Source organism: Lontra canadensis, unplaced genomic scaffold (assembly GCF_010015895.1).
Source record: "Lontra canadensis isolate GAN:19392208 unplaced genomic scaffold, GSC_riverotter_1.0 scaffold2, whole genome shotgun sequence".
NCBI classification, from domain to species: Eukaryota; Metazoa; Chordata; class Mammalia; order Carnivora; family Mustelidae; genus Lontra; species Lontra canadensis.
The window spans coordinates 39795472-40372187 of record NW_022630996.1 but is presented as its reverse complement, the minus strand read 5'-3'; the positions used below and the strand labels follow the sequence as shown (position 1 = coordinate 40372187).

At 41.6% G+C, this 576716-nt stretch overlaps 1 protein-coding gene and 1 long non-coding RNA gene across 4 annotated transcripts; both read left to right on the top strand.

Annotated features, from left to right (window-relative positions):
* Nucleotides 1-97253: 97253 nt before the first annotated feature.
* On the top strand, nucleotides 97254-495545 carry CREB5 (cAMP responsive element binding protein 5). Of its 3 annotated transcripts, none has more exons than XM_032872500.1 (11): nucleotides 97254-97311; nucleotides 170289-170360; nucleotides 175185-175278; nucleotides 187532-187653; nucleotides 250260-250432; nucleotides 399080-399206; nucleotides 404222-404332; nucleotides 480428-480751; nucleotides 484831-485061; nucleotides 492821-492929; nucleotides 493794-495545. In XM_032872500.1, the coding sequence occupies exons 2-11, from the start codon at nucleotides 170307-170309 to the stop codon at nucleotides 493955-493957; spliced, it is 1509 nt and encodes a 502-aa protein (XP_032728391.1). In that variant the 5' UTR covers nucleotides 97254-97311; nucleotides 170289-170306; the 3' UTR covers nucleotides 493958-495545. The 3 variants fall into 3 exon arrangements, with proteins under 3 accessions (XP_032728391.1, XP_032728380.1, XP_032728402.1); XM_032872489.1 differs by lacking the exon at nucleotides 97254-97311 and adding an exon at nucleotides 100706-100834 and having other exon boundaries at nucleotides 484834-485061; XM_032872511.1 differs by lacking the exons at nucleotides 97254-97311; nucleotides 170289-170360; nucleotides 175185-175278; nucleotides 187532-187653 and adding an exon at nucleotides 239196-239213.
* A 387-nt stretch (nucleotides 495546-495932) lies between these two features.
* On the top strand, nucleotides 495933-500334 carry LOC116876396. Its single transcript, XR_004384385.1, has 2 exons — nucleotides 495933-497361; nucleotides 497409-500334. It is a non-coding gene; the product is annotated as an uncharacterized LOC116876396 (long non-coding RNA).
* Nucleotides 500335-576716: the final 76382 nt, after the last annotated feature.

Here is a 576716-nt window from a genome sequence, read left to right as displayed (position 1 = left end):
AGCTGTATTTCCACTTGTTCACACAATCCTGAATATTTTACACTGTTTACAAATGTATCTTAATGTATTCTGAATAAAACATATATCCTCAGGGAAGATAGTGAGCTTTTCAAATGATGCTGCCATTCGAGAGTCCAGATGAGAGGGCTTCATGTAATATTAATGCATTTAACAAACATTTGTTCATCACCTATGCATCAGGGACTATCTTAGACCCAGGGAATAAAAATATTATTGAGATAACACTTTTGTTTGGTGGAGACTGGGGAGTAAGTCAGCAATCACTAGACTGTAAGATGGTGCTTTGAAAAAAATTGGCCCAAAGTGTTGAGTGAGAGACACCTAGGGGGGGGTCCCAGGGAAGCCTTCACTGCTGACTTCCCTCATCATTCTTGTTAATTGTAACATATGCCTTTCTATACCTAAACTCAAAATTGGCATGTAGCCTCATATTTGGCAAAATCTCCTTTTTTGGCTGAAGGGTTGTCCCAGCACCCAAAGAACATCATGTGATAGTTTACACCTTCTTTGGAGTCATGAACTACTTACATAATCTGGTGAAAACTTCAGATCAGCTTAGACTACAAGTGGCTTGCCCAAAGCCATACAGATGCTAAGTGACGGAGGCATCTAAGGATTGAATCCAAGTGTCAAGAAACAAAGTTGCTGAGTACCCACTGTGTGAGAGCAGGTACTGGGGGCCTCTGGAGAATCTGAAGCAGAGTCCTTCTGAGGAGGACTCAGAAATCCTCAGGAGGAAACAAGTGCCTTTGCCTTAATTATGTAGGGCAAGTCTGAGTATGTTCTGTGGCTCTTTCTTCTCTGCACTGAAAGTCTTAAGATTTCCTGTGTTCAGCCAGTCTTTATCTTTCTCCTAAAAACTGCCAACTCGAGTGTCAATTCATGCCAACTGGGCCAATGTTAAATGCGTGTTATTTTCTGTTTATGCTTACTTTTGTTTTGCATTTGTTCCAGGAAAAGATTTGCAAGATTCTGTCACTTTAAAATGTCTCCTGGAGGGGCTTGGGTGGCTCAGTGGGTTAAGCCTCTGCCTCAGGGTCCTGACCTCAGGGTCCTGGGATTGAGCTCCCCATCAGGCTCTCTGCTCAGCGGAGAGCCTGCTTTCTCCTCTCTCTCTGCCTGCCTCTCTGCCTACTTGTGATCTCTTGCTCTGTGTCAAATAAATAAATAAAATCTTTTTGAAAATGTCTCCTGGAGTTATATTTTGTGGGATCTTGGGCTCCAGCGTGGTTCTCTGCCAAACTTGGTGCAGACTTGAGCCCTCTTGAGTCATGGAGACTGGTGGCATGCTGTCTGCTTACCTTACAAAGACAATAATGGTGTAGGGTGCCGATTCTTTTCAGTTACTTTAACTTTTTGCTCTTTAGAGATTTGCTTCTTGGAGTCGGCATCTCTAAGGAATTTACCTGTATTTCATATTGCACATTTTTTTTTTTTGTATTCAGAGGAATCCTAAAAAAAACAAAAACAAAAACAAAAAAAACCCCACTATACACACAATTCTTTAACAGTGTATTCTAGGTAAAATGCAATACTAGAATACCATTCAAATTCTTCACCAGATGATTAGCTACAATAGCCAGAGACTAATGTGGCTTTTGGAATACTTAAGTTTAGTGTAATTATAAATGTACATAAGCTGATGATTCATGAACTCTCAAATTATACATCTGCGTTTAATTTTATGTTGAAGTGTTTTTAAACCCTCAGAAAAAGATGTTACCAAATGTTTCTGGCTCACTGAGCTTTCTATTTTTAAAAATTCTTAATTAAAGGCAAAAACCTGTCGAATGCCTTCATATAATATTTGGCGAGTGGGAAATAAATTTCTCATAATGTAAATAGTTTGGGCTGAAGAAATTTAAGAAAATCTTCTTGAATGTTTAACACAATGATTATTGCTATTTTGCAATTCTTCTTAAGAAGGGCTACAAAACAAAGCATTGATTAAGATGGAAATAAACATGACAAAATCATGGGGCAAATGGATAGGGTAGATTACCTACGCCATTGTTGTCCCTCCAACTCATCGACACTGACCAGGTAGGCATTCTTCCCCGCCAGAGCCGGCCAGAGTCAGAAATTCAACCAAACGTATTACCACTGGGTGGCACAATTGGAAGTCTGTAAAAAGATCCGGGCTTTAAAAAAGCCCTTTCCCTCCCTCCTATGGACCGAGATTTATAAACACAAAAGCTGTTGCCCACTGTGATTCCTTCTTCTTGGGGACTGTTTATAAAAGTGAGGAAGTCTGTGGCCTTTCAAAGAGTGTGGATTTCATGTTGAAAGTCTTGGTGTTTTTATTTGCTATGAAATTAACTGGAGTGTTTTTTTTAGGTTTGTCTTCTTTTTGATCTGGTGGATGCAAGGAGTGGAACAAGAGGCAGATTTTGGACAAGGTTTACAGGCTTGTTTGCAGAGAAAAGTGGCTATTTTTTATGCCCCAGCATTATTCTCTATACCTAGATGTCTAGTGTGATAATTCTGATTGTGTGTAGCTTTTAAAATTTAAATTCAAATTAATTAAAATGGAATAAATTAAAAATTCAGCCCCCGAGTCACATTGGCCACATTTCACTCAGTAGTCTCATGGGGCTAGTAATGAACATTTTCTACATTTCTATCACCCTAGAAAGTTCTATTTTCTGCTAATATCCTTCTCTTACTGTCCTTAAAAGAATACAGAAATAATGGATGTTTTCTGTTCATGCTACCCCAAATCCTTGGGAAGTGTAACTCATTAGCATTGACTGTGTGATTTGAACCAATACGTATTTGCTTAATGTTTACTCACTGTTAGATAGATATATTTTGTAATACTGCAACTTAGTTTTACCAAAGTTTAGGAGTTAGGTGAGATTAATATAAGCATTGGATGAAATGTTTGATTGACTCAAAGTTATCATGTTTTTTTTTAAGCACTACCCCCAAGGTAGAGGTGGAACTCATGACCCTGAGATCAAGAGTCACATGCTCTACCAACAGAGCCAACCGGGTGCCCCCCAAAGTTATCTTAAAATTGAATTTGCATAGTGTATATTATAAGAATCAGTTCAGGGATGCCTGAGGGGCTCAGTCAGGTAAGTATCTGTCTTTGGCTCAAGTCATGATCCCAGGGTCCTGGGATTGAGCCTTGTGTCTTCGCACTCTGCTCAGCAGAGAGCCTGCCTCTCCCTCTCCTGCCCGCTCATGCTCTTTCTCACTATCTCTGTCCCTCTCTCAAATAAATGAATAACAATTTTAAAAAGATAAGAAACAGTTCAGAATCTGTATCACTAAAATTTTAATAGTTAAATTATTCAGTGATTCCTACTCTTTCCATATCCATTTTTATGTAATGTGTTGTTTTTTGGTGATGTCTCTCTTATTTCTGTCATGTCTACTGTCCATCTTGGAGCTAATGCTGCTGCTTCTTCTCTTCTTTTTAACCTGAGGTGTTTCATTTCAGTCATGCGGGGAGGGCTGCTCACCTCGCTCAGCCTTTGACTCTCCATTACCTGCAAGGGAGCTGTTTGAACGATGCTCCCACCTTCCCCAGAGGACACTGGTTCTCAAGCTCTGGCTCCCACTGAGGATATCACACGTACATGCTGGCCAAATGGAGAATTTGCTTTTTGAATGTTTGTGGCAATGTTCAGAAGTTTTGATTACTTTTATATGCTGTTGAGGCAGCTTGCTGGAAAATGAAAATCTCAGGCCATTGTATCTTTTTCTTTTTTTTCTCCCCCCCCTTTTTTTTTAAAAGATTTTATTTATTTATTTGACAGAGAGATAGAGAGAGAGGGAACAAAGCAGGGGGATAGGGAGTGGGAGAGGGAGAAGCAGGTTCCCTACTCAGCAGGGAGCCTGATTCAGGGCTTGATCCCAGCACCGTGAGATCATGATCTGATCCAAAGGCAGGTGCTTAACTGACTGAGCCACCCAGATGCCCCAAGAAACAATTTCTTAAAAAAAAGTTAACTAGGGACACCTGGGTGGCTCAGTTGGTTAAGCAACTGCCTTCGGCTCAGGTCATGATCTCAAGGTCCTAGGATTGAGCCCCGCATCAGGCTCCTGCTCAGTGGGGAGCCTGCTTCTCCCTCTCCCTCTGCTGTTCTGCCTGCTTGTGCTCTCTTGCTCTCTCTGTCAAATAAATAAATAAATAGAAAAAAAAAAGTTAACTATGGGAGGTGATAAATGTGCTTGATTTTTTAAAAGATTTTATTTATTTATTTGACAGAGAGAGATATAGCAAGAGCAAGAACACAAGCAGGGGGAGTGGGAGAGGGAGAAGCAGGCTTCGGGAAGAGCAAGGAACCAGGTGTGGGGCTCAATCCCAGGACCCTGGGATCATGACCTAAGCCAAAGGCAGATGCTTAACTGCCATCCAGGCACCCTAATTATCTTGATCTTGATAATCATTCTACAATGTGTTTGTATATCGAATCATCCCTATGACCCAGCAATTGCACTACTAGGTATTTACCCAAAGGATACAAAGATACAGATTTGAAGGGTTCAAGTACCCTGATTTTTATAACAGCACTATCAACAATACCCAAACCATGGAAAGGGCCCAAATGTCTATCCATGAATGGATAAATCCAAACACAATGGAATAGTACTCAATCATTAAAAAGAATGAAATCTTGCCATTTGCAACACATGGATGAGCTATAATGTGGTATGCTGTATGAAATAAGTTAGAGAAAGACAAATACCATGATTTCATTCATATGTGGGCATTAAGAAACAAAACAGATGAACATATGGGGAGGGGAGAAAGACAAAAGAAGAAAAAGAGAGGGAAACAAACCATAAAAGACGTTTATTTTTTCATTTTATTTTTTAAAATTTTCTTTTCTCTTATTATTATTTTTAAAGATTTTATTTATTCATTCATGAGATATAGAGAGAGAGAGAGGCAGAGAGAGAAGCAGGCTCCCCACTAAGCAGGGAGCCTGATGCAGGACTCAATCCCAGGACTCTGTGATCATTAGCTGAGCTGAAAGCAGACACTTAACCATCTGAGCCACCCAGGTGCCCCATAAGAGACAATTAATGATAAAAAACAACCTGAGGATTGATGGAGGGAGGTGGATGGGGATGGGATACATGGGTGATGGGTTTTAAAAAGGGCACTTGTCATGATGAGCACTGGTTGTTGTATATACGTGATGAATCACTGAATTCTACTCCTGAAATATTGCACTGCATGTTAACTAACTAGAATTTAAATAAAAATTTGAACAGAAAAAAAAAAACCCACAAAAGAAATCATCATGTTTACCCTTTAAAGATATAGAATTCTATTTGTTAATCACTCCTCAATAAAGTTAAAAAATATTTTTTGTACCTGCTTATTCTTAAAAAATTTCACCTTGAGACAAAAATCCCTTGGAGGCTTGCTAAATAGGAAAAAATAACTAAATCAAGTTAGATCCTTGATCCAACTTTTTTTGAAATTGTTTCAGAAAATAATGTTTCAGGTTAGGTAGGAAATTTTATTAAATAGATAAATGCAGAGGCTATTTGAATGAATTAAAAAATTTAATTTCTTTTATAGTAAACATGGTGTATAATTTAAGCTAAAATGTGGTATATTAAGATGAAAATTATTTAAGCTAAATGAGGTGAGAAATTTCAGTATTCTTATACACTACATTAAAATATTAATACTCCAGTTTTGAAGCAGCAAATTAAAAAAGTGGCTTATTTCATGTTACATTAAACTTTTCATTAATAATTGGAGGGTTTTTTTGGATTGATTCCTGCTAGCTTCTACTGAGAAGAAATACTAATGTCAAATTATTTTAGAAACAAATATATTATATATGGTTCTCTTTAGTGAATATAACAGGTTAAAAATCTGTCTTACTCTGAGTGATTCATATATATTAAGGCTAAAATGTACAATGGACTTAATGCATTTTTGTTATGTTTACTTAAAAAAATCCAACTATAATTATTGAAACCATGGGATTTTAATATAACAACTTTACAGTATTTAGAGCTGGCAGAGATCTTAGATGTTGAATCCAATCCCCTCATTTTATAGATGAAGAAACTGAGAGCCAGAAAGTTTTCGTACATCTTCCAAAGTCCCAGAGAGCTGGGATTTGAGTAGAGTGGGCTGAGGCCAAGGAGGCAGAAAGGGCCTTGAATGTCCTTCTAAGGTGTCTGTTGGGCCTCTAGGGCATGACCTCTCACTTCCATGGAGAGCCAGCCTTCTCTCCAGCATGGAAATCAGGCTCTAAAACATCACCTTTAAAGACCAATGTGGAAAATCACCTTAAGAGAACAGAAAGCCACATCTGTTTGGCTTTAGACCCACAAGAATTCTAGAAATCACCTTTTCTTTGCCCACCAATTATGGTGATTAAATTACTACAAAAAATCAAACTTGAAAGAGAGGGAATGTTATGCTGTTTCATAGGATGATGGCAGAATATAGAGGTGCTCTCCACCTTTCCTCATTCCAAATGTTTGCATACTATATGTTTATTAAGCAAACCTATATGAACTTTATTTATTTGGGTAAGTGCTGTTGACCCTTGAAAATGTAATGGTTGATCTGTCCAATTCGTAGCCACAATTTTTGAGGTCAGTTGAAAATTTGGGCCCTCACTTACATCTTGGCACAGTTACCTAAAACCCAATAGAAAAACAAAGTAACATATGATTATAGTTTCATTTTACTACATGAAAGAAGCAATAAAACATTCTTTAAAAATACTATAACAATAAATCAGGAGGAGAAATGATTCAGCCTTTATCTAGTTAATGTGCAAGCTTTTTAATGCAGAGGGACTGTTCTCTTTGGTTTCCTAACCTTGCTGTATGTAAAAATATACAAACACCTAATAAATGTATATGTGCCTTCTGATTAGGCTGTTTAACACAAATATTTGCATCGTTGTTGAGGATGAATAGGAATTGTATATTGTGTTGGAACTTCTATGAGTCAGTAAAAGAATAGGATTGATATAAATAACCAGTTTTGCCTCCCTGTGGCCAATTTCTCGCTTTCTAAAACCTTATGGAAACAATCCAAAATATACACATATACATACATATTTAAGTTAATGCTATTGCAAATAAGAATTTGAGAAATGTGGACCTGATTAATGCTAACTGGATTTTATAATATTTTATGCACAAGTGTTCAAAAATACAGTTTGAATAAATGCAAAGAAAAATACCCATTTAATTTACATTGGCAATAAAAGTGAAATAAAATAAATATAGTTTTAATATAAAATCAGGCAATATTGTTAATAAGAGAGTAAATAGCTCAAAAGAACAGCTGCTTTTTTATGAGTCCAATACTGGCATTCAAAATGTTATAATTCAGTTCAAATGTACAAATGAAACATTGTTATTATAGTATCTAATGATAGCAAGAACAAACAGGGCTTCATCCTGTTTTATCTAAAAGTCTTCTATTAAAGATACGATCCCACCGTCAACCTAAATAAAGAGGTAAACTGAGGAAAGTTTGCATTACCTGAAAATGAGTTTATTCTTTTCTCTTTTTTTTTTTCTAAAGATTTTATTCATTTATTTGACAGACAGAGACCACAAGTAGGCAGAGAGGCAGGCAGAGAGAGAGAGGAAGGGAAGCAGGCTCCCCGCTGAGCAGAGAGCCCAATGTGGGGCTGGATCCCAGGACCCTGGGCTCATGACCTGAGCCAAAGGCAGAGGCCTTAACCCACTGAGCCACCCAGATGCCCCAAATGAGTTCATTCTTGAATAGCAGAGGAAATGCAATTCAGAAAATGCAAACTGGAGCAAGATACAGGCGACTGCCAAGGGACTGGGGTAGCTGTATTTATTGAACAAGGAGTTACAAACAGGGAACAGATGTTCAGGCCGACCCAAAGCAGTAAGTTCATTAGCTTGAGGACTGGGAGAAGTTCTTGGTAGACATTCTTTGGTCTGGAGGTAAATTCTGATTTTCTATAATTTAGGCATTTATGAAAAATCAGTCTCTTCAATTTTTAAAAAAATATTTTATATATTCATTTGACAGAGAGAGACACAGTGAGAGAGGGAACACAAACAGGGGAAGTGGGAGAGGGAGAAGCAGGCTTCCCGGTGAGCTGGAAGCCCGATCCGGGCTTGATCCCAGGACGCTGGGATCATGACCTGAGCCACCCAGACGCCCAGTCTCTTCATTTCTTAAATGGTGATTACCCTAGAGTGCGTGCGTGGGATTGTCGATTTCATATCCCCCCTCCCCACGCCCCACTTTAGATTGAAAGTCTTTGTTACCAGTCTTAGGGAAGGAAAAAAAGGGCGAGGGGGTTTAAAAATTTTGTTTTGTGACCAAAGCACGGAAGATTATCACTTAACCATTGCCAACATAAATCGATAGTGAGGCAAGCCTAAATGACCAGAAATTACGTTTATTCTGGAATGGCATAGGAATTGTCACATGGGAAACGCACGCTGTACCAAGAGCGTGGCCACGCTGGAAGCGTAGCGTGGCTTTACTAACCCGCAAGGAACACCAAGACCCGCGAGTCTGGCCAGACTCCAAGCCGGAAGTTCATTGGAGAATGGACCAGGAGAGATTCTTGGCGGAAGTTCATTGGTCAGGAGATAAGGCCGGGTCTTCTGTAAGTCGCGTGATTGGAGGAAAGCAATCTTGGCGTGAAGTTCATTCCCCGGAGGACGCATGCGCGGGATTCTTGGCTTCGTATAGTCCGGTTGCGTTTCACACTGAAGTCTTTTAACGCTAGGCGTCAAACTTTCTGTCCCAGTGATAGACTCGTAGGACTAGAGGATTTGTGTGGAACCATCTAATAACCAGCATGTGCAAAATGCTCAACTTAACAAGTAAGCAAAGAAATTACCGTTTAAACAAGTTGTCTTTTCTCCCTGTTAAATTACTCATCTCCTCCCTCCCATCTCCCCCTCCCATCTCCCCGTCCTTCCTGCAACAAATGCTAATACCCAGTTATGGTGAGTGTGGAAAGATGGAAGGAAAACTGCTTTCCTACCCTGCTGGTGGAAGTGTGTATTTGCTCTTTTCTCAAGTACAGTCTCGCAGTGGTTATGGAAAACTGCGGATTGTTCTTACTTCTTTCACGTAGGAAATCTGTAAGAAAATGAGAGCCATGTGCAGATATTAGTGTTATTTATAAGTAAAAAAAAGAAACAACATAAATATGAAATAATTGAGGGACTAGTAGATAAAGAGTTATTAAAACTCCCATTGTGGAAGCTTCATTTGAATGGAAACATTTTCATGATATATTACTATGTGCAGAAAAAAACAGGTTGTAAGACAGCAAATACTCTATGATTCTGTTTTTTTTTTTAAGGACTTTTTTTTTTTTTAAGATTTTATTTATTTATTTGACAGACAGAGATCAGAAGTAGGCAGAGAGGCAGAGAGAGAGAGAGAGAGAGAGGAGAGGAAGCAGGCTCCCTGCTGAGCAGAGAGCCTGATGCAGGGCTCAATCCCAGGACCCTGGATCGTGACCTGAGCTGAAGGCAGAGGCTTTAACCCACTGAGCCACACAGGTGCCCCAATTCTGTTTTCGATAAAAACATGTAACATTTGTAGAAATAAAAGCCTGGAAGTATATGCATCAAGGTGTGTATAGTGATTATCTCTTAGCAGTATATTTATGCATGATCTTCTTCACTGAGACTTCTCCATATTTCCCAAAATTGTAACACGCTAGTCAGATTACATAATTAGGAAAAAAATGCAGCTTTTTAAAGAGTTTATCTTTGCCAGTCTCCTGTTCTAACTTACAGACCTATGTGTTGCCAATCTTTCCTAAAACATAACCTGGAATATTTAACATTCCTTTTGCAGTAAAGTTCAAGTCGACTTTTTTTTTACAGTTCACTTTAATAGTCTCTTCCGTTCTTCATGTTGGAACACAATTCTGAATCCACACCTTGGCTTTCTCATCTCCACGCTTTTTGGCATCTCTTCTCCAGACTTTTGCTCTTTCTTTCTTCTTCTCTGAGCCTTCTCAGACAACATCCCAGGAAAACCTGCTTTCCACTACTGCACAAGGCCTGGAGGACAGTCACTTCTTTCCTTCAACATCAGGGAGATGTCAGAGTTATCCACTTCTCCCTGGGGACTTTCTTTGTAGCTCAGTCCCACCAGTCGTGAGGAGTGGGTACTTAACCCAAAGCTATTGTCTTCCCTTTGGGCTGACGAGTGTGCCCATGGGAAGGAATTTGCTGACACTTTGAGGACTCTTGAGGTGACTTCATTGAATTGAATGGATGGTGACTCATCTCTTTATATCTCCCTGTAGCAATGCTTTCTTGGCCTCTCTTGGCTTCCTTTGCATTAGACTTTATGGGGAATATCACCTATCTGCTTGACTGAATTTTAAAACTCTGTTATTCTATTTTAACTGACTTCTTCATGTGCTGTTGCTATTTATAATAACACATATTTGGTCTTCATCCTTCTTCTGGCACAGAGCTCCTAAAACTTTTGGAATTTCCTAAATGATGAAAGTTATACACATATCTTGTTATATTAATTAGGTGACTTTGGGAAAGTCCTGAGGTCACCTAAGAATGGGGTCTGGTTGCCCCAAGGTGGGAAATAGAGGTTTAGATTGAGTTCAAGCACCAGTGGCCAGTGATTTAATCAACACCTATCTAAGTAATAAAGCCTCCATACAACCCAAACGGTTGGGGTTCAGGGGGGTTCTGGGTTGATGAGCTCATGGAGATTTGGGGAAGATAGCATGCTGGGTGAGAGATGGAAGATGTGTCTTTTCCCCATACCTTGCTCTGTGCATCTCTTCTGTCTGGCTCTTCCGGCGTTCTATCCTCTTACAATAAACTGGTAATCTAGTAAGCAAAATGTTTAAGTTCTATGGGCCACTTGAGGACATTAATGAAGCTCAAGGAGAGGGATAGTTGGAACCTTCAGTCTGTAGCCAGTGGGTTAGAAGTACCTGTAGCAACCTGGACTTGGAATTGGCATGTGAAAGGGGAAGGGCAGTCTTGCTGGACTGAGTCCTTCACCTGTGGGATCTGTTATCATCCCCAGTAGATAGTGGTGGACTTGAGCTGAATGGTAGGACACCCAGCTGGTGTCAGAGAATTTCTTGGTGATGTGGGAAAACCACCCCACACACTGGAACTGGGGACAGAACCATTGTTCATACATTCATTTATGTACTTCTCGGGTGATTGATTGATGCGATAATACATGCCCTTGTCAATTAATTCAAATGATACGGAAGTATGTGATGCTTCCCCGAGTTACAGTATATGGGGATCCATCTAGGTGTTTGTCTATACATCCAGAATGTTGTGTGTGTGTGCACGTGTGTGTGCAAATGGATGTGGCATGCCCAGATTTTATTTTTCAAAAAGTGGGATCCTTCTTTTCTGCAGGCTTGCTTTTATTTAGCATTCTGGTGCTCATAGCAGTTTCGAGAATTGTAGTCTTCATTATTGCAACCAGCAACTCACAACTCTGCAGTGAGTATCCCAAATGGTATCTTTGTGCCACCTGTGTTAGAAAGCCAGACTCTTTCCTGGCTCTAGCTGCCGCCAATCAAAGTGTCATTAATTGTAATAGTTGCTATTTATATTCACAGCCAGTAGAAACCCAACTGTCAAATTGAATATGAGCTATAATAGTTACCACTGAGTGCTCTCCATGTGCCTGCTGTGTTTTTCTTTCATAGGTCCCCATTTTGCCGAGGATGTTGAGGCTTGGAAGGGATATGGGCCACCCTGCATAGCCATCCTACAGGCCATCATAGGACTCTGACGTTTCTGACAACCCTGCCAGCTTTCTACTCCACGACCTTGGCTTCCTTCTGAGGCTGCAGCTTATTCCTAGGTGTGTTGGTGTCCCCCAGGGCAAACACCCAAACCATAAGTCTTTCTTGTTCACAAACAGCACGTGATTCTAAAAGGGAGGTGGAGAACAATCTGTACATAGCAGGACATACAGGTACAATTTTATAGTCATTAAAAAGGGATTTATGAGTACTACGAGATACGAGAATGATGATTGAAATTGGCATCTGACAGAGGGCAGTATTTTGGTTTCCTTGCTCTTGTAGTGTACAGAGTCCTGCCTGTTCAGATTCGAGCCCCCCTTTACTTTTTCTTTACATTTTATTATTTGCTGTTAAACTTAGAGCAGTGTTGCATGTGGTATTAACTCTGCAGATAAAAAGATGGCTGTCAGATGCTCTTGATCCTCCCCTAGGGCCAATCAGCCATGGAAGAGGGTTCACAGCCACAACATGACATAACTTCAGGGTCCTTCTCAACCAGGCATTTCAGGGCTACCACAAATCAGGTGGACTTGGCCAAAAGCTGAAATCTGTTATCTCCAGATTTATTAAAATCTCTCGGTAGATTTGTTGAACACTCTGTGCCTGGAACTGGGTTCCAAGGCTTCAGCTGTGAATGATACAAACTTGGTCCCTGATCTCCTGGAGGAAGATAGTGATTGAGCATATGGTTCCAGATACTAACTAGTACCAAAGAGAAAAATAGGGGCTACATAAGCACATGGTGGAGGCAGTTAACTTGGTCTTGTGGGTACTTTTCCTTAAACTGAGTCCCAAATGATGGCTAGGGGTTGGCAGGTAAGAAGGAGAGGGCCCAAGGGTGGTTGCTCCAGGCATAGGGAAGAGCCCTGCGGTGGTGCTGAAGGCAATTCAGGAAACATAGAGAAAGCTGGTATGACTGGAGCCTGGGAATCCTGGAGGACAGATGTAGGCGGTGAGTATATGAAACTTACCCAGGCCAAATCAGGCAGACCTTAGTGGCCTCAGAAGAGGTTTGGGTTTGTTTCCTAAGGCAATAGAAAATCTTAGAAGGGTTGTAATTGTGTAACTTAAATAGATTTTCCTTTTTTTTTTTTAAAGATTTTATTTATTTATTTGACAGAGAAAACTAGAGAGCACAAGCAGGGGGAGGGACAGAGGGAGGATCAGACTACTGATGAGCAGGGGGCCTCCTGGGGGGCTTGATCCCAGGACCCTAGGATCATTACCTGAGCCAAAGTCAAATGCTTAACAGACTAAGCCACCCGGACACCGCTAGATTTGTCTTTTTAAAAACATGGGACTAAAGTGTAAGACAGAATCTTTACATGGTTTAGTTCCTTCTTTTTAAAATTGTTACATTAAAAAAAAAATCTATATTTACCCTTTTAGAGAGAGAACGCATGTGCGAGTCGTGGGGGGGCACAGGGAGAGGGAGAGAACGAATCTCTAGCAGACTCCCTGCTTAAGGCATAGCTCAACATGAGGCTCCATCCCATAATCCCGAGATCATGACCAGAGCCAGAGTCAAGAGTCAAATGCTTAACAGACTGATCCACCGAGGTGCTCCTAAGATCTTTTTATTTTATTATTATTTTTTAATTTTTAAGTGAGCTATGCCCAACATGGAGCTTGAACTCGTGACTCTGAGATCAGCAGTCACATGCTTTACTGACAGAGCCAGCCAGGTGCCACTTGTTCCTTCTTAGTTTGTACTATATGAAAAAAAGAATTCCAATTTGAAATCTAAGTTCCCGTTAGGAGGCACCCAATATATAAGCTGAGGTAGTGCATGCGAATATTACTAGTAAGTAGCTCTATAATAATTACGTAGTGCCAGGCTTTTCACCTGTTTTTGTGCTTTACAAATATTTAACTCATTGAATTTAGGTATTATTTGTTTTAGGTAGTCTTGCTTTCCCCATTTTACAGAGGAGAAGGCTGAGGTACAGAGAGGCAAATTTACTTGTCTAAGGCGGTTAGTAGTGGAGCTGGCAGGTGGCACCACTGTTCGTGCCCAACTGGGGAAGGGCTTGGACCCTTCCCTCAAAGAGCTTACAGTCTGTTCCTTGCCAGGTACCAGCACAGCCCCTTCAGGTCCAGTCCTATCAACTTCTGGGCCAGTTCTGTCCTGACTGTGGTGGGACTGTCAGGACTTGCATCATCATCCAGGTGTGAGGCCTCTTGTTAGTCTTCTAGCTCCTGCAGTGTGTTGAGACATTTTCTGTTCATTGCTTGTGATGATTAATTTTATGTGTCAGCTTGGTTGGGCCACCAGACACTTGGTCAAACATTACTCTGGGTGTTTCTCTGAGGGTCTTTTTAGGTGTGGTTAACATTTATTTATTTATTTAAATTAAATTAAAAAAAAAGAATTTATTTATTTGACAGACAAAGATCACAAGTAGGCAGAGAGACAGGCAGAGAGAGAGGGGGAAGAAGGCTCCCCACTGAGCAGAGAGCCCAGTGTGGGGCTCCATCCCAGGACTCTGGGATCATGATCTGAGCTGAAGGCAGAGGCTTTAACCCACTGAGCCACCCAGGTGCCCTGAGGTTAACATTTAAATCAGTGGACTCTAAGTAAAACAGATTGCTCTCCATAGTTGGATGGGTGGGCCTCATCCAATCAGTTGAAGGCCCCTATACAACGACAACAAAAACAACAGCAAAATAGAACTCTGAGCAGGAGTTCCACACAGACTGCCTTTATACTCAGGATGGAATATCACTTCTCCCAGGTCTCCAGCCTGCTGGCCCCACCCTAGAGATTTTGGATTTGTCAGGCTTCATAATTGTGTGTACTAATTCCTGATAACAGATCTTTTTCTCTGTATATGCACATCCTGTAAGTTCTGTTTCTCTGGACAACACTGACTAATATCCCTTGTGTCTCCAAGATTTGGCTCAGAGGATGTGTTCAATAAATATAAGCAACATAAACAAGCCTGGGCACCTGCCCATAGAGCCTTAGCCTCCAGGCAACCTCTTCTCCTGGTCTCACCACACATGTCTAGCTGGTTTGCCTGGTTTTTTGACTTATGCCTCTGGTTCATGCCTGTTTTCCTTTGCTGGGGGACAGACTTGACCTCCACTCAGGGCCTTGGCTGACATCTTGCTTACCCTTCACCAGCTTCCTAGTCTGAGGGCTGTGTTACTGCTACTGAACTGTCTAATTGATTTTGCCAATATCAGGAGAGCCCCCTAACCTTTTCCCTAAGGTTGGCTTCCTTAGATTCCGCTTCTCCCAGCTAGGAAAAGTGTAGGCTTCCTTTATACCCACTGGCAGTCGCAGTAGGATTCTGGTTTAAAGCTTTACCTCCTTTCGTCATCATTTTCAGAGCCAACCACATCTCCAGGCAGCTTCTGTTTTTACGTGGGGACTTTTTGGTCCTGGCTCCCTATTTTCCCTCGTAATTTCTGCCACTGCATCACAGTATGCAGACCACTGAAAGAGCAGAACATATGTGTGCCTCATCATAAAGAAGGAAGGCGACAAAGACTCTAACAGAGGCTGAGACCAAGGGCTGGGATTGTCCGGAGATGGGAGAGCGAGACTTCATGGAGACAGCTGAATTGCTCTGGGCTTTGAAACAAAGCCAGACTTCAGCAGGAGGAGTTAACATTGGAGGATGGACACAGATGTCTCAATGTGCGGCATGAACTCAAAAGCAGCGAAGGATGCAGAAAGTCTGGATGATGAAAGGGGTGGCTGGGGATGGGCAAAGAATGGAAGGGAGAGTGGTGGGGGCCAAGCTGGAGAGAATGGAGGAAGATTATTCAATGCAGAAATATACTCAGAATGAGCAAAGGAGGTGTTCCTTTGTCCTTTGACCACTTTCCCTCCTGCAAAATAATCACAGTGAGGTACCTTGTCTGAGAGTTTATAACACAAGGATTAGGAAGCAATGTGTTTACACTTTTTGATGGCTATTGAGCATAAGAGTTCTGGCCCGAGAGTCTGGAGAAACAGAGTCTTGTCTTGAATGAACCAAGAGTTGGAAGAGCTTTGGTCGGGGGGTCTCAGATGCCTCATCTGAGAAACAGGGATTATGGAATGAACTGGATAAGATCTAACATTATTTTCAGATCTGAAACTTTAAAAGTTTGACATAAATTTTGCTCTCTGGGTTAATTGCAAGAGCAGATATATATACATACATATATACATACCTGCACACACTACGTATATATGTATATATGTATGTTTGGATAAAGATTTTTTTTTAAGATTTTATTTATTTTTTTGACCGAGAGAGAGAGATCATAAGTAGGCAGAGAGGCAGGCAGAGAGAGAGGGAAACAGGCTCCCCGCTGAGCAGAAAGCCCGATATGGGGCTCAATCCCATTACCCTGGGACCACGACCTGAGCCGAAGGCAGAGGCTTCAACCCACTGAGCCACCCAGGCGCTCAAGGATTTTTTAATTATAAAATTTCAAACCTACACAAAAGTATGTTTACCCAATTGTTAAGATCTTACTACATTTTCTTCATCTACTCCTCTCCCTCCCCTCTGTTGTCGTCGTGTTGTTTTACCTCCTCATACTTCAGTGTTCTAAAATATATGAACAGTTAAAAAAAAAGAATTACAATGCTATTAATACATTCAACAAAAAGAGCTTTATGTCATCTAAAATTCAGATCATAGGAGCGCCCTGGGTGGCTCAGTCAATTAAATGTTTGACTCTTGATTTCTGCTCAGGTCATGATCTCAGAGTCCTGAGACAGCTCCACATCGGGCTCTGTGCTCATCTTGGAGTCTGCTTGAGATCATTTCCCTCAGCCCCTCTCCCGGTGTGCACAAGTGTGCATGCTGTCTCTCACTCAAATAAATAAATAAAATAAATCTTTAAAATTCAGACCATAGGGGTGCCTGGGTGGCTCAGTGGGTTAAAACCTCTGCCTTTGGCTCTGGTCATGGTCCTGGAGTCCTGGGATCAAATTCCACTTTGGGCTCTCTGCTCGGTGGGGAGCCTGCTTCCTCCTCTCTCTCTGCCTGCCTCTCTGCCTACTTGTGATCTCTGTCAAATAAATTAAAAAAAAATAAAATTCAGACCATAATACAATTTTCCCAGACATCTCAAAACTATCTGTTCACTGTCATTTTGTTTCAGCCAGGATCTGCATGTTAATTTTGGTTGTTGTCTCTTTAGTCTCTTTTAAAGAATAGATATTAAGTTAATTAATGTATTTATTTTATTTTTATTTCTTTATTTTCTTAAACATTTATTAATTTAAGAGAGAGAGCATGTGCACCCACAGGTGGAGGGACTCCCGATGAGCAGGGAGCACGACCTGGGGCTCGATCCCAGGACCCTAGGAGCATGACCTGAGCCAAAATCAAGTGATGCTTAACTGACTGAGCCACCCAGGTGCCCCTGTATTAATTTTTAAGTTTTATTTATTTAAGTAATCTATACACCTAGCGTAGGGCTCGAACTCATGACCCTAAGATCAAGAGTTGCATGTGCTTCCAGTTGAGCCAGGCAGGCAACCCAAGAACAGATATTTTAAGATTTATTTATGAGAGAGGGAGGGCCCTCATGAATGGGGGAAGGGACTGAGGGAGAGGGAGAAGCAGACTCCCCAGTGAGCAAGGAGCACAACACAGGGCTCAATACCACGACCCTGAGATCAAGACCAGAGCTGAAACCAGGAGTCAGATGCTTAGCTGACTGTGCCACCCAGGCACCCAAGAACAGATATTTTAAATGCAGACAAAAGGTATTCTTTTGAGACCAAAGAGGGTGGGCCTAGGCAGCATTTAAGAAGACAATGCAAATAGCATTTTGACCAGGCCCCCCTCAGTTGGCTTCCCACTGAAGGAAGCCAGGTACTGTTTTTCTCAGGTCCTTTCTCATGGACTCTTGGGCCTTTAGGGTATATTTTCAGAGAAATGTGCAGTTTTAGCTGTGGTCACATCATTAAAACCAAAGGGAGCTGAGCAGTTAAAATTTTGTGCAATGCTTTGAAAACATATCCCCATAGTCCCCTGGTCACCTGTTTTGTGGAATAGTGATCAGAAACAGGCCCTTGGAGCTGTCTTCCTTTCATATTTTAAAAAAACCGTGGTCACATAGAACGTACTTAATATTCTACTCCAGCAAATTAGTGTGGCCACTGATATAATTGGTCTCTTTCTTTAATTTTGCTTCTTACTTACTTACTTCCAGTAAGTTTCTTACTGACTAACTTTGCTTTGGTCTCCTGTTAAGGCCCATTCCTTTAGAAAAAAGGAAGTCAGGAGCCCTGGGAGCTGGTTCTGGTTTTGCCACTGCCTGGCCAGTGTGATCCTGAGCAAGTTATATCACTTCTCTGGACTTCCATTGCTTGTAATTAAAGGCTCTGATTCAGACATCCAGAGCATGGCATGATGGACCAGGACCTCCCCCTCTGCAAAATCCTTGGGTGGTGGGTATGGTCTCTGCTGTCCTCATCTTGCCCATTTCAGTGACAATTTACCCACTCTGCGGCTCCGTCTCTCAGGCCCTTCGTACTTCCCATGGTGCTCTTGGCTGTTACCTCTTTCCTTCCACCTCCTTCACAGTTGTCCTTGGAAAGGTCCTGTGCTCTGTACCCCTTTGTTCCTCTGCCTCACAGAGAGACCCTCTTTAGAGCTGTAAAAGATCTACTTGGTGAATTCAGACTCACAGATATAGTTGGCTGTTACCAACTTAAGGTGCTCCTCCTTCAAGATTATTATCATTTTGTTGAATGAAAATATTTAGCTCATTGGTAGAGAAGTAGAATTTTAGTGGCCAGTTCCCAGCTGGCTTCTGGTTGCCCTCATATCACAACTCAAAGGTAGCTTCTTGGTTTGCTCAGGGAGGGTGGATTTGAGGGCAGAGAGCTGTGAAAGAACTTTGTGAGAGAATAAAACACCCACAGCCAACATTTCGCAGAGGGGAGGGTATAGTCACAAGAGCTGGAGGTCTGCTGTGACCAGACCTGCCATGGGGTGGTGGTGGTGGTGGTGGTAAGAAGGGGAGGAAGATGTTAGCTTGGAGGACTGCTAGTACCCAGGATATCACTGACATGGAAAGAAGAAGGAAAGTGGAGGAAAGAACATGGTCTTGAGACTTGGGCATGAATCCCACTTCAGGCATTTCCTGGCTGTGTGAACTTGGACAAGTCACTCAGCCCCTTTAAGACTCAGTTTCTATCTGTCAAAATGGAGATAGCAGTAATACTTGGCCTCCAAGATTACTGGGGAGATAAGATTATTCTGGAGACCAAATGAGTTAATTGACGTGAAAGTACCTGGCAGAAAGTAGGCCTGGGACCCCATCTCTAGAGATGAGGCCTGGGACCAGGTATTGGTATTTTTTTTCTTTTTAAGCTCCTCAGGAGATTTGAAAATCAGGATTTACAACAGCTGTAGTAATATATTTTAGTTCTTTTACATAATTTGGAGTGTTTCCTGGGGTTCAAGCCTATATGTTGGTAGGCCATTGGTTCCTCATTTCCAGAAAGGAAGTAATGCAGGCCAAAGAACCTTATTAAACTCATAGGAACTGCAAGGTTGAATGGTCATCCAGTCCAATTACTCATCTGTTGGTTGAATCTTCTTTGCATTATTCTTGCCAAGTGGTTTTCACCGGTGTTTCTCCAATTTTAGCAGGCATCAGTATCACCTGGAGGGCTTATTAAAACCCAGAGTGTTGAGCCTTAGCTCTTGGGTTTCTGAATCTGTGGGTCTAGGGTAGGGCCTGAGAATTTTCATATCTAACAAGTTCCCAGGTGATGGTGATGTTGCTGGTCTGAGGACCAACTCTCAGAACCACTGATCTGGACATTCTTGGATACTTCCAGAAACTGAGAACTCCCTACTTCATGATTTTACTCACCCATATTCTCATAGTTTCTAGCACTGACACAGTCTGCTGGAAAGATCTTTCTGATGTTAATCTGAAATCTGTCTTCCTACCCCTTTTACCCATAGGCTCTTTGTCTCCTCTTTGATGGTAGAGTTAAAAATTATTCATCTTAGCCTTAACAGAAAGTATTTTTATTAGCTTTGGCTTGTGATTCACTATTCTAAGGGTAAAAGAGAACCCGACTCTATTGGTACTCTGGACATATGGTAAAAAACTTAAACCATTCTAAGGGGAAACAAATCTGATCTTCTGTTCCTGGGATAACTTCAGTTGAACAAACGTATTTTGAGTGCCCAACATGTTTGAGGGGTAGGACATACCCAGGTGAACAGCCACTTTAGGAATTCCTTTGGAAGGCTGGAATGGCCACTTCCAGTTTAGTGGATATGGATTTTTTAGTAATGGACAACTCAGTGCTCCTCTGTGGTTCTACCACAGCTTTGTGGACTTATGACCATTCTAGCAATGAAATGAATATTTTGGCACACACGTAACTTGCTCAAGAAATAAAAATTTAATAGACATATATCTGAAAGTTTCTAGCACTTCAGGGAGATTTTGAGATTTATTCTAGCATGCCATACAATGAGTTTTATTGGGAACTGCAAAAATATATAATTTTAATAGGAATAGGTAAGCACAAAACCTTGACACCACTGAAAAAATACCGGCTATGCCAAAGCAGCACCCATAAAACTTTGCAGAATGTTTCAGAAAAGAATTATTAGGGGCTGATTTTTAGTGGAACTTCAGCTAGGGCCTCATTTTTAAGGAAACATATCTATGTTTCCAAGGAAAGGGCAGATATTTGCTGCCTTTGAAGAGAGGTTAGCCTGCTGATCTCGTAGCTGTGTAAGGAAATCTCACACATGTTTTGTGCATATTTGGTGAAAAATTCTAATAATTAGAGGTAAAACAGCCTTATTAAGTCAGACATACTGTAGGAAAAACACTTTAAGGTGATACTACAGTGCTTTTTGCGTTCAAAAGATAGAAGTTTAAATCTTAGGCAACTGGGTGTTTTCCCCTTAGAAATGCTGCTGTCATCATTACCGGTCTTCACCACTTTGTCCAAGCGAAGAAGGTAGATTTCTTACTGTTGATTGTAGGGTACGAGTCTTGGTACCTTGTAGGAATGGTAGGTACTTTCTAGGTATGGAGCTTGGAGCTTCCTTTTCTTCTCTTTTCTTTTCTTTCTTTCTTTATTCTTTCCTTTTCCAGTTTTGATTTAAAATTCTGTTCACATACAGTGTAATACTAGTTTCCACTAGAATTTAGTGATTCGTCATTTCCACACAACACTCAGTTGTATGCTCATCACAACAAACGCCCTCCTTAATCCCCATCACCCACTTAACCCATCCCTGGGTATGGACCTTTGAAGCACCACTCCTTTGTGACCTTAACCTCTCTCTCTGATTTTCATTGCCCTTCAAAATGGAAGAGTAATACCTGCCCCATTGATTGTTGTGAGATATAATGGGATGTTATCTCTGACACACTCAGCATGCCCAACCTGGGGACCAACCGATGCCTCTGTAATAGTTCATACACTTGGAAGTATGGGTCCTTGAGTAGTGACACACCCACCTAAGGAAAAGAATACTCGAAGGTCACCTCACGAAGAGGAGTTTTGTCCCAGGTTCCCATCATCTCTTGATTGAGAGTGATGTCAGTTCTTCCCAAACTGTGTGCCCTGAATTGCTGGTGTCCAGCTAGATCTTAAGAAGTCTGTTGTATTAGCTGAGGGTTTGTTGGAGGAATGTGGGTGGGGGATGGGCTAGATGGGTGCTGGGCATTAAGGAGGCACTTGTGATGAGCACTGGGTTTTATATGTATATTTATATGATGAATCACTAAATTCTACTCTCAAAACCAATATTGCACTGCACGTTAACTAACTAGAATTTAAAAATCTTAGGGGGAAAAAAAGTTTGTTGTGTTTGTTCAAAGGGCTTTATGGTCAATACATTTGGCAAATCTCGTTTAGGGCTGTGAAGAGCCCAACAGCAATGAATCGTGTTCAGCTTTGTTTAAGGAAGCATTTTCTAAGCTTATTCCAGTGATAGGAACTTATTTTCATAACAAGACTATTAACACCCTGTGAGACACTGGGGCCCCTCAGGGCAGTTTGAGAGCTGCTGAGCGAAGGCCTTTAAATCAGTGGGAAAGTCTTTGTCCTTGGTGCTTAGTGCATGTAAGTCAGTGTCCTGAAGATTCCTGCCAAAACAGTGACTTCCTGGGGGCATGATTTGTTTGCATTTGTCACCACAAGCGGGGGATCTGGCCCCAATCTTCGACCCATAAGTCTGCATTCCTACTACCAGCTTAAAGAACTCCAGTGAACAGACTTTGGAGCCCCCAAGATTTGGTCAGACCAGTCTTTCTGGAGAAGTCACAGTGAGGGCTGCTTGCCCCACAAAGCTGAGGGGGTTACCTTCTGTAAATCACTCTCCAAGGTCAGACCTGAGCCATGGCCAGGTGCCAGAGAACCCTGAGGAAGATGCTTCCAGCAGGGCTCGGCTGAGGACTTGTTCGCCAAAGACAGGCAGGAGACATGGAATAAAGGGTTCTGTTCACAACAACAGATTTCATCATTGCGAGGTTCCCACGGACCGTGTGTCTATTTTGTTTCTCCCTGCAGTTTCAATTCTCTTTCCCCTCAGAAAGGAATCTTTTGTGTTTGGCCTCATCCCTGGGCTTTGGTAAACTTCCTGCCTGCGCCAGCTCCTGACTCCCCTTCGTGTGCCAACTTGCTGTGTCGAGGGCACCATGCCCCACCACCCCCCCCCCCCCCCCCCCCGGCTGACAGACTCTGCCTGTCCCGCTGTGCACCTTCCAGTGCCTTCCCTTGGGTACAGAAACGAGCTGTTGCCTGTTGCGGGAGATGGGCTCTGTGACACGGAGGACTGGCTAATTGGCCGGCTGCCCTGAGTGATAATCTGGAAGCGATCAGTGGAGGAAAAAGATAACACAGCTGTGATTTTCAAGGAGACAGGTCCCAGTTTTTCTACCTGTCAACCACGTTTCCTCTGTGGAATTTTTCTGCAAGAGCTGTAAAAGACGCCTTTTAATCTCGTTTCAAAAACCTGGAGGCCTGGGTCTTTCCAGATCTTGGGAAGAAAGCAGGTCAGGGAAATCTGCGCTGCTGAGGAGCCCGGGGTTTATAAGGAAATGCAGGCAGGCGGGATGCCATTGCAATTCCGTCTCAGCCTTGCATGTACTTGAGAGGGCCTGGTGCACTTGGCCTCTGAGTGCCTTCACCCACACGTATGATATGATTCGGGAGTGGGGGCGGAGGGTGTTTCAGAGATTGATGAACATAAATCTGTCAGTGGGTGATTTTCAGACATCTGCCTACAGCAATTGCAGACAAACAGAGGAGTAGTTGGAGCCCCAGAGATGCCTGACAAGGCCTGGGAAAAACGGAGCCAAAGATCTCCTGGGAGACTGCTGGGCCAGGGGAAAAGGTTGTGTCAGTAATAAATAGTTTATCATTTAACTTCGAATCTCAAAGGACAGAAAAAAAAGAAGAGAGAGAGAGAGAAAGAGAGAGCGAAGAATGAGCCCAGACTGGGGGCGTTGGTGTTAGGTGTTGTTTTTGTTAGGCGCCAGTGAATGCTATAGAAACGGGCCAGTCCTGGCTCTATGTGCAGTGGTCATCTTGGGTCATGGCTGCCACCAGGCTGGCTTTAGTTGAGTGACACGGCCTGGGAAGTCCCCAGGTTGTGGTTTCAGAGATTTACTCAACTGGGTTATTCCATCTTTCTTAGTATATAACTGGCAGAGCTATTCACTGTTTTATAGTAGACGTTTCTGCTGCTTGGTACAGTACTGGATTCAACAGTTGTTACTGTGGTTACGTTTAAAAATACTTGAGGGGCATCCGGGTTGCTCTGTCGTTAAGCGTCTGCCTTCGGCTCAGGTCACGATCCCGGAGTCCTGGGATCGCGCCCCACATTGGGCTCCCTGCCCGGCGGGAAACTTGCTTCTCCCTCTCCTACTCACCCTGCTTGTGTTCCCTCTCTGTCAAGTAAATAAATAAAATCTTTTAAAAATAATAATAAAAAAATACCTGAAAAACTGTTGATTCGTCGTGTAGAATGCATGTGGTAGAAGGCACCTAGGCACCTGGGGCATCTCCAAGCCTCAATATCCTAATCTTTAAAATGGGGATGATAATACTTGTCTTGGCAAGTTTTTAGAAGAGCTGGCCGCCGGTTGGGCCAGTATTCGATATGAACTTGCCTTTCACAAAATGCCAACTTTTCACTCTGACAATGTCATGATTTACGTGGCTGGCATACTTAAGGAAATGACATCCACGTAGATATTTGGCAGGAACAAAAGGAGACCCCGCATTTTGTAAGATCCATTCCATTTCTTCCCCCAACAGTATTTTTCTGCTGATTTTCTGCTTTCTGTGGCCTGGGTCTCTGCTTCAGTTTCTCCACACACTGCTAACCTGGCATCTCGCAGGAAAATGTTGAGAGAGGCTGAGGACAGGGCTCCCATCACCCCGTGAGAGGGTAACACGGAGAACTCTCCGCCATCGTGAAACCAGAGTCGCCATGGCCACGGGCAGCCTTTGAATCAGAGGGACTTGTGGCTGCTGTTTCCTGTGTGTCAAAGAGCAAACAGCTAGTTTCTTTCTTATTCCACCTGGGGCATCCCATAAACTTCAAATTTCAGAGCACAAAACTCCAAACCACTTTGGTGGGCAAGGGGAAGAGGTGTCTTTCTAAGACCTTTGACTTCCCGCATCTCTGAGTTCCTGGAGCACGGATAGCTGACACTGTGCTGTGTGCACTTGAGGGCAGGAGATGCCACGAAAAGCCACAGCCTTGAACTTACTCAGACAGGCAGGGTTTGAAGGCCTGCTGCACAATCCACAGTCACATGATATGGGCCATACTGGTTTACTTTCCTCCTCCTTCATTGTCTTATTGCAGGGGTTACCCTAGATGATGTATGTCGAGTATTTTGCACAGTGCCCTGCACATCGGTAACTCTTCAGTATATGTTTATTAATAATAATGTACAGTATGTTTTAGATTATCGTTCCATATATGTTATACCAGTCTTTATTTCAGTTTTAAGTACTGTAAGGAGGACTGGGGCTCCTGTTTCCTGAGTCCCATGTGGGGTCACCACAGCACTGACTGGACGCACAGTGTGGATGATCACTGGATGTTTGAAACATTGGTCTCCAATGACAAGGCCAAGCCAACCATTAGCAGAGGACGGTTGGTCCCAGATCTGCTTAAGACTCTGTAAACCATTTTCTAAACGTTTCAAATGAATTTCTGGAATTTGCCAGTTACACCATAACAGTGGCTTTCTCTAATAAATTCTTACTATTTCTAGACAACTGTTTCTGGATAAATGAAGTTATCTGTTTTTAAAACCTGCCAAACATTCCTAGTATTTATCTCTAGGATTTTTTTTTTTTTTTTATTTAAGAGTTTGGAATGGTTCCAAGGTACCACAGTCTATGTTTCTTTTCTATAAATTCTCTGGTATTAAGCTCCTTCCCTCAGTTGAGATTACCACAGAGGGATTCAATATGATACATGAATGTTGTATTACTGGTTAACTCAATCTACAATGTATTGGTTTCAAGAACAGGTGGCAATAATGATGCTTTAGCAAACAAGATGCAGATGTTCTGGAAATACCCATTCCAGTAAAAAGTGTGTTGTGAAAACGAATAGATGCTATTTCTAAGAGTATGTGAAATTCTTTTCGAAGTTTCAAAAGATGTTCACTGCACACCTTGAGGTATTAGTGGGTTAAATTGAAAATGTATTATTTTTTTTCCAAAAAATGTATGATTAAATGGTGCCTGGGTGGCTCAGTTGGTTAAGTGTCTGCCTTCAGCTCAGGTCATGATCCCAGGGTCCCGGGATCAAGTCTAGCGTCAGGCTCTCTGCTCAGTGGGGAGACTGCTTCTCCCTCTTCCTCCCCCTGCCCCCGCTTGTGTGCTTTCTCTCCTTCTGTCAAATAAATAAATAAAATCTTTAAAAAATGTATAATTAACAATACAGATATTTTTAACGTCATTGACTCTCCGTAGGGCCTTACTTCCCCCCACAATGCCTTCTTCTCAGACTTGCCCAGGAGAAAACCTGGACTGCTTGGCTTGACCCATGGGGTAGGTTCAGGCTGGGAGAGGCTGAGAGGTGGGGCCAGTTCCTAGTTCAGGGATTGTGCTAAAAATGTCCCGTTTTTAATAGCACAGAGTTAAATACTGAGCTCTTAGAAGGGGCACATGATACCATTCTAAATTCTAAGCAGCTATATTGGAGAGGGAAAAATTTCACAGTTCATGAAAACCTAATTGCTTTGGCTTTTGCAGATTGATAATATAATACCCTGAAATGATTATGTTGAGAAGAAGAATGAAAGGTGTCATATGAGTCCTCCCAAACATTGTTATTCAATGGATTCTAAATCTGGACTGATATTCATATCTGTGGCATTTTAATCAATTCAACTAAAGGAAGCTAGCTTATCTGTGTATAAAATGTTCTGATTCAGTTGGTGGGTTGGCACATGAGGTCATTCCTATCCTCTTTTCTAGTTTCTTTGAGACTAGGGGCTGGAACTTTAACACCTGGGCTCTAGCTTGGGAAGGCAAGGACTGGAGCCAAGGGTAAAACCTCAGAGGAGGAGAAGGAAGAAAATGGCATTCCCTGTTAGGTCTTCTCTATTTCCTGGTCCATGGAAGGTCTGTGGGTCAAAGGACAACCGGTAAACCCATTGGTGAGGCAGGAAAGGCCTGTGTGCTTACAGATTCATCCCCGCATGCCTTATTTATTCTTCACTTGTGCCACTCATTTACAGAGGACATCTTTACCCATAACTTGAAGTATTTTCACTCCTCAATGCTGGTACGTTGTAGGACAGTGTTGGGTAATAAAGTAGTAAAGGTACATTGTTCTGTGATTCTTACGATTCCTAGTTGAAGGTAAATAGCATTTTCTTTGTTACTCTCTGAACAAAAAATAAGGAGGAAGCTGGACCTTCAGGCCTTCGTGAAAATGCTACTTCTAGTTCTCGGTCTGTGAGGAAGCTCCTGGGTGTACAGTGTTTTTGTTTTGTTTTTTAAGATTTTATTCTAAGTAATCTGCACACCGAATATGGGGTTTGAACTCACAACTCTGAGGTCAAGAGTCACATGCTCTACTGACTGAGCCAGCCAGGTGTCCCCTGGGTGTCCATTTTTGAATAAAGCAGATGGATGTAGTTGAACTCTCCATCTCACCCCACCCTTCACTATTGCCCAACCCACCTTATGAAGGGAGGCTTTATGATTTTCCCATCAACTGCAGGATTCACACTGTAATGGTAGGAATGATCACCTCGGGTGTTTGCTTCTTCATTTACTATTTACATAGTCTATTTCAAGAATTCTCCCATGTGTTTAAAGACAGCATTCACTGATCACCATTGTTGGGTGGCAGGGGTTTGGCAAAGTAGCTGCACTTTTTAATATTATTCTAATGGAGATAGTTCCCCTTTATAAGCCTTTTTACTGCAAATTGGTTTTTTTCCTTAATATAATATCAGTGTAACATCAACCCCATGTATCCAGCATGGATGTTAAAGGGTGTAAATGTCTGATGAGGAAAAGGAGAAAATTCCATACCAGGGAATCCAGGAACTTAAACACCAGAGGAGCCTGTCCAGGGAAGCTGGTGATTGCAGAAATAAAAGCTCAAAGTTTGGAATGAAACTTATGCAAGAACATTGGCCACGTAGGAGTGTAGTTCCATGGACATCCTCGTCAACCTTCCCCTCCCCTCTGCTGAATTATAGCCCCGGGTCCTGCCTGAGTCCGAATGGCCCCTTTTGCATAAATACCTAGTTCCAGAATTCAGGAAATACGGTGAAGACTGTTCTATATTAAGGTGTCAGGCCAAGTGTAGGCCCATACCCTCAGCCGAAATAATTATTGGTGAGTGCCTAAATTATGCTTGCCTGTGCTTGTTGTCTCCTTAGGCAAAGATAACATTTTAAATATCAGAACTCTCACTTGACCCCACCAAATCAAGATTATTCAACACTTCCATTAGGAAGACAATCCTTAAATTAAGCAAGCAATAATTAAAGAAATAAAGTGTTATGAGCAGGAGCGCAAACATAAGGGAACTGAATTCATATTCTGCAAGTTCTTTATAAAAATAACATCTTTCAAAATTAGTAAAGAGGCAGGTACAAGGGTATACATCATTGCCGTATGATGCAGAGAAGTGGAATGGGAATGTCGTGGAGAATTGTAGACTCTGAAGTGAGACAAGCTGGGTATGAATCCTGACACGGCCACCTACCACCTGGACGACCCCAGGCCAGTTACTTTCTCTCTGGGCCTTGTGTTCGCCCCTCAGCTGTAAAATGGAGCCGTCCTAGTACTTACCACAAAGGACTGCTGAGAGGATTAAGTAAGTTAAAATATATAAAATGCTTGGAACACTGCCTGAATTCAGTAAGGGCTATAAAAGTTATTAACTTTTCGATAAAGGTGTTCTTTTTTGTCTTCCTTCTCTTTTTTCTTATTCTTTTCGTCTCCCCGTTCACTGTCATCATTATCCTCCACACTACATGGCCAGGGCTGGCTACTAAACATTTGCAGGCACAGTTCAAAATGAAATTGCAGGGTTTCTTGTCCAAAAATCAGGGGGCAGGGCGGTGGTGGGAGGAGGGAACATGAGCAGAGGCTCCCAACCCTGGCTGTGCTTCATGGTTTCATTGAACGTCACATATACATTCAAAGGTAAAATTACTGAGAATTTTCAAGATGTAGATCACAGAGTGTTAAAGCCCCAAGTGTGGGTCCCTTTCTGAGCACAGGCCCCTGTGTCACAGGTCTGTGAAGCCAGTCCTGAAAATTGCTGAATAGATATGACAGCCAAATCCTTAGTGGTTGATTAAAACCATTTTTTACTGTTGTTATTTTGTTTTTAAAGGTTTATTTTGGAGAGAGACGCACATGCGCGGTACAAGAAGGGGGAGGGGGAGAGGGGAAGCAGACTCCCCACTGAGTGTGGAGCCCCACGTGGGGCTGATCTCCTGACTGGGAGATCATGACCTGAGCTGAAACCAAAAGCTGGACGCTTAACTGACTGAGCCACCCAGGTGCCTCCAAATCCTGTTTTGATTATCAGGTGACTGGTTTCAGATGTAGAAAATGGATTTTGTTTTCAGTTTTGGTGAGGCCAACACAAACTGGGTGAATCGTTTTTAACTATTTGTGAAGCTCAGGGAACAAAAAATAACAGGTCTGTTTTAACCAACTAGACAATCCAAGAGATATAAAATAACTTCTATAAAGGTCTTCGTGCTTTCCTAACCCAAAGCATTAGATCAGCATTTTCCAAAGTGTGTTACTTGAGAAGAGGGTTCTGTAGGGAAATATTGGGTTACTGGGTAAAACAAAATTAATGGATTTTAAAAATTCAGGTCTCCTTACTTAATAGGACTAAATTTTTTTCTGGTGATTTACCATGTGTCTTACTCTTTTCTAATTATTCATTTTAGACTTTGGAAGGATCCAGAAAACATTGAAAAGGAGAGTCCATTCAGCAAACTGAAATATTATCAAATTTCAAAATGAATTTATCTTATAACTAAAGTTGGCCTATAGTTCTTCAACTGTCTCACCCCCATGGTCTTGTCTTTTCCTTCTATAGCTGTCTACTCTCAGGACCACGTTCTTGACCCCCTCCTACAGTCCTTTACCTCACGTATTCTATCACTCAGTAGAAGTTTGTTGACTTTCTTCAGTTCTCCCAACCACTGACCATCACTTTCAGTCACCCTTTCTGGCACCCTCACTTCCCTCCATCTCTAGCTTAACTGCCATGTTTCATCATCACGGGCATTTTAAATTATCTTCTGAATTCTTAATTCTTACACACTCATCCCCACTGAACGTGGCTGGCCGAGGCCCAATCCTGGTTAAAACCACAACTACCTACTCCGTGCTGGCACTTGACTGGAGAAAAACATCTGTGCTGACTGTTCTAACTTTAAACTCTTGGTCTCAGATCTCAAAATGGACATTCAGAAAACAGCAACCGTATTTCTTCACTTTCCTGCTCTTTAGAATTACTGCACTGTGCCTTTTCATCCTCATCCCTTCCCTACTCTTGTCTGCACAAGACATTGTCATTAGGAAAATAGAAGCAGCTGGGTAGTAATTCTCTTACTGCTTTTTCATGAGTTATTCTACCCCTACTCCTTCCCTTTCCTTCTTCTATGATAGTAAAATGTTTTTGCTCTCTGTATATAACCTATCCTATATATTTGTACTCTGTATCTGTCCCCTTATTTTTCAATTCATTAACTCTTGCAACTGTCCCCTCTCCCGCATCACTGCTTCACAAATGTCCCTAGTCTGTCTAGAGGGACACACATCTAGAGCAGAAGATGTGTTCTAATTTCTCCTGCCTGAAAGACAAAATAAAAAGCCTTCCCTGACTCTACTTATCCTTCTAGCTTCCACTCCATTTTTCTGCATACCTGAAAACTTTGCATGCAACTGTAGAATCCATTTCCCTGTCTTACATCCTCTGCTTAACTCGTTCTGGTTGGGTTTTTGTCCCCTCTGCTACTGAGACGGCACTTGTCAGGGGCACCATTTCCTCCATGTTACTAAACCTAGTGGTCTCACGTGATATGACACATCCTCATTTTTGAAATCCTTTAGAAAAAATAAATCTTGACTCTCACGATGCCACATGTATTGCTGCTATCTCACTAGCTATTCCTTCTCTTGTCTTCTTTGCTGGTCCTGCCTGCCTGCTAGATCCCTAAATGCCAGGCATTTCTGGAGAACCTTCCTGAGCTCTCTCCTAATCAAGCAGGATTTTTTCCCTCTGCGTGATCTCATCTAACTTTAAGGTCTAAAGTGTAACCGACACACCATTGACTCCCAAATCTGTGTCTCTAGCTCTGAGCTTTACTTGGAACTTCAGATGTTCTAGAGCCAACTGTTTATCTGCGCCATCATATGAGTGTTTGTAGGAAGGTCAGATTTATCATGGCTGTTGGAGCAGAGATGTTGGTATTTTCCTTACCCTCCACATCTGCTTCTCTTCCTATCATCTGTCCTCAATAGACAGCTCCATCATCCACTTAACTGCTGAAGCCAAAAATCTAGGAATTATTTGGGTTTTCTCCTTACTGTTCTGTATCATCTCTATCATCAAGACTTGTCAGTGCTTCCTTCAGAATACGTCCCTAATCTGTGCACTTCTGCATCCTCTAATACCACACTCTGGTGTATTTCATCACTCTCTCTAGCCTGAACAACTGCAGTAACTTCCCCATAAATGTCTTTGCCTACATTCTTGCACTATTTTAATATTTTCTCTATATAGCAGCCAGAGAAATATTTAAGACATGTGAATCCTAGCATGCTTACAACATTCCAAAGGCTTCCTGTGACACAGAATAGAGTCCAACTTCCTGTGCTGGTTGTAAACTCTACCTGGTCTAGGTGCTGTCAGCTCCACTTTTCTTCTGTGACTCTCTGTGCCTATCATGCATGCTTCAGCCACACTGCCCTTCTCTATTCGTCAGACAGGCCAATAGAATCTTAACCAAGGAATCCTTGCACTAGTTGTCCACACTCCCGGACCTTTCATGATTCTTCTCATTCAGTGGTTTCTGCTTCTTCCTATATAGGCTAAAAGGTCACCCTTGTTATTTATACCACCGTGGAATCATGAATTCCTATTTCATTCATTGTGTTATAACCAAGTACTAGCATAATTCGTTTTGCTACTCAGACTATTCCAGACTTGGCCACTAGGAGTCCCTTTGTGCTGGCTCTTGTGTCCTTTTGAGCTGTCATTCCTTGAGACTTTGCTATGTTCTGGCACCCACAGATATTTTAGGCTCATTTTATACTTTATTTGGAATCAGCCATTTCTTCCAGCAGCTTTGATTTCTTTTAATGGAGAATGGTATTTAGTAACCAAGTTATGGGCTCTGGATGTGCTCATTGTTACTGGAGTGTCATTGATTTTAGGCTTTCTTAGCAGGCAGAATGAGGAGACACCCCCCCCCCCCCCTCTCCCCCTTTCTAAAAAAACATGAGTTCACACTGATTGCCACAATTCCCATCTAACAACTACACACTTTATTCTACCCAGTTCTTTTTCTATATTTGTAGTTCTTTCTTCCAACAGTGAGAGACCTGGTTCCCACTATCCTCAGTTCCTCCATTTGTAGCCAGTCTCCTGGCCACACGGACTCTTTCCTTTGCTATAGCACTACTGATTCACACAAGCCCATGCCAGTTGAGAATCCATGCTCCCAGCCCTAGTGTTGTTCTAAATTAGCCACTTGTAGTTTTCTGGTAGGCATTCATTCGTTCATTCATTCTTTCATTTGTTCACCCAGCAGGTGTTTACTGAGCATGTAGGCTTTGTCAGGCATAATATGGAATGCTGTGGTCACACACATCAGTGGCCATGGCAGCCAGAACACTTGACCTCATGGCTATTACCCTGTACCATGTGTCTCTGTTATGAACACATTTGTCTTATTAAAGTTTAAAATTTGTTAGGCATAAGTATATTTATATATTTTTGTTATGTATAATGCTTATTACAGAATTAGGGCTCAGTCATTTTTTCACATGCTCCTTTGCCACCTACATGCAGTCCTAAGTTGTAGAATGTGCTAGGTAGACAAAGGTGGATAAACATACCAACATCTTACTTGGTAGACTTAATCTGACGTAACCAAGTAAGCAATGCTTATTATGTACGTGTATGTGTTAACCATACCCAAGAGTTATAAATTTTGGTTCCAAGAAATGCTTCAAATCTGTGACTCTGCATTTTGCCATATATCCTAGATACTTTGTCATGTATTTTAGAGTGAATTAATGGCCTGATTCATACATTGTAATAAAACACAACGGGCTCTTCTTATAAAGAGAATGAAATTTAAGTGTATAGCCCTAATACATATCTACAAGTCAGCAGTATTCCTTGTACATAGTAGGTGTCTGATAAAAATTGGTGATTTGAACTAAAATTTATGTATATATAATTTAGATGCTGTTGTAATATGTGTTGATTAAGACGTTTATTAGTAGTATTTCTCCTTTGTCTCTGCCTTCTCCACTTCTTCCACAGTTTGGCATTTCTGTTGCCTTTGTAATCTAACCCTCTGAGAGCTTTTAATTTGTTTTTGTTTTTTTCATTTTTTAATTTACTGTAGCCACATGTCCTGCTGAAGAGTCTTGGCCAAAACATTCTTCAAATTCTTTTCTTTTCTTTAAAGATTTCATTTATGTATTTTCTTTTAGAGCCAGAGAGTGAGCCTGGGGAGGAGCAGATGGAGAGGGACAGATTCTCAAGCAGACTCCCTGATGAGTTCAGAGCCTGGTGCGGGCTTGATCTCATGATCCTGAGATCATGAGCTGAGCTGAAGCCAAGAGTCAGATGCTCAACTCACCGAGCCACCCAGATTCCCCCCTTCCAGTTTTTAATATCTATAAATATAGGTTTTCAGAATTTCTCTGGAATAGATTTTATATTCTCCTCCAGAGAGAAAATGCTAACACAGATATTAGCAATTGTTTATGAGGCTTGATTTGTGGCAGGTAAGATGGCTTCTTGGAGACTTGATTGGGGATAAATGAGTTACTTTATATTCTGTTTCCTTTTTCAAAAAAACAAGTCTGGTTTTGTTCAGACTCCTTATTACATTTAGCTTCTGTTCTCATAATCCATCAAAATTACTAGCTGAAAGATAAAAAAATAAGCATTCCTATTTTGAAGCATACAGTTTAAGTCCCTGCAACAGCCTTCAAGCCTGTGGGCCTATCTCCTATTTGCTTCTAGGGTTTCCTACAAACCAGAGCCAGTTGTCTGCACCCCTCTGTGAACTCTGAAGAGCAGATGAGAACATGGCACTCTTCCTGGATGGCAGCTCTCTGTAACTGCATTGAATCTAAGCCTGGAGTCCTCATTTGGTGTCAGCGTCCTTTTTTAGTAAAGTTTACTTTATAAACTTTATCTTCATTTTATGTCATGCCTATGGTTGGCCACAAGAAAGGAACTAGAAAACGCAGAGCCACTGAGACAGGCAGAAGTTTTGGCTGTCTATATTGTCATTTTGGGTGAGGTACAGACCTCATGTTCAAATAGTTTTGCCTATTTTTGGCAAGAGAATAGCCTTCAGACAAGGGTTTTGAGTGCCAAAGTGCTATGTATTTTTAAGGTGGGGCGGGCTTTTTACCTGGCTTTTCTTCTCTTCCATTCAGATGCCCTAACTGCCAAAGGCTCTTTTTTTTTTTTTTTTAAATTGCTTTTAATTTTTTTGTTTTTTTAAAGTCATCTCTGCACCCAGCATGGGGTTCCAACTCATGACTCCCAAGGTCAGGGGTTGCTTGCTCCACGGACTGAGCCAGTCAGGCGCCCCTGCCACAAGGCTCTTTAAAGGCTCATTCTGAATGATGGCAACAGTAAGAATCCGATTTGCTGAGCACTTACTGTCTGCACAGATTTTTTTCCCAGTCCATCTGAGTATATCACTGTATACTGCTAGTAGGTGCTCTGCTTCTGGGAAGGAATTCTCAAACTTTATCAAAATTAATCACTTAGGGGTGCCTGGGTGGCTCAGTGGGTTAAAGCCTCTGCCTTCGGCTCAGGTCATGGTCCCAGGGTCCTGGGATCGAGCCCCACATGGGGTTCTCTGCTCAGCAGGGAGCCTGCTTCCTCCTCTCTCTCTCTGCCTGCCTCTCTGCCTCTTGTGATCTCTGTCAAATAAATAAATAAAATCTTAAAAAAAAATTAATCACTTGGGAGAGCGTGTTTAAAAATGCAGACCCAGGCCACCTTCAGAGACTTGATTTGCGTGGATGGGGCCCCAGAATTTGAATTGTCCCAAGTTGCTGGTATCCTTCAGCTGTGATGGATCGTACTGAGAAAAACATTGTTTAGAGTATGGAGGGGGACTCTTGGCTGTCATCATATCCATCTTTAAGGGGTGGATAATATTCCTGGAAAGCCGCACACGAATACATTTTTGGTGAAACCAGTCGAATTTTGTTCGGGATTGACACCATCCTTTCTGAGAGGCGTTTCTGATTTGGTATCGGTAAACAGCACTTGAATGTTACCAGGGAAGCTCTCCATTGAACGGACTACCTTAGCGGTTCATTCTGTAAAGCCAAGAGTTCATTCCTTGTGTGAAGAATCTTCTGATAGATTCATGTGGGTTAATATACAGGAAGACTTCCTGAAGAAAGGGAGCAACCATTCTCAAATCACAGAACAATGACAATTGTTTAGTTTACTAGCCGAAACCATTTATGTCCCCTTTTCTTGCATTATTTTTTCTTCTTCATTATGGATGTGGTTATAGTTGTGCTGCTCATGGGTCATAGGCTGGAATGGAGGCTGTGTTTAGGATTGTGTTTCCAGGAGCCTCCGTCTACAGGGAGTTCACCCTTATGCTGGCCTTTCAGCTACAGAATGGGGCGACACTGGGGAGAAGAGTCTTTGAATTGGGGCCATTGCTTCTCAGGCTGGCTCTGGGCCCAAGGCTCCTGCGCTTAGAAAACAAACCCAGATTCAAATTTTAAACATTCATAAAAATCAGAACGGTGATATTTTTGAACTGCTGCCAATTTGTTTAACCTCCTCTCTTTCTTTCCTTCTTTTTTAAAAAATCAAATTGCCAGAATATGGTGTGTGAGATTTCGAAGCCAACATCCCCCCCTCCACCCTGTCCCCCCACCTCCCACCCTTAGCCCCCATTGGAAAGAAGTTCCCCAGAGTGAGAAATTTTGTGTCAGCTTTTAGCCAAGAAAGGGTACAGCTCTTTGTCAATGATAAAACTGCAATTTTCCTCACATAATGAGACGATTTATGCCCTTGGCATCTCACGGGGTTAACAGGGCTGAGGGGCATAAATTCTCTTCATGTTGAGACAGGAGGAGACCTCACAACTTTGGCCGTGCCATCCCATGTGGCTCTGGTCTGAGAAGCAAGACCAAACCAAACACATTCAGTAAGAGCAGATGCTTAAGTACTTTTTAAACCAATGGCTTCGTGGAGCTGTTTTCGCTTATGGGAGGGATAATTTGAAACACCTTTCCCACCAGTTCATCTGCTCGGGCAGCAGCCAAGCAGCTCCGTGGGGCCCCTTCTGCTCGGTGCCTGCAAGGTTAGGTCCAGCGAAGGGCAAGCGTGGCCCAAGCCGCCCTCACTTGGCCACAGGTTTCAGGAGACATCTGCAAATCATTGTGCAAACCCGAAAAGTACAAATTCACCACAGCTCCACTCTCTGGAGTTGAGTCTGATATTTCCTGTTTTGAAGGTTTCCTTGGTATCCCACACATCGGCTGTGAAACACCAGCTGCTCCAAGGGACTCAGTTTTATCGACTCTTTGATCAATTAGCTTACCCGATTTCTGGATAATTGAGAGGAGGGTTAAACCATCCCCCTTATGTAAATAGGAGCCTTCATTCTTCAAAATCCGGTCTTTTAGCAAGTGCTATCGAGGGAGCCTCACCATTGTTTTGCACACTTAATTTGCATTAGTGGTGGGGTCCTTTCTCCTTAATGTCATTGAATCATCTGGTGCTTTGCAGGGAAGCCAAACGGGAAATCCCATCAAGGACAGATTGAAAGTACTGGTGTGCCTTATCTCCCATTCTAATTCCTTGCTAATTCATTCAATTTGTTGTATCCTTAGGGTCTCTGCAAACTAGCATAGCAGAAGTGAATTACCAAAAAACAAAAACAAAAACAAAAACAAAAACAAAAAGAGAGAAAAACAACCACAGAGGATGGGCTGAGTCTCCTGGTTGGAGGGCAGGTTGAAAGCAACAGGACCAATTTTCATTAGGGTGTTTTTCCTTCTTGGTAGAAATTCTAAAGTCATGGTGTTAGGGCTTACGTATGGTCCTAGACATTCAGACTTGCAATAAATGGACTTGGTTTGTCTAAGAGCCAAAGCAGCTGAACAAATACCCACTGGGGTTCATGGTATTGTGACGTTCGTGTGTCATGGACTGATGGAGCTTAACAGATATTTCTGTACTAGCCCTGATTTGTGAAACGGACATCCTCATTTAGTCTCCTCTTGAAAACTTCCAACGACCGTATGTTTACTACCTGTGGGCCACCCCTCTTAGTTGCATTTGTAGAACTCCCGATTAGTGCAGCCAAATTTGTCTCCCAGAAGCTTCATCCATTTATGCACCAATGAATTATCAGTTGCGGAGCACTTGCTTATACCTGGGTGACTATGAGGTGGTCTTTGGTTCTGTGGAGGCTCTGGCCTCGTTCATCGATCTTCAACCTTATTTTCAATGTTATTCCCTTAAGGGGCCCTTTAAGGCATTTTTTCCCCCAAATGCCCCCACTTCATGCAATTTTAATACCACAGATATACCGTTTATCTGTGTATATACCATATGTGTATCTGTGCTTTTACAATAAAAGGTTAGGTTTTTGTTGTTTCTTTTTTCTTTTCCTTTTTCCCTCCCCCCTCCCTCCAGCCCTTCCTTCTTTTCTTTTTTCTTTTCCTTCCTTTCTTTCTCTCTCTTCTCCTTCCATCTTTCTTTCTTTCTCTTTCTTTCTTTCTTTCTTTCTTTCTTTCTTTCTTTCTTTCTTTCTCTCCTTCCTTCTTTCTTTTCTCCCTCCCTCCCTCCCTTCCTCCCTCCCTTCTATCCTTTGTTCCCTCCCTCCCTCCCCCCTTCCTTCCATCCTTCCATCCTTCTTTCTTCTTTTCAAGAACCAATCTCTGCTCCTTGAGGGAATATCACCCCTACAGAAAATTTGGTCTAGTGGGAATGACAGATTCATGAGCAAATAGCTAAATCCTGACAATGCACCACAGTACTCTCTCTTTACTCTTATTCTCTGTCTTCTTTGGCTTCCAGCCATTTGTAGTAGATTGGAGGATAACCCCACACCCCAAGAAATGTCTGCCAGGAATCTAGAAATGTAACCTTGTTTGGAAAAAAGGGTCTGTGCTGATGTAATAAAGAGATCATCCTGGATTATTCAGAGGGGCCCTAAATCCAATGACAGGTGTCCTTCCATGAGAAAGGTTGGGGGTTTGATGCAGACACAGCTGAGAAGGCCACGTGAGATGGAGGTGGGGATTTCTGTAATGCGGCCGGAAGCCAAGGAATAACAGCAGCCACCAGAAGCTGGAGGGGATCCTCCCCGAGAGCCCCTGTAAGGAGTGTTGGCTGGCTGAAACCTCGCTTTCCGACTTCAGGCCTTGAGAACCGTGAGGGAGTAAATTTCTTTTAACTGAATCTCCCCAGTTTGCTGTGGCAGCCACAGGAAACAAACGTCCCATCTCTTCTCCACCTTCCTGCGGTCTCCTGAAGGCACAGTGTCTTGCTCCTCTGTGTATTCCTAGTGTGAAGTGTGGTGAGGGACATACAGCAGGTGCTCAGTTTACGTCAGCCCTGGAGGAGCAGCGCGTGGGAAGCGCCATTGTTTACGGCCTCCTCTGCTAGACGGACTTACCTATGGGGTTTGACCCTCTGTACTTGCCCTTCTCTCCACTCTCCCAACAGTCTTCTCCTGTGCAGGATAAACAGTTCCGTATCTTATATTTTCATGTTTAGAAACACGCACTCTAAAAATGTAAAAACGTTAAACAATAAAGACAAGGGTAACTTTATATAAACTGGTTAATATTACATAGGCTCTTTTGTAACTTGCTTTCTCCCCCTCCCCACATCAAAAAACACGCCATGGGCATCCCTCCTTCTCAATAAAAGTAGCTGCACGTTTTCGTTTTAATAGCTATCTGGTTTCCATTGTGTGGATGATCATTTGACGGATCTCCTATTGATGGATGCTAATGTCCCTTTTAAATGGAACAGCCATTTCAACGTAAGGTCCTGTAAATCTGGCCACACCAATCTAGTGGAGCTCTTGCTGCTTCTGACTTGAACACCCCACATATGTTCACGTGTGGCAGACCACTTCATTAGCTTTGTGAAATCGTTGCTACCATCTTTTGATGGCAGACAGCTCTCTCTTTTTTGACCCTGTGATAACTGAAATTTGTTATTTAAACCTGGATGGCGAGTAAGTAGGGTGCTTCCTCAGAATTATGTCTGAGCAACTGATTACAGACATTTTAAAGTAATTCATGTGGGATTTTTACACAACCATCGTCATAGCTTATGTATGGTCTTGTTTTTGCTTTTAAGTTGAACTCTATATGTTATAAACATTTTTTTCCTACACTATTGATTTTCTTTTGGTTCAATTTTTTTTTTAAAGATTTTTATTTATTTATTTGACACAGAGGGAGAGAGAGACAGCGAGAGAGGGAACACAAGCAGAGGGAGTGGGAGAGGGAGAAGCAGGCTTCCTGCTGAGCAGGGAGCCCAACACAGGGCTTGATCCCAGGACCCTGGGATCATGACCTGAGCCAAAGGCAGAGGCTTAACAGCTGAGCCACCCAGGTGCCCCTGGTTTAATTTTTAAGATTTTTACATTTGCCCCTCTTTAATCCTGGAGAAAATGAATTTTGTCCTCTCTTTTCAATCCACTGAAATAATTTTGGAACTCTGCTTTGTGCTCCATCATACCAGTCATTTACACCAAACAAGCAGGTGTATTATTTTTTCTTCTGTGTTAAGGATTGCAGTGTTGACTAGTACAAGGTGAGAAATGAAACTCTCTCACCTCAAAATGCTTCCCTCCTGGGTGATATTAAACTCCTAATGGACATCTTCCATTATTACTTCCAATACAATGCCTCTATCAGATTGTGCTGGCTTTTGTCTAGGCCCATTCAGGACAGGACTGGCACCTTACTTTGTCTTGTATTCCCCATCACACTTGGTACCGTCCATGATATGCACCCTAAGAGGTCCCTAGTAAACCATTTGTTTTAAACTGAGTTGTCCACAAGAATATAATCACTTGTATATGGAGGATCCTCATCACTCTTAGACACCAGCACTTTTTTGTGCTCTTGCTCATTAATCATCTGCTCAACAATCCATTCTGGAATTCACAAGGGATCAGAGCCAAGTTCACTGGATTATATCCACTTTTACCCGTTTCTTGAAAGTCAGGAGCTAGGAAAGCTGTATGGGGGGCGGGGGGCCTCGCGTCAGTCTAGATGGACAGGTCTGATTTGAGTTGACGGAAGGGAAGGAGAGGCCATTGGGAAATCAGAGTCTCTTCAGAGTAAATGTGGTTGGAAGCCAGAATTGTTCACAGACACAGAGATAGTTTTGTGTTAGTGAAATCTTGGTTAGGTGAGCACCTGGACAACCTTGAAAAAAGAATGCTGCATTGGAAGCAGAGAAATGGCCTATGCCCCAGGAGGGTATAGATGGAGAATGGCAGAGGAAGATAGGCCATTCTCCTTCCTACATACACCACCTTCTTCTATTCAGGTTGTCCTGGTGTTTGCTTCCCTGAGATTTCACAAATTCTACAGTCTTTAAATGTAAAACCTCAAGTATGTAAAAATAGGTCTATTATCACCACTCTGGTCTCCCTTTTTCCGCATAGATGTGGCTGTGGCACCCAGCTACAGTGTGGGGCGGTAGGCGGGTGTGAGTGGGAAGACCACAGTGGTACAGAAACCCCTTTTTGCCATGAGCCAGGAATGGCTAAGAAAGTAACTGTGTAAGCTATGAACCTCATTGATTCAGACTAATTAGTAGTGATGTAAGAAGAAATGCACAGTCTGAATTTCTGAAGACTTAGGAAAAGAAAGGAGATTTGTAGGTGTTCAGGAACTCAAACTAAACAAACACTTGCATCTGCAAGTTCCTTTTCCCCCAGCATTGTGGTTGCTGAGTTCAAATGGCAAGATCACCAAATTTGAAATTTATTGAGTCTGAAACTTCTGTAAAGTTATAAGGGCCCCCAAGAGAGCTTTTTCTTAACTGTTAGTGTCACCTCATCTGGATCTGCATTTCCTCCCTCTGGCCTGTGAGGCCCGGAAAGTCAGAGGTTACAGGAGGAACAAAACAAGATCTGAATTTCAGTTGTCACTTTTGAGATCCCACTGAACTGTTTCACTTACTGCATGAGAGTTTGCTGGGATAGGGGCCAGGGGACAGTGGATGGAGGTAGGTTTGGTCCCAACGTACCCTTAGGGCAGGGTGGGCCCTTTGCACAGGTTGGTGCTGGGGGCCATCCCGTTAGCACACTGTTCACGAGGGTACGAAGTAACAATATCTGGTCTGGGGAGGGTGAAGGGGTGGCCTGCTGGGAAGTGTGGACTCTCAGCTGTCAGCCAGGGTCTTGTGCAGGTGTTGCAAGCAGAACCCAGCCCTCCAACTGCAGGGAGGGGATGGGATGGGTGGGGTCTCTGTTCAAGCCCAGCATCCAGATACAGATACCACATTACCGGAAGGGGGACAGTGTAGCAGTGGGTAACAGGCACAGTTTGCGCTCCCCGGGAAGTAGGTTCTGAGATGCAAATCAGCATGCAGTAGATTGATTTGGGAATGCTTTTGGGATCAGCGTCTGTGAAGGAAGAGATGCAAGTGGGATTGAGCAGAGAGAGAAGTTCGCCGAGGTTCCACCCCAGCAAAGGCCTTAGCTTTCCCCATAGGGAACTTGAAAGAACCCTTCAGAATTGTCCTCTGAGTTGGAGGGGGAGGCTTGTATGTGTGTGGGGGGTCAGGCGTCTATACCCATCACACTAAGTAGTCATTGGATCAGGCTGCATTGAAGGGAGGCGTGGCTTTAGGTCTCTAAGAGGCAATTCTCAAAGATGGCTAACAGCTGAGGGCCATCTTCTGGCTGTGCTCCCAGCAGCTGGGGGAATAAGTCCTTTCTTCCTGAAAGGGGATCTGGGGAACACATCACAATATCCACCACAGGGTTATGGCTTGGGGAACATGAGTGCCCACTGGCCATGAATGATAGGGCTGGGACATTAGAACTTTGATCAAAATAAAAGGCAAGACATGGTATTTTATAAAATCACACTGGATTGACCTTGATGGGAGGGGAAGCCGGAGTGAGGCAGAGAGTAGGAAAGACTGTTTTGCATACTTCTCTCTGAACCCAATTCCCTTGGTGGGAAGGGGTGATGGGGGCCCAATGGTGTCTGAGTCTAATTAGGTTAGGGCATCAGTGAACCTGGCTACAAGAAGCCGAGGAGAACAAAGATAAGGAAATAAAAAGACGTCTGTGGAGATCTGTGGGGCATTTATCCTGTTCATTCTAGCAAATCTTATACATCCTGACCCAGAGGCTTACGATGCCTTAAAAATGCTCAGACAGTCAAATCTACCCATCATGTGCAAACATGCAATATTAATTTTAAGAAATATTTGTCAAGGCATTGATGCGATTTTGTTCCTTAGGCCTAAGCCAGTATTTTATTGTGAGATTTCCAGGGTGTTGTTCCAGCCATGTTGTGTTTTAACACCAGGGCAAAAGATATATGTATTTTTTAATTCATTAATTTTTTTTTTTTTTTTTTTGGAATTGTCTCCTTTCTGCACAGCTCAAAGTCGTCTTTGATTTAATCCCTCTTGGAGGACAGGAAGGAGGGAAAAATTGTCTTGCCTGAGTCCAGGGACAGAAAACTCTTATACCCCAAAAACTTTCCCCTTGTAAAATGAAGTGAGTAAGCCGTGGGGAACTCATCATATTAGAGCGTGTTTCGATGTCAGCATTTAACGTGTCACAACATTTGGCTCATCTTGGCGAATTGTGAGATTTTTCTAATTCCTGAAGCATCATTAAGCAGCTGTTGTTTCTTTTCTAAATAACATGAACCCTGGCCCTATCCCCAACCCGGACCGTCTTCGGTTTCGATAGCTTAACTTTTCGATGGGATGGCATCCCTTTCCTTCAGAATCCTCGCACAGACTGTGGATGTCCACTTCTCATGGGGCGGTGTGTGTGTGTTTGTCTGTGTGTGTGTGTCTCCACAAGAAACTGGTCAGGAGTCTGCTGTTCATGAACAGGCTCTGCTGTAGAGGCATATGGACAACACACTTTTGAAACAGGGTTATTTCATAATTGCACTGACTCTGTCCAAGAAGAGAGAACACATTCCCATTCCCTGTAATTCAAATCATTTGTTCAAGGAACCCTGCATCCTGAGCTGGGGGGAGGACCGGTGTCCTTGACAGATTCTCATGCTCGAGACCTTCCCTGTTCACCTGGTTTCAGCATCTCGTTCTGGCCTTGGTGCTCTGCATGAGGAATGTAGGAAGAAATCCTTTTCAGGTGGTTGGTGGTGGTGGGGGTGGCGATAAGATGTGGCCCTGGGCTGGGCACGGGCTGTGTCCACGTGCTGAGATTCCTGTGGTATTCACCCAGACACCCCTACTGATCATTTTGGAGGTTTGGGGTACCTCAGATTACCGTTCATTTGTTTGGCTCCTTATTGTGCACGGGTGGAAACAGGGCCTGGCGGGAGACAGTGTGATTCAGGGAGGAAAGCGAGAGCCTGAGAGCCCAAGAGAACTAGGTCTGCAGCTCACTTCTGGGACACAGCTAGCCTTAAGCCTTAACGTCTTAACTTAACGTCTTAACTTAACTTAACTTAACGTCTTAACTTAACGTCTCTGAACATCAGCTTCCTTGTTTATAGCGTGATCATGCACGAGCACATGCGAGCACACGCACACACGCACATAAGCCCAGACTCTTGTACTGCGTGGTCGTGGTCAGAATCAGAGCTACTACATCTAAAATGCTCAGCGTGTGACCTGGCCCACAGTAGACACTCAATACATGGATGTTATTATTATTGTTAGCTATTACTTAATAAAGCCTACAGAAAGGGTTTTTCTGTAAAATCCAAATCCCCATATGCTTATCTTATGCCCAACCTGGCTTGCTGACAGCATCCATCTTTCCATTCACAAGTCACAGGAAATATATGGCCTTTTTCCTAATGGGTTCCCAAAGGTCTGCTGGGTTTCCTGGCAACGAGACAGCAATTCAGGCTGGTCCAGGTACAGAGAACAAAGTTGGGCCAGTAGCCACATTCCATGCGCAAAACACTCTCCAACTGGGCCATACCTGCGGCGGCTGTGTGTACCAGCCTCTCGGGCCTGGCTTACCAGAGGGCTGCATAGATTGCTTCGAACATGAGGTTATTTATGGCGTAACCAAGCCTGATTTTGGCCTAGCTCTTGTACTCGTTTCTTAAGTGATAGCATTAGTGCTGGGGAGAGACATGTGATGTAGGAGACCGAATGCCACAGACAAACGTTGCCAGGTGCAAGCTTGCCAGTGCAGTGGCCCTGGACCTTGTCGGTTTGTTGTCAGCTCTGGAATTCCAGGCTCCGGGTGGTGGTAACTGCCCTAAATGAAGACAGTCCACAGAGAACAGCAGTTTGATTTTTCAGTAATTTTCAATTTGTGAAAGCTCTCAGCAGAGTATTCTGACAGTGGTTATAACCTTAGAGGTGAAGGTAAAAGAAAATACATATAAAAGAGTACCTATGAGTTATTTCCAATTTTTGCCCCTTTGCCTTTCATCTGAAGGAGCCTAGAGAGGTGGAACGGGCTTTTATTCTTAGCTTTCCCTAATTTTCAAGTCAGATAACAACATGTTGGAACCACACTTAAAATGTAATGGATTTTGCAGATTTTTTTCTGATCTAAATTCTTCCCATCTCTAGTTGATCCAGTGTCCTTTTGTGGTGGGAAAACGGAAAGAGGGGTGTAAGTTTTGGCATTGACTTTAGGAGAAAGGGCCAGTAAGAGAGGTGTGAACTTTTATAATTCTGTTTTCGCTCCAAGTTCTTATACCCTATGAACCAACTGAGAAAGGAGGCCCACAATGGGCCCAGTGGGGCTTAAATATTTTTGAAAGCCATGTCCGTGTGAATGGTCACCTGCTTAATCACGGACCTTCGTTCCAGTGATGGAGGGATGCCAGGAGATGTGGTAGGGGTTGTGACTCTGTCCCTTTTTATTTTGATGCCCGTGTTTGTATCTTATTCCTTCATACATTCAATCAAAGGAATATTTATTCTTTTCAACTATAAGATCCACACTGTGTTAAATGCTGGAGAATAGCTATGCATTTTGTTTCCTTGGTGGTAGCTTTGGGGACAGGGTACTGTGATGTCGACTAAAAAATCATCAATTCATATTTTATTTGTAGCTGAATTATTTAATGAGATTACTGATGTCTGTTCTAGTCAAGGCTTTTTAAGTAATAGACTGGATGTCATACCAAGGCAGTTAGAAAGGAGACTTAACACATTGGATTTCCCCTGTGGATACAGGCATTAGACCATCATTAGTGGGACATAGGACGGGGTGCTGACTTTCAGAGTCACAAAGGGAAAGGTTAACTTAAGGAGTCTCCTAAGGAAATATATCTATATCCACACCCATTTCCATAGGTATATCTACATCTATTTGAAGATATTTCATTGTTTCTCATCTGACCCCCTCCAGAGTGTTCCATTTCATGGCATGTCTGAGATGGAGGAGAGTGGCCACTTGGAGAGGGTAACCTCTATGAGTAAAGGCAGTGTTATTACTTACTGCTCAACACATGTAACTTCTCTTATTTACAGTCCTTCAAATTTCTTTTGAGACAGCTCCCTTCCTCCATTTTTATCATGTGGTGTGGGTGGGATTTAACTCCCTTAAAATTTCATGGGGGAGTCATAATTGGCTTAAGCTGATACTATTATCTGTTTGGTCTGGCTATGTACTGGTTCAGGGAGAGGCTATTAATCCAATATTATTTACTGAGATAGAAGAAAACATTTGCTAGGGTTTCTGGAAAAGAGAGATTTTTGTTTTGTTTTGTTTTTGTTTTTGTTTTTTGTATTCTCTCTCTTCCATGGAATCTACTTGATTGTATGGGGTGAAGGCCTCAAAGTGGACACAGACATTTATTTTGTGATCCCAGAAAAATTCTCAGCTTCACGGTTGAGACAGGGAGAATAGGGCATTGTGGGGGAGCTTGAGGATAAAGCCAAACTACAGAAGGAAGAGCAGAGATCTGGAGAGAAGCCAGGTTATTGGTGATACAGTTTGGGCTGCTAGATCAAACCTTACCTGAAGTCAGCCATGTATTTGGGATTTCCAGCCGTGAGAACCAGTACATTCTTCTTTTTCGTTTGAATCAATTTGAGTTGGGTTTTGCGTCAGTTATGACATAAAGAATCCCAGTGGGTACCGTGGATTTTGAGCTCTTCCTGCATTTCTGTCAGATAACTTTATGTACTGAGAGAAGTAAATTTCATTCCAAAGGCACTCGTAAATGTAATCCAAAGGTGGATTATATACATCCCTGATCAAATAAATTAAGAGCTAACTGTGATAAGTGGTTGGAGTGGCAGGGAGAAATGGGAATTGAATCTATGCATGAATGCAAAAGGCATTTGAGATTTTTGGGGATAATATATGATTTTCTGGGATAGCTTCTACTCTCCTGAATATTTTCACGAAACACGTCTCCAAGAAGAACACTCCTAGACCATACAGTTAATAATACTAGGTATTCCAATGTGCTCTGTGTCTTGTTTTTTTGTTTTTTCCACTCAGAGGGGCTATTTCCTATTCAGGACACACATCGAATGGTTGCAGGTCCACACTGCTGGGTTGCATGAAAGAGCAAGAAAGATGTTTGTGAAGGAGCCAGGAAGAAGGCAGGTTGCCTGCGCCAAAATAGAGCGTCTTTTATGTTCTTTGATAACTGTGAGATTTCCCTTTCCTATTCCTTTCTCCTCATCTATTAATGAGCACGAACTACATCCTGGCCTTTAATCATTGATATCATTTCATATACACTTTTTCATTATCCTCATCTCTCTTTTGCTCCTCCGAACATCTGCTTTCCAGACCCACTCTTTAGAATGGAGTATATACATGGCAGCTCTCCCCATCTCCGAGCCACGGAGCTAAATTTCCCATGCACCTTCAAGCATTAAATTGAAAATTAAGCTAAATGTACCATATTTTGTTATAATTGCAGTTTAGGAAAAAAAAATCCTTGTTAATTTGGTATCCAAGAAAGTTATGTGGTCCATATGCTACGGAGGAATTTATAGTCCACGGTAATAAAGTTGGGTAATAAAAGGATAGTGATGAGTGAAAAGGACAAATGTAAATTAACATCCCCCAAATAAATCAAAGTTTAAGAAAACTGGGCCATTCATGGCAACCATATGCAACTAGTTATGATTACGTTTTAAAGTGTCTGATTTTAGTTTCTTTAAAATTAAAAAAAAACACCATATAGGCATGATGTGAGGCTTAATATTCTGGTATCATTTGATAGTCCTGGAGCTGCTGAGACGGCCAGATTATAATCAGAGATGATTCAAACTATTCTTCATAGAGTCCTGGGCATGGGTCTGGATGATGATGGAAATTAGTGAGTTTAACCTAGACTAGGGTCCGTTCCTTTGAGGAATTTGCCCTCTGCAGCTATCTCCACTGGCTTGAGCTGCACTGGGAACAGTTGCTCTTCACTGACCAGAAGAGTCTCCTGATGATTGACGTTGTGTTCCAAGGGCTTTCTCCGGGCCAGGTCCAGCACTGAGCTCTCCATGTGTATTACTGTTTTTCATCCTCGCAGTCTTCAGGGGGAATGTATTATCTAAGATTTTTTTCAGTTGTAGGTATGGAGAATACCAACTAGAAGTGACTTAAGCGATAGTGAATTGTCTCTAGGAATAAAAGATCTAAAGGCAGGACAGCTTCAAGATGGGCAAATTTATCACTGGGCACTGTTAGGAACCTGGATTCTCTCTGTCTTTTTGCTTGGCTGTTGGACTTTGTCTTTGAGTTGGCTTCCTTCAGGGTTCCAAGATCACTGCCACAATTTCGGGGGTTTCATTCTCTGTGTCAGCCCCCTGAGGAAGTATAGGAATTTGCTTTTCCTTGTTTCTCATTTTTTTTAGAGCTAGCTTCTTCTGTCTTTTGTAGAAGACTATCGGTAGGTGGGGAATAGATGTTGAGTACGCAGCCAATCACATCCACTAGAGGTTGATGCTATCTTTATTCCCATTTTACCGATTTTACAGATAAGGAAACTGAAACTGAGAAAGATTGAATATCCCACCCTCGCATCTCTCTGCTAGTAAGTGGTAAGGCTAGGGTTTGAACTGAGACGGTTTGTTTTTATAGTACATGTTCTTATCCACTGCACTAAACTGCTTGGCCATTTTGTTAGTTAGGGGCTGACTCTGAACAGGAACTTGGAATCAGTTTAGATGAAAGACATAAAAATTGTTTTTTATTTTTCTCATCTTCATTCTTTCCTTTAGAAGTGGTTGTTTTTTTTTTTCCCCCTCTCCAGCGTCCTGTCTTGGATTCCACACACTGATAGGGAAGTACAGAATTCCAGGAGAGTTCATGGGAGGGGCAGTGAACTTGGCCTGAGAATGAGGGGTAGCTTCCCAGAGGAAGTGAGTTATATTACCTCTACGAGATCTGAAGAACAAGAAAGATGAACTATATAAAATAAATAAGTCATGGGGTTGTAATGCACAGCATGGTGACTATAGTTAATAATACTGTGTTATGTATTTAGAAGTTGCTAAGAAAGTAGATTTTTAAAAGTTCTCATCACAAGACAAAATACTGTGTAAATGTGTTGTGGTGAATGTTTGCTAGGCTAAATTTGGTAATCATTTCACAATCTATACACATATCAAATCATTATGTTGTACACCTGAAACTAATATAATGTTAAATGTCAATTATATCTCAATTGAAAAGGAAAAGAAAGATTAGCGAGGTGGAAAAGTATGTGTGTGTAGGATAGCGTTTCAAGTAGATGAAGCACCATAAAAAATGGGAGAATGGGGTGTAACTGAAAAACCGAAAGTAGTTCGGAATAATCTGGATCAAATATAAAGTGGTATAGTTGAGAGAGGTTTCTAGAAGTAAGAAGAAGTGAATCATTAAAGACAATTAAGCACATTAAGGAGTTTGAACTATATCCTGTGATTGGTGGGGAGTGATTAAGACATTTTGGGAGAAAAGGGGCTTGATGAGAATAAAATGCTATTTTTTATTTATTTGTTTTTAAAGATTTTATTTATTTATTTGAGACAGCCCCATGAGTTGACAGGGAGGGGCAGAGGGAGATAGAGAGGGAGAGGGAGAGGTAGAAGCAGACTCCCTGCTGAGTAGGGAGCCCGACACAGGACTTGATCCCAGAACCCTGAGGTCATGACTTGAGCTGAAGGCAGACTCCTAACAGACTGAGGCACCCAGGTGTCCCCAGAATAAAATTTTAGCAAGATCTTTCTGACTGTAGGGTAGAGAGTAGATACCTATAGTATTTGTTGTGCTTATAAGTTCAAATTAAGTGGAAAAGGAAGGCCACTATCTGGGTGTTCAGGAATTCCCCCTGTGACCTTACCTGGGGCCTCCCTGTGGCTGACTTAGCAGACTCATCAGCCATTTCTGGTTCTTTTTCCTTTGTCCACCTCCTACTTCTGAGACTGAAAAATCCAGATAGTTGCTTTCCCAGCTGTTCATATAGGGGTGGTCATATAACCCAGTTTGGCTCTGGGTTTCTGGGAAAGAATTTAAGTTTTTTAAAAAAGTTTTATTTATTTATTTATTAGCGATTTTATTTATTTATTTGAGAGAGAGCACGGGAGGGGAGAGGGTTAGAGGGAGAAGCAGACTCCCTGCCAAGCAGGGAGCCCGATGTGGAGTCAGTCCCAGGACTCCAGGATCATGACCTGAGTTGAAGGCAGTTGCTTAACCAATGGAGCCACCCAGGCACCCCTAGTTTTATTTATTTAAGTAAACTCTATACCCCATGTGAGTCTCAAACTTATGACCCCATAATCAAGAGTTTCATGTTCTACCGACTGAAGCATCCACCTGCCCTTAACTTCTAGATAATAGGAGAGATGTACTGAGCCGTCTTTGACCCTGAAGTGACATACATACATGAGAATGAATGCCTCCAAGGACGAGAAGGGGCCTGCAACCCTGATGACATCCCAAATTCTCCAAACCAATGGTACCTAGCTACCTTCAGATATTTTGTTCAGCAAGTAGTAAATGTGCCTCTTACGGTTTCAGTTGGATTAAGTTCAGTTGGAACGAGTTTCTGTTACCCACAATAGAAAGCATCCCTAGGAAAGTGGCATGCATTCATCCAATACAAGAAATGTTCAGTTCTCAGTTTCATCTTGACTGAATCCTTCAAGCAAGAGAAGAAGTTCCTATAGTGCGCTCATTACACTGTCAGTTTGGAGGACAGACCTCTGTGGAGCTTCTCCATTTGGGATAAAATGCGCATGTGCAATGCAGCACCTACCCTGTCCAGAACCGAGAAGGCCTGGTGAATTCCTTCAGCTGTGGCTCCTTTTCTCGCTGTCCACTCTTTTTTTTTTTTTTTTTAAGATTTTATTTATTTATTTGACAGGCAGAGATCACGAGTAAGCAGAGAGGCAGGCAGAGAGAGAATGGGGGAAGCAGGTTCCCCGCTGAGCAGAGAGCCCATTAGAGGCTGGATCCCAGGATCCTGAGATCATGTCCTGAGCCGAAGGCAGAGGCTTTAACCCACTGAGCCACCCACTCTTGATATGACATTGGAATAAGTCTGTTTGGCCCGTGACTGGATCGGAGGCACCAAAACCAGTAGTAGGGCGCATCACGACAATGTTTTTAAAAGGAGCCTTGAAGTTGTGATAAGGCTTCACGTTTAAAGAAAAATATTACTTACAACATGCTTTTCCTTCAAGCGATTTATGTTAATAGAAAAGTGTCCTAAAGAAAAATTAAACACAGCAATGGGACATGTTATATTTTTCTCAAACAGACATGGCACTTTTATTGGAATTCTAATGAAATATATACCCATAAAAATGCTCTCCTCGCCTCCTGCCCCCACCACTTCAACATGGCCGCCAGTAGTCACATGTATAGACTACCCAAGCCAACATCCACCAATTAATGTGTCATCTGAGGTCTGCCATCACCTGACAGGATAAAGCTAATCCGAATCGACTACATGCCACGTTTTTATGACATGGAGCTATTGAAAAGTACAGGAATAATTAACTGGGAATGTAATAGAGGAAGCTCTTTCCGAGCTTGGGCTCTCCCACAGTATAACACCTGATATGGCTTCCCCAAGCACCAGGCCAACTGCAATAACACTTTTTATGCTACTTTCTGAAGAAACAAGTGACTCAAGTCGTCCATCAGTGCAATTCATTCTGAAGAGAGCATGACAGCTGTGGCAGGTACAAAACAGAGGTGCCTTGTTCCACTGAGTGACACTAATTATAGGTAAGGGCTTTGTAAACACGCCTCTCTGTTCGAGGGAAGTGAACAACATACAGTAAAGCACCAGCATAACCAAAATGACGTCTATAAATAAATAGAAAATAACGGCACTTTTCTAATTGAATGCAGATAGGTAAATAAATCAGGGGGCACTTAAACCTGTTTCAGATACAATGAGTCATTTTCTACACCTTGACAAAGCGAAAGGCAGTTGGCTGCGGGAGTTTACCCAGATGTGGCATGCTTGAAAGGAGGCTTTCCACCTATGCGGCTGCTGTCACAATGTAAAGTGTGCACAGAGTCCAGCCCATACTTGTGCGGACATACATGGCTTTGCGTGCAAGGCTCGCTGAACTTAGAGGTTTTATTTTACAACATCATTTGATGTAGTAGTTGGGCACTCTGGCATTGAGCTAGAGAAGAAGTTAAACGTGTTGACTATTTCACCTGGCTGGCCCACCAAGTGTGAGCTGAACTAGAGCCCAGGGAGACCCAAGGGCCATCAGTAGGCTCGCAGGGTTAACCTAAGAACCTACTCTCACCTGTTGTACCGCCGTAAGCTTGCATTCAGCAGTAAGTGGGAGGAACCCCCAAATAACAGCTTGGACAACAGTATAAGTAGTTGGTTTGGGGCAGCCCTGATGCTCACAGGGTCAGGGGAGGCAGCCCTCTCTATTGTGCTCTTCACCTTGGACGGGCCATGCTTCAGGCTCACTGGGGTGAGTGTCGTGTTTCAGCCATAGGGTGAGGAAGACAGGACAAGGGCCCTCCTGCACTGCTGCTTTGCTAGGTTCTGCAAGCTGCCACGTGACACTTATCATTGGCCAGAGCTAAGTCACGTGGCCATAGCTCGCCGCCAGGGGGCTGATGATGGGTCTCTATTCCTGGAGGTGAAGAATTTTTTTCCTACAGAGAGAGGGAGCGTGGATGCTGAGAGGACTACTACAAAGCTCTTCATACTTGTTCCTGATGAGGAGAACTATTTTGTAGCATGTAATAAGACAAAAATCCCCTCTGGCCCTGGACCATTCCCATTCCTCATTCTTTTGGCCCTAAATCCCTCACTGAAACCACAGAAAGAGATACTTGATGTAGGCCAAGAAGCAGATCCTAAATGGAAGAGTATTTCTTACTCTCCAGGGAGGGTTCCTTCTTCTTAAATCTCACTGCCCATGTCCAAATTCCACAGCACATCTTTCTTCAGCATGAGACTAGATTCTTGTTCGAAAGCCACTTCTTCTAGAAATCACTTTCAAATGTCTCTCCAGTTTTTTCACTTTAATTTCAATGTGTTTCTGAGTCTTCAGCTTTACCTGAGAGCAAAAGTCTTTACTAGGAGACAGTGAGGTTGACTGGCCCTTTAATTTGTTGGAGATGAAGGAAAGTATAGTAAATTAGGTATTTCAATATTTGTAGGAATTACTTAGGATTTTGCTGTCTGCAGCCATTAGTTATGAATCTATTAGCCTGGATTAAAAAAAAAATGCGGTTCCCCACCTCCTTGGTGTCTTTTTTTCAATCTAGGCAGTTAAAAAAAATCTAAAAAAAAAAAAAACAAAAAAAACTACCCTATATCCTTTTCATTTCCTGCTAAGTCTTTATCTCTCCAGTTTAGAGATGTTATGATTTCATATGCATGAAAGTTTATCGTTAGAAAATGCTCTTAGAGGGCATGGAGTGTATGTACTGGAATTACTCTGTGTAGGAAAAGAAGTAAATACGAGCCTTGTGCCAGGAGCTCATTGTGGAAGCAATTGCTTGGAATAGCATTTAGTGCCACTGTCTCCAAGTCAGAGCTTTCATGGAAGAATTCTTGGAAGTGGCTGTGGCCCATGGAAGGAAGGAAAGATCCCTAAAGGTAAAGGCAAGATCTTTTGGGAGAGTTATGAGCTGAGCAGGGAGGGGGAGCAGAATTTACACTCCCATCACTGCATTCCAAATGTGCAAACTGATAGCAGAGGGTGGAGCCAGTGTAGAGGAAAGAGTCAGGGTGTTTGGGTTCGATAGTGAAGGGGTCGATAGCCTTTATTGAGCACCTATTGTATGTCACACATTCTCCGAGATATGTTATATAAACACCTTCATTTGGTCCTCACAACATCCCTTGGGCAACAAATGTAGTTACCCAGGCTTAGAGATGAAGACACTGAGACCAGAAGAAATTAAAGCCTGAAAATTGGTGCTGGGGCTTGAATACCATCTGTTAACTTCACAGACTGTCCACTCCGCCACACTGGGTGAGGACATGAGGAAGGCAGAATGGAGGAGTCAGTCACCTGGCTTCACGTGGGGCTTCTGCTCTCAAAACCCTCACATCTCCCACTCCCCACTCCCACCCCAATGCGTGTGCTTCAGCAGGGAGGAGAGCAGCTGCTGTGTCTCCAAGTCTTGATGTGGCCCCTGGGGGCCGGTTGGCCAGTGAGGAGGATGGTTAGTGGTTCTTGGATATCACTGCTGGTCACCCTTACCAGCAGTTGGGACAAGGCCTGGGATCCCTAGTGGTTAACCAAGGCATGTTGTTTTCTTTTTAGGCATTGTCTTGGTTTCTAATTAGCCAGGAGTTTTGTTTTGCTTTTAAGTCACGAAGATCCCAGCTGTGAAACTCTTTCTTTCCCAAACATCTGCAGCCATTCTGCCTTGGGCCATGAACTCATCTGATCTCTTACTTCAAGCTGCCTCACATTTGACCTGGTCTTGGCCATGAGACCTTCAATGAAAGGCTAAGTGGTAAAGTGGTATTTGTGAGTCAGTCCTCTCTCTGAGTCAGAAATAAAACAATGCCTCAACATGTTAGGGGGAGGATGGGGCCATTCTGTGGTGAAATGCAAAGGGCTCTTAGTTCTCAATGTAGGGTGACTGGTGACTTGTGAGGTGTATGTGGGGAGGCTGATTTGGTGAGAGCAAGGATAAACCTCTGGGCAGCCAGATTAGTTCATTTTTCTTTTTTCTTCCCTCCCCTGTACTTTCTTTCCTTCCTTTTTTCTTTTTGACTTTTTACTTCTTTCAAAATAGTGTAAAACCTGATCATTCAAAGAGAATTTCTATTTCTCCTTGACTCTTTGATCAGGAAACTTATTCCTGTCATTAATTCTATTGTTTAAGTAGAATTGGCAGAATGGAAGAATGGACCCTTTATTTTTCACTGTCCATCACCTGCATTGTTTATAAAAATACTGGGTTGGAAGCAAAACAAAAACAAAACAAAATAAAACTGAAAAACCCAAACAAACAAAAAGCTGAACCCAAAAGAGGTTTTTGAGTGGTGGCTTGACAAACTGAGAATTGAGAGATCTTAGGTAAGTCACAAACTCTGTGAAGTTCTTTTTCCTCAACGGAAACTGGAAGGCAACCAAACTTGCCTTACCTCCCCCACAATGGTGTTACCAAGACATTAGTGAAATAATCCGTGTGAAAGTGCTTTGTAGACTGGGATGTGGGTCACAAGCATGGCTAGTGGTTTGGGTTCTGGTTTCAGAGAGGTCTGGGAGCAATTCTTAGGGGTGTGACTTTATCTCAATGGTTCTCAACTGGGGGCAATTTTGTCCTGCCCCTGGGATATTTGGCAGTGTCTGGAGACATTTTTGATGGTCCCCACTGGGAGGTGGGGTGCTGTGAGCATGTAGTGAGTGGCCTCCCCATTCCTGGAGAGGCCAAGAATGCTGTTGGACATCCTGCAATACCTAGGTCACCCCCCCCCGCCACCATGAGTAATTATCTGGCTCCAGTGTCAGTAGTGCTGAGGTTAAAAAAATCCCGATTTATGTTCATCAGTCTCAGTTTTTTTCATCTTAAGGTAAGACAGAATTACTAGCAATAGTATTGATTGCATGGAGTTGTCACGTCGGTAAAATCAAGTAATGCAACTAAATCGTAGCCTAGTGTCTGACATATGTTGTGTTCACGGAAGCCTGTTCCATGCTTAGCGCTCCTGTAGATGCTTTCCCCAGAATCCTTACTACGTGTTTGCAGTCCTTAATTATCAACCCTTCTTGCACTCACATGAGCAAATATTCATAGAGTTTTGGCTGCCTACTATTCATTCCCCCTCTTCAAGAGTACACTAGTTTCCTTTTTGAGAATTTCTTTTCCCCAGTTATGTGACCCCTTGGTGGGAACATAGATCCATACATCTCTCTCTCTCTCTCTCTCTTTTTTTTTTTTTTTTAAGATTTTATTTATTTATTTGACAGAGAGAGATCACAAGTAGGCAGAGAGGCAGGCAGAGAGAGAGGGGGAAGCAGTCTCCCCATGGAGCAGAGAGCCCGATGCAGGGTTCGATCCGAGGACCCTGAAATCATGACCTGAGCCGAAGGCAGAGGCTTAACTCACTGAGCCACCCAGGTACACCCACACATCTCTCTTTATGGAGGTAAAAGGGGCTATGTCCTACCTTTCCCAGCCTCTGTATAGCTGGGGAGTGGTCATGGGACCTGACCTTGGCCAATCAAACAGTCTCTTCCAGGATATTGACTCAGGAGTGATGAAAACATGCAACGGCATGTTCATCTTAGGGCTCCTGCTGCTCTGAGTGTATCCACTTTCCTGCTGCACAGAGCCCTTTGGTTCCTGTCTTTTCCATTGTCTGTTCTGCAGCCTTTGGTGGAGCCAGTAGGTTCCCAGAGCCTTCCAGTACATTTCCACAATTGTTTCTATTGATGGGAACCCAGACTCTTGACTGATCCCTTACCCATCTGTGACCCAATGAATAGAACCACAGGACTGTATGTACCATGTCTGCTAGTGAGATGGGGATAGAGGCATGGACTTGTAGCACTGAGGGAAGGAAAACCAGGGAAGAGCTTTCCCAGTAGTACCGCAGCAATGTTCAGTTCCAAGTTCTACAGCTCACATGCTTTTTTTTTTTTTTTTTTTTTTTTTAAGAGCTCACATTCTTTTTCGAAGTAAAAGCTGAATCTGCCTTCTCTGGCCAAGTCTTCATCAATAAACATAAATTAGCAAAGTGTTTTAGCTCTGTCCTGCAGTGAACTCTTTACATTTGGTTAATAGAATTGGGCAACAATATGACTTAAAATATTGATTTAAGCAAATTCTCAGAAGTACATGGTATATTTATTGTAAGATACACATTTGAAGCTATCCTTTTTTCCCCTACTTCATCTTTTGTGTTTGCCAGGCCCTGTTTTAATATCTGTATGGAATAGAAACTTACATTTTGTGTCCATTTGGGCATAGTCCAGCCAGGTAATGACTGGCCAGTGATAAGCAGCGCAAGGTAGAGCAACTGACACATTCACTAACTGTTATCTTTAGTTTTTAGTTTTCAGTCATTTCTCTGGACCAGCAGAGTGACTGTTTGGGAAAAAAAAAAACAAACCTGATAAGCTTCAGTTTCTGTTTTGAAATCTTAGCTTAATAACAAATCACATTCGTTTGATGGTTTAAACTTTGCCAAGCATTTTTAAGTTTACAAAGAACATTGTGCACAATATTTTCTCATTATAAATGTAAGCTATGAAATTCACATGTATGGAAAATATCAGCAACTTTTATTTTCTAAGGGTGCAGAAGGACAATATTTGAAACAAATTCAGGGTGGCAGTTCTTGAATTTTTCAGCTATCCTCCACAGACAGCACTTGTAACAATTATTCCCAGCTTCAGCTGGTTAGCATGAACAATAATTAATACGGATTTGTAAAGTCAAATTATGTATTTATACATGCCCATTGTAGCTATCACCTGCCTGATCATTGAGTAGAGGTATAAAAAAAGAAAACTGAGTAAACAGGTGTTGCAAATGTTTTTTAAAAATAAAATCATTAAGTCTCTGATGTAGCCATGTTAAAATTTCAACACCCCTGAGGCTCAGTTTTCTCATCTCTAGGGTGGGGATAATTAGAGTAATTATTTCAGCTGGTTTTCTAGATGATTAAGTGAGACCACGTGTATACAGAGATTAAAATATTTTTGTATGGTTTTGGTTATACACAAGGATTTTATAATTTCTAACTGCTGGGAGGAGAAAACATTTTGTCAGTTAGACTCTTTGTTAAGGATAAACTTAGCTAAGCACTAGAAACAGCCACGGTGTATCATTGCAGGTCGATTAAAAGAGGAAATGTGTCTGGAGTACGTGACTGACTTAGTTGGTGGGGTGTGCAGCTCTTGAACTCAGGGTTGTAAGTTCGAGTTCCATGTTTGTAGCGGAGATTACTTAAAAAAAAAAATCTCAAAAAAAAAAAAAAAAAAAAGGAAACGTGTCATGAATGACATCTCCGGAATAGTCACATGTTTCAGAGGGGATTCTAGGACTGAAAAAACATGATCTTTTCCATTACTCTGACATTCTGAATACATCTAAATTTAATTCTCTCTCCCCAGTATGGTAACAAAGCAGATGTTTTGGTCTTCATACACACAGAAGGCAAACACATAATTTTCCTTTGATCAGCTTGGATTCAGTCAAAGAAAATCGGCTAGTGATCTGAGTTTGGTATACTGACCTCGAAAGTGTGTGAGGTGTCTGGGGACTGCATCCCATGATTGTGAATGTGTTTTCTTCCTGATGAACTCCAGTTCATTCTTCGAAGCCCATCCCAAGTACTATCTCTTCCAATGTCATTTTTTCTGATCCTCCAACTAGTTTGGTCTCATCTAGAAGAAAATGAGTTTGGACTTCTCTTATTGAATTTATGGTGGGTGTGACCACCCACAACGTTATAAGCACCTCGAGGGTCATATTTATTTTTGTATCCACTCTTATTCTCCATAAGTTGGGTCCCATAAAGTAGCGCTGTGGCATCAAAGAAGGAGGACAGACTTTGGAGGCCTATGGAGTAGGGTTCAATCCTGACTTCCCACTATCTACCTGGCCATGTAACCCCAGGATGCTCTTAATCTCTGAAACTCCCTTTTCTCATCTGTGAAATGGAAGGATTTGAGGTCAGAATTATTGTGGGTCTCAGATATTAGTTTTTTCTTTCTTTTTTTAAAAAATTTTTTAAATCTCTCATTCTTTTTTTTAATTTAAAGATTTTATTTATTTATTTGAGAGAGAGAGAGCACAGAGGGAGAGTGAGATGGAGAAGCAGACTCCCCGATGAGCAGAGAGCCCGACATAGGGCTTGATCCTAGGACTGTGAGATGGTGATCTGAGTTGAAGGCAAACTCTCAACTGACTGAGCCACCCAGGCGCCCGTATTCCCATATTTCTGACTTAATTGAATTAGCATGTACAAAAAGGTTTTGACTCCATATTTAGAGAAACAGGGCTTATAGTAAAGGCGTACTCTAGTTAACACCCTTGAAGCAAATGAGGCTTAAGTTTAAGTTAGTTGAAATAGAAAACTAAAAATCTATCTAATTGCTTATTTCTCTAAACATTGCTCTCAGTGTTGTTATCTATGAATGGTTTAATGTTTGGTATTTTTAGTTGATCTCATAATTTATATGTCCTCAACTGGATGTTAAAACTTTTGTTGGAAAACGGAGAAGCTTGAAGCAGAAGGTCCTGGACTAAAAGAAAACAATGCCAGCCGTAAGATCCCATGACCTCTGCTTCCTGGTGGTAGCATGCCCAAACTGCAGGAACAGCAAGAAACAAACGCAGTCCTTTGAGGATGAGTTCTAGAGAGACAATGACCAATTCTCCCACATCTACCACTTTTCCAATTAGTGAAAAATGAAGAGGCTGAATGTGTACTTGCCCACAAGTCTTCTAGCTAAACCTTCTGGATTTGAGAATGCACTGATGGTGTGTATTGCCCACAGGACTGATATTACCTCATAACTGGTATCAGCAGCAGAAGCAGAAGCAGAAGGCTCCTGGGCTACCCATCATCATCTAGACTCTCTTCCATGTCTTTCCATCTTGCAAACTCCCTCAAAGCCTCAAGCTTTTCTCTGAACTGTTCTTGTTTCTCTTGTTCCCACCTGCACCTCCCTCTCCAATGGTTATCTTACATAGTGGCTGGTTTTTGTCTCATGCTCCATATACCTCAAGGCCCTGACATGGGATACTTGCCTCCTGGCTACCCATTACCCACTAGAAACTATTTATCTTCCTCATCTTTCAGAAAGCCCAGTGCTTTAAAGCTCACAACATCTTACTGTTCCACCTAGCCTTGTCTCATAGCCTTCTTCCCCTAGACCTCCCAGTTATGTCCCTTTATTTACGAGATTGGTACCTAGTTCATTCTACTCTTGTCCATGTTCTCGGTGACTACAACATCCATGAGGGTGATCCATCCAAAACCCTGGGCCCTCAACTCCAGAACTTCATCGCCTCCAATTATTTTTCCTTCATTCTACCTCATCACCAGTTCCCTTGATCAAGCCAATAATTGCATCTCCTCTAATATACTAGTTTGAACATCCTTCTCTCTGATACTTTCTCCTCCTTCTATCCCATTTATTCTGTTATCTTCACTCCAATACTTTTTTGACCTTGTCAAGACCTCCAGTCCCTTGACCCTACATTTTTCACTGTCCATCACCTGCATTGTTTATAAGCATAGTAGTACTGACCTCTCTACCCCTATCTAGGCCTTCTTTCCTGTGACAATGGAAGACGAGTCCATGTTTCACTTGTGCTTTGGATTCCCCCTCCACCTTTGCTCCTGAAATTTCCCCCTTCTATCCTGCATCACTGGTGTCTCCTTCTTGACTCTTCACAACAACATGCAAACATGTTGTAGTATCTTCTTTATTTACCTTCTCATGATCCCACCTGTCCCTCCAGCTACTGCTCCCTTTCTCTGCTCACCTTCACTGCAGAATTTATTAACAGTTGTCTTACTGGGGGCCTCTACGTCTTTACCTTTCATCCTCTCTTCAGCTTATTTCAACTAGGTTTCTAGCCCCTTCACTGTACTGAAACATCTCGAATCAAGGTGGTCATTGACCTGCCCATTACCTGTACAGTTGTATTCCAGTTATACCTCTCAGCTGCGTTTGACTAGCTGACCATTTTTTTGTTTGAAACCTTTTTCCTCTTGGCTTACACATGTTGTTTGCAAACATTTTTGCTCATATAGCCCCTATAAGAATTTTGTAAAATTTTGTAGACCTTTGCACATTTTTAGAGATGAAATCTATATTTTTCATTGTGCATTTAAACAGTTGCAAGGGATATAATTTTCAGGATGTTATAAATAGTGATATTTTAAAATAAAACCATTATATCACTCTATTTTAATGTGCCCAGTGGAATCTAAACACCATAGCAATGTGATACTTAACCATCAACCATTTAGAAAATACACAGACTCCTTTAACAGTTTGAAATTTTACATTGTTTCTTTCCCCCTTGAATTTATATTTTCATTCAACTTTCTGCACAATTTTTTTCCCAGCATGGTATATATATATATATATATGTATATATATATATATATATTTTAAAGATTTTATTTATTTATTTGACAGAGATCACAAGTAGACAGAGAGGCAGATAGAGAGAGAGGGGGAAGCCGACTCCTTGCTGAGCAGAGAGCCCGATGCGGAACTCGATCCCAGCACCCTGAGATCATGACCTGAGCCGAAGGCAGCAGCTTAACCCACTCAGCCACCCAGGCGCCCCCCAGCATGGTATATTTTAGTGCTCTACCATCTTCTCTGCATCTTCCAGATTCGGTTATTACTACAGTTAAATAATTTTTATATGCTTGATAAAAGCATAACATAGATACTGTATATTACAAATTGTGATGAAAAAGTACGAACCTAAAAAGAAAATTTTATTATAAACAACTTCCTCTCAGTTGGTTAAGGCTTATATTTTTTGCCAATTTTCTTCCTATATCCGTGGGTCCTACTACTTATTGTAATAACAAGAGAGAATTTAGCATTAGTTTCCTGCCTGTTGTTTTCTTTTGAAAAGTTGTAAGCTCTGGGGTGCCGGGGTGGCTCCGACAGGTAAGAGTCCAACTCTAGGTTTTGGCTCAGGTGATGATATCAGGGTCATGGGATTGAGCCCTGAGTTGAGTGAGGAACCGTCTTGAGATTCTCTCCTTCTGTCCCTCCCCCTGCTCACGCTTGCTCTCTCTCTCTTTCAAATAGATAAATAAATGTTTAAAAAAATTCAAAAAAATAAAAAGGTATAAGCTCTGAGAAAACCTATTTATACAAATAAGGTGGAAATTTTGTTTTAGAAGTGCTTTTCAGTTCTTTGAACTCCTGTGTTATATGCCAAAAATCACAGAGTGACTTATCATCGAAAAGTGTTAATGATCCCCTAGCTCTCAACTCAGTTAAGCTCTCCTCCAATATTGTGGGAGGCAAAAAATTGGACATCACCTGACTTGAACAAGGCTTTGCCAGGTAGACATTACAGTTCTGAACTCCATCAAACTTACTTTCTAATTGTTTCCTTTTGTGCCCAGGACATTTTCACATTACTGGACACTGCAGTAGAGTTAAGATCTGGGATGGAAGAAGGTGGGAGGACCGGTCTGTGTCTGTGTCTGTGAATGGCAGTTGGGATGGAGAACCTCTTACGTTCACTAGGCTCACTGTCAGATAGTTAAGGTTTCAAACAGAGGGAATATGAAGTTGAGGATCTGGAAATGACTTCCAGAACTATCTGTGCCTGCATTCCCCTTGGAAAATCTTTGCTTACTCTGAAGACCTCTGCTTTTCTCCTAACTGGAGAGTCTTTCCTTCTTAGTGCCTTAGCTAGCTATTCCTTCTCTGCTTACCTCTAGACGTTCAGTGCCCTGGGCAGAATTCATGGGCCCCCTTCATTCCCTTTTTGGGTCATGTCTTCCCCTAAGTGATCTTAGTCCCATTGCTTCAAGTCCTGTCAATAAGCTGAGGCTCCCCAGCTTCTGTCTCCCCCCATGACCTCTCCCCACAAGCTCAGGTTCATACATGCGGCTTCCGACTTGATTTCCCTGTGTGACTGCCTAACTGGCCTGTCACACGGCCGTGTCTCAAGAAGAAATCATGATTCTCTCCACCACTTCTAGCTCACCTGTTCCTGTCCAGCCCCGTGAGAAAACGGCAATTCTTGTTGCTAAATCCAAACCCTTAGGAGATGTTTTGATTTCTCTTGTCCAGCACTCCCTACAGCGAGCTCTGTCAGCGCTACCATAAAACATGTTTATCTCAAATCCATCCACGTCGCTCTGTCATCTTCACTGTTCTCTCCCTAGTCAGAGACAGCTCATCAGGGTGTACCTGGAGGACTGTGATGGGACTTTGCTGGTCTCTCTGCTTTTCCTCTCTCACCCTCCATCCAAATGACCCATGCTCTACAATGCAGTCAAAGTGTCTTTCCGAAATGTCAGCTAGAGCATGTCGCTCCATTGTCTATAACACTAGATGAAAAATAATCCTAATTCCTTATCTGATTCTGCAAGGGCTAAGTGGTCTAGACCCTGCTAACCTTCTTGATTTCAGTTTCATGTCTGTGTTTCTTTTGCTCACTGAACTCCAGCCACATAGACTTTCTTGTTCCTAAACACGACAAGCTTCCTTCCCCCAACCCCCACCTTCAGGGCCTTGGACTTACTATGTTCTTAGCCTAGAATTCTCTTCCCGCAAACTATCTCATTGATATCTAATTTATTTTCCTTCAGATTCCATCCATCTCCTTTTAGAGGCCCTCCCCGACTAATTTCCTCTCTATCTCATTATCCCATGTTTCAAAATAGCACATATCCTATTAGATGGATTATTTCTGTGGTTATGTATGTAAGGTCCCTGAAAGCAGAGATCTTTCCTTTTTCATTTAAGTATTTCCAGTGTCAAAAGGGCACTAAACACATAGTAGGTGCTCAATATATATTTATTGAATATATACAAAAATTTTCACTGTTTGATAGGCATTCTGTTCCAGTTGTTTGCTTATTTTCAACTACGGGAACATGTCTTAGTGGCATTTTCAGGGAAGAATAAGTTAGTAATGCAGGCCTAGATAATGCCTGCCATTTCATCCTCTTGGGGAGCATTGACCAAGAACTGGAGTTGGAATGACAGAATAACGAACAGTCACGGGCTTTGGAGTCAAATAAGGATTTGGACAGACTTAACCCCATGCCTGCCATTGTCCAGCTCTATGCTGCAAACAGTTCACATCACTCTTTTCATGTCAGTTTCTTCATTAATAACTTGCAGAATTGCTCTAAGAGTTGGAAGTATATAGGTTCCGTGACTATCACACAGTAGGCATTCAACTAATGGTAGTTGTGGAATTATTGGTAATATTGTTAAATTATTATTGTTACTGCCCAATCCAGTTCCCTCAGAGTGTCTTCTCTTGGCCTGCCCCATGGCCAGTGACAGACTGGGGTGGGGGTTACAAAATCCTGCTCCCTTTCCTCAGGCCAGGGCAGTCTGAGGAGCCCCGGGACAGTGGGGCAGGACTTCCGTACCTGCAGATCTACCTGCAAGTGGAGGCACCAGATGTCACCTTTTCCTCTTCCCTGTCCTGATTCCTTCCCTCCTTATCCGTTCCCCTTGTGATGAGTCCTCAATAAATGATGGGTGTGTGAATCCCCATCTCCAGCTCTGCTTCTGCAGACCCTGATTCAGGCAGTGCTTAAAGCCTTTTGTTCCACTAGAAAATGTTTATGGGGTGTATAACCCTGGAAGCTATTTTTATCCCCTGGTAATGTCAAGTCCTTAGTTATATTTATTTGCTCATAGGAAGAGCTTTATTTAGAAGTAAGAATTAACATGATGTCTTGACATTAGTTTAATGATGATTGAAGGACCACCTCTTACTAAAGAATGGAAAGGAGGAATTACATTTCTCACTTGAGGAATATGGGAGGAGGCCCTAGAGCGGAAACGCTAAGCCCTTTCTATCTGGTCAAGACGCACAAAGTAGTGGTGGGCGTGCCCCAGTGATCCTGCGTTTAAGAGGCCACTGCCACTCTCAGCTGAGTCGGGAGGCTTGGGAAGAAAATACACAACAACTCTGCCTCATTTTGGTCAAGTGTCAAATAAGAACAAATAATACAGAGCTGTCGAGAGAAGTCGATGAAATCTTGTATGTGAAAGAGCACGGTAATTGTAAAACACATCATAAAGGTGAGCTGTTTGGGGGGGGGGGAGTGAAATTCTGATTAGTTCAGGAATTGCACATGAAGACATTAAGATATTGCCCACAAGTGTGAGCCTCTTTACATAGAGACGGGGCAAATGGTGTTAGAGTCATATGCATTGTGTTTTAAAGAAATTGCTTTTGTGGAAAACATATTTTTCATACTTAAATAAAAGCAGAGGAAGGTAGAAGTACTTCGTAAATAATAAAATGTGCATATATCTATGTATATATTAATATATATATCTTAACTGTAGCTCCAATGACTTCTGAGAACTATCTAGGGAAGTTAAATTAACAGTATTTTATAGGATTTATTAGCCATAAAAATTCCCCCAGAGTTGCCTACATAAGGTTTTAATTATTCAAAGATTGTACTTCGGCACCTCAAACATTGCCAAACCCAGAAATAGGAAAAAAGAACACTTTTCTGGTGGCAAAGAGAGACATTTTGTGCAGGCAGCAGCAATGAAAATGGGAACCCCAAAGTTTGAGGAACCCACAACTCGAAGGTAGCTTAGATGCCTGGGAATGAGTTACTTCCTAGAGGGAAGGAAAGATGTGCTTTGAAGGGAGTAGGACAAAGCCATGAAACAAAACATAAATGACAGGGTACAGAAAAGATAAGACAGAATAAAGCAGGAGCAGAAAGTTTAAGAAAGTGGCAGACTGATAGCTGGGGCAGCCAGAAGAGCCACAGGGCCCTTTGCAGCCACGAACCACTGAAGCAGAACACTGTGGGCCTGGGAGGCCATGCCTGAAGCTGGAGCCACACCCTCCCTGGCGCCCCCTGCAGGCAGGACCCAGCCTGGCAAAGGGTCCCCCGGCATCCACTTTCTCCTGGTGCCACATCTGGACATGACCTTGTTTCTCTGTTTTCACTAGAGAAAATGAGAGATTTATTGTCATTGCTTGTCCTCGGGGGCTTATTGCACCCTCCCAGGGCACCCCATCTCCAGCATTCATGACAAAGGCTGCTATTTCAAGTGCATGCTTTGGTTCTCTAGAGAAAATCCCGAGTCCCTCTTCTCTGTTTCTGCGCTTCTGTCCTTATGCTTGTCCTAAGATGCTACTGACATGTGCTGCTCCTGAGCGCCCTTCATCTCTGCATGCTCGGAGGGCAGTCCCTCTTCGAAGCCTCAGTGCTTACAACTTGGTCTGGCACACACCGTTCTCCCAAAAGGGGTGAGTTAAAACCTGCTTAGGAAGGTACAGAGAATCTACTTCTGAAACTCTACTCAGTACTTCTATGGTTCAGACACCAGATAGTCCAAGGGCACATATTTCCACCTGTTTTGGAGTGCGCCAGACTCTGTTGCGGGCCGTGGCGTGCATTTGAAAGTGATTGATAACCACGGGTAACATAGAGTCACTCTTGTTCTCTGCCAGGAGCTGTGCTAAATGCCTTATATATACTACTAGTTAATAGTATATAAAATAGTATATAATATAGGCTATTAGTCAATTCTTACAGCACACTCTGCCCTCGAGGAAGGCAGATCAATTATTTAATGAGAGAGGCAGATAGATACATTACTAATAAATAACAAGTAATTTGTAACACAACACAGCAGGTTGTGTTAAAAGCATGGGAACTAGGGACGGGAGGGGATGATTGACTTTGCTTCCCTGCATTTGGTGAGGAGCGACTGGGGAGTAATGGAGGTCACTCTTTCACGTCAAAGCTGTTTCTTTCTCAAGGAGACAGATAGTCCAAAGAGACCAGGAAAGTCCTTCCTTGAGTGTTAGACTTGCAAAAATACCAAACAAAGCTCAGCAGTATATTTTATCCCATTGAAAGGCAAAAGCCCCACCTTAGAGTCTGATTATTTGAGAAGGATATATGAGTTGCTTATAGGTGCGAATATTACTTATGATGCTTGTATTTAACTGGGACGATAGTAAGTATTATTACTCTTATTTCTCCTGTTTATTATAGATTGGTATTAAGGAATGACTTTAAAGCTCTCTGAATAAATCATTTTAATTGCCTGGTAATGTGAGTGTTCATGTTAATTAAGTGGATATTTTGCACATGGCAAAGAGAATTCTTTTCGGCTTTTTCTTTGGAAAGACAGCCTTATGAAGTGCCCTTTGTGGAATAAATGACTTCTCTATTATCAAACTACTAGGCAACTATTCAAAAACTTACATTTAAGCATTTAATTTTGATCTTAAACTATAGAGATGCCTAGCAGAAAGTGGGCTCCCAATTAGCTAGCATATGTAGTCTGATTAATGCTGTACAGTGGAGTTTGGTGAGGTAGGAGGAGGTTTATGTGGGATAAGGACACCAGGGTTGAGCCTGCTGAGTGATCATGGGAAAGTCACCTTTGTTCTCTGAGCTTCTGTTTCTTCACTTGTTAAATGCCAGATTTGGACTCTTACTGTCTTTTATCTGCTACAAAGTCCTTAACTAGGACCTTCCAGAAGGGGACATCATGATAGCAGGAATACGTCCCTTCTCCAGTAGTCAGGACCCTCGGAGGAAAGGCATGACTTCAGAAGTCAATATGAAAGTTGCTCTTTGTTGTCTTGGAAATTAGAAGTGTGTTAGAAGTTGATGTTTCAAAAGATGATGCACATTATATTAAAAAAGGTGCAGAAGTAACAGTATATTGGACATATATGCAGGAAAGTGAGCATATGTTCAGGAAAAAATAAAAGCACTTTTAGGGAAAGAAGTGTCGATAATGTTTATATAGTGTCATCAATGAACCACTCTCCACCCAATACTTGTATCTTACTCGTGTATGGCTATTTGGTTTAATAAACACTGAAATAACTGGCAGGGACAGATCAGAATCTCAGGTGAAAAGCATGAATTAGAGATACCACGTCACTTGTCCAAGTCACGTAACTGGCGAGAGCCACAGGTAGGGCTTGAACTCAGGGAGTCTGCCTCTAGCATACATCTTCTTTCCCACCAGGCCTTTTCCAACTTCTCCAGACTGCAGTTGTCTGGATTACAAAAACCTTGGGGCTGGTTTCTCAAACACTGGTTGCTTATGCAATTTGGTTCAGACCCGGTATACGCTCATGCCAGTCATCAGCTGCCGCAGCCCCTGATGGCCGGGACTGTGCTGCTTAAACACAAGCAAGTGGTCTTCCTTATGGAGGCTTTCCTTTTGGAACAGCACTTTGGGATTCCCTCCAGAGAAGCACCTTTATGTTCTTAACATAGCTAAACACTTAATTTTCTGTTAATGAGCTTCATGCAAAACTAGAACCAAGGGTGAGCTGGTTGGATGAGGGCAAGAATTAAATGTATATGTTAGACACATGTTTTGGGTGGGTTACTTCCAGACCGAGTTTAGCTCAGTGATGTGCTAATAGTCCGTCTCCAGCTTTGACTCAGAGCTTGAGCCAAGCACATGGACAGTCTTCATGGATAACTTAGGCTAGGCTCCGCCACAGCGGGGGCACCTGCCGTGTATTTGCCTAACAAGGAGAGGCTGGCTGGCCACTTGTCCCAGAATATCATGAAATTGGTGATTCAAACAACCTTGATTCCCAGACTTGACAGTCATGAAATTATAACCTCAGAATGAGAATGGACTTGAGAATTATCCATCCCAGTCCCACCCTGTGGGGAAATGCTTAAATAATCCTTGACATGTGGTCACCCAGTCTAAATTAGAAACATAACCAATGATGGAGACCTCATCACCCTGTAAGAGGACTCGTTTCATTTTTGTGCAGTTCTGTTAGAAATTTCTCTCTAACAACCTTGATTTGGCATACTTTTCCCTGGGAAGCTATAGAGCTGTGCTGTCCAATATGGTAGCCACTAGCCACATGTGGCTATGGAGGACTTAAAATGCAGCTAGTCCTAATTGGAATGTGTCATAAATGTAAAATTTACATCAGATTTCAAAAACTCAGTATGAAAAAGTTTTACATTGATTACATGTTGAACTGATACTGGTTTTGGTCTGTTGGGTTAAATACAAAATATTATTACATTTAATTTCACCTGTTTCATTTTACCCTTAAATATGGTGGTTAGAAAGTTTTAAGTGACATGTGTGACAAGCATTATATTTCTCCTGGATAGAGCTACTATTGAGTATTATAAGTTTGCATGCTTTTACAAATGGTAACCTTTAGATTATAGAATCCTGCTATTGTGTCCCCCCCTTTTTTTAGAGTAAATGTCTCATATTCCTTCAGATGCTTTTTATTTAACATAACTTCTAGACCCTTCACAATTAAATGTATTTCAGTTTTTCAGTCTTACCTGAATATTGAAAACTAAAGACTGTAATTAAGATGAATCTTGCCCTTTGGGACCGTTATCTCCAGTGTTTTGATGTTATGCTTTTGTTAAAGCACATAGCTTGCTGTAGTATTTTTGGTGACTTAGATGTACTACTCAAGGGTTCTTAACTTGGGATTCATGACCTCTGGTGGTCATAGATGGGCTCCAGTTGAAACTGTAAACACAATTTTATGACTATGGACATTTGTCTAGGAGATAATCATTAGCTTTCACAGATTTTCAAAGAAACCTGAGACCCACTAGATTGTATTGAGACGATACTTACTTAAAACTCCTGAGATTTTTTGTTTCTCATGAAACTATTTTTAATCTCAATCTTCCATACTCCCCTACTTTTGCATTTGATTTTTCAAAATGGATGATTTTACATTTATCCCTATTAAGTTTGTTCTTACTCTTGTCAGCCTGTTCTTTAGTTTATCAAGACTATTTGCCTCTCTTGGTTCATCTGACATTTAATGAATTAGGCTTCTCTCCCGGCTTTGTCACACCTACAGTTTTGATAAGCATGTCTTTTGTGTCCTCATCCATCATTAATTGAAATTTTGGACTGGATGAACCATAGATAGCACTTGGGAGTCTGCCATTGTGACTGCCCTTCGGGTAGGCAGTGATTCATCAAGCCGTTGACATTCCTTGGGTAGAGTTGCTCAAGCAGCTACAACTCTGTTCAACTGCACTGTCATTTATGTCATTCTTGTCCACAGGGTGTCAAATTCTTTGCTGAAATCAAGATATATTTTTGTCTATCATGTCCCCCTGATCTCCCTGACCTGTAGGCCTGTCAAGAAGGGAAATGCGTCTGGTTTGGTGAGAGACTGATCTTGGGAACGAATACTGGCTCTCAGCAATCACTGCTCACTGATTTTTAAATAGTTTGTTTTAGAGTGTTACTAGAGGTTTGACATCGAACCATGGGGCTCTTAACTTTCATTTATTTATTTATTTATTTTAGGAAATAGATTCCTTTTTAAAAAAAAAATTTATTTATCTGAGAGAGAGAGCGAGCGAGCACGAGAGCATGAGAAGGGGGAGAGTCAGAGGGAGAAGCAGACTCCCTGCTGAGCCGGGAGCCCCATGCAGAACTCGATTCTGGGACTCCAGGATCACGACCTGAGCCAAAGGCAGTCACTCAACCAACTGAGCCACCCAGGCACCCCGCTGTTAACTTTCAGAATCTACTTCCCCCTTCTCTAAGATCTTTTTGAAAATTGGCACAAATGTCTTGGCACAGGCTTGGTCAAAAATGAAATTTCCATTGGATGGATAGTGGGAAATAGCAGGCTTTCAAGATAGCTGAGCAACAGTGATAAAAGATGATGACGAATAATGATGCATTAAGCTAAAGGATAAAGTTATGTGGTGCCAGGGCTGTGGATAAAGACACTATCTTCCATTCTAACATGATCTGTCCACCAGTTTAAGCCATTTGCTCCCCCATGGCTATTACATTTGTTTGTCACGGTTTGTTCTCTGTTGATTTTTAATGTTTTTAAGGTTCTAGAAGCTATTATTTTTGAGATATCTATAGTTTATTTTGTTTTGAAGTCAAGAACAGCTAAATGTTTTTCCAATAAGAGTCATAAACACTTTCTCCTCTGTCAGGAAAAGTAGATGTGAGGATGCCCTCTCAGGAGTTATCAAGGGCAAGGCTTGGTTCTCAAAGATCGGGGCCCTTGGTTTCCACACTGAAATCACCAGTTTTAAAATCTTGGTGTCCACATCATATCCAGAGCAGTTTGGATTATTGGCTTGGTTGTGGATGCCAGCACTTTTTTTTCTTTTTCTTTTTTTTTAAACTCTGTGAGGGATTCTACTATATGTCCAAGGTCAAGAATGCTGATCTAGTGATTAGTTTCCAAAGTGGAGTTTCAGAACATCAGCAGCAGCAACATCACCAGGAACTTATTAGAAATGTAGATTTTCAAGCCTCCACCCTGATCTACTAAATCAGAAACTCTAGAGGAGGAGCCTAGGAATCTGTGTGCGGTGGTATGTTTGTTTGTTTGTTTTTTAAATAGGCTCCATGCCCAGTGTGGAGCCCAACGTGGGGCTTGAACTCATGACCTGGAGATCAAGACCTGAGCTGAGATCAAAAGTTGGACACTTAACCAACTGAGCCATCCAGGTGCTCCAAGAATCTGTGTTTTAACAAGCCCTCCAGGTGATTTTGGTACATACTAGGTTTTGAAAGCCACCGCTCCAGGCTTTCTCTCCTGGAAAAAAAAATGTTGCCTTGTTAAATGCTACTGACCCTGAAGATGTCTGGTCTGAGGCCAGTTAAAGTTCTCTAAGACTACAGGAGTTGGCAGGTAAGCTAAGCAGAAAGCTTTGAGCACTCTCTTTCCCTCTCAGCCAGTGAGCTGGCCTGCAGGGTACAATGAATGCTTCCATCTAGTGTTCACACACGATTGCCCCATCCTCAGCTGAGGGTGCCCATCTGAATCTGCTGGTCACTTTGCTGTGTCTTTGATTTCCATTTCCAGTGAATGCTTTGGAGCCCTAATGGCTGATACAAGTCTACTTGTGGCCGTGCTAGGTTGCTGCAAAGAAAAGAGGAAGAAGACCACCTGGATGTTAAAACACACATTTTACAGCTGTTTCAGGCACTTTGAGGAAATAGAATGGAAAGAGGCAATCAGAAATTGGTGGAAGATCTTTGGTACCATGACTAGGGGATAGAAGGTTTGGAATAAGCTTTGCCCAGACTTGCACTGTCTGGGACTACAGGGCCACTTGGCTGAGTCAGGGCTGGCTGTGGAGGGATCTGTAGCCATTTTTGCTGGTTTTCTTTCTGGTAGCATGTCCTAGAGTAGCTCCGTTAATGTCTTTGAACCCTAGTTACCTTATGTGTAGAAACAAGGAATGATGATACCTACCTTGTGGGGTTGTTATGGGGGTTAATTGAGATGAAACTTGCAAAAAAGGACCAGCACAGGCTAGTATGTGGTCATTACTCAAGGAGCCTCCTGTGCACTAGCCATCAAATTATAGTGTTGTCTTTAGCTAGTTTTCCAGAACTAGGGCTCAGTAAAACCACTGAGTAGAATGTTTATCCATAGGGCCTCATCAGATGCTCGTTCCAGAAACTTCCTTTTCTCCTCTTGGTGTCCTTCTTCCTCGTCAAGATAGGACCGTGTTCTCTTTTTATGTATCTGACATTCACTTCCACATACCAGTCAGCTGGAAAAGAGCTAATGTGCTAATCAAGTAGAGTGTACCTGCTTCGGAACTACTGAATGTGTCTGGGTTTGCAGAGTGAGATGAAGAGATATGGTATTTAAACATCTTTTAGCCCTGAGGAGGGAAGTGGCTTCCTCAGAAAGTGCCATTTGCTTTTGTCTTAATGTGTACAGCATCCTTAGGAATGGTGCTACTCTTATCTCCATTTTGAAGGTAAGGACACCCAATGATTGTAGAATTTAAGAAACCCATTCAGACCGTTAAAAATGAAATATTTTTCCCAGAGTCCCTCAAAATATCACATAGATTCCAAACTTTGATTCTGCATAGAGTTGGCCTACATTATAGGCAGAAACAGAAAAAAAGTTTGTTTTCAAATCCATACTTTTTGCCTCATTGCAGGATACTACAAAACTATTGGGACCATTCTTTGACTCTCACAGTTGAACAAAACCAAGTATACTCTGGCAGAATGGGTTAAATTGGTCGCTGATGGGTCAATTCCTAAAAAATATGACATTTTCTTAACCTACTCAAGGTAATAATTACTCCCAATATAAAATAGAACTGTATTGAAGGGGATATTTTTTCCCAGGGAGAAAATTGGTAGTGGCTGAGTTTTGCTTACCTCATTTTACATTCTCTGATGAGCATTAACAGAGTCTACTGTTCATTGCAGAATGTTCTGGGAACAGTCACTGCTCAAAAGGACAACTCATCTTTCTATCATCTCCTCCTCTCCAAAGCCTTTGCGACCCTGTCCTCATCTGAAGAATTGACCCTTCAGTCCTTGTTGGTGCTCTCACTACACTCATGTACAACAGTGCCCAAAAAAAGAGCTCATTACCTTATTTGGCAGTCTTCCCCACCCCATCAAACTACATACTTGTCAAAGAGAGGGCCCAGTGTCTTATTCAGCTTTGTCTCTTTCTCCTGAGTTACCAGGAGACAGAAAAGTAAATTTCATGAACAGAGGAAATTGCCTGGCTGTCTGAAAGAGAGAAGGCGTGTTGAGAGGAGTAGAGAATAAGATGGAGAAGGGTAGGGCTTGAAAACCAAGCAGAGGAAATGATACTTAAGTTTGAAGCATCAGGGAGCCACTGTGGAGTATGGAGATGAAGGCAGAAAGAGGCATAAATTGTATAGACAAACACAAGAGCTAGAGACCAGAGAGCATGCCAGGAGACAGAGATGTGGGACACTCAAGATTGGGTTAGATGCAAGCATAGTAGTGGGGAGAAAGAGGGAACCCAGAGAGAGAGGACAAAGGGAGAACCTTTCAAAGGACTGAATCAGAGGGAGGAAAAAGAATATTATTCCAAAGCTTTCTAGATCAGAAAATTAGAAGAATGGAGAAGTTAGTTGGAAAGAGGTAACTAATTTTAGGAGTACAGAAGCTGGGGAAGGAAGTTAGGATAAATTTCATAAGTTGGATTTCTATGTTTTTTTTTTTGTTGTTGTTGTTTGTTTGTTTTTTTGAAGTGTCAGGTGGACACATAGCTCTCTAAGATTTAACTTTTGCTTTTTCCTAAAAGCATAACAAAAGGGGTAAATTTACCTTATCAATTTTTGTATTTTAAAGGGTCCTTATTTTATATGCTATCAGTGTAGGCTTTAATTCTCTTTGGAAAATGAACACTTTTCTAGATCCCCTGGGGGCTGTTCCTTGTGGCATTTGCACAGACGACCATCTGAGCTGAGTGCTTATTAGGTCGGATGAAATATCGTTTAAGGTTAGCAGTAAGACATCACAGGCCACCCACTGGACACCCTGGGAATGAAAAAGAGGCCAAAGGTCTGGTGTCTTTAACTGGAAAAGTACAGTTGCAAGATTAACAGTGGCAACCCCAGTGTGCATTACTGCTAGTGGAAACAAGCATATGATATCATAACAGAGGAAGAAAAGGCAGCAAATTTGCTCTCAAAGTCTACAGTGTGACAGTTTTACAATTGTCTTCTGATTTTATTTATTTTAGAGATTTGGGGGACAGTGGCGGGAAGGAACAGAGGGAGAGTGACAAGCAGACTCCATGCTGAGCATGGAGCCTGATGGAGGGCTGGATCCCAGGACCCTGAGATCATGACCTGAGCTGAAACCAAGAGTCAATGCTCAACTGATTGAGCCCCCAGGCACCCCTACAATTGTCTTTTGAATGGTATCTATATTGGTTTCCTATTGCTACTGTAACACACTACCACCAGTTTAGTGGCTTCAAATTATTCTGCTATCCCAGGACTACAGTGTTATGCTTCCAAGGAGAGTTCCCATTCTTCCCCCTTAGATAACCGGTCATGAACAAGCATTAGGGTGTTCAAATTTAAAAACAGGTAATTTCACTTTAAAAAGAACCTTAACTGCTTAAGTAGTTACCTCCCTTAACCTAAAAAACAAAAGCTAGATTACTCATTTAATGAAAGTCTTGGGAACATACAAATAACCCTATGTTCTTTTTACTAGCTTCAGTCTGACGAGGAGATGCTTTTGGCACAGCGTAGTAATAATCAGAGCGCCGAGCATACCTGGGGCACGTAGAAAAGTGGGCCATCAAAACAGGGTCACAGAGGCAGGACTCTCCAGTTTTAATTTTTCCTACTGAAGTGAATCAAAAGGAGAGTTAATCTGAGCTCCTGTGAAGCCCTTTGCCATTAAATGTTATAATCAATTTGAACTTGAATTGGTAAATTTACCCTTATTGTTAAAGCTAAAATAATGATATGTGAGTCAAAGTGTTCCTCTCCTTATCTTAATCTAGAGATCTTTATTATTTCAAACTCACTGAAAAATATCAAATCAGGGCTTATCTAATTAAGATTTCTCTCTTTCAGAAACAATGAAATTACAATATGTCAGTGATACTGTAATCGCATTGTGTGGTGACAGGTGGTAGCTGCACTGGTGAGCTTGGCAGAAAGTATAGACTTGTTGAGTCACTGAAGTGAATGTAACATTGTGTGTCAGCTATGCTCAATAAAAGAAGGCAAATTAATAAGCCATTGCCAAGAACTGTTAAAAAAAGAGTATATGGCTTTTTATAATCATTTAAAATAAAAATATGAATGTTATAAAAAAACAAAGTCATAGAGACAGAATGTTACTGTTGTGAATTTCCCTAGATAACTGCAGTCTAGTGAGTTCCCAGCTTATTCCTTCGAGCCCTGTGACTTCATGGTCATAGGTCCTGGATGAAACATTCATGGTCATAGGTCCTGGATGAAACATAGCTGATAGGAATCTCCTGCTGTTGCTTCTACCAGAATAGCTCCATTTTATCCAATTCATATATTTATGAGTCCATTTATATAACCGCATATACACTTACTCTGATTACTCCCCAGCATTGTATATAATACTGTTGTCGCTGTTTTGGGGCCACCTTCTTCTACTGTCTTGATATAAATGTTAATGTTGTTGTTTTGTACTATCAGTGTTTAGATTCACTCACTTATTTACATTTACTTTGTCTTCCTTTCTGGAATCTCATCTTCCTTCTCTGTTACTGTTCTTTCTGAAGTATATTCTTCAAATTTTGAAGGTCTCCTGGCAGTAAATTGGATCATTTATAGTTTGTGTGAAATGTCTTTGTTTAGACATATTTATATAAGCTTATATGAATATGTATTTATATAAAACTTATGCTTTTTTTTTTTTTTTAAGGAGAGAGGGGCAGAGGGAGAGAGAGACTCTTAAGCAAGCTCCACATCAAGAGCAAAGCCCAAGGTGGGGTTCAGTCTCAGAACTCTGAGATCATGACCTGAGCTGAAATCAAGATCTGACGTGTTACCAACTGAGCTACACAGGTGCCCTGCTCACCTTTATACTTTTGCTATATGTGAAATTCTGGGTTGATAATTTCTCTTAGCATTCTGTAGATTTTATTCCACTACGGTCTGGAATTTGTTGCTGCTTTTGAGAGGTCTGCTACTTGTTTAACTATTCTTTTATGGACAATCTATATTTTTCCCTTTAGATGCTTTCAGTATTCTCTTTGTGCCTTTAGTACTTTGCAGCTTCACTGTGATGGGTCTTGGTGTGAGTTTATTATTTATCCTCCTTGAGATTTGGTTTTCTGAATCAAAACATTCTGATTTTTCATCTTTTCGCAAAAATTGTATGCCAGTGTTACTGGTATTTTCACTAAAATCATCTTCTTGAACTCCAGTTAGACATTTACGAAATGTCTTATTCTTTGTCTCTTTAAATACTCTTTCACAGTTACCACTTCTTTGTTTCTCTTTCCTGTGTTTTGGTTAATTTCTTGAGTGTTACCTTCCATTTTACTAATTCTTTCTTTGACTGTGACTGATCTATTAAGCTATCCACTGTGTTTTAAATTACATTTTTAGTTTTTGAAATATTTGTTCCTTTTCAAATCTGCTTGTGTTTTGAAAGTATTTTATTACTTTCTCTGTTTTTTTTGTTCCATATTTGTTTTATTAACATTTTATGTCTTTTTTTAATATTTTATATGATCCATTCCAATATTCAAAATTCTTGGCAGTTTAATTCAGCTGTTATTGTTTCTGCTAGCTCTCACTCATGGGACCTCTTTCCTCATGTACTTCATAATTTTGGACTTTGAGTTACTGTTCAGCTGTATCTGTAAGAATCCTATAAGGCTGAGTTGAGAGTCAGTCCCACAGAGAGAATCTGGATTTGCCTCTGCCAGGCCCTGCAGGTCACTGCCCATCTGGGTCCACACCAGATTAATTTCTTGGCTTGAGGTTTCCTAGATTGCACAGAAGTATCAGTTTAACCACAAGCCTTTACAGGACAGTCCCGTGGTTATAAATTTTCAGGGAAGATGTAATATTCCAACCCAGAACTTCGGCTGAGACTTTCTTGTTATTCCCCCTCACCTCCTCACGTGGTTTATGTGGAAGGCACACCCCTTCATTATTTGGGCTTTATATGAAGTCTCTGTTCCAAGACTTCATCTTGCTTAGTACCCAGTGTGACCGTTAAAATTCAAGCCTGTTGGTTACAAAGATTGGAAAATGCTTGTAGGATAGCCACAGAGTCAGCTATCACCTGCTTTCTAGCTCTTACAAGCTCAATGATTTGTTTATCCTTCCTTTCTTATATAGCTCAACTATTAAAAAAGATGTTGATAAATCAAATCCAGCATTTGCAGTATCGGGTTCTAAATATTTCTCCAAACAGAACTTTTTCATTATTATTATTATTATTATTGATAAAGAAACTAAGACCCAGAACAGTTCATTGACTATCAAAAGGCATAGCAAAGTGGAAAGTAAAACAGCCTCTGAATTACTTGTTCACACTACTGGTGTAGATCACACAAAACAGCTCTTAGAATTGGCATTTATTGTGTCATTTCTAGTAACTCTGGAGATTACCCTGAAACCAGAAGTCAGTTCTCCCCAAATTGTGATAACTTGCTAAAATAAGGTGAGATTAAATCACTGTCACAAGGTCATGTGATATATTCCAGTTGAGATAAGAAGTCTGCTTCTGACTTCCAAAGCTGTAGTGACATGAGGAGAAAATTGAGTCCTAACAATTTCTTTGGGCAGATTCTGCCTTCTGAATCTGAATCTGAAACCACCGATCATAGAGAGGAACTCTTTGTAGTTATCAAACAGCCACATTTTTAAGGATTCATATAGACGTATCTTATCAGCATCAGGACTTTCTCACATGAGGAAGCCTCCAGTTAAAAATCTTTACTGATTATTAGAAAAATAAATATAATTGGAAAGGTGCATATACTAGTTAGTTATTAATGCATTCTCAAAAAAGTGAAGTGTTTGCATCTTAAAGGGAATCTGATGAGTAACACTGTACAATATTGCAACTAGCAAATTCAGAAAAGGGAAAGCTAATATACTTTTGAGATTGGAGTATAAAGGAAAAAAGACACATTGTGGATTTCAATGTCCTTTTCTTCAATGACTGAGTGTTAACAAACCATTACCACCACCACCACCAACAAAAATACCTATATGCACAACACAGAGTAACATAGGGCCACTAGCTGTGGTTTTGTTTTGCTTTGTTCCAGATTCCTAAATGTACACATGAAATGGAGATGTCATCAACATTTCAGATTTTTCTTCAATTTATTAATTTTATTTAGTTTTTCATCTTGTGTCAGATGATGTTCCCCCTACTTAGCTTTTCTTAAAATGCAAGAAAACTGAAGTTGTGGGCTTGAAACTTCCTGTAGAGGGCGCTATTGATATTGTCAAGTATACCAAACATTAAAAAAAAAAAAAAATACATGGTTCATAAACTAGTCGCTGCTGAGAAGTCATTAGGTTGCTATTTGGGAGAGTTGAATGAAACCAAAATCCTAAACAGACTAATAACTCTTAAGCTGTTTAATACTTGTGAAACCAGCGTCCCTCCGCTGCTGGCTTCTTGAACGCTGAAGTCTGAGCGTTCCCTCCCCTCCCCCCCCTTTATTACTTAATGAACAATTCCTCTTCTGGTCTGTATTAACAATGGTGCTTGGAACTCAGCATCGATAACACACTGTATGCCCTGTTGTGCTGCATGTTGAATGATTTGTGTGTCTTTGAGAAAGTCCAGCTTCTCCTCTTAATCTGGTATCCTGGAGGCTCTGTAATTTACTCCCACAGTTCCCTGCCATAACATATTTCATGTCAAGTGGGAGGGTTTAAAAAAAAACCCTCTTAATAGAGATATTTTCAAACAAAGACAGAGGGCAAAGAGGATCTTCTTAGGATATTAAATGAGAACATAACCAAAGCTTATTTTTCTTTTGTATTATTATGAAGCAATTGATGATTGCCTGGGGCTTTGGGGATGAATCAGACTTTTAATAAGTTTCAGTGAGAACAGTGTTCACGGAGATAAGTTAATTAATTGCCGTGCTGTGTGAAAGCTCATGTAGATAGTGTTTTATTCTACTGGGTAGACTGTTCATAAAAAGGCACACCATTTTTTTTTTTTTTTTTTACCACACTAATGCTTATCGACAAACCTTCACAGAACACATTCCTTTGCTCTTTTCGTTAAAAAAAGCAACTGTTAATAACCTTATTAAACAAGAAGTGAAATACATCACTGATCATGCTCCAAAAGCGTCACCAAAAAGAAAATTTTCCTTTTGGAGCCTCTGATGTTTTGTATCTATTGTTTGCAAAACTCTCCTGGATGCTGACAGACACCTCTCTCCTAATTACTTTTAAGCTTGGGGTTTTGGCAAAGTGCTTCTTTTTCCTCTGCATCATTTGGTTGACTTTAAAGTAGAAGAGTTCTCTGTCCCATCGTTTACCCTGTTGGTATGGCAGCATTATAAAGGATGGTAAGAAAATGACTTTGAAAGCATCACTGGTAAGTGCAGTAGGTTTTTCTCCTGATGGCTACAATTTACATGCCACAGGCCCTATAAGCCTCCCAGCTTTTTCTTGATGCTATGAAGAAAAAAAAAAATCAAACAGTTTCTTAGAGTCTGGAATGCTTTCCCTGGCAATTGACAACAGAGTTCAAGTCAAGTTTATGATTTGGACTTCAATTTAGACTTTTAACTCTTTGAAAGATGGGTTGACTATAACATGTATTACATGCCTCTTGCTATATGTGTTTCATTGTTGACTGAATTTTTGAAAGTCTTGTTAATAACTTTTTCATATTTTGTTTTTAAAATAGAGGAAAGAAAGCAACCCATTCAGAGTCTTATCTATTACCTTATGGCATTAGCTGTTAATTTTTTTCAGTTAAAAGTTACTCATAGGATAATTATATTTGTTTGTATCATCACTGGGTTATCTGTTCTATTTCAGATGTAGTACTATATCATAATTTTATCAAAAACATTTTTTCCCCATATGTATTAGTACGGTCTTCAGCCCTTGTGCAGATTTCGGGAATTTATATGTAATTCTTGGGAATTAGGAATTGTCCTCATGTGTAAGAAGTATGTAATCATACCTCCCTTAAAGGGTGATGTGAGAACTAAATGAGCCTATCTGAGTCACCTAGCACTGTGCCTGGCACATAAGAACTCAACACATGTTTTTCATTTTTCTCCCTCTTCTTTCCCTGATCTTAATTGGATTTCATTTGTCATTACTAATAGGCTATTACATGCTGTAGAATGAATCTTTTTGGAAAACAATTATATAAGCAAATAAAGCCTGTGTTTAAAATATTTTCATGCTTTCCAATAAAACTATAACATGAAATTCATGAAATCAGATCAACTGGCCATTGAAGAATTGCTCTGTGAAGACTGTGCTACCATAAGTTTTGCTGAGGTATGAGATCTGCTCCAATCTGCATTGGGCAGTCAGCGGTCTCAGTGCCCCCTTTGGTGACAGGTGCCTCACCCTCTTTCAGCTCACCCTGAGTATCTCCGTGGTCTCCAGGAGAGATTGGCTGTGGTTCTTCTCATTATATATCAGAACAAATGAGGCTTCCATCCCTGTCTCCTTGTTTTCACTTCAGTTTCTCTACCCAGGTGTCCTTTGTTCTTCACCTGCTCTGTTCTAAGAAGAAATTTTATTTTCTATGTTTGGGGTCTGTTTCTCAGTAACTTTAGCATTTTTAAATAAAGATTTTATTTATTTATTTATTTGAGGGAGAGAGTGTAAGAGGGGAGATGGTCAGAGGGAGAAGCAAACTCCCCATGGAGCTGGGAGCCTGATGTGGAACTCAGTCCTGGGACTCTGGGATCATGACCTGAGCCGAAGGCAGTTGCTTAACCAATTGAGCCACCCAGGCGCCCAACTTTGGCATTAAAAAAAAAAAAAAGATTTGTTTCAGAGAGAGAGAGAGTGTGTGCATGAGTGGGGGAGGGGCAGAGAGAGAGAATCTTCAAGCAGACTCCCCACTGAGCATGGAACCTGCTGCCAGACTCCATCCCATGGCCCTGAGATCATGACCTGAGCTGAAACCACAGTCGGACACCCAACCGACTGTGCCACTTGGTGCCCCAGTAACCTTTGCATTTCTAGCCAGAGTCCATCCAGAGGACATCCTTCTTTTCCAAATATGGCTATTTTAGGAATGTCTAAATAGCTCTCTTAGTCGACAAAACCAAAAGACAATTGGTAGAATGGGAGAAGATATCTGCAGATGTCTTATCAGGTAAAGGGCTAGTATCCAAAATCTATAAAGAACTTATCAAACTCAACACCCAAAGAACAAATAATCCAATTAAGAAATGGGCAGAAGACATGAATAGACATTTCTCCAAAGAAGATATAAAAATGGCCAATAGACACATGAAAAAGTGCTCAACATCACTTGGCATCAGGGAAATATAAATCAAAACCACAATCAGATACCACCTCATACCGGTCAGAATGGCTAAAATTAACAAGTCAGGAAATGACAGATGTTGGAGAGGATGCAGGGAAGGGGGAACCCTCCTACACTGTTGGTGGGAATGCAAGCTGGTGCAGCCACTCTGAAAAACAGTATGGAGGTTCCTCAAAAAGTTGAAGAGAGAGCTGCCCTAGAGCTGAGCAATTGCACTACTGGGTATTTACCTCAAAGGTACAAATGTAGTGATTTGAACGGGCACCCACACTCCGTTGTTTATAGCAGCAGTGTCCACAATAGCCAAACTATGGGAAGAGCCCAGATGTCCATCGACAGATGGATGGATAAAGAAGATGTGGTATAATAGAATACTATGCAGCCATCAAAAAACCCCCAAAACTTACCATTTGCAACGACCTGGATAGAACTAGAAGATATTATGTTAAGTGAAATAAGTCAATCAGAGAAAGACAATTACCATATGATCTCACCCAGATGTGGAATTTAAGAAACAATACAAGATCATCAGGGAAGAGAGGAAAAAATAAAGCAAAACCAATTCGGAGAGGAAGACAAACCATAAAAGACTCTTAACTATGGGACCCAAACTGAGGGTTGCTGGAGGGGAGGGGAGTGGGGTATGGGGTAACTGGGTGATGGGCGTTAAGGAGGGCATGGGATGTAATGAGCACGGGTTGTTATATGAGGCTGATGAATCACTGACCTCTACGTCTGAAACCAGTAATACATTATATGTTAATTGAATTTAAATTAAAAAAAAAGAGGAAAAAAAAGTAAAGAGCCCTCTTGTTCTCCTCATTGTCCACCAGATGAAGGCTGCTCTATATTTCAGAAGATCCTGGCCTCTGGGACTCTGTGCTGTGGTTGCCTCTTCTTCAATTCTCCTTAAGTGCAAGTTTTATTCTACATCCCATGGCTTTGCTTCTAGCCGACCAGGATTATGTGAGACTACACTTTTGGGTTTTATAGTATTTCTCTTGTAGGCTTTCATCCTTGGGTCTTTCCAATTCACTCTTCCTCTTAACCAATGATAGATCAGTATTTCTATTGCAAATATACCTGACATAGGGTCTTAGAAGTTCAGAACAGAGTGATCTTGTAGTTGATCTAGTCAAAGACCTGTTTTCAAAGGTGTGGAGAAGGAATCTGGGAGAATGAAGAGATTTTTCCAGGTACAAGTAATATCTCAGTCCCATAACTGAGACCTTGTCTGTCTTGTGACCAAATTTCATCATTAGTGAGTTCAGGCTTAGTGCTGCCTCTTTGTTTACTCATTTGTCCTTTTTAAGTATAGCAATCTTTTTCAGTCCATAAGGTAATGATGCTTTTTAGCAAAGAAACATTAAATATTTCTGTTGGGTCTGGCTCTCCTCTCAAAAACTTTGTTTCCACAGACTGCATTTCATAAAGCAACAAGCTTAAAGCTTTAGATTTTTCATATTTCTTTTTATTCCTTCTCTCTGCTATATTTCCACCCATCTCCCTACTTATTTCAGCTTTTTTGGTTACTTTGATATTCTGATGATTGATTATGGATTCTGGTTTCATTACTGTTTCTGCTAGATCGTAATTAGCCTTTCTCTGATCTCTCCAGGTCTCACTGTGATGTAAATTAAGGTTGACTTCTGGGTTCCAGTCCAATATGTAAAGAGCTTGGAAGTCATCAATTCCACTCTCACAGCTGAAAATCAACAACTATCTGACAGAAAACAGTTTGTTCAAATTACTAATAGCAACAATGTTTTGGGCGATTATATTTTATGAATAAGAGAAAAGAAAGCAAAGTTATAAGGGATGGGAGGAAGGAATTGGAGATTCTCTGTTAAAAGTACCTGGTGGGGGGGGCGCCTGGGTGGCTCAGCGGGTTAAAGCCTCTGCGTTCAGCTCAGGTCATGATCCCAGGGTCCTGGGATAGAGCCCCACATCGGGCTCTCTGCTCAGCAGGGAGTCTGCTTCCCCCCACCCCACCCCTGCCTGCCTCTCTGCCTACTTGTGATCTCTGCCTGTCAAATAAATAAATAAAATCTTTAAAAAAAAAAAAAAGTACCTGGGTTACGTCTGAGGGAGGATAGTGTTGAAGTGGACTTGGATTATGATGTAAATGTATATTGCAAATTCTAAGAGATCACTGAAATATTTTTAAGAAGAAGTATAATTGATAACTTAAGAGAAGAGAAACGAAGTCATATAAAATGTCAATTAAAACCAGGGAAGTCAGAAAAAGAGTAGAAGACAGAAGAAAAAAACCCCAAAAGAATAAGGGCAACAAATATGAAATATTTGCCAATATGATAGATACAATTTCAGTTACATCAATAATCACTCTAAATATAAGTGGTCTAAATACACCAGTTAAAAGAGGGAGACTGTCAGGTGGATAAAAGAAACAAGACCAAACTATACTATATGTTGTATATGAGAAATGTACCTTAAATGCAAAGACACATACAGATTAAGAGTAACAAGATGGGGAACGATAAACCACACTAACATAAAAAAAAAAAAAAAAAAATTTCAGATATATTAGTCCTTAACACAAGTAACATAGTCCTCTGGAGAGCCAAGTGTTTATCAGAGCCTTTGCTTTCTTCTCATATAATTCATATAAAGAGAAATCCCCCATATTTCAATATTTGGCACAAACTTCACCCACATTTGACTCTGCCCACCGTAATTCAGTGATATGCCTTTCCTGTTGAGTGTTGGAGCTGATTTGGTTTTACCTAAGATAGAGCAGTGTTGCTGAAAACTTTGTCATGAAAAGAAGCCTGTTTGCAAATTCATTTTCCAACCTTTGCATTTTTATTTATTTATTTATTTTTTTTAAGGAAGAGTAAAGGAATTACTGTACTTTGCTGTTTTGCTTTAGCACACCTGTAGGTCTTATGCCTTTGAATTAGAGTGACTTTTATGTATTTGGAAATGTTCATCAAAATTATCTTCTATCCTACTTTGAAAGAACACAGCTTATTTCTCTTCCCTGAAGGAGGAAAGGAACTGTAGTTACTTCCCTTAGGGGATTTAGGAGGAAACTCTTTGGAGGTTTTTAGAAGAAATTCAAAATGTACCTGAAAATGTTTTCAAAATTTTTGTTGGAAAAGGGCCTGTGTTAGTCTCTTCTCATGGAAGATGAGAGCTCTTTTTTATATTTTAATTAATTAATTAATTATTTTTATTTTATACGTTATGTTATGATGTTATTTTATTTTATTGTTTTGATTTTGTTTATTTGACACACAGAGAGACAGCCAGAGAGGGAACACAAGCAGGGGAGTGGGAGAGGGAGAAGAAGGCTTGCCGCAGAGCAGGGAGCCCTATGTGGGGCTTGATTCCAGGCCCCTGGGATCATAGGACCTGAGCCGAAGGCAGACACCTAATGACTGAGCCACCGAGGCACCCCTATTTTATTTTATTTTAGAGAGAGGGAGAGAGAGCGCGTGCATGTGTGCCAGTGGGGTGGAGAGGGGCAGAAGGAGAGGGAGAGAGGAAAGTTTAAACAGGCTCCCTGCTGAGTGCAGAGCTGGTTGTGGGTCTGGATCTCAGGACCCTGCGATCATGACCTGAGCTGAAACCAAAGTCAGACACTTAACTGACTGAGCCACCTAGGCGTCCCATGAAAGCTTTGTTAAATGACATCTGCTGATTTTGTCGTAATCTTAGTTTCTAAGATTCAACTGGCTCGAGGTACTCACCTGCTCTTGAGGGGAACAAGCCCATTTCAACGCAGGATATAGCCATTTCCATCAGTGGTCAAGGGCAGTTTCTCTCTATGCTGGTTTTGCAATATGAACTTCCCCTTTACACAGGCTCCGTTCAGATGACATGATTTAGAGTGGATGAGGGTGAACATTTGTTAGGAACAAAGTAAAGGAAGAAAGAAGGGCCCTGCTTTCTCACTGATCTTCCTGATGTTTCTGTTTTCAATTTTCCTTCATGCTATAGCCTTGGTGCGTGTCAGGACAAGGTTGGTGTTAACCCAGCTTCCCCCCACCCTTTTCTTTTTCCAACTGGCTCCCCTGGGTAGCAAATATCTGACTTGCACTCTTCTCCAGGTTGTAACAGGTTGGTCCACATTGTGGATTACATGCAGGGGGGGTGTGCTCCAATTAGAGGACATCCTAAGCATGTCTTCATTTCAATAAAGGCACAAAATGCCTTTTCCCTAATGGGGCTAAGAATCTTAAGCCAAAGGAGGTATTCTATGAAATGGTCTGAAAGGAGAGCAAGGAGTACCCGCCTTTTTTTTTTTTTTTTTTTTTTTAAATTTTTCCTGTAGCAACTCTAGGCAAATTCCTCAGAAATCAGATTGGCAAGGGCAAAGAAGGGGTGGGCTGAAACTCTGGAATTTGGGCTTGCTGAATGCATGCCATTCCCTTGCCACGTTGCACAAATCAGTGCCAACTGTGGAAAATAAAGATCTAAGTCAGAAGTGTAATGCAGGCACAAGGCAATCATCAGCTCAATTAAACTGGTTATTCCACAAATAACCTAGAAACAGCAGGATTGCCAAACAATCTCCAGCCCCTGAAACATTTGCAAATGAGCATGACAACTGAGATTTTTCTTTCTTTGTAGCCATACACTGTCACATTTTAATGATGGATTATAGACATGGGCTTTTGGCAGCAGACTGTAGCAAACATGATTCTACACTTATTTTCTTTTAATCAGAAAATACAAAGGCTTATAGATATATGGCACTGTGCCCAAGAAAGAGTTAGATAAAGCTCTAGAAAGAAGAATGTGGGATAGTGGGAATACATATATGCAGACATATACACACACACTTGGCCCTTCTTTTTGGATGTGAGACAGATATGCTTTTATTGTCATAAGATGCACTTTTTATTTTTATTTTAGGTGGTATTTTTCTACTGTTGAGGATGTTTACAACAAAATGTAAAACTAGCTGATATAGCTTATGTATCTAATTCTGTAACATATACTAATCTGTATCAGTGCCATTTAAAAATTAAACATCTTTTTTCATAGGCCAGTAATCTCTTGATGTCATAAATATGAAAGTAACATGTTATTTCTACAGTCATGATGTCAGGAAGATATTATTTAAGTATTTAATGGGATCAGAGGCTTAGTGCACAGGAAATATATTTTTTTCTATATGTTTCCCGTGTCTGTTTTACTTAGTTTAATCATTTTAATTGCAATTTCTTTTTATTTTAAGACAGGACCATAAGTCTTGGAAGCTATTATTTCTTTTTCTTTTTGGCAAGTTGAGGAATACCAGGTAACTAACTGTAAGAACAAAGCTATGTCTTCTATATTCTTCTGCGTTGTCCCTGTTGTGGTCTGTACCTGTCTCCTTTGGCTCCTTCCCCCTTGTCCTCTTTATATTTTGGATTATTTAGCCTTTATTCATTTCACTGGGCTGTGAGTGTAAAACGAAGAAAAAATCTGGGGCTCCTTCTGTGAAGACAATTACTTTATAATACGTTCTAAACACCCTGAAAATATACAGACATTTTCTTGAGGTGTTTTCTTGTAGTGGCCTGGATTGGAGTGTTAAAGGATATGTGGAAACCAATTTCTCAAGAATTTGTTCAAAAACAGCAGTGTAATAAGTTTAAAATACAGAGAAAAAAAATCCAATATGTGGATTGGAAAAAAAAAAAATCCATAGCTCTGCTTTAGGTCCCATATGTGTGGATGTGTGACATCCATCAGTGGGATAAACAGCACCTGGTGGCTGATTTACAGAGTGGTATTCCTCCAAAAAGGAAGCCATTCAGTCCTTGACAACTGAATGAGTGATGGCAGCTGTATTCCAGAAGGCTCTATTTGGGAAAGCAAAATTTAGGATAGGGTGGGATCAACATGAAAAGATAAGGAGACGTAAGGATCTCATCTATCTGGGTCTCTTGGGTTGGAGCCAGCCCCAGGAGGACACAGAATCTCTCTCTTCTTCCAGACTGTGGGATATTGAGGATTTGCATTGAGGAGATCCCTTCGTGCCACAGCCGCCCCCTTGGTCAGGCTATTTGGATTAGTCAATCACGATAAAAATTGCTCTTCCTTTTATTAAAAAATGGATTCATCAGCTTATCGTAAAACCTTGGCTTTCATGGTTAGCAGTTAGAACTACCACAGACAAATTGAGGAATGGTCAGTCAGCAGTGATAAGGCTTGACTTGTGCCCGGCAATCCTTCCTTTGCCATAAAGTCTCCCATGATTCTGGAAGTATTCTATGGCTGCTATTCCTTTACCGCGCAAGGACCTATTCATGAAAACGGGAAAACCTGCGTTTAATTCACATGGACAATGAAGGAGAAAATGGTGGAACCAATCAAAGCAATAGATCCTGGTATTTAAGTGTTGGGCTTTAACCTCATGTTTCATGAGCTCAAATCTCAGTGCCAGGGGGAGAGGAAATGAGGAGTTACTGTTTAGTGGGTACAGGATTTCTGTTTGGGATGATGAAAGCATTCTGGAAATACAGAGTGGTGATCGTTACACAGCAGTATGAAGGTACTTCGTGCCTCTAAATTGTTACTTAAAACTGGCTAAAGAGTTAAATTTCATGTTATATATATTTACCACAATAAAAAAAAAAATGAAGATAAGAATTCCAGTTCCACCGCTCACTAGCCATGCAGGCAAATTACTGTGTCTCTCTCCCATTATGTTCCTTCAGCTGTAGAATGTAAGAGGATGATAATAATGATACTTCCTTCATAGGGTTATCCTAATTGAATGAGATGTGTGGTGCAGACTTGCAGTAATTCAAAATAATCAAGGTTATCTGTTGTTCCAGTGATTTATGAGTGTGAATTCTGTGGCTAAAATCTCTCACATCTGTTGTGTAGTCCTCCATTTGTAGAGTTCTCTGTAGAAACCACCAGTTTCAGTTTTGCTTCTAAGATAGACTTTCGTCTTTTTTGATAATCTCACGTAAGACTTTAACTCTTAAGACATGCACCCTGTTGGCAAGGGTGTGGGCACCCTTGCTCATTGCAGTTTGGAGAATTGATGGGCTATCAAGCAGTATGTAACAATATTTAAGACAGACATAGCCTGTGACCCCGCAACGCCATTTCTATGAAAAGTAGTCACATATGTATGTACAAGTTCATGGACAGGTGTCCACTATAGTACCGATTATAATAGCAACAAATTGGAAACTACATGAATATCCATTCCAGTGAATTGATTAAACCCAAACAATGGAATCCTATATAACCATAAATAAGGATGATGGCAGATTATAGCATTCCCACAGATGGATGTCCACAATAAATTGTGCAGTGGGAAAAGGCAGATTGGGAACAGAATAGCTTGATCACACGCATGCATTTTATGTTTATATGTATAATATAATTTCTGGAAGAATATTCATCAAATTAATAGTGGTTATCTCTGGATGGGATCATAAGAGGTTTACTTTCTATGTTAAACATTTCTGTTTTACTTGAGGTTTTTACAAGTGTGTATTACTTTTCTAATCTGCAGAAACAATAAAAAGATTTCTATTAAAAAAAAGAAAGAGGGGGTGCCTGCATGCCTCAATGAATTAAGTGTCTAACTCTTGATTTTGGCTTAGGTCATGATCTCAGAGTCATGAGATTGAACCCCATGCCAGGCTCCATGTTCAGTGCACAGAGTCTGCTTGAGATTCTTCCTCTCCCCTGCCCCCACCCACTCTCACACATGCTCTCTCTCTCTCTCTCTCTAAATAAATACATATATAAATAAAATCTTTAAAAAAAATGAAAGAGAGACCATCAGGAGTCTCTCTGGCTGTAGAAAGGAAGAGCAATTTCTTGTACTTCTCAAGGTGTTATCCTAATTTAAACCTTTTATTTTTATGTAGCATCCTCCAGATCTGAATCCATAAAAGGAAAATGGATGAATGACTATTGCAATGAAAGAAATAAATAGGACTCCAGCAACCTTAAGTGTTTTTGCATCTGTCTTCTTCTGGCAAATTCAGTCAATGTTTTGAGTCTTCCTCTAGCCTCCATACCAGCCACCTCTGCCTTGTCTGCTTTCACTGATTTGGCTTGTCAGTGGGGCTAAGCTCAAAACTATGTTCATAATACTCTCATGGTAAGTGCTGTGGGAAGCTGCTGGCTCCCTAGACCACAGTTCCCCAAACACAAGCAGGGTCATGATATACCTAGATTACTAGTCCTACCCAAGATCTTGTTATGCAGGGTCCTCTGCCCATCATCAAATAGGTCTACTGTGCTCCCCGCCCCCCGCCACCAAACACAGGACTCAGTCTATGAAGGGATTCAACTCCCAACAAAATGATCGCTGAGAGGCACAGCAGTTTCCAACCTTTGCTTATATATATATATGTGTGTGTACACACACACATACACACACACATTGATGGGTTGCTCAACAGAATGGTAAAATGTTATGCAGGAGGGTTGAAAGGAGAGATGGAGTGTCTTGAAATAGAGGCTGCTGTAGCAGGATGGGATGGACAGTGGGGATTCTGGGGTCAGACTAGGTTTGAAACCTAGTTGCCTTATTTATTAGCTGTGTGACCTTGGTCAGATTACTTAGCCTCTCTGAGCTTCAGTAGTCCCATCAATAAAATAGGAGTAATAACCTCTTCCACTCAGAGTTGTCAAGATTAAATGAGATAAAATATATAATGGGCTTGAACCAGAGGTGGTACCTACAAATAATGGGGTTCTTTCCTTCTACTCAGACTTTGGCAGCAGTCCTGAAAAATAGATGGTTTTTCTAAACAGCACAATGTCCCAGTGTACGGTTTGTACTGCATTCTCTTCAAGTGTCAAGTAAGGGCACTGTTGTGAAAGCTATAGGCAGAATATTTTAAAATCAGGGTGGGGGAGGAAAGCAGGGGGATAGGGAAGCTTTCTATTTCTGACTTCTTCAGTGGATAATTTTCATGATTTGAATGAGGCCGAGAGTAACTTTCCAGGTTTTAAATATTCTATATCATGTAAGAATGAGTAGGAATTGCTGATCAATTAGGTTTAAAAGCTACTGAAATTCTCAAGGATCATTTAAATAAGGTACTTAGGAATGCCCCTAAAGAGACAAGGGTAACCTTCCACGTCAGCGGTACATGAGTTAAACATGTGGTTCACGATGATATAAAAAGAGGTGGTATGTGAAGTATCAGTTCATGTGAGGTGACGCTCAATACTAATTTATGGGATATCAATACTGTTTTAGTCTAAATGAACCTTCCCTATATATAAAACACTCTTAATTATTGTAAAACTGTTACTTTCCACTTACCATTGATCTTAAGGAAATGACTAAAATTTTTGGAGTGTGCTGACACAGCACTATTATTCTGGGTCATTATTCAGAGCAGGTGCCAATCTCTTTCACTTAATCTCAAGACAGGAAAAAAAAAAGTAGTTTTTCATTTAATCAAGTCTCTCAAAAAAAGGAAAGGAACACATTAAGATAAGTATAACTTTTATAGGGATGTTAACACTAATACACTGTGGGATAGGTGCAGCTTTTGATTTTCAGCCAGGTTCAAAAAAAAACATTAAGTTTTATAAGGTGGTGAATACCATAATTCCCTATAGGGATAGGTCAAGCCATCAGCAACTGATAACCTTCTAGATGAGGTTCCCCAAGCTTGAGTCAAGTGGGTGGGCTTTCTCTTTGTTACACATTTCAGAGTTGCTACGCACTCTCACCTCCAATGCAAAAGCATGGCAATTTCAAGCTATACCTGTTGGGATTTTAAGGAATTATTCTAGAAAATCTAAACCACATAATACTTGATATAATTACACAACTGTGTGTGTAAAATATTTGCATAGGTCAAGACGAGAAGGGAAAGTTGTGATCGCTTCAACTAGAATGTCAGCTTGTATAAAATTGCTCTATTGTCCGCAAGCTCAGGACAGATTTGTGAATGTAACTGTACCTTCTCCTTCGAATATAAGCGACTTATACTAAGACCCTTAATTTGAGGACTAATTGGATGGGTTCCTCCATTCTCATGCACAGAACTTTAGTATTATAGCTTCCATGCAATTTTATGGAACATTGACTGAACACATTCCAAATGCTAAATAGGGCTAAGCAGTCGACATAGATTTTTTTATTAAATTCTTCCCCAAACCTCATAAGTCATAACAGCGTCTGACTTTGTTTTCAGTTATTATTGTGCACCAGACTTTGTTTTAAGCACTTTACATATATTAACTTACTCAGTCCTTGTAATATCCTGGCAGGTGTCTTAGCTCCATTTTACAGATAAAGAATCTGAACTTCAGAGAGGTTAAAAGACTGGCCATGGTCACAACACTAAGTGACAAAGCTGAGGCTATTAGACCTTCTCTTCTGCTCGCCTGTACTTTCGCATAGTGAGCGTGGATCTGGGGGCATGATGGATAGCACCAATTATTTGTCTGTACTTGGAGCTGGCTACACAATTCTTGGGCCCAGTGCTAAAGAAAAACTCAAGGCCCCTTGTTCAAAAGACAGAGGGAAAGTGTCATTAAAGATATAAAATAGACGGGTGCCTGAGTGGCTCAGTCGGTTAAGTGTCTGACTCTTGATTTCAGCTCAGGTCATGATCTCGGGGTCCTGAAATTGAGCTCTGCCTTGGGCTCTGCACTGAGCTTGGAGTCTGCTTGATATTCTCTCTCTCCTTCTCCTACCCTTCTCCCTGCTCATACTCTCTCTCTCTCACTCTCTCTCTCAAAAAGAAAAAAAAGACATTAAATAGAAAAGGTTTTCCTTGCTTTCAGAGCTAATCTCTCAACCTGTCATTGTGTTTTTAATTTGCTATTTAATGTGTCATTCTAAGCAACACAAAATTTAAATATTAAATTATTAGCATTCATTTTATGATTATTCTATTGTGCAATGCAATGCCAGTGATAAATGTAAATATAAATTAACTTATATGTGGAATCACGGAACTCACACAATTTGCATTTCATGGCTCCTCTGTGTGCATGTATTTTGTTCTTACCAGAGCAGTGAAAACACGGCGCAAAATGAACTCTGCTGCCTTTATTGCAGTTCTTGATGTGTGCGCATTCTGCCAAAACTCTGCCTTCTGTTTACTCATGAGTAAGGAAAGACTGAAAGGAAAAGGAAGTGAGGGCTGCCCATGTTTCCCTTTTCTTTTATGTCATCATTTTCAGTATATGTGATTTGTTGGTCAGCACAGTGATGTCACATGAGTAAGACAGGGTTCCGTGTTTCTTCAAATGCCATGGCCTTTTCTTTCTGTGTTCAAGAAAGTTCTGGTTTGAAAGGAAAGCATGGCCTCTTAGGGATGCCTGTGCCCACCTCTTTCTAGGCCACTCAACTGTGGACGAAACAGGTTTACTTCACACTCGCTTTGGATCTCATCCGATGTCCAGGCAGCATGAGTAGTACTGCATGCAAATAAGGTGGGAGGGAACAGTGGGCACACTGTCCAATCTCGGCTTCTGCACATGCTTCATGTCCCATCAGGCTTTGGCAGGTGCTGGTACTGGTACCAGTGTTCTGGATCCCTCTCCCATCTTGGCCACACCTCAGATGTGCTCTCCTGGGCAAGTTACTCGCTGCTCTAAACTATCTTCTCTGTGGTATATATGTGTGTGTATATCCAACGGAATATTAGTCAGCCATCAGAAAATGAAATCTGGCCATTTGCAATGACGTGGATCGAGCTAGAGTATATTATGCTAAATGAAATAAGCCAGTCACAGAAAGACAAATATCATATGATCTCACTCAGATGTGGAATTTAAGAAAGAAAACAGATGAACATATGGGAAGGGGGAAAAAAAAGGGAAAGGGAAACAAACCATAAGAGACTCTTAACGACAGAGAACAAACAGGGTTGATGAAGGGAGATGGGTGGGGGATGGGCTAGATGAGAGATGGGCATTAAGGAGGGCACTCGTTGTGATGAGCACTGGGTGTTGTGTGTAAGTGATGAATCACTGAATTTTACTCCAGAAACCAATATTGCCCTGTATGTTAATGAAAAATTAAATTAGAAAAATAAATAAAACTATCTTGTCCTCATAAAATGAGCATGGTTCCAACCACCTCATAGGGTTATTGCGAGAATAACTAAAAGAATACACATAAAGAGTAAATGCCTGTTAAGTGTTAGCTAGCCATGTTGTGGTTGTTGCTGCCTCTGGATACATTTTGCAGGTCCATTTGTTTGAAAATCTTTACCCCTTCAGATAAGATAATGAAGCCCCCGCTGGGTGGCTCAGTCTGTTAAGCTCTTGATCTCAGCTGAGGTCTTGATCTCAGGGTTGTGAGTTCAAGCCCCACATTGGGCTCCCAAGCTGGGTGTGGAGCCTCCTCTAAAAAAGAAGAAGATAATGAAGAAACCTGGTAAAGATTCGTCTTAGAAGAGAGAGAGAAACTTTCCAGGGGAACACGGCTAGGGATTTCATGACAAACCTGGCATCCTTTCCACTACCACTGCTAACTCAGTTAAAAAACAAAAAAAAAAAACAAAAACCTTGAATAAAAAAATAAATGGGAAAATTCCCTCTGAGTGGGTGTGTGTAGAAGGGACGAGGTGAAGCCTTCTCTAGGAGTACGTGTGTCTTTATGGGAAGCAGCTACAGGATTGATCTCAAGTATGAGCCCGGGGTCATATACCTATTTTTTTAGTATTGCAGGTGGCAGACTCTTCTGTTACCTCCCCAACTTTCTCCTGGGTCACTGCCCATATGAATTCACTAATCCAGAATCCCGCAGAGTGGGGTCCCAAGGTGCTTGCATCAGAATCACAAATGCAGAATCCTGAGCCCAATGCCAGAGCTTTGAACTGAAACTCCTGGGGAAACCTCAGGAGTTTGTTGTCCAAGTATTGCTTATGCTACGAAGTTTGATAACTTCTTCGGGAATCTAGAAACTCGGAAGAAAGAGATCTTTTTCTTCTTTTAATCCCTAGCACTAGAAAGACCTGCCACCCTTTGTTGAATCTGGAGAAATGACTGAATCCAAAGCACAAAGCTAAAGGATTTGTTTTCTCATCTGAGGAATGGCTCTATTCAGGCCTGATATTCAGGAGGTAAGCACTTGGAAGGTTGCAAATTTATTAAAATATTAAAATTTCTACATAGGGGTTCATAGATAACCACAGTTCTGGGCTCTGTAGTATCACACTGGCTGAGCTGTCTAGGCTTCTCCCTTGGACTGTCCTCTGATCCAGCAACTAAAGGATTAACCCTTTGTCTAGCTTAGTGTTCTCATCTATTTTCACTGGCCAATATGGGTGCCAGTCAGCCCCTTATAGGTCCAACCAAAGTGGTGTTTTACCAGTGGGCTTGTGCCTGTGCCCCTACCCTGGAGAGGAAGGTGGGATTGGGAAGGAGGACCTAGGGTAGGCAGTACCTAACCAGTTTCCCTTGACCCTGTTATCAGGATGCTCCTCTCCACATGTCCATGAGGCCATAATTGATGGAGTCCTACTGGGTGAAATGACATTCCTGGAGGTGGTGCCGGCACCCCAGTGGGCAAATGCCCCCAGGTTATGGCCACTACCAGTTGAAGTACTACTCCTAGAGATGCTCTTCCATGGCTGCTTCCGGGAACCGCAGCCTCCGAGGATCTTCAACTCTGAGGAGTCCTGAAGGGACTGGGTGAGCAGAGCCATGTAGGAATTTGAGTCTACATACATGAGGTATGTAGGCATGACTTGACAGATGAGAGCCTGTTTGGTACAGAGGGTACAGACGGTACATGCATGGGTTAGTGTGGGGGGGTGGGAGAAGTATGGGGAAACGGGTTCTCTTTTCATTTATTTGGTCAATTTCGCTAAAATCACTGAATGCCCAACTATCATGGCATTAGCCACGTTGCTTTCATTAATAAAAATGAAGGCAGGTATTCACATAGCATTTGTCCTGTGCAAAGCACAATTCTTAATTCGTTTGAGTTACTATAATTATCACCATATTACATAGATGAAGCAAATGAGACCCAGAGGTTAACGGAGGCTCAAGTAGCAAAGCCAAGATTCGAACTCCGGCAGTCAGACATTAGAATCCAAACTCATAAACACCACTTCTCTTCTTCAGTTTACATTCAGAAGGTTTTTTTGTGTGTGACTTAGTTGGTAACAGAGGTCTGTGTGTGTACACACACATACACACACACCCTGTAATATAATGAATGGAAACATTTTGAATGAAATTGCTGTGAGTTCAACAGATGCTGAGAGAGGGGTGTGCACATGAACAATATTGCTGATATTAAGAGAAATTCTCTACCGAGATTCCATGTAATCTCGTGATTATCAAGATAATGGGAAAGTCCCTGGAAAAGTTCCATGTGTGTTTCTATGTCAGCCATGGCTCAGACAGGCATTGTTTACCTGGTGCAGCATGTCAAACAAAAGTTCAGCAATCATTTTTAAAGATCAACAAATGATTTGGATAGTATTAGAAATTGATGAGCTACTTGCATTAAAACTCATCTATATATGTATGCTTCTGTTTAGAGAATACTGGGAATTAAGTGTTTTAAATTTATATGTTGATTAACTACTTAAATGGTTTTAAATATTTTATCACTTCATCTTTGCTTATTCAATACTTCATTTTATTCCTTTAGTCCACACTCGTCAACTGGGGGGAAAAAAAAAAGATTAGCTCTCTGACTTAGCTCTGAGATGTTAAGCCGTATCTGTTTTCTGTCTCAAGTTTGTTCCCTGTTCCGCTCACACATCTTTGTGAGAGAAGGAGGTAGGCTACGTGCTTTAGGTGGAAAAGGCTATCCTCATTATTGAGTGGGAATGCAGACAAGAAGTCTGTTCCCTAGTCGGCTACTGCTTCCTTCTCTAAACCCAGCTAATTGAGCTGTCATATTTAAAGTTTTATTGGTTAAGATTTCAAGTTAGGGCTGGAGCCCTTCTTTTGCAGTTCCTTCAGGGCTACATGTGAAAAAGAACAAATGGAAAACTCAGTGATGAGCTCTGAATAAGGCTGTAAGAAACAGAGTTACCAGTCCCTGTGGTCTCAAAGAACACTAAAGGGCAGGTAGTTGTTAAAACACTTAAAAACAGAAAGGAAATACAAAGCTCTTCTATTTAGTAGGTCAAAATCAGCTCAGAAGTAGTATGTGACGATCTGGGCAAAGCATTACAATTCCTAGCCAGCCCAGTCATGATTCTCTGGCAAACTGCACAGTCATGGTTATGATGCATGGGGATAAGAGGTGCTATATAAATGTTAGATATTACATAAATGTCAGGAATGATCATTGTTTGTTAATGGGGTCTAAACTGTTCTTAAGCAAAACTCTGACTCCAGCCAACACAGCGGTAGTAGAGATTCTAAGCACCAAATAACGCATCTGAATGGAATGCTCACCCCTTGTTCTAGAAAGGAGACCAGTTGGGATCTGGGGCTTGAAAACAGGGAATGCAGTGGTCCCGGTGCTACCACCTGCCCAAGTGACTTCAGGCCAGCTCCCCAACCTCCTGGAGTATGCCTTAGCTCACCTGTAAAATGGGGATAATAATAACACCTGCCCTACTTCTTCCTGTGCTCCGTGGTTGTGAGAATCAAGGGCATTCATGTGGGTACAAGTGCTTTGTTAAGGGTGAGATGCTGCAAGGATGACCATGGTCATTTTGGATCCTCTGGAATTTGGCCTATGCCTCCCTTTGAGTCCTGCTCACAAGGAGAAATCCGAATGGAAATTAAACTGGGGGCGGGGATGGTGACTGGCCCATGCTGAAAATGCCAGGCTCAGGAAGACACTGCAGACCAGGCGCCGGATCCTGCATTTTGGCTCTGGCTCTGCCACTTGCCAGCCTGTGAGCTTGGGCGAGTTACAGAGGAGGCTCTGGAAGTGATCGCCAAGGGCCCTTCCGGCTCTGACGCTGAGTCTAAATCAGGCTCATCACTTGGCTCTAGCTGTGATTCACCTTTCGCCTCCTGGAGAAACTCCCCTCCAGCTTCTCAGACGCATGAAGCAGGGGTCTTGGAAAAGGTGGGGGCTATGTATTCCATGTGAGGGTGCACAGTAAATAAGTTATTCCTTTGGAGGTGAGGTGGGGTAGGGGACGGTGGAAAGGGGTGCTGAGTATTCTGGGAAGCCAGGATTCAGGGAACACTCTAATGAGGTCACGACTGTCGCAGGCGAACAGGAGCTGGACATCTGCTGCTGGAGGAAGTGGGGGAGCGTCTTGCATTTCGGTTTGCAGAAAGTCTTCATCCCGCACCCTTTAGCACCCCCGTAACCCCCTACCCCTGTCCCCATCCCCACACCTTTCAAAGGCTACCAGGCCTTGCTAGGAGGACAGCCCGTGTCCGTGCCTCCTCCGTGGTCCTGTCTGAAACCGCGAGGATTGTTTCCAAGCTGACTCACACCACTAATGTCAGGGAGCCGTGTCACACGGCGCTGGGCTCTGCAAGCTGTTGCTTGCGCGGTCGCCGCCGCGGCCGCCGCTCCCCGGCGGGTGCATCAGGGTCCGCTCTTGGGGCGGGGGCGGGGGCGGGGGCGGGGCGTGGCCGGGGCGGAGTCCGCCCCTTCGGCGCGGCGGCCCCGCCCCTCCTCTCCCTCCCCCGCGGACCGCAATGATTTAGAAGTTCAGGAATCCCACGTGACGTCACCGGGGGGGTGATGTAATGCACTCTAAATAGAATGTATTGTAATCTTTGCTCAGTCCAACGTGGTCCCTTCACCCGGGCTCCGCTCTTGCCTTCTCCACACTTGTTTGGTAAGTTCCTAAAAATACGGCTCAGCCACTTCTGGGGCTTTTGCATTCAGCTACTTTTGTTGCACTTGCCGCGGGAGCCATCTCGGGAGCGTACTTGGTTTGCAGGGGTTGGTTCTCGGCAGCAGCCGCGAGATTACTTGGTCCAGTGGGCAGGTCACAGGGCAAGGAGTAGGGAAGATGCGGTGCATTTTTTTGGAGGGTGATCTGTGTTTGTAAACACTTTCGCGGACTAGAGGGAAGTCCGGCCCCAAATGCTGGTGGACTGTGGAATTCTGCTGTGTCCTGAGGCCACTCCAGAGACCCCACGCCGTGTCTGTTCCGGAGCGCGTCTCGGTGGCCGCCGCGCCGTGTGACTGGAGGGATGCTAACGTGGAGCGGGCGCCGTGTCCTCCCCGGCGTGATGCGTGTGTGGGAGCGCGCGTGTGTTTCCCTGACACGGGGAACAGTTATGAATCGGGGGTGTGTGTTTGCCTCCAGAGACCTGGCAAGGTGCGGAACCCTCCAGAAGTGCGGTCAAGCGGCGGTGGCAGCGGAGACGGCGAGCCAGGAGCCTCCCCCCGCGTCCCCAACTTCCCGGTGATGCGGCGGAACCCCCGGAGAAAGTTTGCAAACTTCCAGCGGGCGCGGCGAGGACGCCGGGTCACCTAGGGGGCGGGCGGGCGGGCGCGGGGGGCTCGCTCCCTCCCGGTGCCGAGCCTGCCGCTGCCACCTCTCCCGCAGGGCTGCCCGCCGCAGCTGGTGGGCGCGCGCGCTCGGGGAGGGGACGTGGCCCTTGAAGGGCACTTGGCTTTCGCTCCAGGCGCAGAAAGCTCGAGAGTGGCACGGCTCTGTTCGCTTTCAGTCCTGCAGCCGTCTCCTGCCTCCGTCCCGTTCTCGCTGGCATCATTACCTCTTCCCCGCCGCTGCCCCAAATGACAGCTCCCGCTTCTGCCGCGGCAGCGCGGTGGCAGTTCCCAGGACCTGGCGGCGGAGCCTTCCTCTCTGCAGATTCTCCACGCAACCGCTTAAACTTTTCACGAAGTTCTTAGAGGGGCAAGACGCGAGAAGGAACCAAGGACACGTTTTCCTCCGGCAACTGCATCCCACTTCTTCTTTGCCGTAGAATTATTTCGGGGGTCGGGGAGAGGGAGTATCCGGTAGCGTTAAGCCCTCCCCGACTTGGCCTGAACGGGTGCCACCCCGACTTGATGCTTGTTCAAGGCCAGGAACTGGAGTGGGCTGCTTGTATATTGCGTTGTCAGAGTCCTCAGAGTGCGTTTGATTTTTATTTTTCCCTCCCTCTCTGACATGTGTCAAGGAATAAAGGCTGGATACAGGTCCATTACGTCATTCTGCAGGCCAGCAAGTGTTTGATTAACAGCTTCAGAAACTGAAGAGTTTGGGGTTTAGAGATGCTGACCAAGCAACTCTGCTTTCCATCCCACCCGCAACATACTCGTACAGTCGCCGGTTCCGTGGGCATCTTTATTGCCCTTTCCTCCCCGGACCCCTCCTTCTCTACCCCCTCTTCCGCCCACACCGTAATCACTCTGGCCCCGCCTCCCCCTTTTAGTGCTTTCCCTGGGGCGATCACTGTCCCCGGAGTGTGCCTAAGAGCTTCTGGTGTCTGAGGGGAGCACAGTACCTGATCAACACACACACAATCTGCCCTTTTCTATTATTTAAGAAAGGCACCAGCGAGCCCTCTTCTCCCGGGCGAAAATGCTCCGTCCTGACAGAAAAGGCGTCTCAGGAAACAGAGTCCTTATGATAATACCCTGTCCCTTTGGTGACTTAGGAAAGCAACACACCCACTGCGAACAAAGTACTTAATTTGACATAGCGCCTTTCTCCAGCCGAGTAGCGGAAGAGGGAAGAAATGAGGATGCTGATTAAATCAGATGTAGCCGAAAGAATCAAGATTCAACGTTTCATTTACAAAGTGAGGGAATGTGAGTCGTTGAACCCAAAGCACCTTACAATAAATTGATGTATATACTTCTTTCTCTTAATCCGAAGTTTCTATATTTAAAGAGGAAGTTGAATACCTAAGTGGTCGAATTGAGTCAGAATCTGCCTGTCTGGCAGTAGAAGTGGAAACACTCTTGTGTGTGACGTGTGTAAGAGATAAAAGTAAAAAGAACTCTTAGTGGGGGAGGGTGCGTGCGTGCAGCAGAAATTTAAAAAAAAAATCTACTGACAGAGTTTTGGATTGAGTGGGGCAGAGGATTTGGGTGCTCTCTGATTTTAAGTTGGCGGAAGCTAAATTAAGGAACATTTATATTCTGAGTATGTGGGAATTTCGTGAAGAACACATGTTTTGTTATAATCAGATCTACTTTCTTCCAAGTGAAACAGCCTTGCTGTGGAGTAGGCATTTGTGAAACTCCTGTCTGGGGTCTAATTGACATCCTTCCCCAAGTTTGTGGCAGTATTTATTATTCATTCACATCTAGAGATGAAATAGTATAACCCCTGCAGAATGCATGTGCTTCTAAAATGTTAAACTTCTTGTTTGCGATGCATAGACCTGAAGGAAAAAATGGCCTGGGTCACCAGCATGGGAGAGCGTGATTAATGATCAGTGATTTAGTGATCAGTGATTAGTGGTTTTATTCAAACTGTTACCTCTGACCAGAAGCACACATCAGAGGATTAACAGGCTCTTTAGATAAATGCTCATTAGTGGAAGGGGAAAAGCAAAGATAATAGGCATGCACCCAGGGACAACTTTCGAAGAAAATCATTCCCCGTCTTCAGAATAATAAGCTCTATTAACAGAAAGCCCTTTTAATTTAAAACTTGCTTTTATCTTGTAAATCAAAGTTAGATGTAAAAGTTTGTAGTGCCATTATAACCTAAATTTTCCCATATCCACTCGATGTGGATTATCTCAGTAGCGATATTTTTTTTTATTTAAATAAACAATTGGACCTTCAGAGCAGCTGAACCCTGACAAGTTCTTAACTCCCAGGGTTTGAAGGTGTCCCCCCTTCGAGAACGGAGAGCGCAGCTTGCTAGCTAGATGGCGCACTGTTCTTTGGTGTTCTGTGCCGTTGAAATGCAGGCGTCTCAAGGAGCAAGTAGCTGCTTGCGAGGTGTTCTTCCTCACTTCCAACAAAGTTGATTCTGTGTAGGGTTGGAGGCTAGACAGTTCTACAAGTTTTTAGTCACATTTTCCATGTCAGTTAAATCTGGGGAGTTCAAGGCTACTGGAAAAATTAGTCTCATTACTAAAAGAAACTTAGCGAACGAGGGAGGAAAGGAGGTACCAGAGTCCAGGAGGTACCTCTTGGTTGCAGAAGTGATTGTAAAATACCAGACCTGTTCTTCTTCTTCTCCTCCTTCTTCTTTTTTTCTTTGTAACTCAAGAACTAGTTTCACGATCTTGTGGTCTGAAATTGTGAAGCAAATACTCAAAGATTTATTTTCTTCCTAATCTTGCTGGTGAAAAAGAAGTTACTAGAAAGAAAGGAAGAAAAAAAAAACCTGATTTGGTGACTGCAAGAAGCAACACGTTGCTGATTTTATTCTACGAATAATGGTAAGATGATGTTTCTTATGCTTATGAAGCAGAAAGGAACTTTGCAGTTAGTTAAATGAGGCCGAGCTTATGTTTTCATAGATGGAATTCAGAAATGGAATTCTTATTTCACACTGAATTTTAATGTTGCCTTTGTCGGTTTCCTGGGACTTGGTAGCATTTTGTATAGAAGGTGTTTGTGTGTGTGTGTGTGTGTGTGTGTGTGTGTGAATAGGACCATTATTTCCTGGGTAAAATAATGTTCATGGGTGTGTGAACTGCAGGGGGTAGCTATGAAGCATGTTAAATAATGTGTCAGGTAAGAATTCCTTTTTCCACAGGCCTTCATGAATCACTTTAATAAGTACTTAAGTTTTAATAAGAAAGGCATTTTAAAAAAAGAAAACTAAAAATGAAAATAAAACAAACCATTCTCCACATCCAGACCTCGATAGGTATTCCCCTGAAGTAGGGTGCTGTTGATTGAATATCAGTTATTACCTGAGTTTTAAAACTTAAAAAGAAAACAATCATAGAACTCACTGGTGCCTCCCTGTAAATGTCCTCATTTTCCTTTGCATCATTTTATATAGATCTGTTATTTTAAAATCCTGACTGAGGAAGAACGACTTGTATTTTTCAACTTTACTAAGGGTAATCATGTTTGCTCAATTGATAATATCTTCAGGCTGTTTTTGAATGTAAATTGTTGATACCTGTAAACTGCCTGTCAATAAGAAGTCAGTTGTGACCTTATGTAGTTTCTACATGAGTAGGTAGTTTATTAGAACATTCCCACAAAAACATGGGCCTATCTTTGTGACATTGCAGCTTTGATTTGAACAGGAGGTTAATTGAATGGTAGTTTGCCCGAGAGACTTTTCCTCTATAGCTCTTCAATTACTGTAGGCTGAAGATTATCATACAACTAATTGTCAGTTTCCCACACCTTCGGATTCCAAACCAGTTGATCATGGCTGTTGGTACCACTGTCAAGTTCCTGGTCTCCTGATTTCTTACTATAATTTGCCTTTTAGCAAAGATGCATCACTTTCTATAGTATTTCCTTAGCCTTGGAGTTTGTTTCTTATTAAGCTGAAAATTGTTTCGTGGGTTGGTAATGTTTGCTGTATCCTGAAGACGTGAACTTTCTGTTTGTAGTTGGTTTTCTTCTGATCGCGTTGTTAGATTAAAATTGGGGATTTGAGCAGACTTATTATGTTTGTCATCTTTTTTTCCCCCCTCCTTCACTTCAAAGCAGTGCTTTTAGTCACAAAATTAATGTGATCATGGCTGGTGTTTCCCATCTATACACTTCTTTTGCTTCTTACAAATTGGATTTCTACAGCAATTTAAGATCTTTTTTTAGAGGCAGCTTTCTTGGATGAAGATGGAGCAATGATCTCAGTCAATTCATTATCTTGTCCAGTTTGACTACTAGCTGTATTATGGGAATCTACCAATGCTTTTTATAAATTAGTGCTTAAAAATGTATATCCAGTACTATCTCTCTGAATGCTATTTAAGAAAATTATGCAACTGAGATAAGGTAATGAACTGGGGGGGGGCAACGGCCTCAAACATTTAAGTGTAAGAAGCACTTTCCGATATGATAAACAGACTTAAAGAACCTTTTTGTATTGTTATTTGTAAACTAAATAAGCTATCTATTTTGTGGCATTGTTTTAAATAGAAACTCTGACACTTTAAAATGACATCATGTTAAAAGTTCTTTTATTTTGTAATTAGGGAAAAAATGGGCAATTAGTGATTTTGAGGATCTATTAGTATTCCATTGTTGGAAATCGCAAATCATGGACTTAACATAAGAGAAAAAAGAACAAGAAGGCTTTTACAAATTTTCAGGTAGTGATAACAGTATATCAGAAATAAGAGTAGAATTTTTGAAGCTCATATTGAGACTCTGGGACTTTCAAAATAAAACTTACATAGTTTGGATAAATTTCGGAATGTATAAGATGCTTCTTTGGCATTTCTGTATTTCTTTCTGTCAAGCTCACTCTATTATTCATTTATATTTTCTGAGAACTAGATCAGAATCAACTTAACACTTTAAAAACACTTATTTTAGTTGCTTCCTTCTGTTTCTTCAAGGTTTACAGTTCTAATCTCTCTACCCAAAAATTAACAAGGATTGAAAACTACCATGTTGGTGTTTGGCTTGAATTCATCTTGGAGAGGAAGAATTCCTTTTGGACCAGGGATTCTGATGGTGAGCTAGAAAGGCTTGCTATCATGTATACAGAGTTGGAGCTAAGGAGGTCTTCTCATTGATAGACCAACCTTGTCATTTTGCAGAGAAGAACCGAAGGCCTGGTTGTGTCCCCTGGCTCACTGAGGCCCACAGCTAGAGAGTGCCAAACTGAGCCGAAAAGCCAGGTCCCGGCCTCCAGGTCGGGTTCTCTTTCCATGAGCCAGGCTGCCATAAATGGTCATGAATGAGACATAACCCGTGGCTTCGGAGGCTTTGCTCTTTTCAAACCTTTTGATCACTAACCTTTCAAAGACAGTTTTTATCAGATCTTTTGAATGAGTCCCCTGACCATAAAACTGTAGTTTGTATTCTGTATATTCTGATATATTTGTAATGCTAATTTTTTTTTTTTGTGTTGACTTCATTACTGGAAAGCCATTCTTCTTATTCTCCTTCATTACTATTAGACATGCCCTGTAAAACAGCACCCTCCAGATTTCATTTGAGACTAAAAATCAGACAGAGCTTAAAGATGTTCTAAAAGATCTCTCTAGGATAAGGCAGGAACTTTTGTTACTTCCTTTCTTTTCTTAATCACCTTTGAAGAAGGGATCTGAAAAATTATTTAAAGTTAAAATAAATCATCTTTCTTTGTGTCGAATAGAGCAACAAGTGTTACTTTTACTCTGGCAGATGTACTTGTAAAGCCCAGAGTCTGTCTCCAGTGTTTTATCTTTCCAGGTCGGTGTATATGAGAGAGTTTGGAGGGGAATGTTACTGCATCAGAAGTGAGTTGAGTCTAGAAGCACGCTATTTGAGGTTTGCCTGGCAAAGTTGACTAATCATAACTAATAGAAATCATGCATGCAACATAGGGGGCTCCTGAACACCACACATTTGATTTAAGATGACATCTTGGTTATGCTGTATTTAGGATGGGGAACAAGAATATCTCAATAGAAATCTTGAATTCATCTACTGTATGTGTTATTTGGCATGACCCGTAGTGTTCCTTTCCAGCTCTTTGTGTGAACACTTTATATCAGAATTTAGGTCTCTTTCATTCTCCTGTTACACTGAGGAGCCCCTGTGTTGCATGATTCCTCAACTACAACACATTTCAGCCAATTTTATGCAGTTCTCTCTCTGCTGGCTTCCCAAGGGGGAAAACCACATGCAACAAAAAACATCTTTGTTTTTGTTTGAATTAGCTGTTTATAAGAAGAAATACATTTCATCTCCCATTGCCAGATCTGGTAGGACCCTTTTATTTTATCAAAACAAGATCTTCTTCTCTAAGTAAGCGATGATGCTGTTTGGCCTCTGAATGACCAGGTCCTAATCCTTGCACCGGAGGGAAGGCATTGAAGATGAGATCTGTTTCCACCAGGGTGGCTAGGCGTGATGTGGCAGGCCCTCATGAAGAGCCCGATCTGCCTTCCTGCAATGACAGCGTTGTCCAGAAAAACACGGCCTTCTGGGAGGAAGGACAGTATTCTGTTCTCGAACTTCTAAATTCTGAGCAGGGACTGTGTTGAAAATGGCTCTCAGGATGCAGAGGGTTGTCTGAGGTTATTTACTAAACTGCAACATAGTAAAACATAAGCCAGAACTTAAAAGCTTTGAGGGTCTTCTTCATTCATTCTCTGCATTTACCTTATACTGATGTTTTTCTAGATTTATTTTAAGTATCCATTCTGGTTACTCTGCTTTCACGAGTGACTCTACAATAACAAATCATGAGTGTGTGCCTAACGGGGGAGGGGACATTTTTCCATGAAGGAAAACAGATTTTAATATCCAATCGTAGAAGAAATAAGTAGCAAGACAAAAGAGAGAAAGGTTTGAAATCGAATTGATGGCATCCCAGGCTCAGCCGTAGCTCTACAAAACCGTGTTGTTCATGGCCACAGGAAAAGACTAACTAGAAGAGTGAATCCTCAAAGTGCTGCCTTCAACTCCTAATGCTTCTCTGCCTCAATTTCTTTTTTATTTTTAAAATTTTTTTTAATTTTTTTATTTTTTAAAGATTTTATTTATCCATTGGACAGACAGTAGTAGTAGACACAAGTAGGCAGAGAGGCAGGCAGAGAGAGAGGAAAGGGAGGCAGGCTCCCTGCTGAACAGAGAGCCTGATGCGGGGCTCGATCCCAGGACCCCGAGATCATGACCTGAGCCGAAGGCAGAGGCTTTAACCCACTGAGCCACCCAGGCGCCCCTCTGCCTCAATTTCTTCGTGAGTGATAAAAGAATGCACTGTCCAACAGTGGGAGCCATAAATGCAAGCCACCCATGTAATTATAAATGTTCTAGCAGCCACATTAAGGAGGTAAAAAACGGTTAATTTTAATAACGTATTTTATTTAACCCAGTGTATTTGAAATAGTATCATTTCAACATATAATCAATATAAAAATGTTGAAGAGATACTTTGTGGGTTTTTTTTTTTTTTTAATTTTGTTGTTGTTGGTCCCAAGTCTTTGAAATCTGGTATGTAGTTTATAGTTAACATGAGTTACAGGTCTCAGTTCCGGCCAGTCACGTTTTTCAAGTGCTCTTGTGGCCACATGTCGGCCAAGTGACAGTGGTGTCAGGTAATGCAAATCTACACTCTGGTCCAGTGGTTCTTAATCCTGGTAGCCCAGTGGAACCACCTGTGGGGTCTGTAAAAAGTACGGGTACTCCTCCCCATGCCCGATTCCAATCTGATTGGTTTGGGGTGGGGACCTTGCCTTTGTATTTGTAAAAAGCTCCGAAAGTGTCTCTAAAATATAGCCAGGTTTGAGAACTGCAGTTGTAACTGATCTCTACGGTGTCTTCTGCTCTAACATTCTATGACCTATTGACAGAAAGGGATTTCAGGAAAGCGTTCAGAGTTCAAGAGTGGCAAGTGGTTGTCTTAGGGATGCTGCACACTATGAAAAATATTTAAGGAAATATAATCAATAAAAATTAAAGTGCATGCGGGGCACCTGGGTGGCTCAGTGGATTAGAGCCTCTGCCTTCGGCTCAGGTCATGATTCCAGGGTCCTGGGATCAAGCCTCGAATCGAATCGGGCTCTCTGCTCAGCAGGGAGTCTGCTTCCTCCTCTCTCTGTCTCTGCCTGCCTCTCTGCCTACTTGTGATCTCTTTCTGTCAAATAAATAAATAAAAAATCTTTTAAAAAAATTAAAGTGCACGGATTGAATGATTTAGAACACAACTCTTTGTGCCACCGATGAACTCTGCTTTGCATGACTTTCAGATATTTTAAATGGTTTTAAGTGGCTGGCTTCCCCCCAAATCTTAACATTCGATTTGATTTGTATGCAGCCTCTCTAGAAACCCTCCCTGCTGGAAAAGGTCAAGATAGCCCCATTTTGGTTATTTTGCTAGTTTACTTCTTTGCCCCAGGTACTACTTGACTTTAGCTCTTCTTGGAGGGAAAAATCCTACTGCATTTAAGACAGCTGGATCCCCCTGTGTTTCCCTCTAAGCTTTTAACAAGCTTTGTGTCACTGCAGAGAACAGACTTGCCCTTTGCTCACGTCAAGATGTTAGTTATAGCTCCTTGACTTAGTTTATTCTCTCTGTAAAATATTAGAAGAATCAGTATTTCTCAATGCCCACCAGAATGTGCTCCTTTAATACATTTTTAACAATATGCCAGTTTGTGCATTCAGTACAAGGATGCGAAGAACCAAAAATTAAAAACAATGATTTCTAAACTCCTCACCATCTTCTTTCCAAGTCAACAAACAGTCTTGTTTATGGAGGGGCGGAGAGACCTCGAGGATGGTCCCTTGTGACTTTGTGCTGCTGAAAGCCTCTGCATTCCCGAATCTGTGAGTCATTCCACCCCGAACCTCTCTCCTTATCCCCTGCATCGCAGTCTGTTTCCAAGTACATGTCTATGTGGCCATGTGCTTTTTAAACATAACTTACAACCATCATTTTTAAGTATAGAATGGCACATTTCTGTACATTTTGTGAATATGTTTGTGTCTTCTGTCATGTTATTCACTGGAAAAATTTTAACCTCTGTTTAATAGAAGAAACTGAGGGGTTGACAAGGCAAGGCATCGTGTTCATTAATTAGAAGGGTGTGAGACCAGGGCTTCCATTTATTAGTGCCTAAAGATAAGCACTACTCCAGGTGGTTTCCAGGTAGGGATTTTCCAATTGTGTGTACAATTGCGTCTGTCTTTGAATTTACAAATAACATTTTTTTCTGATGCTTTTGCATGTATTATTTGCACTTAAATGATTTCTCTGCTAATAACTCTTGCTTCCCAGCTCCAGGCTACATGTACCTGGATTGATGAACAAGTACATCTGGGTCTATCAGCCTCTTCACGTGGGAGCTATTTTAAAAGTTTCATGGAGACATCTGTTACAAACCTGTGTTTTTAGTGGTATCTAGGGAAACTTTCTCTAAGGCTACTTTGTGATCGACTGTTGAAGACTTGGTGGAAAGACAATGAGATTAAAGATGTAAATTTTTCAACTCTTTTAGGGATTGAGAGTAAAGGGTTTGGGACATTCATTCACGGAGCAAGATAGAGAGCTTCTGAATCATCTTCAGGAAAACATTTTAGGTCTTGCTTTACTGATGTGCTGTCTTCACACTTGGCCTGGAGTCGTCATCTGCTTTTGAGTATTTTGTCTTTGTTTTCTCCTAATCATGACTAGGGTTGAACTTAGCTACGCACAGTTTCTGTCCGCAACTCTGGGTCTTCCACACACAAGCTAGAAGCTGTGATTAATCATGCAGTCTGTGACCTGTGCCAGGGATGGGTTAGTTCGGGGCGGCTTCTAAGCATTATACTAAAGTTAAAGCAATTTTAGTATCCACACATATATGTGGTTATGGTGGTTAAGCTTGTATAGAAATAAAAACCTTGGCCAGGGAGGACCCGGATGTGACTAGCATATGTATTTGCAAATGTGATTATCGTCTTTTTTAGGATGCCCATGGATGAACTGTTCTTCGTTTGAGCAAGCGTCTATTTGTCACATTGATTTAGATGCACACGTTGTTGATTGAAAGATATTGCTAGATTTAAAAAAAAATTGAAACCATATTTGAGACACTCTTCTTTTCTAATATGGCCTGGTTAAGCACACATTGTTTACAATTTCATCTTCCAGCTTTGCAAAGCCAGATGACTAACAACCACCATTCTTAGTGCCGTGCTGGTGAACGTCATCAAAGATGATGGCGCACAGTGTTTTGGCACCGTGAAGCAGCGTGTAATTTGAAATTGTACTTTTTGTTAAGTACCCATGCTAATCTCCAAATCATTCAAAACATTAAAAAAAACAAAACAGTGATGTCTGCTCATTGGATGGAGGCAGCACTGGCAAAGATGAACATTTTTTTTTTTTCTTGTGCCTTGTAGCCCTCGCAAAAATCAGGCATTTAAAAAAGAATTACACGTAATTATTTGACATGCCCTTTGGGAGGGACAGTCTTAAGACAGACAAGTTAACCCTTTAACCTGAGACGTTTTTTACCATTTCCAGGAAATGTGCTTTTTTCCCCCTAAAGCACAAATGATGTTAAATAGTATCTTTGTTTTTTAAATTAAAAAAAAGTTTTATTTTTTTTTTTAAAGATTTTATTTATTTATGTGTCAGAGAGAGAGAGAATGAGCACAAACAGGGGAGCAGCAAGCAGAGGGAAAAGCAGGAGGAGCCCAATGCAGGGTTTAATGCCAGGACCCTGAGATCATGACCTGAGCCAAAGGCAGACACTTAAGCAGCTGAGCCACCTAGGTGTCCCAAACTATAGTATCTTTAAAGGAAGGTTGTAAATGGGATGCTTCTTTAACGTTTAGGAGATATTTTAGGAGGTCTCCTTAGGAAGTCTTATATTCCTTTATTTAGTTGTAATTTTTTAGTGTTTAAATCAATAGGAGATTCTGGAGACTGGAGGCACAACCGTGTACATATACTTCACACCACTTAACCGTACACTTAAAAATGGTTAACAGAGTTCATTTCATGTTATGTGTATTTAAACATAATTTAAGAAAAAAGAGAGGGGCAAGGTTTGCCTGTACCCATTTCCCCAGAAGGCGTGACAGAATGCACAGACAGCTTATTCAGACTGAGGTGTAGCAGTTTTAGTAACTTAATGTCAGGAGCAAACATCTGAAGAGGACTTGTGCATTTCTGGTGGATGCAGAGGGATGACGGGTGTATAATGGGATTCTGATCCGTAGGATAATCAGGGAGGACAACAGTTAGGCACATGGCACTGAATGGCTTCTTTTTCTGGAGACTGGCTTGGATCTGGATGGGCCCTGTGTGTAGAAAGCTGTATCATTTAATTTGAAAAACACACCATGTGGCATTATTTGAACATGTCTATTTGTATTGACTTGATTGCCTTAGTGCAAGGATACTCAACTGGTATGTTCAAACGAGAAAAGATCGACCTGTAGTTTATGTAAGGAAATATATGAGCCCACACTTCCCTGCCTCCTCCCTCCTTCACTTCTTTCTTCTCTCCCTCTCTCTTACACTTTCTCCCTTCCTTTATTGGATATTTGCTGAACACCTATTATGTGCCAGGTACTAGGGACACATGATCAAAGCCAGACATGGTCCCTTGCCTCCTAGAACTTACCTGTAGGGGAGATACCAAATAGTGAGTGCCACGGAATATTGTAGGGGTGCAAGTCTGGAGGCAGCCAGCGCCGGCAGGGGGCTAGTGTGGTTAGTCCAGGCCATACATGATGGTGCCTTGGCTACAATGGTACCAGATTTAAAAAAACAGATTGATGTGACTAGGGGATTGATTCCTGGAAGACGAGAGGAAGAAAGGAAGAGGGCCTTACTCATTCTAAGAGGAGAGGGAGCCAGGCAGGAAGAGTTCGACCCAGTACTGAAGCCTGGATTTTCCTTTTTGGTGGTAGAGGAATGGAGGATGTCCAACCCAGTGCCCATGGACATGTATCCTGAGTCCTAGAACGAGAACAGAAAAGTGTGAGCAGATACTCAGAGGGTAGCTATAACTAAAAACTCAGAGGGCAGCTGTTGGGTTATAGGCAGCGCAGTCTGGCTAATTTCCATGGGAAAGTAGCCTCCAGGGAGAGAGGCCCTAACCTCCCAGAGCAAGCACAGCTGAGGCACTCAGCGGGGTCTAGTGCATGGCTAGGTGTGTTCGTTTCCTGCGGCCGCTGTGAACGGCACACCATGAACTGCGTGGCTGGCAGAAATTTATTTCCTCATGGTTTTGGAGGCTAGAATTCCAAAGTCAAGATAGCAGCAGGGATGGTTCCTTCTGAGGGCTGAGAGGGGAAATCGCTCTGAGTCTGTGTTTGGCTCGTAGGTGGAAGTCTTCTTTTTGCATCTCTTTGCATTATCTTCCTTCTGTGTGTGCCTGTCTCCGTGTGCATATTTCCCCTTTTTGTAAGGACACGAATCATATTGGAATTAGGACCCGCTCCAAGGACCTCGTTTTAACTTGACTACCTGTAAAGATTTTATCTCCGAATAAGGTCACATTTTAGGGTACTAGGGATTTGGGGACAGGGACACAATATAATCCATAACAGTAGGTAAGCCTTTCAAGAAGCACCCAGGACATGTAGTAGTGGGATCCCACAGGAGCTGGCAGATTGGCAATGAAGTGGCTCATAACTAGACATTTTTTAACACACATTAAAAATAAATTTCTGATGGACCCCCAGCAAAACTTGGAACAAGTCTTCAGAGTTGGGGGTACACACATTACCAGGTATGAACAAAGCCAACAAATCAAGGCTGTGCCTTAAAATAGATATATACACATTGATTAATGAATTTGCTAAGACGGACATTGTCCTTGGTTTGGCCTTGAATTTGTCTTCAGAGTATATGAATGAGCAGTGCTAAAAGAGCAGTACCAACTTTTAACCTTGAGAACAAATAATTAAATTCAATTAGTTTGTCACCCTGCCAGGCGTAATCATTGTTTTGACGTAATAATGCTTACTCATAAGGACAATAGCCACCAGTTTCCATATACAACACACACACACACACACACACACACACACACACACACACCCCAGTTGAACATAGATGTTTCAACGCAGGGAAAAAAAATCAGCTTTTCTAAGTGTGAATAATTTATGCTTATGTGCTATCTTTATTTTATACAATGAAAGCATAGAGGACAAAATTCTGTGTTTTAAAAACATATCCTAATAAATAACAAGTAACCCAGTTAAAAATGGGCAAAGAATCTGAATAAGCAGTTCTACAGAGAAGATAATCAGGTGACCAATAAGCACATGAAAAGATGGTCAGTGTCACTAGTTATCAGGGAAATGCAAATCAAAACCATAATGAGTTACCACTTTTGTACCCTGTAGGATGACTATAATAAAAAAGACAGACAATAGCAACTTTTGATGAGGATGTGGAGAAATTGGAACCCGCATACATTGCTGGTGGGATTGCCTAATGGCACAGCCACTTTAGAAAATAGTTCAGTAGGTCTTTAAAAAGTTAAAACATAAACCTTGTGACCCAGCAATTCCTCTCCTAGGTATACACTTAAGAGAAATTAAAATATAAGTCGACACAAACACTTGTGAATGAATGTTCATAGCAGTGTTATTCACAACAGCCAAAATGTGGAAATACCCCAAAGCCCATTAACTGGTGCATGAATAAACAAAGAGTGGTCCACCCATATATTGGAATATTACTTGGTCCTAAAAAGAAAAGAAGTATTGACACATGCTACAACATGCATGAAACTTGAAAACATTATGCTAAGAAAAAGTGTCATATACAAAGGATTGCATATTGTATGATTCCATTTACGTGAAAAGTCTAGAACAGGAAAATCCATGGAGAGAGAAGGTGAATTAGCGGTTGCTAGGACTGAGGGTAGGACTGGGAACATGGGGGTGACCACTAAGCCCTTTGTGATTTCTTCTTGAGATGATGAAAATATTCCAAAATTATTGTGTTGCTATTTGCACAAATCTGTGAATATTCCTAGGCCATTGAATTGTACACTTGAAGTGGATGACTTGTATGGTATGTGAATTATATCTCAAGAAAGCTGTTAAAAAAAGATAATACATCATGGAGAAAAATACAGGATGCTAAATGTAGTTAGGTTATATGCAAATAGGGTATTTTGATCCAATAACTTCTCTACATGTTTGGGATGAATATATCAAGATGAATGTGGAGAAAGGTTGGTAGAAGCATTACAGATCTTGGAAATAGGAACGGTCAACTAATGAAAGTCTCAGAGCATATGCCATGTGTCTCCAACCCGTACATATATCCTGGGCCAGGAGCCCTGATTTCTAGGTTCACTCTGGACATTTCCTCCTAGACCGACTGCTGCTGTTCCCTAATTTTCAAAATGTCCCAACAGGAACAAATCTCTATACCATTTCTCCTGACACACCCATTTGAGTAAGGGCCACCATCATCCTCTGGGTTCACAACTTGAACTTCAGTTGCTGACTTTGTCTTTCCCTTTGGTCATCACGAATGGGTCACCACCAAGTCTTCTAGACCCCATGGAGCAAAGTCCTGTGATTTTTGTCCTTCTGCCCTGTCTCCTCCTCAACCTCTTCCTTCTGTGAACAGAGAATTAAGGGGAATAGACTTATTTATCTAGTGTCTATTAACCTGCTCTCTCAATCTACTATGTCAACCTTCATGACCAACATACCTAGGAATTGGACTTACTCCTTTTTACAGATAAGGAAAGTGAGGCTCAGAGGGTAAGGGAAAAACCAGTTAATGGGACAAAGGAAATGTAACCAGTAAACGGAGGAATTGGGGTTTAGAACTGTTTTGTCTGGTCCCTGAGCTCAGACTCGTTCCATTGTAACTATGAAATAAATCCTTCTCCTCTGTGGCTCTAAATGTCTCATTTCTCTGCTCAAGAGCCTTCATCAGTGTCTGCCTTAAGCCCCCTAGGGCAATCCCAACCAGCATCTCTGTAGGTATAGCCCATATTCAAGTCAGATCCATAATAAACTCTTGTTTGTGTGGGGTGCCTCTCTGCGAGGTTGAGATTCTCCTCTTCCCTGCAGTATTTGTCTTTGTCCAGCACACCCTTTCCTCCCATCCCTTCACCTTGTGCCTGTGCAAACTCATCTCCTGATCTCTCAAAAATGGAATGCAGAATTAATTCCTTAATATTTTCTTAATATTTTTCTTATGATTAAAAAATATCTTCTACTATAGTTATTTTTATATTTGTCATAATTTCCTTCTCTTGGATTATAAGCTCTATAAAAGCAAGAATTGACTCTTGCTTGGTGCTGGTTTCCCTTATAGAAACCTAGCATATAGTTCTTTATATGGAGTAGATAAATAATCTTGAGTGAATTGATGATAGGGGTACTTGGACATTGTTCTTTGTCATGAATTTCCTATTACCAGAGGGAGACATTTGATATTTGGCGAGGGCTCCTGGGAAGACCAGCCTAGGGAGAGTCTTTAGGTATATTGATGGCTGTCCCTACAGCATAAAAAAACTATTGTAATAATATTTCAGAACTTCAAAAAGGGAGTGAGATTAGGAAATCACAGAGAATATCACAACCCCAAGGAATCATTGGTTTTTCATTTTTACATTCTCTTCCATACCTGGTCCAGATAATAAATTTTAAATAGTTTAAATTAGAACATAGACTCCTTTTTAAAGGCTGCTTCCTTCACTTAAAACTATACCACAGGCATTCTTTCACGTTGCTACGTAGTTTTCAAAACTGTGCTTATGCATCATATTCCATGGAATTACTAGACCGTAATTTCTTAACTGTCCACTGTGTTTCACATTTAAGTTTGTTGTGCATTCTTTTTTAGGATTATAAAAAAAACATGACCAATCTTTCGGCAGGGGAAATAGGTACTCTGAAGACCTTAACCTCCTTCTTCTTAGGCTGGCTGAAAATACCTTCCTTGAGGGTTGAGCTTGGGCACAAATGTGACAGAGTTCCAGTTCGTCCTGGGCACTCTCACACTTTTATTCCTTTTATTTCTGCCCCTCTTCCTCTGGGCACATTCTGTTCCACTCCAGTGCCTGTCCAGGAGCTCTCAACCTGAGGGTTGCCCACCTCCCCCTGACACTGCTCTGTCTTCCACAAACCCTGGCCCTCATGCTCCTCCTCCTAGCCAGATACTCTCTTCTTCTCTTGCTTCTCAAATCTTGCTAAGATATTAAATAATCTATTTGCTGGGAGTTTGTATTTTTATTACAATAGGACTTCTGGAGATGGCCACGTGGTAGGCCAACAAGGTGCATCATTAAAGGTGTACCTTTGCTCTCTTCAGATAGAACTCTTCTGGGTTCTACAGATATGTCAGTGAACCAACATACAAAATCTCTATACAAATAGGTAAATACATAATTCATCATATAGCAGTAAGTGCAAAAAGAAAGATGAGACTGGGTAAATAGATACCGTGAGCTCTTTCCTCCTTCAGCTGGAGAGTCAGGGAAGGCCTTTCTGACATGTGAGTAGAGAGGCTGGAGGGAGGGGCCCTTCCTGCAGGGGTTGTGGAGAAAGAACTTGCAGACAAAGGATCTGCTAGCACAAAGGGCCTGGTATGCTCAAGGGGCTGCAAGGATGCGGACATGGTGGTGGTGAGGAAGGAGTGGGAGGTGATGGGTGGACTCACAGGTGATGCTGTGAGACTTGGATGTTAATTTTAGCAACAAAGGAAGCCACTGGGTAGTTTTGAGAAGAGAATCCATCACTTCTAAGGACCTTCTTTGCGGTCAAAGAGTCGGCTTGTGTAGGCTAGCGTGGCAGCAGAGAGATGTGTTAGGAGGCTAGAGACTGGCGGCTTGGACTGGGTGATCATGAGAGAGGTGGTGAGAAGGCATTTGGCTTCATTGGAAGGTAAAGCTGAAAGGACTTGCTGACAGGTTGGCTGTTAGCAAGATCCTAGGGAGAAGGATGCTGATATTATTGACCCGAGACCCTGGAAGGTTGGAGTTCCATTAGCTGAGATGGGGAAGATGGTTTGGTGGGTGAGAAATGGAGCTCAGCTGTGGGTGTGTTACATGTGAGATGTCCAGTAGATGGGGGATGCTGAGTCTGGTATTCAGGGAGGGGGTCTGGGCGGCAGGTAGAGAGTCAGGATCACAGTCTTGGCATCAGCTAGGCCATGCTCGTCTCACAACACACAGTTCTTCATGCGGAGGGCCCCAACCGCACTGGAGTTTTAGGTCCTTGAAAGCACCGAGCCCTTCTCAGCTATAGCGCCTTTGAATATGCTGTCCTTTTGCCTTGACCATGCCTGCTGAGACTATGCCTGCTTTTTCCTGGCTTCCTAACCTAAATATGGTTTCCCTGTTAAAAACGCCTGCTACCCTGAACTTTCGCTTCTTATCATTTGTCAGTTTTTTAGATTTCTATTTCTTGAAGTGATTTTTAATTTTTTAAAATTTGAAATCCGTATGTTCCACTAGAATCTGAATTCTGATCATGCATATTTAGTTCATCACCATTTTCCCAACATCTAGGGCTGACACATAGCAGACAGTTCTTCAGTATTTGCTGAGGGAATGGATGCCTGCTATTAACTTATTACTTTACACACGATATATTGCAGTTCCTCTATTTGTACGCATATGATTTCATGAGTAATCATACCTAATGATTTTCTTATCTTCTTAAAACATAGACTAATTGATTACTTAATGGCTCCATGTGTTTTTTTGTGAAGAAACACTTTATTTGGTGATAGAAGGGAGTGGGCTGTGGTTAGAGTGAATGATCACTGGACTGTGAAACTTTGAAAAGAAGAGGAATTTAAGGCTTATATAAACTTCCTAATCAAAATACCCCACCTCCTGTTTCCTTGTCAGCCTCTTTGTTGCATTTCTATGGACACCTCTATCTAACATTGCCCGAGGTTATTTTATAGTGACCTTTGACAAGACCTATTACTTCCTCCTCACCATGTTTACCGCCATGTTTATCGGGGAAAGAGGCCAGGCTGGCAGGGGAGGGGTGGGCGTGTGGTGGGGGATGAAGGGATCTGAGCTGGATGATGATTTCCTTTGGTGACTCTTAGAAAGGTCTGCTGTCTCCAGCCTCATCGGGGACAGTATAGGAAATGATATCTGAGGGAAGAGATTTAATTTACGGAGAAAGGGTTGTTCGCTCGTAAAAGAGCTCTAGGTCTCTATCTTTGGCAGTGTAGAACTGTGTGAAAAACAGGATTAAATTAGAGAATGATCTTTGTACTGTGTTTAAAGCTAGAGTGAGCTTTCAGAGGTGCCTATATTGTTTGAGAAACACATACACTGGTTTCATGAGTTACATGGGTCTCTATAGAGATTGATGTGTATGTCAGTTGGGGAACTTCAGGGTCACAACTTTATAGATATAAGGTCACCAATTTTATAGATAACATTGTGGTGAGAAGCATCTACTCAGCAAATATGTGTTGAGCATTTATAGTGCTAGACATAGAGTGAGACACTGGGGAAGCATGGGGAATAAGAGAGAGGTCTTTGCCCTCTGGAGCTCATAAAATCTACTGAGTATCAGTCTCCTCATCTATAAGATGGAGATCCCAGTAATAGCTACTTCATAGCATTTGTAAGAGGAGTAAATGGTCACTTATGTGAAAACACCAACTAGACTGAAAAATGGTATATAAATTATGAGTGGCTATTATGGTTGGTATACCAAATATAGTTATTATTTCTTTTGGGAATAAATCCTGATTCATTATTTCTAGTTTTGAATATCCTTCATCCCTATATGACCAAAGATTTTATTCTTATAACTTAGGGAGCTTAAATTTTCTTTCACTAACAAAAAAAAAGAAATGTGAGGTGTGTAGCTTGGGTTATAAACAGTTGTGTTAGTTAGCCATTGCTGTTTAACAAATCAGGCCCCCCGTCCCCAGCATATATCTATTTAAAACATTTATTTATTTATTTATTTTGCTATTTTACTTCCATTTATTTGAAAAAATTTATTTTTACTTCTTATTTTTATTTTTATTTTTTTAGAGAGAGAGAATGTGTATGTGAGTGGGGGTGGGGTGGGAGGGGCATGGAGAAGGAGAGGGAGAATCTTAAGCAGGCTCCATGCCCAACACAGAGCCTGATGTGGGGCTTGATCTCACGACCCTGAGATCATGACCTGAGCAGAACTCAAGATTGGATGCTTAACTGACTGAGCCACCCAGGCACCCTTCTCCAACATGTACTTATTAACTCAGAGTTGCTGTGGGTCAGGAATCTGGTTATGGCTTAGCTGGGTCCCCTTGCTCAGGGTTTCTCTCAAGCCTGTAATCAAAACTTTGGCCGGAGCTGTAGTTTTCTTAAGCCTCATCTAGGGGAGGATCTACTTCTAAACTCATGTGGCCATTGCAGGTCTCAGAAGATGCACACCCAGCTCATTTATGTGGCTGCTGGCAGGCTACGAATAAAGTAAGGATTCCAAGAGGTAGAAAGTAGAATACATGTGTTGTATTCTGTTCATTAGAAGCAAGTCATTAAGCCCAGCTTGTATTCAGGAAAGGAGATTACACACATGTATATTAGAAGACTGGGATCATTGGGGGACATCTCAGAGACTGCCTGCTACACAGTACTTGTAAATGATACTTGGAATTAATGTTGTATCTATAGCATTAATAATGGACACTATTTAAAATGAAAGACATAAGGGAAATAGCACTATTTCCCTAAGACACCATAGTTAGGGAAGACAATGGAAGCTGGTGTTAGAGCCTTCTAGATTTTGAGTTGTAACCAGTAAAGAATCCTGGTTCATTCTTATACTTTTGGCATGGGCTCATGCTTTGATGTTTACAACCTTTCTGTTTTTCAAGAAAGCATTCATAAGGCACTTTCAAACATTAGTGGTAAACCAAGGGCAATCTCTCCTAAGAAGAATATCAGAGTAAAAATGTTAATTTAAGTTTGTCATTTCACATGATTGATTTCTCATCTGTTCACATGATCACTTTTAACCTATACTTGAAAACAAAGCTGGTTCAATCATTTGGCGATTAAGGGGGAGAACATTCCAGGTATAGAGGAGACCTAGTGCTATGGGAATAAGCTTGCCATGGTTGAGAAAAAAGAAAAACCGGTGTAGCCCAAGTGTAGTGGACAAGGGGCAAATGCTATGGGATGACATTGGAGGTGAGGTGTGCTGAGCCATGTTCGGGGTTTCAATTTCAATCTAAATGCAGTGGAGAGCCATTGCAGGGTTTGGGTGACTGCAAACAGCTATGGGTTATTATGATTTTTTAGTGATTCTGATTGCATTAGTTATTGCATCTAGCTGTTTGTTTTTTTTTTAATACTCTGAAATCTATTAACTAAAAGTCATGCTTGGGCAATAATAAAACAAACATGGAAGCTTTGTAATAGGATGTTATAATTATGCATTGTGTTAATAGAGTTGAAGAGTTGTGTATTTCTACCAGCCAATGACAAAAGCAGTGGGGTGGGTGCACTTGGAATGAGGTACTCATAGCATAGGGATTCCTAGTATTACATTAGTTTCATGTGACAGAACTTACAAGAAATTCATTCAGAAAAACATTCAGTGTAGGAGTCTTTTTGGCATATTCTGTGCATATTTTCTCAAATAAGAAGCCATCATTTTTCTGTTGTGTCATTCATGGCTGTTGCCTCTATGTCGTCCTGGGGCTTTTTTCTAAGCCAGCAGACGCCCAGATTTGGCAGTGTCTTCTAGGATTTTGAAGTTAGAACACACCATTTAAAATAGTGGTCTTGGTAACTTCTCCTTCCTCTAAATTCCCCCTGAAGCTGACCTTGTGAGAAAAATACCCCAAAGAGGAACAAAAGGGAATCTATTTTTCCTGAGTCACTAGGCAGAGTATGTTCCAGAGTTTTAACATGGGAAATCAACCAGTCCTAATGCTCAAATCTACTTGTTGTTGTGTTCCTTTCTGAGTAAAGATGTATTTTAGCTGGCTTGCACCAACATGGCAAAAAAAAAAAAAAATGTTAAACTATATCTCAAGTTTAAGGATTCCCTTACTTTAAAAAAAAAATTTTTTTTAAAGATTTTATTTATTTGACAGAGATCACAAGTAGGCAGAGAGGCAGGTAGAGAGAGAGAGGAAGGGAAGCAGGCTCCCTGCTGAGTGGAGAGCCCGATGTGGGGCTCGATCCCAGGACCCTAAGATCATGACCTGAGCCGAAGACAGAGGCTTTAATCCACTGAGCCACCCAGGCGCCCCACTTTTTAAAAATTTTAAAGAGAAATTTACGGTTTCCTGATTTTAAAAACTCATGGAAAATACAGAAACTTATAAAGAAAGAAATTCTAACCAAAGGTAATCACTGTTGGTAATTTTGATGTATAGTCTCATATAATCTATGTCTTTATTCATCCAGATCATCTAGTTATAATTCATAGGGTATTTGCAGATTTGTGTTTGGATATTTTCCTACTTAGCATTCCTTTGTGAACATTTCCTGGAGGTCATGATTTAGTTCTTGAAAATACAGTTTTAATGATGGTATAATCTTCTGTTTGTCATAATGTCCTTAAGCTGTTCTATTATTGGACACATAGTCTATTTTGAATTTTTCTCTGATAATAAATAATATTGTGGTAAACCTTCCTACAGATAACCCTTCATCTGCTGCATCTCTCATTTTTTCCAAAGGAATTATTTGAACAAGTGGATTTTGATACATTCTGTTAAATTGCTTACAAACATCTTATACCAATTGCCTCATCATCGCCGCGCGGCTATGCAGAGTACCTATCAAACTTGACCTTTAGCCAGGATTTGGATAGTCCTTAAGAAGGAAATGCTTGCCAATTTGTTAGTCAAAACTTATTTTAACTTGTTTTTATTTGATGAAAAGGAACATTGAACATTGTTTCCATTTATTTGCTGGCAATTTGTCAGTTGTTTGTTCACGTCTGTCTGTGCCTTTGGTCATTTTTCCTCCAGGGTATTAATATTTCAGATATTGAAATGTACACTTTTTAATATGCACCCTTTATCCTTAAAACTTAGAGGCACAAATACAGCCATATACTTTGAGTATAGAAGGTCAAAAACATTTGTGTGTGTAGTTTATATATGAGCCTGCAAATGTGTAAACACATTGCATTTGGAGTCCCGTTATTCCTGCTTGTTACAGGTTCAGTTAGAGCAATCCTCCCTATGTTTTTCTGTGCATCTCTCCCTTTCACCTACCGTAATAAAAATCTCAAAAGATCCAGACTTCTACTTATGGCATTTTATTCAACTATACTTTTGGGGGGCAGCCTGCCAACCAAGGAAACCACAGTCTGAGAAGCATCTCATGTGAGAACCGAAGGGGTCCATAGCACTAGCGGAGAGGAGTAGTTGACAGAGGGAGAAAGACAGCCTCTGGTGGATGCCACGTGAAGGCTGAGCTTCCCGATGCCAGCAACGAGTGAGCGGGCTTCGGAGTCAGGCTGCGGGGCTCAGGAATTCCAGGTATCTCTGACAGCCCGCTCGCTTTTCCTGCCTCTGGCCCGAGGCAATTCATCTCAGCTCCATCTCTGCTGCCTCATTTTATAATGGAGGTAATCATACCTCAAAGGTATGCTCTAATTAATTACTCCTAGAGACTCTGAAAATATAATTGCTAATTATTATAACTTAGATCATTAATTCTTCACTCCTTTTTATAGAATTGTAATCATCTGTCCAGATTCGCACCTGGTGTCGATCCAGGGATTTGTGGAGACCTCGTTGCCAATTTTTTTTCATAGCTTCTTCATGCTCATTGTAGCCCACTCTAAGTGAATTCCTTAAAATATAGAAATCTGAAAGTTGGTTGGAAGTGTTTAGAAAGTTTGGAGTTCCGAGAAGTGGGAATCCAAAAAAAATGAGAAAAGTTTAGATCCCCATAGATCATTGTAACTCAGTAGCGAAATAGCTAAAAATTGGAGACTGTGGGTTTTAAAACCACATTAAACTTCTTTTTCCTTCAGTGTGAACTGTATCATCTGGTCACTGATAAATGTTTACACCTAAGACTAGGTATTACAGTTTACCTCGGTATTCAGCAGGAGGGTCATGTGGGCACAAATAATCTAGCAAATGATGTGTTCTGAACAGCCTCCCTGGCTTTCATTGTGCAGTCTTTGGTTTGCAACTGTGTGTTAACTTATTAGGAATCTTTTTGTCAGTTTGTAAATTCATAAAATTAATGTGGCTCTGAGCTGAAAATAGTGAAAAGAATATACACTGAGCATTGGTAATTTTTTCTCAATGGCATTGTTTAATTTAACGTGTGAGCATCTTATTTTTCTAATTAGGTCATGAGCACTTTAGGAGTAGAAACCGTGTGTTATGATTCCTCTAAAAACAGAGAGATTCAGTGAGTGCTGGCATTATCGCCTAGACCACCTGGTTCTTGACCCTGACTCAACTTATGACCGACTGTGAGTCTCTGGTTTCTTGGGTAACTGCATGCTGCCTCAGTTTCCCAACCTATAAATGGGAAAAATACTATTTTCTCAAATGTGCAGGGCTGTCGTGAAGCTCAGATGAGGGGTGCTCTGTAGGAGGGAGTGGATGGTTAAAATCTTCGTGTGGGCTGGTAAAAATTCAGTTCATTCTGTAAGGTGCTTTTATTTCTGGATGTAAGATTGTCTGTGGAGATGTGCCTTTTGACCTCTCCCCCTCGATTCCTGCCCGGGAGATTTTGCGTACTGATAAGAGCTGAGAGTTGACTTAAAAGGAGTTAATACCAGCTGTTTCCAGTTCCCGTGGCCTCTGGCTTCTCCTGGGCTGGCCTTACTATGAATGAGGGCCATAGGACCAGCCTCTTCAAGGTAACATCAGCTGCATCACCTTCATCAGGAGAAAAATTTCAAACGTTTATTTTCTTTGCAAAAGGTAAGCTTTCGTGGTGGAGTCAATTTACTTCTGAAACGATCTCATTTACCTGAATGAGGAGCGCTTATTTATTTTCAGGGTAACTGGTGAGGTTGTATAATTCTCAGGTGACAGATGAACCAAACACTCCACTGTAAATTACATTTGTGGAGGAAGATGCTCTGGTATGAAACCACGTTTCTGCCTTGCTTAATTGCTCTTCTGGGGTTGGGGCTGCAGCTGAAGGATTGGTGACTCTTGGATTTACCTAGAAAATGAGAAGCATTCTTTAGGGAAACCAGAAATTGGTGAGTAATAACATCTCTATGTATTTATATAAAAAAGGAGGATTTGGGGATGTGACCTGGGTCCAGCATCTCTCCAGCCTGGAGACTAGATGCATCACGGAACATGTCAGAATGGCTTGTGGCGTTACAGCTTATTTTCAAAGGCCTTTTGATAATACAGTTAAGCATTTCTCTTTGTTTTATCTGCAAGTTGCCCTTACCAGCTTCATTAATGTGTCGCAAAGTGGGATTTTTTGTTGTTGTTGTTTCTGTGAGCTCTCTGTCTCATAAAAATTAAATGTGTGCATTTCTGTAACCTGATCTGTCCTCTCCAGTGAAAATCAATGCTTCTTGCCCTTGCTGTGCGAGCTGCAGAGGTCTCCCTCTGTAGTCTGTGTGCTTTATGTGCATTTGTGCATATGGCCTTTCGTCACCCGTGTTTTGGGATGTTTCTGCTACATATCGGAGACCTCAGCGCTGCTACAAACAATCTCTTGGCTCGTGACTAGTCTCCTCATGTGCTTGATAGAGAACAGGAGAGGGTGTGTTTTTCTCCCCAAAGTGTTCGCCTTGGGGAGTGGGCACAGAACGTGGCCAGATTATTACTTATCTATGTGTTATTCCTTTGGTTGGCGGTAACAAGAACTTCTGAAGATGGGTTTCTGGAGGGGTAGCAAAATGTTAAGCCATTGAGTTCCTTTCAGATTTGAATTATACTCTCTTAACTATGCTAAGTACAGAGTCTGACTCTCGATGGCCAAGTATTTGCCTGAGCTTAGAGGCAATGATTTTTCCTAACCAAGTGGAGTTTCCATCACAGTGATAAGTGGGACCAGCCCAACCACACATTTAAAAATGTGTGACCAAGATGATGGGGTTTGTGGGAGCAGGTTGCCTCTATTCTGCCACATAAAATTCCAAAAGTGGAATTGTGTACTGTGCTCTTGGGGCAACTCAAAGGTTGTGTTAAAGCAAATGATGAACTATTCCTAATTGTCCTTGCCTCAGTTTTAGAAGAGTAAGTATGGGAAGGTCTCCAGATTGGTGAAGTCCAGGCATGATTTTATCTTCCCTTTGGCCTGATGTCACTGAGTCAGTAGGACAGCTTCCCTCGGCGAACTCAGATCTTATTCACAATGTTATGTGATCAGCAGAAAGGATTCTCCCTACCTGAATGACAGACAAGCACCTGTTAAGGGGCGTGGCTAAATACTCCATATTACTGCCTGTTCACGCAGAGGAAATAGATTAATAAATTAATTTGATTAATGCTTCCTATATGTCAGGCATTATGTTAAATACTTTAATTACACTGTTCTATTTAGCAGATGGTGTTGTCTTTAGTCTGATGGGGAAACTGAAGTTTAGAGAGGCTGAAGATTTTACCCAAGATCATGTGGCTAATAAGCGGCGGAGCCTACTTTCTGTCATGGGTGCCTCCCTTCCTTGTGTTCTTAGTTATTGTACTGTACACATAATTTGAAAAACTTTCCAGGAGAAACCACCATGCCATCTTCTTCAATGAAGCTATCTGTATGGCGAAAATACCATGGAATGCTTGGCTCCATAGATCTTATGTCTATCACCTTTTGCTAATATGGGATTTTTTTTTTTTAAGATTTTCTTTATTTATTTGACAGACAGAGATCACGAGTAGGCAGAGAGGCAGCCAGAGAGAGATGGAGAAGCAGGCTCCCTGCTGAGCAGAGAGCCTGATGCGGAACTCGATCCCAGGACCCTGGGATCATGACCTGAGCTGAATGCAGAGGCTTTAACCACTGAGCCACCCAGCCCGAGACTTTTTTTTTCTTTTAGTTTTATCTGTCACCCCAAACCCTAATTTTAGTGGCCATGGATTTCAAAAAGTATAATAAAAACATAGGTCATTTCGCCTAGCAATAGGACACCGAAGGTATAGTTGGTAATATCGTCCAGCTAAATGAAATTGTAACTGTTTTTGTTATTAGTCATCATGTTATGAATAGTTCTATTTAGAGATCCAGGCCTGTCAACTGTAAACCATGTCATTTCACCCTCCTTCTTCAGTGTAGTCACTCAAGGATGAACATGTTCTGTATTTTTCGTATGGTTGTTTTTGGGCGTACAGTCCTAAATCTGTTCTGGAACAGAAAAGAGAATAGACATTTGCAAGATTAGAATCTGATAACTTTCAGGCTCAGGGTGCATTTACAAGCACTGGCATTCGTCCCTGTGTGATATTTTCCAGTTATCCAAAAAGGCTTTTATTCAGGATCCATTTGTGGTTGGGATGCGTTGTGATGCATCATTTATGCAGCACCTTAAGTGTTTACTGGGTAGAGTGTGCAAGAGACAGAGCATAAGAATCCTTCCTAAAGGTCTTGCTGTCTAGAGACACATTGACTGTTATGTAATAGAATTTCACCAAAGAGTAGACAGTGCTTAACTCATCCATTTCTTGAGAGTTGATGTTCAGGCTTTCCTTTGACATTTAGATAACCCCAAATGTGCTGAATTATCTTTTCCCTTCCGATAGACATTCCCAGTAAAGAGGAGGTTTTACACTTTAAAAACAGGCAGGGGGGGGGATGGGAATGAGGATATACTAGCAAGGTCTGAGGACAAACCAGCCAGTTACTGCTAAGGGAGGATTTTGGGACGGACTGGTGAGGATGGACTAGAGACCACTGATTCCCACCTTACACTGTAAAGGACCTCTTCGTTTTCCTTTTTACATTTGACAGATTTTTTCCACTAGATAAATATTACTTGATACATTTTCTTTTTAAATTAAAGCGTTTGTAATTGTCAGTCAGAACTTGTGATAAACATGAAGTGACTGATGTTACCATCCTGAATCAAAAATTCTAGCTGGCGTAAAGAAAGTTGACATTTTACCTGGCATGTGAAAGCATTTTTGTGAATGACTAAATGGTTAAATATATGGTAAGCTTTTAGAAATACTGGAAATAGAACTGATCTCTGTTACTACTTTCACAGACTGCCTAGGAATCCAGAGACCCCCAAGTAGGGACCAACTGGACCTAGCAATTGCCGTAAATTCCCTTCAACTTCTAACATTCTGTGCTTTGTGAACACCATTAAAGCTAATAAAATCGACTGGTTACAAACGTACATCCAACAGTGAGTTTTGAAATCCAGGTCCAGCGTTTTGTGGGGATGGAGGAAGAACCAAACTTAGGTACCTCCAAACCTGGAGAGCAACGTAAGGAAGTAGGAATAGTTGTCCTTCAGTTGTGCACCACAATTTTTCTTGGTAAGCAACTAAAAGTGGCAATGTCTACTTTGTCATCCTTGACCACAGACAGTTCTACTTGCGATAAAAACAAAAACAAAAACCAGACCCTTTATGTGATGCTTTGTCTCCACATCTGGCATGGGACCTTACCCATGCCAGCATAAGCCCTGCATTAGAGGCAGAATGTTCTGGAAAACAGAGCAGACTGTAACAGATTTTTGTTGGCTATCAACTGTACTTCTGCCAAAATCTAACCTCCTTGGCTTGATGTAGATGGTCTTTGACAGTATGAACCTAATCTATACCTGATTCCTTTCCACGTATACATTATGAACCTGCTATACTAACATTTTCACCGTAATTGCAGCTATTGGACTTTTCATGAATCCCACTCTTTACACATGCTGTTCTGCTAACTGGTGTACTCTCTCTGCACGATCTCTGTTGGGTAAGTTCCTATAATATCTGGCTAAGATAGTACCACTTAATATGTATCAGGCACTCATTTAATCTTTACAGTGGAAGTGGTTGCCATTATTGGTTGCATTTCACAGAGGAGGTACCTGACCCAGAGATTAAATAAACTTCTCAGAATCACAGAGCCAGTAAATAGTGGAGTCAGAATTTGAACCTGTGCAGCCTGTTACTTCAGGACTGTCGCTCTTAACCCCCTAGGCTGCCTCTCCCTTACAATGGCTCTGCCACAGACGAAGGCTTTCCTGAATCCTTCAAGTGGTGTTTGCTCTTCCTCTCTTAGGATTCCCAAAGTGCTTCTTAAAGCATCCTTATAATAGCATTTAGCAACTTGCTTTATTATTTCTGTCTTTCTGTGCCTGCGTGAGTAATTGTGAACATCGTTCAGCTTCATACACCCAGGACCTCGCAAAATGCCTGCCACTGGGTAAATATTTAGTAAATACTTTTCTTTCTTTTCTTTTCTTTTCTTTTCTTTTCTTTTCTTTTCTTTTCTTTCTTTCTTTCTTTCTTTCTTTCTCTTCTTCTTCTTCTTTTTCTTCTTCTTTTTCATAAATATTTCTTGAATGAGTGAATGAATGAATGAATGAATGAACAAACTCACAGGAATGCTTGTCTGTACTCAGATGGATTGGGATCATCTTTCCTTCTAGGACATACTTCTGGGATATCTTGAAAAATGTTTCTTTCCAGTAGGTAGACTTTACCTGTCTCAGGAGTGTGGAACGTTTTAACAGGAAAACTTAGAGCTCTCACTTATCACCGTCACATGACAATAAATTGCTTCCAAATCTTGCAGAGATGCCCATGGATTGTGCTGAGTACCCATGTGGTACTCCAGTCCGACAAAGCTGATTTATTTAAGTATAGGTTTGGTGCCCTGTGAGATCTCACCATCTGCCTAAGTTGTGTTTACTTTAAGTACCAGTTAGCGTTTTCCTGACTATAGAAAAATGGTAGTTGAACTTAATTTTTAAGTGAAGTCTGTTTAAGAATAATTTGTTAATTACCAGTTGGTTGATTCTGTTTCCTTAAATGAAGGGCTTCAGTTAATATCACATGCTTATTATTCCCATTTGCAGGAAGCTGCTGCAATAGGGCCCACGCTTTCATGACATATTGTAGTCCTTTTCGATGCCAGCCCCTGCCTGGGCTTCTAAATTCATCTTTAGCTAATTTTACAAGCCTGGAGAGTAATCTGATGGTTTACTAGCTTTAGGATTGCAAGTTGGAAGCTTAATTTAATAGCCACTTATAAAACGATTTAGGCAAGGATTGGTTATTAGGCCTTCGATATGATGGGGTGCACAGACCCATTTGATTGAGGCTGATTCTTTGAAATACTGAGAATTGGAGTTAGGACCATTTGGGCTGAAGGTGGTCCCTCAGCTACACATAAGACAGGATCCAAGCCTGGCTGTGGGGTGGCTTGGAGTCCGGTAACTTTTTTCTGGCATGAAGGATATGTTTGGCAGCCTACTGGAGAGGTCCAAGGAGGCTGGCCATGGCCTTCAGAAAAGAACACATCAAGGTTGGGTGAATCTGGATGTGTAATGGTTTTGTAAATGTTTTGGTTTCAATAAAATCCCAAATGTATTTTATCAATGCATTTTCCCCCCTTAATTTTTAGACCCTTGTGTATTTTAAGGGAAATTCAGTCCATATGGTTTTGATTCATTTATACTTAACTCATCAAAATGTTGTTTTCTAAGAGTCATTTTGTGTCCAAGAAGACTTTAGAGCTTGATTTAAATACCTTCCAATGTTCTTTTTCCCTTCCTTTTTAAAAATAGAAAGCCATCTACTCTTGGCAAAACCTAAATGCAAACACACCAAAAGTTTGCATTTGGTTGAGAGCTTCAAGCCCATAAGGCTGTTAAGATGGGCCAGATGCATTCGCCAGCTCCTGGTAACATGTGAGCTCCGTTACTCAAAAGCACAGAGAGATCTTTACCTTTTGATAATCTCTAGTGGCTGTGCACATAGAAAGAAATTTTAAAAAATAAAATGTCTGCTATTTGCTTAATCTTTGCTCTTGAGAAAGCCATTTAACCTCCCTTAGCTTCAGTTTTCCCATCTTTAAAATTGGGTTCATACCTGTCTTGTCTACCTCCCAGAATTACGGAGAGGGTTAAGAGAGCTAACGTAAAAGTACTTTGGAAAATACAAATAGCTCTGCAAATAGAGTCACATCTCATTTTTTAAAAAAAGATTTTATTTATTTATTTGACAGAGATCACAAGTAGGCAGAGAGGCAGGCAGAGAGAGAGGAGGAAGCAGGCTCCCTATTGAGCAGAGAGCCCAACTTGGAGCTCGATCCCAGGACCCTGGGATCATGACCTGAGCCGAAGGCAGAGGCTTTAACCCACTGAGCCACCCAGGTGCCCCCACATCTCATTTATTGATGTCGTTGTTCTCTGAATAAAATAACAGGTGGATGTTTTTTATGTGCCAAACACTGTGTTAAATATTTCACAAGCTGCTATCTTTTTTTTCTTTAAAGATTTTATTTATTTATTTGACAGAGAGAGATACAGTGAAAGAGGGAACACAAGCAGGGGCAGAGGGAGGGGGAGAAGCAGACTTCCTGCTAAGCAGGGATCCTGACATGGGGCTCAATCCCGGGAACCTGGGATCATGACCTGAGCCGAAGGCAGACGCTTAATGATGGTGTCATCCAGGTGCCCCAACAAGCCACTATCTTGTTTAGTCATCGTAGTACCTGGTAAAGGGTATATACTTTTAATTTCTACATTTGAGAAGATAAAACTCCTCTGCATAGTTTGCCCAAGGTCTTATAGTTTGTGAGTAGAAGAACCAGAATATGAATCTGGCTCTTTATGGATTTTTTAAAGATTTTATTTATTTATTTGACAGAGAGAGATCTTGAAAAACTAAAATACTTTAAAATATATAGCACAAGGAGGCAGAGAGGCAGGCAGAGAGAGAGAGGAAGGGAAGCAGGCTCCCTGCTGAGCAGAGAGGCTGATGTGGGGCTCGATCCCAGGACCCTGGGATCATGACCTGAGCTGAAGGCAAAGGCTTTAATGCACTGAGCCACCCAGGCACCCTCTCTTTATGGATTTTAACCACGAAGTTGCATAGTATGTGGTTGAAACCATATTCATCACTGTACAGTTGGGACCATGTATCAAAGTTTATCTTGAGTCATAACCAAGTCTCCTCATATTGTTATGACCACTTATTCATACTTTTGATTATATTCTCTTACTGAATAATTGGAGTACGTGCATGTATGAGGATATGCTCTTTGAATATATATATATGTATTAAAAGATCATTCATTATATAGGATAGTAATAGAAGCTACTTTTAATTGAATATTTACTTTGGACCAGACACCACAGAGCTTTGTACATGCTTATCTCGTTTAAAGTGCACAACACTATGAGGTTGAGATTGCTATTGTCAAGAACTATGAAGATCTGGGATTTTACTGTGCATGAAAACTAATCAATCAGCCTGCAAGTTTCCTGGAGGCTGGTAGAAGGGATGAGATTTCTGGGATGGAAACAAAGTTCTTTATTACTTAAGGCAGGGAAGCGGTGGTGGCTTCATCTTGCCATCAGTCTCCCTAGCCCCAGGCCCTGCAAAGGTGACATGGAGTGTGGCCCAGGTGGAAGCTGAGTGTGCATGGAGTTTAGAAACGCCGCTTGGAGTTTAGAAATGCCAATCTCTGTTGTGGTAAGCCTCCTTGCCTGACCTCTGCCCCCTTGGGAGAGAATATTTGAATATACTGGACAGTAATCAAACCTGCTTTCTGCCTCAGAGGGACACACTAAGTCTACCTTCTGAGACTGTTCGCCATACAAATGTTTTTGAAAAGATTCTGAAACAAAAGTTTCTGTTTCTCAGATGTATGTAATAGTAAGAGATCCAAGGAGAATTTTTTCCCAACAGTTTTTGTCTCCATTTTATGGACAAGGAATAATGTGGGCTTGGAGAAGTTAAGTCGTTTATTCACTCCAGAAATGTTTATTGAGCACGTGTGTATGTTAAAGTCACATAGCTAAGAGGTCAAGAAGATGCGAGTCAACACAGGCTCCAAGCCGTTAACTTGCATCCTTTGCCTCTTCCAAGCCATGGGCCATCTTGCTTCCCCACCTAATGACCAATGACAGAAAACAGAAATGAACTTAAGATGATAATGACTTTTTGGAAGAAGTGCTTCTCCAGCCATCAGGTTCTCCCTCCTTTGGGGAGCTTTGACCCAGCCCTAGACACCCAAATGCAGTAGGGTTGCATGCAGTGTGGTAGTGGTAGTGGTAGATTCCCAAAAGTCAGAATGGCATTTTGAGATCATATTTAGCAGCACACAGAAGACTGTGGTGCTGGGTCACTGGAAGTTAGATTCAGTGTGAATAATTTTGTTCTGGAAAATTCAGTTTCGTAACTTGGAAATAATTTGGTTTCTGTGCAAAATCCAGAAGGTTCTTTTTCCTGGTTGCCCCCTTCACCAGTCACTTATCCTTCTTTAATGTTTGTATAATGATACCATTAAATGGTTTGTGGAAGGTTTTTGTAACAACTATGCTAGCTTGTGAGATTCCTCTTGATGTGTGTCTGAATCTATGTATCAGGAAATATTCAGTGATTAAGAAGTTGGAATCCAGGGAGAAGAAAAAGTCTTGGCAACAGTATGACTAGAAGTATCTTTTCAAAACAAAGAGGTCTTCTCCACCCTACAGAAATGCCTCCCAGGCTGCAGATTCTCTTCTCTCTCAGTAGGAGCTCCTGAGGAAACTAGTTTGCCAGTTTTCTGAGGAAAATAATAAAGGTGGACATGGAGTGAAGATGGTTGGTAGCTAGTTTTGAACTGTGGTGAGGAAACAGTGAACCTTAGCTGGTTAACCCTGTCTCTTTTAACCAAGTCTCCTCAGGGGAAACATTCTTCTACTGACATCTCTGTCAGAGGAGAAGCTGTACCTTAAAAAAATAAATAAATAAGAAGGAGAAGGAGAAGGAGAAGGAGAAGGAGAAGGAGAAGGAGAAGGAGAAGGAGAAGGAGAAGGAGAAGGAGAAGGAGAAGGAGAAGGAGAAGGAGAAAGAGGAAAGAAGCCTGACTTCAGCTCATTTAGCCCTGCTACCTTGTTCATGGATTAACCTAGAATGGTGAGAAATTCTCTCCTGTTGGCCTGCTCCTCAGCCCCTGAAGCAATTGGCCCTATTTCCTGAGCTTATTTCAACTCCCTTTGATGCCAGAGAAAATCTAATTAGTGAAGAATTTGAGAGAAAGAATTTTTGAGAGAACTCTGCCACCCCAAACCCACAGCAGAGTGGGGACATGACTTTTCCCTGTGAGGCTATCACTGTCAAGGTTTTTTGTTTTTTGTTTTTTTTCCAAACCCTAAATGTTAAACAAGAAGAAAAGGTGATACAGAAACTCTCTGTGATGGAGCCAGACCTCTTTCACAAACAGATGATTCTAGAGCCATCTATCTTGCAAAAGAATTCTCTCTTCGGACAGGCTCTATCTGATTTTAGACCAGGCTGCAGAAAGAGGAAATTCCTTTGTGTACCTCAACAGTGAAGTCCTGTAGAAGAAGAAAATGAGAATCTTTGGGGAAAGTGTTTTATTTAAGAATGAAAGTAGGCTTCAGAAGCCGGTATTCTCTCAGGGTACTTTTATGGTGAGGGAATGGTTGCTGCTTTGCCCCATCTGCCGGAGGCTTCTGCATGGCAGTGGCAAAACCACCTCAACAAACAAAACTGTGCAAAACCCCACTAAAAACACGTGAAGCGTTACTTCCAGAATTCCTCGGTTCTGCCGCTTTCCCCCGACTGGAGCCCTTAGAACCGCCTGGGCGCCTTTCCTTGAGGGAACGATGAAAGATGCCCAGAAACACATGTGGCTCCAAAGGAACCTTCAGCGCCGATCCTCTTCCCCTCCCACTCAGTCCCTTCCAACGCTTCTGCCCACGGTTTCCTTGTTGTTGTTTTTGGTTGATCTGTTTGTTTTGGGTTCCCCTTCCCCCCAGCTCAAGGAAGCCTTATACACACACTGGAGCATTTGGGGCTGACTTGGCAGGATGATGTGGCTGCTGACAGCTTCCAAAATATGACACCAGTGAAAATATGAACCAAATGTTCCTTGTATGCTAGGGTGTGAAGTCTTCATCGCGCCTCTGAGAGCCGAGAGCATGAAAGAACCAGACAGTTTTGGGTCTTGGTTTTTGCTCTGCCTCTTAATAGCTGGGTGACATCTCTGAGCGTAGTTCTTGATAAAATAGCAGTCATCTCCCCTGCTTCCTAAGGGTGCCCGTGGAGATAAACAAAGTCATTTATGGAGTGCCTGCTGCCACGTGCCAGGCATGTGAGCTGCAGTAGCTTCCCTACTAAAGCACGAGCACCTCAGAGGCAAGCCCGTTCCTTATTCCCACATGGGCCAGACAGTAGAGTCTGACTGGCTGGGCTTGGGTCTTGACTCAGTTCCTTGCCAGCTCTGTGACCTTGGGAAAGTGTCTAACCTTTCACTTGGGAAAGTAGAGATCGCCACACTACCTACTTCAAGGAGTTCTTCTGGAAGCAAATAAGGAAACACATGTAACCCAGGGGTTGGAAGGCCCTCCTTGAATGTCAGCAGTGGTTATCTCTGTACGTATAAGCCCGGTGCCTGGCACATATATGGTTTTTTTAATGAAATATCGTACGTAGTAAATGCTCAACAAATGCTAGTTCCATTTTCTGTAACCCTTCTTCCACAAGTCTTCCCATTCATGGCTGACAGGTTATGATGGCATGTTCCCTGGCGACTGATCCTAAGAAAGGAAGATAGTGTTCTTCCAGAGGGAGTTTAACCCTGAATGGTCCTGTTATATGGGTTTATTCTTTTTATTGCTATAAACCTACAAAGGGGGAAATGCAGACCAACCAACTCAGTGCCTTAGGGCATTCATCCCTTAATGTAGCCTTAATGTAGCGTTAGTTGAACCCGTCCTCAGTGATCCTTCATCGTGTTTGTGGTGGAGAGAAAACAGTGCCCGAGAATGTTCAGTTGGCATGTCCCTGGAACACGGACCCCACACATGCCCCTGCTGGGGATGGGGAGTGGGAGGTGTATGTTTGTGTGTGTTTGCAGGAGGGGGGCCTCAGAGCTGGGAGAGCAAGATAAAGAATTTTATGACTCAAGGGTCTTTTATTTTCCCTGGCATTTCCAAAAGGTGGCTTCTTATTACACAACTAGCTCACATTCCCAGCCGACCTCAGGCACACCTCAGGCCTTCTCTTCTTCCCATTGGCTCCTTCCTTTGACTTGGGGAAGATATTTATAAAGATTGGAATCTACTAAAGAAAGAGACAAGAAGCAGCAAGAAGCCACTTCAGTGAGTGAACTTTTTTTGGGGGGCGGTGTATGTGTGGTTTCATTTTTATTGCTTCCAACTGTTTTTCAGATCTGCTTAATTTATTGTTGGACACCTCAGAGCTCGTTTGGCTCTGACAAGCTCCCTGGCCCCCAGGCACTTCATTCCCCAGATTACACTTCCCATCTGGGCCCGGGAAGCTTGGTTGGTGATATGGAGCTGGTAGGTGTAGCTGGAGATTTTGCCACCTCCTTCATGTGTCTTTTGGAGGGCTTTTCAGATATTGAAGTGGGCCCTTCACCTTGTAAATTTTTTGGATTGCTTGACTGGTTGCCAGTTATGACTTCTGACAACATGAGAGCCCTGAATATTTTTGTTGATTGAGCCCCAGCGGGGGGTGTGGGAGGGGGATTGATAAACGGTAGGGTTTATCCCTGGATTTGCTTTCAAATCCTGAAACAAAAACAAAAACCCAACAACCAACATGTGAAGTATTTCTTTCAATATTACTTGGTTCTGTTTTCAGGATTTGAATGGGAACCTAGAAACATGGGCCCTGGGCCCTGGTGGCATTAGAGATGATCTAGGCTAGCCTTTTCATTTTACAAATGTGGAAACTGAGGCCCAAAGGGGTTAAGAAGTAGCATGCTTCTGGTCACACTGCTAGGAACAGAGCCATGGCTGGGACACAGGCCTTATGATCACTTCTTTGGGCTTCTTTCTGCTCTTCTCTACTCACACACCTATTGTTGGCTATGGCAGAAATGAAACTTTGGCTTCTTAACCAATTCTTAACCATTCCCCAACCCCTCTTACTTTCTTTAAAATGGCATTTCCCTGCTCTCCATCTTGGCTGAATTTCTTCTTCTTCCCTCCTCCTCTTCCTTGTAATATGTGTATATGGAGGCAAAGTAGAAGAACTTAAGCTAAAAATGATTATTTCTGGCCACTTGCCAGAGGTAATCTTTTTTAACGGGCCTTGATTCTGTTTTTGTTTTTGGAAGTGACTGTCAGACTCGAAATAACATGATTATATCCATGTTTCTTTCTTTATCATCTTTTTACTACATCTATTGAGTCTCTCACTTCAAAATAGGACTTGAGCTCTATCTTCAGTCTTCTCTCAATGTTCCATTATTACATTTACTCCTTCTGTTGGTTGCCCCCGCCTTTAAATTATAACTTGTGTTGTGATGAGCGCTGGGTGTTGAATGTAAGTGATGAGTCCCTGCCTCCTACACCTGAAACTAATAATACCTTGTATGTTAACTAATTGGAATTTACATAAAAAATTGGAAGAAAAAGCACTGGAACTTGCATGTTCCCTTTGTGTCCCATCAACTTTAAATGAATTCCTTTTTTTTTTTTTTTTTTGTTGTTAAAGATTTTATTTATTGGGGCACCTGGGTGGCTCAGTGGTTTAGGCCTCTGCCTTTGGCTCAGGTCATGATCTCAGGGTTCTGGGATCGAGTCCCGCATCGGGCTCTCTGCTCAGCAGGGAGCCTGCTTCTCTCTCTCTCTCTCTCTCTGCCTGCCTCTCTGCCTACTTATGATCTCTCTCTGTCAAATAAATAAATTCTTTAAAAAAAAGATTTTATTTATTTGAGAGAGAGGGAGTGAATATGGGAGGGGATGGGGGAAGAGGAAGAGCAGAGGGAGAGGGAGAAGCAGACACTGCACTGAGTGTGGAGCCCGACCCGGGGCTCAATCCCACGACCCTGAGATCATGACCTTAGCCAAAATCAAGAGTTGGACTCTTAACTGACTATGTCAACCAGGCACCCCCCCCACAATCAATTTCTTAAGTTGAAGCTCTGAGTCCCCTGAGGACCTCTTCCTTATCCTACTCCCTTCCACATTCCACCTTTTGTCAGTGCCATAGTTACTTTCATGTTGTTTGGGTGATTTACCTTTTCATTCTCTCTTGCAACCACTGCTCTGTTTTCTGTGTTTTTGGTAATGTTAAAAGTTGAAAACCAATGAATAGCGTGTATATATTATGACTGCAGTTTTTGTTTATTGCTTGTTCATATTACATATTTGGTTCCTTCTTGAGGGGACTTAAATGTCATTCATTACTTGCTTGTCTGACAGGAATATTCCTAACATCAAGGTCATGATCGCCTTTTTTAAATGTTTCATCAGTTGCTTAAAATTATTTGACCAAGGTTAGTAATTGTCAGTTTCTCCTAAAAATGTTCCTGTCGGCCTTCCCTCTGTTTTGTTTTTTTTTGTACCCCTATTTCTTTCTCCTCTCTCCTTCTGACACTTCACAGTGAAATAGAGCGAAATACTGCTGAGTTTTCTTAGACTTTGGAACTGTCAGAATTTAAAGACCTGGTCCTTGAAGTAAGTTCAGCCAGGGATGAGACTGCATCTTTGGTCTTCCTTCAGACCAGTGGAATGAAATCGTATGCGCCCCACAGTAATAGAAGAAGCTGCCATTTTGGAGAATCAGTTGGTTTTGCTGATGAGCTTCATTTTGTTTGTCTATTTATTTATTTTTGGTCTTCTCCTCCCAAAGGAGGATGCCAGTATAGTACATGCTGTTTGTTTGATGGATCCCGTTGCGAGTGATAATAATGATTCTGATGCTTTCTCTTGGCCCAAGATAATAAAAAGCCCAAGGGCATTTGTAATGTGCCTAACTGGGTTTTAAATCAATTAGTGGGTATCTGAGGGCTTTGTATAATACGTCACCAGAAACAGCTACTTAAGGAAGAGCCTGGAAAATCTCAAAAATTATCCTGGTTCAAAAGGGTGATGCCTGCTGTTCTAAACTACTGTTCTGCTACTCGAATTGTATGTTATGTGAAATATTAAAAGAGATAATTTGCCAACCTTACAATTTCTCATGCTGAAGAAAATACACCATTAGGAAATGCCTAACATAGATTAGAAAAGGGTATTTGCAACAACTCAAATGGTTGACGTTGAACCATAATTTCCCCCAGATAATGGATTGCCGTGGGAGCTGAATTTGCTCAGCCAGAGCCCCACCTCATCATTGCTTTCCTTCCCCTTCTTCCTGCCTGTCTGTGGACCTTGGATGAGGGACGAGAAATCTGGGGAGCAGGAGATGAAAACTGGCCCTCTCAATTTGTCTCAAGTCTTAGTGAAGTGTTGAAAATGGGTTGTAACATCTATATTCTGCAATCAATCTGTCCCTTTGAAACGGTAATTTTCTGTTTAATATGATGGGGGATTTAGAGTCATGGATGAGGAGGTAGGTTTAGATCCCTAAGATGGTATAACCCTAGGAGCAGGGAGCCCCTGCTATGTGGTGAGTAGACACCATTTGTGACTATAGCGAATGCCAGGTCTGTAAGGGAGAACCCAGCTCTTTCTTTGTGCCTCCAATCAGGATGATTTGGACAAAAAAAGTAATCAATTCTCTTATTATGCTTCACAAGTACTGGTACTAGCTGTGATCTGGAGACCTTTATAGGGGTCCATGGCACGGGTGTGGGGTGCACAAAGGGAAGAGAGGGAAAAAATCCAGTTGGGAGGGCCCTTGTCTGGAAATCTCTGTCCAAATTAAGGGAACTTCCCCTTAATTTGTGCATTTATTAAATAAATATTTATTGGAAAGTAACTAATCTGTATTGTGGCTGACATCTAACATTCCTCAGACTTAAAGTTATAGCAGCTGTGTTAGGCTTTCTGTAAGCCTTTCTGTGGTTTGGGCACAGACAAGTAGGACCCAGGCTGTTCTGGTCTTTTACAGTTGACCTGGATTCCAGCCACTTTTCTGGGGTGCCATTGTGGTACTTTGCCAAAATACGTGTATGTGTGTGTGTGTGTGTGTGTGTGTGTGTGTGTCTGTCTGTCTGTCTGAAAAATTAGTATTAGGTGAAGCTGGTTGTGGGGCTGTAGCTGAAAAATAGTGGGATCTGAATTTACCCAGAGGTTTCACAGTGTGTATGTGCATGCAGATATAATGGCTGTACCTCGAGAGGGCCCAAGGGGGGACGTCAAGGTTATGTGTGCACAGAGTACGGCATTCCTATAGGAGCATCCCTGTTTGGGTACCAGTCTCTAGAGAGTGTTGCTAACCTGGTCTTTCCATCCTGGGTCCTGGGAACTTGAATATAAATAAGGATTGGCTTTAGGTACAATTCAGTTGCCTTACTTTAAAAAGAACTGATGGTTTTGGGAGGATCCCTGAGTTGACGTTCTTGACTCGCCTTCATAGGGTTTCCCAAACAGATCATGTATTTTGACGTCTACACATATGTGAATATACACATCTACAGCAATTCCAAGTTATACGTAAGAGTGGTTGCTGCGTGTTCTGTTGTTAGCTGCCAGTTCCTCTCGACACGGAAATAGGTCTCTGCCCCCACCTTCTGCTTTTCTTGCATCATCTGTTGGTCTACCTCTGAGTCACTCCAGCCCATTTTGGACCCGTGATTTCTTCCTGTCATGGATGTTAGTGTACGTGGTCCCAGCTCTTTGCCTGCTGTTGCTCAGTCATGTTCCCTCATTCCACTTCTTTATCTCTAGCTCCATCAGATCCAAAGGATCCATCTTTAGAAAAATACTTTATAATAAACTGTTACAATCTTTTCTTTTCCAAGATTTTATGTATTTATTTGAGAGAAAGAGAGAGAGAGCACGAGAGGGGAGAAGGTCAGAGGGAGAAGCAGACTCCCCTCAGAGCAAGGACCCCAATGTGGGACTTGATCCTGGGACTCCAGGATCATGACCCGAGCCAAAGGCAGTTGCTTAAACAACTGAACTCCCCAGGTGCCCCTAAACTGTTACAATCTCGAAGTGAATCTTGTAAATTATAAACCTACCTTAGGGGGGCCTGGATGACTCAGTTGTTTAAGCATCTGACTCCTGATTTCGGCTCAGGTCATGACTGCAGGGTTGTGAGATCCATCCCCATGTTAGGCTACACACTGGGTGTGGAACCTGCTTAAGATTCCTTCTCTCCCTCCCTCTGTCCTTCCCTGCCCCTCTATCCCTACTCTCTCTCTCGAGAAAAAAATAAAAATTTTGAAAAAACCCCATCCTAGACACATGATTTAAAAAAAATGCCCTAAATATAAGGTAATAGAGACATGAAATAAATGTAATTTTAATAAAATAATATGTATTTACAGCATTCAGGATCCTAACAGGAAGGAGATGGCATGGTAAAGAGTTTAACTGAAAAGACTTGAAAGTGAGGACAGGGTTATGGGAACCAGCCAAAGATAGTGAGGGACCAGAGACTAGGGACAGGTAGAAGCTGTTTTCACCCATAAGCCTGCAGATATCCTGTGAGCTGGAGCTGGAAGATGGGAGGAAACAATGTCCAGACCTTAGGGTGAGGAGAGAGAGAGTGAGGAATGTATACTCTTTCCTCAAACCCTCTGATCTCTTTCCACTGCCTCTCATTGGCTGAATGCTGGAAACAGAAGGCAAAGGAGCCTGGGAGATGCAGTCTATCGAGTTCAGCCTCCTGATGCAGGAAAACAGAACAGAGAAAGGCAGACAGTGGATCACTGGGGCAAATGGAGAAAGCAGCACAGCATTTTGGTGCTACTACTCTGGAAGACTTAGTTAACGGAGGGTCGAGTCCTTGCACCTTTGTGTAGGATTACCCTGTGCATACGGGAACGTGACAGATGTATGGCCTTCTGTTGGCAACTCTGATGTTCTTAGGTGATGAACAACTTACAGTAAAATTCCAAATGAAAACAATCTTCTCTTTCCAGGTTACATTTCTAAAAATGCCAGCATATATTAAAATCATACAAGGGGCACCTGGGTGGCTCAGTCGGTTAAGGGTCTGCCTTTGGCTCAGGTCCTGATCCCAGGTTCCTGGGATCAAGTCCCATATTGGGCTCCTTGCTCAGCGGGAAGCCTCCTTCTCCCTCTGCCTGCCACTCCCCCTGCTTGTGCTCGCTCTCTATTTCTCTCTGTCACAAATAAAATCTTTAAAAAAAATTTAAAAAATCATGCAAAAATACAATTTAGTTCATACTTATAAAATGGAGTTAGCTTCTCACATAACTTTCAGTGTCTTTTTTTCTACATGAATGGCATTTGAGAGTTGGGTGTGTGGGTGCAGGGCGAGGAGAGTCTTGTCTATTACAGGACAGTTGGCTTACCTACCCAGTAAATGCCCTCAGTTTTCCTCCAGTTATGGCAAAAAATAAAACGAAGCACCCAGCAATTTTCAGAACGCTCGAGGAGTGGGGCCTATCCTGCTATGAGCCATTGCTCTGGATACGTCTGGTGCCATTGACTAGGTCATCACCCTTGAGGTCCTTAGGGGTGCAGGTTTCCTCCAGTGCAATTGGAGTAAAACAAAAGAAAAGCTCTGTAAATGAAAATGCCACCTTCTTCACCTTGCTGGGTGGGGTGAGTGGGGTTTTGTAAACCTTCCTGGGAGAGGATATGGGTCAGGCTAGTGGCTGAGATGCTCCTCCACTTCCTGTTCCTATAGAAACTTCTAGATCACGTCTCTCCTAACACGTTCCCATCCCACACCCTCTCCCCCTGTGGTTGTAGCTAAAGTGGCTCCACCCCTGCTTCTGGGGCATTTGATTAGCCTGAAGGTAGGCTTCTGACACTTGTGATGACAGGTACCAGCACTGGAGACCCCGCTTCTCTGTCATCACTGAGCATTTCTCAGGCTTCTCCCATGACTGCTCTCTGACATTCTCCCTCCTCATCTGTGTTGGCCGTGTTGCCCCCCGCTGCCACCTCACATCTGTGGCTACCACACCTCCACCTGAGCCTGAGCAAAGGGGCCAGTCTGTGTCATGATTGGTCATGGACCATGACCAGTCTCCCTGGGGCTCCTCCCTCCTTATCAGTGACGCTCACTCATCAGTGTTTGTGTCTCAGGGTCTCCAATCCCACTGGAGTGAATCATATTCCTGACAAATGCTGTTAAGCACGTGAAGTTCCTTTCTGGAGGACTGAGATGCCAATATGCCAGTACTGTTCTATAGTTTGAAAGAGCTGGAGTGCCACCTCAATGGTATTTTCATCCCTGGGAGGATCTGGCCCATTATAGTGAAATGTGTTTGGACATAGAGTGGGTCGGCCACAGAGGACCGAACATACTGGCTCCCACTTCCACACTCCTTTCTTCATGGGTGCTGAAGAGATGCCCTTATATATAGTGGCTTTAGCACTCCACCTCGCTGGTCTGCAAATGGGGTTCCCCTGTAGCTGTGCAGTGGCATCTGACCATCCCACTAACATGCATCCAGACATACTTTAGTTCTTTTATTTTTCAAAAAATTTTAAAGATTATTTATTTTAGAGAGAGTGAGAGAGTGTTTGTGTGCATGAGCAGGAGGAGGGCAGAGGGAGAGGGAGGGAATCCTCAAGCAGACTCCCCACGGATTGTGGAGCCTGATGCAGGGCTCAATCCCAGGACCCCAAGACCATGACCTGAGCCCAAACCAAAAGCCAGATGCCCAGCCAACTGAGCCACCCAGGTCCTCCCCTCCCAACTTAGTTCTTTTAATCAGATAATGAACAGCAGCTTTAAGCATAGCATTTGATAGAGGAAGCACGTGGGAGGTAAACCTGCCTCAAGTCATCAGTTATGTGTGTTGGCATTAAAATTGTTCGCTTACTAGTAGGCATCTGTCAATCCTTTGACGTATTTGGAAGTGCCTATTATGTGGGCTAAACTCCATGGAGCCACAGAGATGGACAAGGATGAAAGTGCTTCCTATCTGGTGGGGGAATCAGGTGAGCAGATGGAGTGGGTGTTTTATTATGATTTGGGAGTGGACAATGGGGGGCATGGGGAGTCGAGGTTTTCTTGTGGTGACATTTGAGCCAAGCCTTGAAGGTAGAACAGGATTGTAATCAACATAGAGAGAGAAAGGGAGGGTACCGCTTACAAGCATGAGAAGAATGCCGTTTGTAAATTAATTGCTAAAAATGTGTGGCAAGAGATTCAGGATTGCAGAGATGTCGGACTGATGCAACTATGAGCCTTCAGGGGGTGAAGGTCAAGGCTGGACAGGAGGAGAGTGGATTGACTGCCCTGCTAAAGAGCTCAGACTAGCTTTGAGGTTTTGATGCTTCAGGTGGACATTGAAGAGGGGACAAAGCACTGTCATGCCAGGGTTCTAGGACTATCACGCTGGGGGAGTGTGAAGGAGGGATCCAGGAGGTCAGCAGTCAGGAAGGAGGTGTTTAGTAGGCTATTGTAATAGCTCTGGCCATGAGGATACAGGCTGGTGGATACCAGTGGAGAACTGTGTGCATTTTATTTCTCTGTAATACTGGAGGGATGGCCGATGCCTATGTAAAGGGTATTAATGACCTGGTCAACTTTGAACCTCCGCAGTCTCAGTGAGGCCAGGCCACACAGAGGACCCCATTTCCTGTGTCCTCTCACTGGTGTTGGGGAGGAGGATGGACTATAATCCGTAGAGTAAAACCATCAGTGGAATTCAGGTTGTTCTTAGGCAGTCTGCTGACTTAATGTTCTTTACCAATAGCTAGAGTTTACAGTCTCATCTTGGGGGGGGGGGAGGATAATTTCCCTCCAAGGGGTATACTAAAGAGAAAGGCTGAGAGGATTGATTTTTTTCCAAAGAATCCATAAATATTTACATAAGTGCAAGTTACAAATCTGTGGCTTTGAGATTATTGAATTTCACTGCTTTTACACCCACAGCATATAAATTTCCAGCAGGCATTTGCTGGTGGTGAATGCTCAGTCTTTGGAGAATTGTCTCCTAGTTTGTTTCCTTCACTCTCAGAAAACAAATCTCCCCTGTGCTGTGCTGTTTTAATGCTCTCACTTATGGTTATGGATTGGTCACTGACAGCCGTGTGACGATGGTCCTCGGTGGAGGGAGCGTCACTGTGATGGACTGCCCACTAATGGGGGCACTACTCCCTGAGCCAAGAGGCTGCTTTTAAAGACCCTTTTGGTAACACAATAATTCACCCTACCAGAGAGCCCTAGATGGTGGTATAGTTCCAACGTCTTTGTGCGGTTCTTGGGGAAAGGGGAAAAACTCTAAAGATCATGTCCCTTTAGCAGAAAGGCAGGTTAGCGGGTCTTTTGAATATATGGGTGTTGCGTCTTCTCTCTTCCACATGGTCAAAACTCACCTATTTTATTCTCGGGCCTCTCTTAACAGAACTGTGCCTGGAACACGCTCTCTTCTTATTTGGCTACAGCCAGAGCAATCGCTGCTGAGTAAAGCTCTCTGTTTTACGACTGCTAGATTTTGGACTGCTCTACTGATCTCAGGAATGCAAGTCTGTCTCTGCTGAGTAGCAGACTGCTGAGCGTGCAAGGGACAGGGTCCTCCTCTGTGTCTTGCATGTGGCAGACAGTCCATACACCTTCATGGAATTGGGCACTAGTCGGCCCGAGAGTAGTTTCTCTCTGTCTCGTGCCCCTCAGATTTGTTTTTCAATTTGAGAAGGTGCTACACAAAAAGTAAACAAAATGAATGAAAACTATTCCTGGTAATGGATTATGCTAGGGACTGGATTTTATGTGCATATGCCTGGGTCTGTTAGATACATGCAGAAAAATTTGTTTGTAGAAGACTGGCTTTCAGCCAGAGAAACAAATGGGCCATTTCTTCTTGCCCCGGGACTCTGCTGAGTACAACCTAGTCACCAGCAAAGGTGGGATCGGTGGCAAGTGGGCTTAGAACTGGGGTCGCATCCTGCCAGCCCATTGAGTGAATGGGAAGCCTGGCACTTGGCACAATCTGGTCACTGTCCTCATGAGAGATTTGCAATGGGGACCCAACCTGTGGGGGCAGGGTTTCCCAACAAACAGGCACACTAGGACTGCGGAGCAGATGGTAGCTGTTGCATCAGACTTGGGGCCATTGGAGAGGACTCCAGGCCTGGAAAGGGGGCGTGAAAGGGCACAGCAAGACCCTGACCTTGAGAGGAAGCGGTGTTACTAATTAGGCCACTAGAACAGGGAGACAAGACTTAGAGAAGTCTAGAGTTGCAAGTCTTGCTTTCTGGGCATGTAGAAGCCCTGGTATTACACTAATAAATACCAGGGATGGAAGATTAGGACACGGTAACAGTGAGATGAATGAGACATGCTTAGTTCAGCTCCTTAAAGAACCATTGCATCAGATCAGGCTTAGCTTTGGGTCTTAGGGGAAGGCCTGAGATCGTGTCTTATTTATTTTGTATCCTCTAGCATCCAGCAAGATGCCTGATCGTATAGTATTCACTAAGTGAGTATTAGTATTGCAATGAGGGTGGCTTGGGTGGTGTTCTAAAAATTAAAAAAACAAACAAACAATGAAAAGTTATGTAAAGCTGTATTCAAATTTACAGGAATATTATAAAAAAAGCCTTTCACTCCTGTTGAGATTGTATAATTCCGAACCTAGGCAGACAGGAAAGGGTATTGTCAAGAGAGAGGTCCTGAATTTATTTGGGAGGCTGGGTAGCCCGGTAGAAAAAAACACACGGGCTATGGTCTCAGAGTGACCTGGGTTTGAATCTCAGCTTTGCAAGGACTGTGTAATCATGGACGATGACTTCATCTCTCTGAGCTCAACTCAGTCACCAGTAAAATATGGATGCTGTTGCATTCCTGGAAGGGATGTTGAGGGAATTCAGTGAGTTAACACGAGTTTAATACTTAGGTGGTGCCTGAGACCTAGTGGCCACGGGAATAACAATTCTCATAGAAAGGCCTACAGGAACCGTGAAGGAGGGAGGCAAGAGGCTTTTTAATGCCTTGCTGTGGGATGTGATGACCCTGGTGGGCCTGGTCCTTATGCTCCCTGAGTGATCCGATTCTTGCTGAGGTAATGGGCTGGGTCGATGTCATGCAGATCTGATGACAGGACACCCACACCCTGTCACCCTCTCTGCCAAGATGGGCTGTACTCATTCGAGCCTCCACTCCCTTGCTGACTGCTCTGCGTGAACACCCCAATGGAATCTGGCTTTATTGGCGTCCTGAAAAAATGAGCATGGGTGTCTTGCCATGGTCACGTTTCTAGAGAGGCAGCCCCTCTTTGGACCTGGCATTCAGCCACCTCTGCAGTCCCCACCCGTCTCATCCCTCGTCTAGGCTTCCAGTTTTCCTGTTTCATCAGTCAAAATCTGAGCTTGCCTCTTGATGATACTTTCGTTTGTTTGGAAGAGGGAGAAAGCACTGGAAATAAGAATGAGGAAATGGGGCCTTTGTTTTTCCCTTGCCAGGGCCCTCAAGAAGTGAGATTCATTGTTGGATCAGATCACGTAGCACTGGTGTTTCTCATCAGGTCGCCCGTAAAGGCAAGAATCATGGGCAGTTTTAGGTCCTGAAATCTTATCATCATGGGTTGCATTAAATTCTCTCTTCTATGCTCCTATCCTTCCATTCCGCTCCCCTCCCCCCGCCCCCCACCAGGCAAAGCAGAGGGCAGGCCTGGTACACATTTTTGGATGAGCTGACTGATGTGTTCTACTGAAAACAAGTCCAGGCAATGTTCAGGTGGGAGGGCGGGCTGTCGTGGTGGGAAGTGTACAGTCCAGCTTGGGTTTGTGTTTGGTCTCCCCTTTGACCAGCTCAATGACCTTGTCCTTGTGGGGTCCTGTTGTCATGAAATAATTTTTACTGGGTGTTCAGTAGGTTCCTGGCCCTGAACACAGATACTTTACATATGTTATTTTGTTTAAACCCGTTGCAGTCTTATAAAGTATATGTCATTATCCCCACTTTATCGTAAGGAAAATGACGCTCAGAGAAGCAAAGTAAGTGGCTCAAATAGCACTTTGAAGATGATGATTTTTCTGTAGCTGTAGTCTCTGCCACTGATGCTGTGTCTTCTACTGCTATCGCGCTTATGAAACCTGACTACCTGCTAATTACGATGGTTCCACTACGTTCTTGTGACCTATAAAGACATCTAATCTCTCTGTAAAGTAAGTAATCTGTTCTGCCTATTTCACGGACTGGTTTTGAGGATGAAGAATTTTGAAAAAGATTAAACATTTTAGAAATGTAGGGAAATCACACTAATATCATGAAATTTATATATAGAAAATGAAAGTTTGCAGGAATCATAGAGACAGAAATAAAAAAAGGTTAAGAGGGGGTAATAAGGAAAAGTTTTACTTATTTTTTTTAAAGATTTTATTTATTTATTTGACAGAGAGAGAGATCACAAGTAGGCAGAGAGGCAGGCAGAGAGAGGGGGAAAGCAGGCTCCCTGCTGAGCAGAAAGCTGGATGTGGGGCTTGATCCCAGGACCCTGAGATCATGACCCGAGCCGAAGGCAGAGACTTAACCCACTGAGCCACACAGGCGCCCAGAGTTTTACTTATTAATGTGTATGCTTACCGTGTATAATTGCTTCACATGTAAACCTTATAGCAACTCAGTAAGGTGCATACTTGCGCTGTTATTACCCCGAATTTACAGATGAAGAAACTGAGGCACAAAGAGGTTAAGAATGTTGTACAAGGTCATCTCCCTGGTAAATGGCAGGACTGGAACTGAAGGTGAGCAGTTGGAGCCTGCAGTTTTAACTCTGACGATTCGATGTTCTGCCTTCTAAGGGTTTTCACAGGGGTAAGGATGAGGGGCTAAGGAACCCATGAGAGGATTTCTTTATTCCTTTTTTCAGGTGGAGTGTCTCCTGTGGAGGTGGTGACAGCTATGGGGGTTTCCAAAGCACTCATACGAATTGGTAATAAATAAGATGGGAGGGTTATGGAAGAACATCATCAGGAAGAACATTATTAAAGGGCTCATACTTTACCCTAGAGCGCAGTGAAGGGTCATATGCAGGAGAGTGCTGGTTTCAGCTTTGAGTATTAGAAGCGTCACTGTGGCAGCCATGTTGGCCGTGCAGCAGGGCTGGGGCAGGATGGCGAGATAGGCAGGACTGAAGGCCACGGAGTCTGACAGACTCAGCTGTCAGCTGGGTGGGGAGTGGGGCTTGGCAGCTTAGACTGTGTGAGTCTTGATTTTAAAATGGAGACTAGTGATAACCCTTACCCAGTAGAGTTACCCCGAGGATGAAATGAGAGCTGTTTGGCACAGTAGGCACCTCATAAAGGTCAGCTATTCATACTGTGAGCTGTTCCAAAAAAGCAAGTGAAGCTGATGATGGTTTTGTCTGAAATGGAGGCAGTGGGAGTGGAGAAAAGTGGCTGGATTTGAGAGAAGTGGAATTGAGAGGATTTGACTATGAATCAGATGGGGTTGGGGAGAGGAGAGAAAGAGCTGGAGAGGGAGGAGAGTGTCAGAGAAAGGAGGAGAAGGCATGAAAGAAGTGGGAGGTAGGGGTATCAGGGAGATGCAGGTCCTATAAAAGTACTCAGTGTTAGCTGAGGTGTAATCACAGGAGAAGATGTACAAAGGAAAGACAAAAACAAGAAGGAAGACTTAGCATTTGATGAGGGAAAAAGCCATGTATTCATTCAGCCATTGCTTATGGAGCACATGTTATATCAGACACCAGTCAACAAAACAAGATGTTCTGGTTACTGCGTGTTTTGGATGGGTATTTGCTCTAAGACTTGGTGCTTGTTAAATGTTCATACTCTGAGTTTAGTGTAGAAAATAGTGATATTTATTTTCCTGCATAAACACCATTTGGTAGTCACAGTTTTCCATTAATTCATCATGGCTACAGTCTAGAAATTAGTGTGTTTTTTGAGTAGTGAAATACGTATATTTCATGGGCACTGATGGTTGATCTATATGAGCCCCTACCTCTAGGATTTTCTGTGACAGCTTCAGTTTTGTGTCATTGTAACATATTCCCAACAGATTTATAAAATGGCTCACTGTGCTTGAATATGTAGAGCTTTTCATTTAAATAAATATAAAAGCAAATACCTCTCATGTTAGAATGTGTCCTGATTTTGTTTCAGAAGGCATGGACCTTAGAAAGCTTAACTAGTAAATCCACTGCCATTTTCTGAGCTGAAAAACTGGCATAAAATGTAGTGAACCCACTTGTAGATTTAAAGAATATGTAATAAGCTTTATTGTGATATAATTCACATACATTTAGTATATAGTTTTTGAAGTGTACAATTCAGAATTTTTTCTAGTATATTCGCAGAATTGCACAACCATTACCACTATCTAATTTTTGTACATTTTCATCACCTCCAGAAGAGACCCCGTATCCAATAACAGTCACTACATTCTCCCTTCACCCCAGCCCCTGGCCACCATGATTCTCTACTTTCTATCTCCATGGATTTGCCTATTCTGGATATTTCATGTAAATGGAATCATATAATACATGGGCTTTTGGGTCTTTGTTCTTTTACTTAGTATAATGTTTTTAAGGTTAAACCACACTGCAGCATTTTTTGGTATGTCTTTCTTTTCCATGGCCAGATAATATTTCAACATAAGGATATACCATATGTGGCTTATTTACTCATCAGCTGATAGGCATTTGGATTGTTTCCACTTTTTGGCAACTATGAATAATGCTACTATGAACATTCATGTATCGGTGTACAGGTTTTTGTGTGGACGCATGTTTTCATTTCTCTTGGGTGTAGACCTAGGAATGGAATTGGTAACTCCATGTTTAACATTTTAGGCACAGCCAACCTGTTATTCAGAGGGGCTGCTTCATTTTACATTTCCCACCAGCAGTGTTCGAGAGGCTGTAATTTCTCCACCTTACTAACACCTGTGTGTCTTTTGGTTTTAGCCATTCTAGTAGGTGTGATGTGATATCTCACTGTGCTTTTGATTCAGATATCCCTAGGAACAAATAATACTGAAGATTTTTCATGTGTGTTTTGGCCATCTGGATATCTTCTTTAGAGAAATGTGTATTCAGAACATTTGTCATCTTTCTGATCAGGTTACTTTTTTATTTTCATTATTGAGTTGTAAGAGTTCTTTATTCTGGATACTAGATTTTTGTCAAAGATATGATTTGCAAATGTTTTCTCCCATTGTGTCATTGTCTTCTCACTTTCTTGATGATGTCCCTAGAAGGACAAAAGTTTTAAATTTTGATGAGTCCAATTTATTTCTCTTTTGTTGCTCTACTTTTGGTTTCATATTTAAAAAATCTATTGCCAAATCCAAGGTCGCAAAGACTTATACGTATGTTTTCTTCCAAGAGTTTTATAGTCTTAACATTTTTTTAAAAGTTTTAACTCTTATATTTAGTTCTATGATCCATTTTGAGTTAAATTTAAAAAAAAAAAAAAAGATTTGAGGGCGCCTGGGTGGCTCAGTGGGTTAAAGCCTCTGCCTTCGGCTCGGGTCGTGATCCCAGGGTCCTGGGATCGAGTTCCGCATCGGGCTCTCTGCTCAGCAGGGCTCTCTGCTCAGCTTCCTCCTCTCTCTCTGCCTGCTTCTCTGCCTACTTGTGATCTCTGTCTGTCAAATAAATGGATAGAATCTTAAAAAAAAAAGATTTGATTTATTTATTTGAGAGAGAGAGAATGAGGAGAGAGCATGAGAAGGGGGAGGTCGGAGGGAAAAGCAGACTCCCCACCAAGCAGAGAGCCTGATGCAGGACTCGATCCCTGGACTCCAGGATCATGACCTGAGCTGAAGACAGTCGCTTAACCAACGAAGCCACCCAGGCACCCCTTGAGTTAATTTTTATATATGGTGTGAGGCAGAGGTTCAACTTCATTCTTTTGTATGTGGATGTCCAGCTGTCCAAGCATTATTTGTTGAAAAGACTAATTTTTAAAAAATATTTTATTTATTTATTTGACAGAGAGAGAGAGATCACAAGTAGGCAGAGAGGCAGGCAGAGAAAAGGGGGGAAGCAGGATCCCTGCTGAGCAGAGAACTAGATGCAGGCCTTGATCCCAGGACCCTGAGATCATGACCCAAGCCGAAGGCAGAGGCTTAACCACTGAGCCACCCAGGCTCCCAAAAAGGCTATTTTTTTTTGTACATTGGAAGGTTCTGGAATTTTTCTTGAAGATCAATGGACCATAGATGTAAGGGTTTATTTCTGACTCTTAAGTCTATTACATTGATCTGTGTATCTTATTTACTACTGCTTTGTGGCAAGTTTTGAAAGTGGGGTATATGATTCTTCCAACTCTGTTCTTTTTCTAAAAGATTGTTTTGGCTATTCTGGGAGCCTTGCATTTCCAAATGAATTTTAGGATCAGCTTGTCAGTTTCTGCAAAAAAGGCATCTGGGATTATGGTTGGAATTATATTGAATCTAAAGATCAACTCTGGTAGTGTAGTCTTTTAATAACATTAATCCTTGCAATTCATGAACTTGGAATGTCTTTCTATATATTTAGGTGTTCTTTAATTCTTACATTGGATGGGGGATATCACACAGAAGGTTTTGCAGCTGGATCCAGGGCAGACTGTTCTGCAAGGTACTTGATGCTATTTCTTCAGGCTCCACAGTGAGAGGACAACTTACTCCCCATCTTTGGAAACACCTAAAGCCTAGGGCCTTCTAGAGCAATACTTGTGTATTGTGTCATTGGTGTATTTTTAGGACTCACTGGCACTTAGACTAATTCCCCCAGGTGTAGAAACATCCCAAAGCACTGGCAAATTGGTCGCTCTGCTCTGTTCTAAGAATGTTTTAGTGTTTAGGAGTAGGGGGCCCGAATTCAAGTCCTAGCTCTGCTTTTCACAAGTGGTGTGACCTCAGGCATATTACTTCCCCTCTCTAAATCTCAGATTCGTCATCTGCAGAAATGAGAAAAAAAAAGTACATCCATCTCATAAATCATTCCAAGAACCAAATTAAATTAATGTATGGAAAATGGCTTTGTAAACTGTTAAACTCCACAAAGGTTAACAAACAGCTCTTTTTCTCCCCATTTGGAAAAAGCCACTGAATGAATAATCTCTTGCATGAGTGTCCATTTATGTCAGCCTGCTGAGGTCATATGGTGTGGCTTTGAAGTGGAGAAAGTGTGACTGTCAGGTTTTAAAAAGGAAGCGGAGAGACTGTGTTTCTCTTCCCCCTGCATGAGCAAGCACAGCTGTAAAGGTGATGATTTCACAGAACCTGCAGCACCTCACTGGGGCAGGAACAGTCACAATAAAGACAACTGAGAAACCAGACTCGGGCAAGTTGAAGAGACGAAATAAAAACAGACCTGAAGGGCATCATAGCACCTTCATCTATAATAAGCATTAGTAAAATCAATAGGTTCTTGTGTTTCTTTTGTGGTCTTCCTAATAAATTCCATCTAGTGATTCCCCAATCAGTTTTATCTTAAATAGATGAACTGAAGGGAAAAAAAACCAAAACGAAAACGCAAGAAGTCTTTAGCTTGGTACCTCATGAAAATTGAGAACAATCATGTTTCTCAAGATGAAATCAGATCTATTGTGGACTGTTAGGGAATTTTCACTGATTATTTTGGGAACCTTTCAATCCGAAAGAAAAAAGCGGCCAGGGTGTGGAAGACGGCAGGCTGTGGGGTTGGCAGATGCGTGTTTGGTTCCTTGGCTCCCCTTTTTCTAGCTGGGTCCTTGGGAAGGCTGTTTTCCTCAGATTTTCTTGTCGGTAAACTAGGGGCCATAAAATACCTTTTTGATAGGGCTGTGATGAGGACTAAATAAACAGCAGTAAATCCTTGTTGCCTTACCTGGCTTCTTCTGGGTTTAGCTTTCCCCTATCATAAGGCCAACGTCTCTTAATGAGGAAACATTTGCGAACAAGTTCTTCACCTCATTCTAAGTATGTCCTGAATGGTCTGACATTTCTTGTCCTGGAACATCCAGATTCCGAATGCCATCTGTCTGGCCCATTGACTCCCCTAGAGAATCCTGAAGCCCTAGGTCAGAGCCTTGAAAACCTAGGCATAGGAACATGATGAAAGGTTTTCTCAAACTGAGACCGCTGTGTCAGGCTAGGTCCCTGCAGATGGCGCCCTCCAAGGGATAAGGAAAGAAAATGCAATGAAGGAGCTACTTTTAGAGCTGTGGGTAGGCCAACTAGTGTCTAGCCATAGCAGGGAACAATTCCCAGGGGGCCAAGGGCAAGAACCCACTGGAGAGGTGGTTGCCCGCCCCATGTGGAGACACCACCACCAAACCCCAACAGAGAGGCGGTATAGGCAGTAGACACCTGATTTCTCCCCTCTTCCACCCTCCAGCCAAGGGTATCTGGAGGCAGCCTCCTAACACATGTAGGGGAGAGTCTGGAGGGGCAGAGGAAGACCGTCCAGGAGAATTGTCCTCTCAGTGAGGGAGGGTCATCAGGACAGGCTGTGGCATTATACAGACTAACTCCAGTCCTTAGAACCACAGGACAAGGGCACTACACATAAACACAACTTTTTATTCTACCCTTTCATTTTTTTTTTTCCTGTCCTCTTATACATCTAGAAAGGAAAAAAAGATCTAATGTGTCCCAGACTTGGTTCTGAGAAGTTGTATTTACTGTTTGCTGTGAATTCTTGGGCATAACTCTGGCAGTAGGGATATCAGAAGACGGCACCTGTTCATGAAATCACTGAGGATTTATGAAAATGGAGGAGTTACTGCTCCCGGTGATGCTTGCAGTTCTTTCCTTTCCTTCTGCAGACAGACGACAAGTTGCTCTTGTGGGGGCGATACGAGGTATGCAGAAGTCCCTGGAGCTCCCATCAGCCTGCCTGTCAGAGTTTCCCTCATGGCTTTCTTCTTGGGGGCTACTCTGTTGAAACTGTTGTGCAAATGCAAACGTCCCCTAGGATGGGTGACAGGGAAAAGCCATCATCATCCTGATGCCTGTATCAAGTTGGCATCCTAGGAAAGAGAGCACCCCACGAGAAGCAGCAGAAACGACCTGGAGGTGTTTGGTCTCTTCAACAGGAGTGGGGTGTGGTGAGCAGTTCTGCGCGGCCTGCAGATAGGTGAAGCTCTGTCACTTTGTCCCCATGGCCCTTAGGATGGGAATGAACCCACTGGCTGCAAGTTACAGGGAGATGGGTTTAGTTCCCTGTGAAGGGGAAGTTTGTAAACAATGTACACAAATGACGATGGGCCAGTGGCCTTAGAGGGTCATTCAGTGCTTGTGAGAGGGGCAGTTTATTTCAAAGGTTGGAACTCAAGAAGCTGTGGCAGAGAGTAGCTCCAGATTCAGAGCCTTGTGCCCTGAACAGAAGTCATGAGTTGCAGATTAGGAAAGCTTCCTTTCAGAATTGAAATGAGGCCCCAAACTGCGATGGCAGGCAAATGATGGGCATGAGGTGCTGGGCTCATTTTTGGGATTGGAAGCCCATTTCTGGACTCAGTTCTACTCTAGAGGCCTGGGCCAGTGCCTGTCTGCTAATGCTGCTGGGCATCTCAAAGGGGGTGCCCAGTGGCTCAGAGGGCAAGTTCCCCATTACTGCAGGTCCTCCTGCTGGATCAGGATGATGAGATCTTTGGGGTGTTGTTGAATAGACTCCAGCATCAGAAAAGATAACCATCACCATCTCATTCAAGGAAGTCTGAGTAAGCTGTGATTAGGTCTGGGTCTAGGGACATAGAGTCAGGACCCTGAGACAGTAGCATATCTGCTCAACTGAGGATCATGGGCAGTGGGTTGGACAGACTCCAGAGTGGGGAACAGAAGGTGCTAAGAATACTAGCTTGATTCCATTTTCCTAAACTCTGACTCCTGCAGGTAAATTGAATCACTGCCTTTTCTGTGCTCTCAGAGTCTTCCTTAAAGCTTGATCTCACTTTCACATAGACATGTGGTTACCAGCTCGTGTCTGTCCCCTTTGAGACCATATAGCCATAGTTCACTTTGTTGAGAATTCACCATGGGCTAAGTGATTTATAGGCAGCCTCTCTCATTTAATCTTCACAACAAACATATACGATAGTTATTATTACTTATTGCTTATTTTGCAGGTGAAGGAACTGAAGTTCAGAGGAATTACCAGTGTGTTCAAGGGCACAGAGCTATTAGTGGTAAAGAGTAGAAGGACAGGGGGAGGACCAGACTCAGTGCTGTGTTACTCTGAACTCTGACCACTGCATTATTGTCTGGGGACTGCTTCTTTTTCATCTAGGTCTGTCCAGTGCTTAGCATGGTTCCAGGCGAGACAGGCTTCCAATAAAGATTGCCATACTCTGTGATTACACCCTCTAACCAGTATGCATGCAGACTTACTGAGGGCTGTTCTGCACTGGAGGAACAGTATAAAGACAGAACGATGGCAAAGAAAATGCTCATTGGAGAAATTAGCTCAGGCAATTAAGAGTGTGCTGAGTAGTCCTGAAATTATAGCTTGTGTATGAATAGATAGAAACAAATAAGAAATTAGGACCTTGACTTTTTTGGACACATAAACATAACAAGTTCATACGTGAATAAAAATTAGTGTCTCTGCCAACGAGTGCTACTAAAATACCAAGCTATTCTTGCTTGTTATTTTTGTCACCATAAAATAAACCATATTTACATGATTGTGTAACCATATGCTTTTCAGAAGTTTTAGATTCAGATTTCATAATAGTAATAAGAACTGGCAGTTACCACAGCAGTTACCACGTGCCAGGCGCCGTTCTGAATTGTTTACATATGTTAACTCCTTTAATCCTCATAGACTCTTATACCCTTATGAGCCAAGTGCCATTATTGTGTAGTATGAAGAAACTGAAGCACAGAGAGGTTAAAGGACTTACCTAAGGCCACACAGCTAATCAATGAATGATCCAAGATCTGAACCCAGCTACTCTTAAAGTCTACATCGTGCCAGGAGTTGTGATTTACCGAATCTTCACCATATACCTCATTCTATCTTTACCACAACCTTGAGTAAAAAGGACTGCTTTGTCCATTTCACAAACGAGGAAACTAAAATCCAGAGAGGAGGAAGAAATTTGCCCACGATGGAACAGGTAGCTGCAAAGGGCAAGGCAGGCTTGTGGACTTTTGACAGTATCTCTGCCATCCTCGCAGGCCTTCGGATATATTATCTTACACTGATTTTTGTTTTTGTTTTTGAAGATTTTATTTATTTATTAGAGAGAGAGGGAGAGGGAGCATGAACAGGGGGAGGAGCAGAGGGAGAAGCAGACTTCCTGCTGAGCAGGGAGCCCGACTTGAGGCGAAAGCAGATGCTGCACCACCTGAGCCACCCAGGTGCCCCTTTCACTGAGTTTTTGATTTATTTTGTTCACAACTGATGTTCATGATAGAAAATATATAGAGAAATACAAAACATGGAAGCACCCGGGTGGCTCAGTCAGTTAGGTGGCCGACTCTTGATTTCTGCTCAGATCATGATCTCAGGGTGGTGAGATGGAGCCCTGTGTTGGACTTTGCGCGCAGTGCAAAGTCTGCTTGAGATTCTCTCTCTCTCCTCTCTCTCTGCCCTTTTTCCTCCTCCCCCGTGCTCACACTCTTTCTCAAAAATAAATAATCATTTAAAATAATACAAGAAATGTATAACCTCATTGCCAAATGCAACCACTGTTACTCTGTTAATGTTTTACCATCTATCCCTCAAGGTATCTTTTATGTGTAAATTCACAGCTTGAGATAAAACATGATTTGTCAATTGCCATAGTTTTCTTGACCAACTTTCAATGGATAAACCGAGTATTTACATTTAAAATAATTACTCAGCTCTGTAAAAACCGAACCCATAAAACAAATCTAACCTACTGAGAGATAAAATTTATATTTGATGCACTTTCTCCATGCCAGTGAAAATGTTCTTTTAACCAATAAATTTAAAATATGGTATTTAGTAGTCAAAGTGAAAGAGTAAATAAAGTAGTTGAGATTGTCCTAAATTTGGCTATATGGGACTGAAAAGGCCTCAATGTCTTTTTTGAAAGACAAATCAAATTAAAAAAAAAAAAATTAAAGGGGCACCTGGGTGGCTCAGTCATTAAGCATCTGCCTTTGGCTCAGGTCATGATCCCTGGGTCCTGGGATCCAGTCCTGTGTGGGTCTCCCTGCTCAGTGGGAAGCCTGCTTCTCCCTCTCCCTCTGCCCTTGCTTGTGTACCCTCTCTTGTTGTCTCTTTCTCTGTCAAATAAATAAATAAAATCTTAAAAATATTTTTTTAAAAAGACAAATCAGAATCCTTTCTGATAGGAAAAAAAAAGTAATTATTATTATTATAATTACAGCTAATAATGTTTATTCAGTAGATACCAGAAATTATTCCATATTCCATATAGGATAATGAATGATTATATATTTATGTTGTATCTACATATAATCTTTAAAACAGGCCTATGAAGTAGGTAATATCTCCACATACAGGTGAGGAAACACGCACAGAGAAGTTAAGTTACTTCCTCAAGGTCGTCCTCCAAACCAAACCAGAGCCATGGTTTGAAACCAGGTGGTGTGATCTCAGGCTGCAACTAAAATGGTGACTGAAAGAATTAATCCCAAGGTGGGCTCTTTATTTTTTCGTGTGTTCTCTCTACCTCTCCCTCCTAGGACAATATTCTTACCTGGGGGCGGGGAGTCTAGTCTTCCTTGATGCAGGAGCAAGGCTGTGCTGTTTAGGTTATGAGAAGCTTAGCAGCTACACTGTTTTGGCCTGTGTCTTGTCCTGTAATGCCTTTAACCCCCGCCACAGCCCCAAAGTAAGTTATTAGGGTCCTCATGTTTCACGTGAGGATTGAGGAGCAGAAAAGTTAACTGTGTAGAGTCCCTCTCTCTATAGCCTGGAATTCTTCAGCAGTTTTCTTTAACTCTTAGAATAAATCTTATAAATCCTACCCTTGGCTGATTTGAAGCCCGTCTGCTTGTCAGTGACTCTGGGTCCCTCTGTCCCTCACCAGTCACCCTGCAGCGTCACGAGCCTTCTTCCAGTCCCTCAGACTCGCCAAGCTCTTTGCTTTTGCAGTCCCCTCTACCTGGAACTCCCCTCGGCTTCTCTCCTCAGGCTGTTCTGGGACATTCTTCAGCACCCAGGTGGTCTGCTCTGAGAGACAGACCTGAGCGTACCTCCCGGAAAGCTTTCTCTGTCCACCTTTCTGTATCAGATTGCTCTCTAGGTCTCTTTCAGCAGACTTCCCAAATGTGCAGCTTTTCACTTGCTTGTTCACTTACTTGATCTGTGTGCTTGTGGTTTTTGCTTTCGTTTGCTCTGTGAGCAGAGGGACCTCATCTGGCTCCGTTCCCACTCCTCCCCCACCCACACACCTAACGAGGTCCTCCAGAGGCATTTGCTGGAAGACTGACCAGTCTCCTGCAGGAAGACAGGGGAAATAAGGAAGGAGGGTGGCTCTTGCAGCTGCCTTAAAACCCTAACCCCTGCCCTGGGCTTGGGAGGACGAGGCTTGTGCTCCGTGGTCTGCGTGAAGCAGCCAGACCAGGGACCGGAAACTGGGGTCATCTGATGAGGGAAGACAGAGGCCGCCGTCCATTGTCTGGAAGGGCCCAGCGCTGGTTTAGTAGGCCAGATGTTCTTGGGAGTGTCTCATTGTCACCTTTGGGTCCATGACCCTGGCCCGTGGCAGGGGAGCCTGAAGATTCCTGACGATTGCTTTGGGGTGTGCTTTTTAAGTAGTTTGTGTGTACTGTGGGATTTGGCTCCCAATAGCCTCATGTGTAAAGGGCTATCTGGAGCTGGCTTTTGCCGTTTGTTTTTCTTTCCTTTCCCTGCCTTCGCTCACTGAACCGCTTATTCCAGGGACACGTGGACGTCCAGGTTGACTCACTGCCTCGCGCTGACATTGAGCAAATTCTTTGGTTCTGCCAAGTCCGCACTGGCTGTTGGTGCCTAGGGCTTAAGCCTCTCTGAAGACCTTCCTCGCTTATGCTACTCCTCTCTGAGCTTTCTTTGGTACGTTATTAGCAGGAGAGGCCTTGCAGAGATGGCTTGGCTGGGAGTACCGGTTTGGGTAGGAAAGCTAGAGAATCAATGAGCTTGGACTTCGGGGTGCATGCCGGCAAATCCTGACCTCAGTGTCCGCAGGCGTTGATGGGTAACTCTTGGTTTCCAGTGAGAGAGGAGAGCCTGAATCTCGTGATGTGTAGGATGTGCCCTGTGGGGCTGTGTTTTGCAGGCAGTGAAGTTAAGGCATGCCCAGAAAAATAACATGTTTTCCTTGCCTGGTGCTTGAGCTGTTTGCCTGGTGACTGGCTGATTGGCGGTTTACGGGAAGGAGGGAGACTTTGGTTAACTTGGGTGTCCGGGGGATTGTGTGTGTGTGTGTGTGTGTGTGTGTGTGTGTGTGTGTGTAAGTGGCTGTTTCTGCTTCTTTGGAAACAGTAGAGGACAGATAAAGAAATAATGATGATACTATTACTTACAACTTGTGTTCACGGTCTTTGAGGTATTTTACAAACATTAGCTTGATGTCACTACTTAAATAATGCCTTCACTTAGGAAAGACCAGAATGTAGGCATGCAAAGGTGGATGGGAAAACTGAGGGTTTGGGAAATAACTGGGAATTTTGCCATCCTGACGCCTATTTGAACTACTTTATCCGGCCATGTTTCCTACAGAAGTACTCAGTGGAGAAGATAAAGCAAAGCTTTATCTAATCAAGGCTTTCTTTCAACCTCAATGGAAAATGCTTTTTTGAGATTAAAAATGCCTGCCCCCCCCAAAAAAATAAAAATGCCTGACCCATTGTATGTAGTGGTACACAGGAGAGAGATTTTCATTAAATAAAAATTTGACTGTTCCCAAGCATTAAACAACTCAAAATTTGTTAAGATTTCTACAGTTTCTACACATACAGACCTTTCCACATTGGGAGGTGACCACCTGCTTTCAGGGACAGAGGTCTCAGACTGTTCATATCAGACTCCCCAGCATCCCAAGGATAGGAAATGTTGCTGTTACTGAGGTTTCATGTGTGCACGTTTCCAACTGGATGAAATGACCAGATATTTTTTTCCACAGCTCACTTGCACAGCCTATGCCTTAGTCAAAGTACTTCTATTAAATAATACATGGGGTAATTGGGGAAGGAAAAGGAGAGAAGAGAGAGAAAGTAAGGAAGAGAGGGACTAGGAATAAGCAGTAAGGTGATAAAAAAAAGACGTGATCTGCAAGAGAAAATAATAACAAAAAGAAGATTCAGTTTCTTTTTTTGATAGTCCAAGTGGAGAGGGGACGATACCATCATCTCTCCTGGTCTTATTTCTAAAGACTCCGGCTCAGCCTATAAGCACCTACTGACAAGGAAGTGCTGAGTTTCCTGGCTTACCCCAGGCGCCTTCCAAACTCCACTCTTCCCTGCCTTTAGTGTGAATGGAGTCTGGACTGCAAGAACAGCATTACCAGGCATAGATGAAGGAGTGGACTTGCCCAGCAAAGGCCTTTACCTGCATTTCTGTGGTCAGGAGCAATGTTCCGGGGAGATAAATAAATTCATATGCAGTCTGGCTCTGGCTCCGCCAAGCCCAGGGCAGGGTGTCCGGTGATTTGCTCCGCCAGCAATACCCAAATTTATCCCAGAGTCAAGTGACCCATTGCCCAAGCTCATAGGTCAGCTGGTATGTCGCAGAGCTAGGGTTTGAGCTCAGACCGACTCCAAAGCGTTTCTCAGCATCTCTAACTTTGTTTCCAGTTAGAAGACAAAGAAAATAATTCTACCTAGGAGCCTTCCCGTAAAAGGCTCATAGGTAATATTTTGCTTGATAATTGCTAGATTATCAGAGAATTGTAGAAGGTCAGGCTGCCTTTAATCATCACCTTCAACACCCTTCAGAATCTTTCATCTCTTTACACATGCTGTCAAGTGTCAGTGTAACTTTGCACCGACTGGTAACCCAGCAGCTCCACGAGCTTCCTACGAGGTGACTGTGTGATGAAAACAGTAACAGTTTTTATTATACAGTGCTTTACAGTTTATCAGCTGCTTCCCCAGATATCATCCTTTGGATCCCCCCAGCATCCCTGATCATGCTGATACTATCTATAATCTCTTTTTTTTAGTGAGAAAATAATGTTCAGATATCAGTCCGATATTCAGAATAACGAGAAATAACTTGGCTGTTTCCATAGCTCAGGGGTTGGAGGGCCGGCCTTGTACCATGCACTAAGCTGCCCGAGATCACACAGCTGGTGAGCAACAGAACTGAGATTTCATGATCAACTTTCTGATGTGAAATCTGGTCCCCTAGACACATTATTAGGTTTACCACAAATAATAACAATATTACTCATCAAAACTAAAAGCAAAAGAAAGCCTAAGTTTAAAAAAAAACACAATAAAAAATCTTATTCCTAGTTAAGAGATCACTCCATGGTGTGTGTGTGTGTGTAATACGCATGCATGTTTAATTGGCATTCTATTATGAGAAATATTTAGCTGTGAAAGGAGATGATATGGTGTTTGATGTAATTAATGAGATAGCCTTGCGCGCTCACGGTCTCACGACTCTCATTGAACTTTGCTAAAACGACTTTTTGGCTTTGAATTCTACCTTCCTCTGTAGACGTCCGGGCAGGTCTCACCTCCCTATTGCGTGGTCAGGGCTCAGCGGACAGGTTATTTTGGCGGAGCCCTGATGCTCCTAGCTTGGGGCTTCAAGCGTGGTAGGTTCTCAGCAGCTGTGTGAGGAAAGAATGAATGAATGAGACCAGTGTCCTTGGATTCTGATCCTACCCCCAATGCATGCCAAGGTTGAATCACTTTTGAACAAGCTCTCTGTGACAGGTAATCAATCACTGTCCACAGGCCACTTTCCCTGAAGCAGTCTGTGAACAATGCTTTGTGAAGATCCCTGATCTCTGTCAAATAAATAAATAAAATCTTAAAAAAAAAAAAATCCCTGGATTCCTTCCTGAGCCACTGTAGTTTACCCGTGTGGATTTGGGGACTTGCCCCTCCCCTTTTCCCTTTCCCCAGGCTTTCAGTGCAAATGTCTGATCCGCCTCCCTCCACATCCCCTCTGGGTGCTGCCTGCACCCTTTCCCCCTTTTACTTTTTGTCTTGGAAGAGTCAGGTTCAGGGTATTTCCCAGGGCCTGACCTACACCTCCTGAGCAAAGAGACCACATTCATGCTTCGGGAGGGGCCCTCAGTTTTGGAGAGCGGGGCATTCCCTTTCTGTGCTGATTTGGAGTGTTGACTGAAAAATGGTGCTGTTGTCTGGGGGCCGAGCCCTTGGGGAGAGAAGGAGTTGGCCCCTGCGTTTGTTTGTGAATGGCTCGGACCTTTTGATGAATTGGGAGTCTGGTACAGCGTAACCTCTCGTGGGTGGTGGTTCAAGGAAAAGGCCTTTTCTTTCCGTGTCTTTTTTCCAGGGAGTTTTAGTGGATTTGTAGGCTTTAGTGAGTGACTCTTTTGTTTAATAGGAAGTTGAGAAAGGCATTAAGGACTTTTCTAGCCCATGGAAACGATTTAGTGATCCTTAAAAAATACAGCTTATTTCTGTACTTCTAAAATACAAATTTAATGATCCTTAACTGTGGTGGCCTTTGTGCTGAGAGGCAGTCTCGGATTTTCTTATTCTGCCCCTTGCGAGCTCAGTATTCTCCTCTGGATGACATTAGGGACAAGGCATCGGTTTTGAGGGTTGAAGCAGTTTATGGGGATGAAATCATCTCTGTAATGTGTTTATGAATATATACATATAAACACACACACCCCAACTCCTCAGTAAGAAAATAGGCCAAGAGAAAAAATATATTAAGTGTGTGCGTGTGCGTGTGTGTGTGTGTGTGTGTATTAGGCTTATTAATTCATTTTCTTAATAGGAAGTTGGTTAGGAGGCCAGTGTTCCCTAATAAGTGTGCTGTGAGCTGATGCTGATGGTACCAGCAACGTGAAAACAGAATCTAGAAGCTTGTGGTGTTCTGTCCTTAAATTTTAAAAAGAAAAGAAAAACATGCTCTTTTGGATGGGACTATCCTCAGCAATAATATAAAATCAACAGGCAATTATCAGGAGTGAAAAGACATCTGAGCAAGAGCCCTGTTTCCACCTTGGGCCAATGCTTTATTTTGCTTCTGTTGAGTCAACACTGCTTAAAATGGTGTGGTAGGTTAACTGGAGAGTGGGGACTGGAGGGAGCCAAACCAGGTACTTTATTAAAAAACAAACAAACAAACAAACAAAAAGCAAAAAAAAAAAACCCCTCGGCTTTTTTTTTTTTCTTCTACCAGCTTACTTATCTGACTGCTCTGTGGATTGAACCTGAAAGGGTATGCTTATGCTTCGTTCAAATTTCAGCAACAGTCCCCACCCCTGCTTCTCTCGGAGAGGGAATGAGAATTTCACACACTATTTATGAATATTCATAACGTTTTCGTTGGCATCGAATTTAGCCCCATCCTAAGCGTAACTGTATTTGAGTTCTTAGGAGCTCTTTGGAAAGTATAGAGAGATGGATATGCATTTAGTCTCTTGTGCTCATTTCTTCTAGTGTGTGCTGGGTTTGTTTTTATCGTTTACTCCTCACTATTCTCTTACCTGCTTTTTATCTGTGGATTGGGGGTGCCGTGGGCCAGGGGGCCGTGGTGCTCATAATATTGTTACTCTCGCAGAGCCTGCACCGTCAGTGTAGGGTTGGGAGACTTGAGTGCTGCCCTGTGCTATCAGATCTGCACGTTGCAGAATATCTCCGAGGCCTGCCCTCCACCCGTTAAATGCCAGTGGGGACCCCTAGGAACGGTGGCAACTAACAACTGTCCTCATATATTTCTGCATCTCCTCACCAGATCATGCAAAGAAAAGATGCCTTCTCTGGGAACACGGATGAAAACATGCCTTTTGCTAGTATTCAGAAAGGCACCCCTGTTAGAGTGATGGCAGCACCGTCAGCTGACATTAGGGTTTTGCCTTCACATGGCCTTTAAGTGACCTGCTAGTACTGTCAAATGTTTACAGGCTTGACATTTGAAATACAGTGTATTAGGAATCTGAAGCAAGTCTCTGAGCGTATTTTGACCTTGTATATGACACCGTGAGATGTGGCGGGCTCCGAGCACAACTGCCGACCGGGGGAACGCCCAGCTTTCTGCTGGAGTCAGGGGCAAAAGTATCTCATTCCATATGGTCATTCACAAAAGTCTTTTAATAGTAGGTCAGTAGTCATAATTTTATGATGAAACAGCCTCTTGCCAGGCCCTGCAGAATGTAGAGAGGTCTGGCGTGACCACCACTGTGTTTATATACAGTCTCACATTTTGTAGTTCAGATTCATGCACAAGAGGGAAGCTCAAGGTTTCAGGTATTACTTCAGCTCATACCTCAGGTGGACTAACCCTATAGTATTGCTTGGAGATGCAGGGATACTTAGATAGAACAGAGATACAAAGGAAACTTTCTACATAAAAATCACTTGAATGTGAACAAAGAAAACCAACTAGAAATTTGTGATTTTCTAGGCTATTTAAAAATATTCATTGTTTATAAAAAGTTTAAAAACCAATGTACCCAGAATGTCTTAAAAACTACCCTGAGGCAGAGCAGAATTATTTGGGATGTGCTCTAATTTCAAAAAGGCAGAAAGGAGCAGAAAAATCTATACTGCTTTTTCCTGATTTTCTACAGGCAAGCCACTTTTGATTCATAGAAAAAAGAGATCCGGTTTTGCTTTTAATCTCTTTCTGTTAGAGTTTTTCCTTTCAGGATTTCAGGGGGCAAGTGTTTTTAAATTGTAGTGGCAGACTTTCTGGAAAGGTAAAGATGACAATGTCAACTAAACCCCAGATCACCTCGCATTCCAATTTAACTTTTTTCCTTTTAGTGCATTCATTCATGGGAGCAGGTAAACAGGAGGAGTTTGCTGCCTTCAGCATGTCTTCTGAGGTTGTCCTCAGAAACAAATCAAGTGATTTGGTTACATTTAATATTTCCTGAGAATCTCTATCCTAGTGTTTTGTTAACCACACGCATGCCAAATAACTTTTTTTTGGAGATGGAGTTTGTCCTGCAAAAACAAATAAACAAAAAGCCAAAAAAGGAAAACAACAACAACAACAACAACAAAACATGAGAAAAAACAACACATGTGCAAAAGCTCTGCTTCATAGGAGCAAGAAGAGGAATAGGACCTAAACTCCCACTCTCAGGGACAGACACCCACACTGCAGTGTCTTATTCAGCTCTGCACGTCTAATGCCCAATACCGATGCTTAGCAAATAAATTCTGAACTATTGAACCCATAGATAGGAAAGCTGTAAGAAAGGATTGTGCAAAACATAAGTAGAAATTAGCCAGCAACTATGAAAAGAGGCCTCATATCCAAAGAAACATATGGAAGACTTGAAAAAAAAAAAAGAAAGAAAAAAGAAAGAGGAATCTAACATATGAAAACCCAATCCCACTGGAATGTTTTTTCATACACAGTATAAGCGCCACATAAATAAAACCACAAACCTCTTCAGAAGTACATGAGAGGACGTGAGCCCCGAACACTCTCCTCGTAGGGCCTCCTTTGGGAAGTAAAGCCTCGGTGAGTTTCCAGAGACAAAAGCTGTTTGGAAAACTTCCTCCTGGGAACAGTGGACCTAGTTCAAAGGGGACTTTGGACAACCCCTTAGCGTAGCGTGATGCCATTGTGTGAAATAATCCTAACGAAGTTTCTGATTCAGGTTTTAAGATCTGAACTTTGGGAGGACCAGTGGATGGTGAATGTCTTTTAAGGGCGGTGATTTGCTGGTTAGAATGGAAGGGTAATATGTAACCGGGGCAGTATGTGTCAAGTTTAGGACTTCCAGGGAAGAGTTCTAGCTGTAGACCGCCCAGCAACACATCCGAGTCTCGCCAAGTTCTGTTGAAATTTTCGCGTAGAAGGTATGGTCTCACTGTCACTCTTGTTCCCGGTGTAAATCTGGTTTGAAAATTGCAGCATTCAAGGCGTTTCAAGCTTGAGGGCTGAAATGTCACTTTAAAAGCGGGGGTGGGGGGGTGGTGTGGGTGTGAAAAAGGTCACACAGCTGCAAATAATAATAGCCCAATGAAATTCAGATTCTAGCTGCAGCCCACTTCAAGAATAACACTGAGACAGGAAACAAGCGTACTAGATCTTTTTACCAGTGAGGCTATGTAAGAACACATCTGATAAAATGTCTGTGCGCGCATGTTCATGTGTGTATGAGACAGGCATTCAAAGAGAGACAGCGAAAGATGTACATAACAAGACAAATAGAGACGCAGAGCAATAGGCACAAAAAGAGAGTTTTGGAGAACAAAGATATACACAGAAGAAAAGAGAGATACACACAGGCGCGGAGAGAGATGCAAAGACACACAAAATAATTGATTTTCTTGGACTTAAAGGGTGTTTATTTTTCTATTTGAAGTTACGATATTAAGGTTAGAAAACTAGAAATATATTTGAGATAAAAGGATTTACTTTAGTGTCATTTTGCAGTTAGCTTCCGTAGCTTATTTTTTCCAATGATAGGTCTTTGAATGGTCTGATTTTACAGGGTTTTACTGAAATGGTCCTGTTTTACAGATGAGTGAATAAGGTAGTGAAAGATAACAATGTCCCTCACAAAGAAAGAAAGTTCTTACCCCCAAATTGAATATATAATTCCCTTCCAGGAGCTAGGCAGGCATTGGGAAAACCATCCTGCCTCCTTGCTGTTAAAGTAGAATCAGACATCTCAAAATAAAAAAATTTAGAGCACATTTTTGGTGCATTTATTATTGTCATGTGAGGCTGTTTGCCTTTCTGGCCAATACATTGAGAGAAATATTTGCTTTTTTCACCCTCAGAAACACGAAGTACAAATTTGCTGTGCAGTTAACTAATTTAGTTAATAAGCAACTTATGTTTTCAGAAAAAAAAAAAAAAAGACTGATCTGGACTCCCACACAGTGTGACTAACTCAGGATGCTCCTGTTTGTAAGCTGTCCTTGGCACTTTAGGAAGGACTCATTTTCCCCTCTAGAACCCCTTCTGCAGTCTCGTAACCTCAGCAAGGTAGTGAGGTCTCTTTCACATGAGTTCTGACAAGAAGGCTCTTTCCACACTCATAATAGGCCAATACATGCTGACAGATGTTGTTAACATCATTCTTAAAATTTGAGCCCTGCCCCCTTCAGATCTATCATGCATTGATGGTCAGCTTAAAAACGGCGTAGCTGATGGGGACACATCAGTATTATTATTAGTGCTCATTTATATGCACAACTTCAGTTTGTAGCTTTGAAGTTTCCATAACTTTCTGTGTTGACAAAAGTGCGTAAGGATTTTCAGGTGAAAACAACAGTGTTAGTGTCTTAATATTCCAAATCCTGCATCACTGTATGACTCCATCTGCTGTTTTCAAAAGAAATTTGTGCCATTCTAAGATTGGAGATCAAAGATTGGAGGTGGATGGTAACTAAGGATCAGTAACTGCTTCCAATGATGTAGACAGGGAGGCAGCACTCCTGGCTGATTTCAACAAACCAAGATGATGGGGTTCTTTTCCTTTTGAGCTCTGTTGTTGCCCTTGTTTAAAATACATATTTACGGTATTTGGTGCAGACTCTCCAAGTTTTTAGTAACATTTGTTTTTTGCAATATTTGCCTTTCATGAAATGGTAATTCCAAGTATATCTCTAAAGGCCCAGCAAAGCATTTGAATGGATTGCATCAGCCATTGTGGAAGATTTCCCATTTTAGACCAGGAGGAATTTGTGGGGTCAAACGCTGAACAATGAAAGAGATTCTTGCTCATTTCAAGGCCAAGGAATCCAGTGGCAGTTGAGGGTTTGAATTGTAAATCAAGCCTGTCATCTCCTTGTCAACTAGGAAAAACCTCTACTCACTGTATGCACTATTAGGGTTTGTTATTAGGATTTTGTGTTGTTTTCCAAAAATTTGAAGGGAAATTAGACTCATAGGCATTTGGTCTAAGTGAGCATTGAATTTGAACTTTGGAGAAGAGGAAGAAAAAAAAATAGAACTATTTAGAAACTTCTAAGTGATTAGACAGTGTCTGCCACAATTATGACTGTATCTAACCAAATGTATGGGGTCACTCAGTATTTCTCAATGGGTGCTCTGTAGGGATCACAAGGAGCCAGTCCATGGCTAACAGGCTGGACTTTACTGGCTTCACTGTCCATGGCAATACTAACAGACTGAATTTATAATGAACGAATACATTTGCACGTGACATTTAATGAAAACTAGCCTCGTCTCGTTGTTTTCACCAAAAGCCATTTCAACATTTTTTTTTTTTTTTCCCACAAACTCTGGTAAAACGTCTTCTCTGGTCCTAACCAAGAATGGGGGGAATAAGGGGTCTGCACAACCTCTTGCCTTGCTGAAAACTTGGTTCTGGTCCAAAAAGCTTGAGAACCACTGCCTTAGGAGTGGAGAAAAGGCACGCTGTTTGGGGTGGTTTATGATGATGATTCAGGATTCATTATCCATTCCACAAATATTTATTGAACGCCTACCACGTCAGCTCGATGCAGTGGAGCCTGGGGTATGGCAATTGCCAAACAAAACTCGGTCCATTAAAATGTCCCAGCTGGTAAAACAACAGAATGGGAAATCAGAGGATGAGGCCTGACTTCTGAGGTCTTAATGCAGAACAACGTGGCCAAAATCATGGCTGGGGGATTTGCCCCACTTGATGGATGATGCAAGAGTATTTGCAGGGCTTTCGGAGGAGTCTGTTGAGAGAAGAGTTATTACACTATTTGCTAGGAAAGAACTTTAATAATAGGCCATAAAAATAGGCCAATGGTCCTTCACTAATACATCAGACTAGATCGTACTAGTTGATAAAAGTAATGAAACCTGTGTGGTAGAGTGGTACCATTTAGTAAAACTATCGCAAACACCCACGCGGCAAGGAATGAGCAAGGGCGTGCTGTTTGCAGAGGGCGAAATGTGGGAACCGCAGTGCATCAAAATAAAGCAGTTGAGGTTCACACACTTACATATACACACCCACTCACCTCAGACTTTATTAATCACTTAAGCCCATTTTATTTTAGCAACTGCCGTTTTACCTTAGGACTTTTATTCCAACACTGTGTTGCCAAAGCATTTGGTCCATGGCATCCGTAGCGTGTAATAAATGGATACCAATTCATTCATGTTTAAAAAATACAGTAGTAGATAGGGGCTCCTGGGTGGCTCAGTCGTTAAGTGTTTGCCTTCAGCTCAGGTTATGATCGAGCTTCCTGCTCGGCGGAAGCCTGCTTCTCCCTGCTTGTGTTCCCCTTTCACTGTGTCTCTCTCTGTCAAATAAATACAATCTTTAAAAAAAAAAATACAATAGTAAAATGACAGTGATCGCTCAGCTGAATATATTGATGACAGAAATCTAAACTATTTAAATCTGACTATATTTCTCAGATTAGTCATATTCCTTTAAATGTAATATCCATACTCTGAGGGCTCAGTAAGGCAGAGTAAATCTGCATGCCTGGAGCTTATTCTTTCTTCAAGCATCAACACTGTAGAATAATTTGGTGGTATTCACTGCAGCTCATGTGTACATTACACCGTGGTTACAGCCCATGGTAACCAATAATTAAGATAAAGCAGCTAATGTTGATATCAAGCAGAAATGCTGTACTCCTACCATTATAGGCTTGAATTTATGGGGAAAGTCAGCATTTTGGTGAAGTAGGGTTTGGGGTAGAGTTGTGATTATGGTAGAAAAATGCTTTCTTTCCACCCTTACCTGGCAGGGCTTGGCCGAGCTCTTTCCTCACTTTGGATTTTTGATGAATCTCTTTTAACCTTCAGTAGTGGCACTTCCAATCTTGACCACTTCCATTAATTAGGCACTAATCTAATTATTATCACTAATTACTACTCTTAGCTGCATACCATAAATGTATTTATATGGAACTTTCCCGTTTTACTATCAGGTAATCTTAATATTGGTTAGTAATGTTACTAATGTTGGCATTCTTTGGTTACCTTAGCAACTAAAACTCTTATGTGGTAGCTGAGAAAGACTCACCTTATAGCAAATTCTCTTTTTAATAGGGAAGAGTTAATGTTAGTACTGGTAATGTTAGTACTGGTAATACTTGCTCACAGAACCTCCCCCGCCCCACCTCCAAACACCACACACTTAAATATGAAGACCTTTCTCCTTAATTCGGGCATGTCTTACAGGCCTCCTAACTGACCAGTGTGATTTTATGCTAAGTGAAATAAGTCAATCAGAGAAAGACAACTATCATATGATCTCTCTGTTATGAGGAATTTTGAGAGGTAAGGGGGTCGTGGGGGATAGGGAGGGAAAAAATGAAACAAGATGGGATCGGGAGGGGAACAAACCATAAGAGACTCTTAATTTCAGGAAAAAACCTGAGGGTTGCTGAAGGGGAGGGGGGATGGGAAGGATAGGGTGGCTGGGTGATGGGCATTGGGAAGGGTGTGTGCTGTGAATTGTATAAGACTGATGATTCACAGACCTGTACCCTGAAACAAATAATACATTATATGTTAATTAAAAAAAAAGAAATGAAGGAGCTGAAGATTATGTTCATAGGCTTATTGTAAAGAAGGGGAAATTGAGTTCGAAAGCAGTTAAATGACCAGGCAGTGTAGTTAAGCAGATCATGGTCACAGAGACAGAAATGTTCCAGGAAAGCATTTAAAAATTTACTAGAAAAACAAAGCATATTTAATTAATGGATAACCCAATTACTCTGTTTTTTTTTTTTCTATCTTGGATCAAAATCACTTTCTAACCCTTTATTTTGAGGCTTAGATGTAAGCCAGCCTTCACGGGGGAGAGGAGAGATGCTCTGTGATAAGTGATGGCAAAATCAAATGAATAATGAGATTTGAGAAGTTATTTTAATTACTCATGACTCTCCTCAGACAAGGACAAGTGGGAAGCGTCTAAAGATATTTGTGTTTTTCGCTTATTCTAAATGTAATAAAGTAATTTACACAATGTGTGCCTGATCCAGGAAAGCTGTAAAATTATGCTAAGTTACTGTGTTGGTAGGTGATGGGTGAGTGGGCTGTCATTCCAGACATAGACTGGAAAGGGTCGTACTTAGTAAAAATTGTATAATGAGGAGGCAGCGTGAAGAAGAGTTTGCGTGTGTAAATTTGTTTTGTTCTTTAATATCTGACTAGGAGTGTTATCTAAGGCATGTCTTTTTGCTTTGCCTTTCAGGAAAGTGAAAGCATGCACCTATTCCCCAAAGAAAGTCTGTTAGTGTTTGGCGGAAGGGTATAGTGACCGACAGAAGAGCGTTGGGGCTTTTTGCAAGACAGTAAAGCTTCCTTGGAGGAAGGGTAGCTATTTCTTGAGTAGAAGCAGAGTTCCCTCTTTCGAGGGTGAAGGTGACTTGCGATTCCTTTGGTTTCACCTACAGACATCATTTTAAGGAAGCAAAATCCTTCCTGTGCTTCAGAGATAAAGCAATAGTTTTTAGTCCCTTGATAGAGCCATGTCCCACCAGCAGCCCATGTAGCTTATTTAAACTCAACTGTAAAATTAGCAAAAAGTAAGATTTAGAAAATGATTTAAATTGTGAAACTTAAATTTCCATAGTATTTTGTGATGTTTAAAAATTTTTTTATGTAAAAAAAACACATAAACCTGTGAACATCTCTGGAGTCATTTGAGAATGTTCCTATAATGAACGCCTTTGTTTTGTCAAAAAGCATTGTTTTATGTTACTGTAGGTTAGTGACCATGAAACTGTGTGTATGTACTTATGTCAGTTTTAGGGAAGACTTGTAAAGGTAATTTTGATGACGCTCAATTTTTGCCTAATAAACTTACCTTACATAAGATAAACTTTCCCTACATAAGATAAACTTTCCCTACATAAGAAGGGAGCACACTGGAATGTAACATGGGACAGAGACTATAACATAAGGTTTCTCCCCACATCCCGAAGACTGGCAGGGTGATCGTGGCTGAATTATTGGACCGCTGCTCAGGCTGGTCACCACACTGGTGCTAATCCTGTTATTGTCCCCTCCCTTGCTTTTCTAAGTAGCCAGCTCCAAAGGACAGGTGTGAGCTTTGCTTTGGAATCTTCTTGCTCAGGTGCAGTCTTACAGGTAATAACACAGTCCAGGTGGTTTTCCAGAGGCAGAATTTCTGCTGCAACAGCCCCATGGCATTTTTCTTCAAAGTACAATAAATCTACACTCAGGCAAACAATAGGAGCGCAGACGGCAGAAAGCCTGGCGAACTTCAGCAAGGCGGGACCCAGGCTTGCGTTCATGTTTATCTTGTCTAATTTGGGGATTGGCATAGAAAGGGGCTCCGAGCAATTGTCTTTCTCAAGTTTCTTAGGTAGAAGCAGGGGATATTCATGGATTTCTGTTTTCCTTCCTCCCTCTCCCCCTGTCCCTACAGATTTATGAGGAATCCAAGATGAATTTAGAGCAGGAGAGGCCATTCGTCTGCAGTGCCCCGGGCTGCTCTCAGGTGAGTGTGGGGATCCTTTGGTTTGTTCTTGTTCTGCCAGGGATGTAGCTGCCTTTTGACAGGGAAACAGCTCTCACTTGGCAGTCTCGCCTGCTGTAGGCTTTGTTTCTTCACTAAGATACTGTGAGAACCCCCTGCACCATCACCACCACCACCGCCGCCGCCATCATCTTCCTCACCATCTTCCTCCTCATTATCACTATTTTCTACTTTGGATAGTTTGAACTGCTTCCTCACAGCCCCTGAAATACATCAGCATTAGCCATTTCCATCCTTAACTTTTCCCTTGGAAGTCAGCCAGACACATCCTGCCCACCAGATGTTCAGGACTGTTATTTCAGAAAGGGGAGGGAGGATGCTGCTTTTACAATAGTCACTTGATATGGGGCCTCTGGATTACTGGTGAAACAGCTCATCATCAGAGCTGAATTCTGTTTTTTTGTTTTGTTTTCCTCTTTGAGAACAATAAGCCCCCTGTAACTTTTCTAGAACCCACAGTTTTTCCATTTATCTAAACTTTAAGAGGGGAAGTTGGCCTGCCGTGCTAGAGAGTAAACCTATTTGCCTCCAAAGGTTCCCATCAAGTGGAATCATTGCGAGGATTAGAAGAGATACTGCACGTATTTCGTGTAAGGACCGCACATAATAAATGCTCAATTAGAGTTCACCATTGTTACTATTACTGCTGCTGTAATATGGGCCGCGTGGCAGAAATTCCCAAGCTTGGCACCGGTAACTCTTGGGGCAGAATAATTCCTCGTTGTGAAGGGCTCTCCTTGCATCACAGGATGCTTGACAGCATCCCTGACCTCTACCTTCTAGGTCCCAGGGGCCACTCCCCAGCTGTGAAAACCAAAAATGTCTCCAGGCATTGCTAAATGGCCCCCAGTTGAGAATGACTGCTGCCTGATGATTTTTGCGTTTTGACTTTAGTTTTGCTTTTTTAAAATCCCTTCTCCTTTGGGGGGCCCCCTGATTTTTAGCTGATGCTCTCCCATTCCATTTTATGTGTTGCTGTAAGCTGTCTTTTCTCCTGTTTGGAATCAGGCAGGGTATAAATAAATAATGCCACAGACATGTGGTCACTGGTGTCAGACGCTGCTAGAGCCGGGACAGTGAGAGACTGAGCAGAAGCTGTTGGGTTTGGCAGTTGGGTCCTGGCGGGTGACCTATGAGAGAGGAGTCCGGGTGGGGGCTAGGTTGGAAGGGATTAAGAGTGAGTGGGTGGTGAGGAAGTGGAGGTGGCCAGCATAGAGGACTCTTTCAAGAGCACTAGGGAATGATGGGAAACAGTGATATAATGGTAGTCTGGGAAGGAAGCAGCCTTCATTTTTAAAATGAAAGGCTAGCTGGGCGGGATTTAGTCAAAGGCAAGGAGAAGTGAGCATGCTGGATTGAAGATCCACAACTGAAGCACAAACCCCCAGAAGACAAGGGTGTGCAAGAGCCCATGAGGGAGAAGGGGGTGCTATTCCTCTGAGGCAGGAAGGAATGGAAGCAGCACTATGAAGTTATACGCAAATTCTGAGGTAGAGACGGTAGTGAAGGTTGAGGAGTGCATTTCTAATGACCTTGAACTCAGGGAAAGAACAGGTCATTTCCTTGAGAAGGCTGTGAGTGAACTGGTTGGACAAAATGAGAATTGAGGATTTCCATAGTTTCTTGGTTTTAAGGAAAAACTCCAAGCCTTTTCCCCCAACCCCTTGCGAAGCTGCATCTAAAACTTGATTTTTTTTTTTTAAGGTGAAAGTGTTTCTTTTTCTGACAAGTTGGTTAAAAAATGTGTGCATCTTTCAATTTGAAGATGCATTAGAATTGAGGAAATGTAGCAGTTGACTAGTGATTCCAAGGGTCTCTTGGTGGGGTGTTAGCAAATCACAATTAAGTCCATTGTTGTAATCATGGCATTTACTGTAGTGACCTTCCAGAACCTGGGGACCTGCATGGAGAAGAAATGATGGCTGGGGATTGGGAAGGGGAGTTTATGTGAGTTACCAGTGCCTGTGCTACTTTGGCAGTGATGGAAGGATATTTCCCCCTTTTCCCTCATGGAAAGAAGCTCTGTGCTATTAGGAATGGTCTACAATACCAGGAAGTTTTTTTGTATGCAGCTTTGTTCCAGGAGTAAAGAGAAGCTTCTCTTGCTCTTCCTGAGCGCACAGAGTCCATTGTTAATTTCACCACTCCTTTGCCCTTGGCATGAACATGCTTTGAGTTCAAGGGGTCTCTCTCAGCTGTGTATCTGTCATAGATTGGACATCTTGGTTACATAAAATTTGCTGCTCTTTTCCTGCTAAATTAAAAAAGCCCTGTGATGTCCTGTGTTGTCTCTTTGAGGAGGTATTTATAGTTAATATGACATATTATGGAAATTATTGTTATTTAGTAAGTAATCAGGTTAATATTCTGTTTTAGGATATTATTTTATGGAACCAAAAAGTGGCTTACAAATATGAAATGTAGGATACTACCATGTTGTTTCTAGATTATATATATCCCAATAAAAATTATAATATGGATTTTAACAGAAAGACTAAGAAGTTTAACTTGTCTCTAAACCACACATGGTAGTGTCCTATTTTTGATGTAGTCATTATAAGGTGTGATAAAGGAGCAAGAGAATAGATGAAGCTGCAGCAAAACCCCATGTCATTATAAATCAGACTTCTATGTAGTTAGAACTTGACATAGTTGCCAGGCTTTGCAGGTTCTATATGCTCCAATTTATATGATACAAATGACAAATAACTAGGTGATATTTATTCCCCAAACTACTTTCAGAATATTCCAGAGGATTTAGCCCAGTGAAATACCTCATTCACATGAACACAAATCTGTACTATTTGCAGAGAAGATTTCTACGACAGTATATAATGGTAATTGAAACTTCTAATGACTATCCTGAGGAAATGCGAAGCTCTGGGAGACTTTCTAAATTGTCAAAGATTCAGAAATGTTCAGCAGAGTTTATTGTCTTTTGTTGTGTTTTCATTTGACCTTGGTAAAGCAGATGCTCTGTTAAGTTCAGCTATTAAAACATACCAGCCTGAGTCAGGAGAGGCTAGGATGTGCTGCAATAACAAATCAACCCAAAACTTCAGGGCTTCAAACAGCAAAGTCTTATTTCAATTGCCAGGCATACATTTCTATTGTAACTCAGCAGGACCCTCTTCATAATCATCTAGAATTCAGAAATGCTCTTTATAAATCTTCAAAGCTTTAGGATAATTGAGCAGTCACTATTTCTAATATTGTGAATTGCCATGTTAAAGGGGAGAGGGTCTTGCACCAGGAATTAGGTGCTGACATGTGAGTGACATGTCACTTCCATTCATGACTCCATGGATAGTACTAGTTACATGGCCCCACTCAACCACAAAAAGGCCAGGAAATCCAATCCTACCATGTGACCAGAAGCCAGACAACTGAAAACATTTGAGAGCTGCATTTTATTTTTTTATTATTTTTTTTAAAGATTTTATTTTATTTTGTGTATTTGACAGACAGAGATCACAAGTAGGCAGAGAGGCAGGCAGAGAGAGAGGAGGAAGCAGGCTCCCTGCTGAGCAGAGAGCCCGATGTAGGGCTGGATCCCAGGACCCTGGGATCATGACCTGAGCTGAAGGCAGAGGCCCCAACCCACTGAGCCACCCAGGCGCCCCTGACAGCTGCATTTTAAATAACTGTAATATCACTCTCCGAAAATTAAAAATAAAGTGTTGGTTTACTACATGGTACAGAATATAGAATACTAAAAATTCTTTGTCATATGACTATAAGTCATCTGTATATTTCTAAAAGATCACATAATGAGTGTGGTGTGCAAGGCCTTCATGAACAGAACATACTATACAAATGTTACAGGCATATTTGTAGGTGTTTATGTCAAACAGTTAAGCATGACATGTAATTCTTTCCCAATGTCTGACATGAATCAAAATTCTTTTCCTACTTCATGCATTTTTCCTACTTCTGGTTAATCTATAGATAACATCTAGCATACTTATTATGGCTTAGACTATTTCATACTATTTTGTAGTATACTATTTTATACTGTTACGTAGAACAGTAACTACGAGACAAAAGTTCCAAATAATCTTGCGAAACTCCAGTGCTACTTAGGTCTAAATTCATTTTTCTATTTGGACATATTTTCTTCTCATATATAGGTAAAAATGAGAGAATTTACTTTGTCATGATATCACCGTTAATTTCTTTGTGAATATATATGAGCATTCATCCAAACACTCTTATTCTTCGAAGGTATAACATAGTTCTATTGTATAGAATACTTGAATACTTTCAGCATTGCTCATTACCTTTTTCTCACTTATTCTTTAACTAAACACAAATTTAAAGTCTTCCCCAGATGCAAACCTCTAGTTCCTAAGGAAATACCCAGTTGACTGATGAGTCATCACAGCTGATTATATTCAAAGACTAGGAAGTCGAGGCCTTTGCAAGGAATTCCTGGGGAAGGTGTGAGGAGTCAGAGATGATGGCAGGCAAAGGTCTCCTATTTCTTATTACTATTCAGCCAGATTTTACTGCAACCTATTTAAGCCCCTGGTAAACTGTAAAGGAAATAATGATGCATATATTTGGGTGCAATTCAAAGGAACATCTCAGCACATTTGCTTGCAAAAAATAATTTGGCATTTAACTTAGCAAGCTTTCACACTTTTTCAGAACTGATTTTTTGTTTTGCCTGTCACATGTGCAATGCTGAATACAACTTTTTCTCTGTGATGGCAAATATGCATTATAAAACTGAATGGCTCCTTTCCCCTCCCCCACCCCTTTTTGTTTCTATTTGTCTGACAGCGCTTCCCCACAGAGGACCATCTGATGATTCATAGACACAAGCATGAAATGACTTTGAAGTTCCCCTCAATAAAAACAGACAATATGTTATCAGGTAAGCAGCCATCAGGCAAAAAGGCTCTGGGTGAGCGCATCAGCCGCATGGGACATACTTGTTCTTACGATAACATGATTTCCACTGGCATATTCTGTGCCTTGAAGACGTCTATTTCGAAGGTACAGCAGAGGCTTCAAATAATGGTAAGCAGAAGTGTAATCAGCTAATGTGGTGTTCACTCAAATAACCAAAGAGCTGTGATTTCTCATTTTCAGGAATGTAAAATATTTATTACTGTGGAAGTTGGCTCCATATAAGTATTTCTTAAAAATCACATACCTGTAATCAGTCAAGCAGAACATCTTCATTGAGCATCTATGATGCATACTGTGCTGCTCTGAGTAGCATGGGAGATGCAAAGATTGGTGTGCTTGCTGTTCTTGAGGACACCACAATGTAGTGTACCTGTGGAAATGTAGCTAAACGAGAGGATGGGCTAAGATCTATTTTGCATGAGAATTGTAAGGAAAATGGTATGTGTCGTAGAAGAAGTGGTCTCTCTCTCTCTCTCTCTCTCTCTCGCTCTCGCTCTCTTTCGCAGCAGAGGTGATCAGTGAAACTTTTTTAAAGAAACTATACCTTCCTCCTAAGTGGGAGATTAAATAAGGTGATAATGTAGGGAACCAAAGCAAGGGGTCAGCAGCTGTGAGCAGAAATAAATCAACATCACAATTAATCCATCAAGCAATTGCCATTCCTTCCCATTTTGATTGGTGGTGCAGTGAATTAAAACAGGGGGCAGGGCCAGGAGTGGGGAAACTTGAACTCTAGCGTGGGGTCTTTCCTAAATGACCTTGGGCCGTGCTAGTGAACAATTTGGGGCCTCAGTTCCTTTTTCCATAAAATGGGAATGATTTTGTCTGCCCAGTCTATTCCACAGGCTCATTGTGAAGATCTAGTGCAAGAATGTAAGTGAGAGTGTTTCCTAATCCCTGGCAGAGTAGTTGAAGCATTTCCTGTTACCCTTCCTAGGCTAGGAATATTTCATGAAGCCACTGTTTCCTTGGCATCATGAAAGAGATAATACACCCGTAAATATGCTTTAAATGATATCAGAAGAGAAACGGACTGCCCTGGCAGGCCCGGCTCATATAATTTAGCATTTCTATGGCACTTAAATTTTACAACTATTTTATTATCCCTATTATTAGTAAATCCTGTAAGAGTTTTGTCAGGCAGGTTAATATTACAACTCGTATTTTACTGATAGAGAAGAAGGGGCTTAGGGTGACGGAGCAGCCTTCCCAAGCTGCCCACACAGGGCAAAGATGAGGGTCCTTGATGTGGAGTCCTAGCCCCATGACTTGCTCAGCGGGGGCTGCCTTGTCCAGTTTCAGCAGTTGATACGCACGATCTCATACTTCTGGAGACAGAGCCATCCACATGTCTTCACAGTCCCACCAGTGACTTGTTAATGGTGCAGCTGTGTTGTGGTTTGGCAGAATCTCTAGTTGAAAGGCAGCCTCTTCCCTTGCCTCCCCTGCCACCTACCACCTCTCTCTCAGCCTGTTGTTTGGATTGAACTAGTTGGCTCTTCAGAAATAGTTTTATCTTCCCTTAAGTCTAGAAACAGAGATGCAGAAACTTCAGAAAGTTCTGTAAGAATTATAAAAGCCCAGCAGTGTTAGGAAGGATGGTCCATTCTTTCCGTTTTATCATTGAGTTTGTTCTATCATTTACAATGTGGTATAACTTCATAGTTAAACAATGAGCAGATATATATATGCAAGTAGGAGGGCTGTAGACTGTGCGGCTTCTAGTATTTAAACTTATAAGTTTGCCTTTTATTTTTCCCAATAGAATTCCAAAAATAGGCTCCTTGGTGGTAGGAGAGTGGGAGGTGGGTGTTAGGTTATGTGGAGATATTACTGCTTCGTCTTAAGTACCAGGCAGTATCTTTCAGGTAAACGGCTGGGGTGGCCCTATAAGGAGCCCCATCCAAAGGTCTGAAAAAAAGGAATTAAGGATGTGTGAACACTTCTATGTGCTGTCTATAAACAGGCTTTTGATTAAGCTCTTGCAACTTTTCAGTTGTTCTTAACCAGATCTTTGTTAGCTTGAAGACATTGCTGCCAGTCATTGTAGTGCCAGCTGGGAAATTATTGAGAGGAAATTCTCTCTAATTTTTATTATGTCAAACTTGGAATAAGAAAATGAAGGGAGAAATAAATATGAGGGAAAATAGCATGAATAAAATAATGGCGCATTTTTCTTCTGCTTTCTCATGGTTTGTGTTGAAGCTAGTATGAGGCCATTTCTTACTCCGAGTGAAATTAGGTGCTACATTTTTAAACTTTCTGTCCACTTTCCATGCTGTAGTGTCATAGAATTTTCTTGCTGGAAAACAGAAACAGAGCTGTCCAGTGCAGCTCATTATTTTGCATTTAGGTGACAGAGGTCTGCATTATGTCACAGGCCAGTGTTGTCCACACTACACTGTAATAGGCTGTCTGTTGGGTATTTTTGCTTTGTTACTTTTTTTCCCAAGAAAGACTTTGATGTATATATTTCAAATCTCATGTTAGTTTTAGCATATTAGATTGTGATTACAAATGTGACTGAAGTTTTACTTGTCTTATATCTTGATTTATTTAGATTTGAATTTATCAAAGGCTCCAAAATCTACTGAAATGTCTTTTAGAATTTTATTTCTGAATCTACTTTAAGCTTATTTTGTGGTCTATCTTAAGGATGAAAGATTTCCTACAGCTTGAGAGAAAGTAATAGAAACAATAAAAAATAATATAAATTAAACCTGAAATCAGCAAGCATCGGTAGGGCAAAAATCTACAAGTCCCTTTTAGGCCACCTTTTTTTTTTTCCAAGCAATATTCAATTACACAGAATTTCATTTCAGATGAATTGGAGTTTGGCACATATTATGAAGAGGAAGTATGGTAGGAGTGTTCATTACTAATTTCAGGATATCTGGTTAACTTGTATTTTGGAAAATTACTTTGTCCTACATTAATTGCAAATATTTCAGTCAGCAAAATAATTAAGATGCCACAGACAGACTTTTTGAAGGTAAGTGTCCAAAGAGTTATGAAGATCTGAAATAATTTCCTAGCTTTGCCATAAAGTCCACTTTATTTAGACCAGGTACAATTTACAACTCAAAACGATTGTAAATGATCTTTGACATGCTGTAAGGCAGAGTAGTAAAAGTGACAGTCACAATGTTTCATTAAGATGAGTCTGCTCGTATGGATAGAGAGTAACCATAAAACCTCATTCCAGAGGGACAGCACTAGTTGGGGCATGAATGGGGTGGTGATGGTAGATTCTGAGGACAAAGACTTCTAGCCCCTGCCACCTTGGTCCTTCCATTCTTATTTGGTCCTCATGGTACATTTCCAGAGTCCTGATATGATGATGGGTTTTAGTCTTTCCCTTCAGCTGTTCTTGTTGCGACTTAAAATCATTTCACAGTGTGTAAACCTGGCGATTCACAGACCTGTACCCCTGGGGATAAAAATACATTATATGTTTATAAAAAATAAAAAAAAAATCATTTCAGTGATTTCAGGGAAGTTGTGATATCAGAGGTTTTAGGTGCCAAGTTTGAAATGGGAACCCACTGAGGACAATATACTTTAACACATGGGTTGCAAAATTATCAGCCATTATGTGACAAGAGATCTGTTTGGTTTGAAAATTATGATCAAATTTTTGTACTAGAGCAAAACAGTATGGTATTTGGGTCTATTTTAATGGTATCATCGCTAGGTATTCAGGAATTTCCACATCTTGCTCTGTCAGAAATTCCCACCCCCACTTATTGACAGAGTTCCCAAGTTCTGTACAGGAAAGAACCAGAATGCGAATCAAAGTGCAGTTTTATTTATAGCCAGACAAGCAAATAAGCAAAAAATCTAAATGAGAAGAATATGCATGTGTGCCTCTGTGTGGTGGGGGTGTATGGCGGAAATAGTGATCTAGAAGATGATGAATTTTGCTTCATGAAAAGGAAGTGAAGAGTGTTGCACACCTTTCCTCAAAAGGTTAAACCCAGTCAGCATCTCAGGTGGGAAGCCTGAGAAGGGGATGCATGAAACCATGCCTTCGAATACCTAATAAATCACACCAGACATCACAGCCCAGTTAATGCTGAAGGCAACTGGTGTGTGCTTGGAGGGAAATGAGGGCAGGCAGCAGCCAAGGTGTGGGAAGAGGGGCTGAGATTGCCCATCCATTTACACTTATTTATTCATTCAACAAACACTGAGGGTGTCTGCAAAGATCCATTGTGCTCGGTGCTGGGGTTGCTGCACTGACCAAGACAGATGAGGTCACTCTTCCATGGAACTTACTATACTCTACTAGAGGTGGGGAGGCAGGCAGAGAGATCATTCACAACACCCCTCCCCTGAGATTAGTAAACAAAAATGTATGAGTTAGTGACAAGTGCCCTGATGAAGATGAACATGACAAGGTGAAACAGGTGCCCAGTGAGCTGCTAAAGGAGGTCAGGAGAGGCCTCTCCGCATTAGCACCATTTCAACAGAGACCTGATGCTCAGCATGGTGGGTTCAAGTGACCTTTCTTCCTGTCTTCTGAATGAAGACTGAAAGCGGTGATGCCATCCCACCGGACATGGTGTAGCTCACACACAGAAAAGATGTGAGAGAGACTGGCATCCTCATTCCATCTTCCTACTCCCATCTGATGCCAAGCATCTATCACATATGATAAAATAGTTCTTCCTCTGAACCCAGTTGTGTCCCTGGATTAAGTCTAGAATTAGGGACTGTCTCTAGTTCCAGGCTCTAAACATAATTCTCGCCATGGAGAAAGCAAGATTGTTGTTCAGTGGAGTAGAACACTTGTCTTCCAAGAGACTGATCATGATTAATCACATAATTTCAGAACTCAGAGCCATTGCTCATGGCTGTTTGCTACAAACCTACTTAATAATCTGTGGACATTTTATTTTTTAATTGTTTTATCATTTTTTATTTTTTCAGAGAGAGAGAGGGCAAGGAGGGGCAGAGGGAGAAGGAGAGAGAGCCCCCAACACAGGGCTTGATCTCACAACCTGAGATCATGACCTGAGCTGAAACTGAGTTGGATACTTAACCAACTGAGCCACAAAGATGCCCCTATCCATGGGCATTTTAAAGAGGAAGTCAGAGAAAAGGTGACATATCTCACTCCACATTCATTTTGGAATCCTGACTAAATACATAAATCTCTCTCTCTCTGTCTCTCTCTCTCTCTCTCTCTCTCACACACACACACACACACACACACACAAACACACACAGGGACCATATTTGCCATTGATGGCAAATGTACATCGTGATTTCTCACTATCGAAATTATTCAGATCTTTATGGAACAGAGGGTGGTGGAAATGGCTCACACCAGAGGGCAGCATGATAATAATCATAGCTACCATTTATTGCCTTATCTTATGCCTATAATCGTGCCTCTTGCTTTATATATATTATGTCATTTAATCCTGGTCACTCTTTTCATATGAGGAAACAAGATTGGGAGGATAAATAGTTTGTCCAAAGCTCCTGTCTGTGTATAATTTTCTCATTGTACATCTAGATTTGGTAAGCTCCATGTACTAAGAACATGTTTTAGTGTTAGATGTATGTTTGGATATACATCTATGAACTGTTTTCTCTTCTATTACTGGCATATATATTCAAGAGTCATCAAATGGAAAAAAATAGTCAAAGGTTTTCAGAAGGAGATTATACTGACACATTAGCATATAGAGGAACAAAGAGTGTGTTTTTATATTTATTTATTTATTTTAAAATATTTTATCTATTTGTCAGAGAGAAAGAGCAAGAGAGCGCACAAGCAGGGGGAGTGGCAGGCAGGAGGAGAAGTAGGCCCTCTGCTGAACAGGGAGCCCAATGTGGGACTCAATCCCAGGACCTTGGGAACATGACCTGAGCCAAAGGCAGAAGCAACCGACTGAGCCACCCAGGCGCCCCAAAGAGTGTGTTTTTAAATCAGATTTTTCCCTCCATTGTGACAAGTGGCAATCGGCATTTATAGTTAGCTTCTATAGAAGTTATAGAAGTTAGCTTCTCATTCATGTTTCTAGATGGTCAAGTAAAACTGAATTTTTTTTTAACAATTCACCTGAACACCTCAGAGGCCTTGATCAGAGGCCTTTTCATATAGGAAAACCTGGCTTTCAGTCTATTCCATCTGGAAGGCAATCCTTTTTGACAAAGGCAATTAGGGAGTAAGTGGAAATTTTAGCTTCCACAGTCCAGGGCAGGGCTTGATAAGAGATTCACCTTGGATCCCCACCTAGCTTGCAGAGACATGATCTCAGTGTTCATAACCCTTTCTACTAGCTCAGCTCCTCTAACGTCAATTAAAATTGTGTTTTGATTGTTGTTGGAACACTCTGGCTAGACCATGGCTGACAGTGAGTAGGGGTGGATTATTTATCTGATTAATTTAAATCTCAGTCTGTGTCTTCTGGAGCCATGTGTCATAGGAGATGCCCTTGTCAGAGAATTTTCTAGTTGACTCAAGGCCCTCTTGAGGGCATCTAGTCTGTGAGCTCTCCATCGTGACCATAAGTGGATTGCAGCATTCTATTCCAAAGTTCTGCCAGTGTGTCTCGTGTCTCAGGGACCTGGATCACCCAAGCCATGGGCAACCCTTAAACATTCCACAACTATTGTTTAAAAACCCGGAGTTGCCTTGGTTTGTGCCATGAAAGCACTGCCTCTTGGGATAGATGCAGGGAAATAGTAACCTCAGTGTTATGGAGAGGACCCCATTGCTCCTTTGTGTATTCATACTCAATAAAAGGCACATTTATTGTAAAGGAGCCTGTCTACAATTCCATGGAATTCTGTCAGTAAGTGATTGTGCCCCTTATAAAGGAGGGTGTATTTTAAAATTCACTTAATGTAGACTTTCCTGATTAAGACTTTATTAAAATTCACACAAGGATAGGAACTAAGGAAATTTTAAAGAAGGCATTTGCTGAAAAATTCACAGGATAAATGTAACTCTAGAAAGAATATTAGAACTGCCTGAGAAAAATGCCTTTTCTGAGAAGCCCAACTCTTAACTAAAATAGATATGCTAATCCTAATACTTTTCTCTATTGATTTGAGCAGCATTCTTGAGGAATTCCATTAAGCTGCATTTTGTTGGTTGAATCTGAGTCATGCAAATAATAAAAATGCAATACCTTTAAAAAAATACCCTATAATTAGAATGGTAACCAATTCAAACCGATCTTTCTTATAACTGGTATGAATTAGTAGGGCTTTTATAGTATTCCCAGTCGCTGTCAATTTAACACAAAATGATGTAAAATTACCTAGCATAGCCCTTTAGTGATACCACTGAGAATATTAGATCAATGGGAAAGAAAATTCTGCTTCAGAAGTTTGCATTCTTCTTCTCTGGTGTATTATGAGAACTCTACTTTTACTTTTTTTTTTTTTTTTTTAATTGATGACTTGTTGCCTTGCCTTTTTATCATTGAAGAAAATGAAACATAGACAAACATGTAACTCAAGTGCAGCTCTGAAACGGAATAAGGTAGCAACCTATTATTAAATGTAGAGCAGACTAAACACTTTTTAAAAGAAGAATCAGGTTTCAGGCTTTAGCTTTGTGCTTGTCATTTAGACTTTGGAATAATCAGACTTGCTGGGGCTGAAGCACTTGACGCTAGGCAGACTAGGGACTGATTAGAAAAGTTAGTGAGTTTTTTTTTTTCCCCCTCTAATAGCTGTAGCCACATACGTGTTGTCCTTCCCAGATGTAGCGGGGTGCAGGATTTCCTGTTGAGTAGCAGGTGGGTGAATTTCTAAATCATCACGTCAAGCTTGTGGCACTCTTTCGGGTAGATACACAAGTGGGGTCTCTGCATGGCAGGAATCCTTTACCTAGCTATTTACAGAGGCAGCAGTCTGTAAAAAGGTGCTCCTTTTTTGAGGTATAGACGCACTATTCCAGGAAGGGAGCCAGATATTGAAATATGACATTTGCAAGGGATTTTTAAAAAAATCCCTTTTGCTGCCAGTCTTGTCTGAGCGGTAAAAGAATCCTGAGGACATATAAGACAGGTAAAAGTGGCTAAGCTGCCTTACTTGCACGGGTCCCAGCTGTCTGGGTGTCCTGAGAAGCAGCTGTGCTCTTTGCAAACTCCCCGAGAGAAAGCAGCCCCAGGTTTTTTTGCAGGGCCAATTCGGATTTGCGAAGGTAATAGCAGCAAAGTACTTTCAACTCAAGTAAAGCCCAAACTCAAAAGTTATAAACTTTGAGTTTAGCTTGAGATTTGGGGTTCTTTGTTTCTCGCATTCAGATGGTCCTCACGCAAGTGGAAATACTGAAAGAAAGGTGAGCAGAAGTCCTCCAATGAATATCTGGGCTCTGAGTTCCCACTGCAGCCAGTTCCTGTAAGTCCTTGGATGGGGCCTGTTACTACTGAACACACCTTAGATATTATCCACCAGTGTAGCACCAGCCCCTGTTACTCACCATACAGAAATGGCTGTGGCTGTGGCTGGTCCTTGCCCTTGGTTCTAAAGAAGGTGAGGTTTATCAGAATTTTAATTTATGGCCATGGATATTACTCACCTACTTCAGGTCTAATTTCAGCTGGAATATTTATTTGACAAAGCATCCGTGTGGCTGAGAAACTGACTCTTTTATTTAAGCTGCTGATAGATTTAACTGTCCCCTTTTTGAAGATTGGCTCATTTCCTGGCTTACTTGGAACTGGTACCATGTGGGATCAAAGACAGCTAGAGACCTTATATTAATTCTATAAATGTTAAAATAAAAGTTAAGCTCCATTTTCTGGTTCCTGTTGTAACTGGAAAGAATAGCTCATTCACAAGAAGAAAATGAATTAAAAATTAAGAACAGTGTGCCTTATCTCTTCCAAATGTGGGTATAGATATGTTTTGCTTTCCCCTTGTTATATCATACAGCAAAGAAAGTTGCATTTAGTAACAACGCTGTGGCCTCCATCTGGGTCTTCTGCTCTAGGAATAGGAGGGAACCAACTCTCTTTAGGGCCCATGGCTCCTGTTGCTTCAGGGATAATTTTGCTGAGAGAAGACAGAAGACATTTCTCAACTTCCCTGGGGCTTGACCACCAAATGCCAGTCTGAATTCAATCTGATGGCCCATCTCATGAACTCATCTCAGAGTTCAGGAGTCCTATGGACCCCACTAGGATGACTGTTCTCTCTACCTGGAATCATGGCCCTCAACCTGTAAATCTCCAATAGAGAAATATAGAGGAACAGAAGAAAAATTAAAACCCAGCAAACTAAATCCTTACTGATGACCAATGGTCTAATATGGCAGTTCTGTCCTGGGTTGTTTTCTCAGGTTTTTTACTCACAAAATGACCTGTGAGATAGTAGAAGGTCTGTAGGATTGTAACATGCTTCTATTATAGGGGGGATACAAATGATTCCAAGATATTTTAAAAGAGCCAGGGAGGGTTAGGATTGTCAATTACTGATACAGTTACGTGACTCAGTTTCTGAATGGGGCCTGGGGAGAGTTTTAGTTTCCTTCTAAGTAAAGAGGGTAAAAAGATTTCTTACCAAATGTGGTTGGTATGAAAATTAATGAGATGATGAATCATACACAACTCTTAGCATTGTGCCTGACGTGGAATAAGCACCCAATCGATGGAAGACTATGTACACACACACACACACACACACACACACAAATGCACACATATCCCTTTATTTCCACTCTCAGGTCTTGTCTGTTTACACATGCTGTTCAGGAAACTTTTTTTTATCTCTCCATCTGGCCTTTACCTCTGGCCTAATTTCTAGTGTCTAACCAGCTGTTCCAGATGTTCCCATTAAGCTGTCCTTTATTCGGTCATGTTTCTTTGACCTACCGTGATTTTTAAAAAAATTTAATATTATTTTTTCAGTGTTCCAAGATTCGTTGTTTGTGCACCACACCCAGTGCTCCATGCAATACGTGCCCTCCTTAATACCCACCAGCAGGCTCACCTAGCCGCCCACGCCCCTCCCCTTGACCTACATACAGTGATTTTTGAAGAGAACCCATCACGGTGGTGATTTTAGGATTCATAGAACCATGTAACTTTAGAATTTTATTTGAAAGATGAGGAATATGAGGTCCAGAGAAAGTAGGTAATTTTCCCCAAATCATGCAGTTTTCAGGTCTAGATTTCTGGGTTGTCAGCATGGTCTTTTCCTTCAGACCCAGAGGAGAGTCTGGGCAAAGCACAGGATTTAGATTGAGAAGGGGTTATGTCTGAAGGTGAAAGAGGACTTAACAGTGATAAAATGTTTATGAATTGTGACCTTGTGCAAGGTACTTATCTCTCCATTTCTAAAATAATATGTGCCTACTTACCTCATCAGATTTTGTGAGATCTAGACTCTAGACAGGCTGGGTGAAAATATTTGTAAACTACAAAATGCTTGTAAATACTAATTTTATCTTTTATAAGCACATAACACACTATATATACGCATATGTGTATAAATATATATGTATTATATGTATATTGGGGCATAGCTATATATGTGTGAATCTTAATAAATTAATGTGCTAAAAAACCTTTTTCAATCAAACCCAACTTTTGCATGGCTTTTATCTGTAATGTCTGATTTATGACCATCTGTGGTAGGCTCTCTGTATATTGAGGAAGAGAGCTCAGTATCTTGGAGTTCGGGCTAAGAATGGGAAAGAATGCAGAAGGGGATTTTTGCTGCTTTGAAATTCAAGTCAACCAGCTAGGTGCTTAACAGGTAGAAAAGCCATAGGGAATCAGAAGACCTTACGTTAGAAGGGCTGACTATATGAGCTATCAAACTATTTTGAGCTTCATGAATATTAAGCTATTTCTTTGAATCTCAATGGATAATTTACTGGGATTAACTGCTCTCTGTATGAATTAGGAAAGTAAATACGATTCTAGTTCTTCGTCATACAAGAATGTATAAAGAGCATGCAGAAATGGCACATTCGTTTCAACTAAAGGACACTCTTCAGTTGTCTTGTAGTGGTGTGTTCAAGAATTATGAAGAAAGAGATTTGGGGACTGAGTATGGCTCTAGGTGGACAAGTGCCATCATCGGTCTCACTGTGTGTGCTGTTGCCTTAAGTGGGAATAATACATGTGCATATTGGAAATGGTACCAGGGCTTTGGTTATAATCCTGGTGTCATCACATCTACCTGGGAGACCTTGAATGAGACCCTGAATCACACAGGACTTCCATTTTCCTCATTTGCAAAATGATTGGCATGGCCATCTGCTGTTTCTGAGACAAGGACAGCATACAGTGTTATTCAGGAGAGATAACCGTCCTTAGTGATTACAAAGGTGTAATTCTATCCCATTTACCTGACAGTGTCTTGTGAGATCTAGATTATGGAGAACATGTTTGAAACCATTGTGTAAACTGCAATATTTATGTGGCAAAGGCCACATAAATATTAAGTCACCCCCCCTGGGGTTAATAATACATTATATGTTTATAAAAAAAAACATTAAGCCACCAATAGCAGCTTCAGATCCTCCACTTTCCTAAGTAGTAGGCTGGCTAGACAGTCAAGAATATGAAAGAAATTCTATTCCTTTTAAAGAGTTTTCTCAGAACATTCCTTTGGCTATAGCAAAGGAAAATAAAATTAATAATTACATTTTTAATGGATGAAAGCTGAATGTGTTTGACTTGGAAACATTCATCATCCTCTGTGACTTTCAAAATGAGAGAGAGAATTGCTGTATTTTCCTTTTTCATTAAGAGAAAGGAATTAATGTGCTTGTTTGTTTCTTTTTGTTTTGATATAAACATTTACAAAACCTTTTTTTTTTTAAACTCCCAGCCCCCTGCAATCAAGCTTAACATTGGCCCAGCAGATTTTTTTGGCCTGATTTTCGCTAAATCATGTTTTTTCTCATTTTTGGAAAAAAAAAAGTCATTCCACACATTGCGACATGTGTTCAAGTGATAGGAACCCCAGAAAGTTGATGGTGGGCTCTCTGGCAATTGTCTGTCAGTTTGGAAAACCCTCACATATGCAGCTTGCTACACGTTGTAGTCCTCCTATGAGATTTGTGGTTTTATTTTCTTCCATATTGTCATCTTATTTAAAAGGGTGGAAGATTAAGGATGACGAGTTGGCATCTTAATTAAGGTGAGGGGAGGAGATTTGTCAATTGAGCTCATGCTTGCTCCTGGCTTTTGAGGAAAAGAACCCATGTATGATCACTCGATCTCTGTTTTCAGATCAGACTCCGACTCCAACGAGATTCCTGAAGAACTGCGAGGAAGTGGGGCTCTTCAATGAGCTGGACTGCTCCCTAGAACATGAGTTCAGGAAGGCTCAGGAGGAGGAGAGCAGCAAGCGGGTAGGTTGGCTTGAATGGACACCTTGTAAGGTGCCTCCCCTAATCCCTGTGAGAATCTTCTGTGTGGAAACTTCGAGAGCACTGCAGATTGGTGTGAATGTCGCCCTAAAATAGTATTTTATCCATTTGCATGTATTTGTCTATTTTTTTTTTTTTTAAGATGAATCCCTGATTCTCCATCATGGGAGAAACAGACATCTGAAATAGGAAATTCAAGCAAAAAAAAAAAAAAAATTACCTGATTCTTGAACCTTGAGTTGGATAAACACACAGACTCTTTGTATTCAAAACTAGTTGTTTTACTTTGCTAAATATTTTGTAGGAAGCCTTACATGGGTGTTACACACAGAAGACAAGAGGCAAAGAATAATTGTAGCAGTAAGAGATGAGGTTTTGTCTGATTTTTAGTCCCAGGTTTTCACTGTCCGATTTCCATAATCTTCCCGGTAGACCTTTGCCACTTTCAGTTATGTCCCAGTCATATTATTGAACGTCTGTTATTATTGGGACAAATGGTTTAAATATACGTGTGGATTATTTGTTCTTTCAAATGTAGAAAACCCACTTTATGCATGCCTCCAGAATATATTCAATTTCTCTTAATGTTGTGCTTGCATTTTAAAATCACTTTGCAAGATTAAGGAAAGGAAACAGGGTCACAGGTAAATGTGATAATGAAGCTCTTTAGCATTTTTTCCATTGTTACCGTAGAGCATTACTGAATGCCCACAATGTACCAAAGAGCAAATTAGACACATTCCATGAACAGAGACTTAAAATGCGGAAGTGGGTTGAAAGGAAGGGCTGGTTAGGTTGTAATGGACTCTGAAAGTCCAGCTGTTCCATCCGGAGAAGATATTTTAAAAGGTTCTGATATTTTAAAACCTTCTAATTCTCCTCTACGTGAAATTATAATCCCCTTCCACCAGATTTTTTATGTCGCATTCCCACATTAAAACAGTCAAGGGCTTGCCCTGAGTCTGGGCTGCTTTCGGAAAAATCATGATAATTGGTGGAGGATACAAGAGAGGTATAAAACCTCAATCAGCTCATTTTATTTATGTATAATTAATTTATACAGCCACTTCCCGCACTCCTCAAGTGACATGAAAGGCTTTCCCCTCACCTTTTTAAATGAATACTTTTTTAGCACTTACTTGCCAGGCACTGTTCTGAGCACTTAAAAATTTAACTTAAAAAAAAAAAAAGGAGGGGTACCTGGGTGGCTCAGTGGGTTAAAGCCTCAGCCTTCAGTTCAGGCCATGATCCCAGGGTCCTGGAATCAAGCCCCGCATCAGGCTCTCTACTCAGCAGGGAGCCTGCTTCCCTTCCTCTCTCTCTGCCTGACTCTCTGCCTACTTGTGATCTCTTGTCTGTCAAATAAATAAATAAATAATCTTAAAAAAAAAAAGGCATACATTCTACATTTCACTGCAATAGAAACGTATTTTTTAAAAATGAAAATTACAAAGACTAAGAAGAACCAAAATGTCTAGTAAATTTTCTCTGTTTGAGTTCTACATTTAGTTCTGGTAGATGTGGTGTATGAAGAAAAAATGAGGGATTAAGTACGTTCATTCCCTCAAGATAGTCAAGGTTGGCTTCATAGATTAAACTGAACTGCAGGGAAGGTATATGCTCGTTTCTACTGGTTTTTATTGTCTTCATTTCTGAGAGAATGGTTTTAACTGAAGTGTGTGTCCTTGATATTCCTACATTTACCAAGGACAGCTTTAGGAAGCCCACGGTAGGGGCGTGGTTTTAGATGTTGTCCTTTACGTAGTACTCATGATCTCCTATATGAAGCCCCATGGGAGGAAATTCTTGCAGATCTGAATTCCAGGAAATCGTTTACTTCCCCTAAGGAACTGAAATGTTTTCTCTGTGTGGACATGAGAATCATGTAACTGGTTCTGTTTCTCTTTTCGCTTTGACTGCTCGGTTAACAGAAAGCTGAATTTACTGCTTAACTTTGAGAACTTTTTAGAACATTGTGATGAACATATTTTACTTCCCTTCAGACTAGACTTTCAGTTCTTGTTTATTATTTCCTTTGGTCCTGATTTTTTTAATTTAAAAAACATTTTTATGCTATACATTTTTTTATTTTCTGAATTGCTTTTGAGTCCTTGTGGGTTGAGAAAGAGTATAAATAAACTTTATAAATTAAAATAACCAGGCAAGCAACATAGAGAAAAAAGACAATTACAGTTGTAGAAATACATATTTTAAATACGTATGAAAAATATTCTTTAAAAAGTATCTTTTGAAAGTTGCTTTTATTTTTTAATTTAAATTTTAGTTAACATACAGGGCAACATTGGTTTATGAAGTATAATTCAGTGATTTATAACTTACATACAACACCCAGTGCTCACTACAAGTGCCCTTCTTAATGCCCATCACCCACCTGGCTCATCCCCCATCCACCTCCCTCCATCAACCCTCAGTTTGTTCTCCATCCACCCTCAGTTTGTTCTCCATCCTTAAGAGTCTCTTACAGTTTGTTTTCCTCTCTCCCTTTCTTCTTTTCCCCCTTTCCATGAGTTCTCTCTTTTCTTTCTAAAATTCCACATATGAGAGATCATACGGTATTTGTCTTTCTATGATTTATTTCACTTAGCATAATATACTCTAGCTCCATCCATGTCATTGCAAATGGCAAGATTTCATTCTTTTTGATGGCTGAGTGATACACACACACACACACACACATGCACACACACATGCACACACACATATACCACATCATCTTTATTCATTCATTCGTCGCTAGACATTTGGGGTCTCTCCATAGTTTGGCTGTTGTTGATAATGCTGCTATAAACATGAAGGAGCATCTGCATCCTTTGAATCTGCATTTTTGTATCCTTTGGGTAAATACCTAGTAGCACAATTGCTGGATCATAGGGTAGTTCTATTTTTAAGTTTTAGGAACCTCCATTTTGTTCTCCAGACTGGCTATACCAGTTTGCATTCCCATCAACAGTGCAAGAGGGTTCCCCTTTCTCCGCATCCTCGCCAACACATTGTTTCTTGTGTTGTTAATTTTAGCCTGAATGTTGCTTTTAACCATATGCTGGTTTTGTGACGCGTATTCGGATGGGGAATTCTATAGCCAGCTTCCCTCTTGGTTTTTGGGTTGGGTGTCTCACGAGATCACCTTCTCAAAACCCAGCTTTACTTTTACACACTGAAAACTGGACAGCATTGAGGCTGTTGAGGTATCCTCTTCCCTCACATCTTTTAAACCAGCAGCCAAATCAGCCTTTGGTGGCCGTAACTTCTCGACACCTAATGCACAATGACTTATCCACAATGGGCTCTGTTGGTGGCTTCTGCCTAGCATTTCTTTGGAAGCCACAAATGGGTAAAGGAAAGTTGGGAGATACTCCCCAATCTACCATCATACTTTTATCTAAACTTTTGACCACATTTCTCTAACTACCAACATCCCTGGCACACTGCCACCCCCTGCTCCTGCTTCATTTAGTCATCTTCTACTTGAAAAGTAGGAATAAAAGCTCTCTACTCAATGCATACCTTATTATTACTGAATGCTGTCTCCTTCCTCCCTTCCTTTTGCTCTGCATTCAGATAATTATTTCTTTTTAATTCTCCATCTCCAACTTTCTTCTAATTTCTTTTCCTCTGAGTCTAATTATTTTATTTAAAAAATTGTGGAAAAATTGTGCTAGTCCTTCCCTCCACCTTTAACTTTCTAGCTGCAGCTTGGTCTAGAAAATTCTATTGATCCTCACTTAGCCCTCTTGGCTGTCGATTGGGGAAAATTCTGTGGACGATCTCTAATCCTGATACCCCCAGCTCCTGCTTCATTTATTCATCCCCTGCTTGAAAAGTGGGAATACAAGCTCTTTATTCAGTATATCCCAATGTATGTATAGAATGAGGACAGGCTAGATGCTAGTCATGACAATGGAAAAAGCCTTAATATCTGTATCTATATTACATATAGAAGGCAACACATTCCACAGTTACCTCAATCTTCCACAGAAGTATAATAAGCTCATGGTTTCAAAACTCTTTAATAAGAGATTTTTTTTTCCCTTGGAAATGCACCCATCACTAACAAGCATCACAAATTTCAGTTTGTCTATGACTTAGAAGTCAGGCTAGTCCACATCCTGAAATAGGTGAGAAACTTGTGGTCCTCATTTATTCATTCAGTAAATATTTCTGAGTGCTCATCACATGCCAGGCACTGTCCGAGCCATTGAAGAATACATTGTGGACTAAAGCTCGTTAAAAACAAAACCTTGCCTTCAGGTAGGTTACGTCTCGTGGCAAGACAAACAATAAGCAAGCAAAAACTGTAAGATGAATAACATGTCAGAAGGTGATGCGTGTTCTAGCAGGGAAGGGGCAGAGGCAGTGCTGGGGATGCTCAGGGAGGCCGCTGGCGCTAAGTGGACAGGCAGCCGAGGCCGGAAGCAGGAGAGCCGAGCTCTGCGTCAGAGCAGGTGTGTGTCGGGGAGAAGAGTGTTCTAAGTGCAGAGAGTAATAAATGCCAAGCCCTAAAGCTAGAGGATGCTCTGTGGGTCCGAGGAATCACAATGGGGGGTATGTAATAACGCGGAAGAGTGGGCACGGAAGGGCAGAGTCCGGAAGTGAGATGGGGAACCAGAAACAGTTTCAAGCAAAGGAGTGATAGAATCTGACTTATATATTAGAAAATTCACTTTGGCTGCTGAGTTGAAAGTCAGTTGTTGGGGGACAGTAGCAGAGAGAGAGAGAGAGAGAGAGAGAGAGAGACCAGTTCCAGAGGCTGATGGAGGAATCTAGATTGAAGATGATGGCAGACTGGTCCAAGGTGGACATGGAGGAGGGGGTGGTTGTTGCAGTCTGGGTCTGTTCTGAAGATAGAGCCAGAAGGATTTGCTGATGAATTAGATCTGGGGAGTGATAGAAAGGATGATATCAGGAGTGGCCCAGGTGTTTGGCCTAAACAACCAGAAGGATGGAGCTGCCCGTGGGAGGAGCAGGTTGGAGGGAAAAACCGTGGAGACTGTTTCTTGACTTATATCCATTGAGTGGGCACATGGATATAGTGGTCTGTACATCAGGAAGAAGTGACCCATCTGGAGATATAAATTTGGGAGTCACCGGCTTGTAGGTGGTGTTTCAATATATGAGACTTGATGGAATCACCTGGGCCCGGAATGAATGAAGATGAAATTGAAAAGAGGTCTGAGCCTGGAGCTTGGCAGACCCCTCCAGAACCTCTGACACAAGAGTATTCAATTGTCCTTAGTGATCAGAGATGACACAGAAGGCCCTGAGGTGTGAAGAGTCAAACCAAGTGCGGCGAGGCTAGTAGTAATCCTCAGCGGAACCCAGTAACCAGCGGTCAGCCTGCTGATTTCCCGTTCCACGTCAGAGGAAACAACAGAAACAAAAACAAAAAGATTTTTAAAAAGAAAAAGCAAGAAGAAGGTGAATTGACCTTTTACATTTGATTTTTTTAAAAAATAGAAGAAATAATGCTTGTCCAGGAAGTAGGATAGAGCTTCATCATATGATGGCAGTGGTGTGGGAGTGTGTGTGCGTGCGTGTGTGCATCCGTGTGTGTGTGTGTGTGCGTGTCTGTGTGTCTGTGTAAGAAAGGAAGGGCAGTTGAGAGGACTAGAAATGAACCCCTTTGTCTTGCTGAGAGAAATATAACGTTACAGCCTAACGTGGTTAAGGACCCTGAAGACGAAAAGCACGGTGTGCAAGTGCTGAGTGCTGCCATTCTCCCATAGGACGTAAATTTGACTCATTATGCTGATGGAGCAATAGCAAATGAGGACATTTCCATGCTTTAGAATTCCTACCCAAATGATGAAAAGTGCAATGTATTCCCACAGGGTGCTGACTGTTGAACACAAGGGAACGAGGGACAAGCTATAATCTTAAGATCTTGGATCCCAGCTCAGTAGGAGTCACGGAACAGGGCATGGCCAGGTCAGCCTAAGCTCAGAAACGTAGGCTGCTCAATCTGATTAAATTCTGTACCTGGAAGTCGTGTTACCCGACACCACCAGTGACTCGGGGAGAGAGGGTACGGAGAGGGAGGCCTTCTGCCTTCATACACAGTCTAGCTCAATTAGTCCCTAGCTGGCATGCCTGCCCTCTGGGGAAGGCATGAGCAACGCTGAATGGGAAAGAAAAGATAGAAAAGATAGAGAGTGGAGCAAACTCGCAACAGCTGCTCTGTTAGCCTGTTGCTTCTATGGCATTGGTGTAAAACAGTCCATCCTTCTTGCGGAAATCTGGAGAAGAAGACTCTCCGAAACTTAAAAACTTGGTTTTATTCTGGTTCTGAAAATGTCATCATGTTTGCTAAATCCTGGGAGATGAAACAAACTGGTTTTGATCTTGGCGTGTTTTGTTTTGTTTTTAATCAGCATGACTGAAAGGAAACACCCACTAGCAATGCTAGAAGAGATAACAATCTTATTTCTTCCCCCTGGAAAACCTAACCTTTATCTTACAAGGTTTATTTTTGTCCTCCCATCTCAGGACATGCCAAATGTAAACTTTTTTTTTTTTTCCTTTTCTTTTTCTTCCCAGATTTTTCCTTCTAGGTTTACACTATGCCCTCAGCTTGAGTAGACTTTGATATTGGAAGACAAGTTGGCTTGGTCTTTGCATCCCACTCAGGGGAATGACTAAACCAGTGGAAAAGACCAGAAGCTGTTTCATGTGTTCTAGCTCCTAGAATTTAGGATTAATGTGTACAGTCTTCCCAGAGGTTATTTAGAGTTGGTATCTGTTGCCATGTGTGTTAGCAAATCAAGATGTGATCCGAGGCTCTGCCTCAATTTTAAAATGGAGTGGGAAATAAAAACTTACAGGGTTTTTTGGGGGCAAGGCGCCTGGGTGTCTTTGTTGGTTAAGCAGCTGGTTCTTGGGTTCAGCTCAGGTCATGATCTCAGGGTGCTGGGATTGAGCCCCACAACGGGCTTCGTGCTCAGAGGGGAGTCTTCTTGAGATTCTCTCTTTCCCTCTGCCCCTCCCCCTGCTCACCTTCTCTCTCTCTAATAGTAAATAAATAATTCTTTTTTAAAAGACGGATAGGTGCTTTATTTAAATTGTGTGTGTGTGTGTGTGTGTGTGTGTGTGTGTGTGTGGAAAGTCAGGATATCCTCCAAGTGGCAAATGCATGGTCTATTGCCTTGCAAAGATTGAGTACCTGATATCAAGTGTATTTGCTGTGGATGATGAGGGCGGGCCCACGGTTTGGAGGAATAATGACCTAGAGGGGTACCAGGGGTTTGGTCATCTCTTCCCTTGGAGAATTTATATATTTGGATAATTTAGACTCAAATGGATGAGTCCGCACAACCTAACTTTCACACTGAGGAGAAAAAAATACGTTATCTCTTAAAGCTGAGGATCTAATCTCTAAAGCTGAATTATTTGGCAATTCATGGCTCTGCCTCTAGCCCGTGTTCCAATCAGAATTAAAAGGGGTGACAGCAGTGCACAAATTACAGATAAGTGTCTCAGCCTGTGAGTGGCAGGTTTTATTGTGCTCTGAGTTCAGTATGAAGCGTTTAAGTTTTTGTTTTTTTTTTTCCATAGGTCTTATTGATACTTATTATCCCATGGCATGTGTCCCGGCAAGAGAGAGGTCTTTGCCTGATGTCTTTTGGAGAACCGGTCACAAGGCTTCCAGAGGCTAAAGCTAGAACAAGAGAGGGTTTGCACTCATTCTGTGCTGTGACAGGGGGTCTCCTATGAGGTACTCAGGTTTCCACTCGAAGCTGCAAGGCGGAAGAGATTGGGAGGCTCGGATGCTGAGAGCAGGAAGATAGGTAGAACTTTAAGATGGAATAGGAAGGTCACTGTTTAAGATAGAACAGGAACATTACTGGAGAGAACTGGGCATTGGTTTTGAAAACTGCTACTTGTGTTGGGAATATCGTGGAATAAAATAGTATTTTCTTGCACCAGGATTTCCTGTTCAGTTGTGACAGGCTACAGTCATGATCAAAAAGTACTTATATATTCATGAAGTATATTCAGGCCCATGTATGACATTTTGGGCCTGTTATTCATGATCATCTGATTTCAGTCCCCTTCGTTCACGGGGATTAATTATGGGGGGTTATACCAGTACTATGTTCCCCATCGAAGTGCAGAGGGATGAACTATCAAGAGAGACAGAGTGTGGCCAGGCCCCCACGGTGGAAAGCCGGCCGAAGGGCTTCTCTCCCACCTCCATGTTTTGTCTCTGCCTCCTTGTCTACTGGCTGCATCCACTCCCAGGTGGTTTCTGTTTACACCTTCTTTTCAGAAAACTCATAAATTCTGACCTCGTAACAGCCCCTCCTGACAGTTCCTTCAACTATACATATAGTCTTCAGACTTGAATATTAGCCTCTAATCTCCAGCTGGTACCCACATTCCCATCTAATACACCTCTGCTCCTCTCAACTGCCCCCAAACTGTGCTCAGAGCTTCCCTGAGCCAAGCTGCCACCCAGTCCATCAGAGGCATGTTTCCCCTACCACAGAAGTCAGCTCTGCCTTCCCAGCCTCCTCTGCCCCCTTCACTGGGTTCCAGCACCTTTCTAAGGAAAGGGACCTCCTTTCTTTATTTTTCCTTTCTGTCCCCTCAAGTCTAGACCATCATCCCTTCCTCCTGGGTTATTGCTGTGAATTCCAAGAAACTTTTTGACCACTAACGTAACTCTAGTGAAATACCTAGCATTAAGTCTTGAAACATTGAATGCATTTTTTTAAATACGTAAAAACTGACCAAAATTGTTCTTGCTGCTCTTTTGCTTCTGACCTGTGGTTAAGTCCAAAGTTCCTCCAGATATTGCCATTGTTAAGAGGGAGAGGGGTTGGTGTGGGCCGTCAGAGATATAGAAAGGAGTGCATTAGGAGCCGTTAGACATAGTCCTGATTCTGTGACCTCTTGTGCATGGAATGCATCTAAAAGGACCAAAACAGGGATGGGGAAGCTCTGAAGGGATGATGAAAAGAGGACACCAAAAATAGCCCCAAACACAGGAGAGCCCCAAAGGTCCCCAGGCACAACCATCAGCCCAGACTCGGCCGTGAGGATGACTTGTTCGCCCTGCCTTCCCATCAGGCGGCCTTCCTGTAGCTGAAAATTAGCCCAATTGAATTATTTGGCTGGGAGGCCTCTCCCTAAAATGATTACGAAGCTCAGCTTTAAGGGCCCAGAAAAGGACAGCTTTTCCCAGCAGGAGACTTTCTCAGCAGGGTGAATTTTCTGTTCCAGGTTGGGTTGGGTTCTCAGCGAGTTAAAAGTTAAAAATCACTCGTTACCTGTCAAGCCCAGCAGAATCACAACAGTGACTAGATGCCCTCCTCTGAAGGCATCCGTTTCCAGCTGTGAGTAATTCAGGCCTTGCCACTCGCCATACAGGCCTGGGGGAGGCGGGTGCGTACCTGGGCACGGGGGGCTTTCTGCATCTGCAGAGGAAGCTCACACTGTCCTCTGGGAGGCCTTGCATGAATGCTCCCGAAGGCAGGAAGGAAAACAGAGCTGTTTGCAGGACCGGATTAAAACAAAATGACTTAAAGATGAAGCTTCCGTTCTAGGCAGAAAACAGCACTCACATTTGGAAAATTGGCCCACATGTTAGACTCTGTGTGCATCTGTAGCTATGAATGACCTACCTGGGCCCCTCGCAGAGATGTGAGAAAAAAAAAAAACTGACATTGTAAAAAGAGAATAGGAAAATAACATAATGGTTACAAGCGTCTGTGCCTCCATCGTCTCATAAATCCAGGTGAACATTAAGTATGGTCTGGAGCAGGTATGGGAGTGATTTACTCTGGGAACCCTGCTTCAGCTTTCGTGTGTTGTTAAGTTATTTCCATATTGATAAGGCTGAGGCCAGGAAGTGGCATTCCGAGCATTCCTCCTGTCCATATTTCCAGCATGTTGGCTGTCAACTCAAGCCTGTGGTGCAAGTACTGATTTTAGCCTCAAAACCCCCTAAAAGGACATTTTCTTTGTTCTTTACCCAACTACCACCAAAGCCCAAAGGCCTAGGAAATAGTGGGGTCCCCCCCCCCGAATGACTTGTACCACGTTCTTACATTGTTGGGAACTGGCTGTTCTGGTGACCCAGCGGGGCTTACCAGCTGGCCGGATCGGAGAGGCAGTCCGGCTTCTCTTCCGTAGGCACACAAAACGTCACCTGCTTGCTCCTTGATATTTGGCTGGGTGATCTTCACACCCCAAATATGACAGGATATCAGCCACCGTCTTTTCCAGAATATCGCAGGGCTTCACTTTGTTTTTTGCTTTCTGGGATATTACCGGCTATTTTTAGCCTGTTTGAACCTGTGACTCTTCCGTGTGACAAGGCCAGTTGTCTCATTTGGCTCTAGAGTGAACTGGAATGCCGAGAGGCCTTACCCTCAGCATCTCCTCTGAGCACAATTTTCTAACAAGATGCACGCACACTGGCAAAATCAGACTGTTGTGTATGTCGAAGACATTTTGACCTTTGTCCTGAAGGCGAATGTGAGCTGTTTCATTTGACAATGTTGGAGCTAGAAGAAGGGATAGTCCCACCTGCAAGCTCTCCCTTCTTTGTCTGGCCCTGTGGGGGTGTCCCCAGTTCTCTCCGTGGAGTGGGCGGGTGAGCCCTACATTTTGAATTTAGTGCGGCTGTAGTCACAGCCATCCCTGGGATCTGAGCGATGTGCAGAGCATACCATCTGTTACATGAAAACTTAAGAAGTTGATCCCAGTGTTGTCTGAGCCCCGCCTGAGCTGGCGCCAGGCCCCGCCCTTTTCTGTGGCTTCATGTTTGGGTGGGGGGCTGATCTGGGCTCTGTAAGCAGTCAGGTCCCCCAGAGAAGAAAAGCAGTCGTGTTCCGTGTGGCTCTCGTGTGGCATGACTGCAGATGATACGGCACTGGGCGTTGTGAGTGGCAGCCCCTCTTGGAGAACACTTCCTGGCTTCTCTTGGTGTGATTTGTCATGCACAGAGCTCAGGAACTTTCCCAGAGGATTGACAAATGTGAGGTTTTTGTTGGATCTGTTGGCATGGGGAGGGGGAGGGGCAGGCATTCCTGGGGCGCATGTGAGCCCCACCCTTCTTGCCCCACTTGATTGGTCCCCAAGAGGCAGAAGAGAAGAAGACAGCCCAGAATTCTGGTGAGCCCTTTTTGGTATGATGTGCCAAAGTGTGGTATGTAGGGTGGGAGTCGTGTGCTGCTGGTCCACCTGAAAATGGCCTCCCAGCACTCCCAGTGCTATTCCTAACAGCCCCGGCGTGGGTGGAGGAGAAGTAATGAATTCAGGACGGGGGCAAGAAACCCGACTCCGTTCCATCACTCTCTAAAAGTCATGCATGACTTCATTTTCTCAGTGCTAAACTGGGCCTTCTGACACCTTTGGAATTATATGCACACACATAGTTCGAACACAAAGTCTGGAGAATTAAAAAAAAAGCTCATCCTTAGGTACATGGTGTTAGATGCACAAGTCACTAGAGCATCTCACCTTGAACGTTCTTTCTGATGCTGATTGAAATAAGTGGTCAAAAAAGGGTCCTGGGGCCAGATCTGCCAACTCCACATTCACAGAGACAGCACCACATCAGGGACGCTGCTTCTCTTTCTGGCACAACGGGGTAGGGAGGACAGTTTTCTTTTGTTCTAGATCTCTGCTAGATGTTTTTGTCTTTATCCCTATCATAGTAATGCACACATATGTGCGTACTTGTTTTAGATAAAGTGGGCAACCCAGGCTTTGGGAATAATTCCTCGTCATTCTGATCAGGAGCTAGAAATGCCTACAGGGTCCAACACTGGCTTTTACAGACATTTAATGTCCAAATAGAGCTACCTGCGGCCCTCCGATTTTGAAGAGGGCGCCACGGATTTGCCCACCAAGTGTGAACCTAAGAGCAAATCGACCATTCGTGATGATGGATTTGTACAGATCCACACACACGTACCTTCCCTTGGACCACCCCCCCCGCCCCCGCCGACCCCTGTAAGCAGAGGTGCATATTGCCAGACAGCTGGCCAGGGCCAGGGGTGCAGCCTCGAATTGCAGGGGAGAGGAGCTGCTCTGACCCCATTAGCGCGGTTCTTCTAATGGAGGACTTACAGGCACAGGCTCGGGTTCCTGAGGCTGCGCTTGATATGATGAGCCGGTGCCTCTTAACAGAAGAGCAGTTGGGGAGACTGTCCAAACACCCTTCTCTTTTCTGAGATTTTATATTTTGCCCTGTGACACAATCTCACTACGCTACTGCAGGGCCTGCCTCAATCACATGGCAAAGAGGACTGAGAGCTCCCGTTTTTGCTGCAGTCACCCTGTGCATGGACACGTCGGGCGGTGGCACTTGGGAAGCTCAGAGGGAGAAAGGGGCAGATGTGGCTGTGATCTGTGTGTGCGCGTCCGTGCGAGCCGTGAATGACGCTTTGTGTGCACGTGCGGAAAGGCTTGAAAGTCTTAGCCACTAAAGCCCTTGGCTTGGATGCTTTGTGGGATGGACTCACTGGCTTTTTATCAAAGAGCACATACCACTCCAGCAGAGCCATACCCCGTGAGCGTAAAATGGTTGACTCAGTGCAGTTTTCAAACACCCGTTCCTGACTTACGGCGCTCACATGTTTTGACCCGGTTCCTCCTCCTCCGTTTCGAAGACGCGGCTCTTACTCCCTCATCCCCCCTGCTCAGGGTGTCTGCGGAGACTTTTTCTTTCAAGTCTGCCGCCGAGACCGTTTGACATATTAGCCAGCGGGAGAATGAGGTCGGAACCAAGATGACTAATATTTGCATTTGCCTTTCCTTGCCGCACAAGAGAAGAAAGAGACCAAGTCTGATCTTTAAAGTGGTCCTCATTTTCTACAGTCCCCCTGGCAGAGGGGACCTGCCCCGAGTGCCAGATGCCTTTCCCAACAGCTGTTTGGTGATTCCGTGTCACCAAGCTCACTGCAAAATCAGGCATAGCCTTTTAATTACCTGTTCATGTTTTAGCCGTGCCGAGCTCCATGGCACAGAGAGCGCGGCTAAGCCTTCATTGTAATGGATTTTTAGTAAGACTATCTCTGAGATAAGAGTCCTAAATCTTGGCAGTCTCTTTAGAGCACACACTCTGTGATTGCACACAAATTCTTGGCTCCCCAGAGCCGTGTTGTAAATGGAGTGCGCCGCACAGGGCTGGGTAATAAGATACTGCAGATACGTTTGAGAGCAAGGTGCACTTTTGCTTTATTTATGAAGATAGACATGCTGGTTGAGGGCTTAATCACAGCTGATAAATCATTTTAAGAAAGCCTATTAGAACCATATGCTGATTTTTTGCATTAATATAGTGTGTCTGTTTCCAGTCTAATAAGACAGGGTTTTCTCGCATGCTCTCTGTGTCTCTCCAGTGTGGACTATTTATCTGTTTAAGTGGTATCACTTGTGTGGGAGCATTTATATCTTTAAGAGCTACCATTAATAAAAGAAGGTGAAAGGAAAGGGGGAAGGAAGAATGAGTGAAGGCGCCCTTCACACAATGCCTGTGTGTGTGTGCACGCATTGCGTGTGTGTGTGTGTATGGTATTACAAAGGAAAGAGTCCAAAAGCTGAGAGCAGGAAACATCTCAATTAGAGTTTCGGAAGACCATGGGTTGGTGTTCACTTGGCATAAGGTAGTCATTTCAGCCCAGGTGGTTATAATACCGTAGGAAAAGATTATCTGAATATGGGTGTATGCGCGCATGTGCGTGTGTGTGTGCGTGCGCACACACTGACATTTTGGTTACCTCACTTCTCCCCAAGCTAGAAGAGGTCTGCCCCAGGAATAGGTCCCAAGGCTCTTTAATGAGAGCCATATTGGGGCTCCAGCTCTGAGCCAAGTTCTGTTGATCACTAATTGCAGGGGTGCCTTGCAGATCTTTTCTATTATTTCCTGAGCATACCCCTGCTCTTTTTATTATCTTGCCAAAATTCAAACAGTCATAATTGCATGATTTATTGTTTATTTATAATCTCTTCTACTGCATCAATCGCTGTATTTAATAGATTTTTTAAAAAACAGCAAGAGCTTTTACCAAAAGACTAGATCTCTTTTACCTTCCATGAAGAAATCATGTATCTCTGCATCCCACTTGCCGTTCTTCAAAGCGCATCCACAGTACTCCTCCAGAATCCTGTTTCTGACCATATAAATAAGGGCTGTTTTTTGGTGCACAGAAAAAGCTTATGCGCCAGAAAGATGTTTTAGGGAAGGATGTTAATTTATCCTTTAGGATTGCATCCAGGTTGGGTTATGGGACTCCTAAGTTTCTTTCCAACTCACAGTTTCCAAGTTTCTATGAAAACAGAGTTTAGAGATAGAGAAAGTTGAAAATCCCATTTTATACAGATTTAGAAATATGACACCAGATCATTAGAGGTGGTGATTAGAAACTAGTAATAGTCAAAATCACCACTGTTCATCGGGTTCCTGCTGTTTGTTGGGCACAATGTTAGAATTTTAAAAAAGATTTTATTTATTTGTTTATTTGTTTGTGAAGGAGAGAGAGAGCCTGAAGGGAGAGAGAAACAGAGGGAGCGGGACAAGCAGACTCCATACCGAGCGTGAGCCTCATGCAGGGCTCGGTGGAGATCATGACCTGAGCCGAAATCGAGAGTTGAATGCTCAACCAACTGAGGCCCCCCCGACCCCAGGTGCCCCACAGTGGTAGAAATTTCGTTTATATCATTTCCTGATCATCCCAACAGTCCTGCGAGATAGATGTTTTTACCTTCGTTTTCCATAATAAGAAGTTAAGGCTTAAGAGTGGCAGAAAGCCACAAAGCTAGGAGGTTACAGATCCAGTATTTGTATATAGAAGTGTCTGCTGGAAAGTTTCACGTGCCTCTTGCTACTTCAGATCACCTTTTCCCATCTTTATTTCCTTATGGTACATGTACATTTTAATATACATGCTAATTTGCTGCTTGAAAACTGTTCACTGGAAGCTTTGCAAAACATCAAGCTGTGCTTGACCTTCACAAGCACATGAACAACTCTGGGATGGACCCAGTATATCCTGGTCTTTAAGTATTCTAATTTAGACTTCCAGTCTCAGCTCCAGATTCTGCCGTGTTCTGGGACTACAGACGGTAGGCTGGCCCCGAAACTTCAAGGGCACACAGTCCACCGTGAATGCCCTACTCACCGAAACCCATTATTCCAGTTCTAAACCAGGCATGGGACAGTCCTCTCATCTCTAGCATTTTGTGAGCAACGTCCTCTTGCTGTTGGGACATTTCCTTCCATGCCTGGTCCAAGTGACCACTCTTTTCCCAGAGTAAAATGAACATGTGTCACGTGGAGATGTACTTGGAACGTACATTAGATTTTAGTAAAGTAATATGTACTCGAACTACTGCCTCTGAGAAGAGCACACTTAGAATGCTGTTATGGTCTCCCAGGGCATGCCTTGAGATTCAGGGGGTTGCTTATGCCATTATTTCTGGTGTCATAGGAGTTTTGACAGTAAGATAAAGAGTAATTTCTGGGCTATAGGCTGTGGGCAATATTTCATATTTAAACATTGGATTTTAAAGGACAGCATTGCTATGTACCTTCTCTTCACCCTTAACTTCCACCACTGGAAATGTTTCTATTATGTCCTCCCAATTCAATCCAGCAAACTTTTACTGAGGGCTTAATATGTCCCAGGTGCTGTGCTAGGTGGCTAGGTGCCAAAGCCTCATTCTAGTGGGGGAGCTGCTAGTTTTGGGGTCTGAGGGAATGTTTGGATTTCTTGATGGGTTCAAAGCACCTTGGGGCTGTGTGTATGGCCGAAATAGCAATGGCTGTGGCTCCATTCTTCATGATTTGACTGTGACTTCATGTATTAGTTTTCTCTTTTGTGTCATTTTTTTCTCTTGTGTCTTTTCTGCTCCAGGAAAATGGACTTTGTCTCCCTTCCCTAAACCTATCTGTGGCCTCCCCACCTCGGTGTACTTGCCCATATAGTTGTCTTCACCGGGAAGGCTTTCCCCTTCCCCTCTTCTTTGACCAAATCTAACCCATCCATGAAAGCCTGTGTCAAGTGCAACCACCTCTGTGAAGCACTGTCTGTTTTCCCCTCACCTGATGCAACCTTGGCCTCTCCTGAATCCCCATGCTGCTTTTCAAGTGCTTTTCGTGGCCTTCTAACTGCCTGTCTTGTGCTCTGGTATTTGCTGTGTTTTCCTGTCTCCCCCTGGACTGTAAGCCGTGCTCTTGCAAGGCTCTCCCTATCCCCTTGTATGGCGCCCACACCATGGAACAAGGTTCCAACAAGGAACTCCATGAAGACTTGTTGGAGTGGGTGAATGAAGGAGTGAGTGGATGTCCTTGCACATACGATCACATTGCCTGGTTTCTCTGTAAAGCAAGGAGAATGGAAATACCTTCTACCTCCAAGGAGAGGTGCCTCTTCGAGTTCCATTATCCAATTTCTTTTCAAGAAATGCGTTCATTCATGATAACTGAGGATACAAAATATCTGATAATATGGTTGTCAGTTAATAGCCATTCTGTGCAGAGAATCTTGAATTGAAAGCAAGAAGGCTTTGAATGAGAAATTCTTCTATTCATTCAACAAAGTTTTATATGTGTCAGTCATTAGGATACATTAAGATATCACTGAAAATGCCAGCACTTATAATCAAGGGTAACAAACATCTTTGTGCCATAATGGTGTAATAGGGATAAACTAAGGATTTCCAAACCCCCATTACTCTGTGTGTGTGTGTGTGTGTGTGTGTGTGTGTGTGTGTGTGTTTGGTGGGGAGAATAGTAGGTGTCAGTGGTAGGTCTTGGTTAAGTGACCTAACATTATGAGCCTTGATCGTCCCATCGTTTTTTTTTTTTTTTTAGATTTTTATTTATTTATTTGACAGACAGAGATCACAAGTAGGCAGGGAGGCAGGCAGAGAGAGAGAGGAGGAAGCAGGCTCCCTGCTGAGCAGAGACCCCAATGTGGGGCTCTATCCCAGGACTCTGGGATCATGACCTGAGCCGAAGGCAGAGGCTTTAACCCACTGAGCCACCCAGGCGCCCCTGATTGTCCCGTCTTTAAAAGGGTGATAAAACGCAACTTGTGGGTTGTTGGTGATGATAAAGCAAAGCTCCTATATCAATTGTTGTAATGGATATGCAGCGGGGCTCGATGATTCTTGTCCTCTCCTCCTCGCTCTGCCTGCACCAAAGGATCAGAGGCTGAGACTTTGATGCCAAGCTGGAATAGGAAATTAAGCAAATATTCTACGCCCATAATTTTTCCTGGATTTTGGGTGGCAGTTGTGACTCAGAAGTCCCTTTCACCACGGCAGTGGGCCAAGAGACTGAAGCCTTCCAAAGGTTTTAGTCACAGCTCAGAGGTGGGTTTAGGGTCTATGATCCATACCCAGCGGGAGATAGTCTTTCTGTTGTTACAGGTGATTCTTATATAAATCAGAAGTCTCAGGGCTTCTCCAACATTTCCTTTCACAGCTCAGGTAACGCAGGATACTAGCTATTAATTTTTAGGAAGATTTGGCAGATGTTGGGTAGGCCGACTTCCAGGTTAGAAAAAACGTCCAAGAACGAGTTCTTCAGAGCAATATGATAGAAATTCCTATGGGACAAATCGAAATTAAAGCATAACATCCTCAGAGCGCACTTGCCTCTTCCTCAGTTCCAGCTCCTGCTGGTACCATCTCATTTTGCCTTCTTTGGCATTTGAGTCACTTCTGGGAAAGACGTCCTTCTTCTGCTGTCTGGGGTGTTTAGGACTACCAGAGTTTTGGTGACTACAGAACATTGTTGGGAAAGAAAAAAATAAACCCTCTCTTTGGGTACATCCATCGTCATGGCTGAGTTCAGGGTTTAGGCGGGTTTGGCCTGATGGGAGAAGAGCGTCTCTGCAGCCACGTGGGCTAGCCACACCGGGAGTTTCAAGGCCAGGTATGCACAGGAGAGGTTCTGCCTGCCTGTTAGTCCTGGTCCTTCCGGTGTTAGGGATCCAGGCCAGGATACTGGTCCACGCACAAGTCTACGCTAGCTTGGAACATGGGCCCTGCACCATACAGTTCATTAATTCTTATTTTCTCTTTTGTTGCAAATATTACAGACTCCAGGAGGCCCTCTCTTCTGTACTTAAGATACCTAAATCATCCGTGCTCTATTATACCTGTGATGACAGGTGCTTGACATTTAGATACACACTCTGCATCCCTTACCAAAAATGAGAAAATTATGAAATATTAAATCTACAATAGTGGCAGAATATGGACTTTTCCCGTTTGTATCAGATGACGGCAACTTATCGGGAGATTAGAGCTGAGATATGCCTACACCCTGCCCTTTTGTGAAAATCTGATTAGTTGCAGTGACGCATGCCTACGGGGCTTTCCAGTTTTCAAGAATGAGTTAGGGACCACCACAAGCACAATTGCTAATATCCCTTCCTAAGTAAGGCGGAAAGACCAACTTTCTGCCCCAGTAAAAGCCTGTCCTCTTGTCTTTCCATTTGCGGCTGGAACCAAATATTCAAAGGTCAGTGCCACACAAGTATTTCTATTTCAGTGTTTACCAAAATGACTTCCTTGGAAAATTTCTCCCGAGAAATATACTGCATTGGGATCACCAGCATCACCTTGGACCTAGCTCAAAATACAAATTCTGGGGCCCCACCTTAGACTGGTTCACTAAGTCTGGGTGTAAGTTCCACAGTGTTGCCAATGCTGCTGGGCTGGGGACCACACTGTGAAAACCACTGTTCTAAGAATTCGCATTGTCAGATATGTTCACTGTTTGTTTAGTCCTGTTCTTCTCCTGGGGACTCATAATATACGTGGACATTTTAAAGGTCTGAAAAAATGTTACGAGAAAGAAACTTTGTTCAACCCATTATTTTATTTATTTTTCTTACTTACTATTTGAACACAGAACTCTTTTCTTTGTGTGGAACAGCCGTTAACATCCCATAAAGCCATGACCCACTTTGCTTGACTGTAATGGAAAGAGCTTGAGATTTCTAGACTTACTGGTCATGTGCCCTTGCCAGGTTGCTTTTCTAAGCCTTCGTTTTTATTCACCTTCTGCATTTTTTATTATGTGGGTTTAGGCATAGTTACATGTAAAGGGTCTAGCACTTAACTTGAATATATTTAGGAGTGCCTGGGTGGCTCAGTTAGCTGCGTGTCTGACTCTTGATCGCAGCTCAGGTCTTGATCTCATGGTCATGAGATTGAGCCCCGCATTGGACTCTGCACTCAGTGTGGAGTCTGCTTAAGATTCTCTCTCTCTCCCTCTACTTCTGCCCCTCCTCCCTTCCCCCACCCCTTTAAAAAAGGAATATATTTAATAAGTGGAAAGTATGCTTTGTTTAGTTTAAGTTAGAGTTATGTTGACATTTGTCCCACTCTCTTTGACATTTTGGATATATCCAAAGATTTCTTGAAACTTGAGGCCCATAGTTTCTGTCTTCAAGTGAGCAGATCTTCTTAATACGAGCATAATTGAGTTTGCATTCATTGTTCTGTAATTATCAAGGGGAATGTTTTCATGATGAAGAAAAATGACCAGCAGGAACATTTTTGAGGATGCCGTGACATCAAGAATGTTTAGCATTTTACTTCTAAATTATGTGAAAGTCATTTATAAGCTTCAATGTGCTATAAAAATGAGTGGCTGATTATAATTATTATACCTTAAAAACGTTTTAGATTGAAAAAAGAGGCTTGCCATTGCAGAATAGGGTGTTTCTCACTTTCCATGGAAGAATGTGGTATTTCTCTCCCTTCTTTGATCATCCTCTGACCATTATCTTTCTGAGAATCTCTTTGGGAGGGGCCTCCATAACTTTAGGGCTGTTCTGGGCCTGTTATTTCAAGGTGGGACCCCAGGGAGGCAATGAGAATATAGTACATCAAATGTCTTTGCGGTAAGTCCCCATAATCAAGGAAACAATCCAGTTGTTTGGAGGCAACAAACCTGGAGGCGGGGGAGCGTGAGTTCTGTGGAAAGACAACAGATTCCTGGTGAACAACATGGGCATAGGGGAATGACCTTAAAGCTGTGGTCTGGCACATGCAACTGGTTTCTGTGACTGAGTTGTGTGACCAGCTAGCGTCCTGGAAAGAGATCTCCCCTCAAGAATGCAGGGAAGGCATGAACAGACTGCGAGGCTTACTGAAGCCAGAGGCCCAGGGAGTAGATGCTGAGGGCGGGAAGGGAGACTTCTCCGTGTGGCTCCCTACAGGGATCCCTGTTGGCAGGAAGAAAAGGGTGGATCAGGAAAGTAGGAAAGAAGTGAGGCAAGGGGGAAAAAAAAATCACAGATGTCCCAAGTTTCCACAATTTTATCAAAAAATTTTCCATGACTCATCTTGTGACTTTTCCCCAAATTCAATATGATAAAACCACGACTCTAAGTATAATTAAGCTGTAATTACCCAAGAGTAAGAGGGTGGTGCATTTTAATCAACTTCTTCATTCCCTTAACCACCCAATCCAAGGTGGGGAAAAACACAGAACAAAAATTGTCTCTTTTACTTCTTCCATCCTAACTCTCCCTGCTCCGTGGCCCTCTGGGTGGGGTGGGGGGTGGAGCAAAACAGAAAACATTCCAGAATACTTTCCTCCCTCTCCAAAGTAGTGAAATAAAGTGAGAGCCACACAGAGGGAGCTGGAGGACTAAGGTTTTCTGCTTGTTTGTTTGTTAACTCAACCCATCTCCAAGCTATGTTTGCCTTCGGTACACTTTGCATTACCTTTCCATACGCTGATCTGCCAGGCAGGTCTCCTTGATGGTGAGGATATTTGGAACCCTTGATAACAATTTGATAATAATACTGCTTACTGAGCATCTATTATCAGCCAGGTGCCTTCTGAACATTATCTCTTATGCCAATATGAGGTCCACAAGCTTAATGGATAAGAAATGAAGCTCAGAAATCCAGTTACTTGTTCTTAGTCACCCAGTGGGAGAGCAGGGATTTAAAATCAAGATCATGAGATTCTCAGAGTCCTCTCTGACACTGGAAGGAGCAGTGGTGAAGGGTATCAGGAGCAAAAGCAGTTTGGATACGCTGTTAGCGTTCGTGAATGCCTGCGGACTGTTTGTCATGGGCTCCCAACCCACCCAACCCTGTTTTCCTCACTACACCGGATAAGAAGGGTCAGGCTTGACCTGGAAGGTGTTGAAAGACTGGCCACTGCGTGCAGCTCATCCAAGGGGACAAGGTTCACCATTGCTGTGACCTGGGAAGGTGCTGTGGTCCAGCTGGACCCCTCTCTAGCCGCTCAGGGGTGGCTCGGGCTGCTGTCCAGAGTGCATTAAGCCATAGCCAATGTCAAGGGCTCCTAACGTCCAAGCAGGAAACTGTGACTGAAAAGCTGAAAAAACATATGATCCCATAAAAAGCCGCCTCTGGGGAAACAAGCCATTAGTCAGCCTTATTTATTTATTTTTCCTTCTTGCCTCAAAGTTCAATACAAACGGAGGAGCTGTGATTATCATATAAAAGGCTATGCAAAATTGCCCTCCCCTTACGATGCTGAAGAAAACTTTACCCTGGCCCTTGGCCATGTTAACTTTGTTTATGTTCCTCAGATTCTGAATGCTTTGACCACAGTTGTGTCCAGCACAAGTGTGTCTCAAAATAAACAAGCAGTGTGGGAACTCTCCAGAGCCCCCTCTCATCTCCACCCGCATTTCTGCCTTTTATCCTGTCTGATGACAGAGGCTGGAGGCACAGGGTGGCGGTGGCCTTATTAAGACAAGCTCTTCTGCAGGAAAAATGTGCTTAATGAGCTTAGGAAATACCTTGTGGTCATGAAAGAGTAATAAAATTTCCGCTTTCTTGGGCGAGATCAGGAAACCTTGACTGTCCACTCAGTTTTTGCCAGTTTCACTTGGGAATGTTCTTTTGGAAGGTCAATTTTTTCTTTTTTTTTAAATGCGTGACAGGAAAAAAGAACAATATAATAGTTTGAGGAAAGCCCTATGGTCCATCCACGGATGCAGGATAGCAACACCTCTGGTCTTTTAGAGATCTCTTGGTATTGGAGATGTCTGTTTTTGTTTTTGTTTTTGTTTTTTAATCTCTTACATCTACATTAGTTCACTGTCACTACTGTAATAAAGTACCACAAACTGGGTGGCTTAGAACAACGAAATTTACTGTCTCATAGTTCTGGAGGCTGAAAGTCCAAGATCAAGGTGCTGGCAGGGTTGATCCTTCTGAGAACAGTGAGGAAGAATCTCCTGCATGCCTTTCTCCTAGCTCTGGTGGTTTGCTCCACTCATGGGATATTCCTTGGCCTGTAGAAGTATCACCCCAATTTCTGCTTGCGTTGTCATCTGGGTTCTCCTTATGGGTGTGTCTCTGTCCAAATATCCCCTTTTTATAAGGACACTAATCCTATTGAGTTAGGGGCCCACCCTGTTCTATCTTAACTAAATACATCTGCAGCGACTCTTTCCAAATGAAGTCACCTTCTAAGAGAGGGGGGCTGGGATGTCAACAAATAAATTTGGGGAGGGACACGATTTGACCCATAACACCATCTGACAGACTTATCCAAGTTCTCTTTGACATAAGAATTCTGAAAATAGGCTAATAAAGAGTGGTGTGTACACACTAACTAAAAACCGAGGTTAAAACTCCATTGGTGGAGAGGGGTCTGGCTGGCTCAGTTGGGAGAGTGTGCAACTCTTCATCTCAGGATTGTGAGTTTGAGCCCCACGTTGGGTGTAGAGATTAAGTAAACAAATAAAGCCTACGGAACTTTATTGGGGGAAAATTCATGGTTTAAGTTGAGACTACAGTATTTGCTTGTGAAGCAGGGCATTGTAGGGTTTGGGGGAAGGCAGTGCCATGTTGTGAGGACACTCAGATGGTCCTAAGGAGAGATCCATGTGGTCAGGAACTGGGGCTTTCTGCCAACACACTGTATAAATGACCTGCCTTGGAAACATCTTCCAGTCCCAATCAAACCTTCAGATGAGTGCAGCCCTAGCCAATGTCTTGACTGTAATCTCATGAAAGACAGCGAGCCAGACCACTGACTTACATCACTATTGAATTCCTGACCTAGTGAAATAGTGAAGTTATAAATATCTATTGTTTTAAGAAACTAAGTTTGGGGATAGCTTGTTACGCAACAGTAAAGATCTAATATAGCACTTGGTACCCCAACCCTGGAAAAACAAAACTGTATTTACTTGGTGAACAGTAACCTGAACAGCAAGATTGTGTAATGGTAAGAGCACAGAGTTCTGAGCTCTAAGATATCTGTGTTCAAATCCCAGCTATGTGATCTTGGGGAAGTTGCTCTACCTCTCAACTTTAGTTTTCTCCTCTATAAAATGGAATAATAATAATAGTACCCATCTCATAGGAAATAGTTAACATGAACAATAATTTAGAACTGTGTTTGCATGTAGTAAGATTAATTCCCTATTTTTGAGAACGCAGGGGTGGGAAGATAACACTTAGGACATGAAATGTCTTACAGTTGAATTAGGGTGCGTGTTGAAAGGGATGACCTTTTAGAACTTGCATAATGAAGGTAGGACTGGCTTTCATAACCTACCTTCTTCAACCTTGGCAAATATATGAACATAATAAACATTAGGAGGATAAGTAAGATCCCTTGTTACAGAATAGATACTGAGACTAGATAGCTTGTTCGAGGCCATAACACATAAGAGAACAGTAATTGCAACATTGGTCCCAACCAAGCATCTCTTCTTTTTTCCTTTCATTTATACGTATACTTTATATGGATATGGTGATCCAAATCATCCTGTGGAGAATTCCTGTCACAAAATGCCACAAGGATTTCCTGAAGGACAACATATTTTAACCCACTGAGTCACCTAGGCGCCCCAGGACAACATATTTTAAACTCTACTTGATAAAGAAGTTTCCCGTTCATAATTTCTAAAAGGCTAAAGGATATATTTATAAGATTTTGAGCTCTGCATTTTACATGACATTTTCTAAGAAGCTTTCAATGGGCTTAGTCCTGTGCTGGGCAGAGACCGCCTCCTCCTCTGTTCTGAAGGACCTTGAAATTCCTACTCTTATTTTTACTTCTTGGAAAATAACCAAAGTTGAGTAAAGCCAAAGTTGAGCCAAAGCCCCAAGAGGTTCGTGTTCACCCTCTTGCACCTCCCTCCTCTCCCCCTCTTCCTCCTTCTCTTCTCCTCCTCCCTCTTTTCTCTCTCTCCTCTTCATTCTCCCCCGCCCCTTCCTCCTTCTCCTAAATGATGCTGCTCTATAGGCCGGGTCAATATCTCCTTTAAAAATAAAAAAAACAGAGCACCTGGGTGGCTCAGTCGTTAAGTGTCTGCCTTCAGCTCAGGTCATGATCCCAGAGTCCTAGGATCGAGCCCCGCATCGGGCTCCCTGCTCAGCGGGGAAGCCTGCTTCTGCCGCTCTCACTCCCCCTGCTTGTGTTCCCTCTCTTGCTGTGACTCTCTCTGTCAAATAAATAAATTAAATCTTTAAAAAAAAAACAACAAGTGTAAACATTTAATGAGTCACAAGACAGGTCACATTTGGGACTCTAACATTTGCTTTCAGCACAGCGTGTTTCAGTTATATTCTGGGGACCTGGTGCCTGTCACTCATCCATGGAAAAACAAATCTGTATCTGCTTTGTGAACAGTATCATCCTGAAAACTCTGGTGAAAAGAATCTTAGACCAATGGTTCCTCGGGTCTCAGGGATAGGAATTTCTAGAAGAAAAAGAGAAAAATGAAGAAAAAGTCATTTTGATTCAGTTGCCCTTTCATATTATTGTCTCCCTGTCCAGTTTGCCAGAGAATTACCCACTGGCTCTTGGCTTGTTCTCAGATTGGAGTGCAGTCTTTCAGAGATTACTCTGTATCCTAAAAGACAAGGAACTCTTTATTAAAGAGAATGGGGAGCTCCTGGTTTCTAGGAAGGGCCGATGGATGCTCCGGCCTCCATGTCATAGCCCCGCCCTGCTCCTCCTGCCAGAGCCCTCTCCAGGCTCTTCCCTCTCCCAGTGGAGGGGAAGGACAGTGTGGACACCTTTACTTTAGGGAAGTGAAAACACTATTTTAAGCTACCTAGCAATTAAGGCAACCCCTCCCTTAACTGGGGGGCCTCTCACAGAACTATTACTGCAGCAAGATATTTCCAGTTCCATGTTCCAGTGTAAGGTGTGTGTTTGGGGCTTACTCCTTCTTGATCCACTTTTCTCCAACTTTGAGAATTTTTAAACAAGAGTAGAATTCTCAGATCATACTTTCTTCTCTTCACGTCCACTTCCTCTTTCGCTTCTCTTGCTTTTCTTCACTTAAAGTTTAACTAAAAGGCCTGGATTCTCCAACACCTTCTTCCTTATCCTCACAACAACCATTTACACAGTTCTTCCATGTGAATTCATTTACTCCTCACAACAACCCTATGAGGCAGGTGCTACTGTTTCTCGCAGTTTGGAGATCCGAAAACAGAGCCACAGAGAGATCAAGTCCTTTTCTTAGGGCCACACAGCTCCTAAGGGGCTAAGTCCACCTTTGAATTTCACTGGTCTGATGTTGGCGTCTGAGTTCTCAAGCCCCCGATGTCCCACGTCACTTCCATTATTACTTGCTTCCTTTTAGAAATTCATTCTTCCTTGACAATTTATTTCTCACTGGAGGGCTTCTGTGTTGAAGCTCCCACTTGAGGTTCCTCCTAGTCTTAGGTGAGTGAGTGAGATAATGGTGAAGCCTTTGGCAGTAGCGGGATCCCCCGTCCGTTCCCTCTCCACAGTCACACGGGGACAGCCATGCCAAAAGCATTGGGTCACTTTGATTTGATAACAAACTCACATCTCTCTGCAGGAATACTCATACTCTGACTGGTGTAGACTTTGTCCCCTGCTGCCTGTAAATATCCTCTATAGTTAAGCTGTTTTCTTTAGGAATAGACAGGAAGGGAGGAAAGATAAAGGATGGAAGAAGAGAGACAGGGAGGAAGGGGAAAGAGAAAGGAGGAGAGAAGGAAGAAAGGAGGAAAAGAATATTCACTGACATGGTGACCATGAGTTTCTTTGGAAGGATCTTCTTTCTGCCCTCCTATGCCTGGTCATCTCTGTAGCATGCTTCTTTTTCTCCTGGGTTGGGCCATACTAACTTCCCTCCCACTGAGATTGTACATTTGGAAGCCTGGTCATGTTCTTTGGATTTCCTGTCTAAAAAGAAGGAATGAGGAAAAGTTGAAACACATCAGTTCTACTCAAGGTTCCAAGCCCGGAGCTGTGAATGGGTCCCTCCAACATCCTGAGTCTTTCTTGTGGGAGCCAAAGTGTTTATTGTTGCGATTCACTGCTCACAGAAAGTCTTGATTCCCATCTGTGTTAACAGGCAGCCTGCCGGAGAAACCAGCAGGCCAGTGCTCGGAGAGCACCTGAAGCCTATAGAGCACTCTTTGCAACTTCCTTCTTTCTATTTCAAAGACACAGAGTAGTTTCAAGAGAAGAGTGGGGAACGCGTGCTGTAGACTTTGCAGAGGCTCTCCAACATGGCGTCCGTATTTCTTGATCCCCTCTCAGGGTCGGCTTCACCTTCCTTGGCTTCTCTTCCACTCCATGTTGAGGTGCGTCTCTCTCTGGCTGGTTTGTTGTCTTTGTTGCCGGCCTGCCAAGTCCTGAATTCCCTTCTAGCTCTGAAAGTCCGTAATTCTAGGAGTGGGAACTCCATCTCGGCTGTTTCCAGGCCTGATCCAGCTCAGACCTCAAGTTCTTGCAACAGGGTTTGAACAGCTTCATGAGGCCGCAGTCTGCTGGTCTGACCAGCCTGAGGTTTGTGGAATCACTTAATGAGTGAGGTTCACTTCTGGCATTCCAGTTCAGAGACAGTCATCCATCTTAAATTATTAAGGTTATTAATAGTATTAGTACCATTACGAAGAGTGTCTACCACTGGTTTCTTAACATTCCACAGGTACGGAGCATATACGGATTCCTTGAGAGTGTTACTTGTGGCCCATGTCATAGTATTTCATGCAAAGTATTGTTTAGTTTCACTTAAATCCTCATAGGGTCCTAAAAAGTAGCTACCTCATGCCCATTTTACAGATGAGACTGAAGCACTGGGCAGTTAATTAACTTGCTTAAGGTCAGTCAGTCCACTAGCAAGGAGACAAATGTGAAGTTGAGCTCCTAAGCCTGGCTTGTTTTTCTCTGAAGCCAGTACTACTCTTACCTACCTCATGGACCCTTCCAGACACCAGCTGTGTGTCTCATGACTGTGCTGGAAGCTTAACATGTTACACTTGGATTTAATCCTCAGATCATCCTGCAAGTTGGTAGGATTAGCTCCATTTTTCAGGTGAGGAAGCTGAGATTTAGAGAGGTGGAAGATGACTACTCTGGTGTATTCAGTGGAGTCCAATAAATGTTTAGAATAGCCCTGAATTTCACCACCAAACCGCCAAAGGAGTTTCTATAACATGCATTTAAAGACTTTCTGTTTCTCAGCAGAGCAGAGTGTCTGCATTTATCCGGAGCATGCGGTCGTTAAAAGTTACACCCTGAGACAGCTTTTCCGGATGTGGGGGCCTCAGAAGGGACACGGAGGAGATGCAGCTTGCTGGGGTTACTTGGAGGGGTTTGCAACACGATTTAAAGATGGGCTGGGCCAACGGAGGCAGAACTGGGAATCAGCTTGACGTTCCTGTCAGTGAAAAAGAGGGAGAGAGTAGTGAGAGAATCACGAACTCACAGCAAAGGGTTACGTTTACAGATCTTGAGAATTCACAACTCATCTGCTGCACGCGGGAAATACAGACCATGGTCGGTCTTGAGAAAGGAGAACTGTATCTCAGTTTCAAGGCTCCTATGTCACACCCCATATATTCACTTCCTTCTGTTTCTCATTCATTCTTTGTTTCGGGGGAGCAGTTTGGGGTCCAGTTTGAGTTTCTAACCATGCATCCCTTACCTTGATGTACAGGAAGGTTTAGACCTTTCACTAATAAATCCCTGTAAATGAAATGTGGCCAAGTTCAAGTAAAACATTTTTAAATGTCACTTGAAAACTACTGGGGGGAAAAAAAATCTATATGTCGCCTCCATGGTTCCTTAACTCATTTCAGCTAGGCCCATGGACCCAGCCCCTGCTGCAGTCTCTCACACTGCTGTTTCCTGAAAGTATTTGTAATGGAGCTAACATCATTTGCTCAGCTGTAAATCCTCTATTCTGGGCACTATGTAAGTATTCAGAAGGACAGTGTGGTTCAAATGCCAATGTTTTTTTTAAAGAACAGTGAGCAAAAATAGACTTCGGTTTTTAAAATTGAAAGCCAAGATAAAGTTGGAGGTGATGATGGACTGGAAAAGGAAAGACGCCTGACAGGTATATCTTGTTTTTTATCGAGAGCTCAACTATGTGCCCATTAATGTTCTGAGCGCGTTTGTGTTACTTCTCCTAAAAGGGAAAAAAGCAAGCAATGGGGCGTACCTATAAGACAGATGCTGCTTTCACCCCCATTTTACAGATGAGGAAACAGAGGAAGAGATAGATTGAGCAGCATGCTCAGAGTCACGTAGCTGCTCAGTGGTAGGGCTAGGATTTGAACTCAGGCGAGCCTCACTCTAGACCAGACACTGTCTTTATATAACACTGTGAAGGAAAGAAGACCCTTGTGTCATCTTTCTGGGCCACCCTTCTCTGAAACCCGTAGGAAACAGCAGTGCCCCCGCCTCAGCTGACGCGTGGCGATGCCTGCATCAGTTTTTCTAAAAGACTTCATGCTGACTCTGAATAGGTTACTGACTCATAGAATATTCTAGCCTTTGGGCCCTCTGGCTCTTCGAAAGAGCACTGAATCTGGAACCTGAGGGTTTGTGTTCAAATTCTAACTCCATCCATCACTGCCTACTGGAACCATGAACAAATCCCCTGAATTGTTAAGTATCAGTAATGGGGGCAACAGTAATATTTCTGTCTACTTCACAGAGTCGCCCTGAGATGAAATGAGAACTCTTCTCTTGTAAACAAACTCTAAAAAGTCTCCCATACTCTACAGAGATTGAGGGAAAAGAGGGAAGTCCAACATCATCGTAGTTCTGAGACCTTATAAACTTTAAAGGGATCTAGAGGCCATGTCTTTCCTTGACATTTGGGGAGAAAACTTAAAACTAATTTACACTCATTGGAGCTAAGAAGAAAACTTGGCTTTGGATTTTAATTTCTTTTAAGTAAAATCCAAGTATTCAAAGGTTGATTTTGCCACAGACAGTGGCATGGGAAGTGTTAAAAATGCTTGCATCTATTTCAAATAATGGTCGCATAATCATATTTTAGCAGTGGCCAGATATATTTATACCCCTCCTTGGCAAAACAGTATCTCCAAACACTGCGGGAAGAATGTATCTTCTGTCTCCGTCTGTCAAGATTTTCTATTTTTTTGGTGTCAATTTTCTAAATTGGTATTATCTAGGAACCCATCCCTTTAAATAAAATTTCAAACTTGTTGGCATAAAGTTTTAGAAAATAGCCTCTCATTATCTTTTTGTTGTCTGTGGCATATGGAAGTAATGTCCCACCTTTTATTCTTGATATAATAATTTATGTCCCCTTTTTCCCCCTGGATAGTCTTGCTAGGTGTTGATTAATTTTGTCAGTGTTTTCCAAGAATCAAGCTTTGGCTCTGTCAGTTTTCTTAGCTGTATATTTGTTTATTTTATTGAGTTCTACTTTTATTTTCATTATCTTCTACCTCCTTTGAGTGTAATTTGACCTTTTTTGGTAACTTCTTTTTTTTTTTTTTTTTAAGATTTTACTTATACATTTGAGAGAGGGAGAGTGAGTGAGCCAGGAGTCGGATCCTTAACTGACTGAGCCACCCAGGCATCCCATTTTTGGTAACTTCTTGAGATGGAGACTTAGATCGTTGAGTTTTTAGCCATTCTTCTTTTCTAATTATATAGCTAAGACTATGTATTCCCTCCTAAGCACAGCTTTAGCTATACTATATCTCACAAGTCCTGATATATTTTTTATTATCATTCAATTAAAATATTTTCTAATTTTTATTGTGATTTTATCTTTAACCCATGAGTTACTCAGAAGCATAATATTTCAGGTCCAAATGCTTGGGAATTCTCTCCTCATCTTTCTGTTATTGATTCTAGCTTAATTTCATTATGATCAGAGAGCACATTCAGTATAATTTTAATTCTCTGAAATTTATAGACACTTGCTTTGTGGCTTGAAACCAATAAACTGCTATTGCATTTTACTTAAATAGTTTTCCTCTGCTATCTTTTAGTGCCCCGACTGGAAAAGCTGTTGTATAAACTACTGGCAAGTTGCTTAACCTCTCTGTGCCTCAGTTTTCTGTCTCTAAAATGGAGATAATAGTAGTGTCTTCCTCAAAGAGGTTTACATTAGATTTGGTAACATGTTAAAAGATTTTAGGATGGTGCCTGGCCCATAGTAGGTACTCAGTAAATGTTAGCAATTATTAATTAATGTGATTACTGGTTATTATGTTGGATTTAATATAAATATCCCCTGCCTGTCTGTAGTGCACTGAGCCTGGTGTCTGTTCTCATTTGCTGTTAAACTGTAAGGCATGTGTTTTGAATATTATTTAAGTCTTGCAGCATTCTGAAGTGGTAGATACTATTATTATCTGTGTTTTATAAATAAGAGGATTAAGTGCAAACTAGGTAAGAGACTTGAATGGAAGTCTCTGTTTCTTAAGATATTAGCAACAGCCTGTCCTCTAATTCACATCTATATTCTTAGCTCATATTTTATTCTAAACCAATAAAAGAAGGAATAATTTTGCAATCAAGTGTTTTTGTGATTGACATCTTTGTCAGGCATTCCCCATGGATGTCTCCATCCTTCAGGCCAGAGGGAGATCTTTTCCCTAATTGACAGATTAGCCTCACCTCAGCCGCTCAGTTTTAGTTGGAGAAAAGGCAGAGTCCCAGTGAGCTGAAAATATGTCCGGGTTCCCAGCCCTTAACACCCTCCAAAGGCAAACCCCACCATCATCAGCTTGTGGGAACTCAACAAATGGTGGCTGATGGATCGTCATGGTATCGTTCTGAAAATAAGCACAGACATTTTTGGTTGCCAGTCCACCGTCACCCAAGTCGTAAAGCAAGTGAAATCAACATTCTTTCCCATTCATTGGGCATAAATTGTTATGGCTGTTTCCAAGGATGCATGGTACACGTGTAATGTGGGGGTCTTTCAGGGAAATTTGACATAAAGCTGAGTCCTGAGAGACCAGTTTGTATTTTCAAGGAACATTGAAGACTTTAACATATTTTTTGAAGGGCATTTCCAAAACCCTATTGGTGCTAGTTTTGCAACCTATTTTATACTATGGAGTTCCTAGTTTCCTACCTAGGATGATTTCAAAGGGGCTGGTATCATTCTTCTGAGTGTCCTAAATCTTAGAATTGGGTGCCCTTTAATTGCATAATTTTAATCCTTTAGCATGTTACCTGGATACATTGTTTATTGGTTTTAATGTACAATCCCTTGGGAAAGACAGCATTAAGTTTCATTAGTTGTTCATACCGTGGGTGAATGAGTTTTTGATTGGCTCCTAAGAGAGTGTTTTGGTTTGGATTGAAAAAGGCCAGGGGAGAGGGGGAGGTTATAGGTAGAATGGGCATCTGGGTTTAGAAGGGCTGGGTGAAAGGGTCCGCTTGTCCTGAGGCTGGGCATGGGATAGCAGAGGAGGCTTCATGTTTTGCCTGGTGCCACTGTCCACATCCTACCATGCATCCAAGTGCCATTTAGTTAGATAATTGTGGTAAGCCTGTAGCAGTACTGCCATCATTGTCATGTCACTAAATTCTGTGTCTATAAAACAGATTGCTTTTCTTCTGGTTCTTTGGTTGCACACAGGTATTCCTTCCTGGCGTTAGACAGATCATAGGGTTGTATCTGGTATTAATGGCAAAGAAGAGTTGAGAATGGGAAAAGAAGGCGGGATTTTAAGAATGTCAGTAAGCACTGTTATAATGGAGGAACCTACGGCTCTTTCTCCCTCTGCCATGATACTCAGGAGCACGTGGTGGAACTTCCCTTGGTGGACCCATACCGAGCCCAGCTTGCAGATTAACTGACACCCTTTATTCTCTCTTTAAACCAGATCTGCTGATGCCCACAACAGCTTGAATGCTTGTAACCACCAGCTCGTTAGTGTGTGTACCAGATATCTGTTGTATTTATTTTCAAACTGTCGGTGCTGGTTGTATCTAATTAGTACCATACCTTAATTAAATAACATATACATGAGTAAAATATGAGCATGAAAGGAAAGACCTAATTGGAATGCTTGCAAAGAATACAGGAGAATCTCTTAGAAATAGTATCAAATTGAGTATGGGCAAAAACTGTAAGAGATTGTGAATACGTTTGGGGAAATACAGACAGGTTCTCCACTCAGACTGTTTCTCAGTGGTCTTTGAGTTCTCACTGTTCTGTTAAAAGTCTAAAATTAGAAGTCATTGACTATACATTCAGGGTGTGGTTTATGTGACAAAGAATTTGCAGATGCCCCCAGCAGACCCACACTCAGAAAAGGCATTGGCTCTACATCAGAAGATTGGCACTGTGTGTGCGTGTCTATACATTTTAAGTTAACAAGATGCTTAAAGTATACACCTATCGTTTTCATGGTCCTTCCCACTTTATTCAACTTTTTAGTTAATAAACTACTATTGTCAATGGCTTCTTCTGTAGTTAAAAACCTCCTTGCCGTTCTCTTTATGTTGAACTCAAAAGTTGGCATTCTCTTGATCCTTCTTTCTAGTTTCTCCTGAGAATCCTATGATACAACCACGGTTCTTAAGTTGTTAGTGTCTCTCTTAAGGCTATTTACAGTTTTTGCCTATATTATCAAATATGCTTACTTGCTGTCAAATAAAGATGTTAATACTGCTGGCATTATACTAATAGCCATATTTGACAAGGGCTTCATTTGTATCTAGACTCTGTACTAAGCACTTGACTAATACTATCTCACTTAATCCTCACAACAACCAAAAATGAGGTTCCATTAGTATTTTCATGCAACAGGCAGTTGAGCATGGAAAGGGAAAGCAGGTCGCTCAAAGTAACACAGTCGGTAGATGGCAGAGCCAGACTCTATCCCAGATGGAATCCATATCCTAACTCTAGTACTATTTACCTTTAAGTATCTAAAGTCATTGTTGCTGCTTATTATGTTTATGGTGGCTTTTGGGAGGCAAGGGTGTTGGGGAGCAAAACTGACCACCTGCCAATGTTCTTTTACGTCCAGAAGGTGAGAGAACACTGGTTGTTTCAGACACTGCGTTGTCTGGGACCAATTCTGTTAAATCTTGAGGAAGACACTAGAGAACATAAGCATTAAGCACTCAGACCAATAATCATTAATGCAGACGGTCAGGAGTGCATGCGCGCGCACGTGTGTATGTGTGTAAGCATGGGTGTGTTGTGTCCCCTCTCCCCGCTGCTAATGAGGAGCTGGCATTTTAGTGCCCTTTTGTGCCACCATGCTTTTAACTGCTGTTAAGATAAGGAGTAATGTCCCTCCAGCTGTACATAATAGTGTTGTAATTCCATCAAGGGGCTTTGATAACTTCATAAACCCTGACAGAAAAGCTTGAGTGGATTTTCATGTCACCATAACACCAAGATGGAATTACAGCCTTAATTTACTGGGTGTACATTTTGGGGGGTACATTACTTAATGTTTAATCCTGTTAAAAACAAATCAGCTGATGCCATCTGGCTATTTCCACTTCAGAGCGGCCTCCCAGCCTCCCCACGATTTTGGATCTTTGTTCTTCTTCAGGCTGCTCCTTCAGATTCTAATTTTCTTCACCCTGGTAATTACTCTGATCGGCGTCATGATGAATATCTCTTGTCCTTACAACTTTCTTCTTCGTTTACAGACCCTTTTCTCAGACGTGGTCCTGTTAGCCTCGTAAGAACCTCAGTACTTGCTTTCTTCTTTCCACTGGAACATCTGAAATTTAGTTATTTGTGTTATATGGAACAAATGTCTGTTGGCCATTTTCTGAGAATAAAAGCAATGTGTGCACGTTGAAACTTTCAGACAGTGCAGGAAGGCATAAAATGAAAAAGTTTCCTTTCCTTCTGCCTTTCTAGAATGCCTCTCCCCACAGGTGATCCCTGTTAATAGTTTCCTTTTATAGCATTCCAAAAAAATTATTCATCTACCATAATTCATAGCATCCCAGGAAAAACATTATGTATTTGTTTGGCTGTCTTTTCATTTATCTCTCTGTTTCTCCCTTTTCTCTTTATTCAAAGGAGATTGTTGGGGCTATGTCATTTAAAAATACTTAATTATATATCTGAAGCATCGTTCCATATCATTACAAGTAGCTTTCCATCACTCTTTGTAGCAGCCACGTAACAGTGTCAGTTATCCAAAAGTCTGTTTTTCAAATATTATTTTAGGTCATAAAATGTGTGGGTAAAGGATACCTAAGTTTGAAGAGATAGGCTTTCCTTGGCCCCATCTTGTCAGGACAGATCTCAACCCAATCCATCGGAGAAAAAGGAAATGGATTTTTTTTTGTACTGAAAATGACTTCCTATATTTTGTGTTTAATATAAAAGTGGATCACTCTGAAACTGTCTTGCAATATGCCACATTCCTGTGGGTCTAGGAGGGGTTGAGACAAGGAATATGCAAGGTTTTTGGGGAGGCACTCTGGAGCAGTGCCTGGAGACCCAGTCATATAACCTGGAGCCTTTCTGGCCCCCCGTTTTGTTTTTTGGGTGGGGGAGGGGTCATTTATCTAGGCCTCAGTTTATCCATCCGCATAATCGGACAGTTTGGTAGATCTAATAGAGAATGAATGGAGGTTAGGAGAATGGGTGTATTTTGAATTCCAGCTCCATCAGTGATTCGCCATGTTGGGCAAGTTACTTAACAGATCAGAGCTCAGTTTTCTCACCTGTAAAGTGGGATTAGTCATATGTACTTCATATGGGTGCTGTGGTCATTAAATAGGGTGATTATTTTTGCCTTGATAAAAGGTGAGTTTTATGAGTACTCTAAGGCTGCTTCACCATCTTTAGCTGATGAAGTAACTTTCTTTGGAGGTGGCTGGATTTTTAATGGCTATTATCTTTCCTGGACTTAGCATTTATTGTTGTCCCATAGATTTCAAACTTCTAATGTAATGGAATTGACGTTGAAAGGTGACTTAGAGGAGCTGGTCTCATTGCTTGATAGTTGCATGTTGTTTGTTATTTTCTCTCTCACAGCTTGGTACAGGGTGGCTGTTTTGTAATCCCGTTGCTCCAGAAATCTGTGAGCTTTGGGTGTTGTGTTGGAATGCTTTCAGTGCACTCCTGACTTTTGGGAGAAAGGTCTACACTCTGCGATGTGTGTTCTGACTCACCTTCCAAAACTCTAGCACTTTCTCTTTTTAACAGAAGAGCAGTCCATTGCAGAGTTCCTAGGATGCGTGACTTTTTAATTTAACTTTTGCTCTAATAGACTTCCTGCGAGGTGATGCATACTCCATAAACACAGACACTTCAGCAGCCTCACACACTTGCCTACTACTCTGCAGTATGTTAAAAAAAAAAAAAAAGTGGCAATAGATTTTCCTAGGAAAACAAGTTTCTCCAAAGGACAGGTCTCCAAAGATAAACAGTGCACTCTGGGGTGACGTACAGGATAATACCCAGGCTCATCTCTGCACAGCCCTAAGACAGCAGAGCTGTCATTTGGAAAGCACACTGTTGCCTCCTGAAGATACTGCTCGAGCTCGAAGCAGAGGAGGGAATGTGGGGGCGGGGTGGAAAGATCCATTAACCTAGCTGATGTGCAGAGGCGGCAAGACACAATATAAATCTAGAAACTGCTCTGCGTGGTGAATGCCCCTGCAGGAGTTAGAGTAACAGACAAATTAGCATAATGTAATTGGTTGGCAGGGTCAGCCCCTCTCTGTGAGCATTAGCCATGGGGATGGTAGGAAGAAGCAGATAAAAGATTGGGGGGGGCAGCATTTTGTCTGTCACGGTGAAGAAGGAGCTTTCATTTCAGCACTGCATAGATCAGTTGCCATCGTGGAGATAACTGGATCCTTCAAGTTAGTAAAGTTCTGATCTTTGAAAAATTCCTTCCTTAGAAACAAAATCGAAAAAGTCCGCTTCATTCCCCTGGCCAAAGCCAAAACCCAAACCAAACAAAATCAAACAATGTAAGTTAAAAAAAAAAAAAAGAAGAAAGAGAAGAAGGAGAAGGAGGCAGGAGGAAGGAAGGAAGAAAGAACTGGAAGGAAGATTTTTATTTTTTCTTTACTAATCTATTTACTGACTTTTGGAAGCGCTTTCTGGAACTTGGAGGGCTATGTGTTATCTTTTCACTGATATGTCTCTGGGTGATTAATTTGTTGAAATTACTTCACTCATTGCCTACTTGTTGTGCAAGCACTACCTTATCCTTTCCAAGGGAGGCGAAGATCTATTTCTTTTCTTCTACCTAAGCATCATACCAGCCTATGCAGTAAAGGAGGCAGAAACCCTCCCTTGTTCCCATAGCAGTTTACACCTGGGCCATTCGGCTGCTCATGTGATTTTCAGAAACAGAAATGTAAAAGATCACACTGCTGCTGCCATATATTTTTAAAATTTTCATTTGCTTTCTTTATCTTAAAGTTTTTTTTCCAACTTCAGGTGCAGAATTGAGTTAATCAACATTATTCAGTAATTTTGCAGGTCAGAGTACTTTGTCATCATGGGTTTGGGAAAATCTCCACTTCTGTTCTACTTTCTGTCTTCTGTCTTTAGTTCCCACACCATTCACCTCTTCTTCATAGCAACCCACTCCAAAATATTCATCATATATTCTTTTATTGTCTTTTAAAGATTTCATGTATTTAATTTTTAAAAAAAGATTTTATTTATTTATGTATTTATTTGAGAGAGAGAGAGAGTACACGCATAAGCATGGGGGAAGGGAAAGGGACAAACAGACTCCCGACAGTGTGCGGAGCCCAATGCGGGACTCAGTCCCACAACCTCGAGATCACAACCTGAGCCAAAACCAAGATTTGGACACTCAACTGATTGAACTACCCAGGTGCCCTTATTCATTTATTTTTTTAGAGAGAGAGAGAGTGAGAATGCATGCACATGTATGGGGGAGAGAAGTAAGAGGGAGAAGCAGAGATAGAAGCTCAAGCAGACTCCCCACTGAGTGCATAGTCTAGGCGGGGCTTAATCTCATGACCCTGAGATCATGACCTGAGCCAAAATCAGAGTCAGATGCTCAACTAACTGAGCTACCCAGGTGTCCCATCATCGTATCTTTTTTTAAAGATTTTATTTATTTATTTGACAGACAGAGATCACAAGTAGGCAGAGAGGTAGGTGGTGGTGGGGGGAGCAGGCTCCCTGCTGAGCAAAGATCCCGATGCAGGGCTCAATCCCAGGACCCTGGGATCATGACCTGAGCTGAAGGCAGAGGCTTTAACCCACTGAGCCACCCAGGTGCCCCCATCGTATCTTCTTAAATCTACATGTACCCTTATAAAAATATAGTAGTGTGTTTGTGTGTTGCTGAATGGTAATACACTATAAATCTTCTACTATTACTTTTCTTCATCCAATGCTGTTTTAAAGACCTATCCTTGTTGTGCACTTTTTCATTGCTTCTAACTGCTACATAGCATTTCACGGTATGAACCCTCTCATTCTATTTATTCATTACCACAGTCAATTTTCAAAGATTTTTATCTTCTCAGGAAAGAAACCTCATGCCCATTAGCCGTTGTTCACCATCCTCCATCTGCTTGGCCCTAGGCAACTGTAGTCTTCTGTCTCTATGGATTTGTCTATTCTGGACATTTCATATGAATGGACTCCTATAATATGTGCTCTTTTGTGACTGACTTCTCTTAGTATGATGTTTTCAAGGGTCATCTGTTTTATAGCACGTATCAGTACTCTTTATGGCCAAATAATGTTCCATTGTATGGATATACCACATTTTATCTGTTTATGAGTTGATAGACATTTGGGTTCCTTCCACTTTTCAGCTATTATGAATAATAGCGTCGTGAACATTTGGGTACACATTTTTATATGGATGTAGTCCTCATTTGTCTTGGGAATATACCTTGGAGTAGGTAACTACTAATATACCTATGGTAACTCTATGTTTAAGGTTTTGAAGAACTGCCAGACTGTTTTCCAAAGTGGCTACAACATTTTACAGTCCTAACAGTTTGGGGCTTCCAAGTAGGGCCTATTATTGCAAGGACAGACTATATCACTGAACTTATATGTGGTCGGTGGTCAAGACCTGGTTATTTGAGGGGTAGGGGATCTCCATGGAGCTTGTGTGTGGGCTTCAGTCTCTATGTGGCAGTGATTTTCATCTAGAGTCACCTTTTCCCATCTCAGTAGCTCAGTTTTAGGGTTATTTTACGGGCGATTGATCAGTTTCATCCACTGAAAATGACAAAGCTGTGTAGGATTGGGAATAAGGAAAGCTGAATTCAAGTTCTGATTTTGCCACTTATTCTGTCTTCTCAGTAAATTGTCTGGGTCTTGGCTTCTTTGTTTATAAATTACATGCATACATATGGCCCCACCCTTAGCACAAATAGTCAGTTGAGAAGAAAAGAGGAGCAGGTTGGGGACCAGAGCTAGAAACTAGAGGTAGATCTGCAAGGAGTTGAGAATTGTTCATTCAAACCTGGCCTTCCAGGCCATTATGATTATACATTTGTCAAGATAGGAAGTGAACATACTTAAAAGTTGATTCGTGACTATAAACAATTTAGTCATGTGGGATGTAGACCTCCATTTGTATACTTGCCTTGTACCCTACAAATAGAAGGGGGCTGGGTCATGACCATGATGTTTGTATGGCCCTGCTTAAAATTATAGGGACATATAGCCTATGCATATTTAATTCCTTAAATTGATCCTGGGTGATTTCCAGAATGAAAATTTCCACAGAAATGTACACTACGATAGCATATGGTTCCTAAATCCTCATGTCAGCACCAACCCTAGTAATAATCTGTGTTTCTATTTCATGCTGTTCTCATTTTAGTTTGCATTTCTCTGATTACTAGTAAGTTTGAACATCTCTCCATATATGTTTTGGGTATTTGGGCTTTCTCTTTTTTTAATTCTTATTCATATATTGTATCTATTTTCTACTGGGTGTACTACCTCTTTTTTGTTTATTCTCAGGATATATGCACATTATAGAGAGAAAAAGAAAAAAGTCAATGACTTTTAAATTGTAATGGAGTCAGAAAAAAGCCATAGCTTCCTAAAAAAAAGTCAGTGTTACTTAAAAAAAAAAAAAAAAACCCAACCCTATATCTATATCTATCTACCTCTATCTATATGAGAAGTATATGGCAAATTGTCTCCAACATAGATTCCAAGCAGTCTACTCTTTATAATTACATAGATTCAGAATGTATCTTTTTAGATTGCTGCCTTTCAGTTAAGATTATGTCCTTTTTTCTTAGAACAGGTTTGAGACCAGTGTTGCCTGAAACCCATGCAAGTGTGGAGATCATCTCCCCTTCGCTCTCTTTTTTGTCCCTCCTCTTAGGAAACAGTGTCTGCATAGGGTGGCAAAGATGCTTTTGGATGTTGTGGGGTACTGCTTTGCTTGAATTCATGGAAGGGAAGTAAAGGCCAAGGAAGCTGTTCGCGGTGGCTGTGTCACCCTGGCCAGAGCTGGAGGAAGAATTCAGACAGAACCCTTCTTTGTATTCACAATAATTCTTTTGACATCTTGAAGTTCTGTGTTTGGCCAACATGACTTCCTCAGTCTCCCCTTTTGGAATAATACTACTTGTAGTGTTTGTCTCTCCCACTTTTTCTTTCTCTTTAGGTCAGGAGGCCACATCTTGGTTTAGTTTATATTGTTTCATCCCTTAACAGTGAGTACAGCAGTGATTAATCTCACCCCCATGGAAGTGCTACCTGATCTTCAAGATCCATCTTTAGTTCCTTGTTGAAGACCTCCCTGACTGCAGTAACCGACAACTGTCAGGGTCTTCCAGAGAAACAGAACCAATAGGAGATATATATCTACCTCTCTATCTCTGTCTCTGTACAGAAAGAGGAGAGAAAGAGAGAGAGATGGGAGAGGGGAAAGACTAGGAAGTCTGAAGCTTATAGAGCAAGCAGGCTGGCAGACTGGAAATTCAGGCAAGAGTTGATGTTATAGTTTGTTTGTTTAAGATTTTATTTATTTATTTATTTGAGAATGAAGGTGCACATGGGGAGGAGATGAGCATGGGGAGAAGGAGAAGGAGAGAAGCCCCAGCAGACTCAACACTGAGCACAGAGCTCAATGTGGGACCCCATCCCAGGACCCTGAGATCATACCTGAGCTGAAATTAAGAGTTGGACACTTACCTGACTGAGCCACCCAGGTGCTCAGTTTTGTAGTTGTATGTTTTAAGTCCTGGATGTTGTAGTTTTGGGTCCAGGATCTGCAGGCAGAAATGCAGATAGGGTTTCTACATTGCAGTCTTGAGTAGAATTGCTTCTTCTTTGGGAAACCTCAGTCTTTGTTCTTAAGGCCTTCAACTGATTGAATGAAGCCCACTCACATTATGGAGGGTGATATGCTTTATTCAGAGTCTTTGGTTTTAATGTTAATAAGATTTTAAAAATGCCTTCACAGCAACATCTACATTGGTGTTTGACCAGACAACTGGTCACCATTGTCTAGCCAAGTTGACCATAAATTTTACCATAACACCTCAGGACTCTTGAACCACTCATTTGGCCTGTAATCATATGCAGGCTAATGACATCTCTGGCGTTATCTTCTTTTGACATTTAACTTTTTCTAAGTGTGTGAGGTTTGTCTTGCCAACTTCTTGAAGACAGGGATCATATCTTCTTATGTGTGGGATGGTACACATGTTGCACTTAATTTTTATCCAGAAAAAATGAGTGCACTGAAGTGGCTTTTTGAAAATAACATCAAAGTGAATATTTAGAGTTAAGAATTGATCTTTAGTGTTTTGTGTCCTGTACTTTTTACTTCCTAGTTGCAAATCAAAAGACCTCAACAAAGTCTCCAGAAAATTTTTGATTGGAATTTTAGTAGGGTCAGCTTTTTTGGCCAGGCAATCATATCAGTTCCCTTCTCTGGGAATCAACTTGACTTTAAACTCTGAAACTGGCCTATGAACTTGACACTGTTCTCTTGGTCTTTTTCATACCTGAAACACCTGGTCATTGGTGTGACATTCTATGTTTCGAAGAACATTTCTGTGTTCCTTTTGGTCTGTGCGTTTACCTTTTCTAGCATTTCTTAGTGTCCTCTTTCAGACCTTGGACAATTAAGTGCATGCTGGTCCCATGTATTTTGGGGCATTAGATCACAGCTTCAGTGAAATACAATGGACCTGAGTTCTGTGGTTTTCTTAGCCATTGGTGAAATATCCCCTAAGGTGTGTTAAGGCTGTATATCTCAGACTTACACAATAAAATGACTATTGTCATTGACAGATGACCTTCATGGTATAACCCTAAAAACAAAATATAATTATAGTAAGATAACTGAGTGCCAGGACATTGGTAGGGCCAAATGGATATAGAGAGAATCAAACATATGGTCTTATATGTGTTGGCAACTTGCCAAACTTCAGACCATAGAACTCCCCATGATGCTAGCTAGCACAAGAGATAAACCTTCTGAAACATCTGAATTTCTACTGCCCTTTGGAAAACACAGCAGATTCTTCATATACTCACATGGTCAGCTGTCCTGAGGGCTAGTTAACACAAATCATGTGGTTTTCTTTCCTTAATTAACTTCTTTATTAAATATTACTACACATTATTTTTGCTATCCATTTTCCCCAGGCCAGAGGCTCCCCTACTTTCTCGGAGTTTAGGCACTCTCTGTGTTTCAGTGTTCTTTTTACACCACGCCTTGGCCAAAAGAGATCATTCTGTGTAGTAAGTAGTTAGGTCCAAGCAACTTAGTAAGTATATAAACATCTCAGTAGCTATTTGAAATAAATAACAACATGTATTGCCATAAAAAAGAACACTTTTGTTTCATTTTAAAATAACCATAATGACCTGCTGATAGGATGTGTGTACCTGTTGGGTTCGGTGCAACTTCCCAAACCATCGAATCACAGCATCACCCTTGTTTTCTGTCCCACGTGTATTTTTGCGTGGTATTTGCTTTTTATCACAGCAACCACCAAAAATCCAGCTTTGCAAAGTTGTGATATAATCCAGAGAAATGCAGTAGGATCTAATGCTGAAACACCGACAGCCTCTGAGTTTGTGCAGTGTCCAGTAAATGTCAAGTATTGCCATGTTTCCCTCAACCTTGATAAGCTCCACGCAGCACCCAGGGGCTACGAGGCACACAATTTGGGAACTGCAATTGCATTAATTATTAATGAATGCATTAACTGCATTAAATGTGAATTATTAGATCAAAGGTTAAAATCTGTCAACTGTAGGAAGAATGGGAATTTTTTTCTTTTTCTTATTAACATGTAATGTATTATTTGCTTCAAGGGTACAGATCTGTGGATCATCAGTCTTACACAATTCATAGTGATCACCACAGCACATACCCTCTCCAATGTCCATCACCCAACCACCCTATCCTTCCCCTCCCCACCCCCAGCAACCCTCAGTTTGTTTCCTGAGATTAAGAGTCTCTTATGGTTTGTCTCCCTCCCGATCCCATCTTGTTTCATTTTTTCCCTCCCTACCCCCTATGACCTCCCGCCCTGCTCTCAAATTCCTCATATCAGAGAGATCATATGATAATTGTCTTTCTCTGATTGACTTATTTCGCTCAGCATAATACCCTCTAGTTCCATCCACATTGTTGCAAATGGCAAGATTTTGTTTTTTTTGATGGCTGCATAATATTCAAGAATGGGAATTTCTGATTTGTACTTAAGACTGAAATTTCTGGGCGCTTGGGTGGCTCAGTGGGTTAAGCCTCTGCCTTCGGCTCAGGTCATGATCTCAGGGTCTTGGGATCGAACCCCGCATTGGGCTCTCTGCTCAACAGGGAGCCTGCTTCTGCCTCTCTCTCTGCCTGCCTCTCTGCCTGCTTGTGATCTATGTCTGTCAAATAGATAAATAAAATCTTAAAAAAAAAAAAAGACAAATTTCTCTTCAAGGGATCACATTCTAACACAATCAACTCTGGGCACCTAGCAGCTCTTCTCTTTCATAGGAAACTGTATGCCTGTGTTCAGGATAGCATTTTCCCCCTCTTCATTCTCTGTTTTTTGAAATACGCACAACTTGCCATGTTTCTCTTTGGTTCCAATCAATAGTCATATTTGCCAAAACAGCCTGGGGAGCAGTGTTGTTTATTTCATTGGATGCCTTTTGTTTCTGCAATGTCAACTGCCTATTTCATTCTGGTTATTAACTGGTATTAAGTCTCCTGAGCATAAGAAACTTAGAGCAGCCCCTCCAGAATGGAAAGAGAGAATGCTGTTTTCTCGCAGAGGTTACACAGCGCGATACTTGTCACTTCTGATGGTTTGCTCCTAGCCTTCAGCCAGCCGTGAGTCAGCAGAGGTCATATGAGCTCAGACCCCAGAGTGTATCAGCCACTTGGTTGGTTTCTTGTGCCTGTGCTCCAGCCTGTGCAGTGGATTTTAATACCTTGGCCTTTGGCTGCTTTTCTGAAGAAGTCTCATGACATCACTAAGCTTCAGGATTGATGATATTGTAGCCTCACTTTATGTCTCTATTTTCTCATGAAGATTTTGCTCCTGCTGCTGTTGCTGTTGTCACTTCTGCCATTGTGTCTCCTTCTTCTTCTCGTTCTCCTCCTTTTCTCTTCTTCTTCCTCCTGTGCCTCCTCTTCCCCTCTCTTGGCCATCTCCTCCACCCTCCCTGGGCTTCATTTACGAACATGTCCACTCTTTCCCTCGCAATATCTCAGCCCCAGAGAAGGGAACACCAAGCCGCTGAATGAGTGGCTACTGCAGCTGGAGGTCAGCGCGGCCTCTCAGGTCCCTTGATCTAGAACATTTTCCCAAAGGACAGAGAGGTTAGGAACAGGAGCGCTGCCCAGTTGTGGAGATGGCTGAAATCAATGCCCCAGATGGCCGCCATGGGCATTGTTTTCCCTTTCCAATGTAATAACTGTCAGAGGCTGACCCTGCTTGCTTGCCTCTGTCCCTTCTGCCTTCCCCACCTCCTCTCCTGGAGCGCCACCCCGTTCCCTCTCTCCCACCAGTCGCTCACCACCTCAACTTCTCCGCTTGAGTTTTACATTTCACTTTTGACTCCAGCCTGTAAAGTGTTCTCGTCGCCATCCCCAGGCAGGTGGATGCCGCCATAACTCCCGCATGATATCAATAACCCACGCTAGTGAAGCCAGTGAGGTAATTTTCCCTGAAGCTCTAAATATAATTTAACAAGTTAAACACTATAACATTGTGGTGAATGTGCTATTAAGGGACCGTAAATTGCTTACAAAGCATCAATAAACACAGTGCCCTAAAGCGAGGGGCTGTTAAGACTTTATAATCTAAAGCAGTATCACCCCGAGGCTGTAGCTTCACGTCAGATAAAAACAAATCAGCTGAAGTCTTCAGTTGATGCCAAACGTATGGAGGAACACAACAAGCTTTAGGGGGTAATTACTTTTTGAGTACTTGATGTGGGTTTGCTGGGAAGCACATCTGTTATCAAATTTGCCAGTGATTCATAGGATTCTCCCATTTCCCCAGAAAGTGGGGGAAATAACGTTGCCGGTCCTAAGTGCCAAAGCTGTTGGTGTGTGACCCCTATAGAGTCATGCTGTGTCATTTTCTTGGGAGAAAAACAGGGTTTCAGTGTGATCTACTGTCATACCTTGGGTTGTACCCTATAGGATTATGTGTGCAGAAAAATATTCTGTGTAATTAAATTATCTTTGGTGTTGTTCAAAAGATGCAGAGTTTTAAAAGTTCAACGCCCTCTGTTGGGAGCGAGGTCATTCCTATTTTAGATTTTGCAAGCCCTAAAGCTTCTTTCCCTTTCCTTTTCCTTCCCCTGATGTGCACTTAACCATAGTCAGATCCTTTCTCAGAACACACTCCTTCTGTAGTTCCTTCTCAGGTTCATATCCTCAGCCAACTGGTGACTAACCCTTTTTTTGTGTTTTAACTGTTATCCAGAGTATTTGGTTTAAAATATTTGCATTTGAGTTCTGGAAAGCTCTTAGCATTTTACAAATGTTACCTCATTAATCACACAGCCATCAGACTGACAGTGTTTGCCTTATATTAAAAGTGGTGGAAAAAGGAAAGCTCCGAGTGGCCCAGAGACCTGACCAATGTTGCGTGGTGCATCCAGGGCGAGAGGGAGAGAGCTCGCCATCTCTGTCACTCTTCCGTCCCTAGTCCCTGCACCCTGTCACCAGCCAATGCCACTCTCTGGGATAGGGCCTTCAGGTCTGCGTGATCTCAGGGTCACCTCTGGGATTTCTAACTGTTCTCTTCTTTATTCCTGACTAGCTAGCTGGGTTGCATCTTAAGCTTGAACAGAAGCCCCTGAGTAGGATTAAAAGGTTCCTTTTCTTTTCTAATCATCAAGGCTCTCCCAAGATTATGGGGAATTTCTACCTTGTGCCCTTTGGTTCTAGTGTGAGATACTGATTCCCTGATGACAACCAGTAACTGTGAGAGAAGGAAGCCTCATTGGGCTTCTGAACAACATGCAGAAGGCCCTCTGTTCAGACACTACCATGGCCAAGGAGCAGCTCCCTTCTCAGCTGGGCAGTCTTGAGCTTGCCCCCTCTCCCTTTTCAGCCCCATCCTTCAGGCTCCATCCCATGTTGTCTGGGACTTTGTTCATCGGGATGCATCAGGGTTCCTGCTGCCTGGGCTCATCAGCATGGAGGTTAAGAAGATGGTAGAGGAGGGAGAGGTTGCAGAAATATTGGATCTGGGCCTCATAGTCCACTAGGGATGGCTTTGGTTCTGGGATTTCAAGAATTCATTCTCTGTGGTAAAGTGTGAGGTGGACAAGATCCAGGAGATACTTCTTACACATAGATTACTAAAACTGTTTCCAGCTGGGAAACAGGTCACTGGCCAGGAGAAGTTTCCACTGATGCCAGCCATCCGGGCTCACTAGTCATATAGTCCCAAGCATGGCGGGCAAGATTCAGTTTTCTTGCCTGGCTTTCCTTATACCTATAGGATACACTCAAAGTGAACTACCTACATCCTGAAGACAAATTACAAAAACACTAAGATCTAACAATTGTGTGAACAAGAACAACCTCATCTTATTTCTGAGTGGCTCCAGTTAATTTCCAAAATCTGTAGCAGTGTAGGACACCCCCCTTCTCACCCATCCTTAATTTATTTCTTAAAACACAGTCCAAGTATATCATGGGAGATGCACTATAACTTTCCTTTCTTTCAAGTAATGCATTTTTGTGTAAACATGTTGTTTATGAAAGAACATTTTACGGACTTTTTGTGTTGCCTTTGTGTTGCTCTAGAAAATACATTTTAACAGAATTCTCCCCAGCCTGGCATGTAATGTTTCATTAGCCAACATAACCTTGTTTATTTGCTTTTTAAAATTTTATTTGGGAAAGGAAATCAATTTGCACCCCTGACATGCTGCCAGGTTCCTGTTTATAAGCACACAATAGGCAACTTGGAGGGGGCAAAAATATATAGTTTATGATTTCAGCATTAAGTATGACACAATCTGTGTATGAAACCATAGAAGCAATAGTGTTTTCCTGTCCCTGCAGCATTGCTCTGCAGGCTCAGCTTTTTATCAGAGTGTTATCCAAGTGTGCACAGAATAAATGGTCTTAATTGTGCTGGGCACTTTTAAGTGTGAGGAAGAATTGTCAAGACAAGAGGAGCTCTTAGCTGGTTTTTGTTTTTGCTGAGAAAATATGAGGAGCCACTGGCTGAGACTCATAACTGTTCTGTGTTTTGGGGAGGCTCAACCTGTTCTTCCAGTGCAATTAAGAGGGTCCTCAGAATTTCTGCTGCCAGGGATTCTGAGTGGCTGCAGGAAGACTGGTGGGGCCTGAGGGCCGGTATGTCCATTGCCAAAGAGAATCTCTTCCCCTTCACTCTAAACGCTTAACGGTCATTCTGAGGAGTTGATGGGCATCTCTGGCGTTGACCCTAACTCTTGCCTCTTTGGGGTGCCTGCCAGCTTTTTTGCATCCCTAAGTTGAAATAATTACCTTAGTAGTCCAACATATGGAGGTCTGATTTAAACGCAAAGTCACTTCCTCCATTTCATAGCAATAAAACTCTAAAATCATTTGTCATGGTCAAAATAGCACTGGATGAGGAGTCAAGAGATCAAGACTCTTGTCCTCTTTCGGCCTCCACTTAGATGTGGGCTACTCTCCCCTGGCCTCCATTTTCTTTTCTGTCAAGTCAGGGAGTTGGGATTAAAGGCTCCCTATAGCATCTTTCACATTTAAAGTTCTAAAGGCAGGTACTCAGATGTTTCCTTAAAAAAATCTTTAACTTGGGGCACCTGGGTGGCTCAGTCGTTTGGACATCCCATAAGAAGAGGTCTTGATGATTTTAACCCCAGTAAATGGAAGGGAAAAGAGGTGTGTTTTAACCTTGACATAGGCCTGCCACTGGACTTCTTCAAAAGTAACCAGACAACATTCAGATATTTAAAAAACAGAGACTTATCTGTGGAGCAAAAATAAACGAACACACACATATATATTATCAGTTTATGGATGTGAGTATCAACACATAGGGAGAGCCATGAAGACTTTTGTCCAAGGACTCACTTACTGAAAGCCCCAGCAGTATGGGTGTGGTTCTTATCTGGGTCCCTGACTCCCCTAAGATCCCATCTTATCTTTACTTCAGATTTAGAAATATTATTTCTTAGTCTGTCAAATAATCAGTGACTTGTTCCTTCTTGAGATTGTCAGTAGAGCCATGGCACAAGAGGAAGCCAAGATGGAAAAATATAGGATGTTCAAGTTGCCAAAGACCAAGGACCTGTAGACTTGGCATTCTGATACGAGAGTTGAAAGGTTACTGGGGGAGTTGATCTAGATAGAGACATTTCATTGGCCATAGTGCTTCTATTCAGGAAGCCAGCCCATAAATGCTGACAGTCTAGCGTAGAAAAATGCACCTTCTACATTCTCTCACTTTCCTGCCATCTGACAACTTCGGTGGAGCATTGAGCTCAGCACCGTCACTGCTCTATGGTACAGAGACACCAGGTGCCAAATTCTTCCCTCTGTGACTTCCACATAGAAAGCTGTTCTTATTCCAGGCTCCATTGTTGCACCAGGAGGAATGTAGATGAATTGGAAGCTGTGTCCTAAAAGTGAGACGTTGTTTTAAGGGTGTGTAACCGGGTTCAGAGGAGCCGTGCTTGCCCCGGCTCATCCTTGTGGGGTGGGGCTGGGTTACTTGGGCACACTGTGGGACAGGCTTCGCTCTGCCTTATATTGTTTTTATCAGTCTCATCATGATTTGTTAAGCACACAGATAAATGCAGAGCAAGTTCAGTTAGTGACAATCCTGTCCTTAGATGTTTTAAATTAGAGAGAAAGGAAATAAACATACCGATCACATTTTTTTTTAGTCATGGTAGGTGAAGTGCAGACTGCGTCACTACGTCTCACTGGGGTTTCTGATCTTCTGGATCTCTTGCAAATCATGTGTGTCCATGTACTATAATGTGTGATGTATATGTGTGTATGTGCATATGTATAGAGAAAATATCTGGAGAGAGTAAAATGTTAGTTTTTTCTGCATGTTGGGATGATGGGTGATTTTGTTCCATCCTGTTTGTTTTGTTTTTTTGCTCCTAAATTTTCTCCAATGCAAGTACATTGCTTATGAAATAAAAGAATGCAAGTTTAATCGCAATATACTTATACTGCATATTTTCTGTCCAGGCTCATTCTTCCCCTTTTCCACTTCGCTCTCTGCCCTGAAAGGCTGACTTTTTTTTCCCTCCAAGTGATGACATCTATTTATTTATTTTTTAATTTTTAAAATTAACATATAATGTATTACTTGTTTCAGGTGTACATGTCTGTGAATCATCAGGCTTACATAATTCACAGTGCTCACCATAGCACATACCCTCCCCGGTGTCCATCACCCAGCCACCCTCTCCATCCCCTGCCCCCTAGCAACCCTCAGTTTATTTCCTGAGATTAAGAGTCTCTTATGGTTCATCTCCCTCTCTGGTTTCATCTTGTTTCATTTTTCCCTCCCTTCCCCCCACAATGCCCCACTCTGCTTCTCAAATTCCTCACACCAGATAGATCATATGATAATCATCTTTCTCTGATCAACTTATTTCACTTAGCATAATACCCTCTAGTTCCATCCACATCATTGCAAATGGCAAGATTTCATGGTTTTTTTGATGGTTGCATAGTATTCCATTGTATATATACATCACATCTTCTTTATCCATTAATCTGTTGATGGACATCTAGGTTCTTTTCATAGTTTGGCTATTGTGGAGATTGCTGCTATAAACATTCGTGTACATGTGCCCCTTTGGATCACTACATTTGTATGAAAGGCTGACCTTTAACCTGTGTTTTCCTGTTGGATTTGGGCCAGTGGCCACAGAACTACCATCACAGGCTCCAGAGAGGGAGAAAAGGGAGCCTGGGTGTAGTGTCTCTTCTCCAAGCTGCTTCTGTTAGTTGTCTTCTTTGACCAAGGGTCACAGGTCCTGCCAGGTGCCCTGTCCCCAGAGCTCTCCTTGGTGTCCTGCTAATCTCTCTCTCTCTCTCCCCCTTGAGTTCTGGTAGCCCCTCCCTTCTCTCATTTCTGTATGCCTAGGGACACTAACAGTTCCCTACTGAAATTGGCCCCAGGGTACTACTGCACAATGGCTTGTGGCTTCCCTGAACTCTGCCCACACCTTTACAAATAGTTCCTTTATTAATCACGCCCAAGTTATGCAATTTGAGTGTGCTGTTTCCTGCTGGCATCTGGAGTGATACAGTAGTCAAACTCTCTCATTGAAATTGTACATGGGTCTGCAGCAAGTCTGCCAGACTAACGAAAGCATTACTTTCTTTCTGTTTGACTAGAATTTTATCAATGCTGTGAGATAGTAGTGTCTGATGGTACAATAGAGTGAAATGAGATTTTAGAAACTAAGGAATGTGAAAGCTTCAAAAGACTGGTGTGGGAAAGCAAATTCAAGACTTTTAAAGAAGTATTTGCAAAACGTGACATCCCAGGGAGAAAGAAATAAAAGGGATTTCTGCTGGTTAAAAAAAAAAAATGGAGTCATTGGATTTTCTGTGTTTTTTCTTTTCTTGCATATTGTTTTAAGCAGAGGGATCAGAAGTGGTTTGGTGCTTCTGCATTGGAGTGAATGAGGAAGGAATGGATGTCATAAATGGGAAAGGATGAACTAAGTAAGGGAAATATGGATTCAGGAAAGCACAGTTGTAATTTTAGAGTGCCCAGCCTTAGATGTAAGGCTCATTGGGAGGTAACATTTGAGCAACCATTTGGAAGAGATGACAGAAGGAACTGTGAGGATAATGAGAAGAAACCTTCCCACTGTGGGGGCACAGCGAGTGCCAAGGCTACTAGATGTTAGCAGAACATTAGGGAGGTCAGCACATTTCTAGAACAGAACGAATAAGGAAGGTCTGTTAGGAAGTGAGATCAGACTGGTAGTAGGTGGTATCATGTAGGTTTGGGGATATACCTTGTATGCCCTGTAAACATAGAAACCATCTCATTGACGCCCATTGTATTTTCTGGATCCTTAAGGATCCAGAGAACCCAAATTACTGGTAGGAATTCTTATTTTAAAAATCATTCTTTCCAGAGGCTTCTTTGAGGACTGTTGTGTCCAGCGGTGTCCAGTGCCCCTATGCTACCCAACAAGTGCTGTTTCGTTTGGTATAGTCAGAATAAAAATGTTATCTCTTCCTGTTAGGATTTCATCAAATAAGACAGACTAAATCTCCCACTGATATCCTGTGTTGCATTATGTAATTTGGTTTTTGGTCTCCAACAAACACCGGTAGCTATGATTCAGTTTGCTTGGAAGCAATGGCGATTGAAGTGAACTTGTCTTCCAGTAAAACATCCACTTCCCAGGGTAGAAGTATACTGCTTAATTAATATCGATCATTAGCACAGCATAGCAATAACTTCTGTTTGTGAGTACCGAACAATTTACAAAGCAAGGCCATTCATGACAAGCCACCTGACGGGTTCCACCAGAAGCAAAACGAAGGGCAAGCACTCTTATTCTCTATTGTTTCAGAGGAGGAAGTCTATCTTGTAGCACATTTTCCTTCCCACTGAAGATCACATTTCTATTTTATGTGAAGAGCATGCTGTTGCCAAATATTCAGGAATGCAGATATCCAACCAATGCTCCAGGCAGGGGAGTTTTCAAGCAAATTCATCTCATCGGCCAGCCCTACCCTCCAGCTCATTTGGCTTGGAGAGAAGAGCTGAGGAAGCAGGGCTTAGGGGAGGGAAAGGCAAAATCTCCTCTCAGATCTGCAATATATCATTAGCAGCTTTGAAAGAGTGCTACATTTTTATTTCTGGTCATTAAGTAAGTATTTGGTTGTCTTTGAAATGCTGAGGAAACAGACCCTCAGCATCCTTGTGGTGAGTTTTAGATGCACTCTTACTTCTGGTAATTTTACATTTTCTGGAAAGAAAGGAAGAGAGATGTGTTTAGCAATTCTAGAATGGGCCATTTGCCTCTTGCGTGGCTATACCAGGGAATAAATGGGCCATTTGCCTCTTGCGTGGCTATACCAGGGAAGAAAAGCTTCCTGAAGCTTTTCTTCCCTGTGCCATGCAGAAGTGTGAGCCTGGTAATGCCATGGGTGCCATTCACGTCCCTTGCCCATCCCTGTCTTGGGACCACAGTTCCTTCCTTGTTGGTCATCATTTCACTTTGGCTTTTCCTGTCTATTTTCCTTAGGCAGGCTTGTCTTGCCTTACTTCACCCAGTGATTTGAATTGACCAAACACAAGGCAATTTGAGGAGACTGCTGTGCTGTTTCTGGCCTCTGTTGATAGGACTTATGAAGATTCAAGTCAGCCAAAATTATCTCTTTCTATCTCAATGCTTAGGATGACCATGTGTCCAACTTAAACAAGAGGAAGTTGTAAATTGATTGCTCTTTATTCCTCTACCAACACCTCAGAAATCATGATGCATTTCTCCACTCAGTCATTGGTTGTCTAGTTCATTGTTGGCACTGAGCTGGGCACTAGTGATAGAAAATGAGACAGACACTTTCCCTTCCTTCCAGGAATTTAGCATATGTAACTAGGATCGATAATGGTAAAAAAATATATATGTATAACATTGGAAATAACCATGATAAACATTGCACCTTCTGACATGCTATAAAGGAAAGGGTTGGGGTGCTGAGGTAGAAAATAACAGGGAGGTTTCTTTAGTTGGGAAGGTGACATTGCGAAGGTGATGTTTAAGGTGAACCTGAAATGAAGAGAAGAAAGCAGTTTTTCCAAGAATGAGGGGATGTCAGAAGAGAGATCAGGAAAGGTAGGATAATCTATATGTTATTAAGGCTCTTTTCAAACCATTACTGTATCTTCACTTCATAGTTCAAAGGAAGCAGGGGCATATTATCCTCATTTGTACTTGAGAAAAACACTATCTGTCTATCAACCAATTTTTTCTTTCTTTTTTTTTTTAAGATTTTATTTATTTGACAGACAGAGAGATCACAAGTAGGCAGGGAAGCAGGCTCCCCGCTGAGCAGAGAGCCCGATGTGGGGCTCGATCCCAGGACACCAGGATCATGACCTGAGCCGAAGGCAGAGGCTTTAACCCACTGAACCACCCAGGCACAACCTTTTTTTTCTTTTTGCTTGGAGGATGGGATTTAGCTATGCAGAGAGCAAATTCTGGGCCTGGAGACTGTCCGCGTAAAGGTGTGAAGGGGAGACTTTGAACTCTTGAGTTGTGTAGTGAGTAGAGAAATGTGGCTGAAGTGAGGGTTGGTACTGGGGACAGGGCTGAGGAATGAGGCTGGATATATAGGGTCTTTGAAGGCAAGGCAAAGAGTGGGCTTTGGCGTTGTAATCAATGGGGAGCTCTGGGAGATTTTAGAGCTAAGGTATGGCATTTGGAAAAGTGCTGATTCATACCAGTTCATTGGACCATGAGGTCTGGAGTGGTCTGGGAGGGACCAGAAGGGTGGAAGCCAGGAGGACAGTAGGAAGCTGTTAGCGTGATCAGGATAGGAGGTGATCATCTGGAGCTCATGGGATAGCAAAAAAAAAGACAGATGCGGGGGTCATTATGAAGTCATTACAAAATCAAGAGACTAAGAAGTTGAGCAAGATCATGTGCTTAATGGTGGCGCACACAGGAAAACACAGACCTATCGACTAGCCCTGCACCCTTTAGGCCATGGCTTTATCAATTCTAGATGACGTTGTCTTTCTTTGTCTCTATTGCTTGTGTAAGTTAAGGTAGTTTTCAGATTCATTTGTTTTTCATACCCCTCTGTCCCTAAATTTCCATATTCCCTCTAAACTGTAGGCCTTCTGGGAGAGTTCTTACTTTTTTTTTTCCTCTTTCCACAGCCCTAGTTACACTCCCTATATGTTCATTCGGTAAGCCTCTACGTGAAGGTATTTTATTAGGCCCGAGGGACAGCTATGTGAAACCATACCCAATTCCTGTTGTCAAAGTCTTTACAGCTAGAAGGGGAAGACTGACCTTAAAAATAGGTAAACATACCAATGTGTAATCAGAACTTTGAAAGAGGTATTTATGGGATACAGTGGAGGACAAAGGAATTATTACTTGAGTCTACCTAGTGTAGAGGTGGTGTTGGCATTGGTTGTGATCATAATGGTAATGATAATTATAGTAATGGCTACTAACATTTATTGGACATTTAATGTGTCCAACATTGTACTAAGTTCTGCATTTGTATTACCTAACTTAATATTTATAAAAATCTTACAAGGTACAGTTATTCCTGTTTAAGAAATGAGAAAACTGAAGCAAAGGGAAATGATACATTTGCTCAAAAGCACACAGCTTTCCTTTATTCACTGAATTATTGAATTTATTGTGCATCTACAAGGTGAACGTTAAGGAGCAGACACTGGTTGTCCTCAGATGAACTTGGTGTAATCCTTGCTGGAGGAAACTGTTGTGGAGATAAGTCAGGCTCTTTAATGGTGATGTGTAAAGAGCACTATGGGAGCACGAAATAGGAAACAGCTAATGGGGTCAGAAGGAGTGGGAGAAGGCTGCACAGGGGAGGGGACATCGGCACTGGATCTTGGATTGACTGCAAGGAGGAAATATTATGTTCAAAGGTGAAAAAGAAACATGAAATGGTGTAGAATAGTCAAGAAGCATTGAGGTTTGTGTGTGTGAGTGAGAGGGGAGAAGACAGAGAAGATGGGTTGCCAGGAGGTGATATGGGAAAGATTGACTGAAATTAGGTTGTGAAAAGCTCGAGTCCTACATCGGAGATATGGCCAGCAAAAGTGTTTAAGTAGGCTGGTGCCGCAGCTTTCTTGAAGAACTCTTGAGAAATGAGGAACTTTACCAGTGAGCTGTGAGTACAATATTTTCAGTGGGAATAGTTTCTAATTTCCAAGATAACTGTAGATGCATTAACCACAGGAATGTGCTCAACTGTAATTCTAGTAACCTGAATGAAGTGGCATCATTTCCTTCCTTTTAACCCATATGATTATATTTAGCAGGATTAACCAAGACAATAAAGTGGGAGGTGAGAAGAGAGACACTGACAGTCCATGGCACCAAGAATCAGAACAGGAAGGAGCAGGATCTTTGAGAGACACCCAAAAACTGTTTCTCACAGTCCAGGGTGGCACCTGAGAAGACATTTATTGTCTTGAGCATTTTACTATGATATTAAATGAATAGCTATAAAATTCTTACAGGGATGGTTCAGGGCTCTGTTGTCTAAACCCAATATTAGAGAGGATGACAGAGGTCTGGGTTGGAGGAGGAGAGCCCAGTCCGGTCAGACTGATCTTGCTGCTCTGTATCCTGCAGACCTGAGTCTAGAACCCCACTTGGAGGCGGGGCTGCTTGCTTCCTGAAAACGGGTGAGTAGCTAAAGGCCACTGAGGATCACATCAGTGTGCAAGCTGCCTTTCTACCCACTATAAAGAAAGTTGCCTTGGAAGTTGAACTTGATCCAAACTTTGGAGAGATTATCTCTCTCTCAGCCTATTTCTTAACTCTGGGAACTGTTGACCAAGGTGAACTAAAATCAAAGAATGAGTGAGTGAGAGTTGGTTGTTTTGATAGTTTGATACAAGTATCGTTCAACAGTTTTTGAATTACAGCTTTCTTCCCTAATCTTAATCTGCCCTGTTTGGTGTAACCCAATCTAGAAAGACCTATGCAGGCAACATGACCTTAAGATGATCACTAATCAATAACTTCGAAGTGAATTAATGGTATAGTCCCAGGCTTTTGTAGGTATGAAGATGGTGGTGATGACAGTGACCCAAGTTAGTGGTATGACTGTAATTCTCAGGATCACATGCCAGCATTAATAACTTCTTTTAATGTCCTTAGAAAGGATATTAGATACAGTTTATTTTTTGCCATGTCATTTTCCACTAGAAAATATTTTTACAGTAAGACTGTAGAGGCAGTGTGGCTTAGTAGGTAAGAGCCTGGACTCTGAAACCAGATGGCCTGGATCTGAGCTCTTCCACTTCAGTGGTATAACTTTGAGCAAGTTACTTAACCTCTCTGGGCTTCAGTTTCCTCATCTGTAAAATGAGGATTAATCATCCTATCCACCTCCTAGACTGATAAGGATTAAATGAGTTTTCTGACAAATGGCAGTGCTGTATGAGCACTAGCCATTATTAGTAATACTTCTGTTAAAATCAGGCATGGGAAGTAGCCACCCAAAATGAACGCTACTCTCTGAGCTTCATATTTAGAACTATACACTATAGTAAAAGGAGAAAAAGTACATGTATGCAGTCGGCCTTGTGCTGGGGCCTGTGTCATCTCATACAAGACTCCCTACATCCCTGTCCACTAGAGGATAATCTCTATTTTAAAGATGAGGAAGCTATGGCTCAGAGAACTTAACATGCTCTGGAGGATAGGGAGCTGATCTGAGCTTGAGTCCTATTCTGGTGCTCATGGTTTCGTCTGTACCATGGTTCCCTTTAGAATTCTTCTGGCGTAAGTAGCAAACTCTGAAAAAGCAGAATTTAAATGTACACGTCACAGCTGGTGTTTTCACAATGCTCTGTGCTCTCTTCTCCCTTCCCCTCTTGCGAAGTTTGTCTGAGATGGTTTCTTGTCTTACGTGGTTCCTCTTTCACTGTACAGCTATACTAAGGAGAATGTTATGGAGAGAGAGGCCATTGGCATGGTCCCTGATCTCCTCTCCAGCCCCACCATGTTCCCTCTAATACTTCACTGTCTCCTCTGTCATGGAGCAGCCTACTCTCTTAGTAGAATTCAAAATACTCACACTGGTATTCTAGCTCCCAAGAGCATATGGAAGGAGGAGTGAGAATCCTTCTAGAATCCTTCCTAGACCTCTAGAAAGCTTAGTCTCTTTTGGAAGGTTAGAACTTTTGTTATCCTGTGAATGTCTCAGACACCTTTTTGGATGCAATTCATGGATGTTTACATCTGGGAAGTTCTGAAAGTCTTCATAACTGCCCGGGCATCATTAAGATGCAGACAATTCCAAGATTGCACAACTCGACTTGTAAACGCGTGTCGGGATGACCCTGGCTCTTTATAGAGAAACCCATAAAGTCTCCACAGCTTGGCAGTTGGACAGAATATAGATTTGAAGATAACTTTTTGGGACCTTATGGGAATCAACAACCTTTTCCTTGTATGCTCCAACTTTTACTTTCATTTGTGGTCCACTGCCCTTCATCCCTCATTACCACACCCTGAAATTATATAGGTATTTATAAGAACATATATTCATATACATTGGGTTGTTTTTTTGCATATTGTATTCCAAGCCCATGCATGCAGAAAGACAATTACCACTCTACCTCAAGCTCACGGAGTATGCAATCAAGGCTCATTATGCCCCCAGTTCTCATCCCATTCACACCCTTTATGTCTCAGAACAAGAGTGAATGGAGAGCAAGGAACATTTCAGGATATGAAGGGAGTGAGAAGTCAAAGGAACATGCAGAGAAATTGGAACCAAAAAGCGAACAATTTAGGTGAAAATGGTTTGTGGAGTTTTCATCTTTGAAGTTTGAGAAATTTTACTTCGTGTTGGATCTGTTTCTTGAATCATGATCCCTTGGGTCTGGCATAAAGCTATAATTTTCAGAAGGCTCATTTCTGTAAAAGCTTATGGTTATGGAGAGAAATCAATGTCTGTAGGCCCATGAATCAGAGTCTAAAAAGTCTGTTTGGGTATTTAAGGTCTCATGAAATGTAACCAGGGAGAGACTTGTGGAGTATCCGAGCCGGAAACAATCATGGAAACAAGGTGGTCCAGCCCCCTGCTTTTAGGGATGAGGCTACAGAGCTGGGGGAGGTTGAATGATTTATCTAGGTCCCATGACTGCAAGTAAGGTAGAGATCCAGAACAAGGACAGACCTTCCAACCACTAAGCCAGTGTATTTCCAACATTATCACACATTACTAATTGTTTGGAAGCACTGAGCCAAAGCATGAACCATGGATCATGTAAGTGAGAGAATCTTAGCAATAGAAGAAACCTTGGAGGTCATGTAGCCCCATTTCCCTCCTTGATGCAAAAATCCTCTTGGTGACATCCTTGACAGATGGCCGCTAGTCTCTACTGGCTTAACTCCGATGCCAGAAATCTCAGTGCTTTATAAGACAGCTTGTTTTGTCTTTGGACAAAAGATTAAATTTGTATTTTTAAAGGATCAGTCCAGAAGGAGTGAGGGTGGCTAGAGGTGAATGGCATATTTTTAGTGATGGTGAGGAATTTTACTCTCCTTATCATCTTAAATTGAGGATAAATATGCTGACCCTGAAGTGTCATTGCAAGGATTAGAGCTGAGTTTATAAAGCATCTACCATAGTGGTTGCTTCAAAATAAGAGCTCAAATTACAGTCATCATCGGCTTTTATCATCATGATCCCATTTTTTTGAAATTATGCCCTCTGGAGCAGCATAGACTATGTCTAATCCCACAAATATTTGAATGCAGTTAGCATGACCCTCTAAGTCTTTTCTTCTTCAGACTAAATATTCCCTGGTTCTTCTACGGTTCTTCCTATGATGCATTTTGGATGCCTTCATTGCTTTCATTCCCTGCTATTTGTCAATTTCCCCCTTAAAATGTGGTGGCCAAATGTGGTCAGTTCAGCATGCTCTCCAGTGGAATAATTACTTCCCTTGATCTGGACATTGCACTTATCCTATAGTAACGTAGATTTATGTTAGCATTTTTGGAGGCTAGATCACAAATTTGGCTCAAGTAAAAACCTGACTCTACTACCCAGAATATAAGCTGTGCCTCCCAACATTGTGTCAACTGTAGATTTGACAAGCATGATTTTTACATCTTTATCCAAGCAGTTGATAAAAATGTTGAACAAGAGAAGGCCAGGGGCTGAGCCTCAAGGAATACCTCCGATCCTTCCCTGCATATTAACCCCCATCTGCTGGTTTGGTGACACTGCTTGGCCAGCCCCAAATCTTTGCACCTATACTAGCAAAAATAACTCTGCAAGATGTGGTCACTCGTTGTGTTTTTGAAATTGGATATTTAATTTATCCAGAGGTAAAATGCCATTCTTTTTATCAATGAAGACAGGTTTTGAACCCATAATTGGGAAAATATGAACTCAGAAAATAATTTCATGTTTGAGTTACTATGTAATGTTTAAAGAAAAAAAATAATCTTCTCTTAATATGAAATGATAATGCTTGCCTAATTGTTTATTTTTCCAAAACATTTTGAAATTACTCTCTGGGTCTGGGGGAAGGAGTGTGGAGAATTTGTGGGTTTCGTGTATGGTAGAAAGAGGAGATTATTGAAGAATTAGAATACAACTTTTAGGAGCCTTTTCCATCTCAGGTGGAGGTCACAGAGACAAAGAGATGTCTTAAATTTTGGTGGGAGAGGATATGAGTTATAGTCCTGGATAGTTTTTAAAATTCTTTTTAATGATTCTCATTAAAGAGGTCGTTCTTTCTTTCATTTAACACGCTTCCCTCTGAAGAAATCAAACCAGCTTCTTTGTTCTACAGCACAGATTGGTTTTTCCTGGTGTTCATGCTGGATATAAGAAATAGTTGTTGCCAACCTTTGTGTCAAAGTGCTCAAAGATTCAAAGCTCACTTCTTGGCATCTCCCTCCAAGGGCTCATTTAATATTTTCTCAAAGGCTTTACTTCCAGTCTACATCCCAGGTTTGTGGGTTTCTTCTTAGCTCTGGTCCCTTCTATTTCTCTAGCCCATAATCAAACAAGCACCTTAATATCCAAAACTCTATTACCATGAGCCTACTTTGAGATCTCAAGGTAAATAGACAAAAGTTAGCACTCTCACAAGTTGACCAGAGAATAAAAGACCTCCTCATACTGAATATTTTAGGAACATCATTTTATAGTTTATTTACTTACTCAGTATTTATTCAGCACTTATTATATGCCAGTCACTGATCTAGGCAACAGAGGCAATGAGGAGTAAAATCAGATTTAGTCTCTTCTCAGATTGTGCTTATGTTCTCTAGGAAGAAACATGTTAATCAAACCAAAACAGTTGTGAACTTATAAAAAGTACTGCAAAGGAGAGGGTGCCCATCAGTATAGAGGTCAAGGAAGTCTTCCTCATGTGATGCTTAGTCTGAGATTTGAGGGTCGAGTCAGGGGAGGGCACAGGTAGCAGAAAATAGCATACCTCAAGCCCCTGTGCTGAAATGGAGGTGAGCAGTATGAGGGCAAGAACATGCTAGAAAATTGGAGTGAAGAGCGGAGAGCAAGAGTGAGAATAGCGTAAGATGAGCTGGGAGGTAGGAATGGTCCCTTATAGGCCTTGTAGGTCACACAAAGAATGCTCTCAATGTCTTCTGAACCATGAAAGTCATCTAAGAAGCTTGTAGGGTGGGGGTGGAGGTATGTGGTTGAGTAAGGAAAATTGTATGATGTAATTAGTTTTGTCTTTCAAAAAGATCACCATGGCAAAAGGAGAAAGGGAAGCCATAGTGAGTGACAGACCAGTTAGGAGACCACTGTCTAGTCCAGGAAAGGAGATGATGCTGGTTGGGTGTAGGTTGGTAGAACATAAAATGGAAAGAGAATGAAAGATAGAAAGAGATGAAGGGTGTGTAGGTTGAATTTGCAGTAGTTGGGGTCTGCCTATGGGAGTGATGGAAAAGAGGTATCAAGGGTAACTCAAGGAGAGTTCATACATTTTATATCCTTTTTTAAAAACAATTTAAAGATTATTATTTTAAATTTCAGATTATGTAGCTCTATTCATACATAATCCTTGATAGCACAGCACAAGAGAAATAATTCTAGAGACTTTTAAAAAAATTTATTTATTTGACAGACAGAGATCACAAGTAGGCAGAGAGGCAGGCAGAGAGAGGAGGAAGCAGGCTCCCTGCTGAGCAGACAGCCCAACTCAGGGCTCGATCCCAGGACCCTGGGATCATGACCTGAGCTGAAGGCAGAGGCCTAACCCACTGAGCCACCCAGGTGCCCCAAGAGAAACAATTCTAAAAGGAAAGTCTGAAGTCCTTCTGTGCCTGAGATTTATTACTGGCAAAGTAGATGACTGTGAGCAAGATGGAAAATTGTTGAGTATCTCTGAGGATCCAAACAACGGAGAAAAAATAAATATCTGTAACTGTTGACTTCATCAAGGCCTCATTAGGACCCAGGGAAATATGTTAAGGCTTACTTTCAAAAGAAGTAACACAATTATCTTTATTTTCATTATTATTTTAGTTCAAGTCTCTAGACCCTATAAAAAGAACTTAAGCGTATCCCTGCACTGCCACTCCAACACAAATCACCATTTCCTTTCATCTTGCTTTGACCAACCCCAATATTTTCCCACGTCAGAAAAACCTTCCAGTGTATAAGAGGAGCCTTTGGACCACGTGTGTGTATTTAAGCCTGTTCATGCCTCTGGGATCCCACGATAACACAGTCGGCTCACAGTCTAAGCCAGGTGCCCAGTTTCCATCTGGACTCCTGACAAACTGTGTGGTCAGGATTTAGAAATCAGAAATCTGGGAAAGGCGCAATGTGATGGACACAGCCACCCCAAATACCATACATGTTATCACCATCATTTAACACATAGTGCAGGAAATCCTGTTCTTTGCAGAAGAACTTCAAAGAACCACTTCTGGTTCTCCTGGGTAACATTTGTTTTTTTCTTTGCTTACCCCAGAGCGCAGACAGATATATATTTTCCCTCTAGTAAATTGCTAGTGACACTCCATTTCTTTCCTGCCATCCTCAGCCCATTGTCCAACTGACCTCTCGAATTTCACTACCCTTCTAAGCTGAAGAGCTGTGCTTAGCTGTTTACAGAGGCCCACTTACTTGGCTTTACCCTGTACTTTCCCTTTCTTTTTTAGGCTCTGAATTTCTTACCTTTTAGCTCTGCCATGTTGATGAGACTTCCTCTACCTCCATGTGAATCCTCTTCTTTTGTCCCAGTGACTTTTTTTTTAATAGGAAGAGCTGTCTTTTAAGACAGCTTGACCTTGCATGTTTTACCTTACTTTTGCATTTTAAACAAAGAAACCTTCATTCATGTCATCAGAAATAAGCACATGATGTTAGTTCCCTTAAGTGACTCAGATGTCTTATTTATGCCTTCACTAGTTTATTTGTGCGACGTACGTTTGCTGAGTGCCTACTGTGTTCCTAGCACCACGAGAGAGAGCTATGAACACAAACATTCTGCGTTCTAGAGGAAGACCGTGAACAAGTGAATGAACAAGCAGTCATTGTTCTGTATTCCATTATTCCATTAAAATCATTAGAGATTGATTTTATGGAAATGCAGTAGAAAGTTGCAAATTTTGCTCTTGGCATTGGATTCCAGACACCCAGTCATCTGTTCTAGTTATCCATCCTCACTCTCCAGGTAGCTGAGGCTGGGTCATGAGTACCCAGATTATGATTTGGAAAAGTAGTAGTTTCCTGGTGGAAAAAAATAGCTGATTGGTCACTCTCCTAGGACTGCAAAAGAAACAATAACCCAGTGTGAGTGTCATTCAAAGCAGGTTGCTGAGCAGTTCTGCAGTAAATCATAGTATTGTGCACTTACAATGGAAATCATTCTCAAATGCAGTATATATCACACCAAGTCAGGGAAGATATGCACCAAATGTCTCTGATATAAACCTCACATCAGGATGGCGACAGAGTGATTAGTGAACTTTAAGGTATTTTCTTATATGCTTGACTGTTAGGGTAGATAGTTATTTTTCATCTGCTAATAGTTGTAAGTTATAACAAGATGGATGGATCCATGTCTTGCCAGAAGCCATAACTCTTTACTTAGTTGACATGACCAGATTCTCAATTTCGTCCTCTGAGAGCTTAAGAGCACAATAAGACATTGACTTCTTCTGACCTTCCCCTCTGTCTTCTCTGGGCAGAATATCTCGATGCATAACACAGTTGGTGGGGCCATGGCGGGGCCCGGAGCTCACCAGCTTGGCAGCACCCGGATGCCCAACCATGACACCAGCGTTGTGATTCAGCAAGCCATGCCGTCACCCCAGTCCAGCTCTGTCATCACACAGGCACCTTCCACCAACCGCCAGATCGGGTAAGGAGACTTCCTCGGCTGTCTCTGGGGCCTGGTTGGAGCTCAGAGAATGTTTTGGAGTTTCTCCTTGTTTCTGGTGCTCAGACTGGATGAGACAGAAGTTGGTGTTCCTGGTTGGTGTGAGATCACCTGACATGTAGAATGATGTTTTAGTGGGAGAAGGGAGAGGAGTCCCTATGGGGTGGAGACTGTTTTGTCCTGGACTTCAGGGGCCAAAGCAAGTCATTCTGTGCCATCATTTCTTCAGACAAGATTTGTGACTGTGGAAAGCACCTTGGATGTTATGGAGAGGAGAACATAGTTTTCAGGCCAAATGCTTAAGGATGTAGAGGGAAGTTTCAAGAGTTTACTTCCCTCCCCAAGAGTGTGTCCCTTGGTTCCTAAGATCTGCTGAGCACATCACCTGGGCCTTTCATGTATTTCCAGTCTTCCTTCCTTTGATGATTCTTCCTTGCTTCTTCTCCTTGTTAATACTTCTTTATTAGCTCTCCCCTTCCTCTGTATTGGCCCAGGCTCATTCCTGGAATAGACAAAACAAAACAAAACAACAACAACAAAAAAACAAAACAAAAAAAGCAAGCCCTTTCCCCCTCATTTATGTAAAAAAGACAATAGTATGATATTGAGCAAAATTGGCAGAAAGGTCCTGTCAGAATCCCAGACACTCTGTATTATGGGATGGAAAGAATTTTCACTTCTAAGTCTCAGGGGACAGCTCTAGCCCCTGGCTATTTAGAGTGTGGTCTGAGGACCCGCAGCCTGGGCATGAGCGGTGAGCTTCTCAGAAATGCAGAATCTCTGGCCTGCTTCCTTATCTTCAGGATGATGGTGGTGTGTCTTCTTTCCACCCTCACAAGAGCAGAGTGAAGAGGAAATAAAAGATTTAAGAGCAGTCGAGTTCTCAGGAAGAAAAGGTAGTAACTTAAGCCAAAGAGCTCTGATAAATTTATATTGCTGGAAGCTGAGAACTGCTTGCGGTACGTTCCCAGAATTCTCTCTTTAAAATAGGAAAGCGAATTTGTGGTGTTTGGTATGTGCATCAGAATTTAGTGTGAATATTCAGTTGAATATTGGATATGGTGATTAAAAAAAAGAGCATTAAAAGCTGACCCACAATTTGCCAGTGTGTCTTTCCTTATTTTTGTTTTTGTTTTTGTTTTTTAAAGACTTTATTTTTAAGTAATCTCTACACCCAACATGGGGCTTGAACTCACAACCCCAAAATCAATAGTCACATGCTTTACCAATGAGCCAGGCAGCTGCTATCCCCTCCCCTCCTTTATTAATGCCTGTAGAATTTCAGATCAAGAGCGAGCACCAGGAACGACATTGGCTTCTTCCTTCTTAGAATGCCCTAGAAGAGGGGGTACTTTGTCTCTCAACGTTTCTCAGCTTCCCAGATGGGCTGTGATTTGTGAAGACCCATCTTAACAAATGAGTGCTCTGGGCAATGACTGTTTTGTGAGTCTGTCATAGGTACATTTGGTTTCCCTTTTAAGAAACAGAATATTATTCTGGCCATTTGAATGCTTAGCTTTGTTGGAAGAAGCCAATACTAAATGAGCTAGTATCCCTGTGAAATATTTCTTTTCTTTTCAAATGACTATGGGAGCAAATATTGCCACCATCTAAAGCAAAAACCTATAATATACTAAGAGGGTGGGGTGGGTTCTTTAAAGACCGCATCTAAATCTCACTGGACTCCTTTGCTTTAGTGGCTTGGCTTTAGGCAGACAATTCACAGTTAGGCCAGCTAATTATAATTATTTTATTTTTCTTTCAAGGGGAAAAAACATAAAATGTGTTGGAGTTTACTAGCAATTTTATAACATTCCTTCCCCCCTGGAGTTCTCCTGCCTCCCCCTCAACCCCCAACCCAACTACCCTCTTGGAGGCCCTTAGTATTCAGCCATTGTTAGTACAAGGCTGGGTTTTGTGAAACAATCTTTTAAGGGTTAGCACTCAATTCTGAGATGGGTGTTGACTCTGTCAACAATTTACCCAGCTGGCCCAGGGCTGTATCATTGGGTGACATTTCCAGGCTATGTCACTGTGCCTGGATGGTTGGGAGTGTTTCTCTGGTACATGGGACCTCCCAACCCACTCCATCTTCTCATTTACTCCCAATCCTGGGGTGCTGTGTGTCTCTCCTGGTGTGTTCTAGGAGATAATTGTCACTTTTGGGACTCTGTGTCATTGCCAAGCTTGAGGGAGGCTGTTTCTTTTCTTCAGATCCTTCCCTGTCGTGCTTACCATGTTGATTCCAACCCACACATCCTGTCATTTCCATTTTCCCCATGTGACCCATGCAAAACCTTGCCCGGATGGCCACGGGGGCTCAGCAAGGAACAACCCAACCCATCTCACCAGTGGATTCAGAATGAAACTCTAGGTGGTAACATTTGGGGATGGTTGACTCTTTTATTTCTCCCAGCAAAGAGGAAATGAGTACTTATTTTAAAACATGAGTTTCCTCTGGAGACTGTGTCTTTAAATGAGCATTTGAAATTGCAGATAGGTTTTTTTTTTTTTTTTGAGACTGCACAGAACCATATTGTAGTAATATTCTGATTTTTATCACAACCTCAAATATTTAAGTGTCAAAATCTGGCCAAGCCACCTGCAAATGTTTGCCATGGCTACTGGCCAACAAAAACAGCAAACAGCAATGAAAGTCTTCATTCAGGCTCAGTGCTTAAGCTGCATCCAGGCAGGGAGGCTGGGACCCACCTGTGCCCACGCACAGTGCTTTTTGCTGTGGCCGGTGGGTGTGTGTTCACGACTGGAACTTTGTGGGAGAGGGAGGGGGCCGCCTGTCTCCTGCTCCCCCTTTTTCCTTCCCTTTTCCCGGTGCTTGGCTTCTGCTGCCAACCTTTTGCTTTCTTTTCTGACCCTTCTTTTGTGCTGTATTTAAGCTTAGAGGCTTATATGTATGGGGAGTTGGTGTGGACAAGGAAAGGCTTGGAAATGGGAACAGCACTGGTGTCTGGGGAAGGTTTTTGGGGACCGAATTCATGCATTTTTGTAAGCATTTTATTTTTCTACTCTTTGAGCAGGCACTGAGCCAGTGTAGACCAAAATGGGTGGAAATGCAAAAATCCAAAGAAAGAAACGTAAAAGTAGGTAGATAAGCAGCACAGGCAACTTCCGTGTCATCCCATATCCTCCCCCACCCCCTCCACCATGCCCTATGCCCCATTCGGTCAAAGTAATGCTGTTATCCTGATAGAAACTAGAGGTAAGTATAAATATCCCAAATTGCACTCGTGTGGTTAGGCAGGCTAGAAAAACACACGGCGCTAGAGAGTGTGGGAGGCATCCCCAAACTAGAGACTACTTGTGCTTAGTCAGACTGGCAGACGCTCTGTCGGGAAGAGTGTCTTTGGCTGATTGATGGTAGCATTTTAGGAGATAAGTTTTCCAGATGGGAAAAAAAAAAAAAAAAGAGTTGAGCCATGGGCTGTGGGGGAGACAAGTGAGACAGAAAACAAGCATGTGTTAAATATAGATGAAATCGATTCGGCCTTGGACCAAATATGTGGCAGATTCCAAGCAGGATCTCTAGTGCAGTCATTTTTATTAGATATCATGTGACAGGCTCATTAATTCAGGATTAAGTCAGCAGAACCTGGGAAAAATGGTAGATAGACATGTAGTGGTCATGTAAATTCCCTCTCTGTCTCTCACTCTCTGTCTCTCTCTCTCTCTCCCTGCCTGAAATGTTTTTGTAGGAGCCAATAAGCAGTTGAGGAGGTGGCTTAGTCTTAGAAGATCCTAGGTTTCCTAAAGAAGCCTATTGCTCTTTATGGAGTAAGAGCAGGCAAGTAATCCAGGCTCACTAATTCTTCCTGAAAACCAACGAGACAGTCTAGAACGTGGAGATCCATAAGGATGGACATGAGTACAGAATTCTGATTGGTTGTGGGAGGCGCTGCCACTGTACCTCATACCTTTTCTTCCTGGATTCTTTCTGTATTCCAAATGTTCTACAGATTCTGTTCTCTCTGGGGATTTGGGCAAATAAGCAAGCTTGCCAGTGATTGGTGAAAATTACTCGATCATAATAGTTTACAATATAGAAATGTTCTATGCATAACATTAAAATATACAAGTGTTCCTACCAAGGCCCATATTTGGACAGAAGGTATCTGGCTCATTGTGGAATATTCTAGTTAAGGTATCAGGAAACTTGAAAATATGGTCACCAGCATGCATCTAGGAAGCCATATATGTATGAAATTCCTCCTTGATTTTACATCACTTATATTCCTGGCACAGACGTGTCCATGTCCGTGTGACATCATAAACCCTATTTGCATGGGCTTGTAGCCGGGCAGTGTAGACTGACTACAGCCAGAAATTTATATAAAATGTCATAGAAGGAAATCTTGTTTTATGTAAAAATAAAGAGGAGTCAATACTCATCATGAATTGTGCCTCCTCTCACCCTTTCTGCACTCCTCTCTCTCTCCTCTTTGCAATCCCTGATGCTATGTATCATGCAGAATATCAGCCATAGCTCATTGGACATTACCAAGGAAAATAATAATAATACCAATAGCAATAAAAGCTTGTTACATCTCAGATGTGTTGCCATCAAAAGCAGTGCTACCTTTTCTACCAGAGTCACATGGCTTTGTTGCAGGAGTTGCTGTTGCTGTTGGTGGTGTCCATTGAGATGGGAATGGTCATCGATCTGAAGATTTTTGTGTCATTGTTGCTCGGGGTGGTGGGGGTAGGGAATGGGAGGTCCATAAATGATGCTGTCACAGAAAAGAGCATTTAAGGAAGACTTCAGTAAGACAGCTTATCTTTCAGGAATGTGCTTGCTCTGTAAATGTGTAGGTGTGTGAAATCACTATTAAGAGTTTTCTTGAACTGGGCATGATTAAGACTACCGCTGCCCACCACAGGCTGATGTTAGTGACATCCAGGCCAGTCTTCTTTCTGCTGGAGGCAGCAGACCAGCAGGTCCCAGGTTGTCACTGGCCCATAGCCCTTTGCCAGGATAGCTTGAAGACCCTCTTGAGGAATTCAGAAGAGAAGCCATTACTTCCTGCTTTGTGTTTTGCTGAGTATCATGGCTATGAACATTGCTTTATTGTTAGAAAGTTGCTGGATCTTTCACAGCCCCAAGAACATTTACGAGGGCCCTTCAGGGGGATGCTTTCTGGGAGGGTTGACAGACTTAACCATATGGCTCCCGTTAAATCCCATGCAGAGCCTTGAGAAATTACCTCTGACAAGGGGGCCAGCAGCCTTCCACTCACAGAGTTTTATGTGTGGAACAAAAAATTAAGTACTGATACTTGAGGAAATATAAGGTTTCTTAACATTCAGAAGTTGTAATACCACATGGTATTGTGGCCAGATGAAGGGGGCAGAGCCAGAATGCCAGAGCACATGGCTGTGTATTCCAAGAAGTAGAAAAGTATCCTTGCTCTTGCCTCTGAATCTGGCTCCTGCCTCAGACTCTGCAGGCAAGCTTTGTGTGTCTTGGTACTATAGCACCTCACCTGGAACACAGCAAGCCTGGTATCTCAGCCACTTTAGAGGGGTAAAGTTAAATACCACAAACCTAGTAGCTTGAACAACAGATATTTATTTCTTGCAGTTCAGGAGGCTTGAAAGTACAAGGTCAGGGACCTTGGTCAGCAGGTGTGGTTCTTGGTGAGGACCCATTTCCTGTTGGCAGACAACTGCTGTCTTGTTGTGTGCTCACCTGACCTCTTCTTTGTGCTTGGTCGGGGGTTGTGGGGGTGGGGTAGAGTTAGTAAACTCTGGTATTTCTTCCTCTTATAAGGATATTGATCCCATTATGGGGACTCCACCCTCAAGACCTCATCTAAACCCAGTTACTTCCCAAGGCCCCACCTCCTAATACCATCACATGCGGGGTTAAGGCTTCACCCTGTGAATCTGGGGAGTACACAAGTATACAGTCCATAAACAGCTAGTGTTGTTGCGAGAGAACCTTGGAGGTCACTCCTCAATGGCTCAAACTTTTTTGTTAGAAATCTCTCGGTTACCAGGCTGTTCGTGAAGATAAAGAAGTTGCCATTTATCCAACATCTGCTATGTGCCAGGCACTGATCTAGCATTGCATTTTGTTTCCTATCATTGCCCAAGAGCCCAGGGAGGCAGACGTTCTTTGCTCCAGTTTTATTGCTCAAAGAAGAGAAGTAACTTGTCAAGCATCATTCAGCCAGTGAGATGAACAGTTTTGAGTGTAGGTCTGTTGGACTCCAAAGCACGTGCTTTCCCTCTACTCCTATGCATAGCTACCCCAGTGCTGTGGAAGACACGTGAGCTTATCTGACCATTTGGGAGAATCATCTACCCACAGGAGTTGGCTAATGCTCAGTCTGTCTGGTTCCAGTGTGAAGAGCTTCTGTGCTTTCACACACCTGCAGCATGGTCAAGGGCAGAGGGAGACACCTTGAGTCTCCAGTAGCCGCTTTAGTCCTCCAGGAGAAAGATGCAGGTGGTCCCTGGCCCCCAAGAAAGGGAGATCAGGGACTGTCTTGGGCACATGGAGCAGAGAGTTGGTCTCTCCTGGGAGAAACCAGCTGGCCACATGCCCTCCTTTGTAAGAAAAACCAAAGTCACCACAGAGAGTGCTCTTTTTTCATCCATTTGTTTGCTCCACATTTGGCTTCTTTGTCTGAAGGAAGACCCCTATTCCTTGCCCCAATGAAGAATGGCTTCCAGACTTGTTCTGATTCCTGCTGTAGATAGGTGTCTTTGCCTGTGACCTCCTCCCCTTGGAGGAGGATTTCATTTCCAGATCTTACGAACAGAAGCCCTGCTCACAAAGTTCCAGAAGCTTCCATTTAAGTCTCTCCATGTGTATCTCCCCCCATCCCATTTTTAGAAACAGATAGGCACCAATGAGGATCTGCTTCTAGAACAAATAGCCCAGGATCATTTGGTTTGTGTCTATCATAAATCTGGACAATTGTTCTTTTCTGCAGCATATTGAAAAGACATGCCTGGAAAGCAAGAGCTTCCTCAGAGCTAAACTATGTCAGATCAGAGGAGAGTCTTAGGAAAGTATTGGCCATGAGTTCAGAGGTCACAGGTTTGGGATAGTCCAGGCTCTGTCATTTAATAGGTTTTCAGCCTTGACCCAGTGCTCCACCTCTGTGGGCCTCAGTTCCTTCATCTGTATATGAAAAGGTTAACTAGCTGGTGGTAAGTCAGTCCCAGCACCAAACTTCTCATGCAGTGCTACTTTTCTGTCTCAAATTTATTTTCTCTTTTGGTTTGTTTTCTTCCAGGAGCTGAGTTTGGTAAGAGCTCTACTTACATGTTCACAGATATGTTCACGTCCTGCTGTGGATGAGAACAGAATAGGGCTTGGGAATGCTTGGGAGGAGGGGGCCAGTACAGTCAGACTGCGGTCCCAACATACGTAGCCAGAGAGATCTGATTTCCAGGCTCAACTCCTGGGTAAATAACAAGAATTTTATAATTCTGTTCCATGGGAATGAATAGACCCATTTTACATTAGAGTAAGGTGAGGTTCAGAGATTATGTGACTTGCCCCAAGTCATACTGATAATGAATGGCAAGAGCCAAAACCAGAAGCCAGGCACCTACACTGCACTGTTCCATGGGTCTAAGTGAATTAAACTTCCCCAAGATTTGGTTTCTTCACCTATAAAATAGGGCAGTATCACTAGAAAATTCTTGAAGTCCTATTCCACACTAAAAAATGTTGTGGTTTTCATAACAAGTTTAATTTTGAGAACTACTTGCAAGGCAGTTTCTTTGGAGACAGAGTGCTACATGCGTGGCTATGTGTAATTTCCTCCTTTGCACTAATCTTCCCAATAAATTGTTCTTTTGTTGTCACTTTGCTGTAAGTATCTTGTTGTTGGAGATTGAACAAGAAAAATACCTAAACAACAGCATGATAGTGAAAGATATAAAACAAGTCTGATGCAAGAAGCCTAGAGCAGCTCTGTGGGAAAATGCAATTCACTGTCTTCTTTTCTAGCATTATCATCATTTTGGAGGTTACTTTGTGGAAGACTTGAAACAGAGGGCTTTAGCTTATATCAATATTTAACGTTTACTTATAGGTAAGCCTTGGATAAGGTGCCAAATAACTAGACAACGGGGGTTGAGAGTATATGTTTCCCATAATACAAAATCCGATAATTAACTGTACCTCTCTGTACTTGTCTTAGTTTCTAATGGGGATTGGCTCAGTATTTCCTGTTTTTGGGACCAGAAACGGATGCCTTGCTGGCTGGTCGCTGTCAGTTTACACGGAACCTGGGATGGTGTTAAAGAGAGTCCCAGGACTATGTGTAATCATTCCTTGGTGAATGCCAAAAGGGGTACTAATATGGGGAATTGATTAGTCTTTGCTGTGCTCTGCAAGGTATGTGTGTTAGGAGAAATGAATCTGATAAAGCAGGTCTGATCCTTTGTAACAGGAAGGACACTTTGCTCTTTTGAAGACTGAGCATGTCCACTTAATGTGGCAGTGTCTCAAGTAGACATTTCTGATCATTTGTAGTTTTCATATTCTTAAGTACTGTGCCTAAAGTGTAAATAACTCTCATCTGAACTGATTGACAAGTATTTTCTGAGTTAAGAGGACTGTTCTAGGGACTTGCAGAGAGCCCATGGTACCCATGTATGGGTACATATGCCATGTATTTATGTAATTGGACATCTTGGGATTCAAAAGATTAAATAATTCAATAGGTTCTCTCATGTGTATTTTTCAATAATATTAGATCAAATAGATTTTTCTCTACCATCATTTTTTATATCCTTTCTATTGAGGATTGAGTTAAAGATTACATAAATTCTATGGACCTTTTGCCTTTGGTGGGATAAGAATAACACATAAACAAACACTTAATTTGGTCTTGGATTTTGGATGTAAAGGAAATCCTTGATATAAATTTCAGTTACATTCAGTTAAATTCTGTTTCAGTGAGGGCAAAGCCAATGCTGGAGACTGAAAGCCATGGCTGGTAGGTCTGACTACCACTCACAAGTTCTTTGAAAAGACCCCATGACCTCTCTGGGCCCTAGTTTTCCATCTTATAAAAAGAAAGAATGAAACTAGATTGCTTACTGAGTGCCCTCTTCTATCTCTTAGGAGCAAATCTGTTTCTTTATCATGACTAACACTCTACCCCAACACTGCTTGGCTGATACGGATTGTGGAAGAAGAAACTCCATAAAATAGTTACGTTTAAATTTAGTAGGCAATCTAGTAATCCATTTGCCTTGTATGTTGCGCTTTGGGTAAATATTAACATGAAATTCCTGTAGAGTAATAAACATTCTTAATGGTACCAGACACGTTTAGAAGAATTTGGAGTTTTATAGTTTCACCCCCTTTGACAGAGTGCATTTGGGCTGGTGAATAGGGTGGTAAAGTCTGTAAAATGATAGGACCCTTGTGAGTGTGGGATAGAGACATGCCGGCATGTGCTTGGGTTGCTTTTGCAGGGTTGCAGAAGTTTGCAGAGAACAGATGGCCCCCAAACATCTTTGAAATGCCAGAAATGACTTCTCCAATAACCAGAGACCCATCGTATATTGGTTCAGATATGGTAATTCACAAACCAAATGCACAGCACTTCACAGCTGACCTCAAGTCTATTCTAGAAAACCCAGAAACATTTTTGACACAAGAATCATAATGACAAGTGCAACAAGAGACACCCATCATCAAGTCACCAAGCTACTGAACATATGTTAAATGCACAGTTTTGTTCTCAGAATCTGTAGGGGTTGGGGGCCAAGCATTGGGCAGACTCTCAGGGATCACTACGTAGCATGACGTTTCTTCTCACTTTTCCCAGTGGCCTGCTTAAACTAAATATCTGAAGAGATAAAGTGTAAGTTGTTAGAGTAAAGAGAAGTAGAAGCTGCTTCCACTTCAGTATCGTTTAGATTGTTTGAATGGAGCCATTCTGATGAACCTGTAAATTTAGTGAAACCAAAGTCTACCTCTAACGTCTTTCTATAACCCTTTGCTGATCCAAGGTATATTTTTAATGAAAAAACTAAACAAAAATGCAGCTTTATAGATGCATATTTCAAATTATAGCCTCTTAAAAACATTGGAAGAATGAATTAAGAATAGGGGCACCCGGCTATCTCAGGTGGGGGAGCATGCAACTCTTGATTTCGGGGTTGTGGGTTCAAGCCACATGTTGGTTGTAGAGGTAACTTAAAGATAAAATCTTTTTTAAAAAAGATTTTTAATTGTTTATTTGAGAGAGAGTGAGAGCAAGAGAGATCACAGAGGGAGAGGGAGAAGCAGATTTCCCGCTGAGCAGGGAGCCTGATGTGTGGGGCTTGATCCCAGGACTCTCTGAGATCATGACCTGAGCTGAAGGCAGATGTTAACTGACTGAGCCATCTAGGTGCCCCTAAAGATAAGATCTTTTAAGAAAATAAAAATAATCCCAACAAAACTGTACAGTGTTAGAGGGGGAAATTTTAATGTCCAGTTATATCTAAATGAGATGTGTGTATGTGTACATTCATTTCATAATATTTTGCTTTATTGGAACATAATTTAAGCCATTTGACATGTATATTATTTTATTCAAAATGCTTGAAGGATTTTTCTGGGTGTGTTCTGTATATTCTTCATAGCATGGTTTTTCATGATGCCCCGAATGTCTCTATCATCTCCTTCTTACATGACAATAAACTATACCAGCACCTTGGAACTGTTTTTAAAGAAGAGCCCCAGTGATAGACAAGTATAATAAGATTTGAAGAAGAAAAAAAACTCACATGGATTTACATTAGTTCCTTTACCTAGTTTTCAGAAAATTGAAACAATTTCCTCATTATCTAGAAAATGACCATTTGGCTGATGGATTACGTTTTCAGAAGGAGCCACTTTTTATTTCTCTGACCCCTTGACATCATTGGCATGTGGGATGAGATACTTAGGTGCTAATGCTGATGTCCCTGGAAGGTGGTGACAGCTGAATCTGAGAGCAGGGGAGGGAGAATCAACTTAGGTGGTGATTCCCTCCATGTGAGGAGGAGGGTGAATATTTCACAGAAAATTGGCTTTGCTACTAACCATGGGTTTGGGGCTTCACCAAGGAAGGATTTGATTTACCTGGAGATCCCAATTTATAGTCACAGTAGAGTGAGGGTGGGAGGGCACTCACCTAGAACCCTTTCTCTCCTTTCTCTGCCCCACCTTCCCTCCCTCTTTTCTCCCCATCTCCCCTAGAAAGAAAGGAGAAGATATCAAATTATTTGTGTCTGCCATTTGACCATGGCTCTGGCCAAAGGTCTGGAATTGGAGAGAGTTTAAAACTTTTAACTAAAAGAAAAAGGAGAGAGAGAGAGAGGTGTCAATTACTAGACATGTCCCAATCCATCCTCATTGTGTGGATAGCTGCTGTTTATTTAATTTAACTCTGTAGTCAAGCACTTCGTAGGAAACTAGAGGAGTGAGTTTGTCCAGATCTCTTTTGGCAAATATGTGTGTGTCTGTGTTTGTGTGTGGGAAAGAAAGAGAAAGAGAGACAGAGAGACGGAGGGAAGGAGGGAGGGAGGAAGGGAGTGGGAGAGAGAAAGACAGAGAAGGAGAGAGAGAGAGAGAGAGAGGGAAAGAGATTTTTATAAAAAGAGTGTGTGAAACTTTGGCTGCCCCACCGAAGCCACAGACAACCAACCTTATATTGGGTCCACCCCGTTTCATAATTATTACTGCCATTAGGAATAATTATTATTTGCTTCATTGAGTTGGCAGTTTGGAGGCTGCCTGAGACAGAGGCTTTTCACAGGAGCTGTAGCACACAAAGGACCAAGCAATCACCCACAAGTACTTCAACATGTTTGGACGACGTCCTTCTCTTGGTTCACTTCATTGGGTTTCGTACACATCGAGCTTCAAATTGAATGAAAAGTTCATCAGATACAAACCCAGCAGGAATGAGCGCCAGCACCCAGAAAGCTTTTTTTTTTTTTTTTTTTTGATGAGGAATTCTTGTTTTTTCTCAAGTCTGGAGATGAGCATTCCCTTCACGCTGCTGTGTTCCTTTAATTAAAAATAGAAAAGTGAATAATAAGTAGAGTCTTCACTGAGAGACTGGGCTGGAAATAGTATGAAAGGAAAATGTGGAAGAGCAATGGAAAAGCAGCAAGCTTATTTCAGAGGCAGGATCTTCACCACCTTAACGTCATTTTCCCCTGATTTGTTTTCACTCCTTGTGCACAAACTCTCCAGATTCCAGAGTCTGTATGGTTTCCTTTTCCCTTTGCCATATCCTTCTGAATCACCTGTGCTGTGGGCATCCTGCGTACCCTTCACAGATAGAATGTGGCCAGGTATTTTGAATGAGTGATGTGCTCCCAACAGAATCTGTGTCTGGCAAAAGGCTCACCAGGTCATTAAGAAGAGCATGATAAAATGTTCTTCCAGACGTTATTTTTCCCATAAGACTCCTTTGGTTCCTTGCCAACGTCTGTACCCGTCACAGGCCTGTGGGCACCTAAAGAGAGCAGCACACACCCTCAAGTGTAGGGTGTCTGTCCCTTCCCCTTAACCTCTTCCTCATATAGTGGCTGCTTGTAGCAAAAGCTGCTGATTCAGACCCCTCAGGAGCCTCCTAAAAGCTGCTGATTCAGAAGAAGAAAAAAATCGCCCGCAGCTTCCATTTGACACATCAGGCCTGACACAACTGAGTGAATGTCAGCTTTGTTTCTCCAGACACCCAAACAGTCTTCTGTCCATCCCGAAGCCAACCAAGATTCCTAGGCAGGGTCAGGAAAGACCAGGGCAACCTTGTGGGGCATGCGGGAGATGCCGTGTCTGTGTAATAAATACTCCTCAGTCGGTCAAGAATGGGAGCAACTGGGTACACACATTCTCCAAGATGTTGTGCCCCAGTGGAGTGAGTAAGAGGAATCCCCTCCCCTATCCTAGGCATTGAAAAGTGCCTTCTATTATAACACATCATTAAATGGCTTCCTTGGGTGAACGCCCCTGTGTGAATAAGAAACAAGTCAGTTTCACTGCAATGATTTTCAGGGATTTGTGATCCTGGACATTATATGTACGAAAACTATTTAGAGGGAAAATTTTACAAAGGAGCATTCCTGTCCTGGTTTTCATAAAATATGGCAAAATAGTACTGTAAAGAAAAAAGAAATCCAACACTTTCTTCATAGTAGTAAAGCTTGTCTTCGGTAAGTTTTCCTGCTAGGGTAGAATTGCTGCTTTTTCGTTTGTCATTTATTTTAGGGATTTAGGGGAGAGAAAGACCAGGGAAATGGTCTTCATTGGCATGGATTTTAATAAAGGTGAAACCTTAATTTGTTCATTTTCAGTGGTAACCTTCACGAGGAACCACGTCTTTACAAAGCTTTGTGGGGCGTATTGTTTCTATCAGTCCTTAATAATTCAGTAAGTCCTTTTATTCAGAGTTCCTGTTGTACCAAGTCTTACCATGGGAAGTGCTTATTTTAAGGATATTTCTGTAGAAAGCATTTGATCCGTTGTGTTTTAGTAATGGATTTCTCTAGAAAGATGGGAGTTTTCTGAAGTCTCGTTTTTTAATTGGTTTTTATAGTGGTGGGTCCGATATTTCTTCTACTGAACGCTGTCTCACCACCTATAGACTTAATTTTAGGTCCTTTTCTAGAGTTAAGCAATGAAAAGAACCTGCACGTTTTGTTAATTGTTCCAGAATGTGGTGTGTGTGGTGAGTTTTTAGGGAGCTTCCAAACAGAACTAGGCACTGTCAAAAATGACCGTCACACTAGACAGCAGACCCCAAGGGAGAAGAGGTGACATCACAGTCTGACATATGACGACATCAGGGAAATAGTTGTTTTCTCAGCTTCACAGAGATTTTTTAATTTAAAAACAAAACAAAACAAAACAGCCTACTCTAAAAGATGAGCAGGTAGACCCCAGTACATTATAGTGCGATATCTACATGCGTGTTAGGAAGATAAGTTATTAGGATAGAAACAGCTAGAATACACTACACTGGGCCCTGCAGAGCCTGCTCCAGGCTGCCAAGGTTAGGGAGGTTAGGAAGGTTAGGGAGGTGGAGTTCGGCCAGGTAAGCAGGCACCCTATCTCCCAGGTATTCCTTTACCCAGAACACCTCCACATTTTTTCACCTAGTCGAGTTTCTATCTAATCATTTCTTTGAATAAAGGCTCCTGCAGAAAGAAAGAAGTTTGGTATAGAATTAAGAGATCCTTTACTCTTTATGCACTATGAGAGAAAAAGTGGAGTTAGGAGCATGCTTTCATAGGTACTACCCTGAAGACCAGCTTCCTAGAGAAGAAGCGATACCGTCACCATCATGGAAAAGAAATGGGGTTGGGAAAACCAGCCATGGTTTCTGGAGTGATGGGGGAAGAATAAAACATGAAAGGACTTTCAGCAACTGGTTGGGAAGGAAGAAAATTGTCAAAAGGAAAACATAATGCCTTCATGGGAATTTGTACATTTTAATCTCTCAGGAAAAGGTAGAACAACAACAACAAAGGAAGTCGGATTGTTTCAATTCATTGTTCCAGCAGGATACATTAACATGTGGGAGCATAAGGTCTGAAGTCCTGAGACCCAGCGGCCCGGAGAGGCAGTGTCACGGCCGGCAGGGGGGGCTCGGACACCTGGGCCTCACCCTCCATCTTCCGTCTTAGACCTTTACTCTTGCACCGTTGCAGTTGAGCTCTCCAGGATTTCACTATTATTTTTCTTCTTCTCTTCACAACCTCACTTTGCCCACAGTCTGGCCTGAACTCTGCCTCTTGGCATCCCTAGAAGGACAAATGTGTGTCTCTGATTTCTTCTCCCTCCACAGGATCAGCAGGTCTGGTGTCTTAAGCAAGATTCAGTGATTTCTATCTTTAGTTACAATACGTGTCCCTCAAAAGATCTGTTGAAACCTTAACCCCCCAGAACCTCTGAATTTGACCTTATTTGGAAATAAGATGCTTGTCGATGTCATCAAGTTAAGATGAGGTCATATTGAATTAGGCTAAACCCTATACTCCTTGATGGCTGTCCTTAGGAGAAGGTCATGTGAAGACACAGGGAAAGGGCCGTGTGACAGTAGAGGCAGAGACTGGAGTGATGTAGTTGCAACCCAGTGAGAGACAAGGTTTGCCAACAACAACCAGAAGCTAGGAGAGAACCACGGAATAGATTGTCCCTCAAAGCCTCCAGAAGGAAACAACTGTGCTAACTATCTCAATTTCAGACCAATACCCTCCAGAACTCTGAGAGAATAAATTTCTGTTGTTTTTAAACCATCCAGTCTGTGGCAATTTGTTACAACAGTCCTAAGAAACCAATGCAAGTTTTCATGTAATTACAGACCTATTTGTTTTGCCAGTAGAATTGTGGTAAAACAAACAAATAAACAACAACTATCACTTTATTCTCCTTTATTCAGCTGCACCAGATGTGCAGATATAAACATCAAGAGAAAAAAAAATGCTAAGAGTAAAAATTCTACTACTCTGGAGAACTGGTATCTTTGAGTTGAGACCAGTATTGTGGGATACCCCCCAATTCTCCATTTGTGAGGAAAGGGAATGAAGAAGCCTGCTCTAAGTCAAACAGATCTCATTAATGTCTTCTGATGAAAGATGTCGTTAGAGATACATTTTTACCTGGGCTGCACACCTACACAGCCATAAAAATCCACTCTGAGGTAAATGGAAGAGCGTAGGGATTTTCTTTAACCATTCTTCCTCCGCTCAGTGGTCTCTGCCGGATTCTGAAGGATGCACTTTTTGTCCATTAAGCTGTCTACCCCCATCATTTGCAATGAATGAGAGATCAACATTGTTCATAGGTGTGAAGGCTTCAAAAATCAACCTTCCAGAAGTTTTTAGGAGCCGACGACGTTCCCTGAACCCTGAAGGCCAGGGTACCAGCGACTGGTCGTAGGAAGGATAGCCCAGGCTGATGGGTTTTGTTTTTGTGCACGTGTGTGTGTATCTGTCTGTCTTCAGACTAATTCCTTTTAGCCCCTTAGCCAGCAGGCTAGTGCTCATTTTCATGACTGATCATGGTTTTAGCTGCTGTTCTCCTAATACATGTTTTCGAAAAAGGAAGTGACACATGTGGCAGCACTGTTCTTTTGATCTGTTCACTTTTCTTAATTCTTCTTGAAGCATCCTTCTGCCTCCTTCTCTGGCTCTGAGCGATTTAAAGGAAAAACCCCAGAGTTTATATGCTCCGAGAAACCTAATGCTCCGAGAAATCCAATAAAGCCCGCCGCCAGCATTGTGGTGGGGGGTGAGGGGATACGAGATGACCACCCAGAGTGAGAGCCCGGGTGGGAGTGTGTTAAAAGCAAGTAGACACATACCTGCGTGAGGCTGCCTCAAGGTAGGGGTCATCAGGCTGCAGACACCTGTGAAAGTGGGACTCGACTAACACTTACTTTGGGTGTTAGAAAACTCCATGTTTTCCATCAGGGAAGTCTGTTCACCCCTCAGTGAATGAATACAGAGTTCTCTTCTTGCCCACCCCCTCACCCCGCCCTTAGTAGCTTTTGGTGGGAATTCTCACCTCTTAGGAACTTTGTATTTTTGGATCCAGAGCCATCCTGGGTTTCCTTTTTCTTAACGGTCTCATCAAATCGTGATGCCACCTTGATTTCTTTAGTGTTTTTAATAAATCAGAAAACCAAAGCAAGGCCCCCGGCCAAACCACTGAGCTGATGCAAAGTGACACCACCCAGAGCTCATGCTGCTTGCGGCCTTCATTCTTATTGGCTGGAACTCGGGTTGGGCGTTTTCCAAACAACATGTTTCTGTCGGAGTGCCTGCCGGGGTGCCGAGTCCTGATGAAAGCACCATCGGTGAGCATGGTGGTGGCTAGGGTGGGCAGAGAAGGGGAGGATGTAGAGTTCCCCAGAGCAGCTAGAACTCTGGGAGGGATCCAGAATGTTCTTAAGATTTTTGTAGAATAATAATAACCGCAAAGAAACTTCCTGCGGTTCAGCCCAGTGAAAGCAACAGGGTCATTGTCCCTGCCAGCCCTCTGACACCCCCTGCTTCTCCCGTGCTAGGATCTAACATTGAACCCTTCATGGGGCTTAGTCTGTCCTTTCGTAACTTTCTCAGTTTCATAAGAAGTAGGGAATAATCAGGGTGAAGAAACAGGGTCAGGATAATTGAATCACATTCACCAGCAAGCGTTTTCCTTTGGCATGATAAAGAGAAGTAGGGAGTCATCATGAATCTCTGACTTTGAAATGACTTAAAAAAATCAACCTAAACACAAAATAAGTTTTAATTTCCTGAGTCTTCTAAAAAGTGGCTTGTAAGCAAACTTTAGTAAGAATCACGTAGCAACACGTGGGAAAGAATGGGACGCCCCAGCGTGGCCTCAGGTGTGTTTGTCGATCCCACAAAACTGCCTTCTGTTTTAGCATCACTCTTCCCACCTGGCAACTGCCTGACTCATGAGGGCTTCCATCTAGAGTGCCTGGCAGCACGCCCCCGTAGGGCGTTCCTGATGGGAAAAGGCCAGAGCTGGTGTGGACGGAGTGGTCCAGCCATTGCTTCCAGCAGTGAACCTCTTGGGGCATCATGAACCCCGATTACAGGACCCACCTCAAATGTTACAGTAAAAAGTAGATTGTTAAATTCATAGGTTTCTAAATATTCAGTTCTGTATTTATATTGGGCTTTATTCCCCCCCAAAAAAGGGATTTGAGGAGACTTGAAGTACATACAACAAACTTAAATACATGAAAATCTAGGGAAGAAAGGAAGTGGTGTGAGAGAATTCTTAGACTGAACGAGACGGTTTGCTGCTGGTGACCTTTGTCATGAGTGCTGCCATCTTTTAAGTAAAATTCGTGTCTGAGTCTGTCTACGCAGAACACTTCCTCCATGAGTCACAGACTTTGAGGGAAGCGCTGAAGCTTGCCCAGGTCCTGCGGTGGATTGTTGGGGTGTACGCTCGGGGCTGGGCATCAGCAACACGCCATTTTGGACCACGTGTTAATGAGCACTGAAAGAGCAGGCCAAAGGTAGCAGGATTCTTCAGGAGTTAAAAAAAAATCAGTTTGGTGAAACTAAGCAGGCCATTGTAGAGGTGGATCAGGAGGGGGGTGGGAGAGGAGGGCAGACTCATATTAAAATCCTGATATAAAGTTCTAAGTGACGAATAAGAGGCTTAAATACATAAGGAGCAAGGCTAAATTTGGACCAATTTCCTGTGAAATCTCTTGTGTAATATTTTCAATTTGTGCTTGTTTAATGTGGTTTATTTTCCTAAGGTTCACGGTATAGGTTTTAAATTCAGCCTTGACTACACACATGTGTCGAGAGGTTATAAAACAAGAGCCAGCTCAGACCAGTCTCCAACTGGATACCTTTTGGTGGAAAACATTACCTCCTTTTCAGTACCTAAAATTTCTTCACAGGCCCTGAGTTCGTCTTTTCCCTATCCAACTCCCCAACTTGTTTTCCGTTACCTGGTTTCACCAGGACATAGGTGGTTTCATTAGTTCAACTAAGGATGCTACAGGGCCCCTTCCATCCCGATCAGGACTCCAGGGTTATTTAGGGAAGGCCTCTGGACCCCTCTGTGAAATCCCAGATTCTTGACACAAAAGAATAATTTCACCCTTCTAATAAAATTAGAGAAACTGCCTTAGGCTTTCCAGGGGCCTCTGATTTGTGGTACAAGGTTCACGTTTTGGCCTCTAATGTCCTAGATCATACCTTCTCTAGGATGGGGCCATTACCTGTAGAGCAGTATTGTTTCTGGTGACTTGAATGTAGTACCAAGGACCCATATTGTCAAAGACCTTAACAAAACTAGATGGGATCTCTGTTGTTCATGGCACTTAACTGTATCAGACCTTGTGTTATAGCTACCTGGTGTTCGTCTTAGACCTTAAAATGAAGATCGTGGCATATTCATTTTTATATCTCCTACAACACCTAACACTTTACATAATACGCAGGACTGTATGAGTGAAAGTGCGCTTATGCCTTTGGGTATAGAAGGGTTGAAAAGCGACATCGTGTATATGCAGATTTCCCTCATTTAAATGGTGAAAGAGCTATAGGAGAAATAATGAGCTGAATAAGTGTTTCTTTCCATCTTTGCGGTGCCTGGGTGGTTCAGTCGGTTAAGCGCCAGACTCTTGGTTTTTGCTCAGGTCACGATCTCACGGTGGTGGGATCAAGGTCCGCATCAGGCTCTGCACTGAGCGTGGAGCCTACTTAAGACTCTCTCTCTCCTCCTCCCTCTGCTCCCTGCCCTCCCCCACCCCTGCCCCCCTTGCACATGTGCCTTCTCTCTCTAAAATAAATACATAAATGCATAAATCAGTGTTTTTATCTTCTTTACTACCACTCAACAAAATATTTTCATTCAGTCAGTCATTTTTCCATTCGGCAAACATCAATTAAGGACCTGTTTTGTCTGAGGATCCATGAGCCTTCCAAATGTAGGTTGCAAGACCAAAAAGGACCATTTACAGTTCCAGCTCTCATTTCCAGCTCTGCCTATGCCACGAGGTGCAGTGACGTGGAAATCCTGCCTCTTCTCCTTGCCTCCACTACATAGTTGTTTCCTCTGGGCCTGAGAGGCTTTCTCAAGATTGTGGATCTGGGCTCGAAGTCGTCAAGAAGCTGTTCTCCAAGTTGCTATCTTCCCTGGAAGAGGCATGTAATTACTGGCTCGTGCTGGCCTTCTGACCCCGGATATAGTTTCTCTTTTCTCACCTGCCTGCTCACTTTCTACAACTTAAGTGTGGTGCCGGGAAACCAGCAGCACAGGAACGTGAGCCTCACTCTGTGGTCATTCACCTTACCCCCTGACATTCTGTTGCGAACATTTTCAAATATAAGAAGCTTAAAGAATCACTACCTCGATTCTACTATTCCACATCACTACACGTGCTTTGTCGTATAATTATACACTTACCCGTCCTCCATGCATCTGTCAATCCATCTTATCTTTCGAAACATGTCAAAGTAGCTTACAGATTCTTCCCCCCCCGAGCACTTCAGTGTCTGTATCACTACAAGGCTCATGATACGTTCATGGCTCTTTTTTATTGTTCAGGTTTACGGAGAGTGAAGGCACAAATATCCAGTGTGTTCATGGCCACTTTTAATGTCAGATGTGATTTTCTTTCTTGGCTTTTCTCATTATCAATAACTAATCATGAAGATGAAAAATATTCTGTGATGGGGGCGCCTGGGTGGCTCAGTGGGGTAAAGCCTCTGCCTTCGGCTCAGGTCATGATCCCGGGGTCCTGGGATCAAGCCCCGCATCGGGCTCTCTGCTCCGCAGGGAGCCTGCTTCCTCCTCTCTCTCTCTCTCTGCCTGCCTCTCTGCCTACTTGTGATCTCTGTCCGTCAACTAAATAAATAAAATCTTAAAAAAAAAATTCTGTGATGTCTAAAGTTAGCACGTTTAGGTGGTGAGTATTCACAAATTTTTTTCCTCTCCCTGACCATGTTTATTCAAATCAGGAAGGAGCAGAAAGAGAACAGGAGTATGAGGCTTGCGTGTTCAAGGTCTCATTTTGCAGACAGACTACCTGAGCTCCTTCTACCACCTCTGTAGTCACCTCCTTTTTCCCGTCTTAAGTCCCTTGCTGCTGCAACAAGAGGAGAGGCAGTGTGTGTGGCGATAGGGGACATGAGTTTTGGCACCATAGAACCTAAATTCAAACTCAAGTTTCCTTGACCTTGGGCAAGTTACACTTAATCCCTCAGTGCCTCTGTTCCCTCGTCTGTTAAAATGGAGGTAATATTGTCATCCAAGGTTGTGATGATTCAGTAAGATAATGGATATAATTTACCTGGCACATAGTATGGCCTCAGTGACACTAACTATTATTACTGCTCTTCAAATATCAGGAAGTGAGTGGTCAGAGGCTAAGTGTATATGTGTGTGTAGTTAATTTAGAAGGGCTTCAATACTTTTCAGATTACCAAAATGAGTCTTTTGAATGATCAGTGAACTTCTGAGGAAATACTAAATGGTGGATTCCCCACCCCCACTGTTTTAATGGAAATGAACACTGTGTAACCTCAACTGAGAAGTCTCCTTTTATCTCAGGAAGGAAAACCCCTGGATTTTCCTCACAATGTCCCTGTCCTGTGTCCCCAGAGTCATGCCTTAGTAAGGGAAGAGCAGTGGCCAAAGGACATCATGTTTCCTCTACATAGTTCCCAGGGCTTCCTTTGAAGCTTGAAATCACAAGGTGGTTTCTTTTTTGCTCAAGCTTAATACCATCCCTTCAAGCAGCAGGCTTAGAACTCAGGAGTCTTCTTGGCTTCTCCTCTCTATGGCTTCTACTGTAGGCCAGCCACACGTTGGCTAGATTTTCCTCTCTCTTTCCCTCCCAAGCCTCACCTTTCACAGCAGCTTGTGTGGTAACCCTGCTTGTGAAACTCAGACAACATTTGTAGATTTCTCTAAGTCTTGTGATTATTTCTTTAGAAACCAATGTGGGGAAAGTTCAGCCTTTTCTAGGAACTAAAAGACAGTTACTTCTTGCTTCCACTTTGCCTTCAGAAATGATAAGGGGACAAGTGTGAAGCTGTGGAAGCTCTTCCAGAAGGTGAACAAGGTCCAAGGAAGACTGGCCACAAAGTACCATCAAGAGAGACCCGAAGAGGGACAATCTGAGTCAGAAAAGGATAGATATTAGGCATAATGGATTGTGGGGTATAGGGAAGGGAAAGTTGCAACTCTGACACGTCCCTGATGCTATATTAGCTACTTCCCAGCAGTCTGTGCGTGGGATCTGCGTGCCCTGCGCGTGCCAGATGCTAGCTAGGTCAGCACGTTGAAGAAGCCCAGAGACCGTGTGCTGCAGTTTCCGCTGAGTTGAGTTCAGACGGTCACACATGGGATGGAGTATGGGACAGCAAGGGCAGTGCTGGTTCTGAAACTGGAGTTGGAGCAATTCGGGTCCCTCAGCCCCTTCAGCTTAGTCTTATCAGATCAGGCCGTCACGGAGCAGATAGACAGGTAAGTCTTGGGGACCTCTGAACCCAATTAAAGTTATACCACAAAGAAATCAAACTCATGTGGTTTGCATTTCAGAAAGCTACATTTGGTGGGCTGTTCCTGTTTTAATTCGGTAACCTAATGCAGACCATGTGAACATTTGAAACGCTTTTAACAGTTAAACCAGCTCAAATAACACAAAACCAGAGCAGCAATAAAGAATGAATTAAAGCTGATTGCAACTGTGGCCAACATAATTTTTTTCTTGCAAAGAACTTGGGCGGCGGTGGAGGGAGGGATAGAATGTAGGACCAGTGGGGGAAGAGTCCAGTACCCCCACTCTCAACTTTGAGTAAAGCAGTGGGCACTTTGACTTCTTTTATTTCTTAAGCAAATGTTTGAAACAGATTAACTTAGAAGGTGTACTTAAATCTTGAAGGGATTTTGGATGAAGGAGCAAAGAGAGGTTGACATCCTTTAGAACTGACAGCTTGGTAGTTAGTAGCCCTGTCTAAGACAGTTAGCTCAGCGAGCAAGGGCACGGTGCTAAGCCTTCCAGAGGTCAAGAGTTCAACCCTGCACAGGTCACTTAGCCTCCTACTGGAGGAGACGGAATAGCAAACCTTTTTGAGTGCCACAGTCTGTACCTCCCACATGTATCCAAAGGGTGACCCAGGAATGAGAACTGAGACAACAGTACTGTGCCCTTCCACGTACACTCGTGCCGCTTACCTGATCGAGCTGCCGAATCCCTCTGTGTCCCAGTTTTCTCTTCCTTAAAATGGGGATACAGTTACAGTCCCTATTTTAGAGTTGGGAGACTGAGGCACAGGGGAATTAAATTCCTTCCTCAAGGTCACATAGATAATAATATGGCAGGGCTCGTCTCCCGGCCTGGATAGTCCAGTATGAAGAACGTCAACATGACTGTAATATACCACTCTAGCAAGTCACACATTTCAGGGACAAATCTAGTCACTGCTGATGAGAGCAAATGGTATGAGCCTCAAGGGACCTCTTAGCCTCTCACTGAGAGAGCCTTGACCTTGGTGGCAACGCAACCAGACTTACCACCGTGGGCAGCATAGGTGTACAGTTGTTGTTCCCTTCTTGTCGGTTGAGTTGCAATTTGTACACACATAGAAGATACCTCCAGAAGAGTGATCGTGTGCTCCATCAGTGGATGAAGACATTTCTGTGAATAAAATCTAGCAGTAACGGTGACTGTGCATGGGATTTACTTCCATGTAATTCCAGTTACTTGATGGGAGAGCCCTGGAATCTGACAGATGTTGCTTGGTCCCAACCCCATGAGATGTGCCTCAGGTGACAACTGACCACCTGCCACATTTCCCAGAATGTGCTGACTTTGTCAGACATCCAAAGAAATGAGGGAGGAAGGACCCATTAATTTCGGGTCCATTAGCGACTGAAAGCCTGCCAAGCAGGAAGGAGTGAAGCTACAGGAAGAAACTCCATTCGCAGACACCTGAGAGGTTATCACCAGCTTCAGGGAGCCGGGTAACCACCGGTGAGTGAAGGGGCTCCACTGAGCCCCTGAATGCAGGTTCCTTTCCTAGTGGTGGGAAGCCCGTTTGTCAGTCTTTTCTGCAGGCAGTGCTGAGTTCACCTGTCTATCTCTCACAGACACTCCTCTCCTGAGGATGAGAAGTCTGCCAACTTCGCCCTTATACAATGGAAACTGGTATCAGTGTTGCCTGCTTGAAACCTTAAACAATATCTAAAATTAGGAAGAATAAATAAAAAGGTAAATCTTATCAGTGATTTCTTTCTCTTAAGGTCAAATTGTTAATTAAAGTATTTTAGACCAGGTAATTATTTTCACAGCCCTGTTCTGTTATTAGTGGGGAGAAGTGGGTTCAGACACTCAGAGAATGTGATGCCTGTTTGACTTGAAGGTAAAGGAAAATCTAGTTACCTCCCTCTGCAACTCTGGTTACAAGGATTACAGCCCACTTCACTCTCTTTAAGGTCTGGATAAACATAGACTGCCTGGTCTCCAAAACATTCCTCAGGTTATTGGTCTAGTTACAATGAACTTTCTAGAAAAGTTTCAAGTTCTCCTGATTTCCCCAGGCCAACTCTGCCCTCTTTCTGTAGCGTACCTATGTGTCTTTTAACATGTCACTTACCCAGCTAGATGGGGCATGTTATGTACCTGGAGCTCTGTAGACAATAAGTAAATAATTATTGAATAGTACACCTGGTGAATAGAGCAAGGCAGACTAAAATCCTGATTGACATTATAGATAAAAATCCATTTTCTGCCTAATAAATTTTTTTTTTCATCTCAGACTCTATTTCAGCATCCACTGTCAGTTGGCCCAACCTGTGACAGGATCTTCATACCTATGATGCCCAGCTGACCAAAATCCTTGATGTACAAAGAGTTTTAAATTACATCTTCCTCCTTATTCTGTTTTCTCTGCTAGAATTTAAAATTTCTGTTAAGCAGTGTCTACGAGCCACTCTAGTTACATAAGGACACAACATTCTCTGAACTTTATATGGTTCAGGAACATGAGTTGCCAAAGATCTCTTTACACCCTACTTCAGTCCTTGAACAACCTTCATTTCTTTTTAACTTTTGTTTTTTTAATATTTATCATTCAAAAAATATTTCTTGAGCACCCTACCCTCCAACCCCACATCCAATGTCTATGCTCTTTATGAAAAAATATATTTTATATATTATACATATCTATTTTATATAGTTTTATAGATGTAAATAAATAATTAAAACATGTTATATTATCTATATATTTATTTGACATTATATGTCAGGCATGGTGCTGGGCTCTGTGGAAAGTAATGGAGAGAAATATAAATTGACATGATCACAGAATGCACAGTCCCATGAGGGGGTGATGGGCATTAATTGAATATTTATACAAATGCCTTAAAATTGTAACCCTCTAAAGCCTGTTGTTATGGAACCATCTAGTAGAGGAGCTTGACTTTGCTAGGAAGATCAGGGAAATTTTTCTGAAAATTTTTGAAAGTTGGGGGTATCACCATCCCATAGTAATCAGCTCACTCAAAGTTTAAGGTGGCGTTGGAGACTATCTAAATAGATGAATGGCCACTCAGTGGTATAATTTAAAATAAAGTATTAAATAGTTCAACAGTTCTTTCTTTTTATATCTCAAGTTGCATGGTATACCTCCTTTCTTTGGTGGGGTTCTGCTTATATCTCGCACTTTACATAGCAAGCACCCAGCTGTGCAAAAATGATAAATCACTTTTAACTTTAGCCAAAGTCTGAACGAAAAGAGGCCTCCTCTTTCTACTTCTCAAGCCTTCCCACCAACGTGGTCTTAATTTCAAAGCTGGTGATGAAGATTGAACATGGAAAAAGGTCTGGCTTATGGCTTTTCTTTTGGCAGCAACAACCTTGGGAATAATTTAGAGATCACATTTCAGACCTATTTTGCACACCATCAAAGCAAAGGGGATAGGAACTGATGCTTTTGAAATTGGAGGGGCCAGGCCAGTTTTCATGTTACTCCCGTTGAAGTTCTCTGGCGTCACAAGTTCAGCAGATGGATATCTTACGCCTACCCCTCGTATGGTGTTCTGGGTTCCTTGGGAAATATGATCCTTGGCCTCACTTTCATCATGCCTACCACAGCGTTTAGGCCAAGACCTCCTAAATCACAACGTCATGCAGCACGCTCTAGCTGGTGGACCTAAGCATTGGGATTTCAATGACCCCTCCCAAAGGGGCCACCTTTCTAACTGGAAGATTCCTCTCAGAGATGATATGGTACAATTTTTATTAGACTTTGTGGCGTGTGACAGCTCCATGGAATATGATGAGTGAATGTGTGATGATGAGTGTGCACTCCCCCAAAATTGCTTTTACTAAATATTCAGGCAGCCATGGCATTGGGAGCAGAATAAAGGTGATCACTTCAAAGTCAGAGATGCTCTAAATAAAACAAACAAAAATTTTACTCTTTCCAAAGGGCAAAGAGAGGAGCCAACCACCCTGAATATTTCAGCACTGAATTTCTTGTGTTGCATATATTATAAGAAAAGTATGATCTACCTTGCAACTTATTTCCATAACAGCACTCTGGGATCCAAAAGAAGTGAGTCACAGATGCTTAGAAGCATCTCAATTGCTCACTTTGAACAGTACATATTAAATTATTGAAAGGAGGATGCACTAGGATTGTTTCTTACTATCACCCTGTCCAGCTAAAGCAAGTTTTTTTGGTCACATGTGTAGTCTTTGGAATAGGTTAAAAGCATGAACTTATAGCAGTGTGGACCTGGCTCTAAGCCCTGGCCTGGCCAAATAACTACTGTGTGACCTTGAACATGCTTACCTTTTCCATGCCTTAGTTACATCATCCTTAATGTGGGGATAATAGCAATCAGCTCACATAGCTGTCACCAGAAATAAATGAGATAATGCATATGTAAAGTATTACCATTATGTCCATTATAAGCACTCAGTGGTATTCACTATTATTATTATTTTTACTGTCATTAGCACAGGATGATGATTTTCAATAGTGAAAAGGATCCCAGTTTGTCTAATGACTTGTAAGTCTTGGCGCCAAGATAGCACTATACTGTGTTGATCCTTGCGTGCTCGCTGGTGAAATTTGCACTGGGACCAGGCCCGTGATTTAGAATGAAACCTGAAATGCATGATGTTCTAGCTTGAATTCAAGAATGTGGTTAATGGATAGTTGAACCTTCCTGAGTCAAACTCAAAAATTACTGGATCCATTATCTCCTTGGCAGGGTAAGCAGTGCAGCTCTTTTCCTTTCCCAGATACAAAAATGGATGTTGAAGGGACAATCCTGGAACCCAAGGGATGGATGAATAGGAGTTGCATGAGGCCTTCCACTTGACCCTCCATGACTGCATTCTGATGAAGTGTAGACATTAGGCCACCAGGAGCAGGCGTTCTCTCAGGAGCAATACAAGAGAGGAGCACACCTCTTTGCAAATGGAAAGCTGATCTCTTGGTCCTGCTTATTCTATCACAAAGTGTTCAGATGTCCACCGGGAACTCTGAATGATATGTCATTTCCAGTGCATTCTCTACCAATAAAATGTGATAACAATACCTTTGGGAGTGTTTAGAGAGACTTGATGCCAGATCCAGAAAGATAGAGTATCTGGAGGGCCTAGCCTATATGCAAGTCATATTCTATGAAGATAATTTTTGGAAGAATCTAACTTAGATTTGGATGTTTCTTTTAATTTGGTGTCTGACCAGGTGGTATCTGACCAGGGTGGGGTGAGGGGAGTGAATGGCCTGTCCTTAGTCCCATCCGAGGACCACATCAACCCCCACCTCAACTCTGGAGCCTCCTCCATCCCCGACTTGGGACCCTGATGAACCACAGCTTAGCTGAGGCTTTCTGGCTCTGCTTAGAAAGGATTCCCAGCCTGTGTGGGAGTTAGGGTGGACTCTATGGCATGGGAGAGCGAAACAGCAAGGAGAGAAACAACATATCTCATGGGATGGACTGCCTTCCACTGCAGGGAAAGCAGATGATACTTGTTCACTACATTTGAATTCTAAGAAGGTGGGGAAATGAACCTAGGATTATACTTCTTTGGCAAAATGATGTTGACTTCCTCGTGAAGGAAAAGTCAGGACAGAGAGCTGGAAGTAAGATTTATTTATTTATGAACTTGCACTTTATGAGTAATGTCATTTAAAAGAAGATGTGTGAAAAGGATGGGTAATCATTCTGAGGTTTAGCGGAACCTTTTGTGTGTGGGAAAAATTTTTTTTTAAGATTTTATTTTATTATTTATTTAATAGAGAGAGGGAGATCACAAGTAGCCAGAGAGGCGGGCAGAGAGAGAGGGGAAGCAGGCTCCCTGCTGAGCAGAGAGCCCGATGCGGGACTCAATCCCAGGACCCTGAGATCATGACCTGAGCTGAAGGCAGAGGATTAACCCACTGAGCCACTCAGGCGCCCAAAATGTTTTTAAAGCCATCATGGGGCACTTGGCCTGTTATTGTAACTTCCCATGATGCATTTGGCCACTCCTTGTCCCAGGTTAATTAGCAATAGTGAGTAGATTAAGCTAGTGTAGTATCATTCACCTCAACACAGAACTAGCGGTTCAGCATCTTGTGAGCCAAACTCCTTCTCCATGTGACTGTCTATCATGAACTTGTCTGGAAACTGTTACCTCTGTTGAGCTGACCTTGCCTAGTTTGCATTCCATGCAGTGACCTGAGAGTGTTAAGAAGGGCAGTGTAGGTACAACTGGTGAGTTTTCCCTACAGAGTTTACAGGGGTTCTTGGGGGCACCTGGGCGGCTCAGTTTGTTGAGTGGCTGATTCTTAATTTTTTTTTTTAAGATTTTATTTATTTATTTGACAGAGAGATCACAAGTAGGCGGAGAGGCAGGCAGAGAGAGGGAGAGGAGGAAGCAGGCTCCCGCTGAGCAGAGAGCCAGATGTGGGCTTGATCCCAGGACCTTGGGATCATGACTTCAGCCGAAGGCAGAGGCTTAACCCACTGAGCCACCCAGATGCCCCGATTCTTGATTTTGACTCATGTCATGATCTCAGGGTTGTGAGTCGAGCCCTGTATTGGTCTCTGTGCTGGGCATGGAGCCTACTTAAGAGTCTCTCTCTCCCTCTACCCATCCCACCAGATAGTCAGTCAATCAATCAATCAATAAAGGGGGTCTTGATGTAAAGTAGGGCAGGATTATTTTTATGCTCTATGGTATGTTTTAATGGAAAGAAATATCTTCATTTTTTTAAAAACGTGAGGGACACCTCCCATCCTCATTATCATTATTTGTATCTTAAGTGATTTAGAAAAGGCAAATGAGACTCATAGCTTTGCTGACTCAGTATGATCTGATACACAATGTCAACATTCCTTCTCTTTTGTGGACTGACAAATTTTGCTGAGAAATTTTCTGTATGGAAAGATGCTTGCTTTCGTACAGTAAATTATGTGAGATTAGGAGCATTCCCTTTTCTTCAGACTGTGTTGGCAATTTGATCTGTAGGAGGTGATTGAAGCTCCCACTTTGAACTAAATTACTAGAGCTTAAGTCTGTCTTTTAAAGTTCCATTTTAAGTTTATTTGAAGTCTATACAGGAAAGATGAGAGAGGAGAGTGATTGAAACAAATATACTGTATTATCTCACATTTTATTTGAGGTGTTCTTCCTCAAACAATGCTAATTAGGAAAGATGTGAAAATAAGCTCATAAATACATATTCTTGGGTTTTATGCTTATCCATTATTTAAAACTCAACTGATGAGGATGTCTAGAAATATTAAAGTAATTTTATAAGATAATATTTGCAAGCATTTTATTTGATGTTAAGCTGAGACTGTATTTTGGGGAGAGAGGGGGGATGCATTCAGGAGGACTTTCACAGATATTTATCTAGCCAAAGAAGATGGCCCATTTTACAGCATAGCCTCTGTAAAGATGAGTCCTTAAGTGTATACTGAAAGGTGTCCATAGCTCTACACTACAGCAAACTAGCAAAGTTCTAAAATCTATTTCTATCTTATGAGTGAGGAACTTAGGTTCTTAAAGTTCCAGGGCAGGCCCAGTTTTTCTACACTGTTTAGTGAGAACTTCTTTCTTTGATTAGTTTACTGTCCTTGTAAGCCATTGAACACATCAGGAAAAGTAAGTCAATGCCCGGATATGAGAATCATTCCACAATGATCTTCAAGTTACCTATTGTCTGTCCTTTTGTGATGTGACCTGCCTTTATAGAAATGTCCCTACAATTTAATTTCTGTTTCTTTTGATGTTCATAGGGACTCAATAGTTGAGCTATTAAAAGGGAGCATGCTACATTGAGAGGGTCGGGACTGAGGTGTTTGTGACAAAGAACTTATGCATAGGAGTAGGGGTTTGGTGAAGGGTATAGGTAGCCCTTACATCATACTGATGCCTGCCTCCTCCCTGCCTGTCTTCCCCCCTCCAGTTCCATACCCCACCCTTTACATCTCTGTGTGCCTAGACCTGTCTTGGATCCTGTCCTCCTTGCCACACGCCTCTCCTTCAGTTCTCTAATGTGGTCTGGTTGTTTGGAAAGAAAATGCTATTTGCATCCAGGCGATATTGAACAAGAATTAAAGAGCAGTGCAAAACTACCCTGGCATAGCCTTGATGTGCCTGGCCAAACACACACGTGCAAGACTTACCAATCAGAGCAGCCTCATGAGGATGAGCCCATGGGACTCAAGTAATTTCATAGAGGCAGAGTCTTTTTAGCATGTTTTCCTGAGAATCTCTTTGTGATAAAACTCACTTTAGCAGGAAAATGTATTTGTTTGATGTGATAATACAAGAACCAAGGACAACAATGAGAAGTTACTGGCTAATATATAATATTTGTGAGAGAGAAAAACTCTGTAGGCCAGACAATCTTTCAAAGGTTTTTATTTCTTTCAAGATTTGGCTCAAGGCAAAGAGAAACTTTTCATATTTATATTTTATTACACATAAAAGGTAAAATGTGAAAAAATTGTACCACTAGTACTGTTCATATTGTATGAAAGCCAAAGGTGTGAAGGATGGGCATGGGAGCTATCAAAAAAATATTTTCAATACATATCTTAGGGTCTTTAAATATGTTTCTCCTCTAGAGGAGTTGTGGGACTCAATAACGCACTGATAAATAAATAGTTCAACCCAAATTAACACATTTCAGGTAAGAGTTTTAACAGCAACAGCCTCTTTCCCCCCTTGCCCCCGACACCTGCCAGAGTTTCTGTAAAGGGTCATTTCCACCAACACCAGCTTCATGTTCTTTTCTTTTCCCCTGTCCACTTTCTTCTTGGGTATATTTGATCCAAAATGCGGGAACCAAAGACCAAAGGAAGGGAACATATAAAATCTCTAAAACCGGATTATCTCCCTTCAAATAACTGCCGTGTTGGTCTTCATCTTGGAGGATCCTTAAGACCTTCTTCATTCATCTCTATTTGGGAGGAGAGGAAGTGATGCCTGGATTTACAGAGTAAACTTTAATAGATCCTTTCTATTTTAGTGTATGGGGGATGTAATAGAAGAATTGTTTTAGAGACATACAAGATAACAATAAGAAAAGAAAAACCATGAGAGTAGGAGCAATATGAAACAAAAATGGAAGGAATAGTTGGAAACAAAAAAGTGCATTTGGCAAACTAGACAAACAGGGATGCACTCTTCAAAGGTGTTAAAGGTGCAGGTGTTAGAAACAGTCCTGTTGGGTTTGAATCCTGTGTCCATCGTTGCTAAATATGTGACCAGGAGAAAGGTGCCTCAACCCCTCCTGGGCTCAGTTTCTTCATCTGTGAAATGGAAATGATGACAGAAGCAGTTTTTGTTTTTTTTTTTAAAGATTTTTATTTATTTATTTGACAGAAAGAAATTACAAGTAGGCAGAGAAGCAGGCAGAGAGAGAGGAAGGGAAGCAGGCTCCCCGCTGAGCAGAGAGCGTGATGCAGGGCTCCATCCCAGGACCCTGGGATCATGACCTGAGCCCAAGGGAGAGGCTTTAATCCACTGAGCCCTCCAGGTGCCCCGACAGAACCAGTTTGAAAGGATATTTGTAATGAATAGAGGAGTTAATCCACAAGCATTGGGCATGGAGCAGGTGCTCATATGCATGGTATCTTAAGGGCTTACAGTGACAGCAAAAGGAAGACAGCTCTACATTTGGAACTGCTAGTTACAGTGGGCATATTTCAGTGTATAAAATGGGTGACAGATTAAGCAAGGCAGATCAAAACCAGTCAGTACTCTTGGAGATTGTTAATTCAGTTCTTCTATCTGAAGAAAAAAAAAACCCAAACAGCTAATTCTGGACTCTGTGGAGGTCATGGAAGTATTACTGTAGTTAAATGAACAAATAAGAGTCTAGGATAAAAAGGTCTGTTTGGGCAGAAAGTTTTTAATAGAGGTGTTTTTATTCTGTTCTGTTTTGTTTTAAGTACAATAGAATTAGGACACATTATTGAGAACGTCATGTGGTCACCAAAAGTAAAAACCGTAACTTGAATGCATAGTATTCTTGTATAATCAGGGATAGATTTGTGAATAGATTATGGTATGATCTATTTTCCTCCATTAAAGAAAAATCTTTTCCTAATCCTATGAATCTGACTTGTGTCAGAATTCACACATTTGGATTAAGGGTATGTTTCTAAATGTCCTTCAATGGATGAATAATTAACCAAACTGTGGCACAATTATACCATGGAATAGTATTCAGCATAAAAAGTAATAAGCTATTAATACACACAATAACTTGGATGGATCTCAGAAGTACAGTTCGTGAAAAAAGCTAACCTCAAAAGATTGCATACTGTTTGATTCAATTAATACAACATTGTTGAAATGATACAGTTATAAAGATGGAGAGCCAATTAGTGGTCGTCAGGAGTAAGGTTGTTGGAAGGGCTGGAGGTGGCTATAAAGAGGTATCATGAGTAATCCTTAGGGTCATAGAACAGCTCTGGATCTTGGTCATAGTGACAACTATACATGTGTTAAATTTCACAGAACTAAACACACACATACACATATACACACACATAGACATTCACACACACGATGAGTATATGTAAAACTGATGAAATGATTTCTGTGGATTGTGGTAATGTCAGTTTCCTGGTTTTGATATCGTACTATAATTATGCAAGATGTTACTATTGGAAGAAACTGGGTGAAGATAGGGATACACAGGACCTCCCTGTACATTTCATGCAGTTTTCTGTTTATCTATAATTATTTCAAAGTAAAAAGTTCAAAAATCAAAGTTATATTTATTTCTAATTTGATTTTAACTTTGTTGATTTCCACAACACTGTTGTCACATGATAAGTTACTTCCCTTACAGGCACCGATGATAATCACTTAAAAGACCAACTGACCTACAGCTCTGTGAATATGAGCATCTTAGCGGTCAGCAACTGCATACTACTCCAAAATTCATAAATTCACTGTTTTCCATTGCTACCAGATGAAGATTCAATGACAGAAACCTTTATGTGTAATTAGGCCGAGTCTAAAAAAACATGCAGAATAATTTTTCCACAGCCTTTGAGAACTAAGCCAATATGACCCAATATGTTTTGTTTTGATCACAGCCTATCCACGGAGGCCTTTTGATCACATTTAAGGAGGAATTGGGCAGTCCCTCATCTGAGTCCTTGTTCCATGTAGCACGGGCTCCCTTATCACTATTCCTGTAAGCTTCCTATCTCAACCAGATGGCAAAGTTGGGAGGAGATGCATTTGGCATGCGGTGGACTGTTCAGAACTTGGGCTTCCCAACCAGGTGGAAGTTGTCTCAAAGAAGGTCTTTGTTGGCAGTGGCCGCTAATGAGCAGTGACTGCAGTCTGAATGTGTGTGACATCCTGGTGTGGGAGTTTGTATTTAGCTTGTAGATCTTCCAAGGGGTGTGATGTTTTTGAGGAATAATAACTGATTTGTATGTAGCCCTTTTCTGCCCCTAGTTTGGATTTGGATTTTGGACTTTTTTTTTTTTTTTTTTTTTTTCCCATTCTGGTTCAAAACCTGGGAAGCTTCTATTTCTGGTTCAAAATGCTGATTTATGCCCCTACCTTTTCATTAGTTGGTTAGTCTGTTAGTTAGCTGGTAAGTTACAGCCAGATGTGCTTTTTGTCTAGAAAACAGAGTGTAGAAGGTTTTGCTGTAGATTTAGGGGTCTTTAGGTAATTTGTAAATGTATTCACAGAGGTCTAACCATTGTTGATGTAAGGAGGAATGTGTCCTCAGGAGATCTGTGGCTGAGAGCTGGATTGTTTCACAAGTTTAAGGGCAGTGCTGACGTCAGAATCCATGTAGCATGTAGCATTTGTAGAGAGGTGTGCACAAAAGGGTGCTAATCCTCTGCATTTGGGTGACACTTCAAAAGTTTTGAAACCATTACATGTGAATCTTTTTGTTATCTAAATCCAGGGAGGGCAGGTATGATACCCTCCACCTACACTTTTTTTTTTTTTTTTAACAGATGCAGAAGAGAAGACTGGAAGGGTCATGACTTATTCAAGGTCCCTAGCTCAGGAAGTGAGGAATCAAGGACTAGTTAACCCCTTTTTAATTTTGGTGCTCTTTTCACCAGAACGTTCTACTTCTGCACCCATCCCAATACCAAAGAAATGTGATAAATTCTGTTTCTTCTTTTTATTGGCTTTAGATATTTGAAAGAATCTGTTTATGATGAGATCTGCGTTTATTTTCTGCTATCAGATGCTTATGTGGGTGAGAGATTAGACTTGAGAAGTATTAGTGAAGAGATCATTTTTATGGCCATTGATCTTTTGAATATATGGTTCCAATAGAACTAGGTAATAGAAGGCAAGACTGCATACTAAGTAGTGCTTGGTGCCAACTTACCATTCCAAGAAATCAAAACTTTCTTCTTTTGTATATTCACTCTATTTTAGTGGTTTGATTAATCTACTCCTTGGCTCTTTTATTGGTCAGATAATCTGTCCAATTAAGGAACTACTACTGCTCTGTCTAGGTCATGAATTCAACAGATAATTTGGCATTAAATGATAAATATTAAATGAGTAAATAAATAATAAAATTAGAGAGTAATAAAAGTCATGAATATAGCCCTCTCTGCAGTTCTTCTCAAGATAATATCATGTTGGTTGTTTTCAGTTTTGTGCCTTAGTTTTTTCATCTATTACACCACCATAGATTAAAATAATCCTATCATTAGGATCAAAATTATTTTATTTGAAGTGGAGGAGTTCTTAATGACAAACATTACTCTTAAATAAATCATTTTAAACTAATTTATCCCCTTGCTTTATTTTTAAAATGATGCAAATTAATGTATTACTTGTATTATATTCCAGGACCCTGGAAGAATTAATATATTTTCTTTCAATCATTATGTGACAACAGCTTGAGGGAACATAGAAAGAACTCAGGAGCTGATATTTGTAGACCGACTTAGGACACAGGAAAATGAATTCCTTCTCTTATTTAAAAAAAAAAAAAGTTGAGACATACAGGAAGGTCTTGAAGAACATCAGGAAAAGGACTAGCCTAATAATTTTGATAATTTGGATTCTTCTAATCCTGGGATGGTTTATATAGAAGAGTATCAGGTCCAGAGAGAACTGGATATCACACACACCCAAAAATACCTTTGAGTGGTCCTGATAAGAAAAAGGAATTATTCATGTTTGATGTTTAGTGTTGGCAAGTGAAATTTCGAATTGTAAACCCAGGAGAATTCTACTTTAAGTGAGAAGAGTATTGGTAGATTCAGAAATAAGTAATCCATAATTGCTTTGAACTTTTTTATTTTGGCCAAATTCTTCTAGGTATTGTGAGAAAATACAAATTGCCTTCTGATTTTATCATCAAGCATTAATCTTGCATCTCTTTGCAAGATTTGCATCTCTTTGCAAAGATACAACACTTCCAGGCATGTGTGGGAAAGAGCATCCAAAGGGTCTTCTTCTTTTCTGTTTTTGGCCTTCATGCTTGGAATTCCCTTATTCCAAAAATATCTTTTTGGGGAAACCCAAACAATGTGCTAAAATTAATACCCAAAAGGAAATGAACTGGAGTTGACCTTTGCTGCTTCCTGCTCCTTGTTTCCTGCTATTTTAGCAACTTTCTCAAAAGTGGCATCTGTCCATTTCTGTTCTTGTTATCAGAGTCAAAGCTGATTTCCTGACAATGAGAGGCAGGAGTGAGGGGCACAGGGATTTGGGCAAAATAGTGGGTTTGGCAAATGGAGATTAGAAATGCCAGACACAGAAGAATGCATTCGGTATGATTCTACTTCCATGAAATTCTAGAACAAGCAGGATACTCTGTAGAGACAGAGAGCATGTCAGTGGTAGCCTGGGAGAAAGCTGGCAGGAAAGGTGCAGGAGAGAACTTTTTGGGTGACAAAATGTCATCTTGATTGTGTTAGTTGTGACGTAAGTGTAGATACCTGCTGAAATTCAGAAGCTGTACATTTGAAATAAATGTCAAATAAATTTAGATTTAACTAAATCAATTTAATACAAATTAAATTTTCAAAATCAAATAAATTTGATAATATGTCATTTAAATCTCAATAAAGTTGATTTTTAAAAAATTACAATGAGAATGCAATTTGAAAAACATTACTGCCAATTCCCTGCTAATCCTCTAATTTTGTCTTTAGTGCAGAAGACATGACAATATTTTGGGGCAATATTTTGATAGTAACAACTACTTTTCATGTTTTATAAGGTGAAAATGTCCATGCAATACCACCAAAAGATAATGTATCTCACAAAACAGGATTGTTCTACTTAATTAGAGGTGTTTACATTTTACTCCTCAAGATATCCCTTGCCTGCGGGTAGAACTATTATTTTGACATAAAAATGTTAATATATTAATTTCATTGTTGTCTTGCTAAGGGTGAATAATTATCTGAGAAGTTATCCCCATGTCCTCTCATTAAAATTGCACACCTTTTCATGACCTTTCCAGAAGACACATCCGGTGTACCTGCTCGGCTTTGGTGTGAGAATAGCTGCTCATCCTCGGAAAAGGGTTCTCAACAAGCAGACTTGGCTCGTGTTCATTTGCCCCCAGCCTCTCCATTACAAAATGTTCCTAGTCCGAACTGGTTCTTTGTAAACCTTCTCAGATGTTGATAGATGGAGCATGGTCTTCATGGTCCATATGCGCATTTTCCTCTTTTCTTTTGTCTTAAGAATACCATCTCCTGTTACTCATATATGGTAGTCAGAAATAGCGGTTTATTGGGTGACAAGTTTAATGATCCTTTTGAAAAACTAGGTTATGATTTCTCTAGTTAGACTCTAGAGGCAAATATAAAGTGATTTTCTGATTATCTTGCTGGACCCGTTTCAGGGATGTTCTAGCTACATGACAACCCTTTGACTACTATTTAAAAATACCTGAGGCTTAAAAAGGTATATGCCCCCTTATGTTCATGGCAGCATTATTTACAAAATAGTCAAGACACGGAAACAACATAAGTGTCCATCTATGGATGAATGTATAAAGATACACACACACACACACACACACACACACACACACATGCAGATACATATACTGGAATATTTTTCCGCCTTAACAAGGAAGGAAATCTTGCCACTTGTGACAACATGAATGGGTCTTCAGAGCAATAAAGTAAGTGAGATAAGCCAGACAGAGAAGGACTAATACTGTGTGTTCTCACTTCAGTGCAGACTCTAAAAAGGAAAACCAACCCTAGAGATACAGAGAGCAGATTGGTTATTGCCAGAGGCTGGCGTCAGGGTTGGGGAGTAAGAGGGCCGAAATAGATGAGAAGTGGCCAAAAAGATAAAAAAAAAAAAAAAAAAAAACCTGTAGTGTGAGGATAAAACTAATCTAGACATATGTAAAATGCAGGGACACGAGGCTGAATGTAAGGGGAAATAGGCAGAAGTTGTACAGGGGTCCTTTAAGTAGGAGCAAAGCAGTGCGTACCTACACGGACTGGGGGCATATGAGGCCTTCTAGGGACTTCCAGGGGAAGTAAAATGCCAGGACAATCCAATCCATAATAAGAGAGTGGATTTACTTTTTGAGAAAATAATACCCGTTTTAACTGTTGCCTTATGGATCTGGAGACCTTAAACTAGGTGGATCTCAGAGTTTTAGTGACACACACAACTCTGAGTTACTTGCTCAGAGTAATTCACTTGGATGAAACTCTGGAAGTCTGATGCATCGGAAGGGAAGTGGCTTAATGCCTTTTTATTTGCAAAACCACGAAATGATCAAGACCCCGACTTACCCAAAGGAAGACCAGTGCCCATAGGTTTTTCTTTATGATATGCATACTTGAAAAGATACTCTCCTTGTTAATGAAATAAAAAAGCCAGACTTGGGATTTGGCTTGCTTTGAGAGCTCACAGCAGTACAGTTAAACTGCATTTCTCTTCCTCCCTCCGGCTTCCTTTGTTTTTCTCCAGACTTTGCCCTTTGAAACAAACACTGAACAGCACAGGACATGGTATTTCCTGGGTAATGTCATTGGCTGTGAGCTTTGTTTATTAATCATGACATTAGGGCATTGAGAGATCTTATATGGCTTCCTCTTGCACCATACAGACACACACACGCACACACACACATATGCACACACATGCACACAGGCACCACACGCAAACTCTCAAACTCCTTTGGCCCTTCATGTTTCTTTGTGTCTTTCCTCACTCTTTAAGACAAGGCAGGACAAGGAATGCTTTTTTCCCCCTTATGTATGTTTACGTGTTTCAGCTTTTCTGTTTTTTTTTTCCTCTTTTCTTTTGGTTGTGATTTTTTGATAGTGGTGGGGGTAGAGGAGTATAGATGGAAAGATAGGACTTCAGCAGTAAAATGCCAGAAAGATCCTTTTGACAATAACATAAATGTTTTATATTATTTATTAAAACAGAGGTTGGTGTGAGGAGGAGAATGTTAAAGGGGAAATAAGATATAATTGAAATTGCTAACTAGCCTATGGTCAGAGCCAGTTTAGAATTTAAGGACGCTGCTCTTAAACTTCATATTAAAGCAATCCTAGTCTCACTGCTTTCTTGACCCCTGTCCTTTCTTCCTCTCCATAGCACAGAACATTGAACTTGCTAGAATCCTGGGTATCAAGACTTACATAGCTGACCTAAAACTATTTTAGAAAATCATATTTCATTGTTTATTCCTTCAGAGGCCATTACAGCTTTTCCTAAAGGTAGGGCCCTGAAATCTCTCAGGATAGGGGCCAAGCTGACGGTTTGACATGTGTTGACATGTGAGTAATCCAGAGGTCATTAAAGGTTAATGATAGGGACTATTGGTTATATGTAAGCTTAAGTATGGCCTGGCTCATATATGAGAAGAATGGGATCTCTACGTTTCCTCTTAAATTAGCTTAACTTAAAGGGGGAGATTTTGTAATTTTTGGCATAAATACTAATTAACAATAATAGTCGTTACTATTCATTCCTAACCTGACCTATTTGTCTATCATGCTATATCTGTGTTATAATAAGAAAGTCAGATAACTCCTCTTGGAGCTTATCCTCTAAAGTAGGATGTCAGAGGTATGACTTTAAATAGCCTTGCAGATAGTTTTCAAAAAACATAGATCTGAAGTAATTATGCAACCACTGTGAGTGGTAAGCAGCAATAATGTGAATTACCATGGTAGTTCTTGAGTACTAAGTTGTATGTTTAATTTTTGAGAAATGCATGTTCTTGTGACTCATGCATTTTAGACATGGCTCAGTTTTTTTCTTTATGGGTTCTAGTTCTGTGGGACAGTATGTCATTGCTTTGAAGACGTTTGCACTGCTTCTAGTGTCTGTCTTGTTGAATTTTTCAGCCCTGACCTCACCTGCTTTAGGCTCTTTAACTTCAGGAGCTCATTTTCGGCAGAATTTGCTTTGGTTGGTAGTTGAGCCCAGAGTGCTTTCTCTCTCTTCTTCAGGGCATATGGGATGAGTGTATGCACACCTTGAGCCTTGGGATGATTGTTACAGTTAGCACGTGCCCATTTAGAATACTATTTGTTAAATAACTGCAATGCCTGGGAGGGATTAGAAATATTTCACTATTCCTTAGCATAGGGAAAAAGGTAGGTTTTTTTTTTTTTAAATAGAAGCCTGAATTTTCTTTTCTTTTCTTTCTTTTTTTTTTTTTAAGATTTTATTTATTTGAGAGAGAGAAAGAGTGAGCGAGAGAGAGCACAAGCAGGGTGAAGGGCAGAGGGAAAAGCAGACTCCCCGCTGAGCAGGGAGCCTGATGTGGGACTTGATCCTGGGACTCCAGGATCATGACCTGAGGTGAAGGCAGATGCTTAACCGGCTTGCCACCCAGATGCCCTAAGGTAGTTTTTTTGAACAGTCTCCTTGCATGTATTTTTACTTTGTATGCTTTTGTCTTTAGGTTAGGGAGAGTCATATGAAAGGTTTTTTTCCTTTCCTCCTGCCCCACCTTCATTCAATGAATTGTTTTTCACCTTTTGGTTCCAGTATGTCAGGAACCAAGGCCAGCTTGTTGAGTTTGATGCCCTAAGGTGTGTGGTCGTAGTTTGGTCGGCTGCCCGCAGCTGCGGTGGCCGAGTTGTGAAGTCTGCGTGCACGTTGGCTGAAGCCCACAGCTGTCGTGTACTCCAGCCTGTGGTCGGCTGGGCTCTGGTACAAGTGCCAGGAAGGCAGATGGCAGAGAGGCGCGTACATGAGGTCAGAGGTGGAAGGGGGTGAGGTCAGCTAATGGCCTATAGGTTGTATGAGGTTACCGTGGCGAGGGGAATTTTGAGGGCCTGGGATCTGTGCCCCTAGTGTCAGACAGTGTTGATTCGGGTGGCTAAATGTTAGCATTGTTCTCAACCAAGAGTTGGAAGTCTTCTAAGGGTACCCTAGTAGACCTTTGTTCTTTTCCTTGTCATGAGCATCTCCTCCTTCCCCGGCCTCGAGAGCATGTAACCCACACTCTTGGGTCTTCAGCTGTCTTCAGGTCCCACACTCATTCTCTCATGGCACATGTGTTTAAAGGCTGTAGCCATGTCTGCTAGTGGTTCGTCTTGGGTTTCTTTCTGTATCCCAGCTGGGTAAATGAGGGGAGCTGGCAGCAAGGGGAAGGGGCTACAGGGAAGGTGGTGAAAGGTGTGCTCAGAGGTATCTGGCTTTGGGTTTTTACAGAAGTTGATAGCATTCGGCTTAGTGACCACAATTCAATTATAAGCACCGCACAGCCATCCTGAGTGACTCCATCCTTGCCAAAAACTGCTGTGTAAAGGCGGCTGCATTTTTGTTAGCCTAGCCTGATGGATTTTTAAGTATATTAACCACATACATTCACACGAAGGGGAAAATTTACTGCCTCAACAGAGGGACCTAAATCCCCCAGGCTAAATAAACCCAATGAAAACACGAGAACTGCATTTATGGGCCTCCCGAAGATAAGAATTCAACCTTTAAAAAGGTTCCTTCAAATGAAAAATGGATGGCTGAGCTGCTAATGGCCCAGCAACCTGGGGATTTTAACTCTTCCCTAATGTGCGAGGACCTCGGATCAGTTCCAGCTTCTCGGGATGGGGGATTTTTCATCCCCCATCCTGGAAGGGCCAGTTGTAGCCTTGGAGATTTAATGACAACCTTGGAGGACAGACTGTTTTGGCAGTTTCGTGTGTTGCCTCTGTTTCTCTTATGTGTGTGTGTGGGGGGTGTATGTGTGTAAGGAGAGAGAGACTGAATATGTGTGTATCTGTGGGGAGAGAGGTGGGGGCCGAGATTGGGAGAGAGTACATGTGCTCCAGTTTTTCCCATTAGCATTTGGTCTAGGGGAGAAGCTGAGGGGAACTTGGTCTTTCCTCTTAAACTTAGGGGAAGACTAGAGGGCTAAGAATTTACCAAGTAGCATGATCTTGTGATTCTCTACAGAAATGGGCTATCATTAGGGTACATGTGAGTCAGCTGCTGTCCCCGAAAGGTTCTCAGTCTTCTGGTGCTATGGAGGGTCTCTGAAGCTTGTCACCCATAAGTCCTGCCACTGGGTTAAGAATAAGTTACGAGGATGTCCATGAATTGACCCGCAGGTGAATTCATGGCTCTGTCCTAAGTTATCTTGGTATTATTTAAAACTAAATATGGTGGGTGGGAGAGGGGTTAACTACAAAGGGGGCAAGACAACTTCTTGAGGTGGTGGCACTGTTCTGTGTTGATTGTGGTGGTATTACAGGACTGTCTGCATTTGTCAAAGAGCGAATTTTACTCCCTGTAAATTACAGCTCAACAAAACTGACCTCCCTGAAATAACAAATGAATAAGTAAATAATCTGTGAATGAACAAATGAATATTCCTTTCCCTTGTCCCTGGCTGCTTTGCTAGCTAGGGAGTCGTTTAGATAATGCCTCCCTTTCAAAGGAAGGACACCACATAGTCAACTCCAGCCAATGAGCTCATGATGCCAGTAAAGCAGTTCCAGAAAAAGCAGAGATGGTGTGTGTTTCCTCCTGGGGCAGATGACCTAACCCTCCAGGTAGCAATGCCCTTGTATGGTTAGCACAGGTAGGGAAATACCTGCTTCATGCTGACTCACTCGATAAAAAACCATTTCTCTGAATGAGTCAGAATCACAAGTATGTTCCCGAAAGTCTCGTATGTCCTGCATCGTGAAGGGCTCAAAGCACTAATCAGGGTACCGGCTTGCAGGGTCTTTCTGGCCGTATATGGATAATATCCACAATCTGCAGCTCTTACTTCCAGGTGTGATCATGTTAAATTCTAGCTCATTCCATCGCATACTCAGGTACAGGACAAACTGATTTAAATTTATGTTCTACTAATGTTGCTTGTTCAGTTGTAGGTAAACCTAATAATGGTAGAACAAAGTGCTTCAATGTTAAGTGTATACCTGGACATTGGGGGAGGGCGTGTGTGTGTGTGTGCATGTGTGTGTGTAAGGATACAGAGTTATAGCAGACTTGGGCAATGTAAAATACCACAGAAAGTAGGGGTTTCCAAGGAAAACATGGGGAAACTCTTGTCTGTGAATCTAATGTATGCTATAGCTTTTAAAAGGAAACATTAATAGTGAAACATGCCCTCAAAGGGCAAGCCAGTAATAAATTTCATGTCAGAAATTACCTGTCAGTAGGATTATGTTAAATAACGTTGAATTGTTATTAGTCGGAGGGGAAAGAGGAGAGTAGCCTTCTCAAAAATGTTCAAAGAGTGTAATGTTTCATACACAAATCCCATTATTGTTTAGTGGGATTTGGGTGCTAAACCCTTCTTAAAGATGTTTTGAAAATTTTGGCTGTTTTTGTTCGTTCCCCAAATGCAATCATTATAGGAAAAGAAGCCACTCTTTGTCTGCAGGAATTTGGGATTACCTCTGATGCCCAGTGGGTCTTATAAGACATCCACTATAGTGTATTCTGATTGGTAAATGTGGGCCTGCTCATTGGAGTGACAAAGGAAACACTCTTCACTCCTATGCCTTAGCCAAGCAATAATGACATAGAGGGATCCCACTATTTCAATAGTTGGAGCGTTTTGCCCATTTTGGCCAAATAACTAAAAATATATGTTTCCCCTTGAAAAATAATCTCATTGCAAATATGTGAGTGCCTAAGAATTTTTAAGACTCGTTGCAAGATACTGGGTCTGAGAATGAGGACACTCCCTAGGCCAGGGCCTAGAAGCCTGCCCTAGATGCAGCAAGGATAAGGTACCATTGGGAACAGAGTGTCGGACACACTGAGACTTCAACGTGAGCTACTGCATTGTCATGAGACCCTTCACAAAGGTCCACTTATGACTCATAGGTGTCAAATCATCATCCCTACTCCCAGAATTAAAGATCATTTCTATTTTATGTGAACTGAATGAAAAATGATGGCTGCATTTGATTGGGTTTTTGAAAGACAAAGGCAGAGGTAAGCTTTGGGGTCCCTCCCTGTGCTTTGATTTGACCCATTGATTACTGGTCATTACCTGCCCTAGGGTTCCTTTAGGGAATTGTCATACTTGATGACATATTCGATTTCATGACATTCGGACAAAATCTTGCCAGCGGGTGTCTGCGTAAGCACCTTGGACATTCACGGACTTATTTATTTCTTTAGGTTGTTAAATGTGAGTTTTAGTAAATGATCCCAGCAGTAATTGACAGATGGTCTCGGGGGCAGCTTAGTGTCATAGATAACCATTTTAAAGCATAAGCCAATGCATCCAAGTTACAGGGGTAGCTTGAGGTCTGGAGAGGCTGTTTGCCAGCCTGAAGCATTCAGATCTGCTTTAGGAATGCTCTGTCTTGGGGGTAAGGTCAAAGGTATTTGAAAGCTCATTCAGATGGCAGGCACTGGTGCCCTCCATTTGGGTTTTGATCTTGCGGTTATGGAATGATCTTTTCATTCCATAACTGAAGACATAGTTCATGATGTCCTATTCTGAGTTAGTCGAAACATACAGAGGCTAGGCTGCTTTTATTACCCATAATGTAGTGAAACTGAGATCAAGTCTGTGAATCCACACTTTCCCTTGAGATACCACCCTCACTGACAGCAGATCCCGTGTCCTGGTCTAGTCTGGCTTCGGTCAAAACAGACTGGATATTCTTATTATCGCTTCTGAGAGATTCCTCATGCCCCACTCAAAATGAAGGTCCCTTGCATTTCCAAAAATCTTCTGAACTTCCTGGGAAATCCCTTCCTGCCTTTCAGGTTTGTTTATCTTCTAACAATGGAGCAAAGCTATTTTTTAGTTCTAATTCTGAACAAAACCCCTTTAAAATCTTTTTATTATGGAAAATTTCAAACATGCTCTAAGTACAGAAATAAGGATAATGACCTCATAGACCTGTCACCTGACTGAAGAGTTCTCGACTCACTGCCAATCATGTATCATTGGTGTGTCTGCCCACTTCCAGCCTGCCGCAAGGCTGTTGAAAGCATATCTCAGCTATCATAGCATTTCTCCCCTAGATATTGCAGCGTGTAGGTACAAAAAGTGAGTATTCTTTAAGGAAAAGGAAACACAATACCATTTTTCCACCTACAAAGCTACCTTGGTTTTGTAATATTTTAAAATACCTTTCAGATTTCCTTGATTGTTTCATAGGACTTTCGCCCTTTACTTTTAAAAAAAAAATAATTCACTTTATGTTGTTTTGTATAAAACACTACAGTGGTAGCCACAGCTGTTGTCTGGGGCCTCTGCAGGGGGACTCTAGTGTGCTTCTGAAGGAAGAGGTCCATTGAATTCCTGATAGGGAGACTCAGTAAACACAGTCTTTCTAGAAGTCAGGGGTGAGGTAGCTGCTGGTCTCAGATATTGCATCAAAGGTGGCCTTGATGTAGGTGCCTGGGGTGACAGTGCAGCCCCTGGCTGAGGTGTGACAGTCATCCATGCTGGTCGTCAGCAGCAGCTTCCTGGCCACAGAGGCAGAGATGAGGCCGGAGCCCCCGAGGTGGGGATGAGGTGCTCAGTGTGGAGGCAGGCACCTTGCAGGGACAGTGTGGTACTTACCTGTCTTATCCCCCCAGTAGCTGAGCGTGGCCAGAGCGACGGCCCCAAGCACAGCAGTAGTAACCCGCTTGGCGCACTTAACACCAACCAACATGGCCATGTAGTAGTTGCAGATGGTGACAGTTGCCTTGACCGTGGTCCACCGGGCAGCGCACATTTGCTCTGACATGGGCATATCTTCAAAACCTTATCCTTGAGGCACATCCCCAGGAAGAAGCCAGTGATTTAGGACTCCTTGGTGGGCAAGAAGAAAAGAAAGATATCCTCTTGGTTAAATAGCCATGTGTTCATGCCTTTGCCCAGGTGACCCAGCTTGGTCTTGCTTCCTCAAGCCCCATGATCTAGGCCACATTGCCACTGCTTCCTACTCCAAGGCCCCAGGAGCACTGGTGTACCTCTGTCATTTGGTGTCTTCTCAGAGGAAAAGTACCCTTTATTTTAATCAGAACTATTCAGTCCATACATTGAAACTGGTTAACATGTTTCCTAAGACATTTTTAAATCCCAAATCCATGTCCCCCTCATCTTGATTTTCCTTGCAATTGATTTGTTGAAGAGCCTATAGATTTTGTACATTCTGAATATTGTTGATTCCATTTTCATGGTGTCAGTTTGACAAGTTCCTTTGTATTTCTTTAAGTTTGTAATTACTGGCTTTCTAGACTTACTTTAGAGTCCAGTTCAGTTTTTTGTTGTTTTTGGTTTTGGTTTTGGTTTTTTGGCAAGAGTAATTCATGGGTGATGTGGAGTGGTACTTCTGTCAGGAGGTACCAATTCTCTGTCTTTCTGTTGGCAGTGACTGACAGCCCTTGTCTGGACCCATTGTTTCTTTAGGGATTGCAAATTGGTGAAGTCTAATTCCATCATTCCTTCTTCATTTATTAGCTGGAATATTTCTATAAAGAGAACCTACCCACAACTCTGTGGCTACCCTGAAGTCTGTTGCAAAACTTCTTAAAGCCTGTGTCCCATTAACTTTAGTGTCAGAGAGCTATCCTTTTACTTAATAAGTACCCAGAAACACCTCTTTCCTTACAAAGGGAAGTATCGTGCAGGAGGAAGCACGAGGCCAGTGTCTTGGAGGTCTTGGTTCTACCTCTGAGATCTGTCTAATGTTGGACAAACTTTTAATTGATTCCTCAGAGTTGGTGGTCTCCAGGCCCTCACCTATGTGTTGATCAGAGAAGCAGTTTTTTTTTTTTTCTAGTGGCATTTGAACAAATCAGACCTTGATTCTTAAAAATTGTGTAGAGGTGCCTGGGTTGCACAGTTGGTTAAGCGTCCAACTCTTGATTTGGCTCAGGTCATGATCTCAGGGTCCTGGGAATTGAGCCCCGTTCTACAGGGAGTCTGCTTGTCTCCATCTCCCTCTGCCCCTCCTCTTGTCTTGCATTTGTTTTTTTTTTTCTCTCTCTCTCATAAATAAATAAATAAATAAATATTTTAAAAAAATAAAAAGTAAATAAAAATTGTGTATTAAGAGCTTACCACTAAGGTCTTTCTTTCAACTGAAACATTTTGTGATTTTCATTTAGGATAAACAAAATGTGAGTCCATGTCAGGATATTTAGGAATCAAATGACCAAGAAGGGCTAAAATGTTATCTCTAACGATGCACTGTCTGATGTATCCACTCATTAATTCACTCATTTATTTATTTATTTATTCTTTAAACAAGAGTTTATACTATCTAGGTCCCTATAAAGTCTAAAACTTGGGAGTGGGCATTGTGAACAATCACCTTTTTGGGATCTCCTGAGGTACCATTCCTGAAGCTTTAGCCTGAATTTCAGGGAGTTGAGGAAAGGATGCTGGGATTCTCGAAAGTCTACTAAAACCATCCATAAGAATGATTCCATGTACTTGAGAGCCAAATTTGGAATTTTCCCCCATGGAAAGAATGATTCCATGTGCTTGAAAGCTAAATTTGGAATTTTCCCCATGGAAAGTGTCTTTGCTATGCAGAGCCAACATAGGGGATATTTAATAACATCCCTGAGAGGGAAAAGCAATTTAGAAGAACATCTGGAGAACTTCCATTAGTAGTTTACATGATAAAGTTAATCTCAGATTGTAGAGGAAAAATCCAATCAGTGCTCCCCATTCTAAACTTATCCTTACCTTTTGCTTTCACCCAGTTACTGATTGCGTACAGGTTGGAAGCAAGCATGAAGTCTAGTTACCGCAGAGTCCCAGGTTCCAAATAAGAAATGTGGACTCTGCTTTCTCATTGATGTGCCTTATATTCCATCCAGGGCATGGGGAGTAGAAGTGGCCCATGTGGAGGGGATGCTCAGGGGAAGGAAAGCAGAAAACACAATTCCAAAATCCACCACTTGAATAATACTTGGCGTGTGGCAGTAGCAGCATGAAAATAAAATCAACAGTCCTTGCCTCTGAAACTGGGGGCAAATGGGGGCCTCCCTTCTCCACAGTTTCACCCAGTACTTAATCGTAGAAGGTGCTGCTCCCCTGGCACTTAATACTTTCCTAATAGGAGCTGTTCCTGGCAGAGAGTGTTATGAAACAACCTTAACAGGGATAGGAGGAGAAAAGAGCAATGCTCCATTTAAAAAATTCAGAGCCTTTCCTGGAGGCCAAGAAGTCCTCATTCAATTTAATTTTCACCAACAAATATTTACTTACTCACTTGATGAATATTTATTGAGTGGCTCATTTGAGCAGCGTGTGGTGTAGGTGTCACTGTGACACAGAGATGACTAGAAGCAGCTCCTTACAAGCCAATAGGTCAGAGACAGTTTGTACAACTCATTATGAAACAAAGCAAGCTTTAACAGCCCTGCATTAAAGGTACACAAATGAAAATTTTATGAGGACACAGTAGGAAGACATTAGTTCTACAGGGAGGATTGAGAGGCAACTTAGTAAAGGAGATGGGCATTGAAGCTGAACTTGGAAAACTGAAGGGGGCAGTCAGGGCACATACAGTAAGCCAGGAAAGGATGCAGAGAACAGCTCTCCCCACTTGGCCTCTGGTCTTCCTTGAAGACATTAGAGCTTGGAATCCACGTGTGTGTCACTGGGTGAGACCAAGATGCTGAAGAAAAAGGAGGAGATATTTTTAAAGTTTCCCCTCATTTGTATCATCTGCACTCCTACTGAACTTGCCCGAAGTTAGCATGTCATTATCACAATCTACTGACATCATGAACCTTTTCCTGGGAGGTGAAGGCCCCATCAAGCCTTGGGTGAGCACCCACCCTGGCCAGACAACACCTCCAAATTCTTGACTCCTGCCTCACAATCTCCCAACAGGGTCAGTCAGGAGATGAGAATATAAATGATTTTCTCAGTTTGATGCAGTCAGAAGACAGGTATAGCTCAGACATTGCAACTTTCTCTTCAAAACAATGGCATTTGTTCTCTAGATGCACAGTGTTTTATGATTTACAAAGACAGAATCTGTTTTGATTCTTGTTACATGATTTTATCTTCTCAATTTAGAGGTAAAGACATTGAGGGGCTCATTTGTTAAGATAATAAAAATAACTGCTCTCATTGAGCCCGTTGCCTAGTCCTGTCAGGAGCACTTTACATTTATCTCATTGAAGACCCTAAATTGTCTTGTGGGGTAGACCATTGTTGATCCCCTTAGAAAACAGGCACAGAGAAATTATAGAACTTGTTTAAAGACCCACAGCTAGTGAATTGTAGAGGTAAGATTTGAATTCAGCCAGCATGGCTCGAAGAGTGTACTGGATGGCCCCTAATTTAGGTCTAGAAGGGAAAGGTTCTCCAAATCTACCATTCGCCCAACAAGCAAGATGCCTGGATATCACAGGGCACGTTCCCCAATGGCAGGTGTTTCTGCTGGACAATGCCTTCTCACTCATTGGCCTACTATAACAGGGTGAATTTAAAAAAAGCTATTGAGGAGAAAATTGTTTGGTGCCCGTTTATTTTCCCCTGTCATTCTACAATGAGACAGACACCATCCTCTTCAGTGAGAAAACCACATATGTAAACCTGTCTCTGTTCCTCCAGAATGACAGTAAAGAGAACTTTGGGGACAGAGGGCTTTTCCAAGTTTTGTGGGGAGCAGAGGCTCATGGGAAAGCAGCACTGAGCACAGTGCTAGAAAACCTGGATTGTGGTCATGTGCTGTAAATGTGATTTTGGGCTAGTTGTACCCCTCTGGACCTCCACTGTATTAAATAATGACTCTTCTTCCTATCTCATGTAAAAAAGTTATAAGATTAGTGTTATCTGTAGAACATAATACAGATGTAATGAGTTACTCTTGTCCTTCGTAGTTTCTAGCAAGTCGTTATTTTTCTCAGAGCTCATCCTCATGCCTCAGTGCAAGAGATGTTTTAAAGAATGAGAGTTGACAACAGCTTGTAAACTTCTGCATAATTTAGCCATCATTATAAAATGGACTTGATTTAATGAAGAGACTCAAAACAATAACTTTTATGATGCCACGATAATTCATCCCTTACAGTTTGAGCTAGGGATATATTTAATCTGTATAGATAAGAAAAATAATTTTTATAATCTTCTCATAGATTTTTCTAGAAAATTCCGAATAAGTTACTGTTTCGATGTCTTTAGATTTGAAAAGATTTGCAGTTGAAGAGATTAAATCTTCAGAGACATGCAGAAGTTCCCTACAGCCAGTAGAGATAGGCTCAGGTGTGGGCTCTACCATTTACTGCTCTGAAACCTTAGGCAAATGATTGAGTTGCTCTTAGCCTTGTTTTCTAACCTGAAAAATGGGTACATAATAATAATTAACTTTATAAGTGTTTATAAGGCTTAAAGGAAATAAGGCATTTGAAGTATTTACTTAGGTCAGTGCTCGAATATTGTTAATTTTTTTCTGAAAAGAACATGGCTTTGTTGTTGCATATTGCAAAATTAACTTCTTTTTGAAGATTGAATTGTATTCCATTATATACCACATTTTCTTTATCCATTCATCTGTTAATGGGCATTTAGGTTGCTTCCACATTCTTGCTATTATGAATAGTGTTACAATGAACATAGGAGTCCTAATATCTCTTTGAGATCCTGATTTTCATTCTTTTGAATAAATACCCAGATGTGGGATTCCTGAATCATATGGTGGTTCTTATTTTTTTCTTTTTTTGAGAAATCTTCAATTTTTTAAAGATTTATTTATTTATTAGAGGGAGAGAGAGAAAGAGCAAGCAAGCAAGTGCAGTGGGGGTGGGGGACAGGGGGAGATGGAGAACCAAGCAGACTCCATGCTGAGCATGGAGCCTGACCCAACATGGGGCTCCATCCCATGATCCTGAGATCGTGACCCCAGCCAATATCAAGAGTTGGATGCTTAACTGACTGAGCCATACAGGTGCCTCCTGCCCCCTTCATACCATTTCCTATAGTAGCTGCACCATTTTGTATTCCCACCAACAAGGTGCAAGCATTCTTTTTTTTTTTAATTAACATATAATGTATTATTAGTCCCAGGGGTACAAGTCTGTAAATTGCCAGGTTTACATACTTCACAGCACTCACCATAATATATACTATCCCCAATGTCCATAACCCCACCACCCTCTCTCTAGCCCCCTCCCCCTGGTAACCCTCAGTTTGTTTTGTGAGATTAAGAGTCTCTTATGGTTTGTCTCCCTCCCGATCCCATCTTGTTTTATTTATTCTTTTCCTACCCCCAACCCCCCCCACGTTGCATCTCCACTTCCTCTTATCAGGGAGATAGTTGTCTTTCTCCAATTGACTTATTTCACTAAGCATAATACCCTCTAGTTCCATCCATGTCATCGCAAACAGCAAGATTTCATTTCTTTTGATGGCTGCATAGTATTCCATTGTATATATATACCACTTCTTCGTGATCCATTCATCTGTTGATGGACATCTAGGTTCTTTCCATAGTTTGGCTATTGTGGACATTGCTGCTATAAACATTCGGGTGCACGTGCCCCTTCGGATCACTACTTTTGTATCTTTAGGGTAAATACCCAGTAGTGCAATTGCTGGGTCATAGGGTAGCTCTATTTTCAACTTTTTGAGGAACCACCATGCTGTTTTCCAGAGTGGTTGCACCAGCTTCCAATCCCACCAACAGTGTAGGAGGGTTCCCCTTTCTCTGCATCCCCACCAGCATCTGTCATTTCCTGACTTGTTAATTTTAGCCATTCTGACTGGTATGGGGTGGTATCTCATTGTGGTTTTTATAAGGTGCAAGCATTCTTATTTCTCCATAGCTTTGCCAGCACTTGTTGTCTGGTCGTCTTTTGTTTTGTTTTGTTCTGGCAATAACAGTCATGACACATGTGAGTTGATATCTCATTGTGGTTCTGATTTGCATTTCCCTGATAGTTAATGACATTGAACATTCTTTTTCATATACTTGTTGGCCATGAAAACTTTATGCTAAGTGAAACAAGCCAGTCACAGGAAGACGAATACTGCTGATTCTATTTATATGAGGTATTTAAAAATGATCAAATTCATAAAATTAACGAGTAGAATGGTGGTTTCTAGGGGTTTGGAGAAAGGGGAAATGGGGAGTTATTAATCAATGAGTGTAAACTGTCAGTTAAGCTAGATGAATAAGCTCTAGAGAACTGTTGTACATCGTACCTATAATCAACAATAATGTGTAATAAGGGGCAATAATAATATATAATAATGTGTAATAAAGTATAATAGTACACTTAAAAGTGTATTAAGAGGGTATATTTCATGTGAAGTGTTCTTACAACAATAAAATAAAAAAAAATGGGAAGGTCTGACCCTGATTCTAAATATAGGGAAAAAATATGTTCCAATATGGCTATTCATATAATCCTCCCAGAATTGGTCTGTTCTTAAGTCTGGTAGGATGTAAGCCTAATAGTACATTTTTTAATTAGATGCAGAATTGTCTAGTGACCTTTTGATAATGTTTAATTAAGAGGCCAAACAAAAGAAATAATTAGAGAGGAAGACAAAGGCATTAAGTTATTTTGTACAAATTTATCAGTAACAGGACCATGGTACCTTACCAGGGGAGTACCCAAATAGTTGGTCTTCTGATAACATTTGTAGGATAGGACCTCAGACTTGGTTCCTGGGAAGCCTCCATCTTAAACTAATTCCTACTCAATAGCAAATAGATTTTGATATTACATCTTAAACTGATGAGTTGGCTTAAATTATTGTTTGATTTAAATAATAAATAAGAGTTGTCTCCATCAAACATATAGTTGGAACTCAATCAACGAAAGACTTAAAAATTAATAGCTCAGTGGAGTAGTCAATGCCAAGTCTCTGATTTATTCTCTGTTATTGAGGTAGCAGAATAGAAGGAAACTACTCTTTGGAAATGCCAAAAATAACTATTCCAGAGCACTCTATGTTGATATTGTTGAAGTCTTTTTTGGGGAACCATCTGACGAGAAAAGCTGCATTGTAAGAAATTCCTTTTATTTCTTCAATAACTAAATCCACCTGGAAGAGGTGTTTCCATTTATAATGAATATCTCAGTGAGCAGTGCTATAGGAGAACTCTATTTATATATATATATATATATTTAACATATAATGTATTATTTGCTTCAGGGATACAGATCTGTGAATCATCAGGCTTACACATTTCACTGCACTAACCATAGCACATACCCTTCCCAATGTCTGCAACCCAGTCACCCTATCCCTCCCCCAACCCCTAGCAACCCTCAGTTTGTTTCATGAGATTAAAAGTCTCTTACGGGTTGTCTCCCTCCTGATCCCATCTTTTTTCGTTTTTCCCCTCCATACCCCCCACAATCCCCCGCCCTGCCTCTCAAATTCCTCATATTAGAGAGAACATATGATAATTGTCTTTCTCTGATTGATTTATTTCATTTAGCCTAATACCCTCTAGTTCCATCTATGTTGTTGCAAATGGCAAGATTTCATGTTTTTTGATGGCTGCATAGCATTCCACTGTGTGTGTGTGTGTGTGTGTGTGTGTGTGTATCACATCTTCTTTATTCGTTCATCTGTTGATGGACATCTGGGCTCTTTCCATAGTTTGGCTGTTGTGGACATTGCTGTTATAAACATTCAAGTGCACATACCCCTTTGGATCACTACATTTGTATCTTTAGGGTAAATACCCAGTAGTGTGATTGTTGGGTTGTAGGGTAGCTCTGTTTTCAATTTTTTGAGGATTCTCCATACTGTTTTCAAGAGTGGTTGCACCAGCTTGCATTCCCACCAACAATGTAGAAGGGTTCCCCTTTCTCTGCATCCTCACCAACATTGTCATTTCCTGATTTGTTAATTTTAGTGTCCCCTTTTTCCGTGAAGCCATACCCTCCAGGGCCATGTCTTGGTATCTCCAGGTCTTCACACAAGCTTGGTGACTAATGAAAGATTATCATTGATTCTAGAAAGAATCTTCTTAAGTTATAAAGTTGTTCATAGTTTTTGACATTTCTAGATAAAATTTATATTTGGCCTTATAGAGAGACTAGGAATCAAATATTCAGAAAATTCCTATTCTCTTCACTTTTCCATACCTGACTCCAGGCTCCTCCCACTTTGACCTTCTTATTGGCATCCAGAGCCATCATGATCAAGAAGAAGGAAACCAGATTGATCTGAATTCAATAATAACCACTTTAGAGTTTGGAAGTGTCTATAGAGATTGCTGTATCCTCTGCCACAGAAATGCTGTTGAACATGATGTACTTGCTGGCATTAACATTTTATAAAACCAATGAGAAATCCCTAAAATGAATTCCACCAAAACTTAGTCCCAAATTTGAAATTGAATACTAATTGAAAAAGTTATGCTAAATCTCTACTTCCAAAACAATTTCAGAATGACAGGAACATTTCCCTGTCCTAATATGGCAGCATCTTCCGAGAGCCCCCAGAACTGAGTGGCCTTGGAATTGTGTATGGAGACTGGGGAAGCCCCTAGGGATGTCCTGTCTAAGACCATTCATGAGGTCCAATCTAGGCTTAGCTAGCCCTGGGGATTCAGAGGAGTCACAGGGATTCCTGCCTTTTTGGTAGAATATTTGCCTGGTCGGGTGGTGTGTAAACTATTATTGGAATGCAGGGTTACTGAAAAATGTTGAGAGCCAGAAAGTTTGTGTTATGATAGTTACAAACAAAGGAAAGTATTTACAATATCCCTTTTGCCCCAAAATAGATTTTAACCACTATATAGCTACAATGGAATGTGTCCATTCATTTCTAAATGGGTTGTCTCCTACCCCCATGCTTAGGTCATAGTTATTTCTAGACTTCCATGTGATAAGACCTTCACACACCAAATTCAGTAGTGTCACCTTCTGAGCAAAGTAGCTGCATGCGTTGTGGTTTTCCCTTGTTTATTTTGTCTTGTTTCGTTTTACGCAGTCTGCATCAGTAGCCTCCCAATCAAGGTCAGTAGATTGAATTCAATCCCATTCACTTAAAAGAGCGATAAATTCACTTCAACACCATGATCTCACCCCCCTGAGTAGCAGAGTGTATCTGTGGTGTGCAATGAAGTCAACATTCCAGAGGCAAGTGTCCTTGTGACCCTGGAACCACACCTGAAAGACAGGATGGTGTCGTCATAACAGTGTGAATTCTGACTGCAACTTAATGTATTAAGGGCAACATGTATCCAGAGGTGAAAAGAAAGTGAAAATGGCTGATTTATTGTCTTAGTTGAGGAAGACCCTGTAATCCAAATAAACTATATCAATGGAGGAGACTCATCCAAACACCAGCGTGCAGTTTCCTAACACTCACTGCCAAATTCGCTATCAAGGAGAGGGTTAGGATGTCTCAGGTGGATTCTGATTGTACAAGGGCCAAAGCAGATCTTATTGCCAAGGCAGAGGTCAATGATTAACATTGTGATATGAAGTCATAGTCTTTGCAGTGTAGCTTTTTATGCTGTGCCAGGTTTGAGATCTGTGTGCCGGCAACGTTGACATGTTTGCCTGTGAGTGAAAGTCAGGTGAAGAGGGTGACAAATTCCTCTTATCCTGACATGAATTCTTTCACACATAGACCTTCTCTCTTCCTTTCTCTCCCCCTTTCTGTCTTTACTCCCCTCCCAATGCCCCTCCCTCACTTTCATGCTCCCTCTCTCTCTCTCTGCACCTCCCTGCCCCATACCCTTCTTCCCTCCGATTGTACATCCCTTACTGATGTTCATTACATCAGCTGTGCAGGAGGGGTGAGAGAACCCTTACTAATCTGTAGTCATCTGACATGCCTTGGCTCCTTAAAAGACTCTAAAGACATGCTCTAGAAATCAAGGAGCACCCAAGGCAGTGGGAAACCATACCATCCTCTCAATGCCAGGGCTGAAAAGAACAGAATTATAGCTGACATTTCTTAAAATTTTATTATGTGTACTGAGTGCTTTATATGCATCACCTTATTTAAGCCTCCATCAATCTAAGATCGGGACTGTATTTATTTACATCTTACAAATGAAAATGAGGCTCAGAGATGTTAAATGACTTATTATGGTTAAACATGATTAACTCTAAACTATTGTGCAATGCAAGTCAAAATACTCCCAAATACTTCTTTATAGGAGCATGTATGGGATAACAACTTGTTCCCCTGCACCGAATATAGTCTCTCCCTACATGCCTAGGATGATGGATAGATCTATAGGAAGTATGGGTCCAAGTGCGCGCTCATGGATGGACACTGACAGCCACGCATACGGTTCATCCTACTACCAAATGTTTTGACCTTAGGTAGCCTCTGGTCATATTCTAATATAATCAAAGAATCCTTGTGTTTCAGAATAACGTTACAGATCAAACTCTGCCCAATCTGACATGCTTCTTCTCTGTTTGGTGAGGATTAAACTGGTCTCTCAGGCCAGCGCTTAGTTCACATTCTATAAATGGCTCTTATTCCTTGATCTGACTCACTGTATGTATTACAGCAAAGTCACTTACAGATCAATTTATTTTTAGAATCTTAAAGAAACAGATTCTACAGGGAGTGTTTGTTTCTGACCGCAGACTAGTGTGAGTGAAAACATATCTCAGTGAGGAAATTTCTTTCTGTTTGATTCCTCTGCCCATGCTTCTGTTAGTGATCGGTCTTTACATTTTGTATTAAAATGTTTTGAATTATTTAAATGACAGTATGGCAGAATTTTGTGCCAACATCTTACATAGTAAAGGAGTTTTGTGGTGTGGAGCTAGGAGAGCTTCTTGAGGTATAAGCAAAATAATAAGTCAGGAAAAAATGAACACAATTAATAATGAGAAAAAAATTATATGCCTATTTCCTACTTTGCAACATTGCAATAGAAATTTTCTCTAAGCCTGAAACCCAGGAATCAGATAAGAACAATGGTGATGATGGTGAAGATGGTGATGATGGTGACTACCACCATTATTAGTAGGAATTCTGTGGATCCACCTATTAAATAAATATGGCATACTGCCCTCTACAGGTATTCAATCTAAACTGGATAGTTTTAAATTCATACAAATAGAGAAAGCGTTCTCAAATACACAGACTAATGCAGAAATGCAAATTGAATATTGAGGCCGGTTAAATAAAAAATCCTTTATGCTCCACAGGTCTAATTTGTCTGAATTCTGAAGCCAGGAAAGAAGCAAGCATTTAGTAACTCATTTATTTTAATTTACTCTTTTGAGTTTTTGAGTATGTATACTTGATGTCAGAATCAGGGAAGAACAAGTGGGAATTCGTGGCCTATACACCTGAGAAAGTGAATTGTTGTTTGGTTTGGCTAAACCCTATTGTTTGTTTTTTTTCTTCTGCTAACATATTTAAATGAATGGTTAATAATAACAGGTTTGGAAATCTCACCTTTTTTGCAGTTCAACGGTTAGATTTTATACTGCATTTTGTGAACATCTTAAGATACTAAGCTAATAGCCTTTGTACAAAACGGGAGTCTTTCTGGCTCCTTCTTTACCCCTCTACCTCTGTCTTATCCCAGTCAGTATTCTTGTAAGTTTAGTGTATAAGTTGAACGTTTTTGTCAGTTTACTCTTTGTCCTTCCTTTGTGGGAATATGAGCCAACAAAGGAAAAATCACTGGGCAGAGTCTGAAGGACTGGTTTCCTGTACACTTTCTACCCTCGAATTTAGTTAAGATTAGTTTGGCCTGATGACTGAATAGCTCTTAATTTTATTCCTCTTCTGTTAAAGGAAAGGCAGATTCAGATGCAGAGTCTATTAGTTCTAACTTCCTGGGATTTTGTGATAAGGGCCAGTGAGTACGTAGGGCAGTGGTGATGAGCACCAACTTTGGAGCAGAAGTTCCAAGCTTCCTCCATGTACTGGCTGGGTGACTGTGGGCCAGCCCATAATGTCTCTGAGCCTCGGTTTCCCAACAGCAAAATGAGTACAATAGTGTCTGCCTCATAGGTGTTTCGAGAAGATTTAAAGATCGGGTGTAGTTTAGGATAAAGCTTTATAAACTGTCTCTTCTAATTCTCATGACTACCTTGTAAAGAAGAGGCTGCTATTAACCCCATTTTACAGATGAGGAAATGAGGCTTGTGAAGATTCAAAAACTGATCCCAAGTTACAGGGTTTATAGGTATGGACCTGGATCCATGCTTCGACTACTGTGTCTTTCTGTTAGGTATCTTTATCCATTTTCCCCACGTAGGTGGAAGAAACAGCAAAAAGGAGGAGTTTCACTCCTCTTTTTAAGATGCCCCTCCCTCATCATTCTGATTTCTTGCCAGAAACTTTGGTACCTCCAACTGTAAGAAGTACAGAGGACCAGAGAGTTGATCTCTGCTACCTACACTGTCAGTGCTTGGTAGACATGGAAAGACTACAAAAACATTCACGCTACCCTGTGGTTCTCAGAGTTGACTTATATAGTCAAAAAGAAGGGGATCCTTGTTAGTGGCTGGAGTTAAAATCCCAAAGCGCAGTCAGCCAAAACCTCATCCAGATGCAAGTGTGTGGTCACTGGTCATGCATTTCTGTTTGCTGAATTCCATACAGCCAAGGCAACTGCCTTGCCTCGCTGAAGGTCCACAGGGGAAAAAAGTTATGTGCTCTAGTACAAAAAAACACGCAAGTGGAGTTCTCCCTCATCGTTAGGAATGTTTGATACAGCAGTGTTTATCCCGTGGCCTCCATCCATGGAAAATGTGCCATCAGTCTTCATGTGAGGAAAATCGACTCTGGGCTTCCTTATTGGCCTCTCATTTTGTTAAAATGATGTAGCATCAAGGAGGATAATCTATTCCAATCAAAACAATTTTGTGGAATTATAAAAGTACATGCATTTTAGTGAAATAACTACTGTTAGAGTCTTCTTGGCTGTTGCCAGAGTAAAAATGTATATAAGTTGTCATTACCATATGTTCCTTTTCTTCACCTAATTTCTTACATCCTCTGGGGAAAGTTGATGATAATGATATCCTAACAGATTATTGTCTTTCTTCCTTATGGTGTACTCGTTTTAGTAGCTTATTCTTTGGGGCTGCACTGTCTTATATTTAAAATACATAGTAGCTGTTTTATGAGAGTGTAATTCATTATTTTCTGTATATTCTTATTGTAGACCACTAGAATAAGTAACATTTGTTGTGTATGAAAAATGACACTCATTTCTGCCTTAAAATATCATTTCTTATGAAAGACTTCATTGGCTTTACTATTTGAGTTGTATGGTTTTTAATAGAAAATCCTTGGGAAGATTTGAGTATGGAAGGGTTCGAATTTCAGTAGAAATTTCCTGGTATTCTCTTTGATAGTTGCATTAGCTAATCCTCATTGACGGCTAACTATATGCCGGGCCTTGTTCCAAAGCCTGTGTCTATCCATCAGTCTGCTCAGCCATCGTATGAGATGCATTATGATAATTATGCCCATTTTACAAACAGGAACACTGAGGCATGAGACATTAAGTAAACTGTCCATGGTGACACGGCTCCCAAGTGCTGTTTCTGGGGTTTAAATCCAAGGAATTGGGTTTTATTGCTTTTAAAGGATGTTTACTTGCTCTTTTAAATGAATACAAGTAGATTGTCATCTTTAGCCAGAGAGAGAAGGAAGAGCCTATTCAAGAAGGGATCTAAATAAGCCAAGAATTAGGTTCTTTCTCATGTTCTAAGGCCTGGTGAAGGAGGCTGAATGTGTCTTACTCCCCCTGGTGTTCAGAATGGGAGACTTTGGGGGCTCTTAATTAGATTGGGGGAAAGGAGCCCCAGGAAGGCTTCATTTCCTTTCTGTTCCTAAGCTTGAGAAATGAAAAGCAGCCAGAATGTGATACAAAGGTTTCTTTCCTCATCTGTTTTTGCTCTCAGGCTTGCAATAAGTTAGAAACAATTCAGCATCCAATTGCAACCCTTGACGGTCAAAGTTATTAAAATTTCTAATTTCCTAAAATTTTTCCTGTTCCCCACCCTTCTACATTCAGCCACGCCCTTGGCCTTCTGCCAGAGTGTCTGGTTTTCCATAATTAGCGTGGCAGTTCATATAATCTTTCTTTCCCTGTCTTTTGCCCCGACTGCTGGGCACTCGTTCCAAAATCCCCATTGTAGTTGCCTTGTTATTGTCAGCTTGGAGTTTCTGATAGCCAGCCTTCAAAATGGAAGATCAGCCTGAATTTTCAAGTCAACTTGAGCTTCAATCTTTGTATCAGATAAGATGGCATGCAGGCCGTTAGTTTAAAGTGCGGCTCAGCTCTGGCTACCTGAGGGATTTGAAAAGAATACCAGTATTTGGGCCCCTTCCCCAGAAAGTTTGAATCATTTCTTCTGGGGTACAGCCCAGGCATCAGCTTGCTTTTCTCTTCTTTCTTTCTTTCTTTCTTTCTTTCTGTCTTTTTTTTTAATGTGAGGTCATGGTTAAGAAACACTGGGCTAAATTAATCTTTTGGCTTAAATCTGAATACCAAGACCCTGAAAGGTCTTGGCTCAGAAATATATAAAATTCATGTAAATGGCCAATTGTAATTCCCATGACCTGTCTCTTGAAATGTGAAAAGGGTTTTTTCTATACAGTTATGGTCATCCCCAGATTAAAGGGAAAGGATCAAGTTCATGGCACCTTTGAAGTGCTCCCCAGACCTTTTCTGGCCACATCCTTTGCAAGAGCTCTGTGCTTTGTGGCTAAGATGTTCTGGCTTATCTTCAGCCTGAGGCAAACCAGGGCAATCACCAGAGATCATTTTTACAATAGTGCCTGGTACATATTGGCTGTTTAAGAAATCAAAATTTGTATGTGGCTTAGTACGAAATGAAAGGGCTGCTATTACTGTGTTGAGTTTGGAGATGAGTCTAGTTCTTATCTATAAAGTAGATATACTAATGCTTATCTTCCAGGATTATTTGACCAATTAAATGACCCCTGAGAAAGCTCCTACCTACCTGCTACCATGCAGCAGTAATTCCTTTCTCTCTTATTCCCTGCAATGATCGAGAATGTTCCCAGTTCAGAGGAGGGACTTTCTCTCATTCTATCACTACTATGATCTTGGTTAACATTATCAACTCATCTCTCAGGGGTGCCAGGGAGGAGTGGTTCTGATATCTCTCATCTCTAAGACCCCAAAGACAGAGACCCAGCAGGGACTTTTGTGGTCCGCACTTAAAGTACCTAAGAAAAGACCGTGCAGGTTTCCTGAACTGACTTCTATTTATTTACTGAAACCTGTTACTGCCCAGGCTGCCACAGTAGTGGCACTGTTCCTGCTTATTGTCCGTCTCCTGTCTGGTTACCTCTCATAGTCCTGATCTGCTCTAGCAGGCTTAGCATCTGTCAATCTACTTTGCCCTCAAAACCTTCCAGAAGATGTTTTAGGAACCACAGGAAATAAACAGGCTCCTCCGGAACCCAGGGGACATGGCCAGGAAATCAAGGGGTAAGAGGAGGAGGAGACAGAACTGGACAGAGGGAAAAGCGAATTCAGAGAACATTGTGTCCTGCAGGAAGATGGCTGGGTAGCATGGAAATTGGGGGACATGGTAGTCAGGTGATAGACTCATGAGTCAGTAGCACTTGAGAAATTGGAGATGATCTTGTGCATGCTAGTGCTTTTAGTATACTATTTGTCTCACTTTTCTAGGAAAATCCTTTTAGACATTTCCTCTACTGTGTTCATTCATTCAGCAAACACTGACCAAGTACCTATCATTGGCCAGATGCTCTACTAATAGTCGAGCAGCTGGAAGGACAGCCCTGACTCATGGACTACAGTCTGGTGGGAAACACCAGATTATTAAACAGGTGTCAAACCTTGATAGATTCAACTACATTAAGAACAATCAAATTTAAAACAACAGCAAAACCACAAGCCAGACTTCTAATGCCTCTTCTCCCTCATGTCCCACTTTCCCTACCCAATAAGTGGATAGTGGTTAAGAACCCAGACTTCTACATCAAGCTATCTGTTTAAAAGTGGGTTCACCACTTACAACTGTGTGAACTTGGGCTAAATGATACCTCAGTTTACTTCCCTGAAAATTGACATAATAAAAATACTCATCCACAAGTTGTTGAATTAAATTGAGATTGATGGATTGGTAAAGGGGATTAAATGAGATAATATGTGCAAAATCCTTAGGGAGGTGTTTAGCACATGGTAAGCACTCAACAAAGGTTAGATTACTGGATTCATCCACTGAAGTATGTTAAGAAAGAGGTGAGGATGGACACACAGAGGAAGTCCGTGTAGGGAAGTCCAAATGACTAATTTACTGCCCCATCCTCCTTTCACCTCCGCCCTTCCCTTGGAGAGTTGTTCTGGAATTGTGGACTCAGTATACAGGTCAGCCAAGCTCTTCAGCAGCTGCTGGTTCCTGCATTCTTTTTTCTGACTTCTGTAGGCCCAGCCAGAGAGGCAAGGGGGCGGCCCACAAACAGCTCTGTATCACAGCTGAACAGGCAGCTAGCAAGCAGGGAGCTTCTTTTCTCCAAAGGATAGCGGGACAGCCAGGGGCTGAGGGGTCTGTGCTGCTTTCAGAAAACTCGTTGGCCTTCTGAAGTTAGAAAGGGTCCCTTAACCGTAGAGCCGCAACATCCTCCTTCTCAGGTAGCGTTTGCTTAAGAATCACAGGCCTTCTCAAAGCTTCTGAAGAGTTGTCTCAGCTTTGTATAAGGGATGGTGTCTGTTAACTGCAAAAGTTAGTTGTTGTTTACCAGAGATATCATTAACACGTAAAGGCTCTTGGCTATGTTGAGTTTCCACCATTAGGGAAGCTTCAGTATTGAGTATGCATCTGTAGACATCAAACTTTTGACCAGTGATGGACCAAGGAGCATAGATTTGGGAGGATGGACTTCTATGATGCATTTAGAAAACATGGACTCCCAAAGTTGGAAGGACCCTCAGAGGTCTTCCAGGCCAACCTTCTTATCCAAAAGATAACTTCTAAACAGTCCCGACATGTGGCTACCCAGTTTCTGTCCAAGCCATTCTGTGACACTCTGTGCTCATTGGCTTCTACAGCACCTTGGGCCTGTGATGGCCACTTGGATAGCTTCTGTGGGGCCAATTACAGGCATACTTCAGAGATATTGTAGGTTTGGTTCTAGACCACTGCAGTAAAGCAAGTATCACACTAAAGTGAGTCAAGTAAATTTTTTGGTTTCCCAGTGCATATTAAAGTTATGTTTACACTAGACTGTAGCCTGTTAAGTCTATAATAACAGTATATTTAAGAAAATATATACCTTAATTAAAAAATACTTTATTGTTAAAAAATGCTAACCGTCATCTAAGCCTTCAGTAAGTCATAATCACTAATCACAGATCACCATAACAAGTATAATAATAATGAAAAACTTTGAAATACTGTGAGAATTACCAAAATGTCACCCAGAGACATGAAGTGAGCACATGCTGTTAGAAAAATGGCAACAATAGACTTGCTCAATACAGGGCTGCTACAAACCTTCAATTTGTAAAAAATGCAGTATCTGTGAAGTACAGTGTGAAACACAATAAAATGAGGTATGCTGTATGTTTTTCTTTTTTTTTTTTTCTGGAAGTTCTACCCATAGAACTGAGTTCTACTCATCTGATCTAACACTAAGCCCATTTATGCCTTCCCCCAAATGATAGCTGTCTTACTTCTCTTGAACTTCCTTTTTTTTTTTCAGACTAAACAACCCAGTTTGATAGTTTTTAGAATTCATCATGATTCTCTAGTACCACCTGATTTGTGAAAGTAACAAATATTCTTCACTCTAATACCAGCTAATTAATTACTTATTCCTAACAGCAACCTTAGGGTTGTTGGGAAATTTGATGGGAATGGGAAATTTACATTTCAGTCTATTCTGTTTGAAAAGCTTATTCTCAAATCTGTGCTTTTTGGAAAACCAAGAATACTCGAAACCAAGTGCTGAAAAAACATGTGTTTTTCATTTTCACCTGACATATTGCATCTTAAGGCATCATGCTGGGTGTGCAGCAGCTGAAAAAGTTTTTTAAAATGTAGCTGCTTGAAATTGTAGTGATACAGAGACACATGGTAAAGTACAATGGTCAATGCATAAAGCAGTTTGCTTTATAGCCTAGGGATTGTAATCATTCTGATGAAATAGATTACCGTATAAAAGGACAATAGCATGCTTAAGAATCTTACAAAATTACCCGGGTATTTTCAATCATTTTCACCTTGATCCCACCCTGCTAGCTGAGAGAGTGACTTTTTACACGCAGAAGAGATATATCTATAGGTTCCTTCAGTATTGATTCAACATTTATTAAGAGCCCCCGTGGTATTCTAAGCAGAGTCTATGTGGTATCAACACTGTGGGATGTGTATGACTATCTTCCCCACGTTACAGAAGAAACAAGGCACAAACATGAATAACTTATCCAAAGTCACACAGCTAGTAAAGTGGTCTCCCTGGGGATAGAACCGGAGATCTGACCCTGAAGTGTATGGTCTCACATGCCACTTGAGACTAGCAATGGGACTTGGAGATATATGGAAGGAAACCTTTTTACCCTGAGCTGCTGAGTGTATCTTAGGCAAGACTGTTGATTCTGGGGTGCCTGGGTGGCTCAGTGGGTTAAGCCTCTGCCTTCAGCTTGGGTCATGATCCCAGGGTCCTGGGATCGAGCCCCGCATCGGGCTCTCTGCTCAGCAGGGAGCTGCTTCCCTTCCTCTCCCATTGCCTGCCTCTCTGCCTACTTGTGATATCTGTCTGTCAAATAAATAAATAAATAATCTTAAAAAAAAAAAAAAAAGACTGTTCCTCTCTGTGGTAAGGATATTTGCATTTTGATTCCAAAGTATCCTCTGCTTTAATCTGCTTCTAAACATTCTGCACCCCAGTTGCAATGTGTGGGACTTTTCCCTGCACATCCAAAGCAGTTCAGCACCTCCAGTGGGGTGTCCTGCATTCAACTCAATTCTGACACTGTCTACCCAGAGGTAGCATCAGATCCCACAGGTTAAGGGCACAGCCTCGAAAGACTGCCTGGTCCCCTGCCACTTCAGATCCCAGTTCCGAGTCCAGGCTGTCTTCTGAGTGACCATCTATAGATGTGAGGTTCCAATGACCCCCTCCTTGGATTTGATTAATTTGCTAGAGCAGCTCACAGAACTCAAAGATACATTTTACTTCCTAGATCACCAGTTTATTATAAAAGGATATAACTCAGGAATGGCCAGATGGAAGAGATGCTTAGGGCAAGTGCAGGGAGAGGGCATGGAGTTCCAGGCCCTCTCCAACTATGCCCCTCTTCCCGAATCTCCATGTTTTCACCAACCTGGAAGCTCTCTGAAACTCATCCCTTTGGATTTTTATAGAGGCTTCAATACATAAGCACGATTGATTAAATCATTAGCCAATTGGTGATTGATTTAGCCTCCAGCTCCTCTTCCCCTTCCTGGAAGTCAGGGGCTGGGACTGAAAATTCCAAGCCTCTAATGACAGTGTTGGTTCTCTGGACAGCCAGGCCCATCCATAGGTGGGGGTCCAAAAGCTGTCTAATTAACATAACAAAAGCCATCTTAGGAAATTCCAGGGGTTTTAGGAGCTTTGTGCCGGTAACAAGGAGGAAGTCCAAATATATATTGTTCATTATAAGTCTCAATGTCACAGCCTCCTACTGGGATACCTGGAAACTCCACGGGTTTTTGTTTTTTGTTTGTTTGTTTGTTTGTTTGTTTGTTTTTTAGTGCCCTTGATAGTCATTTGTGAGTTGCTTTCTGTATGGTGTGTGGCAAAAAGAGCCCTGAAACCAAAAGTTGGAAGCCCCGAGTTAGAGTCGCAGCTTACCAGATATGAGCTGTGTGTCCCTGGGAAAAGGAGTCAGTCCTTTGGGATTCAGTTTCTTGATTTGTAAAAACACCCACTTCTCAAGTTTATGGTATAGACTCTTTTATTCAACAAATATGGAGCATCTCGTATGTGCCAAGCATTTGGTAAAGCTTGGGGTATGTGTTGGTAGATAAAGTAGACGTAAGTGCTGCCTTTTCATAGAGCCTGCAGTCAAGTGAGGAAGTGAGCCAAAAAGAAGTAAGCAAACACATGCATAATTACACCTTTGGGTAAGAGTTCCAAAGGAAATGAAAATCCCAGCACTGGGAAATTTAGTGGGTGGGTGTACCTTTGAAATAAGGTGGCTGGGGATGGTCTCTCTGAGGAAGATGCATCTAGAAGACGAGGGGGGATCTGCCAAGGGAAGAGTAGGGAGAATTGCAAGTCTAGGACTGGCATTTTTAAGGGCTCTGAGCTGGAAAATGTGATTAAAATAAAATTTATCCTATATGTGTGTAAGGGCACATATAGGATAAATGAAACTAGACTCAACACATGGAAGTAACTTCTATTGCAAATGAAAAAGAACGATGGCCCCTTGCAAAATACAGCTCCAACCGTGTTCTTCCCATAAGAGTCAAGATTAACATTCCAACCTAGTGAAGTTTGTTCCATTTCCACAAGATAACAGCCTTTATCCCCCCACACCAAAATTTTAGGTGCCTGGACTGAACAAACACAAGCAGTAATGTTTTCCTTGATTTCCATCATCTACCAAGGAGCAGAACTTCCTCTCTCTCTCACTTTTCCATTTCCTCCACCTCCTGTCCTTGCAGATTGGGCAATGATTTCTAAAAATTTCCTGCAGTTGACTGATGACAGGACATGGGTGTCTGGAGTCTGAACTGCCTGAGTAGAGCAGGATGAGATGGAGGAACAGGAGCAGCAAGGGTCCCTCACTATTCTTTGCTCTCTCTCTCCTGTTGGTGCCTTGATTTGGGGTGACTGTTGGACTGAACTCCTACTTTTCTCTTCATATGTGTTGGTCTTTAAATATTCTGTTCACTGCCCTTAATTATGTCTGTGGTAGGGGTGCCTGGGTGGCTCGGTGGGTTGAGCGCCCCACTCTTGGTTTTAGCTCAGGTCATGATCCCAGGGTTGTGGGATCGAGCCACATGTCGGGTTCCATGCTCAGCAGGGAGTCTGCTTAAAATTCTCTCTGTCCCTCTCCCTCTGCCCCTCCCACTCTCTTTCTCAAATTAATAAATATTTTAAAAAGTGTATTTATTATATCTCTCTGTATATATATTTATATCTATTTATTATATCTATCTATTATGGTATATAAAGAACATCGGTGATGTTAAAGCAGAAAGGACCTACAGTAACAGATCTTTGGGGAATGGAGAATACCACAACTTGCTTCTGGTTAGTGTTTCTTGCGCAGGAGACGTGACTGAGGTCTCAGCATCAGTGTCACGAGGAGCGGATATTCTGCCCACCCACCTGAAGGTTAGCCAGCTCCTGACCCCAGCCCGCCTCTATGACATCACCCACTGGCATTTTCTTCATGACAGTCATCATTCTCTGAAATAAGGTTGTGTATTTATTTATTTTGTTTATTATCTATGTCCCTCACTACAGTGTAAGCGCAAGGTGCTCATCTGTCCTGTTCACCCCATGTCGCCAGTTTTCAGACTAGCATCTATCATGTAATGGGTACCTGAAGGCTGAATGATGAACGTGGTAATAGATCAAATTATAATAATGAGAGCTAATACCTCTATTGCCCTTATCAAATTCTAGGCACTTCTGCAAGAGCTTTAAAGATATTAATTCACTTACTCTTTATGACAAACACATGAGGTAGGCATTAGTGTTATTCCCGTTTACAGATGAGTAAGCTGAGACACAGAGAAATGAAGTAATTTGCTCAAGGTCACACAACTAAGTGCTACAACCAGGATTCAGACTCCCACTGTCTGGCTCTAGAAACTGCACTTTTACCCACCACACTGATATTCTTCTCCTCCTCCTCCCTCCCCTTTCACTCGTCCTCCCCCTCCTCTTCCTCCTTCTCTCTGTGCCCAGTGTAGAGCCCAATGAGAGGCTTGAACTCACCACCCCGAGCCCTGAGCTGAGATCAAGAGTCAGACACTTAACTGACTGAGCCACCCAGGCACCTTATCACACTGATATTCTCTTGGACATGTTGCTATTCAAAAAAAACCAAAAAAAAACCCACCAAAAAAACCAAAACAAAACTGACACTACCAAAACAAACCAAACAAAACTCTTTTACAAGGAAATTATTTTCCACAAATGAGAATCTTAGTCTAAAAGGAGGATTCAGTCTTGTGTGTGCATGGGTGTGTGTGGAAAGAGAAGCAACATAGAAAACTTGGCACTGTGAATATTCTTTTAGCCTGAACTCTGAGGTTTTCAGGAGTTACTTTTGCTTCTGTCTACATCTCATATCACACATCTAGAAAATACTTTTGAGAACACTTAGAGAGAGGGTAAGGAACACATCCCTTCTATCAATGAATACCATTTCTACCTGGTATAAGGTGCTCGTTCACATGGTGGTCAGGCCAGGCTGAGAATGATGAGTTGGAAACTTACTGGCATCCTTTTGATTTGCTGTCCACTTTTTTTTTTTTTTTTTTTTTTTGACAGAGAGGCAGGCAGAGAGGGAGAGAGGAAGCAGGCTCGTGACTGAGCAGAGAGCCCGATGTGGGGCTCGATCCCAGGACCCTGAGATTACAACCCGAGCCGAAGGCAGAGGCTTTAACCCACTGAGCCACCCAGGCACCCCTTGCTGGCCACTCTTTGACATGGATTTAACAGTGATGACAGTGATGTTGGGGATTTGTGGTAGGGGGAGTGTAGAAGGAGGATTATGAATGTATGGGTTTTATGAGCTTGTCCAAAGAAATAAATACAGAGGCAGTGGCCCTGTGTCTCACTTTGGGTCCCCTTGGTCCTGCATCTTCAAATCTAAAAGATAATAATCTAGCCTGTCTCCAGTTATTGGACAGCACAGATTCTGTGCTGCCTATAAAATGAGACCAAATCTCTAAATCACTGTTATCTGAAGCCAGGAGTCTGGCTCTAAAACAAAAGAGTGAAAAGAAAATCGATGAGTCTGAAATCTTAGCCTGCCTTCTTGGCTATCTGATCAGTCAAGATTCCCAGAATAAAAAGTAAAATGGAGGCGATTGATAACAATTTTGAGCCTCATCTTTTTCTCTGAGTTTTGTAAGTGTGATCTTGGTGTTTCCCATTATAGCCTTAAAACATGGCAGACACATTTCCACAGGAATTTCATTTGAGCTTTAATCTACCCATCTAGGCTATCTCTGAACAGTGACTGGCAGCTATTGGCTCCAGAGGGAGTTTCTTTTTAAAAAACTATTTTCACCTAACGCTTTAATCATGTCATTTCCCTTTCAGGCCAGTGGAACAGATAAACACATACACATGAATTAAAGTAATAATGGCAAGGGCAAATAGATGCTCAAATCTCCTCACACACTTTCCTCTTTCCTTAAGGAAAAATATTTTAAAGTTTATATTGTTACATCATTTTGACAATTTTTCTTTAAAAATTATTGTGAGCTAACACACTAGGAAAATCCATTTTCATCCACTGCTTGAAAATCTTAAATGGCCTGACTTCTAAGGACATGGCAAGCCCTCCGGTATGAGTCTTGCCTTATTGTCTCAGTTGTCCAACGGGTTTTCCCTAGCAACTAATGTCTAGCACTTCGGTTATGTGGTTCCTCTCTCCTTTTTCCATAAACCAAAATCCTACTACTCATCCTTCAAGCTCTGCCTTCTTTTCTGGCATTTTAGCTCTGGTCCACCTTCTTCTCTGAACTGTTAGAGGAATTAGTCTGTATCTCTAATATCCTCCTTTAATTTGTTGTATCTTCATTTATTTTCTCATGTTTTATGCATATTACTATTGACTTTTCAAAGAGATATAAGTAGCTTAAGGGTAGAGTACTGTGTCCATTAGGAATGCATTTGCCTGCAAGTTAGAAAACACAAAAACAGGTTGTTGTTCTCATGGAACAAGAAACACTTAAAAAGGTACTAAAATCCATAGACCAATCTTGATGGATCTTTTGGTCTTTTCTTTATCATCATGGATCTTTTGGTCTTTATCATCATGGTCTTTTCTTTATCATCATATTTCTTTAAGATTACTAGAAGGTTTGGCTCAGCTCTCAAGCTGCAGAAACAAAAAATGTTAGACATTTTGAAACCATAAACTGGCCAAATTAATCAACAATATTTTATCTTCATACGTCTTCTGTGCTTCTTTATCTATCTATCATCATTCTGTATTTACTTTGGTTTAGGGTGTCACTAGGTGCCCTGACTTCTTGATTTTTTAAAAATTCATTCATTCATATTCTCTTCTGGGCCTACTCACATTCCAGAATAATCTGTGTCAGTAGATATGGTGACTTTCAAACCGTTGCAGGCCACCTGAGGATTTTGAATTGTGCCCAAACCATGCTATCGATGCATTTACCTTGGACTTGTGAGCCAAGTTTGCTGAATAGTTGGGCAAAGCATGTCCAGCAACTTGTAAGCTGAACATGCCAAAGGAATCAAATAAAATCAACAAATAATTATTGAGCAAACAAAACAAAACAAAAACAAAAAACATAGGATTGCAGAACTGAATGAAACCCTAGAGATCATCTGTTCTAATTTCTTCCTTTTTTTAAGTTTAATGGACTGAGTTTTTATTTTCATGTATTTTTTAAAAGATTTTATTTATTTATGTGTCAGAGAGAGAGCACAACCAGGGTAATGGCAGGTAGAGGGAGAAGCAGACTCCCCACTGAGCAGAGAGCCCAATGTGGGACTCAGTCCCATGATCCAGGATCAAGACCTGAGCCAAAGGCAGATGCTTAACTGACTGAGCCACCTTGGCATCCCTTTATTTTCATATTTTAATCATCTTTTCTAATAAGCAAATAATTTCTCACATTACCCTTCATTTGACAAAAGGGAACAAAGGAAGGTCAAGACTATACAGCTAGTGGGCAGAAGCCATGTTTGTGCTTCTAGCTCATGCCCTACGTCCCTTTGAAGGACGTGTCTGAAGTTCTTTACTGGGAAGGATGAGGGACACAAAGGAATAACAGTAATTACTTTCATCTGTGTAATGTGCTTAGAATATTTTCACATATGATCATTGTCACATACAGAAGGATTGACGAGGATTATTAACGTAACATTACTGATGACATTATCAATTTCTTCCTCTTACAGGTTTGCTCCTCCTTCTGCATTCACATACACGTGGTCGCCTTTGTTTCTAGATAGCGTTTACTTCCACTATGAGAAAATAATTTGCTTATATATAACTATTTGTTTATAGTTGCCTCTCTTATACTATAAACTCCATGATGCTTTTTATATCTCCAATTATTTGTTGAATGAATAAATCATTGTAGTCATCCTAGACTCTTCCCTTTCAGCTCTAACATACAACCTGAAAGTTTGTGTTCTATATATCATTTTCCTACTGTGAAAGTCTCATATTTGTCCTTTTGTCTTCACTCCTATCACAACTGCATGAGTTCAACCCCTTATTCCTCCTTCTCTAGTCTCCCACTTGGTCTCTCTTACCCAGCCTCCACAACTCTGCAGCGAGAGCTACTTTTCTCAAATGCACATTGGATTGCATGATGCTGTCTAACTCAGAATATCTCCAGCGTTAGTGGTGCCCTATTAACGTTCATTCATTCATGCTTTCACTCCAGATATAGTTCTTGAGAGGCTATCATTTGCTAGGCACTGTAGGAGGGACTTCCTAGGTAGAGGTTAGTTTGCTCTCAAGGAACTTACAGACGAGTGAGCAAGATTGATAATAAACAAGTATAAAGTGCATATGTGTGTGTGTATACAATTAAAATTAAAATTTGTGATGATGGTCTGTATGATGGAAACAGGTGGAGTTCTAAAATAGAGATTAATGGAACAGGGAAGGGAGGACAGAGAAAAGAGATGTTTTTGATGGGTTCAGAGGAAATGCATATACATCTGAAACATGACATTACACTTGAGACCCCAAGGATCAGAAAGCGTTGCCATGTGAAGATACAGAGGGAAAGCATTTGCACAGAAAGAACAATGGGATGAAGGCCCATTGGTGCAGAAGAATTTGCATTGTTCAGTCTGTGAATTAAAGGTGTTGCAAGTCAATCAATCAAGAACTTAACATTTAAACATAAAGCATTGGGTGATTTACCGTTTTTATTTTTATTTTTACTGTGTCACTGTGGTTTTCCAATAACACTTGGTGAATAGTTTGAGCAGAGAAGATAAACAGATACTAGTTTTAGAAATAAAAAGGATTTCAGACAGATCAGTGTTTGAAACAGCATGGTTTTATCAAACTGTAAATTGGTACATCTTTTTTTTACTAACTTAATATGTGTCTCTTGGAATCTTCATTATTAGCCTCATTAGCCACAAGATCTCTTTCCCTAGAAGAACATTGTAAACATTGTTTTATAACATTTAATGAATAGTCTTTCCCAGATTTTCCCAGTGTTTATCAAATTTCTGGGTTTGTGAATGCTGGATGCTAGGGTTCTTGTGAGGTCTGTCAGCAAAGACATGGACTGAGAACCTATAATATTGCAGCAATCATTATAGTGTTGGTCAAGAAAGTCTTGGTCCAGGCTTCATTCAGCTTACTGTCTGAAAGAATGAGATCAGCCCCATATAGGCTCACCTCAGACATACTGCAGGCTCAGTTCCAGACCGCAACAACGAAGCGAGTCAAATGAATGTTTTGGTTTCCCAGTGCATAGAAAAGTTACATTTACACTATACTGTAGCCTATTAGCATGCAGCATCATTATGTCTAAAGAAACCAACATGCATGGGCACCTGGGTGGCTCAGTGGGTTAAGCCTCTGCCTTTAGCTGGGGTTATGATCTCAGGGTCTTGGGATTGAGCCCCACATCGGGCTCTCTGCTCAATGGGAAGCCTGTTTCCCCCTCTCTCTCTGCCTGCCTCTCTGCCTACTTGTGATCTCTCTCTCTCTGTCATGTAAATAAATAAAATCTTAAAAAAAAAAAGAAAGAAATCAAGTGCATACTTTAATTTAAAAACACTGCTAAGAGAAGTTAAATGTTACCTGAGCTTTTAGTGATCACAGGTCACCATCACAAATATAACAATGATGGAAAAGCTTGAAATACTGCAAGAATTACCAAAATGTGACACAGACATGAAGTGAGCAAATGCTATTAGAAAAATGATGCCCATAGACTTGTATGATTCGGGGTTATGACAAACCTTCAATTTGTAAAAACACGCCATCTGCGAAATGCAGTAAAACGAAACATGATAAAATGAGGTCTGCCTTCATGTGTCATACAGAGCTGGTTGCTACTAGAGTGTACATGTTCTTTCTCTCTTAATCTTAAATAAGAGACAATACAGCAATGCATTTGATATTATTACAGTTTGTATTAACAATATACTCCACACAGCCTTTAGATATTAGTTCATTTTATATATGAGTAACCTAAGACTGATAATCTACTGATAATTTTCAACTCATATAGTAAATCAGAGAACAAACCCTGGACATTTTGCCTCCCCTGAGAAGGAGATTCGATCATTAAGTAGAGAATATTTTGTATACTCCTTCCTTAATTCCAAAGAAGTGAAATGTCTATATCCACTTTTCCTCTGATTATGTATTGTATGAGAGGGAAATTAACACATCTACTTATTTGAAATACATTTTATGAAAAATTTTTAATGGAATATATCGAACTGGGAACATGTAATGCCCACACCCCACCCAGTAAACTTCATGCTATGCTTCATGAGTGCTATATAACATTTGTTCCTCTGAACCCATTGAATGATAATGACTCAGTATAATGATTCCAATTTCCCCTGATACTCAATGAGGGATGGTAAGTTCCTTTGCCTTAGTTTGTTTCTGTTTGGCCTTTAGCATTTTCTAGAATATGTCTAAGATTCTGATGCAAGCATGGGTCTCTTTTTTTTTTTTTTTTAAGAATTTATTTATTTAACAGAGAAAGACCACAAGTAGGCAGAGAGAGAGAGAGGAAGGGAAGCAGGCTTCCTGCCGAGCAGAGAGCCTGACGCAGGACTTGATCCCAGGACCCTGGGATCATGACCTGAGCCGAAGGCAAAGGCTTAACCCATTGAGTCACCCAGGCACCCTGCATGGGTCTCTTCTTAAAATAAATCAGAATACAACCAAACAAAATTCCTGAAAACAAATGTGCTGTATTAAACTGTCAACAGACACTTAGCTCCAGAGGAGAATAAGCCTTTCAGTAGGTTTCATTTCTATGTCTCCAGATATGCGAACTAAGAAACAGAAATATGGATTTTTCTGGTATTTATTATGTTCTACCTCAACTATACATTTCTTATTTCTAAAAATGAGAAATGAACGTATATCCAAATTCAATAAAAGGAATCCATATTTCAATTTTTCATAGTGTGTGACTGAATTGAAAACAAAACATCCATCATTCCTTGCTGCCGGCTTCTCACCAAAAGTAGAATAACGCAAGCTAGTCATTAAATGTGGACTGAAGACCATACAAAGCCTTCTCTGATGGTCACCAAAATCAAACAGGGCATCCTGACGTCTTGTCTTAATCTGCTGTGTAGAACCCATTTCTCCACTGCATTTGAACTGCCACAGGCAAGAGGTGGTTCTGGTTGAGGTTCCTTTGCTATTTAAAAGCATTTCAACCCTGAGGCCAACAGTAGTTGTAGTTGTAGAGTTCAAATAGAGTCCTTTCAATCCCGACAGAGACCACCGGGACTCACAACTTGTTGTGTTTGCGGTCTTCCATACACTGCTGCAAAAATTGGAGAGCAGGAGTGTGTGTACACGCACGTGAAACAGTTGGATATAAAAGAGAAATAGAAACCCCTGTTATTTCACACTCCTCTCCACTCCGGATGGAACCTGAGCCCCGCAGGTCTGGGAAGAATTTGTTTAAAAATGTTTACCTCAGAGATTGCCTGCACTGGAACCTCGTAGGCAAGTGAACACAGTGCTCTGTAGTGTCACCACAGCCCCAAATGGTGAGGTTTTAGACAGCAAATCAAAAGCCTGAGCCACAGAGCCTAACTCTCCACCCAGGCTGCTCACACCCAACAGACATGATGGGCAACTGTCACTTAGCCAAAACGACTCAGAAATTTCCATTTTTACCACATGAACTCAATGACAAATGCCTGCGGGGCGTTTTGACTTTGGTCACATCTGGACTAAAAGAATGCCCAAAACACTTTGATGTTGGTGGAAGGTTTACCAAACATCTTTCAAAATAACAACAACAAGGGCTGCCTGGTGGCTCAGTGGGTTAAGCCTCTGCCTTCAGCTCAGGTCATGATCTCAGGGTCCTGGGATCGAGCCCCACATCGGGCTCTCTGCTAGGCAGTGAGCCTGCTTCCTCCTCTCTCTCTCTCTCTACTTGTGATCTCTCTCTGTCAAATAAATAAAATCTTTAAAAAAAAATAACAACAACAAGACAGAAGTAACAATTTCAACAACTACCCAGAAGTAGATGGCTCTTCATGTCACCATTTGGGAAAAAGAGAAATGCTCCTTTTACATTATTTCTATCAAATGACTATTTGTAACAAAATTGGATTACAAAAAATTAGATTAGGGTCATTCTTTAATTTTATGGTGATTGTAAGGAAGAACTGTGGAAATAACTTTCAGATAGTAAGCTCCGTAATTAAAAGAGATTACAAAATAAATATGAGCTGGCCACATTCTGGAAGAAAATGAGCCTTGAAATTGGGAATGTGACAGGACAACATTTCAAAATTATATACCTCCTATAAATGCATGAAACTCATGTCTCCCCTTCTTCAAGCTGATAATTTTTGCATCCTCCCCAGAGCAAGACCCCTTTCCCACAGTACTAGACAGAAAATTATTTCCTCATCTTCAGTTGGTTGGTCACTATAGCAGTATAGCCCTGAGAAGGGGTTTTAATATCTTGCTCTGTTTTCCCTCAGTTGACCAAGCTTTTAAAATCAAGTCTTACTCTCAGACACATTTTGCTATTTGTCCCAGTTCTAAATCTTTGATGTAGCTGGGATTCCTTTCAGAAAGTTGTCTTTCTCCAAATGAGTGTCATCCTGAAAGGCATCTCTTTCACCTCCAACCTCGAGTCTGGGGCTGAAATTTCATTATTAGGGAAGGCTCATTCTGGCCTGTAAGAATCCCTAGTGGAAATGCAGTGTTCCCTGAGAGCTGACAACCTCAGGTTAATGTTAGTTAATACCTTGGAGGAGATTATCTGTCTCAGGTGATTTCCACAGAACACAGCACCTGATGGTTAATAAGTTCTAGGAGAACAATCCAGAAGTTGGATGTGAAGGACCATGACAAATATCCATTGGTGATGGCTAGAGTGACCATCTTTGGGTTACGGAAGATGGGTCTAATATTTCAAAGAGAAAAGCATAGAATCAAGAATATTAGACCCAAACAGTCCTCTTGGAAAGTCCCCCTGTTCAGATAAAGAAACTGAGACTAAAAGAGTTTAGTGATTTGGCAAAATCCACTTAACAAATTTATGATGGGCCAGACCAGCACCTGGGTCTCTTCATTTCCGACCCATCACTTTCCATTCTGCCAGAGGGACTTATCCTCACATATGCAAGGATAGAGGAGTAGCAACATCTTCTTCAGGAAAAAAAAAATGTACTTTGGGTATCCCGTATTTCTAGCTACATCATTTTCTCTGGGGGGAAAGGGAACGGTGAGTTATACTAAGATAAGAAAAGATTTTATAAATCCAGATTAGGTAAGGAGTATTGTCATGTCCTTGTTCTTGTCCCAGATAAAATATCCTAAGTCCTTCAGGATTTCTCTTTTTTTCTTCATTTTTTCCTTCTCTGACCTCCACTCCCTGTCTCATTAGTTTTTTATGGATGGAGCATGGAAACCAGAAATGCACACACAGCAAACACATCTGACCACTGGGTAAAAAGAAAGACATGTGTGTACATGTGTGTGTATGTGTTCGTGTGTGCGCATGCCATAATGGGAGGCAAGTTCAAGAGGAGCACCAAAATTAATGAGTTCTCCCACAAATAGCTGGGTGCAAGATGGCCTTTATTCAACCCAGCAATTGTGTTGGAACCCCAAATTAGAGTCTTCATTGTTCTTTGTTGCCTTTGTTTTAAACTTAACACCAACTTTTTTTTTTTTTTTTTTTGGCTATAAAAAAATAAATCTGAAAACAATAAGTCTTGTTCATTGACATAAACCGGCTGTCGGTTCCTTGTGGGACCTAGGCTGATAAAAACCAGGGAAAAACTATTTTATTTGCAATGTAAAGAATTTTAGCCTGTGGAGATTTTTCAGTTCAGCAGCCATAAAGGTAGGGACAGCAACCAAATAAGCTGTTAAAAGCTGTATCCCCCGCCCTTATCCTTCTCCCAGTCCCAAGAGACATAATTAAAACTGCAGAAAGTGAGAAGCTGTTGCTAATACTAACATAAGTATTTAGTGCAACAGAATCATGCATTTACTAACTTCATTTTTTTAAATAGTTCAAGCTGAACTTTATTTTGCTATTTCACATACAAAGGCCTTTTCTCCATATAAGTGCTTTAATATGATCTGCCAATCAGCTTGTTAATACTTGTCAAAGGGTAGACACGTTGGTCAAAGATGGGACAGTACTCATTAGGGCCACTATGCACACTTCAGAGGTGAACTTCACTCCTTCCTCTGAAGATGTTCTAATTGGTAGCTCATATATTAGCCTTATCCCAGGTCTGTTAAAAAAAAAAAAAGGATCTGTAGCTCTAGCCAACCAAACTATCCTTTGTGAGTTCCTATGTGCAACCAGAGTAGAGGTAGGAGCAGATAGAAGCATGCGTATATAATAACTAGCATTTTTGTGGAAGTGGATAAGTACAATCATGCCTTAACCTTGGCCCAGAGAATACACAGATCTTATTCAACATTTGCCAGAAAGAAGAGAGAATAGATTTTAACCCTTATTTTTCATGTTGGTGCACTATTTTTGAGGGATCAGTTTCCTCCTTCTTACACACCACACCACACACACACACACGCACGCACGCATGCACACATACCCTGGCCTGGCTGGCCCCGGAAGTTCTAGACACCTTATGAAGAAGCCTGTTTTTTCAAGACTCAACTGTGAATTGTCAGGTTCTGGAGGTTTGCAGTAGCAACTGCTTTGAACTTTTAGACTTTATGAACTTTGCTTCTCCATTTATGTAATAAAGTGAGTATATCTGTGAATCAAAAAGTTACAGATCTGCCCTTGGAACTAGCTTTCCTAGGAATTTCTAAAAACACTTGCTAATCCCCAAAGGAATCTTTCAGCTAATTTTAGGGCATATTTGTCCAAGGTCACTATAAGGGCTAGAGTGTCTGGGTTGAGTTTCTAGGTGTTGTGTATTTGGTGCTCCTGTTCCATTCCCAAGTGACTGGAGTAGAACCTTCCATTCTCCATTCACTTGAAGTGCCCACCCCGTCCCCAGAGTGACCTGCAGCCACCCCCTACAAACACACATACACAACAGTCTCAGACACACATCTTCTCTAACTTGAATGTAACTGTAATGACCTTAGAAAAGTTACATCCTTTCTGTGTTTGTTGATTGTTAATGGGGATTTAAAAATTAAAAAACCATCTGTTTCCATAGTGTTGTGACACTAGATGAAATAATACAAGTAAGGAGGCTGAAAAGTCCCTAGCACATGGGAAGATTCAAGAGGTATCAACTTTTACCATCATCATCATCAGCACTATATTGAGCTAGAGGCAAATGCCTATAAGAGAGGAGCTCATATAAAGCAACGCACCATCTTGGGATTGGTGGTACGTATTGGTAGTACATATGCTACATACCCTGGCCTTGGGCTGACGGATGGCTGATCATTTTTCTTCATGAATGCCTTTCCCTCAGGCTTTCCAGAATAGCATCAGAAAAAAGTGTTTACAGTTTACAGTGGGAATTCCAGATTATTCAGATATAAACCCATTTTGAGGGGCAGGCGGGGTGGCTAGACTATCAGTGAAATTGATTTCCATTATGGCAAAAATCCAACTCTATCTAGAAACGTGAGCCTCTCTCTGGCCTGCAACCTTCCACCCTGCTGCAAACTAGGGAACAAAAGATATTATATGCAAATGAAGCTGGAGGGAGGAATGGGGTGTGCCAAGAGATTCAAAATTAGGATCCAATTTCAAATTCTATTGGCAGATATCACTGACGGTTAAAAAGAAAAGAAAAAGAAAAGCCAGAAGCATTCTAGTGCATCTATCTGCATTTAAATTGTTTACCTAAGATTAAGAGTGCCTACTGACCCTCAATATTAGATTTCTTTTTTTTTTTTTTTCCCCAAAAACCTGATTAGTTTCGCGGTCCCACCAGTACCATTTTGTACCATTTTTCTAGATTCCTCTTCCTGTGAATGATGACCACTCTATGTAGCATGCAAAATCCAGGGAGGGTTTTTGCTTATTAGAACACAGACACATGAAGAGACATGGGAGAAACTCTCCCAGCAGTGCATAGCCAACGCTTTGTTTTCAGATGGAAGATCTCTGGTGCCATTTTCATGATGGGAATATCCAGGTCAAGTTCTGTTTCTATGCCAGTTAGTGCCCCTTCTAAGTCATTTAACTAGGTTTTGGTTAAGCCTTTAGGTGGGTAATAAAGAGTAAGCCTAGAAGGAATTGAAACCACAGAGAGGTGGGTGGCTTTCAGAATAATTTTCTCATCTTATCTGGAAAACTATGGATCTCTTGATACTATAATTGCTACATAAAATCCTAATTACTTTTGAATCTTCCTAAGGAAGAACAAATGGCCAAAAATGCGATCTCTCTGGATGTTAGCAGAAAACTACAGTTGTTCTGTGGGTGGTGATTTTACCTTCTTTCTGAGGGATGAAGAGGAGGAGGAGGGGAGAATACCTACTCTTAGGATTGTTTCAAGATTTTTGTTTTTCTTGACGGTTACAGGGAGAACTGAAATGGCCCATGATCAGTTGGTGATACGAACCAGGACATGAGGCTGCTTCTGTTTGGTGAAAAGTCTCTGCCAGGGACTTAGAAAAACTCTAAACTCCCTCTTTAAGGAGAAACCTTCCCAACCTTGTTTTTCCACAAGCAATATTTTAGTCCAGAAATCCCAAGAAAACAGAGAGGAAAAGTGAAACATCAGTCACATCTTTTTCTGGAGGCCCAATGCTGTCATCTCCTGAAGTATTTTGAGGTAACCCTTTGAGAGGATACATTATCTTTCAAAGCCATCCCCACTTGCACAGGCTTGGGTATGACTGTATTAACAGTGCAAAAGGCCATAGTCTGAGTGCCTTCAGACCAGGATTATTTCATGTGTTTTGAAGAGAGATAGTGCCAGTTACCATGATAGCATTAACCAAGGATAACAGAGAACAAAGCTTTTAAACTTAGAAGAAAGAAATCTTTCAGAGAGGGAAGAATGTTTTTGACACAGAAACCCAAAGGGCAGGTTGGAAGTACCACAAAGAATTTGAAATGTGTTTTCTTTATGTTCCCTCATCTTTGTTTGTAGGCTGAAATAACCTTTTAAAAAGTAAGATTTCTTTTTTTTTTTCAATTAGGCTTCCACATTATTTATTTCCATTAATTGTGATCGCAGATTTTCTAAAAAAGTAGCCCTTGGTACAACAACAACAGAGTCCTTTGCATCTGAGTGTTTCTTGGGTTGAAAACTAGATTAACATGACTCAATTGGAATTGCTAACAGAATTGGAAATAACATGGGTGGTCACAGGGTGGTGTATCAGTGGGGGTTCTTGGTGGTAAAAAGAAAAAAATTCATTGTTACCTGAAGCAGAAAAAGGGAACATACTCAAAGGGTATTTGATTTCCCAGAATTAGTCAGAGACTGGAAGCAATCGACATTATAAGGGAAGCAGAGATCAGAGGAGCTCCAGATAGCCTCGGAAACTTGCAACACAAACAGCCTGGCTAGGATATCACTGTGGTGGCCACTGGGCACTCCACCCCCTCCCACCCCTGGACACCATCACAGACGAGGCACAAATGATCCACCTGCTCTTTTTTCTCTTGCCCTAGATTTGGAGGCTAAGGTGGATCATTCAGTTGACCAAACTTGCGTACCCTGTGCTCCATCAAGACCTTATTCAACAGGAATTCCCCCCAAAAGAAGAAGGTAGATTGGATGCTGGGCAACTCCCTGGGATGGCATTTGTTGACCATAGGTGTATGATTAAAATTACTTTACTAATTCCTGGCACTGAATGTGGGAGGTAGAAAACTTAAAGAGAAAAGCTTCCTAGCCTACTATTAGAGAGCAGGACTTGCTAATACCAACACATTGTTCATGCTTGTAATTTAAAAGACTATTTTTATTCTAGAGGAATAAAGAACTAGGTCGGTCAGGATAATTCTTAGCTGATATAAATAAATCAAGAAGATTGACTGTCATAACTGCTATCTTGCTACTTTTTCATCTAGATCAGCATGGTCCAGTAGCACTTTTGGAATGATGGAAGTGGAAGTGTGACTCTCAAACACTTGCAATCTGGCTACCACAACTGAGAGATTGAATTTTTGATTTTACCTAATTTTATTCAGTTTAAATTTAAAAACAAATAGCCACCTATTGCTGGCAGATACTGTGTCTTATGAAAATCACAGTTTCATAGTACAGAACTGGAAGGGCTATTTGAGATTCCTATAGCACATTGGAAGTTTGTTATTTTTAATGTAAAGTATGTTGAGTTTTTCCTGTAAAGTATGAAAAAGATGGTAGGGTTTACTCCTGGTGAGAGGGCATGGGAGGATATAAAGACTCATCCACAGGGGTTAGATAAAAGATAATCAGGATCACAAAAGAATTTATGTTGGGAGGGGACCACAGATTAATACCAGAATACGTGGTTTTTCTTGGTAGTATTTCAGCAGAGATAGAAGGACGATGGGTTATGACCTTAGAAAAAGAGTGTCCAGTTCCTTTCACAAGCAAGAACACTTAGCATAGGGACAATGAACAGACCGCATTGCTCTCAAAGCTGGACCTCATGAATTATAAGAGGAATAATAAGATGATAGCTTTGAAAAAGTGCTATTGAATATTTGGCTATCAAGAGTCACTAAAATATTATTGTGAGTTTCCATAATATACTTGAGAATCCTTTTACTGAAAAAGAAACAAAACAGGGAGCCTGTGCTTTTCTGAAGTTTCTCTTCTTTCACTCTTTCTAATTAAAGCTATGCCTTGAATACTTTTGATGTAGCAGCAAAGTATTTGTGCTTTGGGAATCTAAACAGAACACTACTGGCAGTTCCAACCACCAGAGGAAAAGGGACTGGTTTTCAGTAAGTGTGCCGAGAGCCCACAGTGCTTTCCCTGGAAGGCATGGATCATAAGGGTGACTTCACATATGTGGCCAAAGGTGAACTATACACAAAGCAGGTGATCTAAATTCCTGTGATTCCTGGCTACCATCAAGATTCACCAGAGAATGGAAGTCCCCAAAGTGCCTTTCTTCAAGCTAAGGCAGGGGTTGGTAAACTACTGAATTTGTTACCAAAACTGAATTTGGGCCAAATTCAGCCTGCCACCTGTGTTTATATGGCTCATGAGCTAAAAATAGCTTTTACACTTTTAAGTGATCGGAAAAATTAAAAGAAGAATGACATTTCAAAACGTGTAAAACTTACAGGAAATTCAAACTTCAGTATCGACAAATAAAGTTTTATTGGAATACACCCATGCCCAGTCATCGACATATTATCTTTTGCTACAACATAGAGGAGTTGCAGTAGAGATGGTATGGCCATTCAATGACAAAGGTTGCACTTTCCAGGAAACGTTTGCCAACCTCTAACACATGGCAGGAGGTGTGGATCACCCTTTAAGCCCGTAGGGAGTGTTCAGCCCACTTGGAATGTATTTGACTCTAGACCGAGGATAGTTTGTTTGCCTTTTCATTCAAGACTTTTCCCCACCATCCTCCCAATGAACTATAATTTTTTGGAGGAATAGACCATGTGTTATTTTCTCTTATATCTTCTGTAGTGCCTCACAAATAGAAGGTTATTTGTTGAATGAATGGGTAGATAGATGAATAGAATGATAGAATTTTAGAACAAATTACTTACCTTTGCATTATTGCTGTATATGAATATCAAAATTATAATATTCTCTATGTAATGAGCTAATTAACCAACTAATTACTTGAAAACAGGACAATATCAAGAACAGTAAAGTGTGACAGAAGTTCTGTTAATTGGAAACCATCCCCTTTTAAAACATGGGGACTAATGGCTATGTCCCACAAAACGTATAAAGCCAGTGTGTAACTTTCTTCAGCTCCCATTTATACGTACTCCACCAGTTGGGTTGTATACAGACAATTGTCCCCAACATTTGTTTATGGTAGTCATACTTTGTACTAAAAATGCATAATTCAGTGAAATAGTAGAAAACTTCTATGACCAAAATAAAGTGGGAGAAAAGTAACATTTGTTAAACACCTTCTTTTGGCCAGGTGCTGACTTGAGTACTTCACATATACCTAGAAACCCAAAGTCTCCAGAGCAAGATTTCCTGGTGTACTACATTGTTTGTAAATGATATCTACTTGCAGCCGCTGAGTGGGACCATAGCCTAGCTGGTCTCGTTGTTTTTTTTTTTTTTTTTTTTTTTCTGTCTTCATAAGGAGTATCGATTGCCTTGGTCAAATCAATTGTGTGGCCATTTCCATATACACATCATTTAGCTGCCTGAACTGATTGCTTCTGCCAGGCCACAGTTATGTTGTTTCAATCATGTCGATCCAGGTTGTCTCAAACCCTCCAAGTGGAACACTGAGGCATCAAAACACCAGGCTCTGGAAAATTAGCCGAGCATCCTTTTTCTCCCCCCATAGGACATTAACGTTAAGATTCAGAGGAAACAAATCATCAGAGGGTTATATTGTTCCGTAATCCAAAGTAAATCAGAAAATTCTGGAATACATATTCCTTAGTTACAAAGAAAAAGAATAATCAAACTAAGTTTTCATTCACCTAGACTGGAAAACACCTTTAGTAGCAGATGGCTCTTTAGATCTCAAATTCAATTATCTTCTTTGAGAACGAGGAAACAAATGGTGATTTTAATCACCTTTGATTACTGGATGTTGGCATATTGGACTGGAGTTTTCTGATGTGTTTACTGGACTCACATAAAGATGGCAAGGGTCTGGGGCCTGGAAAACAAAGTACCATGCTGAATGGGAACAAAACCCCTTTTGCAGGTTATTTTCAGTAGTGGCAGTAATCCAGAGCTGGCAGTTGTGGTAAAAGGGAGAATGGAAATATAAAGACAGCTCATGGCTGGAGGACATGATTTTGCTTTAACTGTGGGGTTTTTGTTGTTGTTGTTGTTGTTGTTGTTGTTTTTTTTTTTAATTAGTAGGAAAAGCAGGTTTGCACCTCCTGGAAAATTAACCTGTAAAAAAAATATATATGTTTTATATGTTATATATATATTTTAACAAATAGACTTTAGCTTGGGCCAGGTAAATTTTATTGAAAATCACAGCAGTGACTCGAGGCTGATTTGGAAGAATACTACTCTTGCTGTCTTTCTCGAATGTGGTGGAGACTATGCTAAAAACAACACAAAGAGCTCCAACTGCATTCTTGGGAGAAGGGGCACAAGGACAAAGAGTGTCCCTCAGTGCATATATTCAAAAAGTAGCCTCACGAGAGGGTATATTAAGGTCGTGGCAGCATACGTGTAACAACATAGAGAACAAGCCTCAAATGGACTTGCAACACAGGCTTAGGAAGACTTCTGGGTCTTTTTGTTTCTGTTTCAACTTTTTCTGGTCCCGTTTCATCCACCAGGTACTGGGGACCAACCTGTGCCAGAGCTAGGCTTTTGCTGAACTTTCTTTCCTGCCGTCCCAACTGTTGGAAGGTGCTGTTTGCGTCGTGAGCTGTGCCGGTCACATATTGGGCCAGAATTCGTTAGTTCTTTGTCAGAAGTGCTTCACCTGTCTCTTGGGCTTTCACTGTTAATAAGCTTACCGTGCCATGTCCTATGGCAGAGAATGCACTAGGTGGGAGTCCTAAGAGCTGAACAGCAATTCTCACTCTGGTACTTTTTAGAGGCATATGTCAGAGATACTGCGGGTTTGGTTCCAGACCACCCCAATGAAGTGAATATTGAAATGAAGTGAGTCAAATGAATTTTTTGGTTTCCCAGTGCATATAAAAGTTATGTTGACACTACACTGTAGTCTGTTAAGTGGAAATAATAGCACTATGCTTAAAAAAAAAAAAAAGCAGTGCACATACCTTCATCAAAAAATACTTTATGATTAAAAAAATGCTAACAATTGTCTGAGCTTTTAGCAAGTCATCATCTTTTTACTGGGGGAGTTCCTTGCCTCAGTGTTGCTGGCTGCTGCTGGATAGGATGTGGTTGCTGAAGGTTGGGGTGGCTATGGCAGTTTCTCAAAACAAGATAACAATGGAGTTCAGCACATCAATGGACTCTTCCTTTCATGAACAATCTCTCTGGTAACATGTGATGCTGTTTGATAGTATTTTACCCATAGGAGGACTTCTTTCAAAATTGGAGTCAGTCCTCTCAAACCCTCCCACAGTTTTATCAACTAAGCTTATCGTCATCTTCTAAATCTTTTGTTGTCATTTCAACAGTCTTCACAGCATCTTCCCCAGGAGTAGATTCCATCTCAAGAAACCACTTTCTTTGCTTGTCCATAGGAAGCAACTCTTCTTCTGCTCAAGTTTGATCATGAGATGGTAGACATTCCATCCCCTCTTCAAGCTCCACTTCTAGTTCTAGTTCTCTCACTATTTCCCCACATCTGCAGCTACCTCCTCCACTGAAGTCTTGAACTCCAAGTCCTCCATGAGGGCTGGAATCAATTTCTTTCAAACTCCTGTTGATGTTGAAATTTTGGCCTCTTCCTATGAATCATGAATGTTCTTAATGGCATCTAGAATGATGAATCCTTTCTAGAAGTTTTCCTCTTTGCCCAGTTCCATCAGAGGAATCACTCTCTATGGCAACTGCAGCCTTACAAAATGTATTTCTTAAATAATGAGACTTAAGTGTTGAAATGACTCAGTGATACATGGGCTACAGAATGGATGTTGTGTTATTAGGCATGAAGACAGTATTAATCTTATTGTCCATCTCCATCAGAACTCTTGGGTCACCAGGTGCATCGTTAATTAACAGTAATATTTTGAAAGGAACCTTTTTTTCTGAGTGGTAGTCCTCAACAGTGGATTTAAAATGTTCAGTTAACCATGTTGTAAATAGATGTGCTGTCAGCCAATCTTGGTTGTTCCATTTATAGAGCACAGCAGAAGAGATTTAACATCATTCTTAAGGGCAATAGGATGTTCGGAATAGCAACTGAACATTGGCTTCAGCTTAAAGTTATCAGCTGCATTAGCCCATAACAAGAGAGTCAGAGCTTTGAAACCAGGCACTGACTTCTCTTCTCTAGCTATGAAGGTCCTAGCTGGCATCTTCTTCCACTATAAGGCTATTTCATCTACTTTTTTTTTTTTTAAGATTTTATTTGTTTATTTGAGAGAGTAAGAGAAAGAAAGTGAGAGTTGTGAAAGAGAGTAGAGAGAGAGAGAGGGCACGCACAGGGAGAGGGAGAAGCAGAATCCCCACTGAACAGAGAGCCCGACACGGGGCTCGACCCTAGGACCCCAAGACCACGACCTGAGTTGAAGTCAGTTGCTTAACCAACTAAGCCACCCAGGTGCCCCCATCTACTTTTAAAATCTGTTATTTACTGCAACCACCTTCATGAATGATCTCACCCAGATCTTCTGGGTCACTTGCTGCAGCTTCTCCATCAGCATCTGCTGTTCCCCCTTGCACTTTTCTGTTATGGAGATGGGTTCTCTCCTTAAACCTCATGAACCAACCTCTGCTAGCTTCAGTCTTTCCTTGTCCAGCTCCCTCACCTCTCTCAGCCTTCATAGAATTGAAGAGAGTTAGGGCCTTGCTCTGGGTTAGGCTTTGGCTTAAGGGAATATCATGGCTGATTTGATCTTCTACCCAGACCACTCAAACTTTCTCCAGATCAGCAATAAGACTGTCTCACTTTCTTACCATTTGTGTGCTCACTGGAGTAGCATTTTTAATTTTCTTCAAGAACTTTTCCTTTTCATTCACAATTTGGCTAATTTTTTTAGTGTAAGAGATCTAGCTTCTAGCCTATCTTGGCTTTCAACATGCCTTCCTCACTAAGCTTAATCACTTCTATCCAGCTTTTGCTTTAAAGTGAGAGACGTGAGATTCTTCATGTCAGTTGAACACTTAGAGGTCATTGTAGGGTTACTGATTGGCCTAATTTCAATATTATTGTGTCTCAGGGTATAGGGAGGCCCTAGAAGAGGGAGAGAGACATGGAACAGCCAGTCAGAACACACATATTTGTCAGCTAAGCTCTCCTATCTTATATGGGAGCAGTTCATGGTACCCCAAAACAATTATAGTAGTAACATCATCAAAGATCACTGATCACAGATCACCACAACAAATATAATAATAATGAAAAAGTTTGAAATATTGCAATAAAAAAGTTTGAAATATTACCAAAATGAGACATGAAGTGAACAAATGCTGTTGGGAAAATGGCACCCAGTGATTTGATTGACACAGAGTTGCCACAAACTTTTAATTTGTAAAAAAAAAAAAAAAAAAAAAAAGAGAGAAAAAAATTAAAAAGCTGTATCTGTGAAGAGCAATAAAAAGAAACACGATAAAATGAGGTATGTCTGTATCTATCTGAGCTACAACCCTTCGTTTATAAAATAAAATAAATAATATTTGACCTACTTGCTTTTTGTAGTTAAAGTGAAATAATATATTGATGTTATTATTAGGCAAATTGGTAAAAATAACCAAAGTATGTATTTTGGCTATGAAGTAATCTCTCACTCCCCGAATAATTAATAAACAATTTTATCTTAAAGGTAAGCACATAGCAAATTTTATATTAATTTCTCATATCTTATATATTAAATAATTTTGCTAAAATCAAACATATTATTACAATTAGAACAACTGGATAACATTTCATAATTCATAATTTCACTCCCTGAAAGCTCCCATTTTTAAATTGTTTTAAAGCTATAATGGAAATGTTTTCACATTATGGTTTTAAAGAAATTTATTCTAGTAACTGAAACTCTTAATGGTTCTAATATTATAAATGTCAGAAACATGACTACTTATTGAAAGCAGATAGGGAAGGGAGAGCATCATTCCATGGTCTCGTTGAGACAGCACCTATATTGAGACAGGTGGCATAGTGAAAAGAGGCTAGCCTGAATTCTGTCTCCTATACTTTTTGTGTGATTCCTCTACCTTCTTTGAACATGAATGTCCCCGTGTATAAAATGGGAATAATAATATCTTGTAGTAATGTGGTAAGGGTTAGAGAGAATACGTGCAAGGACTGTTGTACACACCTTAGATGCTCAATAAACTATTATTACATAACTATCCCTCCCACACATCCACCTGGCAATGAACTCTCTAAGGCTTAGGTGCCCCTTGCTAATGGGATGATCATGATGGATTCCTGTGATGCTACCCCAATATGTAGTTTCACTGCAGGCTGTCATGTAAATACAGGGAAAATCTGATTTAATGAAAGATGATTGGTGTCCAGCTGCCTTTGCACACATGCCCAAGAAGTGAAAAAACGTGGTGATAGATATTCCAAATTCAATCCTGCTTCTTCTATCTATGAAAATCCTTTTCAATGAGACTTGGCATGGCATTGAGCCCTGTACCCCCAGACAGGAGTGAAACAAAAATTGGGAAACAACTAAAATTAGAAAGAAACTAAGATCAGGAAAATAAGTAATCCAATGTGTTTCATTTGGCAGGGAGCTAGAGTAATTACCTTGGATAATTTCCATGCAAACTGTTAACATGGACTAGAAAATGTTTCTTGTAATCAAAAGATGTAAAGTTACCACTTTAACAGCAACTTTTATTCTGGAAGAGCTACCCATAAATAATTAAATTAGAGTTACCGTTTGAAAAGTACAAGTGAGCGTTTTCACTAAACTGCTATGAACATGTGCCGTTTTCCCCTTGGAGGCATTTGGGTTGATGGGATTTTGAGGTGTGGGTGATTTTCTCAGGAACAGAAGTAATCCTGTAACTTGTCTATGTGTTGACAAGCCATGCCCTTTCAGATTTCCAGCATGAAAGCAAGTAGTGTTTTATTGAGGCTGACTGAATATGGGTGAAAACATTCATTATACATTTATTTTATTTCTCTAGAAGTTGCTATTTCCATGATAGCCATTTGCACTTTGGGAAAATAGGAGTTTTCCATTCATCCAGGAGAACACGATAGACATCCCCTTATATTGTTTGCCCGCTAGGTACAAAGATGTTTTTCCATAACAACTATCTGTGAATGAATCTGTAAGCTATTCAAAAAGACTCTTTTCAGAATCCCATAAAAATTAGGTTGAGAGGCAAACTCTACCACCCAGAAGGTGTATAGAAGCAGTGGGCGTGTTGGCAAACTACTTTCTGCTGGGCAAAGTCTTCATTTGTAGGGTTTACCAATTTCCATGCTCCTACCCCAGTCCATTTTAACCTCTCAACAGTTGAAGAATGGCTTACAGGATTCCTGAATATTTAACAATTGGCTCTCACAAAGCTGGTGCAACACCTTTAACACACCTCAGCCTTTAGAGTGAGTTTTTAAATCTCAAGACCTGACCATTTGATTTCTTTTGGCTCCAAAGGCATCTTCGTGAGACCGACAGGTGCCTATCACATAGGAGCCTGTGGATTTTTCCCGTTTTCTTGCCTTTACTGCATCGTTTAAAGCTTTTCTTTCCAGTAGCAGATACACGTCACACCTGTGAGGTTTCCAACACAACAGACTCCTAATGAACACATTGATTTATACGAATAAAAGATTCTCTCTCTACCCAAACAGTTAAAAATCTAAGATATACTCTAGTGCACGTTTCCTCAGCCATTAGTCCAGGCTTGCTGCTTCCAGGAGTCGATGGGACTCACTCACTTTTGGTTCTCAGCTTGCTGTGGAGTTTTGCTGACACCACTCTAACAGCCGGGGCTTCTAACTGCTCCCTGTCAATGGCTGGCAGAGTGATTTGATTCCTTTATGTATGTAATACAGTAAAGCGCTTTGAGGCTTGCAAATGGCACTGTTTAAATCAATACATAATGATTTATTACATATTGTGGAGCACTTATAAATATATTATGAAGCCCTAGAGCACAACAGCATCATGGGGTAGTGGGGGGCAGGGCCGGACACCCTCCATGTGGTGTTTTCTGCTACTGAGATATGTATAATGTGTGACCCTGGATAATTCATTCCCCTTTGCTGGACCTCATTTTGTATGTTTGGAGAATGGGGTCACCAGGGATGAGATTGCAAATGGTTTAGAGACATGGGATAGCAAATGGGCAATTTTTTTTTACAAACTAAGGAATTACTGGGGCACTTGGGTGGCTCAGTCCATTGAGCATCCAACTCCTGATTTCAGCTCAGGTCATGATCTCAGAATCCTGGGATCAAGTCCCCCATTGGGCTATGCACTAAGCAGGGAGTCTGCTTGGGATTCTCTCCCTCCCTCTGCCTTTCCCCCTGCTCATGCACGCTCTCTCTCTCTCTCAAATAAATCTTTTTTTTTTTTTAAGCGTTACTTTATTTTTATATCTCTCACATAACCAAGCATCACAATCTATACCAACTAGGCATCCCGGCTAAAAATTAGTGAGAGGTTCAAAAGTACACATGTATGTAGCAAAAACATAAAGACATATAGGAATGATAATCATTAAATCCAAGATGTTCTGACCTCTATAGTTGGTGGAGGGGAGGGATGAGGACCCGGAGGGGGTTACAAGTGAACATCCAACTCATCCAACTCTATTTGTAATATTTCTTAGTCTGAGTGGTGGATATTAGCTTTTTATGGTATTACTCTTTAAATTTTCACCTGCCTATAAAGTTACACCAAAAAGTCTTTAAGTAAAATGAAATTTAATGTTTCTGTTAGTCATGAGTTTAGCTTTCATAACGGTGTCATATTTACAAATGAATGAATGGGACATGTGGCTTGTGTCCTTGTTTTACCCAACAGTGCAGTTTGGGGAGCTGTCAGTGTCCTCAGTCAACGGAGCTGTGTGTAAAGATTGTAACAGGAATAACAGCTAAGTTTTAATTAATCCCCATTAAGGCTAACAGTTAAATAACACACTGTCAAACATTTTTTAAATGTAGGAAATTGACCCTCACAAAGGGTCTCTATTTCTATTGATTAAAAGAGAAAAGAAATGAGGGTATGTTTAGCCACTTGTCTAAGTTTCAGCCCACCTGTGCCCCTCAGTGGGTTGGTCATATGAAAATATCATGACAATTATAATAATAACCAGTAAGGCATTATGGACAAAACCTGGACTCTCATTAGACATAAGCTTATCTTTTTAAAGTAGTTCAACTGAAATTTTAAAAAAATTATGGAGGTAAAGGTTAGAGAGAATCCTACTGAGATACTATACCTAAAACAATGAAATGTACCTGCATTGACACAGAACCCCTCTGTCCCAGAGTCAATCTGGTGATATGGTTTAAGCTCTTGAGTCATACCACTGTAGGCAACCTTCCTATGAGCAACCGAAAAGAAATCACTCCCATTTATTTGCACCTAATAATTACTTCCTTTGCTGTGAAAAAGGCAGTATTCTGAGTTCAGACAATTTTCACAGCAGCATGGTGTATAAACAATCCAAACTGTGTAACATGGGGTCCCAGGCAGGCTGACTGGGCACAGCCTTAGTTGGTATTGCATATACCTTCAGTGGTTATCAGTGTAAGCTCTTGGACTCGCCCGGGAAGACGGGGTTGTCGAGTGAAGAAATCAGACCTTCCGAAGAAAGTACATCTCTGCTTAGTCATACTTCCCCTCGTGCTGGAGGGTTAGAGAGGAAACTCTCATTTTATTCAGGGCACTTTTTTTTTTCTTTAAAGATTTTATTTATTTATTTGACAGATAGAGATCACAAGCAGGCAGAGAGGCAGGCAGAGTGATGGGGGTGGTGGAAACAGGCTCCCTGCTGAGCAGAGAGCCTGATGTGGGGCTCAATCCCAGGACCCTAAGATCATGACCTGAGCTGATGGCAGAGGCTTTAACCCATCAAGTCACTCAGGCACCCCTCGAGGGCACTTTGTTTGTAATGTGTTCCTCTTTGATTTTAAGAAGCCAGTTTTCTCATCTTTATATCTGCATCCAAGAAGATTCTAACTCCTCTTTCAGTATCTACTTTTTTTTTTTTTGATAAGTACTGCCAGACAGCCAAATCATAGGGTAACACATGAGACTATTTATTGTGGAGGGAAGAAAAATAGGGAAAAGGAGCTTTTCAAAGAGAATACAAATGATGGGATGCATGGAATATGTTTCTATGCAGATATGATCCCGAGCACACATAATCCCTTCTGAAAATGCACCTGTCCCATCTGTAAGGCACCAGCCACATTACCCACACCTGCCATACTCACAAAGGGTCTTAAGCATGTGGTGGATGTTTTGTAAAAAAAAAAAAATAGTTTTTCATGCCATGCATTGGAGAAGTAGGTAACTAATTCATAGTTCCAGAGGGATGTCTCTGGACAATTGGTTTCTATATACAAACTGTCAGGTCAGGAGGAATTCAGGGACCAAGCCAGAGCCTGCTTTGACAACTCTGTCTATGGCATTAGTGCTCAGTTGAATCCCCTTTGTCTCTGCAATTTTACTCCTCACCAACCCCCTCCCCACCCGTTGGCCTACAATTAAAAAAAAAAAAAATTGTCCCAAAGCTCTATTCTAGTCATTGTGTCTCCTTTGTAAAGTAGTGGAACCAATCAGCTATCCTAAGCCAGCTGCTTAGATATATGCCGGCATGGCTCATTAGAGTGCGGTCATAAACTCATTCACAGAAATATTCTGAAGGATGTTTTTATTGCTTTATTGTGTGTATAAATCTCTTTGTTTGCACACAGAGAACACTGATTGAACAAAATGATGAACTGCTGGTTCCATTTCTTGTCCGCTCACTGAGCAGGCACATTATGGTCTATCTTCTGTTACTCTTGTGTAAACAGTATATTAGTGACTGTGAGCATCATTTGCTCCACACCTTTGTCCTCCTTAATGCAGAGCATGCAATAGAAATAAATGCACTGACGAGGGTAGAGCATGGCTTGCACACCAGGGATAATTATGGTCCCAGACAAATGATAGGATGAGTTTTTAATTGCTTTTTGGAGCCATTTCTCCCCTGCATGCCCCAGGCTTTTGTTTTCTAAAGAATAAGGGTAAAATGTCCCAAGTCAAGGGTAAAAAATTAATTTCTTGACCAACTCCGTGGTGGTGTGAATCCAGAAAGAAACAGAACTATTGGTCAAAACAGTGGCTCCTCTCTACCTCTGCCCATGAACTGATTTGGGTGTTTTGTTTTGTTTTGTTTTGTTTTGTTTTGTTTTGTTTTGAAGACTTCTTCTGTTAGATTGACTTTCATTTGCAATTTCGCACAGGTTAGAGATGCTTAACATTGGTGGAGGAGGCAAGAGTTTCTGTTCTGTGCATACAGCAATTATGTTCATTGCAAGAGAAGTCAGTCCTTACGGCTGCACTGGGGAGCTCAGGCATCCTTGAAAAAAGCACGTCTGCACTCATGCACACAAAAACGTGAGAGACACTATCAAATAGACAGCTCGCTGAGGTCTGGCCAAGAAGCCCACCAGCAATTCATGGAGTTCCCAGGAGGATGCAGCCTGGCTTTCTCAGACTCTGAGCTGATTAAAGTAAGGGGTGATGGGAAGGCTATGTTGAGTCTCTAGTTTGGGGAGGGGGATAAGAAAAGGGCTGACAGCTGCTGCACAACTGGAAACAAACACGGGTAGAGATAACAGCCTCCTGTTGTAGGAGAAAAAAAAATAATAACCCATAGCACCAAGATAGGCTATAGACTATATGCAGTAAATGAATGCTTTCTCTGTAGTCCCACTATTGGCTAACTCTCGAAGCTTTAAGTCATTGCACTAAATATAATATATATATTGTAATTTATAATGAATCTAGATGTCGAGGGACCCCCAAAACGAGCATGAACATTTTATTTGGTTATCTGCCTCAGAACCCTGACCTACTGACTCATTCCTTTCACAAATGTGCAAGAGAGTCAATGTTTTAAACAATCTTCTCAATAAGTGTACTGGGCGGACGAGATTTTTCCTGTTTATTAGACACGCATGAGGAAAGCCTTTGCAGGCAATTATTTAGTATCTGGAAAGTCCCCTTAGCAGCTGGAGTCAGTTCCTGTGGCACTTCAGAAGATGGAAATGGTGTTTGCAGCTAAATGCCTGATAGGATGTTGGATATTTTAAGCCAAAGAGGGTAAACTGGGCTCCAAATGAGGCAACAAGGCATTTTTCCCCTAAGGAGGAAGTTTAAGGTGTCAGCTGCAGAATGCTTTTCCTAAACCCATTTCCAGAGCTGTTTTATTCTTCTTTCAGTATGCTGTGACACTGTCCTCTAGCCAGATATGACTTGCATGCAAAGAGCCTAAAGCCTTGGACCAACATTCTATTGTTGAGCCTCTTGGTACCCTTTGGCCGAAAGAGCTACTAACCAAGTTATAAATACACATCATTTTGTGACAGCAAATTCTGCCTTCTTTTGTTTTTTAAATTTTTAGGCCGCCTCCTAATTTACATACAGAAGAAATCAATTTCAGTACAGATTAGATCAAACTGAATTAAATTTCATTATAATTTTGGTATCTCTAATAAATGAGTTTGAAATGAAATACAAATGCAGTGATTCAAGGTGGTAAACCAAGTGCACATACCTGCCTCCCCTTGAAATAATCCACATATATGAATGAAATAAAACCCATATATATCTATATATCTATATATAGATATATACATATATATATAATTTTACTCATATATATCTATATCTTGATATAGATATATATCTATCAAGTTATAGATATATATGAGTAAAATTATAACAGCACAGGGAAATGACAAATGGTACCATTATTGGATCCAAAATTTTGAGGATTTCCTAGAAAATATGATCAGCACAGAGGAGAAAAAGTAGAGAAAACTGCTGCCAAAGACACCAGGAGCAAATGGGTTTTTCCCCAAGTCCCTCAGCCGTCCTCCAAACTTAAAGTCAGTAATTCCAAAGAATAGGAATGGCATTAGGACAAAAGAATTGCACTCACATGAAATGAGATTACCAGGGCTCTTCCTTCTCCCCTGTTAATAGTGTTTCTTATCCTTAAGCTAATGTCAAAAATATGCTATGTAGAGTAACATAGCTGTTATGGCTTATAGCTTACCTATAAAAATAGAGACAATTTTATAAATTTTTAAGGGAAGGAGACAGGCCCTGATTACCAGTAAAAGAGTAGGATTCAGAATGGCCTTAAACCTCTCATCAGCAACAAAGTACAATTGTCCAAAAAAAAAAAGAAAAAAAAGAAACAGGGAAATTTACTTTGAACCTCAAATTCTATACCCATCCAAACTATCGTTAATTCATTCCATAATTTTCTTGAGCACCTACTATGTGTTAGACATTCTGTTATCCACAAGAGATATAATGGTGAGCAAAGATAGACTGTTGGAATTGATAATCTAATTGGAAAAGTAAAGATTAATTACATTAACAGATACATAATTATAAACAGGCATAAGTTTTACCATCTAGTACTGCCCACACTGACTTGGAGATAAAATATTATTTTATTAAAAACTAAGAAATCTTTCCATAAAACGCCTGGATAACTTTATTTAACTAAATATTTCCTAAACATTTTTTGAATGTGGTATTATGTCTCCTCCTCCTTTTCTCCTCCCTACCCCTTCTTCCCATTTGTATTCTTAAATCAATATTTTTGGGAACTCATATTCCCTACACACATCCTGGGAAATGCTGGTTTCCAGAGGAAGAAGCCATTTTTCTTGGCACTACCTACAAAGCTTTTTCACAATCTGACCTCAGCTTACTTTCCCCCCTTTCTCTCTCTCCACAAAACTTGCCCTTAGCCATTCTCCATTACTTGCCAGGCCTTGAACATGCCAACGGCTTTGGCAGCTCCTTGCCTTCTTCAGTGCTGTTTTCTCTGTCTGGATGTTTTTCAGCCCTCATTCATGAGCACCAATTGAGTCTTTGCTACAGGCTGAAATGCGTAATGTGGGAGAGGGTGCCATTGGGGTGTAAAAGATGAAAATATGGCCCTTCCTTCGATGATCTGATATCTTCTGCTTTTGCTCTGTCTCTCTCTGGCTTCCAAATGCCAGTTCACATGTTACTTTGTCAGCAAAGCCTTCATGAACCTTGAATTGCTTCATTCCTCCTCATCCTCCATTCCCCGTGGCCAGTCTCCTGACACAACCTACTGTGCTCCCAGAGCATTATATTAGACTGTGATTGTTTATGACTTACTTGTATAATTTCTACTGGAATCTCAGTGTTTGTTTGTTTGTTTTAATTAATATACTGACTGGGGATAGAGTTGTTCCCATACCTATTTTCTTTTTCTTTTCCATCCAGCACTCCAGCTTCCATGGAACATGGTTTCCATGTCACTGGAATTGTTTCTCCCTCTTTTTGTACTTGAAAGCAAAATTTTCTCAAGTCATTATCTATTTTCTCTTAATATTTGCATATCTACCAGCATAAATTACTTGCTAGGTTTAGAGAGACTTTAACTTCATAAATAAAACTTCTTGTCTTGATTGAAACAGAAACACAAAATTCATTAGAATGTTGGTTTCTGGGTGTCTGGGTGGCTCAGTGGGTTAAGCCTCTGCCTTTGGCTCAGGTCATGATCTTAGGGTCCTGGGATCAAGGCCCGCATCAGGCTCTCTGCTCAGCAGGGAACCTGCTTCTCCCTCTCTCTCTCTCTCTCTCTCTTTCTCTCTTTCTGCCTCTCTGCTTACTTGTGATCTCTTTCTGTCAAATAAATAAATAAAATCTTAAAAAAAAAAAAAGAAGGTTGGTTTCTTCTGAATTTTCTTTTTCTCTGAAGTAAGCAACAGTTGATGGGTTTTTCAAGTTCATCCTGATTCTTTCTAGCTTCAAAGCATACTCATTCACCTGTCCTTAGAGTGAAGATCCCTTTTGGTTCACTGCTGTTCCCTTGCATTTATGCACAGTTTGAAATCCAATACATTATTTTTATGGAGAAGATAATGAGGATTTAGTATGAAAGTTGCAGACAAATTGTAAACAGTGCAAATGACCACTGCCTCTCCTGTAACAATAGGCACATGCGCCAGCTGTGAAGGAAACTGACATGCTGTACTTGGGCAGAAACATCGTGTAATAGGGAAATACAGTTCTTTGTTTGGATCCATTTCCTATGAGTGCGTTTCATATTAGGTCTGTGCATGTCAGCCCCCGGGGATGATGTGCTTGCCCCTTAGCGAACAGCAGGAAAATATGCCGCTCTTCCAGCTGCACACATCTCCTGATCAAGAGGATACGTTCAGATCACTGCGAGGAAACAAAAGGGTACAAGCAGCAGAAAAGCCGGGTCCATCCTCTGATGATGGTCTGGTGAGTTGAAATGGTGCTTTACTGCTGTGGGTCAGCCACCAGCCTTGACTGAAAAGGGGAGAAAAGAAACCTAAGGCAGTTTGGACAAGATACTGGATGCGCCCAGTCTTTTATGAGGCAGAGACCTCCTGAGCGCCTAAAAAGCTCTAATGGTGAGTGACTTCACCAGGTGGCTCCCCACAGCTCAGTTTTTTATGCCACCGAGAGGAGTTCCAAACACAATGTGGGTTAAGTGCGCTCTCGTGCTTGCCTCAGCAGGAAATGGCGGTGGTTAAACTTGGCCCGCTGAAACCTGCCCTGCACAGGGTTGTTGATTTTTGCTCCCCACAGTCAGTCTTTGGGGGCCAAAGCAGAAAGCTGACTTGTCATCTCGCTCTGAAGTTTGACTTAAGCCCTTACCTGCAAATGGTGACCCTCCGCCCTCACACGCACGTACACAGCACACGCTCACACGCGAGCACACACACACACACACACACACACACACACACACACACACGGCACAGTGGCCCCCATGAACTGACCTGTGAAGATGCTGTGAGGTGTGCGAAGAGGCTTCTCTGGAAATTTCTGCCTTGGGCCAGCTCTGTCTCTGTTTCTCTCAGGGGGAATAACGAAGGGACAAGAGAGCCTTTGGTTTATGAGGCAGCCACTGTCTGCCTCTTTGGCGGAACTATCAGGTTTCCTATTTAATCCTCATTGACGGATGCAGAGGAGCATGGAGGAGAGGGCATCATTATACTTGAAAGATCACTGTTTCCTCTATTACCAAAATCCACTTCTTATGTGTGTCAGTATACGGGGACTATGATATTACCTGGAGAAATCACTCTCCCCTTGCGTTCGAAGCCCAAAGGAGTCTCTAAGGCAAGATGGGACCATAAATCTTGGTTTAAAATTTCATTTTTGTATTTTCCAATTGAAACCATCTCTAGTTCCTAGGCCGAGGTATCAGAGACTGGAAGCCTGTTCTGATAGCTGATTTGATGTCTCTCCCAACATAGTTCTGGTATTTATTTTTCTTCTAGGAATTCAGTGATTCGAATCTTCCCTGTTGATGTGTGCGTGTGGGTGTGTTTGTATGTGTATTCATTTATTCTAGTCTCTTCTCTCATTTGCTCATAATAAACGTGTTTTTCTACACCTTGTCTTAGATTCTTTCATGGACTTTAACAGTACTACTATTTCATTGAATGAGGGCTACATAATGACTGTTCCTTCCCAAGTGTAGGCTCAAATCTTTTGGGGGAAGAGTGTTTACAGTGCTTCTCAAATTTAGCCTGCAGAAGAATTACTTGGAAGGCAATTACACAGATTCCTGGTCCCTACCCTCAGAGATTCTGATTTGCGGGTCTGGAGTAGGGTCCAAGAATTTGCATTTCTAACAAGTTCCCAGGTGATGCTGATGCTGCTGGTCCCAGGACCTCAATTAAGAGCTGTACTGCCCTAGAAACCCATCATACAGGACTTTTCTGCTTACTTAGCTTCTACTCTTTTTCCTCCTGAGAGCTCTCAAAGTAGTCATGAAAAACAAGCTGAACCAGTCATCTTGTTGATAGAGGTGGAATTAACATTGTCTCTCAGCTATGTATCAAATCAAGGAGTATCAAGCTAATTCAACCCTTCTAATATGATTTGATATTTCAGATGCCAAATCTTTTCCAGTTACAATTTCTGATAGGAAAGTTTTCGTCTATGGAAAAATGAAAAATATTACCTGTTGTTTTTATCCTTCCTCTCTCCCTTCCTCCTTTCCCTTCCTTATTCTCTTTTCCTTCCTTTTCTTCTTTCTTTCATCCTCTCTCTCTTCCCTTTTCCCTTCTTTCCTCCCTCCCTCCTTCCTTTTTTTCTCTTTTACTTTCCCCTTCCTTCCTTCCTTCCTTCCTTCCTCTGAGGATAAGAGCTTAAATAAGTGAATTTTCCTGTTTCATTCTTCATTCATCGCTGTTGTGCCTGTCATTTTCCCATCATCCTGATTCCTGTGTTCTTAGGGAAAGAGTGACAATTGAGTTGGAAGACTTGATGCCTGTGTAATGTTTTCTCCAATGTGATGATTGGTGATTTTTCTGAGTCTAGCCGCAGAAAGTTATTTCAGTATGTAGTTTGTTTTTATATTCCAAAGATTCACCAAGAGGCACAAAGATTGGGAACAGAACTGTTATGGTCTTCATTAATGCTCTTCTGTGACAAAATGGACAGCTTTTCCAGGTGGGTGGGTGAGGGGCGGGGACGATTAATACCATGGAGAGCGAAAAGGAAAGGAAAAGAGTTTTTGAGACAGTATATTCTCTCCAGAAGTCCTAGGATGTGTACAAATGATGAGAGTTCTGAAAGAGGGACAGACCTGGCTAAGGATTGTGTCAGGAAAGTCTGTGATCTCAGGCTATTAAATATTACCCAGCTCTTTCTGGCTGTCATAATTCAGAACTACAGTGACACTGTGGTAGCTGCAAGTGGTAATCCTGCCTTTGGGGAAAAGACTAAGAGGAAGACAAAAGCTGGGAAAGATCAGAGAGCATATTGGGTTGAGATAAAGAGGTTATCTCATTTTTCTATGAAGTTTCATGAAATACTCAGCTTGACCTCTGCTGTTGGATAATGAATTTCAGTGAAGGAAAATGGGGGAATGCAGAGGAATGGGGGCTGGAGGGTGGAGGAGAGTGGGGGCCAGTGATCAACTTTTCCTGGATCTCCTGGAGCCCAGCTAAAAGGACTGGGCAGAGTTGCATTAAACCTGATTGGGAAACTCTGCTTAATCCATTAAAGAAACAACTTGCAGAAACATCTACCTCCCTTCCTTCCTCCCCCAAACAGTAATGAGTCCAAATTGCTAATAAAACATAAAAACTCAAAGATGTTGTGCATGGGCCATTTTTCTGAGCTGGTTATTTTTTATGTCAGTTTTCCCACAGCTGTGAGCATGCTATAACTATCAACTTACCAAATGCCCCAGTTTAAATGAAACTTAAAGAGAATGCATTTAGGAACTTTATGAAGAAGGTAGGGGGAAAAACAGACAGGCAAGCTCTATCATTTTTTTTTCCCCTTTTGGTAAGAAAGAGGAATTGGGAAGGATATGGGGTGGGGGGGATGGCTTGAACTGATAAGTCTCAGCAACTAGTTGTTAAGATAAAGGATAGATATATTCTCCTGAATAACGGCAAAGACATTATTCAAATTGTGTTCAGTCTGAATGGTGTCTCCTAGAATCTCACACATGTTACTGTGAGTGTGATCTAACTTCTGAGGTTGACTTACTCAAGTGGAATTAAGGGGCAGGTCTAAAGCACAGAGAAGAACAAAGAGTGTTTCTTACACCTTAGGCAAATACACAATCCCGTTTAAAAAGGCCATTCCACCCCTGATAGATCGAATGGCCTAAGCTGTCTAAGGAAAAGTATTTTTTGCTGTCTTTTTCATTTCTGTCTCTCAAAAAATAATAAACATTCTTATTTGGAACTGCACGAGCATTGTTACAAGGAGCAATTGCCAAAAGTTTAGGAAATAAACAAGAAACGCATGTTGTGGAGATGAAACTTGCATGTTCCCCAGAATTAGAAATTGTGTTCCTTCACTCTGTGTCTCATAGCAGCATCATTCAAGTTACAAAACTCCTTAGGGATATTTAATGTGCTGTGCCCACTCCTTATAAATGTATATGACTCAATATCCCCAGTGAGTAATATGGCTGGCGGCCATACCACCTTCAGCTAAGCTCTCATAAGCTGAACCAGGCTGGGCTGGGTCAGTGTTCTTATGGGAGACCTCCAAAGAAACCTGGAGGTGTCAGCGATGATTCAGTGGGTAGTTCCCTGCCTTGAATCAGTCCCAAATCACTTTTCTTTCCTGGTGTTAACGGGCCCTTTATATATGCAGGTGCAGCTTTTTTTGAGAATCAATCCAAAACCTATTTCGTTGTGGTTTTTGTTTTTTTTTTTTAAGATTTTAAAAATATAAAATAAAAATCAGGGGTGGGAGGTGGCCCAGAGAAAGGGAGAAGGACAAGGAAGAGAACAGCTGAAACCAGAGAGAAGGGATCCATTGCAGGCCACATTCCATGTCAAGAAACTCCTGGATGATGCCCCTAAGTTACTGGACTGTATCAGAGCGCGGTTGCTTCAATGGAGTGGGGTCATCGGTGACAAGACTTAGGGATCTGCTTTAACATGGAGAGTGAAACAAGGATGGATGCTCTTGGGATCCTGTAGGAAGTTCTGACTTGCCCAGGAACTTGCCCACTCAACACAAACCCAGCAGATTTGCACAGCCTCATTAAGAGTTCTCAGATGCGTGCTGTCGTTGGGTGGACCCATTCAGTCCCAGGGCAAACACTGCAATACCAGCCAGAGCCGTCAAAGATAATGTGGTCTTCAGCGTGTCTTCTGGTAAGCACGACACTGCCTTCCTTGTGGCTTGAAAATGACGCCAAGTTTTGTCGTTGGCAATTAAAATGCTACTGTCCCTTCTCTAGAAGCTGTTTGGAGGGTGTTTAAACTCCTACCAAATGTTTTGAGGTTTTTGGAGTAAAAAGCACTTGTTAATATGCAAGAAGAATTGTGAATATATTTCCTTTCCTCAATCAAATATAGTTAGGCTCCTTCTACCCATAGTAAACCCAAAGACATGAATAAATCTGCCTCAATATTTTCTTTGGGATCAGGATCCTTTTCTTAGTAAATCCCATTGGATGATGTAAAAAAAAGAAAAAGAAAGAGGAGAAAAAAGATGAAACAGTTAAAAAAAAAAAACTTTCCAGTATTACAAAAGAGAAAAAATTATTCTGTTTATTTGTAAACTTGCAAAATATTTCTAAGTTTGCAAATAAAATAAACATTTTTCCATACAATTATTTTTGAAATCACATCCAGCCTGTCTCCCTAAAATGAAAAAGCCCAGGAAAGAAAAACAAATATCTCTTCAGTAGACTTGAAATTAGTCCACATTTATATTTTTATTTGAGGGATGTGTTAGACTTTTTTGAAAAACTGCAAGTGGCCAATTTCAGTTCTTTTTTTTTTTTAAGATTTTATTTATTTGTTTGACAGAGAGAGATCACAAGGAGGCAGAGAGGCAGGCAGAGAGAGAAGGGGGAAGCAGGCTCCCTGCTGAGCAGAGAGCCCAATGTAGGGCTCCATCCCAGGACCCTGAGATCATAACCTGAGCTGAAGGCAGAGGCTTAACCCACTGAGCCACCCAGGCACCCCGAATATTCAGTTCTTATTGATAGAATTTTCTAAACATTTGCTTTACCTTTAGAAAGAAAAACAGTTGTAGTGTGTAAGATAATTAAAGGTTTAAAAACTGCAGGTCTGCCTTGTAGTCACATTAAGTTAATCATATGTCTTCTTACATGATCTCCCCAGCCTTAAATACTGCATAGTCATATACAAAATCAAACTTTTTCATAAAATGCCCTACATTCAGGTTATATCACATTTTATTACATTCATGAGATTTCCCTTCCTAGGTCTAATGCATGATCTCTCTTTACACTGTTCAGCTTTGGTTAAATTTATTTGCTCACTTAAATGTTAAGAGATATATAAGAAAACTAATATAGAACATAACACATCTTTTCATTTGCAGAAAATAAATCCATGATCTGCATTCTGATAGGAGAGGTCACATCATACATTCCTTTCCATAGTTTGGGTTTTGAAAACATCTCTAGATCTGTCAAACTTTATTTCCTTTTTAGTAATCATTTTTATTATATTATCTGTAACTATACAAAATTTTATTGTAAGTATGCAAATACAGAGGTAAAATCATAAAAATACAAAACAATTGCAACAGTCAGTCAGTGATACATTCATGTTTTCCTCTGACGTGTGGCTCCAAAGAAAAAAAAATGTACTTAAATCACCTTTAACGTGGTAAAGAAAGGAGGACAAAACACAAAAATCTAAACAAAAAGGTTTATAAAGAGTTAGGTTTTCCTCTATGTAGAGTTTGGGTGAAGACAGGCTTTATTCTGGTTAATGTAAGGGAATGTTATAAGTAGGAAATATCCTACTCCTTTTGTTTTATGATATGATTTCACTCTATAGCTGAATCAAATTATATTGTTATGCCTTAAGCATTCTAAGGAGTTGGGTTCTACCAGTGGGTGAGAGAGTGTGAAGTTTCTTCTTAAATTCACTGCAATGCCTACCCCCAGGGACTGCTGTTCCCTCCCTGTTGCAAAGGTCAGGGCCTTTTTTCTTGCTGACCCTCAGCTGCTCAAGCCTCACCCCTCCACCCTGCCCTGCTCTGACGTCTCATTCGGTAGTACCCTCCACCAATACGCAAGCCAAGAAACGCATCAATACTTCACCCCGGAGAGTTTAGGCAAGAACGCACACACCTGACTTGAGGCACTAGTAACATCTTATTGAGGTAGAAAGCACTTGACTCGAGCCTTACAGAGAGTATAGAACCATGAGCCCTGGAAAATGTTTCCAGTAGAGGGACAAGCATGAGTCAAGTGGGAGAGGTAGGAAAGATCAGGATATACTGAGAGGCAGCAAACATGGCCAGTTTTGCTCGAGCCAAAACTTATAGGGTATATGTTGGTAAATAGTGGCAGAGGAGTCTAAAAATATAAGATACAACCAAATAACCAAAGATCATTTACTCGAATTTGCAACAGAGAGCTTGTTTTTCCACAAGGGAATAAAATTACAAAGGCCCCGTTATGGTAGTATCCTGGGAAAAGAGAGAGAGAGAGAAATTACTGAAAAAAATAATAAAACCTATAGCTTAGTTAATAGTATTAAACCAGGAGTGGTTTCTCAGTTTTGATAAATGTGCCAGGGTTAATTAAGAAGCAAACATTAAAGGAAACTGAGGGAAGGGCACACAGGAAATCCCTGTATTATCTTGCAACGCTTCTGAACATCAGAAATAATTTCAAAATAAAAAGAAGCAACCACAAAACATCACTATGGGACTTTTTCACCAACACAGGACCCTCACATAAGGGATATCAGGGGACGGCTGGCTGTGGCCACAAGCCAAACTCCAGGAACTAAATAAAGCGTTTGTTGTTTGCTGTAAGCTCTGGAAGTTTGTTTCCTGTGTCGGGAATCTTTGTTTCTGTCATTTCACCTGTTCTTAGGGTCTTCTTCCTGTGCCCAGCCGTGAGGGTGCACCTCTCAGCTGAAAGCCAAGGGCTGCCCCTTGGGGCCCCATGTCCTGGACACATTGTAGAGTCCCAGCTCCCTGGGTCTTCTTTTCTTGCTTGCTCTCCCAGTTCTCCCCCCATCGCCTGTCCTCTTGACGTCATTCCGAGTGTTCCCTGCCACACATGATAGAAAATAACATGGTTTTAAGACCCGTCGGCATTGAATTTAGAGCACTTATTTGAGTTCATCGCCTTTGAATAGGAGATTTTTAAGGGTGGCCCTCCATTTAGACTATCTGCCCGAGTTTGGGATTCTAGGGGCTACTGTGTGTCTGTCACTGGAAATGTTTTTTGTAGTCATGAGTACAGGCGAAGAGAAGCGGACATTTTATCCAAAAATAATATCAACGTGTTTCATCCATGAATGCTTACTTGTATACAAAGAGTAGGACATGAGAAAGCATGCAGCTTATGTGAGGTAATTGTTCAAAGTTTGTTTTTAAATCTCCGTATCTCCCATGTGCCATCTAAAAACCTAAGGGTGCACACCGGTAGGAGTCAAAATAGCAGAAGTTCACTGGTATAGAAATAGATAAGTGTGTACATATTTATATGGGTGTGAGTATGTGTGTGTTTCAATCAGGCTCTAGGAGGTCTGCTTTTGTTGATGAAGTTACAATTACATTTCCTATAACAACCTGTTATCCAAAAGTGTGTACTAGATCGCTTGAGTTATTTAGTGACATTTATTGCGAAACGAGTTCAGACACTTCCTATTTAGAAACGTGTTTCCTGCTTTCCATCATCTCTTCTCAAAAACAAGAGGTCCTCTTACACTTTGCTTTAGGATAAGCATAATTTGAATACCCTGGGCCAGTCTTAGGCATTGCTAGCTAGCTTTAGCCAGAAGAGAGTGATCCTAATTGTTCAGATGGTCAGGAAAGAAGCAAGAGACTTTTGGCCTTTTTTCCCCTGTTTCAAGTACTTCTTCTCAAATTCTGCTAGCACTTGAGTTGCTCAGTTGTCCATCAACATGTGAGGGTTCAAAGCAGACAGAGAAGCCAAGAAAGAAGAATTGGGCCTTTCAGTTCTTCTTCGTTTTGTTTAACAGCAGCCCCAAAGGAAAAACAACAAGGTGTGGTAGATTAGAGTGGTGAATGCATCAGTCAGCTGCCTGGGTTTGTGACTTGACTGCCACAGCCAGCTGTGTGACCTTAGGCAAGTTACTTACCCTCTCTGAACTGTGTTTCTTTATTTGTAGGAAAAAAAAAGAGTAAGAATTGCAACCAGATTTGCTTTTAGAATTTAGTGGGATATTGAAGATTAGCTCTTAGCACATTGCTTGGCATATAGTAAGGACTTATTAACTTTTATTTTTTATAATACTTATTATTACACTTTCTTTGTTCTTTCCTACCACAAAAGTTCAACCATACCACTGCACTGTACATTTTAAAAAGTTTAAATTTTATGTTATGTATATTTTACCACAGTTAAAAAAAAAAAAAAGAAAGAAAAGAAAAAAGGAACTCCTACCACCCCACCCAGCCAAATACAAAAATCACTTTCCAAAATAAAATGACACACATTCAGGAGATGCAACAAGGAGAAAAAATTATATTATAGAAATACTGGACTGAGATGTCAAAAGACAGGATCTAGTTAACAGTTCTGTGTTCTTGACCAAGTCATTACACCTTTCTGACCTCAGCTCACTCCCTGGGAAGGGTTTGAGGACCTCATTTAGGTAACAGATTGCTTTGCGACACATATAAATTGGCATCGTTGTGACCAGAGTCCTTACTGCTTTTTATCCACTCCTAAGAACAGATCCAGGATGTTGTAGAGAACTGCAGGAGAAGTGTCCTGTTCATAATGCATTTATTTGGTTACAAAAACATCAGGGCATTTAATAATGTACTATGAAATAGGTTCTGACAAATTCTGATCGACAGAGTCTGGTTGTCTTGACTCAGTTAAGGGGAAATGCCCTGGGCCCCAGCTGTTGTTTCCATGGGCCATTTCCAGTGCCCCTCGACTGACCTTGTGCAGGGCACAACTTCCACTCCCAAGAGCCCAAATCCAAGAACAAATTCAGAGAATTAAATGAATGAGACCCTCTCTACAATCCAGAGATACCAGGCCTCCCAGGGCTGCAAAAGAAGGAGCTCTGAAATGGGCAGAGGGTCCCAGGGTGATTTTGAGTTAGTGCCACTTACACTACTTGAGTTTTCATTTCTGCAAAAGGAAGAAAGTTGGACTTTAAAATCTTCGTGGTCTTGCGCTCTATGAGGTTGCGTGAATAAAGGACTTTGAAAATTCTAGAAGATTTTTCTGTTCGTCCCTCCACATTCAAAACAACTATTGTAGCGCTTGGCCTCATGGATTACCTTGGTCGCCTGTGCCCCAGCACTCACCCCCATGCTTTTCCCTCCATTGCCCTTTGTAGATCAGTAGAGGTCATCTTCAGGGGAGGGACAGATTCACAGAGACCCCATCCATTGCTGTTTAGGGAAACTGGGATTGACCTGGAATATAAGGGTCCTCATCAAAACGTCCACAATTCGGCTCTTACATTTTAAAATAAATTATTTAGTTTTTGAAATTTGGGTGGTGAATTTCTCAAGTCTCTCTCCCTTTCTTTCTCTCTTTCTAAATCCAGAGCCTCCTGGGCCTAATAAAGCGGATATCATCACATATTCCAAAAGGACCTCCCATTTTAAAACCCATCCCAGGATCCCTGTGTTCTCTCGAAAATGTATATTGGAAAACGCTTCTTACAACCTATTGAACAGCCCACATTCCCAAACCACCCTGGGACCCTCTAAAAGTGAGAAAAGCCCTAGAGCTATGAAAACCACATACGTTAGTCAAGTTTATTGTTTAAAAACATGCTTTAGAATGTTCTTTTTAGTCTTCTCCCTAGCCTTGAGACAAAAGAAGGTCTCCATTTTAAAATATGCCCACGGGTAATTTCAATTTTATCATTTCTTCTCAATCTCAAAAATGAGAATGACAGCAGCAACCCTTATTGATCAGAAGTTCATCTCTTGCTAACAAAAACTACACACATTTATCTGGGTGTTAGAGCCATGTTTTTGGTCCCCCACGAATAGCGATTATAAAAGGGAAAGGGACCCGTGCATCGGTATCTAGACGATTCCGGACCTAGGAAGAATTTTTTCTAAAACTCATTTTTTGTTTCTGGCAAGTAAAATCCTCCGGTTTTCTGCATTGCAATAGTTTCTCTCTTGATATTTACAACCAGAAGGGAAAAAAAGAGGTTGAGTGTTGTTGGCAGGAAGGTGGGGTTGAAAGAGGAAGTGTTCTCTCATTCAGCTGACTTTCTATGTTGCCTTTTCATCTTTTTCTAGGCAGAACACAGCCAGAAGAGCGGCCGCATAGGTGATTTTTTTTTTTAAGATTTTATTTATTTATTTGACAAAGATCACAAGTAGGCCGAGAGTGAGTGGAGGAAGCAGGCTCTCCGCAGAGCAGAGAGCCGGATGCGGGACTCGATTCCAGGGTCCTGGAATCATGACCTGAGCTGAAGGCAGAGGCTTTAACCCACTGAGCCACCCAGGCGCCCCTGCATAGGTGATTTTTAACAAATGGGTATTTCTTGGTCATCTGAAGCGACTCTTGTACTTACACGGACTTCCAGGATTCTCCCTTGCCTCCTTCCTGGTTTTTCTCCCACCTCACCAGCTCCCCCTCCCCTGCCCTCACTTACTGTAAGTGTCCCGCATGACTCAGTTCTGAGACTCACCCAGTCTGTGGCTTTAAAGACAGTCAATCAGAATTGATTCCCAACGGATGTCTTCAACCCTGACTGCCCACTGAGCTCAGCCCTTCCTATCCCTCTGCCTTCCTCCGCCTTTCTCTGTCTGTGTCACTAAGCATCTCACATTTAACTTGTCCAAAGCAAAACTCTTGACCCTTCTCGAGTCATCTGTAATACTGGTCTTCTTCATCACAGTGAATAGCAATAGCATTAACTCATTTGATTGGATCAAAAATTCAGTGGTCCTGGATTCCTTGTCTTCTGTGCTCCCGTGGCCAACTCCCGGAGTGTGGCTGGGTCTCCCTCAGTGGATCCCAGCTCTTCCTTCCTCTGCCATGCCTTCTGCTGCCAGCCCTGTGCCAGCCGTCATCACCACTCACCCCGACTATTGAAAAATCTCTTCACTGTTCCTCAAACTTGAATCCTTACTCTCAGACAATCCATTTTCCATACAGCAGTTAATGCAATTTCTTCAAAATAAAAATGAGATGATGTCAGTCCTTTCTTTGGACTTTACAGTGGCTTCTCTCTGCCTTAAAATAAAATAGAAATGCTGTTGTGACCAGCAAGACCCCTCCATACCTTTCCCGGGTTATCTCTTTCCTTTCTACTTCTCTTCCCTTACTGACCTCCTTCCCAGCAGGGAGCACACCAAGTCCTTTCCAGCCTCAGGGCATTGGTCTACCTTGTTTTCTGTGCACACGTCTCCTGGGGTCTAAACGCACACCTCCATATTTCATTATTCAGTTTTCAGGTAAAATGTCATCTCTTTGGAGAGGACTTCCCTGAACACCTTATCTCAAAGACTTCATCATACCCACCGTTCCTACTTGGACTTGCACTCTATGAGGTTGTATTAAGAAAGTACCTTGAAAATTATATTTTTCTGCTCATCCCTCCACATTTGAAATAACTATTGTAGTGCTTAGCCTCATGGACTACCATGCTCACCTGTACCCCAGCAGCACCCTCATGCTTTCCCTCCATTGCCCCATAGCAGTCCGTTTTGTTTTCTGCTGTTTCTCTGACATCTAGATCCTGAGACTGAGCAATATCCTTCCACCAAGACGTTCCCCTCCCACCTTCTGTCCTGGTGTCTCCAGTGACCCCATGATACCTTATGACTTTGATTTTCCTGGAGTTCTCAGCATAGACAGTGATACATTTGCCTTTATCAGCTAAAATCTTTTGTGAGATGACTTGAAACTTGTTAAGAACAAGGAGTGTCAGGAAACGCAGAAAGCGATACTGAAAGGGGAGACAAGATGAAAACAAAAGGATCTCAATTTTGCTATGGTTTGGTCGGGTCAAGAGATAGCAGGTGATGCCAAACAGCCTTTGATAAAATAACAGAAATGTTGACAATTAAAGTGGAGCTGCCCTAGACTAAGTCATGGGGCCTTCTAGGCTCTAAACCATCTCACCTTGCCAAATTGTGCTTCCCTGCTCCCGGGAGCTGCAGGCAGAGCTTGGGTAAGGTATACGCATGCCACACGGCGGCATCTCAGGAGTGAGACAGGGAAGGCTCTGGCTTTGACTATGAGAAGTCAACAAGTAGCACTTGTTTTTTGTTTGTTTGTTTGTTTGTTTTTAAATCCAAACAGAAAAGGCAATTTGCTGGCAATTACAGATTATTTATTTCTGAAAATATCTAGAACTTTAAGGAAGATTGGTATCCCCAAACTCTTTTAGTCAAAGACAAGAAGCATTAATAATGATCAATGTCTCTTTATGCTCCACAACTTGGAGGCTTTCCTCTTCTGTCGACACAAAGCTCCTCTGAGTAAATGGATGTAAAATTTCAACAAGTGTCAGGATGAAAGGGGCATAATGGCCCCTGGCTTAAAGGGTAGTAAGTGACCAAAGAAATGCTGAAGAGTCATCTTTCCTTTTGTCACCACCATCACTGTTTTCCGTGTTCGCCGCCCTTTATGTCCTACAACCTTGGTACCTCCTGTCAAAGCATTATTTTCCCATTTAGCACCTACCAAGGTTTTCCTTTCTGACTGTTCCCTGGACTTATGTGTGGTGTCTGTTTTAATCATCGTTCCAGGGCTCTTGTGCCAGTATTAATATGACAGAGAGTTGGTCAAACAGGAATTATACAAGGACTATCATTGTAATTCAGACACTTAATTCCTACTTAGCAGTGGAGGCAGCCCTGGATGACTCACAGGTCGTGATCCTTGTTCCCCTTCATCCGTCACTTGAGTTTTTGGGTCTGTGGAAGGACCAGCACTTTCTCTTCTCATGTGTTCATGGTACTTTACAAGGATAAAAATAGAGTACTTCTGAAAAACTCCAAAACATCCTTTAGAGAAACAGTTGGGTAAAGAACTGTGGAGAAGGATCGCCTGGGTGGCTCAGTGGGCTTAGTAGCTGCTTTCGGCTCAGGTTATAATCCTGGGGCCCTGCGATCAAGCCCCCTTTTAGGGCTCCCTGCTCAGCAGGGAACCTACTTCTCCCTCTCCCTCAGCCCTGTCTCCCCACCTCCACTCGTGCTCACATTCTCCTTCTCTCTCTCAAATAAATAAATGAAATGTTAAAAAAAAAAAAAAAGAAAAGAAAAGAAAAGAAACCTCTGGAGAAGGCGACAGACCCCATGCAGAATTTTGTAGCATTCTGTAGTACACAGAACCAACACTGCTGTTTTGTTGTTCAACTAAAGTTCTAGAAGATAACCAAGTTAAGCCAGTGGTGTGGTGTGGTGGGCCTACCCCACTTAGTTGCATTCTTTGGCTACCACTATTATTTCTTCCCCTTCCCCAAAGCACCCACCCTGTGGCTGTCACATGAAGAGACTGGGAATATTGCAAAGTAAACATCTGGAAGCATTGATAGTAAACATAGGAGAGAAATGCCTTGCTAAGCCAGCCACAGGTCAGGAAACTCTAATCTTATCAGGGGTCCTGGGACCTTAATTCCACAGACCATTTAAATGGTGTCATGTTACTGCCAATATGTGTTTTATTTCCATCCATCGTAAGCATCCTGTTTTGGAAAAGACACTATAGCCGATTTTTATAGGCTTGATAATTTTAGGTCAGATTACTAGAACTTTTACCTTAAAAAATAAGACATAAGCAAGATCACAGCTCCTCAGTACCCTGAATTGCGAGGGAAACATACACACATTTAAGTGTGTTTTCTTTTACTTATTAATTTACTTGTAAAATTTCTATGACCACGGGATGACCAGGTAGAATTCAATCTTTTGTCAAGGGTGGTCTATGGATCACTAGCTTCAAAATCTCTAGGGAGTTTTGCTTAAAAACACATGCTTTGGCTCCTCCTTGCTGTTACAGTCTTTGAGGTAGCACCTAGAAATCTGCATTTTAATCTGTTCTCCAGAGATTCTCAGGTACAGCAAATCTGAGAATGACTGAGCTAGAAAAAGACCTAGGTTTGCACGTTATCATGCCAGGATCTGGGTCAGCCTTCAAAGCATCGAGGTTCAGCTGCCCAAGGCTGCTTTGCTTTACCTGTAAAAGAGCATAGTTTGATGTTTCATACAAAGACAGCCTGCTTTGTTTCTGTGGGGATAGTAAACCTGGGGTCCGTGGTTAAAAGGTGGGGGTATGGTTTTCATGAGCATCTCAAGGAGGCTTGTTGCTCAAGAAAGGTTATGTTCCAACACCAGCTGAAAGCGTGCTTTCCAGTCTGGGTGAGGGCTGAGGGAAAGGAATCGGGCGCTTGGACTCCCCCGGTGGTACTTGAATCTCTCTTTCCTTCCCAGTTCTGCTAATGTCAGAGGAATTCTAAAGCTGATGAAGCATGAGAAGGCTCAGATCTCTCACCCCCAAACTTAAACACCCTTTGAACATCCTAATATTCAGTTTTGGTCTCATAGGAATGGAGAGAAGGAGACCAAGTTAATTATCAGTCCTACAGTACTATACTTCTAGAAAGACAGAAACATCTACCAGTGCATATGAAAGTGTCCCTGTGATCCTTCTCTGAAAGTTTAAAGCTAAATTTCAGCGTCAGGCGGGATTAACTGCACCTTTTCTATTTGGGATTCTGGTGCTGGTACAGACACTGCAGTCGTGTCCAGGCCTGAGAGGGACAGTAAAATGTGGAAGTGGGCTTGGAAACCAAAATATTATGTCAGCAGTTTTCTCTTTCATTTATTCTCTCTTATCAAAACCAACTTTTAAACTCAGGGGCTCTGTTAATGAAAACATAGATAATTTCATTTGGAAGGCCCAAGAGCTTCGTGTTTGGGGTTAAGAAAAACTTCTTTTATCCCCTCCAGGCACAAGTGTTGGAGGGCTTGCTCTCTTTACAGACCCCCTGAATAAATCAGGGCTGGTGAACCTCTCTGCTCAGAGGACGGGGAGGTCAGTTACTAAATACACCCAGAACCATGCAGCGGGAATCTCTGGGAAAGAAACAAAACCACAAATACAATTCCTGGCTTTCCACTTTTCTTTTTTTATTTTTAATACCCTTCAAATGTCTCTAAATTCATTCTTACTTTTATAGTTTTTAAAAAAATTCATTTAAAGAGGCTTAATCATGAGAACAACCGGGAGACTGTATTGTTCATTGAAAACAACCAGGAGAGTATTTCCTCCAAACAACTTAGTCGTCTGTTTCAGAAAGTCCTTTTGTGCATCTGCAAAGTATTGGGGGTGAGGGGCAAACATTCAGATTGAAGATACCCCAATACTTGGAATTTATAATATGCCAAGGCATAATGTCGTTACGTGTGTGACCGTCCCCACGGGCTGCTTTTCCAGTTGTGGATACTCAGGAATATGACACTTGGGTTCCGGGAGGCACCCATTTTCCTCCGTGTGAAGTGAGGAGCCCCACCAGGAAACATGGAGCTTGGAAACCAGTGGTGTGCGGTCACTTGGGGACCCGGGGGTATAAATTTGCAGTGCAGCTACCAATTGGGGTCCCTGATGAGATTTCAGGGAGGTGGCGGAGGCCAGGTGAGCGGTGAGAGGCGGGCATAGGCCTCTCGTCTCCTGACAGGGGGAAGCTCCTGCATGTCTAACCCCTCCACGTTATGCCATACAGCTTCATTCTTTTCTGCTTCTACTCCAGGCCTCCTCCTTGGGAGAATCTGATCGGGAGCCTGGTGCTAAAAAGACCCACATTTCCCCTCCTGATTTCCAGGCCCCAGAACACGGCTTCCTTCCGCTCACACAGATTAGCCTGCTCACCAGGAGCATCTGGGTTGTGGAAGGCATTAAGGCATGGATGCAGAACAATCAGCGTCACATCCCTGACCTGGGCATTAGACAACTTTTATTACAACTCTCAGCCCCAGTGTGACATTTAGGCATCCTATTCAATCCCAAGTCACTTTCTTCATAATAGGGGGAAGATGGGAGTGCCTACTTCATAGTGTTGCTGGGTCCTGAGAGGATGAAAAAAATTAATATCTACAGGACATCTAACACAATGCACGCACTGAATCGGTGCTCAATGAATGTTGGCTAATGATGACTATATATTTATGCATATATTCATATATATGTAAGTTTCCATGTATGTATGCATGCATGTGTGCATATATGGACGTGTGTGGACTCATGAATGTATACGTACATATGTCAGTGAGACATGTATGATAGCTACAGAACTAGGAAAAATTCTCAGTTTCTATAACTTCTTTTTTTTAAAGACTTTATTCGTTTATTTGACAGAGAGAGACACAACAAGGGAGGGAACACAAGCAGGGGGAGTGGGAGAGGGAGAAGCAGGATTGGGATCATGACCAGAGCCAAAGGCAGACGCTTAATGACTGAGCCACCCAGGCGCCCCCAATTTCTAGAACTTCTAGCAGAGAGGATAGAGAAGGCCACAGTTTTAATGTTTCACACAACAATTAGAGTGGGGGGAAAATAGAACAGCAAGCTAAGTGACATGAAATTGAGAAGGAAGACAGATTGAAGACAGGTGACACTTCCAAGAGAAAGCTCAATCTATTGTAGGCCCCGCCTCTCTTCCCCACCAGCGGCCAGGTAGACTTAGAGTTTCTCCCGTATCATTTCACCAGTCTTCCTGGTGCTAATGGAGGACAGAGCGGAGTAAATCTCACCAATCAGGGCCCGGACTGGGAGAGGCAAGTGGGGCCCCTGCAGCTTCCACATCTAAGGAGGGGCTCAGTCTCGGGATTACAGAATTACCGACCTGCATTTGCACAGCCCCAAGAGTGAGCACCTCCTTAAATTCTGAACCTTGTGCCCCCCACCTGCTTTACTCTAGAATGGCCTGGTCATTAAGCTTTGTCAAAGGGATCAGGAGAATTTGGTAGATTACCAGGGTTATCCACAGAGCCTGTGGCAGAGAGCCATTTCTCTCACTTCATCTGGTGGTCCCCCTCTCCCAGGGGGATTTCTCCTCAACCAGTCCATTTCATCTACAATGCCGTGTCCCAGCTCCACTCAACACCGGAATATGAATTCATTGTAGTCAGGCAACCCCAGTAGGCTCTGATCCTCTCTATACTTCTACCTACAAATGTTTGAGTGTCCTTCACCAGTTTTTGGAGCATTCTTCCCAGAGTTCCAACCCTGAGTTGAAGGGACTGCTGGTTAGAACCAACACCACTGCTGCTTTGGGCACGAACAAGTCCTGGTAGCAGTCTCCATTTCCCCAGGACACCTCAACACCCCGACCAATAGGAAAATAAGCATTCCCCTGACCTCAAGTCTCATTTCCCCTGGGTGCTTCATAGAGGAAACTAGAGGAAACAGTCTAGTGTCAGCTGCTCTGATAAAAACTTCAGGGTGCCCATTCTGGCATCGCCATCATGCGGATCCAGGAAAAGGGGAGCAAGGAGGATAGAAGGTCCTTCAAGGAGAAATGGCACAGTGCACGATGGAGAAGGCCAACCAGAAGATTTCCTAGGATTTTCTTCTTCTTTCAGGTTTTCTAGTTTCCACATCTCAAGGAAGCCACAGAAAAAAAGGCTAAGGATGCAAAAGGAAAGAGGATTTGGGGGAGGGAAAATAGTCAAGGAAGACAGAGCAGCCTATGCTGTCAACACTCCAGCTGTAGTTACATTTCTTGAAGACCTACTGTGTGTGAGTCAGGTGCTTGCTAGGTGCCCGGGTGCTAATGGATGGATGGATAAGCCCGTTTCTGCCCTGAAGAAGCTAGTGACTCATGAGGAAGACAGGCATGGAAATAGGTACCTTCCAGAACTGGCTTACCGCGGAATAGGATCTGGTCCAGGATGGCATGGGAAGCTACAGAAATGGACATCTATCCCAGCATAGTAGTCTTGCAAAGTGTTCATGGAAAAAGTAGTGCCTGAGCAAAGAAGTATAATCATTCACTCACTTGTTCATTTATTCAGCAAATATTAACTGGGTGTCAACTACCTTTCAGATACTGTGAGAAGTTCAAGCAATACAATGACATATACTTTGGTTTTTTTTTTTTTTTAATGACATATATATTTTTTAGAGATGGAGAAGTTAGGGCCAAAAGGCTCTGAGTAGGCAGAATCAATGATGATATTTTAGGGCCGATCAAAGGGCTCTCATAACCTCCCAATGCTTACCCCTAAGGCTTCCTGATGCCTCCACCATTAGAAATTCATTCTTTTGTTTGAGCCACTCTTAATGTTGCTACTTCAGAACTTTACAAGTAGGCCTGGACACAGGAAAGGCCAGCAAGTTGCCTGAGAGCACCTGGAGCTAGGGCTGGGATGTAAGAGCTGCAGTAGGTATGAGACAGAAGTAACCAAGGACTGACCAGTCACTTTTTCTCCCTGGGAGTGCTGGGAGCTGGCTCTAACAGGCTCAACCATCTTAAGCAGCTAATCCCGCTAGTACACACTTAGGATAGCATGCTGCACAGGTTCACCCAGACAGCCCCTCAGCCTCTGTCCACTGTGAAAACACGGGACACCCAAGTTGAAGGGAATGCTGAATGACACCACGTGGGTGTGCCGTGGTCTGTGACCGGAAGGTTCGCTGGAAGCAATTTGCAAAGGAGGCCTTAGAAAACCACCTGGATGGTTATTGTAAATTAAAAAAGGAAGAGATGCCACTTTTTTCTGAATAATTTTTAATACTAGGTTTATGGCCGGGTACATATGATAGTCATTACAGCTTATTTAACGCTGAAATTATCTGGCCCCTCAAACTCCACTGGGACTGAAGGAATCATGGGTCAAATTTTAAAAACAACGTCTGAAAGAAGACGATATGCCTTTCCTTCAGGAGAATAAATTCAAACCCTTGTAAGAGGAGAAAAAAAAAAAGATCCACTCTCTCTAGGAAGGATCGCTATCATTTCTTCTCTTTGCTGTATGGGTTTCCATGTGTTTGAGCTCAAAAATTCACCCAGGCACACAGAGTTTACTTTAGCTGGCCCTTGCGCCCTTCAGTCCTGCCATCCAAGTGGTGCCTTTTCTAGTGGGTTGTTTTGGAGATCGTCCAAACGCATTCTGAACTCTGAGCTCAAATCACGGAGGCTTTCACTTCTCCGGAGCCGAGCATTTCATCAGGAGCTGGGAGTCTGGGAGTGAGTTACATGGAACAGCTGTGCGGTACCCACCACCCTCTCCCCAAGGATGACACGTTCTGAAAGGAGGGTGTTGCAAGCATTCCTGAGCCAGCCAGCTAATCTGGAGGCCTAGCCTGCTGGCCGAGAGCTACTTTTAAGAAGGCTCCCACTGGAATTACAGCATCTCACAAGCCCTATCTGCAAAGCCCCCGTTTTTCAGAGGAGCAGCTAGGAAGGGGCTGGGAGGGAGGGAGGCAGTGTGGGGAGTCAACGAGAGGGCCAGATGGGTGAAAAAGGAAGCTCTGGAGTCCGGGGGTGAGGGGGTGGAGGGAATTTCCTTTTGGGAACAGGATATTCTCTATCATTAGCTGCTCACAGGAAAGAAAATGGGAAAGCAGAGTTTCTTTTCAAGTGGGGAGAAACCCAGCAGCCAGTGAAAACGCCCGATTTGGAATGGCAGGGAAGGGTACTTCTGTTTGGACCGGCAAGTGCAAATGTAAATACTCAGACCCCTTTGAACTCTGAAATTGTTTCCAACTCAGGCCAGCACTCCAAAGAAGTTTTATTGGAATGTCAGTGTGTCCTGCCCATTGTTGCTGTAGTGACAGCATCATTTGGTACATCTTGGAATCTGCCTGGGTTCTAGAAACTCTGAACCCAGTGGCTACACCACTCACTGATCAGAGCCGCACTCACCACCTTGGAACCTCTTGGCCCCTTCCTTCTCTTGGCCAGAGCAAAGACACTGTTGTGCCTCATGAGAAGTCTGTGCCTGGCTTTGGCCAAAGCTGCCATCCCCTTTGTTACTGAGACAGGAACGCTCCTCTTACATCATCTTTACCTACAGTACAGGGCCCATTTTACTGACTCCACTGAAAACAAAAGGAGGGCAGGGACCTACTTTCTAGCCCCTGAACCCTGTCCCTGTGACTTAGTATAAGAAAAATCACAGAGAGATAATTTTCCCATTAAGGTTATAGGAAGATGTCAATTTGGAAACCTACCACATATCCATTTTGAGATGCCCAAAATAATAACATAAAGAAAACAATGAACTAAGAAAGCTAAGGCAAGGAGGGGAGCGGGTGGTGGTTTTTGGGGGGTGGGTGTTGTAGGGAGCAGAAGGGGCAAAGGGAAAGTCCTGAGCTTTATATTAACCAACACCGTCAGTGGCTTTTCAAAAAGGGAGAGAGTAGTTTATATAAAATCTTGTCAACCTACCTCGAAGTGGAAGGGCCTGTAGGAGTGATTGAAGAGTTTGTTTTATTTATTCCCTGCATCAGAAGAAAAATCAATAGCTGTTTGGCGAGTCAGACGTAAATGAGTTATACAGGCCACTGACATGGTGGACCAGACTTTATAACAACCACATTTGCCGCTGTCAGGCCACGGGCTTCCGTGGCGCCAGCTGTAATTACGGCTGATCACCTTTAATTCGGAGCTGCCTGCCTTGATAAAGGTGTCACTGCAGAAACTGTAGCATCAGCTTCCATTGGGGATGTCACGCTCCAGGCAGACTGCTGGAGAAACCTCTTCCCCTCCCCACCCCACCCCCGAGGTCAGGCAGACGCTGGGAGCAGACCTTGCTTTTTAGCTCCATATTCCCTGAAGCTGTGATTTAAATTCCAAGGGACTCAGATTAACAGCCCTGTCCCCAGCAGCAGAGATCTCCATAAACTAAGAGATTGGGGAGTGGGGGAGTCGGGACCCTCTCTGCTGAGCTACAGGAGGAGAGGAGACCGATGTGTGAGTAGTGCCTCTTGGTTCCTAGGGCACAGAAGCGACGAGGGGCAATAGATTGGCAAAAGCTATGATTATTTTTGAAAACAAAACAAAACCTCGCAACCCCACGCCTTTCTTCTGCTTTTGTGGTATTTAAAAAAAAAATTCTAGTCAACTTCCCATTTTTTCGAAAATCACTTTTTTTTTTTTTTTTTAAGGAGGCATTTAACGATGAGGGGAAGATTAAGGGAAGGAAGGTAGGGTTAAAAAGCTGTGCTAACAGAAAAGCAAGTGTCTGGACTGTTCTAGGTTAAGTCTGAGCAGAAGTGTGAAGTGAGGGGTAGAATCTGCAGTTAAAAGGGTTTCGGGGCTGTTGGCGAAGGGATGATGTTTGACTCCCCCACAACCCCCCCCCCCCCGTTTCCACCCCAGGCTGGTTTTCCTCACTCTGTAATTAAAGAAGAGACACACATACTGTTTGTTCTCCCTGTATCCTTTTAAACTCACAGACAGCCCCACCTGCCCTGCCCCCCCACCTCAAGCCCACCCTCAGCAGGTAGAGGAATGAACAGCTTGTCATTCATCTTGAGGAGGGACAGGTTTTAATTCCCTCTTCTTTGGACAGCTCACCTGAGAGTGGAGTGCTAATCTCAGAAAGTCAAGCTTTGTGTTTGGAGACTGGGGCCCTTTTCCCTTCCGCCCATTATGGAGTGACCAACACAGGGCCAGAGGGGGGCGAAGCCACCGTGATCGCCCAGTTCTTGATGGCTTCAGACGCAGGCGCGTGTTTGGCCCCGAAGTGAGTGTGCCCTTGCTGACAGGGAGGTCAGATGCGAGAAATCTCTGGAGGGCTGGTGGTTGGCATCCAGCAACAGAAAATCCCATCCAGCTCCAGGAAAAAAAGAAGAAAAAAAAAAAAAAGCCTTGAGCAATGGAAACCGTGTCACCTGGTTCTGAAGGAAAGCCCGGGCTGGGGACCTGTCTCGGTTGTTCAAGCCCCATCCTGCCAACCTGACTGGTCACCCTTCTGGGTCTTCACCTCTCCTTGTGTGTCCCTTCCTATTTCTGAACACAGGGACTCTTTTTTTTCTTTTTTTTTTTTTACCAGCATATTAAAAAAAAAAATCGGAACCAGTGGACCCCTGCCCACAGAAGCCCCCCAGTCCCTCTCTGAGTCCGAGGCAGCTGTTGGGCCATCCCCAGGCGGCACTGTTTCCCCCTCTGTTTACTCGTTTCTAAGGGCAATTGCACCACTAAGGCTCCCCAAGTCTGGAACTCGGCCTGAGGCTGTTTTGGTTACATTGAAGTTTTTGCTTCAGTTCTGCCAGATTTAAATGGTGACTTCACCAGCACTGAGCTAAAAAGGAGAAGGGGGAGGAGGGCGAGCCCAGGAGAAAGAGCGAGCAAGTGAGCGAGCCGGAGGGAGAGAGCCAGAGCTAGGCGCAAGAGAAGGGCCAGCGCATTACATCATCGCTTGGCCTGGAATCAAGTGGGAAGGATATGACTCACTCAGGCTAGTTAAGCTTTGGCTCAAATTCTACACACACTCATTCCAGAGCTCTCATGTTCTGCACCTCAGGAGGGAATTCAGCCTCAGTGATGTCCATGAGGTTTGTTTTTAATTTTATTTTCTTTTTTTCTGATTTTATAGAATTTTTTTTTTGCCCCTACTGCCTTCTTCTCTCCAGTCTTCGTCCTCGTCCTCCTCTTCTTTTTCTTCCCCTTCTCCCCTTTCTGCCCGTCTTTGTTTCTCCTCTTCTTCCTTCTCCTCATTCCCCAGCCCCTCCGCTCCTCTTCTGGTCCCGAAGAGGCATTTCTTTTCCCTTTGATAAGAGTTTTTTGTGCTAGCACAGCGACCTGAATGAGTTGAACCGAGGCCGGGGTTGGGCAAAAACAAAACAAAACAAAAACAAAAACAAGAAAACCCCAGAGCAAACCAGAGCGCGACAGGAGCAAAGAGGCCACAAATAAAAAGCGAAGCGAGAAAGAGCAAACTCCGGCGAAGTTTCTTTGCTGCGGTGTCGCTCCTAATCGGAGGAGACAGGGAGAGAGTTAAAATGCAGGAACCAATCGCTTGAATGGTGATGTCATGCTAGAACCGCAGGGTAGTTAAGTAATGTGAGAGCAAGGGGGTCAGGGTTGCAAAGCATTTACCTGCTCTCAAGGGGTTTTCAGTTTATTATCAATTGCAGTGACTGTAACTGGCTTCAGCCTGCATTCTCTAATTATTCACAGACGCCCCCTTTTTATCTTTTATTATTTAAAAGTAAAACTATATTATGACATTTTTAAAAAAACATGATATTATCACAGCTGTGTATTATTTTCCAGCAGGATTCTCTCTCTCTCTCTCTCTCTCTTTCTTTCTTAAATGGCTCAAAACGGTTGTCTTTTCATAGAAGGTCGGAGCGAAGTGACGGTGGGAGTGGGGGGGTGGCTTTCTGAGTGTAACTGGCAAATTGCAAATGCCTGGAGAAAGATCTGGTGTGGTGTGCTGGGTGTGAAGAGGTGTGTGATGGCGTTTGTCATTGAGACTAGACTGTGGGCTCGTACAGCCCGTGTATGATGAGACTCCAAAGCAGCCGCTTTGCCTCTTATTTCAGCCAGTGTTAAGGGCGACTGTGCATTTGCTTGAGAATTGTTAACTTTCTGTTGTTTCATGGGACAATTTAATCCAGTGCTATCTTTGGGACTTCTGTGTTCTTGAATTAATTTGAAGATGATATGCTGGGGTAGTGGGGGAGATGATGAAAACTTCCTGACTGATTCGTCTAGAAACAGCTAGTTAATGTTGGCAAGTCAGGAATCAATGCTAAATAAATGGGGGGGGGGGGCGGACAAAGGATGGTGTTCTTTATGCTTTAAGGATCTAGTGTCCCCAGAGAGAGAGAGACTGATATTTTGAAAATTGCACCACGTTTCTCTGTGTTTCATAGAAGGTATTTAGTGCTGTGATGCACTGCTCAGGCTGTGAACTTGCTGAAACCAGCCAGCATCATTAGATAGTTATAGAACGCAGCCCCCTGCAGCTTGAGACCCGGCCGGCCCCGTGAGAGCAGTCCTGAGTCCGGGCTACTCCAGAACCTCTCTTGCTCTTTTAGTTGTGATCACCATACAGTGAGAGGCATCATGAGGCATGTGGCACATACCAGGAAGGTGTTTATGTTTCTTTCCTTAATGCATGCCTTGGTTATAATTAATCATGATTTTTTATGGATTTCCCTCCTTCCTCTCTACCCCCCCAACCCCCCGCTCTTCTTTTTGGGGCAGAGATGGAAGGGACAGGGGAAGCGGAGGTAATTTTTGGAAGAAGCAGCGTGGTGTGATAGAGGTCAAGAGGCCTGAGTGCAAATCCTGATGACCTTGAGCAAATCACTTAAAGCATCTGGGCTTCATTTTAAAATGAGGGAGCAGACAAGGTGGGCTGTAAGCCCCTCCCCCACGTGTGGAACCAATCTGAGATGGTCTCTGAAGTCCCTTCCAGCTGGAAAGTTCTGTGTCTGTGTCTGTGTCTGTGGTCTGTAAAAGTTTTGCTAAGAGGTATTTGGCATACTTTTCAGAGAAAAGTACATTTGAATTCAAGATGTATTAGTGCCTTAAATGAAAGGCGGAGGGCGAGGAGGAACAGGTCTTTCTCCACTCTGAAGCCTATTTTCTGTTTTTGCTTTTTGGCATGGAAGAGTCCCCTAGTGAAATTCTTAGCGTTCAAATGCTACCTGCAAGGAGTCCTCGAAGAGAGATAATTACGTGAGTGAGTCTGTCAGAAAGAGTGCCGGAAGAGAAAGGGAGAATTACTAATCCAGCACATTTTTCTAAAAGACCCCACAAGTTTCCCAGATGCATAAAATGAAGCTAAAACAATGTCAGAGACATGAGTTTTCATTCGTTCATAATAATACAGAACAGTATTTGTAATGAATTTATTCCCCCAAAAGATCATATGACTCCTTGATATGTTTGAGGAAACTCAAGTTTTTAGTTGAGGTCAAAGGCTACATTTTAAAACTTCAAAGAACCTGAAAGGCAAAACTATATGTGCTTCTTAGAAAGATAATTTTCCCAAACAATATCCCTATTCTTCAGCCAAATTCCAGGGTAGTAGCCTTATTGTAAAGTGTGTATTTATGGGCCCAGCTTAATTGTGCATTGGGAGAAGGACCCCAACTCTGCCTATGTGGGGGCAAAAATTACCCCGAGCTGAAGCAAAACCACTTGTGAAGGTTATTAGTCATTGTGCATAGTCTGATGAGTGCCAAATGTGTGCTTGAGACTCTTCAGGAATAAAGAGGGCATGATTTCTTTTTTTAGAGCATTACAGTTTATGCGGACCTGGCTCTGATTCGTTCACCCATAATCAGAAATGTCCTGCTCACAACTGACAGGGAGGCAGGGCAAGGAGCATGAGCCCAGCCAAGCTCTTAGGTCAGAGTAATATTATCTCACTTCATCCCTGTGGTGGCCTTGGAAGGGAAGAATCCTCAACTCCACTGTTTGGAGATTGTTTTGTTGTATTTGAAGTTTTTGTTTTGATTCTTACTTTGTAACTGATATTTTTACCAGGGTGATTGTAGACTCACATGCATTTGTAAGAAGTAATAGTGACCCTGTGTACCCTTTACCCTGTTTCCCCAATGGTAACAACTTACAAAGCTATAATAAATATCACAACCCGAATATTGACATTGCTGTGATCCAGTGCCCTTATTCAGCCTTTTCTGGTTTTATTTGTACTCATTTGTTAGTTTGCATGTGTGTTGTTTTTATCCACGGGAAAGCTGAGGGTCACACCAGCTCTAACCCCTTGTGTTCACTCCAAGCTAGGTCAACCTCACCAGCACTGACAGACTTGCCACCACTGTTGTGGTGGTTAGGAGCCTAATGGCTGTGTTTGTCAATGGGCAATCTTAGTGATATTGGCCATGTTTTACGTTCTTTGGGGACATGCCCGAATGGCAGCTTTGCCCTCTACAGGGGCCTCCAGGGCCATGCCTCACATGTTAGCAGGTGAATGGGGAGGCAAGGCTTTGGTGGGATGGCAGAAGAGGCACAAGCATATTCCCTCTGTCTCCAGGCAGAGGGCTGAGGAATGTCAGCTGTCCGTGCCTCAGCTTAACCACAGCCAGTGCTGAACTCCGCGCTCTTCCTCTCGCCCTCTCAGTTTTTCCCTGGTGGATACACCTGTGGCACTAGGGGTCAACCATCTGTTGATCAGAGGAGTAGTGTACGGTAGGGTTTCCTGAAAAGAGCATGGCCTCTGGGGCCCAAAGGCCCGTGTTCAAATCACCCTTCCATTTACCAGTGTCTTGGGGCTAGCCAGTGCACCTCACTGTGCCGTCGTTTCTGTCTTCTATGTAAAATGAGGATAACCGTACCTACCACGTGAGTTGTGAGGAATGGGGGTCTGTTTTAATCCCCCACCCCCCACCCCCGGCCTACAGTGAGATTACAGGAAGTAAGTTGTAGCTGCTGCTCCAGTGGGGCCGCTAAGGATCCACCCAGAGAAGCTTCCGTGTAGCTAACCAGCCTCAGACCATTCCCAGGCAGCTGGTCCACACAGCACTCAGCCTTATACCTTCCCCAGCCTGCCTTCTCTTAGGCTGCTTTTTATCCAGAAAATCAAAGCAGGTCTGAGATCACATCAGGTGTGAGAGAGGTGAAGATACCTTTCTGATTAAAGTAAGGTGAGGACTTGCCAAATTTCCAGCGCCCAGAGTGGAGAGAGATGAAGACGGCAGGTTGGGAAGAAGACACTTGCATCCACACTCATGCCCAGCTGTGGCTTGGTGAATGGGAAATGAAGTGAAATGGAGATGAGTGACTTCGCTCCTGAGAACCAGCGTCCATTCCTGGCTTGAACAAGACGAGGTTATATTTGCAATAGCATATGTGGGCAACGTGTATCTTGAGTTGGCTGAGGCTGCCTTCTAAGCTTACTACCTCCCCTCATGTATCTTCTCTGGGGGGAATACTGGTATTTTGGAGACTGAAGAGAAAGGGATTTCCAAGGTGTGGCAAACGGGAAAGTGTGACGATGGTGAGTTTCGTGGAACCCTATAACAGCAGTGGGGCCCAAAACGCACATCAAGGGCTCCATTCTCCATTCGCTGGGATCCCCGAGTTTATGCTGGAAACGGGCCCCAGGCTGTCTCAAGTCCAGTGATAGAAACGTCGTCTCGGATTTTACTTAGTAAGCGTTAACCAGGAAGGCCAGGTCAACATAAAGAGGCAGAAATTAGTGTGGACTGAGCAAGAATGAGCACTGCCATGTGCCTGATTGAAAGTGGGATGGGTGGGTGATGGGCATTAAGGAGGGCATGTGATGTAGTGAGCACTGGGTATTATATAAGACTGATGAATCACAGACCTGTACTTCTGAAACCAATAATACATTGTATGTTAATTTAAAAAAGTGGGATGGGCAAATCTGGAACTGCACTTAAAAAAAAAAAAGGAGTGGTTTGAACACTGGCTTCTCCTTTCTGCTCCCTTTTTGTGTGGCTTACATGGGCCTTTGACCTTTGGAGGGGAGTCTTTTTGCATTGGTTTGCTCTCAGAAAGATGTATGTGCAAGTAGCTAAGTGAGTGATCATAGCTCAGGGATGTGAGAATAGCCAAGAGGAGGAAAGAAAATGGGTGACATTGGTAAGGGTGGGCGAGGCCAATCAAAATTCCCTGGTCCACATTTTTTGGATTTTTAAGCAAACTACCCTAGGCTTATTAAACAGTTTGCTAATGCTTTCAGAGGTGTGTATTTCATGAGTCTCCCTTGTGACAAGCACAGGTCCTTGGCTACTTTCATCCTTGAAAACTGAAATTGACTTCCCTTAGAACTCCCAAGTCCCTGACATAGTACACATAGACTTTATAACAAGTCCATACATCTTTTCTTCCTGCACCTACCCTGGCAGGAGAGCTTACTTAATGATTGATGAAGCAACACCGTACCCAAGAAGAATTAATCAATAGTCCGCAATCATTATGGAGAACGAGAGTGAGTAGTTGTACAAGAGCTGAAGCCCATCTAACTATCAGCAGAGTCGTCTTCCTTTCCTCCACAGGATACCAAAAATTGAATCCTACCTTATAATTTCTTTCTTTGCTGTCTGAATGACTGAAATAGAACCGGATGTGTCCAAAAAAGCCAAGCCTGGAAAAAATAATAATAAGGCTCCAAAAGAATGCCAAGGTATTTATCAATGCACGCACTCAATCACTCATCTTAATGGGAGGTGGAAATGGGGCCAAGAGGCTGTTTTATACCCTGGAATACCTACCATGAGTTACTGTGTTCTAGGAGCCCGTGAACTTCTTTTTTTTCCCCAGAAAATCAAAGATCTTTGAAGAATTGAGGTCGTTTTGAGCTGCGCACATGTTCATATGGGGGAGAGGCAAGGCGGGCCTTTTCTAGCCTGTGGAGCTGGCTGCCCACTTGGCCGTGGCCCTCTACCCTCAGTGGGGTTCTGGTCACCAGAAAACAAAGGTCGGTAAAGTAGGCTCCTCTGCAAAGGTGGAACCTGTTTATTCAAAATCCAGTACAGCCCACGGGACTGTGCCCCACAAGTCTGCTGGAGTTCGATCTGTGTTCCCACTCTGGCTTTGCCACTTGCTAGCTGTTGAAACTTTCTGAGCTGCAGTTTACTTCATCTCTGAGACAGAATCCGTGAAATGATAACTGTAAAGCACAGCATAGAAAATGTTCAGTAAATGTTAGTTATTTAATAATAGGACAGGATGGGACCAGTTGACTTCCTTGGAAGTCGGATAATGATATATTTTGGGCCTCCGTAAGGTTGAGAGAAATGCCATCGTTCAGCAATTCCTTCCCAGACAGGTAAACTGAGTCACAGAATGGAGGTGGGACTGTGAGTAGTAGGCGAAGTGAGGAGAGAATCCTATCATGGACCCTAGTCTGTGTGACCAGCTCTCTGCACTAGCCAGAAAACCAGGTCTAGGACCTCACAGTAAAGCAGCTTATTTCAGCACCAAGAAGAGGTGGGTCTTTTTTTTTTTTCCCACCGCTTTTAGTTAAGTAGTAGGTTTCTTTTTTAGATGGTATAAAGCAGTTTTCCTTTTGCATCTGTGTCTTCTTGACCTTCTTATTTATTTTAATACTCCAAGTCAGCTCAGCAGCAGTGCAGTGAAGGGCTGATCTCCTTTAATTCCTCGGGAATTAATCATAATAACAGCAATTATGATAAACCCATTTAGTGTAAATGTCGATGTAAATTACTCTGGCGTTGCATGTTCGCCTTCACTCTGCTCTTGGGTAGTATCCACCCTCGGACGATTGCACACTGGCCTCTCTCTAGCCATACTATTTTTCTTAATTCAGGTCTTGACCTAGCTTAGAACATGGTTGCCCTGTGGGCCTTTCCTTCCATCTGAGGCAAAGAGGAAGCTTCAGTGTGCAGCTCACAAGGGATGCCATTTCATCAGGCTTCCCTCTCACTATCCAGAATTTCCACAGTGACAGAATCATAATCCCATACTTCTAAATGCATCAATAGGGCAGGAAACTTAGAGATCCTTCAGCCCAGCCGCTCATTTTACAGATTCAGAAACTGAGGCCACCCAAAGATGTGATGAATTATTCAGTATCTACACAACAGAGAGGTGGATTAGCATAAAGCTATTTGGTGGCAGAGACAGGACTGGGTTCTGATACAGTGAGGAGCCCATTTCTGTCCTGCCAGGCTGTTGGGCTTCCGGGTGCCAGGAACTTCATCTTCTCTCTCAAATGTATGCTTTCCAGTCCTCTTTTGAGTTCTGACTCCTGGGGATGGCAAGGTGAGGAGAGTGCAAAGAAAGACTTAGACAAGCAGAGGGAGGCGGGGGGCGGGGGAGCTCAACCAGCTGGCTTTGAGAAGCTGGGAGTCCTTCAGGGACCTCACAGTGCAGACTCCATCCTCTGGTCTGGGGGGGAGGGATGGGGAGATGGACAAGATAGCTAGCTTTCCACCTCCAGCCGAAAATTCCCTAGTGTCTAGTTAGTGGGCGCTGCGTGTTGTCCCTGGGCCATAAATGAGATGGGGTAAACGTCCAGGAGTCTGGCGCTCTCTGCTTCCCACCACTCTCTCCTTCCTCCCCTCACAGTGCTGAGCGCATGTCTGATGAGGACAGCGTTTGGAATCCACCCCAGAAACAGCACCCACCCACCTGCAGGATGTGACCTCTGGGCTCTGAAACTCGCTGCTTCCTCCCTCTTCCTCCCCACCTAGGGACCAGTTTTAGACCACAATTCCCAACACAAACCACTTCACACTTTAATCCCAAAGAGACTCAGGCACTTTGTGACCACAGAAAACTTGTCACTTCATTACGATTCTGAAAAAGGAGAGCAAAGGGTCATTCATAGTTGTTTTAATGACTTTGCATCCTTTCCCATGGAGGCAGCTTTCAGCTGTTAGGCACAAAGGATGCCAGCTCTGACATCTCACCGTGCAGCAGGGGCAGCATTTTTTCATAATGCTTTATCACAAGATTCTTCACAGCCAGTTAACCCAATTAATCTTCCCACAGTAATTATCCAGGTGCTGTACGATTCAGCTTCCCTAAAGTCTCCAAAGCTTTGCTGTGTGTAGATGAACTATTGTGCCTCCCGACCTTGAAAGGATGTTTCTAACTAATTAATGATTGTTAAGTGCTTGGAAAATGCACTTTGGAAATATGCTGGTGCTAATATGCCTGAATCGTCCCCTGTGCAGTCGCGGTGGAGGCAAGCTGGAAATCGTTCCTGCTGTTTGTAAATCACATGAGGATGGAGATGTCTCTTTTCTCAGCCAGGTATCTGGCCCTCCTCCCTTCCCGCCTCCACCACACATTTGTTCCTTGTCCATTTCTCCCAGTCTGTGGATTAAGCTGTCTTTGGTGCACTAGGCCAGTGATTCATAGGATTTCCTCATTGAAGTGAGAAGTATCGTTTGGGCTCTGGTTAGCCACGTGGTCTTTAATGAGGCAAACTGAAAATGGCTACTGGCAGAACTACCAGTAAAAGAAACATGTTTTTCCGTACGGTAAAGCAGTTTTGAAACTTTTTTGATATGAACAGCAGTAAGAAGTATTATTTTACCTTGCAGCCCCTGACACTCGCATGTGTGTGCTTACATACGTGTGGATGTGTGCGTATACAGTTTGATGAAATCATGCTTAATTTTTACTGTGTATACATTCTTGGGTATCGTATATTCTCTTCATTTTTCTAAGACACTAGTCATGTCAGATTAACTGATTTCACCAATTTCCTGCCAATTGACCCACCAGAACTCCATCCAAAGTTGGGAAAGTGTTGGTATATCGGAAGCATCGCAAGAATGCAGGACAAGGGTCAGGAGACCTGGTTCATATGGCCAGCTCTGTCCCAACTCTCAGATTCCTTCCCTAAATCTGAGGGTCCTCAGATAAAATTAAGGTAGTTGTTTTTAAACTGAATTTACTCTCAGAATACTTTCTGTAAAACTCTCTTATGTGGAAGCCAATTACAGAAAACAGAACCCCAAATGGCCCATAGCAGCTATCTTAAGTCACCACCCCCTCTTCCCAGGAGCCATTGGGACACAATCTGAACAATACTGGGCTAGAAATTTCGTAAGTCCCTCTAGTCCTGGAATTCAGTGATCATTTTATCTCCTAGGTTAGATTTATCTAATGGAGCACCCCAGGTTTCACTTCTGTTGATTGTGAGCTAGGATTCTCTATTGGGGGTCTTCAGAATCAATGGGAATTTTTGCTCTCGGACCATTGTTTCTTCCTGCTTCAGCTTTATTGCTTGTTCTTGGGCCCCATGGGCTAGGCTTCTTCAGGGAAAGAGGGAGTTTTTGAAAGGTCTTTGGGAGATGCGTGAGCAGGGAGACATGTGAAGACGTTTACTTATGTCATTGTGTCTGCTTTTTCTTTGCCTCCTAAATTCAGCAGGTTCCTGATTTTTAACACAGCTCAAATCATTTGGCTTACAGCTGGTAAAATACAATTTTCTGGTTCTCAGAAAGAAAGACTTTTCAGACTTATAAAAAGAGAAGCTCATAAGACTTCTTGAACATCAAATAGCTCTTACAAAACACCATTTTGATGAGTTAAGTGTAAATGAATCAGAAACATACGGATTAAATTTCCCTTGAAAGACACATGGGTTTAAGAATTAAGGGGGGAAAGTGCTTGGCAAGATGGATTTCAGGTTTTTGCCAAACCTCAAAATGTCTGAAAAATGGTTTGAGACATTTTTACTGAACGCAAAATGCCACGGAGTTCACCCATCCCAGACATAATAGCGAATCTTTTTGACAACAACTTTATGACAAGAAAAAGGGCCTGTGGGGCTTAGCCATTTTTTTAGTTCTCCTTCAATAACCTCCCACCCCCCACCACCACGACCAAAATAAAAGCATTTATGGGACTAAGAGAACTGTCTGATTGACAAACTAAAGTTTCAAGTCAGGCAATTACCAGAAAATAGCCCTACAACTAAAAAATACTTAGATTTTTTCCCCCCATACTACCCAGAGTCAATTAGACCATTTTCTAAGTGGAATAATACACTCTAGGGATATGGAGTATTTGATATATTTTATTCATTGGTGTCTAGAGCAATGCACGGTTATTCTAGTCATTTGTCTGACAGTATAATTCCAGCTTCTTTGGAGAGGGGAAAAAGCCCACTAAAAGCAAACAGATTGAAGGGAAATATCCATTGGTTTATTAAAACAGCTGCAGTATGGAAATGATATATATCATGGAGGCAGGGCATGGGTTGAGGTTTTTAAGTTGCTGGGACTGGTCTTGGAAACTTGAATTCCGTTACATCTTCTTTATTTGATAAGCTGTTTTAGAACTTCTCCATACTTCAGAATTCTTGCCGGCATGAGAAAACTCAGGGGCAACAGATTAAGGACCCAGGGACTGATCTTGGGAGAGTTGTGCATCTTATGGATGAAATGGCCTCCAATTATCTTTTACTGGCTATTCCTGCTAGCTGGTCAGAAGCCCACTGACACTTCTACAGCCGTATTTTTCATATGCAAAAGCACAGAATGAGTGGTTTTGAAGGAGTTGCAAGCAAGTGAGAGAAAGAATCTGGATGGGAACGCATGGGCCGGGCCACCCACTCTCTCAAGCTACCTTGTCTCATGCCCTTGTTTCCTCTTCATGGTTAAGCCGGGAGCACCAAGTTTTGCTTGCCTGCTTCCTTCCTTCCTTCCTTTCTTCCTTCCTTTCTTTCCTTTGAAAGAAAGGGTGCATTCAGTGACTGCCAATATCGATTTAGAAACGAAGGGACAACAGTATACTTTTAAAAAGGTTTCAAGTCATATAGACTCCCCAAAAAACCTCAAAACTACTAAAAACCAAAACCAAACAAACCCTATCTTTAAACCTATATGTTTTAACTCTATGCTGGAAGTAATGGAACAGATCTATTATTTTGTTTGTACAGCATTTGACATAATGCTTTGAGGTAGGACTTCCTCCCTGGGAACCAAAATTAATTTGTTGCAAAAGGAGTACCCAAAGGGAAAGTAAAAGCCACAAAAAACCCCACAGAAAACTACTTTTGGCACCTCCGATGAAAATGCTATGTAAAAGTGATGGTTAAAATATGTGCCCACCACCCCATCTTGTGCCCATCTATGTTCATTGAGCTCAAGATAAGAAATGGAAACTAGAAGTCTGGGAGAGAAAACTCAAGTGTTACCAACTTTCTGTCTTAGAAAGGGCATCAGAATCAGAAAAACTGGGGCCAAATTCTAACTGCATTTTTACCTTTTCCAAAACAATGTAATATAGGATAATAGGGCCAAGAAGGGCTCCTTTGATTCTGAAAAAATGCTGAGCCCCCTCCCAGAGCTGCCAGTACCTCCCTCCCACTTACCCCGTGCTTCTTTCTCCCTTTATTCCACAGCTCCCTAATTCAAAAAGGATCAAATTGTACAGTATAGTCTATCAAATGGTTCTCATGGTTTGTAACTCAGCCACCTACAGAAAATACTGGAAAATCAGTGTCAAAAATTCTAAATGTATGTATTTCCCAATTTGGCCCCTACAAGGGGATCAGGCTGAGTGAATACACATCAGATAGTATATATTTCTACATAGGATTGTTACGTTCTAAAGAGATCGCTTTCATTTCATGTTAAGCTATGAGCCACAGTAATTATTTACTATCTTTCGGCCTGTGTTGATGTACTTTAACAACCTGCCTTGCACAGATGGTTAACTCAGCCTGGAGCCCCTACCACCAATACCCCCTCCCCCAACACACACGTGTGTACATGCAGTTCAAAGCTAACATCTCATCTTTCCTGAAGCAGTTCTTGCGTTTCCTCTTCCAGGACTCATCCCCCCGAAAGCCCCCCGTGGTATTAAATATCATTGGGGGTGTTCTCCCATTACACCCCTGCCCTGACTTCCATGCCTTGTCTGTTTCTTTTAATAGATGATGGATTTCTTAAGGGCGGGGATGATCTTTTATTGACTCTTAGCCTCCATTCCTGAAACATAGCAGGAGCTGAGTAAATGTTTAAAAAAATAAGCTTAAAAAATAATTTTAGTTGTGTTTCTGTTGGATCACGTTTTTTTTTATTGAAGCCACAGAAAGTAGGTGGGACTGAAATTCTCTCTGGGTTCTCAGTTCTTGTAGAAAAATGCAAGGAGTAAAGTGCAGTGAAGTTTTTGCTCAGAAGAGCTCCCTGCCTGATTTCAACTTTCTCCCCTAACCTATGTTTATCTTGATGGTCTTATTTATATCTATTTCCTTCTGACAAAAATAGAAGCTCAAAAAAGTGAATTTACCACACAAGGGATGATACTTCTGACTTGTGTCTGAGTTCACAGATGTAGTTAAGATGTTGCCCTGTGTGTGGATATCCAGCTAGATGCTCATTTTCTGAGTCATCTGACTTCTGAGTTTTCACTTTTTTAAGAGTATAATTAAGATAGGTTCCCAGGGACTAGGGGGAAAAAAAAAAAAAACACAACAAACCATGAGTAAAGCAGACAGTCTATATGTTGAGACCCATATAAGGAGGTCTGTGGGCACCTGACCAAATTGAGAGAAGCATTAAGAGCTATTCAAAACCTACTGAAATGTCAACACAGTTTTGAAAAGCGTCCATTAGGGATGCAAATGTGTGGTTCCCTGATTATGATAAGCACGGGAAAGAAAACAGTGAAACCCATTAGGAGGTTTTGAGAACTTGGTTTTGAAGATTGGGGAGGGCAACTCTAGTTTCTGCTAAGGGTTGGGCTTCATTTTTTGCCCCAGTCCTCGTCTCCATTCTGAACCAACAATTCTCATGATTTAAAGGACCCTAAAAATTCCTGCATTTTTGGATAAAGCTAGTTAACTCATATGTAAATGAACCAACTTTGTAATTCCATCCATGTCAGATAAAATTCATTTTCATAAGATTCAGTTTCTGGATTACAAACTATAATTTGTTTGTGTAAAGGATCTGACATCAGACCCTTCAGGCTTTTTATGTCTTTTGATTTGTTCTTGCAAAGAGATTTTTCTTATAAAAGGTCAATTGTAATTTAAAATCTATAATTCTTATTAGATACTCTTCTACAAATCAACTCACACTACGGGTGTATTTCTATTTAGTAACCATTAGGGCTTTGCTATGAAAAATAACTGATTAATCTAATCAGAAAGACACCTTTCATTCTAGCTGTCTTGTGTTGTTCACACATGACGTCAAATGATATTCATAGTAATGGATAAATTGGGGCATAATTTTTGTGTAATCACTGTCGGTGTAAAAAAAAAAAAAGTAATTGATTTTCCCATCTTCCCTGATCTGGAAGGAATTGTATCAATTTCCAGGACGTCATAAAACAAAATATTTAAAGTATGTTTCAAATAATAATAAAAAAAGAAATACTTAACTTAATAAAGATGTGGAATTCATTTATGAAGAAAAACACTGGCTGTGAACCAATAGGCCAGAAACTTTGCCAGAAGCCTGCTATAGACAGTCATTCCTATATGTCCACTCTCTCCCCATCACTCTTGAGCCCATACCATATTAAGAAAATGAATTCTCTCAGCCACACTGGACTTTGAAATCATTGATTTTGTTTACTTTGTTTCTGAGTTAAAAAACAGATCTTTTTCCAGTGTTCTGCCTTATAAGGAAAGTAGTCCAAGGCACCTATAACTATAGGTCTTCATGCACTGTTTTAACTAAAGAGGTTTTCTTGGCATATGTATTCGATGCATGGGAACTTTACATAAAAGTTAATGGGTTTTGACCCTCCTCGAGAGCCTCAACAATTGAAACCACTGGCAAAAATGGAAGACACTTAAGTGTCATAAGAGCAGTTGACTGTTTCAGCATTGACCTAAGGCAAAAATTATAAGCCCTGGGGGGCACCTGGGTGGCTCAGTGGGTTAGGCCTCTGCCTTCAGCTCAGGTCATGGTCTCAGGGTCCTGGGATAGAGTCCTGCGTTGGGCTCTCTGCTAGGCAGGAAGCCTGCTTCCTCCTCTCTCTCTCTGCCTGCCTCTCTGCCTACTTGTGATCTCCCTCTGTCAAATAAATAAAATCTTAAAAAAAAAAAATTATAAGCCCCGGAACAGACATTTCCATTTAGCATTTTTGCTTTTGTGCTTTTCAAAAGAAATAGCCCCCAGCTACAGAAAGGCGGAAAGATCTATTACTATTAGCATGTAGGCAAATACCATGGTACTCACTTCTGTTAGATCAATCCTCTTAACTTCTAGAACTCTTTTCAGCTGTATTATGGTATTCTCCTTTCTTCTCCATCCCTATGGGGTAGAATATTCCAGAAAGTAAGCACAGGTTTTCTCAATGGTTAAGAGAAATCAGAATGACTTTACCTCCGGCAGTCAAAAGCTATATAGTCCCTGCCATCAGGGAGGTAGGAGCATAATGATAATGATTTACTCTAAATAGAGGTATCTGGGTGGCTCAGTGGGTTAAGTGTCCAACTCTTGATTTTGGCTCAGGTCATAATCTCAGGGTTCTGAGATTGAGAGCCCTGCACTGGGCTCTGTGCTCAGTGGGGAGTCTGCTTCTCTCCCTCTCCTTCTGTCCCTCTCCCCAAGGGCACGTGCTCTCTCTCTCTCAAATAAATAAATCAATCTTTTAAAAAAAGATTGACACTAAATAATAATCAGACCTATAAACATATTGTTAGACATTGCATGAAGGAGAAGCACACAGAGTTATAAGACCCTCTAAATTGGAGGCACCTCTGATTTGGGGTCAGAGAAAATTTTAAGAAAGTGATATTTAAACTGAGACCTAAAGGATGAATAAGAACTGGTAGACAGAAGAGCAGATGGCTAACCTTTCCAGGCAAAGACAATAGGAGGTATTAAGGCCCTGGGGTAGGAAAGAGCTTGGCACATCCTAGGGAATGATTGAATACCAGGGTGGGTGAAGTACATCAAGTCAGATTAGAAAGTAGTACAATAGTCATCAAGAGGTAGAACATTTAAAGGATGATTTTATTAAATACCAGATGCTGAGGAAAGCCATGGAAAAATGTTGAGTAGGGAAACATCATGATTAGATCATTGGCTCATGGAGATCTTTCTGGCTATAATGCAGAGGCTGGACTGGAGAGGAGTGAAACTGAAGGTGGAAATTGTTGGAAAAACCAAGTGAAAGAAGATTTTATTTTGGACTAGGATCTTGGTAGTGGAGATGGAGCCAAGTGGATTGATTCCAGGTCTATTTGGGGGGTGGAGTACATAGAACTTAGTGAATGACTGGAAGTAGAAGATGAGGGATGTCAAAGTTAATGCCTAGATTCTACTAATTTATTGCTATCAAATAAATTTAAAGAAATATAGGACACATTCTAAAGAAAAGGGCCTAAAGATGAGTACTGTATTACTCAGGGTTCTCCAGGGGAAAAAAACCAATAGGATATGGAATATATATATATATATATATATATATATATATATATATATTAGATATATATATAATATATACATATATGTATATAAAATATTATATATAATTTCTTGTACTATAATATATAATCATATATGATTTATTATAAGGAATTGGCTCATGACAATTATGGAGGCTGAGATGCCCTACCATCTGCTATCTGATGGGTGGAGTCCTAGGAAAACCAATGAGTGGTACACATTTCAGGCCAAGTCCAAAGGCCTGAGAACCAAGAGCATTGGTGGTCTAAGTTCCAGTCCAGGGGCAGGAGAAGGCTGATGTTCCACCTCAATCAGCAAGAGAGAGAAAGAGATAAAGAACTCAACTTTTTTTCCTTTAAAAAAAAAAATTCTATTTAGAACCTTAATAGGTGGGGTGACGCCTAGATCACTTGGGATGACGCTTACTCGCCCCTTTGGAGGGGGGCAATCTGCTTTACTCAGTTCCCTCATTCACATGCGGATCTCTTCCAGAAATACCTTCACAGACACACCTAGACATGATGTTTAACCAGCCATCTGTGTGCCACATGGCCCAGTCAAGCAGACCATAAAATCAACCATCCCAGGTACCATGGACTGGATCAGCCATGGGGCTTAACATAAGCACTTAGGGAATGTTATCCTAGCTCTTCAGTAGGTAGGGCAAGTTAGAGTTTCCTATTCAGTAGTGAAATTTTTTTCCTGGCAGCTGTCAGACTTGGAGGACTTTTGTCATTCTCAGAATGCCCAATTTTTTCCCAATCCCAGTGGGCTGGATGGCACCACACTGAACAGACAGAACCAATTATTTGAGGACCTGAACTAACCTCTCCCAAAGAATGTGATTCTGTTTAATAATAAGTGGCTAACTCTGGTATACAAAGGAGTGAGACCTTTATTTTATGCTAATTAAAGGGATCATTGTTCATGTTTGAGAAGAAACTAGCCCCTCTCTTACCCTTCAGCACTCCTGGTTCCTGCCCTACTTTGTTAAATGTTACAGGTACTCCAATCTGAGTGCCTTTTGTTCAAGGAAAGGAAATGTCCAAGAGAGGCCAGTGACAAGTTACCCATTTGTCCCTACCTTTGAAGAAAACCCACCCCAAACTGATGTGTTGCTTCCCCAAAATACATAGTTTTGGGCCTCTCCATAAGTCAGCTTACCCACTCACTCTTGTTTATACCTGATTATATAAACTTTAGAGTTGAAAAGGTCCTTGCAGATCATTGGCTGAGCCACCTTATTTTATACATGAAGAAACAGAAACTCTGAGGAGGTCTTGAGGACACAACCCAGGATCATGAGGCAAACCAGTGGCTGATGTTGGCTGGGGTATTAGGATTCAAAGCCATGCCATGAAGGGCTCAGTTACTTCGCGGCATCTTTTTATGATCTTCAGATCGACACATTCTCTTCTGATGAGTGGCTGATATTCAGAGGCCTGAAGAAAAAACAGACTTTTGTCACAGACCAGTGAAGGGATTTCTTGGGGAACAGTCAACTATGAGCACTCATAATATGCTTCCCATCCTATAAATGTACTGTCATTTCACTTACAATTTCTATTTCTAGTGGGGCTTATTGTCGATAGCTGAAATTGACATTTACTGTGACCATAACCCTACCACAAATTAAAATCAGATCCTAAATCCCTCTGGGGAAGATGTTTATTAAGCTGTAAGAAGACATCTGAAATGATACCAAATTACATTTTAAACTTGAAACCCCAAATACCACATTTGTTTGGAAGTAGGAATAGGGCTGTCTGGGGAATAATATGGGAAACTGAGCAAGTCACTCTTTCTGGCAAATGCCAGGCCACCAAGGAAGGGAAAAGTGCCTTAGAAGAGATGCTTAATGTATAAACCCCTGTATGTTTAAGCCTAAGCAAAATTTCCTTCGGAATGAACGTAAAGGGAAAATAAGCCCTTTAAAGCTTTGTGTCTTTAGAGAACAGACATGGAATTTCCAATTATACCTATAAATACACCAAGAGGGGGTTGAAAGAAATATAATAAAACAAGTCTATCAAAATACAAATCTGCATTCCAAGGTTTGACAAGGCTGATACAGATAAAAGTGGGTTTGCAACAGAATGTCTGTTTATCACTTTGCCTCTTAGCATATAGATGTCTGGGGTTGTCTGTGGATAGTGGGTGTGTTTATGCACATAGTGTGGCTACTGTCTCAATCTCAGAACGTAATAACAGAACCAACTCTGTCCACGGGAAAGCTACACGCAATGGCTTTTTTGCTTGTGTGTCCAGCCCATGAGTAGCTTTGAAAATTGCAAAGCCCTTTGAGATCCTTGGATGCAAAGTGCAAAGTAAACGCCAAGTATCATTATTATGAACTTTATTGCTATTATTTTATTAAGTGTTTGAGATTAATATCAATTTAGCTCATGATAAGTGCTGCAGCAAAGTGGGAGAACTTGAAAGGTAGCTCAGGAAAGGTTGCTCAAGGAGGATACCAGTTTCCTAGAAACTGCCCCTCCCCCCAATCCCCTTGCTCAAGTCAATGATAAGTTGACTGTCCCTTCAGGATAGTGTTTCAAGTTATCATGACCCTTAATAAGAAGCCTGTCATGGATGTGTCATTGGGGTACTACTGCCAGGAAATGAGAGACCATGTACAATGAGGTGACCTCATTAAGTCATTCAACAAACCTCTACAAGGCTCCTATTATGTGCCGAGCTCTGCGTTTTGTGATACTCTCTCTTGCGTCTGATGGAGATACTAGCACATGCTGTGAGAACACAGAGCAAGTTTTCCTGAGAAGATGATGCAGCACGAGACACCAGGTCTCATAGTGATGGAAAAGACACTCAGGTCTCTCAGAGAGCCTGGACGTTTCTGGGTCTTTTTTCCAAACTATTTCACCCTAAGATTGAGAGCCATATCATTTTACTTTGTATTGTAAAATGACACTGGCAATAATTTTGTCTTCTAGAATAGATTCATCATCTCTTAAATAGAATATACATTGATCATCTTCCAGGGGCCTAACACGTATAAGATATTATCTCATCTATGATTATCAAAGCACCCTCACACCATACTTAGGAAGTGGGTAGTATAACCCTTTTTTTTTTTTTTTTTTTTTTTTTTGCAGATGAGAAAATAGAGAAGTTAAATGACTTGCACAGATCACACACTCAGGGGCCATGACAGGGCCAGCAGGCAGCCTGAATGTCAGCCACACAAGGCTGCTTTATTCTATTTACTGGTTAATGATGGCCACCAGCATTATCTCTATCATTTCTGTCAACCACTCTGACTGGAATAAGTGAAAATAATAGCCCTAATTTAGGACTATGAGAAGTCTGCCAGTTCCTCGTCCTCCTCCCTAGAAACCCTGCCAGATGGGGATGAATCTATTTTTTAAGAGCCTAATAAGAGGAAATTCCAAAACTTCAGTAAGCCATTTAATTGTTTTACACTATTCGTTCTTGGGAGACTCTCTTTCTTCTAACGTAAATCCCATGTGCTGCTGTTTTATTACAGTTATTATTCTGCTTTGTTTGGCTTTGAAAGTAACTGGTCACCATTCTCTGAATATAGTAATTTGGAAACTTGAAGCCTGCTCTCGTCATCTCCTGGTCTTGTTCCTTTTACTTTTCCATTTAGGTCTTCCCTTCTGGCCTCTCAGTACTTCTCCCTGCGTCTTTGGAGCCTTCTCCAGGTTCTCTCCTCACTTCCCCGCCCCCTGCCCTGCCCTCTTCCCCCACTTCGTGTTCAGCCCTGTCCGACAAGGCTTTCTCTAGGCTCTCACACCCTCCCCTACAGTTTCTGGTTATTTGAGTACCGGCCATGGTTTAGAGTTTGCGGCTGTCTGTCAGGATATAAGCTGGTGAGGAGTTTGCTGAGCCTTGAAGTAGGGCCTCTTTCCTTGTCCGTGTTTCCTGGGAGGACAAGTTAGCCTCTCAGCACTTGTGTTACTTTATTGATAAGAACAGGACCTAAGGAGTCAGGCTCATAGCACTCTGTGTCCCTGCCTGCCGCCACAGTCAGAGCCCCTCCTCCAGCATCACTGCCACAGCCCCTCTCCTGCTGTGGAGCTGAGTTTCTAGCTCTTCCTCCTAAGGAGTGAAAGAATCCTGGCAAGTGGCTGGGTGGAGAGTGTTTTAAACTGGGTCTCCTCGGGGAGAGGTACTTGAAGACTGTCTAAGAGACCCTGCTTTGAGCTTCAGGAAGAGGTTAGGTAAAGGCATTAGTGGGGGTGACCCAGGAGGGAGAACTTGGAAAGTGCAAGGATGGGTAGAGGTTGTCCCAATGATCTTTTCTAGAGCCCTTCTGTTTTTGCTGAAGTCTTCTGCAGTTGGAGCTTTTGTCCATCAGCTACAAAATGATGTTATGTATTTGGAGCATAGGTATGGGGCGATCGTTCAGAGTGTGGAGTCCGCCCCGACTTACCCATTAAAAGATGGTAACTGAGAAGCTGCAAGTCCAGAAGAAAGAAAAACAGAATTGCTGACTTAAGAGTTGGGGGTGGGGGTGGGTGTTTGTAAGCCCAGGGAGCTCTGCCCCTATAGAATATCCAGACAAGTGTGTTAGTGAATGTTTACATGAATTATTCATTGATGGTGAATGAATGCAAGCAGGAATCACATGTAAATGACAAGGCTCATAATCAGAGGACTCCTTATTTGTCTTTATGAAGGAAGGAGGAAGCTTATTAACGACTTAGAAACCGGAAGAAATTTTACTTAGAGATAGCTCTCTATAAAGAAAAAATTTTCCCCAGCCAGCCAGATGTATATCATTTATTTGAGACTGCATTCAAAATCATCATTTATTTCATCTCTTTTGATCTACATTTACTTGCCTTTTCTAAGTGTAACTTTATGAATAATTGATGCAACTGAGAAGTTATTGGCTAATTGAAAAGCCATCTTGTCATGTCTTTGAGCCTGACCCATGGCGAAAGCCAAACTGTTCAGGCATTTAGGGTCTTTTATAAAGGGTCTTTTAAAAGAGCCTTTAGCTCTTTACAAGGAAAAAATATCAGATTTTGGAATTGGATTTTTTTTTGGTGACAATAGTACATCAGAAACCAATCCAACCGTGTTTTTGGTTAACTTAAATGAATCAGGCTGACTGCATGACTAATTCAGATTAATGGTGCAGAAATCAGTCATTAAAGAGGGGGAGAAAAAGAGATTGATTTAATAGTCTTAACAGAATGGCCATAAATTTACATCTCCCTTTCTATTCTGCTCTCTCTGTTTAAAACACTTGAAAGCACTAGTAAATATATCCTCTGCCTGAGTAGATACAGCGTGTATGCTATAAAACCCAACACAGGCTCCAGCGGGATGCAGCTCTGTTCGCTGTATTACATTTTATGACCACCATTGGCTCTCTCACAGCCAGGCTTTTATTTAAAGAAAAAGAAGTTACATTTCCAAGATATCAGATACTACATCTATAAAATAAACGCAGCAGTAGTACCAAATTGATAAAAAGAAGGCCTAAATTTATCTTGCGTGGTAAATTTAATTTCCGACACCCCTGGTGATAATGATTACAAAAGTGTTCTTGTCAATATCGATAAGTCAGTGCAAAGCAGAAACGAGATGTTTAGTTGACCGTGGTGTGGGTGTAACTGGTACGTCTGGGCCCAGAGTTTTGAACATTACGAAGTACAGCCTTATTGTAGGGCAGGCATCCAATTTTTAAAACATTATATAGATTGGAGACAGATGAGTGTTCTGAATTATTCTTGGCCTTTTCTTATGAAATGCCTAGAATATAATTTCAAATGGAAATTAACTTAATTGATGCAAAAACAAATGGGTCTAGAACTCATCAGAAAGCTTGAGTTTAAGGGGCATTGCTAAAAAGTACAGATTACCTTGGGGGTAACCATTTATGCTTTTCAAGAGCAGAAATGGGTTATATTAGGCTGTTAATGTAAATTGGAGTTTCACTTATGACTTGTAAATCCAATTAAGTTCTTCTCACTAGTTAGGAAAGATAATTTATTGAACCCTGTTCTTGCAATGTCTTTTGTCAAAGGAAGAGACCCTTAATATCTCTGTTCTTAAGAATTCGAGAAGTATTTATTGACACCTGCTAGGTACCATGCACTTCCTTACTTTTCTAAAGTATCTGCATTACTAAAAACAGAGCAGACACAATCTCTCACTGATACAGTTTATGGTCTAGTGGGAGCAGAGACATTTTTAAAAATCACTCAAAATCACTGAAGAATTATAACCGGGGAGCTGAAGTGGTAAATTGCAAGAGACCATGAAACACATCTATTTTGTTTTTCATCAGATTGTCACAAATTGTGAATTTGTAGATGGATTGTTAGGCAAATGGCCTAACTTGGCAAACTCGTTTTCCACTCTGAAATGAGTGTGTACAGAGTCTGACTTGTCTTAGATACTTAATTTGACTTTTGGTTTATTCATTGATTGAATAAATGGTGAGAAAGTGTTACCAGGTCGAAGAATGCAGGTGAGCACACTCCAAAAAAGCCCTGACCTGGTGTGGTTATCCAGAGAAGATGGTGAGGATTACTTACATTCAAGGCTGTGGCAGGAAGGAAGGTGACAATGCAAAGAAGCCGGAAGGAAGTCAGCGAGGACACCAGTCTGGAGCCCAGGGCCATGAGTGGGGCAGCAGTGAGGGGCCGCTTGGTGTGATGGCCTTGGAGCCATGTCAAGTGTTGTCACAAGGAGCCAAGCTTACTGGAATCTCTGATGAGCTGGAGAGTTTGCTCTTTTTCAAAGTCAGGCTGTTTTACTAGCTTTTTAGGAAGGATATAGGTATAAAGGCAAAATTCTCTCCCCAGACACCCAAATGCCTGTGTCATCAAAGGAAAGGCGGCAGGGGAGGGAAGAAAGGCCGGGAGGGGTACGAATCATGCAAGGAGGTTCCAGATCTCTTTCTTTTTCTTTTTTTTTAGGGGGGTTCTGGATCTTTACCAGAGGTCCTCCCTTGAGCCTAAGAAAGCTTTGAAATGAAAAATACATATTTTAATTGAATTCTGCTGATATTTTGGTGCCTTTTCTCAGGCTAAATATTTCTACTCGTGTGTCTCAAAATTCCTCATTTGTTAAAAGGGGAAATATTGTCTTTGCCATCCAACTTTAGGAGCTTGGCAGTGAGACTTGGTGCAGAGCATGAGCTCATTCAAAAAAGATACTGGTAATAGGATGTCTTTTAAAATATGGGCCAGATAGCTGTCTTGTTTTCCCAATTATTGCTTCTGTTGGATTTTTGTCATTGTTTTCAGGAAAAACAAGATACTGAGCACCAATCTCTGGGGAACTAGTTTGGTTCCATTTTGAGGAAATATTTTCAAAGATCCTTTCTGAGAAATAGTGTGAATCATTTTGAAATTCTGTAAAACTGTGGGTGAAAGGAGTCCATTTGCCTCCACAGAAGGGTTTGGGAGTCTAAAGTCAATGGGTTTTTAAAGAAATATCTTATATATGCCAGATGTTTGGGACACTTTTACAGGCATTTGATTAGGCTGTGGTTTCTTAATTAAAGCAAAGGATTGGTGTTAACTTTAAGATCCCAGCCTTAAGCCCCAGCTCCTTGATTGAAGTATAGTGATTACTCTGTTGTTTGGTCTGGGTTTCAGAAGAATAATAACAAAAATAACTAATTTTATTGAACATATTCAATATGTAGTTGACTCTTGAATGAGTTTGAATTACACAGGTCCATTTATATGTGGATGTTTTTCAATAAATACAGTACAGTACTGTAAATGTGTATCTCTTCCTTATGATTTTCATAATATTTTCTTTTCTCTAGCTTACTTTACTGCAAAAATATAGTATATCCAAAATATGTGTTAGCAGATTGTTAATATTATCAGCAATGTTTCTGGTCAACAGTAGGCTACTAGTAGTTAACTTTGGAGAGACTCAAGTTACACATGGATTATTGACTACACAAGGAGTCAGGGTTCCTAATGCCCACGTTGTTCAAGGGTCAACTGTATTTAATATGTAGTAACTCATTTAAGGCCATAAGATAATAATCTCTGTTATCCCATTTAATAGTTGAGAAAACTGAGGCACAGAGAGGCCAAGTAACTAGCCAAGTTTACACAGCTAGTAAGGGGCAGAGCTGGGATTCCAACCTAAGCAGACCATCTTCTGAACCTATGTCCTTCACTAACCCCATCTTACAATATAATTATCACCCATGGAAGAAATTAACTATATTATCTTCCTAGTTCCCATTCTACTTGATTATCCTGTAGTTCGCTTTCTTTACAAAAATAGGAATTTTTAAATTCCACTCCAGAGAAGAATGATAGAATAAGCATTTCTCATTACAAACAGCCTTCTCTTAACATTTAAGAGTCTGTAATCCCGTCTTTAGTTCTTCAGTCTCCCCATCCTAAACAGAAACTAGTGGCCTAGTTAGGCCACAACAGTTCATTTAAGAAGGTGGAAAGAAGGCACATTTCTCTTTAGAAGCAAATACAGTGATCGTGGGCAATATTCTTTCTCTAGTCTGTGTGTGAAATTATGTTACATGTAAATGAGGAAAAGGTGTGGACCCCCTGAGATGTATCAAGTCCTTTTTAGCAACTTCTCTTGCTTTTTAGAGACACTTTCTATTTGCGGTTCATTCAGATTTCAAGTTTATTTTTGACATTAAGAACAAAGTGCTGTACTGACTCCGTCCCATTCAGTATGGACACTGACCCCCCACCATGTTGCACGTGCTCGCCGAAGCACTGTGAACTCATCAGTGAGCTGTGAAGAGCTCCCTAATCGTCATCGAACATCTATGTCTCATGAGATTAAAAACATCTGATTTTCAAGTTCTAGAATCTGAATTTTAGAGCTTCAGGGCATTTCCAGATGGCCTGTAGTCTGATCCATTCATTAAACAGATGATGACATGGAGAGCCCCAAAGCGAAGAAAGTCTCTCCCCTAGAGTCAGAAACTCTAATGGCAGCGACATCTGGATCCATTGCTCCCTGCCCACTCTTCTTTCCATCTTATTGCTTTGAAGCTTTTCGTATTATTCTGAACACACCAAGTCCCGTCGATTCCTTTCTGTTGTTATTTATTACGTGCTCACCATTTCTCAGGTGTCTGTGGTTGGATTTTCATGCTAACTTTGATCTTCTAATTCTTTAACCTAATTTTTTTTTTCACTGCTGGCTTCTTCTCTTTACCTGACCACACACCCGGTAGATTTATCTGTCTTGAGTTCAATAGGCAATCTTGGGTGCCATGGACCTTTTGAAGACTTGGACAAGGAGAACAGTCTGCAGTGACCCTCCTGAGACTTCCAAACAGAATCACCGGACCCTCGCTGCATAAAGATAGTTGGGCTTGTCCAAGCGCAAAGAGCGGCAGACACAGAGCTCGCTTTTCAGACACCCCTAGACTGGAAAACATCCTTTGGGGGTAAAAATGAGGACATGAAATCGCTTGCTGTGGTACCTTTCATTCTGTTAAGGACACTGAAAACACAGTCTGTCATCCTTGACATTTTAATTGAAAGAAAAGCTTACATAGATTTCAGCCGTAAGCAGTATGTTTATACAAGTGTATAAAGAGGAATAATCTGTCAAGTTGGAAAACTCTTAATGCTACAGGACTCAGTTTAGTAATTGAACAATCCAACATGAGCTCACACATCTTACCTTGTTCCATGCCTCAATAATTTTTAGTAGAAATACTTTACCTAGAGGCACATGGTTATTAAAAAGGAGGCTCGGCTTGCTCAAAGTCTGGAATTATTAGCTCATGGCAACAAGCCTGCACTGGAGAAAGACTGTTGGGTCTTTGTTTTTACAACTTTGCTGTGATTTGCCATCTTATTTTCAGAGTCTAACTGATGTGTTGTTTGGGAAGTTTTTTGTTGTTTTTTTTTTTTTTAAAGGAAGAAAGCATAATTTCACATGGATGAGTGACTTCTCATGTTAGCAATACTGCAGAATTTTACTACTTCATTGCCCAGTCCAGGGAGCAGTGTGGATATCAAAGGAAATAGACCGTGAATTTATTTTAGCCTAAAAAATCAATAATAGCTTAGTTATGGGAGCCATCAAGGTGTGATGGGGGAAGCCCTATGTTGCAAGCTGAATATGAGGCTTGCTTCTTTTCATGACCCATATGACCTTGGGCATATTTAAATGTTTCTGAATTCAGCTTACTCTGAGTTAAATGGGGGTAATCTGACCTACCCACCACATGGCATTGTTTCAAGTCACAGGAAGGTGAAAATATTTTGAAAAATATAAAACTGTATAAGTGCAATATAAAAAGTTTCAAGCAAGTGCAATGTGTTAATAATTATTTCTATATACACAAAGGGAATTAGATAATTAATATAATTGTTCTGATACCACTCTTGCTTCAGTGATCAGGATATTCTGGGCAAATGATTATTTATTGGGCCAAGCTACATAATTACCTCAATCTATACCCCGTGATGGGTAAAAGTAGATTTTTCGTTGCTGTCAGTTTTTGTAGTTTTAAAAGCCCAAGCAAGAAGCATAGAAAACCCCTCAGTTTTGTTTCCAGCAAGGGTTGGGAAAATTATTTATAGAATCTGTGGAGGGGTGCCTGGGTGGCTCAGTCGGTTAGGTGTCTGACTCTTGATTTTGGCTCAGGTCATGATCTCAGGGTCGTGAGATCAAGCCCTCTGTTGGGCTCCACACTGGGTGTGGGGCCTGCTTAAGATTCTTTCTCCCTCTTCCTGTGCCCCTCCCTGCTGCATGTGCACATATATGCATGTGTGAGCTCTCTCTCTCTCACAAATAAATAAATAAAATATAGATCTGTGTAAAACAATAATTGAGAGTTATTTAGAATCCAAACATGCAGAGTTCTCAAATAGCCATTTCTCTTTCAACTATATATTGTTAATTGGTTTGATTGCTATCATTAGGCAATTATTATTATAATTCCAAGGGAACTCAGTACCCTGGAAAGCTTTCTTAATTAATGAAGGAATGCTTGGTATTTAAAAATCTGGTACATCTATGCATGGTATGGAAGTAAGTGTACCATTTCCCAGCTACTCTGTCCAGCTAGTTTTCCTTAGCTGTGTAAAGAATGAAAAGTCATTTTGAGTTTAATTACTTTTGCATCTTCATTCACATAAGTATGGTTTAATTGATTTCTTTTCTAAGAATGACTCAATAGAAACTGATCACCAAGATTAGCATTAATATATCATGTTGGAAACAAAATGTAAATGATGATAGTATGCTGCCGTTTCTTTAGGAGGATGATATGACAAATCATCATTATAAAATGTTTTCAGTTGTCTTTTTTTTGCTTGTCCTTATCTATACCCAAAACATTCCTCCCGGTGACTAGGGGAAAAGACATATGGTAGAAGGTTGTATGTCTGTACGTTTAAATGTATCTGTACGTATGCATGGGTGTATGTGTGTACATCTCCCTGTCTGGGTATCTGTACACGAGTGGATGGATAGATGATTAACAACTATCTATAGAGATGGTCTCAGTGAATCTTTCTCCTTATAAAACAGGGCAGTTTAGATTACTAACCTTGCACTTGCAGGAACTGACCATTATTAAAGATGACATATTTTGATATACAGCTATTTTTTTCCCAGCAAAGGTCACAAACAAAACATAAAGGCTGGAGAATATAGGGCACCTGGGTGGCTCAGTCATTAAGCGTCTGCCTTCAGCTCAGGTCATGATCCCAGGTTTCTGGGATCGAGTCCCACATCGGGCTCCCTGCTTGGTGGGAAGCCTGCTTCTCCTTTTCCCACTCCCCCTGCTTGTGTTACTATTGTCATTGTCTTTCTATCCAATAAATAAACATATTTAAAATAAAATAATAATAATAAAAAGACTGGAGAATATAAGGCAAACCTTGTCTGTTGACAGAGCCACCATTTATACCTATCTGACTGGAGCTATCCACCTCTGAATGAGGTAGGCTTTAAGACCCAGTGAAGGTACAACCTACTGTAGAGTTTTGGAGCAACTACAATTGGCAGTTTCCTACAGCTTTGAAAGGTGAAGGACCTTCAAAGACCCTACTAATTCTATTGTTAATCTATACTCCAGAGGGCCCCAGGGCACATGTCAAGAAATACCTATAACATGCATTTGCTTTTCTGAAAACACTCATTTTATTGCTCCAGGCTACTTCTGGTTGGCCTCTCCGTGTAACTAACTGTTCATACACACATTCTGGTCATGAAGCTGGGTGTCATTTGTGTACATCTGCAGGGAGTCTGGGTAAAGGTTTTATATTCTTTTATATTTTCATTTATATAACTTCTGGAACATAGAAATATTGACTAATTTGTCACTAATCCTTCTAAAATCCATGCGCCTGGAATAGCTAGCTCTACTCAAAGGAGCTGTTAGGCGAAAAGAGTAGAAAACCTAATCTTTGAGATTTCAGCAACAATGCAAAAGAAGATCCTGTTGGCATGATCTCCCTGTTTCAATCCCCACTTCTCCCCAAGTCAGGCACAGGAGGCATTTGAGGTCCAATGGAGAGCCTTCTCATGCTACTCTGAATGGGATTATCTTTCCCTGAAGCTGAGAAAGGCACTGGGCCACACAGGACATCTCCATCTCCAGTCATTACCCAGCACTTAACATGAACAAATCTTTTTTTTTTTTTAATTTTTTTTTTTTTAAGAAAATGCATTAATTCTAGAAACAGTAGCTTCATTTATGGCATTCAGGATAAAGTAGTTTAACATGGAAGACTCAGGTCTCTGCGGTGGTGGTGGTGGGGAGTGTTTGTTTATTTGTTTTGTTTTATTTGTTAAATCTTTAATTTAATGGTTTGACATTTATACAGCTCCCCAGAGCAAAAGCATCGGGAGATTGAGAATTTAGCTGAGGAGGTCACTTATTTGCCATTTTTCATAAACACAAATAATTTCCTTTTTCCCTCAGCCACACATTCCCTGGCCCATTAAATCAATTTAAAGTTCTAAATTTCTTTTTCCCCCTCTGGCAAATTGAAGCAAAAGCTCAAACTATGTACTCCCCAGAGGAATGCTTACCCAAGTTCTGTGGGTCAGGCCAAAATCAGTTTCTGTCAAACAGCCTAACACCTCCAGTTATTATAAAATGAGGGATTGGTAATCGGGGGCTGGGCTCTGGGCTTGCCTGAGAAAGGCTGGCTGCACTGGCATGAACCTCATTCCTGCTACTTTGATCTGTGTCCTGGCTTTGTTTTTGTTGTTGTTGTTGTTATTTTGTTTGTTTGTTTCCACCCACAGTGGAGAACTACGAGAAAGTCAAAACAGATTCCTATTGGGAATTCATGGATCAAGTTGGCTTTACAATGCAGACAGTGAAAGTGTGTCCAGAAGAGCTTCTAGGCAGAGGCATAGGAGAGTCCAGATGACGTACACAGATCTCAGGGTCTAAGATCCTCCACAGGGCCGAGAATTCTGAGTAAACACAGGATTTCACCCCCAAGTCCCTTCCCTAAGAAGCAGAAGTTGTAGGAGATATGCCGACTTGTTGACTATTGAACATGAGTTAGATAACAGAGGTCAGGAAATGAAGTGGAATTTGGTGTATTAACTAGGAAGCAGCAGAGGAAGCCAGGCTTGTGTTTTATTTGTTATTATTTCCCTAATATCCTCAATTATGTGGTTCCCATCAGAGGATCTGATCTGTTGCTCTTGTAATGGTGTTGTCCCCGCTGGTTCTGGACACGGGGAAGCAGGCAGTGAATCCCTCGCCCCCAAGCATCAGGAATAATGTCTGCTTTTTCTGTGTGTTGCCAGGCCTGTCCCAGGCTCTCTATCTTCTCTGCTACATCTCCACAACAGACAGAGGCAGCCCATGCCAGCCTCCATGCCCGGGACCCTGCCCAACCCGACGATGCCGGGTTCTTCTGCCGTCTTGATGCCAGTAAGTGCTTCTCATTGCCACTGAGCCTTGCTCTTTTGAAAGGAGTAAAGGCGAAGCCGAGATCGAAGCTGGAAAGACAGCGACTTCTGGGTGAAGAGCTGAGCTGTGTGCTACTTTGTGGAGAGGGTCTGGTTGTCTGTCCCTAGGAGTCCTGCTGGCTCCTCCGCCCTCCAGTGCTCCCTTAGTGAGGCCTGGCCCCATCTTCCTGCTGGTGACAAGCGAGCTCGCCACACGCAGGGGACAGAATTTGTTCAAGGACACAGTGTTTTATGCCTAGCCCAAAATCTATATAGCTTGGGCTTTATACCGAGTGTCCTTAACTCAGCAGGGAGTGATCTTGCCAGGACTCAGAGTAACAATTATAATAACAAAAATAATAACGATGGTACAGAATATCTGCTGGTAGGTGTCCCTGCGTATCATGTTCTGTTACTCAGGCTCACAACATTTATTAAGGGCTTACCATGTGCTAGTCCCTTTATAGGCACTTCATGAACACCTGAAACAACCCTGTCAGGCACGTGCTATTTCTATCCCCGGTGTCTGAATGGGAAAAGGATGGCAAGTAGCTTGCTTGGCTGAGAAGCAGCATAGCTGAGTTCTGATCCCAGGAATCCTGGCGCCAGAGCCCACTGGGTCAACCACCGTGTGATACCACTATATTCTCTGCTTTCACTGTCACAACAAACCTGTGAGGGATATACCGTTATTACCCCCATTTTACAGATGAGGAAGCTGAGGCACAGGAAGCTGAGTAAGATGGAGCCTAAAGATTTAAATGCAGGTGGTATGACTCCAGGGTCTATGATCATTACATAATATACCCCCCACCCCTGAAAACAACATGTTAGCCTAGAAGGGACATCCAGAGTATCCCAGGGCAAACCTTGCTCTCCTTCCACAGGATCCCCTTCCTGGCCTTGTGTCTTGGGGAGCCTGGCTGGTGTGCTTATTCCTGGGGCCACAGCTGTTCTCAAAAGCCCTAAGAGATGACATGACAATTCCATGAAAAGCCTCCCAAACAGTATCAACAATGCCTGGCAGAGCATGTGCACATTTTAAGGAACCGTCTACATTTGTCGCTTCACGTTGCTCTCATCGGGATCCTGTGGGAATGGGATCGTGGTAATTACCGAAATGCTCATTTTCCAGATGAAAAGCTGACAGCTGTGACGAACCCCCATCTCAACTCACGCTGAGCAGCTCAGGTTCTCGAAGCTTGAGAGCAGTGTGCCGATTTATCTGAGCGGAGGCAGGGGTGGATGAGGGCTGGGAGCCCCAAGTTCAGAGAAATGGACCTGGCTGCTGTAAATATTGGGTTGTCCTGACGAGGAACACAGTCTTTGCAAAATTGGGCCGGAAGGAACAGCTGAGTTGACACACTTCCCTGCCTTGCTCTCCTGAGACATCTTCAGATGAGCTACTACAGCGCCACCAATGCCACTTGCCTAGGTTTTATTCAGCCCAGCCAGGCGCACAAAGACTCCCACCATAAGCATCTTCCTTCAGACGCTAAAGCCCCCTTGTCCCAAATTAGTGTCCTATCATAAATTCTATCCATCAGCCAGAAAAATACTACTTCAGTGACCTTTTTTTTTTTCCATTTGGCTAAACTGTACTGTTTCCAGGACAAAGGTGGGATGCGGGCAGAGAGTGCGCAGTGAGTAAGTATCTGGCAGTGGTTTCCGCCATATCCTCTCACTGTACAACTTGGCCTCCTGTTAATGCTTCAGAATAGAAGGAAAGGATCAGGTACACGATCAAGAGCCAATGTAGACAGAAAGTCAGGGTTGCCACCCCCCACAGGATTTCCCCAGCCCGTGTCACCGATATGCCCAGCTGCCGTGACAATAGTGTCAGTCTAGAGCACCGATTCTCAACTCGGGGCAATTGCTCGGCATTGTCTGGAGACGCTATTGTTGGTTGTCACCACTGAGAGAAGGCTGCTACTGGCCTCTGTGGGTAGAGGCCAGGGATGCTGTTCAGCATTCTACAATGCACAGGACAGCCCCCACCAGAAACTAATTATTTGGGCCCTAGATGTCAACAGCGTTGAGGCTGAGAAACCTTAGAGTGACACAAAGGTAACTCATGATAACTGTCACAAAATCTCTTAAAAAAAAAAAACAAAACCCTAAGAGTTCCGGGTCCCAGAAATCTAGGTCCTTTCCTCCTTGTTATCAAGCTCCCTGCTCCTGGGCTCAGATTTTGGCATTGTAAGCATAGTCTTCCTATAGAGTTCCTGCCCTCAGGGAACCATGATTCCCTTGGTAGAAAAGGCCTGTCTGTCTGCAGGCCGAGTTAATATTCTTAACTGATTTGCAGTGCCTGCTACCAGGCCACACAGTTCATAAAATCCTAGGTCTGAAGCAAATAATGCATCTGTTCATTCCACAAACTTCTGCTGAATGCCTGCTAGGAGCGAAGGACTGTGAGAGATGCTGGGGTTCCGGTGAGCAGCAAGGCAGGAGTTCACGGTCCTGTGGTTTCCTATCTTGAAAGTCCAGTGTTTACATCATTTGGGAATATGAACACTCATGTATAATCATAGAAGCCCAGTGAGGCTGTCGAGACTGTAGCTCCCGTTTTCTGATTTGTTTCAGAGGGAAAGGAGAAGCTCATAAAAAGGTGAAAAATCCTTTACCTGGATGTTTTACCACCAGGGCTAGATGTTTCTTAGTGTCTGGCAAAACCACTCTCATCTTTCTGACTTCTTGGTTCTAGCACCTCACCAAAGCATACTCATGGGGCAGAACCTTATGCGTAAAAGCCTAATTGTTGCCTTGCAGAGGATTTTGCTGACCCCCTATCATCACTAAGATGGAAAAATGCAATTTTTTTTTTTAAAGTAGAGGAATCAGCCTGTTTTCAACATTCTGTTGAATTTGTGAGTCATGGAGTAGGAGTAGTCACAGACTGTAACTTTTCCACAGAGTGGGAAGCATGGCTGATCCTGGATCCTGAGGCTGCAAGTAAGCTGCTCGCCCTTCTTTGTAGCTCGTAGCTTTGTACTTCTCAGTGACCTTCCTTCAGGAAACTGAAAGCAAAATCTCCTTTGGACTTGATCTCCCTCTGGGAGATGGTTACCAGTTGGAATAAAGGGTCAAATGCCTTCCCAGCTCTTCCATCTCCCAGCATCTGGAAGGGGGAATTATAAGCAACAAGCATTCTGTGGAGGAGTCTTCGTGACTTAACAGTACACGGACGTACTTAATAGCACTGAACTGTACATGGAAGCCTAGTTACAGTGGTAAATTTTATGACATGCATATTTTACCAGAATTACAAAAACAATAATAAAAAATAAAATACCCAGACTACCTAGAGACTCAGGGGGCATATGGAATGAACATTTTATATTGCTGAATTGATGAGGCCCTGAAAGGTTTTGCTGGCATTTTCTAGAATGTATAGAAAATTCTTCATCAGATAGCTCCTTTTGAAGCATACACTGCCAGATAACTGATATGCTCTTTCAGGCTAAGGGATGGCGAAGGGTGATTTGCTGTGACAAGGATTGTCCACCCGTCACTCGAGTCATTCCGTGAGCACCTCAGCTAACCCGCACATTAATGCTGTAATTGCAGCCCCGCACCTGGGGCGGACCCAGCATGGATTGCAGGGTTGGAACCCGACCGTGGCAGGGACCCTAAAGGGGCATTTACCTTGGCTTTCACTCTCCATTCTTGCCTGTGAGTTTTCTGTCCTGCGCTCTGGGAAAAGCCCCAGTGATAAAGAACTCCGTATTTATTTCCTCAGCCTCCCGGGGCTAACTTTGAGCAGAAACCGGATTCCCTCAAGTTTCTGAGCCATTTTCCTTTCCATCCTTTGGCAAGGGGAACTTTTGCATTGAAGAATTTATTTTTTTCCTCTTGAGGAAAGTCTTCTGTGGAACTTAGTATTAAGTGTACTTGCTTTCTTCTAGTTCTTTGAAACATGCTCAATTTCTACTCAACAGAAAATATCAGTCGGACATACCCTTCCTTGACTGAAGGAGAGGTTTTACTATATTTCCTTTTTAACAGGGATACCCTGGAGACAAAAAGGCCAGAACTCATGCAGGTATTTGAAATGATGTTAGTTCTAAGCAAGCCAGTAGGGCAGTGTCCATCATGTGTGGTATGGTACCCTCAGCTACTTTCTTCACCCCCCAAAGGCCTCGCCTGTGAGGCCAAAAACTGCTGCTATGTAGTGTCATGACTAGGTTAACAGGGAAGGGGAGGTGAACCAGGGGCAACAGCTCAGATACCTGTTGGTCATCTTTTTCTTTTTTTTTTTTTTTTTAAGATTTTATTTATTTATTTGACAGAGAGAGACAAAGAGGGAGGGAGAGCACAGAGGGAGAGGAAGAGGGAGAAGAAGACTTCCCACTGGGCAGGGAGCCTGATGTGGGGCTTGATCCTAGGACCCTGAGACCATGCCCTGAGGTGAAGGCAGACGCGTAACCAACTGAGCCACCCAGGCACCCCGCTCTTGGTCATCTAGATTGTGTTTATAAGTTACAGTGGCAAGAAGACCCAGCATATTTGAGAGTATTACCTTTTAAGTTAATTTAATGTTTTTCTTATTACTGAAATGATTCATGTTTTCATATAAAATTTAGGGGGGAAGAAAAGCCATGGATAACCTGAGATAACCATTTGGTATATATCCTTGCAGCATTTTTTTATGCATACATTATTTTTTACAGTTATAAAAAGAAGCATGACTCGTGGCAGTTGGAGTGTTTGCAAAAGTGGAAATATTCCATACTTTTGTTTGTAAATGTACCATGACAACATGGTTCTCGTTGGTATGGTGCATCTCCTATAGCAGGCACAGCTTTGGATTAATTCTTTGATGTCCTGGAGTTCAAGGCTCAGAAGTGTGTTATGTACCCTTCCCCAAACCACAGTCTTTCTCTGGAGTTGTTCAAAGAAATTCTAAATGACCCACTTGAAAGAGAAATGCAGCTTTGTCTGGGACCTAGACCACATTTTTTAGACTTCTGATTCTGTTGCTTTCCTTTCTCTTAGATGGAGAGACAGATGTCAGTGAACTCCAACCTCCTGGGAATGCAAGGTCCAAATCTGAGCAACCCCTGTGCTTCTCCCCAGGTCCAGCCAATGCATTCAGAAGCCAAAATGGTAAGTAACCGTTACAATCATCATTTTTTAAATTTCATGAGTTTTTCTTTTGATCTCTACTCTGACTTCCAAATTTCAGTTAAGTCAGGTAGACAGCTCCGTCATTGTTTCAGTGAGTAGGTCTTTTCCGTGGAAAGGCAATACGGAACTTGGCTCTCTCTTTGAGGATATTTGTTATTGAATCTTGGCATCAGATGACCGTGTAATAAGGATTGGATCAGCCTCAGTGGAAGGGACATGTAGGGGTTTGGGGAGATCCATAGGAGTTAAGGTAGGATACACTCAGTTAGGTGCATGTTTTCTCATAATGTGAAATTAACAAAAACAATCCAGAGTGTCTCTTCTACAAGGTGGTCACAGTTTCACCGTCACTCTTGCTGTCCGCATGTCCGTGAAAACAGACATGTATTTTTAAGCACACACTGGCACGGGAATATTTTTTATTTTTTGTTATAGTTGTCAGATGTGACACTAATTCAAAGGATCACAGCCTTGTTTTTGCACAGGGTAATTGCACCTCTTACTGAAATACATGATTTCAGGCGACAACTTTTGGTGACTTTTAACATTTGAGATTTATGTGCAGGAGGGTCAGTCTTTCCAATCACGGTGAAAGATTTATGCATTATGTTCTATCGAGCATTAATAAAAGCAATGCGTGTCCATCTTTGCAATATAAAGTAAATTTGCTGACTGTATTTAGGAGAGTTACTTTAAGTGGGTTGTTCAGTTTTCATATAGTTAAATTCTGGCGTCACAATTAGTAAGGTCTCAGATGGCAACAAAATACACTGTATCAAAGTTTTTAGATCTGATATTGGATCAGGGTAGCTTTGCTGTAAGTCGGAGATTTATTTGGTTTCCTGACTGACAGCGTTGGGGACCGTGTCTGGTGGCTGGTATGAGGATGTTATTGACAGTTCTGAAAATCAGCCACCAAAACCAGGTGACTTCATTTTCAATGGCAGCAAGTTTTTTGGACGCCTGCTTTGGTCACTTTCTCTTGGAAATCTTACTCATTTGTCTTTCAGCTCCTTGATTCAAGGAAGCAAGCGCCTGAATCCCCAGTGTTGGCTACCTTGGGCAAATAAAATCTGTGGTTAAGAGAGTTCTCTTTGCTATGCCACAGTCCCTGTGACATGCCAGATGGCACCGGCATCTTCAGCAAAGCTCGTTAAATCTTTTTGGAATTGGCAAATATTTTTTCAACTCAAGCCCTGCAGAGCCAAACCAAATACTTGCTGGCAGAGTGAAGTTCAAACTGGCATCTGTTTTAGAGACCAGAGTAATGCCATTTACTTCTTTTTTTTTTTTTAAAGGAAAATAAAAAATGAACTGTGAAGGTACTTAAGAAAAAAACAAAATTAAGTTATTCATGTGTATGAATAAGTGTTCTGGGTCTGAGCATCCAATGCCGCTCCCCCAGCTGGATTATTTCGGAATCATCTTGTTTGGTCCGGGGTCTGTATCCCTTTTGAGGGACCTCCCAGACAAACCTTAGGTGGATTCTTACACATAGTTCCAAACCAAATTTCCCTGCCAATTGATTTTTACTGGATTATCTGCCACCGCTTGACTCGGAAATGTCCTACCCCTCTCTTCACACGGGCAAAGAAGGAGAATGCTTCCAAAGGGAGTATAGGTTTATAATTATTTATACGTATGAAAGAAAAACACATCACATGGCCACTTATTGTGACTAATATCAGCTGGAGACAAAAGGAAATTGGTCTGTACCTATAAAATCGTGTTTCCCCACAGATGTTTGCCCAGTTAAATTTACTGAGCAAGCACACAATTCTGCTGATTCACGCTCTGGGTGGATGAATGTGTCTTTCCAGATACATGATGTCCAGGTTAATGAACTCTATCTTGGAGTTAAGGCTTAGGGAGCATAGTTGTTGTCTCTGTCCTGGGCTCCCAACCCTGACACCGTTATTGCCAGTCCGTTATTCCAAGGGGGAAAATGGTGGTATTGGCCATTCACATTTTGGAGAAATAGTATTTACTTAGTAGCCTGGAAAAATGTTTAGTAATTGGCTTTTAATACATTACTCAGCATTTCTATTCTCATTCTGCTTGCTTTATTCACTGGAGAAGCCAGTTGTTGCCTTCTACTAACCGACAGTATTTTCTAGCAGCTTCGGGCTGCTCAGATGAAAAGCTTTTACGAAACACAAAGTAATGGAGGAAAAAAAAAAAATCTTCCATGATTTTAATGTCAGCCAGAGCCTCCCCAGGTTTCTCTGAACTATGGGCTTTGTTGTTCTATGCCTAATTTTCTTCCTGTGTAAGACTGGAATGGATTCCAGATTTCAACTAAGACTCCTGTTTCACTGTTTTCAAGGACTTTTCTAAAGGTCACACATGGGCTATTGTGATGAATGCACTCTGCGGGGTGTGTTCTCAGAGCACACAAGAAACCAGAGAGCGGCCAGGGAGGGTGTCGCCCACACCACAACAACTGCAGACCTATTCTCCTGGGGACGTTGGTGTCAGAGTGTCTATTTCACACTCTCTATTGACCACTGACAAAAGCCATCATCCTGCATCTCTGGTGAAACTTGGAGGTCCTGGAGGTGGACAAAACTTAAGGCAGGACTGCTTTAACTCTACAGCTTTGTTAGAAGCTGTCCGAATAGTGATTGCTCAGTAGGATGCATCCATCTTTCTTGCCACAAATTGGTCATTTCTATGGTGGAAGAGAGTAAAATAACTGTCCCCAGTAAGCTGTACAGTGTAATAATCTGGGAAACCCAAACAAGTAGCACGGTGCTCTTTTTTGATTTAATGTATGTGGACATCAGGCAGTAGACTTCCGTAGACTAAAGTCACAGCTGTCCACGCTGGTACTGTCACGTTCCTGGCAGATTCTAATTGAGACTTATGGATTCTTTTTCTGAAGACTCAAGGCTATGAACCTATGGCTTCATGTTATACAAGTGAATATATGCATATTGGATTTTGTCTTGGAGGTCAGAGGAGACTCAAAACTGTGAGAGCTTTAGCTACTTCTAACCACCCGAAACAATGGGCTTTTCCTCCTAGATTCCTGAGATCAGTGGGTATCTTCCATGAAAGTGGGGTCTGCTAGAAAGGAAGGTCACTGGATACACAACTTTCAGTATAGACAAACTTAGGGAAGCCAAGGGAATGTTGATACCAAGAAAGTACATATACCTGAGACCTGATTTTGCCCTCAGGACAGTGCCATGACAGGGCTGTTGTCCCCATTTTATAGTTGAGACAACTGAAGCTCCAAGAGGTTTAAAAATACTGGCCCAGGGCGCCTGGGTGGCTCAGTGGGTTAAGCCGCTGCCTTCGGCTCAGGTCATGATCTCAGGGTCCTGGGATCGAGCCCCGCATCGGGCTCTCTGCTCAGCAGGGAGCCTGCTTCCTCCTCTCTCTCTGCCTGCTTGTGATCTCTCTCTTTCAAATAAATGAATAAAATCTTTAAAAAAAAAAAATACTGGCCCAATGATTCATCACTATCGAAGGCTAACTAACATCTCAGACTCCACCGACAAAGCTTTTTCATCACAATATTGACCCTTTAGATAAAAATATCTACAGCTTCCTGGTAACAGCAACCAGTAGATTATACTAAAATCTTCGGGGTTCATTTATACTGACAACAAAATGGGAGATAAGGATGGCAAGGACCTCCTGTTTAGAGGTTTAGACCTTCAGATAACCTGGAAAAGCCGAGGGGCGCTTGATAGTACCAAATGTCCAGGGCCTCCTTCCTGGATTGATCTGGAGCACCTTGAAGTTAACCCTTGCATCATGAAGGTTCCTTGTGCTAAGAGAGGCCCATGATTGAGAACTGAATTTGATCAGTTGAGTTGAGTTGAATTAAAATAAGGAGAAGGAACCAAACAGTAGCAGTGGAAGTGGGGGTGGGATGGAGTGGGTAAGGGGCAAGGGTGGGTCTCCGAAGGAGAAGATAAAATAGAGAAATGCTAAGCTAAGTAATCAACTAAGAAAGAGTATTTGAGGGGCTCCTGGGTGGCTCAGTGGGTTAAAGCCTCTGCCTTCGGCTCAGGTCGTGATCTTGGGGTCCTGGGATCAAGCCCCACGTTGGGCTCTCTGCTCAGCGAGGAGCCTGCTTCCTCTTCTCTCTCTCTGCCTGCCTCTCTGCCTACTTGTGATCTCTCTCTCTCATTCTGTCAAATAAATAAATAAAATCTTAAAAAAAAAAAAAAGAAAGAGTATTTGACTACATCTGATTTCTTTGAAGGATATCTGGAAACAACCTCTGGCATTTTTTTTTTTTTTCCTTGAAAGAAAAGCAATATATCTGTTACTTAGAAAACAGAAGGTGGAATAACACTGACCTCCCAGGAATTGAGAAGGATCAATACTAAGTGCTATTTCTTCCATCATGATAGGCTAACTGTGCTGTATTTCAATTGTCGACTTGTCAATAACTCATTTATAGTGAGGTTTACAATTTATTGAATAGGTCCATAAATATGTGCATTAATGAGTGAATGAAACAAACAAACAAACAAAATAGAGAGTCAAAGGCTTTTAGAGGTAGAAGGTACTTAGTAAAGAACTTGTCCAAATTCCTTCTTTCATAAGTGAGGGCACCAAAGGCAAGTAAAAACTTAGGGAAATCAAGCTATCATCTCAACACAGCTGGGCCCCTAGTTCAGACTGTCAGGTTTCTACCCAGCATAGTGCCTTTTTCATCAGCTGTACTGATAAATTATTAACAGTGCTTCTTTTCTTGGCCCCTGGTTTTCTGCTGCAGATAGGCAGACAAGAACTAGGGTGGTATAATGCGCAATCTGTGGTTCAATCTCCACTTTGTTTTGAATGTCAACCTGGGTGTGTTTGTGTTTGCCTTTCCCCTCCCTAATTATTGAGCTGGATAACTGTTTGCCTACGGTGCCCCTTGGCCACCCACTGTCCAACAGATAAATCACAGAGGAGCCTGGCTCCATATGGAGTTGCCTGGAAAGTTTATACACGTGAGAAGACAGTCTCCAGGTAACATCTCCCTGACTCTCCTAAGAAATGCCGCTCTGCGATTTGCCTATTTGCTTTAATCATCCCCAGTTTCACTTCCTAAAAGTCCAGGAATAAAAAAAAAAAAATTAAAAAAAAAACAGTGAATGAATGAGCTGTCTGCTTCTCAGAAGCTTTGTGGTGAGGCAGGAAATACTGTTGACTTTAAAGAAACTCTCATTAACTTTTGAATCATGCTAACAGCCATGTGTCCCTCTAACCAGTGATCAAAACATGAGGATGGCCTGAGCCAAGGCGGCCACTTTTTTCCCTCGCTGCTATAAAAAACCACTGTCCCATACCCAGATGAGCAGGAATTATGTACAATTCCATGACAACAAACACAGCAACAAAAATCTACGCCCTCATTAATATGAACAGTGGGTCTCCTATTAAAGGCACTTTGCTCTCTTAAAACACCCTGGTAGAAAATAGTAACTGTCAACATTAACTAAGCACTTGTATATATAGCTGAAGCTGAGTTAAGCATCTTATGTTTTCTCATTTAATCCTCATATTAGTCTCATGAGGGAGAATACTGTTCTTACTCTCATTTTACAGATGAATAAACTGAGAAGTTAGGTAACTTAGGGAAGAACATACAAGCTGGTAAAATGTGCAGGGATGGGAACCTAGGCACTGGGCTCTTGGTCTTAGCTCTAAACCATCATGATTTGCCAGCGGGAGTGATGATCACCCTATGGGTTTCCATTAATAGAGTCCTTTGCAAATTGCAAAGCTTTCTATATTTGGGTATCATCAGAGCCTTGCAGCAACCCTGTAAGGTCAACAGGGAAATAGTACTATCCTCATTTCATAGACACAGAAAAGTTAAGTGGCTTTTCCAGCATTGTTTGGTGGTATAACCAGGCCCTGCACCCGAGTCTTCTTGTGGGTTTTGTCCTGTTTCTACTTCATCATGCCATCCCAGGTGTCCCTGTGGTAACCTGTCCTGAGTAGAAGCAAGTTCTTACAAAAACAAACCTCAGCGGTAAAAGGAAGATGAGGCTCAGACGAATAGCTCAGACCCAGCTACCTCTTCACTTACGCCTATTAGACTCTCTAGTTCTCATCGGCTAAACCCAAGAGAGAAGGTTGATCCATATTTCTCTCTGGCCAGGACAAATGCTGAAGGTGAGCTTACTTATGGTTATTAAAGAGTTAAAAGCAGCAGTAGTTCTCTAACAGCAAAAGAAGTCCCAACTCCTTTCTGTCGGCTGAGAGTATACATGTTCATATCCATTGCCACTTTGCTCATTTAAACTACAGGAAATTTAAATTTTAGGAATATATTGTGTCGTTTTGGGGGGTAACATCTAAATGATTCAATGATCAGATCCTTGATAAGAGCTGGCAACCACTTGTTTATATTTCTGTAGAACACAATAAATTCCTACAGAATGACATTTCATGTGCTAATCAGAACCTCAAATACATAGGATTATGCATTTGATTATATTTGTTTTGAAAATAGGAATTTGAGAGATTATTGATTGCCTCTGAATCACCAAATTCCAAAGAAGGAAAGGAGCTTGGAGATTATTTCAGCAAAATCCTTTCCCTTTGAGGAAAAAAGGCCTAAAGTTCAAGTTAGTAGCTTTTCCCAGGTCACGTAGCTAATTAGCAGAAAGAAAAGGAATTAAAATTAAGTTTCTGGATTTTAACTTTATGGAACTTCACTCTCCTGTGTCAGTCAGGAGTTGACAAGGAAAGCCATCTGCTAGCTGCTGTGATAGCAAACTTTCTAAGGAGAGTGTTTCCTGAAGAGTTTTCTGCAGTTTGGTTAGCGAGGCAAAGTACCTGGGAGAAGAGGGTCATCAGCTTTTCCCTTTTATATCATGTCAACTGGGAACTGAAGCTAACCACCAGACTGCTCAAAAGAATGGGCCCAATTCTCTACAATTCTTCTTGAGACTGGGTTGGGGGAGGAAGGGGCAGGTCTTGACAGGATACTACTAAGCAATTCTTTTTTTTTTTTTAATTCAAGTTAGTTAACATATAGTGTATTATTAGTTTCAGTGGGATAATTTAGTGATTCATCAGTTGCATATAACACCCAATGCTCATTCTATCACGTGCCCTCCCCACTGTCCACCACCCAGTTACCCCATTGCCCCACCCACCACCCCTCCAGCAGCCCTCAGTTTGTTTCTGGTAGTTAAGAGTCTCTTCTGGTGGTCTCCCTCTTGGATACCACTAAGCTATTCTTATTCATCACCCAGAGTGTGCATACACACCCAGTATTTCATCTCTTCGTGCTGAGGACAAACTGCCCCAATCTCGTCTGCCACCAAGCAAAACTAAACTTCCCACATCTCCTCTGTGGGTTCCTTGGGCTGTGGATCTTCCACGGGCCTTCAGAGGTCTGTATTGTGCCGGTGCAGAGAGTTGACTGAGCTGGCTTCTCACACAACACAAAGGGGTATTGAAATGCCCCTTTCCATCGGATCCCTTCTCTTGGCTTCCCCACTACCCTCCCCAGCAAACTCCTCGAACACACATTCAGACATTCTCCTGGGATGCATTGTCTTCCCAGTTTGATTTCTTTCTGTCCGTATCCACCCTGTTTTGGTAACCATGGCAATAGGTGAAACACAATCCCAATATTTGCTCGCCGCCTCTGTCATCCAGCCCAGCACGCGCATTGCCGGGTCTTGTTTTTGTGTTTGTTTCATGTTCCCAAGCCTGAAGTCAGATGCATCTGGGCAAGGACACCGCACATGGTCCGGTTTGGAACACCCCCTCTCAGACAGTTTTCAGGCACGTCTTCTTTGTGTATCTGTGTACGTGTGCGTGTGCGTGCGTCCCTGTCTGCTTTGGAACATTGTACAAATAAGTTCAGTTTCTGTTAGAATAGCTGGGGGCCGGGGGGTGGGGGGTGGTGGTGGTGGTGAGGAAATCTTACAAATCTTGTTACAGGGAAGTTCTGCTTTGCAGAGATTTATTTTGGTCTTTTCTTGGAATTTGTGTATCTTTCCAAGATTTTTGCCAGCACGACTAATAACGAAAGTTTGCTTTGCACTTTGGGCTGATGGCTCTGCCTTGATTTGGCATTTTATGTGGCAAGTACAGAAAATCTGTCAGAAAATTTGTGCTTTGAAGGTGACGGGAGATGGGACACGGGAATGGATGGAAGAAGTAATGTTTTCCTAAAGTTTTGGGATATTTCTTTTCTTAAAAAATAAAAGGAAGAATTTAATCTTCGAGTAAAAAACTAACAAAAAGTACATTTTCCCTCCTTGTATCCTTTTAAAATTGTCTTTTTTCTCCCCTATTAGTTTGAAAAGCTGGCCGTACAATGTACTGGTGTACTATTTGACCGTTGTGTTTGCCTTGGTAGAAATAAGATGAATCACTAGCTTCTCAGAATAGTTAAGTCCCACACAATAAAACCAAACAGCAAGTATTTGTGTGTTGAAATGGTATTCACAGTCACCAGAACAGAAGACGTGTTTAAGGAGGACAAGATTTTCATCCAACTGTGGCCTTGGATTGTAGAGATTAAAAGCGCAACTAGAGAGGCAAGGCGTAATGTGATTCCAGTAGACAGCCAGGATCTGAAGTGGAAGAGGGAACAGGAGCATACTGGGCTAGAATTTCAGAGCTGGCACGTGTTTCACTTGCGCCTTTTCCTGGAACATCCTTCTCCCTTTTGGCACTTTGCATGGGAACGCGCCTGTGTTTCCATGGTACTCGAGGGCTCGGTCTGGACCTGTGTCCCTTCTAGCCTGTCCTGCCTGACTCAGCTCTGCACACCAGGGTCACTCTTTGAGAGCCCCTCCCAGGAGGCTGGCACCTTCCTGGAGGCTTCTGGCTCTCTCTGGCTGCCTTGCCTCTCCTATCTTATTTCCTTCACCTCTGCAAACTTCACTCCTCATTTTTCCTCCCCCCCAAGACTCGGCTCAAATGTACCTTTCCTGTGAAGTCTTCTCAGCTTCTTCAGGTTGGGTGCAATTCTTCGGCATGCCTTCTGCACTCAAGGGTGGACTCCATTTGTACCTTATTTATCTCTTCCTTGAGGAGCTTTATTATGTGTCACTGTCTGCGTTCTGGCCTCACGACCAGCCTATGAACCCTTAGAGCTCAGAGGCCAAATTGATTCAGCTCCTTGTCCCCAGGTTGGCATCTCTCCCGAATGTTCTAGGTGCCCAGGAAATGTTTGTTGCTAGAATGAACAAGGGAAAGTCTGATCAACTAATTTAGATGGGGATGTTACTGTGAATTAATACATCACCCCCACCCCACACTGTGGATTTTTTTTTTCCCCTTAAGTTCCAGCAATAAGGTAGGACTTAACTTAGATGATTGATTCACAGTGATAGAATTTCAGGACCTTTGAAAAGTGGGTGGGAGAGAGATATCTGAGCAGGTGAGAATCCTTCCCACAACTCCCCAAATCCCTGCATTGGTTGGTACCTGGGACTCTGCCAGCCACAGCCAAGTGCAGTTCTGCAGGGAAGCCCTGCACAAGCCCTCGAGGCCCAGTGTGGCCCCTTCTGACAGTTAGATGGCTTTATATTAAGGTGTTTTGATAGTTAAGTATTGAAATCCCCTTGATGTAGGCCTAAGACTTGAGTACTTTTTTAATACATAAATTCATGAATTTCAGGGATGCTTGGGTGGCTCAGTCAGTTAAGCATTTGCCTTCAGCTCAGGTCATGATCCCAGAGTCCTGGGGTGGAGCCCCATGTCAGGCTCCTTGCTTAGTGGGGAGCCTGCTTCTCAGTCTGCCTGCCTCTTCCCCTTGCTTGTGCTTTTTCTCTCTTGCTCTCTGACAAATAAATAAATTAAATATTTTAATGGATAAATTAATTAATTCATGAATTCCAGTGTACTTTTGGTCAAAAATTAATAGGTAATGGCAAACTTTTAGAGATACATTAAAATGAAAATATTCTTGTTTCCCTGTTCATATATATAATATATCAAAAATTAGGTTCATACTGAATATATACTTTTTATCCTGTTTTTAAAAAATTTCACATATTATAAGCATTTTCCCATATCAAGTGTGTTTTGAAAACATTTTAATAATTATATATTTATCTTACAGGTGTCACATAAAAATTTTAACTGTTACCTTATTTCTATTTCTGGATATTTAGAATTCTCAACTAGAAAAACCCTTTGATTATAAAAATAAATTTTAAAAACCATAGATTCCCAGAATTAGGAATATGAGGTCAAAGAGAATTAAACATTTATATATATATATATATATAGCCAAATTTCTTAAAATTTACACTTATTTTCATTCCTATCTTTAATACAAGAGGATATCTCAGCGCATTTTCAGAAGTGTTCAGCATTATCATTTTTTTTTTTAAAGATTTCTTTATTTACTTTAGAGAGAGAGAGAAAGAGACGAAGAATGTGCTGGGGAGGGGGGTTAGGAGGGGCAGAGGGAGAGGGAAAGAGAGAATCAAAGCAGACTCCCACGACCATGGAGCCCAATACAGGGCTCAGTCTCAGGACCCTGAGATCGTGACCTGAGCCAAAATCAAGAGTCAGACGCTTAACCGACTGAGTCACCCAGGCACCTCAAGCATTATCATCTTTTAACAAAATCTTTGCCAGTTTTTGTTTGTATTTTTTACAGTATGGGTCATGTTGCATGTCTTTTTCAATATTTGTTGGCTAGTTGATTTTCATCTTTGATACACTTCTGTACTTTACAGCAATTTTCCTTAATTAGGACTAATATTGGAATCCAGGGGGAAAAGGATAGAGCAGGTTTTCCTCCCTCTACTGCATTTTTCAAATCCTTAATAATTAGCTGGCTTTCCTACCTTATTTCACTCATTATATATTTGTTTCTAAGACCTTAAAATGCATACTTTAAAATATAGCCAGTAGTTTTTTGGGGGGAAGAGGTTCTTTCGTTTGTTTACACAACTCTTTTGCTTGGAAGCACAGTTTTGAGGGGTTTTTAAAAATCTTCCTTAAGTTTTCTGGGTTTTGTAGCTATTCAGCTTAATATTGGCTTCCCTAGGAATATAAATGTGGCTCTTCCACATTTTCTGTTTATCTAGCCAAGCCTTTGTCTATTTAAATATATACCTGAGTACCTTAAATAAACTAAAGCTATGTTTGTGTCTTTCACAATTACCTGAGGTAGGATTATATGGCTCCTGCTCTTATCCCATTTATGAGAAATCAACCCCTGACCATTTTATTTCACCAGTCACTATGTAAGAGGATGGATTTATATTGATTAAACTTTATCATCATGACTGGATGGTTAAATGTGGCTGATTCCATTCTCAAGCAAGAAAGTTAAACAGAGAATATGAAAGAGCTGTAAGTCCCATGGGATGATATTAATGGAGTATTATTTTAAGGTTGAGTGAGTCTTCTGGTAACCAGACTGTGACCTCCTCACTAGTGCCTAGGCTCCCCAAAGGGAGGGCTCTGAATACCTAGCCCATAGTTGGCACAGAATATCCCTGTGTCGAATGAACGAATATGAATAACTAATTATATAATATCAAACATACATTGAGTTCTGATCACAGGCCATATTAATTTGTGTGATTAATATGTGATTTCCACGGAGTGAAGACTTAGCAAGGCACTGTGTCAAGCACTTCCATTTGGCCTTTCTATGTATTATCTGACTTAATTCTCACACCTGTCCTATAAAAACCATACCCCTGTTTTTATAGGCAAGTGAACTGCCCAAGATCACTCAACCAACAAATGACAGACCAAGGATTTAAAACCAGCTTTGGGGTCTGACCCTTCCATGCTTTGGCAACCTAAAAACAAAGTGGTGACTGGATTCTAGCAGGGGTGGAAGCACACAGTGAGAATCAATTGACAAATGTTTATCGTTACCATCAACTACACACTAGGCCTCTTTTTTTTTTTTTTTTTTCTTAAACAGTAGGCCTCTGACATTCCTGAGCAGTTTTGCCTGGCTTTGTTGTGACTCTCCAAACCCCCGCTTGTGGCCCATCATTTCCTGCACCCAGGGCGACAAGCAGAGAACAAAACCAAATTGTAATCCTGACCCTGAATGGAGGGCCAGACTGACTGTTTTCTCCCCACCCAAAGCTGTAGCAAATGCAGGACAAATCTGGATCCCGGCAGAAGTTCAAATTACTGTCAGTTACGGCATCTGAGAGTTGTTTTTTCATATTTGAAACCTTGAACATTAAACTGGAAAAGATCAAGTCTTGGTCGTTAGTAATAATGTGAATAATGACTTCTAGCTCATATTTTAAATCTGCAGAACATTTTCACACCTTTCATATAGACTATCATGCTAGTCTCTCCATGGAGACACAGCTCTCAAAGGGAATTAAGAATAAGGTGGCTCTTAATTTTTTTTCTTTCTCTGAGTAGCAGAATGAAGCATTGGTTACGAGCAAAGACCCAAGAATAAGACTGTCTGGCTTGAAATCCTGGCTGCATGACCTAGTTGTCTGACCTTTTTGTTCTTCATTTACTCATCTGTAAAATGGAGGATAATGGGAGGGCCTCTCTTAGAGATTTGTTTTGAGGATTAAATGAGGTAATACAGGGTGATCATTGGGCACAGTAACTGGCACATAGTATTCTCACTCACTCCCTCTATTTTTTCCCCCTTTTTTTCCCCTCCTTCTAAGGTTACTTCTTTTTCTTTTATTGGTTTAATTCATGATGTTTAAAACATACTTGTACAAAGTCCATAGTCTCATAGTAAACTGAAACTAAGAGAGATTAAGTACCTTACCTTTGATCATTCGGCAAAGTTGTGGTAAACTCAGTTCTAGAATTTAACTCCTAGTTTTGATTAATGCACTAAATTACTGTGTTCTTTATAGATACTTGGATGTAGAAACCCATGGGAGTTATACAGCTGTTGCTTTGAATTCACCAACTAATTGAAACATGTAAAAATGAAGATAACTTTAAAAACTGTTTGAAAATAGTTAAAAAATTATTTTAGGAAACAGAGTTCAGTGTGGCATATTTTTGTATTTCAAACACAAGCTATTATTTTATGGTTTGTTAGCTCACAAACACATGAATATGAAAACATTTTATAACATTAAAGTATCAGAGCTGAAATTACACCAAAGACCAAAGGCTCACCAAGAAATATATATTAAATTCCATTGCCTAAAATAGACTTTTACTATGTCTGTACAAATTACTTTAAATTATACAAATATTTAGAATACGTCTAGCCATGAGACTCAGCTGGGTACCCTAAAATGACACGAGCAGTGCCATGCCAACTTCTGGCATTTAATTTTTTCCCAAACGCCTAGAGTCGTTATTGGTTTGAATGAGAGCATCCCTTATGCTCTGTGAGTGCATTTAGAAGAAGTGCTAGCGAAGGAGAGAAAGAGTCCCTTAGTCCCTTGGGTGAAGGTAGTTGAGTCTCTAGAACATGGTTAAGAAGGCTCTTTGCCAGCATACCCTTTGGAACAACCATACCCGTGATAACAGAGTGTGAAGACCTGATTATTTTCAAATCTGATGAATGAGTCCAGCTGTTCTGCAAGCCAGTATGGGGTATGTGAGAACATGGGATCACAGCAAAAGCATGTTTATCTCACTCCATCATTGCAGTGAACTTTATCTCCTGGGAATTTTTTTAAAGAGCAAGTCTGGGCAGAGTCATGGCTTAATGACCGGGGGCTCTACAAGAGGGTTGTTCCTAAGTTCCAGTTATGCAAAGACAGCGCCTGTGTTTGTAAGGAAAGATAAGCTAAAAAGCCGAGCATGTTCCTCAGACAAAGATAATTTGCCACATCACCACCATTAATCTCTTAGTTCGCAGCTCACTTAGTTCCAAGAGATCTGTTTTGTAGATTTATTACATATAAAGCTCAGTCCGCTGAGCATTCCATTCATCTGTTCAAAATTGAGCACCTCCAAAATGCCAATATTGTACTTGATTTGGGGGGATCAAACTGAATGAGACATAACTCAAGGCTTTAAGAACTTATAGTCCAAAGCAAGACTGAGATAAATAAATAGGCCACTGAGGATATTGTGATAAATGCTATGATAAAGACGCATACAAAGCATGTGCCTAATTTGCCTGCAGGGTGATGGTGGTGAGGCTTCCCAAAGGGCCCGCAGGGAAGAATTCTCAGACGGAGGAAACTCCTGCACTCTCCAGTAAAGTAGCCACCACCCACATGTGACCATTTACATTTAAGTTTATCAAAATAAAGTAAAACTTAAAATACAGTTCTGACTTGCAATAGCCACATTTTGAGTGTTCAATAGCCACATTTAGCCAGTGGCTACCATGTTGTACTACACAGATAAGGAACATTTCCATCATCATAGAAATTTCTACTTAAGGCCCTGGTCTGAGCAGATTGGACTGATGGGAGGGGAAGAATTTTCCACGGAGAATAACCAGAATGATCCCAAACCTGGAGATGCTGGGGAAGAAATGGCATTTAAAAATTATCTATTAAAAAACATTTTTTTAAAATTTATATATGGACGTTTGTATTGATGCAAGAAACATTTATTATGCTATAGCTGTGGTCTTTGCAAACAGGCATAGACCAAGTGCTAGCCTCTAAATAACTTACATGTAAATGGGCAAGGAAGGAACCATACAAAATTACTGAAAAACTTTATCTTGAGTTCTGAGGAGAGACTCATTGATTATTGGGTGTAAGGAAGGACAATTGGAGGGGCAGGCCCATTTCCAAACCTTCACGAGTTTGTTGCTTTTAATTTGGGTCTTGAAGAGCTCTTAGGATGAAAGGTGGAGTTAAATTCCTACCTGGTTAAAAAAACATTCAAGTTTCGCACAGTTACTCCAGCGTTAGGGTCCAGCAAGCAACTGAGAAGCTGAGGGCTCTCCCCACTGGCATATTCATTAATGTCTTTCTACTAAGACTGCCATTTATACAATGGGGAGCCTATTTAAAATGGCTGTGCCAACTTACAAGGAATAGTCTCCCTTCTAAATGGTGTTAGCATGGATTAGTTTAGGGAAGCTTGAGCCAGATCTTGTTTGCATTAGGTGGTTGAAAAAAGGATCGGGGCTGTGTGTGGGGGGAGTGGGTATTAAGGATTATGCAAATCACTGGCCAGTATGTAGGCTGGAAACTGGAGACTTCTATAAAAAGCAGCTTTTATGTGCGAATAGGTGAGAGAGCTTGGAAGCAGTTGTAGGCGTATTATGGGGCAGAGGACTTAGGCAGAGCCAATGAAAATATCAGTAAATGCTTATGTACATATATAAATTCAAGTCTCTGAATTGTACAATCAGATCTCATGAAACTCATCCTTGGCCATTTATTCCTTGGAGTTACAGACAATGACCACTTCCCTTTCGTGTTTGTTATTTTTCCTCTGCTGGAAGCATCTACAAAGTGCAATTGAGGTCTTGCTTATCACAAAAGCCACTTGTCTTTCCATTTCTAGGATTATGATGTACTTTGTTGTTTGGGAAACGCCAGTCATAGGACTGTGTGAAGGAAATCTTCCAGCCATCCAGGAAGAGAAGGATTCCAGAGGGTGACAGAGAAAGATCTTCTTAATAAAAAACTATTTTAATGTGTGCTGAGACTCAGGTTGAGATGAGGTCTTTAGAAATTGTGTAAAATGGTGGGTGAAAAAAAGGGAAAACCAGTTTTGCAGATGACTATTTAGAATCTCCTTTAAAATGGTGAGTAATCCAAGCTCTCTTCTTTATCCTTTGCCAGTAGAAAACCCTTCCAGAAGGTCTAATGCTTTAGAAAAACAGAAAGATGGAGCATCTGGGTGGCTCAGTGGGTTAAAGCCTCTGCCTTCGGCTCAGGTCATGATCTCAGGGTCCTGGGATCGAGCACCGCATCGCATCATCGGGCTCTCTGCTCAGCAGGAAGCCTGCTTCCCTTCCCCTCTCTCTGCCTGCCTCTCTGCCTACTTGTGATCTCTGTCAAATAAATAAATAAAATCTTAAAAAAAAAGAAAACAGAAAGATGATTGGAAAGATAGCATGAATGGTTTGGGAGAAAAGGAGAAATTTTTTTTCCATTATCATTTGATATATAATTTCTGAGCCTTATTTAAATGTAGTTTGATATTTATGCAGGAAAAAGAAATTCAGAAGGACAACATTCTAAGTGGATTTTATGCTTTGAGCATCTCAAGACCAAGAAGACATTATGAACATATTACTTGGGTACATAGTGGAGTTTCTTCACACTTCTTAAATTAACTGATTTCTGTTTGGCTGTAGGTTGTTGAGTTACCAAAAGTGCTATGGGGTTGAGCAGATTTCAAAAGGTTTTCAGTGCTGCCTTTGGAATTCCAAGGTGGATCTTCTGCAAATAATTCTGTTAAAGGCTGGCCTGACTCTCACACAGGAGTGGTGTTCCCAAAGTGTGTTTAAAAGTCAGTCATTCAGAACTCAAAACACAGTTTTCCTCACGAGAAATGTCAGAGATGGTTACTTTCCCAGGGCTGCCCACAAAAGCCTTTTATTCAGTAATGTATCTGAAAGAGCCTGTCTCCATGTGTTGAGAAAAGAATGGAGTAGTATGGGACAGGACTCCCCTCCCACCCCCCCTAAGGACAGGCCTTATTATTTGCTGTGGAGGCGTCCACTGGGCTTCAGTAAGAAGGAAAGGAGGCATGTTTCTCTCTGAGGGGAGCCTATCCCTGAAATTATCCCTGGTACAGCCTTTTGTAGAGTGAACCTTTATTCGTCAAGTTGTATTACTTCTTTAAAATGACAGCACGATGCCTCTGGAGTTATGTTTTGAACTGTGTCTTCTTTATGACTGCAAGCTCAGTGGTAGCTATTCCACACCATTACTAGATTTAGAAACCAAGAGAATGATAATCATGTGACCACAGAAATCAGTGTCACCAGGATTCATCGTTCGCAAAGGCCCACATCTCCCACCAACTTAGCGACATTTTCATAGCTCTTAAAAATAGCTGCTGTGTGCTGGTCTCACATTCGATTAAAAATTGTGACTTTTTGATATCTGAGCAATTGATTCATTGATTGATCCTTTTTAGCATTGAAACCAAAGACCAGAGTGATGGAGATGACCTAGAGAAAGATTAAATCTCTCCCCTATGAAGACTGGGCTAATTGAAGCAATTCTATGTGTTTACTTCTTAGAGAATGAGCCCTTAATCTCCTCCTCATCATCAATGGCACTACCATTCTCTAATATTTTTTCCCACCTAGAAAGTATATCTGATTCCTAAAACATGAGTTATTACCCCTGCAAACTTCATTCACCTATCATGATATACTCGGGAAATTTTCAGCCCGTCTCACAGACTATTGCTTTTTCTTGCTTGGCATTTGCTATAGGAGAATTGAGTTTTGGATGACAAAATAGACCCTAAGGTACACTGGCTAGTTGTCCATGGCAATCAAGGATGTTTTTGAAAAAAGAAAAAACAGAGAAGTGGACATTAGAACACTTAGGAAACTAACTTGCTTCTGTTTTGGTTTGTTAGAGCTGCCATAACAAAGCACCACAGACTGGGTGGCTCAAACAACAGAAATTTACCATCTCACAATTCTGAGGACAAGAAATTCAAGATCAAGATATGAGCAGGGTTGTTTCCTCTGAGGGGGAAGGTTCTGTACCAGGTCATTCACCTTTGTGTTCACCACCTTCTCCTTGTCTCTTCACATGGTCTTCCTTTGTATATCTGTGTCTTAATCCCCTCTTCTTATAAGGACACTGGCCATATTGGATTAGAGCCCACCCATAGGATTTCCATAATTACCTCTTTAAAGGTCCTAACTCCAAATATGGTTACATTCAGAAGTACTATAGGTTAGGACTTCAGTGTATGAATTGGGGAGCAGAGGAGGGACACAAATTCAGCCCATAACAGTTTCCAGAAGTAATCTGAAGATTACTTAAATCTTAAACAAAACCTATCCAAGACCCCATGATTCACCTTTGCAAAATCAGATCTCGAATTCCAGTGGAAGGTCTGTGGGAAGAGTAAAGTTTAACAGCACTGTTTTGGCCTTTTCAATAAAGAGCTCTCCCTTGATAAACATAGCCTGCAGACTAGCCCATTGCTAAAGCTTAAAAGCAGGGCTAGGACAAGAGAGACCAGAGAGGCACCCAGGGTGCGATGTAAAAAAGCACTCCCTGTCAGGGCTGTGCCATGACCCTGCTCCAACATATTTGCGTGACACTGAGAATGAGTATCCCCTTAAACCTTTGCCTTGGCGTCTCTCCTGCCTCGCTCTAGTCCCCACACTTCTCTGGAGGAAGGCTAAAGCTGTCCATGTGTCATCCACACAGCTCTTTCAACCAAGTTCTGGCAAACACCTAGTATTTAGGTAGCATTAACTAGTGTTTCAGAGATGGCTGAAAGTGTGACAGTGAATGGGTAGAGGGAAGCAGCCTGGGTCCCAAGTCCCTCCCTTGTTGTTAGCGACAGCCATGGAACCAGGAATAGGTTTGAGGGTTCATGTGCCTTATATCTACATCCATAACCCGATGGGGTACTTGCTCTTCTTTGGCTGTATTCTCAACAATGTGCTCAGTGGTCTAGAGGAAAGCATGGAATTTGGGAAGTGGGTCAGTGCCCCATGGCATGAGTCTACGCTCAGGCTCAGAATCGGCTTCGGTCGTCCATATTGCATTAGTGCCGTGATCCTCCCTGGAGTGCCCAGCTGTATTCTGAGAGCTGAGAAGGAACAGATGTACCCTTACCACTGCCTATAGCTGTTGCCTTTGCTGTGTACTTGAGAAACCTGTTCCTGCTGTGGCAATGCAGAGCTCCCTGGCCCAGAGCATATGTGTGCCTACTGCCAGAGCATGCCGCTGCTCTAGCGTTGGCTCAGAACCATCTAGACGCGAGAGAAGTTTCCCTCTTACCCCTGCAGCCATTGATCTGACCACTGAAAAATGATGATGGTTTTCTTCGGAAGTGGCATGATTGATGGGGCAACGAAGGCTGCTGTTTTCTAAGAGGCTGGAGAGGACAGCTCAGTCCAACGCTTTCAGGCTTCCATTTTCATGCTCACAGGACCCTGTGGCTCTTCCCTTTACCTTAGAACACATACGTCTTCTGAGAGCCTGCATGAGCGCTCCTTTAGGAAGTTTGGCTCCTTGCTAGCTCAGTGCCTTAATGTGAATTTGTAGAGCCTTACTAAATATTTCCTATTCTGAAGGGAAAAAAAGCTATCTCTGACCCTTCCATCTGACTATTAAAAGTGTCATAAAAAACTTCCTTAAGAAGTTGGTCTCTAAGGAGATTCAAAACTATTTTTACAATGGGCCCACCTTGTTTTAGTGTTACGGGAAAGTTTGACCATGAATATGAGCAGAAATAAGTTCACTAGTGAAAGGAGGAAAAAGAATTCTCACTTATAATGAAAGTTGGCCTGTAACTTTCTCCTTCTAGCACAACACTATGGGAAACAAGGAAAATTATGTTGAATGTGGCATCCATCTGGAGCGCCCATTTTAACACCATGAAGGCTACTTGAATCCTGTCTCGTGCCTAAATTACATAATCTGAGACCTTGCTTTTCAAAGTGGGGTCCCTCAACCTGCAGCATTAGCATCACCTGAGAGCTTGCTGGAGATCCAGGACCTTAGGCCCCACCTCAGACTTACTAAACACAAACTGCCATTTTCATAAAATCCTCAGGTGGCTCAGAAGCACAGTAAGTTGTGAGAAACACGGGTGTAAGAACTATTGAACCTGAGGAGATTCTGGCCCAAGACAGGAGTATTTGAATCACCTACTCTCCCCAAAAGGGGCTAATGACCCTTAGCAGTTGTGTTACAGAAGGTGGTTTTTTCCTGTCCACTCCTTTTGTGATTGGTTCCTGACTTATCCAATCTTTTTAAGACCACTTCAGTTTCTAATGAAGCTTGTTGATGAGCTCTGTTTGTGAAAAGCTCAGGCCCTAGTAAGTACACACTCCCACTGGGTACACAACTAAATAGTTTATGAGGTAATTCGTATTTTAATGTCTTTACTAATGAGCTCTTTCAGTAATGAAATCTCCTGAGAAAACGTTACTGGTTCGCAGACCTTTCTTAGGATTCAGTAGCATTGGGGCTGATAGAGCCAGAAGCTTTAGGGTCCAGTGTAGAAAACAGTTCCAGTTCAAAAAGAGTTCAATTAAAAAAAAAAAAAAAAAATCAAGTAAGGGCTGTTTTTTGTTCTTTTGTTTTTTAATACTTTATTTTCTAAGCTTCTATCTTCTCTATAATTTTTCATATTAGAAATAAGATTTTCTTTACTGAAGCAGTTCTGGAACTCCTTACTTCTGCTGTAAGTAAATAATCTGAGAGCTGCCAACATGTATAATCTTATATGAACAAGAAGGTCAGGTGGAGAGAAAGAGGAAAAGGGACACACACACACGTGTACAAGCACGCACACAGCAGCACCTGGTCAGAGATTCAATGGTCTTTCATCATCTGTATTTTAAATATTCTCAGCAGTATCATTTCTATAACAGATGACGAATGCATCAATCACTCCTCATTAGGAGTAAAGTCAAAAAGAATCCCATAATAAGAAAAGAGCATTTAGATCTGCAAAGTAACTGAGCAACTTCACTGTTATCTGCAGCATGGCAGAATTCCGACCAAAGGGAGTTAGAGCCAATTCCCTTTAAGTGAGGGAGGAAGCAATGTCCTATGGGCTAGCTGGCAGTTGTCTAGTACCTGTTATGGTGGAGGGACTTACCTTTCTGCTTCCACAGCTGAGCAGAGAGAAGATGCACACACATTTTTGAACCCTAACTTGAAGCTGGACACCCAGGCAAGGAAGACCAGGCTTTTTTTTTTTTTTTTTGCTTCTTCTTCTTCTTTTTTTTTTTTTTTTTTTTTGCCCTGTTTCTCCTTCTGGGCAAGGCGCAAGCCACTGGACCAGGCAGCTGACATGCTGCCTGTGGCCTGTGCTATAAATGATGGTGAGGCATGGCTTGATCCTACTTCGCATGACACAAAGATCAAAGCCTCCCAGCATGTCATGCATCATAAAAAACAGCCTTCCTTTACCAGTTTTGCCCTTTAATTTGTTAACAGCATCCCTCCCTGAAGGAACAAGCTGGATACAGGAGATGGAGAAGGTCCTGGAAGGTATCAGGAAAACCCCTTTAGAATCGCCGCTCTCAGTGGTATATGATGTCTTTTCCTGTAGGAGAAAATCCAGAAAGATATGACAGAGTCAGTGAATGTATTCCAGTTGGGCCTATGGCCATGTGCCTGGCTTCGGATCATCCCTTGTTACCTGATTACGTTGGATAAGCAGGATACAAAATGATGACTTAATAGGCCATGTTTTAATAACACGTCTGTAGGTCACTTGGAACAGGGACAGTGAAGAGCTAAAGTGTGGTGTTTTGTTTTGTGTTTCTACAGGCAAAGCCTGTAGTGCTTTCTTGGTAGTCTCTGCAAGTCCTGATCTATACAAGCCAAATGTAGCAGTAAATCCCTAGATCTGCAGGCATTTTAGATTTTTATGAATGAGGCAAGCACACAGATGTGTAAGACTCCTTTGAAATCCAAATTATAACTCTTCTTGTCATCAGGAGACAGAACTTGTGTGGGTAGGGGAAATCTCTTTCCTCAAAGCCAGAGTTGGTGATTTCGAGGGCAGACCCTGCCTTCTGAGCATGACCCTTTGGAAGTAGAGAAAATGTGCCCTAGCCAAGGGAGGCAAGGTGCTAGATCTTACTGTTGTGAAACAAGAAGGATCTCAGAGTTCTGGAGAAGACTCTTTAATTGCCTGGAGCAGGCTTTGGAGTCAACTTCATATTTGAGAGGTAAGACTTCATTATCCATGGAACAAATGAATCTAGAACTTGGCATTGGAGCATATTGCTGAGCAAGGAAGCCTCTACTCAAACAGACTTGACTTACTATAGCATGCCAGTGAGGAAAAGAAGCCTGCCCATGCCCCAGCATGCAATTAGGATTTCAGAGTGGTTTGTGAGTCCTGACCCTCTGGACATCATGAGCTTGTGGTCTCTGAGAGATGCTGCCTGAAAAGCAACACAATAAAAGGCGGGGAAGAAAATCACAGTACCATTTTTCCTTCTAATGTCACACCACTTCTGTGCAGGGACAAAGAAAGCAATCAAAGAACAGGTGGCTATGATATTTTATAACAGTTGAGGATTTAATGCTCTTAAAAGTTCATGCTTCTACTGAAGCTATCTTGAGCCAGTTGCAACAGTCCTTGAGGAAGAACATTGGGAGGGGGCATTTGTAAGCATAATCTAAGCCTGGCTTTGTAAGGTGCATGTGCTAGCCCCTTATTCTCTGGGTATTTCAGCCTCTATGAAAACCAAGGCCTCAACACAGAGCGGTAATTTCAGCAACTTTCCCAAACAGCAAACTGGATGAGACAAGTCAGCTCTTCCCATTTACTTATGAGTTAATTGGCATTTAAACTCAAGTCTCCAGGCCAGTGATTTATTTTAATAATATGTTAGCCCCATGGCAGGCCCATGACTTCATGACTGCAGCAGCGGAGAAAGGGCACACCGCCCTGATGGATGTCTCAGTGCTGCATGTGGCTGATTTACAAGGCACTCCGCTGACCTGACTCACTCTTGCCTCCTCTGCTTCAAGCCCTACTGGGTGGTAACCAGTCATTAGAGGGTCCACCTGCTTAAAGGGACAGCTGGAAGAAGTGGGTTAAACACAACTAACTTGGAGGAAATTATTCTTGGACAAGAAATCGTTGGATACTACAAACTGTGAGGCAGTTTGTTCACTGGTCAAATCTGATCAGTTTTCATATGTTTATTGCATGCTGCCTTTGTTAAAACAGAAAACCATAGATGCCAGTATTACATAGACTTTAAATGATCGTTTTTGAGTTCTATCAGATGTCATCTGCATTTTATAGATCTCATTACAAGTATCCATAATGATGGAATCAGTTGATTTTTCAAGGCAATCTTTAAAGTTATTTTGTGTTTATTAGGTTGCTAGGGGTACCTAATACATCATTATGAGTAGAAGAAGTGTTTAATGCAGTTGCCAGATTTTTGTGCAAGATAAATAGTTTTACATGTCTCAGAAGTAGAATCCATTTGGCCAAGAAGTTGGCTAAAAGCTGAAATTTGACATCATTCTTGGCAATGAATCACTTTTTTTTTCTAAGTGCATAATGTAAAAATATACCCTGTATCTTTTCTAGATATATTAGACCCAAAAATACAATAATAAACCAATGTATACAAATAATGAAGTATATTTCCTAACTGTTGGTCATAGCAATAGACTGCATTTCAAATGAAAATAAACTTCTTTATTTTTAAAATGAGAATGTATGTCATGCACATGTATGTTACAAAGCACAGTGATATAACAAATATCTGTGAACCCACCACAAAGTCCCAGAACTAGATTGCCTGCCATTTGTAACTATGTATGTGCTCTAGACCATATTCCATTCTCCTACCTCACCCTGGAGGTCACCACTATCCTGAAATTCCTCATCATTCCTTAGCATCTAAAAAATAGTTTTATCATGCATATATGAGTTTCTTAAAAGTAATATTGTTTAAGTTTGCTTTTCTTAGAGTTTTATATAAAATGGTATCTTGAATGGAATGGTCTAGACTTGCTTTTTGACTAATGCAAATTTCTGACAAAGAAACTCATGAATTTCATTTAAAGAAGAGGATAGCTGTATATTGATCATTTTAAGTCTATACCATAGGTGTCTGATATATAAGAAGTATAAGAAATACATTTTGAGCATTGGTGTAAGATACGTAATTCTTTCTTATTGGGTTTAGAAATGCTTGTAGTACCCCTATTTATATTTTTATTAGGAAATGATTAAAACATATGAATTAAATCTTATTTTGAATGTGGTAATTAAACACAGAGAAGACACATTTTCCATGATACACTAACACCTAATTAGTATGTAATAATTATCAAATTAAATACTCATTTTAAATATGTAATTGAGTGTCATGAGTTGAAATCTAATTTTTATGGAACAAATTTATCAGGCAATGAAATTTCAGGTTTCCTTAGCTTTCAGGACTGTGCTAAGCCTACGTCTAATTATCCCTATAGAATCTTTCATTACCTATCTGTTTGAGTGCAGATTCTGAAATTTTTAAGGGTGGAAATGGAATATTTGATAGTCTCATCAAGAATTAAATGACATATCCCTATATGAAAGATTTTGGATTAGGTTCTCTAAGTTACCTCCAAACATCAAGGCAATTTGGTGCCTTTCTCATTAGCCAACACGGGAAGCAATTTGGTTGCCTACAGGCCTGGGAAATAACAGGTAGCACAAGTAGACTGAGTGTGGACCAGTGCGGATGAGTGGGAAAGACAGACACTTCTTGTCCATGTATATTTATTAACTAAGATGCTGTTCTCAGCATTCTAAGAAAGCCATGACTCTCTGAAGGGATTGCTATGATTATTATTTTGTCAGAAAAGAGAAAACAGACATATTTGGAATTTAAATAGCAATCTCAGTTCTAGCCCATTTAAAATATGGCTCACCTAATAAACGTTAATAGTTATACAACTTTTTGAAGCAATGTCTACTATAATGTCTTCTTTGAGGATAATATATATCTTCTTAAATAACTCATGAATGTATTCTCATTCCTTTATAGAATTAAAATGATAAGTAGAATTTCTCATAGCCTGGTAGGTCACTGAAAAAAAGAAGCTAGAGTTTATCTTCCACTCTTTGTCCTTTTTTTAAAAAGGGAAATCCTTTTTTATTGTCAGAAATAGATAGAGGGTGGGAAATTTTTATATTTTAGTGGAAAATGTTTTAAGAGATGCTATTCTATAACATACTTAATATCAAAGTAGATAGGCTATGAGGATGTCAATTATATGCCATACATATGATTTCACTTTCTGGAAAACAATCTGGCAAGATGTACCAAGCCCTTGGAAGGTGTTAGCCTTGAGGATATCTGTTCTATCTAAAAAAAATTAGTCCTAAGAAAATAATTGCAGACCTACTCAGAGGTTTATGATCAAGGATATTCACTATAGTGCTATTCTCGGGTATTGGGGAAGTGGAAATTCCCAGTAATAAAGAAAGAGTACAGAGGTGTACAACAATTAAAAGCATCTTGGCAAAACACAAATAATGTCAGAAGAAAATGCTCAGGAGGTCACAATAATATACTATGTGGAAAAAATTGAAATAGTACTATCTAGATAATGCATCCCTTCTTTCTCTCTCTCTCTCACATACACACACACACACACACACACACACACACACACACACATACACACACCCCCACCACTGGAAGGAATATGTCATAAAGTTATCTTTAGGTTTTAGAATAATGAGTGATATTCATTTTCTTCTTTATACTTATTTGTTTCCCAGTTCTTCCATTCTAGGCTTCTTTTATTAACCACAAGAAGATATTTTTGAGAAATTAAAATTAGCATTAATTTCATGGGTGTCCTTTCGGGGGTGGATTCTTTGAAACCTCTTTCCAAGTCCTCTTTTCAGCCCTGAGTAGATTGTAGCCTTGAAAGCAGCCAAATGGCATACACTTCCTGAGTTTGTTCTCAGAAATGTTTATGTGTCTATAGGCATATGCGCACATACACATTCGGGGAGTCATAACGGATTGCTTGGTTAAACAAAATAAAAGCAATTTTAAAAATTAGATCTGTATTTCAAGAAAAAGATTCAGTGTCTATATTTTCTATGATTGACTTTCTAACAGTAGAAAATTCTATGGGATCTAAGCACTGTGATACAGGAAAGGAGAAAAGAAGGGTAACTCTACCAGGGAATAGTTTTCCAGGAAAAAAAAAAAAAAAGTGGGAGGGATTTTTTTCCTATTATTCTTTTCAAGGTTAGTCTTTAAAATTAAACTTATTAAAAAAATTTTTTTCAACCCCATCTAATTGCAGAAAGCCAAATATCTAGCTTTCATTTTTAATCAAACAGGCTAAATATTCGTGTTTATGTGACTAAATGAAACTTTTGTATGCCGTGGTCCATTCCATCTGCATGAATAGTAGCATTGTGGCAGGGTGAGGTCACCACAGAAGGGAAAGTGAGGTAAGAACACAGCTGAATCTACAGGCTTTTCTGCTGCAGGGTGCACCAGCTCTTTCTTAAAGCCACAGAACGGCCATTCTCACACGGAAGGCCCTCAGTGTGTTTATGCCAGGCCGCAGCACCCCTTCCCTGTGTGTAGTGATGTACTGTGTATCATGAATAATTCAAGTGTTCCAGGACAGAGCCAGAGGTGCAAGGAGTGACATGTAGCCAGAACGGGGTAGTGTATTGCACCTTCCCTTTAGCACATGCCCCTTGGCCACCTGCTCTCAAAGGAAAAGACCGCACCTTCTCTTCCCTACTGCTCAGTCGCAAGACCCAGGAGGACCCCCTGCTGTGGGTAGAGGATCCCGCTGCACGGCGACTCCTTCCCAAGCACTGGTAGGCAGACATGTCAGAGCCAGGTCACCAGAAGATAGGTTAAAAAGCATGTTAGTTCATATTTTAACTACAGTTCCTACTAACTTAGAGGAATAAGTCAGTTACCAAGAACTTGCAGGCAAATAGCACTTTGCCCACACCATCTTTATCAAGCTGTGAGAACTTGGATGAAACTCTCCTTTCCCTCCCTTCTTCCCGCCCCAATAAATTCTCCAGGCTTTTAACCTCCTGCTTTATAGTGGAGAGGGATTCCTCACTCTCCACTTGGAATCGGGCAGCATCCAATTTAAATAATAAGATATTTTAAGGCTAGCGGACACCATGCCTTTGCTTGTATCTGCCTCGGTATATGCCATAAGAATAATGAGAGCTTTTAGAAGCTCTCCATGAAAGCTGTGTCTCCTGAGGCCTTAGCTTATAAACCCCCATTACAGAAAAAGCCCTCCCTGAACATAAACTGTAAGAATAGGTAAGCCTGCTTCTTCAAAAGTATCATATCCTATATGTTGCATTTCAGGAATCAGTACTGGGGATAAATGAAAGCTTAAGTTTGATTAGGTTAAGGTTAGGCATTCTGGGCCTCCTGATCCCTGCCCTGAAGAAGCTTATAGGTCTGCTGAAGTTGGGGGTGGGGAGCAGGAAGTTAATTAAGGCAAAGCTGTTTCTGACCAGTGGGCCACGGGCGTGCTAGAAGGAGGAAGTGCTCTAGAAATTCAAGGGAAGAAAATGTGCTTCTGGACTTGGTGGACTTGGAGAGAAGTCCCAGTAAAGGAGGCAGGACACTGACAGGTCATTGAGGGAGGAAACAAGCTTGGCTTCTTCAGTTGAGGAAAACAGGATGAAGAGAGAGGTGGTGATGCCTCATTTACAACAGCTCTTCAAGATACCAATTATCAGATAGATAAATCCACCGACAGCAGACCCACTCTGTGTCTGGCCCTCAGTGGCAGACGTATTGACCTGACAGGTCCCATCCATATGAGAGAGATGGGAGGTCCAGTTGGCAGCACACTGGGTGCCAACTTAAGGAAACAGTCATTATCTTTTAGGCAATAATGAGTCACTAAGGATTGTGAATAAGGGAGGGACACAGTGAAATCAGTTTTTCTGGGAGGTGAATCTGGCAGTGATGTGTAAGAAGCACACAGAAGCCAATAACAAGAAGGGGGAAACCTCACCAAGTCAGGAATATTACAAGTTCCCCTTTGGGCAGCATTACACAGTGATTAAACCATGAGGTCGGCTCATTTCTGTTGAAGGCTGTCGAACAGTGACCCTGACAGCTGCTCACTGTGGAAAGGATGAAATGAATGCTGCCAGCCAAAGCCCCGACCATGAGGCAGGGAACCTCTCCAGTCTATATGTCTCGGAGGCTGACGTGCGACGTCAGAATGTCTCGAAGATCTTCGAGTCCATCCATCCATTCATTCATTCATTTAGCAAGCATTTGTTCAGATCTGCTGTGTGCTGGGTGCCATGACAGACTCTGGAGGTATGAGGTGAAACAGTACACATTCTATCTTCTCAAAAACTTATTCCTAATTGCTGTTGATTCCCTCCCACAAATCATAGGAAGGTTCAGAAACCCAGAATTTACAGCATAGAGGATACCACTGTATACAAGTTAGGACTCCATTATACACTTGTTCATTGAAAACACTAAGATGGTATGTTGACAAGCTGGGACACCTGTGACATTTTTAACTGTGTCTCCTTCAGAATTTTGTTCCTTCTGGTACAGTCAGGTGTGAAAGAATGTTAAATACACCTTGAGCAGTTTAGCTGCCTGTTGGCAAGCACATATCAGCCTTGCCGAGGGCCAGCGACTTGGAGGTCGGCCCTATACAAGAGCAGCATAATGGAAGGCCAACCACCATCATGGGAAGGGCCAGCCGGCTCCCTTTCTCAGTAAGAAGTAAATTGTATCCAAGGAGCCCTTGAGCTTTAGTGGATGGGAGGCCTGTTTATTTTGTACTTGCAAAGGAATCTTTTCCAGACACTTTAACTGAGAACCCCAGACTTCCCTGACCAACGTGACTACCACAGGTGTTCCCCAAAACAGCCCTTCCTCACACACCACATGGACTATTCGTATCAGCCACAACCACAGACTTCAAACTCTGTAACTAAGGCTCTGAGACGTTTCTTGGGAGTTGACAGTAGTTTTCAGAGAGAGAGGTCAGTTGGCTGTTCTTGCATCCTGTTTAAATTGTGGGTTACGACAGTTCCAGCGGTTTTATGGATCATTGGTTCAGCCACTCGCCTTTTTAAAATTGTATGGCCAACCATTAATAAGCGAATTTTGGCAGTCTGCAATATGTTGTTTACAGGCACCAAGTTAAACACAGTTCGTGCCCATCATGTCATGTTATTGCCAGTTATCAACTACCCATGCTGATTTTTTTCTTCTAACATACCCCTACGTAGTGTTTTCTCTGAGCCAAACACTGTTGTAAAGACTATAAATATTAGCACGCTGAATCCTAGTAACGATCTTGTGAGATATTTACTACTAGCACCCTTATTTTATAGAGGAGGAAACTGAGGCACAGAAAGATTTACCTTTCAAATGTGCACAGTTAGTAAGGAAGCAGAACAGGACATGTAAATCTAGGAGACTCACTGCTCTAGTTCTTTCCTCCAACTATGATGCCAGCATAATGCTAGGCAGCAATCTGAGGATAGGAATATAGAGTGATAATATAAATATTGGCAGTAAGTGGTGGTGATGGTACTGGTGGGAGTAATGTTGTAGCAGAGATATTGCAGTAGAATCATAGCAGTGGTGTAGCAGCAGGAACAGTGGTGGTGGTATTATAGCAGCATTGTAGTACTGGGGATGCAGTAATAGAATAGTAGTAGTAGTAGTTGTGATAGTGGTGATGGTGGTGGTAGTATTGTAGTAGCAGGTGTAGAAGCAACTGCATAGTAGTACTATAGTATTAGTGGTAGTAATAATGTAATAGTAGTAGAGTATAGTAGCGGTGGTGATGGTGGTGATAGTATGGTAGTAGCAGGAGTAGAAGTAACAACCTTGTAGTACTATAGCATTAGTGTAGTAATACTGTAGTAGTAGTAGTAGCAGCAGTATAGTAGTGGTGGTGATGGTGGTGGTAGTATTGTAGTAACAGGAGTAGAAGCAACCACATTGTAGTGCTGTCATATTAGAGGTAGTAATAGTGTAGTAGTAGTTGTAGTAGTAGTAGTAGTAGTAGCAGCAGCGTATAGTAGCAGTGGTGATAGTGGTGGTAATATGGTAGTAGTACTACTGCTCATAGTAGAAACGACAGCATGGTGGTACTCTGTATTAGTGGAGATATTAGCGTGGTAGTACAGCAGCCATCATTTTGTATATGTGCTGCTGCAGCGAGCACAAGCAGCTATCATTTTGTCTCTTGTCCTTGTCAGTGTATTTCCCTTCAGAAACGAGGATTATGAGGCTTAGGAAGGACTAATAACTAGCAAGGTTGGGAATAGGGTTTGTGCCCACGTGTCTCTGTGTCCTCTGTTATCTCTTGGGATGAATACATAAGAGGCAGCAGCCTGCAGAAATCACAGCCCAGATGCGCATATGCCAAGGACAGCATGGCCATTGGTTTTGCGATGGTGCCATACCCTGTGTGGTGCTTGGATGGGTTCGTTGTGCTGGTTGTCCTTGGTTGCAAGACTGTCCTATTCTGTGCCCAGTTTGTTGGAGGTGCAGCTGGGAAGTGTGAGGGCTGCTATGTGAAAGAAAGGAAGTCTGCCGGGAAAAACTAGTCAAATTAGTTGTGACTGAACTAACTTGTCAGTGCAGTGAGATGGATCAAGCCAGGTAGCCTCATGTGGACACCACTGGGGTCTGAGCCACCAGTCTGTAGGTCACTGACTTAGGCCCCTGTGAAATCCCCCTGCCACTTAGAGCAGTAGAGACTGATTAAACATGTTTATATGTAATTTGAAAATGGTTCTTTCAGGAAATGTCTGGTTCTTTAAAGTCATTTTAAAACCTGAGATTTTACTTTAGTTTATTTACATTCTAGCCAAAAAAAAAAAAAAAAGAAGAAGAAGAAGAAAGAAAGAAAAGAAAAGAAAAGAAAAAAGCTCAAAGTCCCATGATGTATGGAGTCCTCTAGGAAAATTGTCAGAGCTGTTTTATATATTTTTACTCTATCAATATAGCCTTTCACAGTTCCTAATTAGTTTTGTTAGTTGACTTACAGAAAAGTGTATTTAAAGCACGACGTCAGTAATTCCACTGAGGGAATGGCATTAATGAAAAGCACACACCATCAGGAGGCAAATGGAAGAGCAAATGGTTCGGTTCTGAGCACCCCTAATTTGTACTGGGGTGATTAACTCAACTGTTACGCTTGTTAGAAAACACTTCAGTAGAAACCTCTAGAGATTATTCAGGCAATGGAGGGGTGTGTGTGTGTGTGTGTGTGTGTGTGTGTGTGTGTGTGTGTAGGCATACTCATACCCACATGGACATTCTTCTTCTTAAAACCGGTAAATAAGGATTAATTGAGCCTTTGGAATACCTATCAAGTGTCCTTCTGCTAACATATATGCCACAGAGATTGTATTGGAAATGCAACCAAGTTTGGGCTAAGGTGCTGTATAACTTGCCAACTAGAAAGAAATAGCTCCAAAATAAAGAGAAGGAGCAATAAAATATAAATTTACCCAATTTTGACATTTACTTTTGCCAGATATGTGAAGTCTGACTTTGGTTATTTATACTTAACGTGGGATTTCTTAGATTAATGTATTTGAAGAATGCTGTCTCAGAATTTCAATAGCTAGAGCAGATGTGCCATGGACTTCTGTGGTTTTTACAGTAGATATGTGCAGTCTGCCGGAAATTATAGATGCACAATTAGATTTTTACAATGTATACATTCATGCAGTTCAAACCGTGTTCCTTAAATGAGGGCTTAGTTTTCTTTATTTCCTGCTGAGTTTACCAAGTGGAGAGTTGGCTGCCAGCATTTCTAGCTAAGAAGTTTGCTGTAAAACCATTTCCATTCATTTGTGCTCAGGCCAGGATGGAGGGTCACTTGCCTTTGTAGAGAGGATGGAAAAGAGCAGGGTCATGTGTCATCACTCCAGCCTCTGCAGCTCTGGCAATGAGACCTATTTGGCATGTATAGACCACGCATCTTTTCAGAACACACGACACGCTCGGGTTTATGTTTGTCTGTGGTATGCCATGGTTGTTTATTATGTGGAAGAAATGGAGAGCTTGCCAGCCCACCTCACTAATGCAAGTTTGACTAATGACATCAGCAGTAAACTAGAACTTAGCTTCTAACCACATACAAATAGGTCTCAGGCTGCTGGTGATGCTATGATGTCAACCCCGATGCCCCCTTCATTAGCTGATGTGCTTGTCGAGGTCGATGCCAAGAGAAAGAATTTGGTTTTGTTTTCCTAATGCACCAAACATGTTTTGAACAATAGAAATACTTCTCTATCAACAGTTTTCTGGCTTGTTGATTTCCCAACTCTGTTAATTACACCCTGAGTCTGTATTTCCAGGTCTTTATTAGAACACAACATTACCTACAGGAGAGTTGATTTCTAAATCGGATTGAGTTTCCACACACACCTCTCTCTCCTCTCCCTGGAGACTCCATTGGGTATCTACATGTGGCAGCAAAACCAGACCAACCAAATTATTCCACACTCCTGATGCATCATGGCAGGTTAAGACAGTAGCCTAACCAGTGGGGAAAGATGTTTACAAGGTCCTACTGATGATACCACCTTGAAGATCCGAGGGAATGATTCAGACCCGCCAGAGTTTTTGCTTCAACCAATGCTGTCTCTGCATGTTTGCATTCATCTGATGGGCAGTCTTGCCATAACTTAGGCATATATTATCATTTGTGGCCGTCTCTTTGTGAATCAGCATTTACTTTGCTCGTATACTGTTTTGCCACACACAACAAAGCTATTTATTAAAAAGCATTTCACTCTAAAATATAGCACTGACTTAGGAATATGTGCCCATTTAGGACAAATCTGGGTCTAGTGTCAAGAAGTGCTAAATAATTTTTTTTTAAAAAGAGGAACCAGCAAAACCTCCCTGCAACTACCTCTCATAGTAATGCTTCTGGAGGCTACACAGCTCTATTTTTGGCACAGAAACAAATACTAAATGAAACTGTTGCTGAACATATAAGAGAGAAGTTTAATTAGGTGTAATAATAGCACTTTTCATTTTCAAAGCACTTTATAAATGCTAACTAATTAATCATCCATAATATTTCCAAGTGGTACAGATGTATATTCTTCTACTTGTACCAAGGGTAGCATGTAGAGGGTACTCACCTCACAGGAAGACCCTCGAGGACTCTGTCAACATATACTTCCTCCTGCTTCCCACACATTAAGCCAAAGTGAATTTTGTTCGGGGGAACTGTGGTGCATGGCAAGACTGACTGGGTTAGAAAGAGAGGCAAAGTGGATTCTAGTGTCCAGAAATTCTAAATAAATTGGCATAAGCCCAATGTTTTCAAGTTCAAGATGAAAGACAAATTAAGAGAGAAAGAAATATATAGTTTACATACAGCTGTTTACTGAGGTGTGAAATGTGTTCCTTAGAGCTGGGAAGATCACATTTGCTGCTAACCAGTGGTGGGCCCTGGGGCAGGTTAGTAACTGCTCTGAACTTCAGTTTCCTCTTCTATAAAATTGTGGGTGTCAGACAAGATCTTTAAGGTCCCTTTTGTTCTCAGATTCACGGGTCTGTGCTCAAGGCAAATGGTGAGTCAACGGGCATGTCTCCATTCCTCAAAGAGGTCTCGGCAGAATGTTTTCTGAGTGGGTACCTCGTTAGCTGGTGAGCAGAGACATGGTATAAATCTCCACACAGTACATTTATCTAATTAAATTTAGACTCAAGCCTTAATTAAAGATTTCTCTCTCGTGGTGCTATACCAGTATCACAAATACAAATAGGGTAGGGCCTTTTGCAGCTGGAGAAAGTCATATAGTTATTATTTTGTATGACTGGAAGAGACTCCAGTTTTGTTTTGTTTTGTTTTGTTTTTCCTATCAGTATAGTCCCTTTAAACATGTTGGGGATGGGTGGATGGGTGTTTATCATTTGTCTTATGGAAATATTTGCATGGGGGGGCGTAAAATTGATAATTCAAGAAAATAAACCAATCATATATGCCAAGACTTCAGAAGGTTTTGATGACTCCTTAAATATTCAAATCATTTTTTGTAATAAAATGATTCTGGTTGTTTTTGGAAGCAGAATAATTTTTAGAAATGAATTTGTGACATCAAGATAAAATAGTGTGAATCTAAACTGTCATGTAACTAGTTGAGGATGAAACTGACTTCATTCTCAAACTTCTTGAGGAAGAGAGTTTGCAGTGAGGAAAAAGGTAAACTTGCCCGCCACGTCATTTAATTAAAGCTTTATAGGTTTCCCCAAATGTCCGTGCAGCTCTGCAATGATGCAACCCATATTTGTGTTTTAAATGTGGTTACCACATTTAACGTAAACTATTATTTTGATTGTCAGTTTGGGTCAGTGAGCTGAAACAGCTCACATTTGACAGAAAACCCCAAGATAAATTCTGTATGAAAAGAACTTTACAGATTTAGGTGTCAAAATGACATGCTCAAATGTTCACATCCCATAGATTAAGTTACTTTTGATTTTAAACGAATTTTTAATATGTTGTGCTTGGTGGTTTGAATTTTCGGGCAAATATTTATTAAGCAACTTTTGTTGTTCTTATTGGTGTTGATGAGGATTTGAAATTAAACACTCACAATTAAAATGCATGTCTCATGCTGAAACACAAGTCATGCTGAGGAACTTAAAGCAAAATAATGTTTTGATATAATTTTAATGACCGTCCTGTAATTGTTTGTATTTCCATATCACTATGCACCCGGAACTCAGAACCCTCTTGTGCCTTGGACGCTCCTTCCTACACAACCCAAAATCAAATACAAAAAAAAACCTGATAAATCTAAGTATATTTTTCTTTCCCTCAGCAGAATAGTTATCTATGCTAAAGTCTTGGCTTCTTTTTTTTTCTTTGTGAGACTCTCAGTACAAGAAGAGGTCACTCTAGACAGTAAGAGGTGGAGAGACATTACATTTCTTTTCATCCATTTATTTTCTTATACATCCTTAGTGTTTCATTGTGCTTGAGAGCTGAGAGATACAGTAAATCTGTTAGAGATTCTTGATTTTAATCATGAATTAGTGTAAATACCCAGTCCCAGAGGGTTTTATTTATGAAATGTGAGGTTTGTTTCTTACCTCCCCTGACTTTACCCAGGGACAATAGAGATTGTCAGGAGCTTAAAAAGGAAGGGAGAAATCATAACAGAAAGGGCCTAATCTTGCTTAAAGGAGGACTCATGTGTTCATTCCCCTTGGAGCTTCTCAAGGCTGATCAGGTCAGAAGTTCTGTTTGTCCTGTGAACCTTTCCTGATGATCTGTTCTGCTCTTTAATATATAACATGCTTGCTCTCACTACCATGAAAATTCCTCACTTAGACTTCTGCATCCTTAGTGCTTATTAACAGGTACTCAAGTTCTGAGGTATGTGTGCATTGTATAAACATATCCATCTCTTTTTAGTGGTGCTGTAAGTGCTATTTCAATGCTTTTCTTTCTATAATTCTTTTTTTTTTCTATAATTTGCTTTTCATGATAGACACTATTTCTGAGGAGCTTGGGGATGGGGAGAAAATTTTAGTTTCCAGGAATATGAAAATCCTGGGATTGTTGTTTTAATAGTGTCAAAAAATTGTGAAATTCCCCAAGTAATTAAAAATCCTCTACCCCAAAGCCCCCATTATCCTACCCACTTTAGCTTTAAAAGCTGCTTCTGCTGGAGGGCAATTTTCCTGTGCCTAGATCCTTTGTAGCATAGACCTGACCACCTTAGAATATATTTCGAGTAGATTCTCAATATTTCTATAAATCATCCTGCTCTTTTTCTGGGATTCTGGGGTTTAGGGATTGATCACAGACATATTTCCGTTAGAAAGGTTTCTTGATCTTTTAAAAAATTATTATTCATGAGATTAATTATTATTCATAACAATAAATACTGTTATTATGCATAATCAGGAGTGTGGGATTATTTTACTTGGTGGGGGTAGTACAGAAATACATTTCATGGCACTGGAGAGGTGTCCTTCAATGATCACTCAGTCAGATATAAAAATCATTTTTCTATTGACCTGAAGTAATCCCTAAGTTCTCTATCATTTTCTTACATCACTTATTATTTTTAAATATTTCCACCAAACAATAAATGATACAATGTTAACATTATAAAAATTACTCAGTGTTACACACAAACCAGAGCTGAAATTCAGGGAAGGCCCTGATTTTCTTTTAAAAAGACTGACCTAGAAGTTTACACTTTCAATCTACCTTTAGCCATCTGGGTTTTGGATGGCAAACACAACACTTTGCCAAGCTGTAAAATTCATGATGTTTAAGAGAAAGATCAAAACTAAAACGAGAGGGTTTATATGTACAAATATTTGCTTAGCGCAAATATTCCTGTTGGATGGTCTTAGACTATTTGATTCCGGTGGGTTAAAAGAAAGTCTGAGCTATAATTTATTTGATTTCTATTTTTATAGTATGCTTTTCCACTTTTCAAAACTCTTTGCAAATATTACTGATTTATAAAGCTGCTATCTTTCTGTGAGAAAGGCAATCCTTCTTCATAGGTTAACTATTAAATTTTTTTTAAGTTTTACATATTTTAAGAAGTGAGAATTCTTTCTGTCTTTTCCTTAGGGTCTAAATATGAATGTTGATGGTAATTTCTCTTTCTCTGGTTGTAAAGAATCTATTTCTGAGGAGAATGAGATTTGCAAGGGCCACTTACATTATGTTGATGTCACATAAATCATCTTTAGTCACCTCAGTGTCTTATCTGACCAAACACAATTTTGCGTTTATAGTCAGCTTCTCTGCCCATACAGCTATGAAATAGAATCTAAAATGTTGGTCATCAAAATGGTGACAAGGACGAGCTGAATATTTCCCTGGTATTTACTTGAATGATGTTTTTGTTGTTTTGAATTATTAAGTATTGGATAGGATCCCAAAGTGGACTTTAATATAAATTTGGCTTTGAATATTTCACCTGTAGTTGTCACTTCTGTCATGATGGGAACCAGAAAGAGCAGAGACAATAGTGGGCATATTTACATCGCCTACATCTGGTCTGATTTTCTTGAACACAATCTGAATTTTTTCTTAAAGGTCAGTGACATAGGACTCTACATCGCCAGCTGTTTTACTATTGTACAAACCTAGCACTTTAAAATGAGAAAATATTTATCCAAGATTCTTTGTCAACATTTCATTCAAAGAAACTCAAGATGCATCTTAGATGTGCAATTTGATATTTAGCTGTTATTCCTTTGGCATTCCTCTCAAGGAAAGCAAATGCCATGAAATTGCATTTGCCTCACCTGTATCTTTGCGTATACATCTATCAGTATCTTTCCCATAGAGCCATGATATAAGTAGGCGAGAAAGAAGAAAGAAAGAAAGAACGAACAACTGAAAGAGAGGGTCAGCCCTGGCAGTAAAAAGAGACGAAAATGTTGGTTAAGACATGAATGGCTAAAAAGAAGGAATCTCTTCTTTGCCAGTTGGTATTTATAGCAGAAAATCGGTTTCTCATACATTGCACCAGATCTCAAACCCAGCAGTATTTATGATGGGCGCACACCCATTTCCTCAGAGAGTAAATGGAGTCAGGCGTAGCGTGTGTTTCCAAGTATGGCCCCCTCCTGCTCTAGGCTCCCTGTCTACCCAGTGGTGGCAGATGGCTGAAGCTAATGCTTATGTTCAGGTCAGTTTGGGAATTAACCACAAATCCTCACTGACTCTAATCTCAGAAGTTTTCTTTGGGTGGTATAGCGGGAAAAAGCAAGGGCTTTGAAGTCAGACTAATGTGAGTTTAACACCTTGGACAAGCTACTTAGACTTGGAGCTACAGTCTTCCTGAGTGTAAATGGTAACTCTTAATATACACCAAATAAAAAATTTCATGAGATAATATTTGTATGTTCCTTAGCCTATGCCTGGTGCATAGTAAGATCTCATTAAATATTATTTATTGGTTTAGCCACTAGACTTATTTTCTTTAGGTTATACACCATCTTTTTGAACTTACTTAAAAATCATCTGGCTAAATAAATGAGAAATAAAACACAGTCTATGAAAAGAAGAAAATGTGGTGCTTTATGCCTCAAGATTTTTGCTAAATTTCCTGCTTGGTTCTCTGTAAAGGATTTAAACAGAGCTCTTGAACCCTGTTTCATTGTGTCTAGCTTCTTCTAGAAAGCGCAGGAGAAGCTGAATCAGTATACAGCAAACATTTAAGGATCCAGGAGTGGGAATATCAAGTTTCAGCCATTAGAATGAAGAATGTCCATCAGACTGTGGCTGTTGGTTGAGATGGAGACCTTAGGACAGCTTTTATGGATAACTAAGCCTTATGCAGAATAATGAGGAAGATCCTCTCTCAGGCTCTAGATCAGCAAGACTCGGTAAATCTAGATTTTTGGGTCCTCTTGCATGTTAATCTTCAGTGTAAAATATAGGGGCCACCTTGACTCCTCGGCAAGGTTTCATTTATAAGATAACTCTTGGAGTCAGGGTGATCTCATGCTTTGAACCTCAATAAAGTATGAAGTACAAGTTATTTGTGTACCTTTTCAAACCCAGAGCCTGAATAGTTTTTCTATACTAATGACTAGTTCTGCTTCTTTTGTTTGTGTGTTTGTTTTAACAAAGAGTAATACACATTTGGTTTTAAACTGCATGCTAGGAGAAAAGTTCTAGAAGGAGAATCGCTCAGGACCCTATGTTTTGTCTTCACATCATGACTTAATTTTGAAAAATTAAAATGACTTCATTCAGGATTTATGTACCCAAGTAACTTAGCCCATTTTAAAAACCCTCACTGCCCACCCCCTATTCACCCCCACGTATGAATAGATTTTTAAAAACTGTGATTATGTGTACCAGACTTGGCTATAGGCAGTATGTCACTGACAAGTCAGAACGCATGAGAGGGAGGGAGGAAGGAAGGATAGGAGGGAAAGAGGAAGTAGGGGAGAGAGATGAATGGAAATTCAAAGATGTCTCAGGGAAGCTCTCTAGTTGCTGTATTCACAACACGTTGTTTTCTTTGTTTGAGCTTTGCTCTGTCCTTTCAGGAATCGTCCTATTAGTAAATATCTTAATAAACCTGGGTTCATTTTGCTTGGCAATGATTCAGATTATAGATGTTGCAAAATAACCATTCAGCCCAACATGGGCCTAAAGACTCAGAGTTTCCAAGATGAATCAGGACAGACATGGCATAGACTGATGAGCATTTTAACCTTTAACCTGAGGGGGTGGGGACCAGAGGCATACTGTGAATTGGCAAACACCTTTTCTACTGCCCTCAATTTTATTTCTCTGGCTTTTTCCATGTAAAAGAAAGTCACTTTCAAAATTATGAAGTTGCAAAGCATCTGTATCCATCCAGCCTCTGCTTCAAAGCTTCCAGCTAGGGGACAGAAGCAGCTCATTTTGCCTAAAGTCTCTTCAACTTAAAGCAGTTCCTTAAAGATTAGGCCTCTCCTGACCCATCTAAAATTTAATTCCTGTGTAAGGGATTTTGTATCCTGTAAGGTGGCCTACAATACATTAAAGTTTAATTTTATTGTAAAAAAAAAAAAATTAAAATTGATGAAACCTCCCTTATAAAAACCATCCAAATATCCTTAAAATATTTAGAAGTTGCTCAATTGAAAAAGATCTCCACAAGGATAGAAAACAATACTATCACTTATAAAATCGTGGGATTTTGCACATATTGTACTTACTTGGTAAAATGCAGAACTGAGTCTGAGTTGCATGTGTCATGAAATGGAGGAGGGGATGGGAGAGGAAAAGCCTGAGGGGGAGGTTCTACAGTGTGTCGAGGGCATGAAGTGCCCATGTGGTGGGGAGGGACACTTCCTCCCTTTCCTCAGAAGTGAAAGAGGAAAGGTTAATAAAGAGAAAGACTCTTGAGAGAAGTAAGAGGGTGTGGAGATGGAGAAGATTCAAGGAACTGACTGGTGGCAAGTAGAGGCACTCATATCCCATGCTTTAGTCTTCTCATGAATGTAGAAATGAGATAAAGTCCTTGGGAGAACTTTAACATAACCAAAATTGGTAAAGAATCTGAAAACCTTGTTGCACGAAGAAAGAGTGAAGGAATACAAATATCTAATAAAAAATGTAATTATTATCCTCATACATTTGAAACTCTGCAGTGTGGTGGAGTTAGAGTTCCAGAAAGATCTTACAAAAGGCGGGAATAAGTTGCTCTATAGTCAGTGAGCTTTTCCTTTCTGGATCAGAGGCTAAAAGGGCAGCCTTCTGAGGATACTACATATGTGTTTGGGGAAGAGGGATTCCTGCATAAAGTCTTTTCTAGCTCTAGTTCTTCTATGAATAAGTTAAGGTTTTAAGTATTCATTTCTGAACGAGTATCAAGAGAGTCCTGAAGTTTGATCATGAGCTTCCATCTAAGCCTGCCATTTATGACGCCATGTAGAGAATTCCTCCCACCCAAATGAGTTAACCATGTTGGCCATCTTCCCACAAGGAGATAGTTTCAACCCGTTGATAGGATCTGAGTTAAGCAGGATTCACTGTGGGTAGCTTTCAGTCTGTCTCACCCCATCTCCTTCTCAGGCTGCCTCATGAGCAAAGCAGGACCTTTCTCATTCTTCTAGACCATTCAGTCTCTGTCCTATAAATGCGCTGTGAGCTATCAGTCTTCTGATACTCTAGAGAAAACTGATCTCTTTGGTCTCAATGATGAACCATTAACCATTAACTCTAGCAAAGAGTTAGGGAGATAGCTAAAAAATGACATTTATCTCCTTCCTTTTTTTTTTCTTTACTGAAATGCAAACAGATAAATCACAAATCACTTCTGTCTTGACCAGGCCTGTAGCTATAACCTCATTCAGTGGGTGCCTTGTTCACTTATGAACCTCCCATACATGTAAAGGACATGTCCTAGAGCCTCAAAGCATATGTCCTGTTGCAGCTATGGAGTAATTAACTATACCCTAAAGTGGGTACAGTTAGGTTTCAAAGTTAACTTCTTATTAAGGAGGATGGAGGAAAGCTCCTTGGGTACCTGACTGAAACACAATTCCTTAGACCCCATACAGTCAATTGGATATCACCATGGCCAAAATTAAGAGGTTCATTATTTGGTTCAATAGGATAATCCAGGAAGCTGAAAACTGGGATCAGAGTTAGAAAGTGAATAGGATTTTAGGAGCATTCTTCCAGCTTTAAGTCAGGCATTTCCATCACAACAAAAGTTGGGAGGGGGCGAGGGGGGCTATTGCCAATGAAGAAATGAGCCAGTTATTGACAGTAGGCCCCAAAGTTCTGTATAAGCATGCCCAGAGTGGGCTACTGTTGGCCAGTGACAGATGTGGAACCCACTATCAGACTGGGGCAAGGCCGCCACAGCAACTTCTCCCCACCGCTGCATTCTTACCTCTGGTAGAAAATTCTCTCTAGGAGGTGAGCTGTGAAAAGTGAGCTGCGAGGAAGGGGAGCCACTGGAAAGAAGGAGAGAGATTAGAGAATTGCATACAATAGAGCTTCAGCCACCAAGGTCTATTGTCCTGCCTTGAGCAGAACTGTGGCCACCACAAGCTGTTCCCAAGCTTTCTTAGGCTTCTGTAGAAGCCCTTTGTCTGGTGTACTAGAGCATCTGCTTTTAGTTTCTAGTAAGCTTAGTCCCAGCACCAAAGTTGGGAGTAGGGAAAGAGAAACACAACAAAAACCAGAGCATTCGCACATTCTCTTGCAGTCCTGCCAAGACATCTTTTTCATTAGCCAACCTTCCTGAATAAAGGACAAGAAGGAAAAGAACGGAACACTTTTGGTTGGATGTGAGGGGTATGTTTCAGACCTTTTGTCATGATCCCCTTTTTTTTTTTTTCATTCGTTAGTCCACTTACTATTTTGGTTTTCATAACCAGAAAAATAACCCAGAAGAACGAGGGAGGAAAAATCTAGTTATGGTAAAGACAGTCACACTGATGATGATACGATGAGCTGATAATCTACTGATGGTTTTGTGAACAGAATGTGGGGGGGGGACTTAAATTTTGAGTCGCAACATCAGCAGTATGTTTTTCTTTCTCCCACTAACTGGGGCGTTCTCTCTTATGTTAAAAGAAATATGAAATAGTGGCAGGGCCAAAAAGAAGAGCTTTCTTACTAATGAGTTTCTGTCTTAGAGTAAATCATCCTACATCTCCACACCTCTATTTCCTCCTTTGCTCTGTGACAGGGTTTGGATGAACTGATCTCTAAGGCCCCAGGAGTTCTGTAAACAGAAACAAAAAACATGGGTTTTCCTTTAGGGGAGAAAGACAAGGCTTGAAATTACATGGTCATAACTCCCAGGATTTTTTCAAGGGAAATATTCATTCGGTTAATGTGGTTTTGTCAAGGAAGCCATCTTAGAATAGGGGGATTCTACTCACAAGTGAGCCTGGGCAAGTTAGGGCCCCTCTTAATCTTTAATAGGAAGATAATGACACCTACCTCCTGGAGGTGTTGTGTAAATACATGAAATGATTCTTATCAGGCTCCTAGCATGTGTTAAAAGCAGATCATTCCTTCTCATCTCATTCTCTCTCTATGTGGGCATTTCATCTAAAGCCATAGCCCTTCCAGAAACTTCCAAGTATATTTTTAAATGGCAAGTGCCTAAAACAAAAAAGTATCTGTATTGAGGCCCAGACCTGGCACTTCATAATGTTTAAAGCATTGGCTGCCAATTTGCTGTGCCGGTAAAATATCTAATTTACAGCTCCCTGTAGGTGGGTGGGTGGATGGGTGGGGTCCAATCTCTCAGGAGAAGACATTCTCCTTGCTCGTAACTTTTTTCTTTGGTCATTGAAAAGAAGGTTGAATGACTGTTCTCCACGGAATCAGAGAACATCCCATCCCTCCTTTGCGTGGTTCATGTGTGAATCTCTCTTTGCTCCTGGCAGTAAAGTTTTCATGAGGAGCAAGTCAACATTTTCTTTCTGGCATGGTTAAAAGCTAGACAGTGAAGGGCAGTTTTCATTCTGAAACCCACCCACTTTCTCGGGCAGCCACCTACCTTGGTGGCCCAGCCTAGGCTTTAAGGAACATGGGGTAGTTTCACTTACGAAATCTGCTTCCTCAGACAGAAGACACTGGTAGAGTTCCCTGAATTTGGTGGAGTCTCTCTTTAGAGAGATTCCACTTCAGACTGACAGACACTGGAAACTGTGGGCTCAGGTTTAGAAAATGTTCAGGTTGGGGTACCTGGGTGGCTTAGTCAGTTAAACATCCAACTCTTGATTTCAGCTCAGGTCATGATCTCAGGGTCAAGGGATCGAGCCTCAGGTTGAGCTCCATGCTGGGTTGGACAGAGAGTCTGCTTAAGATTCTCTCCCTTTCCTTCTGCCCCTCTCCCCACTGCCTTGAGTGCACACACACACAGGTGCCCTCTCTCTCCCTCTCTCTCTGTTAAATAAATCTATGAAAGGAAGAAAGAAAATGCTCAGGTTAACACACAGAAAGTGTTGGATGCTGGGGCAAAAGAGCAATGGGGGCAGCAGGGTGACCTGGGCATACTAAAGGGACCAACATCTTGGGGGCAAAATAAAAATGGGGCACCTGGGTGACTCAGACAGTTAAGCATCTGCCTTCTGCTCAGGTCATGATCCAGGGTCCTGGGATTGAGCCCTGAATCCGTCTCCTAGGTCAGCAGGAAGCCTGTTTCTCCTTCTCCCACTCTGCCTGTTTGTGTTCCCTTTCTTGCTGTGTCTCTCTCTGTCAAATAAATAAATATTTTAAAATAAATAAATAAATAAAATTAAAATTAAAATGGGGAGCAGGACATCTATGAAGGCCCCAGGGAAGTATGAAGCCAAACCCACCAAAAGAGGCTGTGAGTTCAGGATTACCTGAACCTTGATTCCTGGGGGCAGCAGAAGGTGAGGAGAGGTGGGGTTAGGTGCAGAATTTACCCCATACAGAAAACTACCAATTGTCCTTGCCAAATGCTTGAAAAGAAAGAAGCAAGAATTGTTATGAACAGAGGAAACATAGGAAGGTAAATCCTTTTTTAAAGATGTTTTCATACTAAATATAGTAAAATGTCCAAGTATCGGTTTCACAGTAATATTGCTTTTGTAGAACATATCACTCATTGTTTGATAAATGAACTGATAGCTGAAGAAACTAAAGACTTGTCCAAGCTCACTTAGCTTTAAGATAAGAGAACTTGGTTTTCCTAAGCAAATCCTCCTTCTGTGGTTCCCTGCTTTGCAGGGCACAGTGGAGAATGGAAGCATTTAGCTTTGAAGGTGACTCTGGTGATCTGGTTCTGGTCTCCAATTTTGTTAGAGAAGTGACTATAGACAGCTCTCTTAACCTCATTGATCTCAATGTCGCCATTATAAAATCAACTGAATAATATGTAATGTCTGGGCTATTGTAAGGATTAAATGAATTATTATAAGGCAAGTTGTTAAGGAGCTTTAGAAATTGTTATTGTTATTTCCAAGCATATAAATTCCTCTTTTAATCCTTTATTCCAGCATTTCTTTTTTAATTTCTTTATTAATAATCTCTTAAATCTTGGTTTTCAAAAAGGAATCATCTTAAGACTATTTGTGCCGAATTCGAGCTACCTCTATTGTCATTCTTTTGTGCAGAGAAAAAAAAAAAGGACCTCATTTCAAATTTATAGCTCAATTGAATACATAATATAGATTTACTCTTAATTAGGGAAGCAAAAAAAAAAAAAGACAGAGAAGTATCTTTTTACTCTAAAGCTTAAGCATAAACTCTTAACGGTTATGCCCAGTTGGATAGCTATTCTTATAAATTATTACTTTAAAAAGATTTTAACCATGAAAGCTATTCTAGATAACTGGTAAACTAAAGCAAAAGTGGGCAAGTTGTTTCTGAACAGGGCCAGATAGTATCTTTGCTTTGTGGGCCATGTGATGCTTGTACCTACCCAAGACTACCATTATACCTCAAAAGCAGCCATAGACAATATGTGAATGAATGGGCATGGCTGTGTTCCAATAAAACTTTATTTACAAAACCACACAGCTGGCTGGATATGGCCCAAGGGCCAAGCCCTGTCTTAAAGCCATATCTTTCCCTGATTTTCCTGTTTGGAATGGTTTTAACGGACACCCCTGTCCCCTGAGCTCACCTAGTATGGCTCTGCCCAGTTGAATGGTTGGAGGAACTTAGGGAACATTTAAATTCAGAGCTAATTTTTAATGAGGAAGTGAGCCTGTAAAAGCCTTAGTCTCCTAATATTTTCCTAGCATCTTTTATTTCTGTTCCCATGCCAGTGCTTTACAATACAGAGGTGGATGAAGAGTTGTTTTCCAACATGAAGATTTAGGCTGGAGTATTGCCCGGGTCATTTCTCTCATATTTCCCTCTACTCAGAGGTTGTTCATTAACTGATAGACTTCGAAGGGAGCGTTTCGTATTCTTGGCTCCTGAGGAATTCTTTCATCGTTCCTTTTTTTAACTGAAAGCTCTCCAATACTACGGGGTTTGTGTTGGTGGTAGTTTTTTAAACCTTGACTTGGTTTCCATTTCATAGTTGCTGTCAAGATTTGGAGAGTTTTCTGATTTCTATCAATAAGTAGCTTTCCCACTTTGAGAATTTTAACCAATAGGTAAAACCAGTGGCTACTACGGGTAGTAGTTGAGAGTGAGTTCAAGTAATAAATAACTCGAGTTTTGTCCCGTTTTTTGGCATTCCTTTTGTTAGGGCCATGTCACCTCATTCATTCAGGTCTTTAGTTTCTGGACAACAAACAGAGGCCAAACGTCATTCACAAAGGTGTCTCTGGACCCTTTTAAAAGGCAAACTTTCTGTCAGCTTCTCTTCAAAGCTCCTGCGTGTTCTTCCCAGAATTCTGCATTTACAGTTTGGGCATTTGTTATTCTGAGACTTACTCTTGCCATACGGTATTACATAATTATTTTCCCTTTAGGTGTAATTACGGAATTGCCAACCCTGCGACTCTGTTTTGCATTATTTCACACGTATTTTCTAGTTTTGATTTAAGTCTCTGCGTGGTATGCCATAAATCAGCAGAGTGGGGGTGGGTAACGAAAGGACATCAAAACACAGCCCCCACTGCTATAGAATGTTACTCAAGTGACACTCCATAATTCAAATACCGAGAACCCCAGGGTAGCCAAAGCAGGGCAGTGCGACAGTATGAGTTGTTTTTGTTAATAGAGATGAAATTATGGGTGTAACTAGCTGGCAGTCCTCAAACAGGCTTCAGCAAACTGTTTACTCAGCTGTCCTCGGGCAACAACTTAATACTTGTGGATAAAATTATTCTCCCACCATCTCCCAAGTGATATATTCCGGGGATCCCAATTTGTTCTCACTGTTAAAAAGAAAGAACAAGTTTGCAAGTCTCCAAACACGGTTTGAAATTCTGGTTCTGTTTGGTTTATAACGTATCAGGCTTTTTGGCACCACGATTCATAAAAATCCCCTTGTCCTTTGTGTTCTGCAGTTCAAAAATCCAAAAGAACCTGAGAGCCGAAATGCTTCCTGTGGATTTATAACCCTAAAACCTTGTGATTTTAATTTGCTTGTACTATTCCCTTCACCCGCAGTGCCTTCCTTTCTCTCTACCTATGGAAATCATGGATCCTTTTAGGTCCAGCTCTGGTACCTCCTTCTAGACATCTTCCCTTATCCCCCTAGCAATACCCAGTAGAAACCGACCTCTGACTTTTTCCTCTAATCTAATATTTTAAAATTATCATGCAATGTTTAAGACTATAATGTCATAAGAAATAATCTAACAATCACTGATTTGACCATCATTTATGGTGCAGAAGACGCTGAGTGCTAGAAAAACCACGACTTGGCATTTATCATTCCCGTGGAGAGCCTCATATAATTATATATTACATAAATACATTTATACATTATATATAAATATAATTTTATGTACATATAAAACATTAAGGGATCCTATAACATTAATAACATAGTATTTTAGTATATTTTAAGCTTTTTATAAACGTTTTTATGCTATAAGTCTTTTTCTACAACTTGATTATTTGGGGAGGGCTCACATTTTTACTTATCAGATTTGTCACGTGGATTCTCATTGTTCATTCATTTCCAGTGTTACATGGTATCCATCATCCAAACCTATTTATCATTCTGTTGGTACACAAGGTGTTTTCATCCGAGCCCATAAAATTTTTTGAATTACTATTATGTCATCATTATTGTATCCTAAGATCTATTTCTTACCCTCTATGAGATTAAATGTTTCTTGAGGGCAGATATTGCCTTTTGCTCATCTTTGTGTTTGCCACAATGCCTACTACAGTCCTGTGAGCCCAGTAAGTGATTCATAGATATTTGTTCTTTTGGATTAAATCCCTACACAGAGCCAGCACTATTACCACCTTTTTACAAATGAGAAAACTGGCACTGTGTTTGTGCCCCATGAACACAGTTTAGAGGCTAGATCTTGTGGTTCCCTGGGTTGGAAAGTTAAACGGGGCTCACTTAAAAGCCATCAGAGTTTATTAGAGAAGACCAAGAAATTTTTTCATCTCTATGTTTCTATCGAAATATATTCACAAAGTCTGAATTTTTTAGTCCAGAACTTGAAAATTCTGTGAAAAATTTAAAAATTGTATTCTCTCTGCTTTTTATTTGGAGGACATACAGCCCATCATAAGAAGGCCAATGATAGAGTTAAAAACAATTTTTAAAATACACCATAAAATTTACCTTTTAAAAATGCACAATTTGGTGGTTTTTAGTATATTTATAGAGTTGTACACTTACCAACGCTCATCTCAAACATTTTCATTAACCCCAAAAGAAATTCCTTACCCAATTGAAGTCACTCCTTCCCCCTTCCAGCCCTTGACAACACTAATTTACTTTCTGTCTCTATAGATTGGCCTCTTTTGAATTTCTCCTGTCAATGGAATTATACAGTATGTGGCCTTTTATGCCTGTCTTCTTGCACTTACATAATGTTTCCAGGGGTCCCCCAAGTTACAGTATGGGTCAGCATTTATTCCTTTTTATTGTAAAACAATATTCCATTGTATGGTTATCCCATATTTTATTCATCCATTCGTCAACCAGTGGCCATTAAGCTTGTTTCCACTTTTTGGCTGTTATGAATAATGTGGCATTGAACAATTAGTGTACAAGTTTCTGTGTAAATGTATGTTTTCAGTTCTCTTGCGTATATACCTATGAGTGGGATTGCTGGGTCATGTGGTAATTCTATGTGTAATTTTTTGAAAAGCCTACAGACTGTTTTCCAAAGTAGCTGCACCATTTTACCTAGTAGATCCTTACATGGAGCTCACCACTCCAAAGACATTCCTAGCTTGTTATCATTGGTCCCAATTTAACATTCTGAATTTAAAACGATGTCTGAAGTCTCTATATTATTCCATGTCACTACTTATCACTATGCTGTCTCTCTAACAATTTCATATTTGCCCTTCCATTTGTGAATGAAATAGTCTTATTCCAGGTTGCATTTATACTGAACCTCAATTTGATACAGTTTCCTTGTAGTGAAAAAACCATAGAATCATTTCCTCCTTAATTCCTTTGATCTTCCAAACTGAAATGGCTCCGATATAAAAAGGTTAGCAGAAAAATACCCCCCCACACACACAGACTTTAAAAATATAGAACTTTTCATGTAACTCATTGAAGTAACAATGTAGGTGATTCATACGTGAATTAAAAAAAAAAAAAAAACAGACAGTGGGAAGTGGGAAGTCCTGTGAGCCCCACCACAAAACAATCTGAACGAGAACAAAGTAATCTGCTGTCCAGATGTTTGCCCACTGAAAGTTCTAGGACTTGTGAATCATCTCTGTTTTGGAGGCTTTCTCTATTGCATAAATATGTCTTCACACCATTTCTTTAAAATTTTTTTTTTGCTTGGTGAATTGTAAAAATTATACTTATTTTTTCTGACTTATTTTTTCTGCTATATATTAATTGCAAAAACCATTTTGGGGAAATGCCAAAAAAATAGAGAGGAAGGAAAAATAAATAAAGGAAAATAACCTGTAACCCAGTTACTCAGAGATGACTACTGTTGATAGAATATTTTCTTTTGGCCTTTTGTCTATGCATAAATAATTCTTTGAAAACATGATTTCTCTGGTTGAACGACATGCCTTCATGTGAATGTACTGTGATTTATGGGGCCATCCCCCTGATGGAGAACAGTTTATTGGTCTTTTCTGTATTGTTTGTTGATATTTCCATATGGAATTGTGGATACCTTTTACTTGCTTTCACATTATGGTGGGAAAGATGGCCCAGACATACAGAACCTACGTACTCTTCCCATGAAAAGAATAGCAAACAAGAAAATTTCATAAGAAATTACTGGGAACTTGTAGGAACCAGAAAAACATTCTCAGGTATATGGTTTTCTGGTTGCACTTTGTAATTTAATGTGCAATTAATAAAAAATTGTGTAATATTTAAGTGTAGTAGTGACAAGGCAAGAAGTTTTGACTTAAAAGTAGAGGATTATAGTAACTGTGCATAGAAGGACACCAAATAACACTTTAAAGACTTTTGACATATTAAATATGTTGGGATATTTAGGTAGGAAATTACCCCTACCCCTCCTTGAAGATTTGGCTATCAGTGGTCATTAGGACTGATTATTCTTATAAATCTGTGCTTCCCAATCATGTTGGAGAATGCAAAACTACTTATATTTAATAAATATCTTCATGCCTTCCCATATGAGATCCACTTATAGATATATGGACTATTTCCATAGGCACATAAATAGTAAGGAGTATGAGTATAAAATGAATTCAGATTACATTTATCATTATCATTTTCGGAAACTCCTTAAGGAAATGGAAAATGTCGTAGCATATTGCCAAAAACAACAAAATATGACTGGGAGTAGAGAGTAAAGATCACTATTAAAATTAATTAATGGGGTCCAGAATAAGAAATATTACTTGGGTAATTAAGTGAGACCAAAAAAGAAAGTTAACAAAATAAACTTATTTCAAAATACTGACTACTTTTTTCCCCTGATTCTTCCTCATGACTCAGACATATCAAATGTATTCTGACTTTATGTTAGGATTTAATAGCATATTTTTATAGATTTTAAAACTCATCTCATTCATTCTAAACCGAGGAAACCAATCATTTTTACCGTTGTTGTGAAATACCAGCCGTGCCAAGACAGATTTCTTCCTTCTCAATGTATTTGCAATCTTATAGAGAGCTTCTGGTGACTCAGAAAATCCCATGCATCAATTTTCCAAATTGGATTTTATGTGATTAAAAATAAATTTAAATCAAACAGAGACTTTGGTGTGCTTCTGAAAATTCCCATGTCAGGAGTTGGCAAGTGTCAACTACGTGTAGGTGTATGTGAGCTCACTAATACTGTATGAGCATTTAGGACCTTATTTGAAAAGTTCTTTCCTGGAAGAAAAGTAAAGGGTACTGTTTTGGAACATAGCCTGCCATATCCAGCACTGCTTCAGAGGAAAAGAAACAGGGGTGGGTAGACACAAAGAAAGTCCACAGTTTAAAAATTAAAGAAATGGGCTCACTGGACTTGTTACCCTGGGATAGTTATTAACTGGAATTCTTTGTTTCTGCATAACCCACAGTAGGTAAAGGAGAAGGGAGGGAAAGGAGTATTCTTACAGCAAAAATAATGTACTTTTCTGAATTACACTCACTCTCCCTCATCCAGGCCCCTTCATCCCAGCTCCCTTCAACTGGTGGCAGTGACCATGATTTTCTGTTTATAGGTGACATTGCAGGAACAAAGGCATAGTGAAAGAGAAGTTTAGGCCTACGTATGTAATAAACATCTGAGGTCACTTTAAGTAAATAACGAGTCTTGGCAGGGAAGAGAGGAAGAGAAGGGGGACGGACTCCTTTCAAGAAGCTCATACTGGGGGCGCCTGGGTGGCTCAGTGGGTTAAGCCTCTGCCTTCGGCTCAGGTCATGATCCCAGGGTCCTGGGATCAAGCCCCACATTGGGCTCTCTGCTCTGCAGGGAGCCTGCTTCCTCCACTCTCTCTCTCTCCCTGCCTCTCTGCCTACTTGTGATCTCTGTCTGTCAAATAAATAAATAAAATCTTTAAAAAAAAAAAAAAAAAGCTCATACTGTTATCTAGATTTCCAAGCTCATTAGAGGTTCAAGCTTGGAGGTCTCCAAGTTTTGTTAGAAACCTGGAATTTGTCCCCTCAAATTGTCCTAGAAGATGCCTTGCTGTGACTCACCTTCCTGGCCACTTCAGAAGCTGTCAGGCTCTGTTTCCTCTGACACTCTTTTTCTGTCCCTTCCACGGATTTGCCTGTTGGGCTTTGGTGTGGACACTTTTTGTTCCTCCAACTGGACAGTAAGTGTGTTGAGGGTAGGAGCCAAGTCTTCTGCCATCTCCCACAAGCGTCTTTGATTGGCTTCCATGTCTTGGGCAATGAGGTTTCAGTCCGCAGTGTAATGCTCATGCCTGTATACTTAGGAGGTAAGAAGCTAGAGGTCAACTGATGTGTCCGAATAGATAATCCTCTGATGAAATCAGTGTGCTCTATGCCACAGAAAACCCCACTTTCCATTCTGATGGAGGAAATGGCCTTTATCCAAATAATAGGAGACCTTTCACAATTTGAAGTATAATTAATGCTGTGTTACAATGATTCAAAATCAAACCTGTTTAAATCACCTGGACTTTAATTCTAATGGTTTTTTCAACTGTTGCTGCTTAAAATATACTGGAATGTCTACCCAATAGACAGCACAGTGCTTTTCTTCTTTCAGCATTCGGTAGCTGCAAGCCATTCCCCCCTCCCTTTTGCACTGTAGTTTATATTTATGATGGCAGAGTAGTAAAATACATTCCAATGGTCTAAGCCAAAATAGTGCTAGATTCTGAATGCATTTTAAACTGGAACTGGAGAAATAGAATTATTTTATTTCTATAATACTGACCTCTAAGGGGAGAAATACTCATTCCTGTCAATGCTTCTCCAAACACTGTACATCTTAAAGGAGGTGCAGATTGGCTGTGTTACAATGTACAGGAGACCAGAGTGTAGCTGAGGTGACCTTCCTGGGGACAGATGCCCTGGAGGATCCAGAGACAGTAATGAATGAAGCCATTTGGAGAGATCAGTGCCCTTCGATTATCCTGCATTCAGCAAAGCAGATGGGATACCCATTCTCTGGGGAAAACACAAAGAGAAATCCTGAAAAATCCTTAATTTGCCTGATTTATATGGAAATTATAAGTCTTATTTGCACAAAGCTGTTCAATAGCTATAATGGGAAAATTAAGAATTGCTAACATGTTGATATGTGGTCTTAATGAATTTATATGAGTGAAATTATCTGGCAGTGTTTCCCTTTCCAAAGGAATCGGGTTCGAAGTGTAAAATTTGTGTTCAGGGTGAAGAACCTTCTGGAAGCAAACACCAGAAGTCAATCTGAGAAATATCTATGTGGGTTAAGCAAAGCTCTGGGGAAATCATCCACAGCCTTTCCTACCAAACTAAGAAGCCAGACCTACAGTGTCTAGGAGGTTTCCATACAATACAAAGGTATTTCCTTCAGTTTTATATGTTTCTCTCACTTCTAAATGTGTATCTTACCATTTGAAATAAAGTGAGAGGCCAGACAAGATAGTTACAAAGAAAAGCTATGAATTCTTTCATGAAATTTCCTGTCAATCAAATAGTCTATTGTTTTGTATAACCGTTTACTTATTTTTTTCCCCTGGAAATATTATATCTAGAGTTTAGACTGTGCTAAAGCACAGGGTTTGGTCTATGATATCTTTTTAAAACTTGAAAATAAACTTTAGTAACTAAAATTTAGTAGAGATACTGCTGAATCCAAAAATACATTAGGTTTCCACAATGTGAAGTTTTAAACTGTGCAGTTTTTCCTATGTAGGTAGGAATCAACTTTTCAACCAAAAATAGATGTATGTATATATCCATGTATCTGCCTCTCATTTGGGTGGAAAAACAGTAAGAATGTTTTTTACCCAAGACTGCTGAGTAAATTTTTTAAAGGTTTACCCAGAATCCTTTAAGATATAAAAAGTTAAAGAAATGCAAGGATGATCATTCTGTTGGCTCTGCCATCTCCAGATATAATTGTCACACAAATTTTGTGAAGTCTCATTTTGATACATCATCAGCAACCAAAATTGAGACAGTACGCTTAACTGGGAAATCTCAACACATATGGAAAATAGGAAAATACCTAAAGTTAGGTAAGATGGATGGGTTTAAAATTAACTTTTTTTTTTTACTTGAGTTGATCTGAAAATAAAAAGAAGAAATGAAAGAAATACTAGTACATCGCCACCTAAAACTTCCTTCCCATTTTTGAAAGCAGAAACTCCCAAGCAGTCACAACTGATGAGGCAAAAGATATTACTAGGAAGAGGGGATTAACTCCCCTGGATTGAATTCAACTCAATAGACTTTTTTTTTTTATATATTGTAAAGCAAGGGTTGAAAATACTATCAAGAAAAGCTCATATTTCTTGGGGCATTTTAGAAATCAGCAAACTGTCAAGGGACTGAGTTCAAGGAGCCAACGACTGAGTCAGCCAATGGTGAAGGAAAGAGGGATGATATAGGTTTGTTCACCGTTTGTAAGGAGCAGACACGCCAAAAGAGCCACAGTGAGGTGACAACATCATGAGCTGTTCCACACACATTTGCCTGTGCAACTGACATTTTGTTTCACTTTCAGACTTGATATGGCATGAATGGGAGAAGGAAGGAAGGGGAGAAGAGAGCAGAGAGAAAGATGAGGTGACATTTCCAGAAGTTGGGGAAAGACACTTGCCCCCGTGTAGTTAGTGGTTGATATGGAACAATGAAGAGGTTTAACTCTTAGCAAGATACAGAGAAGCTAACAATATATTCCCAGAATCCTAACATTCAATAGAATATTCAGGTAGGTGTGTTTCTCATCTTTCCCTAGATCCAGCCCTGGTGTAGGCTCACAGATTTCCCCTTAATATGCAATGTTCCCCCTAGAGTGGTCATTTTGGTCTTATCATTGACACCATTTTCATGTCACATTTGCTGCTTGATTAACCAGTGGATTCACCCGGATATTTATATTTCTTACATTACTCTTCCTCTCCCTGATTTCTTAGACAGAGTAGCACTTGTTCCAAATTACATGTGAAAATTAGTATCCTTATATATTAGTCAAAAAGTTGTCCTCCTTCAAGTTTATGAAATACTTTGGTTGTAGGGCTAATGAGAGACATTGCTATGTTCTGAATAAAAAAAATCAAATGTACACATCAGAACCATTTCTCATGATGAGGCTGTTTTGAAACAAAACAATAAAACTGTAGACATGTCCTCCTTTTTCTCCCTTCTTTCCTACTAGTCACAATAAGATCAGCAGAAAATGTGTAGTCTGGGTCACCAAGGAGACATTTGGCTTAGATCAGCCAAGAGCAGGGTCAGAGGGAGAGAAGTAGTGAAATAAGGGGGGCCATCGGGGACATCTCATTTCAGATCCTCGGGGAGACCTTGGAGGAATCGATGAAAATTGCTACCTTTGCTGACTCATGGGAAGATAGGCACATCTTACCCACCACACGAGGATCCCGTAGAACCAGTACCCTCCATAAAAGCACTGTAAACAGAGTGTCTGTGATGTATGTGATAAGCCATTTACTGAATGAATGAATGAATCACTGAATGAATGATTTCTCTGATCCTGAGCAATCCTGGTCTGGGCGAACTGCTGATACACTGGCAGGCTTGTGCATAAATAACCACCAACCAATGAGTTAAAAAATAAGGGCAACAACCAAAATGAGTCCGGAAGGGATGCTGTGTTTTTTCTGAAGGCAGCCCCTGAGTGGGTGGGAAACACTAATGACTGTCATCACTCGGATGACTCTGTCCGGTTCTAGAGCATCTTCCCACCCTAGTCTTTCATTACAGTTGATGGGCTTTCTTGTTGCACACCAAGCGTTCAGGGTAAACACAGCTAGCGATGCTCCAAATCCTGGGGGTTAGGAATGCGCGTCTCCACTTGCCTGTGGGGCCCGCCAGCGACAGCTTGACACGGGTGTCCTTTGGCCTTCTCACCGCCCCTGCTAACCCAGCCCTGATAAATAAGCCAGCTAATTGAATTAATAAACAACTCTCTTTCTCTCTCTCTCTCTCTCTTTTTTTTTTAACGGCCAGCTGGCGTGCACCCAAAATGTGTGATAAATTATCTGTCACTGCTTTAACCACAGCGGGGGGAAAGTGGAAAAATTAGCTGCTCGAACCCTTTCTCACTGCTTCCAACCTTCCTGCTCAGTTTGCTTGGTTATAGGATTTTGCCCCTCCCGGGTCTTGACGTGTTGGCCGGGGTCCAGGACCGAGTCGCTGTGGGTGGAGGAACTTAGGTGGCGGCCCGATGATGGATTGGTAAGCCGGGCACTGCGGTGGGATGCTGAGAAGTCCGCACCAGCCTGTGGGAAAGCGCGAGTTGTCTGCTGCCCTGGCAGGGAGCGTTGGGTTATGAGTCTGTGGTTTAAGCCCACAAGATTTTCGTTAAGGGAGGGGAGTGTGATGTGGTTCACGAGCGAAGTGTTGTGATGTCTGCTTTTCCTTCGCTCCACCTCTAATGCCAAACAGCTTTGGGACCTTTCTGGAGTGGAGGCTCACCAGCATCTCAGGAAACACGAGCCTTAGCCTACTGGGCTCTACCCCTCTTCACCCATATTTGCATCTTACCCCCCTTCTTCAGTGTCTCCTTCCACTCTTTTCTCTGAATCTCAAGGCCCGGTTTCATGTCACTGTTGTTAAAGGTAGTGATTTTTATAAGCTGTTTTTCTGGACTGTCCAACAGAATCACGAAACCTGTCAAAGTTTCTGTATAATTTAAGGAGACTTTTCCTCCTTCATTTTTCTACTGGTCCCCGGGACCATGTCTCAAAGTCAGAAAAATAAACGGTCACCGTCAGGCTCAATGCATGTGTAGACATCATTAGACTTTTCAGTGTCGTCTCATTCTATGCGGAGACCTCCCGGGGTTCGTTTCCCCACGATGGGAAGCATCTGGATTGTATGTCCCAGTCTAACACCGTGATTCTTAGAGGTGCTTTCATTTTAGGATGTTGTCTTGTATAATAATATACAGATCATCCGCAGAGGACAGTCTGGAGCTGACAGCAGATGTGGGCAGGCTGAATGTGGGGGTTCTTGATCTATTGGGTTCATGGACTTGCAAACACATTCACTGCTGAGGAGGTTTTCCAGGGCATGTGTGCTTTCTTGTCCGAATAGAGCAGAACCTTTATCCCCTACACTTAGCTGGGGCTTGGAGCTGATTTAAAAGGGATGGCTATCTTTTTAATCTTTTAGGAAAATAGGGCTCTTTGCGTAAACTTCATGTAATTGCTTGTCAGATTTTGACCATTACCAAGCAGAAATCAGGACTATGCTCCTTGTTAGTATTTGGTTATATTCTTATACTGGGATGCTTAGTGCAGGTCCTTTTTCTGCTCTCCTTGGCCTTTTCAGTCCCGGCTGAGCTCGGCCTCTCTGTGGATCTAGCAGCCTTCTTAATGGGGATGGGGGCGGGGTGGTGGAAAGAGGAATTAAAGTCATTCTGAACCAACAATGTGAAGTATTGTGCTTGTAGAACTCCAGGACATTCACACCTCTGTGGAACAGTAAGTGGCTGCCCTGGAGAATGCACTTGAAACTCCACGGGACGGAATCCAAAAATTCCAAGGATCCTGTTTAAAGGTCTATAGGAAAATCTCAGAGCAGACTTCTGCATTATTTCTGGGGCCTGGTTCTATGCCATGGTACCTTCCCCCTCCCCTGTTCTCCTCCATCTTATACACACACTCACACACATGTACACACTCATACTCTGGCCCCATGCTTTGTTCATTTCCTTGGTCATGAGGCAGATCAATAGTATAAGGAGACAGATGGTGATTGTTTCAAGGAGAATCTTAGTGATAGTGTCAGGAGGCTGACAGAGGAGATAGCCAAGTTGTATGACACTTCATGACCACCCATTTTACATGCCTTTCCCCCCAGAAAATGAGCCACACAAAACAGAAAATTCAAACTTAAATATTGTTTCTGTATTTATTTTACAGATATGAGAGGAGAAAGGAAGTAAAGAAAAGTCTTGTAGATACTTTGATTTCCATCTCCTAGGCCCCTCTTGAAATTCTCTATAAACAGAAGGTAGGATGGGGGTTGGAGGGAAGTCTCCCCCTCCCACCTTTGTTGACTAAATAGATGTCCAGTCTATGTACTAAAAAGGTTTATGAGAATGTGCATTGGAATCTCTGGATTGGGGGTTCATTATTTGAAAGTAGAACTATTAAATTCACTACGTAATACAGAGCTAACTTTTAACTGCTTTTCAGCAGACAAATGGGGCATATGTCTCTTTCCCCACTGTATAGGCTGTATCCAGATATATGCAAAACTAATAAATGACTTAAGAAGAGAATATTAGGCCTGAAGCTTTATGTAATTCCCTCTGAGGACCTTCCCAGGGCTAGAATTGTTTGAGAGGTAAAAATAACAATCCAATAATCATTTTAGGAAGTCAAGGAAGAAAATTGAGAGAAGTTCCCCCAGCCACCGCTGGTAAAGGAGAATATGGTTATGCCCTTGGTAACACTCCCCAAAAGGTCTTAGGAGCTGCCCTTGCCTTCTAGGTTGGCAGATCCTACCAGGATAGCACCTGTCTCCAGCTGAGGAGCTTCAGATGCCTCTGGGTTCACAAACTCTGCCCCCGGGGCTCCTTGGTGGCACAGTGGCTAACAGTGTCACAGTGGCTCCTGACAAGAAGTAGCCCAGCCTGAGAACACATTGACTGAATGCCATGGAAAATACACAGCACGTGGATTAGTTCACATTTTCAGATGTCATTTCTGTTCCTTATTAATGTTCAAGATGGAGCTGAGCCCACATGCATCTCCAGGGTAGCAGAGGAGGACGTGGACTGCAGGTCAGGAGGCATGGGCTCTAATTCGCTCGCCTTCAACCTTGAACCTGTCACCTGCTCGCAATGGCCTTTGATCTCTCGGACCCTCAGCTTTTTAATCTGTGAAATTTATCTTCATAAATAAATGTTAATGGTTGGGTCCAGGTGGGCTCCAGAACTCTTCCAGTTATCAGAGCCTCTGGTTAAGAAAACTAAATTCTCAGTGTTGTGATTGTCACTACTATTCATGAGCCAAAGGGAGGTGATGAATTTCATTAAGGACCAAGAAGAAATGTTGCATAAAAGATATTTTGTTACTCACTTGGATTCTGATGCAAGCCTATTTTAATACCCATCCAACAGCGGTCTTGGAGTGTCCCCTTCAAAGTAATAAGACAGATAACTGGTAAGTGCCATTTAGTCATGGTTTGATTAACCCGGGGGTCAGGTTAAGGCAGGGTTTCTCAACCTTGGCATTAGTGACATTTGGGGCTAGATAGTTCCTGGTTGTGAAGGACTGTCCCATGCATAGGATGTTTAACAGCCTCCTAGGCTCTACCCACTTGACATCATAGCACCTCCCTCCTAAGTTGTGACAATCAAAAATGTCTCCAGATATGGCCAGATATTGCCAGGGACAAGGGCAAAATCACCCTTGGTTGAGAACCACTGGCTTCAACCATAACTAAAGTCCCAGCGTAGGCCAGGCGAAACTACATGTATCTGATACGCCGCAATTTAAGAAAGTCGATCAGCCCCGGAGCAGTAGCAATCTCTATTTAATTCACTCTAACCCTGAACTAAAAAACCTCACTAGAAATAGCCCATTTAATCCTTAATGTCATAGCACCTCACAGACGATGCAATCTCCTAGATTTCAAGCTTTTGGGGGGTGAAATGAACAGTATCGGCTTTGTCTTTATATTTCTTACTGTGTACGGACTAAACGCTGAGTACATTTGTGTTGAAAGCATGAGCGCTTCCCTCCAAACATCGGCCGAGTGTGGAATGAGGAGCTGCGCCGTGCTCAGCCAGCCATTCTGCATGATCCTTATTCTACAGGAGGAAATGAAGCAAGCGATTGCCAGTTGGAAGGGTAGAAGGAATCTTTGGGAGGGAGGCTGCCATTACCCTAGCTGAAGTGGAGCCAGGTTAAACTTCTTCTGGTTAAAAAAAAAAAAAATGTCATGGAACATTTAATGGCCAGCCTTAGTGCATCAGAGCCCCGGCTGTGTACATCACCCACGCTCCCCAAGAGCACAGAAGAGTGAGCGAGTCAATTACTTGAAGTCTTCCATATTCCTAAATTGGCATCTGTTTTGGCAGTCCAGGGTGTGGAAATCTCAGATGTGCATCTGACGTGTTAATCTCCCTAAAATGGTAGCCTCGCTGTTTTTCTAGTGTACTTAAAGAGTATGACTTTAAATTGCATTTGAAATGTCTCGCTCAGTTGTCCTGACAACCGTATTTTTTCAAAACAAACAGAATCCTCCTATGTCTGTTGCTGGAGACGTGAGTACTACACTGAGTTTGTCTGCGTGCATGCTTAATGTTTTATAGGTATTCTTTGAACCAGCCTTGAAACCCAGGACAATGTTAAATCTAAATCTGAGTTATGTCTGATTCATGATATTTGTAACCATGAAGTTCTGAAATGATCACAGTTTGCTTAACGTGCAATGTTTGCCTCTTACCTAGGTAGTTACCGTCATTTAGAAGGAAATCAAGTAGGCTGATGCTGCAACCCTATCATCTAGTCCCCTTACTACACTTCATTGGGGGGTGTCTCCATTTTAAAATAGGTCAATCTTACCAACAGATCCATTCACTCAATTGAAATGGCCAGTGCTTTGGAAAAACCACACCTTATTAGGACCAGGTGAAAGGTCGTGGTAACTCTTTGATAATGTACTTAAAATTAATTACCAACTGAATTACAAAGATCTGAATTCTGAGATAAAAACCAAGTCAAGGGCAGTAGAATGGAAGACAGTGCTTCTATCTCTGCATCTGAAACAAGGTCCAAAATTAGGATTCAAAGAAGCATCTGGTGGCTCAGTGGGTTAAAGGTTCTGCCTTTGGCTCGGGTCATGATCCCAAGGTCCTGGGATCAAGCCCCGCATCAGGCTCTTGCTCAGCAGGAAGCCTGCTTCCCCCTCTCTCTCTGCCTGCCTCTCTGCCTACTTGTGATCTCTGTCTGTCAAATAAATAAATAAAATCTTTTTAAAAAAAGATTAAAATAATAATAAATACTGGTGTAATCAGCATGAATCATGAATACATACTCCTAGGGTTCCTGGTTTTTGTCCTGTGATACACTATCTTTAAATGAAAAACTAAGACCAGTGAAAAATTTTTAATCTGGGATGAAAAAAGAGATTGAAAAAATGAAGACATGTTCCTTTTCCATCCGTTCTTCCTCTGTCTGTGTCTCCCCACTCTTCCATCCAAAAATACCAAGCGGAGAAATGTTGTATGCCCAGATTGAATTTCAGATTTTGAAAGAATGAACAAAAGCAATTAGATGTACCTACTTTTTTTTTTTTTTTAAAGAGGGAGTTAGAGAGAGAGGGGGAAGCAGGCTACCCGCTGAAGAGAGCCCGAAGTGGGGCTCAACCCCAGGACCCTGGGATCATGACCTGAGCTGAAGGCAGAGGCTTTAACCCACTGAGCCACCCAGGTGTCCCTAGATGTATTTACTTTTGTTGGATTCTGATTTAAAGCCTTGTTTTCTCCTTAGGAAAAATAGTTGGGGTCAGTCACAGAAGAGTATAATATTTATTTCTTTTTTTTTTTACGATGGATTTTAGTACATATTCCTCTTACTTCTAAAAAGAATTTTGAACTGCTAAATAATACAAATTAATGCAGTGCATTTTAAAAAAAAATAGCCCTCCTCTAAATAACATTACCCAACTCTAAGAAGTTTAGTGTTTGACTATTGACAGTTGTCCTCTTTGGCAAAGTATATGATATTGGGTGTCCCACCAAGGAAGCTTAAAAATGATATACTTCCTGTAGTGAATGGGTTTTGGAAGGAAATCAAAGGATACTTTGGAGCAGAAGAAAAGAAAGAAAGAGGAAAAACTAGCAGGCACTGAAATGGTACCAAGAAAAACAACCTACCTCCTACTTTAAAAAGATTCTCACTTGATGGTCTTGGTCCCATCAGTTAGTCAGACCAGAACTGGTGAGCTCACTTACGGTGGACACATTGGAGAAAATGTCTCAATTCATACCCAGAGCTGCAACATGTGCTCTGAAGGAGAAGTAGGCTATAAATGTAGACGGCCCTTCCCCTGGTCGGCTGGGCTTCACTCGTGTGAAGACGACAGCCCCAAACCTGCTCCTCAAACATGACACCGTTCTGAAAGTTGGGCTGGATGCTGGGTGGAATGTGTCCCAAAAATGGGAGAACAACTCTCCAGTGCTTCAAATGCCATCACTATTTCCACTTGGCTTAGCGGTTGACACATTTGGTTAACCATTTTGTTAGCCTCTGGTTAACCAAGCATGGTTTGAAAACCTCGCAGAAGTGGGAAAGTGTCTATATATGATGTTACCCATATAAAAACAACCCTATGAGATGCAATTTCTTCCTTACCTGCCACATCAAATCCAGACTGTCTTACTAGCACATGGTGAAAAGAAGAAACCACTTGATAATACCCTTTGGTGATGAATTTATCTGGAAACGAGAGTGGAATGGACACTTCTCTAAAAAAGGGAATTGAACTTGTTGGAGTTCATTGGAACTCCATGTTGGAGTTCATTGGAACTCCATGACATTGGACTCAATGTCATATTCACTTCTCTTTTACAATTATTCTGCCTTATCATTGTAAATTAATAAATAGAAATATTGGAGCCCTTGGGTAGAGCATGTTTCCCAGTTCCAGGTAAAGCTGACTTCCTTCCCCTCTTTCTATTCTTCTATACATCTTCTCCCCTTCTCTCTGTCCTTTTGCTTCTTTCCTTCCTTCTTGACTTCTCCACCATAGCCGTTTATTGTCTGTGAGCTTTCTTCTAACCAGACAAGCTGTCAGGTTGCACCACAAAGAGCATCAGGTTCAAATCCCTTCTCTATTTATACCCCAAAAGGCAAAAACACTAATTCAAAGGGATACATGCATCCCAGTGTGTTTATAGCAGCATTATTTACAATAGCCAAATTATGGAAGCAGCCCAAGTGTCCATTGATAGGTGAATGGATAAATAAGTTGTAGGGTGTGTGTGTGTGTGTGTGTGTGTGTGTGTGTGTGTGTAAAATATGTATATATTTATATATAAAATATATTTTTATATATTTTATATATAAAATATGTATATATGTATACATATATAAAATATATATATATTATATATATAATGGAATATTATTCAGCCATAAAAAGAATGAAATCTTGCCTTTTGCAACAACATAGATAGAACTAGAAAGTATAATGCTAAGTGAAATAAGTCAATCAGAGAAACACAAATAGCGTGTGATTTCACTCATATGTGGAATTTAAGAAATAAAACAAACGAGCAAGGGGGAAAAAGAGAGAGAAAAGCCTAGAAACAGACTATTTTTTTAAGATTTTATTTATTTATTTATTTGACAGAGAGAAAGAGAACATAAGCAGGGAGAGCAAGGGAGGGAGAAGCAGGCTCCCCGCTGAACAGAGAGCCTGATGCAGGGCTCGATCCCAGGACCCTGAGATCATGACCTGAGCAAAAGGCAGATGCGTAATTGACTGAGCAGCCCCAGTCCTCCAAGAAACAGGCTCTTGGGGTGCGTGGGTGGCTCAGTGGGTTTAAAGCCTCTGCCTTCAGCTCAGGTCATGATCCCAGGGCCCTGGGATTGAGCCCCGCATCGGGCTCTCTGTTCAGCAGGGAGCCTGTTTCCTCCTGTCTCTCTTTGCCTGCTTCTCTGCCTACTTGTGATCTCTGTCAAATTAAAAAAAAAAAAAAAAATCTTTAGGGGGGAAAAAAAAGAAACAAGCTCTTGATGGTTACCAGAGGGGAGATGGGTGGGGGGATGGGATGATAGGTGATGGGGATTAAGGAGGGCACTTGTCATGATGAGCACCGGGTGATGTATGGAATTGTTGAATCACTATATTGTACACTTGAAACTAATATAACACTCTGTTAACTATACTGGAATTAAAATTTTTAAAAAAGAGCTTCTAACATCTACAAGAAAATAAAATAATATAACATAATCTTAAAACAAAAATCCTTTTCTCTGCACTGCCTTCTCAGCAGGGGACTTAACATGTCTTCACTGGAATTTCCTGTATCTCCAGAACATGGGGAGTGATCTTTGCTACCTGCCGCAGAGGCTTACTATCTGCAAAGTGCTTTGCTCTCCCTGGAATGAAGGTTCTGACTTAGGGCAAGCTACTATAGTACTGTCAGCCCCTAGTGAGCAGTTGCTTAAGAGAAATTTGGAGCCAGAAACGAAATTGCTTGAGCAAAAAAGAAGACAGATCATGAAAATGGCATTTTAAACTTGTTAGAAGATAAATTATTAGGCCATTTTCAATTAATCCACCAGAAAGCTTTCTAATTGGCATTTTCAGAATGGTACTCAGTTGTGACAATGTGATTTTTTTTTTTAAGATTTTATTTATTTATTTGACAGAGAGGGACAGGGAGAGAGAACACAAGCAGGGGAAGCAGGAGAGGGAGAAGCAAGCTTCCCGCAGGAAGCCCAACATGGGGCTCAATCCTAGGACCCTGGGATCATGACCCGAGCTGAAGGCAGACATTCAACAGACTGAACCACCCAGGTGCCCCCAACAATGTGATTTAAAGAGGTGGTTCCACATTCCCCTTCCCAGCACCCTCATTAGTTGTGTTCAGGCAGTAAAATGATAGATTTAAATCTCTGGTTCATTGAGTTGTACACCAGGGAGACAATAGAAACAAAGAGATAAAAAAGCAGCTTCTCAAGGGCCTGGGATTCCACTCTCAAAAATGGGCCGAACAATTCATGTACTCTGTGGGTCAGGCCTCCTGAAACAAAAAAAGAAAAACTTCAGAGAAAACTCTAAAACTAGAGAACAGCATAGAATACTGGAAATGTTTCAATACATGGTTATTTTGTTGTTTGTTTGTTTTCTTTTTTTTCCAATATGTGGTTATTAATGGAATTTTTTTTAAGATTTTATTTATTTACTTGACAGAGATCACAAGTAGGCAGAGAGGCAGGCAGAGAGAGAGGTGGAAGCAGGCTCCCCGTTCAGCAGGGAGCCCGATGTGGGGCTCAATCCCAGGACCCTGAGATCATGACCCAAGCCGAAGGCAGAGGCCCCAACCCACTGAGCCACCCAGGCGCCCCTATTAATGGAATTTTAAAAATACATGTGAGAACAAACATCATTTGGATGCACATCAGTTCAGAAACAAGTTGTTACTTACTTTTTGTGCAGTGCTCTGCACCATCATCTTCAAAATTCACCATCATCAGGGCACCATCATCAGGGCAAAATTCACAAACTCTCCTTACGCTTAACTTTCTGTACACACACCAGTAGCCAGGTTCTCCAGGAATTGTAAATGGCTCCTCTTGGAAATTGCCTATAATGTAAACACATGGGGTGGGGTGGGGTGGGGAGGGTGTCGATGTTTTTTTGTGGCTTCCCCAAGCCCAGCTTTGTTCACCCTGGTGTGGTTTGCCTAAAACACCAAAGATTGTGCTGTGAGAGTTTTTGTTAGCAATGACGCGTCTTTATTTTGAGTTTGACAGGGATCTCCAGGTCCTCTCTGCTCAGCAGGACCAGGCAGCTCATAGGTGGCAGCAAGGATCCTTTTTTTTTTTTTTTAATCATATAATGTATTATTTTTCTCAGGGGTACAGGTCTGTGATTCATCAGTCTTACACAACACACAGCACTCACCACAACACATACCCTCCCCAATGCCCATCACCCAGCCATCCAACCCCTTCCCCTCCAGCAACCCTCAGGTTGTTTCCTGAGATTAAGGGCCTCTTATGGTTTGTCCCCCACTCTGGTTTCATCTTGTTTCATTCTTGATGTGCTCAGAGCCTGGGTGCTGTTTAGAGATGTGCGGTTGTATGGTCTAAGAGCTGCTGAGTTGACCACTGTATAACCCAGATCTTTAACAGTCAGACCTAGAACTCTCCTTGAACAGTGTAGTGGAACTACCACAAGTTGATTTGACTATGGACCACTAACATTTGCAAAGCCTAAAAAGGAAGTTAAGCAACACTTTAAGAATCAGAGTTTATTACAATCTCCCTCTCTACCCACACTGTCCACAATTCCTCTCCCTCCTCCCTTCTTCCCATTTCAGTGTTAACACACTTTAGAGAACTCAGGCAGGGGTCAGATCAGGAGGCAAAGAAGACCTGGAGAACCAGAAGATATCATTACCATTTTACCAAGGAGAAAGATAGCGCAGGACACATATAGAACATGCTAGATGGACTTGGATATAGATACCAAGGGATAGGACACCTTTTACTTCATACAATCTACTACCCATAATTAGAGAGAAACACCTGGAGACTTCTTATTATAATAAGTTTGTGGTCCCCTTGGCCAGACATCTTATGTCTCTAACAGAGACAGTAATGCACATCTTGCCATCTTCCCACAACTGGAATGAAACTAGAGGACAACAATGAGGAACAGCTCTCTTGGACAAGTCTCTTCAGGACGAGCAGAGGTGTGTCCGAGAAAGTCTTTTGAATCCCTAGGAGGCCTTCTAGTTAGACTTTCAGAAACAGAAGTTCAAGTATCTGAATTACTGAGAGATGTCCTTTGGCAGTAGAGCACGGGTGAGGGGGACAGTGCCCACTCAACACAGCTGTCCTCAGAAGGTCGTGGGTCAGGGTCCACCGGAGGGCCCCGGGGATGTGGTGCTGAGTGGCGCCTCTACCCAAGCAGCACATTCACAAGATCTGGACCTCCTTCCTCAGGCATTACAGTGACATCGTTCATCATGAGGCTCACGAGGAATTGCTGTACGTTAAAAAGGATACATTTATGGAGCTAAGTGTTGACCGCTGTCCATCTTGCTTAGGATGATAGGAAGTGTCACAGTGAGGAGAAATCCTTTCTATCACTCTTCATTGCACCACGTTTTGCCAAATAATTAGGTCACCCCACTCAGGAAGGGTCCTGGGATGCATATGTGGAGTGAAGCTTGCTTTCCATGGGAACTTGAACTCTGAGTTCTCTTGACTCCTGTGCAATTAAAATCCCAAACTTAATGTTCCCTTAGCATGGATTTTCCATAGCAAATTACAAATGCAAAGTTCTATGTTTCATATATATTTTTCTAACATATGTTACTGCCTATGTTTCTGATTAAAAGCTCGTCCAAAATAAAATAACAAAGGATTACTTTTTTCCAATAGAACTTTCTTCTTCCATAAAAGCTGGAAATAAGCCCTCACCTAAAATTACCCAGGCTTGCAGGTGCTGGGTTTTTGGGGGTGAGCAGTGTTTGCTAGCAAGACAAAGGGCATTATTCTCCCCACAACCACCACCAGAAGGTGTTCTTTCTATGGAGAAAATTATAGGCCAGTGCTTCAAAGACATTCCATGGTTAGGCACTACTCCTGGATACTTGCAGGCGGCAGGCAGGCAGGCAATCAACAAATATTTATTCTAAGCCCACTGTGTATTCAGCACCTTTAAAATTGCCAGGGAAACCAGCCAGGAGGCTGTAATATCTACTAGAGCCAAGTTTTACCCAAGGTCATCCCATAGTGCTTACGGAGCTCAGTGACCTGAAAGGAGCAAGGAACCCTAAAACTATAATAAGGCAATATCTCACCTAGGTATGGGGGTATGGGTCGAGTACGAAAATAAGACCCAAAAAAAGGCTCTTTAACTAGAGCTGATACTTGACAGGTGTCCCCACTTGCTTTCCTCTTAGCTCTCCGTTAACAGACCCCCAACCCCCATTCCTTGCATGAGTACACATGCACACACACACACACACACACTACCACCACCATCATCACTATCACCTCTACCCAGAAGCTAAACCCAACTGGATTGATCAATTCATTGTATTTTTTTTAATGAACACTTTTTCAAAATAGGTAAACACGCCACGATGTGTGGATATAAGAATGTTCATCGCAGTGTTATTACAGAGGGAAGAATGGTAACTGCATGTATGTCCACCAGTAGAGAATTGGAATATGGAGAAAATCCAATACCTATCAGACATGATGCTGAGATCTTTGGAAGAGAGGGCAGGGATGCAGGGACATGGGCTTGTATGGTGCACTTCGTGGCCCCTGCAGAGGGTGAACAGACAGGACTCTCACTCTCTTACATTATGTTCTGCAGTCTAGTTTCATTGATGCAACTGAAAGTCACATCAGCTATTTTGACGTGTGCATTACATAATGGTGCTTTATAAATTTGCACGGAATTCCTGCACCCTCTGTTATTCCACTAACTTGCCTTTGGACAGTACTGGGGTTTTGTGTGTTTGGTTTGGTTTGGTTTTTGTTAACCGAGCAGAAGATGTTACCCTGATAGCTGTTCAATTTCTCTCTTTAGACTCCTTGATGCCAGTCTGCCAAAATGTTTCTTTTTGTATTTAATACTCTCTAACAGCTTTGAACCATACATAGTTGGTGGCTATGGCTTCTGCATTTTCTCTTTAGTTTGAAGCCAGCTAGAAGATGACAGAGCTGTAGGGAAAAGAGGGTGCCAATGTCTTTGCAGAGGAGTCAAATTCCCTGAGACATAGACAAAAATCTGGCATTGACTGTAGCCATTCTAGGGCAAAATATCTTTTTGCCTTTTATTATTCACAATACAGCGTTTTACTTAAGGTGACATCAAAGTGGGTATTAGTAATTCTCAGACCAAGTCAAGAGTTTCTATTGGCACCTTGTTAAAAGATGAGATTCTTGCTCTGCTTTATTTTTAAAATAATTTAATTGACATCCTAGTCATATAAAATCATATAACCATGTAAATGTACACTTGTAAAGTGTACATTTCAGGAGCATTTAGTACATTCAAAATATTGTGAAATCACCACCTTTACCTAGTTCCAGGACAATCTCTTGGCCCCAAAAGAAAACCCTGTACCCATTATGCAGTCACTCCTCATTCTCCCCTCCTCCCAAGCCCTGGCAACCACTTATCTGTTTTCTCTCTGTGGATTTACCTATTCTAGGCATTTTGTTTAAATTGAATCATATGAGATACAACTTTTTGTGTCTGGTTTCTTTTATTAAACATAACGTTTTTAAGATTCATCCTTGCTGTAGCATGTATCAGTACTTCATTCCTTTTCATAGGTGATTAATATTCTATTATGCTTTACTATGAATTTTTAAAGTTGAGAGTAAAACATAGTTTAATGTTAAGGAAAAAAATATTTTTAAATATCTTATTTTGTTATTTTTCATCAGAAGCTGGTTGTACCACCTAGAAGACAACTCCACTCTGTTCCACTAATTATCCCGTATGTCCTTATGGTTTATGGTTTATACATTTTTTTTTTTTAAGATTTATTTGAGAGAGAGAGAGAGAGTTTGTGTGTGTGTGTGTGTGTGTACATGTGCATGTGAGAGAGCATGAGCAGGGAGGAGGGGCAGAAGGAGAGAGAGAAACAGACTCCCCGCTGAGCAAGGAGCCCCCCGCGGGGCTCGATGCCAGGACCCTGGGATCATGACCTGAGCTGAAGGCAGACGCTTAACCGACTGAGCCACCCAGGTGCCTGGTTTATATGTTTTCTTATCCCATGATGTATATGAATTTCCTGGAGGAGGACTTTGAAACTCAGGGTGACTCCCCAAGGTAGAGGAGCCATGCTTCGAAACCAAGACTTCTCACTCCCAGGCGTCTGTTCTTCTTTTGAAATCCTCTGAAACAATGAGTTTCTTTTGTTATTCTAGACATCCATGCAACTTACTTCTCCAGCAGATTCCTACCTCACAGAGACTTCAACTCAGATTCTTCCTCTGATGGGACTGGGAGCTCTGGATTCTGCCCTCATTTGTTGGGTAGATTAAGGCATGCAGAGCTAAAGTGGTTTACTTACCTAAAGGACTGAAAGCTGTCTTGTAGCAGAATTAACACTAGCGCCAGCTCTCAGAACATCAGTTTGTTCTGAAATTCACTAAAACGTACAGCCTCTTAAAATGCTCACCGTCCTGCTGATTTATAAAAGGCAGCCACTTAGTCAAAGAGATGCAGGGAAGTGGTATCCGAAATAAAATAATTCTATAAATGTGCCTTCATTAACTTCTTCATTTAATAAGAATCTTCAAAGGCTCGCTCTTGCAGGACTGTAATTGATATATGATTTGGATATTAATAGGAAAAAGGCTGGCAGGGAAATTGCTAAGATTTCTCTCTGGGGCTTGGTTGGCTTTTTAACCACCACAGTTTAACATATCACCTAGCACTTAGGTCTGCTTTTCCTCATTTTAGAAGTTATATCCACAAGTGGAAAATGGGAGAGTGAAATCAAACACCAAATCTTTTCTTTGCTTTCATTAAAACTGATGAAGTTCTATTTTTCTGAGGTCTCATTCTTATTTGTGAAATATCCTTCCATCATTTTCCAGTGTACTGTTGATTTATAATACATTTGTGTGTTGTTTTTTTTTAGTAATTACATTATCTCTAATATCTTTAGGGTTAATATTTTTTAGTGACAACATGACAAAAAGTATGAATATGTTTTCCTTCTCGACTTTATAACATCTTGCCCTTCCCAAATCATCTCTCCTTCCAACCTGGTAGCCTTATTTGAAACTTGTTCTCCAAACCAAACCTAAAGCAGATCAATACTTAAATTATGAAACCATCAGAGCTAAATAAACCACTGAGTTACATTATGAAAGTTTTGAAAAGAATGGTATTTTATTCTAAGCAATTAATCCAGGTATAATTTTAGTTAATTATCTCAACGATGATCCTGAAATAAATGTGGATTTTAAGATCCATGATGCTATCAGAGTTATAGGATCTTTTTCAATGGATATCTTGATGCCCAGGTGTGAATCTGAGCATTAAAACTATTTCTAGGGGCACCTGGGTGGGTCAGTCAGTTGAATGGCTGGCTCTTGATTTCAGCTCAGATGTGGATCACAGATCCTTATATCAGGCTCTGCACTTAGCTGGGAGTCTGCTTGGGGATTCTGTCTCCCACTGCCCCTCCCCCTGCTAGCACTCACTCTTTCTCTCTCTCTGAAATAAATAAATCTTAAAAAAAAAAGAAGAAGAAGAAGAAGAAGAAGAAGAAGTATTTCTGTCTTGGCAAAATAAAGCTCAAAGTTTATGTGCCTGGTGTGTGGCATTATATGACCGGTCTCTTTCTGCCCATCCCTATCTCTCCTCAAGTTTGGGAAGCACTGGGGATCCCACCTGGCCATGTAATAGTCATAAAATTCAGTAGATAAATATCAGGTTTTGTTTTTTGATTCTGTTGTTGTTTTTGTTTTAGTTTGTTACTAATTCAGAGACTTAAAATCAGAAATCCTTGACACCTAGAACAAGTCACTGACACTGCAAAGTACCCCTCTGGTGAAGGCACACGGGCTCATTCCAGTGACCATGTGGACCATTCAGAAGCCTGTGTTGACCGTCCTACCTGATTAGTTATGTTTGGGGAAGAGAAAGAAAAAAAATTACATTTCGAGCAATACCTTGGGGAGGCCGCTGATGGCAATTATCCTGTGTTCGAAAGGAAATACGAATATGGATTTTGCCCTTTTTATACAGATAGGCACTTACTTGTGGTCAACTCCGCAACACTACATTTTGATGTTATCACATTTTTTTCTGGAACAAAACCCAACAGCCGTTTTTAATGAAAACCTTTCTCCAAAGAATGTTCCAACCTTCCCCACCCCCACACAGCTGAATTTCAAATAATGTTTAATTCGGCTTGGCTTTCAGAGTCTGTAAAACATAAGCAATCGGCTGCGCTGAAGATGGAGGAGAAATGTTTTTACAGTTCCACAAATGTTTCTAATTGGCAAGAGCGAGTTGTTAATGGGAGATAAATTGCCTGTGGTGGGTGTGGGTGGGTGTGTCACGTGCGTGTGTGCTCACGCAGGCCCACATGCAGGCAACCAGTGGCGGTAATGACGTGCTCGTGTACCTGGGCTTCTCCAGGTGTGCAACACTGCCAGCCACCCGGAGCCAGAGATTTGTGGGGGCAGGGGGGCATGGTCGAGCCCCTGTGGCAGGGCAGAACCAGGGTTGGGGACGGGGACAAGGTCCATAGCCGGTTTCTGAACAGGACTCAATCCTGGGCAGCCGGCCCACCACTCTCCCATCAGGAACAGTGAACAAGGATCTTGTAAAATACACAGACCGAAGGAAAATGACCCTTATTGACTGAAACCAGCTGTGTCAGGCTTCTCGCTGTCTCTCCTGATTTGCTCTCTCAAATAAATGGATGTGGTAGAGGATGAGAGAAAGTAAACAGAATCATTTTTTCTCTCTTGCAGCCACACCTCAGTAAGAGCCTGGTTTTTATAGCTGAAAAATATATGTTTATTTGCTCATTAATTTTCCTCTCTCTCCCTTTCCATTTCTTGGCATTAGGTAGAATGTTATTTAAAACAAGACACAGTTCAGCTTCAAAAAGAAAAACCATTCTGCAAAATACAGCTTGGACTCATTTAATGGTCATTCATCATCCCTGAAAGAGTGGGGTACAAATCTCTTTATTTGGTATACTGTGGTGATTTACCCTGCAATGATTCATGTTGGCACGAGGATACAGGGAAGCAAGTAGGTTCTTTAGGACTTTCAGAAGTGCCCCGATAACCATTTAGTGGCACTGCTTTCCTTCAAAGACAACATAGGCTGGTGCTCGGATGGTGGGCTCAACCCCAAGGCCTGAGGTTCTCTAAGGGGTGCTTGAAAATCTTCATTTCCTCGCCAAAGTGTGTGTGTTTTCTCCCCAGTGCTGAGAAAGCTTTGGTTTTATTGTCTTCCATTTCCTTCTGGGAGTGGCAAATAACAACATGCCTAACGCAGTGCCTGGCACATGGTAGAAGCTCCCTCAATATTTGTTGAGGGAATAAAGAGTTAAATGGAATGTTATAAGCCATATTAGTATTATCGTCTTGGCGTGAAATATGCAACAATGGACTTGAGGCCATCAGGTCATTTCCCTTATCAGGATAAGCTAATTATTTGAGATGAAGATCCGGTGCAGAGCATTTATTGGTCAGGCTCCATTTGCTCCTAATTTAAGGTGAGAAAGTTGTTTGTAGGATTGAAGGGATAACATAGTGACCCACGACTAAACAGCTTTTCAATTTTCCATACCACTTTTTCAGAAAAGGGTATCAAGAGAAAGTTAAGCCACATTCCTTTTGTTTCTTTACGTTTAATTTTTTCCTTTACCATTTTTGGGAGGGCAGGCCAAGTGTGGAGCAGGAAGCTCTCTTGACAGTACTTCTACTGCCTGTCTGCCTGCGTGACTTCTGTAGTCTTTTCTGCCGACTTTGGTTGACTGACGGAGTCATCCTCCCAGACAAATAGCACCTGCAGTGATCCAGGATGAAAATGCCGCATCCTCATGAGCCTCAGAAGTTTCTTTTATTCATTCATTCATTCATCTATTCTTCGTTCATCTTTACTTTCATTACCAAACTATGAATTTAGTGCCTACTACATACTAGGCTCTGTGCTAAAGCTGCCACTTTAACAGCTGCGCAAAATCCAAGGTGGGTCCTGCTCTCATGAAGCTTACAGTCTGGAATGGTTGATGGATATGAATTGAATAATCATATTAATTAATTAAAAATCATATTAAAATCATAACTACAGACTGAACTTAGAAGAGGAATATGAGCCTACTGGGACTATGCAATAATAGGCATTGATTTTGACCAGGAGACCAGGGAGAATTTTACTAAGAAGGAACCAAGAGCTAAGAGCTATAAAATATCTGAAGGGGGGGCCTGGGTGGCACAGTCCATTGAGCATCCGACTCTTTGTTTTGTCTCAGGTTGTGATCTCATGGGTCGGGGTTGGGAGCCCCGGCCTGAGGCTCTGGGCAGGGCGGGGCCGGGGCAGTCTGCTTAAAGATTCTCTCCCTCTGCCCCTCCCCCCACTCACCTGTACTCTCTCGCTTTCTCCCTAAAATAAACAATTCTTCTAAAACATAAAAATAAAATGAAGAAAGGGAAAGAACATTTCAGGCAAGAAGACTATCAGATGCAAAGTCCTGTGGGACTGCGTGGGAAGAGCAAGGGCTGATGGGAAGGCAGGGCCACACCCCTCAGTGTCTGTGCATACGCCATATTATCTCCTGAACATTAGAAAGACAAAAGGGTCATAAACCCAAAGGTGAGGAGGAAGTGGGGACAGAAAGAAGGGACAGAAAGAAGAGTTGGGGGAGGGTGAGTGGGAGGGGGGAAATACAAGTATCCATTCTTCACAAATATAACAGAGGAGGTGATCCCCATAAGCCCAGGATCCTTTGCTGCACTGGAGCTTCCTGGAAATTCTTATATTCACGCTTCTGTCTGCCAAGTTTCAGAAAGAGTGTATCTGGATCTTCATTGTGTGTTTGAGTAACCATGCACTGGACCACGCAGTAATGGCATCTTGTCTTTTCATTTTATCATAGACCTATCTCTTCTTTCTGCCTTTCTTTGGATGATGAGGAGGTGGCATAAAATAGTTCATAACTGTTTTTGGCAAGTGTGCATGGTGTGCCTTCTGGCACCTTCTTTCTTGGTTTAGAGAATAGGCTGTGGAGGTAGCATGCCTCTACAGATCTCTCTAGTGTTGTGTGAGCTTGGGCAGGTGGCTTAGTCTCTCTTTTAGCCTTGCAGGATTGTTCTAAGGATTAGGGGAGACTGAGGAGTGGCGTGTGGCAAGTGCTTGAGTAATGCCAGCCATGGTTATTCGCTGGTTTTACTCATATAGAAAGGTGTCGAAGATCTATTGTTAAGGAGAACAAAGGCAAATTACTTGGAATTGGTGTTTAGCAGGAAAAGAGTAGGCAGGTGCCTTTAGTCTTTCACCCCATATTCTTATAATAGTTGATTTTTTTTTTTACTACATAGCTATATGTTTTCATAATAATGAAACTGCAAAAAATAGTTGAGAAAATTTATCAACACTACCCAATTTCAAAAAAAACAAAAAAAACAACAACAGTGATTTCATTATAATCTTGTCCATAATTTTCTTCACCCTTAAGTTTGGAGATCTCATTTGGAAACTTTTCTTGGGCTCAAGAAGCACATATCTAAAGTCCAACAATTCATTTTATTTTATTTACTTCTTTTGCTTATGTTATATTCAAAGAAGAAGCTAAGTTCCATGCTATTACTGTCCCCCTGTGATGAAATTATTCTCCTCGTTCCTCCACCTCTGCATATGCATGTAGGAAAATGCCATTCAGCCCCCAAATATAAACAGTGCGTTTGGTTCATTGGTTGCTGGCTTTACTTTCAACCATTGCTTACATTTTTGTAACAAGCATTTTTGTAAAAATAATGAAATCATTTCAAAAACTGGAGTTGAGGAGTGGGAGTTCACTTTTCTGTGTAGCAATAAACACAATACCCAGCGTCTAATCTTTCCCAGGGATTCAGGAAGCTTAACTTCTTCAGGATTGCTACGATGCAGGTCAGGAGCTGATACTCATGAAAGAGGAAGCAAGTAGGCTTACTGGTCACTGAATCTGGATGTAGGGAACGTTTTCAATGATTAGCTAATATTAGGATAAAGTCTGTCACATACTACCCTCCCTTTTATTTTTCTTTTATAAGTGGAGGTTCTTGGGGCGCCTGGGTGGCTCAGTTGGTTATGCATCTGCTTTTGACTTGGATCATGATCCCAGGGTCCTGGGATCCAGTCCTGCTTTGGGCTCCCTCCTCAGTGGGGAGCCTGCTTCTCCCTCTATTCCCCACTTGTGCTTTTTCTCTCACTATCTCTGCCTCTCTCTGTCTCTCAAGTAAATAAATGAAGTCTTAAAAAACACACACATGGAGGTTCTTTGTGTTTAACTAAAGATTTTTTTGAATTCAGTTGGTATTCATCAATAGCTTACTCTACCCAGTTGAGAATCATTAATATTATACAGGCTGGAGCATGGTTGCTTTGACCCTCATTTAGATACAACTCTTCCTTTCTGCAGTGATCGTACACCACTGTCGTTAATTAGATAAGAATACAAATCTGGAGAGAACTTTGAGTCCCCTAGCAAATATTTCATGGAGCCAGCGTGAGCTTGCCAACCAGACTAACATCACTGTAGAAGATATGTTTCCAAGGAATAACTGTATTATACAGTACTTAGCACATTGTGCCCCTCAGGATATGATGATAATTGCCTGTGTACAAGAAAAGGCAATTTTGAAGAAACTGTGACTAAGCTGATTACCAACTGATTCTTTAAATTGGGGCCAACAAACTATGGCCCATGGGCCAAATCTGGCCCGCTGCCTAATTTTGCAAAGCGTCTGAGCTAAAAATGGTTTTTACATTTTTAAGTGATGAAAAATCAAAAGTAGAATAGCATTTCATGTCATGTGGAAATTATATGGGATTCAAACTTCCTGTCCCTGAATAAAGTTGTGTTAGAATACAGCATGCTCATTCATTTACACACTGTCTACAGCTGCTTTTGCCCCAAAAGAGCAGAATTCAGTAATTGTGACAGAGAGCATAAGGCGTGCCATGGTAAAAATATTTACTATCTGACTTTTTCTAGAAAAGGTTTGCTGATCCCAACTTTAGATTCAGGTAGAAGTCATTTGTGTGCACGTCTGTGTGCTTGTTAATGGATAATGCTGTCGGGTTAGAAATATGCCCAATGATATGGCCATCAAAGAAGCTCTAGAATGCAATCCTCCAAATCTTTCCATGTCCCTCATTTCCTTCCCAAAGTAAGAAGTTACTGCATGAGAAAAATTAGGTTATCAGGTAAGACTTTGAGAGGTCTCATGATAACAAATGGAGAAGACCTACCTACTGCCTCCAAAAGTTATAGATCATGAATCTAATTTAAAGCCCAAAATAACATCAGTACTATCCCTGTATTCTGAAATTTGAAGTTATTTCCTCTTTGTACTCAAGAAGTCTTTTGAGAGGAAGAAGTCTTTCATTCTTGTGACCTTACAAAATACAGTGCTGTATCAGATGAGCCGTTTGTTCAGTGGCGTTATCACATTAAATGGTTTTATTTGGTTTATGCTTATATTCAGCTGCTGATAGGATATGATGATAATCGATAGTAGGAAATTAGTATGAAATACCCTTTAGTAGACTGTCTAAATCTTGACAGGGTGTCCTGCTTATCTGCTGTGACAGCTGAATTAACCTTTCCAGCGGACATTGACCCCCCTACCTACTAAAATATAGATGAAAATATAAAATATATTTATATTTTATAATATATAATATATGTTATTATATATTATAAATATACATATATTATTAAAATATAATATAAAAGTCATACCACCAACCAGTAAACAAGTGTGAGCATTATTGTTACTAGCAGGAGCACCATAACATGGAATTGAAAACAGGCACCCTTTTGATTCAAGGTCAATCTTCTGTACACGACTGACCTCAGTTGTCCCCTCTTGTTCTGTTCTGTTTCAGAGGTTGAAGGCCGCGTTGACTCACCACCCTGCTGCCATGTCCAATGGGAATATGAACACCATGGGACACATGATGGAAATGATGGGCTCCCGGCAGGACCAGACGCCACACCATCACATGCACTCACACCCGCATCAGCACCAGACACTGCCAGCCCACCACCCGTACCCACACCAGCACCAGCACCCAGCCCACCACCCTCACCCTCAACCCCATCACCAGCAGAACCACCCACATCATCACTCCCACTCCCACCTTCACGCGCACCCTGCACATCACCAGACCTCGCCACACCCGCCCCTGCACTCCGGCAACCAAGCACAGGTAGAGCCTTTTATGATCTCTTTCCCTCTTGTTGTTATCAGTGCGAGCTCTGATGCGGGGCCCTTTGGCAGCAAGCTGGTTTGACTAGCTTGGGTGTTCTGTCTGACACTTGCAGGAGCGCTGTTCTTTCTTAGGAGGTAGTGATGACCTGGAAGGCCCTCCCAGATCCTAGTTTCTAGAAATAATATGGTAAATACCAGTTCTAGTCCCTGGGGGCAAATGTAAGCTTCAAGTTCTCCAAAATCGGTTTTTTGGTTTTGTTTTTGTTTTTGCAGTGAGTTACAAAGGTAACTCTAAAAAAAGTAATACTGATGGAAGGATTAGGAAAAACTGAAGCATCTGAAGAAAGATGTGAATAAAGAATGAGGAAAATAAGTTAATCCTAGCCATGTTTTTAACTGCAGTGCTTTTTAATGTAAAAACTCAATTTGACGCCTCTAAAATGGAAGTTAAATACAATGGACAGTCTTCTGGATAAAACCAAATGCTAAAAAGCCAAAGAACAACAGTTCTAGGCAGACAAAGAAGCTGGGTGATGGATGATAGGGCATAAGGTGCTGGGTAAATGAGGAAGAGAGGTGACTCATGCCACCTAGTGTGAAATGCGTTGGAGGGAGCCGACAGAGAGCCAAACTCTGTAGAAGATAGATGATTGGTTCTAGCAAATCCCAGGGCTGGAGAGTCACCAGAAGTGGCTAGAAAGAAAGCCAGCATTTAGACGCAACTGAAAGAGGGTTGGGGGACCAGGCAGACGTTATGTCACCCAGCCCAAGAAGAGAGGCGGGTCCGTGTATCCGAGTAAGTTTTAGTAAGTGGAGGAAGGGCATGTCTAGGACTGGCCCTAGATACTTTGGATCTTCAAGCAGGATGACCTTTGTCAGTCCCCTCCACCCATTCCACACTGCCAGGTTCCAACCAGTTGGGTCAGAGTGGTGTTGGGAGCTTGGAATCGCCAAATAACACTTATTCACCATCTCTTCCATCGTCTGCCTCCAGACCTCACCCAAGGTAGTTTGGGACCTTTAGAACCCTCTCCTTTATTACACACCAAACTTGGACGGCCACCCACAAAATGGGTCATTCACAAGTACTCTCTGATCTGTTCAATAGATAAGCTTGTTCATTAGGTCAGCTGACTTTTGCAAAGGTAGTTAGAGGAGTTCTATATAGCGAGGAAGAGTGCAGGCTTTGGAGTGAGAAATCTGTAAATTCTTTTCCCACCTTACTTGCTATGTGACTATGGTCAGTCAGCTAACTCCCTGAGCTTCCATGGTCCATTTGCAAAATGGGGTAATGGCAGACAAAACTCATAGACTTTTAGGAGTATTAAGAGAATGTTTGTAAAGCCCCTGACACAGGAATCAATATATGTTAGGCAAGATTAATTTCCAAACTGAAGTAATATGATAGATGTTTAGCAAGTGGTTCATCAATAAAATGCCACCCGAAGCACCTTTTTAGTCAAATGTCATAGTAGGACATGGAGACCTTTAGAAGGGACAGAGAAAACTAGAAGTGCAAAGATAGGCAGATAAATTCACATGTGTACTTTTTTTTTTTTAAGGAAAAGGATAACATCAAGCTTTGGTTGCCTTGTCAGCTAGTTACTTCACGGACAAGTTTAACCGTTAGTTGAATATAAAAGCCATTCATTAGCTAATTACCAATTAGCCAATTGCCCTCCATTTCAAGTCAGTAAGCGGCCAATTGTATATGTAATTAGTTAATTGCTATTATAATTAGCTGCACAAACAGTTGCTTTTTAATCCCATACTAAAGAGAAAGAATACAGGTTACTCTTGTTAAAATTTGAACAAGATCATTCAGACAGTACTCAAAATGCCACTCTTAAATTGTATGAACTTGGCTGATTAGAGATCTTGTCATATTGCTTAAGCGTACGATGATTAAAGCATTAGGAACAGAAGTTTATTAAGGCCCTCCCGACTGTGAGATTCTAATAGGACTTGGAATAAATTTGTCTTTATGAAATAACAAATTGTTATTTTTTAATCAAAACTTCAGAGCCTCTATGCCAACAGAATTCTATTTTAAAAATAAGTAACGATAATTACCAAGGGCATAAATTCTGGTCTTAGGGTTGCATTTGCACTTCCTCCTGGCTGCTTAGGATTCTCTTGCATGTACAGATGTGCTTTCTGAGTCCTGGTGCCACTCCTCAGTCACTAGAAATTCCTCTTATCCAAACTCCACTTTGAAACCTGAACCTGGACTGAGCCTATAACCATCACATAACTTACCCTGTTGGGAAAAGGCACAGGACAAGTGTCAGAGATAGAGGTTGGTTAAAGTTGGAGTGGGAGAATACAGTATCAAATGTGAGGACTTGGCAGTGGAGAGCCACACCCAGTTTTGCCTACTTAAGAATCTTGTCCAGTGCCGACAATTAGACATCACGAATTCTCGAAATGTATAGGCAAAAATAGCCAAGTTTGCAGGTTCCTTTCTAATGCTTTGCTTTGAGGTCATTAGCTCAGCACCTAGCACCTGAAATGACAAGTGCTATCCCTTTGCCAGTAACAAGGATTACATCTTCACCAGCCACTCTGGTGAGTAAGACCTTCAACGGTTAATTCATTGTGTTATTTCTCTGTGATAGGGAGGAAAGGAATCACCAATAAGCAATTTTAGAAAATGTCTCTGGTTTAAATAAAATGACCAAGATGCAGTCCAACTTCAGTCCTGAGCCTGATTCTTCTACAGTGAGTCATATTTGCTTTGATAGAGTTTAAGATTAAAATATATCACTTTCAGTCAGCTGGTGTCAACTAGTAGCCATGATTAGTACAATTACAATCATTCTGATTGATTTCAATCACAGAATTAGAATGTGGTAGGAAAGGTTGCTGCGCTTTCTTTTAAACACTTTTTTGTTGTTGTTGGCTATTTCTGTAGGTTAAATGTCTCTTATAAAACAACTTTATAGATATTACAGCCATAAGTCTGAGTGACTGAGAAATGAGAAGGAAAAAAAAAAGCCACCCTTTATTGAGAGCGAAGAAAGGGGAAAGGCGTGTGGTGCATTAGGGAAGGCATTAGGTGCCTAGACACGTAAAGAATCGGTCGTGGAAATTTCGCTCAGTGCTATGTGTCGGCCTTATGAAGGGACATAAAGCTGTATGGGCAGGAGTCTCCAAAACTTTAGATACTGCTGAGCCCTTTGTAGTTCTTAGAAGGAATCTAGGAGTATAGTAAAAAGTTTTAATACAGTGCTTTGCCACTGCTAGGGTTTCCTTACGATATAAGTGTGTGGTGACTCCCAGCCATCTCTCCCTGCAGCACAGACAAGGTGTATTACAGAACTCAGGGCTGCTCTGGGCATCCCTCACATAGGCCCCGCTTCTAGCCACCTGGAAAAGCCTGTCTCCGGCAGAGTTCCAAGGAGCAGAGGGACCCACCTGGAATTCGCAGGTCCAACTAGGCCCTTTGTGCTAAGAGCTCTGAAATGGAAAAAATAGGATTTCAGCTGCTTTCCGGGCTTCAGAGGGTTCTTTTGGTGGGAGTCACAGTGACGATGATGTCCCAGAGGTGTGTTCTAGGAACACGGTTTTAACACCAGGAGAATGGAAACCCACAGCCTGCCCAGAAGGAGTTTTCTGCAGATGACAGAAGATGCAGCAGCATTAGGACAATAATCCTGATCTCTCTCTTTTCACCTGCAGCCCTGCGTTGGCACATTAAACCTTTATAAAACGGACCTTAAATAAAACATGTTTAACATCTGAAGGAGAAGAAAAAAACCAAAAAAAAAAAACAAAACAAAAAAAAACCAAGTTTCCTCTGCCATGATTCAGCCAAATGCCTGTCAGGGAAAAATCTATTTGACTCTGTTTCAAAAGTCGTTTCTACGTCTTGCCAAAATATCACAGAAGATAGTTCGGCAATGCTTTTTCTTTTCATGAGCGTGATTTCACTGTTGACTTCGCTCTTAGAAAACAAGTTTGATCTGCTTACTAAAGCAACCGACCCTCTGTGCTTTGTGTTCCAACACCAGCTTGGGTTTCCTCTCTCACCCAGCATGTTCCTTCTCTGCCCCCACCCCCCGCCCCCGTGCCCAGCAGGTCTCACCAGCGACGCAACAGATGCAGCCAACCCAGACAATACAGCCGCCCCAGCCCACAGGGGGCCGCCGGCGAAGGGTGGTGGACGAGGATCCTGACGAGAGGCGGAGGAAATTTCTGGAACGGAACCGGGCAGCTGCCACCCGCTGCAGACAGAAGAGGAAGGTCTGGGTGATGTCACTGGAAAAGAAAGCAGAAGAACTCACCCAGACAAACATGCAGCTTCAGGTGCAGGCCACTGTCTCTTTTCTCGGGACTCAAAGGCCCTGTGTACGGTTGGCATTTCCTGCCTCCTGGCGGGCACTTGTTGACCTAAGCAGTACTACCTCACATTCGCCCACAGAGCAACTGCACTTACTCCCCAAGGTTTATTCACTCTAAGACCCTGTACAAAACAAAATAAGTGTTCAGTTTTAACCCAGCCTGTCTACAAAGCTCTGAGGAGGGAGAGCCTGCTCAGCTGAGTTATAGGGCTGAGAGCACTGGCTTTGGTTGGACGGAGGTTCACACTCTTGTTCAGCAATAAGTTGTGTTTAACCTCCCTGGCCCTCAGTCTCCTCATCTATAAAATGGGAATTGTAGAGTCGTTGGGAGTCATAAGTGAACTCATGTCTACAGAGCAGTTTTCCCGGTACCTAGCACATAATAAACCTTCAGCCCAACTGTAGATCTTTATATTCACCAGGGAGAGGGTGGCTTTGATTCCCACTAGATTACCTCTGTTTCAGTTTCATTGAAGAAAGGAACATTTATAGTTGTTGTTTTGCTCTATAAGAAAAGACATGTTCCCATCTCATTTTCAAACTCAACAAGATTTGAATGTTGTGGGATTTTTCCCTTTCGTGGGTGGCTCAGTGGGGGACATTTTTCCAACAAGGCCCCTTTAGGGAGCATTTGCGAGAAGGAGAGAAAAGTCTCGTACCAGGGCCTCTGTGGCAGACGTCATGCCATACAAATGATACGCCCCAGGAGTCTGTTCTCACACAAAAAGAAATGCCCCCTCCACCAGCAGAAAGAGAGCAACTAAATAGATTATGTGGCAAGCATGCGGGGAGGGCAGTAAAAGTTAGAGATTATAGCCTGGTGCTTCTAGGAGCAGAGACAAAGTCTGAAGAGAGGAGGGAAGGGGGGAAAGATTGCCCCAAATAGGGAGGATCTGTACCTTAGTAGTTTGTAGGTCACCTTTCCCTTCCCCCACCTGGTTCTCTGTGCGTCCTTAGAACGGAACACTAGGGGTACCAAACGCCCAAAGTTTTTGCATATTCCATGCATTCAAAGGAAATGGCCTTGGGGCGGCCAATGTATAAACTGAAAATATATAAAGGAAGTTTGGGTTATGCATGGGCTGCATATGGATGTTCACATTTTCCCCTAAATTTTTCATCCTTTTTGTGGTAGACATGAGAAGGAAACTGGGAAACATATAGAACAGATATGGGAGAAGTACCTCCCAGTACCTTCTATGTGGATGAAGGTGGGGGCTGTGTCTTGTTTTATTACCCTGTCCCCCTACTTCCTACCCCCTCTTTCTAGTACAGTGTCAAGCTAATTTGCTGAGTCTGTGTGTATCTATCCTCAATATCTGCTTGTTGAGTAAATGAAGGAGTTCCCCTTCTCTGGAGTGTCCAAGCACTGGCCACCTGACCACTTGGCCAGGATGTGATTGAAAGGAGTCAAGCCACAGTGGGATGGCTGGACTCTAACACCTTGAAAGCCGTAGCAGCTTGAAAAGTTTTAGTTCTAGCCACAGCCCCAGTGGTATGTGAGAAGCTTTTAGGTAGAAGATGGTAAGCACTTTAAACATGCAGAGTAATGTTTTTATTTGTATGTGAATTGAAAAATGTAATTAGAACATCAGACCTTCAATTTCACAGATTCTCTTGGTAAGGATGAGGCTAAAATATTAAATAATGAGTTAATTTGTACAAACACGTTAAGTCAATAAAAACTCTGGTGCATGTGGGTCTAGCAAATATTACAGCCACTGGCTCTGCAATGACCATAGTGTGGGAATCCCTGGAATTTGCTACCAGTTCTGAGGTTTGCAAGAGGACCATGAAAATGGCCAAGATTGTGCCATTCTTGGAAATTGCCAATCTTGGCACTATTGAATTTGGGGCTTGATAGTTCTCCATGGTATCCTGTTTAGGTAGATAGTAGTATCCTTGACCTCCACCCACTAAATATGAGTAGCACCCTCTACCTCTCCCACAAGTTGTGACAACTGAAAAGTCTCCACACATTGTCAGATCTCCCCTGTGGGGGCAAAATCAGCCCTAGTGTCTTGAATGAAGGAGCCATAAATAGCCAGCTGGCACCTATCAGATGCCCACATGTTTAAATCAGTTTTAACTAAAATGCATCCTTGCAGAAGTATTTCAGCATATTGACTGTGGTGCTGGAGCTTGAAAACAGAAGGAGGTCATAGTAGAGATCCAGGAGAAGCGAAGATGCTGGTCTACCTTGTGATCAGATATGTTCATGACTTGGCATATGCCTCTATGTCATTGCTCTTATAAAACACAGAAGGTTAATTTATCCTTTATGAGACCCAAATACATTAATTTTTACCACTCTTTAGAACCATCCATGGCTAAGGAAAAGAAGATACTAGAATTCTAGGCTCCAAAAACCCGGGGAAAAAAGTTCTATTTGGGCCAGTCAACAGGCACCAGTGTTTTGGGTTGGTAAAGGAGTGCCCAAGGAAGAGACAGACTCTGAAAAGACTAAAATCTTTGTATTTTCCAACCACTGCTTTGCTTCAGAGGGACGGAAACCACAGCCATTCCATGTTTTCGGTGATGCTCAGTGCTCCACATCATGCCTTGTGATGCTGGAGAGGATACGCAGCTTCTGCTACCTTTGAATGACCCTTTCCCTCCTACTGGACCTTTGTCAAAAGAAAAAGGTGTCTCTCTTGAGGCTGGTCCAGTGAGCCAAATTTTAAGTAAACAGAAATGGAAGGTGCTAAGCAAACAAACTCTAGCCAAATGGAATATCCAAGGTCTGGATGGCCAGCTGCCACTTCTGGGTTGTTTTTCAGCATAGAACCTTTTAGCTGGGCTGCAGAGTTTCAGATTGGAAAAAATCAGACCTAAGAAAACAAAAATCAAACTCCCAGGCTTCATTTCCTTGTCTCACAACAAATCTGTCCCCAAGAGGTCAACACAGGTATAGGAAGTGAGGGAAATACTAGAAACCACCTGATCTGACATTTTTGTATAGGGAGAAACTAAGGCCGGGGGTACATGAAGAGTCTTCCGGAAAGTCACAAAGACAGCAGCACATAGTAGGATGAGTACGCAAGCAAGTCTTCTCTTGACCCAACCCACAGCTCTAGGATCTTTGATTGTAGAGAATTCTTAAACAAGAAGAACCCACGTGCTGCTCTCTGACAGGGTAGCTAAGATCAGCTCTGAATTCATCATTGACTGATGTGGCACTCAGTGGATTGTTTGTGTATAGTAGACGATATGGAAATCATCTGGTCACCCATGGAAATAATTGCTTTTCTTTTTTAGTGCAAAGACACATGGCCTAAGTCGCTGCTGAAATTTTAGACACATGAGCCCAGGTTTGGGACTTGGCAAGAGAAGAGGCCAGATGGGAACTGTTGCCTTACAAATTGAAAGTCCTTTGTTTTAGCATGAAACAAACCTGGCCTCAGCTAATCTACAAAAAAGAAAAAAATAAGTGGGGAGGGGCTATATTATAGGGCCCATTTTGATAATTATTTTTTTGGCACAGACTACTGCTTTGCATCAAAAAGCATTCTGGGTTTCTCATATTAACAAAATGACATCCCCAAAGCCAAAAACTCCAAATGCAGCTATTAGGGACTTCTTGGAGTACTTGTTTAAAGTATGTTATTATGGTGTTGAATGTCTCTATAGGGGCGCTACTTCATCCCCCAGACAACCTTATGGATTAAAGAACAGATTAATTCAACCACATCTAGCCTCCGACAGTCCCTGTCTCAATGGCTAACTGCTTTAAAGTAGCTAACCCACACGAGGTTCAAAAAGTGAAAAAACTGAAGGGCTGATTTCAATAGGTAATTCATACCTGATTATTAATACTTGTTTTTTGTAAAGTGCTTTTATATGAAGACCTAGAATGATTACTATAACTCACGTAGGGGAATAAAAAAAAAATGGTGATTCGCCTCAATTCATCTAGCAAGGTAATTCAGAGTAAGAAAGTGCCTCGGGAAGGCCTGGTTTTTATTTCCCTGCTAGAGCTGTAGGCAACATTTTATTTCTTTCATGCATTTTGAAACATTTGCTATCTGGTGGTTCTCTTCCAAAATGAATTCAAGGTGAATTCATACTTATGTTCCCTTGAAAAGGATTTTTATTTAAAATAGAGTCTGGCCTCTCCTGATCAGTCATTGTGGAGATTTGAAGATGATTATGCATGTGCACAGCCCACGGTCCCCCCCCCCTGCTTTCTCTAGGGCAGTGATTCTGGACCTTTCTTAACCCAAAGTCTCCCTTGTGGAATCTGATGGAGGCTCGAGAGGCTCTCTCAACACTATGAACCCATACAGGGACGCGAGGTTTTGTGCTACACAGAAACTGTAGATAGAGCTTTGGAATCTGCCCTGATAAGATTTGGAAGCACAGAAGGTACTAGAACTGGCTCCCTCAGGAAACTTGAGACTTGAAATACAAGCTTATCTGAGAATACCAAAAGTAGTTAACTAATGAATAAAAAATAAAGATCAAGTCCTTCGTTCGATTATTAGGTAGCTAACTTTCTCCATAGAAGGCAAAACAGAGACAGTCAAAGAATAAACAACTATGTTGCCGGCAGGAACTAGGGAACTAGTCCCACCATCTTGCTTTAGGTCAGTCTGGTGTGGCCAATGGGGAGGCCAAACCGTGTTTTTCTGAAACCCCTGTTGAGAGCTCTTCTTCCTGCTGGAAGCTGCGCCATGAATTTCTGTTGCTTCTGTGGCCATTAGACTTTGATTTCCTCCTTATCCGCATCATAATTACATGTGTATGATCTAAACAGAGGCTGAGGGTTCTTCTTTATGGAGAATACTAATCAGCATTCATTTTCCAACCATAAGATAACTAACATAAATATTAACACATTATTTTAAGAAATATGTCCTTATTCACACATATCTTTAAACAATGATCAGTTATCACCGTAGTCTTCAGGTTCCTACGCTTTTACAGACCCTCCAACTCGCAGGTTCTCAGTTCCTATACTTAAGAAGGACTAAAGTGCTTTGCTCTCTGTAGACAGAAAGTGCCACTCAGGTCATCTACTTTGTATGGGGCTTTGGTTAGAGGCCAAGACACCACATATGCTGTTCATAGCAGTGATTGGTGCTGTTTTATTGTGGCCTCTCATGCAAGCAAAAGCTTTCTTATGAAACAACTTGGGGTGTGCCAAGTACTGTAGGCAGTTAGTTCCTTGTGATTGTAGAAGCCCAAAGAACGGAATTGAACGTGTTTTTTTAAGGAAGGGGCCTTGAACACTTTGTGCCTGGGAGATCGAACAATGCCTAGAAAAGGTGGGACGGAGCAGGACATAGTTGGGGAAGAAACGGAGACTAAAATCGACCTCTCCAAGATGGCTGCCAGGTGCGATTTTTTTTTTTTTTTCTAGACGTGTAAGAAAGCAAGAGAATCTTGTTTTATTTTATATACTTATTTGTTGTTTCCTAGGTTACAGAAGATTATGGGAGGGTTTAGTAAAAATTGGAGCTTGACTCCATTCTCTAAGAACGATTGTCTGCATTATTTGCAGCAGAGATTAGGGTGCAGTTGTCTCAGCGGTTGTGATTCTAGAAAAGTACTATATCTATAATGTAAATGCAAATAATATGACATTTCATTTTGAGGCCAAAAAATATATATATATGTTATGTTATATATATATATAATATATGTATATATATTATATATATATATATGTTTTCTTTTTTTCCACTTTCAATTTTGGTTTTGCTTATTTTGTTTTAAAGCTTTATTTATTTATTTGCCAGAGAGAGAGCAAGTGAGCGTGAGCAGGGGGAGGGGCAGAGGGAGAAGCAGGCTCCCCGATGAGCAGGGAGCCTGATGCAGGACTTAGATCCCAGGACTCTGGGATCATGACCTGAGCCGAACGCAGACACTTAACAACTGAGCCACCCAGGAGTCCCTGTTTTTTTTTAACTAGGGGTTGCCTTCTATTTAACAGTCTAAAAGTAACTTTCTTTTACACATGCCATTTTAAGCAGAGGGAATTTGGGAAAAGCAAGGAAGGCTGTCTGAATTTAAATGGGCATGAAATCAAAGAGGAAAGAACTGGTATTTAAGGCTACAATAAGTTGTCTTATAAATAAAGTTGTCACACTGACCCAGAATTGACAAGGGTCAATTTTGGTTTCGATAGGGCCCCTTACCGATCACACTCCTTTGGAAGTGGGAGATGCAATTCACCCTCCTGAATGTTTTTGGATTAAGAGCAATTAAGTGATTTATATGTCATTAATGCTAATTTCTCTGATAGGCATTTTTATTTTATAAAATTTGGAGAAGAGAAAAACTTTCCTAGATTAGATTCTTACTATTTTGTTACTTATGTTACTCAACATTTGATTACTTATATTTTGCAAATGAATTTAGAAATGTGGGGTAACCTTTAAAACAAGTTTCAAAAAAAATTTTTAATTAACTTTTAGAATCCCAGACTTACTTTTTTAGGTGATAAATACATGCCTGAAAAAGCCAGGTTCATAATAAAAGTGTAGATACAACTTAATGACAGCAATGTTAAAACACCCTTTTTTGTGTGTATGTTTTTTTAAAGTCTCCCACATGTGGAGTACAATGTCTGGCAGCCACAAATGAATATTGGCCAGAGAAAGGGTAATATTTATCACAACTATAAATTTATGGGTTGTTTGAGATAGTGCTATGTTTACAGTTTACTTTTATCAAGTGGAAGCACCTTAGAACCAACCAATCTATTCTACATTCGTATTTGTAGACAGTGGTGCCAAGTACATTATTCTACAAAGCTATGAATCGGTCTTTGTGAATTACATAAAGTGGAGATTCGAGGCACTTATCTAAGTAAATAAGAAACACACACACACACACACACACACAATCCACAACACCCTGTTATTGATGGTGGAAAAAGTTTATTGACTGAAATTAGCCAAATTAGTTAATGAGCCAAACAAATTAATTTAATTGTAGCCAAAACTTCATTGCCCCTCACCTTCCAGGGCTGACCTCATCCACCAGTAGAGGATCAACATTTGTTCCATGTGCTTCCATACCTTCTACTAAGCAGATGTCAGGCAGGGATGTGCTCTGTTGAATTATAGCCCATTTGACAATTCTTTTGGGAAATCTGGTGGTAGATGGGTTGGCTTATTCTGAAGACATTTCAAGCCACTAATTCTGCCACTCGGTGCTCCCCAATGCATGTGCAACATTCACTTTCTTCACATATTAAATGTCAACCTGAGCTTATCAGTGTGAAGATGATTATTATGAATAGCTAAATTCAGTGATTGCTCAGTATGGGCTAGGCAATGTTCTCAGCATTTTATATCTATTGTCTCATTCAGTCCTTACAACAACTCAAAAGAACTTTATTCTGGTTTGATCCCCAATTATAAACAAGGTCTCTGAAGTTCATCTGGCTTACATTTCCTGCCTAGACTCACCCAGTAAGTGTCGGGTGAAGATTCCCACCTAAGTCACCTCACTCCAGAGTCCATCACCTAAAGGGTATGCTCTGAACTTTTAATAGGATTCAGCTCTAGAGTTAAAATATGGTCTTTTCAATAAGTCCCTGGTAAATGTGAGGACCAAATTAAAAGGAAGCTACACATTTTCAGGTGAATCCCATTAAATATTATCCTTAATGTCATTGAGACACAATAGAAAAGTTTGCCAATATCACTGTTGAAAGTGCATGGGGACTTGTATTCTCTGGTCCTTTCAAACATTTTTGATATGTCTCTTTCCAGAATGAAGTGTCCATGTTGAAAAATGAGGTGGCACAGCTGAAACAGTTGTTGTTAACGCATAAAGACTGTCCAATAACAGCCATGCAGAAAGAATCACAAGGATATCTAAGTAAGTCATTGACTTTTCTTCTTTTCTTAGTGTCCAATTTTTTGCCACTAATTTTGCATTGGATTTTATTGAAAGAGCAAAAGTAAAGTGTAGATTGCACCAGGGGGATCCCTCTTTTCTGACCCCCTCCCCATGCCCACCACCTCCCAATACCTTCTGGCTAGAATTTCCCTGGCATTTCACATTGTAAAATCCTATCGAATTCCAGTTCCGCAGCCAGCAGGAAAATAGCTTGCGGGAGCCCAACTACCAGTGGGCTAGCCGTCTTCCAGAGAAATCCAGGGGCTGGGTAGAGGCCTTGGGGAAATCACATCCAATGCCTTAAGGTATGCTGCCTCTTATTCACTGGGCTGAAAAGCTAGTGACTTGGTCTTAGTTTTCCAATAAGTAAAGCGAATCCCTTTCTCTAGACCCCAGTTTCTGCATCTGGAATGTCAATAAGTTAAATGCTAGCTGAGTGGGGGATGGTGGGAGGAGCAGGGATTCATGGCTGAAGGTCAATTTATTTTCAAATAATTTTTTAGATTGAGCAACACAGATTCTCCCACCACATGTGAGTATTTTTCCACATTTGATATATGGATGGCTATTTGAAGATACAAACATGGGGAAGTTTACATCCCAAGACTCGAACACATGAAATCATGTTGCTGGTACAGAAAGCATGGCTTTGCTTGTAGCTATAAAGTGGGAAGGCATAGCTTTTGACTACAGTTTAAAATAAAGTTTTGAAATTAATGTCCAGGAGCAAATGTGTGAAAATCTTCTATCTCTAGTAAACGCATAGTAACGTCTCCCTGAGTAGCCCACAGGTCCACCCAAGAAGAGCTATATTGGTATGTGTGTGTGTGTGCTTTCTCCTAGGTCCAGAGAGCAGCCCTCCTGCCAGTCCTGTCCCAGCTTGCTCTCAGCAGCAGGTCATCCAACACAATACCATCACCACTTCCTCCGCTGTGAGCGAGGTGGTGGGGAGCTCCACCCTCAGTCAGCTCACCACTCACAGAACAGACCTGAATCCCATCCTTTAAAATCTGCTGGTGGGTCAGACCTTGCCTCCAAGAAGAGCTGTCGCATATCATGCGTCCTTTCTTTTAAGGGCATTTTTAGAATTAACTCAGACCTGGAAGACTCCTCAGCCCTTCAGAGACTGGCTTTCATTTTTATAGTTATTATGGAAATGTCGTCTTTTATACTTAGTTATATAAGAAAAAAAGGGAGTTATGCAATTAATTAATCTATCAGCTTGGGAAATGCTTTGGTGCTTTTCTCCAATTTTCTGGTACCAGTTAACTTGTTTATAAATTGAACTCTTTCTGTATATAGACACAGTTTCATTCTTATCAGTCCAACCCTTTGCTTGAAACATCGAACCTTGTTAACCCGCAGCTTTTAGCCAAAATGAGGCATAACCTAGATGTCAAGTAAACGGATGCGAGGTAACTGGGTGGTGAGTCTCATGACATTGTAACACACGTCGAGTTTGTGCTGTGATGTCGCCAGAATTCCAGCTAAACACAGAGCATTTTCCATAATTTTGTCTCTTCCTACAAAAAATCATAAGATCCACTGATGTCCAAATAAAGCCACCAAGCCTCTCACCCCCCTCCACCTCCTCCCCTTGGTCCACTTCCTTGAATTATCCTCTGATTTCCTCCAATCTTCCTTTCCATTTCCACTTTTTCCCGGGCTCCCTGTGAACTCTTTATTTTTACTTTCTGCTGTTTTATGTTTCCCCCTTTAGAATTGCACGTAAAAAAGAAAATAATGCTTAAAGAGGAAAAAAAAGCAAATCTCAAAAATATGGATCTAGCCATTGCTTTCCTTGCCCATGACCCACAGCTGGAGTTCATTCACCTCTTGCTTTTTACAAAATAGTAAGCAAGAGATGTTTAATGTGCCTGATTTAATGTTTTTAATAATCAGAGCAAATAAAAGGTGGCTTAGCCATAGGTGAGGCACTGTTGAATGCCAGCTGTGGAGACACCAGGGAAGGGAGCCTTCTAAGCCTCGATTGTGAAGGTCCAGATTATGATGCAGGCTATAACATCACACCCTCGAATTACAACTGGTTTATATGGCCTGTCTATAAGGTTGAAAATCCATGTGCTGTATAATAATTCAGAAGGGCTCTATTCACTACACATATTGCATTGTTCAATCATCAGCTGCTAATAGATTAAGATTTATTATTATTTTTTCTCTTAAGCCTATGGAACTGGCTCTGCTGTTCTGGTGAGTGAAAGTAGACGTACCACTGGAGGAACAAAGAGAAAGAGAAAACCTAATGTTTCCACAGGGGTGCTTTCAGCCCTCCCAGAACAGCCAAAGCCTTTGGCTGCTGAAAGAATCCCATAGATGTGGCTACTCCACTCTTCTGAATAATTCTAATTTATATTTCCAAGAACTTTCATTGACTTGCCTATTACGGAAAGTAGATAGTCCCGAACCACAGTTGTGCCTCCTTGAAACAAGCCATTCTACTGTGTCAATGTTTTAATATCACATCTCACAAGTAACAGGGACTAATGTTTCCCTCTAGCAGTCTAGACAGGTGCTGGTGTTTCATCTCCATTTGAATGCTTGACCTAACATGAGAGATTGAGTGTGTGTGTGTGTGTGTGCACACGTGTGCACATGTGTGTATGTGTGTTCATGGGATTTAAAATAATATTATTTTACAAAAGGTGTAGCTTTTATAAGCGTTCAGGAAAGGGAAAGACATGTATGGGTGTGTGTCTATGTGTTTATCTCTCACTATAGCATAACAATCTATTTTGGAGAAAAAAAATATGAGGGTCATGAAGCATGATTTTTATAACTAGTTTCAGTTTTATTGAAAAACTTACTTTTCAAATCAGTATTTATCAGCAATTTTTTTTAATGTATGTAGTGCTTTCAAAAGAAAGTTTTGAGTGTCCAGAGAAACTCATGACTGGCTATGTGATCTAGAAATCCAAACAAAAGCAAAAACAAAACAAACACACACACACAAACAAAAAATTTTTTTAAAGAAAAGAAAAAAGTGTAAAGGATTTTCTATTATATTTTAGACAAACATATCTCTTTTTAAGTATTTTAAATACTGAATCCATAGTTGTTTTATTTCGCATCCCAGCAGTAACAGCTGAACGGTTGAACCTAACTGGCTTCCTAAGAAATATTTAAGATATATCTGTATTCTGATATTAAATTTAATTTTTTCAAAACTCCTTTCTAGGACCATGTATGTGTCTCTCTAAAAAAGAAAAAGAACTCATTGAAATGTTTGCTTGGGTTTTAAATCTTTTTATGTTTTTCTTATTTTTTTCTTTAAGTAAACAAAAACTTTTCTTTTTTTACTGCATGCATAGCATTTAATGAAATGGATTTTTTAAAAATCCACGGGTAATATCAGAATGTCCAGGGAATGGGCTGTCACTAAAATTATGGTTTACTTTACTTCTGTTCCACCTCTTGATTGAATATTTAGTTGTTAAGTTGAAAGCCTCTGTAGTGAAGAACTTGCTTGAGTTTTCTTAATTCAGCAACTTGACAGTTTGACTGATGTGCATTATATAGAGCTCAATTATGTCTGTTTTTTATGCTAAGTAGGCAAACCAACCACACACACACGCACACACACACACACACATTAGCAAACGGCCCTCAATGTACAATTAGAATAAACTGTCTTCTTGTTATATTTAGAGCCTTTAGGTATGTTCATTAGCAGTGTGGAAATACAGTAAAATGGAAGATGCCAGCTCGTTGTCAGAGTGTCTTGAAACCCTGAACAGAAAGGCTTGTTGGTCAAATCCACACTCAGCTTATCAATATTAAGTACTTCACTGGAAGGTCCAGCCTTCACCAGACCATGGAACAATCAGTCTGCCTGAAAAACCCCTCTGTGCCCTCCATTTTTTGCCAATCTGGGAAAACATCTTTTTTTCTGCCCCATTCTCCTCTCACACTCAATTCCTGGGTCATCCGCCTGTATCTTCACCGAGCCAGTGTAATGACCTTCAGAGCACCCATCCTGAGGAAGGAAAGGCCCTGCAACACCGCCTCTCCTCATTCGTGTGTGGTTTTTTTTTATTGGCAGTATCTGCCTTTGAAGTCACTGCCAGCCTACCTGAAAATTTCTACAGTGCTTCCCTTGCCTTCTGTGATGGGACCCGACTTAGGTACCCCGATGGCATTTTTACCAGGTGATCCTAAATTGAGGCGTTCACTTTGTATTTCTTCTTAAGACATTTCCCAACATATGATGCCAGGACAGGTGGAGTAAATCCTAACTAAGGATGAACGTACTCATTTTAAAGTCTGTCTTAAGCTGATGTTTTCCCTTTACACCCCCATTCACCCCACCCTACCTCCATGTTAGTGTGCGCGAGTGCCAGTGTTCACATGGCCCATGGGAGATGGCAGTTTCTGTGGTGTCACTGAATGAACGGTGATAATTTGGGTGACTCACTTGGAGCAAAGCTCTTTGGAGCCTAGCTGGTCAAAGAAATCAAATGCAGCACGTGTTCTGAACAGAGGGGTGTCAGTGATGGATGTTCAGGGAGTTGGGTCGCTGTTATGTCAATTTTAGTGTGTCAGTTGAGTTTGCCATTAAAATCTGAAACCAGCTGCGGTGAAAGACCAGCCTTTGGCTGGGGAGTTTTAAGCATCAGTAACTGCTATCAAACTAGCCATCCAGTTAGGATAGAATGTGCTTGTTTTTGGTTAATAAAAACCATCGAAGAAAATATATTTGTATGTATGTGTGTATACAGTGGAATTCAAGGACCAAAGCAAAATTTGAACAGGAATCTATTAATTTAGAATTTTATAAGATATTTATTAATAAATGTTATTTTGAAACATTCCATTTGAACAGTATTCTTCTGTAGGATCTACTTGTTTTTAAAGTATTAGTTCATAATAAACTACTCTAGTTGTGTATATCTTCATTTTTCAGGGTTTCAAATGGCTATTCTCCATCATATGGTGGAAGTATTTTGCTTAGATCTCTGTGCATAGAAATTTCAAGGATTTTTATTGCTCTGTGAGTTATTTTTTAATCTATGTTCTGAACGGTTTTTTAAAACATTCTTTTCTCTTTTTTTCCTTTTTTTTTAATTCTTAAAGTAAGCTCTTTCCTTTAGGAAGCAGAGTTCAGCTAAAGGGAATCAGTAACTATAACTGGAACAGCTTTCTTATAAAAGTGTAGGAACTTCATCTCTGCTTCTCTCCACCCCACCCCGATTTCCTAGAATGCCTTGCACTATTCAGCTTCCTTAGTGCTCTCTTTGTCCAGTCCCAAACAATGTGCCGTAGCTTTAAGCCATTCAAGTTCCATTATGCAGTATATCTGAGAAGGAAAAGGAAACAACCCATTTAAATTTGAATAAAACTGTGCCTATGCGAACAGTAGCAATTTAGAGTCTCTCTTCTGCTTTTAAAATAATTTATATTTTAAAATTGCACTTTAGCTTTTTCAATCCCTGTTTCTCTGGTTCTTTCTCAAAGACCCTCCCTTTCCTCAGACTTGCCTTCTGCTCTCCTCTTTCCAACTCCCCACCCTTCCCCTCAGGCTCTGAGCTGCATCATTCAAAATACTTTACAGAATATTTGCACCAGGTACATGTGCGTGCGTTCCTTAGTATCCTAGCAAAGACATGTTCCTCATGTCAGCCTAGATGAAGCCTGCTACGAGAAAACCAAGGAGAAGAGCCAGTTTATACTCTTTAACCCTTTATTCATAGCATGTTTTTAAAAAAATGTTATATTATGCAACAGATGTGAGGCAGCAGCTAAGCTATACTTAAGAATTTTCTATCTCATCCTCCAAACCAAAGTGTCCTGAATGAGCCAGGAGACTTACTCTTTTGTGCACCATGGTGCATGTGGACTGTGGTCCCAGCCGTCGTCTCTCTGAGGCTGCGGAAGTAGGAGCGGCCCTATTTCATTCCTGGGTCTCAAAAATACAATGTTGCCTTGTGACATAATTAGGGACAGCACCTGTGTTTTACAATGATAATCTGAGAAAGGACAAGAAGACACTGAGCAATAAACTTACCAGTAAAATTCAATACCAAAACAAAGAAATGAAAACAAAAACAAAAACCCTAACTCATGATGTTGTGAAAGTGAAAAAGTGTATGTCCACTCAAAATATTTTACTATTTCTTGTGGAGTTTTTCAGTGATGTAATGCTTATAGCCAAATTGCTTAAAGAGTGTTTATATATTTTTTTCCTTATAAATTGTCTATTTTTTAAAAAAAGAAACTATTTACCACAAGTTGAAGAGGGGGGTAAGGCCAAATTGCCAGCATTTGTTAAATGATTAATATTCTTAAGTGGCACTCTGATACGTTTCCAAGCTTATCATCAGAGGGGAATCAGTAACGATCAGCTCTTGTATTTCGACCAACTTATAATATGTAGCTCATTAGAAATCAGGATTTAGAAAGCTCTTCATAAGCCATTTAGAATTTCCTACCTTGAGTTTCATATTATAGAACTTTCTAGGATTTTTTGAAAAAGAGAATTATTTTAGCCTCAGGACTGAGAATGTGGAATCTGAATAAATTAGCTTTAACTATATTGTTAAAATCTTATGCACAATAAGCTCATTAGACTCTAGTTGGCTCCTTTAGAATACCGATGCCATTGACAGGAGATAATGGAAGGTATCAGCCTTGCTGCAGTGAAGGGAGCTTCAGAGAAGTGGTCCTTCCCAACCAGCCAGCCAGTGGAAGAGAAGACCTACTCACCCTCTTTCCTTCTACAATCTGCTAAACACACCTGCCTCAGAGAGAGGAGTTCTGCGTTTTGAGGTTTGGCTTAGATAAATGATAAGCTTGAAATCTTCTCCCTGGAGAGGACCTGGGGTTTAGGATCTTCTGAAAAGGCCCAGAAAAATGGCTCTGTTCAAACACAACGTTCTAGGACAATTGGAATATAAATATTATCCAAAACTAGAACTTTAAAAAAAAAAAAAAATTTTACCCTTGTGGAAAATAAGTGCTAACTAAGGAAGTCCCCCCACCTGCCCCCACAAAAAAGGTGCTGTCACTTTAAGTTCTGGACTGGGGGGGTTGTTTGTAATTGTAAACAGCAAAGCATTTATGTTTGTCTGTCTTATTTGTAAAGCAACCACCTTCCTTACTGGAAGGAGAAAAAAAAATTGGGAGTACATACATGTAAATACTTGCTACAGCATTTAATATGTTCAATTTTATGTTAAGCTTTTTGTTGCATCGTGAACACATTTATTGTTACCAATGGACAATGAGTTCATGAAGACTGTTCAACTAGGTCAGATTTTACATCTCTTTTGAGCAAGAGGAGACAAGATTTTGTGCATTTGTACAAATGTTAATAATATCACTGCAATTCCAATATAATAAAGCACTCAAATGCAAATAATACATGTAACTTTTGTATGATGAAATTCGGGTTTGGGGATAATGGTATCTGTTCTACACATGGTCTCATTCCTGCCTTGTAAATCAAGGCTTGGTCTTTCAAGGTCATGATTCTCTAGGGACAGAAGGAGGTGAGATTTTCTCCTTCCTAGACCACCACTGTGCTCCCACTGCGTCCTCCATCCAACTTCCCAGCTGAGGCCACCAGTCTAACACATTCATAGTGGGTTGGCCACACAACTGAACTTTGCTTTGGGGCCAACAGATTTTAGCATTCAAGAAGAACAGCCAGCATAAGTTCATATTCAAGATGTCTAGGAGCCAAGAAACACATGCTGGCCACTCAGGTAATCAAATTCTGGAGTTCTCTCCTTGGCTTCCAGAGAAGTCCTAAGGTCTTAGCCCCTTTAGGTATGCACTCTTCGAGGTAACTCCCTCCCTTCCTTCCCTTCTACTTTCTTTCCCTCTGCTTCTTTCACTAAATGTTTTAGTCACTCTTCTCTTTGCCTTACATTCAATGTCTGACCCATCAGCGTAGCCAGAATCAAACCACCACAGATCTCTGACTTTACTATTATAGCTTTGTCCAAATTATCAACACCTCTCACCTGGATTATTGCAACACTCTCCTAACTGGCAGCCAGAGGGAACCTTTGAAAAGGGAAATCAGACTGTGTCCCTCCACTGCTCAAAACCCTATAAGGACTTCACCCCTGGTTCAAAGCAAAAACCAATTTCCTTACTCCGGAGTCTATAAAGGCCCTCTGTGACCTGCCCCCTCATTAATTCCCTGAGTTCATCTCCTCCCATTTTCCTCCCCCACCCATCACCTCTCCAGCTCCACTGATATGCCCGAGATTCCCCAAACATTCCCTCTACCCAGAATATTCTTCTCCCAAATGTGAGCATCACTTCCTCACCTGCCTCCCAACTCTTTAAGCCTTTCCTGACCATCCTATATAAAATTACTCCACCTTCAATTCTCGTTCTCACCTGCCTAGCACAGATTTTATTTTCTATAACGTTTACCAACATCTAACATAATTTTTTTTTTATTGCTGTTATTTTTTTTAATTGTCTGTCTCCTTTAAGTAGAATGTAAACCCCACAAGAGCAAGGGCATTTTCTGTTTCGTTCATCCTTATGACCCAAGATCTAGAACATAACACAATGGGCCCACAAAAAACATTTGGGGAATGGATAAGCTTCTGTTTCCTTTCTGTCTTCTTTCTTGATCTCAGAACACTCTAACCCAACCACCTGGTCCTGTGGCCACAACAGTCATATTTTAAAATCAAGTACCAGGATGTGTCATCTGACACATAGCCCGACAGGATATTTGAAATTGGGACAGAAACAACAATTTGGGTGGAGAAGATGACTGCTGTTCTAATGGTAATCCCATCTGTTACATTTACATTAGACCACTCACTACACTCATAGTTCCCGAGAGAGTCTTTCTAATGCCCATCCCACACTCATTTGCAATTTCAAAGCCATTACTATTGGTTAAAAAAAAATTGTTATGATCCCACATTTATACTTTGAAGATAGGCAGCTCTAATCTCCATTCCGTTTCATCCCTTTGTCTCTGGAGCTTCATAATGTCCTTTTATCTTACATTTGTTATTGTGGTCAGTTATTGGTTGGTCCCTGGATCACATTTTAATTTTGCATTACATATTTTCTTATCCAACAAAAACAGTGTTTTATCAACACAACCTGCCTTGTGGTTTGGAACCTAAGTATCTTCGCTATGAGATCATAAAACTCCAAAGCACAATGAGCCCCCTTTTCAAAGTAATTGAAAACAAGACACTTTGTGAGATCTCTTCCCATGACAGTAATGCTGATTTTATCAAAACAGGCATGAAAATTAGGCCTCAAAAGAGAAAAAACAATATATTGATTTTTAAAATATAGAGTCTGGCTTTAGGCTTGCACACTTTAGAAGCTACATCTTTTGGCAACTATAGATGGTTTTTCAAAATGACTGAAAGGATGGATCGATTATCTCATCTAAAAAATAGTAGCAGGGCACCTGGGTGGCTCAGTGGGGTTAACCCTCTGCCTTTGGTTCAGGTCATGATCTCAGGGTCCTGGGATTGAGCCCTGCATTATGTTCTCTGCTCAGTGGGGAGCCTGCTTCCCCCTCTTTCTCTGTCTGCCTCTCTGCCTACTTGTGATTTCTCTCTCTGTGTCAAATAAATAAATAAAATCTTTTTAAAAATAATAAAAAAACTAAAAATAGCAGCTAATAGGCCTAGAAAAACAATAATAATAATATTGAAAATGGTCGTATTTAAACCTGGAAAGTAATTCATAAATCTTTTAGAAACCACTAAGTTTCATTCTATATGTTGTCAGGTACTGGGTCTTTGCTTGTATCATATTTCCTTGTACCGACTGGAAACTGAATCACAGCATTGTCAGCAATCTTCCATAAATCAACATAGACCCAATGGGCTATAAAAGGTCCCCTATGTCACTCGCACTTCCCAGAAAGAGAGCTGCCTACATGTTTTTTTAAATGAATAAAAAAGGAAGATCCTACATTCACATTTCTTTAATTCCTTCATATCAGCAAGAAAATAGTTCTGAGTATCTTAGCATGATTGTATACACACAGGATAAATCTGTGATCTACTATTACTACATTTGCATTATCTTAAATGAGCACTCTTCTGTTAAGTTGGCTTGCTGACATTGATCAATCTTAGAATTTGCTTAAAGAAAGAGAAACTCTGCCAAGGCGGCTTGAGTGAAGTTGGACTTCTTCTAAGGATGTAAGAGGTCGCTCATGGAGCCCAACCAAGGTACTGCAGCAACTATCCCAACAAGTCTGGAAAGTCATTAAATAGCTCATCTCTCTGGCTTGTCTCTCTCGGGGCTGTATCATTCCTCATTCTGTTCTGTGTCTGCTTCTCTCTCTCTCTCCCTCCCTTTCTCTCCATCTCTGCAAACTGGTGTGTGTACTGACTTAACTTGTTTCCATGCGGGCCCATCATTTCTGCTCCAAAATGACAGCCTCAGCCTCCAGCATATCTTTGGTTTTCTAGTTCAAACACCAACATCAACTCAGTCTATCTTTCTATTCTGATTTCCTGGAAGAGAGCATCTCATTGACTGGATTGGGTCAGGCATTTAATTCTAGCACAATCAACTGTGTCTAGGAAAGTGGGGCTGCATGCTTTGAAAGCTCCTACTTCCAGGGGCAGAACTGGATTTCCAAAAAGGGACTGAGGAGAAAATGACTGCTAAAGGGAAATCGTTGTTCTGTCTCAAACAACTTGTAGAAATTTAGTCATTTACCCTTAAAACATACCAAGAGAAAAAAGTACAGAGAGGAGATTAATGTGAAGATGGGCATAGAGCAGATGTTAAGAAATGTTTGTTGAATGAATGAATGAATGGTTAATGAATTATTGTTTTATTGAAAGCTTGGAATTGAAACAACAATAGAGTATCCACTAAAGATTAAGCAAAAGTAATTTTATCAAGCTAAAAAATTTTCTGGGTATTATGGCTCAGTTGGTATAAAAACTAACCATCAAAAAGAGTGAGAATGATTTTAGTTTGTCATGTTTAGCAGGATTTCCCATTCTCTTGCTTTGAGCTAATTATACTTACACTTTCCAAGAAAGACTTATTGCTATATATATTTTTAATATATAATCTCCATACCTGATTCCAGTGTCTTTGTGTTTGTAAGGATGTCAGCATAATGTCTCCAAGGTGAGATTAAGAAACACTCTTATCAGGGCACCTGGGTGGCTCAGTGGGTTAAGCCTCTGCCTTTAGCTTAGGTCATGATCTCAGGCTCTCTACTCAGCAGAGAGTTTGCTTTCTCCTCCCCCTTTGCCTGCCTTTCTGCCTACTTCTGATCTCTGTCAAATAAAAAAATAAAATCTTTAAAAAAAAAAGAAAGAAAGAAAGAAACACTCTTGTCTTAAAACTCCCTCAGGTTAGGGGCACCTGGGTGGCTCAGTGGGTTAAGCCTCTGCCTTCGGCTCAGGTCATGGTCTCAGGCTCCTGGGATCAAGCCCAGAATCCCAGGAGCATTGGGCTCTCTGCTCAGCAAGGAACATTTCTGCCTGCCTCTCTGCCTACTTATGATCTCTTTCTGTCAAATAAATAAATAAAATCTTAAGAAAAAAAATCTCCCTCAGGTTCTATGATAACAAAGCCTTTATGACAAGGAAACGGGGCAGTTTTTATCAATAAGCCTCCAAGAAAGCAAGAGAATTGCTACAAAGAAGACTAGAACAAGAGCTTAAAAGAATATAACAACCTGGAATCAGAATTAATAGTTCTTCATTTTAATACCAAATTGCCCACTGCTTTCCTACATGACCTTAAACAAACACAGATTTCTGTTCCTTACTTATCTCCTTTGTCAGTATAAACACACATGGAGTAAAGTAGGAATTATTTCTGTGGTGTCTATCTACAGAATTCAGCCTAATACCACTACCACACATTTCTCTGGAAATTTCTCTTCTCCCTTTCTATTATCTGACTCCTCCAGGATATTCCATGGCTCAGCCCTCTGGCCATAGCTTCTTAGTCCAATACTCTGCTCCTAACTTCCAATGGAACAGTGAGCCCCAGCAACGAGATACTTAGATGGGAGACCTAGAGAGTCAGTCTCTCCTTTCTCTTTCTCTCTCTGGTAGCTTAGAATCAAAAATATGCAAAAGTTTAGGAGCTACCAGAATCCAAGTTTCTGCCAGGTAAAGGAACTCAGTCTAGAGTAAGAGAGAAATAAAACCAAAGGAGCAGAAGCAGAAGCAAGAGGCAGAAAGAGAGTTCTGGAAATGGTTGTTTCTTAATGGTTCACTGCAACCATGCCCCTCCTCCCAGCATGGTCTTACTGTCAGCTCCAGGTCCGCCTGATAAATCTTTTCTTTTGCTTGAGCTAGTTCGTGGGAGGATTTCTTGTAAGCAATAAAGGTCTAGTTAATGCTCTATTCCTAAAGCTACCATGAGAAACCACTTGAAGGACTTCTTCAGCTTTTTGAGTGTCTACCATACTGATGGAGGAAAGGAAATGTCATGTCCAGCCAATCCAAGAAGATGCAGCACATTCTCATTCCACACACCAGGACATCATGACACTTGAATATGTGCGGAGACGGCTCCCGAGACCTACAAGCTGGATGTATTGAATGGCATCCATACTATTTTTCTGCTTAAGGAAAATCTGCAAAGCTAGCATTGTCTTTGCCTAGAAATGGAACTGCTATAAATACTTCAATGAATGGATAAAGAACTCTAACGTCTTTCATTCCCCATATGTCCTAAGGTACGTAATAAAATGTTTGTGTAAGTAATACTTTTGACTGCAAAAAATGGACAACTTGACTTTCAGTGGCTGAAACAAATAGGGGTTTACTTTTCTTACATAATAGGAATTCTAGAGATAGGACTCTTGGCACTGATCTGGAAGTCAAATGATGTCAGCCCCAGCAGCTCTACAATAGTCTTGATCTCTCCATGCCTCTTACCTCCTGGCTAGAAGATGGCTGCTGATACTCTAGAGCACATCTCCAGTCAAGGTAGAAAGAAGGCAGAATGATCAATACCAGGCACACTCCCTATTGTCCTTTTTTATTTGGAAAACAAAAACTATCGCAGGACCCCTCCTTCCCTGGTCAACCCATATTTACACTAGCTAATATTAGGTCATCTGGCCACCCCTAGCTTTAAAAAAGGCATGATAGTGAGAAATAGGACCATCATGCCTTCTTAGAGCCAAGCTTCACAACTAGTATGCTGTGTTGCATAAGGCCTCTGGGTTACAGGTCAGCCACAGTAAACGGATCTCATCTCCTGGTGTAGCAGGGCCTTCTGGCTGGTTGTCTCTGGCTTCAAACATGATCTTCCAGAACACCTTGCAGGATGGCTTGAGAGAGTGGTGTCCAATGACATACCCCGTACTCCCTTCAGGTGGTGAGCACTGGAAGTAGCATTTGGCTCTTGCTGACCATGTGCTGAGCTTGGCCACGAAGTCAGGCCCTGGAGCAGCGGGCACAGAGTCCACAGTGGTGTGCAGGGACAAGTGGTCTGGGGGCTGCCAGAGAGGGTTCGAGAGCAGGTGTTCAAGGAAACTGCAGAGCCTCAGTTGTGATTGGGAATCAGGGAAGTCAAACAGGGGCTCCTAGTAGGACCAAGTCTGGTTGACTATTCCAATTTCAGCCTTCCCCTGCATCAGAAACTTCCGTCCATGTGCAGTTGCATACCATTTTAGTAACACCCAACCTACCTGAGGCCAAGTGTGGTTTGAGGAAGGAACACATCGTGTTTCAGTAGTTTCCAGTTCACAGAGCGCTCTAACACATTCCCATTTACATGTTCTGCAAATCACAGCTTCATCATGATTCTTACATCCGTGGTATGAGAAGTTTGGATTTAGAATACATTCACATTATTACAGAAAACTTTAACATTGTACCTGTCAAAAGAATGTTAGACTTCAAAAAAGTCATTTCAGCTATTACAAATTTTGAATTGCTATAAATGTGGTTCTAGTTTTTTTTTTTAGTCACCAATTTGAATAAGCAAAATTGTGATTACTTTCATGAATTTGAAGAGATTGTCCAAAAAAAAAAAAAAAACCCACTGGAGGCGAAATTATATTTAATCATTTCAACCTTGAAATCTGATTATTAAACTTTAGGTTTGAGGATGCAAGCTTGAGTTTCTCATTTAAAAAAAAAACTGGAAAATATTTTATTTGGAAGTTTTAACCAAATTTAATAATTCATTTCTTTGTAAATTTTTTTTATTCTTCTTATCATAATTATATAATATACACAGAGAGTGTAATAGATTTGTTTTCTCCAAGCTGCATACTGATGCCTCCAAATCCCCTCCAGGTTAGCACAGAGAACTGTGCAAATTTAATCATTTTCCATGTGTCAAGTCATGAAAAATGTTTGGAGGCACTGGCTGAGACCTACCATCCATTCCCAGGGGTGGACATGCCACCATCCTAAAGGCAGTGAGGTCCTTTTTTGCAAAGACATGGAGAATGAATGGCAGCTGGGCAGCCACCAGCATCCGCCACAGTTCTTCTAAGTTTCCCTTGTATTCATTTCAGGGCATTGAGTAATTGTGTGCTTATTTCCTTAGCTCTCATTTAAAGGTATGCTAAGACTTGGCCCCCAGTACAAAGTAATTAAGTGAAGCTTCTCCATGCACAGCTCCTTTCTCCAGATGTCTTGCGGTATGGTTCAATTACCTTAATAACAACATTACGGAATAACTCCATTTTGAACAGATTTTTTCTTTTTTTTGCCAGGCATAAGCCAAGTCAAACATTCTAGCTGAATCGGGATGGCCACACTGTTTGGTGGTGTTCTCTTGCCATCTCCCAGCCTCTGAGAACAAAGAGTTTCAAGAGGAAAATTCCTGGTGCAAAACCCATCTGCATCTCATGGGGGGAACTGAGTCTGCCTTGATCTCCTTAAATTTTGTATTATCTATGGCTCTCCTCACTTTCCTACCTGCGATTTAATTTGCCACACATTTATTTAACACTTATGCTGTGCTAGTGATGAGGGAGCAGAAGACAAGCTGAGAACAAAGCAGACGCCCAGGTGCGCTAAAATTAACGGAAGGGAATAACAAATAGTTCACTAATAGAGATCACAGTCCCTCAGGACAGGAGCCTCCCTCAGTTTACAAATGTCCTAGTGATTTACATGGAGAAAGCATTCTTATCAATAGCCTAACTTACAGAAACCCATAGATTCAATTTCATGGAGCCCTAACATCACCCTCCCCTCCATACTGATGTAAGAAACAAAGGCAGAAGGAAATGTAGATAAAATTAAGTGTTCTAAAAAAAAAAAAAATAAAGTGTCCTTATAATCTGCAGGTAACCTGCCCATTGATAAATCCTTGAGGCAGGCTGACTGTAACATTCCTCCAGGAAACTCCCAACTGTCTTAATGTCACTGCTTTGTTAGAGAGAAAAACTACCTTAGCTTGGCCATAGCAAGGTCTCCAGGATCTTGTAAGTCCTCTTAAGCATATGAAAGTCCTTTGAAAACCTCCCTTTTTCCTTACCCGCCCCCCAGGTCCCATATTTCTAATCAGTCACCCCTGCCACTTACAATGCAGCTCTTTCTGCCCACAGGTTCTGTCCCCATGCTTCAATAAAATCACTTTTGCACTGAAGACATCACAAGAATTCTTTCTTGGTTGTTGGCTCTGGATCCCAACACTCTAAACTATACTAGTAGTATGGAGGGCACAAAGGTGATTTACCCTAGAGCGGGCCCAGAATGCCAGACGACGGTATACTGAAACTAGAGAGACCAAAGGCCTAGAATATTTGGATCATATTCTGGGGAGATGATTTATGGTGGGGTGAGATGAGGAGTGAAGACGGAAACTGAAGCAAGATGGTGAAGGTCTAAAGAATTTCGACTTTAAGCAACAGACAACAGGAAGCCTTCAAAGACTTTAAGGCCAAGTGTGGTTTGAGAAAGCAACATGCTATGCTCATAATGTTTCCCAGTTTACAAAGTACTTTCACACATATTCCCATCAATAGGTTCCTTAATTTTCAGCAAATTAATTATGAAAGGGTATGGAGGAAGTCACAGGGGGAGGAACATTTCCACCAGTCAGGTACATGATTTCAGAGTAGCAAGACCAGAGTGTGGACGCTGGCATCAAACTGTCTTGATGTGCAGCTTGGCTCCACCGCTTTCCAGATGTCTGAACCTGGCTGGGCAAGGTCTTTAACCTCTCTGTGCCTCAGTTTCCTAATATGCAAAATGGGGATAATAATAACATCTACTTCCCTGAGTTACTGTAAGGGTTAAATGACAAACTATATAATCACACACATAAAGTCTTGAGAATGGTGCTTTGTGTATAAGTCCTAAAAAATCTATTACCTTGTGATATTATTTTCAATCTCAGAATTAATAGTTTTCTACATATATATTGTATATATACATGTCTTGTACATACACATATAATTTGCCCCACTAGAATCAAGATTCATAAGAAGAGAGTGGTCTGTCATGTTTCAGTGTCCACTACAGCACTTGATCCATAGTAAGCAGCCTCTTAATTAATATAGTAAGTAGCCTCTTAATTAAATGAATGAACTGTGGGTGAGACAATGCTATGCACTCGCCAAACTTTTGTATTCCATCCTGGGCGATTACAGAGGATCACATTTCCCAGGCTCAGTTTATCTAAGTGGAACCATGTGACATGTGATGACCAGGGACCAGGGGAAGGTGCTCTGGCCCCTAAAACCTCTGCGAGATCCTCCAGAAGGTCCCTTCGCTCGCCTGCTCAGGCTCCTGCAGAGGATTGTGAAACCCTGGAAGATGCAGGGGCACTATATGGAATTCACTCAGATTCCTGAGTCTCTGCCTGTAGGAAAGGTACCCAGGGGAGCTGACACAGCAGAAATAGCCATGCTGGAGTTTGCAGAAGCAAGAAGTAAACTTTCATTTTGTTAATCCACTAAGGTGTTTTTCTAATAGCAGTTAACTTAGTTTGACTAATGCAAAAGAAAGGAAGGAAGGAAGGAAGGAAGGAAGGGAGGGAGGGAGGGAGGGAGGGAGGAGGGAAGGGAAGGAAAGTAGGAAGGAAAGGAGGTAGGGAGGCAGGCCCATTCATGTTCATGCTTTTCTCTAATAGGAATAATACTAGCAAAGTAGGACTTAGAACTAGAAGAAACCTTCACAGAGCAGCTAGTTAACTTCCTCACTCTGCAGTAAAGAATCAGTGGCCAGAAGTGGTTAGACCACTCATGCAAGATCACACAGCTGAAACTGGACACCAGAACTCCTGATTTCCAGGCCAGGGTTTTGTTTCATCTTGTTTTGTTTGTCCTATTGGCCCTATTGGTTTCTTATGTCAGTTTTTCTAGGAACTGGATACATTTTTGTCCTCCAAACTGAGCCCATAAGAATAAGGGCTCAAAATAAGGAAATTCTCTTTTAAAATGAAACAGGGAAGGGAGAGAAGGTTACATTTAACTAGAAGTCAAAGGTGAATTAAAACTGATTACACACTGATTTTTTTTGGTTCATTCAAATGTAAACCTTCCAACACTGTCCCAGTTATGCGGCCTATTTTGTGGGCCTGACTAATCTGCCTGCCTCTCAAATCCCAGGCACTTCAGACCAGGAGGTCCAGTGACTGCAAAAATAGTCTCTAAACCAAACACTGTGCATTAAACATTAATGATGGCATGACAATCCTTAATTGTGCCCGAGCCACTTCTTGACTAAATCATCACAGCATTTACCAACAAGAGATGAAAAGGTTTAGATTCAAGCTAGAGAGTTTCCAAAGCCAGTCCCCCAAAGTCACTTCGTTTTATTTATTTTTAAAACAATTTTAAAGCTCTTCCCAATAATAAAGTACAGAGCACATTCATCGAGGACAATAAAAATAGAAGTTGCAAATGAACTAAGCATCGAGGAACCTTTTTTTTTTCAAGCACACAAATCCCAGGAGCCAATACGATGGACCTGAAGTCAGCATTTCTGGGCCTGGAAGCTGGTTCTCTCACTGATGGTTTAACCTGACCAATTAACCTCGCAAGGCCTTGGGTCCTGCATCTGCAAAATCAGGACAACAGTGTATATCTCGGGAGGGGTTTATGAGATGCTCCGTGAAGACCAGCACAGGGCTTAGGAAATACTTGTTTTCCAAAAGCGAGGAAAAGCCTTCAGACTAAGAGACTTGAACTTGGCCGGTGGTAGCTGCAAAACCTCATCACTGAACATAGTGACTGGAGGAAATGTCGGTGAAAGTTGCAAATCCCATGTTAGCAGCTAAATCTATTTTTGCCTGACAGTGATGCCAAAGCCCTGATGGCAGGGGGGATTCTGAAGGGATCAGAAGGAAAAACGTTTATCCAATAACCCCGATTCCTGCCACCCCATTGCCTTTACACCAGCAGTGTTCATTTGCCCCTTCACCCAGCAACAGAACACTCTCTTTTCAGGCTTCACCCAAACAAATCCCCCTTCCATCCAAGTTTTTCTCCTAGGTTATTGCCCACCTGAGAACCCAGACAGGCATCCTCATGGGTGCCTAAATACATAAGACACTCAATAAAAATGTATTAAACTGTCCCGACCAGCAGCTCTCTGGGGCTGGGTATATGTCAGGCACTGAAAAGGACTGCACTTAGGGGAATGAAGAGAGCTGGCCTGCCATTCCCCAGGCTAGAGACCGCTGGTGATTCCAAGACGCTGTGGGGATCACCACCTGCTTTGTCTTCTTTCATCTTTGTGGCCCAGAATCACGGGGAAGGTCCAAAAACCCACAGGTGACTCCAAAACCCAGAACCCAGCTCGTAAGATTCATCTGAAAAGTGAAGTCAAACTAAGAATTTAGCGTGGGACTATGATGCCTGTCTTAGAGAGTGATTTGAAAAATAACAGAGAGAGCTTTTCCTAAACAGTCTCCAGCTCTGACCTGGGCAGTATCAGGATCAGTTAGACAAAGGGAGAAAAACAGGACTCCACCAGCTTAGTCCTCTGCAGTCCTTATGCAAATCAGCCCAACATCGCTGGCTTGGCTGTAAGACAAGAAGCTAGATCAGAAGAAAGCAAGGTGATGCCTTAAGGCTCTGCCCTGCTTGACAGCACTGGTGCAGACCCGTGAAGACCGCCCTGCTGAACACCCACCAGCCACATCGGCATCACCTGGGAGCTGACTAGAAACAGACTCTCGGGCCCTGCCCAAGATGGAATGAACCAGAATCTGCATTTTAATAAGAAACCCAGGTCACTGGTAAGCAGTTAAAGTTTGAAAAGTGCTCGTATAGGTAGATTTTGTCCATCAGATTTTGTCGTGAAAGAAAGTAACAGGAAAGGAACCAAAGGGCCTAAGAGGATCACATATATTCACTAGCGCAGATGCGGGTTTCATTCTCTCAACGACAAGCAGCCTCCTCTGCTAATTTCTAACTCAGCTTTGCTGTGCTCCTTCCCTACTCCCAACTCTGACACTTGCCTCAGACCTTCCTTTCATCCCAGTGCTTGGTTCTAACTTCTGCCTTCCCTCGACATCAATAGGAAATATTATCCAACCTGAACACCTATTGTAAATTTATAAAGCAGCAAATTCATTCTGCTGATAAATAAAACTCACAAAGAGAAATTTCAAACAGTCAGAGGCACCTGAGTGGCACAGTCAGTTGAGCATCAGACTCTTGGTTTCAGTTCAGCTCAGGTCATGGTCTCAAGGTCATGAGATCGAGCCCCGAGTCCGGTTCTGCACTCAGCGCACAGTCTGCTTAAGACTCACTCTCTCCCTCTGCCCCTCCCCATCTCTCTCTCTCTCTCTCAAATAAATAAATAAATCTTTGCGGGGGGGTGGGGGTGGTAGAAATTTCAACAGTCAATTAGCCCTTTTCTTGGGAACAGAATCCAACATTTAAAGTTATATCACTATACCACTTTTTTGTATTCATTCTTAATTGAGATGTAACTGACTTATAACATCGTTAAATTTAATGTGGATTTAACACATTTACATATTATGATTGCTATGGTAGCACCTCTGTCAGGTCACATAATTATCATTTCTTTTACAATCTAGTCTCTGGGCAAGTTTGATGACTGTAGTCAAGATCACTGTCTGTATTCACTATACAGTGCATTAGATCTCCAGGGCTTACAGATCTGCTAACTGCCCGTTTGTAACCTTAAACAACGTGTTTCCTAAGCCCCTACCGTCTAGTCCCCAGTAACCACCGTTCTACTCTGTTTTTAGGATGTTGGCTTGTTTAGATTCCACATAAAAGTCCTATCATACAGGATTTGTCTTCCTGACTTACCTCACTTCCCATAATGTCCTCAAGGTTTCTCCATATTGTTGCAAATACTCTACCACTACCCTACACAAATGCACTTGTGAAAAGTCTCTTTTCTAATAGAAATCAGATAGTTTTCTGATGGATACAAAATTATAGGAGGTTTTATTATTTTGAGTTGATCAGTTATCATGAGAAAAGAGCTTCCATTAAAGCTTATTGGATTTTCTAGTGCTGTTAGGGGAGATTAGCAATTGCCAAATTCAGTGGTTCTCAAAAGTGTGGTCCTGGGACCAGATACAGCACCTGAAAACCTGTAAGAAATGCAAAAAAATTCAGACTCCATCTTGGACTTTTTAAACCAGACGTTCCAGGGATGAGGCCCAGCGATACGTGTCCTAAGCCCTCTGGTGATTCTGATGCTCACTCATATTTAAAAATTACTGATTTAATTTAAGAACAGATGGACCCATTGAGAAGACGGTTCAGGCCAAGAGAGCCAAGGAGTTTCCACATAAAAATCTAAACCATACTCATGGCAAGTATTTCCAACTAGGATCATGAGACTCAGAGCTAGTTAGTCAAAGGCAAACTTGAGGATTCCATTGTTTCAAGAGTCAGGTAGAAACACTGTGTTCTAGGATAATTATAGTTGGTTGGAAACAGTGAAATTTTCATTTATATGAAAATGTTCTCAAAGCAGGCACTGCTTTTAAATCAGCTAGCTGTCTAGAGAAGACCTAAAAGGATCCTGGCAATTCTCTGGTGGTGTTTCTTCTCTCCTTTCAAGATTTAAAAAAAAAAATTCTGCTCCTGGTTCATTTCATTTCATTCCTGTTAACTTAAGAGTTTCAGGTTACAAAACACTTAATAATCAGATAGAGCAGTTCTCCTTCATCCTATAGTGCATTCAGCTTTTCAGCTAATGGATAAATTTCCACTTGGCTTCCAAGTGTTCACTTATCCTAAGAAGCATTTGAACTCCATTTTGGTATGCAAACAGCCAAATCATGCAATTAGCCCATGCTTGGTTCTCCAGAACCAAGGGGCAGCATAGACACAGGTCAGGACTGTGTGATTTTTATGTTCAGGAGTAGATTATACTAGCTGAGGGGATGCACTTAAGTAAAGTGCGCTAGGCTTTAATAGCTGTCTTTACGATATAGGGAAAGCCAATGTCTTAATACCTACAATCTTGTTATCAACTTAATCACATTTTTAATATCAGAATGTCACTTAGTGCAGGCCAAGACCCTTCTGCCTCCCTCCTGAGCCTGTTCTGCAGGCCGTACAATGCCATGTTATGGAAACTACCCTTTAAACCTGATAAAATATTTAAGACGCATGTGTCCTGATAGTGTTATGTAAGCAAACACCAAGAAAATCTAGTCATTAGTGAACCTGATCAGACCAATCTCCAAGGACTGGGCAAATAATCCACCCAAGGCTACAGAGCTGATATGAAAGGAGAACCTCCCAAGGTGTGGACCCCAACAAGCTCAGAACCCAAGCATCCTGCATCCTCCACACTCTTTAAAAAGGAACCCTTAATTGTCTCTGATTACTTTTACTGGGTTCTGCATATTTATATTATATATAACATTTATAACATAAACAGTATAATTTATACTATAGTATCATTTATACTATATTATATATAAAATATATAATGCATATGTTTTATATAATACAATATAGGATGTATTACATAAATACATATATAAATTCTATTTGTATTAATATAATACACATAGAATGTATTATATAAAACTTATATATAATAATATCAAATACCAAGAAAAATCCAGTCATTAGTGAACCTGATTAGACCAATCTCCAAGGACTGGGCAAATAATCCAGCCATGGCTACAGAGCTGATACACAAGGAGACTCACTAATTCCCAGGTTCAAGAGTCACTGAATCTAGGGGGCTTCAGCTAAGAAAGATTAAATACCCCATAGCATTGAAATCGTAGGAAAAGGCAAAGAAAGGGTGATCTTGAATTCAAGACAATTATATATACATACACATATATGTATATAAATATATTTATTTGTATTTTTATATATTATAGAATATAAAGATAAATATATATTGTATACAACACAGTGTTACTCTGTATATTATACATATGCATATGTGTATATATTTTTAATATACATATTTAAATATATATTTTATACAAATTTAAATATATATATTTTATACAAAATATATACAAAATATATATATTTTATACAAATTTAAATATATATATTTTATAGCAATTTATATAATGCAGGTCCTTTCTCCTGACTGGGGAGAAGCCCTGAAACAATAGTTCTTTATTTCTTAGTTTTTTGCTTTGTTCTCAGCAAAAGAATTCTAAGGCTCAAGGAAGCTTTGAGGACTGGGAAAGGAGATCATTTTATGAGACCTTCTTCCCACAGATGAACTTCTTCAGGATGAGCCATTCAGCCACCTAGATTCACCAGTCACTTCTAGAAGAACAACTCCCAGGTCTACATAATGTAGGACCCAATCAGTCTCATGATTTTCTGGCCCCAGTTCCCAGTGCCCTTGGAGCTCCATGTATCTATCCTCATCCTTGACTGTATCCCAGTCCCCAGCTCAGGGCCTGAGCCCCTCAGTAACAGTCTGCCGCGTGCATTAATGAAGGGACGCATGGGTAGTCATGGTTGTTCCTTCTAGTTCTCCATCTTAGGCCAGCTTCGTGCCGCGGGGCCCCGGGCACCTTTATCCTATGCTTTCACGCCCTGCTCTAACGAGCGAGCCCTGGCAATTTTGCCTTCGTAATAAAACTTGAATCTGCCTCCTCTTTCCCAAGTGCTCTTAGTTTTCATAGAAGCTTATTATCTCTGAGCTGGGTTACCACAGTATCCTGCTCACTGGCCTCCCCTGCTTCCGTTCACGTCCTCGCACTTTCCACACTGCCAACCCAGCTCCTTTTCTCAGCGCGGAACTCCTCGGAGTCCTCCCTGCCCGTACCGCCCTCATGCACACGCATGCGCGCGCACATGCGCACACTCTCCTGCCCCCCCCCACGCACACTTGCGTACACACTCCTGCCCAACTCCTATACTTTCAATGACTCTTACTGGTGTGCCAGGGAGAGGCCAGATTTAGTGCCCTGGTGCCTGCAGAGACGATGGCACAGGGTCACTCTGAACTACCTCCTTCCATCTCTCTGCATCTTCTATCTCCTCCTCCCCACCCTCACGCTCTGCTCCCACCCCAGCCCAGTGATGCCGCTCCCCCCACCCCCAAGGCCAGCACCGTCTCCCTGGATGTCTGTTCACACAGTTCCCTCCACCAGGAACCCTTCCACTGACCCCTCGGCCCCAAGGGAGACTGCCAAACTCACTCATCCTCCGAGCCTCGGCTTACTGCCATTCTTCTGGAAAGCCTTTCCACGATATTGCCAACTGAATTGCATCTACCCTTCTACTCTACTTGCATATCCTGTTGTAGCACATTTCACAGTGTGCTTCACGTCACGGTTTCTACATGCTGGTCTCTGTTCTTTATTATCTAGTTCATCCCTAAAGCTTCTCTTTTTCCATTAACCTATATCTTGTTTTACTGCAGACCCCAAAATAAGTTACCAAAAAGCACATATTTGTGCTACCTCCCATGGCTTTCTGAGGGACATGATTACTCAAGAAGCAAGACCCTGTGTCCCATCCCTGTCTGTACCATTATGGCTTAACTAAAATAACGTGTGGTGAACAAAGAGAAATTATCTGATGAGTGCTTATAACCCCCTACCCCAAGTAAACTGCCTATGTAAGAAGCTCGATAATCAGAATAAAATGGAGATGCCTGACTACTGACCAGAACTCACTCTGTGGCTCTCCCATTCATCTTGCTGATGCCACCCTTCCTTCAGGGACACCTGGACCTGCCGAGGCTGGACCCCGGCATTTCTCTTTCTCTCTTTCTCTCTCTCTCTCACACACTCAACTGGCCCCAGTGCAAAACGAGAATCCCACCTAAGGACTCTTTGGCCCACATGTAAGAATATTTTGTCTAACTGTGCACAGCCTATGACCTTACTTTTGTCACATAACTTCTTCAAGCAATTAGTTGAATTGATGGGTGACGAACACGGACCACTCAACCTTCCCGGAAAGCACGCGTGCTTGAGAACTCCCCGCACAGCTCCTGGCCCTTTCCGTGATGACTCTACCGGCTTGGCATTGGGAGAGCCCGCACTATGGGCGCCCTGCAGAGCTCTCCCCGGTAAGCCACACAGATGGGCTCCTTCAGGCAGTCAAACTGGGCTCCCTGGTTTGCCTTCAACCCTAACGGCGCCACCATCCCTTTGATTAGGTTGGGCTGCTCTCTCCCAAATCTGACATTTTCTGACTCACACCCAATGGGTGGCCCTGGAGTTAACAGTCTGTGCAAGATACGCCTTCAGATAAGCTGGAGTCAGAAGGAGCTTTATGAGTCTCCTATAGGGTTAGATCTGCCAGTGACTCCCCAGATGTCTGGCTGTGGGGCGCTGGGCCCAGCACAGACTGCCAACGTGCCCTTGGGATCTGGGCGTTCCAATTTCCCAACCAGCAAGCACAGACTTTGTCTACATTTTTCTTAATTTAACAAATAAATGATTCATTCAGATAGTGGGCAAGTCTCAAAGGTGATAAAGAAATGTGATTAAGACACCAAAAAATTATATTAAAATTCTCGGGGCAAAAAATATCATTCAGTTTAGGAGTGCCTGGGTGACTCAGTCAGTTAAGCATCAGCCTTCGGCTCAGGTTATGATTTCAGGGTCCGGGATCAAGTCCCCCATCAAGTTCCCTGCTTGGCAGGCAGTCTACTTCTCCTTCTGCCTCTCCCCCTGCTCATGCTCTCTCTCTCTCCCTCTCTCTCTCTCTCTCCCCCCCCCCCCCCCCCCACCAAATAAATAAATAAAATCTTTTAAAAATATGACATTCAGTCTAACATGGAGGGAAAAGTCACTGGAGAGCTGAAGATGGAATTTTAAAATTACTAAATGTAAGACCAAAAATATTTGTTCCCATATTTTCCCTATTCCTATTTTGAGGTGGAGAAAATTATTTCTCTTCCAGATCATTTCCTCCTGAGAGGTTGTCCTTGGCAGCCAGAGCAGTTCTAATCCTTTGATTGGTAAGAACTGTTGAAGAGAATGTTTAATTAAATCCTATTTTCTGGGAATAAATAGGCTAGTTAGCTGCGACTCACCTCTCATTCACTTCTCTCTTATCAGTGGTATTATCAGTTGAAAAGATGGACTTGGTTTACCCCCAGTTCCAAGTAGGAAAGTCTTCCTGGCATTTCCTTAGGTTTTTCTTTCACTGGTAAAATGGGTTTGGAAAAATTTTTATAAATAAAATGCTCCATAATATGACCTAGATTTAAGAAGTGTTGGAGTCGTTCCATTAAATTTCCTATGACAAAGCTGTAATGTTTATTATTAATATTATCAAAGTCATATTTTAAGCAGCTTCTCTGTCTTTCTGTCTCCGTCTGTTTTGCTCTCTCTATAGATAGATGGATATAGATAGAGATACACACACACACACACACACACACACACACATACACACACACATCAGTACATTTATATCCCCTAGAGCTTTCAGAAGCAGAAAATGTTTAGTCTAAATCAACTCAAGAGGTTTGGGGGAACCACATATGCCAGTGGTTTGAGTAATAGAAGGAGCCCATTGGGTCCATCCTGACTGCAGCCATATTCCTGACTGAGCTGTCACCAGGCGCCACTGTAGTAAGAATGATGGAGAAAGAGACAAGAGCTGATGGTCCCTGCTCTTACAGCTTCCACGTCCCCACCTCTGCACCTGAAAACACAGGTCCCCCATGTCCCTTCCACAGAATAAAACACTGCCATCGGGCAGACCAGCTTTTCATTTCCAATCTATACTCTCTTACCTGAGCCGATATGAATGAGCCAACTGGGCCAAGCTCCTGGAATCAGTGTGACACTGATTCACTTTTTAAGTCAATCAGCAGAACTCAAGTGAGATAAGATAAAGGAAGAACGCTCACTTAGAACTTATGGTAAGAAATAAGGCACAGCTTCTGCCTCAATTCATAGTCCATCAGTGAGGATGGACAGGCAGCTCCAGCACAGGCTGGCAGGTGATGTAACAGAGGTGAGCCCAGCCCTGGAGCCCTAAACGACGTATGGCAGATTGCCCGGTGGGCTTCACAGAGGAGGTGACCTGCGTGCAGATTCCCAGTGGACACAGATTCCAAGGAAGTAAAATTTAAAACAGAAATGTAGCCCTGGATATCAGAGTAAAAAAGGAAGGCTTCATAGGTGATGTCTTTACAACAAAACATTCTGAAGCAGAGCTGTCAGCTTTTGTTTCTTACCCTGACAGATGATCGTTTCTAGAAATGACAATGGTACCCTACATCCCCTTATGCAGTGTAACCTTGGCCATATCCCATGAAGAGGAGGACTTTATGTCTTCAGCCCTTAAATGTGGGTGGGCCCTGTGACTGCTTTCACCAGTAGAATTCTGTGGAGGTAGCTATGAGATCACTGGAGGTACAAGCCTTCCCTGGCCTGGCTGCTTTCACTTCTTGCCTCTTGGAAGTGAGCTCCTGTGTATGAAGTGTGCTACCCTGATGTTGCCATCCTGGGGAAAGGCCGCCCCACATGGAGAGGACTTAAGGGAAGAGATGTCACACTGGTGGGGAGGAAGAAAGAGAGAGGGAGGAGAAGGAAGAGAATGGGGAGGAAAGATGCTAAAAAAAAAAAAAAAAAAAAAAAAAGGAGGTACCAGATATATGAATGAAGTCACCTTGGAAAGCATCTCCAGGCCCAGCAGCCCCAGCTGACTTCATGTGGATCCGAGATGAACTCCCCAGTCAATCCTTTCTTGCATGCCAGACCCACAAAATTGTGAATAAAATAAATGGTTGGTTTAAGCTGCTGAATTTGGGGATAGTCTTCTTATGCAGTGGAACACTTACCAAAACATAGAGGTCTTAACAGTGCTACATGATGCCAAGGGGGAAAGAATCCTCACACGACTTAGGATGTCATCTGTTACTCTGTAAGCATGGAGATGAAAGAGAAACCCAAGTCCCTCTTCTGTTTTGAGCTTCCATACTTCCATTCCGGTGCTGGGACTAATCTTCTCCCTTTATGTAAGTCAAGGGCACACAATACAGCAATTCATAATATTCCTTCCTAATACCTAAAAGATGTTTTGTGGAAACTATGGGAGCTCCCAGGGTGTTGCCTTCCCTACGTAAGGAAACCAACCTCTAAGTAAGGAGTCGTTTGAGTATTAGCCTGCCAAACAATGGAGAAAACACTATTTGTCCATTTTTCATCTTTGCTATAAACTCCAAAGGGTATATTCACACAAAGATTAATAGAGACGTAGGTGGCCATCACTCATGGGACCTCAGAACATGATTACCTGCTTTGAAGGCTTTTAAAATCTCTTTGAGAACAATGTAACATTTCACTGCACTTCAGGAGAGAGTCACTCGAGTTTTCTGCGTGATTAATATGAAAGAGGAGAAACAAATCTGCTAAGGGCATTGAGTTTTACATGAAGCAGAGAATATTTTAGTCTTAGGAATACCAGAATAGGCTAGAATCACTCACTATGTGACTGTGGGTCCACACCTCCCACCAAAAACTGAGGTGCCACCCAGAACTTCCCAAAATACAATGAAGTCACTTAAACATAATGAATGCAGGAAGGTATAGTCAAGAATTCAGCTTTGTTGCTTCTCTCCCTGTCCCCATCCATCCCCAACCTCAGCTTTGAGTCCTGGATTCATGGACTCTGATTTCATTCCACTTGGAAATCAGCAAACGGTTAGACGAATCAAAAAAACTCGTCTTCAGGCAGGACCTTTGTGAAATGGCCCTTTAATTAGCCATTTCATATTTTAGTTATTTCTTGAGTGATTCATGTTAAAAATATGCTCCGTGGATGCCAGCCTCCTAGAACGCAAAGAGCCCTTGTCACTCAGCAGTAGTTCAGTGAAATAATAAATAAGAGCAACAGCAGCCTTGGCCCCCAGCATTAGCTCCTCCCCACAGCTCCCGCACCCCTGAGCCCATGTGGCCAGGCTCCCCACCCCAGTCATCCTCAAGCTCTGAGGCAAGCACAGAGCAGTCACCTCAGATGAGACAGGGATCTTGCCCTCTTCTCCACAAAGATGTCTGGATGGGTAGGTCTCCTGAAGCTGAGGTCACACAAGGACTGGGTGTAAAAGGCTGTCCTCTTCGACACAGTTATCACAAGCAGTGTATCTCTTGAGTGAAATTTCAGGAATGGAAGTTCCTAAGGGAAAGAAGCCATTTCATCCACTAAGCCAGATCAGCTGGAACTGGGAGGCAATGGCTTACATCTGTGGAACAGCTTGGACCAGGACCTCATGTTCTGTCAGCTTTTAGGTGGGGTCCACCCACTAGCTGGAGCCAAGATTTCAGCCGGGTCCTAGCCCCACCCTGGCCCACATTAATCGTCCTTACTGAGCATCTCAGGAAAGAAACAGTAACTTCCCCCAAGAGGCTCACCCTTCCTCATCGGTGTTAGAAAAATAGTAGGGATCTATCAAAATATGACAGAGGAAGATGTTACTTAGGCAACCCTGGGCTACAGTCTTAAATGTTCATGATAGTAAGCCAAGTGTGACTTTACATACCAGGCAGTCTGTTGGCAGGAGATGATGGAGATAGAAAGCAGCAAGGCAGAGAATCCAGCCTCCTCCCCCCGACCACAGAAGGCCAGATTTTCATTTAGGACTGAGAGTTTTAATTCCATCTATAAATGGAGATGACAAAGAAATAAGAAAATTCTATAGCAGCATTTGAATCTATGTTCGCTCAGGGACACTCAGAAGCACTTCTGTTCATTCTAGAACCTTCCATATACAATAAACAGAGAGCTCTGATTAGAGATTCCCACACCACCCCCACATTTTTTTGTATTCTCCTTAGCACACACTTTCCAGGGAGTGGGTCTTGGATGCTTTTTACTTCATAGATTTCTAGATAATGTCAGTCTCTTGATCTAGAAGCTGTATGTGAATAAACCTGGAGACCACCACTGAAAAATGACATCTTGGGTGACAGGAAATGAGCAGAAAGGGTAGAGCTGAGGAAAGCAGTTCTCTTATTCCTTCAAGGTCCTATGGGATAAAATAAAGAATAAAGGCAGTTACTGAAATGTTTAGTCATTTACTTTTCTTTCTGCTTTCCTGATTTCTTAAGCAATAATTTTGTGATTGGGACATTAAAGAACATTCACCCTTTAAAAAAAAAAAAGCCCATTGTATTAATTAGGTACCATTTCTCAATAGAGAGTAGATTTTTCTTAACTTTTCTTAAACTTGGTCCATGCTGCCTATGTAACAATGTAATTGATTTTAGAAATAAATTTTATTTCCTCATAGCAAATATGAGGTTTTGTCGAAATCTAAAATTGACAGTATTTTCTGAATATTTGGTAGAAATGTGTGGAATGCTATTGTTTTCTTTATAGGCAGAATGTCTCATTCCCAGACTCATAAGGAATGCAAGCAGAACCTATGTGTTCCATAATTTCTCTTCCTGATGCTCCAAACATTAAAGAAGCCGAATTCACTTTACAAGTATACATCCTAGGGAGAAGATCCTTGGAACAATCTGGAAAAACAGAATAAGGATGTGACCGCAAATGGCCTCTTGATTGCCTGCATGGAGTTTTTAAAAACCGGTTCTTTCTGAGGAGAGACAAAACACAAAGTTGCTGGTTTTAAATGGTTCTTTCTGAGGAGAGACAAAACACAAAGTTGCTGGTTTTAAATGATATTTCACACCAACCAACCATCTAAAAAACCCTGAAAATAATATAAATGGTAAATGACAGAAATTTGATTGAATTCATTTTGTTATATTTGTACAGTATAATGCTCTAACGTGCATTTATTGACTTATTTTTTAATTTAAATTCAACTAATTAACATATAATGTACTATTTGTTTCAGGGGTATATGTCTATGATTCATCAGTCTTACACAACACCCAGCTCTCACCACAACACATACCCTCCCCAATGTCCATCACCAAGTCTGAAGTGCATTTAAAAGAGTGATGGAGGGACATCTGGGTGGCTTAGTTGTTTGGACATCTGCCTTTGGCTCAGGTCATGATCCCGGGGCCCTGGGACAGAGTCCCGGATCAGGCTCCCTGCTCAATGCGGAGCCTGTTTCTCCCACTGCCTGCTGTTCCCCCTGCTTGTGCATGCTCTCTCTCTCTCTCTGACAATAAATAAATAAAATCTTTTTAAAAATAAAATAAAATAGTGGTGGCTTCTGATTTTATCCATATCAAAAGATGCTCATGATACATTGTTAAGTGAAAAAGTAGGCTAGATCGTATAATATAAATGCATGTTTTGGTTTTTAAAAGGTGCACATAGGAGCATCTTGGTGGCTCAGTCAGTTAAGTGTCTGCCTTAGGCTCAGGTCATAATCCCAGGGTTCTGGTATCGAGTCCCACATTCGCAGGGAGTCTGCTTCTCCCTCTCCCTCTGTCTGCCACTCCCTCTCCCCCCTACTCCCACTCATGCTTTCTCTCTCTCTCTCTCTCTCTCAAATAAATAAATAAAATCTTAAAAATAAAATAAAATAAAAGGTACATACATATTCACCAAAAATATCTGAACAAACATGTTTAAATAGCATATATATCGAAAAGCTAACTGGTTATTCCTGAGTGTTGGTCAGAATTATGATGGATTTTTATTTTTTTCTTTAGACTTTCCTTTATGGTATGACTTCATTTTAATTCAGGATATCTCTTACTTTGTATTAAGAAGGATGGTAATTTCAATTAAAATATTTTTCCCTAAAATGTGGACTTTTAGCACAATTTTAAACTGTGTTAGCTTATGCTGTCATTCAGTGCTGAAGGTCCTGAGCCAGCTATAAATCTGTCCTCAGAGATACTTGTAAAGGGGAAGACAGTGCAAAACAAATGGTAAAGGTGATAAAGACACGTTCAAGATATAAAGCTGACATAAAAGAGGGAATAGACCACATATGCAGGCTGTTTTAAAATTCTCAACCTAAACGTTTTTGGAAATGTTTGAGAAATGTTTTATTAGTTCAAACCCCACAAGTTCAGAATTCATAAAAATCTTTTGTTGCTGAGAGGAAGTTATCTTTTGAGAATTACTTTTTAAGAAAGGCTTATAAAATAACAAGTAGACTGGATTACATGAAGACTTGGTTGATTTTTCTAAACAAGCTGCTGGACTGTGCCTTCTAGGGGACCAACCCCATCTTTCTTGTTCCTTGTGGAAGCCCATGCTGTGGGGGGCCAGACAGAGCATAGGTACCTAATTAAAGGGTTTTTAATATTATGTCATATTAATGCACATAATAGTGCATTCTTTACATGCAAATAAAGCTATTTCTTACAAATGGAAGCTATCCATAGTCATTCAGTTAAACCCACTTGGAACTAACACTGAGAAGTGTTCTTTATATGGAAAAGTAATACGACAGGCTTTGCACTCAATTTTTTCCTTGATTAACCTACAAGATTAACAGGTTACATAATTTGGGATTTAATTAATAAAGTTCAAACTGCCAGAATGCTAAATGAGTAGTGATCAAATACAGTACATCTCATCTGAAAATTGAGATCCTTTTACATATTTTGCTTTTGACTGCTTACTATTTGATTTGAATACATTAACATTTTCTCTTCACCATAATCAAATCTAACAACTCCAACACAAAATGTCATTTTCCCACAAAGTATTCTTATGGTATAACATCCTTCCCATGCATAGCATTGTGATCAGTATTGTTTGCTGCTGTCATTAAATTACATTCACTATAGGGAGGTGTCAGATTTGCAAAGAAAGAACATCTGGATGCAACAAAGAATGAGATGTTGTTCCCGATTTCATTGTCTGCCAACAGTGACGACTTTCAGAAGGAAAGAAAATTGCGCAGGTATCACACACAAAGAGTAACAGAGGCTAGAAACATCACCTCTGAACAGTAGTGAAACAGAACAGTTTCCTATAATTGACCAATTTTGACAAAGAAAGAAGGGGAAACTTACTTCTCCAAATAATATTATTTCTTAAATTTATTGTGAAGAAGACAGTAGAAAAGGAAGACATGTAATGTCCCAAAGCAGAAGCTTTCTGCATCCCTGATTTCTCCTTTCCCTCTTCCCCCTACTGCTCTGTCTTCTTGTGCCCCCCATTTCCATCACACAGACACACAGACACACAGAGACACACACACACAGCATTACAGTAGCTAGGAATTTGCCCAAATATAACAATAGTAATACAAATGAAGATATTCTCTGCACTCAACTCTAGGAATAGGCTGAAATTATGTACTAGAAAAGTCTGGATTCAGACCTCTGGCTTGGGTGCATGGGGCTTTTCCACGCTTCATTGTGTGAAGTCAGAGGTCTGTCATCTATGAAACACAGAACACTGACTTGTTACTTAAGAAATAGCTGGTGGTTTAACGTGCTCCCATCTTGATTCCAGATTTAAACATACAATTGAAGAGAAACAGAGCCCTTCTTGACTTGGAGAATCATAAATGGGAAAAGGCGAACAAAAATTCTCTTTCAAACCTGAATCTTATTTTTACTTTTCTCGTTAACTAATAGAGTCCAAATCGAGAGCTAAGCCAGCATCGAATGAAAATTAATCAAAATTCTGAGAACTGAAAATTTTTTGTTTTAATTTTGTCTAAAAGTCTTAGTATTTTTCTTTTCTTTCTTTCTTGTGTTTATTTAAAAATCTTTTTAGCATAGTCAAGTGAAGAAATTCCAGCATAAACTCTCATCTTCCTGAAACGTTTCATTAGAGTAAAACACCCTTTCTTTGTATCTGGAGTTCACTTTTTTGGATGGAGGAAGAGAGGGTTAGATTCTGACGCAAGAGAAAGGCAATGAAAGATGCCTTCAGCCATGCTGTAGGGCAGTTTACTTTAAAATGTACGTGGGAGAAATTTTCTAGACTCTGCCTTTCCACACCTAATAACTCAACCTTCAAGTCTCCTTGCCCATACTTATCAAGGTTGGGAACAATTTTTTTTTTCGGTCATTTAAAAGTCTTCATTGCAGTAACTTCCTCTGAAACAGACCACCTCTTTCATTAGGAATATTTATGGGAAATAATATATTTGTACAGTTGAAAGCATCACCTGTTTTGCTAAGTCAGTTCTTGTCTGAATGCAAATAGACTGTGAGAGGGTTTACTCAACAACACTTGCTAATGGAAAGTACTAATCAAAACTTTGCTACAGCTGTAAACTTTTATATTTTTTAACCACTGGATTCCAATTAAATGTATTCAATATAGCACGCTTTGATTAAAAATTTTTTTAAAGAGATTATGTATACAGCACTGTGTAAAACAAGGCAGGTTAGGTATGCGAGCTCTTGTACATTCTTAATAGAAGTCTTTACCTGAAGGTAAAACCCAATAAAATGTACCCTATAACATGCTATGGACTCTATGTTGATTTACCTGGGTTACCCCGTCAGCAGAAACCAACTTTACCAGGTACACACTATGCTTATATATTTAGTGCATATAAAAATGCATATAAAGAAGCACTGAATTCATTAGGGCACACTTTTTCTTTAAAAAGTTCTTTGTTAACCATGGGATATACTGATTGCAAATAAAGGAAGTTATGGCACTCTGCTGATGCCTATAAAGGGAGAGAAAATCCTTAATGTAAGCTTATGATTTCAATGAAAAAAACATAAATTAAAGGGTTGGCCTTACTCAAGCATACATTATTAGCAACATCTTTCAAAAACTCTTCTTGCTTCCACCAATATAGCAATACTTTCCAAAAAAGATATTTTTCATTCACTTGAAGTCCATGAGGATAGATCTGGGAATAGAGAGCTAAAAATCATGGATGTGGGGCAGGGGGAGGGGAATCTCAATTTTTCCTCATTTAAGGAAACTTAAACACAACATTTTGCACATTTCCTTTAAGAATTTCACAGGCCTTTCATATGTGGGATCCTTTGGCCCACATTTAAGTTTCAGGATTAGTTGTAGTCTTAAAAAAATATTTAATTCTCTCTGCTCTGTGACATGGCTTAATGAACCAAGGTTGTGTTTCTTTAGGAAATGTAAGAACTTCTTGACAACTGAGAAGTCTCCCAGACACTCATTCCTGCCAGGGTTTTCCAAAACCACACGTAAGCTGAGGCCACACGGTGCCTCCATCAGACAAGAAAAGAAGAACACGGGTCCCCTCCCTGACCTCCGTTATATTTGAGCGAGAAATGTGTTTATTGCTCAGTCTCACTGAGTGTCTACATGCCCCCATTGTGCAAATTATGAGTGCAGCAGCCATTCTTCATCATTTCCAATGGTCTGATCTATTCTATTTGTCCTTGGTAACTATCCACCTTTGAGAATTGCAAAAAGCCACCCATGCCCACTATTATTTTTAATAAGGCCATTGTATTAAACTCGGTGGAAGTCCTCTAGTGATTTTTCTTGCCCTCAAAATCTATATTGCCTTTAAAACCATTTAATTAAGATGCTACATTTTTAAGGAGGGAAGAGAAAAGGAGAGATGGGTGATATTAGTCAGGGGCAACAACATTCTTTTCATCCCACGATTAAAAATAATATTAACCTGCTCTTTGCCTTGAACCCCTGATTTTTAGGGCGCGGGGCTGCCGAGGAGAGGGGGCTCCTGAGTGGGAGATGGATGCAGGTCTTCCTGGAAACTGCAGCAGCTGGGATGCAGGGCGCCCTGGCCAGGTCTGTGTGCACCCAAAGACCATCTCGGGAGTGGGAACTAACGCCAGGTGCCTTCCTCCCAGGACAGCAGACCTTCCTACACTCCCAGCACGGAGACAAGTTGCCTGTGGGTTTCAGGAGTAAGAGGTAGGGGCCCACCGTTTTGACAAGTGAGGCAAGAGATAGCCCTATCTCTCCTCGCTTGTCCTGAAGCCACCACCTCCTTCCCCAGCAAACGCCCCATCACTCTCCTTATGAAGGAAATCGAGTCTTCTAGCTCTTGCTAGCGTCTGTTCATCCCTGAAACGTGCACATAAGGGTGCACATGAGGGTGGTAAGTATCCTTGGGAAGGGGTCGTCCCCGTCGTCTCTGTCTGTGGCATCGCAGCACCTGCTTGGCTCCTCCTGGAGTCCAGCGGTGTTTCCCTCAGCTCGGGCGCCCTCTGGCGCCGCTATAGAGAAATTCACTCGGTGCGGGAAACCCTGCCGGCGGACCGGGTTTGGGGGGAGTAGGGAGCCGCACTGTCCAGCGCTGCGGCTTTGGTGGTCAACGAAGCCAGGCGGACTGCTCGTTCTGGCCCATCACTTACCTAGAACATTGGACTGGGCTCTTCCTCAGTGCGTCAAAGTTATAGAACCTCGTGATTTCCCTGGGCAATACGTTAAACACCGATGACATTCCCCAGACTTTTGTGAGACCAGATTCCAACCGATGACTTCCACAATCAGCTTGGGGTCTCTCTCTACTCACGTGCATGCACACCTATTGTCTTCATTCATCCGCAAGGCGTCCAACACATTATTCTTAAACCCACGTGTTGGTATTTTTGATGTCAATTTGGCTAAGGTAAAGCCCCCAGTTATTACATTAGACCCTAATCAAGGTGTGCTGCTGTGGGTGGGGGTGGGCAGTTTGCAGATGTCATTAAAATCGTTCATGAGTTGACTCTAAATAAGGGAGATATACTGGGTAGTCTGGGTGGGCCAGCTGGAAGCTCATAAAAGCCTGGCTGAACCTTCCCGGAGAGACAGAGACAGAGAAGGAATTCTGCCTGCAGACAAGAGCTTCCGTGGTGCCCAGCAAGCTGGACTCTGCCTGTGATCCTCTCTTCCTGATTGCCTGCCCTACACATTTCGTATTTGCTTAGCCAGCTCCCACAGTAGTATAAGCCAATGCCTTGTAATACATCTTTTAATATAGATAGCTTCTGTGTCTCTGGTCCAACCACAGCTGACAAAACTCACGTGGCTTAAAATCAAGAGGAAGTTTTAAGGAAATTCAAAGTGCTAGAAGATGCCATCTAAATCCCTCCCAACAGTCAACAGGTACTTTCTGAATGTCTCCTGGTGGTAGGCATAAGGCAGTGCGTTCTGGAGATGGGACGAGGAACAGAGCTGATAGGCTTTCTTCCCTAACCCCGGGCTTCAGCATCTGCTACTAAGTGAGGTGAGTGAATGAGAGAGGTTGTGGGTATAACAGTTTGTGATGCTCTTCTCCCACACACACCCAGCTCCGTGTGGCCACTTCGGACCCTTGAAACCGGGACTAGAAGCTAGCTTTAATTCGTGGTTTGCTGTAGGTACTACGGTGGCAGGCTTGGAGCTATGCAAAAGTGTAGTAGGAAGAGGAGCCATGAGGAAAACCAGACAGCAGTGTTTGCCTTGAGGGCCCTCAGTCTATCACCACGAAAGGTAAAATGCTCATTTATCCCATTGCCAAAAACCCTGAGTCATCCACCCCCACAGGACATTTTCCTTGAACTTGCCGTTTCTATATATGGCAAAGGGGTGACACTTCCTGATAATAGATCAGAGCTGCAGAATGTTGGCAAAAGCAAATCCAACCAGGCTAGGGAAAGGGAGTCTTCTCTCTAGATTCATCAGCAGAAGCACTGTTCCCGGGCCAGACTGAGAAGCCCAATAAAAGACCTTATTCCTTCTCCAACATCGCCTACCCCTGCCTCAAGGCTCAATCAAGGCTTATTCCACAATGGCAGTGACCCAGTGCAGTGCAATCCAACAACATTTAATGAGTACCTTCCATGCTACAAGTTCACCTCTACAGCATGGTGTCCTGAAATGGCTTTTCTAATCCCCATTGGCCTGCAAATCAATTGCTATATTTAGTGGTACCTTTCATGGATATCCTGTTGACATGGTTTTTTTTTTTTAGCTTTTGGATTATTTTATTCACACCTTCCTCTGGGTTTGGTGAGACCTCTTTCTTGATTTTACCTCTCCTTCTTCTTAGCCCTCTTTGGAAGAATGTTCTTCTCATCACAATCCTCATGATTGTATGTGTGTTCAAGGGTTCTCTGTGGGTCACCCTGTTGTCTGAAGCTATTCTGTCTCCTGAAGAGATGAGCTGCAGACTGGGATTCCATATCAACATCTCAGGCTTGGGCATGTATTCTACTGGGCCCATGTATTCTACTGATGGGTACTTCGGTGTATCACGAACACCATTCACCAAATGAACTTGCCCCTGCTTCCAATCTGTTGCTCATCTTGGAAGCCCTAGCTGATGCCACAAACTGTGTCTGCCTAAAAGCCCACGTCAGGAACTCAAGAGGCATTCCAGATTCTCTCTGGCTTACCTTGTACATCCAATGGTATCTGTATCTGAATTTATCACCTCACTGCAGAACGTCTCAGTCTAGGCCTTACACATTTCACATTGGGGGCAAATGGTCTTCAGATGATACCTCTGGCTCCCTATCTCCACATCTATGACTCCTGTGGACCATGCTTCATCAAATCTCTGAAAATTTGCCCAATTAACATGCAATCCTTTCTTTTTAAGTTTTTATTTATTTATTTGACAGAGAAAGACACAGCAAGACAGGGAGCGCAAGCACAAGCAGGAGGAGTGGGAGAGGAAGAAACAGACTCCACACTGAGCAGGGAGACTGACGCAGGGTTCGATCCCAGGACCCTGGGATCACGACCCGAGCTGAAGACAGACGCTCAATGACTGAGCCACCCAGGCGACCCGTGCAATGCTTTTAGAAGCATTTGATTTTATTAAGGTAGCCCTGTTTTCTCCAGAAGTGCTACTCTTCTTAACCAGGGCTTCTTGACATTGACCGCAGGCTGGAATCCCCAGGGGAGAGATCAGAGTACAAATATCCGCATCCTGCCCCCAGCAATCCTGATGGCTGGGTGAGGTACCTCCTAGGCCTGCGTTGTTAAAAGCTCCCAGGTGCTTGTAATGAGCAGATGAGGCTGAGAAGCTCCCCTACCTGCTACCCGGGGTCATTATCCCACCAGCCCCAGCAGTTGCTCCCACTAACTATATTCTGTGTACGTGCATGATCTTATCTATTCCTCAACACAATCTAAATATTTTTATTATCCCCATTTTACAGATGAAGAAAGTGACACTCAGAGGGGTCAATCACTTGCCCAAAGTCAAATAGCCCTGGGGCCCTGCTGTTCTCACTAAACCACCGGTTTCTGCTACAACCATAGTCCCACCCCTTGATTTGGCTATGGCTCGTACAAAGCCCAGGATTACTAGAATTTCAAACACCCCTAAAGAAAGTCACTGAAGCCTGGCATTACCAGGACTCTCTAAGACCCTGAGCTTTAACTGTTAACCCTGCTCTTTCTTGAGTCACTTGCTGAAGCTTGCCATGATCTCCTTGCCTGAGCCGCCGCCAGAGACTCTGGAAGGTGGAGTCCTTCCTGCCTTTGCCCCCCACACCCTCTTTGACTATAGGAATTATTCTTCTTAATTACATTCTTTAGCACTCTGTACCTCCCTCCCTTATCATACTCAACTGCCTTTTCCATTGTTCCCTGTCTCTTGCTCTCCTTTTCCTGGGTCGACATGGTACCATCCCACCAAAAATATGGAAGACATACAGCTCAGCTCACACCACTGCCTCTTTATTCTCTCACTGCTCTTTCTAAGCAAATGCAGGAGGAAAACATACATCCCTATTTACTCCATATACTGATTTCTTTATGGGTGTAATGCACATGCTTAGCAATAGCGTTCCGGCAACAGGATTTTACTGTAGGAGAAACCAAGTTGCATGGTCTTAGAATCATAGAACGTTACAGTTTAAAGGGATCTGGGAGATCACCTAGTCCAGGGGTACTGCAATAACAGAAGTACTCAGAATTGAAATATGCAGCACTGCCTCAGTGGTTAGGCTGTAGACGGTGAGGAAACTAGCATCCAATTTGGGGAAAATAGACTTCATGTTGTGCGAGTCTATCGCCTGCAATAATGTAGGCGATCCCAGGGTTGGAAGCCTACAGGTCCACGCAAGAAGCTGCCGTGAACTCTGTGTGGCAAAGTGTCAGAAGAAAGAGATGAGCTCAAGAAAGAACTGACTGTTTCATAATAAGAAAAGAAAGGAAATACATTCCAGAAATTAGAGACCCGTTGAATTTAGTCAAGGGACCACTTCATGATTCCTAATGATACTGAGAAAGCATTCAACCCAAAGCAACTCAGGGAAAAAAAATCAGACAAATGGTGTGGGGCTCAAGAAAGTCTTTCTGTTGGACAAAAAGACCCAGGGTAAAATTCTGTGAAAAGAGTGACCGTTCCACCAAAGCAGACAGCATCGTGAGGCTGGGACAGGGAGCGTGGTAGAGGCAAGAAAGCAAGGAAATAAAGATTAAATTTTTTCTCTGATGCAATTTAACAACAACAACTGAACGATGGGTGTGGTTGCTGGCTCCTGGCATTGACTGGAAGCAGAAAGGTAAGAAAGTTGCTTTTGGTTTGAAAGAGACTATTTGAGACTTAATACTTTACAAGCAGGAAATGGGCTGAGAAAGTCACCCATCTCTCTAGGAGAGCATGTTCCCCAATGCTCATTTTGTATCCGACAAAGGAAAATAATGAAAAAGGAAGGAACTTCCAGAGATGGAACCAAAGGTCCCATGGAACTCTGGACCCTGTTACTGAGCAGAGACCGCTCTGTATCTCACAATATTCTCTTTTCCAAAAGGGAGTGTGTTTTGTGGTTGTCAGACCCTGCGCACTGTTGTGTATTGGGTGTGGGAGAAGGCAGATGATGTCACGGGGTAACAGGGTCTCTGGACCACGATAAGCTTCATGCTGCTCTGATCATCTAGTGCTTCCCCTGAGATCCTGCATGAAGACTGGGTGCAAGGACTAGATGGAAATTTATTTTTTTTACAAAAGTTTTTATTTATTTATTTGAGAGAGCACGAGCAGGGGGAGCCACAGGGGGGGGAAGGAGAAGCAGGCTCCATGCTGAGCAGGGAGCTCCATGCAGGACTTGATCCCAGGACCCCAGGATCATGACCTGAGCCAAAGGCAGACACTTAACCAGCTGAACCACCCAGGCGCCGTACATGGGATTTTAGACAAGCCCCCTTGGAGAGAGGTTTGCAGTTTTATGCATTCAAGGATGGACTGTTGCAGGCCATTTTCCGCTCATCAAGTAGGCATTTAGGCCTCCATAGGGCAAGCCCCCTTGGGATAACTCAGCCGTGTGGGCAGTACTTGGCTGGTAGGCTGTGGTCAGGCATGGAGTTTGTGACTTCTGGGCCAGAGAATTTAGAAGCTGCTGTGGGAACCGTCCGCTCACTCTTCACCTGCTGTGAGACCAGGAGGCCATTTACTGTGATGGTGGCATCATGACGTCAAAACAGTCTGGAGGTCTGCATTGGCATGTGGAGGAGAGGCACCCTGGAAAGTGACCCAGCCTGCGCGGGAGTTTGCCTAAGTAAAGCCACTGAGGTTTGGAAGGTATTGGTTACTGCAGCGTTGGCTCACCTTGCCTATCTAAAAAAATGGTATTTTGACTAATGGTGTGTCGTTTTGTTATACACATGACTGGAAGGTCATGTCGCTGTGGCTGACCACGTTATGGATCCCACCAGAGAGGCAGACCCAGTCATTGGCTGACCCTGGATGCCACTCTGAAAATCATTCACCGGTCAATAAGAATGATTTTCATTACTACCCAGGGCCCAACCAATAAATATTCACGTGTGAGCCTCCTTTCACTCCTTCCCTCAACAGTATTTATTGTACCAAACACTTACAGCTCTAGAGAGAAGGGGCCTGAGAGATATAAGGTCTCTGGTCTTATGGAGGTGACATTCTAGTTGAAGATAACCAAGGGAACAAAAAGGACAAGAAGATCATTTCAGAACAAATAACCGCTATGAAGAAAATAGTCGGAGCGTGGTGGTAGAGAACAAGTGGGCGGTCAGGAAGGGTCTGTAGCAGGAGGTGGTGGGCAAACCAGTAACAGGAAGCAGCCATGCAGAAACCTGGAGGTGCAGCTCCCAGACAGAGGGAACAGTAGTTGCAAAGTTCCAAGGTGGATGAGTTCTTACTGGGTGCACTTGGGTTTTCAGTTGGACCAGAGTCTGGTTGGGCTGGAATGTCATGAATGGAGAACAGAGAGAATGAAGCCAGAGATAGACAGGGGATCATCTAGGGCCTTTTAAGCCATCACAGGGTGGCTGATTTTATTTGAAGGGCCATGGGAAGTTGTTCGGTGATTCAAAAAGAGAAAAGGTACAAAATTTGGTGGAGACTGATGAGCGGGGAGCCCTAGCAGCAGCCTCAGTGAGAGAGGACAGAGTCTCAAAGGAGGTGGGCGGTAGTGGGTACATGCTAAAGAAACAAGCCTTGCAGATGGTTGGCATGGTAAAAATGAGAATAAGAGAGAAAGGAATAAAGAACAACGTCTAGGTTTTCAGCTCGAGTGACTGAAAATGAGTAGTAGTGGTGCCATTTCCAGAGACAGGAAGGCTTAGAGAAGCCTGGGGGCCCCAGGGAGGGCACGATGTTAAGAATTCTCCGTTACAGATGCCATTAGCCGTTTGCATGACTATGGGAGAGAAGCAGGTGGAGTTTCAGGGCAAGGTTTGGCCTGGAGATATAAATTTGGGGCCCATCAGTTTAAAAATGTTATTTAAAGCCACGGAACAGGATGAGATCACTAAGGGAGAGAGTGTAAATACAGAAGAGGTCCCAAGACTGGGGTCTGGGATCCAACATCTATCTAGAGGTCAAGGGGAGGAGGGGCCATTCTTCCAGAATACAGAGACCTTTTCCACTCCAAAGGGCTGTTTGCTTTTTAAAAGATGTCCTAAGACATATAGATTTTCCCACATATCTTAGTCATAAATGTTACATCAGAGTCTCCTGCGAGCGTGAAGTCACTCGTGTCATTGCGGGGAGGCGGCTGTGATAGAGTAGAGAATGCATGCCGACGGGGGTCAGAAAACCCTGGGAGCTTTCAACCACTTTGCTACTCACTAGGGACGTGATGAGAATTAAGTCCCAAGTTCTCCAGGCCCCCAGTGTCCGCTGCCATAACTCGAGAGTAACAAGGGCTCATCGTTGGGTCCGTGTCAGAATTAAAGAAGGTAATAGAGGTGAACGTGTTTTGCACACTCCATGGCTACCCTGTCCCTTACAGGAGCTGCTAGCCACACGTGGCCATTTAAATCTGAATTAAGTCAAACTAAATATTTAGGTCTTTGAAGATCTAAGGAGTAAATGCCATGTGGGATCCAGGATTGGATCCTAGACTAGAAAAAAGGGCAGTAGTAGAAAACCTGGTGAAATCAGAATAAAACTTGTAGGTTAGGTCACAGTATCATACCAATGTTGATTTCTTTATCGTGACACATGCAACAAGATTACATGAGTTGTCATTTTCCCAGGGAAGCTGGGAGAAAGATATGGGAGACCTCTTTGTGCTTGCACCATAAAAAGTGAAAGAAAATTCAGTTTCTCAGTCACACGGCCCACACTAGTGAAGTCCCGTTAGTCCCATCAGCAGGGCTGGTAAGGGACTATTTCCATCATGGCAGAAAGTTCTATTGGACCGTGTTGCCAACAGCATTAAACAAATAATATGGTTTTACTGGGCAAGGCACTGACCACAGTACCACAGCACTATTTCTGTGGGAGAAATTCAAGGACTTTGGTAAAAGGATTGAAGGCATGCCTAGAAATAAAAAAGTCTTGTCTGCTCTCCCACACCCAAATTACCTGTGTTTCTTTAGACTAACTTCTGTTCTCTCCTCTAATAGCTGACAGGGTTCAACCAAATGATCTCTAAAGCACCTTTTACATCGAACATTCTATGGATCCTGGGCAAAGAACATGGGAAGGAAATAGCTCATTATCTCAGTAGCCCATGGAGAAGGTGCTCTTGTGACAAAACTGAAATATGTGAGGTGGAGGGGGGAGAATTCCCCCTCAGATTCCCCTCCAGATCTGCCTGGTTGCTGAATTTTAATTAAGGGACAATGGAGGAGAATAAATAGGAGGTAATTCTTGTTTGATGTTAGAAACATCCTATTTTATGCTATTTTTTTTCTCATCAGTCTCTGTTTTAAAAAATGAAATAATTCAGGTCTGACTGTCTTGGGATTTAGAAAACACTATTGACCAGGGAAGTTAGTTTAACTATTAATTTCTCTTCTCTTCATACCTCAGGGAGCAGTCAGTAATAATAATCTGCTGTTGTAACGAAACACGTTTCGTCCGAAGACATTTAAGACAAAGCATGACTATTAACCCATTTACTTCACCATGTTGACAGTAAGATACGGTCTTTTCCCATCTGCTATTTATAGAGAAGAAACAAGAGAAGACGCCACGGTTGAGAGGAAGATAATTTGGTGCCATGGAGAATGGACGTACATGCAAAGTTCCTTTCCCATTGGATCATCTTGGAATACTGACCAAAATTACTTCTTGGTTTTTCATCAGATTAAGTTATGGAATATATCTGAAATTCTAACCACTATTTATTTACTTATTTTATTGTTCTTCATAAAGGGTAGATCAGTGAGGGTTCTTGGCTAAAAGCAAAAGAGTTTTGTTTTTTTTTTTCCTGGCAAATTTAAGCCAAAGGGATTCTTATACCACACATCTCCCGGGAGACTGCCCTTGGGAATCCTTAATCCCCCCATAAGGGAAATCAGAATGCCCGGAGTAAAGGGCAGCCAGAAGGGAAGGAATCCCTCAACACAAAGTTCAAACCATCTGTATTTTTGATGCACATGTCATTCATTTTATGAGTTAAGGTAAGCATAACCCGAATGCATAATGTAGAACTTTCATTATTTAAATTACAGGCATATACGCTGCCTCTGTGTTTGTGCGCTTTCTTCGGAAAAGATATGTAGGGTCATTGCTACTCATCATTGTTTTCCGTGAAGCAGCAAATAACCACCCAAGGAAAGCCCTACGTCACCAAACACTTTACGTTCTGTGGGACAAACAGAAATACGAACAAAGGAATAGAGATCAGTAGACTGTATCATTTGCTTAATAACTATGGGTTTGATGTCTTATTAAGTCACATAACAGAAACTACTGTTCAAACGACCACTAGGTTGAACAAATGTTAGAGGCACTTTCTCTAAAAGTGATTTTATTTATTTATTTGACAGAGAGTGGATTTTTTTTTTAAAGATTTTATTTATTTATTTGACAGAGAGAGACACAGCTAGAGAGGGAACAGAAGTAGGGAGAATGGGAGAGGGAGAAGCAGGCTTCCCGCAGAGCAGGGAGGCCAATGTGGGGCTCGATCTCGGAACCCCAGGATCATGACCTGAGCCGAAGGCAAATCCTTAACGACTGAGCCACCCAGGCGCCCAAGAGGCACTTTCTAGCAATAACTTGGTAGCTGAGGGTCACTAACCATGGAATATATGTTACCGCTAGCGGGAAGATCATGAGAACCCTGCTGTTCTTCTTGAATGCACGCTTGCACCCTATATGTACCTGGAATCCACTTCTCACCTGTAAGTTCATAGCTGATGCTTATAAGCTGATCTTGTAATAACCTTTAAAAGAATTCCTCCTGTCTTTATCCCAGCTTTGAAGAAAGCGGTATTATTTCTCCTTGTTACAGTGCTTGAGTTTACTTTAACAGCAAGTTAGGGCAATAATGTTGCTTCCTCCCTGTACGCCATTGTTACAATCGTCTCCGTCACTCCTTAGAAATTTTTAGTTGCATTTGTTAAAAATCAAACTGCCATGAAACTGCATGTTATTTTATCTGTCTTGAGATTAATGGTGTCTTCCTAAGAGAAATGCAAACATTTGTCACATTTCAGAGGAATGACAGAAAGCAGCCAAGGAGCTTCCAGAATTGATCACTGAGCATTAAGTTGTGTTTCTGAGGGAAGGGTGGTGCTGTTTGTCTTCTACGTCCTTTTCTATGGGTGCACCATGCAGAACAGACCCAAGGAGCCATCGATGGCATGAACTCCCTCTCCCAGGAGATTCAAAACTGCCATTGACATTGCTAGTCAAGTCAGTGTTCTGATAACATAGAAATTGTATCAGGGACATACTGAGCAGAAACAGCCACCTCTCCTGCATCCCAGTATCTTCTACATCTTTATTTTAAGAAGCATTCTTTGGCTTCTTGGCATTTTTTAATTTACTTGGCATTTTTGACATTGAAGTTTCTTCTGGAGGGCTAACCCTGAAAATCTTTGAGATTACACCTCGGCAAGGATTGCTCATGTCTCACCCATACAGGCTCTGCTCCAGGAACCTAGTGAATTCTGAGGGAGCCGCTCTGAAAAGGGGTGACTGCCATGGAGAACCTGATCCCGGGTCAAGTCAACCTGGCAGCCCTAGGTTGAGTGTTATGGTCAAGAGATAGCAAGGACACTGTTGCAGTCAGTCATAGAGCGTGAGGCGAGAACAGTCGAAAGAGATAGGTGGGTGCCAATGAAGTCAGGGTTAAGACAGAATCAGGTGTAATGCCACTCAAAACTCCTGGCGGCTGGATACTTTCATATAGGGTAACTGAGATTCCTCATGGCTTAAAGGAGCACAGCCTTCCCCCACCAGGCTCAAGAGAACTTACCCAGAGAAGGCAGAAGGAAAGCACCAAGGAGAGAGCAGTAAGATTTAAAAAACCTTACATATATCTTGGGGCACCTAGGCGGCTCAGTCAGTTAAGGGTCTGCCTTCAGCTCAGGTCATGATCCTACAGCCCTGGGATTGAGCCCTGCATCGGGCTCCCTGCTCAGCAAGGAGTCGGCTTCTCCCTCTCCCTCTGCTGCTCCCCCTGCATGTGCTTGCGCACTCTTGCACTCTCTCTAGCATGCTCTCTCTCAAATAAATGAATAAATTATCTTTTAAAAAAAATAAAACACCCTACATCTGAAGAAGGCATTTGTATTCTTCACTGTTCCTCTATCAAGCACACTGCTGCCTCAGGGCCTTTGAACTTGCCCTTCTTTCAGACCAGAAAGCTGTTCCTCCAGGATCCACAAATCTCCTCCTTGACCCCATTCAAGGTTTTGCCCCATAAAATGGCCCTTTCTGACTACCCTATTAGCACCTTCTGTATGGTCTCATCCTACTTAATTTTTTTACATTTCTCTGGCACCAGTTTATTTATTAAATACTTATTTGCAAATACAGAACTCAAGCTGTCTGAGAGCAGGAACTTAGAGTGTTTTAACCATTCCCGTGGCCCTAGTGCTGAGTATAGTTCTTGGCTGGTGCTCAGGAAACATTCTTTTTGAATGAATGACCTGCAAAGTCAATCCTGCATGCTTATGTGAGTTCGAGTCACATGGCGCAACTCTCTTGTGCTTGGGATATAATCACATGATCTTTCTTTGCTTTTGTAAAATATTTAAATAATATGATATAGTCACTGTCTCTTCTTTTCCTATACTCCTTCCTTCTGACTCCCACCCATGCCCAAATTTGGCCATCAATAAAATATTTTTGCATCATGCCTTCATGAATCTGTTCAACATTTATTGGACACTCACAATATGCTAGGCACGACGCTGGGTGCTGGGGACTTAATGGCCAAACAAGAAAAAAGAAACAATTACTGTCACCAAGAAAGTTACAGTCTAATTGAAGGAGCCAGGAATTAATTTTTTAAAAGCTTAAATAGATGGAAATCACCCCTTGTGGGGCTGCTAGGAGAGGTGCGTGCTCTGAGTTCTGTTCATGGGGGATGAGCTGGTCAAGCTTCAGGGACAACTCCCATGAGGACATGATGGGGTCCTTCGACGATGATGAGGGGCTTAAAGGGGTCAAGAAAGCCAAGAGCCTGCAGAACTGGTAGGAGCACATCATGCAGGGCCTGGAAAGTGACACTGGGGACATTAGCCATTATCCTGAGATATGAGGAGCCACGAGACTCCTTTGAGAGATCAGGTGAATAAGGGAACAGGAGAAAGAGAAGGAGTGAGAGAGAAAAATGGTCACGTGGGTGGAAATTCAGGAGGTCCAGGTTAGACATTGGATTCATTCCTATAAAAGATACAAAGATAGGAGTGCCTGGATGATTCGGTCAGTTAAGCGTTGGACTCTTGATCTCAGCTCAGTCTTGATCTCGGGGTCATGAGTTCAAGCCCCACGTTGAGGTCTTACTTAAAATCAATCAATCAAGCAATCAAAGATGAATGATTGTTGTCCTCAAAGGCCTTAAATTCAGAGTGCCTCATTTGCTAGATAAAAGAAGAAAACAAATATAATGATTTCTGGCCAAAGTCTCTGAAAGAATTGTTTGTTCACAGAATATCCTTATGGAACTAACTTTCTGACCATGATCAGTGGACCCTGGATGATCCCTAACCAACCTGTTGAACCCTACTATTTTCAAATAAAAAGAAAACAGTATCTTCAAAGATTTAAATTTAAGGGGTGACTGGGTTAAGCGTCTGCCTTCAGCTCAGGTCAGGATCTCAGGCTCCTGGGATTGAGCATGAGTTGGGCTCCTTACTCCCTCTTCTTCTGCCTCTGCCTCTCCCCCAGCTCGTGCTCTCTCTCTCTCTCTCAAATAAATAAATAAACAAATAAATAAATAAAATCTTTTTAAAAAGATTAAAATTTAAGTTTTCTGTGATTCTAACATGGCAGATGGAGAAAAAAAAAAAAAACCGTCATCTGCCATTTGTCTCTTATTAGCATCAGCTTCTGCCTCTTGAGGTTTTGTAATGAAAGGCTCTGGGTTTGGTTGATCTGGACAAACCCACCGGTCAAGTTCATTGCTAACATTAACAATAATAAATGAAACCATCAATTTTACTACAGAAGCACAAGGGCATTCAGTGCCTTCTATGTGAGGGATATTATCCCTCTGAGAAATAACTTGGGAAAATAAAAAATGTTATTTTATGTCAGACTCATTTAATGTGTATTCATTTATTTGACTTCAAAGTTATTTAAGGGATAAAAGGGCTCATCCTTAATTTTCCTCCAGCATGCTGGAGCATTGCTAAATAAATCTGAGACAGGCAATAGGAATGGAAGACAGGGAGAAAGAATGAAGAGCTGAAAAGAGGGGAAGTATTGCGGTATACTAAAAACATTTAAAAATTTGTTCTTTAGTACTGTCTTAGACGTGCTGTTGTTTGATGTGGCCCTAATTTTTTTCTCAAACAAAATAAAACAAAAAAGGCCGAGTGGGGACTTAGGGGGAAAAGGAGACAAGATAATACACACTTTCCTTTTTGAGGGAGTCCCTGTCTGCCCCCTGGAGTCCTTTATGCAAATTGAAGATATAAAGGGCATGAAAACCATAGTCCTAACCACCACCGGAGGGGTGTGGGTTTTCTGTGACACTGGACTTCATTTTGGTTAGTATTTAATATTTTCTTAATCTGGACCGTCTTTTATCTGACATCCTGGAACATTTCCCTGTACCTTCTTTATTATTTCCTTCCCCACTAATGATGTTTCTGGAACTGAAGTCTGCTCTTGAAATGGGTTCTCTTCATTAAGAGAGGGAGCGCTGGGTTTGATTTATATGCAAAACCCTTGGGATGACTTTTGTGCTTAGATGTCAAAGAAATTCTCCAACTCCTTCTAAACCATTAATTTTATCATTATGGAAATAGCTTCCATAATTGATAAAACATTGTCAACCGAGTTTGACAGACTATTAAAACACTTCTGAAGATTTGTAATCTCAAGCTCCTGTCTCTTGGGGCTTGCTTAAAACACGCATACCCATATTTATATTCTCTCTTAAATGTCAATGGAAAAAATCTTCAAGATAAGGTCATTGTAATGCACACAGACAGTGATCAAGAATAATTTCCCTCCTGTCCTGGCCAAGTCATGTTATTATTAATAAAACAGGGTAAGCCATTCATCTTTTCCCACTAGCTGAGAAAGTTAAAACTCTATCATAAATAGGAAAAGGACCACCCTGTAAAAGGGTGTTATGAAGTCTGGAGCAACTACTTTAAAAAAATTTTTTTTAAATTTTAATTGTTTTGAAGATTTTACTTATTTATTTGAGAGATAGAGAAAGAGAGAGAGAGCATGAGCAGGGGGGAGGGACAGAGGGAGAAGAAGCAGACTTCCTGCTGAGGAGGTAGCCCCACATGGGGCTCGATCCCGGGAGTCCAAGATCACAACCTGAGCTGAAGGCAAACTTTAAACGACTGAGCCACCCAGGGGCCCCTGGAGCATCTACTTTTATAATTAAATTTTTTATTCAAAGATAATTGTAGATTGACATCAGTTGTAAGAACTATTAGAGATCCCATGTGCCCTGTACCCTGTTGTGCCCAAGGATAACATCCTGCAAAAACTCTAGAACAGAATCTCAACCAGATTACTGGCATGGATATTATTCAGATATCTGTGTGTGTCTACGTGTGTGTAAGTTCCGTGAAACGTTATCCGATGTGCATCCTTGTGTTGGCACCGCCACAATCAAGAACAGAACAGTTTCAGCACTGCAAGGACCCCCTCATGTCACTCTTTAATACTCACCCACCCACCCGCCTCTCCCTTCCCCATAGCGTATCTTACTTTTCTCAGAGCCTGTTTGAACGTCAGTGCACGACAAAGAGAAACCAAGTTAGTGAAGATTATTCGCCTTCAGTGAAAGCATCTGAGCTTTCAGAGAGAGGTGTCCCTTTGGGAAGGAGTCAGCCTTTACAAATATATGCTGTGGCTCTGTGTTCAAGGCAATGACAGTTAGGAAAAGAGGCATTCTGTGTTAGTAAGCTTCATTTTCTTTGCAAAATTCCATTTATAATATCCCATTGAAATGATTAATTTTCAGATAAATCACGAAGTCGCTTTTGATCTCCCAATCACAAGGGTTTCTTGGAAAGTTATGTGTGAGAGCATCCAAGATGTATGGCCAGTTTCTAATTGGGACTAGGATAGTCTCACTCTCTGGAATTGCATATTTCCATATGGACTATATGGAAATATATGGTCTATATATGGTCTCCATATGGACTACAAGAATGTCCAAAATTCTTTTTAAAAAAGTACAGAAAGTCAGATTTGTTTCTATCCTTTGCTATAAGCTGATTTTACACACACACACACACACACACACACACACACACACACACTCCCAGGCTGACACTTCCCATCTGCTACTGTAGGCATTTTTGCCCATCTGATAAAAATGCCAGAAAGTAAGTCCTCAAACCCAGCTCAATGGCTCCATAAAATATGGTCTTCTTGTCACCCCTGGTGTTTAAATCATTTGTTGTCAAACTGGGTGGCTTTCAGAGTTGACATTTACTGCTGTTTGCTGCAAAAGAGATTGTAGCCTCAAAGAGAGGGCCAGAACTGTCATTAAACACTGCCAACTATGAGAACAAAGGCCTTGGTTAATTTTTTGTGGTTTTGCTGCTGCCCTGTGGTCCTTAAGATGGACGGTTTTTAAATGATGGATTTCCAACAAGAGACACTCACAAGGTGTTTACCCAGTGGTCCTAATGGTCTCATGCTAACACAGATATTCAAACCCATACAAAGAAATATTAAAAGATCCTCCATCTTCCCTCTCCCTACCTTCTACCTCTCGCTCTCTTTCATTTATTTTTTTCCCCCGAAGTCTCTAGGTTAGATCCAACATGGACAGGCCATCTACATGTGTGGAATTTGTATCAGTAGGGGGAATGAATTTAAAGAATCTTTCAAAGATTCAACTCAACAAAGATGTATCTATCCAGTGATACATCTACAATAAATTGATAATAGATTTGGTAGGCACCAGAATCCGTCTCTTCCCTCAAAAGGGAGGAAACCAATATTTATCAAGCATTCCCATGAGTTAAACATTTTGCATTTGCCATTTCATGCTGTTCTCATGGTGACTCTGTGATACTATGGTACTATGATTTTCTGCATCAGGAAACAGGAGCCCAGTCAGGTTCAGGAGCTTGCCCAGGGTCACATAGCTATTAAGAGGCAAAGCTGAGATTCAAACCAGGGATATCTGACTCTGAAGTTCATGCTCTTTCCACATGGTCTCCTTTAACTCGCAAAGAAGGGAATCATAAAAGTATGGAAATATGGAAATGCAAGTGTACACAAAACTATAGTACAGAGTAAATTATATTAAATTATCTAAGAAATTTTGAACCAGAGAGTTCCAAGGAAACTCAATATATGTGTGATGTGGTGGACATTGATGATTGGCTTTCAATGAAGTGCTCATTGTCCCAGCTGTTGGGAGTATTGAGGACATACAACCTTAGCTGGTAGAGATGATCCCATCTACAGAGCGCCACCTTGTCCAAAGTCATACCCCTCCCTGAGAAGCCCACATCCACTCACTGATTGATATGGAAAGACAGACTCGGCCATCTTGGTTCAATTGTCTTAAGGACAATTCTGGCTCCAGAACTCCCGTTGTGTTGCTTGACCTGTCGCTGAGCCTTCATGGGGCTCCTGCTTCCTTCCCTCCCTTCCACAGGTTTTAACCCCAAGGACACTCCTTAACAAACATCCTGCATGCTGAGCTCGGCTCAGAGATTGTTTCCCAGAGAATCCAAGCCCTAATGGTTGGGTAGACCAGACAACGCTTCACGGAAACTTGGTATAGGAAATTGGTCTTGGTTGATGAGGACGAGTTCCACAGGACTATGTAGGTCTTGTTGAAAAGTCAATAGTGAGTGTTTTGGAACATCCCAAAGGCTAGTAAGGAGCCTGTATCCAGCTGAGAAATAGAGAGTCAAGAAGGCTTTGAGCAGAGGCAGACTGTAACTCAGAAAAATGGCGTGGTCATTTACAAGGACAAATGTTGCAGATGGAGGCAGAAGATGGGGAGCCAGTGGTCTAGATCATTTCCAGGAGCAGAACATTAGATTTCTGGCAGAAAACTTGGGTTTGAATCCTGGCTCTGCCACTTACTACCTGATGGATTTGTAGAAGTTTCTTAATCCCTCCAAATGCAATTTCTTCCTTGGCCAACTAAGATAATACTTGCAGTGTGGAATGGCTGGGAGTTTGCGAAGCATTACACACTCCTACGCATGCAAAAACCAGCCTCTAAATCCCTAAACAAATTCAAATTTTAACTGTAAAGATAAGGAAGGCTTGCCTAGAGTGGGAGCTAGCAAACTACACCTCTCCAGCCGACTCAGGTGGAACATTTTTGTAAATAAACTGTTACCAGCGCACTGTCATGCACAATCATTTAGAGATTGTCTATGTCTGCTTTCAAGTTACGACAGCAGAAACGCGTGGTTGCAAGAGACCCTACAAAACTTAAAATATCTATCTCACCCTTTGTATACAAAGTTTGCCATCCCTCACCCTGAGTATCAGAAGTCAAAAGAAGTGACCGATGTGAAGGACAGGATGGAGTCAAATCTATAAGACCCAGTAACAGCTTGGTCTTAGGAAAAGTAAGCAAAAGAAAGAACCCATAACCCGGGGGTTTCTAGCTCAAGACCCAGAGAGAGCAGCACTATTACAAAGAGGACACCAGGAAGGGCTGTCACACTTGATGGTTGCTTGTACTCTGGGCCTTCCGAGTTCCAAGTGCTGGCAAAAATGTGCAGCAAGAGAACAGAAAATATGAATCTGGTATTTTGGCAAGGGCCTATAGGTGAAGTTCTGGCTTTTGGAACAGTGTGCATGGGTGTGAAAAAACAAGAGAAAATTGATAATTCTGTAGACAGTATAATTTTGACTTTAAGCTTCTACTTTTAAATGGGTTAAGCTCCATCTTGTATTTGAGGAGTTACCCAAAGACATAATGCTTAGAACTGGAGAGTTAAAGTAAGGCTTTTTGACCATTATTCTATTAAGCAGAAAAATCAGAAGAGGGCAGTAAGTTTTTACTGTTGCCAGAAAGGAAACATTTCAGAACAGGCAAAGACTCCCCTGCATGGAAGGCATTCGACCATGTTCTTGGCCACTCAAAAACACTTGAAAACTGGTTTTCTGTCCCAAGTGATGTGTGTCCTGTAAGATATTAATTAAATGCTTTTCTGCAAGTGAAAGGATTTCACAGTTAAATAACTTCGGAGAAAACCAGATTAAAGAGATTTAAAACTTTCTTTATTATAAAACTTCTCAGAGTCACTCATATATTAATAAGCACCGGGTATCCCCAAGAGGGAGGCATAGTAAGTAGATAAGAAAATTTGTGCTTAAAGTGGAAACTTGCCCAGGATTACAGAGCTATTAAGAAGCAGAGCCAGGAATCCAAGTTAGAAACACTGCTTTAGAGCTGGTAGCAATTATGCCTTCCTAATGATGACAATGATAAGGGATGATGGTGGTGGTGGTGGTGGTGATGGTGGTGGTGGTGGTGGTGGTGGTAAGAAGCATCATTTCCACCAAGTGGTCCCTTTGGTACTTGATAACCCTTGGAGAGCTATGCAATCCTTAGGCCAGGGTACCAGCCAGCTGGTGACAATACGACGCTGTATCAACCCCTCAAATCCCAGTAGCATACAACCATAAGCATTTGTTCTATCACATGCATCTGCAGGTTGGCTGGGTAACTCCGCTGATCTCATCTGGGTTTGGCTCCAGGCTCCGGGCTCCAACCAGGTCTGCTCTCAGCTGTCTGGGATGAGCAGACTGCCATGGGCCTAGGCCTCTTGAGGTGGGGGCAGATTGGCTCCGTTTGCATCTCCAGTTCATATGCCTACCTGCACCTGAGTCTAGGGGCAGAGATTTCCCCTCCATCTCTAGTGGGAAGAACTGCAAAGTCACACGGCAAAAGCTGTGGCTACAGAGAAGAGTGAAACGTCAAGAAATGGAATCAAGAAGTCAATCTCCCATGACCCAGGTGTAAAATTCAGCTTAGGAAACTATAATAAAAAATTGAGTTTGTCTGTTTAAATAATTCACAGAACACTGGCATCATGAATTCAAGTTCAGTCAATGCACTACGTGATCATAAACTGTTATTAGTCTTCTCCTCACTTATTCAGAATCTGCCCAAGCCTGGGCTAAGTACGGTGTGCACTCTTGGAATCGTGCAAAGGGTTTACTAAATACATTGCAAGATGATCTGGAAGTCCCTCTGTATTCCCTTTGCCTGGGCATCAGTACTGTTCACCTGGCCCATCTGCTAATGCTTCTTGGGGTCCTGCCACGCTTGGGGCCTGCCGTCCCACCTCCTCTCACAGGCCATTGGGGCTTGAGCCTCAATCCAAGGCTAGGGTCTTGGGACAACTGGGTCTGGCTGGCGTGTGTGTTTCTGAGTGTCCCCGAGCCTGTGAGGACTAGCTAGGCCAAGAGTCCAGGGGGGTGGTTGGAGAGACGAGGTTTTCTCGTCTTCGAGTTTTATAAAAGTGGTGTTTTAATTTGTGTTTCCCCGATTAATGATGAAGTTGAACATTTTTTCACAACTGAATTTACCACACATGTTCCCCTTCAGCAAAATGCTTTTTTATTTGCTTATTTTCTTATTTCTGTGAGTTTCTTACTGATTTCTTACAGTTCATTGTAAATAGCGAGTACTGATCTCTTTCCAATCACGTGAAGTGCAAATATCTTTTCCAACTAGGTGGCTTGTCTTTTCACTACTTCTGTGGTTCCTTTTGATAAATAAAACTTCTCAGCTTTGGAATAGTCACTTGTATTAAACTTTTTATCGTGTCTTCTTTAAGGGATCCATCCCTGTCCTAACTTTGTAAAGACATCCTCTTCACTTGTCTCCTAAGAGTCTTAAAGTTTTGCTTTGAACATTTAAATTTTTAACTTACTAGGGATATGTTTTGGCCTGGTTAGGAGTCATCCCAGTCATCCCCCATCCACCTCCTCAGTCATCTGCAAAACCACCTCTTCCAAGTAGTGAGGTTGCCTGGTGGACGTGGGACACTGATGGGCCCTCTACTCTGTTGCCTTGACCGATCTATCTTTCCCTGCACCAAAATGGCACCATCTCTATTACTCTGACTTTAGAAGTCTTGATAACTGGTAGGGCCTCCCCCAGTAGGGCTTTCTAGTAAGTAGGTTACAACTAGAATTTTAGAAGGAGAATGAGTTTCAAACATTCCAAGTAAGAAAGTAGAAAAGATGTTAAGGATTTTAGGTCATCATTTATTTAAAAATAGTACCTGTTATCTAGCGTTAGCTCATTAAGGCTAGAGTTACTGCTATTGGAAATGCCTGCTAGTTATTCTAGATGCCACACACATTGCATTGTCAGGTGAGTGGACTGTTGCTTTAAACGCAAATAATTCAGGTTTCCAAGTGATTCCAATGAAATGGGTGAAATCTGACTTTACTTTTCTGTTTTTGCTTCAAGGCCTCAACGGAGGTATGTTGCAGTAAACGGTTGACCCTTTCTGCCCCTTTAGAAAATCAAGTCACATTAAAACGTTACTTTTGTGTTTATTCTGAAGTAGTTCTAATGCCAAAGCGTCTTTGCATTTCTTCAGTGTTATTTATACAAGGTTTCATGTTTATAAAGCTAAGACGAGGCGATTGGATGAACTTGAAGTTTTCTGGGTGGGGGCAGGGGTCTTGGGCACTCTGCTATAAATATAAATTCTCTACTCTCTACAGACCACACATTTTATAACTCACTCTATAAAAACAGCACAAATCTTTTGAGCATTTTCCATCCAGTGAATGTTGAATGAATTCTTTTCAATGGTGACATTGACTCCTTAGGCTGTTTATTTGGATTTCTTTGCTGGAGATAGAGTTATACACATTGAACAATCTTTTAAATGTTGTACCCAGGATGTATTGTAAGTCATGTTTATGAATGGAGTTTTATATTCTCTGTGAAGGTGCAGAAAGAAAGAGCAGGTAGTACACACGGGACTTGCAGGTCAGTCCAGTGCGTGATAGAGTGCAGAAAAGGTAGCCTTGACCTTATTAAATGTGTGCCTAGCTAAAGGTATATTTTTTAAAAATTTAAAAATTGGTTTACAAAGAAATATTAAATGTGCAAAGAATTGGCAATATCCATTGAAACATCACCTGCCAGACAGAACACACTCATGGTTCATGAGCAGGAATCAGCTGGAAAAAATGGATAGAAATAAGAAAAAGGAACTACAGGCAGGAGATATATTCAGGGAGAGAAGTCACGTAAATGCAAAGAACAGAACTGAAACCAATAATCAAAATCCTCTACCTTAACAAATGTTTAAGTGTTCTAAATGATAGGGAAATGATTTTGCAGTAATTTAGGCTTGAGCAAGAAAACAGTGGGTTGGGAGCCTGGGTGGCTTAGTCAGTTAAGCCTCTGTCTTGGGCTCAGGTCATAATTCTAGGTTCCGAAGATCGAGTCCTGCATCGGGCTCCCTGCTCAGTGGGGAGATTGCTTCTCCCTCTGCCTGCTGCCTCCCTTTCTTGTGTTCTCTCTCTGACAAATAAATAAAATCTTAAAAAAAAAAAAAAAAAGGAGGAGGAAAGGAAAACAGTGGCTCTTCTATAGAATAGCACTTTTAATGTGTACCAAGATAGAAAAACAATCACAATTAATGAGCATCAGCGGGGGTGGGAGGGAAGCAGTAAAAGGCAGTTTGATTTTTGCTGTGGTTACAAATTAAATGAGGCTCAGAATCCAGTCTCTAAAGCCAGTGTTGGATGCTCCCAGCTTCCCACCTTCCTCTCTTCTTTACCATCCAGGGGCCTGCAGCTCGTACACACCCTGCTTTCTCTCCACCTGTAAAATCTTTTTTTTAGGTCACACTTCTCTTGGTGCCCTACAACCTAGGAAAATCTTTTCACTCAGCAGTCTATTAACAGCACAAATTGTATGTTTAGAAGCACTCTGGTCACAGTGAATTAGAAAAACATTTAACCATAGAAAATAAGTGTAATTTTAAATTTTTTACATTTATATGTATATTATATATAACATATATTTTATATAATATATATTTTTATATAAAAATGTATTTTTATATATTATATATATATATAAACACAAATGAACACTGCAATGGGTGAATGATGGCAAAGCTGTAATAAAAATTCCATGTCGTTTACAATTCTTACATGAATAGGATTGCAAGACTTAACAAATAAAAATACAGAATGCCCAGTTAAATAAATTACATATCAACAGCTAATAGTCCTTTCAGTGTAAGTTTATTCTGTTAAATTAATGAAACAAAGAAGCCATTAGACCGTAGCTCTAATGCTGTTGTGGCCCAAGTAAGCAAACCAAAATCTAAGCCTGTAAATGCCTCAAGGTTACAAAAATAAGTGCTAAGGACAACCAGTCACAACAAGCCAACTAAGCTCTAAGCTATAGCCAATCAATAATGTCCGTACTTGCCTCTTTCTTTTCTCCAGAAAAGTCTCTCCCCCCACTCTTGCTGGTGAAGGGCTGCTAATCGCTACTGGTTTGACGATGCCCTCTTCTAGTAAATTTTTGCCCATATAAACTCTTAAATTTTTTTTAATATGTCTCAGTTTATCTTTTAACAGACACATGCAATATTTAGGCTATGCTAACACTATAATGGAGTATTCATTCTTTATCTAAAACTCAAATTTAACTGGACATCCTCTGTAAAGATGCAATGACAATGAACAACCTAAAAATAATAAGTTGAACTAAATGATACTGAAAATATAACGTACCAAGAGGAATACAGCTAAAGCTGCAATTAGAGGAATTTTTACAGTTTAAAAATTCATGTGTTAGAAAAAAAGTCTTCTCGACCCATGGGTTATTCAAATGTGTACTACCTAACTTCCAAACATTTGGGGATTTTTCCATAGTGGTTCTTTGTGATTATGGACTTCAAGTTTAATTCCAAGTTTAATTGTGTTCAGACAGCTTGTTTCCATCCTGTGAGATTTGTTGAGACTTGCTTTAGAGCTAGGTATAAGGACATAATGTTCTTTTGGTAAATGTCCCATGCGGGTTGGCAAAGAGTATTTGTTCTACAGATGCTAGATGCAGAGTTCTTTAAGTGTAAATTTTGAATCTCCTGTGTATTTAATGAATTTTATTCATTTATTCATTTATCATTTATTCATTTATTGCAGGACCCCAGGATCATGACCCGATTCAAAGGTAGAGGCCCAACCCACTGAGCCACCAGGCACCCAGCAAAGTTTGTCTTTTATTTGGAGTTTTAAATCCATTTATGTTTAATTACCTATATATTGAGTTTGAATCTTTCACTGCCATTTGTTTTCTGTATGTCTCACCAGTTAGTTGCCCCGTTTATCATTTTTCCTTCCATATTTTAGTTTAATTTCTAATTATTTCGTTTTCCCCTTCTTATAACTTGTAAGTAATAGATTATTTTATTATCTTTCACGATCCTCCAGACAAACTCTCAAGATAAATCTGTTAAAGAATGTTTAAATCTATCTCCTTACTATTTTACCAATGGTGCTTTTAAAAGGGCAAAGTCACCAATACCCTTAAATGATCACACCAGAAAACATTTAACCATGAAATGAGTTAATTTTAGACTTAAAACAGAAAAGAAAAATCCTTCCTTTAAATATTGGTTTATCGAGACTATATCCTTATTTCTGGACAATCAGTATAAATTACTTTGCAAATTTATAATTAAGATCTATTATAGCAGGGCGCCTGGATGGCTCAATCGGTTAAGTGGCTGCCTTCAGCTCCGGTCAAGATCTTGGGGTCCTGGGATAAAGCCCCGAATTAGAGTCCCGGCTCAGCGGAGAGTCTGCTTCTCCCTCTCCCTCAGCCTCTCCCCATGCTTATGCTCTTTCTGTCTCTCTCTCTCTCTCTCTCTCAAATGAATAAACAAAATCTTTTTTTTTTTTAAAGATCTATTATAGCTAAAGATTCCAATATGAGGGACCACTAGCTAAAGTCCTCTAGAAAACAACAACAACAATGTGTAAAAAGCAAAAAGACTGAGTTTCCAGGAAGGAGAGAAGATCATAAAGTTGGCATTTCCTAGGAAACTGAGGTGCTTCTGGAGACCCCTGAAGTCTGCTCTTCCCCTGGGGAGGTTCATGCAGACCCCAGGGCACCTCCTGTTGTCCCCGATGGACCAAGAAGCCAATTTTCTGTGGGAGTCCTTAGCTCCCTATGAGTACCCATGGTCACGTGGCAAGCGTACCATTGGAAAATCGAAAACCCCCAAAGAAGTCAGAGTTTGGAGCAAAGATGCTTCTCTGTTGCCTCTGGCTCTTTTCCCTGCTTGTACGAGGGAAGTGCCTGCCTAAGAAACAAAACTCTGCCGGAGTATAAAGTTCACCAACAGCCTTGCCAAAAGCTGGAAGGGCCTTGAGATGAGGTGTGATTCTTGTGTCATTGGGCCCCCGCATGGACTTCCTTTGGGTGTGTCACACATCTGCAGAGGGAGGCCCACAGGAAAGTTTTACAACCTCTGAGGGAGGAACATGAACTAACCCATCTATACAGTTCGTGTGGCTTGTTTTTTGTTTTTCCCCATATAGCCCCTTTCCTTCCTTTTTTCCTTCCTTCTTTTCTCCTTTTCTACCTTTTCTTCCTTGTTCTTACCCTTTCATTCTCTCATCCTTAACCTGATGGGAGTGTGTGTGTGTGCTTGGCTGACCTAAATCCTTCTAGGCTCTCAAACCAGTCCTCACCTTGGCTCATGGCACATATAGAATAAACATAATTTTTCCTTTGGACAGTTTTCCTGATCTGACACTTGAGTATTTGAACAGCCCTCCAGAGCCTATTCTCCATTCTCTACGCTGATGTGGTTCTCATTATCTGCTGGCCAGGTGTCTTCCTATTTTTATTCCCCTGATGGGGCAGTTTTCTTCCCCACTTTGTGTATCCAGAGAATGGAGAAGGATATGTTCAGTGTCACCCAGCTGGTTATTTCATTAAATCTCAGGGCTTGCTTCATATTAGCTGAAGAAAAATATTAACATTCTGTGGCTGGAATGTAAGCTTATATAAATTACAGTATATTGGTTGCAGAAATGAAGTGTGCAATGGAAAGAGATTCTAATTGGGGATCACAAAGCATGAAAAACACTTTACCTGTGTCATTAGTATTGTAATTTATTCATCGATGCCTGGTTTGTTACTGATGCGTTCATAAGTACCTGTTTGGTCCATATCTGTCCCCCACTCTGAGAATCTGATGATGAGAAACTTCAAATTGTCTTCAGAAAAGCATGGATAACACCAATTTGAAATGGATGGTGTATTAGTTAGGGTAATAATGGCTAAGCTGCCATAACCTCCTTACCACCACCACCTTGGGAAAGGGAAAGAAAGAAAATAGAAAGCAAATGATTTTCTTTCACAAAAGTGAGGTGGAAATTGCTCACATCATGGCAGTTTACATTCTATTGGCAAAAAAAAAAAAAAAAAAAAAAAAAAAAACCTAGCCAGATAATTATTCCTAACTGCACAGGATTCTGGGAAGTTTAGTTTCCAGCTGGGAAGTCATGTTTCCAAGAAAAAGAGGGGGAACTTAAAGAGACAAATAGTGGTCTGTGTCAGGTACACTGAATATTAAATTTGAAACCAATTCCAATTATCAATAGCTCTTTAAGGCATGATAGTACAATGGTTAAAGGCTCTAGCTCTGGAAACAGAAAGCCATGAGTTCTACTTTGGCCTCTACCACTTACTAGTTGTGTGGCCATAAGCAGGTTACTCAACTCCCTTAAAACCTCAGTTTCCTCAACTGTAGAGTGGGAAAACATAATTTTCAAAAAAAAAATTGTGTTATTAAATAAAAATTTGAAAAGAATAAAAAAAAGCTTGTGTTAAAGATCATATGAAATCTACAAGTGCTTTCATGGTAAATGTTCAATACATGTTTCCTTGACTAAGTTTCCTGAAAGGAGGAATTGAACTCTTGTTAGTAGTAAGACTTCCAGGCTAATCCAAAAAAAGAATTTCTTTGTTTCAGCAAAATTGACTCAGTAAGAGTCTACTTCATAGAAGACACTGAGACAGTTGCTATTAATTTATCAGACAGTTCTGCACCTCAAATGACATAGATGTAGCAATGTCTTTTCTCACTGAATTTGGAGGGACACATGAGATATGATTTTTAAGAGCTTAACTCCCTAACATATAGTGAGCACTCAACACTGTTATAAATTATACATATAATATACATATTTAAGGTAAATGGCAATTGTTGTTATACGTAATCCTTGGGAATACAAAGAAAAAACAATTCTGACTTGGGGGGATAGGGAAGGTTTTGAGGAGGTGATGGCACTTTAGCTGGGTTCTAAAAATGAGTAGGAGTTGAAAAAATTTTTTTGTCTTAAAGATTTTATTTATTTATTTATTATTTTATATTTTTTTGAGAAACAGAGAGAGAGAGAGAATGAGAAGGGGTGGGGAGAGGGAGAGGGAGAAGCAGACTCCCTACTGAGCAGGGAGTCCGATGTGTGGCTTCATCCCAGGACCCTGGAATTATGAGCTAACCTGAAGCCTGATGCTTAACCAGCTGTGCCACCCAGGAGTTCTGGATTTCAGAAATCTGAAAAGATTTTATTTATTTATTTATTTTTAAGATTTTTTTTAATTTATTTGTGAGAGAGAGAGAAGACAAGCAGGGAGAGCAGCAAGAAGAGGGAGAAGCAGACTCCTGGCTAAGCAGAGAGCTCAAAGCACACTTGATCCCACTGGGATCATGACCTGAGTCGAAGGCAGCTGCTTAACCAACTGAGGCCCCCAGGCATGCCTCAAAAATTTGAAAAGATTTTAAAAGATTCTTTTTGTTAGAGAAAACAACAAAAGTTAAAGTGTGAAGGTGAGCTATTGTGTGGTTTGTACAAGGATAGAATGTCTAGATCAGAGATTCAGGACATAAGAATGGGAGAGGTTGTATAAGAGAATATAATGTGAGATCAGATCATAAATGCCACACTTTCAAATTAGGACTTCACTCATGAAGCAGTGGGAAGGTTTCTGAGGAGGAGGTTTTCATCCTCTGAGCTGTATTAGAATGACCACCTCTGGCAGCAGCATACATTATGGGTTAGATAATGCGGATATAGATAAGTGAAATAAAAACCTGGGACTCTACATAGATGACTTGCAACAGTCCAGGGAAAGAATGATAAGGTTTGAATCTGGGCATTATCATTGAGGATAGAAAGTGAAAAATAGAAAAGAGTCACTGACAGAGATAAAATCAATAGGTCTTTAAGGCATTCTTACTGAGAAAAAGAACAAAGCAAGGATGACCACTGTCTTCTCCTATTCAGCATTGTCCTAGAGTTGTGAACCAATGCAATGAGACAAGAGAAATCAATTAGAGGTATAAGAATGGGTAAAGAAGTAGTAAAATAAAGGATAATGATCTCTATTTGGAGATAATATGACAGTATATTAGTAAATCCCCAGAGAATCAGTGGTGAAACAAACTCAAACAATAAAATAATTCATGAAGGTAGCAGGATATAAAATTAGCATTAAATATCAATAGTTTTCATACACACATACAATGAAAAGTTAGAAAATATAATGGTGGAAAAAACTCCATTTACACTAGCCTCAGAAGAACTACATAGGAATAAACAATAGTAAATGTGTAAAACCTATACAGGGAAAATTCTAATAAACTCCTGATAGATTCAAAAGTAGATTTGAACACATGGAAAGACATCTTCTGTTCTTGGAAAAGATAGTTCAACATTATAAAAATGTGAGTTTTCTCTAAGTTAATTTATACATGTAATGTAATCCCAACAAAAATAGCGACAAACTGTTCTTTGGAGTTCAGATAATACCAATGTTTATATGGAAGAACAAACATGCAGAAATAGCCAGGAAACACAGAAAAAGAATATTTATGAGTGGGGACCAGCAGACACTAAAACATACTATAAAGTCTCTATAATTAAAACGGTGTGGTACTGGCACAGGGCTAGGAGAGTACAGTAGAAAATCCAGAGATAAACTCAAATACATATAAAAATTTAGTATATGATAAGGGTGGCATCTAAAACTACCAGAGTAAAGATGAACTTCTAAAATAATGATGTTGGACAACTGAATAGCTATTAAGAAAAAGATAAAATTAAATCCAATATCTCACACTACACATAAGAATAAAGTTCAAATAGTCTGGAGACATAACGTTTAAAAAAATAACAAAGCCATAAAGTACTAGAAGTTTATAGGGGGAAACTCTTCTGTAACCTTAATGCAGGAAAGTTTTCCTGACAATGACTCAAATACCAGAGCCATTCTGAGAAGAGATGGAAAATAATTTCGACTAATAAAAACTAAAAGGTTTTGTACAACAAAAACAAACAAAATACCACTTTAAAAAAGCCAAAAGCCACCTGACAAACTGGGAGAAAAATATTTGCAACATATACCACAGACAAAGGGCTAATATCCCTAATATATGAAGTATTGCATAAATTTGTAAATAAAAGTATTGATATCTCACAGTGCTGTACAGGTTGAATTCATTAATTTTCTTAATGCTTTTGAGGTGGGTGGCCATATTATATATGATACTTTCATATGGGGTAAAAGAGGCATCAATTCGACTGTTATAGCTGAACCGTGTCCGCTCAAAATTCACATGTTGAAGTTCTAGCCCCCAATACCTCAGAATGTGACTATATTTGGAAAGAGGGTCTTTAAGGAGGTCATTAGTGTAAGTAAGGTGATTGAGGGAGAGTCCTAAACCAATATGACCATGTCCTTAAAAGAAGAGATTAAGACACAGATACACAAAGAAGAAAGACCGTGTAATGATGCAAAGAGAAGATGGCCATCTACCAGAAGAGAGGCCCCAGAAAAAGAAAACCCTGACAACATCTTGATCTTAAACTTCTAGCTTCCAGAACTGTGAAGAAATAAGTCACCAAGTCAGTGGTACTTCATTATGGCAGTACCAACAAGCTCAGTAAATAATACACCAACTTTTTACAGCTACATAGACCACTCTGGTGAAAAGCCTTGTACATACGTATTTGTGTGAGTCTTCCTTTAAGCTAGATTACTAGAAGAGGAATCTCTAGGCAAAGTATATGATGAATTTTTTATTTTGACAGATACTGTCAAATTGCCTTTCCAGAAATCTTCAATATCATTTTCTCCATATTAGCTAATCCTCGACCTATAAATCCTTTCGATTTTTACCAATGATGAATAAAATTTGGTATTCCATTGTTTTAGTAGATTCCTAATGAGGCTCCAAGTTCTTAAGTTTTTTGGCCACTTGGAGTACATCTGGTGTGAATTAACTATTTGTTTCCTGTGTCCTTATTCTGAAAACTTCTTGATCATCTCTTACTGATTAACGGGCATGGTTTATAAATTTTTAATATTGATCTTTTATCTATTACATATTATAGAACTATTTTTACAAAGTTTTTAAAACCTGAAAGGTAGACAATAGCACTGCAAATAGTGAAAGCCAGACCTCAAATATTTTTTTTAAAGATTTTATTTATTTGATGCAGAGAGAGAGATCACAACTAGGCAGAGCAGCAGGCAGAGAGAAAGGGGGAAGCAGGCTCCCCGCTGAGCAGAGAGCCCGATGGGAGGCTCGATCCCAGGACCCTGAGATCATGACCTGAGCCAGAGGCAGAGGCTTAATCCACTGAGCCACCCAGGCACCCCAGACCTCAAATATTTTTGACATAATGAAATAGAAAACATTTCTTTACACTCTCCCTGCCTCAATCTTCACCATGCCCCGTAATAACCTTTGTCATATGGTCTTTAAAAGGCACATAGGAAGTCCTACATTTAATATATATGACGATCTTGTCACACAGAAGTTTCTCTTTGGGAAAAGCCCAAAGAGAAATCTATGCTCGTCAGCCCTCCAGCAGTCATGACTGAGTACCTAGTGATAATGCGAAAAGTTCCCACTCACTGGAGACCTCTCCATCCAGTGATGTTCAGAGTGCCAGGGAGCTAATGATGGGTAAGACACAGAAGCCTCACAGTCCAATGTTTGAATCAATCTACTAATGCAAGTTGGTTATACTTTCCCGCAGATTCTGTTCACTTTGTTGGCAGTGCTTGGGTAAGGCCAGGTAGCACTTAATTACAAACAATTCTAGATCTTCTTGGCAGCGCAGAACTATTTGAAATGAGAGAAAAGCAAGTATACTACAAGATGAATAATATTAGGACCCAGAGGGCATTTAGGAGATGGAAAAAAGGAGTGGGTTAATTTTGAAACATTTTCAATTTCCATACCAGTCATTACCCACATTAGTGGATTTATTATGTTCTTTTTCTTCCCCTAATAAGAGCCTTGTAAAATTCAGCATATCATCAGGCAACCTAATAATTACTGTATTTAGGGGCAAATGTTAGATCCTAGACAGAGACCATTTATTATGTTCCATTCCCTAAAGTTTGACTGAATGCTCATTTTTCTGCTTCCTCATTAATAATTATAATAAGTAAACTGCAAGAAAGAGGAGGAAAGAACTCAGCAAATCAAAACGTAGAAAACTGGAAAGGTCAGCGCCATAAAGCATCCTGCCATTACTCACACGCTGTGTGAGATATTAGAGTTATGATTCTTAATTTTCATGACCAAAATTCTAAAGGGAACAAAAATGGCACCAAATGAATCCATTCAATTAATGGGGGAAGCCCACATGGAAAAAGAGCAAAATAAATAATTCCCTGAATCTGCCTTTTATCAACTCAAGTCCAAAATTGTAGGCCTCCCTGGAGCCTAAGAATCACAAAACAAAAGCTTAATGTGACCAGTAATTTAAGAGTTTGCTAACCTTTTGTCCTTCAAGCTCTGTGGAACAACCAGAAAAACATGACGTGATGAAGTTGCTTTGGTTGAACACGCACGGGGTAACGGCATCAATCTTCCGATATTCCTGATTCAGGATTCGAGATACAGAAAGAACTCCACCCCAGAGATTTTTATTTTATTTATTTTTTATTTTTTTAGGAAGCTCTTTTCTTTCTTTGGATCGCCCTCAAAGATTTTCTTGCTAATTTCCCAAAAGTGCATAAGTCGTTTACCAAGCTCACCTCTCGCTTTATCACGTTGTAGATACCTAAACTTTAATGCAATGCCATTCCATGGGAAGAGAATTTTTTTTTTTTTTTAAGATTCTACCCATTTATTTGACAGACAGAGATCACAAGCAGGCAGAGAGGCAGGCAGAGAGAGTGGAGGAAGCAGGCTCCCCGCTGAGCAGAGACACACCCCCTCACGCAGGGCTTGATCCCAGGACCCCAGGATCACCATCTGAGCGGAAGGCAGAGGCCCCAACTCACTGAGCCACCCAGGGGCCCCAGGAAGGGAATATTCTTGAGCTACCAAATAATTTTCTGGTTACCCACTGTTTGGCTTCCAATCTGAAAATACCTTCTCCACAAACAGAAAGTTCGGCTCTGGAGGATTTCGCATTTTATTTAGTTATTTATTGCCTTTCTGTTTTCTTCTCCAAATGTGGAACCAATGGCTTCATTCCTCTGATGGCTTTCTTTCCCTCCTCTGAAAATCTGGGCACTCCGAGGGGGTGTTTAAAGACACCTTCCTAAAGTATTCCCAAAGGCTAAAGCAGCAAGAACTTGCTCTCTGTTTTTGAAAAGCTAGAGCAGTTGGAAACTGTTGAACAAGCGCTTAGTGCCAATGCTGCCCTTGATCTCCTCTTTACAGGACATGGGGTTTACATTTGGTGAGCCAGATTCAATCCCAGTGGACCTCTGCTGAAGAACACAGGAAGAAATCCCCCTGCACGTCTGCCGGGAGCATTTGCAGGCCAGAATGCATAAAGCATTGAGAATGTCTCCCGTGGAGTCCCTAAAAGGAAGATAATCCATTCCCCTCCAGGCATTTGGCTGGGGTTGGGGGTGCTGGGGAGCCCCGCCTCTGGTGATAATAGTGGGAGTTGCACTTGAAAATCTCTCAAAAGCCAGATCCTGGAATACAGTTTTCTCCTCATGAGGTTTTGCATTTCGCAGAAAGCTGCACGAGCAGAGATGGAGAACCAGAATATAAATCATGACCTTTCAGAAAACATATAAATCCAAAGAATGGATAAATATGTTCTATTTGCATAGCCTCTCAGAAGACGTGCATTAGCTAGGTCAAGGCAAACCCGCGTGCCCCAGTTTCATAAAGCCTTCTCGCGTTGGCCACATGAAACCAGCCTCTCCCAGCGACCCTCAGCTTTAACACTTCAAAGTGAAGCACTGAGTGACTTTCATTATTACCACAGTATTTGACCACAATCCAGAGAAAGTCAATGAAAACCAGGACCAGAGAGAGTTAATGCTTTCATGGAAGCAAAATGCCTTCTGTGGATGCTGAGTGCCTGCACATCGTTAAGGGAAAGATAGGAATAAGGCCTTCGTAAGAGCGGACATTAAAAATTGAAATCCATTCTGTAAAAGACAGGCCTTGTGTTTTTTTAAAGCCCAAAGCCATAGCAGCTGAAGGGTAATAAAAATCGCATATAAGAACATTGTGGTGGTTAGATTGCTCCCAAGAATCCTTGATTCAGGATTTGGTATGAATCTACATAGATTTGGAATGTATCTACGTAAAAATTCCACCCAGAGCTAGCAGAACTTTTCCAATTTCAGAGTGAAGAAAACCGACAATCTGATAGAAAAGTGGGCAAGTAATCCGAAAGCATGGTGTTTGCCGAAAATGAAATATAAGTGGGATAGAAATATTTGAAAAGACATGAGCATAATCATAACTAAAGAAAAGCAATTTAGAAAAAACGAACTTTTGTTTTGTTTTTTTATTTGACAGAGAGAGAGGTCACAAGAAAGCAGAGAGGCAGGCAGAGAGAGAGAGGGAAGCAGGCTTCCTGCTAAGCAGAGAGCCCGATGCGGGTCTTGATCCCAGGACCCTGAGCCCAAGGCAGAGGCTTTACCCACTGAGCCACCCAGGGGACCCCGATCGCTTTCACCTATGAGATGAGTGATAAGGAACTAGTTTGGTGACACCCAGGTTAACAACGTAGGGAAACGGCAGGCTTGTTTCCTGTGGATGGAAGTGTGACTTGGCTGTTTTTGGAGATACTGTGAGTATCAACAGACCCAATTAACTTGGCAATATTTATCAGAATTTTAAAATGTATATACCCTTTGCTCCAGCCATTCAGCCTCCAGGGGCTTACAAACAGACATGCTTGCACTCACATACAAAGACAAGGACACTCACAGCAGCAAGTTTTTTGTAACAGAAAACAACCTACAGGCTTAGGACTGGTTACATTAAACACAGCGCATTCATTTGTAGAATACTTGGAGGCATTGCTGGGTATAATGAAGCAGGTCAACAATGGATAGCGTTGTATTTTGTTTTCGAATGTGATAATATTCTCCCCTTTGTGTAAAAAGAAAGAAAGAAGAACATATATGTACAGGTTTATACCCTTGCGTGTCATAGGAAGATCCTGGGAGGATATAAAAGAAATCATTAATAGTGGTTGCCCAGGGAATGATACTGTAATATGTGCTTGATTGTATGACTTTTTATAAAGTTTGGAATATTTTATCATGTCATATCATTCATATATATATATATATATATATATATGCAAGGAAGTATATACATATGCAAGGAAAAGTGTAGACATGGTCAGGTGGGTGTGAACGTGGGGTTGTGATCACTGCCATGGTGATCACATTGTTAGAAACAATAGGAAACCCCCTGATGGATGGCTCAGACAAGGAGGGGTCCTCAAGGGGCCACCAGAGAACACTTCAATCATACACACACTGTACTCCTACAAAGTCTTTCACAGGAGAAACTACCTTAAACCTTTTTGTTTTTCTTTTAAACCATGGTCACCATGCCATATGTCACACCCCGGAACTTACTTTATCTTACAACGGAAAGTTTGCACACTTGACCACCTTCACCCATTCTGCCCTCTGCCCACCCCGCCATCCCTCGCAGACACCGATCTGTTCTGGGTCTCTGAGTGCAGGTTTTTTAAGATTCCCCATACAAGTGAAATCACCCAGTATCTGTCTTTCTTTGTCTGACCTCACTTTTATTTGATACCCTGGGCCTACAGAAATGATTTCCATGTTTAGGACTATGTTTAAAGTAGTGGGTATATCAATTCAGTCAAAGTAAATGCTTTCCCAGGTTTTGTTTCTTAGTGAAAGTATTCAACAGATTTTTTTTTTTTTTACCAAAGAAATGCTTGTTTTCCAGACAGTATTTCCATGAGTGTCCATAAATGTTTCAAATGCTTGCTGCCTTTAAATAGTTAGCTTAATCACGTTCTAAGGATGCCTACTATGGGTTTAACTTGGAAGTATTTGACCAGAGTGTTCAATGGGGGAGAGGAACCAATAACTAATGGACAGTGGTGTTACAGATTTCCATGTTTAAGCAAGCACAGGATGAAACACCAGACTACCATTTTCCATTGAAAATCTTTTGTCAGTGTTGTATCAAGCAATAACCCATTCACCCAAATGTCCCTCACTGGCCAACTTGACTGTCTGTTTTGCATAGTCTGATTTGGAAATATTAAAAATGGAATAAAAGAGCTGAAGGACAATGAAACAATCACAGAACCATGAAGAAGGCAAGGTACATTTCTTATTTGTTCATTAAATTGACAGAGAAAGGAATGAGAAGTGACCATGAAGGGAGGCAACATGAGGCCATTAAGAGGCTCTCTGGATCCTTGATCTCCTGAAAAGGCTCCCCCAGAGGCAGCTGAGACGCAGGATGAGAAAGTCATCCGGCTGCAGGTCTGTGGCTGCACTGAAGGTCAGGGTCGAGTCCGTGGCTCTCCCCTTCCTCACAACTCAAGCCCGAGCTTCCTTTAGGATGGATGAGGATGTTTCTTCCATTTGGATAAAAGTAGGGTGGCTCTCTGGCCAGGTTTGCCAGAGCTGGCCCTGGTTTGTTCCTATTGTTTTTAAGGCCATACTATCCCCTTTCATGTCCCAAAGTGTCCTCATGTGGATGGTCACCCTTACCTCCTCTAAATAATAAGTCATTGGTGAGACATTAAAAAATTATTGACAAAAATCCACTGGATTTCTCTGCAGATACCACTCGAGATGGCTCAGAAAAGGACAAGGCATTCTTCGTTGTTATTCACCCAAAGTGTGTTGTCTGCAGCGTGGAAGACACACTGTAGTGTATTTAAGCCTTACCATTTACTCTGTGTAGTAGGTGAGCTTCTAAGATAGTCCTGGCCTCCTGGTGTGTATGCTCTTAGACAATTGCCTCCTCTTGAGTGCCCTCATAAGATCCCCTCTCCTTGGCTAGACCAAGTGACTTACTTTTAACCAATAGAATGTGGGAGAAGGGATGGTGGTCGCTTTGTGACTAGGTTACAGAAGAGCCTGTCTTCCATTCTGCTAGCAGACTAACTGTCTTCCTGGTTTTGGTGAAGCAAACTGAACATCAAAGAGGTCCAAATGGGGCCACCTGGGTGGCTCAGTTGGGTAAGTGTCTGCCCTCAGCTCAGGTCAAGATGACGGCTTTCTGGGATCAAGCCCTACATCCCACGTCAGGCTCCTTGCTCACCAGGGGAGTCTGCTTCTGCCTCTCCCTCTGCCCAACTCCTGCTCCTTCCCTCTCTCTTTCAAATAAATAAAATCTTAAAAAAAAAAAAAAAAAAAGTGGCAAGGGACTAGGAGATCTTCCAGCGAACAACTAACGAGAAACCGACCTCCGAAGTCCAACTATCTTAAGCTCTGAATTCTGCCAACAACCACATAAATGAGCCCGAAAAAGGAACCCTTCCTCGGGAGAGCTTTCAGGAGAGGCTTCAGCCCTGGCTGACACCGTGGTTGCAGACTTGGGAGACCCTGAAGCAGAGGACCCAGCTAAGCCGTGACGATTCCTGATGCACAGAAACTGCGAGACATCAAGTTTTGCAGGCTGCCAGATTTGGGGGGTAATTTGTGGCCGACGTAGATGACTATTAGATTCAGTGCGATGCTAGGAAAAGCCACCGACCTCCTCTACGACCTCAGTTTCCTTCTCGGCCTGGTGCGCAGTAGGGCTGACGAAATGCTTGTGGCGCGAGTGAATGGGACACTGAGGTTGGCCTAGACGATCCCTAAGATCCCTCTGAACACAAACCATCCACCGGGTTCTGTGGAGGACGCGACGACACTTGCTGACAGGTTTTAAATGCCGTCTGTGCTACTTTTCTTTTGATGCCACAATTTTGGGTTATTTTTAAATCGCTTTAAAATTTAATTTGCTTTTAAAAGAGCCTCAAAACAGAGGCCTCTTGTTTGAAAACTCTCCTCACCGACTTCCCTTGTTTTAAAAATATTCTGGCCCGTGGGTGTCTGCGCAGGCTGGCTGAGGACCCTGCACCCCCCATGCCTCCTTTGATGTAAATGGTTATGCCGCCTGGGACTTTCAAGTAGATACGTGTGGATTTTACGATCACTGTCTCACCTGGCTCCAGCGTGACACCTGCCTCTCATTTAACATGTAAGGCGACTTGTAGGCTGACCAGAGGGTTGGACACATTTCATTTTCCCTCCCTCTGAATTCAGTGGTGGAACTTTTTTTTTTTTTTTTTTTTTTTTTAATCTTACAGGTCATTACCAAGAATCTCTGGTACTAAACTACCCCCGGTCTGTGCTAACCCTGCTTTCCTGAGGATTAAACTTGGCTTCATTGTGGATAAAAATAGTGTTTTATAGCCTGGAAACAATGTCTTTGATGCTAAAACCATTCCCATGGGGAGACTCAAAAAAACTTTTTGGAGGCAATCCCTCAAAATCTTTACCAAAGTTTGTTGTGACGATCATTCTGTTTTATTTTTATTTTTTTTAAAGATTTTATTTATTTATTTGACAGAGAAAGATCACAAGTAGACAGAGAGGCAGGCAGAGAGAGAGAGAGGGAAGCAGGCTCCCTGCTGAGCAGAGAGCTCGATGCGGGACTCGATCCCAGGACCCTGAGATCATGACCTGAGCTGAAGGCAGAGGCTTAACCCACTGAGCCACCCAGGCGCCCGATCATTCTGTTTTATAAGGAGTCATTTAAATGGTCAAAGAAATAGGCTGCCCACCCGGTGCCATCCCATGTATGCAGTGGCGGGCATACAAGTTCCGTGAATACAGCTTGCAACAGTCAGAGAGAGAAACACGCAGCCTGCAGCTGTCACCAAGGGCCTGGGCTCAGCGGAGCGGAGAGCAAAGATTCAGACGTGGTGTGTATTTTCTTTTGTTTGTGTCTTGGATATTCTGGTTTTATGCAATGAGCCATTGACCCATCAGATTATTTTTAAAGTGGCAATCTACAAAAGACACTGACTTTGGTTTAAATAAACAAACAAAAACACGATGGAGAGATCTCTCCCTCTTCCTTGGATAGAATACTGGGGAAAACTATGAAATGTATGCACATGACAGAAGATAAGTCCCAACGTCGTGTTTTCTAGAGTCATTGCAATCTCCTTATTATCGTTTATCTTTTCAGAGAGTTTAAAAGATTTCTCTTACCTCTACTGCTGGATCTTGTCCTCAAAGCATGGGTTAGCAGGTCAGCCACGCACTGTTTCCACAGAGGCCTTATGAGGGGGCAACTCTGAACCCCTTAGAAATAAGTGTATGTGTGGACACATTAACACTCCCAGCCCACCCAACGGAAAGAGGCAGATTGGGGATATTTTGGTCATGAACAAGCACTTCACTGTCACAATGCCAGTGATTTCTGGGCTAAAGTCAACTAAGAGAAGCTGTTAGGAAGGACAAGTGATTAACGCCAAGAACTATGATTTCTGTGACCTGGTTTTGTTTGGTGATCATTGATAGTGTAATTTAAAAAAAAAAAAAATGGAATGACCCTGTGTGACATTTCACAGAAGTATGGAGTTTCAAACTGTAAGAAATCAGAGAGTGTCATTCAGGGACCTCATTGTTTGGATTACAGAAGCCAAGATCATCGGAGTTGAGTGACTCATGCAAGAACGTGTAACTAGTGGAAAATGCAAGACTCTGGTTCACAGGGGAGGCTAGTCCAAGGGCGAGTGACTCACGTATAAAGAGTTAATGAGCATCCCAGCTTGAAGGACTGCTGAAACATGAAACCTCTAAGTTTATAGTAATAACTATTTAGAAATATATTTGTGCAGAAGCTGGAAAGATGTGGCCTATATGATATTGGAGGGAGTCCTGGTACCTCCAGCTGATGGCCATGGAGGAAATCTCTCTCCGTCCTCTCCTACATCTATCCCCCTTGACACATAATAGGAAGTCTCACAGCATCAAGACTAAAATGAAGAGTCAAGTTATCACCATCACCAGAGAAGACTTTCCAAGAACTTATAGAGATCATGGAGCTGGACTGAAAATACGAGACCATGAGAGCCCAGAGCTCGTCAAGAATGCAGAACCAACCTGCCAAACCAAAAGAAGGTAGAAATAAACTCTCCTGCTTCCTCTGTGGTCTGATTCCTGGCTCAGAGACTAGGAGACCAGCCAAAACACTAGAAAATGAAAATCACAATAGCAAAAATAAAACTAATAGGGAAATGGCCAAGAGTGAAAATGATGCTTTAGGACAACAGATCAGAGGTCAAGACATCTCTTAAGAGATCAGGAGGAAACACAAAATGAGGAAGCCGAGGAGAGGTGATCATTCTGGAGGCAAACACAAGACCAACCTATAAAAGGCAGGAAACTCCAGGAAAAGCTGCCACTGAGTTGACACCAAGGATATGACCGAAAAGATGTTAGTACTTGTACACTTACCGATTTTAACAGTTACACTTATTTAGGTTTTAGGTGTTTTTAAGCAATAGGAAACAATGAGAAAGAAAGGAAACATGGAATAATCAAAATGGAAAAGAGAAAACGAGCCCAAACCTATCAACTGTAACGATAATGACAAATGGTTTCATAAAACCCCTTTCTCAAAAGATGCTATTTTCAAGGTGGGGTTAGGAAATCCAAGTCCAGTTATATGACGCTCACCCTTATCTTGGGGTTGTAAGTTTGAGTCCCATGTTGGGTATAGAGATGACTTGAAAAACAAAATTGTAAAAAAAGGACACGTTTATGTTTATCTTGGGGATAGTGTTCTGTCAGGGAAGGGGTTTGAGGGAACTTCTGGGATGCTGGTGGTGTTCCATTTCTTGACTTAGGAACAGGTTACACTGAAATATTCACTGTGGAAAATTCATCAATTATATATCCCCATTTTTGTATGCATGTTATACTTCCATATAATTTTTTTAATTTTAAAAGCAAATTGTGGGGCACCTGGGTGGCTCAGTGGGTTAAGCCTCTGTCTTCGCCTCAGATCATGATCTCAGCGTCCTGGGATCGAGTCTTGCATCAGGCTCTCTGCTCAGCAGGAAGCCTGCTTCCCCCCCAACCCTGCCTGCCTCTCTGCCTACTTGTGATCTCTGTAAAATAAATAAATAAAATCTTAAAAAAAATTTTTTTGAAAAAAGCAAATTGGGGGCATTTTAAAGCAAATATACACTAAAAACAAACAAAACTAAAATGCCATTTTATACTGACAGATCGATCTACCATAAAGGTCATCAGTTGCAAACCTCTACCCCTGAAATCAACGAGTGTTGAATTATAGTAAGCAAAATATTGGAAAGATAAAACATTTGCCAAAAAATTTGTCAGGGGATCCACTGAGCCTCTACCATGTAGGTGCTCAATTACAAATATTGAGCACCTACATATTACAAATTGTACATAATAATTGATGATGGTATGGACAGAGTCTGCTTGACTTGAACTTCCTCTCACTGAAGCTGATTACACCACTACCTCCTCCTCGGTCAGGAAACCCGAAACCTAAAACAGCTCTGTTCTTCATAAGGACTAACCAAGGACCTAAAGGCAGGTGCACTATGTGGACCTTTTCTAGAAGAGTGTCAATTCGCCCTCACTGTACAGTGCCTTTGAGAGGGGAGATGACGCAACAGAGATGGGGCTGTGTCAGATGGGCCAAAGTGGGATGAGGGGGTTCCCAGGCTACTGTCAGCACTGATTCTGCCCCAAGACCATCAGAGACCTTGGTCTCTATGTGCCCACACCATAAAGGGTTTTGCTCTTAGACCTTGATCATCCATCCACTCATGACCAAAAATAACTACAGGAACACTGGTCCTAAAGAGAGTCTTCAGCTTTTGAATTGGCCCATCCATTACCTAGTGCCTGAAATTTGATGGACTCCTCACCACTTTCCTGTCTTCCATATAAGAAAACTGTACAGCAGCAAAGAATGTCAGTGCCTCCACTTTTATGGGCATTTAGCCTAATTTCCTTGTGCTGTCTGGAAAAGGAAATCTGGAGGGTTCCACCTATACCAACTCACAACTTTGTTTATTTTCCTTTCACGTCTGCTTCTGAGGCCAAGACGTTGGTGAGATGAATAGTCCATTGATTGCCCTGGGTTAGGACATCACGGTCTGTCATTGCGCAATGTGTTTTTGATGTGTGAACTTGGATGGCAAATGAACGCTTGAAGTGTCGGTTGGGGTAGGAGGGAGGGTAGAGATGACAAACAGCCAGTGGGAATGAGCAGACTCGTTTCAAGGTTTCAAGACTGATTTAGAAGACGAGGGGGTCATGGTAGACTCTAACCTGACTATCAGTGAGCAATGGCTGTAAGAAAATAAACAGCTCTAGAATAAAATATGTCGAAGATAGCACCAGGTTGTATTAAATAAAGTTGACATAATTTAATCAGTTAGGGTTCACTGGTGATCTCCTCAGCCAAAGGAGAAATTTGTAAATACAGTAAAGAGTCAGAGAAGATGCTAACCAAGGTCACCAAGTGGAATTGAAGCATTGTTGTGAAGAATGAATAATGACACCCCACCTGCCCAGCTGCCATTCTAAGAGCACAGAAAATAAATGCAAATGCCCTTTGAGGGAAGGGAACCCTTTATTCTTAATCACTTACACATGACTATGAAGGAGTCTTACAGAAACATTCCATGGAGCACCGTCTGAACAGGAGGAGATAGAGAAAGCATTAGGCCCCCCAAGGAGAGGGTGGGTTACAGGTGAGATTTGGCAGACAAAGACTGGAGACCTCTGAAAACGGGCAGTGAAAACTTCTGGGGTTTTGAAGACTGATGAACAGTCGCTGTCTTGTCTGGAGCCCAGGATAAAGGAATGTTCCAACACTTGTATCCCATCTTCCTCTGCAATGGATGAACAGCACTAGAAGGTTCTAGAAGCCAGTCAAGGGACAACTTTTTATCCTGCTTTTATAACCTAGAAGCTGTTGTTTCTCCTTAAGTACTGATTAATTTGTGTCTTACCCACCTGTGAGTCCTGGAATTTACTGTGTTTCTTTTTTATTTCAATTGCTAACAAACTCCAAACTGACCTGAGGATTCACCTTTCCCAAAAGCTTTACAAATCTTCATTTTCATTCATGTGCTTTGTGGACTTGTTTCAAATCTGGTTCTATTTTATGTTCTTACCCCTTTCTTTTTTTTCCTTATCCCTTACACCTATTTTTTTATTTTGTTATTTTGTATTCTATACAGATTTTTTTAAAAACACCTTAAATATTTTGACATAAAAGCCTGTTATAAAATAAATGACAGTACAGTGACTTTTACTGTGGTCTGTAAAACCTTGTTTGCCTTGTTGTGTCAGCTTTGTAAAGAAGAACATTTTTAAATAAGACCGACAAATACAGAAATAGTGAAATTGGGCCTTAGAAGAAGGCTTCCAGATTTCTTGTCCTAACTGCTGGTTCACATTCCACAGTAGGTAATGAAAATATTTTAGATCTATGGTCAAGTAAATTCCATTTCATCTTAAGGGGCAAGTAACATACCAGGGAATTAATACAAACCCCACCAAAACTAATAGATAAAGCTATACATTTTAAATTTCTAAATAGTAAAATAAATTACAACAGCTTGCTAACATTTTTAATCACATTTTCAGGTCCTGTTATATTTCAGAGGGGCATAGGTTTATTTTGTTTTGTTTTTTAACCTGTTTATTTTATTTAAGATTGTCTTATGATGAAAGAAATACAAGTTTGTTAATAAATGAATGATAAAATAAAATCAAGTTTTCATTTTCCTGCCCTCCTCATATGAATCCCCAAAGGTGACAATTATTAACAATTTTACATCTATCCTTTCGCAATTTCCCATGTACCCACACGCCCGCTTGCTTGCATGTGCGTAAATGTGGTAGGTACTGCAAAAAGCAGCTTTCAATGTTAAATGGATCAGATGAATACACCACAGTTTGTTTACCTCTTTGGTGATTTACTTAGTGTTTTCAATGCTTGCTCCCACGTGATTTAAAATAGGAAAACAGAGAGTGGCCATGTCAGCCCATTGTTAGCACCCATCACTGCTGGCTGTAACTCCATGTTCTATATTAAATCCTAACACATTGGTGGATCTGAACACACTTGCTGACTATCTCCTTCATCTACAGCAGGGATTTAATGAGAATAAAGATTGGTTGTACTTCACTGATCACATACCAGTGGCTTTGGTTTCCCTGGATAGGACTCCGCCGTCACCAACAGGCATCTTCCTGGTGCTTGTTTGGGGTTCATTACCGCAAGAAATTTCAGGGTTAAATTTAGAAATTCCCATAATGGCCACCAGAGGGCACCAACCATCCAGAGCGTCAACACTGCTGAATCCAGGCAACTGGAAGACTACTGAAAGCAAGAAATGCTTAGTTTCCAGCTTGAAGATCTCTTTCTGCTTCCATTGGCTAGGTTTTGGGTTTTTTTTTTTTTTCTTCTTTTAAAACTCCATTAAAATTTTCTAAAGGGCTATGATTGAACCCCCTCCCAAATTACTGAACTTAACAATGCAGGTTACATGCTTTACACAAATCCTTGCGAAATAAACCTTCAGTGAGTTATTGTTACTGTCATTCATATCCCACTGAAAAAAATAACCAGTCCTTGCCGTGATATTCTCCCTAACAAATCCATCCTTGCTCAGGTTTTTCCGTTTACCATCAGTCCAGTGTAGGGTATCACACCATTTCCAATATAATCAGCCTAAATTGTGTAATTCAAGTATAGATGAGTACAGCACTAAGTGCATTTTAAAAATTTTTATTCTTTTTTTTGTTAAATATGTATTACCTTATAGACCACCCTCCCTCAATAAAAAGTATTTTGTGAAATATGCACATCATGCATAATTGTTAATCAGAGAATTGGAGGAGATGTCCTGGAAAAGGTATATTCTCATAGTTACTACCATCACGAAGGCAGAATTGTGACTGATATTAGGCTTGGTATCACTCAGAAATATTACTCAAGCATATTCATGCCAAGAACAAATGGAGAACCTCTAGCAAGTAGTTCACAAATGCAGCTGACAGAGGATTGCACTAAATTTCCTTAAATTCCCCTTAGTTCCTTGAATTTTACAGGTAAATATATGAAATGTATTTTTATTTAAACAGGAAATAGGCTTTCTGGCATTTACTTACCAATATTCATTATTTAAAATTCAAAGACGAGCAGTGGAGGGCATTATGTCAGTAGGCCACACGGTGGCGCTATTTCATTGATTTAAGAAATTTCTGAGCAACCTGCTAGAGAGAACCCAGCTGAAAACAAGACTATGAATGTATGAATTGCCTTCCCTGTATTACTCCAATTTGAATGAGAGAATCCAGTAGAGTTGAACATTTAGAATTAGTCTCCATAACCCATCTATACAATTAAGCAGCATCAAAATGCATGAGGAAGCCATTGCAGAAATGTGAGTTGTTTGTGAAATTATGCATGAAGTTCCATAGGATTAATTAGTGCTATTGACTTTAACAGTAATATTTTATAGCTCTCCCGGAATGTACAAAGCATGTTCACTTTCGTTATTACATTTGTTTTCCACGTGATCCGGTGAAGCAGGTAAGGGAGCTCTGATACCCCATTTCCCAGCTAAGGAAGCAGAGACGTTAAGAAGTTAAGTGGTTATTCCTAGCAACCACAGACTGCATCTCTGAGGTCCTGATATCTAAGTAATGCCTACAAGAGAGCATAAACCCCACAGACCCTCCGCCTAAGCCTTTTGGGCCCTCTAACTCTAGAGCACTCCCCACACCTACCCAGAAGAATATGGTTGGACCCTGAAGTCTCCATTCATTCCCCCTCGGCCAGCACAGACTGGCCTCCAAGGTGCTGATCACGAGGAGACCACAGCTTCTACAGTCCCAGAATCCCCAAGGAGCCTGTGTTCCATCCCAGAAATATGAAATGATATATTATCTGTACCCTCCCTTCAGCCATTGGAACTAAAACCTGCATTCTGTAGCTAGTCCCTCATGATAGGCGACTGCCGAAAACAAAATGCCATCCCCTCATTTCTTATTCATAGAGAAGGCAATGTATAATATGATTACATTTGTGATGGATTGGATCTGACAGACGGTGTAAAAGGCGAGCTGGAGAACGTTAACTAGGGAATGGATTTTTCACTGATAGTCAATGTCTCCTCCAGTCAACAGGGAAGGAAGGGGAGGGGGGGTGAGGCATGTTCAGAGAGACACACAAATAACTTTCAAGATCAAACTCTAAATTCCTCCTTCAGGCAAAAAGGCTCAGTGTGTGTTTGCTCCATGCCAGGCCCTCGGCCGTATGTTTTTGACGCTTCGTCTTCTTTGATTATCCTTGTTTTACAAACATGAAAAAAGAGGCTCTGAGAAGTGAAATTCACACCCAAACTACTGGGTGCCTTGCGACTGGGAGCCACCTCCCAGCAGGCTGCCAGGACACCTGCTGTCCTATGCTGTTCGGGACCCACCGCCCAGCTTCGGGCTGCTTTCAGCTGCTGACCACTCTGAACAATGGAGGGCTCCTGAGACTAGATGTGGACCTCAAAGAGTGAATAAAGCCTAAGGCTTCTTCAGCTCAGGCCCCCGGGAGGTCCAGGAGTCACCGAGTCACTTTAGAGAGGGGAACAACTTGGAGCAAATCAGGTTGCAATCAGAAAGCGTTTCCAATTAACGGTTCTGGGCATTGCCGAAAGAGATCTTCAGGAGCGACGACCTCACCGTCCCCGTGTCCAGTAATTTGTGGTAATCGGTTTTCTCATTCTCAGTAAATGTTCGCTTTCATGCCTGGTTTTGTATTTATAATCGCATGCCTTTTTTTTGTTTTGTTTTAAAGAGTTTCCCCAGTTGAATGGCTTCAGGCTTCACAGGGACAGGACCTGCCCCTACCTGTGCCTTTGTTGTGAAACCTTTTGACTCTCATCTCCTGAAAGGCTGAAACAATTTCTCCGATGTCTTCAGGCTGTCAGTCCTTGGCATAGTGCCTGAAACAAAACTGTCCTGGAAAAGGAGAGAGAAGGAAAGAGATGAAAGGAATAGAGGAAGGAGGGGGGCGGGGCGGAGGAGCTGGACGGGGTTGTATGTAAAGTTAGTAATTGGCTTAATCCGTGAAGGGAGAGTCAGCAGTGAAGGGAGCACCTCTTTAAAAGAAGTGACCTTTTCTAAGGACACTGGGTCTCTTCTTTTCTTATGAGAGTTCCAGCACACTTAGAGAAGCTTCAATAGGATATCCCATAATAAGCCAAAAAGGTCACATTGCCCCAGGCACCGTAGAGCTAGAAACAGGATTTAGACTTTGCTCCTATGATTTTTTTTTTTTTACATTTTGCTAACATAGATCATCTGATTATATTAACCACTGGTGATCAATTATGTATTATTTTTGCTTCATCCTGCTCCTCCATTTGGAGGGTTTAAAATTCCTTAACACTTCAACTGCTTGTTATAGGAAGTTTGTAGCAGCCAGCTGTGACCTCTGTCACACAGTAGCTCCGTCCACTCATTTTGGGGACCATGTGGATGGAGCTGTAAGGCCAGTAGAGATCCTTGGATCAGAGGATGGCGAATTCAACGGCCATGCCAACCTCGCTGGCCCAGGCTGCAGACTCCAGCATCCGTATTGATCATACACACAAATCCCATCTTGATCGTATTGACAAGTTAACATCTACCGAAATAGATATTGTCTTTTCTTTTACGTAGTATCTATTGCCAGAGTGTTGGAGCTCAGGTTTCTGTGAACTTGGGGTCTCAGGGTCAAACCAAGAAGCAAGGAAGGCTAAGTATACTTCAGAAATATAAACAAATACATAGGAGGTTTCTATCTTGTCCATTTCTTTTTAGAAAACCTCTGTGTACGTTTTATTGTTTTAAAACACAAGCTGTGGGGGCGCCTGGGTGGCTCAGTCGTTAAGCATCTGCCTTTGGTTCAGGTCATGATCCTGGGGTCCTGGGATTGAGCTCCGCATGGGGCTCCTTGCTCAGCAGGAAGCCTGCTTCTCCCTCTCCTCTGCCTCTACTTCTGTTCCCTCTCTCCCTGTTGAATAAATAAATAAAATCTTTAAAAACAGCAACAACACACAACATTCACACCGAGAGGCGAGAAAAGAGGAGGGGAAATTTTTTTAACTGCGGGCCAGGGTAAAGGGTGTAGTGGGGTTTCTTCATCTGATGAATGTTCATATAAACCAGAAATAAGCAAGTGCATATTTATTCTACTAAGCCTATAAATCTTAAGGGTACCCAGCTGCAGCCCATCACAAGGCTTCTGCAAATTTCCCCTTCACAGGATTTGACCCTCCAGACTTTTTGCTCTTTGTTGTGTTTTGGTGATACGGCCTAAAATCAGAACTACGTCAACAACTCTAGATTAGAATGAAACTTTTTGGTTATTTGTTTGACCTAATTGCCAAAAGAATTTTCTATCTCCCAGAGCCCTCAATTAATTTTTACTCTCTGGAAATAGAAAACGTCCTTTGCAAAAAGAATAAACATCAATCCTGAATTCAGCATCCAAGCTTGGGTGTGTTGATGTTCGAGTGCTATGTTTTGAGACAGCTGAACCTATCATTGAAGCCCGTATGCAGATATACATTCTAACAATGTTCTTCTTGAAGACCGGGTTCAAAATCATAGAGTAGCTTCTTTTGTCTCCATTCTCCTGGGTTTCCACCTTTTTAAAAAGCTTTATAGGATTACTAATTGCACAGTGTCACCTACTGACAGAAGAAGGCCATTAGAGCAAGCGGTCTCTAGTTCTCTGAGATGTCACCGGGCTCACCAAAGCTCTTAAGATGACAAATAAATGCATTTGCAGAGCTATGCCTGTCGCATCAGCTTAACTAAGTGGTCTGGAGCTGGGTGGGGGAACAGACAGGCCCTTGCAAAGGAGCACTCTCCACTTGGGAGGAAGGACTTTCTGGGGGACGTTTTGAGATCTAGCTCAAAACCAGCGACAACAAATCATCCATATTTTTTTCAGCTGAATCGTTTCTAGTTTTCATGTGGCAGCTCTCTTCTGGGCATTCATAAAACACTTCTTGTCGGATGTTTCTAGTGACAGGAGGCTCTTTCTGTTTAAAATGGAAACAGCTTTGAATTCTCTCCGCAAAGAAGAAGCCCGGTCTGCGGGGAGGAAGGAGCCAGGGGTCACTGGGTGCTGGAATGTGCAGGAGTGGAGATGCAGGAAGACGGCTGGGGCTCGCGGAGGAGAGGGGAGCGCTGTGGGGAGAAACCGGAGGGTCACAGTTCCGCGGAAGCCAGAAGCCTCAGTTCTACGAACCCCGCCCACCTCCCCTGCGAGTCCACCACCCCCCGCCGCCCCCAACCCCCGCTGGACTTCCGCGTTAAAAAGCCATTTACTAACGCCTTTCCTCCGTGTGCTGCCAAACAGGGTGACCGCTAGGGGGCAGTGTGGTGCAAGACAAGAACTTGATCACCCGTTCTGTGGGCACAGCTAAATAAAGTAAAATAGAGGTAAAGAAGTGTGCTGAGTATGCTTCCCAAGCCCTCCTCGCCACAGCCATACACTCCCCAAAACATTAAAAAAAAAAAACTGATAAAATATTGTGCATGTGAAGCCAACATTTTTTCCTCTTTTTTAAGGCAAAGTGGAAGAAAAATTCAGGTTGAGGAACGCTGGTCTGGAATGACTGCAGGTTGTAGAGGATTTCCACCAAACAAGGGTGCAATCTAGCCCTGCAGCACTTAAAACCAGACCCTCTTCTTGTCCATATGCATCCCCTAAGCACCTAATGTCTTTGCCCTAAGCAGACCTGTCAGTCTGGTTGACCTCTGTTAAGGCAGCTGCAACCTTCTTCCAGATGCTTGCCAGCTCTGGGAGACCCTTTTACTGCAAGGAATCGGCCCCAGGACACCTGAACTTAGGACAGCCTTCTTGTCCCTAGCAAAGATGTCACCAGCTGCCCCCCCTCACTGGACCCCCTAGCCCCACCCTTGCAGATAGCCAGGCAGTGGTCTGGAGCAGGAGCTCTACCTCTAGGCACTTGGGTCTGGGACCTCCCTTCCACCACTTACCAGCTTCGTGACCTTAAACCAGTTACTTAGCTGGGGATGATCCTGGTCCTACCTTTTCAGGGTGCTGGGAGGAGCAAATGAGCTAATGAACCTAAGGCCTAGTAAGTCCATTAGGCATTCCCTCTTCTCTCTCTCACACTGTGTGATTCACTCTGTGTTTCTTTTCTAAAAGGACTTCACTCACGGGCATGCTCTATGTCTGTCATTTTTCTCATGCTGTTTAATTTTTTAAAAACTACTTGTTTTGCATGAGTCATTATTCCATTCCTTGTCTTATTATTATTAGCACTTTCAACTACTTTGCCCAGAGACAGGGCAAGGTAGAGATTGCAAAAATCTAGACCCAGACTGCCTGAGATTGAACCTCTGTCTATCCCTTTCTTGACTGCTAACACCAAGGAAGTTATT

What these genes read in the sequence shown, in the direction of transcription:
- CREB5 (XM_032872489.1), top strand. An exon ending in TCCACCAACCGCCAGATCGG is followed by an intron (nt 250,433 to 399,079) that starts GTAAGGAGACTT and finishes GTGTGTTGCCAG; the next exon opens with GCCTGTCCCAGGCTCTCTAT. An exon ending in CTTCTGCCGTCTTGATGCCA is followed by an intron (nt 399,207 to 404,221) that starts GTAAGTGCTTCT and finishes CCTTTCTCTTAG; the next exon opens with ATGGAGAGACAGATGTCAGT.